Source organism: Prionailurus bengalensis, chromosome B1 (assembly GCF_016509475.1).
Source record: "Prionailurus bengalensis isolate Pbe53 chromosome B1, Fcat_Pben_1.1_paternal_pri, whole genome shotgun sequence".
Classification (NCBI taxonomy): Eukaryota; Metazoa; Chordata; class Mammalia; order Carnivora; family Felidae; genus Prionailurus; species Prionailurus bengalensis.
The window spans coordinates 200556782-201133497 of record NC_057344.1 but is presented as its reverse complement, the minus strand read 5'-3'; the positions used below and the strand labels follow the sequence as shown (position 1 = coordinate 201133497).

The following is a 576716-nucleotide window of genomic DNA, read 5'->3' as shown; positions in this document are numbered from 1 at the left end:
TGATCTTTCATTTTAGCTTAAGTCCCTAATCAGAACGCCAAGGGAAGCACGTTAAAGTTTGTCACACTACTCAAGAGGGAGGAGGGAGGATTGGATGGGCAGCGGGGAGAAAGGTGGGTGGCTTACTGGCAAAGATTTGTGAATGTCCCATTACATTACATGGTAGGAGCAGGTGCATCGCCGAAGTATTTCCTGGCTTTTTTGTCCGTTTTCTTCCGAAACATGAAAACGCAAAGTAGAGTGAAAGGATTTAGTTTGTGTGATCAGCACCTGGATATTTAATTTGCAAGTAGGTGGTAGTCCACCACCTCCGGCCAGAGGAAGTAGGACTGTGATTAGCATATATGTGTATATTAATACATACATAATAGTGTATGTGATAGTAACCTACAATAGTAACAGCGTGTAATGTAAATAGTATCAGGACTAGATGGGAAGGCATTAATCATCCTTTGTTGTTGGTTCCAGAAGCGCTTGGGGCACCTGGGTGGCTCGGTCGGTTAACATCTGACTTCGGCTCAGGTCACGGTCTCACGATTCGTGAGTTCGAGCCCCGCGTCAGGCTGTGTGCTGACAGCTCGGAGCCTGGAGCCTGCTTCAGATTCTGTGTCTGCCTCTCTCTCTGCCCCTCCCCTTGTGCTCTGTCTCTCTCTGTCTCTCAAAAATAAATAAACATTAAAATTAAAAAGAAGAAAAGAAACGATGGCGTGTAGGGAGCACCGTCTTCCTCGATCGCCGCGTTCTGTGAAATCAACAACAGCCACTGCAACGTGCTGGTCCTGGTGTGTGAAATGCCGTGAGGATTGAGGTTACCAAGACTGTATTCCTGTAAGTCACCTAGGAGCTCCAGAATTTTAGATTTATTTCTCCTTGGAAGCTGGTCTTTTTTTTTTTTTTAACGTTTATTTTATTTTTGAGACAGGGAGAGACAGCATGAACGGGGGAGGGTCAGAGAGAGAGGGAGACACAGAATCTGAAACAGGCTCCAGGCTCTGAGTTGTCAGCACAGAGCCTGACGTGGGGCTCACGGAACGCGAGATCATGACCTGAGCCGAAGTCGGATGCTTAACCGACTGAGCCACCCAGGCGCCCCCTTGGAAGCTGGTCTTGTTTGGCCTGAAGAGTGTTTGACACTGATGTTCAAGCCTGACCTGAGAGTGCGTAGCCTGCGAACTGCCTTTGTCTCTCGCTCCCCTTCCCCACCCCACCCCCCATCCCAACATTCAGTATTTATTGAATGCCAGTTCTGTTTCAGGCTCCGTGGTTGAATGCTCATTTTAAAGTCTTGGCGATTTTTTTTTTTTTTAATCACCGCATTGTCAGTTACTTTTAATCTTTCCATCTTGACTTCTAGTCAGGCTTAGGAGCTCCCAGAAAGAAAATGTCACTCAGAATGTCAGGGGCTTAGTATGCATGGAAATCTGTGATTGTCTCCCCACTAAAAATAGCTTTTTTTCTCCAGCAAATAATTTATCGCATTTGTAATTCTTATGTGAAATTTAGCTGGGCTTCTAAATATGCCATGAGGTGACTTGATTGCCACCTCTTCTAAGACCCATCAGAGCCCTAACCTTGCTGTCTCTTGCTGGTTTATTTTTGACAAAGAGCATTCCCTTGGTTGGCGTGGTGTATCTTTTACATCATTAATTCATAAGCTGCCTCTTGCAGAGAGGATCTGAGGGACAGGTCTCTCCTTTGGTTTCTATCAGGTTCCTAGACAGTTGTCGTAATAGATACAGCTCAGCCCCGGACCTGCAGAGACGAGAGGAAAGAGGAACCAGGCAACCACCGGCTGCTCCCGAAAGCTTCTAGAAGCGTGGAGAGCCCACAGTGTCTTAGTGCCAGCCCTGCTCTCGCCCTGACCTCTGCCAAGCATCTCTGGCCCATGTTCTTAGGTCATTCTCACCGCGGCTCCTGAAAGGAAGCTGGTATTCAAAAAAGGTTTATTGGTTTTGCCTAAAGGTCGCACAAGTGATAACGGGTTTGTGCTTTCCGATCTGCTATTCTATTGACAAAACACAGCTTTTGAAGAAGATGGTGCATAGATTTTTCCAGAGAGGCAAAGGAAAATAAGAGAAGAAAGTCCAGGGCTGTGTCTCTTTCCAGTTACTCAAAGGAATCTCATTGCTGATTTCTGATGTTAGCACCGCCTTCTAAGCTGTCTCAATGTGATGGTTTGTACCAAGTAGGTGTTCGGGGAGTATGCGTTGAGGTGAGGCTTTTCAACCTATGTATTTGTGATTTTCACCGGCCATATGGTGTGTGTGTGTGTGTGTGTGTGTGTGTGTGTGTGTGTGTGTTTTACAGTGGCACCCTCTTTATTCTGTATTGACACTCTACAGAGATGTGATTTTGTTCCTTATGTCTGGAACTCAGGGAAATGAAGCGACTCACCCGAGTTTCCTTAATTCATTTGTTCTTTCATTTGGGTTGCTTGCTCGTGGGTGCGATACATTTTTAAAACGTGGGAGGCCCTGGCCCGACGCTGGCAAAGTGTCCTGGTGTGGGTCCCCGTGGGACTCACGCAAGCGGGATACAGACGCGTGCACGGATAACCGCGCAACTCCACGGCGTGGTGGGGACTATGAAGGAGCAGGGCGCTCTGTTAAAGAACGGTGGGGGCTCACTCTCACCTGGGGCTCCGGGAGGCCCCTCAAGAGCAGGGTCAGGGGAGCTGAGACCTGAGTAATGGGCACCCGGTGGGGGCCACATGGACGGAGCTTGGGAAGGGATGTGGGCACTTGAGGGTCTAGGAGGGGATGAGGCCGGTGTAGCAGAGGCATGTGGAGGTGGGCTGGAGGGTGGGCTGGAGGTGGGGTGCCTGGAGCAGCCTCCATTATTCACCCTAAAATTCCTGTGTTCTTGGGGCTCCCGGGCGGCTCAGTCAGTTAAGAGTCTGGCTCTTGACTTTGGCTCAGGTCGTGATCTCACGGTTTGTGGGTTCAAGCCCCGCATCAGGCTCTGTGCGGACACCAAGGAGCCTGCTTGGGATTCTCTCTCTCTCCCTCTCTCCCTGCCCCTCCCCTGCTTGCACACACACTGCCTCTCACTGTCTCTCAAAATAGATAAAAAAACATTTTTAAAAAAACCAACCCTGTTTTCTTTACAACACCCGCGGCTGCTTTGGCAACTGGGCAGTAAGGTCACAAAGGCAGGGACTTTCTGTCGTGTTCGCAGATGTGGCCCCGGTGCCTCAAACGCGGCCTGGCACACAGTAGGTGCTTGTGCGGTGATGGCACACGACAGTGATAGGCTTGATGGAGAGTCACCGGCAGATAAATTAGAGGCTGCGTGGTTAACTTGACAGCAAAGATTGGGGGGGAAGGACGGCACCACTCAAACCGGCAGTTAGCGCAGCATGTTCCCAAAGGTGACGTGTCCTCACGGGCTGCCCAGAGTTGCCCTGTGGGCGCCGGGCTGTGACGGGGACACCCTGGCAGAGTGACGTTCGTTCGGCGGCCACCCGTTCCCGTGGGCGTCGTCCGAATGGGCTGTGCGCGGGTCCGTCACTCGGGGCCAGCTTCCCAGGAGGACCCCCAGGGCGTAGGTGTGTGGGACGTCCCTCCCGCAGGCTCCACGCGGGTCTGTGGAATCAGGGGACGCACGAGGCAGGACGAGCTGCGCCTGCTGGCGGCTTCGCGGTGGGGTTGGTGGCAGCTGTGAGCCGAGCCCCGGGGAGAACGTGACACAGGTTCCTAAGACGAGGAAAGAGGGAGGATTGAGCTTTGAGGGAAGATCCAGAGGCGCTGCTGGGCTTGGCCAGGTGAAGACGCCTCTCGAGACGCTGGGTGGGTGTGTCAGGAGGAGCCAGATGCTGGGTCTGTTCAGATGTGACTTCGAGTTCGGGGCCGGACGTGGCTGGACGGAGACTGAGGAAGGAGCCCCCTGAGAGCCGCATCGAGGGGAAGGGAGCGGGACAGCGCCCGCGGGAACTGCAGCATTGACAGGACACCCGGGGAGTGAGGGCAGGAAGGCAGACAACATGGGTCCCAGAAGAAGGGGTGGCCATCCATGTCTGATATTTCCTGGAGTTCTGTCAAGTGAAGACTCGGAAAGGTTTTGATTTTACCTCCAGGACATGCTGAGGACCAGAGCAGGGTTGGGGAGCACGGGGCGAGTAGCATGGCCTCAGTAAACCCCTGTGAGTCCTCCATTATGTGTTGCTGTGCAGGGGGCAGAGGTGGGGAGCTTTGCGGTGCAGGGGGACAGAGGTGGGGAGCTTTGCTGTGCAGGGGGACAGAAATGGAAAGTGCAAGGGGACAGAAGTGGGGAGCCTTGCCGTGCAGGGGGCAGAGGTGGGGAGCTGCAGATTAAGGGGAAGCTGGGGCCAGGAAAAGGAGCCTTTGGGGGTGATGCCAGAGGCTCTGAGCCTTCCAGTGGGGACATTTCCTCCACAGAGAGGAGGAGCCTGAGGGTTTGGGGGAGGGCAGGGAGAGTTACAGGAAAAAAGGAGAAGGTGGGAGGGGGTGGGAGCCAGGTGTCAGCCCTGGGGAGGGAGAAGGTCCAGAGTGCACGGAGGTGCGTGCTGGTGTGTGGATGGGACGCATCCGTGTGATGCTTGCCACTGGGGTACAAGGTGAGGACGTCGGGAAGAAGAGGGTAGGACTGCAGAGGAGCCTGGGACAGTCCCGCCAGCGAGGGGAAGTGACTTACTGGCAAAACCCCCAGAATTCCCGCGCACGTAGAGTGCCCGTTTGAGGCGGGTGGTCCCAGCCGGCCTGCATGAGGGGCTCCCTCCTGCAGTGCTCTGGTGGGAGGTACCGAGCCCCCCGAAGGGTGGGTGGGAGAGCCCAGGGGTTAAGAGAGCAGGTCGAGGAGCAAGGCTGCCTGATTTGGGTCCCGGCCGTGCCACTTCCCTTCGGGTGACTGTAGGTGTCATATCTGTCAAGTGGGGACAGCCGTGGCTGCCTCTGAGGGTGCCTCTGGGGGCCCCAGGCTGTCTGAGGGGAGCAGGAGCACACTCTAACCCAAACTCGGGGGCCCCGAATTTCTTTCGCACTGTTGGAGGCCAGAGGCGCAGAGTCGGTTTCCCCGGGCTGCGTGAGGTGTAGACGGGGCCACCCTTCAGACGGTGCAGGGTGGAGCCTCTCCCTCTTCTTCCAGCTTCCAGAGGCTTCTCTCAGTCCCCAACTTGTGGCCACAGCCCTCCGGTCTCCGCCTCCCCGTGGCCTCCTCCTTTTCCGTATGTATCCGGTCTCCTCAGCCCCCGTCTCAGGGAGACAGTTGTGATGGGGTTCAGGACCCACCGCACAATCCGAGGTAATCTCCCCATGTCGTGATCTTTCACTTAATTCCACCCGCAAAGGTCTTTTTTTTCTTATAAGGCCACGTTTACAGATGCTGGGGACGAGGGCCTGGTGTCTCTGGGTGACCATTGTTCCAGGAAATGATCAGAAAAATCTCAAAAGAATGAGGGAGGAAGCAGAGACTTGAGGGGATCCGTGGGCTGGAAGGTTCAATGAGGTGAGTCCTGCTGTTGTTTCTGGAATGTTCCTGAGGGTTCTCCTCACACAAGGACCATTAGAAATGGTCATCTCCCCATTAAGGAGTGGTTGGTCCAGAGCTCAAACCTGGGTCCCGTGACCCGGGCTGGTTCCTCTGCTGCTTCCTCACACGCTAAGCCCGTATGATGGAGATCCATCTGGATGGTGAAGACACACAGGAGGGAAGGGGGCACGGCCTGGGGGGGCGGCTCTTCTCTGCCACCGGCGTAGCACTCCTGCTTCCCTCCGTGTGGCTGGGGTGTAAGTGGCTCCCTGCACGTGGCGGGGGCCCGGAAGTCCTTTTGGCATTGAATGATTTCACTTCATGAGCTATTGCCTGCTGTCTCACTGGAGTTCTCGTGGGGGCTGGCCACAGTAAGAGGCCAGTGATAACTCCCTTCGCTTTTCTTTTCGAGTTCAACTCCCTCTCCTCCCTCCCTCTGTCTCTCCCACCCACCAGTCCTCCAGCCCCCTTCCCGTATGGATCTGAAAGCATCTGCTGTGTGCCCAGCACTGGGTGACACGGTGGGGACACAAGCCAGACTCCGGCCAGCTCCCTGCCTTCGGGCCTCCATTGGCGCCCTCGCCACGTGCTTCTGTAAGGCTCAGTTTGTGTGTCTGACTCCCACGTGAGACCCCGAGCCCTTGTTTGGAACAGGTCTGGCAGCGCTAGCCAAGTATCAGCAGCATCTTGTCAATGAGTCTGGGTGAAATCGCACTGGGTGTTGGAGGGTCTTTAGGACCCTTAGGTCTTAGGACAGTGTCAGGCAGGGAAGGGGGGCGTTCTTGGCAGAGTGATCCCGTGTGTACAGGGCATGGGCGTGTGACAGTGCCTCCTGATGTCCTCACAAGGCGCAGAGAGGATTCAGGAGACCGGACGCGTGGGAAGGTGTCCAGGAGAGGCCTTAGTGTCTGAAAGTAAGCCTTCACGGACTCCCCGATTGCCTCTTCCCCGCCCCCCCCAACCCACCATGCAGATACTCATGCCTGGGCCGGTCCTGGATTTCTGGAAGGATGGACGTCGGGGTTCACCTAGAGCCTCACTTGACCGACACAAGCACACAAGCCAGCTGAGGCGGAAGCCGCGCCGTCACACCTGTGCCTTGCTGCCGGGTTCCCACGAGGTGCTTGCTGGGTCCCCACCAGTGGCTGACAAGCCAGAGCAGGATTTGTGCGGGGGACAGACCGGGAGAGCAGAGCAGCGGTAAGGCCCATCTCGTTCCCATGGCAACCCTCACTGTCATCTTCCAAGCAAGGTGAGGGTTTCTTGGAGGAGACACTTTCCTGCTTTTAGAAGCAGGTGTTTTGTGAGCGCCCCCCCCCCCCCACCGCCGCACGCCTGGCGCTGTGCTTGGCGAGGTGCCGGAGAGGAAGCTGAGAAAAGCGAGGGCCCCCGGGATGCCCGCCATCGGCAGGGGGAAATGACTCCCACACGGACACGTACCGCACAATGAGTCACCCTCGGACCGCGCCTCTGCCGTGTGCGGGTGGTTTCCACGTGGTCCAGCGCACCTCTGCAGGGCGGGACGTGATCTTCTTCCTGACTTTGCATCCCACCGAACCCACACCACCGCTTCCCCGGGCCAGGAGGTCCACGCAGCCTCTTAGGGGGTTCTTGAGATGAAAGGAATCACCTCGACTGTTGGAGTGGCTGAGGGGGGTCACTACAGAGCTCTCATCTCCCCTCAACCTTGAGGTCTGCCCCAGTTGGGAAATAAGACCTGTATCTGGCATGTTCTCCAGCCAAAAATCGAAATCACCCGTCACTTTCATTACTTTGGAAAGCTCGATCGGAGGATGCAACTTTTGTGCAGCTGTGATGAGCCCCATGGTGAGACACTGCAGCCCCTCCCCCCCCCCAAGAAAGCCGCCTTCAGGGACGTCCTCCTCCCGGTCAGCAGGTACTGTGGCTGCTCTTGCCAAGTGCCAACCCCTGTCCCCTGTCGGTTCCCTCACAGAGCTCCTCCGCATGAAAGGGCCCCAAGGAGAGGGAGACCCGCATGGCCCCTCCCCAGCATTGGCCGCTCAGGTTGGCCAGTCCCAACCAATGGATACTGGTCAGACGGCAAGTGTGTGTGCCAGGCAGGAGGAGGGCCCGCTTCCCTGGGGATGGCGGTGCCTGCAGCGGACTTTTTGGGGCCCTGCCCTGGGCCACCAGCTTGACTTTACTATACACAGCCGGGCGGCACCAGCCACAGAGAGCATCCAGGAGAGAGGTTGTCACAAGCACGGGAGAAACTCCCTGTGTCCCAGGGAAGAGAACACCCCGTAGTCCCTGACTCCGATTAATGCCCATGTTTCTTTTTCCTGCCTCTGCTCAGCCAATTTGTTGAATAGTGAATAACAAACAGGGCCAAGAATTAGAGGGGCATAAAAGGCCACAGTGTGCAAAACGAATTGTCTTCTCATCCCTGTGCCCAAAGGCAGTCCGTTCCCCGTGGCATGCAGCCTGCGGGGATCGTCCACGGCTATCTGCATTTTTACACATGGACTCTTTTTTTTTTAATGCAAAGTAATAGCCTATCTCACGCACTGTTTTGCTCCTTTATATTGCCTCATTTTGCAGCAATCTTGGGGATTGTTCAACATCCATAACTATGTATAACAGCCTGTTCTTTAAGTGGTTGTATAATATTCTTCCTTTAAAAAAATGTTTATTTTGAGAGAGAGAGAGCGAGCGAGTGTGCACGAGGGAAGAGCAGAGAGAGAGAGGAAGAGAGAGGATCCCCAGTAGGCTCCGCACCGGCAGCACAGAGCCCTGCGTGGGGCTCGATCCCACCAACTGTGAGATCACGACCTGAGCCGAAACCGAGAGTTGGGTGCTTAACCGACGGAGCCCCCCCGGGCCCCCCCAGGGGTTGCGTAACTTCCTAGTAACAGGAACGATTACTGACTTCACTGAGAATTTAATGTAAATGAAAGACAGCTCTGTGGTATGTGCATGAACCGGTCTCCCCGCAAAGCAGCCTCCGACCTGAGGACTGTTGACAGATGAGGGGGCCAGAGCACAGAGAGTGTGCGTCACTTGCCCAGGGTCACAAGGCAAGTAGGAGGATGTGAGTCCCGGCGATCTGAGTGTGGAGCCCACCGCGTTCGTGAACACCGTGTTCCACAGCCCCCAGCAGACGCGTGGCCGGTAACCTCCTGCGTCGAGGGCTGTGCGCACACGTGCAACCTTAACTGCAGTATGAGTTCTTCACGGTGGAGTTGCTGCATTATTGTGAACTTTTCATGGTTGCTGTCAGACTGCCCACCAGAGAGGCCGGGCCGGCTCCAGCCGAGTCCCTGTGTCGCACATGCTCGTCACCGTGGCTACAGATCGTCGTAGCCGTGGTCAGTCTGATGGGAAACCGAGGCTCCTTCCTGTAGCTTTCACCTGCGCTTGTCTTGTAACGCACGAGGTGGGACGTCTTTTGCACGTTGAAGACGTGTCTGTGTTTCCTTGTCTGGTGAGCAGAGGAGGTGGCCTGGGCTTAGGCTGGACGGCTTGAGTCACAGCGCCTGTCCCCGACTCCCGGTCTGCCGTTTAATCGTTCGATGACCTTGAGCACTGCCTGTAACCTCCCTGTGCCTCAGTGTCCTCGTGTGAACCTGGGAGTGGTGACAGTGCCCACCCAGCGGGAGGTGAGGGTTTAACCAGCTCACGTACGCCCAGGGCTGAGAACAAGGGCTCTGGATGGGCTCCTGGCGAGTGGTTCACCTGTTTCCAGACCATTTAGTGCTTGGCTCTGTTCTGCCCACTGACGTCCACGTGTTTCTTTTCTGTGACTCAGCTCCATAGATGTCGCAGAAATGGACGACAGTTACTCAGCGCCTCTCAGCTTCTAATTCATTGCTGTGCCTGAGCGTGTCATGTAGCTGTTGAGTCCACAGTGGGCTGGAAGGCTGGAAAAGCTACTGTGAGCCCAACCAGCAGGGTCCCGGCTCCTTGGAGATCATAGGCTGGTGGGGGAGACAGGCATTCATCAGAGAATCACATGGAAAAATACATGATTACACTGACCAAGCTGGGCGCCATGAAGGAGGTGATGCCTGGGGCTCTGAGAACCTCACCCAGAGTCCCCTCTTGCCGGAAGAGATCTGTGGGCTGGGGGTTTGGCGTGTGCTCAGTGACCAGTGAGGCTGACTGGGGACAGCAGTGGCTCAGGCAGGGACATGAGCTTCAGGAAACACCAGGTCGCCGGATTATCCTGCAGGGTGGGGTGCTGTGGATGGTCGGATGAAGAGGGAGGCCGGCCCGGTTGTGAAGGCTGGACTGCTGGGTGTGGGCTTCGGGCTTTGACTCGGACTGGGGTCTGTCGGCCTCGGAGAAGGTGAACCCTCAGACCGCCCCCTTGCCGCTTCAATTTCAGTGGGATTTCTAAGCTCCTTTCTTTGCAAGCATTCACCGATTGGGTGTCGGGATGCTTACCCAGGGATTTAGTTCAGAAGTTTTACTTTGAAAGTCTTTGCTTTGTTGTTTCTGCTACTTTTGTCCGTTTTGTCACGAACGCGTGAAAATATCCAAGACGGTCATTTCACACTCATGTACACAGCTCTTTTTGGGACGATATTCCTTCCCAGTCACTGACTGCAGCCTGACGTTCCTAAACGTCCTGGGTATTTCGGTGCTGGGGGAAGTCAGCGCTCTAGGAGACGTGCTGTCCCCGAAGACTCTGGCCTGAGTGGTGATCACCGTGTACAGCCCAGAAGACCAGCCGGCAGGTCAGCCCTTTACGGCTCCCATTTCTTCTCTCGCTCACTCATCCTCTCTCCGACAGGTGTTCCCCGAGCACGTTCTCACCCAGAGCCACTTTCCAGGCACTGCGGATGCTAAGGTGGGCTAGGAGTGCTCCACGATCTCCGGACACTCACAGTTCACAGAGAAGACAGACTCACAGACGGTCCCGGCAAGGTGGCACGGGGTGCAGGTGGCTGGGGACAGGACACTGCACAGGGTGGGAGGGGAGGGTTCCAGCTCTGCCTTCACCAAGAAGGCGTGGCCTCAGGCAGAAGGAGGAGCCAGAGGACGAGGGCAGGAGTCAGGTTCCCAGATAGACAGATAGATGTGGCCCCGTGGAATTAGGCTTTCCGGTTTATGCATCTGGGAGACATGTAACGTGTCTTGCAGGCACTGTGTAGGTACAGCAGGGACCAAAGTAAAGTCCTTGTCCTCACAAGCTGTCCGTGGTCGGTGGGGACAGAAAATAAATGAAGATGAAATGTACGGAGGTGACGGGTCAGTGGGTCAAATGGGGAATGGCAAGGACTGCGTGAAGTAGGTGCCTCGGGAACAGCCTTCTGGACAAGGTAGCATTGGAACAGGAAGCCCTGGAGGGAGCCGTGAGGGTGGCGTCCCCTCCTCTCTGGGAGAAGAATGGGGAGGCCTGTAGCATCTTGATGCTAAAGAGAATCCGTGGCCTGGATTCTTGGCCCGAGCAGAAATACTCTCTCATGCACGCCTCGCAGGTGGTTATTCCATTTCTGCTTGGATATCCCATGGTCAATAGGAACCTTCATCCCTCGGAGTTTGTTGTGAGTTGAATTGTGTCCTACAGTTGTGTCCTTTAAGAATTGGGAAGTTTAGACACACACACACACACACACACACACACACGGAGACACCCCCCCCCCCCCGCACCGCCCCACAAAGACGGAGGCAGAGATGGAAGTGATGCCTCCACACGAGGGTTGCTGAGCACGGCATCCACAGCGGCAGCCAGGAAAGGGGCACAGCCTCTTAGATTCAGAGGGAACCAGCCCTTGCCACATCTTGATTCTGGGCGTCGCACCCTCGCTGGTTATAGCCACCCTGGAAACAAGTACAGCTTCTCGTCGTTGTGTGGGTGGCTTGTACACCTTCGAACTCCAGCCTGTTTTCATTTTTTTTTTAAGTTTATTCATTTATCTATTTTGAGAGAGAGACAGAGCTGGGGAGGGACAGAGGGACAGGGGGAGAGAGACTCCCAAGCAGGCTCCGTGCCCAGCCCCGAGCCCGATGTGGGGCTCGAACTCACAGACTGTGAGATCATGACCTGAGCCAAAGTCAAGAGCCGGACCCTCAACCGACTGAGCCACCCAGGTGCCCCTCCCTCTTGTTTTGATCCAGAAGTCTACATTCCTAGTTCTATGTGAACAGAACCAGCAAATCCGTGCACGTTGTGATGTCATCCTGATACCATCCTCTGGAGGGCCTGTCCCTCCCTCTTGTCATCTCACGGCCACTGCCTGCAGCCTGACCATCACCCTGTCTTCACTGGCCTGCACTGACCTGACATCCATCCCTGAGCCCCGGTCCGTTCTCCACATACCGGCCGGGTGGGGGAGGGGGATGCTTTCCACGGCCCTGACCACTTGCTGGAGACCCCATGCTGGCTTGCTCTTTCTTGGCAAAGTCCTAATCCTCGCCACAGCCCGCAAGGTTCTATGTCATCTGCCCAAGGCCGTTAGGCCTGGAGTGTTGATATTTTTGCGTGTCATGTGATCACGGTGACCAGATTTCTGTGAGGCGGTCATGAAGAAGACAGGAACCGGGGACAGTGATGGGAAGTGTAGGGAAGCGGATGTCAGGGGATTAAGAGGGAGACCTTTCTGTTTGAGCTCTCCGATAATGGGCAGCCTGCCTGGAGGAGCACTTAGCTCCCCATCACCGTGTGTGTGCAGCACAGAGGCTGGGGGACTCCTTGGCAGGGAAGGTGTTGAGGAAATCTGAGCGTTGGTTGGAAAGATGATTTAGCAGACATCCGAGGTTTATCTTATCTCTCTTTTAAATGTTTCATCCTAAAGTTTCGTTCAGATGCTCTTCAAGTAGAACACAGTCTGTCTTTCCAAAGAGGAGTTTCAAGAGCTATCTATGTTCCTAGCTGGCTAGCTGTAACCCATCTGTCCACTCATCCATGATCTATCCGTCCAGCCACCCACCCGCTAGCCCACCAACCCAGCCACCAACCCATCCCTTCATACGTATGTATATCCTACCCACCCATCCGTCCATCCACTCATCCGTACATGTATCCTTCCATCCACCTACCCTCCCATCCACCCACCTACCCTCCCATCCATCCACCCACCCACCCATTCACCCTCCATCCACCCCCCATCCGTCCGTCCACCCACTCTTTGATCCATCCACCCATGCATCCACCCACCCATTCATCTATCCATCTACCCATTCATCCATCCATCCATACACCCACTTTTCCACCCATCTACCCACCATCCACCCACCCATCCATCCACCCATCCATCCATCCATCCATACACCCATCCATACATACGTACATGCATCCTTCCATCCACCTACCCTCCCATCCATCCACCCACCCATCCATCCATTCATCCATCTATGTTTGTCATGTTTCCCTCTTATCTTCTTTTCTTTGTCATAAAAATGATATCAAGGAAGACTGGACAGACACAGACCCAGCAACAGCAATGTGAAATAACATTTCTTAGCCTCCGTTTTGTCTCAGGCACTAGCTAAGCGCTTTGAGCGTGTTGGTGTGACTGAAGCAGCAGGGCAGAGGGTAGAGCTGGAGCCACGTGTTATGGCTTCCCATCCCTGCTCTGCCACCTAATAGCTATGCCACTTTCAGTCAGGCATTTTAATTTTCCTGTGCCTCAGTTTCCTCACGTGTTAAAAAAAAGGTTAATCACCTACTTTGTAAGGCTGTTATGAGGATTAGATGGGATGATGTTTGCAAAGCTATTAAAACAAAGCCTGTGCGTAAGAGGCACTGCTATTCATCCTCTTAATGGCCTTCATTTGACACAGTGATAATATTCTCATTAACCAGCCGGGAAACTAGGCTCAGAGACACCAAGGCGCACACCTGAATCACCCAGCTCTGAAGGGACGATGCTAAGATTGGAAGCTGAATGGCTGTGACTTCCAAGTTCATCGTGCTTTCAGACATGATGCGGTGTGCGCTGCCTTTTGCGACAAGGTGATTGGCGTGTGCCTGAAAGGGAGCTGGGAGGAACGTTCCGGAGGGATTTGAAGTGGGCAGAGGAACGCTCCCTCCTTTTGGTCTGTTGCAGAGCTGACTGGTGTGTGGGGCTGTGGCCAGTGCGTGGGCCAGGGGTGGGCAAGGAGAAGCTGGAGGCCGGCGGAGGGCGGGCCCGACCCGACTTCTACACGGAGGGATCAGCAAGAGGAAAGACTGTCACAGAGGGAGGATGCAGACCGCCCATTCCTGGTAGCCTACAATCTGAGTTTTTACCAAACCAAAAGCGTATGGCTTATCGTAACTTTTAACTGATGTCTTGGCTCACGTACGATGACTACGTTTACCCTGAGTTAGGCTCTCATTACCGTTTTGACAATGAAGATACTCAGGAGGTATGTTCCCTGCTCAACTTGCATTGTCTAGGCCCTCGACATCACCAGGACGCTGATGTGATTTATGGTCCTGACATGGGATCCCCCTGCAGGATCACTTCCCGTGGAAATGGACTCCTAGGAAGAAAATTCCAGTTTACCTAGTACTGTTTGCTTTTTGTGGGTCTGTTATGCCAACTTGAAGGTCCCGGATTTACATTGAAAAACGGCCATGGCTGATTTCTTTTTCCTTCTGGATTAATTACCCTCCAGGCCAGTGAGGTCTCTTTCACATTCAAGAGAACGTTTTCTGCCTCGTGTATCAAATCCGACCCTAATTTTGTTCTGACACCTGCCTCGCCGTTTGATGAGAACTCAATTAATTTTTTACATGAAATCAATAGGGGAAAAGACACTAATGTCATTCTCTTTTCTTTATCATCAGTAGCTAATCATCAGAGTCCTAATCAGTTCTGGGATAATTTAAGCTGGGCAGTTTCTTTGAGAAAGATGTTATCATAAGCAAGGCTGTTAAGAAACGATAATGGCTTACATTTATTAAGTGCCTCTTATGGGCTGGACATCATTCTGCACTCCGCTGTGAGTCTCTCATTTACAAGAGTGTGTATATCGTTCGTACGGTGTAACAGAACTGGCCTGAGCAAATACACTCACCTTACAGTGCAGTGAAAACATGACATCTTTGTGACCTGAGAAAAATGAGTATTCCCTGAGAACGCAGTGTTGGAATCCCACCAACTCCGCCAACTTGTAGTAAGAATTTCAGCCCAGCATGTGTGACTCACAGTGTCTCTGTCCCATGGAACCATTAGAGACTTGGGGGGGGAGGTGGAAATGTATGTGCATTTCATTAGAAACAATTTAAAATGCCGTAGGGGATGGTGGGAATTGCCTCCACAGCAATGGATCCAGTCCCGTATGTAGACGATGAATTCTTAATTCTTATTTTCCTCTCCTGTGGCCATTTGGGAAATTTAACAGATGAGAGTTGGCCTCATTAACTGCATGGCATTTTAATTGGTTTAAAGGCACATTTTTCTTTCCTTGGTGGCTTTGGGGACGCCCTGGCAGTTTTGACTGTTGCCTCTTCTGACAGTTTATCCATGGTGATTAACATTAAAACTGTTTGGGCAGGAAGTGCTCATGAGATTGTCTTCCCTGGCAGTTGGGAAGGGCGAGCCGTGCGCGATATCCTATTCCGCAGCCTGTCTCCTGGGACAAGGTTAGCCAAGGAACTTCGATTACTTAGAACCAATAAAATTTGAGACGCTACGCCGTGCGTTTTATATTTCTTACCTCTTTTGACCCTGAACACCACCCTGTGAGGGTGCCCCCCCTTATCCTCTGGGGGAGCTAAGTTCTTTCCCCGGGTCCCTTAACTGGTAGGTGGTTGGACAGCAGTGACCTACAGAGATGTCCTCTTGTTCATTCCAACCCCCACGTACCTGGTAGAACACTGGGAGTTTACCCGACAGGCAGCCGCAACACTCTCTTGTGCAAGGTAATCAATGAACCAATGAATGAATGATGGATAGAGTGGTCGGGCAAGATGTAGGAGTTTCGTATTCAGCAGTAACAAATCACCGCGAACTGGGTGGCTTCAACCAGCACAAATGCATTGTCTTCTAGTTCTGGAGGTCATAGTCCAAAACAGGCCTCCCCAAGAAAAGCCAGGGGGTCAGCTCTAGGGGAGAATCCGTTTCCTTGCCTTCTCCGGCTCCTTGAGACTTCCCCTCTCCCGGGCTCCTGGCCCGTCCTCCGTCTTCAGGGCTGATGACCCCATACCCCCCACCCCTTTCTTCCTCTCCCAATCCCACTCATCTTCTGCCCCCTCCTCCCACTCTTAGAGACCCTTGTTATTTATCTCTCTACCATTAAGGTCAGCTGATGAGCCACCTTAATTTCATCCGCAACCTTGTTTCTCCTTTGCCACGTAACCCAGCACATCCAGAGGTTCTGGGGATTAGGACGTGGATGTCTTCAGGGGACCATGAGCTTGCCCGCCACAAACAGCTTCATTAAAGATGTGAAATCTACTGTGTCTCTCTCAGCAGAGAAGTAATTTTTTTTCTGAGCCTGCGGAACATGGCCTCGTTCTTTGGATGTTTAACCCTGCATGCGCTTCTTTCTTGCTTTGTGACCTGGGACACTCAGCACACACACCTGCTCAGTGAGTAGTGGAGAAAATGAGAGATGAAATGCCAGAGCTGTTACTTAAAAGTAGACTGATGAGGGGTGCCCGGGTGGCCCAGTCAGTTGGGTCTCTGACTCTCGATTTCGGCTTGGGCCGTGATCTCACAGTTCGTGTGTTCGAGCCCTGCGTCGGGCTCTGTGATGACAGCGCAGAATCTGCTTGGGATTCCCTCTCTCCCTCTCTCTCTGCTCCTCCCCTGCTGGTTCTCCCTTTCTTTCTCTCTCAAAATAAAAAAATAAACCTTAAAAAAAAGAAAAAGGCTGATCGGGTTATGTCTAAAGGACACAGGAGCTAGTTTGACCTGAGACGGAAAAATTTGAGCACCAAAAAGAATTATCACTGCAGTTGATTGAAACCCACCAAATACATAAAAATTTGTAATTTCACAGTGATGCAGGACAGGAGGAGGGGGTGTTCCTAGGTCCAGGTGAACACTTGGGCTCAAAAGACTCCCATAAGCTACACTTGACCCCGTGTAAGCAGATGGCCAGAGGGGCAGGAACATGGCTTGCCACGAGGACATCAGGCATTCTTCCGTGGGTGTCCTTGCCCCAGGTCACATTGTGGACTACGTCGCTGTCTGGGAGGTGTTTTCTCGCCAGGCGACACAGCTCAGTGCAAGGAGATGTAATCCACATCAGGGCTCAGGTGGGAGCCTTCCTGTCTTAAAAGCTTCATACCCCACAGGAGCCAGAATCTCCTGTAACAACTCACAAGCATAGCTTCCAGGGTCCCCCCACAAGGGACATCCCCAGTTCCCAGAGTCACTTCCCTTGAGGAAGTCCAGAGTGTGGCTTCCCTGCTAGACATTCATGGCTCATGTACAGGTGCCCCCATCCAGATGTGATCTACCAATCAGGTGTCATTTGCCCCATAAGCCATGCTGCCTGGTAACGTATTTCATGTTCTTCCTCTTGTGAGCTTCCCAGTAGAAGTTATCCAAAGCTCAGATTCTCAGGGATTTGGCAAAAGTTTGAGCATCCTTTTGTTTTCAAATACCAAAACAAAATAAAGCAAAATAACAACAAAATAAGGAAACAAACAAGAAAAGAAAAACACGGACCCAATCTCATTTGTCACCATTGGAAGTTGCTATGACATCAGTTGTAATTAGCAAAGAATCAAACATCCATTCTGTCTACAGACTTTATGTCAGAACAACATTGTTCTGATGGAACAGAACAATCTATGGATTGTTTGAAGACTGTCAGCTTTATGAACGTGGAAGTGATAGAATCACAAAATGAACATTTTCCAGCCCCTAATGAAATCGTGGATCTAAGTAACAGTTGCATTTGGATGCTAAAACGGTTAGGTGAAGGTTGATAGACTTTATGATGCAGGGATCATGCTGGCACTTACTTGAACCTCCTGATCTCTTAGAAGTTAGCCATCCTTTGACCTTGTAGGAAGCATATGGTGCCACTTACAGGGTATTTTGGAAAACAAATTAAGTCTGATTCTAATCAAGATATGAGATGTAACTAGTACTTTACAGGAAATACAGAGGAGAGAGGAACAGTGACACCCCATGGAAAGAAGGTGGAGCATTCTGCAGGATGAATAATCTAGCTCCCCCAACAAACCAATGGCATAAAAGAGAAAAGGGAGGGCAGAAAAAAGTAGATTTAACTGACATTGTGGGGTTTTTTTGGTTCTTGGTTTTTTTTTTTTTTTGAGTTTATTTACTTTGAGATAGAGAGAGAGAGGGAGGAGAGAACAAGCAGGGGAGGGGCAGAGAGAGAGAGAGAGAGAGAGAGAGAGAGAGAGAATCCCAGGCAGACGCTGCACTGTCAGTGGAGAGCTTGACGTGGTGCTTGAACTTAGGAACTGTGAGATCATGACCTGAGCTGAAATCAAGAATCAGACACTTAACTGACTGAGCTGCCCAGGCGCACCCAAAACTCTTTACATTGATAGTTACTGTGGGACTATTTTAGGTTTTGAATTTTTCAAGTAACCCAAATGTGCAACACTAGAAAAATGGTTCAAAATCATGGTACATCACAAAATGAACTATTTTGCAACCACTGTAGAGGAAACTTTTATGGCTTTAAAACAATTTTTTTTAACATTCATTTTTGAAAGACAGAGACAGAATGCGAGCTGGGGAGGGGCAGAGAGAGAGAGAGAGAGAGAGAGAGACAGAATCCGAAGCAGGCTCCAGGCTCTGAGCTGTCAGCACAGAGCCCGACTTGGGCCTCAAACCCATGAACTGTGAGATCTGACCTGAGCCGAAGTCAGACACTTAACCCACTGAGCCACCCAGGCGCCTCAAACTTTTATGACTTTTAAACACCACTGGAAGTTTCCTGTTACAGTGCTAATAAAAAAAAAAAAAGGACAGAATTGTTTTTGCATCTATGTAAATGGTGTGCAAACATGGAAAAGTGTAGGCTTAGAGAAACAAACTGGAAGCAAATACAGCCAAATACCTTCATTGGTTGTGTTGAAATATTGGTCTTACAGTAAAGGAAGTCTTTTTCTGTTTGTCTTTGTTATCCACACTTTTCATCATGAGCATTAATTTTTCTATGCATCCTTTTATAGCTATATAGAGGTATGATGAACATACTGTAAAATTCACCCGTATTGAGTATAATCTGACACATTCCTGTAAAGGATCGAGTCATGCGACCACCACCACAATCAAGTTCTAGAACCTGGGACCCTGTGATGCATCTCATTGATTTTTCTTGAGTAGACTTTATTTTACAGCAGTTGTAGATTTACAGAAAAATTGAGAAGACAGTAAGGAGAGTCCCCCCCCTACACTGTACACAATCTCCCCTGTTGTCAGCAGGTTACATGGTTATGGCACACAATCAATGAGCCAATGTCGATCCATTCTTCACCAAAGTCCGTACTTCATTCAGATTTCCCTAGATTGTCTTTTATTTTTCTTTTCAAATTTTTATTTAAGTTCTAGTTAGTTAACCAACAGCGCAATATTGGTTTCAGGGGGGAGAATTCAGTGATTCATCACTTCCATACAATACCCAGTGCCCATCCCAACAAGTGCCCTCCTTAATACACATCATCCATTTAACCCATCAGCCCACCCACTTCCTCTCCATCCACCCTCAGTTTGTTCTCTGTCGTTAAGACTCTCTTGTGGTTTATTTCCCACTCTTCTCTTTTTTTCCCCCTTCCCATAGGTTTATCTGTTTTGTTTCTTAAATTCCACATAGGAGTGAAATCATATGATATTTGTCTTTCTCTGAGTTATTTCGCTTAGCATTATACACTCTAGCTCCATCCACGTCATTGCAAATGGCAAGATTTCACTCTTTTTAATGGCTGAGTGATATTTCATTGAATATATATACCACATCTTTATCCACTCATCAGTAAGTGGAAATTTGGGCTCTCTCCATAGTTTGGCTGTTGTTGATAGTGCTTCTATAAACATTGGGGTGTGTGTACCCCTTTGAATCTGTACTTTTATTTTTATGTCCTTTGGGTAAATACCTACTAGTGCAGTCGCCGGATCATGGGGTAGTTCTATTTTTAACATTTTGAGGAACCTCCACACTGTTTTCCACAGTGGCCGCACCAGTTTGCATTCCCACCAACAGTGAAGAAGGTTCCCCTTTGCCTGCATCCTCGCCAACATCTGTTGTTTCTTGTGTTGTGAATTTTAGCCATTCTGACAGGTGAGGTGGTATCTCATCATGGTTTTGATTTGTATTTCCTTGATGATGAACGATGTTGAGCGTCTTTTTCACGTTTCTGTTAGTCATCTGGATGTCTTCTTTAGAAAAGTGTCTATTCATGTCTTCTGCCCATTTCTTCACTGGATTATTTGGTTTTTGGGTGTTGAGTTTGATAAGTTCTTGATAGGTTTTGGATATTAACCCTTTGTGAGATATGTCATTTGCAAATATCTTCTCCCATTCCCATAGGTTGCCTTTAAGTTTTGTTGATTGTTTCCTTCACTGTGCAGAAGCTTTTTATTTTGATGAGGTCCCAGTAGTTCATTTTTGCGTTTGTTTTTCTTGCCTCCAGAGATGTGTCTAGTAAGAAGTTGTTCTTGCTGAGGTTAAAGAGGTTGCTGCCTGCCTGTGTTCTCCTCTAGGATTTTGATGGTTTCTTGTCTCACATTGAGGCCTTTCATCCATTTTGAGTTTATTTTTGTGTATGGTGTAAGGAAGTGGTCTGGGTTCATCTGCACGTTGTTGTTGAAGTGACTGTCCTTTTTCCATTGGATGTTCTTTCCTGCTTCATCAAAGATTAGTTGACCACATAGTTGTAGACCTATTTCTGGGTTTTCTGTTCTGTACCATTGATGTATGTGTCTGTTTTTGTGCCAGTACCATACTGTCTTGATGATTACCGCTTTGTAATATAGCTTGAAGTCCTAAATCGTGATGCCTCCCACTTTGCTTTTCTTTTTCAGGATTGCTTTGACCATTCGGGGTCTTTTGTGGTTCTATACAAATTTTAGGATTGTTTGTTTTAGCTCTGTGAAGAATGCTGGTGGTGTTTTGATAGGGATTGCATTAAATGTGTAGATTGCTTTGACTAGTGTAGACATTTTAACAATATTTGTTCTTCTAGTCCATGAGCATGGAATGTGTTTCCATTGCTTTGTGTCCTCTTCTATTTCTTTCCTCCATGTTCTGTAGTTTTCAGAGTACAGATCTCTTACCTTTTTAGTTAGGTTTAATCCTAGATATCTTACTGTTTTGGGTGCAATTGCAAATGGGATCGATTCCTTGATTTTTTTTCTGCTGCTTCATTATTGGTGTATAGAAATGCAACAGATATCTGTACGTTGATTTTATATCCTGTGACTTTGCTGAATTCATGGATTAGTTCTGGCAGTTTTTTGGTGAAGTCTTTTGGGTTTTCTACATAGAGTATCACGTCGTCTGCAAATAGAAGTTCGGCTTCTTCCTTGTTGATTTCTTTTTGTTGTCTGATTGCTGAGGCTAAGACTTCCAGTACTGTGTTAAATAGTGATGGTGAGAGTGGACATCCTTGTCTTGTTCCTGACTTCAGCGGAAAGGCTCTCAGTTTTTACCCCATTGAGGATGATACTAGCTGTGGGTCTTTTGTATATGGCCTTTAAGATGTTGAGGTTATGTTCCATCTATACCTACTTTGTTGAGGGTTTTCTTTTATCAACGATGGATGTTGTATCTTGTCAAATCCTTTTTCTGCGTCTGTTGAGGGGATCATATGGTTCTTATCCTTTCTTTTATTCATAAAACGGTGCATCGTGTTGATTGATTTGCAAATATTGATTTGCTCTTGCAGCCCAGGAATAAATCCCACTTGATCATGGTGAATAATTCTTTTAATTCACTGTTGAATTCGATTGGCTGATAGTTTCTTGAGAGTTTTTGCATTCATGTTTATCAGGGATATTGACTAGTACTTCTCCTTTTTAGTGGGGTCTTTATCTGGTGTTGGAATCAAGGTAATGCTGGCTTCTTACAATGAGTTTGTAAGTTTTCCATCCATTTGTAATTGGGGGGGGGGAGACAATTTGAGATAAATTGGTATTAACTCTTCTTTTAAAAAAAATTGTTTTTAATGTTTTTATTTATTTTTGAGACAGAGAGAGGCAGAGCATGAGCAGGGGAGGGGCAGAGAGTGAGGGAGACACAGAATCCGAAGCAGGCTCCAGGCTCTGCGCTGTCAGCACAGAGACTGACACGGGGCTCGAACTCACGGACTGTGAGATCATGACCTGAGCCGAAGCCGGATGCTTAACCGACTGAGCCACCCAGGCACCCTTTAACTCTTCTTTAAATGTCTGATAGAATTCCCCAGGGAAGCTATCTGACCCAGGACTCTTGTTTGTTGGGAGATTTTTGATTACAGGTTCAATTTCTTTGCTGGTTATGGGTCTGTTCAAATTTTCTATTTCTTCCTGTTTCAGTTTTGGTAACTTGTGAGTCTAGGAATTTATTATCCATGTCTTCCAAATTGCCCAGTTTGTTGGCAGGATCACCGCTAAGCCAGGCACGACCCCGCTGGTGTCAGACTTCTAAAGCTTCAGGTTTTGTGCTCTGCTGTTGCTAATACCCTGCGGTAATCTCCGTAAGCAGGGTTCCCTCCCCACCACCCCCAAAACCCGCAGTTCTTATCTCCCCCAAATCAACCCTCTGCAGCTCCTACTTTCCACGATTCTACTTGTAGACTTGCAGTTTTATTCTCTTAGTCCTCAGATTGATTTCTTGCGTGCTCAGAATGATTTGATACTTACCGAGCTGTGTTTGAGGGACGAGGCAAGCTTAGGGTCCCCCTGCTCCTCTGCCATCTTAACTTCTCCCTAGTTTTTCTAATGTCCTTTTTCTGTTCCAGGATCCCATCCGGGGCACCGTATTACATTTAGTTGTTATTTCCACAAGATGACTTTAAATCAGAACAAAGTAAAATCGGCTTCTAGATATATTAACTGTCCATTTTTCCCTTGGCCTCCTTGTTGTTATTGAAGTGTTACTTGTTGACAAAGACCAGGCCTTATATCAGTTGTATTCCAGTTTCCAGCCTGTTTCCAGTTTCCAGCCTGGCACCCTGCAAACTGACTACTGAAGAATCTGCTAATTTGGTCTCTGGCCGACAGTAACAGGCTGGAGCAGGAGGGAGGGAGGAAGAGGAGGAGGAAAAAGGGAAAAAGAAAGGCGTTACCTACAAATCATTCAAAACTTCAGAGCTCTGTGGGACCTTCGGTGTCTGCTGTGACTTCACCGAGTGGACTGCTCTTGGCTTTTGTGTCCCCCAGGTTGGAGATTGCAACCCTGAATCGGGCCGACTCAGCCCTGGAGGCTTGTCGAACCCAAATCAGCAGAGATATCATCGCCCTTCTGCTGAAGAATCTGACCAGCGCTGGCCACCTCTCCCCCCAAGTAGAGAGGAGGATGGGCTCCGTTTTCAAAACGCAGTTTCTGTTGCTGGAGAAAGAAATACAGGAGGAATATGATCGGAAGATGGTGGCATTGACAGCTGAATGTGACCTGGAAACGAGAAAGAAGACAGAGAACCAGTACCAGAGGGAGATGGCGGCAATGGAAGAAGCAGAAGAATTGCTGAAACGTGTCAGTGAGAAGGTGAGGCAGCTTTGAAAGGAAGGCTTCACTCTCCTGTCTGCTTTCTCTCAGGGATTCATCATTTATCCATCCGTCTGCCCGTCCATCCGCCCAATCACTCATCACCCATCCATCTATCCATCCATCCACTCACCCCCCCATCCACCTGTCCATCCACTTATCCATCCACCCATCCATCTGTGCATCCACCACCCTTCCATCCACCTGTCCATCTATATACCCATTCATCCATCTACCTATCACTCTTTTAATCCACTCATCTATCCACCCATCCATCCATCTACCCACCACCCTTCCATCCACCCATCCATCCATCTTTTCACCCACCCACCACCCTTCCATCCACCCATCCATCTATACATCCATCCACCCATCCATCCATCTACCCAGCACCCTTTCATCCACCCATCCACCCACCCATTCACCCATCCACCCATCTATCCATCCTTTCACCTACTCACCACCCTTCCATCCACCTGTCCATCCATCCATCCACCCATCCATCCGTCTACCCAGCACCTTTCCATGCACCCATCCACCCACCCATTCACCCATCCACCCATCCATCCATCCTTTCACCCACTCACCACCCTTCCATCCACCTGTCCATCTATACATCATCCATCCATCCATCTTTCTGTTCACCTCTCCATCCACCCACCCACCACCCTTTCATCCACTTGTCCATCCATCCATCCATCTAGAATTTATTTAGAAAGGATTTATTGATCACTTACTGTCTCCATGCACTGGGCTAGGCAGTGAAGTACAGAGCAAAATGAGACATGGTTCTTGAGTTCAAGAAGTTCACAGTTCAATGAACGATCTTCACGTTTAGAAGGTGTGACCTCATTCAACTATTTGAGAATAGAGATGTGTTCACAGTGCTGTGGGAGGTCATGGGGAGAGTAGAAAGCATGCATCCACAGAGAGCGTGGCCCAGGGAGGTGGTGACGTCAGCATGTGTGGGTGTCCGTCTGGGCTGCGTGGTGCTAGATGGCGGAGCCCTCCAGCACCAGCTCCATTGTCAGACAGACCTGGACTCCCTTTGTAGTATATTGCGGTTCAGCTCCTGGGGGCCTGGATGAGCCTGCCTGTCTGTGAACCAGGGCTGAGGGCACCCCCTCTCAGGGTGACTGGGAGAGGCGATGCAGAAAAAGTAGCCAAGAGGTGTTGGCTGCCCCAGGCTCAGTGTACAGTGCTCAGCTCTGAGAGTTCTGACCCTCGGCCTTCCCAGGGCTGGCTTCTGTTGACCAGAGATCAGTTCTCATTTCTCTAAGAAACCTGTCAGTTTCTGTTTTGAGAGAAATCATACTAGAGTTCTTCACTGAGTGCATCCAGTCAAGCCTGATGTCTTCCTTCCTCTGTGAAAGAGGCTCAGTCCCTGGGACTTGAGCCCCCATTTCCTGGTCTAGAAATCGGTCATCCTCAGGAGATCTAATACCTATTTAGGAAGGAACAGGCTTCTGAACTGCTAACTCCTGTTCCCCAGCCTGCCGGCCATGCCCAGATTCCCCTGGACGTGGACAAACAGGGCCCACAGCTTGTGGTCCTCCGGTGGTCATCTGTTGTCGGCCTGCAAGCTGGGTGGTGATGAAAAGAGGCGAGATTCATGCCTTGCCCCCGGGATCCCCCTCCCCTTAACATGCATCTCGTTTTAGGGTGATGCTCATTTTCTGCTCGGCTCCTGTATGAACTTCCTGTGACTGCTATAACAAATTACCACAGATTTAGTAGCTTAAAGCAAGATATTTTCATTCTTTGACAATTCTGGGGGCCACAAGTCCTAAATAGAGGTGTCAGCCGTGCATACACTTCAGAAGTCTCTAGGGGAAGGTCCTTTCTTGTCCCTCCCAGCTTCTGGTGGCTCCAGGCACTCCTTGGCTGGTGGCCACATCACTCCAGTCTTGACTTCTGTCTTCACATGCACTCTTTTAGCCCGGGATGTCATCTCTTCTGTCTCTTGTAAGGGCACTTGTCTTTGGAGTTAGGGCTCACCCAAACAGCCCAGGATGGTCCCATGAGATCCTTAACTTAATTACATCTGCAAAGATCTTCATTCTGAATAGAGTCACATGCACAGGTTCTGGGTTAGGATGTGGTTTTGTGTCTGGCAGGGGTTGGGGGCATTCCTCAGCCACCAGCTTCCTGCCGGCTGACCCCGCTCTCTGACCTCCCTCCATGACTGTGCCGGTCAACACCAAGTTTCTCTAAGCCACGTGCTTCTGAAGACGGTGCTGAGCTCACAGAGCAGTGATTTGACCCCTGAACCATCACACAGCTCCTCTTTCTCTTCTCTCCTAAATTTGTTATCATTTTTGTTCCTATGAAAATAATACACGTTCTAGGAAAGAGGCTTGGAAAGTACTAGAAAATAGGAGACAGCAAACTAGACCCATGAGCCCAGCCTGTTTTTGTCTGGCCCGTGGATTGAGAATGTGTTTTTACATTTTTATATTTTTTTAATTTTTTAACATTTATTTATTTTTTGAGAGAGAGAGCATAAGCAGGGGAGGGATAGAGAGAGGGAGACACGGAATCCAAAGCAGGCTCCAGGCTCCGAGCTGTCAGCACAGAGCCTGACATGGGGCTCGAACTCACGAACCACGAGATCGTGACCTGAGCTGAAGTCGGTCGCTCAACCGACTGAGCCCCCGGGAGCCCCTGTTTTTACATTTTTAAAGGATGGTGAAAAATAAAAGCGAAGCAAGAAAAAAAAGGTAGAAGGATAGGATGTGTGATGGCAAACCTTAAAAGATTTATCTGGCCCTTTACAGAAAAGTTTGCCAACTCCAGCTCCAAAGCATAAAAAGAGAAACCTTGAAAAAAAAAGTGGCACCCCCTTTGCCATCCAAGGTAGACATTCATTCAGTCTGTTGTTTTTGAGTTCCTACTGTTGCCTGACCCCAGAGATTTCAGCATCCATTTTGGCCTTTTGCTTTCTATATGTATGTTTGTTCATTTATTTTGAGAGGGAGAGCAAGTGCATCAGCAGGCGAGGGGCAGAGGGACAGGGAAAGAGAGAATCCCAAGCGGGCTCCGTGCTGTCAGCGCAGAGCCCGACGCGGGGCTCGAACTCACGAACTGTTGAGATCATGACCTGAGGTGAAATCGAGGGTCAGATGCTTAAGCGACTGAGCCACCCAGGCACCGCCTCTGTTTTTTTTTTAACAAAGTACAGTTTAGGGAGTTCATAAAATTGCGTATCTTGCTCGTTCCCGCTTAATATCACGGTGTAAGTATTTTCTGATCTTATTAGACGCTCCCACACTTCGCGCTCGCCACATGCAGGTGTGGTTCTAAGCACGGCACGCAGACCTTCTCGTCACATCTTCACACCCCCTGAGTGAGGTGGGAATTGATAGGATCCCACTTTTACAGCTGAGGAAACGGATTTGGAGAAGGTCACCTGCCCGAGGACACGTGGGTGGGGCCAAGACAGCAGAGCCGCCAGGCAGCGAGCGCCAACCCCGCACCTCCCTGCAGCCATGGTGCGTTGGCACGCCATACCCCCCCTGCTGCCCTGTGCCAGGCTAACCCATCCTGCTGCCTCCTACCTTTAGCTCCCAGAAGGCTGCCTACAACAATGTGGCTGTAAGTGTTGCCTCATTATTGGCGCAGGTAGTTGGGGTCCTGAGAAGGGATGGCGGGACAAGCGTGTTCCTGCCTGGCCTCACTCCCCAGTCTGCTGGCCCGCAGCAGGAGGCTGCCATCGCTCTGGGTCCTTTGGGTCACCCTGTTCAGAAACCGGTCGCCTTGCTTGAGCCAGTTCGCTTCCAAAAATAGCATCTGAACTGCAAAAGTCTTCCCTTCCGGTCCGTGCAAGCCACTCCCTGTTAACAAAAACTACCAGTGACCTCGTAACTTACCTCTATGTTTATCACAGTCGTCTTTAAAAGAAAATGTGTGAAAATATTTTGGGCATATTATTCCATTAAGAACTAGTTTTTTATTTAAAAAATTTTTATAATGTTATTTATTTTTGTGAGAGAGAGAGTGTGAGTGGGGGAGGGGCAGAGAGAGAGGGAGACACAGAATCGGAGGAAGCAGGCTCCGGGCTCCGAGCCATCAGCACAGAGCCCGACGTGGGGCTCGAACTCACAGACCGCGAGATCATGACCCGAGCTGAAGTCGTACGCTCAACCGACTGAGCCACCTAGGCGCCTCACAAATCCAGACTTCCAGCTTCTTTTAAAAAATGGGGAGATGTGCCGCGGTGCGTCCATGTTCTTGCAGAGCCCCCGTTGGTGGGCTGAGCAGTGGGTGGCCCGTAGGCAGGGCTTCTCTCCATTGTGTCCACTCTCCACCACCCCTTAGTGCCCCTCATACCAGGACACCTCACTCGCTTCTATATGCTCACCTGCTCGATAGGCCCTTGGTGGGGGGCTCCCCTGCTTTACAGCATAGCCTTCTCACCTGTGCCCCAGGAGGACTGAGCTCGGTCAGGGGGTGAACACATTTCTGCAGGTCTCTGGACCCTGAACGCAGGAGGGCAGCGTAGATGGAAGCGAGGGGGGCTTGCATCAAAATTGGTTTTAGTGGGCGCCCGGGTGACGCATTCGGTTAAGTGACCGACTTCGGCTCAGGTCCTGACCTCACAGCTGGTGAGTTCGAGTCCCGCGTCGGGCTCTCTGCTGACAGCTCGGAGCCTGGAGCCTGCTTCCGATTCTGTGCCTCCCTCTCTCCCTGCCCCTCCCCTGCTCGCTCGCTCGCTGTCTCTCTCAGAAGTAAACATTAAAAATTCTTAATTGGTTTTAGGGAATGCTTCACTCCGACACGAGCATATCATGGCTTCGTGCCTTATTCTTCAGAAATGTAATTCTGAACAAGGACAGATAACTTTATTTTAGGATTTCCGTGCATGCGCGTGCGCGCTGCATACGTCCTGACTGCGAGAAGCCATGTGGATTTCACCCGATGTTTCGCTCCTGTTAATGAAAATAAATTGAGGCGTGCGGCTTGAATTTCATACTGTCAGGAAAAGAAGGTCACTTTGATGAGCGAATCAGCCTAACTGGGCGCCAGCTCCTGTCTCAGCAGCAGATCGTCCTGTGGTGCCCACACCCCCCTGACCGTGGGTGAGCTGCATCCTCTTAGTTCAGATGAAAGCTGTGAATAACCACTTCTGCCCAGAAGAGTGGCTCACAGAAGTCTGATCCAATCCTTTTGTACAATCAGCTTTTTTTTAAATGTTTTTATTTATTTTTGAGACCGAGAGAGACAGAGCATGAGTGGGGGAGGGGCAGAGAGAGAGAGAGGGAGACACAGAATCTGAAGCAGGCTCCAGGCTCTGAGCAGCCAGCCCAGAGCCCGACGTGAGGCTCGAACCCACGAACCGTGAGATCATGACCTGAGCTGAAGTCAGACGCTTAACCGACTGAGCCACCCAGGTGCCCCTATACGATCAGCTTTTAAAACAAGACCGTGTGTTTTCTGGTGGCCGAGGCAAACCGTTGATACGGGGGTGGTCCCTGGAGATGTGGCCGGGAGGACGCATGTGGAGGTCCGTGACCTCGGGAGGCTGTGGCTGCTGGTCTTCACAGATGTGGGGTGTCGTTGCACCCCAAGGGCAGGGATTGTCCTGAGTGGGCTGCTGGGCTTTTGGGGGGCCCTGTGTAAATAACACTCTCCTATCTGGGCCGGATTCTGAGCAAATTCAAACGTAAGGAACAAGAACTAGAAAGGCAGAAGCACATCTGTATCACCTTTATAGGCTTTTGTGAGTGATCGGAAACGCAGGCGGTAGGTCTGGGCACCTGGCCACATGGGTCACTGAGAACACAGAGCATTGGCGGGCGTACGGTGGTCCCTGCTTAGCCGGAGGGGCTACATACAGCCCTCTCCCTCTGTCCCCATCCCCCTTCTGCCTCCCCTGCGTCTCCATTTAGCCTACACAGCCACCACCCAACCCCTCATGCCACCTGAGGCCACGGTCTCTTGACCTTGACCCCTGGAATGGCCATGCTTTCTTCCTCACGGACACGGGCACCTTCCCCTGACTTTGCTCCAACGTCTATGGCTGCAGAACACAGAGCCCAAAGATTCTGGTTTCACCTCCTCTCCTCTCCTGGCACGGGTAGGAGCTGGGGAGAGACCCTCAGCTTCCCGGAGCTTGTGTGACTTCACCTCTGTGAAGTGGACTGTGTTCATTTTCTGTCCCAAATCGCCACACGTCTAGCAACTTCACATCACACCCACTGACCATTGTTTCTGCGTCCGGGAGTCTGGGCACAGTTTAGCTGAGTTCTCTGCAGGGTCTCAGAGGCCTGCCGTCTGGGCCTCAGCTGGGCTGCCTTCTCTGGAGCTTGGGGCCCTGGTCCCAGCTGTTCGGTCGTGCATAGAATTCACCTTCTTGCAGTGTGGACTCGGGCCTTCAGCTCCTGTAGGTTTCCCTTCTCCACGTACTGTTCTTCTTAAGAGGCTGCTCCCTTCTCCAAGGCCAGCAGAAGAGCGTCTCTCTGTTCAGGAAGGCCCAGCGCATCTTTCCAGAATGCTCACCTCCTGTATTCGGGCCCACCCAGGATCCTTTCTCCCCCCCCGGTTAACTTCAAGTCAATTGATCAGGGACCTCCTTTACATCATCAAGACCCCGTTCACTTTTGCCACGTAATAACCAAGTCATAAGGCGACGGTCCTGTCAGGTTCAGAGTTCATGTCCACACTCAAGGGGGAGGGACCTATATGATGTGTATACCATGGGGCCAAGAAGCTGGGGACCATCTTAGAAGTCTGCTCCCCAGGGGGAATTAATTACACTCTCCTCCTGGGATGTGGGTCTTTTCTGGTAGTGGGATGTGAAGGCAGCAGGAACTCAGTGTAGGTGTGTCTTTTCCTTCCTTCCTTCCTTCCTTCCTTCCTTCCTTCCTTCCTTCCTTCCTTCATAATGACCACAAGGAATGCAGGTCTCCAGTGGCCATTTCTTAACTACTCTGCCTCCTTTTTTTACCCAAATCAGCTCAACTCTGGCCTGATTGCTGGTATTTTCCTCTTCAATTGAGTTAAGAATGAAAGATGATGGAAATAAGCCCGAGAGCCTAACAGCACAATCCATTAATGTTTCCATTCTGCAAGCTATTTTCGGGCAGTTTGATTTGCAGATTTCCATCCCTGTGAATTTTCTGCTTTGAGATTGTTCTGAAAAACATGAAGATAATGGTGAAGGACAGGTTGCAACAGTATTTCCCAGAGCTTAGCAGCCTTATCATTGCCAGCTTGGGACGTGTGTGTGTGTGTGTGTGTGTGTGTGTGTGCGCGCGCGTGTATGTTGCCATGTAAGTGTATAGGTGCTGTGTGTGCATGTATGGATCCGTGTGCACACATTCGTATGCACTCTGCATTGCAGTATGCATGTGTGTGCATGTGCACGCATGTATTCACTGTGTTGCTGTGTGTATATATACTTGCTGTGTGCACACGCATGTATGCATATGCATGTGTGTGCACACGCATGCATGCATGTGCACGCGTGTGCACATGTGTGTGCACTGTGTTGCTGTGTGCATTTTGTATATGTGTGCACATGTGTGTATGCATTGTGCATTGCCGTGTGCATGTATGCATGTGTATGTGTGTGCATGCATGCGTGTTCACTAAGTATTGTGTGTGTGTATATTTGCTGTGCGCATGTGCATATATGCGTGTGCACTTTGGTCTTGTGCACTGTGTGTTGCTGCGTGCATGTGTTCGGCGTGTGCATGTGGGTGGCTGGACGCACGTGTGTACGCGTATGCATTTGAACGTCCGTATATGCACCGTGTTGCTGTGTGCACGTGTGTGTGTGTGTGTGTGTGTGCACTTGCATGTGGCATGGGCGTGCCTGTTTGACGAGTAATCTCTCACGTTGCGCCTCCCTTTCCCGCAGTGGGCTGTGGAGTGCAACGGCCTCCTGCGGACCCTGCACGGCCTGGAGCAGGAGCACCTCAGGAGGTCCCTGGCTCTGCAGCAAGAGGAAGACTTTGCCAAGGCGCACAGGCAGCTGGCCATTTTCCAAAGAAACGAACTGCACAATATCTTCTTTACCCAGATACAAAGTGCCGTTTTCCAAGGGGAACTGAAGCCAGAGGCGGCGAAAACGCTGCTGCAGGATTACTCCGAAATACAGGTGAGGCCTCACATCGGCTCGCGGTGAGGGAAGAGGGACTTCCCTGCCCCCCGCCCCGTCTCTCGGGGGTTTCTCCTCTGCCGGAGTGAGTCCCGTCTCTTCCTTTCTCTTCCCTTCGGTTGCGTACAGTGAACTGACCGCCTTTTCCTTCCGCCCCTTGACGTGTGCGTGAGTTGCCAGTAAACCGGGCAGTCGGTGGCTTGAAGCCCAGGCCGGGGACGCCGGCTGACTCGGATTCGAATTCCTGTCTCACCAGCCATCAGCTCTGCGAATTGAGGCAAATTGCCTGACTCCCCCGATCCTGTTCCCTCAGCCTGCAGAATGGGGGTAATAGAGCAGATTCATGGAAGAGCCTGTGCCTGGCACATTATACCCTTAATATATATACAGCAGTTAAAAATCTATAAATACACGTGTGCATGCACGTGCGCGTGCATCCGCGTATACCTGGGGTTTACTCTCTGTGGATACTCCTGGGTGAATCCGTGTGTTTGCGTGTGAGCCTCGGTGTGAATGTTACTAATCCCGATGGAATAAAGTCCCGAACATCAATGGGAATAGCCGATCTGAGACCGTCACCACCGCTGCTGAGGCATTTCTGCGGCCCGCACGGGATATTTTGCACGTGCGTTTACACCCGCAGAGTGAAACCACCGGCGTGCAGCCATGCGAGCAGATTTCTGGTCCCGGCACAGGCCCGGCGAGCGAGGGCTGTGAGGAGCAGGGCCGTGCCAGAGAAGACCAAGTGACCGTCCCCAAAAGGCTCCCAAAAGTGGGTTTTCCAGGGTGAGAGGGCCCCCATCAGGAGGCAGCACGCGTGAGGAGAACAAGCCAGCCTCTCCGGGTTGTTCCCACTCAGACTTCAGCGGGAGTAGATACAGGAAGGATTCTGTTGTCTTCCTGGTTAGGCCTTCAGACCCCGTGGCATCCCTTAAGTGCTGACCAGTTATGGAGTCATCTTTCTCCTCATGGCGGGCGGTGGCTGACTGTCAACACGTGGGCATTCGAGCTAGAACGAATGCATGATTGTTAGCAGTAATGGGGTCAGGAAGGTGACTTCCATGGGTGATAATTGTCCCACAGCACAGGCATCTGTGCTGCAAGGCGCTTTTCCTTCCGAAACTGGCTCGAGTCAGTGGTTCGCACGGACCCGGTTTTGTGGAGGGCAGGAATATTGCCTCAGTGTTCCCGGTAGATCGATTCTGCTGCTGGTGAGTCAGGAACGTGCTGGTGTTCGGCCGTATCGGGCCAACCGTTCTGGTTTTCTGTCTGGACGGTGCAGGTTCCCAGGTCTCGGGAACTGGGGACATCGCAGCTTTAGGGGGAGAGGAGACTGGCCGTGGTATCATATGTATCTTGTAGAACAAAGCGTTGATCTCTCTGGCGACCCCCTGCAGGGACTGTATTTCCACGGCTGGGGAAAGGCAGCAGAGCCACTCAGTGGGATAGCACAGCTTAAGCCAATGTTTTGATTACCGCTGGTCCAGTGACTGCCCATCTAACTACTGTGCCACTGGTTAAAGCGGCATTCGATAGCAGCCTGAATTTAGAGCACAGGTCCTGGAATTAGATCACTGAGTTCAAATCCCTGCCCAGCCATTGGCCAGCAGTTTGCTGTGGACCCCGTTTCCTCCTCTGTGACGTGGGAACAGTTGTTCTCTCTCTCGAGATGAAGTTGGATAAGGCGAGGAACACTCTGGGCCCAGGACGGACCCAGAGAAGATACCCAGGTATCTGATAACCTCATAACCCAGGTTATCATCAGCGTCTTGTGTTTGCTTGGGCTTTGTCATCTTGCCTCCCGTCTCCTGCCGGAGTATGGAGGTTCGGGGGGTCAATTCAGGTGTCTGATTTACCCCCAGGATGTTCGTACCTGTGCCGGTGCTGTGTTTTGCGAACCGCGTGGGTGAAGGCTGAGCGACTGAGCAAAATCCGCTTCCCCTTTCCTAGGGCAGGAAAGATGTTTCGACAACCCCCAGCTATCTGGGTCTAGAATGCACTCATTTCTTATTAGTATGTAATTTTCTTCTAAGCCCTTGTTAATGGCAGGGCGGTTGAAGGTGATCACCCCCATGCCCCTACCCCTGTGCATTTTCTTCAGAAAGGAAATGGAATGCTTTACATATCTAGAATGTTCTCTAAATGTCAATGAGGCATATTTTCTTGATTTTTTTTTTCTAAACAGGAGAAATTGGAAGAGTTAATGGACTTTTTCCAGGCTAGTAAGAGATACCATCTAAGTAAAAGATTTGGCCACAGGGAGTACCTGGTCCAGAACATGAAGTCGTCAGAGACCCGTGTGCAAGGCCTTCTGAGCGCCGCTGATGCTCAGCTGACCGTGTTCATCCAGAAGCATGAGAGGTGAGACCTGAGAGCCATCACAGATGACACACACAACCCCCTAGCCCCATCGTTCCTCATCAGGGATCGTCCACGCTGCTCGGTCAGCGAATACACTGACTGCTCCTTACTTCGTAAGAAAGATTCTCTAGTTGGAAGAATCCTTTGCATTGTAGAATTTTAAAAATGTAAGTGATAGTTGAGACAGCCATATGACGAACCTTCCCTGTGCCCGTCATACAATCTCCGTGATCAATCTTGATGTTGCTCCACATCCCCCCAGAGTTATTTATTTTTTTTTTTTAGTGTTTATTTATTATTATTTTGAGAGACAGAGCGCGAGGGGCAGGTGGAGAGGCAGAGAGAGAGGGACACACAGAATCGGAAGCAGGCTCCAGGCTCTGAGCTGTCAGCACAGAGCCTGACGTGGAGCTCAAACCCATGGACCACAAGATCGTGACCTGAGCCGAAGTCGGACGCTCAATCGACCGAGCCACCCAGGCGCCCCTCCTCCAGAGTTATTTTATTTTATTTTATTTTTTTTCAACGTTTATTTATTTTTGGGACAGAGAGAGACAGAGCATGAATGGGGGAGGGGCAGAGAGAGAGGGAGACACAGAATCAGAAACAGGCTCCAGGCTCCGAGCCATCAGCCCAGAGCCCGACGCGGGGCTCGAACTCACAGACCGCGAGATCGTGACCTGGCTGAAGTCGGCCGCTTAACCGACTGCGCCACCCAGGCGCCCCCCCTCCAGAGTTATTTTAAAGCAAATCCCCAACATCCCGCTGCAAGATCAGTGGTGGAGGCTTAACATGGGCTGTGTGTTGGGAGAGCCCACTTCCCCTTGAACTTGGGAGTGAAGTCAGAACACACAGAGGCTTGGGGCACCTGGGTGGCTCAGTCGGTTGAGCGTCCCACTCTTAATTTCAGCTCAGGTTGTGATCCTGGGGTCATGGGATTGAATCCTGAGCCAGGCTCTGTGCTGGGTGTGGCGCCTACTTGGGATTCTCTCTCCCTCTCTCTCTGTTTCCCTCTCTGTCTCGGTCTCTCCCTCTGCCCCTCTACCCTACTCAGGTGCACATGTGCTCTCTCTCTCTTTCTAAAATAAATCAATACATACGCACACAGATGCTGGTCTTAGATCACACGTGGTCTTTCTCTGCAGCTCCAGGGTACTGTGTGGTTGGTGAAAACGCACCTTCCTGCCAGGGCAGCCTCAGCTCTTCTGCATCCTGCCTGCCTTCCTTCCTTCCTTCCTTCCTTCCTTCCTTCCTTCCTTCCTTCTTCCTTCCTTCCTTTCTTCTTCCTTCCTTCCTTCCTTCCTTCCTTCCTTCTTTCCTTCCTTCCTCCTTTCCTTCCTTCCTTCTTCCTTCCTTCCTTCCTTCCTTCCTTCCTTTGAGGTACTTGATTGCAAACAACGACACTTACTCTTTCTGGTTATGAGAAGCTCTGAAATAAACAGAAGCCTAACTATAAAGCTGGCTTTCCCAGGACAGTCTGTGGTTTTCTGAATTGATTCTGCCATCTTGGTAATTTTATTAGGGCTCTGCAGCTCTCCCGCCCTACCAAATGAGGATGCTGTAAGGTGCAAATTATGCGAACACTCCCTACCCAAAGATGCTAATGAATTTGTCACTGCAGTTGCCTTGACACTCCTGATTAATTTTCACTCGAGTCAAAGAAACCGTTCCTTGCCTTGAACTGAAACACCGGACAGCTGGTCGTACTGTCGTGAGCCACGACTAGGCAGGTGTGTCCTATCTCTGACTTTTAAATTCTATTTTAAGAAGTTGGCCCAGACTTCTGTTTCTAAGGCATGTATCCACCGTGCATTCATTCATTCATTCATTCATTCACCTATTCACTCCTTCAAGAAGCTTCCATGGATAAACTACCCTGTGGGAGCAGAGGGCCCAGCCCAGCGATGCAGGCCGACTGGGACTAGTAGTGGGAATCACAGCAACAGACTGCATCGGTCAGGATTCTGGAGAAAAACAACCAGTCAGATAGGTACAGGGAGTTGGCGCGCACAGTGACAGAGGCTGAGAAGCCCACCATCTGTCATCTGCAAGCCGGAGACTCAGCAAAGCGGGTGGCGGAGTTCAGTCTGAGTCCGGAGGCCTGAGAACCAGAGGGGATCCCAGCCTGGGAGCAGCAGAAGGTGAGGCGAGGAGTCCAGCTGAAGCAGTGAGGCTGGAAAAAAGGGGGCAGATTCCTCCTTCCTCTGTCGTGTGTTCTGTTCAGTCCCCTGCTGGATTGGCTGGGGTCCCCCCACATGGAGGAGGGTGGGCGGTCTGCTTTACCCTCTAATGTCTCCTGGAAACCCCCTCCCAGACCCACTCAGACACAGCGCTTACTGTGGGTGCCCTGCGGCTACCCAGGTTAACGTGAAGAATTAACCCTTCACGGGGTATTTCCTACCTTTACTTCTTGGACTTCCGTTGTTTTTTTGTTTTGTTTTGTTTTTAATTTTTTTTAATGTTTATTCTTGAGAGAGAGACAGAGTGCGAGCCAGGGGAGGGGCAGAGAGAGGGGGAGACACAGACTCCGAAACAGGCTCCAGGCTTCACGCTGTCAGCACAGAGCCCGACGCGGGGCTCGAACTCACGAACCGCGGGATCATGACGTGAGCCGAAGTCGGACGCTTAACCTCCCGAGTCACCCAGGCGCCCCCACTTGGACTTCCATCGTGACAATCCCATCACCAGGAACTCCTGACCCACCGTCTCCTCTTGGAAAACTGTGGTGGCCCCTTGAGCGCCACTCTTTCCCAGAACTCTTGCCCAGCCTTGGCCCAAACCGGCGGGTTTCTGAGGGTGAGCCTTCTGTGCACGTCTCTAGCGACGCTGACTTCGCCCTTCCCGTATTTCGGGAACTTCCCGGCTGCCTGTTCCGCTTCTGCTCCTTCAGGGTGAATGAAGACTTTCTCTGATCAAACCAAACTCATGCAGAGATGACCGTCCAGCCACACCAATGGCTGGGCTGAGAGTGGGTTTGCAGCGTGCCTCAGCCACCTCTGTCTCTCTCTCCCTCCTAGAGCAGGGTACCTGGACGAGGACCAGATGGAGGCCCTGTTGCAGCGCACCCAGACGGAAGTCTTTTCCATCAAACAGAAGCTGGACAATGACTTGAAGCAGGAGAAGAAGAAGCTGCACCAGAAATTAATCCTTAAGAGAAGGCGAGAGATACTGCAAAAGGTACGTAAGGACTCGCGCCCTTGACGCTCTGTGTGACCTTTCCGAGCCCTCGCGGGGCGCCGGGCACCCAGAGCGCAGCCGAGGATCTCCCAGAGCCACGCGCCGTGCCTGGCGGAGACTCACTAGAACGCAGTGTCCGGAAGGTCCTGCAGGTGCCGTCCAGCCTGGGCAGAGCAGAGAGTCCTGGTGTGTTGGTCCCGCCCACCGGGGCCGGGAGTGAGGGCAGGGGGAGTGAAGAGTGAGCGATGGGTACCCTCGCGCTCACTGAGGGCTTACTCAGCCCTGTGCTAAGTTTGCTGCAGGAGATGTCTCACTGAGTCCCTACATTAACCCTGTGAGGTCAGTACTAGCGTTCGCTCCTTTTGTTTTTGTGTTAGCTTTATTTTTTTACATTTGTTTTAATGTTTATTTTTGAGAGAGAGAGAGAGAGAGAGAGACAGAGTGCGAATGGGGGAGCAGCACAGAGAGAGGGCGACACAGAATCCGAAGCAGGCTCCAGGCTCCGAGCTGCCAGCACAGAGCCCGACGCGGGGCTCGAACCCATGAACTGAGAACCATGAACCTGAGCCAAAGTCGGACACTCAACCGACTGGGCCACCCAGGCGCCCCTGGTTTTGCTTTTTTAATGAGAACACTGAAGGTGAGAGAGCCTAAGTGTGGCAGCTCGAGCTGACCGGGGGCTTGTGAAGGACTGACACTCATACCTCGCGGCTCTGGAGGCTGAAAGCCTGAGCTCAGGGTGGGGCTCGAACTCGCGAGGACCCTGGTGTGGGCTGCGGACGGCCGACTCTTCGCTGGGTCTGCCCACGGTGGGAGCCCTGTGGGGTCTCCTTTGTGAGGGCACGACTCCCGTCCACGAGGGCTCCACCCTCATGATCCCGGCACCTCCCAAAGGCCCCGCCTCCGAAGGCCGTCACATCAGGTGTTAGGTTTGAACGCATCAGTGCCCGAAGGGATGCGCACGTTCGGGTCATAGCGCTCAGTGGTGTGGCCACGGCGAGATACCCAGTAAGTGGCAGACATGGGGCTGAACCGAGGCCCCTGTGACTTAGGGCCTACGCTTTATCCTCATCACTAACCTTCTCTGCTCTTTGCCCACCTTGGGAGAGGCGAGACCCACAGGCAGATGTGAAAATGCCTCCCGACGGGCTCACCTCACCCGTACACTGAGTCCGGAAGCACCAATGTGCTCGATGCGCAGGAGGCCGGATGGACGCTGGAGGTGGTGGGTGGGCATCGTGTTCAAAGAGAGGCAAGAGTGCACTCTGCTGTGACCAGCTAGACAGGGTGAGGGTGGGGGGTGGAGGGGGCTCCCCGGGGAGGGCCCCTTGCGCCAGGCCGACGGGGAGCCGTGAAGGGTTTTCAGACAGAGGGACGTAATCGGATGTGGGATTTAGGAAGCCCACCTAGGAGCACCCTGTGGGGGAGAGACGGTGGAGCCTGGAGGGACGGACCCACGAGAGGCTTGGGCAGGTGGGAGCTGACCGGGGCCTACGCAGTGTCCCCGAGCACGGCGGGTGGGGACAGATTCAGAGCATTTCTGGGGCATACGGGGTGACACCTAGTATCGTCTGGTCCCGTTCTGGAGGGAGGGAAGGGGTTGCAGACCAGCTTCCTAATTTGATCACTGGAAACCCTGCTTTTCATGATCAAGTTTTGGCCCCAACGTCAAGCGCTGATTTTCGCCTTGACCGCTCAACTCCACCCCATCCTTGACCGTTGCCTCATGCGTCTCCACTGGCTCGAGGATGAAATCAGTGGGGCCCAAGGCCACCTTTCTCTGATGGTCTGGCCTGATTTCGGGTTAGGATCCGGAAGGGTGGACGGGCTCCAGGGACTCCAGCAGGCCTCCGTGAATATTGTTTCTGGACCGTCCCGTGTCCTCACAGAACAGAACAGAGACTGTCTGCAGGTGCTGTCATAAGTCCCAGCAGGACGGACATCTTTCTGCTTGTCCGCTCGCCCTCCACCACAGGGCCCTCACCCCTCCCACTCTCTCCCCAGGGATGTGCTTTTGCCACATTTTTTTTTTTTTGGTTTTTAATTTCTTTTGAATGTTTTTATTTATTTTCGAGACAGAGAGCGAGACAGAGCATGAACAGGGGAGGGGCAGAGAGAGAGGGAGACACAGAATCCGAAGCAGGCTCCAGGCTCTGAGCCGTCAGCACAGAGCCCGACATGGGGCTCGAACTCACATGAGATCATGACCCCAGCTGAAGTCGGACGCCAACCGACTGAGCCACCCAGGCGCCCCAGCATCTTTTATTTAAGTTTATTTATTTTGAGAGAGACAGAGACAGAGACAGAGAGACGGAGAGAATCCCAAGCAGGTTCCGTGCCATCAGCCCAGAGCGTGACGTGGGGCTCGATCCCACGAACTGTGAGATGATGACCTGATCTGAAATCGAGAGTCAGACGCTTAACCGACCGAGCCCCCCGGGCACCCCTTGTCTCCTGGCATCTTAACCCGACTGAAGTGTGCCCTCTTCCCTCGGGTCCCCCTTGGATCTCTTGCCTTGAAGGCCTCCCCTGACCTCCTCACGTAAGCTGTCTGTCCTGGATCTCAGGGTGTTTTTTTTCCCGTTACCCCATCCGGAGCTGGGGTTCCCGTGTGCCTGGGACATGGTGAGGGTAATAGACACTCCCTGTCGTGAGCTCTGCGGTAGGCACTCCTCTGAGTCCTACACACGGTGAAGCAACTCACTGAATCCTCACAAATGCTGTGGGAGATACATCCTGCTCTTGTCCCCGTTTCGGAGATGAGGATATTGGAGGCACAGAGAGGACTAGACGTTCTCTTTGGGTCACTCCTCTTGGCCATGGAGGTGCCAGGATTGGAACCCAGGTGGTCTGCCTCGTGGGCTTTACCTGCTCGATAATACGCCTTGGGGCTCATTCGATGAAGCGTCCGACTTCGGCTCAGGTCACCAGCTCACAGCTCATGGGTTCGAGCCCCGCGTCGGGCTCTGTGCGGACAGCTCGGCCTGGAGCCTGCTTCGGAGTCTTATGTCTCCCTCTCTCTCTGCCCACCCCCCTGCTTGCTTTCTGTCTCTCAAAAAAAGAAACATTAAAAATTAAAATTAAAAAATGATAATACAAGCCTTGAACAAATGAAGCTCTCACTATATTTTGGGTTACTCTCTTTTTAAAAATTTCGTTTAATGTTTATTTATTTTTGAGAGAGAGAGAGAGAGAGAGAGGGAGACTGAGCAGGAGTGGTGGAAGGGCAGAGAGAGGGAGACACAGAATCCGAAGCGGGCTCCAGGCTCCGAGCTGTCAGCACAGAGCCCCATGCGGGGCTTGAACCCACAAACCCTGAGATCGTGACCTGAGCCGAAGTCGGACGCTCAACCGACTGAGCCACGCGGGCGCCCCTAGTTTGGGTTCCTTTCTTGAGGCTAGTTTTCCAAGCGTGGTCGTCGGGAAAGGACCTGTCAGCGTCCTCTGCCTCCTGCAGCCGGTTTGCACGGGGTCCCCCAGGGGGCTGTGCGCACAGACCCTGCCCTCACTTAGCTCTCCTGCCTGAAACCCCCGCAGCACAAGGAGCAGCAGAAGGAGCTGCTGTCCGTCGGGGAGGCCCTGCGAGCCGCCGAGGACGCCAGCCAGTTCCTGAGCCGCTGGGGGAGCCTGCTGGCGGAGCACAGCGCCGCGCTGGAGGCGCTACAGGAACGCCTGGACCAGGCCGCCCTGGAGGACCTCAGGGCCCTGACCCTGTCGCTGTCCGAGAAGGCCACCGAGGAGCTGCGGCGGCTGCAGAGCTCGGGGGTGGCCCAGGAGCTGCTCAAGCACGGCGTGCCCTGGCTCTTCCTGCAGCAGATCCTGGAAGAGCACGGCCGGGAGCTGGCCGCCCGGGCCCGGCAGCTCGAGGCCGAGGAGAGGGACAGGGACCAGGAGGGCGTCCAGAGCGTGAGGCAGAGACTGAAGGACGACGCCCCGGAGGCCTCCACGGAGGAGCAGGCGGAGCTGAGACGCTGGGAGCATCTGATCTTCGCGTGAGTGCCCTGCGAGCCCTCCCCCTCCTCCACCCCCCGCGAGAGGGGTCCCGCCCGTGGTCGTGGGGACAGCGGGCACTGCATAGACGGGAGCGGGGATGGCAGTTCCTTAGTCACAAGGACCGGCGGCCCAGGGGACGGGGTCACCCAGGGCCGCAGCCGGGGCCAGTGAGAGGCAGGCTTTGTAGCAAGAAGAGGGTGAGGTTCCCATGGAGGGAGGTGACTGGTGGCGAACAGGACCCTCCCCTCTCTGCTCCCAGGGACAAGGCCCTTCATCGGCCGACCTTCTTACCAAGGGGACCAGGCACAGCTCCTGCCCATGCAGGACATATCACATGTCGTTGCTCATTCGAGGCCATTCCGAGCCCGCCCGGTTTCACCAGATGTCAACGACATGCGATGTTGGCCCCTACTCTGAGGCCTTCCACGTCTCACTGTCTCTTCACCCGGCCCCTCCCTTCAGTCACCGATTCGGTGGCTGGGCTATCTGATTTCATTCTTAATTCGAGAACCGTGTAATGACATCCACCTGTGAGTAGGACGTACTGGGCCACAGCTGGCCACCACTTCTCGTATAACTGGAAAATAGCAGATAAATGGCACACCTCCTGTTTTTAAAGAGGCAGGGGTGCTGTGGAAGTGATGAGGATCAGCCCAAGTCGCCTGCCTCAGGGGCCAGAGCGCCACAGCCCTTCGCTTCCCGGCAGTGTTTGACAGCTGTCTGCACAGACGGAGATGTGGTGTGGCCCGATTGGGGCACCTTTTGTGGTGTCAGAGAGACCAGCAAAGCGTTTGGCAGTTGTTGGGGGCTGGCCCAGCAGATCGGAAAGAGAAGGAGCTCCAAACAAGGCCAGCGTGGAGCTTTAGAGAGGAGTGAGGTGTGGACCGCGTAGACCAGAAAGCCTGGATTTAAATCCCACCAGCTGAGTGTAGGAAAGTCACCTAACCAACTTGAGCCTCATTTCCCTTGCCTTAGGCGACAATAGTAAATCACTTAGGGTGCTGTCCGCAGCACATGATACCATCGCATCGGCAAAAGGTGAAGAGAATATTTTATAAGAAGGAGTCAGCGGTAGATGTTTCTAGGCTTGATTCAGTGGCTCAGTGATTCTGTCAGGGACCCAGTTCTCACCGTCTTTCTGCTCCACTGCCCTCCGTGTGCCTCCTCGGTCTTTGGGCTCATCCCCTCATGGTTTCAGGATGGCTGCTGCAGCTCCAGGTGTCACGCTCATTATCCCTTTTGAACATCTCAGGCATCAATCCTTCCAATACCACCGGTCACAAGCCCATGCCTAACCCACTCACTGGCAAGGAGAATGACACAGCCATGATTGTCGTAGACCAGAGGCAGTAAACGTTTGTTTAATGAACTAATGAACTTGACTGCGTTCCAATAAAAGTTTATTAACAAAAATGGGCAGGGGGCTGGACTTGGTCCACAGGCCGTAGTTTGCCAGTCCCTGCCTTAGACCAGTTGCAGAAGCCCCACCCCGGGGCTGTGAGGGGTATGTAGGGTAGCCCCTCCAAACAAAAGCTGAGCTGACAAGGGGCAAGGTAGTGGCCCTGGGTTAGGTCGTCAACCATGTCTAACAAGATGCCACCTTCACGGCAGTGATGAGGGAGTCCATGGGTTAATATATTTAAATCCTTTAACACAACCCTTGATCTGCAGGAAGCGGAAAATGAGTAGTATTACCTCTAATATTCCTGTGCTGGAAGAGCTCAGATTATCGGGAGAGCAGACACAGAGAGAGGCGATCATTGACAGACGATGCCCAGGCAGGTGACCATACGGGGCACCCTGCAGGATCCAGATCTTTGCCAGGCTCCGAGGGAGGTATGCTCTGTGCACCCACCACCTGCCTGGCACTGGGAGCCAGAGACGAGCGGGCGTGGGCCCCCGGTGCCTTGCGGTGAGGGGGCACGACCAGGGATGGGGCAGCTTGACGGAAGTTGTGGTCCTTATCTGGGGGTGAAACGGAGAGACCGGTGTGGCCGGTGTGAAGGAACAAAGTTAAAAACCAGCAGCGTGGGAGGAAAGAACAATTTCCACCCTCCACTGGGTCCATTTATTTCCAGTAATGAAGTAACCGTTTGCCTGTATGAACGTGATTGTGCCCATCTGGCAGGAACGGAGAGCCTCTTTTCCTCTTAACAAACGGACCTACCAATCCATATTCCTTAAAGTTGCCTTTCCTTTCAACAAACCAACCAGCCGGCCCAGAAATTTAAGCAAATAAGCAAACCCAAACAATCCCTCCGAGCAAATAAACAAAACTCAACCCCACTTAGGATACTTTTCTTGGTATAGACGCTTCACCGTCTGAGCTGATTCTTAGGCACAACTTAATTCTGAATCCAGAGCTCTGGCTGTTGGAAGTTGTTGCACGGACAGGAGGGTGGAGGGGGTGTTGTGGGTCGGGGGTGGCGGAGGCCGGAGGGGAACGAGTCCTTTTCAGCATATCGGGTCAGCCCGTCTGTGTCCCCCCTCTGCCGGGCCGGCACGCTGCGCGCTGGGCATCGGTGGTCCCTCCCACCTGCCCCCCTGTGATGGGCATGGGACGGAGGGCATCTTCCTGCCAATGCCCGTCCTTCCTTGGCAGGTACCTCTCGTGGAACGGGATCTGTCCGGCTTCCACCATTTCGTGCCTCCTCCTACGCAGTGCTGGTGCCCGGGACTGACCTCACCACCAGGGAGAACGGGTCCCCGGGTGTCTGCAGGGAGTACAGCCTCTCAGTTCTTCCCCATCTCTGCTTTACGGTTCTCATGTGTTTCCCAGTCTTTGTTAGCGTCTGTTTTCTTGGACACACAAGACGCCGTCTCCTCTCCAAACCGGTAAAAAGCAGACCCTTGCGCACCACTTCCTAGTCCCACGAATTGTTCTCGGTGATTCACTCTGTATTCCCCCAGAGTCCCTTCGCACGCTGCAACCCGCTTTGGACTCTTCGAGGCGTATAAATTAGACCTGACATCCCCATTACCAGATGGCCGTTGCCTTCAACATCATGTGGATCCATTTTGTGGAGAGTATGGCCAAAGCCGCCTCTGGTTTAGTCATTCACCAGGAAAAGAGAATTCTCACCTTGCTGTCTGGAAACGCTTTATCATTTTTCTAAGGGTCGAGGAGGGTCGATGCACACGATACACATGTGTTTGTCTGCTTTGCTTATTCAAGATTCCAAAAGGTTGCAGCCTTTATTACTGAGGCATTTGGAAAAAATGGCTTTGCACCGTCGTCTTAAAACACATTTTTAGAAACTTTCTGATTTCAAGCAGGATGGAGTTGCTATAAACCTGGTTGGGTAAAGTAGGAATTAACAAGGATGTGCTTTTTTTTTTTTTTTTTTTTTGCCAGGGAAAGCATGTCTTTGAGACTTCTTTCCTGAGCTCCTGCCTTCATTTTAAACTCCTTTAGGGCACAGATCCTCCCTGTCTCCTGTGTTTCTGTCTTATCTTTGTGCCTACACAGCAGAGCATTAAGGCCGGGCCACCCCGGGGCCCATGGGCTTGAGGATGGGCAAGAATCGTGACTCAGAGTCATTTCAAGGTTACTTTCACTTTGGATCCCGTGTGCCCTGCAAACACAGTGGGGAAAAGGTTCTCCAGGCGGTAAGGTACCAAGGAGCGGCTGGCAGCTTCCTGGCAATCTTTTATTTTTATTATTATTTTTTAACGTTTATTCATTTTTGAGACAGAGAGACAGAGCGCGAGCTGGGGAAGGGCAGAGAGAGAGGGAGACACAGAACCCGAAGCAGGCTCCAGGCTCTGAGCTGTCAGCACATAGCCCAGTGAGGGGCCTGAACTCACGAACTGTGAGATCATGTCTTGAGCCGAAGTCGGACGCTTAACCGACTGAGCCACGCGGGCGCCCCTTCCTGGCATTCCTTTAAAAAAGTTGACGGACCCCATGAAGTGAGAAACCCAAGACAGGATATCAAGACACGGGCCTGGGGCCTTCGCACTATTTCTGGCTGGAGGCCCATGTCAGCGGAAAGTCCTATTCTATTTCCAGAAGAGAACTTTCTAGCTGAGCTGCGGTCCCAGCCTCCCTCACTGAGCTTTGGGCGTGGTAGGGCCGGCCCCGGCCTCCCACGGTGGTCCTGCAGGTTTTTCTAAAGCAAGCGCAGGGCATATTTTATGCAGCCCGTGTGGATTGCACATTACCGGAAGAAGCAAAGAAAGCCGCGGTTGTCAACAGAGAACATTTGTCAGATGAACTAGTGAACAGACATGCATTGCCCGAAGCAGGAAGCAGAAGAGGACTCTCCCCCACTTTCTCGCTCCTGGCCCGGCAGGAACTTCTTCTGCACTGGGGTCCCCAGCAGACTTAGCCTCACATCTCCGCAGGGACGTGGGAAAGTGAGCTCGTGGTCTGTCTGCCCGGTGGAGTGGGCCGTGGGCCTTGCCAGAAAGGAAGGGTGGGGCACTTTCCTCGGCCTCCTCACCTGTAAACTGAGGATCGAGTTGCTAGAAGGAATGGATCTTTCCTGCGGCTGCCACAGCAAAGTGTCTCAAACCGGGAGGGTATTCTCTGGCTGCCTTGGAGGCCGGAAGTGTGAAGTCAGGGCGTCAGCAGGGCTGGACTCCCTCTGAGGACACGAGGACAGAGTCTGTTCCTGGTTTCTCGCAGCTTCTGGTGATGCCACTGGCCTTGGCCTCCGTCAGCTTTGTTCTGTCACTCCAGTCTCTGCCTCTGTGGTCCCAAGGCTTCCCCTGCGTATGTCTCTCTTCTCTTATGAGGACATCGGTCATGTTGGATTAAGGGCCTCTCCTACTCCACTATGACCTCGTCTTACCCTACTTTCGCGTCGGCAGAAACCCCGTTTCCAAATAAGATCACGTTCACAGGTAGCGGGGGTTGGGACTTGAGTATCTTTTGGGGGGGACACACAGGTCAGCCTTTAGCAGGAGATCAGTCAGCACGTGCCCAGCATGGAACGGGTTTTCTCTGAGTGATGGCTGTCGGTCATCACCTCTTAAGACCCAGGACAAGGCCCCGGCCTTTCCCCTCATCCTCCTGAGCTGAGCTGGCCACCCCTTCTCCAGGCTGCTGGGACCTACTGCATGCTGCTGAGCGGGCTCAGCGGACGACGCTGCGTTTTCATGTGTTCCTAAAGCGAGAGCAGGCCCTGTCCCCGGTCAGGAGGGGCCGGAAGGTCTGCTGTGGCCCCGCAGACACCCTCACAGCCTCGACCCACTGTAGCTTAGCTCCGGGACAGGGGAGTGTCCAGCACGAGATATACTCGGTGCTTGAGAGATCGCCGCGGAAGGAATGCGCCAATGAAGGCACGATGAGCCTTTCCAGGCGTGGATTGAACGCGTGCATTTTGCTGTCTGGATCCCCCCACCCCCGCCAGCCCCCCGGCCCGCTTCCTCCGCGTAAGAACGTCTCTGTTCTGGCTTTTCCAGGAAGCTCTGTTCCTCGGCCTTCTCCCAGTCTGAAGAGGAGCTGCTCAGGATGAGGCAGGAGGTTCACGGCTGCTTCGCCCAGATGGACAGGAGCCTGGCCCTCCCCAAAATCCGGGCCCGCGTCCTGCTGCAGCAATTTCAGACTGCCTGGCGAGAAGCAGAGTTCCAGAAGTTGGACCAGGCACTGGCTGCCCCTGAGATGCAGGTGAGAGTGATGCCCGGCAGCTCCTTGGTGGCGGACGTGGGGCGTCTCTCAGCCCCCGACGCCCCCCCTGGGTTCATCCCACGTCGCTCTCCTCTGCAGCCGTGTCGGCATCCGGCTACTCGTCCTGACCTTACGGTGCCCGGCCCAGACCCCCTCGCCCGGGCCCTGCACCGCAGCCGCTCAAGGCTCACACCTGCTCCCTCCTTCTGGGCGTGGCTCCGGGCAGATGGGCACCACCTGGCCTGAGACGCGCTCCCCCAGCCACACTCAGTGACCCGCTCGGGGTACAAAAGGCTGGCCCCTTCCGTAAGTGGCATAAGGAGGATGCTTAGCTCAGGTGGGGCCAGGGAAAGAGAACCCCCCACGCTCGACCTTATAGTGCGATAATGGGCAGCTGCCTTTTGGGGGCACCTGTCGTGTGCCTCGAAGACAGACCGCTCTCGGAGGCCATGTTTGCCCCAGAGCCCCCCCATGGAGCCGTCGAGGCTACACCTTACCTGAGAGCCCCGCCCTTTGCCCTTCCTGACCTGGTCCCTCACTGCCTACATGCTCCTGGCTCCTCTGTCAGGAAACCAAGGTCTCCCCATCCCCATCTCTGGCTCTGCCGCTGGGGAACCCAGCCCAAGACGAGACCTCTGAACTTGCTGTTTCTTCTGCCAGGAACACGCCTGCCCCAGAACCTCGAGGGTCCAGCCCTTTGTGATCTGTTTGCATCCCAGCTCAGACGCCCACCCTGAGCACCCGTCCAGAAGAACCCCCTCCCCAGGCATTCCTCACGTGGCTGTGGTCCGTGACTCCACATAATCGGCCACTGCCTGAGACGCCCTGGTTTCTCAGCCCGCGCCCTGCCTGCTCTCTAACCCCTTCACCACTCCGTCCCCACCACCTAGAAAGTGCCTGGCGCACAGTAGGCGTGCAGTTCATTTGACTGAGCCAGCCAATCACCAGGTGAACACAAGAGGTCAATCTTCTCTTGAGGCGATGCCGTGTTGAGATTCAAAACCTATTCAAAGCGCTTAAGCCAACACTGTCTCCTGCAAGTTCACGGCAATGCCGGGAGGCAGGTTTCCAAGCTCACTTTCCAGAAGAGAAAACCACCCGGCAAAGGAAAAGTGAGTTGACTGAGGCAGGCAGGAGGTGGGAGAACTGGGCTTGGGCTGGTTTTTCCTGACTTTAAACCCACTGGTTTTTCTTTAGGGGAAGAAAAAAATCAAAACAACAAAAAAATCAGACATATCCTCACTGAATAAAAAACAGTACAACGCAGAAACAGCTTGGAAGGTTTCATATTCTTTCATGTTAAAAAAAAGGTTTTTTTTTCCTTTCTATTTCTGTTCTTAGAAGGGTGCAGGATACATAAGATGATGGTAGTTAGAGAGTAAGGAACAAATGATCAAAGTGTTCCCCCCCCCCAAGTTTTGGAACAGCGACTAAACATATTTCCACGTAAGTGAAGCAAGGTGTGTTTCCCCTGCTTTTGGGCTGACCAAGGGCCAATCCTGGCAGGAATTAAGTTTTGGATTCTAAAGTTGCTCAAGGTGCTGGGTTTGGAGACAGAGGTGGCCCCGCGTCCAGCCTCCGAGGGGCAGAGGCCCCGCCTGTGAAGCGCGCTCCTCGATCCCCTGCGAGAAATGCACACACAGGCTGGTGGCCGCGGTTGGCTGAGCCCGACTCCCTTCACGAGGACGGTCCTGGGAAAGCAGAGGGGCCGGTGGTGGAGGACTCTGCTGGTGCCAGCGGCGAGAGCTGCTCTCTGTATCTTCACAAGCACAGGGACACCTCTTCTGTCGAGTCCCCTGCCCGGAGAGGCTGCCGGATCCGGGTCCCACGGCTGGGAGGAGGGGCCTTGGGTTGGTTGTGCGGCCTGACCTCAAAGCTTTGGCTGTGCCCTCCGGAGCCCCTTTTCTGCCTTTGGTGGACCAAAGGCCCACGCACTGAGCTTGTTCAGGAAAATGTCCATCTATCCCCCCTCTGCCGGCCTCAGACACGCGGGCAGGTGCATATGCTTCGGGAGCTCCTCTCGGCTTTGGGAGACAAGGGGGGGGGCGCTGTGCAAACCCACTGGCAGTCACTCCTCTGCCCGTGCTTTCTCCTGCCCCCTCTAGCAACAGTCCAAGGCAAGAAAGCCGCGCTCCAAGAGTAAAAGCAAGACAGACCTTCTGAGGAAGTGCATCGAAGATAAAATTCAGCTCTTTGAGGAGCAAGCCCCCGAAGACCTGGTTGAAAAGGTCAGTCCTCCTGCCTCCTCTGTTGCTCTCACCGCACACACGGGGCCGATGCCACCCAGTTGCCAGCACACACGGAGTCCCCGGGGGCCCTCGCTGCGCGCCTCTGTTCCGCCGTGGTCCCGCAGCTGGGACCCAGCCCTGCCCCTCAGGCCCTTCCGCCCATCCTGCCTGGAACTCTCTTCCCTCCCCGCCCGGTCTCTGGTTCCATCTCTGCTTGGTCCTTCGGGCCCCACGTCTCAGCTGCTGCCGCGGTGGCCGCCGTCGCTGTGCCTGGCTCTGCGCCCAGGCGTTCGCGCGTGTTACACTTTACGTCCCTGCGTGTACCACGCACAAACATGCGGTGCCTTCCGTGTTCTTCCCTGTTCCTGGATGAACCCTGCCGCCTTCCCTTACCCGGATAGATGAACCTTGTCTTTGGCCCTCCTGAGGCACCGCCTCTGTCCTCAGGTGTCCCCTCCCCTAAGAAGCCTGATCGGATCACCCGGTTCTTCCCCCTGCTTCCTCCTTTCTTATCCTGACGTGTACCCCACTGTGCGTTCACTGCGCTGGGACCCTGAGGCGGCATGATGCAGTGGCTCGGGTGTGGTGTCGACAGACTCTAGGACTTCAGTGGCGACGGTGCGTCCTGGCCTCACTCTCATGGTTGGGGGAGACGGACAGAAAGCACTTAAAACCACAGACCCTGATCAGTGTCGTTAGGACACAGAGGAGGTGATGCGACAGTGACCAGACGGGGCTGGGGGGAAGTGAGACCCACCAGAGGCGGCCGAGTCAGGTCAGGTCTCTCTGGAGAGGTGACGCTTAAGAGTTGACACTGTGCCCTCGCTGCCTGGGTGCCCCCGTGTCCCCAGCGCCCCTCGCAAAGGGTGGGTTCCTGAGAGGCGGGGTTCAGTGGGTGGGTCTATCAGACCATCTCTGAGCGGCCGTTTTCTTTCTGCCTCCTGTCCGTGTCCTTGTCTAGGTGTATTTAGTGCAGGTGTATCTTTCAGATCGCAAAAGCATAACCTGGCCGGGAGCCGCAGAGCCTGCACAGGGTGAGAGGTCAGTGGCTCCTTCTAGGGGTGACCAGGCTGGGATGTCTCAAGGGACACAGGAGGCAGCACCCTGTTCCCACCCAAGCTCTCTGCGAACCTGAGAGGTAGGAACCTGAGAACCTGAGAAGACTGAGGCGGGTAGAGGTGAAAATGTCAGCGTCCTCGTTGCTAAAGGCTAGCACTGAAGATGGAAATTAGTGTGAGAGCCAGATGGGCTTGCTGAGCGGCTACCTGGTCACAGGCCTCCCTGGGGCTCTCTGGGTGGCCTTCCTGGAGGAGGTGAACACGAGGGCAGCTCTCAGGCAGAGCTAGCCCGCCTGGTGGGTTGTGGTTGCGGTTTACCAAGAAGCAGCAGAGGAGAGGGGTGCTGAGGGGCATCCTGGGGGCCCAGTGGGGCATTTCCTCCAACACAGGCCAGCTCGTGACCCAAACACATCAGGCTCGAGGTGGATGTTGCTGCAGAAGGAAAACTTGAGGTTTGTCTTGGCAGGGAGAGTGGGTGGCCTGAACCACGGCCAAGGACATGGTGCAGGTTCAGGGGAGCCCAGAGGATTGGCAGCCCTGTGAAAAGGCTGCTTTGCGGGAGTACAGGGTGTCCCGAGGGTAGGACAGCTGGCCACGGTGGAGGGTCTCACGTGCCAGGCTGAGAAGGTGAGCGGAACCTCGCTGGTCCCGTCGACGGAGGAGAGGGACAGGCTGGATGACTACTGGGTGGCCGTGAGTGGTGACAGATGACATCCTGTCCCGCGGTTCCCTGAGCCCGACTCTGCAGCCCGCCCTGCCCTGAGTTCACCTCCATCGTTTCCGTGTGAGTCGTGCATTTGTCCTGAGATCCCGCCAGGCCCTTTGCGTGTGTGGAAGACGCAGCCCTCTGCCCCACTCTGGACGATCGCTGGCATTTCCAAGGGCAGTTTACATTTCATGTTTGTCCTGTGCACTGATTTAAGAACTTAACTCCCTTCTTGAGACACACTAACCCTCCAGTAAGAATAGTGCTCATTTATTTTGTTTGCTTTTGAATGCCTGCGTCTCTGGGTACCCTACTCAGGACTTTCTGTATACAACATATATGTTGCTTATACGTGACGGGCATAATTAAAAATAGATCTACCCTATGACCCAGCAATAGCACTGCTAGGAATCTACCCAAGGGATACAGGAGTGCTGATGCTTAGGGGCACTTGTACCCCAATGTTTATAGCAGCACTTTCAACAATAGCCAAATTATGGAAAGAGCTTCACTCATTGGGGCTGCCAAGCACACTGGAGGCACCTGCTGGGTGCCCCCTTTCTTTGCTAGAATCTGAGACAGCGATCCCTGTAACCCTCAGTCCCGGGTGGATATGTGCCTCGTCTGGACGCTTCCACCTGAAGGGATTTGCCCAACGTCAGTGCATACTAGAGCTGGGGGTCGGATGAGGCACATCTGCCGTGTTGTGACCCAGCTGCGACAGCGAGGAGGTTCAGCCTCCCAAAGTGGCTCTCCCGTGCCCTGCCCGCGTCCCCCTTGCCTTTCCTCCACTTCTTTCCCTGCCTTTCTCGTCTTTCTCCTATCCTTCTGTCTCCTTCCACTTCCTCTTTCGGAGATCGTTTTGTGGACTGCCTTCTCCGGGCCCGGCTGGTCTCGGTTTCTGCTCTTAAGATGTTCACAGCCTCAGGCGTGCGGCCACTTTGCGCACCAGCCATTTGGAGTTTCGCCTCCTGCTTTCAGATAGAAAACCCACCCCGCTGACCCGAGCTCCGCCGTGGGTGAGTGGCTGTTTGACTGGTTCACAGAGAGTGGTGTGAATGATGCGGGGAGACAGACAGACAGACGAGGATGGGCTTCCTGCCTGACCACTTTTCCTCTACAGCTGAGGAGCTAATGGAGTGAGGAGTCTGCTGTGGTCACCGGCCGCTGCAGGAGGGGCTGGAGGGTGCCTGTGATCAGAAATGGGACTCAGGCAGCGACACCTGGGCCTTCTTATGGGGGGGGGGGTCACTGTAAGCTCACAGGTGCATCATTTTAAACCTGAAAGACTCTGGAGGGCATATACATTTTAGAATAAGTTAACCCAGTTCCTAAATAACTTTCTGTTGTGATGGCATGAAACTTACAGGTGAATTTGAGAATTGGTATTCCATCCCCCAGAAGGCAGAATGTTTCTTTTTTTATTTGGATCTTCTCTTAGGGTCTTGAAGAAGATTTACAATTGTTTCTGTAAGTAGGGTAACCATATATCTCAGTCTCTTGGGACGGTCCCAATGACCTTCCCGTTAGCTCCTTTTCGCTCTCAACTTCGTGACAAACCATATGGTCACCTTAGATGAAAGGTATTTCTTTGTGTGATTTCTAGATACAATATAGGTTTGCTCGCAGTTGTGAATGGTAACCTGCCTTCTTCTTTTTTAACCTTTTATTTATTTTTATTTTTTTGAGAGAGAGAGTGTGTACGCATGCAAACGGGGAAGGGGAGGAGGGAGAGGGAGGGAGAGAATCTTAAGCAGCCTCCACGCTCAACGGGAGCCTGATGCAGGGCTTGATCCCACGACCCTGGCATCATGACCTGAGCTGAAATCAAGAGTCAGACAGAGGCTCAACCGTCTGAGCCACCCAGGCCCCCCATGGTGACCTATTTTCAATTGTATTTTTGACATATTCAGTACTGGTGCAAAGAAACGTTACCAGTTTTTATTTATAAGTCTTTCCAGACTGTCTCTGTTCTATCTCTGGAGCCGGACATCGGGGTCCGAGTCCTAGCTTCGCCACTTGCCAGCTGTGTGACCTTGAACAAGTTTCTTAACTGTTCTGTGCCCTATTACACTCATCCTTCAAGGTGGATACTAGAAGCACCTGTCATTTAGGATTCTTCTGGTGAGAATTCACCTGCTGCTTCTGTTGATTTTCTGCATAGTCAGTCACCATGTCGACAAACAATTGCAATTTCGTTGCCTCCCTTCCCAGCCTGTGCCTCATCGCTCTTTGTTATCGGTGTTTCCATGTCCTTGTCTGCCGGTTCCATCATCTCTCTTGTTTCCCCTGATGGATTTCCCCCCGAGTTGTGGATCCCATTTTCCTGCGTCTTGGTGCGCATGGTAATTTTTGATTAGATGCTAGGCACGGTCGGTTTTACATGCTGGGTACCAGACTCTGTGGCATTTTCTTTAATAGTGTTGGCGTTTGGACATGTAGTTGCATTGTTTAGGATTCGTTTTATCCCTTCAAGACATGCTTTTAAGTTTTGTTAGGTTGGAATTAAGAGCTGCCTTTAGTCAAGAGCTAATTTATCACTATTACTGAGGTACTACCCATCTCCCTGATGCCTGTGTGCTTTTCTCACTCAGGCTAATAGGAACGCTGACTCTTCCCAGCTCTCTGTGGGCTCCAGAAATCGCTATGCCTCTTATTTCTGGTGGTTCTTTTCCTGATCTGGTACAGTTTTTTTTTTTTTTTTTCCCAAGCATGCCCAATGCTTAGCGAAAGCCTTGAGAACACCCCTGGAGGTCTCTGGAGTATTCTCTCTCTCTCTCTCTCTCTCTCTCTCTCTCTCTCTCTCTCTGCAGCTCCTTCCTCTTTGGGACTCTGCCCTACAAATTCTAGACACAGTGACCTCCCAAACTCTGGTTTTCTTTTCTTAACCCGATGCACCTGCTGGGCTTTCCCCAGGTCCCCATCCGATGGTGCACCCTAGGAACTGCATCCAAGCAGTAAGCTGGGGCAGCTGTGGGGCCACCTTGTCTATTTCCTTCCTGTCTGGTACCCCAGTTCTGCCCAGTATCTGAAAACTATGGCATCGTATATGGGATCTGGTTTTCTGGTGGTGGGAAAGTAAATCTGTTTTTGGTTCTTCCATCCTGGCCAGAAGTAGAAAATTTTGACCTATCCCTTTGTCATAGGTTTTGAATTTTACCCTATTTTTAAAAAGTTTTTTTCTGGGGCACCAGGGTGGCTCAGTCGGTTAAGCGTCCGTCTTCAACTCAGGTCATGATCTCATGGTTCGCGAGTTTGAGCCCCGCGTCAGGCTCTGTGCTGACAGCTCAGAGCCTGGAGCCTGCTTGGGATTTTCTGTCTCCTTCTCTCTCTCCCTCCCCCACTCATGCTCTGTCTGTATCTCTCTCTCTAAAAATAAATAAACATTAAAAAATTAAAAAAAAATTTGTTACTGATTTTCATTTTTTTTTAAATATTCTAGTTAAAGAATACAGTATGTATGATAATGATGCTTTGGAATTTATCGTGGTTCCACTGCGGCTTTATAAAAGTCCTATTTTGAAAGATATTTCATTTGTCTTCGGAAAGGCTGGGTGTTTTCTGTTAGGTATGGAGAAGGAAGCCCTAGGAGGTAGGCAAAAGCCAGGACCTGGGAAGTCTGGAGGCTACACTAAGAAACCGAGCCTTTGAGGCAAAATTTAGTCACTTTGTAGAGAATATTTGGGGGGACATACTCACTTTTAATTCTGTATCGAGCCCCTCCTTTCCTGCCTGGTCTCTGCTCTCTTTGACTCTAGGGGATGTGGGCCTTGTCTTCGTCTGACCTGCTCTTTCCCTTGTGTTCATAGGGTTGAGCTAGAAGCTAAGCCTCCAGTCCCCGCTCCCATTAAGAAATTTCTCGATTTCTGTGAACTAAAGGGCCCCACGGCCAGACTCTCTGCAAGGCTAAGGGTCCACTGTGGGCTTGGTGGCTAGAGTCACCCTACAAGCGTCAGTTATGTGAGTCCCAGTACCCTCTCCTGGAGGACGACCAAGGAGAGCTTCTCAGAGGTGGGTGCCTGATTGAGGAAGGGACATTTGAGATTCTTCCCTGACTTCCAGAAGACTCTGACCACCTTGGTGCCATTGGTTGGATCTGTAGGACTGGAGGGCTGCCCCTCAAAATGTTGCCTGGCCAAGATTTTACCTGCTGAATGCCTTGACCAGGACGGAGAATGTGTCTGTTCCTCCTGTCCCCATGCCTGGGCCAATCCACAGAGCAAGGTAAACTCATAGCACGAATTATGGGACTCATTTTTACTTTCCAGCTAGTAGAAATAGGTCTGTCTGTTTATCTGTCTACATCTCTCTCTCTCTCTCTCTCTCTCCCTCTCCATATCTCTTTCTCTGTCCCACGTGCCTCTGCTTTTTACCCAACACTGAAGCTTGAAGACTTTCCCTATCAGTACATGAGAGTTCCCTCGTGGTGTTTTACAGCAGCTTAACATATCGTGGTGCATGTGATGCTTAAATGAAGCTGACGCTCAGCTCGTAAGACATTTAGATTCTTTTCAACCCCTTGATATTTCAAACCATCTTGAACTCTGTTCGTATATCTTCTCACTCTGGTGAGACAATAATACTGGTGAGGGCAATAATTACTATTTCCATTTCATGGATGAGAATACTGAGACTCGGAAGGGTGGAGAGGCTTGTCCAAGGTCACGTCGCCGGCAGGTGCCCAAAGCACAGGCCTCTTTTTTTTTTTCTTTTTAACCTTTATTCATTTTTGAGGGGGAAAGGGGAAGAAAGAGGGGGACAGAGGATCTGAAGCAGGCTCCGTGCTGACAGCACAGAGCCCGATGCGGGGCTCGAACTCACAAACCATGAGATCATGACCCGAGTCGAAGACGGACCTCAACCCACTGAGCCACCCAGGCGCCCCAAACCACAGGTCTCTCTGCCCATCCCTGTGTCGCTTTGGCAGATCCAGAAATGAGGGGGATGTTTCAGCTAATCTTTGATGTGTCTGCTGCTGTTCTGGCACACGGTTCATGTAAATTTCTCATAAATATTCTTTGCAGACACTTAGACGTGAAGGCAAGTGACGTGACCGTGCCTCCTGCTCACCCATTATTTGTGGTCTTATTTGAAGGATGCTGTCCTCCGCCTGAGTGGTACCCATTCACCCAATCGTTGTGTGTCCACTGTTTCCGGGTTTCGTGACGCGCACGTGTGCACAGTCCGTTAGCAGCCCCTTCATTCAGGAGTGGGACTCAACGTGCTGAGATCGCCCGTGCGGCCCGCTGTGTTTCTGCACCCGCCGCGCCAGTCACGCAGAGGTGGCCGGGACTTGTGTCAGGCACGCCTCTCCACACCCTGTCATCTCAGAAGTGACTAGAGCTTAAGCGTGAAGATAATGTGCTCATTTTCCGATGACCTGACAAGGGAGAACGGTGACGGCACAGGTTCTTATGAAGCTTAGAAGAGAAGGTGCGTTGCCGGGGGAGGCGTTTTAGGAAGGGGAGAGAACATCCGCCCATCCAGCAAAGACGGGGAAATCCTGGACGTGGTTCCCTTTGCGTCCACTCAAGCCCCCGTCTTGTCCTTTGAGGCAGGCTCTGTCAAAGTCCTGTCCTGAAGCACGATTCTAAGGGAAGTTGTTTAGAATCTTCTTAGAATCCCACCATCCCCAGACAAAATCCAGATTCCTGAATGTGGCATTCAGGCCTCACAGGCTTCATTTTACCTTTCTAATCTCTTCCACTTCTGCCTTTCACTCACCAGAAGGTTACTAGCGTTATCTTTGGATGGCTTGAATGTAGTAACTTGCTTCTACATTGTCCATTTAAAAATTTTTACTTTTGGGGCACCTGGGTGGCTCAGTCAGTTGAGCGTCCGACTTCAGCTCAGGTCATGATCTCATGGTTCGTGGGTTCAAGCCCCGCGTCAGGCTCTGTGCCGACAGCTCGGAGCCTGGAGCCTGCTTTGGATTCTGTGTCTCCCTCTCTCTCTCTGCCCCTCCCCTGCTTGTGCTCTGTCTCTCTCTCTCTCAAAAATAAATAAATATTTTTAAAAAGCTAAAGTTTTACTTTTCATTTTTATAAAATGTAGGCATGCATTCTTTTAGAATCTAATTCTACAAGGTTTGTGCTGAAAAAGGGGCCAACTCCCAGGAGCCACACACACATACATTTTCAAGTCCCCAGAGGTAATGACCTCTAATTTTTTAGTTTGATCTCTTGGCATTTACCTCCGTATTTCCAAATAACATGCTTATCTTGCTATTTCTTCATTTCTCTACTTTGGGTATTATCTATTTTCTTTCTTTCTTTTTTTAATGTTTATTTATTTTTAAGACAGAGACAGACAGAGCATGAGCAGGGAGGGGCAGAGAGAGAAGGAGACACAGAATGCGAAGCAGGCTCCAGGCTCCAGACTCCAAGCTGTGAGCACAGAGCCTGACGTGGGGCTCGAACTCATGAACCATGAGATCATGACCCGAGCAAAGTCAGAGCCACCCAGGCACCCCTGATGGAGGTGGGGGGGTTGGTTATTTTATTTTGCATTTAAAGGCATCACAGCCCCTAGAAAAAAACTACTTTTTTGAAATGCACTGAGTCAGAGACACGCATAAGGAGGCAGTTTAAACTTCCCATTTAAAATGAGAGTACTTAGCAGCATATTATTTTGAAGATGAATTTTTATTACTTTAGGTAGCCTGCAATATTTAATGAAACCTGTCACAGAAATGCAAACCCGTATCCTTTCTCAGAGCCTTTTAGACAAGGATGGAATCCCTCCCTGCAGGCACATGCTTATGGTGCTGGAATTAACAAAGTAAACTTTCCAAAGAAGAGAAGAGGATTTTGGAGAATCTTTCTTGTCTTAATTCCGCTGTCCACGTGGTTCGTGCGGCACACACGAAAAGCTTTACGCTGCCCCCACGTTTTAGGTTTGAATTTGCGTAAAAAAAACTCAAGATCCCCTCATGGCCGCCTCACCCTGCCCTGCCCTTCTGCAGGAGATGCGGCTTTCAGGATATTTGGGCCACCACCCGTCCAAGGATGGGGCTGAAGGAGGCCGTTCGGAGGTCACGGTGACAGGAAATCTGAGCTCATGGCAGGTGTGGCAGAAGGGCACCGCTCCTCCCTTTCTGGGTCACCTGCCCGTCACTCGTGTTTTTCCTCTCGAGGAACTCTCCGTAGGTTTGCCATAGCCCTTCCCACTTCCTCAGGGTGTGTAAATATGTCACCGTTTAATCAGACTGTGCCCTTTAAATATGTGCAGCCCCATCCCCAAAGGCAAGGGAATTAAAAGCAAAAATGAACTATTGGGACCTCATGAAGATAAAAAGCTTCTGCACAGCAAAGGGAACAATCAACAAAACTAAAAGGCAACCAACGGATTGGGAAAAGATATTTGCAAATGACATATCGGACAAAGGGCTAGTATCCAAAATCTATAAAGAGCTCACCAAACTCCACACCCGAAAAACAAATAACCCAGTGAAGAAATGGGCACAAAACATGAATAGACACTTCTCTAAAGAAGACATCCGGATGGCCAACAGGCACATGAAAAGATGCTCAACGTCGCTCCTCATCAGGGAAATACAAATCAAAACCACACTGAGATACCGCCTCACGCCAGTCAGAGTGGCCAAAATGAACCAATCAGGAGACTATAGATGCTGGAGAGGCCGTGGAGAAACAGGAACCCTCTTGCACTGTTGGTGGGAATGCAAACTGGTGCAGCCGCTCTGGAAAACAGTGTGGAGGTGCCTCAAAAAATTAAAAATAGACCTACCCTATGACCCAGCAATAGCACTGCTAGGAATTTACCCAAGGGATCCAGGAGTGCTGATGCAGAGGGGCACTTGTGCCCCAATGTTTATAGCAGCACTCTCAACAATAGCCAAATTATGGAAAGAGCCTAAATGTCCATCAACTGATGAATGGGTAAAGAAATTGTGGTTTATATACACAATGGAGTACTACGTGGCAATGAGAAGGAATGAAATATGGCCCTTTGTAGCAACGTGGATGGAACTGGAGAGTGTGATGCTAAGTGAAATAAGCCATACAGAGAAAGACAGATACCATATGTTTTCACTCTTATGTGGATCCTGAGAAACTTAACAGAAACCCATGGGGGAGGGGAAGGAAAAAAAGAAGAAAAAGAGGTTAGAGTGGGAGAGAGAGCCAAAGCATAAGAGACTCTTAAAAACTGAGAACAAACTGAGGGTTGATGGGGGGTGGAAGGGAGGGGAGGGTAGGTGATGGGCATTGAAGAGGGCATCTTTTGGGATGAGCACTGGGTGTTGTATGGAAATCAATTTGACAATAAATTTCATATAATAAAAAAATAAAAATAAAAAATAAATATGTGCAGCCTATCATATGGCAATTATACCTCCGTAAAGCTTTTTTTTTTTATTTTTTTTTCAACGTTTATTTATTTTTGGGACAGAGAGAGACAGAGCATGAATGGGGGAGGGGCAGAGAGAGAGGGAGACACAGAATCGGAAACAGGCTCCAGGCTCTGAGCCACCAGCCCAGAGCCCGACGCGGGGCTCGAACTCACGGATCGCGAGATCGTGACCTGGCTGAAGTCGGACGCTTAACCGACTGCGCCACCCAGGCGCCCCTACCTCCGTAAAGCTTTAAAAAAAAAAAACCCATGCGTGGGGAGGTATTATTCCCATTTTACAGATGAGGAAATAGAGTCATACGCAGCTGAATGAATTTGCCCAAGGTCACGAGCTAGTGAGTGACAGTAAGTGACAGAGCTGGAAACCGTACTCGGGCCTCTAGCTCTGGAGCCCTTGGCCCCCCTTCACCCCTGTGCCTACTTGGGTCCTCGGTTGGGAGCTCTTTCAGGGTCAGATTCTTGTCTCCCTCATCTTTACCTCTTCTCTACCCCCGCCCCCTCTCCTAAGTGCATCACACATTCCTTTATATGATACCTACTTGGTGCTCAGTAATTAGTTTTTGGATTGATGAATGAAAGCATAAATGGGATTTTCTGTCTGCAGACTTGCAGTAAGAAAGTAGCTGTGGGAGAAAGGCATTTGCAGGAAGACTGTGAAGATCCTTGAAGCACGTTAGAGACCCCGCGTCCCCATGAAGAAGCCATCAGACACGGCTCTTGGGTCCCACTCTCCCGAGGCTTTGCCCAGTCTTGGAGGGATGTGGGGGCACCGCATGAACTGTGTGGACGCCTCAGGCTGGGTGTGACTGCCAGCCAACCCAGGAGGCCCAGGTGTGATCCGAAGTCACCATGGGAACCCATCAGCGGGCAGGTGACTGTCACCTGGTTGTCCACATTAGGGCAAGGTGGGGGTCTAGTAGCACCCTCTTGAGAACGAGGCTTCTTGTTCCCGTTCGAGCAGGGAAATGAACGTCTGTCTTCCAGACCAGCTCTGTCCGTCTGCCATACTTCTGTGCCTTCTTGCCTCTGGCCCCCGATGTTTGTGGGCGTTGCCGTGAACCAGATATGCAGGTACCTATACTGTGTATCTTTGCAGACCCTGCCTTCCGTTGGTGGCTCCTCTCTGTTCTCTGAGGCTGGTCAGAGGCCCTGCCTCTCCAAGAAGCGTTCGTAGGGCCCCCCAGACAGAAGTTTCTTCCCCAGCCGGCAAGCTGTCTGTTTGTTCCTTTGGGGGACTTCTTCCCTCTTCACCCCCATCAGACTTCTTCCCGAAGGTCAGGTTGCAGAGGTGAAATCTGCGCTTTTCCAACTGGGCCTTGTCTGCTTCCGAGGGACACATGGATGGACATGGTAGGGCTGTGCAGCCACGGGAGATCCGGGCTCAGCATCCTCTGCCGGCCCCCACATCACATAAGTATTCTTCCCTGTGTCAGCCACCCGAGACCTCTCCGAACATAAACAGATGAATATTAAAAATAGGTTACATGAAGGGGCGCCCGGGGTGGCTCAGTCGGTTAAGCGACCGACTTCAGCTCGGGTCATGATCTCGCCGTCCGTGGGTTCGAGCCCCGCGTCGGGCTCTGTGCTGACAACTCGAAGCCTGGAGCCTGCTTCGGATTCTGGGTCTCCCTCTCTCTCTGCCCCTCCCCCACTTGCGCTCTGTCTCTTTCTCTCAAAAATAAAATAAGCATGAAAAATTTTTTAAAAATCGGTGACATGGCAGAAAACAGAATTCCACAAAGTTTTTCAATATTTCTCATCGTGGTAAAATATAGATGGTGTGAGACTTACCGTCTTAACCGCTTCTGCTCATCCAGGCCAGTGCCATGAAGTGCGTTCACCCTGTTGTGCAAAGCGTTCCCGCCACCCGTCTTCCCAAACTGAACCTCTGTCCCCACGAAACACCGGCTCCCCGTGTCTGCTGCCCCCAGCCCTTGGCACACATCATCTGCTTTCGGTGTCTATGGACTTGACTGCTCTAGGAATCTTACAGTGTCTGTCCTTTTGTAACTGGCCTATTTCACGGAGCACGCCGTCCTCCAAATCGTAGCCTGTGTCAGAATTTCCTTTCCTTTTAAGGCCGTGTGATACCCCGTCCGTATCTGGGTTACGTTTACCTTTGGTTTTGCAAATGAAATTCCACACGCACTTTTTTTGTTTTTAAGTAACTTTTTAAGGTTTATGTATTTATTTTGAGAGAGAGAGTGTGTGTGTGGGCAAGTGGGAGAGGAGCAGACACAGAGGGGGAGAGAGAGGTTCCCAAGCAGGCTCTGTGCTGTCTGCGCAGGGCCCGACGCGGGGCTCAAACTTATTAACCGTGAGATCGTGACCTGCGCCAAAACCAAGAGTCGGACGCTTAACCGACTGAGCCACCCCAGGCGCCCCGAAATTCCACACGCGTCTAAAGATTAAAGGAAAGACTTCACCAAGACACGTGTTCAAGCAGGCCGCTTTTTGGCTTGTGGCGTCCCTGTGAGGGGAGAGGGGTGCACATTAAAGGGAGCTGCCATCAGGGGCTCGGGGGGCCACGTGTGAGAAGCATCAGGCCCCCTTGTTCATGTGGCATCTTTTCTGGAGAAAGGAGGAGAGACTGGGGACCTAGAGAAGACACACTGATGTCAGAATGAACTGCTTGGTTGTGGGACCCAGGGGAGTGGATGCATTCCCTTGTCTGGGGTTTCTGGAGCTCCTCAGGTCCTGGGTCCTCCCCCCGAGGGGCTCGGGTCCCCGCTGGGTCAACGGTGCGGTGAGGGCCAGCAGGAGGAGGAAAGGCAGAGACAAGAGTGACAAGCATGTGCTCGGTGAGGACACATTTCTAACACAGTGGTTGGAACCAGGGACGGAAGGACAAATAGAGGATCTTCAGGAAGACGAGGATGCCGGGCGTTTCAGTCCCGCGGGGAGCCCCCAGGCACCCAAGAAGGGTGGAGTCCCAGGGGTGCGGTGGGGGGAGCAGAGGAACAGATGAGACTTTGCAGGCGTACCTCTGCTGGGAGCGGGGTGGGAAGGGGCTCAGAGCCTGTTCCGAAGTTTAAACTTTCATCCTCTGGATGGGATTTCACGCTGGGTAGCCACGTAATTCCCTGTACCTTCCAGAGTGATAAATGTGGAGGGAACGGCCAGACTCCAGAAGCCCCAGTGAGGCGAGTGTTTGCAAACAGAGACGCCCCGTGGTCCCAAATTGCACGCTGCCCCAGTGCTTGCTTCTTTGCAAGTCGTGGAGGCCCTTCCCAAGCCCCCCCACCCCCACCCCCAGTGAATGGGTGCTTGAGCTCAGCCTAGCGGGGTGCTGTCTGGAAGTCCTCTCTCCACACCCCCCGCCACTCACCTGTGTGGCTTGTGGCCTGCCGTCCCCAGGTCCGCGGGGAGCTGCTCCGGGAACGCGTGCAGCATCTGGAGGCCCAGGAGGCACGCTTCGCAGAGTCCCTCGCTTCCCTGCAGTTCCAGAAGGCCGCCAGGATAGCCAAGACCCTGTGGGCTTACACCGCCCTCCTGAGCGTCCAGGACCTGCTCTTGGAGGAGCTGAGTGAGTCGGAGACCCTGACGAAGCTGGCCTGCGAGCAGATCCTGGGGTCGCACAGCCCGGTGAGCATGGGGGCTCGGGAAGGAAGAGGGGACAATCGGGATGGGCTCCTCTGGCTCCCCCCCACCACCCCCCCGCCGGCAAGTGGGTGGTCGCCTGCCCTGTGTATGCTTCAGGGTCGCAGTGAGGGAACTTACAACCCCGAGGCTGCTCGATTGCCTTGCCTCTGAGAAGTAACCTTTTGAATTATAACATTTTTAACACCTCTGAAACCGGGATGCGTCTCCCACATCCACAGCAGCATCAGGAGCTCCATCACAGAGCTGTGAAAAATAACAGTGTGGCTTTCAATTAACGGCGCCCTAGATGCGATGAAATATTGCACCGTTGTTTACGTTTATGATCACATTTGTACGGTTATTCCCGCACGCCGCATTTTTTTCAAGGTGCGAGAGGTGTATTCATAAACAAAAGCCATGGAAGTAACTGAGGACTAACCTTAGATCCTTTCGGAGAGTTTTTTTAGAATTTCGTATGTGACTATCCTACCTATAGAGAGGAAAAGGAATTCAGGCTTATTGAGTATATGCGAGCAAAAGCGCTAACAAGCTGTGAATGGGCATACTCTCATTTGAGCGTTAATAATTCGTAAGCATGCGTCTAAAAATGACCCGTTAAGCGCGATTGAGTATAAGTTGCGGTCTTACTGCTGGACCTTTATGCTCCCTGTCACACATTATATCGCTTAGTTATAGCACTGTGCTGTGAAGTAGGTACTGCTGTTCAGTTCTCGGGTAGAGAAATTGAGATCCCGGCAGGTGGCATATCAAGTTCTTTGTGAAGTCCACGCGGCTAATAAAGAAATGCCAGGAGCGGAATGCAGTCTGTTTCTGACTTAAACTCTCTCGGTCACGTTCATGGACCGTCCACCTTGATCTTGCCGGTGGGGGTTAAAAGTCATAAATAACATTAGATTCTGAAGAGTCCAGAACTGGTTTCCCATAAACATCATGCGTCCTGCACTGTGACCACAATTATGACGTTTATTTCTGTCAGGGGTAGAAAGGTGTGGAAACGTTGGCATTCCAGCACAAAACATCTGGATGCTAAATAAATAAAAATGAGCATCCTTCTTAGTGCTTTGTGAGTTCACAAGAGAATGTGAAAAATTCCCAAAGGCCAAGGATATCCTGGGGAAGGCAAATCCAGAGGCTCAGATCCAGGGAAAAAGACTGAAACCTACAACCCAGGGATTTGGGGTTCATTTGGGGGAGACAGGAGATGAGGCTGGGGTGTTCGAGGAGGTAGGACACCCAGGGTGGGGGTGGGAAGAGAAAGTCACCTGCTGTCAAAGGTGTTACCAGGGAAACCTGTCCTTCCCTCCCTTCCCCAGCCCTGCTCCGGGGGTGGGGGTGGGGTGGGGTGGAGGGGAGTCTCCCCGTGAATTTGTAGTCAAAGGCTCTTGCTGCTGTGAGGAAGGAATCCAAAAATACTTTAGCCCTCCAGTCAGGAAATCTCTAAGCTGATACATTAAATTAAAGTGGTTTATATATACAATGGAATACTACATGGCAATGAGAAAGAATGAAATACGGCCTTTTGTAGCAACGTGGATGGAACTGGAGAGTGTGATGCTAAGTGAAATAAGCCATACAGAGAAAGACAGATACCATATGTTTTCACTCTTATGTGGATCCTGAGAAACTTAACAGAAGACCATGGAGGAGGGGAAGGGGGAAAAAAAAGAGAGGGAGGGAGCCAAACCATAAGAGACTCTTAAAAACAGAACAAACTGAGGGTTGGGGGGGGGGTGGGAGGGAGGGGAAAGTGGGTGCTGGGCATGGAGGAGGGCACCTGTTGGGAGGAGCCCTGGCCGTATGGAAACCAATTTGACAATAAATTTCATATAAAAAAATAGAATAAAATAAAATGGTTGTAGGTTGAATGACGCCTCTGGTGCATGGCCAAAGCCACGGCACATCCTCGCCAGAGAAAAATAGCCTCAATCCAGGCAACTCGGGATTTTCACAGATAAATTTCAGCCAAATAAGGATTCTCAATTGACTTTCGGAGTCCCCAAACACGTAAGCAAGACAAGATGATGTATGTGTCAGAGAAACAAAACCCAACAGATTAAAATCCCTAAAGACATCGGATGCTCGGATTCGCAGCCTAGACTATAAAATCACGATTTATGACATTGTCTTAAAAATTAAAGGTGCTACCAAAATGATTTTAAAGTTTCATTCACCTGGAGAGCAAAGCAAGTCTCCAGTTGCGTATATGTGATAGAAGACCCAAGATAATGAAAAGAAAACTTGATAGACCGTTGATGAGTCGTTCGTGATAGTGAGGGATTTCTGCACACCCCCCTCTTTCTGTGGGCGATCAGACGAGACACAGGGAAAGATACCAATGAACTGAATAACCCATTCATCAACCTGTATTTAATGTGCACCTACGGAATCTTACAGCTGGCAATTAACAAACACATCTTCTGCAGCACACGTTGGAACAGTTAAGGAAACGACTATATAATATCATTTTGACCACCTTTTTGAAAAAAAAGACCAATTAGGTTTAAATCCACTTAAGAAAAGGTCATTACTCCAAGCCCATACTTTGGAAGTTTTAAAACTTACCTCTGAATAAGTCATTGGTCAAAGAAATCATAATGGAAACTTCTAAAACTGTAGAACAGAAAAATAATGTAACAATGTAAATAAAACAGATCAAAATTTGTGGGATTTGGCTAACGCAGCTTTTCAGCTCTAAGAGAAATGAATGCTCTAAACTTATACTAGAGAAGAAAAGCTCACAATTACAATCATATCAAAAGCTAGAGGGTAATGGTGACAAATTAATCTGTAGAAAGAAGGAAGGAAGGTTGCATAAATAAAATTTTAAAAACTGCCAAAATCCAACCAAACAAAACTATGATAGAAAAGATCAATAAAGAGAAGAGATGAATTTTCTGGGAAAAAAAAAGTCTAATAAAATATACAAAGCTCTGACACAAGTGACCATTTAAAAAGAGATAAGGGATGAGTAAATAATATTGTATGTCTGTATGTATGTTTTTAATTTATTTTTAAATGTTTATTTATTTTTGAGAGAGAGAGAGAGAGAAAAACAGAGTGTAAGTGGGGAGGGTCAGAGAGAGGGAGACACAGAATCCGAAGCAGGCTCCAGACTCTGAGCTGTCAGCACAGAGCCCGATGCGGGGCTCGAACTCACAAACCACAGGATCATGACCTGAGCCGAAGTCGGGATGCTCAACCACCTGAGCCACCCAGGCACCCCTGGGACAAGTAAATAATAAAAAAGCAGCATAACTATAGATGAAGTAGAGTTTTTAAAAACAAAGCTCTATCTGGGGCGCCTGGGTGGCGCAGTCGGTTAAGCGTCCGACTTCAGCCAGGTCACGATCTCTCGGTCCATGAGTTCGAGCCCCGCGTCAGGCTCTGGGCTGATGGCTCAGAGCCTGGAGCCTGTTTCCGATTCTGTGTCTCCCTCTCTCTCTGCCCCTCCCCCGTTCATGCTCTGTCTCTCTCTGTCCCAAAAATAAATAAACGTTGAAAAAAAAATTAAATAAAAATTAAATAAAAAAATAAAAAAAAAACTCTATCAACGATTTCATGTAGATAGACTTGCAAACTGAAATAAAATGGAAGAATTTCTAGAAAAATGTAAATCATCAAAATTGACTCAAGTAGAAGTCATCTATTTATAATCCTATTGCCATGAAAGAAATTGATTCGGTAATTAATAAGTCTTCTAAGACACACAAAAATACACCTACCCCGATAGTTTTATAGGTGAGCCCCAACAAATTTTTCCACCTCATCTACACAATATTCCTCATTTTGTGAAATGAGGGACTATTCCTCATTTTGTGAAGCTCAGACAACCTTTACACCGAAACCAGACATGGGTAATATGAGAACAACAAACCCTTCGCCCTTACTTGCAAACTTGGACGTACAGTTTGTAAACAAAAATTAACATAGGCCAGCCAGCCATGAGATAATGAGTACAGCATGGCCAGGTTCAGTTTTTCCCAGGAATAGACGGTCGGTTTAACCTTAAAATCTCCATTTACAAAGTTTGCCAGATTAGCAGATTAAAGGAGAAAAGAAAAAACTCGAAGAAAAGAAAAAACACGATCGTCTCAGCGTAACAGACAAAAACTTCTTGGCAAATTAGTGACAGGAATCTGCACAGGGTATTTACCCAAAATCCACAGCAAGTATGGCTGAGGGGTGATGGGCATGGCCCTGAATTATAGGTGAAGGATGCAAAGCCTTCGGAGGAGGGGCAGGTCAAGGTCGTCTATCGATTAGGGGCAGAGTAGATATGAAGAGCCTCTGGTGTTAGGTTCACATTGTGTCTGCTCCTTCTGGGTGCCCTGGGCAGCCCGTCAACTCAGCCCTGAGGTGCTCGGTGCCTCTTTTTATTTGAGACCACCCTGATTTCTGTAGTCATTGGGTTGGATGTGACGCTTACATTTTCTGTTTATCTCACAGCCTTTGGGGGTAAGCACCAAAGCTTCCTTATTCTTTTATTTTATTTTATTTTATTTTTCAATATTTATTTATTTTTGGGACAGAGAGAGACAGAGCATGAATGGGGGAGGAGCAGAGAGAGAGGGAGACACAGAATCGGAAACAGGCTCCAGGCTCTGAGCCATCAGCCCAGAGCCTGACGCGGGGCTCGAACTCCCGGACCGCGAGATCGTGACCTGGCTGAAGTCGGACGCTTAACCGACTGCGCCACCCAGGCGCCCCTATTTTATTTTATTTTTTTTTTCAACGTTTTTTTTAATTTATTTTTGGGACAGAGAGAGACAGAGCATGAACGGGGGAGGGGCAGAGAGAGAGGGAGACACAGAATCGGAAACAGGCTCCAGGCTCCGAGCCATCAGCCCAGAGCCCGACGCGGGGCTCGAACTCACGGACCGCGAGATCGTGACCTGGCTGAAGTCGGACGCTTAACCGACTGCGCCACCCAGGCGCCCCTAAAGCTTCCTTATTCTTGAACGTGTTTGCAAGAGTTGGGTATCCCGAATTGGAACCACGGGTCCTGAGTCAGATGAATGTAATTATGAAGTTGGTGGTAAGGCAATGGATGTGATGCCAGCGTTTTCTCGATTTGCGTTTGGAGGGAAGACAAACCTGTTGTTTGGCTCCAGATATTAGACTTTCATTCCACAGTGGATCATTCTGTCAAAACCGCTTTCCCTGGTGAATGGGCTTCTAAGCTGTTAAACCCTCAGGGGACTTAAAAAAAAAAAGCATGGCATGAAATGCTGTGAAAGAAATGAGTCCTAAGAAAAGTGTATCGTGTATCAGGTGCACCTCCTTGGATGGAAGATTTAGACTTATCTTGTGAAACGGGAATGCACACGAGGCATAATTGGATCACGGAGGCAAGCAGCGGAACGGGCAAGTCTGCATGGGACGGACTTCCTCGGCACAGATCATGGGACCCCGGACTGACTGTACCCACCGAGTTCACACCGTAGCTTAAATTGCTGTGTTTCCCTTCTTCCAAGTCTGAAGCCGGTGTCTTCCTCTGTTCATGCTCTGGCTTACTGCCCTCTTGCTGTCAATCACCCAGTCTGCGGATTCTGCCTGAACTGTTTTCTTTCCCTCACTTCTGACGTCTGCCGCCCAGCTTCACTGCTGGCATGAATCTATGCATGAAAAAGAAAAATAACACTACTGGGAAGTCGCTCACATTAATCGAGCTCTTGTTAAGTCCAAAGCATCCTCTTAAGTGTTTGAACCTTCTGTCAATCCCATGATGCATTGTTTAAAAATGTTTCCTGGGGCACCTGGGTGGCTCAGTCGGTTAAGCATCGGGCTTCAGCTCAGGTCATGATCTCAAGGTTCGTGGGTTCGAGCCCCACGTCGGGCTCTGTGCTGACAGCAGACCTGAGCCAAAGTCGGACGCTCAACCGACTGAGCCACCCAGGTGTCCCAACCCCATGATACTCTTATACCCATTCTACCCATTCTAGAGGCTCAGGAGGGTTACATCATTTCACCAAGCTCCAGCAGCTGGCAAGTAGGGCTTACCCCTTCTCCCGCAAAGCCCGGCTCCTGTACGCACATCAGTTTCCACCCCCCCGCCTCTCTGGTCCCCTCCACCCTGCAGCCAAGGAATCTCTGAAACATAAAACCGATCATTGACAGCCCCACCCCCAGCTCTGTATTTAAAAACCTCACCTCAGGGTGCCTGGGTGGCTCAGTCTGTTGAGCCTCTGACTCCTGGTTTTCAGCTCAGGTCATGGTCCCAGGGTTGTGGGATCGAGCTCCGAATCGGGCTCCATGCTGACAGTGTGGAGCCTGCTTGGGATTCTCTCTCACTCTGCCTCTCTCTGCCCTTCCACTGCTCGTGCTCTCTCTCTCTCTTTCTCTCTCAAAATAAGTAAGTAAACATTTATTAAATAAATAAATAAATAAATAAATAAATAAATGCCTCATTCCACCACTTGGGGACGGACCCCGCGTTTGAAACCTCTGGACTTTCTGTTGCTTCTGCACACTTGAGAGACATTCAGGCCTCCGTTCCTCTGAATCACCTCTGTCTGGCTTCTTCACCCCTTTGCAAGCTCCTATCCATCTTCTGAGACAAGCCACACGTTGCCTCCTCTGTGAAGCCACCCGTGATTCCCTTGGGCAGAGTTGGTCTCTTTCAGCTTTGCGCTCCCATGTCCTCCCTCCTGAGTCTCGGCGATAGCAGATGATGTCTGTTTCCTGTCACTATAACCGCACAGCTGTCTCCCACCCTGGACTGCGAGTTCCCAGAGTCTGGGGGCCGTGTCTCATGCACTCCTGATCTCCGGTGCCCCACGAAAGGCCTGGACGTGTCTGTCAGTCTGTCTGTCTATCATCTCGTTGTCTATCCATCTCCCCATTCCTTCAGCAGATACCTGTGGAGTGGGTCCCAGAGAAACCGAGCTGAGGGGTACGGCCCAGAGTCAGAACAACGTGACATCACCCCTCAGCGTGGCGCCCAGGCAGCTCTGTGCCTTCAAGGAGATTTTCCTGCACTCTCTGTGCGTCCGCCACCTTATCTCTAATGGCGTGATAGCACCCTCCTACCTTGTACCGAATCGAGTCTGGCCATGTACGCATCGGGTACGTGCTGCTGCCAGTATTACTGTTACGAATAATGAAGACAGTGACGCTGATGCTGACCGTTATTCCTTCTACCAGCCAGGCCCTGTGCTCCCTGCCCTCAGCAATTCAACTTCAGTAAGGAGAGCAGGCATGACGGAAGACCGCCCCAGAACCGAGCCTTGGATTCCATTTGTGCAAAGTGTTCGGTGGGCGGACGGGTGGCGGAAGGCATTTGGGGGGACGGAGCGGCCTCTGGGACAACTGGACAATGGCAGTTACAACCTTTAGGACACAGTCCATTCACGTTCCGTGGCCAGCCAGGGCTCACCCGGTCTTGGAAAACACGTGTGGCGCTCTCTGTGCTCTACTCATGCTGTGGAGAGACAGGCAGGTGCGGGTTCGAGCCTTCCTTCCCCATGTGGCGGCCGGGGCTGGCGTCTCAGCGAGAGTCTGGTCCGGGACCAGGCTCCAGATGTGCTGACACAACAGACTGTCGGATACTCATTAACGCTGTTGGAAGCTCTGGGCTGGTTTCTCTTTCCATATGGGATACTGCAACGAGATGGATGGCCATAATTAGAAACCTGCGTGCCTTAGAGGACCCTCCTCGGAAGTGTCCAAAGTCTTCCATGGCCCTGGCGGGCAAAACCCAAGTGCTCACCACACTTTGCCTTTGGTTTACCTCTCTGGCCCTTTCTTCTTCTCTCTTAGTTCTTGAGTATTCCTGAGCTGGAAGTGGGGGGTGGGGGGGTGTGCTTTGAGAACCTTTTGAAAATTAGATGCAAACTTTGGCTCCTCAGTAGGAAAGCAGACTCTTTGACACTTATTTTAGGAAGATGATGGACCACCATTGTCTCATGGAGCCCATCCGAGGCCCCTTAGGACTAAAGCCCAGCCTTACCCTCCAACCCCACTTAGAACACTAGCCTGTCTGCTGAGTAACGGATTCAAGGTGCCTGCCTTCTACGAGTCGTGGGACCTTCCAGTCTCCCCTGTGCCCCTTACCCACTGAGCTGTAGACAGTCTCTTGTAGCCAGATTATCCGACTCTGGTGGCCTAAGAATGCAGATTTCTTCTGTTCGGCCAATGAGAGGCAGATTAGCCAATGATTAAGGACACAAACCCTGGATTCCCCTGGCCTGGCCTCAAATTCTGTCTCTGCCACTTAATTACTGCATGAAACAGAAGCTTGCTTTAATTCGTCTGCCTTAATTCCCTTGTCCATAATGGGGAAAATAAGACTATGCATTACTTAGGGCAGAAAAACAGACCCCCTATCAATGGAACAGAATAGAGAACTCAGAAATGGACCCACAAACGTATGGCCAACCAATCTTTGACAAAGCAGGAAAGAATATCCAATGGAATAAAGACAGTCTCTTCAGCAAGTGGTGCTGGGAAAACTGGACAGCGACATGCAGAAGAATGAACCTGGACCACTTTCTTACACCAGACACAAAAATAAGCTCAAAATGGGTGAAAGACCTCAATGTAAGATGGGAAGCCATCAAAATCGTCGAGGAGAAAGCAGGCAAAAGCCTCTTTGACCTCAGCCGCAGCAACTTCTTACTTGACACGCCTCCGGAGGCAAGGGAAACAAAAGCACAAATGAACTACTGGGACCTCATCAAGATAAAAAGCTCTGCACAGCGAAGGAAACAATCAGCAAAACTAAAAGGCAACCGACAGAATGGGTGAATATATTTGCAAATGGCATTAAGATAAAGGCTTAGTACCCAAAATCTATAAATAACTTATCAAACTCAACACCCAAAAACCAAATAGTCCAGTGAAGAAATGGGCAAAAGACACGAATAGACACTTCTCCAAGGAAGACATCCAGATGGCCAACCGACACATGAAAAAATGCTCCACACCACTCATCATCAGGGAAGTACAAATCAAAACCACACTGAGATACCACCTCGCACCTGTCAGAACGGCTAACATGAACAACTCAGGCAACAACAGATGTTGGCGAGGATGCGGAGAGAGAGGATCTCTTGCACTGCTGGTGGGAATGCAAGCTGGTGCAGCCACTCTGGAAAACAGTATGGAGGTTCCTCAAAAAACTAAAAATACAACTACCCTATGACCCAGCAATTGCATTACTAGGTATTTATCCAAAGGATAAATGGGTATGGGGCATTAAGGAATCTACTCCTAAAATCATTGTTGCACGATATGCTAACTTGGACGTAAATTAAACAATTAAAAAAGCCAAGAAGACTATGCATTCTATAAGGCCATTACAGGACTCAGTGAGACCAATCTCTGGAAGCACTTAGCACAGCGCCCAGCATGCTGTGGGTCCTGTTGGGCTGCTGTGCCCCCGTACAGGCCTCGCCCCCGGGCAGACGGATGTGTGCTGATGCCCCACGTATGTCAGCGGCAGGTGCCAGCCGCCAGGCACGGTGCTGAGCGCTGCAGTCAGGGAGGTGGGGACGTCGCCTTGCCCTCTGGGGTTCACACTGTACATACAGAAAGGTGCAGGGACTTCAGGCAGTTGCAGACACGGGGCAGCATCTTGGTCCCCATAACAACACACCATAGCCTGGGGGCTGAGGCAACAGACACTTTTCTCACGGTTCTGGAGGCTGGAAGTCCAAGATGAAGGTGCCAGCGGTCACCTGCTGCTTGGGGCTTTCTTCCTGGCCGGCAGACTCAGTGACTCCTCACGTGGCAGAGATTAGGGGCTCTGGTGTCTCCCTTCCACTTCTTAGGACACTAATCCCATCATGGGGCCCTACCTTAGACGACGTCTAAACCCAAATGCCTCCCCAAAGCCCCACTCCCAAATACCATCCCATGGGGATTAAGTCTTCAACATATGAATTGTGAGAGGCCCCAGACACTCGGTCTGTGACGGGCACGTCGTACAGGGGAGGTGAGTGGGCGCCTTAGGAGAGGGGGAGTCTGTATCTTCCAAGGGACCTCAGGAGCCCTTCACTGAAGAAGTGCTCCTGAGCCAGGGCTTGAAAGGAGACCCAGAATTGGCCAGGCAAGCAGAGGAGGGCCCCACAGGCGTCAGGAGCCGTGTGCACAAAGGCCGGGAGGCGTGAGGGGTCCCGTCGCAGTCGATTCGTGCCGTTTGCGTGGCCGGACGGGCGCGGGAGGCCAGGTCACGCGGGTCCGGGAGGTCGGATATAACCCCGGGCCCACTTGCTTTGTGCTCACCGCCACCCCTCTGTGCGCACACAGGAGCTCCAGGAGCTGGGGAGGAAGCTGGAGGGCAGGCTGGCGAACCAGGAGGCCGCGCAGCTGCAGCGGGCGCTGGCCAGTCGGCAGCAGTGGGCCGGCGACGGGCCCGGGCTTCTGAACGAGCCCGAGGACGCGGATTCCGATCGGCAGGTCTCCGCTGTCCTGCAGCAAGCCCTGGGCAAGGGCCGGAAGTTACTGGAACACCAGCAGCAGAGGTGAGCCCAGCGCCCCGTGGCGCCGTGTGGCGTCGGTCCCCTGTAGGCCTGGTTGGCACCCGGCCTCCCAGCTCCACCGGACGCGGTCCCCGGGCTGTCATGCTCCCGTGTCAGGCATCCTCCAGCGCTCAGACACCTGCTGCTAACTTAGCTCACTTGGTCCCTGACATCTTCTTATACTTGGTTTCATTGAAGTTTTTACTGAACATATGTTTTGAACTTTTTACTTTTAAATAGTTATAGACTCACAAGAAGGGGGCAGAAATAGTGCGGGGAATCGCCGTGTGCCCTTCCCCCCAGCCTCCCCCAGTGGCAGCATCGTTGGTAACCACAGCGCGTTATCCAAACACTGACTCAATACAGCGAATGCAGGCCTGAGTCCGATCTCACGGTAAACGTAACCGTTTGCATCCTGCTTTGGAACAGACAGAAGCCCGGTCTTTGTTAGGGCTGCACTTTGCATTCTTCTTCCCTAACAGACCATTGGCCTTTGCCAAGAACTCTTGGGAAACGTAACTTGTTAACAGCTTCATCATTTTCCACCATGAGTAGAATGTTGATGTGGAAAAGACAGGGTGCAAACTATAGACACAGTGTGATTCCCTTTATGAAAACGCACACGCAGAAATTAATTAGAAGGAAACAGACCAAATTGTAACGGACGTGACCCCTGGGTGGCGAGATTCTGGGTTATTTTAATTGATCCGATTTTGCTTGCCTATACACACAACAGCAAAGTGCAGTTCTCGTGTGGAAGTCAGAAAGCCTGAGAGGGACCCTCACGTGAAAAGGTGGCACCAGCTTCTGTGGCCAGAGCCAGGACCAGGCTAGGAACACGGTTCTGGGTCCATGGCCACACAGGGAACGTGGTGGGCTAGGACCCCAGATCTGGGTCTTTCTTGAGCGTGACAGCTAATCTTAAGACTCTTCCAAATAGGACCACAGATGGCCCAGCAGAGCCACAGAAAAGTCTCCCACAAAACTTCTCCCCTTGAGGAGCCCTCTGTCCTGGTGGGCCTCCATAATATGTTATTTGCAGAGTGTTCTAGGCAAGAAGAGGTTTAGCCTCTTGTGGCCATCTGTTTTAATAGATATTTAAAAATATATAATGTAGATTAGATTCATGATTTTTTTAAATGTTTATTTACTTTTGAGAGGGGGAGAGAGAGAGAGAGAGAGAGAGAGAGAGAGAGAATGCAAGCAGGGGAGGGGCAGAGAGAGACGCAGACACAGAATCCGAAGCAGGCGCCAGGCTCTGAGCTGTCAGCACAGAGCCCGACGTGGGGCTCGAACCCATGAACTGCGAGATCATCACCTGAACCGAAGTCGGACGCTCAACCGACTGAGCCACACAGGCCCCCCTTGTGATCGTTATTTAAATAACTAGATGATCTTCTCCGGGGGTCACATTTTAACTAAAGTGGACTCACGTAGATTTTGTCTGCACTCTAGCTGGAGGGAGGAGCGAGACCACAGCGTCGTGCTCGAAGATTTGCTGGAGAATATGGAGTTTGACGCCTTCACGACCCTGTACAGCCAGGTGAGCCCCCGTTAGCCATGTTCTGGGCCAGCCCTTGTCAGCGCGTCATGTCACCTGTTCCTCCAAGTGCTCGTGTCCTCACCTGTAGCACGGGGGGGGGGGGGGGGGGGGGGGGGGGGGGAGGGGGGGTGACAGTGGAGCCCAGGGAACTGCTTGAATGGATTTATGACAGGCGCCTGGCCCAGGGCCAGCAGGCCGAGGACGTCCCATCGGGCACAGTGGCAGCAGCGGTGACAGTAGTCGCGACCTCCCTGGTCAGCTGCTTTTCCGAGACTGAAAGGGCTCCCAGACATTCTGTTCCCCTCTTCTCGGTCTGGCACAAGCGTGACCTGCACAGAGCAGGCGCCACCAGGAGCAGAGCTGGCCATGAAATCAGGTTTTACTCTCTTTAAATGCTCTAGCCTTTCCATTTCATGCTGCTTCACATTCCCTTTAAAGCAAGACGCGACCTCGTTGCTTCGCGAATAAACCGGGAAGGGGATGCCGCCTGAGACACGAAGGGCTCCAACCCAGCGAGGCGGGAGGCTTCCTTGTGCTGTGGGAGGGGCCGGGACCCTACCTGCATTCCTCACCGAACTCCTTAGCCCCTCGCGGCTCCAGCGTGACCACAGCCATTTGTATACAAAGTGGATTTTTTGCTTCATCACATAAGGCATGACTTAGAGTCCACTTAACTTCAAAGACCCTGACATCCTCTGAAGAGGTTTTGTTCCTGAATAAATATTCACTGTGCACCTAATAAGCACCAGGGGCTATCCTGGACCCTGGGATTTCGGCAGTCAACACAAAAGATCAAGTCCATTGCTCTCAGGAGCTGGAAAACAAATCAAGGCGTATAAATGAAAGGTGTACTAGGGGCGCCTGGGTGGCTCAGCCGGTCAAGCGTCCGACTTCAGCTCAGGTCACGATCTCGCGAGATCTCGCGTGAGCTCGCGTGAGCTCGAGCCCCGCCGTGCTGACCGCTCAGAGCCTGGAGCCTGCTTCGGATTCAGTGTCTCCCACTCTCTCTGCCCCTCCCCTGCTGGCTCACTCTCTAACACACAACAGAAATCCATGCAGGAAGGAGGGAAAGGGTCCTGGTAAGAGGGAGGCAGGAGCAGTCACGGTGAGAAGAGAGGGCTGGGTGACAGTGACGGAAGCAGAGGTTGGAGGGACACACTTTGAAGATGCCGGAAAGGCTGTGAGCCAAGGCGGGTGGGTGGCAGCTAGAACCTGGAAGAGGCAGGAAGACGTGTGGTCCCCCTAGAGCCTGAGCAGGGGCCCTGTTGACATCCTGACTGTAGCCCAGTGGAAGTGACCTCAGACTTTCGTCCCCCAGACTGCAGCGTTGTTTGGAGCTGCTGTTTGCGTCTCCCCGGTATGGGACGGCTCTACACGCTCCAGCTCATTTTGTGCTCACAGAATCCTCTGCCATAAGAGTTCCTGTCACCCCACTTTACAAATAAGGACGCTGAGGACAGAGACAAATAAAGGCATTGCTCCAGGACACACATAGTCCTGTCTGTGCAGTGGGGCTGGAAGCCAGCTCGGGTTTGCCAGAATGCAGAACCCATACTCTGTCTCTTTTAACCTTTTATTTTGACACAATTTTAGGGGCGCTTGGGTGGCTCAGTTGGCTAAGCATCCGCCTTTTGAGTTTGGCTCCGATCATGATCTCGCGGTTCATGAGATCGAGCCCCAAGTCGGGCTCTGTGCTGACGGCACAGAGCCTGCTTGGGATTCTCTCTCTCCGTCTCTCTTGGCTTCTCTCTCTCTCTCTCTCTCTCTCTCTCTCTCTCAGAATAAATAGATAAGCTTTAGAAAAAAGATATGAAACAATTTTAGATTGGTAGGAAATTGCCAAGATAGTATAGAGAGCTCCAGTACCCCCCCCCCGCGCCACGTTTCACTGGTTTCCCCCCATGGCTGCATCTTACAAAACTCATATAATATCAAACCAGGAGACTGACATCAATTACAAAGTGTTTGTCTAGTTCATTTTATCCCGTGTAGATCCATGTAGCCGGCACCACAATCAAGATACAGAACTATTTCCTCAGCAAAAAGACCTGACATTGTCCCTCCCACTCCCCCCCCCCACCCATCCCCAACCCCCAGCGACCACTGAGCGCTTCTCCATCTCTTCATTTTGTCGGTTCTGGAAAGAAAGATGCACGACAGGATGTGACTCGTGGAGATTGGCTCTTCTCACGCAGCATCCATCCAGGGGTGGGCCACGGCATAATTGGGGACCATTCCCACTTGGCCCCACTGCAGGCCAGAGCCGTGGCCGCGGAGCAGGAGTTGAGAGCATCTGGGAGGATAGATGGAGGTTTTGGACGTGTCCTGAGGACCGAATAGATTCTTCTTGACAGCTCTGTGAATTTGGGAATGTGTTTGCAAGACTGAGCTGCTAAAATATTTATCTCCCTGGGACAAAAAGTCCTAAGACCGTCATCTGTTAGCACGTGTTGTTCGTCAAGGTTGGCGCGGTGAGGTGCAAGCTTCCTGTTAACCCTTCTAGGAGCTGAGACTGGCATCGTACCTGTCCAGGCTGGCGATGGTGCCGGGGGGCACGCTGCGCCGGCTCCTGAGTGTGGCTCTGCCCACGGCCTCGCCGGCCGAGCTGCTGGCCGCGCTGGACTCGGGCAGCCAGAAGCATCCGGACCACTCGGCGGAGAATGATGGTGGTGGGGAGCAGGCCGACCTGGGCAGGAAGGGGTGAGTGCGGTGTCCAGGCTGCTTTTGGAAAACGGGGTGAGATTCCACGAAGGCAACAAATGGAGGGAGGAAGCAGGCCCGGGACACGCACACACCTTCCCGGTCCGCACTTCATCGCTCACGGAGCAAAGGACACCCAGACCAGGGGCCGCGAATCCTTTTGAAGTCATGGTAGGCCTAAGTATTTCGTCCAGACTTTTATTTTCATCGCCAGTTTATTTTCCAAGTAGAATCTTAAGGTGTTTCCCCAGCCGTAAATGCCACACACACACACACACACACACACACACACACACACACATTAAAGTGTAAAAATAAATGCATCAAAGGAAAAAGAAGGAAAAGAAATGCCCATGGTTCTAATACCTGGAGAAAAGGGCCATTAGCATTTTCTTGCAGTTTCCTTGCAGGGTTTTAGGAGTGCGTTTGGTGTGTGCTCGGGTGTGTGTGCGAGTGTGTAGAAACATGTCGGGGTACGTCTGAGTGTGCAGCAACCCCAGTATGTGGCACCTACCTCCCCCTTCGCAGCCGAATGGCACAGTCAGGGGCGTCTACTGCCTTCTCTCTTGGCTGCGTGCAGACGTCCTTCTGTACAATCGTGATCCCTTAGACTATGATCTCTGCTGTTTATTAGTTTAAAATTCGTAGTTTCCACAGTTCTTGAAACACCTTCGTAGGAGGTTTGGTTTGGACTCCTGTTTTGCTCAATTATGGACAACGCTGCATAGACGCTTCCCTTCAGGAGCAGGTGCCAGGTGTGAATCTGGGCATCACGGGCTCTTTAGAAGGCAAGGCAGGAAGCAGGGCTGTGGAGCGAGGGGGTGTGGGGAGCAGCCGGCGGTGCCGCCGGAGAACAGTTTGAGGAGGACGAGGTAGCAAGAAAAGCCGCGGCCGCACCCGGAAAGAGTGTTGGACGCCGGGCGGCGAAGCCAGCCTCCTCCGCCGGGACCCCAGAGTCCGCCAAAGTGCTCACCCACGTGTATGTACATTATTTTCCTGAAGAAGGGGGCAGTGTCTTTTTCTCCATCTCAACCAGAAAAAGGAAGGAGCACCGCCAAGGGCGAAGAGTAGGGCTGGGTGAGAGGCAGGGTGGGACTGTGGGGACAGGAGCTGTGGGGCAGGGGTGTGAGTCCACGGGGGGCCAGATGAGCCCCCCAGGCGAGCGGGGCCCAACAGTTAGGGTCTAGGTGTGGGCGTGGTCAGGGCAGGTGTGGTGTGGGCGTGGTCAGGGCTGAGTGTGGGTGTGGTGAGGGTTGCGTGTGGGCGTGGTCATGGCTGGATGTGGGTGTGGCCAGGGATGGGTGGGGCCTGGTCAAGGCTGTGTGTGGGCGTGGTCAGAGAGCTGCACTGCGCAGGGTGGTTTCTCTCAGTGCACAGAGAGGGAGGGACATGCAGATGGCAGGTATTGGAGGTGACCCTGAACCTGAATGTGGCCACCCTACTGGGCTGCACCTTCAGCCAGTTCAGTCTGGGAGGCTGGTGAACAGCGATTGCTGATAGACAAGGCAAGAGAACCCAGAGCGGCCGTCACCATGAGTGTGGAACAAGAGCATGCCATTTCTTTGTCTGGCCTCGTGGCCAACTGGACTCAGTTCTGGAGCTCTAGGCCACTTGTCACTGTCTCTGAGGTCAAGGGAGTCCCGAGCACCTAGTACTTGGTCACAAGTTCAGGGTCTTGGGTTTCAAGCGACCAAATCTGATGGACTGATCTCAGCAAGAAGGCATGTGGCGGGGGAACCTGTCAGAATCCAGGTAGAGCCGAATCCCCAGGTCCCGGGATGGGCAGGACCAGGAGAGTACGAAAGACCTGCTCTCTGGGGTGCTGCCCTCAGAGGACCATTTTCTCTGCCCAGGAGTTCGCTCCCAGGGGAGCGAGTCTGACAGCATGGAAGGGGGTCTATCTCCACCCCCAGCCAGGCAGTGTGCACCAGCAGAAGCAGAGTAAGAGCCTGGCCAGAGCGGAGCACGGACAGGACGCTCAGCTCCACGGTGTTCTTGAGTGAACTGACCTGAGCCCAGGGCCCTCCAACATCTCCCTCTTGTCCCTCTCCTGTGTGACACTGCAATGTCCTTTCTACAGCAGAGAATCACAGTCCTCTGCCGGACACTAGTGCTCCCTGGGCAGCCCTCCTTCCAAGCTTCCACCGGGCCATTGCAGCTCTCTTAATATATTCGTAAAACACTACTGAGCCCCTAGCATGTCCGCTGTTGTAGCACTAGTAGCCGTGGGAGAGTAAGGAAGACAGAGTCGTTTCGCATGGAGCGTGCCCTCCAGGGGTGGGCAGTCCATACGTCGGCACAGAGAACGCATACTCCACGAACGCTCTGTGTGCTCCCTCCGTGGGGACGCCAGACTCCGCTCAAGTGTCTCCACCTCTCGGCAGCCTTCTCCTGCCTGACTGATGTCGCCCGTTGCCCGGCTCTGACCCCCGGAACCGGGAACCTCCTGGGGACAGAGACTGTGTCTTGCCCAGAGAAGGTGCTCGATCGGCGTGCCTTGAGAGAGAGACAGAGCCGTGAAAATGAGTTCTTCCTGTCCGCTCAAGGTCACGTTGAGGGATGGCGTGCCATCGCGCTTTTGGGGATCGTGGGTCACTGGAGGAGCCTATTTTTCTAGATAACGTAAGACATTCCTTTCTTGCCTTCAGGAAGCACCAGGGCTGGTGGCAAGCCCTGGAAAGCAGACTACGGGGAGAACTGATAAGCAGAGGATTGGAGAAGATGCTCTGGGCCCGCGAGAGGAAGGAGAGGTAACACTGGGCACCTGCTCCGGTGGGCTGGGCAGCGGGTCCGCCCGGCTGCGCCTGTGAGCAGGACGGGAGGCCAGGGGCCCCCGAGTAACCCGGGGGAGGGTGACTCCAAGCTACCCACATTCCTTCCCTAAAGACTACAATTTTTACTCAATGGGCTTAGTTAAGGAGCTGAAGATAAGCCTCTAGCTGTCAGAGAATGTTCTCTTATCACTTATTAGCGCTTTAACGATGGTAGTTATGTTAACTAGTGACTCAGTGACCATGGGATTTGGGACCATCTGGCTAACCCCTAGGCTTCCAGGCCGGTGATTTTTCCAGAGCATCAAGCACCTTTCTCTTTTAGCTGTGGTTTCCGCACACCTGGATGTCAGAGGAAAGTTGGGGGCAGGATGGTTTTAGATTGCTCCCACCAATTGAACAAGTACATCCCGTGTTTCTTCCTAGAAAAGCTTTAGAGAAAGAGTGAGGTCAGGTGGATTCATAACAGGGTAGGAAGTGATGATATCCAGTATGTGCTCTGGAAACGGTCGATGTCCAAGGGAAGTGTGTATCCTGAGTCCTATCCCTTCTGTAATTTCTTGACTGAGGTAAAGGGGCCGATGCCAAGCTTCAAGAACTGTCCATGACAAAAATCCTGGAGCCATTGTTGATAGTCTGCATGTCAGAATTTAGTCCCATAGAACTTAGATCAGGGTTTTGAGCTCAAGCCAAGAAAATCAAATGCAAGCTGTGTAAACATGAAGTTCCCCATGAAGGAGCAAATCAGTTCCTCCAGATAAGGACGGGAAGTGAAGGCACTCCCAGGCTGCAATGATGTTAAGTGGGGTGAGTACAGATCAGGGGGAATACTTCCCTCCCCCTCCCCCGGCTCATTCCGCCAGCCTTTGCCCTGCCCGGAGGCACTGGGGAGCCATGGCAGGAGGAGGAGAGACTGGATCACACAGCGCTGGGTGGAATCCTTGCTCAGATTCATACCAGCTGCAAAGGCAGGAGGCAAGGGAGCCTCTTCTGTCACATCTGTCCCAGAAGGGCCGGCAAGCCTGTCAGTGACTTCTTCCGGGAGGTGACCCCCAGGGATGTGGCCTTGTCATGCACTGCGTGGGCACGGAGAGAACCCTGTGGCCTTTAGGTGGTAGTTCTGGCCGTTGTCAAGAGTATCCAGGGATCTAGGGGCTGGACCGCTCATGGACAGGATTCCAGCAATCCTGTTATGGGACATTCCCCCCAAAAGTGTAACTCCTGTTTCAGACACAGTCTGCCTGACTGCTGACTCTTGCTTCGCAGTCAGATCTCATCAGCTTGCTTTTGGTACGAGGCTCACGGGCCATGATGCCCTGGTAAATGTTGAATAATTGACTGGTGGGGAGAGGGCCCGGGTGGAGTTCTGCTTTGTGCCATTTACCAGTTTCCGTGCTATCCCTACTCTGACCAGGGCTCATGTCAAGCTAGTGACATGATAACGGCAGGCTCACAAAACTCCTGCAAAGTTCAGTCATGAGTCAGGAAGAGTCGTCTGCAAGCCATGCCACTTGCCGCGGGCTTCGGCTAATTTCAGGGGCAGTCTCGTGATCACAGGGAGAAAGTCTTCCATTCAAATGACACCTGATCGGGGGGCACTCAGTCGGTTAAGCGTCTGACTTCGGCTCAGGTCATGATCTCATGGTTTGAGCCCCGTGTCGGGCCCTGTGCTGACAGTTCAGAGCCTGGAGCCTGCTTCGGATTCTGTGTCTCCCTCTCCCTCTGCCCCTCCCCTGCTCTCTCTCTCTCTATCTCTTTCAAAAATAAACATTAAAAAATTTTTTTTAAATGACCCCTGATTGGGGGTGCCTGGGTGGCTCAGTCGGTTAAGCTACCGACCCTTGATTTGATTTTGGCTCAGGTCATGATCTCACGGTTCGTGCATCAGGCCCTGCACTGGCAGCATGGAGCCTGCTTGGGATTGTGTCTCTCCCTCTCTCTCTCTGCCCCTCCCTACCCCGCTTGTGCATGTGTCTCTCTCTCTCTCTCAAATACATAAATAAAACTTTTTAAATTACTTAACTAAATGACATCTGATTGAGGACCTAAGGATCCAAGGCGGGGAGAGCTCCATCAGGACACTCAGGAGGGCCACTTGCCAAAAACAACACATCTGACCATCTGTTCTTTCTCTAGCATATTGCGGAAGCCATGTCCCCCTCTCAGAGAGAGGGTGGCATTGCCTGGAAAAGGAAGCTGGCCACACCTGTCCCTGGAGTCCGTCGGAGAAGTGGCCGCTGTGCCCATCGTAGGGGCAGAAGCCATCGATTTGTTGAACACAGGCGAGAAGCTCTTCATATTCAGAAATCCAAAGGAGCCAGAGATCTCGCTACATTTTCCTCCCAGGAGAAAGAAGAAGAACTTTCTGAATGCCAAAAAGGCCACTTGGGCCTTGGGCCTGGACTAATCCAAAGGGAGCTCTCTGGAGTCTGAAGACAGATTTTTTTTCCCCTGCACACCTGTGTGTGTGTGTGTGTGTATGTGTGTGTGTGTGTGTGTGTGTGTGTGTGTGTGTACATGCCCACGTCCACACACATTTGTAGCATATGACTCATAGATAGAAATTGCACACGCATAAGACACCAACACCCCCAACATCCACGACTTTCAAGGACTCAGTTCAAGCTGGTCTCCCGAATTTCTAGAAGGTTCTCTGTCCTTAGCATCACAAGGGACGTGACGAGACACAGGACCAGCCTTGAGCACTGTGGCGCTACCCCTCTGAGGGTGTGGAGGAGACCCCAGCCCCCAGGTTGTACCCCGGCACCGCCTGGCTGCTTATGGGCTGTGTGTCCAAGGGGGCTCTCTGTTCTTGCATTTTGTATTTGTTACATATTCTGTTTTTATCAAGGGAACATTCGAAAATACATTACACAGAACTCTTCTCGAAAATAAATTACACAACGCTCTTCTCGGTGGAACTTGGTTTTGCTCTGTGTAGGAACCCTTTATTTTAATTACCTCTTGGGTCTTGGCTGGACGTCGTGAACAGTAGAGATTTGCCCTCTATCGTGCCAGCGGCCGGAAAACATGCCAGCCCTGGGGTAGACGATCTCCAACTCCAATCAGTTATTTCCGCCTTTTGCAAATGAGGAAATCCAAAGGCTGAAGAGGGTGAGGTGATGTGTGCAGGCTCACAAAGTCAGTAAGTAGCAGAATCGGGGTTCCTACGCTTTATGGCCCCAAATCCTCGCCCTTGCCCCGCACTCGCTCAGTGGACACACTGCCCACGGGTCCTGGTGTTTCACAGAAGCTTTGATCTGCTCTCACCCCTCCTACCATCACACGTGGTCAAGCCGCTGATGTCTGGTTGCAGTGGGACTGGCTCACCGCATGAGCTTTCCTGAGGGTAGGAAGTGATTGAGAAGGGGATCCTGTCACCAGCAAGGGGAGGACAAGGGCTCGTGATGAAGCATTTGCTGCGTGAGGGTCGCTGCTGCTTCCAGCTACCTCAGCCCACTTCTAGTCCTCACTAGCGCCCCAACAAGGTGGGCATCACTACTCCCCGGTCACAACCAAGGAAGCTGAGACTCAGAGAGTTTAATCACACCACTACAGGGGAAGGGTCTGGTTTGGCAACCAGATCTCCCAACGTCCAAACCCGTATCTGCCACGAGACATTTTGTGGGTTGGCGACCAGAAGGCCAAGTCTTTGCACTTTCCCACCAGCAGGCATGTCACGTGGTGAGCCTTTGCTGGGGGTCGTACCTCCATCACGAGCCGCCACGGGGCCATGTCGCTGCATTCGTGGAGATGCCCCAGCAAGCAGTTCAGATGGGGGAGAGGAGAGTTGATGGGGCCAGCTTTCCCATCAGAAGGCCCGGTGAGCAGAGAAAGGACAGAGAACAGTGACTTTCACGCAGAGGGTAATGGAGTGGAAAACGCACGGTCTTCGGTGTAAGATGGCTGGAGTCCATCCCGCCCTCCACTTGGGAGCTGTGTGTCCCTGGGTAAGTCACCTGACCTTTCAGAGCCGTGTGTTCCACGCCAACAAAATGGTGACGCAAATCCCTTTGAGGATTAGATGAACCGGATCCATAAAGCGCTTGATTGTGGCGTGAGCCTGCCACGCGAGTGTCCTCCTCTACCCCTTGAAGGTGACCCATCTGACTTTCTAATAGCTTCCGGCATCTGTAGTACTCTCCCAGGTGTATGCGTGGTTGAAAGTAGATTGCACACGAGGATCTCAAACAGAGCTCAAAATTATGGGCTGAAGGTTGATTGAAGAGGCTATCGGCAACAACGGGACAAGCCCAAGCTGTTTAAAATAAAGCATTTCCACCTAATAATAACTCCCTGTCGTAACCGACAGAGAAAGACTAATTACTCGATGTACTTTCTCTAAACCTACTGCGTGACAAACGCGAAGACAGGCTAGGGGAAGCCTGTGCTTCTGTGACCAGGTAAATCAGATTCAAACCCTGGCCGGGCAACTTCTGAGCAAGTCACTTTACCGCTCTGAAGCTCAGCCTCTTCGTCTGTAAAGCAGGGGTCCTAATACCTACCTTAGAGTAAAGATGCCGTAAAGAGTGCGCATGGTGGCTCTTAGGTCTGTCGCGTCCAATACCCTGTTGGCACACGATACATGTAGCTTCTTTGTTTTATTATATTTTTACCTGCTCACAAAATTGAGCTTTGTGGCTCATTTCATTCCTGTTGACTCTCTAGGTGAAGACAGTGGCCCCGCTAGAAGGGCTGTTCCTGCCACAATACATGGAAACCTACTCGTGAGTGAGAAGCTCCAGGGAACTTGGATTGAGGGGACTTAGTTCAAGTTTGAGCTCCTTTACTTATAAGCTGCATGAAATTGAGAAAACGGCTAAACCTGCCTGCAGCTCGGCGCCCTGTGGATTCTGTCTACGATGGCGAGTCTAGTCTGAGAGAGTCGACAGACACAAAAATAAATAAGTATTAAATACAAGGGATTAAATAGATATATGAAAACCATGCCGTGGGATTTGAGATTGAGAGCCAACCTGACCGGGGATATTTGGGAACAGCTTATGTTTATGACCCCAAATCTTTGTCTCCAGGCTAGACTTCTTGGGTTCCAGACACTTACGTCTGTTGCTTGCTGGACATCTCCTCCTGGACCCCTCGTAGATGTCTCAACCTCAGCATGTCCAACCCTGAACTCATCAGCTTCCTATAAAACCCGTTTCCGCATGGATGTCCCCTCTCTGGGTGGGTGGTTCCAAGCTGTCAGCCTAGACACCTTCCCATTTCTGAGCCCCCAGCTATGGTGTCCGAATCGTGCTGATTGTATCATTGCATTAGCCTCGACATCTGTGTCCTCTTCTGCCCCCTACTCTGCCCAGGCCAGGGTATCACCACCTCTCTCCTGGTTGGAACTAGCACCTCCTTCCCTCCACGCTGGCCCCGGTCACTTTGCTCCATGGTAGCCATATCTAAGTCACTCCCTTGCTGAAAGACCTCCAAAGACTCTCTGTTTCTTCTAAGACCTCCACGAATTGTCCTCTGACTGCTTTCCTGGCTATGTCTGTAGAGAGAGCCCCTACTTTCCGAGGAGCCATTGAGTGACAGTATGACAAAGGATAAGGTGGATCTGGGTTTGGATCTGCCATCCACTGGGTGGCCCAAGGGAAGCCACCGATCTTCTGTGGCTCTGTTTCCTCACCTATTTGAAAGAGTTAATGAAATGATACCTGTAATGTGCCTGACACAGGGAACACACAATAAACGTTAGGTATTGTTATTGTCATAGAAAGCTTTTCTTTTTAAAGTTTTTTTTTAATGTTAATTTATTTTTGAGAAAGAGAGAGAGAGACAGAGCACAAGCAGGGGCAGGGCAGAGAGAGAGAGAGGGAGACACAGAATCCAAAGCAGGCTCCAGGCTCTGAGCTGTCAGCCCGGAGCCCAGCGCGAGGGTCGAACCCAGAGGCTGCGAGATCATGATCTGAGCCAAAGTCAGGCATTCAACCGACTGAGCCACCCAGGCACCCCAAAAGTTTTTATTTATTTAAAAAGTTTTTTTAGTGTTTATTTGTTTTGAGAGGCAGAGAGAGAGAGTGTGAGAGCAGGAGAGGGGCAGAGAGAGGGGGAGAGAGAGAGAGTCCCAAGCAGGCTCTGCACTATCATCACAGAGTCCGATGTGGGGCTCAGTCTCACGAACCATGAGATCGTGACCTGAGCTGAAAGCAAGAGGTGGACGCTTAACTGACTGAGCCACCCAGGTACCCCCATCCTAGAAAGTTTTTAAACAGAGGAGTGCCGTTATCCAATTTGTTTCAGGAGGGTAAAGGCCTTGTGGAGGATGGACCAGAAGTAGAGACAGTTGCTTAGGCTTTTCGTTGACTTCCGTTCTCCAACACGCAGCTGCAGGTAGGGAGCGAGAAGGACCGGTCCCGTCCCAGCCTTGTGCGCGCCCTTGCTTCTCTGGCCCTCGCTCACCAAAGGCAATGCCAGCCGCCACACCACGGACAACCACAACACTGACCGCTACCACGGAGTTCACCTTCATTTGGGAATTGTCCTCAGGGAAAGGGGTTTCCTCCCCCAGCCCCAGGAGATGAACCACACTGGCTCCCTGCAGACCGTGAATTTCGACAGTCTCTGAATTCTAACTGGGATGTGTGGACCATTATATTTCATGTGTTTCTTGGATACAGCTGTGACTGCTTCAGTCTACCGGGTTGCTGTTTGGTTTTTCAGTCTTTAATGTTACTCTCTTTTTCCTCCATTCCTGCCTTCTTTTGAGTTGGGCATCTTTTATGATTCAGCTTTATCTTCTCTATTGAATTTCTGTATGTCTTTTTTTAGAGGCTGCCCAAGGGTTTACAATATACTCTTTCACTAATGATTTTCCACCTTCAAATACTCCTATCTGCCTTCCCGAATAATATAAGAATCTTACACTGTATACCTAGGGTTCCCTTTTCCATCCTTTCTGATGCTATTTGCCACATTTTGCTTCTATCTGTGTTCAACTCCCATATACACCAATATCATTTTACTTTGCAGAAGCAGTTATCTTTTAATGAGATTTAAAATGAGAAAATTGTATTTTGGGGGCGCCTGGGTGGCTCAGTCAGTTAAGCGTCCGACTTCGGCTCAGGTTATGATCTCACGGTTTGTGACTTTGAGCCCCACGTCGGGCTCTGTGCTGACAGCTCGGACCTAGAGCCTGCTTCCGATTCTGTGTTTCTCTCTCTCTCTCTCTCTCTCTCTCTCTCTCTCTCTTTCTCTCTCTGCCCCTCCTCCACTCACACGCGCGCTCTCTCTCTCTCTCTCAAAAATAAACATTTTTAAAATTTTTAATAAATAAAATGAGAAAATTGTATTTTGTGTTCATGCAGTATTTACAACTTCGGATGCTTTAAAAAAAATGTAGATCCATATTTCTATCTTGTATCATTTTCCCTCTACGTAATGTCTGTAACATTTCTTCTAGTGCAAGTTTGCTTGGTGATGAATCTTCTCACCCTTTATGTCAAAAGTCTTGCCCTCATTTTCGAAAATATTTTTACTGAGTATAATTCTAGGTTTGCAGCATTTAAAATTTTCTCTTTCACTACTCTAACGATATCCCTCTGTCTTCTGGCTTCCATTGGTTCTGACAAAACGTTTGTTTTGTTGGTTTAGGGGTCCTCTCCATAATCTGTATTTTTTTCCCCTCTGCCTGTTTGAAAATTTTTTTAATGTAAGAGCACCCTCTTTTTTTCTTTTCTTCTTCTTTTTTTTTTTTTAATCAGAGGTTTTCAGCAATTTGGCCATGGCTGCCCTTGTGTGGTTTTCTCCTTGGGGTTTGCTGGCCTTTGGGGGACTTGTACAGTTTTCATCAAATATTAGAAACGTTTCGGTCTTTATACCTTCAAATAATTTTTTGTCCCCCTTTCTTCTCCTCTCTTTTGGGAGCTTCAGTGCCACCTGATCTGCCTTATATTGTCCCAAACGTCACTGAGGCTCTGTTGTTTTTTTGTTTTTTTTTTTTTTTTAATTTTTTTTTTCAACGTTTATTTATTTTTAAGACAGAGAGAGACAGCATGAACGGGGGAGGGGCAGAGAGAGAGGGAGACACAGAATCGGAAGCAGGCTCCAGGCTCCGAGCCATCAGCCCAGAGCCTGACGCGGGGCTCGAACTCACGGACCGCGAGATCGTGACCTGGCTGAAGTCGGACGCTTAACCGACTGCGCCACCCAGGCGCCCCTCTGTTGTTTTTTTTTTTTCACTCAAGGATATCCCATAACTTGCCATGATCATGTCTCTTTAAACTCCCCTTGGCTATGAGTTTCTTAGATTTTCCTTATTTGTTTTATTATTTTGATATTTTATTTATTTATATATTTTTTAAATTTATTTTTTTTTAAATTTACATCCAAATTAGTGAGCATATAACGCAACAATGATTTCAGGAGTAGATTCCTTAGTGCCCCTTCCCCATTCAGCCCAGCCCCCCTCCCACAACCCCTCCGGTAACGCTCTGTTTGTTCTCCATATTTAAGAGTCTCTTCTGTTTTGTCCCCCTCCCTGTTTTTATATTATTTTTGTTTCCCTTCCCTTATGTTCATCTGTTTTTTGATGGCTGTGGCAGTTTTGAGGAGCACCGGTCTGATATTTTGTCGAATTTTTCTCTGTTGGAATTTTCCTGATGGTCTTGTCATGATTAGACCGGGGCTATGGTTTCTTGAGAGGAAGACCACAGGGGTAAAATACCGCTTCATCACATCACGTCAAGGGGAGATACCATCCACTCGACTTCTCGCTGTTCGTGTTGCCCTCGCCTGCCTGGAGGAGGGGAGGGCTTGGCAGGATTCTCCACTAGAGAGAGTCACTGTTCTGCCCCTTTCTATATTGTACCCTTTGGAAGAAAGTCACTAGGCACAGACCACACTTAGGGAGTGGACAGTGGTGCTCTTGGAAGGTGGGGTGTTCGTATAAGTTATTTGGAGTTCTTGTGCTGGGAGATTTATCTCTTCTCTCCCACTTACGTGTTTCTTTGAGTATGTCTTAATATCCCTATGGACTCATGATATTTATTTTAGACTTTGGGTTAGAACCCAGTGCTCCTGTATTTATTTTGTTGGTCAAATCGTTCCAGCTCTGGTCACCGGGACCTATTTCCGTTGGCTGCTGTGTCCCTTTGACATACCCCCCCATCATTGCGGGTGTGTTTGTTTGTTTTGGTGCAGTTCCTTCCTTTCTGGCATCACAAGATTCTCCTGGCCCATCGTGGAAACTGACCCAGTCTTAGAATCAGCCATGTCTCCAAGGAGCCCTACTTCCTGTTATCGGTGTGAGAAATGACTTGTCCCTGGAGAGTTCTTTACAGATGATTTTCTTTTATTAAAAAAATTTTTTTAACATTTATTCATTTTTAAGAGACAGAGAGAAGAGCATGAGCGGGGGAGGGGCAGAGAGAGAGAGAGAGAGAGGGAGACACAGAATCGGAAGCAGGCTCCAGGCTCCGAGCCGTCGGCACAGAGCCCGACGTGGGGCTCGAACTCATGAGCTGTGAGATCATGACCTGAGCCAAAATCAGACACTCAACCGAGTCACGCAGGCGCCCCTCTTTTCTTTTCTTTCTTTTTTTTTCCCCCTTGTGCTTTTCAGGAGCTTCCAAATTTGTTAAAATTTGCCTCTCTTGCCTCTGTAATCAGCTCAGAGTACAAAAATGGTATCTAAAATCAGAGAGTTGGGATAAAGAAAATAGTTTCCATAATTTACATTCTAATCATCTTCCTGGTTTATGAGTATCTAAAACCCACTTCCCATAATAATCATAAATCATAAAATTAAGTCTTCTTACCAATTCTTGCACCGTGGACTGCATAGGGAGATGTGATTGCTCTGTAGACAATCATAGTTTCAGAGACTGAGAAAAACCCACATATTAGTGATTTAAATAAAATAGGAGTTTGGGGCGCCTGGGTGACTCAGTCGATTGAGCGTCCGACTTCGGCTCAGGTCATGATCTCTCGGTCCGTGGGTTCCAGCCCCATGTCGGGCTCCGTGCTGACAGCTCAGAGCCTGGAGCCTGCTTCGGATTCTGTGTCTCCCTCTCTCTCTCTGCCCTCTCCCCCGCTCACACTCTGTCTCTCTCTCTCTCAAAAATAAAGATTAAAAAAAATTTTTTTAATAAAAGAAAAGAAAAGAAGAGTTTAATTTTCTTTGGGGGTTATACGCAGTCCGGAAGTGGGCAGTCCAGGCTGGGACGGGAGCTCCCCGTCACCAATGCCACTTCTGAGCTCAGCCATGCCAGGTGCCCGGCTCCCACCCCCACAGTTATTTCATGGTCCTGAGAGGGTGAGAGGGCTGCCGTGCTCAGATCTTCCCATCTTCATTCTAGACTGACAGCAGAAGGAAGTGGAAGAACAAAACGTACCAGTTTGAGGCACTTTTCTAGAAGCCCCACCTCATGTCGTCTGCTGACAGATCGTTGGTGAGAGCCGAGTCACATGATCACCTCAGCTGCAAGGGACACTGGGGAATGCCATTAAAAAATTTTTTTTTCAGGGGCGCCTGGGTGGCTCAGTTGGTTAGGCGACCGACTTCGGCTCAGGTCATGATCTCACGGTTCGTGAGTTCGAGCCCCACGTCGGGCTCTGTGCTGACAGCCCAGCCTGGAGCTGCTTCGGATTCTGTGTCTCCCCTCTCTCTACCCCTCCCCTGCTCACGCTCTGTGTCTCTCTGTCTCTCAGTAATAAATAAACATTAAAAAAAACTTCTTGGGGCGCCTGGGTGGCGCAGTCGGTTAAGCGTCCGACTTCAGCCAGGTCACGATCTCGCGGTCCGTGAGTTCGAGCCCCCCGTCGGGCTCTGGGCTGATGGCTCAGAGCCTGGAGCCTGTTTCCGATTCTGTGTCTCCCTCTCTCTCTGACCCTCCCCCGTTCATGCTCTGTCTCTCTCTGTCCCAAAAAATAAATAAACGTTGAAAAAAAATTTTTTTTAAAATTAAAATTAAAAAAAAAACTTCTTAAAATTTTTTTTTAAAGTTTATTTATTTTGAGAGAGAGAGAGTACAAGCAGGGAGGGGGCAGGCCAGAGAGACAGAGTGAGAGAGAGAGAATCCCAAGCAAACTCCACACGGACAGCACAGAGCCCAATGCAGCGCTCGATCTCCCGAACCACGAGATCATGACCTGAGCCCAAACCAAGAGTCGGATGCTTAAACGACTGAGCCACCCAGGCAGCCTGGGAAATGCCATTTTAATTTTTTTTTAAATTTTTTTTTTCAACGTTTATTTATTTTTGGGACAGAGAGAGACAGAGCATGAACGGGGGAGGGGCAGAGAGAGAGGGAGACACAGAATCGGAAACAGGCTCCAGGCTCTGAACCATCAGCCCAGAGCCCGACGCGGGGCTCGAACTCACGGACCGCGAGATCGTGACCTGGCTGAAGTCGGACGCTTAACCGACCGAGCCACCCAGGCGCCCCAAGGGCACATATTTCTTTAAGCCTTTCCTCTTTCGCTCAGATGCAAACTTAGTATAAAACTATTCAGATACCATTTTTTTAAAAATTTTTTTCCAACGTTTATTTATTTTTTTGGGACAGAGAGAGACAGAGCATGAACGGGGGAGGGGCAGAGAGAGAGGGAGACACAGAATCGGAAACAGGCTCCAGGCTCCGAGCCATCAGCCCAGAGCCCGACGCGGGGCTCGAACTCACGCGAGATCACTCGAGATCTCGCGAGATCGTGAACTCCCGGACCGCGAGATCGTGACCTGAGCTGAAGTCGGACGCCTAGCCGACTGAGCCACCCAGGCGCCCCGGAAATGGCATTTTTAGCAGGTATCCCCCCAATTGAGATTCTCTAGTGAGATAGAAGGGGAGAAATGGCTTAGGTGGGCAACTCCAAATCTCTGCCAAATTCTCATGTGGCCAGTGGACCAGATATGGCCCAGCCTTTTTTCTCGCAGGGAGAGAAAGCTAGGTCCTTCTGTGTGCCTTTCTTCCACGGAGATTCTCGTTTGCCCCTCAGAACTCTGGGGAGGTACATAGTGGTATTCCCACTTACCCATGAGGTCAGATAAATCAAGTCGCTCCCTCAGGGTGACCCGGCTGAGAAAATACCAGAGCTGGGTGTCTGACGCATGTCTGTCTGACTTCTTCCCACCACGTCATCCTGACTTCATCGGTCTGCAGTTGGCATCACCGTTCATTTATCCTTTCAACCGTTGATACGTGCCGTTGCGTCCTGACCCACATAGATCTTTAGTAAGCGTTGGTCCAGGGGATGAATGAATGAGGGGCGCTTACTCTAGTGGAGAGCAGACATCGACCAGGACCGTACAGGGTCGTCTCCAGGCCATTGTGAAGGGCCCCCCTCTTTCTGGGGACCACCAGGGAGACATCACCAAGGATAGAGGGTGCACCTGAGCCCGGAGTGCTGGGACAGGGCGGGCAAGCAGAAGGAAGGGTGCAGCCTGGGCACGAAGGGATTTTAGTGCAGGTGGGGAGACGGTGTGAGGAGACACCCGAGCAGAAGGGGGCAGGGGGGCAGGGCTGGTCTGGATGCTCCAGAGGCTCTGTGCCCTATGGGAAGAGCACTTGGAGGGAATGACCTGCCGGTCGAGCTGGGTCTTGGGGTATCTGCCGGCACCCAGTCGGCTTCCACCGCACATTTACGGCCCCTCGTCCACATCTATTCCGGATTCGATGCAGGGAACACCCAATGAAATGTCCAGGACATGCCGGTGGTTCGCACTGCAGCTTCTGAATTTTGCGAAGGGTGTGAGTTCCCTTGGCCCTGCTGATGAGCCGTGAAGGTGGATGGCCAAGGAGGGGTCCGTGGGCTCGCCTGGGCTCCCAGCTCCTGTGACGCCCTGGCCGCGGGGCTCTGAGACTGAAACCGTGGGCCACGCTTCCCTGAGAGCTGCACCTCTGGAAGCCAAGGCCAGGGGTGTGTGTGGAGGAAGGACCTTGGAGAATGGAGCTGAGTGTTTTCCAGAGATGGGCCCGTGAAAGCAAAATCCCTTCTCTTTCTTTCTTTTTTTTGAGATTTTTTTTTTTAATGTTTATTTCTTTTTGAGAAAAAGAGGGATGGAGCACGAGCAGGGGAGGGGCAGGGAGAGAGGGAGACACAGAATCCGAAGCAGGCTCCAGGCTCCGAGCTGTCAGCCCAGAGCCCGACGTGGGGCTCGAACTCACGAACCGTGAGATCATGACCTGAGCCGAAGCCAGATGATTAACCGACTGAGCCACTCAGGTGCCCCCACCTTTTTTAAATGTCTATTTATTTTTGAGAGTAATAGACAGAGAACAAGCAGGGGAAGGACAGAGAGAGGGAGACACAGAATCGGAAGCAGGCTCCAGGCTCCGAGCTCTCAGCACAGAGCCCGACACGGGGCTCAAACTCGCAAAGTGCGAGACCATGACCTGAGCTGACGTCCGATGCTTAACCGACTGAGCCACCCAGGCGCCCCAGAAATCTGGGGTTTATTCACAATATTTTTTTTGCCAACTCTATTATTCAGAATCCTCCCAACTCCCAGATTCCGAAGCACTTACGACCCTCTCAAAGTTTGCCTCGTGCAGTTAAAACCTTTGGATTTAAAACTGTGTCTTCTACGCATGAACAGACATCTCTCCAGGGAAGACAGCCAGATGGCCAACAGACACATGAAAAGATGCTCAACAACACTCATCATCAGGGAAATGCAAGTCAAAACTACAAAGAGATACCACCTCGCACCTGTCAGAATGGCTAAAATCTAAAACACGAGAAACAATGAGTGTTGGCGAGGATGTGAAGGAAAAGGAACCCTCTTGCCCTCTTGGGGGAAATGCAAACCGGTACAGCCGCTCGGGAGGTTCCTCAAAAAGTTAAAAATACAACTACCCTGTGATTCAGGAATTGCACTGGATCCGCCCACAAGCTGCTACATGTAGCAATCGGTCGGCATTTGTTGAACTGACTGATGGGAGCTGCTATTAATTCCAGGACTTCAGCTTCCTCATCTACAGAAAGAACACAAGAGTCTGTACTTGCCCCGCGTGGTGTGTGTAGATTACAGGCAACGACAGGACCTCGGATTCCTAGACGGGTGACAGGTGCAGGGACCGTGTCCTGCACACCGGGGGCGGCTCAGAGCTCCAGGAAGGAAAGAAAAGGAGTCACGTGTGTGAGGCAGCCCAGGGAGGGAGCCGTGTTGTCGCAGGTGATCATAGTTGACATTCGTGACCTTGTGACACAAACATGCGACTCCAGCAAAGCTGGTCCCGGCCTTTCCCAGTTCCCTGAAAAGTAGCAGTGTTGGTCCTGCCTCAGGGTCTTTGCCTGACAGTTCTTGCTTCCCAGAACCCTTCCCTTCTCTGCCATTTGCACACGTACACGCTGTCCCTGTTCTTCTGTCTGGCTAACCCCTTTAGATCCCTTTTACACGTCCCTTCCGGGAAGCATCGTCTGATGTCCCAGAGCTAGCTCGACTCCCTCCTTATGCTCCCGTGGCCCCTACGCGTCTTGTTTAAAACACCCATCACCCTGGTGGTCTGTCCAAGTCAGCGTGCCTGGCTGGACAGACTCGGGGAAGGCCGTGACCTTGTCCTATCCACCACCACGGCCCCAGCACCTCACGCACGGCCAGTCACCTAATAACTGTTCAGCTCACACTTGTTGGATGAGTGAGTGAAGTTTTAGCATCTCTGTTTGCACAGAGGAGGAGAATGAGGCTCAGGGACGCGCAGTGACCCACTCAGAGTCACCCAGCTGGCGGGAGAGGCGTGGCCAGGCCTGAGCCCCTGAGCTTATGATGCTGAAAACATCAACAGGTGCCAGGAAGGCTTGCTTCAAAGCGCGGTGGGAAGGCAGCGAGACTGGGAAGAAGGGACCTGGAAATCATTGCTGCGTTCCGAACACGTCCAAAGGGAAAAGAAAACGCAGGCTTGAACAGGAGCTGGTTTTCAACCCTTCCAGATCATCTGAGCCTATACTCGATCACTTCGGGTGTCTGCTCAGCCATCACCTTCCAGAGACCTGCCCGGGGCCCTTACTTTGAAATAACAACTCCAGGGGCACCTGGGTGGCTCAGTGGGTTGAGCGTCGGACTTCAGCTCAGGTCATGATCTCACAGTTTGTAGGTTCAAGCCCCGCGTCGGGCTCTGGGCTGACAGTCTAGAGCCTGGAGCCTGCTTCGGATTCTGCGTCTCCCTCTCTCTCTGCCCCTCCCCTGCTCGCGCTTTGTCTCTCTCTCTTAAAATTAAATCAACGTTAAAAAAATTTAAAAAAAAAGAAAAGAAACAGCAACTCCTCCCGAGATTCTCCCTCCCCATCCCTGCTTTTTCCTCTCTGTATACTCACTACCGTCTCACACACTCCCCGTGTGCCTGATGGGCCGTCTGAGACCACCACGTGGCGCTGCCGTGTCACTCTGGGGGATGGGGACTCTGTCGGGTTTCTTCACAGCCACATCTATCCCCTGGTGCCCAGAACAGACCCTGACACCTAGGCGGCACTCAATCAAAAGTTGCAGGGTCAATGCAAAATGAACAAAAGCTTGCACCTTCCTCATATGCTGCTTCCCCTCTTAAACATCTATTCTCGCGGAGCAATCTTATTATGGCCGCTGGACTGGAGCTCCGCTGTCTGGAAAGGTCACAGGCAGCCAGGACAGCTGAGATTGAAATTTAGAACTTCATTAGCACGTACGGTTTGGTGCATTTTGACATGTGGACACTGCTGTTATACCATCATCGAAATCAAGAGAGTGGACACATGCAGCCCCTAGAGAAGTTTCCCCTGTATCCCTCTGTAACCCTCCCTCCAAAGGCACCCCCCCCCCGACTCGTAGGCAACCACTGATCTGTCCTATTCTCATAGATCAGTTCGCATTTCAAGGCATTTCGCATAAACGGAGCCGAGCAGCACATAGGGTTTTGTCTGTTCGTTTGCTCGGCTTCTTCCACTCAGCATGATTATTCGGAGTCTCATCCGTGTCGTGACACACACGCGGGGGTCACCCCTTCCACTGCAGAGTAGCGCCCAGTTGCACGGACACACCCCAAGTTGTCTCTGCATCAGCCTCCGCTGATGGACGTCTGAGCTGTTCCAGGTTTGGGCTCTTCACAAAGCAAATCTGTGAACGTTCAGGCGTAAGTCCTTGCGGGGACATATACTTCCATCTCTCTTGGATATGTATCGGCAGGTGGATGGCTAGATCACATGCTAAGCGGATGTTAAACTTTATAAGAATCTGTGAAGCTGTTTTCCGAGGTGGCTGTGCCAACGTTACGATCCCAAATAGCACTGTGTGGGATTCTAGCCCCTCCACACCCTCACCCAAATGGGAGTGATGAGCCTCTAGTCCGGGTCTTTCTGACAGGGGAGGGCTGGCGTGGCCTTTTGAGGTTTTAGTTAGGATTTCGTGGTTCTTTGCCAACCCTCCATCTTCTTGGGCGAAGCACCTGCAAAATCTTTTACCCAGTTTTCTGCCGGGTCGCTTCTTGTGATTAGTGTTCCGTTTTGAATTTCAAGAGCTCGTCGTATATTCTGGCTACAAATCCTTCATCGAAGGTACGGTTTGCAAATATTTTTCCTCATCCTGCAGCTCGCGTTTTCACTCTCTCAACACTGACTTTTGGAAGAGCGGAGCTATTCATTTTGAAGGGTGTCACCTTTGTCAAACTTTTCTTTCCCAGACAGACACCTTTCCTCGACAGACACCTTTCCTAGAGAGGTATCTGTGAAATCGTTGCTCAACAGCATCACAAATCCTATTTCCTTCCAGAAGTCTGTGTGTGTGTGTGTGTGTGTGTGTGTGTGTAGTTTTATAACTTTGCCTTTACATCTATGGAACATTTTGAGGGGGCTTTTTTTTTTTGTATACAGTGAAAGCAACGGACCACAGTTCCCTTTTTCGTTTTTCACACCTGTATGTCCAGTTGTTCGAGTCTTGTTTCTTCAAAAAGGCTCTCTTCTTTCTCCTCCATGAACTGCCTTCTCACGGGTCAGAAATCGAATGCGTCAGTCTATGTGTGTCCTCTCCCTTCTGTCCCATTGATCCACTTGCTTATTTTGATACGAATGGCAGTTTCTTAATCACTACACGTTTCCTACTTTCGATCGGGTTAGTGGTCTTTTGTTGTTTGTTGTTCTTTCACAAGGTGGCTTGGCTACAATAGGTTATTTGCATTTCCGTCTGAATCTCAAGTTACTTGTCAGTTTCCACCCCAAAGCCAGCTGTGATTTGGGTTCGGGTGGATCAGCCTGGGGAGAATTTACATCTCAACAAGGTGGAGTCTCCCGTCCCGTGGGGACAGCGTGGGTCTCCACTTATCACAGTTTTCCGGGCTGTCTCTCGGGGGCACTTTATGGTGCTCAGTGTACCGTTGTCAGACTTACCCAGAGGTGACAAATATTTTTAATACTATTGTAAATCATATTGCCGTTTAAGTGTTCAGTTTTTAGGGTTTTTTGCCCACGGATAGCATATAGAAATTTGATTGATTTTTGTTTACTTGTATCCTGCAGGCTTGCTAAACTCACTCATGAGTTTTAGCAGCTTTTTCATAGGTTCCATGAGTTTTTCTATTTAGACAGTCATGGAGTCTGTGAATAAAGACAGTGTTAGATCTTTTCCAACCTGGATACGTTTCATTTTTTTCATGGCCTCATCGCACTGGTTGGAGCATCCAGCACCATGTTTAATAGAAGTGGTCAGAGCACATATGAGTGATTCCTTCTCTAGTCTTTCGCCTTGAGGTATGATGTTAGCTGCAAGTTTTTCATGGATGGTCTTTATCATATGGAAGAATTTCCTTTCAATTCCGACTTTGCTAATAGTTTTAATCAGAAATGGACACTGGGGGCTCCTGGGTGGCTCAATAGATTAAGCGTCGATTCTTGGTTTCAGCTCAGGTCATGATCTCACTGTTTGTGAGTTCCAGCCCGGGGTTCACGCCAAGCGTGGAGGATGCTTGGGATTCTCTCCCCCCTCTCTCTCTGCCCCTCCCCCACTTGCTCTGTCTGTCTGTCTCTCGGAATAAATAAAAAAACTTAAATGTTTTGACAAGAAATGGATGTTGGATTTTGTCTGATGGTTTATGTTTATCTATCAAGATGATCATACGGTTTTTGGTTTTTATTCTATTATAGGATGAATTACATTATTTCTAAATATTAAATCAACTTTGTATCATTAGGATAAACCCAACTTGGTCATGATATTACTATTCATCTGTTGTTGTTGTTGTTGTTGTTGAGAGAGAGAGAGGGAGGAAGAGAGTGCAAGCAGGGGAAAGGGGCAGAGGGAGAGAGAGAGAATCATAAGCAGTCTCCACGCTCAGTGCAGAGCCCAACATGGGACTTAATCTTAGGACCATGAGATCATGACCTGAGCCAAAATCAAGAGTTGGACATTTAACCGATTGAGTTACCCACAGATTATATATGAAAAAAAAAAAAATATATATATATATATTTAAATATATTATTGGTTTCTATTTGCTAGGAACTTTTGCATCTAAGTTCATAACAAATATTGGTCTGTGCCTTTCTTGTAGTGACTTTCTTGTTTTGGAATCAAGGTGTTGCTGTTTCCCCCATCCCCCACCCCCCTAACCATCAGTTTGTTCTCTACAGTTCAGAGTCTGTTTCATGGTTTGCCCCTCTCTCTCTTCTTTCCTTTTTTTTTTTTCACTTACTTCAGGTTTAATTTGCTCTTTTTTTTTCCCCCCCAGTTCCTTAAGGGAGATTTGGAATAGAGATCTTTTTTCTTTTCCAATCTAGGAAGTTAGCGCTATAAATTCCCCCCTAATGAATGTCAAGTCCAGTTGATTTCTTACTTCTCACCCTCATTTTAAATTACATTTCCTGCTTCTCTACATGCCTGGTATTATTTAGTTGAATGACAATCATTTTGGCTTGTTAGGTGCTACATATTTTTGTATTCATATAAAAAACCCTTAGGCTTTGTTCTAAGATGCAGTTACGCACTTGGAAATATCTTGATCCTTTCCATCTGGTTTTTAAGATCTATTGGGTGGGGCCACAATGGTGTTTAGTTTAGGGTTAATTATTCCCATATCATTGGGAATACATCATATGATGTAAGTACTCTACAGGATGATTCCTGAATTTCAAAGTTTTCAAGTCTGGCTGGCAGGAAAAAGTTTTCAAGTCTGGCTGGCACTATTCCCAGCCCCCTGTGGGCACTGAATGCTAATCCCTCTAATCCTTTTGGGTGGTTCTTTCTCTGGCCTCAAATAGCTTTCTCACAGGCACCTGCTGACAGCACTGTACTGAGTAGTTGAAAGTGACCTTTTGCAAATCTCTGGAGTTCTCTCCTCTCCTCTACTCCTCCCAGAATCTGTGGACACCTTGAACCGTCTGGCTTCTGAGCACTGCCTCCTTAACTCGGGGAGCCCCAGGGCCCCACCTGGATTCCCTTCCCTGCAGCAGTGCCCAGAATGTCTCTCAAGGCAGAAATTGAGGGCAATTGTAGGGCTAACTTCATTTATTTCCTATCTGTCAAGGTCACTGTCCTTCATTGCCTAGTGTCCCTTGTCTTGAAAACTATTGTCTGTTGGTTTAACATTTTTAATGTTTATTTATTTTTGAGAGAGAGAGAGAGAGCGCACAAGCAGGGGAGGGGCAGAAAGAGAGGGAGACACAAAATCCAAAGCAGGCTCCAGGCTCCGAGCTGTCAGCACAGAGCTCGACGTGGGGCTCAAACCCACAAACCGTGAGATCGTGACCCAAGCTGAGGTCCGGCGCTTAATGGACTGAGCCACCCAGGTGGCCCTTGAAAACTATTATTTGTACCTTTTGCCTATTAATTTTTTTTTTCCAAGCGAGTAGGCTAATCTGGTCCTTGTTACTATAGCCTGGTTGTAAGCTTTAGACTAAAGTAGCTTTAATTTACCTGTCTCATCTCAGCAAGATTATGCATCTTTTCATACAATTATGATTCTTTTTGTCTTTCTGTAAATTACATATTCATTTCTTGGCTCATTTTTCCCTAGGGTGTTTCTTCCTCCTCTAGTTTTGGTGAACTCTATAGAGATTTATACACTAGAGATAACTCTTTGTTATTAATATGAAATTAAATTCCAGATATTTGCCAAGTATAACATTTGTCATTTAATTCTTATGGGTTTTGTCATGCACATGTTTTTGATTTTTATGTAAAAATATTTTCCCGAATTGCTTCTCAATTATTAAATGTATTTCTTAAAAAAACGGCTTTTATGTAAAACTATTTTTCCTTATTGCATCTAAACGATTCAATAGATTTTTAAAATAAACAAACAACATAAATAAACACATCCGGTGGAAATCAAGCCATACAGATGAGCTTTATAAGCCCCCCTCCCCCCTTGGGTGAGGGGCACTAAGGCTCTGACCTAATAGCCGGACTCTTAGTACCCAGATTTTTTTTTCAGGGAAAATGTCTTTGAAATAAACTTGCATTGATGATCTGCACGTGTCTATATTTGAAATCAGTTGCTAAAGTTGGAGCTCCGTATGCTGAATTCGGCTGTTCATCACCTCCAAGCTCTAGTTTTTTTTTTAATTTTTTTTTCAACGTTTTTATTTATTTTTGGGACAGAGAGAGACAGAGCATGAACGGGGGAGGGGCAGAGAGAGAGGGAGACACAGAATCGGAAACAGGCTCCAGGCTCCGAGCCATCAGCCCAGAGCCTGACGCGGGGCTCGAACTCACGGACCGCAAGATCGTGACCTGGCTGAAGTGGGACGCTTAACCGACTGCGCCACCCAGGCGCCCCTCCAAGCTCTAGTTTTGGAGAACTAGTCCCTGGGAGGAAACTCCAAGCGCAGGAAGGGAAGCAGAAGATTCCCATCCAGCTAAGATCCCGTGTGGGAGCAGGGAAGCACGGCTAGAGGAAAGAGGTGCCACCGTTTATTGAGCACCCGCTATGTGGCAGCCACTGTGGACGACGACGTTTGTCCAAGAGAACGGATGCAGCGGATGCAGCGGATATCGTGCTGTTTGCTGCTGCCTCGTCTTGGGGACACCGTTCCCGAATTCGGAAACCCTCCCTCCTTACCACCCCCGCCTCCCCGCAGTGGAAGTCAGTAACTCGCTTTCCCAGCTCCCCTTGCGATTCAGGGCAGGCGCGGGATCCGGCTCCACCAATCAGATGCACGGACGCAACCCTCTGACTTGGAGGAGCGAAGTGATTGGAGGAGGCACGCGCTGCGGGAAATCCGCTTGCGCGTGCGAGTTACAGCCGAGGCTGCGTTTCGGAAGAGCAGCGCTGGGGTTCCGGGGCCCGGCCTCACCCGTCCGCCCTGTGAGCCGAGATGTCTGTGCTCAGCGTGGACGTGGCACTGGGGGTGACTCGCGGGGCGACTGGGACATTTAGCCACCACCCCTGATCCACAGGCCCTTTGTGGGGGCTCGTCCGGGAGGTCCCTAATACCTTTACACTGGTGCTGGGGGAACCTCTGGCTGTTGCTGCCTGTTTTTTTCAGGCTTGTCGGGAGGGAGACATGGTTGAAACTTGCAGCTTCTTCACCGCTGGCAAAGAGAGAGAGAGAGAGGCGGAGAGGGAAATCCACATCTCTCCTTGTTTGCCGTAGAGAATCGGGTTGGCAGATGGTGAAACCATTGTGCTAATGGCCACCAACGCTTCCCTTTGGTCATTGGAATAGGAGTCCAGCCTTTCCCCCCCGCACCAGATGCTGTGCCTGGTGACAGATGATCGTGAGATGCAGGAGGAAAACCGGGACATCAAAACTCGGTGACCAGCGAGGCTACCAAAACGACAAAAGCCCCCCACCCACCACTCCGTGCGGTCTGGTCTGGAAGGTAATTGTGGGCGGGGTGCGCAGGGTGGGGTATTTGACCTTACAGAAAGCCCGAACATGTGAATTTGATCAATTAGTGGGAAGCGATTCCCTCCAGCCCCCCGGCAAGATCACAGGGAATTTGTTAGCCCTGAACGGGAATGCTTCACAGAAGAGAAGTCCCTGGAAGTGATACCCCCGGCACGCTTTGGCTCTGTTGTCAAGGGGTAGGGTCTCTTGGGAAAGGCTTTAGGGTTTAACGGGCCTCTCACCGTTATCTGGCGCCTATTTAAAGCTTCTGCATTCATCCATTCCTTCAGCCAATACTTAATGGACGCCAGGCACTGCCCCAGAGTCCGGGAACGGCAATGGAAACTGCTTACAGATTCCTCCCTGCGTGGGGTTAACCCACTCACATCAGTCTCTCACACCACAAACAGCTCCCTTAAATATGTACCATTTTCCTTATGGAAACTTGAGGTTCAGGGCAGGCAGCCTGTAAGCCCTTCCCCAGCTTGTTCTCTGCAGAGCAGCAAGACTGATCTTTTAAAAACTGCAAATCACTCCCTGCTTAAAATCCACTGGTTCCTCATCGTTCTTTTAATTTCTATTCATTTTTAAGAGCGAGAGAGAGAGACGGAGCGTGAGTAGGGGAGGGGCAGAGACAGGGAGACACAGGATCTGAAGCAGGTTCCAGACTCTGAGCTGTCAGCACAGAGCCCAACGTGGGGCTCGAATCCACAAACCACGAGATCATGATCCGAGCCAAAGTCGGACGCTTAACCGACTGAGCCACCCCAGGCGCCCCAGTTCCTTCCTCGTCACTCGTAAGAGTAAAATCCCAATTCCTTAACATGGGCTGTGAGGCCTTGAAGGATCTGGCTCCTCTTTGACCTCGTCTTGAACCTCTCCCCGACTTGCTTACCATAATTCAGTCACGGTTGTCTTCCCTCTATCCCTCCAGTATGCCAGGCTGGGTCCTGCCCCAGGACCTTTGCACCACCTATTCGTCCACACCCTACCCTCCATGAATTGCCTTGTTACTATTCAGACTTCAGTTCAAATACTACCTCTGCGAGAAGGCCTTCTGAGACTTGGATACCTTACCTTAAATGAACTCACACCCATCCTTCTTTCCTGCAACGTTTGTTTTCTTTTTCACATAGTGCTTTCGGTCAGCTTTCTTAGTCACAAGCAATGGAAACCGATTCTGGCTGATGTTGCGGTGAGGAGGGAATCAGCCTTCTTCACAGTTAGACATACTGGTCTGTTCTGTCCCTTACCAGCTGCAATGGCCCGAGACAAGATTCTTAATCTCTTTGATCTTATAAAGATGTGAGTCAGGACGCGTGCTTTCCCTGCTCAGTCCTCTAAAGCCTTCCCCTCTCAAACAGAGAGAAAGCCAGGCTCCCTTCTCTGCCCTCGAAAGCCATACCAACTGGGCCATTTCTTGCCTGACCTCTTCTTCCATGGTTTCCCTTTCGCCTTGCTCCAGTCAGTTTGTCGCAGTCGGACTTAATGCTGCCTCAGGGCCTTTGCACTCACGGATCATGCTCTCTGCAGTGCTCTGCTCTGAACATCAACATGGTTTGCTCCCTCACTCCTTTTACGACTTCACTCAAATGTTGTCATCCCTGTGAAGCCTTCCCTGGTTGAAATTTGCAACCCCGTCCCTACCTCCTCCATACCGGCCTCTGCTTTATTTTTCTCCACGGAACGCGTCAGCTTGCAACGTACTGTGTCGCTGGCTTGTTGGCTTATTTGCCTGTCTCCCCTCCGCACAGTGACCACTCCGTGAGAAAGGATGCTTCCTCACCAGGGTGTTCTGGCAGCTGGAACACAGGCGCATGCAGGTCCGGTGAGTGAATGAGTGAGCAGGGCTCACCTGCTTTCTCCTCTTCTGCACGGTGGGCGATTAGAGCCCCTCCCCGCCGTTAGGATTGTGAGGACTGAAGGGCTTAAGTCGTTAGAGTGTCTGGCACACGCCTGCAGGAGCTGGCGGTCTCCCGGCTCGCCCCGTGCGGTTCGCAGGCATGGCTACTCACTCAGGACGAGCAGCCCAGGAAACAGATTGATTGACACTCTTTGCCTCGAGCGGCCCGAGGGCTGTGTTTGAAAAAGTCTTGAGGCCAATAACCATGAGCAGCTGAAGTCTGTCCACTAGGTTAGTCCGGAGACAGCACTGGTCACATGGACGTTGCGCCGCCCCCCCCCCCCCCCCCCCCCCCCCCCCCGGGAGAAAGGACAGGGACACTCCGCTTTATTTTTTTTTAATTTTTTTAATTTTATTTTTTTTTAATGTTTATTTATTTTGGGGACAGAGAGAGACAGAGCATGAATGGGGGAGGGGCAGAGAGAGAGGGAGACACAGAATCGGAAGCAGGCTCCAGGCTCCGAGCTGTCAGCACAGAGCCCGGCGGGGGGCTCAAACTCACGCGAGATCACTCGAGATCTCGCGAGATCGTGACCTGGCTGAAGTCGGACGCTTAACCGACTGCGCCACCCAGGCGCCCCTCTAACACACTTTTTAAAATAGAAATTTACTTTTTGAGGTGGTCAGGTGTCTGGGAGCCTCAGTCACGTGGAACCTCCTGGCAAATCCAGGAATTGAGAGATCCTAGGGAAATGTGAGGCAGGGGGAGCCGGGAACACACAATCCAAAGCCAGAGAAATGGTTCTGTGGGAAGCGTCCCGGAAGGTGTTCAGGTCCCTGGGCCCCCAGGCTGCCGGATCAGTGTCGTGTGTAAAGTAAAGCATCGGAGAATTAATGGACCTTCAGCCCCTTGGGGTTTCATCGTGTTCAGCTTTCGAATCCTGGTACCCAGCCCACTGCCCGTCCTATGGGAAGGTCTTACACTTCTGTTGAATTGCACGTAATGGCAAGAAGTTAATATCAAACGCGGGGGACTTGATGGATCTTGAAAACTAAAAGAATTTTAAATCTATTTAAAAGATGGCCTAGGGCCATCTTTATGAGGCATTAATCAGCTTTCCCCGTTTCTGTCTCCATCGAGGGCATCCATGCATCCTATAGAAGTTCTGGAATGCATATTTCAATTAATATTTTCTTTTCAAAGAGGCAGAGTGGTGTAAAAACTCAGCCATGTGAGAATGTTTATAACTATTAGGCTCTCAGTGTATTTTATTTTATAAGCGTTTATTTTATTTTAATAGAGAGAGAGAGAGAGAGTGTGTGTGTGTGTGTGCACGTGCACGCACGCATGTATGAGATGGGGGAGGGGCAGAGGGAAAGAGAGAGAATCTTGGGCAGGCGCCGCACTCAGCACGGAGCCTGACTCAGGGCTTGGTCTCATGACTCTGTGATCGTGACCGGAGCCGAAACCAAGAGTTGGACACTTCACTGACTGGGCCGCCCAGGCGCCCCTATTTTATAAGCGTTTATTGAACACCTACTGCTTCCGGTAGCAGATGAAGGGACAGATGACGTTTAGAATATGCTTTCAGCCTGAGGGAGCTCCTCGTGTAGCTGGGCTCCCGTATCTCACGGTATATATGGGTATACAAATAAGTCTGCTGCTGTCAACATTCACAGGCAGGTGGGATCCCTGTGGGCCGTAGAAATAAGGAAAGAGCCTCTTTGGGGAGGTGAAACTTAAACTGAATTATATCATGATGAGTTTGTAGGTGTCTTGAAGACAAAATTCACATCCAACTTTGAATGAATTAAGCTCCCGAAGTGTCACAGGTGGCAATGAGAACGTGTCTTCAAAGGCCGGGTTGGTCCGTGTCCCTGAGCTGAGTGGCCCCACGGGTTTCCTCCTACCCTACCGGCCACGTTACACGGCGATTCACACATCTGAGACGGGTGTGCATGTAACCCAGACCCGGTCAGCGGTGCTGCCCGGAGGGCGCACCGTGGGCAGCTCAGGTCCCCGGGAAGCCTGCCTGGTTCAGGGATGAGGCGGAGAGGCGCTGGACGCTGCTGTCATAACGTCACCTCTTGGGAAGTGGGAGAGAAATTCTCTTGCCTGTGCAAACACCAGGCGCGGGGCGCCAACCCCTCGCAAAGCTAGCAAACCCCGGCTGGCCGGAACGCGGGTCGGTGCGGAAGTCGGTAGCAGAGGCAGGGAAGGCGGAAGGGTATTTTGGCGCCGCCACCGTCGCCGGCACGTCGGCCGCAAGGACAGTGACAGCAACGCCTTAGAAACCACAGCAGCGCGGCCGGAACTCCCCGGGGCTACGGCGTGTTTCCTTAGCTTGCGTCACCCCCGCTTAAGCCTCACGGGGTATCTGTTACGCACGCACACGTACGTACGCATACGTAGGTAGCGAGTATAAACTATCCTGAGCCGTCGTCGCGGGACGGTAGCGAGGATGCCAGTAAGCCCTATTGCGTATGTTATCGATGTTCAACTGTGCCTGGAGACTCTCATTATGGAAATGAGCTGATTAGCCCCTTGCACTTCTCCCCGCGGCTCCCCCCCCCCAACCCCCCCCCCCCCCCCCCCCCCCCCCCCCCGGCTGCACGTCCGACTTCTGTCGGCTACACCGCGGTCGGTTGTCTCGACTGAATGTAGGGAAGGCGGCTGTGCTCTGTCCGTGGTGTGATTCTAAAATCTGTAAACCAACGCAGTCACGCTGATTCTGTTTCTGTGACTGTAACGTCCTATGAGGCCACGTGGTTTGGTGACCAGCTGCGACAGCAGCCGAGGGGGAGGGGGCGGGGCGGGGAGGGAAGGATTCTGGCCTCGGTCTGAGGTCTGGTTCTCTCCTTCGCTGGCTGCGTGCCTTCCACAAGTCACGCCCCCTCCCGTGCCTCAGTTTCCCCGCCCGTAAGACAGGAAGTGACTGCATCCCCCTCACTGGGTTGTAAAAGCTGTGTGAGCGTGTGTCGGGGAGGGTGCGGGCGCGGGGTGCTCGGCAGGCTGTCCCGCGTGTAGGGATCGCTCTGCCCGCTCACTGTCACCACAGTGACAGGTCCCGTGTGTCACAGCCTCTCCACCCGATCCTGCTCCAATTCTCTTTACCCTCAGCTCTGGGAGGCTTCCTCCGCTTACTCCTCCAGCCCCCCGTTGAATTTATTATTTTGGCAATGATTTTTCTTTTCCAGGAACTCTTCCGTGTTCTTCCCGTGTTTTCGGAATAGCTTCTTCTCAAGTTCTGTGGCTGCGATACCATCTCAAATCTCTCTGAAGATACGAGTTCAGCCTTTCAGGGGTCTCTTCTCTTCTCTGAGTGGGCACTTTCCTTTGGGGGGGGGGGTTCTGTGTTGATCCCGCCCCCCCCCCCTCCCGGAGTGATGTTTTCCCCAAGGTCTGCCGATCCCCGCCTGTCCTTCTGGTTTATCCGTGAAGGACCGAGCTGGCGGATAGAGGGGGCTCCGCGGCTCTCTGCCGGGTGCGTGTGTGACTGTGTTTGATCTTTCGGCTTCCCCCACGGAGGGCAGGTCGAGGCGGGCTTTCACCTGTGCGTGGGGTCTGTCGGCCAGCGGCTTGACGTCAGTCTGTATGCACTGGTACAGACAGCGCGCCCCTCCTTCCGAAGGCAAAGTCTACCCTAAGCACCAGCCATCTGCAATTAGGAGGTGTAGCCTCGTCGGGCTTTTCTGTTTCTTTGGAAAGTGGAACTTTCCAGTTTGGAAAGTTTGGAAATAAATGCAGCAGTTAGTGGGGTGGGTGTGGAGGTAACAATGCTGGGGGTGCTGATACCCAGCTCTTTCGCTGACGTATTTAACCATTTTTTAAAACATTTTTAAATGTTTATTTATTTTTAAGAGAGAAAGGCACAGCATGGGTGGGAGAGGGGCAGCGAGAGAGGGAGACACAGAATCCGGAAGCAGGCTCCAGGCTCTGAGCTGCCAGCACAGAGCCCAATGTGGGGCTCGAACCCACGAACCGTGAGATCATGACCGGAGCTGAAGTCGGACGCTTAACCGACTGAGCCAGCCAGGCGCCCTAAACATTTTTCAAATAATGATTTTAGATTTATAGAAGAGCTTCGATGGTAAACATAAAAGGATTCCTGTATACTGTCCGTTTGTCTCTTCCTAATGTCACACGCACGCTGCATTTGTTAAACTAAGAAATTAGCATTGCTACATTACCATTAACGAAACTATAGGCCTTTGGGGTTTTTTTTTGGATTTCACCAATTTTTCCACTAATGTCCTTTCTCTGTTCCATGGGCCAGCTGAGGGCACCCCATTTCCTTTGTCTCCTGTGATCTGTGACACTTCCCCATTTCTCACGGCCACGATGCTTTGGCGAACGATGGTCAGGCATTCTGTAGAACGCTCCTCAGTTGTGGTTTGTCTGGTGTTTTTTTATGACTAGACTGGTGCGGGGAATAAGTTAGGAATTCTCTGAGCTTGCACCAATGAGTTAACAAGACTTAGGATGAAAGCATCCGAGATTAGGTAAACAGGGCGGAAGCGTCCCCAGCAAAGTACAAAAGCAGAAAGCTGCTTTCACAGGACAGAGGGTCCAGGATAGGGAAACAGGGAAACAGGGCCAGAGACCACGGCAGGGCAAAGTTGCCCAGAGCAGAGCTGATCAGTGAAAGAAGGGAGCCTTGTGGACCCTGAGGTGGCATGCTCTACCTGCCTTGTTCCCTGGGCAAGTTAAGGTAAACGGACGTGGCATCTCGTGCCTGCCGTGAACAACCATCTGCTGGGCGCTGCGCTTTTGTTTTGTATTGCCCTAAACCCTCACGCCGGACATCTTCGAAACCCCCCTTCTCACACACACACGAGTCAATGTTCACTGTTTCGTTGTCTCTTTCTGTGCGTCCATCGCATTTGTAAGCCTTCTGATCCTAATAAAAACAGAGCAAGGACCCTTACTCTGGGCTCTCGTCTCCCCCTGGACATTAGCCTCTCTCGCAATTAATTCTGCGTCCGCTCTCTCGCCGGACAAGAGACAACTCCAGACTGTCTGCGACAGACTGGAGTTATGGATTTGGGGGGAGTCTAGTGTGGGAATGGAGTGCGCTTCTCATCACGTCCCGTCAGTGTCACCTGATACCAGTGTGACTTTTTGCAGGTGTTCTTTAACCACCTGGTTTATGTGATGCCTGTCAGGTTTCTCCTCCACCACATCACTGCCTTTCCCTTTCCGTGTCCTGGCTGTGAGAAGTGAGTCTCTAGGTTCAGGGCATCAGGCTCCAGGATAACGGCCATGCTTACCCATAACCTACCCCTGGCCGCTGTCTTCATTAGGGGGCAGACTGGGGTCTCAGCCACCTTTGGTGCGTTCTCAAGGGCTTTGGGGCTTGGGGGATGCAGAATGTCAGGGAAACCTCTTCCTCCAACTCATCTTTAGCATTGGAGATGTATAGGGGCACTTTTTCAGTTCATCACACAGAAAGCTACTCTGTGATTTGGGAAGAGGCCATAAAATAGGATTTCTCTGGGTCCCAGTTTGCCTCTTTTGAAAAGGGGTTGATGGTTATGGCCTTGCAGAGATCTGGGGACCCAGTAGGACGGTCTGGGCAGTGTGGCTGGCCCGGGGCCTGGCAGGTGGTCGGCTCTCAGCAGATGCCGGTCCCCCATTGCCCCAGCCATCAGAGCTATCACCGCTAAGATTTTAAAGTCCTGCAGTTTACTGTCACCGCAGAGGACAAACGACTCTGAGGAGTGCTTTTCACAGGACAGAATTTTTTCAATCTTTTTTTTTAATGTTTGTTTATCGATTTAGAGAGAGAGAGAAGTGGGGAGGGACAGGGAGAGATAGAGGACCGGGAGAATTCCAAGCAGGCTCCGAACTGCCAGCACAGAGCCCGATGCAGGGCATGAACCTACCAAGCGTGAGACCATGACCTAAGCCAAAATCAACAGTTGGATGCACCACTGACTGAGCCCCTCAGGTGCCCCTCATAGGATAGAATTTTAATATGGAAGAATGAAATATGAGATCACTATTTATGCCCCCTCTTGTCTCTCTTTGGCAAATCAGAGCCAGAAAGTTCTGTGTGTGTGTGTGTGTGTGTGTGTGTGTTTTAAAATATTAAAACTATAATATTTTCTTCAAATCCAGTGAAATTTGAGTCTCCCTTTGCTAAGAGCCCTGTGTTTAGCCCAAACCCGTTTTTCCCTCCTCTTTCCTAATGGACTTTCCCTTTTGTTCACCCATGTCGCTCACTCCTTCATCCAGCCTAAACCACTCACAGCACTTCCTTCGCCCATGCCAACGCTTGGTTCAGGATGGGCATGAGACCAGATTTTGACCAATGAGTCATCAGGGAAAGCTTGGGGGATTCTGGGAAAGACTTCCCTTTTTTGAGAGAAAGCTCCAGGAACACAGGATCCATCTTACCTCCCTGAATGCTCTTGTGTCTGGTGTGATGTGCTCAACCGTGGGGCCACCAGCCTGAAGATGATGCCAAACCACTAGGGATATCCATGCAGAAGAGCGGACGAAACCTGGACCCTGGTGGTATCGTTGATCTGTGGACCGTTCTGTGCCAGGAGCTCCCCTCCCCTGGACTCGCTGGGGATAGTACTTTTTTGTGTGCCAGGCGGTTAAAGTCGGGTTTCCTCTTGCTCATGGCAGAAAGCAAACTCATACTTCTAGAAAAATCCTCCCGCAAACAAGCGGCCTTTAAAAAATACCTTTCCAAAGACTCTTTGAGATGTCCTTTACACATGTCTGATGTGCGTATCCCAGAGGGAAAGTGAGCACACGTGTGTGCACTCATGCTTGTGCGTGAGGGGCAGGTTACAGAGCGGTGGGCAGCTCACCAGGAAGGGAAGCAGATAAGAATGAGCACCGCCGAAAGGGTCCAGAGGAAGGAGAGGAGAAGACGATTTTCACTGAGTGTGCATCATACGCCAGGCGACTGGAGCAATGCATTCATGATTTTGTGTTATCACCATGATGGCTCTCCGAGGTGTTACAGCCGGGACTCAGAGATTTCAAGTGTCTTGAAATCTGACCCCAAAGTCTGCCCCATGCCTTTACCACCCAATCCAGTCCTTCAAGTCCCCTAGAAACGTCCCGAGTCCATCCATGTTTCCCCATCTCCAGGACCACCACCCTGACCCAAGCTCCAGCGTCTCTCCTGGGCTGCTGCCCATCCGCTGACCGGTATCCTGTCAGCCGCCACCCTCGCTCCCACGTGCCATGGTCTCTTGTCTGCACGGCTGACGCCCTCCTCTCTCAAACAGCTCAAGGGGATCTCATCGCACGAATCCAAACTCCTCCCGGTGGCTCCCCTGCACTTCGGTGATCCGGCCCTGCCTGGCTCTGTAGCTACTTTTCACTCCACCCACCAAGCCCCCGCCTCCTTGGCCTCTTTACTCTTCTTGGAATAACCCAGATCATTTTTAATTCAGGGTCTTTGCCCAGTTGGTTCTCTTTGCCTGGAATACGTCATCATCCATCATCTCTTTGCATGGCTGACACTCTTGTTGTATTTATTTTTAAAGAGAAAGACATAGGGGCAGGGGGGATGAGTGGGGGAGGGGCAGAGAGAGAATCCCAAGCAGGCTCCATACTGCCAGCGCAAAGCCTGATGCAGGGCTCGAACGCACTAACCATGAGATCGTGATCTGAGCCCAAACCAGGAGCCAGACGCCCAACCGACTGAGCCACCCAGGTACCCCGTGGCTGACCCTTTTTTAACCTGCAGGTGCTGACCCTGGAGGCTCTCACTGAGCACAGCAGGGTAGCCCCCTCCATGTGGCACCCTGTTAACTACATCGGTTACCTCCATCGGTTAACTCCAACTTGAGTTATTTTATTTCTTACTGTTTCCTTGACTGACTCCCCCTGTGGAGAATATTGACTCCATGAGGGCCAGGAACTTCTCACCACCGAGTCACCTGTGCTCAGGACAATGTCTGTCACGTGTTGGTTTCTCAAGTAAGAGTTTACTGAATGCATGAGCAAGTGTGCAAGACCTCTGCATTTGTGTCTTGCTCATCTGTCCCACAAAGGTTTCGAGGTGGCTCATATGGAAGAAACCCAATCGCTTAAAAAATAGACTTTAAAAGACAAAACATGAGAAATAGAGAAATGGTGAAATTAAGTTACAAGATCAACACCAGATACTCAACGCCATGCTGTTCTCAAAAATGAGCCCAATCTTGTCTCTCGGGTCCCTGTTAGCTAAATAAAGCCATTAGTAAATGTCACAGTGTCCTAGATCTGTCCTTCGTGCCCACACGGCCTCACCTGACTGGTCCAGGAGTCTCTGAACTGAGCTGGACTATCGCACTCTTCCGCTGGGGAACTCGTACCAAGGGATACAGAGGATTCAGACAGGTGGCCATAGGCTCCAAAACTGTGAGATGATGAATCTTGGGAGCTGCGCAGGGTGATGAAACGGCTGGTAAAGCAAGTGCGCAGAGCAGGGCAGGAGCACAACATGCGTATGTGAAGGTGGGGCTGAGGGGGAAGCTCTTGCAGCTTCAGAGAGCAAGGTGGCAACTGTGGCTGCCGGCTGACCCCCCAGTTCCCACGAGGGCATCTGAAGTGCTCCAGATGGCATCAGTAGGATTCCTCCTGGTCCTTCTGACAAATCTGCTTTTCCTTGAGCTTCTGGGTCTCTGTTCTCGATAATCATTGTTCTGAGACCAGGACTGATGAGCGGCGATAGCACCGAACCAGTCAGAACAGACTAGCTTGTGTGGCAGTAACAAATATCCCCCAAATCTCAGTGGCTTCAAACAGCAAAGACCTACACATAGCACACATCCATCACGGGTGGACTGCCGTGCTGCTACACGTCTCCTCTCTGGGACCCAGACTGACGAAGTAGCCTATAGCTGAATCATTACCAGTCACTGTGGCAACCGCCCAGTGGATTAAAAGTGGTTGGAAAGAGGAAATCACCTATTGTGGCAATGTAATTTCCTGCTTAAGCCACATTGAATTACTTGCTCTTCTTGGGAGGTGACCAGATTTCTTTGATGCCTTTGGGACTTGGCAAAAAAGACCTTAGCAACAACCTATAGGACATGGAACTAATTCTTCAAGAGGTATAGACATAAAGCATAATACAAGAAAGCAGGTCCACCATTACATTCTGGTTGCAACCTCAAAGAGTGGGAAGTAGGTGGGAGTGGGGAAATTCTATCAAAAGAGATGTGGAGGAGGCTAGTGAGTAAAACTTGGGCTTATTTGATTTTGGTCTCCGATAGAGTAGGACTGTCCAAAGGTGATTTTCACATACTCTCCTCTGTTGGGTGTGGCTGTGATCAAAGCCTGCCCATTTCCCCCACAAAGAAGGAGGAATTTCTCTTCTGAATGGTTAGAATCTGAGTCACTGATGGGGCCACTATTACTAATGGCTGGAGCTGCTGTGCTTGGCATCCTTGAATTGGATGGTGCCAAGGTCAGAATTTGAGAAGAGTCGAGGGTCTTGCTAAGACCCTAATCCTGGTCTTCTTGCTTCGACTTGAGCTTCTCACAGGGCTCTGCACTGGGGCTTTGGTGTTGATAGGGACGCTTGTTCACTGATTCCCATTTTGCTATTGTTTCATGAGCTCCTTTAAGAACCTGTTATAATGGGGTTTGGGGACATGGCGAAGGGCTGTCAGCACAACAGGATTCAGGTCTTTCTCACCCTGCCCAGAACATCATCTGAGAGCGCCCCACTCTCACCTTTAATTGTTAAGAGTTGGCTAAATGTGACCTGTGAAATGAATTTCTATTAGGAAATGCCATTAAGTATAGAACATGGTTGTTCAAATAGCTTCCAAGAATCAGGACAATACAAAATGGCGGCCTTGACGCCTGGGAAGAGTCTGCGTGTAATGTGTCACTCTCGCTGCGGAGAGGAAAGGATTAGAAAGTGTGTGTTTGGGGCATGTGGAATCAACACGAGGTGCAGAGACACTTGAGAGGGAAATCCATTAATCATGTTTGTCCGTGCTTACCCAGGAAGAAAAAGCTGTGTGTGTTCTGTTGACAGTCAGTAATTAAACACGAGAGAGGCCTCATCATGATTTCATGCTCCCGGTAGGAAGAGGAAATGGTGAGAGACACAGTGCAGGGGCTGAATCATCAGAGTGCTAGGCATTTGCTAAACGTGGCCAGAGCTGGGCGCCGAGGTGGGAGCGTCTGCACCCCTTCCACATCCATGGAGAACCTGCTGAAAGGCAGTTCGGTGCTGGGGGCCGGCAGAGCACAGCCCGCCCTGATGGGTTCGGAACCTGGCGTGGGAAAGAGGGTTTGGGGCAAGATACTGTAATATCTGCCAGTGAACAGGAAGGGATTCACACCATCCAGCTTTGGCTTTACTATTACTCTAAATATGCACCATTTTTACTCACTGGCACAAGAAGCCCACGATGTATTTCCACGGAGGCAAGGAAACCCCGTTGCCACCACCCGTCTCCAGCTTGTCCTATCATGCCCAGATTGCAAATCACGATCCTCCTGCAAATTCTTGCTTCGGTGCAAATTTCTCTGATCAGATTGCTTGCTCAGCAGTATTGGGCTGGGCTACTCCTTGGGAATGGGTGTTTGCATGAGGGAGAAGGGAAAAGTCTTTTGGAACTTGGAACTCAGGGGAGATGGCTCTGAGGGGGTGGGTAGGGACTGCGTACTCCACTGGGTGGAGGGCGGAGAAGGGCAGCCCCTGGGAGTGCACTGGAGAGTGGAGAGAAACACACCCAGGAAGTACAGTGGGGCCAGACGGCAGGCAGGAGGATGCCCAAAGCAAGCTTCACCCACCCCACCCCACCCGACTTAGCGTTGGGCTGGCTCTCATGTCATTCATTCCAAAATTACTGATTACCTCTTATGAGCCAGCAGAGTTGGGCCTGGAATATGGAGGCTGAGACACGGACACAGCCACGAATAGGTCTTGGCCTCTCTTGGCCTGAAGGAGGATGAGCCCTGGGCAAAAGTCGCCTTACTGTGCAATTAATGGCCGTCAGAGCCAAGGGAAAGTGAAAGTCCGTGAGCAAGCACGTGGAAAAGGTCACGTCTGGCTCGGGTTAGTCAGTGTGGTCAGGAGACCAGAAGCCATCGTGGAAGGGGTGGAATTGACCCCGGAGAGGCATGTATTTTGATGTGCGGGCGTGGGAGTTGAAAGGCATCCCAGGCAGGGACAACGGGGTGGGCAAAAGCAGAGAGGCGGGAAATCCAGAAGTCTGTGCTTTAGAGCACATGGTTTATCGGCACCCGCACATGTGCTGTGTAGAGGTTTGAGCTGTGTAATTTGAAATTTTAAGAGTGTTTTTTTGCTCTAGGTGGAAAACTTTCTGTATTTTTTTCTGTAATAAACGGATTGCACCTTTATAGTGTAAAATAGTGATGGTGATGATGAGAGTAATAACGATGATAATAATACAAATTGGGATCGAGTTTGATTTTATTGGGGGTCAAGTAAACACATCACCAACTTGGTGTCCTTCCCCGCCCCCCCCCCCATGTTTCCAATTCAACTAGAGCCTTTTGGCTCTAAGAGGAACACGGCCCCTCCCCACCCAACCCCGAACAAGAACAACGTCGCAAGAAGGAATGCCCAAGAAACAGTTTATTCTGAACAAGAAACAACATCAACTTAAACACAGCCAGGAAATCTGGTGTCTCTTGGGCTTACTTCTAGCTCCTGCCCCCTAATTCATGAACTCAGCCCGGCAAGAAATGCTAAGTGCTGCCCGGGTCACAGTGAAGAGAGAAGCAGCCCTGCGATTGCCTGGAGGGAACGGGACAGTGCCGGTGGGGGACGGAGAACGGCGAGTGTGCAAGACAAGCAGACTGACGTGGGCAACGGAATCGAGGAGTAGGCTTGGCTGAAAGGAGGACTCTTAGGAGCATCTCCTTTTTGAAGGTTAAAGACAGAAAACCACACCCTCCGTTAAAACGTCTCTTAAGATTTCGGAGAGATGGCATGGACGGCCCCGAGGGTGGACTGATGATGTAAAAACTAAAAACCGGAAGTTGGAAGGAAAACTAAAAGCACAGCGGAACGTCGACAGGGATGGGCGGAGTTCCAAGACTCCGGGAAGAAAAGCTCAAGGAAGCCAAACCACCGGACTCGTTTCTGCGGAAAGTGACCTGCCAAACGAGTGACGTAGGGAAGTCTCTGCAAACGATGACGGTGACGTGGGCACAAAGTGCCTCCCATGCAGTGGGTGCCGTGTGCTGGGCACGGGACACACAGAATGCCACCGACTCCCATAACCACCCTGCAAGGCTGGCTTCATCACCGCCACTCTGAAACAAGGAAACGACACCGAAGTGATTATGCCGTTTGCCTAAGGTCTTCCGGTTGGTAAACAGCAGGGCTGGGTTCCGAGCGCGAGCCTGACGCCGCACCGAAGCTCGGTCCCCGGCGCTACGGCGTCTCCCCATCCAGAGGGCAGAGCGCTGCCCGCACAGGTCCCACAGCCGTTTGTTCCTTGTGCGAGTCCACTGTCCTCCTAGACTCAACTTCCTGGTGACCCACGCTTCTTTGTTCCTCGATACAGAGCCACCTCATCCGTGGCACTTGGGGACCCTCTTTAGGACAATGCTGAGGAGGCCACTTCCAACCCTTCACAGGAAAGACACCCAGAGGGGACGGGGACTCAGAATTTGGTGGTGGGACTGGGTTTGGGAGGAACTCTCAAAATGGTGGTCAGTGACTTGACCTTCTGAAGGGCATCCACCTGCCATGCCAGTGCGGGGTGTGTGTGGGGGGACCTGCTGGGATTACAGGTGGGAGGCGGTCTTCTGTGAAGAAGGGCAGACATGCACCTGTAGCATCAGGACCTAGGGGACCAGGCTGGTGCGCGGCCACGCCACCTTAGAGGGTCAGAAAGACTGGCCTCCCAGAGGCGGCAAATGAAGACACTTCCGGTTTTGCTCCAGGATGTGGGAATCGTGGGAATGGAGGGGGTGCCTAGTTGCCTTGCGGGATGGGAGTGGACTTCAAATATCAGGGTTCTATTTTGCCTGTGTAAACAATTTCATAAATGTCACAGATTTTGCGTGTCTCCTACCTATTTGGTTTCTCCCAATAACCTTGTAGAAGTGGGACAGACAGCTGTTTTAACCCCTTTGGCAGATGCAGAAAACTGAGGCACAGGAAGGGCAAGGTTGTCCGAAGTCACGCAGAGAATCCGTCAGGCACCTGCGACCAGAACCCGGGCTTCCCAGCTCCAAGCCCAGGGCTGTCTCTGCATCTGCTGTTACCAGGAGTGAGATAGGGACCATCGTGGCACAGAGAGGGGCTTCCGGTGGGCAGGACGGGAATGCGCACAGTCCCGTCAGGCGGCCGCAGGCAGTGGCTTAGCTGCTGCAGCCCCGGGAGCAGGCGTGGCCCAGGATGTTGTTGTTGCAGCCGTCCTGGAGCTTGCCCTGGGTCTGGCTCCCAGCTCGGCCCTCTGTGTCCAAGAGCTGGCTGGTCTGCCCCTGCTGCCTCCTCAGCCTGCAAATAAACACAGCACAGACCTGAGTTGGTGGCACAGAACGGAGGGTGGCGGGAGGTCCGGGAGACGCGTTTGGACAAACAGCGCAACTGGGAAGCCCTCGCCCACGCCGTCCCCTGGCTTGGGAGGCACGGCTGCTACAGGCCCAGAGTGTGGCGCCCTGGAGCCCAGGCGGGCCTGGGATCGAAGCCTGGGTCGGGTGCACTCCGGTGAGATACTTAACACACAGAGCCTCAGTTACCCTATCTCCGGAAAATGGGGATAATGATTCCTGCCTTAGGACTCCCTGCGAAGTCTGCGGGAGATCATGGATGTGATTTGCTAAGCTCACACCCGCACATCATTCATTCACGCCTATAATCGAATGCCCACTGATGTACCAGCCACCATGCAGAGGAGCAGGGGAGACCCTGGCCAGCAAAGTAGTCCTCTTGTCTGTCCTCACGGAGTTTACCATCTAAACGGGCAATGGCCACTAATCAACTTATACCCCAAATACATATCCAAACAGATGACCACCCAGCCTTACAAAATGGCCCACGACAAACTGTTAAGGGGGCGTGAGTCTCAGCCCTGCATTTCTTCACAGCTGGCCACCTGGTCGCCCCCCACAGCATCTAAGACGTCAACATCATTCTCTTTGTGACCTTCAAGTTCACGTTCACGCATGATCCTAGAACTGTCATCGCGTGCATGGTGCAGGCAAAAAATAAAATGGAGACCTTCAGGGAGGGAGGGAGGGAGAAGTCTGAGACCAGGAAGAACACAGCTCTCAGCACTTGCTAGTTGGGCACCGTGGATCAAGCTGCTGTCTTCTTCTGGGCCTCAGTTTCCCTCTGTAAACCTGGGATTATCCCATTCACTTGGCAGGAGGCTAAGGGAATCAGAGAGCATGTGTGTGAAATATCCACTATGGGGCCGGAAATAATATTGCCACAATTCTTTTTAAATTTTTTAAAAAATATTTTTTTAATGTTTATTTTTTTTTTTGAGAGTGAGACAGAGTGCAAGCAGGGGAGGGGCGGAGAAAGAGGGAGACACAGAATCCAAAGCACGCTCCAGGCTCTGAGCTGTTAGCACAGAGCCCAATGTGGGGCTTGAGTTCATGAACCACGAGTTCATGACCTGAGCCAAAGTCAGTCGCTCAACCGACTGAGCCACCCGGTGCCTCTAAATTTTTTTTAAATGTTTATTTTTGAGAGAGAGAGAGAGAGAGACAGAGTGTGAGCAGGGGAGGGGCAGAAAGAGAGACACACGCACAATTGGAAGCAGGCTCCAGGCTCTGAGCTGTCAGCACAGAGCCCGATGTGGGGCTCGGACTCCCGAACTGCGAGTTCATGGCCTGAGCTGAAGTCGGACGCTTAACTGACTGAGCCACCCAGGTGCCCCATATTGCCACAATTCTTGTTCTGAAGGACGCAGGTTTCAGACTGAATTTACTTTTTAACATTAGTAGCTTCCGTCCAGCAGTGTGGACCTATGAAAGATGTAAACAACAGCCACTTCACTCGGCAAACATGCACGTGACTACAACACAGTCATGGCCTTGACAGGTCACTGTGTGTGCGTGCGTGCGTGTGCACGCACACACGCTTGGTGGGGTCTTCTAGTGTCTGCAACAATGTGAGGGCTGGAGTGAGCTCTTCAGGTAATGCTGAAGTACCAGCAACAACACAGTATTTTTAAGACGGGAAACTTGGTGGCCACTGCCTCCTACCCTTGGGCCACCCGCAGGGCCGAGGAGCAGGTGTGCGGTCCCTGTGCCCCTGTGGCTCACAGCTGTCCAGCTCGCACACCTGGGAAAGACGGTTAGGGCTCGAAGTCATCATCCTATTGAAGGAGGCGTCAGCACCCAGAGGGCAGCCTGGGGTCTGGAGGACAAAGTGGGTGGGGCAGGGAGAGTCTATCTAGGATGAGAGGGGCTGGTCGGACTTCCTGGGCAGGGCTGGGAACTTCCCGGGAACCTTCCTCCCCTGTCCCTCCTCTTTCCTCTCCTTTGTTTTAAGAGACTCTCTCAGGCACTCCTGGAAAGAAAATCAGATAAAAACTAGGGAAAAGTCGAAAACTCAAATGGCTAAGAAACTAAATGGCAGATGCCTGCACTTCCAAAGCAGGACGTTCCTCTTTGGTTCATAACTATAATACCATGTAATTCTCTGGGTGTATCACAAGATAAACACGAATCCCATTATCACTTTCTGTTAAATGTTCAAACACAGCAGAGGTAGCGTTGCTGTCTCTACACCCCAGTCCTTCTCTAATTCTAACACAAAATATAGCTTCAAAAGTTGCATAATAAAGAATGGAGCAGATGAGGGAGAGGTGGATTTGGAAATCTTGTTGGGGCAGGGAAGGTTTCCTGTAGGAGGCAGCATTTGAGCTGGGCTTAAAGGATTTGTATGGAATGGGGGTAGCGGGAGGGAGGCAGGGGTTCTGAAATGAAGGGACAGGAGTGAGGTAAGGCACAGAAATAGAACAAACAGAACACTGCTGTGTGGACCAGCATCCTCTCTGGAGCTGATGGTTTAGGCACTCTGGCCCCTTCTTTTGGCCAGAGTTATTTCACAAGTAGAACCAGCAGCTTCAAGTCTGCCTTCTTCTGTGGAGCGTCATACATCAAATACTGTGACCGTGAGTACCGGACCCTACAGCACTAACTAAATGAAGTACGGGTCATGTGTGCCCCTGGCAACCTACCATCAGATTCATTGTGAACCAAGGTGGCTGAATCAAGGAAGAAGGACCTTTTTCTGGGCATCCCCCCATCCACCTAGAGCCTGTGGAGTTGGGATTCTACTCTACTTCTGGGAGACACCAAAGCCTGCATTCTTCCAACTACACCTGCAATGCCCCTCACCCACCAACATTCATCATCCATTCTCCACCCACCCAGCAAAATCCATCCATTTTCCACCCACCGATCCATATATTCATCCACTTATTTACTCATCTGCCTATTCACCTACCCCATCCATCCATCCATCCATCCCTCCCCCATCCATCCACCCTTCCATCCATCTGCCCTTCCATCTATTCATCCATCCATCCATCCACCCATCCATCCATCTACTTCCATTATGTCCACCCATCTGTCCCACCCCCAACCCCACCTATTCATCCCTCCTCACCTGTCCACCCTTCACACACTTACTGATTTACCACCCAGCCACCCACCTCCCATATACACACCCAACACCCATCCATCTGCCTCATCCATTGATCATCCCCCATCCACCTACTCTACCTAGTCATCCATCCATTTCATCCATTCACTATACACTGATCTGTCGATCTCCTGATTTACCCCCATTTCCCCATCCACCCCCCCTCCCATCTATCTCCTATTCATCTACTATCCATCCACCCATCACCCGCCTGCCTATCCGTTCATCCATCCACTCCCATATTTCCATTCATCATTGCCACCCACCCATCTGCTCAATACACTTCTACCTACCCACCCACCACCAACCCATGCATCCCCCTACCCTTCCACTAGCACTGTCTGTGGCTCACAGTTGAAGGGGCTGTGGAGCAGGCAGAGAGAAAACAGCGAACATTCACTGTGATGAAGTCTCTGCTGGAAGAAAGTGCCACAGCGTAGCACCAAGGGTCTGGGCTTAGAGCCAGCCTCCATCCCTGGGGCTGCCACTTACGAGCTACGTGACTTTGGGAGGCTGGACTCCCAGGGCTATCGTTCTTCAAGACCCATGCTCTTTCCGTTGACTCCTATGCCGTCCAATCTGGACCTGGAGGGAAGAGAGCGTGGAATGATTTTTCCACGCTCTGAAGGAATTAGAATGGCTCATGTTGCTGAAATAGGAATCCGTGAACTGAGAAAGAGATACGAAACCATATGGTTGTGGCCCTGAAAGCTCACTTCTATGACTAGCCCACAGCCCAGTTTTATCTGTAACGGGAAGAAATGAAAAAGGCTTTTACATATCGTACTAGGCAGAGCTCAAGTCTGCCGATGCAAATTGGCTGGTTATCCCTGCAATGGCAGGAACATTTAATTTTCTCAGCCAACTTATCAAATTAATTGTCAGCTTTGTGGCCAGAATTCCGAGTGACAGACACAAGTTCCCTCAACCACCCCCCTCCCCCGAACTCCACCATTAGATGCTAGAAGGAAGCACTCTAGGATAGCAGACCTTGCCCAAGGAGAGGAGGACACACATTAAAATTCGTAATAAATTGGGCTGGAGGCATTTTTCAAAGGCAAAGTGTCTGAGAAGAGTAAAATAAAATGATTAGCAAAGTAATTTAAAATCAAGCTATATCACACAGGCAGGATGCAGTCGGCTTAATACCCAACATCCATCCAGTACGGGCTTTCCGCAGGTAAGGCCCTGCCTCTGACATGAGAGCCGGGTTTTCGTTTATGCCATCAGCTTCGAGAAAGAAAACCATTTTAAAGCGTTTTCACACCTATTGATATCATCCCACTGGTTCTCCCCATATATGTTTCCTGGACTGTGTAGAAAGGTGGATGGAGAGGCAAAGGGATGTATCGGGAGAGTGCAGGCTTAGGAGTCTCGGCAGAATCAGATCAGAGGCCAAGCTTCGCCATCACTGGCCGAGTGGCCGGGGACTTGCAACTTCTTCAAGTCTCTCTCTCTCTTCATCTGCAGCACAGGGACAGGAGAAGATGAACCACTGTGTGCCATCCGTCTGTCCCATAGCAGCTACTTTATAAAGGGCAGCTATTTAAAAACAAATTTTAATGTTTATTCACATTTGACAGAGAGAGAGAGAGAGAGAGACAGAGCACAAGCAGCGGAGGGAAAGAGAAAGGGAGACAGAATCCAAAGCAGGCTCCAGGCTCTGAGCTGCCAGCACAGAGCCCGATGTGGGGCTCGAACTTACGAGTCGCGAGATCATGACCTGGGCAGAAGTCAGATGCTTAACCGACTGAGCCACCCAGGTGCCCCTAAAGGGCAGCTATTTTTGCGATGATGATCGCATTGTGGAGATACTCTCATTTTGCAGATCAGGAAACTGAGGATCAGGAAGTAAAAGTTAACTGCCTGTCATAGTTCTGATGGAAGTCTCCAAGCATGGAGGCCCCCAGAGATGGTTCTGTAGGCCACGTCCTGGGTGGGGAGGGGGTCAGGGCGGAAGAACTGGAGGAGTGGAGGGTACTGGGATGGGGTACACACGGAATGGCTGAGCGTCAGGACCCAGAAAGTGGGTGAAACAGGACAACGGGCTGAGTAGGACAGAATCCAGGCCCAGGAGTCACGGCGGGGTGCAGAGGGGTCCACAAACCAGGGAAGACCAGGGTGTGGAACCAGAGACCGGAACCAGGTCTTCTGCCTTGTTATGTTGTCTCTCATCCACTGGAAACGGCCGTCTGTGTCTACACAGTACCCGGCACACGGTCAACGTGCCGGGAGGATGGGTGGGCCAAACAAAGGAATAAATGGCCACCCTTCATTAGCAGGGTGCTTGCCCAGAGGTTGGCAGGCTCTGTGTCACCATCAACAAGGGGGAAAGAAGGCCAGTTGTAATTAAATGAAACAACAAGTGTCCTCACGGGACACAAATTGGATTGTCATTTGCAGAACTGGTGAGTCTCAGCCCTTGTGGGCAACAGTTCACCTGAGTTAACATGCATGAAGCTCTTTTTTCTTGTAGCTGAGGGAGTTGGGACAGGTTGTTATGTGTGTGTGTGTGTGTGTGTGTGAATTAAAAGTTATGGCAAAATTATGTTTGACCCAGCACTTAATGGACATGGGCTGATAATTCTGTATATAATGAATTACATTAGCCAGCACTCGTGTAGCGTGCACGGATTACGTAGCAGAGGCCGTTAAGTACTTAACACGTGTGAATTCACTTGTCCTAACAACCACCCTAGGAAGTTGGCATTTACATCCCATTTTTCAGATGAGGACACTGGTGCCCTGGCATGAGGCCCAAGGTCACAAGGCTAGCAGGGATCAGTATTCAGACCTGGTGAGTCTGACTCCAGGACCTGTGCTCTTAGCTGTTATGTATATTGCCTCTCTGTGGTTCCTGAAAACCAGAGTTGAAGTTCCAGGGAAGTTCTGGAAGAGCCCATGCCAAACCGAACAAAGGTTATCGGGTGGGGTTGGGAGGTGGATGTGGAAAGGACGAGAGTCACTGGCGTGCACTCCGCAAGAATCCCTTCTCTGGCATCCCTGGCAGAGTCCACTCTGGGCAGGACCCTGCTGCTCGCCCCGCCTGAGATTTCCCGCACGGGGAAATAGCTCAGACCCTTAGAACCTTCTCCCACCTAGAACCGAGACAAATCTGTATGCCAGCTGCTCTCCTTTGGCCGTTGGTGCGCTCTCTGGAATTCTTCTCTGTCTTCAATTCTTAGGAGCCCCCGGGGCTGACCATCTCCCGTTGTCCCCCCAGATCCACTCAACCCAGCTGGGAGCCTGGGAATCTGCAGCCTAGGAATCTGGTGGGGGTGGTGCGTATCGAAGGCTCCCACGCCCTTGGCTTCAGCGAGCTTAGCCAAGGGGTGGGGGGCTGCAGAGATCAGGAGCAGGGGGAGTCAAGCTGGGGTGTCTGTTCCCCAGGGGCTCCCTGCACCGTCTCCTTGAGCAGCTGGGAACACTGGAAGGTCACTGTTCCGGCTGAGGTGGCCGTGTCCCCTCTTCCCCCTTCTTCCAGTGTCCAGGTGGAAACGCGGTGGCTTCCGTGTAGCCCCAATCCGCCGCACTGTGTGAGCGGTGGGACATACAGAGGGGCCTTTTCAAATAAGTCTCCTGGGAGTATTTCCTCTGGGATTCGGGCTGAAAAAACAGCTTTCCGGTCTCTGCAAGGTGTCTCTTCCTTCGGTAAAAACTCAGCGTAACTGGCTGTTCTCCTTTGAAACCTCGTCACTTCCTGGGAAGACAGCCTTCTCTGCAATTCTTATCTCACACATTCAATAACAGCCTTTGGCCAGAAGCGTTACAATTCTGTTTTATCTGCCGCTGCCTGAAGCAAACGTAGGGTGTGCACCAAGGGTGTGAGATAGCAAAGTGGAGCGGATTGTCTTACTATCCTCCCCCTCTCTCCACCCCTTTGCAAGCAGATCGGCTTGGGGCAAACAGCAGGGACAGCCATCCGTGGGGGTGATGGGGATTGAGATGTATCGGGTGTGCGTTCTCATTCGACACCTCCTCATTTAGTGCCTGCATCCACCTTCTGGAGAAGAACCAACAGCACCCCTGGTGAGGAGAAAGGGCCGTCAAGATATAGCAGCTGGTGGTAGGTCACACGCTTTTCAGACCTGAGCCCAGACTCCGGTGAAGGACCCCGCTCTTCCCGCCTTCCCAGCCCCGTGCTTCTTCCTGCCCGAGCAGATTGCTCTCTGGGTCTAGAGGTGAGGTTGATCTTTTGTGTCTGAGCAGGCTGACGGGAGAGACTTCCTGGGTCCCCACTGGCTTGGGTGCACAAGAAAGGCCTGAGCCAGCAGCCTAGTGGATGGACAGTCACCAAACGTTCTGATCTGCCCGCTTCCAGGCGCCTGGCAGGATCTCGCTTCGGGGCTCCCGGGGCTGGGCGGGCTGTGTGACTCATTCTGGCCAGTGAGTGCGAGTAGAAAGTGCGACCAACAGACTGGAGCAGTGCTGTTGCCAGACCCTCTCAGAGTCTCTTTCCTCTGTCACTGTGATGCTCCAGCGATGCTGCTGCTGGCTGGGTCCTGGGTGAGGAGGATGATGGCGCTGTGGGAGGAGCACCCCCGCCCCCCGCCCCGCCCTGCCATAGACAAACCCTCGTTATGAGCCGCCGAGATGCGGTGTAGGCTCAGAGAGGCGATCTGGAGGTCCAGCCACCGGTCTGTTGGTGAGTAATGGCCTCAGTCTGGTTCTGGGTTGCAGGGAGTTGCCATGGGGAAACCCTGTGGCTCCAGACAGGAATGAACTCTTTGACAGTTGAGGGGCCCGAGGGAGGGGTACTCTTTGGGGCCGCTCACCTCCGTGCCTGGGCCGTCAGCCCCGTCTGTCCGCTCATCTTCCCCACCCCCATCCATGCACGGTCGCCATGCTGCCACCTTCCCAGAGGAAGAGGAGGTCAGATGGGAAGTCAAGGGGGATCACCTGCCCTTTCTTTGTTAATCTGCCCTAGCCCTCAACACGCGCCACTCCCTTCTTCTCTCCTCTGCCGGCCTCAGTTAACTCGGCCCTATCAACCCATTTTCCAAGTGGAGAGCACTGCCTTTGCGTTGCCTTCGCACAACTCGGCCGAGACCGGAGCCGACGCCTTTTCATAGACCTTACCTCCCTCCTCTTAGCTATTGATGGGGTAAGGGCAGGCACTTGACGCAAGCAGCGCCAATCAGAAGCCTCCTCCAGTGGCCAGACTTGATTGGTCCAGGGAATGCCAAGTGGGGCCAATCAGAGCCATTTCCTGGGATTCTTGCGTTTGAGGTCCAGCAAGCTTTCTCCTTGGTGACTTTCCTTGAGCTTCCTCTTTTGTCTGCCTTCCTGGGTCTGGTGGTAGAGGTGGGAGGCTCGAGGTCTCCGCACTGTGTCTGCCACTGTGTGGAAAGAACGGGTTTACCGTAAAAGAAAACGGCCTCGATGTACAGAGAAGCAGGACTCCCTGGAAGGAGGAACGAGGGAGAGTCCCATGTCACCCAAGCCATTTGCTTTTTTCTCTCCAACCCTAGCAGCCACGAGGGCCTCAAGAGAACTCACCATTTATGCTGGTGTCTGTCTTTGTGACCTCCCAGGGCCACAAGTCTTCCAGGGGAAGCAACGGCACATATGTGTATGGTTATTAAATGTATTAAAATATCACTAATTCATTTACATGTCAAACGTCCATACTTCAGAGGTCACTACAATTTTTAGTTTGCACTCTTTGGAAAATAACTTTTCTGAGACTAATAGGCACGCTTAACATTTTGGTTAAAACTTGGGAGGAATCAAGGGTTAATGACCGCCAGGCACGGAGCCTTCACTGGTCCCTGGCAGGTGTGTATGCTCCTCATGGCTCCCTGGTGATGTACCAGCAACTGCGTGAAATATATTCCCTCAAAGTTCCGGAGACCAGACGTCTAACACCAAGGTGTCCGCAGGGGCCTGGGGTAAATCCTTCCTTGTGTCTTCGGGCTTCCAGTGTTTGCCAGCGATCCCTGGCATCCCTCAGATTGTGGCCACTTCTGTCTTCAAATGTCCCTCTCCTTAGAGAGACCTGTCATTGGATATACCTAGTCCAGTTTGACATCATCTTAACTTGATTACTTCTGCAGAGACCCTATTTCCAAATACAGTACTGGGTGGGGGGCGGTCAGTTCATCATATCCCTTTGGGGGACACAAGGCAACCAACAAAAGAGCCATTTCAGGCGGAAAACATGAGGATTTTTCATAAGGATTCTGGGGGTGGCCCAGAGCTAGAGAAAGCGGAGGGCATTAACATTAAGGACCCGCAGAGAAGTTGCCAGTTGCCTCTAAGCACTTATTTCAGACCATCTTACTGTTTGTATTCTGTTTTTATTTATTTATTTATTTATTGTTTTTCTGAATATGCAATTTATTGTCAAATTGGTTTCCATACAATAGCCAGTGCTCATCCCAACAGGTGCCCTCCTCCATTGTATTCTGTTTTTTACATACATTCTGAGTGACACCATTTGTTGGCTTCCCTTGGATATTTTAATTAAAGTTCTGACATTTAAAACAGTTAAAGGTAAGAGTCAGTGGAAAGAATACGAGCTTGAGAAACTCTGGACTATGTGGGATCCCAACTCTGCAAAAACACCGACTGCTGACTTCAGGCACCTGACTCCTTCTCTCTAGATGTCAACATTTACAAATCAAGGTTATGGTGAGGATTGATTTCAGATGAAATGTAACTGTACCAAGCCCAGCGCATGGCATATAACAGGTTTTCAATATATTCACAAAGCGATAGTATTCTTTCATTTAATCGGCTGGCAATGAGATTCTTAGATGGCACAGAAAGTTAGACCAGGATTAAAGCGACAACAGTATTTACTTCAAAACAGACCATTAGATCCCTGTTTCTAATTTTCAAATTCATACACAGCCTCCTTTCACAAAGGACTTAATAAGGCCTATAAATATTCCCATACAAAATGGGCATATTTTACTCTGGAGAACTAATTGCAGGTGAAGGAAGATGGGACTTTAAATAATCGAAGTCCGAGCAGACCAGTGACAGCATGTGCTTCTAAGAGAAACAGGGCTGTATGGACTCAGCTATTTGTGAGGGACCGTGTGTTGCCTCTTGGCCCACTGGAAACCTGCCATGCTGTATTTTCCGGGGTCTTCCACTGGGGGGTGAAGGTGTCAGGATCAGTAGCCCTTAAAATTTTTTTTAAATGTTTATTTATTTTGGAAAGAGAGAGAGAGAAAGAGAGAGAGAGAGAGAGATAGCACAAGTGGGGCAGGGGCAGAGAGAAAAAGGGAGAGAATCCCAAGCAGGCTCCACACCATCAGCACAGAGCCCGACCCGGGGCTTGAACCCACGAACAGTGAAATCATGACCTGAGCCGAGATCAAGAGTCAGACGCTTAATGGACTGCATCACCCCCATGCCCCAGGATCAGTAGCCCTTTTTAAACCAGGCTCCAGTTTCTCTTAAAGGATTTGGCAGAGGGCCCCGCCTCCCGTGTGATTTCCTGATCCAGAGTTTTCATGCAACTATCAGGATTCTGCAATCCAAGCACCTGCCGGGCCCCCTTCAATTGTGGCTGAAATTCCTCCTGCTGTTCCAGGTCGCTGAGCTGATCTTCCCTGACCATCTTCCTGGGCTTTGGAAAGGCGCCACCTTGTTTCACGGAGCAGCGATCCCAGAAAGCCTGGCCTCACCCACCACAGTCGTCTGTGCTCTTCTTCTCTGCCTCAGTGGGCAGTAAAGCCTCAAGACTCTTCTGAGATTCAGAGATGCCACGACAGTCAGAGTTAGGCTTTTATCGGTTTCTCTGACTGTGAAATGGTATGAAAAAAAAATCCCATGAATGGAGCCGTGATGAGAACGGAATGAGCAGCGGGCTGCGGGTGCTCCCGCCCCCCCACGGTTTAGAAAGGAGGTGCTCTCAGCTCTTTGTTGGCTCCCTGTCCTGGCTATGCTCACCTGTAAATGACGTTGGGGCCACACAGACTGGACCAAAGACTAGAGAGAACCAAAATGCACTGGCCTTGATTTTGCAAGGCGGGGTCCTTGAAGTTCGCCTCTTCCTAGCAAAGGGGGTAGAGGACGTGCCTAGTGGTGAAGGTTCCTCCTTCACTGATTAATTCACGAGATGCACATATAACCTTTCCCTGCCTTCCCCATGGGGAGGAGATCAGAGGGGAGTCAAAGTCCTCTGCAAATGGCACAGACCTTGTAAAGTCAAGGCCAGCCCTTGATGCGGAGGCCGAGGGGCAGAGAGGCTGGGACCCGCCCCACCCCACTTGCCCCCCATGCTCACAGCCCCGAGGGCAGCAGGACCAGGGCCTGCCCCGTTCATCCAGTTCCCAAGCCTGAAGTGAATCGTAACTTCACGCTGCTTAACCTCCATTCCCCCAGCAGTTCCAGGCCGCAATAGAGGGTCCCTATCTCACTGCCTGGGGTCTCCAGGGAGCCCCCCCCCCCCCCGGCGAAGATGAGGTCACCAAACTTTAATCATGTTTTGATTATTCACCTGTCAGTGTTCCAGGCCTCCCACCTTTGTCCTCAGCCGAGCCTGCAGTGGCTCGCTGTTGTGTTTTCTCAGGATGGGGAAGCAGGACAGACCGCTGTCACGTTAACTTGTACCATCTTGTACCTGGAACGTGTCCGGATTCACCAACACACGCCATCTACAGAGCTAGTGGAAACTCCTTGTTCCACATTCAATGTGCAGGGCGATGGACCGTTTTGCATTTCGATTTAGTGCTTGGACCCCGGAGCCTGATTACCTCCATGGAACCCCAGCCCTCTTAGTCATGTGCCCTCGACTCACGTTTCGTCTGCCCCTCTTCCCCTGTTACATGGGGGAGTAAAAGTGCCTGGCCCACAGGATGGACATACTGACTGCATCGCATGGAGCAGGTGCCCAATAAAAAGGTGTCGCTACACGCGAGCCGCTGCACCGCCTGGACGCGCTGGAGGCCCACCTCAAAGACGCCGCTTAGGGAAAGTAACCCCTCCCTTCAGGTCCTCAGTCCACCCGAGCGTGAGCCCCACGAGAACAGGGCCTTGCTCCCGGCTATGCCCGCTTGTAGCCAACCCCCGGGAGATGCTGAGTAAACCTCTCCCGGACAGCTGGATGAACACACACGCAGCAGAAAGAGCCCAGGGTCTGGGGTTGGAAGATCAGATTTCAAATCCTTCGTATCCCAGTTCAGAGCTGCAGACGTTGGGAATGCTAATATGCCCCTCAGGAAAAGTGTGGCAAGTAAGGAGTAAGCAGTGACCCCCAACTGGGGGCAACTGGTCTGCTGGGGAACATCGGCCCGTGTCTGGGGTCAGTTTTGGTCATGCTACTGGTGTCTAATGGGCAGAGGCCACCAAAGCTGGCAGGGCAGTCCCCACATCAAACAACTGACGTCAGTAGTCATCAGACGTTGACAGGGCCAAGGCTGGCAAATCTGGAATAAAGGAACATGATCTGAAACCATAAAGTCCTACACCAATGTCACTGACCATCGTTAACAGTATTAATAAGTACCACACATGCAGTAGCCCACATCTTTTAAATACAACATTTTTAGGGCCTCCAGACATGGCTTTAATGTGATTTTTAAAATGCTGATTTCTTTACAAGATGACACAGATAGGCGATTCAGCTCCTGAAACTCCTTTCTCACCAGGGGCTCCTTATTCTGCAAACCTCTGCCAAATGCTACTGAAAAGACCTTCTGGAAAGACTGCGCTCGAATCTCTGGCCAGAAATAAGAGGACAGGACCCACGGCGCCATTTCTCAAGCTAATGGGAGCCTCAGCTGCCCCGGCCTTCGCATACCTGGACCAGTCCCTGAAACAGATGCTCCACCTGGCTCGGCGGCCTCTTGCCAGTTGAGGTCTCAGCTCAGCAATAAAGTTGTGTTTCTAGAATATTAGGCAGTGCTAATTTGAATTTTGCCCTCTCTTTAGAAACAGGCCCAGAGAGGTCAGGCCCAGGGGCATGTCCTCTGCATCCCCATGGTGGCCTGTGCTAGCTATGAGCAGGCAAGGACACAGGGCCCGCTGGATCCACTTTGGTGTCTCAGGGTCCAGGCCGAGATTAGGGCACAACTGTTAAAGGACTGAGTGCGAATCTCCTCCAGGAGCTGGCTGATGCCCCCGGGTGCTGCCTGCTGAGGACAGCTTCCTCATCGTATGGGGGGAGGGGAACTTTTGTCTGCTCAAGAGCTCGTGGTAGCTGACGAAGCACACGTCACACACCAGGCAGCCGTGCAGGGGTGAGGCCTCCGGGAGCGCCCTTAAGCCCGTGAGGGCTCGGAGATGCAGGTCACCAACCCCAGAGCAAGGGAGACAGATGGCTGGGAAGGTCTGCAGTTTTAGATCGGGATTCTTGTGGCCAGCTCAGAACCAACCAGAAGAGGCCCAGTGTGGGCACGCTTGGTCTCTTTTAGCAGAAGTTCTCAAAGTACGGATCGGCATGACACCAAGAACATGTTAAAACGCAGATCGCCAGGCCTATTCTCTCAGCTTCTGGCTCAGAGGGCACTGTATCCGTTCCCTAAGGCAGCTGTAACACATCGCCAGCGTCTGTGGGGAGCTCCTGGTCCAGGCCCCTCCCCTGGCTTCTGGAGGCTGCTGGCGAACTTTGTGCCCTCTCCCTGTGTCTGTGCCTCGTCTTATCAGGACACCAGTCCTATTGGATGATGGGCCCCTTACTCTGACATGACCTCATCTCAGCTGACCACATCTGCAACAACCCTAGGTCCAAATGAGGCCACGTTCTAGGATACTGGGGCTAGAACTCCAACATATCTTTTTGCGGGGTGCAATTCAACACATAACAGGTGTGGCAACCCTACATGCTAATACCCCTACCCCCGACTGAGGGATTTTTAAAAAAAATTTTTTTAATGTTTATTTATTTTTGAGAGAAAGAGCATGAGCAGAGGAGGGGCAGAGAGAGAGGGAGACACAGAAGCAGGCTCCAGGCCCTGAGCTGTCAGCACAGAGCCTGACGCAGGGCTCGAACTCACAAACCATGAGATCAGGACCTGAGCCCAAGTCAGATGCTTCACTGACCCCCCCCCCCCCAACCCGGAGATTCTGATGTGACCACGCGCTCCCTGCTGATTCCCTTTGCAGCCCTCTGCACAGCGGCAGCCTGGCCCAGTGTGCTGTGAGCGGATGGCCTGGTCTGCCGACAAGGAAAGCGACAGCCGCTAGCCGCTGGAGGCTGCAGGGGTCGGTGAGGCCCCAGGGAGTGTGACGGGGAGCCTGGCTCAGCATCTCCGGGTCCCCTACCCAGTCAGGCCACTGGCCACTGGCTGATGTCAGATAGGAAGGTCCTATGTGCCAACATGGCAGGTGCTTTAAACATGGGGTTGCAGAATGGGGTGGGCGACAGGTCCCATTTTTTTCTCTCGGTTTAGAAGGAAGACTCTTGGTTTGAGGCACACCGTGCTCGCGAACGGAGACATTGTACAGATGAGAAACTGCAGCAGAGAGGGTGGCGGTGGATGCAACGTGGTCCCCTTCCCACGTTCATCGTGGAGCAGGGATGCGGCTGGACCCGGAGGGGCCCACGCGGTGCTCAGACAGCATCCTGGGGTACGCAGCCGGGCCCTTCATCTGGATACTTGCACATGGCAGGTGGGAGCTAGCCTGGCAGAGCCTTCGGGGCCTGGGGAGGGAGAGGGTGGGCAGCCCAGGTGAGCAGGGAGGCAGGGATGCAGCCACCCCTGAGGCCAGCCGTCTACTTTCTTGTCTCCTGCTTTTGCACATGCCCATCCGCGCCCCCCCCCCCCCGCCCCGTCTGGAAAACGACTCTGTTCTCTCTCTTTGCTTTGCCAACTCCTGTCAGCCGCGCCAGCCTCCCTTTAAATGCATGACCACAAATCTCTGAGGGGTCTTCTGCATGGCTGGGCGACTTCCCCATCAATTCACTTTTCCCCATGAGAAAGAACATCTTACTGGTCAGAGCCACTATAGGGTGGTGGTTCTGCTAAGAGCAGCCAGATGCGACCCGTAAATAACCCAAGGAGGGGTATCTCATTTTCATGTTCATTTAAAAGGAAATGATCTGGGTTCTTTGGATTCCAGATGAAGCGTCTCCCGGCACACGGGACAGTGCGGCCGCCACGGCTGCCTGTTCGGGTCCGTCACCGCTCAGCCTTTTCACAGGCTCACGTCTGCCATTGGGTGCTCTCTGAGGACACCTCAGTCCATGCTTGAGTGGAGGAAGGGTCCAGAACGAGGCTGCCTGGAGCCCCGGTCCAATGTGCCCGAGCTGGTGTGAGCAGAAGTTCCTGGGGCCAGAGTTCTAGGCCGGGGAAGGGACCCTGAGCCCCGGAGGCGGCGGGACCGTAGGAAAGGGTGGTGAGCTCGGAAAGCACCCACACGTCGGCTGCCACCTTCCCCAGGTTTGACGGACTGTGGTCACAGAGGCCCTTCGCGTCCTGCTGGCAAGAACAGGGGGACCGGACAGACATGGGCCCCCAGTGGCGAGGCCTGCTCTTCTGGCCTGGCGTGCCCGCCTGGGCCGACCTGGGCACCCAGCCTCTAGTCGGAGAGCTGTGGCCGCCTGGGACAAATGTCGGGTTGCTGCTCCTTCGCCCGTCCCAGTGCCCCGTGCAGGATGGGGCCCTGCCCTGCCCAGCGGCCCACTGGCCGGAACCCACGCAATCCTGGATGGAGTCCCTCACCTTCCACCGACACTGTGACGTCCCGGGAGATCAAACTTCTTCACCAGCTGTGTCCCTCCGTTTTGCCTTTCTGTGTACCGTCCTCACTCCTGGGGCCCCATGCCCTTTCCCTCACCCCCGCCTCAGGACTCAGTGGGGCATGGCAGCTTGGGAAGTTTCCCCGATGCCCAGCTGAGCCTGGCACCTGGTGTGAGAGCCGCTGCCTGGGCTGCCCTCTGGCACACATTCCTGCTGCTGTCACCTGCTGGGAGCGAACGTGGCGCCGTCCTGTGATGTCCAGGGCTCAAGCTGGCACTTCCCCACCTGGCTCTCCTGGAGCGTGGGAAGTGCATCCCTTAGGCTCTGCAAGCCCAAGGCCTCGTTCGGTGTCGGTCACATGGAACGGGTCTGCATCCAGTCCCACGTGTGGGGCTTCAGTCTCCACCCCACGAGCCCACTCCTGCCCAAATCCTGCTTTAATCAGTCCCAGTTGGATAAGCTCCTGACAGCATCCTGCTGGGATCGAGCCTGAGCCGTCTGCGTCCTTTGCTGACCGGTCCCAGTCATGCCGCCAGCTCAGAACCCACCCGAGCCCCTCCTAACCTGGTGTCGTCCCGGCTCCCGCCAGCCCGTGATGCCAGAGTCCCCGTCCGGCCCACACCAGCTCACCCCATTGAATAATAACGGTAACGGTAATCTTTGCACGAGGACTCTGACCTTGTCAGGCATCGTATCCACAATCTCATCTAATCTGCCAACAACCACACCGCAAAGGAGGGATTTCCATTTTGTCAGTGCTGACGATGAGGCTCAGTGAGGTGTAGACTTGCCTCAGTTTACTCTGGAGGTGGCGGGCCCGGGGCGATTTCCATCCAGAGCTCGGGCACCGAACCGTCGGAGAGCCTGCGCCCTCCGCACCAGCCTCCCTGTGCGCCAGCTCAGCGCGCTCCCCCCCCCCCCCCCCCACTTCCCGCGAAGACCCCGGGGCCCAGACAGGTGAAGTTGGCGCCCGGCTCGCACGGCGGAGGCGGGATTAGAATTCGGGGCCACCTGCTGCTTCCCTTCCAGCACCGTGGCTGGCTTCGCTGGGCTCCAGGGACCACCGTTCTCCGGGGAGCCCTCGTGCCATCTGGGAGGGCTCTGCCCAGCAGCTGCCGGAGGGGGACTTACTTCTCTCTGTTGAATATGATGAATTCCTTCCGCACGGTCTCCAAGCACTGCTGCAGGTGTCCGTTCTGTCAAAGAGCAGAGAGGTGAGAGTAAATGACGGGGCACCATCCAGGGAGCCACACGACAAAGGCCGTGACGACCAGAGCTTGACCTCAGTGGGGCTGCAGATGCCGGGGGCGGGGCACGAGCGACGTGCCCGGAGGGGCCCTGACTGTATGGGCGGCTGTGCCGAAGGGAACCCGGTCGATGAGGATGTTCGTCTCGACCTCAGTCTGCAGCCATTACATCCAACCTGAAAGTCACGTTAGAATGGCATATGGGTGGAAAATCATGAAGTGGCTTCCTAATCGCTTGAATGTTCATGAGACCTGATGAGGAAGCGGGATGGCGGGCGGAGCAGAGAATCTCAAGAACGTCCTGCCAAGGTGCCCATCCTCTTTGACAACAGATGCCAGACAGCTCTGTGCTCACAGGGGCGCTATTCCTGGTGCCCTAGATGCTGAGCTGTGAGCACAGAGCCCGACGCGGGGCTCGAACCCACCAACCGTGAGGTCAAGACCTGAGCCGAAGTTGGACGCATGACCGACTGAGCCACCCAGGCGCCCGACCTTTCCGTTTTGTGCTATGAAAAGCCACCCAATCGCGGAGGCATCTTAGTGACTGCAAATGGAGGCATCTGGAGAGGCGAAGTGAGTTGCCTCCGTTAGGCTAAACAGCAGCCCCTCCCTCCTTTAGGCTCCCTGGACCCTGCGATTCCTGCCCCCGGGGAATCCGCTCACCAGAGGACAGCTGTCCTTTGTGCCGTCTTTGGACCTGTTCTTTGCCAGCCTCTTCTTCTTTTTGTGAAGTGGCCTGGATTCAAGGATCATTTCTTCAAGTTCAAATGTGGGGTCACAATTCAATCTCCCCTTCTGAGAGCAAGCGGAAAAGCAAACACGGTCTGTCTTGGTTGCACCCACCACTGGATTGTGTTCATTCATTCATTCATTCATTCAATCGATGGTTCATTCAACAAGTAATGGCTAACTACCACCGTGGGGTGCGCCGCTTCCGTTTTATTTCTGGGGAAGAGAAGCGACACCTTCTCGCGGCAGACATGGTTCATTTATCCCCGTGTCTCCTCCCCCGGCCCTGTTAACATCCACACTCCTCCTCAGCCTCCTTCTCACGAAGCTTCGTGTTTTGCCAGGGCCCAGTTCAGTCTCCCAATCTGATGGTATTCACTTATCACACACACATCTTCATGTCAGGACTACCTCTTCTATAAATATAATTTTTAATAATTTAATTTTAAAATGCTATTTCTGGCCCATATCTGCCCAATTCCCCAAGCTGGCTCCCTCCTGCCCCTCCACTGGAGCCAGGCGGGGCTCCGCCCACTTGGGTCAGGAGGAGTTTTGTGCCCCTGACTTCTGGGCCGTGGACCCAAGATCCAGCTGGTGGCTGTCGCTCAGGACACCAGTCCCATCAGGCAATACAGCCTAGTGGTTATATCATCCACAGTCTGGAGGTGCACAGGGACTTCTCCCCAAAAAGCCGCTCGGATTTTAGGCCCAAGTCTTTCCTGGCCTGATTTATCTGCCATCCATTCGTTTGTTCATTCATTCATTCATTCATTCATTCTAATGCAGGCTCTGGATACAGATCCCTGAGGTTAATTTCTCACTGAGTAAATGTGGGTAAGTTCCTCAACATGAGAATACTTCTAGTAAGACCACTCCCCTGTTAGGGAGTCTGTATGAGATAATGCTTGCGAAACTTTAGGCCGGTGCCTGGAACACACAGCACACTGAGTCCTGGTGGATTATGATCACTCGTTCACTTAAGACAATGACACGTTGAGAGCTTCTAGTGCCTTCTAGGGCTACCCATTGCTCTGGAGTGTGTCTCAGGCAGAGGCCAGCCGAGGCAAGTGGGCCCTGCCCTCTGAAGCTCTCGGGGGGACGGCAGAGTCACTGTAATAGAATGATATTAGCGGCCAGCGTAGCTAGGCCTCTGTGTAGTGCAGGACCAGGGAGGCTGCGATTCACTCCAAGTAAGTGGGGGTGGGGGGGTGGGGAGGGGGACTGGCCTGGGGGATGTCCCATCGGAGACAATGCTTAAGTTTTTCTCTCTTCCAGAAGGCAGTTACTGAGACCCTCAAATGAGCCAGTCCCTGGGTTTGATGCTGTCTGGAAGGAGGGACAGGAGACTGCCGGGGGGACAAGGAGAGCAGCCCCTGTCCCCCCAAGAGGAGGAAGCAGTGTGAGCACAGGTTCACAGCTACGAAACAGTGTGGCCAGAGGGGACAACCACAGGCGTCTGGGTGTGGCTGAAGCAGGGTCCTCTGCCTGTGATTCTGTGGAAGTGAGTGTGCATGAGTGTGAGCGTGCATGAGTATGAGATTTGCACGAGTGTGTGCGAGTGTGAGTGTGCATGGGTGCATGTGGGTATGCGCGAGTGTAAACGTGTATGTGAGTAGGTGAGTGTGCACGACCGTGCTTGTGTGCGGCTGGGGACGGGCAGCAGGTGAGGTCTACAAAGGCTGACAGGCGATCGCAGGCATTGGCCCCGAGGGTCACCCGGGCATCCTGCGCCCAGCCTTGGGGACGGCTCACGTGGCAACAGGGAGGCTGTTTGAGGCAATCTGTGCTCCGTATAAAGGACCACGTCAAGATCCCTGGGTTTCATCCACCTGGCCTGAGCATGGCAGAAGGGGACCCCCGAGGATGCTAGCGTATTTCTCTGGCACATCCAGAGCGAACATTCTGAGGGAGCCAACCGAGGGAGCCGAGACCAGAATCCCGGCGGATCTGTTAATAAAATAGCGGTTCCGAGGGCGGTGTGGACCGAGGGCTCGCTGCTCCGAGCCTTTGGAGGCCTCTTGGCATTTACTCCGCCCAAGCGTGGGATGGATCCCTCTCGTCTCCTCATTTTGGGTGAAGCACCCCACTCCCGAGCACACCTGAGGTCACAGACGCGGTAGTGAACCCAAGTCTCCAGCCTGTGCTCCCGGCCGAGACCCCGCACTGTCCCTCCAGGACCCAGCTCTGGGTCACTAAATGTGCCTTTGTAGGTTTATTGGCTTTTTCTTTGCACAAACCCTTAGCCTGCTGGCTGTCAAGGGGGTGGGGGGCAGCTGTCCCCAGGGGATGCCCCGCAACGTCTGGGGATGTTTTTGGTGTCACAGCTGAGGAATGCTACCGGTATCTGTGGATGGAGTCCAGGGATGCACAGGACGGTCCCCACCCCCCCCCCCCAAAGAATCATCTGGCCCTAATGCCCCCAACAGCACAGTTGAGGAGCCCTGCTCTCATCTGCAAGCCCCCCCTGACAACAGGCACCAAGAGTGTTTTCTTTCCAGTCACCTCCTCGAGCCACACACACGGCCTGCGTCCGTAGGCGCTCAGCGGGTACAGGCTGGTGGGGCGGTGGGTGGCCGGATGAATGGCCACACACGGTGGGTGTGACTCCATAAAACAAAGAACACTCCATGCCCACAAAGACCTTCTGCAAGGAGAGAAACCTGGCAGATGAGGTCCAAATCCACACTCAGTCTCACTGCAATGGGAACGTTCCGGCACTCCTGTGGCCACGGCCGGCAGAGGCCTCCCGGACCAGCTTCTGGGTGTTCCTTCAGAGCAGGGCAGGGGACCCTGCAGAGGGACGGCGCGGCACGGGATGAGACCCTCACTCACACTGGGCACAAAGCCGGGTGTCAGCGCCTTCTCGAACACCGCATCCCAGTTCATGTCGGCCAAGTAGGGCGCGCTCTGGACGTCACCAAGGCTGGACAGACGGCTCTCGGGGTCCTTGGTCAGGAGCTGCGGGCAGAAGGCAGAAGTGCTTAAACATGTTTGCTTGAGGTGTGCGCCCCGCTGAGGTTAGCGGGGACTCTGAAGGTAGGAATCCTGGGAAACTGAAGGTGCCTCTGCTTTTTTTTCTTTTTTGAGAGAGAGAGAGAGAGAGAGAGAGAAAGAGAGAGAGAGAGAGAATCTTAAGCAGGCTCCACACTCAGTGCGGAGCCCAACTTGGGGCTCGATCTCTTGACTCTGAGATCATGGCCTGAGCAGAAGTCGTGTCCGACTGAGCCCCCAGGCGCCCTGAAGGTGCTTCTGCTTTTCGTGTGCCATCAACACTGTGCTCTGGGTTGCTCTTGCCGGGAGCGTCACCTACACTCACCTCTTTGAGTGACGGGGAGGAACCGAGAGGTCAGGCTGCTTCCTCACGGTCACCCAGCAAGGGGCTCTTTGGCAGGGACTGGATCTCAACCACCGCGCTGTCCTCGAGGACCCACAGGTGGGAGCTGGAAGTCGGAACTCCACTGCCGGCTTGCCGCCTGCCCCGCCCCGCCCCCTGACGCTGCAGAAATGTCCCAGCTGCGCCCAGCCGGTGGGCTGCGGTCACACCAGTGTGAGGGCACCTGGCAGGGTCCTCTCTGCTGGTCATGGCAGCCTCCTCCTCGGGGCTGCCCCAAACCATGGGTGCAGATTTAAACAGAGCCTCTAGGGGCGCCTGGGTGGCTCAGTCGGTAAGCAATTAATCTGTTGATTTTTGCTCAAGTCGTGATCTCACGGTTGCTGAGATCGAGCCCCAAGTCGGGCTCTGCACTTACAGCACGGGGCCTGTTTGGGATTCTCTCTCTCTCTCTCTCTCCCTATCTCTCTGTCTTTTCCCTGCTTGTGCTCCCTCTGTCTCTCTTTCTTTCTCTTTCTCTCTCTCTTTTCAAAATAAATAAATAGGGGTGCCTGGGTGCCTCAGTCAATTGAGCGTCCGACTTCAGCTCAGGTCACGATCTTGCGGTTTGTGGGTTGGAGCCCCGCATCGGGCTCTGTGCTGACAGCTCGGAGTCTGGAGCCTGCTTCAGATTCTGTGTCTCCCTCTCTCTCTGCCCCTCTCCCATTCACACACTCTCTCTCGAAAATAAATATTTAAAACAAATTTTTAAAAACCCCAAATAAATACATAAACTTTAAACGGATACTCCACTCCAGTGCCGCATGGGAGATCCCCATTCAGGATAGCGGTTCTCCGACCCACCGGATGGGTGCCTGCGCTCACGATGTGGCATTAGTGCTCTACTGACTTGATCAACTCCACCATTGGCATTCTGTTCCCTCTCTCCTTCCAGAATTTGGTGGGATGCCTGCTTCTGCACTAAATGACTTTAGCCCCCAGGACTGGCAGGCTGGGGGCTGTCCCCTTACCTTCTTCAGCAGGGCGACCATGCCTTTGCACCACGTGGAGGAGTAGTGGACACGCTCCACCTTGAACATGTTGAGGATCTCATCAATGGGCGTGGCCGAGTGGATTTCATACGGTCTCTGCAACCAAAGGACCAGAGAGGGAATCAGAGAGGGGGCCAACCGGAAGACGCCGCCCATGTGGTTAAACCTGTATATTTACAAGGGGGTGGTTTATTCTTTCCCTTTACGGAACAGTGGGTGTTCCTCTTTCACGGCAGAGCAGGTGGCCCAGACCCACATGCCAACAGGGATTAGACCTGTAGGGTAGTGCCCGAACCCGGCAAGTAGGTGCTCTGTTATGGCCACAGGAGGTTAAATGACTTGGCGAGGTCACACAGCCACTAAGTGGCAAAGGCAGGATCCGCATCCAACAGCCTAACTCCCGAGTCCCGACTCCAGGCTTGGGGGTGGGGTGGCTCTCATCATCCACTGGACTCCCAGCCTCACCTCCGGTCGAAATCCCTGCCTGCCGGTGGGCCTCACCTCACCTTTCCCTGCGCTGGCTGAACCAGCTGGGAGTGAGCGGGCTGGAATCACCCAGGTCTGGGTCTGGTGGGGTGGATGGATGTGGGGAGGTAGGGCTTCTATCTACCACCCTCCCCCCGCACCACCCCGACAGCGAGGAGGCATAAAACTCTGTTCTCCGACTGGCCAGCTCAGCAGAGCATTAAACCTCCTGACTTGTTTTCCAAACATTGCCCTGGGCAGTTTGTTGCTTCTAAGAACCTCTCAAGACCTGGAACTTGGTTAGTCTTTCTTGAGTGGGACCCTGGGGACATGGCTGGGACAGTGTCTGAACATCAGCTCACTCCCTCTGCCTCGACCCCCACCCACTTCCCTCCCCTTCTTTACCCTCCCCCCAGCTTCATGGGCCAAGATGCTCTGAGGTTTGCATACGGTCAAAGGCTCAGGGCTGGCATCGGCAGTCACTTCGGAGCACGGGTGGTGTAACAACTAGAGAAACCGAGAGCAAGGAGCTCATCGCCGTCCCCGTGAACCTGACTGCTGTGGGATTCCTGTAGGGGTGGGGTCCTTGAAGGTGGGCCCCGGCCGTCCAGCAGACCTCAGAGCCCAGGGACGGGCACGATGAGCCTGTCCGTCCACAAACACTGACTAGAGGCCGGCTGTGGGTCAGAGCCCGTACTGGGCTCACAGGGTGTGGGCTCCCATCCCGTGGAACTTGAATTCCCACGGGGCTGCTGCCACTAGGAGCCGCCAGCCAAGAAGGTGAGGGGGTCCTGAGCCCTGGGTGCATGACCGTTCCCTGGAACGTCTTTATCTTCACCAAACGGGGCTCCCCTGGGGAACACGCCTGCCCACGGGAGCGTGCCTGTGACTTGCGATGTGTCCACCCAGAAGGGCACCTTCTCCGGACTGGCTGCCTCCTCTTTCATCTGCCAATCAAGCTGGGAACTCTCCCTTTTGCCCTGTGACATGTAGATCAAAAGCAAAACCTGGGGCTGCCTAGAAAGGCCGGCTACCTAGATGTGCTAACATTATTTACCGTATGTCTTCAAACACTGTCTTCCAATTTAATGGCAAGTGGAGGATAGTTCCAGTCATGGACGTTTCAGAATTTCCTCCCGAGGCTGCTGCCTGCCTCTGCCTTTGCCCCCATAACGGCTACCATGATTAGAAGTCTCAGGAATGAGCATTAACTGAGAGCGGAGATGTCGGTTTCTGGGCGGTTCAGGATCGCTTCTTCCCATCTTTTTGCCTTTGGAGAAAACCATGCCTCCCACCCTGTCCCAGCCGCACCTGGAAAACCAGCTGCTGGAGGCCGGAGGACCTCAGGCGATGGAGCCCTCCCACCTCCGCATCTTAGGAGTCGGGACACTGAGGCTGCGAGACGCACGGGGACCTTGCCGCGTCCCACAGAGACGCAGGATCTCCTTTGCCGCTCTTTGCTCAATGCCACCAGAGCTCACCTTGCCGAGTGCCCAACCGGAGAGCCAGCCAGCGACAAGCGTGATCCATCTGCCTCACCACCCGACCTCCAAGCCGGTCACTCTCTAGCTCTGTCCTTCTCTCCACTTCTGGAGGGAGCCAGACCAATAATAATGGCAACCCCGACAAGCCACGAGGCCAACACAGCAGTTCAATACGTTCCCAGCTAAGCGCGGAACATCGTGCGCGGAATACGCTCAGCGGCTTTCGGTTCAGCCTTCGTCCGCTCGGACGGCTGTAGAGAAACCCAGCTCCCTCTACAAGGGTATCGACAAATACTCAGATCGATATTCCATCTGCTTGGGGTAAAGAATTCTATGGAAGCTTAGTTCGCAGGCAGCGGCCTTAGGATGTGTTGACTCAGGAAAGCAAGTGGCATTTCTAAGGTAAAGCAATCATGTGAACCACTGGCGAAAGTGATTTTCGCAGCGGGACACCGGACAGACTCGTTATGGAGCGCATGTGTGTCTCCATTCCAGAACCCCCGGTTTACAGAAAACCCCAATTGACTGAGAAGTGGAAGGGGGGGAACAGAATTGTTGCAGACTTGTTATTTGGACAGCCAGAGCTGAGCTGGGCTTTGGGGACCGTCCAATCCAATGTGTGTGTGTGTGTGTGTGTGTGTGTCCCCCACACCTCTTCCCTCCAGATCTCAAACGCGGAACAGATGAAAGCAAAGAACAGGTCCTCGGGCTATGCAACGTCCAAAGCCAGAGACATCAAGTCCCCCTCCTCAGAACTGTTGAACTACCTGTGCTGGGTGCCAGAGGTCCAGGAAACGCGGCCTGAAAACCACGCGAAACCCCCGCTCCTTCCCCTCCCTTAATGGAGACATAAAACCTGGAGAGTGAGGTCACAGAGTCTGTTTCCTTCCAGGTCCTGACTCCTGGCACAGTGCTCTCTCTGCTTTACCAAGGGACAAGACGTCAGCGTTCAACCCCAGGACCACCTCCCTCCTTCCTTCAGGTTCACGTGCCAATAATTCCCCGGTTTTGCGGTCGAGCCTGCCCGTCCCGCGTACCCCAAGTTCTTTAGTTCTGCGCCCCACCCTCTAGGGGAGCTCCACACACCCTCCCTCTTTATTCATCCCCTCTCTGCACCCCCAACCTTCTCTCTCTACCCGGCCGCAGGGAGAAGTGCTGACTGGGGTCAAAGACAAGGTCAGGGAGGTGGTTGGGATGGCACCACGGGTGGGGTTTGGGGGCTCACCGTTTGTCCACATCGAGAGCCCCGCTCCGTGCCATGCAGTGCACGCGGGGCCTCGTTCGGTTCTGGCTACCCCACGGCAGTGGTTCGCAAACAGGACCGATTTAAATTGGCTGATGTTTGGAGATATTTTGGGTTGTCGTGAGGCAGAGGGGAGATTTCTGCCGGCCTCTGGTAGGTGGAGGCCCGGGGTGCTCCTGAACATCCTGCACTGCCCAGGACGGCCCCCACCACAAAGCACTCCCGGCCCCCCGGCGTCCACAGTGCCGAAGTCGAGGAACCCTGTCCCATCATCCGATACATGAGAAGCGGGCTCACCGCCGATCGTTCAGAGACTGCGCGGCGAAGCCGGGAGGTGAGCCCAGCAACGTGTGATTCCGAAGGACACCCTCGCTCAACCGTTGTGCTGACGCGGCCACAGACAGCACCATGATGCCTACAGGGTGAAGCCCAGTGCCTCCGGCTGTTCTCGGGGTCTTTTACGGGCCGTCCTCTGACCGTCCTCACTGCTGGTCAGTCAGCGGCCCTTCCCCATCTATACTCACACTGTTCCCTCCAGCGGCTCCTATGTGACCCGCCTTAAGCGTCTGCTCCCTCACATACTCTCCCACGCTCCTCTGAGCAAGTCCTCAGCACTTTATCTTCATCGACCTGTCTCAGGAGCATATTTATTTGATAATCAGCAAGCTTCCTGGGTGCCAGACGCTGCGTGTGCTCTGCCCACGTTTTCTCACGTCATCCCCGCCGTGACCCTGTGGGTCGGCCTCATAATCCCCATTTGATGAAGGAGGAAGCTGGGACTCAGAGGAGCGAAGTGACCAAGCCGGAATCAGAGCACCGAGGCGCCTACAGTGGGGAAGGGACGCGGACCTCTGCTCACCAGGCCCCTGGGCTTTCCCGCCGGGGCTCACCAACCAGGCAGGACCCAGCCTCCACTCCCCGTGCCCCATCTCCAGCTGTAAAGGGGCTGAGTCAGAGAGGACGCAGGCCTGCTGCTGGCAACGCCCCCCCCGCCCCCGCCCGGGGCAGGAATCGCAGCAAGAAGCAGATAGTTGCTGACATTCATCAGGCACATGCAGGGTAATTTGCATCATCGAAATGACTTAATTCTCAAAGCAACCCTGTTGGGTAGATATTATTAATTTCTTCTTTCCCAGTTGAGACATGAGGATTCTGAGCACCCGATCTGTTTATTGGCTTTGGTTAAGATCACAGACGAGGCACCTGGCAGGGCCAGGGTGTGACCCTGGGAATTCCTCCAGGATCCTCTTTGTCTGCTAGGACAAAGCGGCTTTCAGGTGGGTGAGAGGAAACACTTTCTAGCCTTGCAAGCTGTCAAAAAATGAAACGGGTTCTATGAGCTCCCTGGATGCAGAGGGGAATCAGCCCGTAGGTGGTAATCACCTGTCAGGGATGCCTGGGGACATCGGCCATGCTGAGATCCCCAGTCCCTTCTCTGAGTCTGTGGGCAGGAAACCTCCTTCTCACACCTCTCCTCCCCCTGTTCTAATCAGAGGGTGTGGTCACCGTCTGGGGTGACCAAGGTGCCTGTGCTCTAAGAGGGTGACACTTTCTTGGTCTCTCTTTCACTTAGCGTGCCTGCAGGGTGAGGACTGGGATCAGGCTGAGAGAGCCTCCTTATGATCCTGGTCCAGGCTGCAAGATCCAACCAGGCTCCCGGATGCTCTGCATTTATGCAGAGAATGGCACTCGATTAAGGACACTCGATTCCTGGGCTCTCCCTACAGAGCACTGGGGGAGAGACAGCTGTTTCCCAGGTTGGGTCTAGAGTATTTCTGGGTCCCTAGCCAGCAGGCTGTATTGGTCTTATCCATTTCCCACCCACATATCTCACCCTTTCCAGCTCTAAGATCGGACGGAGAGCACACACTGGAAAATTCCCATCATGACTTCCATCTTTTGGAGGTGAAAAACTCCCTGGCTTTGGAGGCCATCAAGGAACAAACAGGTGCAAAATGACAGTGTCACTGACACTGACACAGTGTTGGAATTTGAGAAGGAAGGACAACCCCTATGTTTACACACCCCAGAGGTAAACTTAGGAGTGTTTTCTGGGATAGCTTTTTTTACTAAATGTGATTGTTTTCGTATGAAAAACAGAGAGCCGAACAAAGCTGTAATCATCAAGACAGCATGGTATTGGCATGAAAACAGACACATAGACCAATGGAATAGAATAGAAACCCCAGAACTAGACCCACAAATGTATGGCCAACTCATCTTTGACAAACCAGAAAAGAATATCCAATGGAAAAAAGACAGTCTCGTTAACAAATGGTGCTGGGAGAACTGGACAGCAACATGCAGAAGATTGAAACTAGACCACTTTCTCACACCATTCACAAAAATAAACTCAAAAGGGATAAAGGACCTGAATGTGAGACAGGAAACCATCAAAACCCTAGAGGAGAAAGCAGGAAAAGACCTCTCTGACCTCAGCTGCAGCAATTTCTTACTTGACACATCCCCAAAGGCAAGGGAATTAAAAGCAAAAATGAACTACTGGGACCTTATGAAGATAAAAAGCTTCTGCACAGCAAAGGAAACAACCAACAAAACTAAAAGGCAACCAATGGAATGGGAAAAGATATTTGCAAATGACATATCGGACAAAGGGCTAGTATCCAAAATCTATAAAGAACTCACCAAACTCCACACCCGAAAAACAAATAACCCAGTGAAGAAGTGGGCAGAAACCATGAACAGACACTTCTCTAAAGAAGACATCCGGATGGCCAACAGGCACATGAAAAGATGCTCAACGTTGCTCCTCATCAGGGAAATACAAATCAAAACCACACTCAGATATCACCTCACACCAGTCAGAGTGGCCAAAATGAACAATTCAGGAGACCATAGATGCTGGAGAGGATGTGGAGAAATGGGAACCTTCTTGCACTGTTGGTGGGAATGCAAACTGGTGCAGCCGCTCTGGAAAACAGTGTGGAGGTTCCTCAAAAAATTAAAAATAGACCTACCCTATGACCCAGCAATAGCACTGCTAGGAATTTACCCAAGGGATACAGAAGTACTGATGCATAGGGGCACTCGTACCCCAATGTTTATAGCAGCACTCTCAACAATAGCCAAATTATGGAAGAGCCTAAATGTCCATCAACTGACGAATGGATAAAAAAAATTGTGGTTTATATACACAATGGAGTACTACGTGGCAATGAGAAAGAATGAAATATGGCCCTTTGTAGCAACGTGGATGGAACTGGAGAGTGTGATGCTAAGTGAAATAAGCCATACAGAGAAAGACAGATACCATATCGTTTTACTCTTAGGTGGATCCTGAGAAAATTAACAGAAACCCATGGGGGAGGGGAAGGAAAAAAAAAAAAAGAGGTTAGAGTGGAAGAGAGCCAAAGCATAAGAGACTCTTAAAAACTGAGAACAGGGGCGCCTGGGTGGCGCAGTCGGTTAAGCGTCCGACTTCAGCCAGGTCACAATCTCGCGGTCCGTGAGTTCGAGCCCCGCGTCGGGCTCTGGGCTGATGGCTCAGAGCCTGGAGCCTGTTTCCGATTCTGTGTCTCCCTCTCTCTCTGCCCCTCGCCCGTTCATGCTCTGTCTCTCTCTGTCCCAAAAATAAATAAACGATGAAAAAAAAAATTAAAAAAAAATTAAAAAAAAAAAAAACTGAGAACAAACTGAGGGTTGATGGGGGGTGGGAGCGAGGGGAGGGTGGGTGATGGGTATTGAGGAGGGCACCTTTTGGGATGAGCACTGGGTGTTGTATGGAAACCAATTTGACAATAAATTTCATATTAAATAAATAAATAAATAAAAATGGAAAAAGAAAAAAGAAAAAAAAGAAAGACAGCCGAGTATTTGCATAAACCTGTCCAAGGTGAAGCCAGACCAAGACATCTGTGAGAAAGGTTTACACGAGCACATAACAGATGTCCTTTCACTGAACCAACCATTCTGTCCCCATGCCGAAGGCTCCAATCCCACTGTGTGCCTGTCCTTCTCCTGAACATGGCATTTGAATCTCTGAGTAGAAAACTCAGTCGAATTAAAAGTGACACAATTTATTTTGGAACCAGCAAGAGCCACTCTATCCTTGGGCCTTTTTGTCAAGTCCTCATCTTTGACTGTTCTGACCCGTGAGGAATGACAGATGTTAAACAAAAATGAAAACAAAAAGAAAAACAACAAAAAAAACCCCACGGGCCCAAAATGTCGTCACTTAGAAACCGATAAAGCCAATTAGATCTGCAAATGTACCCGACTGATTTTTATTTAACACAGACAATGGACTTTCCGCTGGTGAACACCCAATCATGCCTGGGGCAACCGCTCGCCCAGGGTATCTGTGTGACTGAGGATATCAGACAAATAGCATCTGAAGGATGCCTGTGTCCTGTGGTCATACAGCGTTAGGGACTCTCAATGAAACCAGCACCAATGAAACCGGCAGATGACCAAGGAACCACCCAAGAATAAGATGGATTTTTTTCATTCAGTGCCTGAGAAAACTAACAAATTCATATATATTCACACATATATATTTTAAATTCTAGACACATCACATATAGTAATTATGTTTTTGAAGCATTCAGAGGAGGTCACTGAGATCGGGAGCACACAATAGTTGCTTAAACTACAGGATGGAAAATAATAATATTTGCATTCCCATGGCTTTGACAGCTTGCAAACTGCTCTCATCCATCCTTCCTTCCTTCCTTCCTTCCTTCCTTCCTTCCTTCCTCACCCTGTATCACACACACACTGGCGCCCGCTGCCTTCAGGGAGTGCACTTCCGCTGGCCTGGACGTGCGTGGACACAAATGACTGTGACGCACTGAAAATCGTGGCTCTGGGCAGGGACACTGTTGCTGGACAAGGCGAGTGACACGCAAATCCCACGTCTCCTTCCGGCAGCGCTGAGAGACCCTGTGGTAACCACAGCTCCATGAAACCGACCGAAGGCTGTTACCCCGTTGCACCCACAGGGAAACCAAGGTCAAGGGGCATTGTTGGCAAACGATTCTTGTGCAGAAAACAAACGCCTCGAAATGAGCTCGTCATAATTCTTTCCGCCAAAATAAAAATGTTATTAGTCGCCGTTACTTGTCTTTGGCTATCGCATTCAGTGAAATACAAACAAAAGTACGTACCGAACGCCCCGATTTTATGGGACATCTACCTCTGTGCTCAGGGCAGATACAGGGAAAACACATAAAGAGGAAAGGAACATGGCCTTATACTGAAAGAGCCTCGAAATGAGCTGGAGGGTCAGGCACGGATGCAGTGTCGTGGGATGAAAGACGGCAGCGTCTGAAACCACGATGCCGAGGTGCTCGGAGCATTCGAGCTGCTGGCCTTGACGGAAGATCTTCCCCGCTGGGACGTCCTTTTCCCGCCAGCAGAGTGAGGCGGCTGGACCAGGAGCTCGCTCGGGGCCCCTCTAATGCTCAGGGACCGCAGGCACACAGACGATCAGGACGGAGACCCGGGGCCTCTAACTCCTCACGCGTGCGCGCCTCCCCAGCCGAACGGCTGACCGACAGCACCCCAGTCCGGGTGGACCTGAGCCCCTGCTCCCCGTGCTCCCCGTGCAGGCACACATCTTACCCAGCCCCGCAGCAGCTCGTAGGCCGTGATACCCAGGGACCACCAGTCGACGGGGTACGAGTAGCCGGGGCCTCCCTCCACATACACCTGGAACACTTCCGGGGCTGCCAAAGATAGGACAAAGACGATGTCACTGCACGTCACAGTTTACACTCACCAGCCCTCAGAGAGGGGACATGGGGACAGTAACCCAGCTTCCCGGAGGGTGGAGCCAGGACTCCGTCCACTGCACCACGTGGTTCCTGCCCTCTGTAAGCCACAAGCGGGCTCGAGAACAAGATGCAGGCATGCCCGGAAACACAGGTGTGTCCCCCGGGGAGGTACCCAAATGGGGTGCTCCGGAGCACCCGGGTGGCCCAGTCGGTGGAGCGTCCGACTTCAGCTCAGGTCATGATCTCGCGATCCGTGAGTTCGAGCCCCGCGTCGGGCTCTGGGCTGATGGCTCGGAGCCTGGGGCCTGCTTCGGATTCTGTGTCTCCCTCTCTCTCTGCCCCTCCCCTGCTCATGCTCTGTCTCTTAAAAATAAATAAACGTTAAAAAACTTTTTTAAATAAAAGGAGTTTTCAAGAAACATTAAAAAAAATTAAAAACCAAATGGGGTGCACCAAGTGCGGGGTGGAGGCGGTCTGCTGGGGGGAGGTGGGTTGGGGGAGCGGGAATCCCAGGCAGCATGAACACGGGTGGGGTAAGATCTCAGCTAAGAGGAAGAAACCGCACCTTGACAAATGTCACTCTGCTTTTGGCACTGACGCTAGGTCAGGCATGCCGACAACGGGGGACGTTTGGGACCCTTTGGGTCTGCTGCCAATCTCAGGAAACCGTTTCAGTTTAGCATAGGTGGGATCTACGAGGACCTCCCCGAGTTGGGAAATCCAGAGACAGAAGGCAGATCGCGGGTGCCCCAGGCTGGGGGAGGGGCAGATGGGGGGTGACCACTGAATGGGTGTCCTCTGGGGGACATGAAGACGTTCTGGAACTAGACAGAGATGGTGGCTGGGTGGTGCTGAGAACGTATTCCATGCGACAGAATTGCTCCTTTAAAACGGCGAGTTTTGGTCTGTGAATCAATCTCACCTCAGCAGAGTGAAAAGTGAAGGCTGGACGGCCGAGTGTGCTGGGCCCTGATTCTTATTCTTCAGGGCACTGCTGTGGTGCTGGGGGGTCCCTTGGCCCTGAGGCGCCCTAACGTGCCGAGTGGTGGGGTCATCTCACTGCCTTGCCCCAAAATCAACGAGGCCAGGAGGGCATCTATGCTGTGATTGCTCGTCACGGCTTCCAGAAAAACTTTGGGAGATGTGGATCCTTTCCAGCAAATTAACTTGCAGACATAATTCCATTTTACAGTCGTCACAGCAGCCGAAATCTGTCCCTTGGAACCACAATGTGCTGTGATTAAAGAGGTCGAGACTCAGTTTTCAGAATGGCCTTCAGTGAGCATGGGAACAGGGAGGGCTGGACGAGGCAGGCGACACAGACGCTGGAATCTGGGCCCTTGGGCTGCTGGACACCTGCCCCCAACCAGCCGCCACACACCGGCCGCCCCGGCGATGCTCTCCACTTGCTTCGTATCTTAGAGGGCACACTCACCCACGGGTTCTCCTTCCCTCTTCACAAGAGCCCCCAGGGTCACGTTTGCATGGGGCCCATTTTACAGATGAGGCTCAGAGAGGGACGGAGGCGTGGAGGAAGTCCCACAGCCGGGAGGTGCAAAGCTGAGGTGTGCCTTATACACTGGCAGAATCCCTGTTTGAAGTAACGTTTGTATCGATGTTTCTTTAGGCACAAAAAGTCACTCAGCCTAAATTGGGGGGGAGGCAGGACTGGGAATCTGAGCAAATGTCCCCTTGGGTTATTTGAGCCTCACAAGGGAACTGATGTGGTGTGTTGGGAAACCGAAAGCAGGTCGGTGTGGCTGGAAAGGAGTTTAGCAAGTGACTTAAGCGTCTCTGTCTCAGTTTGGTGAAATGCGGATAATAAGAATGGTTTATTCATCGAGCTGTGATGAGGATTAAATAAGACAGTATGTGCCAAGGGTTCAGCCCGATGCCTGGCTGGTCCAGAGTGAGCGCTCCGGAAATCTCAGGCATGGCTTGCATTGGTAGAGTTGGCATTCAAATCTCTTCTTCCTGTCACGCTTAGCCTCAACGCCGTCCACCCCGTCACCCCGAAGCCTGGGGGCCACCCTAAACTTCATCCTCATGACCTACTGGTCTCCAGACCCTGACTTGCACATTTTTAGCATCTTTGTGTCTGCTCGTTCTTTCCGTTGTAGATCGACCTGCCTTCAGAGGTGGGGATCTTGCCTGTTCGTTAGGCATCCTGTGAGCAGATACTTGATTCCTTCGCAGGTGCTAGCACCGAGCTGTGCTCCTCTGTAACCCACTGGATCCGACCATGAGCCTGAGGCTGGGCTCCGATCTCGAGGGACTTCCTTCCCTGCATCTCAGTCTGTGCACCTGGCCTCTTCTGTCTGTGCTGAGTGTTCTGGAACATCGTGCTGTCTGTGCGTTCCCAGGGTCTGGACAGCTCCTGGCCCAGCCCATGGGTTCAGTGAGTGCAGGAGGCAGGGATGCGCCCACGACTGCAGCGATGGCTGTGTGCACGGACGTGCTCCCCATAAATCCCTGACAGGTCCAGCAGGCCCAGCCCATTCAGAATTCAGGGTACAAGCAGCATTTCGTCCTGGCTGTCATGACCCATCAAGTGACAAATGTCTGTGGCCCGTGACTGCACTCCCAGAGACGGTGACATTCTTGCCTCCCGTGCACACTTGGGGCTGACGACAGAACATGAAAAACATTTTTGTCATAATCCACATGCCACCGAGATGAGCGCGTTGGTGGCCCGGAATCACAGTGCGTCGAAGCGAGAGCATCGGGCAGATGTAAAGCTGGAGGTCAGGTACGAGACTCCTCCCGAATGTGGATGGGGGAAAAAGAACAACCAGCTGTCCAGGGTCCAGGCCGAGGGTCTTATGATGCCCCAGGCACCCAATGAGGCAGGTGCTACAATGATCTCCATTTTCAGAGGAGACAGTAGAGGCACGAAGGGGTGTGGTGGGTTGAATACTATCCCTCCAAAGCTATATCCAAGTGCTAACCTCTGGTACCTGTGAATGGGACTCTATTTGGAAGCAGCCTCTTTGCAGATATAATTAAGGACCTCAAGATAAAATCATCTCAAGATAAATTGTAGGGCCCACGCTAAACCCAATTACTGACGTCCTTATAGGAGAGAAAAGAAGGGGGTTGGAGACACAGAGAGGGCCGTGGGAGCCCGCAGAGACTGGAGAGGCCACAAACCCAGGAACCCCTGGAGCCAATGGAGGCCAGAAGAGGCAAGGAAGGGTCCTCCCCTAGAGTCTCCCGAGGGAGCACAGCCCTGCTGACATCTTGGTAACGATTTGGCCTCCAGAACGTCGAGGGAGTGACCTTCTCTTGTGTTTGTGTACTTTGTTGTACAGCCCAAGGAGATCACTAAGAGGGGCCATGGACTTCCCCAGGCCATCTAGCTGGTGTGGCAGAGCTGGGGTTCGCCTCCCTCGGTCTTCTGACTCCAGAGTCCTTTCTCCTGTACTAAGGTGACTGCCAGGAGTTATGTGAGGACGGGTCCTGATGTTCCCTTACGCCTTCCTTCCCTCCCAGGGCCTGGCGCTCAGCCAAGTATACAGTAGGCATTTAATAATGCACATCCATTGGCTCTTTCACCCCTGATGCCATAAAGCCGGACCATGCCTCAGAAGTAGAGATGGCTGGTGGCCTTAGAGTGTCAGCACGACAGAAGCGAAGCATCCCTTGGAAACCATCTTGCATCGTCCCCTCCCTTTTGGAACTGGCCACAGGGCTTGAGGGGGAGGAATGGTTTGCCTCGGCCACCCCCTCGCTAGCCCTGCTATTAAGTCTAGAACCCTGATCCTGACTCCCAGGTTCAGGGGACGCACCACTGTAACAGTTAAATTCCACCATCAGAGCCAGGTGACTCCACCAGGCACAGCTCCTGTACCTGCTTCCTCCTCTGTGTGGACTTACAGCCCTTGCTCAGATCTCCTGCAGCGGCCTCCCCACCAGTCCTCAGGCCTCCAGAGTCGTCTTCTCCAGTCTGTCCTTCTCAATTCTGACAGGGGAGTTGGCTTTCTGATCCGAGACGCAGGCCACGGTTGCACCCAGCTTAAAGGTCTCCCTGACCTCACGGCTGTTTTATGATCTGTGCTCCCGGGAATACCATCAGCTCCGTGTGAGGCAAATACATTTTGGAGGAGGAAGGATGCTGAGGTCAAACGTGTCCGGGAAAAGACGAGGTTCAACCACGTTCCTTCCTGCTGGACTTCTCAGAGCCTTTCATGGGCTCATGTGCTTTGCTGGCTCTCTAAGGGGACCAACTCAATAGCAAACGTGGCTTGGAAATTTGACCTGATCCTGGAGTCTTTTTTTAAGTTTTAGTGGAGCGAGAGAAGTTACTAGGGCTGGGAACCTGTGCGGTTAGGTGAGCCGGACTTCTGGGGTCTGGCACTCAGGGTCCTTAGTGCTGCCCGGAGATCTTTCTGAGCTGTACCATGCCCCTGGGGTTGCCCACGCTGCCCTGGCCTTCATCCGCACACTGCTCGATGTTCCTAGAACTCCCCATCTGTCTGTCTGTCTGTCTCTTGCTCTCTCCCCTCATTCAGTAGGCTCTCTCACAAAGGGTGCAGCTCCAGAGACACTGCCTCCAGGAAGCTGTTAGGTACCAGACGCTGCAAACTTCTTTACGTGCGTCCTGTACTCCTCAAAACACCTCTCTGATATCATTCTTTCTTAGGACCCCCCCAGATTAGATTTGGTTTTCCTCTTCACCCCACCTTCCCCAGGCATCTCTCCTTGACAACATTCCCACCCGCCATGCATTTTTGCTTATCTGTCTGCTTTTCAGGAGACTGTGAGCTCCCCGAGGGCAGGGCCTGTCACGGTCTCTTGCTTTGGTATTCCTGTATCTCGGGTGTGGAGAAGACACGTGGGAAGGGTGTGTTGACTGACCAAATAAAGGAACGATTATAATACAAACAGCAAACTATGTACCTTGCTATGTGCCAAGCACTGTTCTTTTTTTTTTTAATGCTTATTAATTTTTGAGAGAGAGTGAGCAGGGAAGGGGCAGACAGAGAGGGAGACAGAGAACCCCACGCAGGCTCTGTACTATCAGTGCGGAGCCCGACACGGGGCTGGGACTCCTGAACCCTGAGATCATGACCTGAGCTGCCGAAATCAAGAATCGGACACTTAACCGACTGACCCACCCAGGCGCCAGGCCAAGCACTGTTCTAAGCTCTCAAAACATTGCTAATAAAAGTGGCTAATCTTTACGGAGCATTTGCTTGTACCAACAAGCCTTGTTTTATTTATTTATTTTTTATTAAAAAATTTTTTTAAATGTCTGAGACAGAGAGAGACAGAGCATGAGTGGGGGAGGGGCAGAGGGAGAGGGAGACACAGAATCCGAAGCAGGCTCCAGGCTCTGAGCTGTCAGCACAGAGCCCGACGCGGGGCTCGAACTCACAGACCGCAAGATCATGACCTGAGCGGAGGTCACTCAACCGACTGAGCCACCCAGGCACCCCCAACAAGCCTTGTTTTAAGAATTTGGCAAGGATAAAGTTATTTAATCTTCAAACAGCACAGAATTTGAGCTAGCTGCTGTTGAGTCTGGCTCAGGAAGGAATGGGATGGGTCAACGCTGCCACAGCCACGACTGGGGTTTCCCTGGAGGACAGTGAGTGATGACAGCCCTGTGGAGGGGCAGCCCTGCCTCCCCGGGACAGCAAATGACAAACCAAGCAGGTGAGAGGAGTTGGTTATGACCTTACCTAGAAAGGATGTCCAGGATCCAAAGTCTGAGTACCCCTATATTGGATTAGAGATGAACGGGGGTGCCTCTGCGGCTCAGTCGGTTAAGCATCTGATTCTTGGTTTCAGTTCAGGTCACGATCTCCCCGTGTGTGAGTTCGAGCCTTGCGTCAGGCTCTGTGTTGACCGCGCAGAGCCTGCTTGAGATTCTCTGTCTCCTTCTCTCTCTCTGCCTCTCTCCTGATCTCATTCACTCACTCTCTCTCTCAAAATAAATAAACTTTTTTTTTTTTTAATCTTTTTTTTTTTTTTCAACATTTATTTATTTTGGGGACAGAGAGAGACAGAGCATGAACGGGGGAGGAGCAGAGAGAGAGGGAGACACAGAATCGGAAACAGGCTCCAGGCTCTGAGCCATCAGCCCAGAGCCTGATGTGGGGCTCGAACTCCCGGACCGCGAGATCGTGACCTGGCTGAAGTCGGACGCTTAACCGACTGCGCCACCCAGGCGCCCCAAACTTTTTTTTTTTTAAGAGATGAATGAAATTCCTCAAGTCCTTCTTGATTAAAACTTCTGGCAATGACCTGGTGGGGAAAGGGCCAACCCCGAATCTATTTTCAGCCACTGGAAGCGACACCTCTAACCACCATCGCGATGCACAAATCAGTCACAAAGAGCTTTCTAGGGTGCAAAGTTCCTTCACACGTTTTCCCCACCCAGCCCCAAAGCACCCAAGCCACAGATGGAGAAACTGAGTGGGTAAAGGGGTAATTTCAGGGCCGTGGAGATGGTGAGTGGAAAAGGCCGGACGGGATCACCATCCCTACCACTTCCAGCCCAGGGCACAGTACAGCTGTTCGTTTATTTCCATGAGTTGTGATTTTACTTACGACACCGAGAGCTGCAACACTAACGTGGCCGTTTATTGAACATCGACCACGTGCTATAAGTTCTTCAAGGTTTTTCACATAGATTATTTACTCCTCAGCAAAGCTAATATTTACAGGGCATGAACTATAGTTTCACACTCCACTTGATCCTCGGAAGGGCCTTGGGAGGCAGCGCTATTAGGATCTTCCATCCTGGAAGCTGGGGTTTGGAGTAGTTAAGTAACAGGCCTGGGGGCACGGCCGGGAGACTCAGAGCCTTATCTGAACCCAGCGTCCCCTCCCCCTTTCTCTGGGGTCATCCAGAACGATGATCGGAACCTTGCTGGGTCTCCCTCAAAATCCAGACGTCTTCCACCAAATTACACCATGTTTATGCTGAAATATGCTGAAAATAAAAATAATCCACATGCATTCATCCACATGCATAATGTATACTTTATATGTTTAAAAAATTTTTTTAACTTTTAAAAATGTTTATTGATTTTTTGAGAGCGAGAGACAGAGCGTGAGTGGGAGAGGGGCAGAGAGAGAAGGGGGGACGCAGAATCTGCAGCAGGCTCCAGGCTCGGAGCTGTCAGCACAGAGCCCGACGTGGGGCTCGAACCCACAAACTGTGAGATCAGGACCTGAGCCAAGGTCAGACGCTCAACCGACTGAGCCACCCAGGTGCTGCTACTTTATGTGTTGTATATTCCAAAATCTCTACAAGGTCATTGCATTAAATCTGTTAATTCAACCGGACTGAAACCAAGAGCGTTTATGAAGATCCTGGGATTCTATGTTTGAGGAAATTAGGGTTACAACTTCACCCGAAAGAAAAATAAATAAATGGTTCACCGTGAACCTGCACGTTGATAAAAAAGGACTTTAAATCCTCGAATCACCTTCCTTGACAGCGTCTGTTTCCTTTCCTGTTACATCCCCAGGAGCTTTCACAAGCCCAGAGCGTGTTGCACACTCCATGAACACTTGTGAGCGCACAAAGAAGCACGCTGGGCAGGCTTGGGGAGCCACGCAGCCCAGTGGCTCGGAAAGATCAGCCTCACCTCCCGCTAACATCTCCCCTTCCCTGGCAATGTAAACACGCATGTGGTGGGACCTGTCACCCCACGAGAACCACGCAGACTAAAAATATGGAAAAAAAATACCATAACCTCCTAAGTTATAATTATCACCCTGCTGGTTTAGCTTTGTGGGTATGGCTGAAGGCTTGGACTGCTGTCCTGGAGTGTGATACACTAGCCAATGTCTAGCCCACAAGCTGACGGGCTTCCGGGATCTGTTCCTAAACCTAACTGCCTCCTTGACTGGGAACATACAATTGCCATGTTTCTGCCAAGAGGGGACCTTCGCGGTAATTTCCTCCCTCCCCTACGTTTTCTAGATGAAGGAGGTGAAGCCAGTTGGAGGGGTTCAGTGACTTCCAGTCCAGCTGGGACCAGAACCCAGGTGTCCTGCCCACTGGTCCTTTCTTCGTTGGCAAGACCCCGTCTCCAGCTTGGAGGTCCTGGGCGGTGGGATGTTCCAGATCTGTGCAGCCAACTGCCTCCTGGACACCTCCACCTAGAGGTCCCACGGGCACTGCACACTCAACCCACCTGAGCAAGCTCTTTCCTCTCCAACTGCCCTCCTCCTGGGGTCTCAGCTCCAGCCCACGGTCGGCTCAGTTGCACGAGTCAGAACCGCGGAGTCCCCGGGCTCTGCGCCTCCTTCAGTCTCTGCTTCTGATCATTTGATTGGCTCAAGACTTGTCACTTTCTCTTCCAGAAACTTCCTCTCTACTCTGTTCTTGTTTTGTCTCTACAGGGACTCACCAGGGCCCCTCACCCACTCCAGCCTGGCATTCGAATCCCACCTCCATCTGAGTCAGTAGAACCAACAGAGCAGAGGGGTTAAAGGTGTGAGTGAAGAAATTTTTCAGGCCTGCCAATGAACCTCAGCTCCCACACTTATGGGTCCAGTGGCCTTGTACAGGCTACGTCACCTCGTATTTGTGCCTCAGCGTCCCTCATCGGCAACAAGGAGAAACAGTATTTGCTCCATAATCTTATCATGATGACAGAATGAAGTTTCATCTGAGCACAGATTAAGTGCCAATAAATGCCACCTAATTTTACTATTGTTGTCTTGTCGTTATGCATGAGTTCAAATCTCTGAATTAAAATCACTCCAAGTTTTTCTATTTGCTATAGAATAAAGTTCAAGCGCCCCAGCACGAGAATTCCTAAAATCCGGCCCCGACCTTGTCCTGGGGCCCTGTCTTGATTCTGCTCATTTTGCCCAACTGCAAAAAATAGGATATACTTTATTTTTAATTTTCTGTGGCTTGTCTCATAATCTTTATTCTATTTTTTATACTCACAAGCTCCTACTTATCCTTCAAGACCCAGACCAAATTTGACTCCCCCTGTGGAATGTTCATTGAGTACCATGCTGTTCCTCTGTTCTTCCCTATTACTCTCTCCTATTCTAGGGTCTCGGCAAACCCTGGTGTGTACCTCCCCACAGCACTGATCATGCTATATTTTAATTAATGGCATGCATTTCCACCTTCCTCACTGGGATGTGAGCCCTTGGAGGGCAGGGATATATGACTAAGTCAGCCCCTGATGCTCAGGAATTAGCACGGAGCTGGTCTAGAAGTGGATGCTCAGTGCATCCGAGTAGCAGAGAAAGTGGTCAGAGTCCTAGCTTCCAGTCTCAGTGGCTACCATTGCCGGCTGTTTGTCATTGGGCGAGGACTCAACCCCTGTATGAGTCTCAGATTCCGTGGAATAATAAAAGCCCCTACCCCATGGTGAGCTAACATAAGCGATGCATTTAATACAGGGACAGACACACAGCAAGTTCTCAACAGACGGGACCCAGTTATCGTTATACCAATTCATTATTGCATGAGCAGTGCAATGCTCGCGTAAGTGAAAGCCCAGCTCACGGACGTCCATGTCGTACTTGGTCCCCAAATGATTCAAGAGCTCCCTCCTAATTCTTTGCGTTAAAGCGTGCTGAAAAGCTGTGGGAAGCAGAGATAAGCAGCGTCCCCGGGTTTTGCCTGGATCCCTTGGGGGTCATTTATATTTCTTTGGCTCTCTAGCTTAGCCAGATGAATTCAGGTGTCACACACTTGAGAAGAAACGAAACTACTGCGTCAGTCTGATCAATTCTCTCCTTCTGGAAACGCCAGCAGCATTATTAGCAACTGAAATGAAAGCATTGAGACACTGTTCAGGTGTTGACCATTAGGACTTCGTACGTCTACACAAGAAGAGGAAGAGAAGGGAAGTGTGATTGGCTAATAAGGAAATATGAAAATAAATGACGTGCCAGAACCAGAAAACGACTTCATGCTAAACATGTCAGAGTAAACTAGTCGCTTAAAAAGAAAAAGGACTTTGGAAGTTTTCCTAGAGAATGGCGTTCTAACTGGAAGCACAGAATTAGACTCAGGGCATTTTACACAGTCAGTATGTGAAACTGGGGATCTCACAGCACGTTATGCTGACAGAAAAGTTCACGGGCACCTCGATGGCTCAGTCGGTTAAGCATCTGACTCTTTACTTTGGCTCAGGTCATGATCCCACGGTTTGTAGGTTCAAGCCTGCGTTGGGCTCTGTGCTGACATCTTGGGGCCTCCTTGGGATTCTCTCTCTCTCTGCCTCTCTCTTTGGCCCTCCTCCTCTCTCTCTCAAAAATATAAATAAACTTAAAAAAAGAAAAGTTCATTTATATAGTGTCTGTCTCTTAAAGGATTCCAAGATTCTCTGTTTATCCACAAAAATTAATGTTCTTAAAAATTTTTTTTAATGTTTTATTTATTTTTAAGAGAGAGAGAGAGAGAGAGAGAGAGAGCGAGCAGGAGAGGGGCAGAGAGAGAGACACACACAGAGAGAATCCAAAGCAGGCTCCCGGCTCTGAGCTGTCAGTACAGAGCCCGATGCACGGCTTGAACTCAGGAACCTTCAGATCATGACCTGAGCCAAAGTTGGACGCTCAACCGACGGAGCCACCCAGGCGCCCTGAAAATTAATGCTCTTTAAAATTCCCCCCGAACCTACCATAGGGTGAGAGACTTCTGTTACAGTGATTACCGAATTGCTGAAGGTTGTGTGCAGGCTTAAGTAAGAGAATAGAACCGCTGTCCAGATGCAAGGGGAATTCACCTCTCCTCACAGGCTCTTCTCTGCTGACCTCACTGTGTATTCATGAAGAGACTAGGAGGCTGTTGAAAGCTTGCCTTCATGCAGGATTGGGGAAGAGAAAGCAACTGCTTCCGGAGGGCACAGAGCTCTTCCGAGGTCCAGCTCCCCATGCCCCTTTGGAACAAAAGCCTTATAAAGCAGGAAGGGCAGAAGATTCTGTGACCACAAGGGCACAGGTGAATACTCACTGAGCGTGAGAGGCAAGGAACAGAAAAATAAAATCTCTACCTCTGGGAAGGGACAGAAAATCATTCTGGGCTCAGACAATTCATGGTTTCCCATTGCTGGGAGAGAGGCAGGGTCAATGAGAAAGACCCATCCCCGAGACAAGATGTTGGGCGAAACAGAGCCCAGAGAAGACTGGCTGAGCCAAGACAACAGGGAACATGTAGTCCCCTGTGCCCTGCTGCCCCCAACCAGACCAAGTATTGAGTAACAAGAAGGAAGAGAAGGAACAGGAGTGAGACCTTCTCTAAGGCACAGGCCCACAGAGAAAGCCTGAAGTGGAAGGTTGAACAGGAACATTGAGGGAACACTAACTCAGGAGGAGGTGTGTTGAGAGTAACCATACCGACCCTGACTCAGCTCAACCCCTGATTAGACTGACTCAGTTCTTCCATACACACAACACTAAAGGCACAGTCGTGGGAGAGACACATCCATTTCCAGGTATAAACACTGTCCTATGTGAAATGTCCAGTCTTTCACCAAAAGCTGTAAGACACACGATGGAAAGAAAAAACAAAAACCCAGTGTGAAGAGACACAGCACTCAACAGAACCATGTTCGGATATGAACCAGATGTGAGAACTAACAGGGCAGTTCCTGTCATCTCAAACATCTCAAACATCTAGTGGAAAAAACAGTGCACATTAAAAAATGGGGATTTCAACCAAAAGATGGAACCTATAAAAGAATCAGATGGAAACTCTAACAATAATAAAAACAAAGCAAAACATAGTGCCAGAGATAAAGCATGCTTCCAACATGCTTCACCAATAGACTTGAAACAGCCAAGGACAAAAGAGGTGAACTTGAAGGTAAGTCGAATGAAATTATTCAAAGTGGCAAATAAGAGAAAAAAAAAAGTGGGAGAAATAACAGAGAATCCAACTGCTATGGGGAAATATGGAAGGTCTAACATACATGTAACTGAAATCTCAGAAACAGAGAGAGAGAGAGAGCGAGGGAGAGGGAGAGAACGGGTCAGAAAAAATGTTTACAGAGATAACAATCAGGAGTTGTCCAAAGAATTATGTCACCAAACCACACGTCTAAGAAGCTCTGAGAACACCAACCAGGATAAACACAACATGACAAAAGAAACAACATGCATAAGCACATCGTATCTAAAGCCAAAGAGAAAGAGAAAATCTTGAAGGCAGCTGAAGAAAAAAGGCATATGACCCACAGGAAAGCAAAGATAGGGATTATGGCAAATTTGTTGTCGGAAACATTGCCATAAGCGAGAGAGTGACATATTTAAGCACTGAAAGAGAAAAAAAAATTGAATCCAGAATTCTGTTAAGATCTCTCTTTTTTTTTTTTCAACGTTTATTTATTTTTGGGACAGAGAGAGACAGAGCATGAACGGGGGAGGGGCAGAGAGAGAGGGAGACACAGAATCGGAAACAGGCTCCAGGCTCTGAGCCATCAGCCCAGAGCCCGACGCGGGGCTCGAACTCACGGACCGCGAGATCGTGACCTGGCTGAAGTCGGATGCTTAACCAACTGCGCCACCCAGGCGCCCCAAGATCTCTTTTTAAAATGTACACAAATGAAGACTTTTTGCAGCAAACAATAAAAAAATGAAGGAATTCACTACCAGCAGACTTTCACGATAAGAATTGGTGAAGCAAGCCTTTCAGGTAGAATGAATTTGATATCCTGTAGACACTGAGGCTGCACAAAGAAACAAAAAATACCGGAAGTGGGTAAAAGGAATGTAAATGTAAAATCAGTATTTTTCATTTTTAACCACTTTAAAATATAATTTACTGTCTGAAGCAAACATAAAATCAATTAATAATATATCTACAGCACAATAAAACAAAAGATAGGTGGGAGGAACTGGAAGTATATTACTGTAAGATTTAAAACATTTTTTTTAACATTTATTCATTTTTGAGGGAGGGAGGGAGGGAGGGGGAGAGAGAAAGAGAGAGAGAGCACACATGAGTGGGGAAGGGGCAGAGAGAGAGGGAGATTCAGAATCCAAACCAGGCTCCAGGCTCTGAGCTGTCCGTGCAGAGCCCGACGTGGGGCTTGAACCCACAAACTGTAAGATCATGATCTGAGCTGAAGTCAGACGTTTAACCGACTGAGCCACCCAGGTACCCCTGTGAGATTTCTTTAAATGTTTATTTTTGAGAGAGAGAGAGTGCACGTGGGGGAGGGGCAGAGAGAGAAGGGGACAGAGGATCCAAAGCAGGCTCTGTGCTGACAGCAGCAAGCCTGATGTGGGGCTTGAACTCATGAACCATGAGATCAGAAGCAGAGCTGAAGTCAGACGCTCAACTGACTGAGCCACCCAGGTGCCCCTGGTGTAAGATTCTTACATTACACATGAAGCAGTATGATATCAAGGTAGACGCAGATTAATTGATGGTGTATATTATAAATATAGGACAACCTCTAGCTATGATTTTTTAAAAAGAGGTAGGAATAGTAAACCAATAGGGAATTAAAGTGGGATCATACAAAATGGTGAACGAATCCAAAATAAAGCAGAAGAGCAGCAAATGAACAGAGAACAAATGGAACAAAGAAAAAGCAAGGTGATGGATTTCAATCCAACCATCTCACTAATTACATTAAGTGTAAATGGTCTAAATATCAATGGAAAGCAGAAATTATTAGATTGGATTAAAAAAAGGCTGCCTACATAACATGTACTTAAAATACAAAGATACAGGTTAAACATGAGTGGATGGAAAAAGATATTATCAGGGGTGTTCTGGAACAGGCTTATCCCAGCTCATCTCTCTCCTACTCTGTGTTCGATGATGTCACACTGATCACTTGAAGTCAGTCATGGTGGGTGGACTTACATTACAAAAATCAGCAAAATCTACAAATCAGTGACTTTCTTCCTCTTTACCAGAGAGCTAGTTGTTAAACATTTACTGGCACCCCACTGGAAATACCATGCAAACATCAACAAAGGAAAGCTGAAGTGGCTATATTAATATCACACAAAGACACTCTTAATACAAAGAACAACCTGAGGGTTGCCGGAAGGGAGGAGGGTGGGGCGATGGGCTAAATGGGTGATGGGCATTAAGGAGGGCACTTGGTGGGATGAGCACTGGGTGTTATACGGAAGTGAGGAATCGCTAAATTCTACTCCCGAAACCATTATTACACTATATGTTAACTAACCTGAATTTAAATAAATATATTTAAAAATAAATAACCGAATAAACAAACATTAAAAAGTTCATTTAAGGCCAACTGAAAAAAAAAAAACAGACTTCAGAACATGGAAGAAGATGTTATGTAATGACACAGGCAACAATTTAGCAAGAAGATGTAGTAATCCTAAAAATGTACACACCTTACTGCGGAGCATCCAACTATGTGAGACAAAACTGTAATGCAAAGAAAAATAGGCAAATTCACAATTACGGTTGGGGATTTCAACACTTAATGATAAATAGACAGAAAATCAATAAGAATAGGGGCACCTGGGTGGCTCAGTTGGTTAAACGTCCAACTTTGGCTCAGGTCATGATCTCGCAGTTTGTGAGTTCGAGCCCCATGTCGGGCTCTGTGCTGACAGCTTTGGGTTCTGTGTCTCCCTCTCTCTCTCTGCCCCTCCCTGGCTCATGCTCTGTCTCTGTCTCTCTCTCTCTCAAAACTAAATAACATTTAAAAAAATAAAAAGAACAAATTAAACCCGAAGCAAGCAGAAGGAAGTTAATAAAAAAGATCAGAGCAGAAATCAATAAAACAGAGAAAATCAATGAAACTAAAAACTGGTTCTTTAAAAAGATGAATACATGTGATAAACCTCTAACCAAAATGACCAGGAAAATCACAGAGAAAACAGAAATGACCAATTCCAGAATGAAAGAGGAGACATCACTGCCGAATCTACACTCATTACAAAGGTAACCAGGGGATATTACAAATGACTGTAAGCCCAAATATTTGCAAGGTTACATGAAATGGAGACATTTCTTGAAAGACGTAAATGACCAAATCCTAACCAATATTTACTTTCTTCTTCTGACTTAAGGAGAAATAAACAGAATAGACCATCTTTATTAAAGAAATTGAATTCATAGTTTAAAAGCTTCCTGTAAAGAACTCTAGGCCCAAATATCTTCACTGGCCAATTCTACCAATTCTATATGTTAGAAAGAATACCAATTCTATACAGTTTTTCCAGAAGTGGAAGAGGACAGAACATTTCCCACCTTACACTGCCAGTGTTACTGTGGTACCAAAATCATACAAAGATGCTACGAGAAAAAGAAAACTAAAAAACTCATAAAGCTAGGGGTAAATATTGTAAATGAGGCATTAGCAAACTGACTCCATCATTATATAGAAGGGAAAATACCTTATGACCAAGTGAGATTTATTATGGAAATATAAGGGAAGTTCAACCTTCTGAAATCAGTCAATATCTTTCAACAGATTATAGAAACCACACGAGTGTCTCAGTGGGTTGAGAAAAGATATTTCACAAAATTCAACATGCATTTATGATTTTTAAAAACCCCAAGAAAGTTGGAAATACATGGAACTTCCTTAACCTGGTAAAGAATAACGAACTACAAAGAACCTTATAGCTAATACCAACATAACAGTAAAAAAACTAAATGCTTTCTAAGATCAGGATCAAGGCCAAGTGTATTGAATGTTCTAGCTACAGCAACAAGACAAAAGAAAAATAAAAGGCATGCAGATTAGGAAGGAGGAAATAAAACTACCCTGATTTGCAAACATGATTACCTACATAGAAAGCCCAGAGAATTTACTGCCAAAGCTGCTAGGACTGAGAAGTGAGTTCAGCAAAGTTGCAGGATACAAGGTCAACATACAAAACTCAACTGTATCTCTATAGATCAGAAATTAATGATTGATAACTAATTTTTAAAGTTTTTATTTAAATTCCAGTTAGTTAACATCCAGCATAATATGGGTTTCAGATGTACAATATAGTGATTCAACAATTCTATACAACACCCAGTGCTCGTCATGGTAAGTATAGTCCTTAAGCGCCATCACCTATTCCAACCATCCCCGTAACCACCTCCTCTCTGGTGACCATTAGTTCTCTGTAGTTAAAGTCTGTTTCTTGGTTTGCCTCTCTCCCTCTTTTTTTCCCTCCCTTTGCTCTTTTGTTTGTTTGTTTCTTAACAAACAGATGCGTGAAATCATGTGGTATTTGTCTTTCTCTGACCTACTTGTTTCACTTAGCATAATACTCTCTAGCTCCATCCACATCATTGCAAAATGGCAAGGTTTCATTCTTTTCCATGGCTGAGTAATACTCCATTGTAAATATATATGCCACATCTTACATGCACCCCCATGTCTATAGCACCGTTATCTACAATAACCAAGTTATGGAAACAGCCCAAGTGTCCATCTGCTGATGAATGGAGATGGTAACTAGGTTTTTTTTTTTAATGTACCATTTGGATAGCACCAAAATCCATACGATACTTAGGTATAAGTGTAAAAAAATATGTATAAAATCTGTACGTTGAAAACTATATTGATGGAAGAATCCAAGAAATCCTAAATCTATGGAGAGATACTCTGTGGTTGGAAGGCTCCACACTGTTTGGGTGTCACTTCTGTCTAAACTCATCTGTAGATTCAGTGCCATTCTAACAAAAACCCAGAGGTTTCTTTGTTTTGTTTTTGTAGAAATTAACAAGTGTATTCTAAAGTTTTAGTGAAAAGGGAAAGGATCTAGAATAGCCAAAATGATTTTCAAAAGAAGAAAAAAGTTGGAAGACTCTCCCTACCTGATTTCAAGGATTATTGTAAAGGTATGGGGAAAAGTATGATCTCAGGTAGGGCATAAACAAATAGACCAATGGGACAGGAAAGAATCCAGAAACGGATGTACACATTTATGGCCAATTGAGTTTTGACAAACTGCAAAGTCAACCCAGTTGAGAAGGAACAGTCTTTTCATCAAAGCATGCTGGAACTATTGGACAGCTGGATGCAAATGAAGCTTGATTCACACCTCACACCATATGAAGAACTAAATTAAAAATGCATGTAGCTTTAAGTAGAAAATCCAAAAGTATAACACGTTTACAAGAAAACAAAGGGAAAAAAATCTCTGTGACCTCATGTGAGGAAAAGATGTTTAGATACAACACCAAATACACAATCAACACATTTTTTTAAAAATTGGATTGTATCAAAATTTAAAGCTCTGCTTCTAAAAAGATTCTATTAAGGTGATAGAAAGACAAGCTACTGACTGGCCAAAATTTTTGCAAAACTTGATATCTAATAAAGGACTAATATGCAGCATATATAAAGAATTCTCAAAAAAGCTTGATTAAGAAAAGTCACTATGGCCAAATCATGGCCAAATGATTTGAACAGAAGGTGTCTAGGTGGAAAATAAGCAAATGAAAATATGTAAAACACCATTAGTCACTAGGGAATTGTAAATTAGAACCACCACCTCTGTAGTAGAATGATTAATAGGACAACAATAACCACAGGATAATAACCAGCACTGGTGAGGATCTAGAGCAACTGGAACCCTCATACGTTGCTTATGGGATGTAAAATGGTCCAGTCATCCTGGAAAACAGCTCGCCAGTTTCTCAGAAAGTTCAACATACGCTTACCATATGACCCGGCAATCCTGCTTCTAGCTAATTATTCTAGAGAAATGGAAACTTAAGTTCATATAAAAACCTGAATGCCGATATTTACAGTGGCTTTATACATAATTATGTAAAACTGGAAACAATTCAAAAGTCCTTCAGCTGGTGAATGGATGAAATAATCATGTATATTCATCCAGTGGTGTTCTACTTAGCAATCAAAAGGAAAGCTACTGATACATGGATAAATCTCAAATACATCATTTGAAGTGAAAAAAAAAAAAGGAAAACAAAACAGATTCGAAAGGCTATAGACAATACGACTCCGTTTCTATGATTTTCTGGAATAGTCCAAACTGATCACTGGTTGCCAGGGACTGGGATGAGGGAATTTTGGGGGTGACGGAACTGTTCTAGACTCTCTTGCGGTGGTGCTTATATGACTGTCTGTGTCCAAATTCACAGAACTGTACATTAAAAGAGTGTATTTTCCTGCATGAATATTGTTACTCAAAAGTAAACATCTCGAACTACAGATTTATCAGGTTGATGATTTTTAAAGTGATTATCTACCTTACAAATAGCCAAGCCAATGCATGCAGGAAAATTATCTGTTTGTTCTCAGATGTATTTTGGAGCCATAGAACACTATTTGGCACATAGAAAGTGCTCAATAGATTTCTGTTGGATGGATGGATGGATGAATGACAAATTCTCAGGAAAGACACTGGGCACTGGAGCCTCACTGGCCTGGGTCTGAATGCTGGCTCTGTTACTCACCCTGACACAAGAGTTAGCAAACTTCACTAGCCTCAATCATTTCAACAAGAAACATACTCCCATCATCATGATGGCTCCAAAGCCACCCTTGTCTGCTCACTGCAGCCTCCTGGGGAAGGGAACTAACATTTGGTGAGTGCCGGCACTGGTCCCCCAGTGCACCCAGCGTCCTCCAGCCAACCCTGCTCTGATCGTGAACCAGGAGCTGTTTAGGGTCCGTTTTCCCCGCTAGACTGTGAGCTCCGTGAGGCAAGGGGATTCCCAATCCAGGCTCTGGATTCCCAGTGCTAAGCTGATACCAAATAATCAACCATCTAAACAATAACGACAGAAATAATGGAAATAATAACAATAACACTACCAGCTACCAGTTGTGTGCATCTACCGTTTGTCAGGCATTACGTTATGTGCCTTCTACAGCCACGGCACGAAATCTTCACAGACAACTTACAAAGCAGATTGCGAACCATCCACCCCATCTCTCAGATGAGGAAACTATCAGTTGGTCTGGCGGCCAACACTTCTTGAGGACTCGCCGTGTTGAGCATGTTAACGTGCATATGTTGGGTGTAACGAGATCGGCCACTAGCGTGAGACACCCAGACTGCCCCACGCTGAGGCCACACTTCACCTGGGCCCACTCCTGGCTTTCAGCTCGTTCCGCAGTCCCTACCATGGCACTCAAGACCCTCATCTTTGGCCTGAGTCCTGTCAACTCAAGACCCTCATCTTGGTTCCCACCCCACCCCGTCTTGTTCCATAAGCTATAAAGAAAAATAAAACTGCGTATGTCCCCCCTACACCATGCTGTTGCCCCCGCCTGAAACGGCCTCTCCTTGTCCTTACCGAACAGGCAAACTCAGAACGCACCCTCAGAGTCTAACTCAGATTGTCGCCTTCTCCAGGAATCTGTCTTGACAGGGTCCTGTTTACACCTGTGCCCACGCGTCTGTCTGCCCCACTAGCCGGGGAGCCTCCGAGGCCCCGGAGAACATCACTCGTCTCTGAGCCCTTCATCTCCTAAATGTTCTGTAAATATTCGCTGAATGAACACTTGACTCTTCATTTCACCACAGATGAATAAACTCTGAAGCCCTGGGCGGCCTCTGGAACATTTCTGACTTCTAATCTGGCACATTTCAGAGAGATTTCTATTTTTCTCTGATTGTGAGTGCCATCTGCTCTTTTAATTAATGAAAATTCAGTTCCATGCAAATGCCTCTTCCAGGATCATCCTTCATGAGGAACCTCTGGGAGCTTACTCATCAGCCTGTTCTCTGAATCTGTGTTTGGAACATCCTGGGAGCTCGTTATTGGGCCTTTGAACTGAATCACGCAAGTGAACAAAATCGACCAAGCTGCCACTTGACCTCAGGAGTTTACAGCCGTGGGAGCTGTAGGGTTTGAATTTATTGAGAGAGCTCTCCCTCACCCCGTCCTCCCCAGTAAACTCCCATGGTGTCTGAAAATAGATCCATTGGGTAAATCAGTTGTGCCTGCTAAATCCCGTAAAACTCTCTCCTGTTCACGTGTTAACATAGGGCTGAGGCTCCTTTAAATAGAAGGAAACCAGGAGCCCCGAATCCCACGTACACTTGGGACAATAGGCTTTTGTCTTGTCTGAGAAATACGGCTTTGCAACGCAGGAACTCCGGGTCAAAAGGCAACTTGGTATGTGGCAAAAGTGCAGATTTTGGATCCAAACAGACATGGCTTCAAATTCTGGGTCCTTGACTTGCCAGCGGTGTAACTCTGGGTAGGTGAATCAACCTCCCTGGCCTCAGCTTCCTCATCTATACAATGGAGAGATGTAGAAACCTCACATGGATCTTCTGAGGGTGGCTCAGGTGGTTAAGCATCCAACTCTTAGTTTCGGTTCAGGCCACGATATCACGGTCTGTGAGTTCGAGCCCCGCATTGGGCTCCGCACTGACAGTGCAGAGCCTGCTTGGGATTCTCTCTCTCTCGCTCTCTCTCTGTCTCTCTCTCTCTCTCTCTCCCCACCCCTGCCCCTCCCCTGCTTGTGCTCACTCTCTCTCAAAATAAATAAATAGATAATTGCAATGACAAACATGTAGCAGGGTCACAATACGTGTTGGTTTTCTTCTCCCTTTTGGACGTGGGGCCCCTGTGGAGAGTGGCCAGCTGGGTCACCACTTGTCTGCTTCCCCAGAGGCTGGGAGCCAGGACATCACTGGGCAGCCAGGGAATGAGGCTGGGCAGGCCCGGTGGCATCTCTGAGGAGGTGCCGGAAAGTCTGCTATGCATGGCGGTGGAGCAGAGGCAGAGAAGAAAGGGCTGATACAATACTAATCTGAATTTCTCCTGTGGCCTACGGTCTACACTCCTGGAGATCAGTCTGCTTTTGGGGAAATAAATAGCTTAAAGGAAGTCAGAACTAACTTACAGGGTTACGAAGGCGGCTCCAAATGGGACACATTTCTCCTATTGTCCTTTCTGCCTCCTCACTGCCCTTCTGGAGATGATGGCTCGTTCAGCTCTATTGGCTGCTCCTGGCATGGTGTCCCCTGGGCCTCAGGCTTGGCACTCTTCCTCTCTTCTGCATCCTCCCTGGGGGACCCTGTCACTGCCTCGGCTCTGCCGAATCTCAGTGCTGGTAACTCCCCAGTCCACAATCCTGTCCACATCACTCCAGGAGCCTGGACAGCATTTCCCAGACACCTCAATTTCAAACTCAATTTCCTGGAACCCCACACACCTGTGGGCCCTGTTGTGCTTCCCACACAGAGGACATCACTATAGTCTACCTCGCTGTGCAAGACGGAAGCCTGGGAGGCAGCCTTAACATCCCTCCCACTCCTGTTCTCCCATCCATTTGTTAAGTCAGTGGCCTCCTTGGACAGACTAGCCTCAGCTCTGGAACCTTCTGTAAAGGGATTTCAGAAAGACCTTCAACAGTGAAAGCCATATCGGTGTGAAGATTCAGCGTCCCAAGGGGACTATCTGAAGTGAACAGGCTCCCTTGAATGCATGCCTTCTGGTGTTCATGCTGACGTGGGTCTGACCCTCATCACCGACGTCTTTCCTCAGCTCTAAAATGGAAATGAATAATTGTGCCTGTTTGTGACATTAAATAAGACTGTGGATGGAAAGCACTTAGCTCAATGGCTGGGCATGTAGCAAATACTAAGAAGGACTATTTTTTTTTTTATTTTTTTTTCAACGTTCATTTATTTTTGGGACAGAGAGAGACAGAGCATGAACGGGGGAGGGGCAGAGAGAGAGGGAGACACAGAATCGGAAACAGGCTCCAGGCTCTGAGCCATCAGCCCAGAGCCTGACGCGGGGCTCGAACTCACAGACCGTGAGATCCTAACCTGGCTGAAGTCGGACGCTTAACCGACTGTGCCACCCAGGCACCCCCTAAGAAGGACTATTTTTACCATTATTTGTGGCCAAACTTCACTTATTTAATAAATAAAAGATGAACGACACACGTAGTGAATTCTCGGAGGTGATGACATAGTTTTGAATCTCTACACATCGACGCATGTGAACTGACAGAGCAGATAAACAGCTAAGCCAAAACCCATGCGTGACACTTCCTACAAAACTAAGTTGTCTCCCCACAAGTCCCTAAATGTAAGTGTGTGAAAACAAACCAGCAATAGTGATGAGACTCCCGTGGTAGTGATTTCTGAACAGAGGGAAACAGAGAAGACACAGGACCGGATACGACGGGCTAGAGAACAGAGTGCGCCAACACAGCCTGCAAGAATTTCCTGGAAGGCCTAGCTGGCCAGTTTGAGAACAGTGGCTAAAGTCTGGAAGAGCCTGTCCAGTCCAGTGCTCTGTGGGGGCAGGTCAGTCTGGGACCCCAAATGTCTGTCGTCCAGCTGGAGCTCCCTTCTAGAAGGAGCCCCAAGGAGAAACTGTTGAAAGTGGAATCAAAAGCTCAGTGGGACAGGGGCCCCTATAGACTAAAGAAAGAGATGTTCCAGATCAAAGTGGGGAAGGAGAACAGATCAGGAAGTCCCAGATAGCAAGTCCCAGTGGATTTGGACACTCTTGAAAACAACAGAAGATGTTCGATTAGAAGAGCTACGCTGGGGGCACCTGGGAGGCTCAGACGGTTGAGTGTCTGACTCTTGATATTGGCTCAGGTCGTGATCTCAGAGTCATGGGATCGAGCCCTGCATCAGGCTCTGTGCTGAGCACGGAATCTGCTTAAGATTCTCTTTCTCCTCTCTCTCTGCCCCTGTCCTGCTTGCGCTCTTTTTCTTAAAATAAATTAAAAAAAAATTCAAATGTTTTTATTTATTTCTGAGAGACATACAGAGACAGAGGATGGGGGGCAGAGAGAGAGGGAGACACAGAATCTGAAGCAGACTCCAGGCTCTGAGCTGTCAGCACAGAGCCCGACGCGGGGCTTGAACCTATGAACTGTGAGATCTTGCATGACCTGACCTGAAGTCGGATGCTTAACCGACTGAGCCACCCAGGCGCCCCAATAAATAAACATCTAATTAAAAGAAAGAAAGAAAAGAAAAGTTAGCCTGAACCACATCATCATCCAAAAGTTCAGGAAAACTAATTTCACATTAAAATAAAGAAAGAGAAAGGTATCTAAGTCAAATTCCATGCAAAGTTATCCTAAGAGGAAAGAAAATAAAGAGCAGAATAACTCACTTAACAATGACGATGGATCAGAAAGATGCACGACTCTCCATCTCAAAACAGAGGAAAACCGTGACCTACTATTTCAGAAGCATTAAAAGATGTGATTGGTTGTTTCATTAATGGTTACCCAATGAGTCAGCCCTTCTGGTATCCATGCCCCCTGCAGTCCCCTCCCACATAGTCTCTGGTCGTGGTCATGTGACTTGCTTTGGTTAACTGGATGTCAGGAAACGTGAAACAAGCAGAAGCTTGAAAGCATGTGGGAAGTGGGTTCTCCTTCTGGAAACCACTGCCACCATGTGAGCAAGCTCACTCAGTCCCCCCAGTGATGCAAGACCACATAGAGACTCATTGAACTCAGCTGTCCTAGCTGAGATCTGCCCCCAGTGGGCGCCCCCCCCCCCCAGTGGATGAGTGAGCCCAGCCTAAGCCAGCAGAGGAACCATTCAGGCAAATGGTGGGTTGTGAGACACAGCACGATGTCACTCTTCTAAGCCACTAAGTGTTTTTTTAAAACAATGTTCATTTATCATTCTCCAAACTTATTTTTTGTCATCTCCAAACTTCCTTTCTTTGTTTTTCATTGAAGTACAGTTGACACCCAGTGTTCCATTAGTTTCAGGTGATTCCACAATGCTATACACGTTATGCTGTGCTCACCATGAGTATAGCTACCACCTGTCACCATACAACGCTACGAAAGTGCCATCGACTATGTTCCCTATGCTGTGCCTTTCATCACGTGACTCATTTCTTCCCTAAGTGGAAGTGTGTACCTCCCCCTCCCCTTCCCCCATTTCCCCCTCCCCCCATCTACCTCCCCCTCTGGTAACCATTAGCTTGTTCTCTGAATGATGGGTCTGTTTCTGCCTTTTGTTTGTTTGCTTGTTTATTTTGCGTTTTAGATTCTACATATGAATGAGACCATATTGTATTTGTCTTTCTATATTTCACTTAGCATAATACCCTCTAGGCTCATCCGTGTGGTTGCAAATGGTGAGATCTCATTCCTCTTTATGACTGAGTAATACTCCATTGTGTATATACACCACATCTTCTTTATCCATTCATCCATTGATGGACGCTTAGGTTGCCTCTGTATCTTGGCTATTGTAAATAATGTCACAATCCAGGAAGGGAGCCTATATGTTTTTGAATTAGTGTTTTTGTTTTCTTTGGGTAAACATCCAGAACTGGAATTACTGGATCATATAGTAGTTCTAGTTTTGATTTTTTTTGAGGAGATTCCATACTGTTTTCCACAGCGGCTGCACCTGTCCACATTCCCACCAACAGTGCATGAGGACTCCTTCTCCACATCCTCACCAACACTTGTTATTTCTTGTCTTTTTGTTATTAGCCATTCTGACAGGTGTGAAGTAACATCACATTGTGGTTTTGACTTCCACTTCCCTGATGATGAGTGATGATGAGCATGTTTCCATGTGCCTGTCGGCCATCTGGATGTCTCCTCTGGAAAAAAATGTCTATTCATGCCTTCTGCCCATTTTTAATGGACTTATTATCATTATACAACAATAGAAGTTCTTGGATACAAACCCTTCATTAGATATGTCATTAGCAAATGTCTTCTCCCATTTTGTAGGTTGTCTTTTCATCTTGCTCATTGTTTCCTTCACTGTGCAGAAGCTTTTTATTTTGATGTAATTCCAATAGATTAATTGCCTGAAAAGACCTATCCAAAAAAATGTTGTTATGGCCAGTGTTTCTCTGTGCTCTCATCTAGGGGTTTTATGGTTTCGGGTCTCACATTTGGGTCTTTCACCCATTTTGAGTTTATTTTTGTGAATGATGTAAGACAGGGGTCCGGTTTCATTCTTTCGCACGTAGCTGTCCAGTCTTCCCAGCACCATTTGTTAAAGAGACTGTCACCTTCCTATTGTGTATTCTTGCTTCCTTTGTCATAGATTAATTAACCGTGTATGTGTGAGTTTAGTTCTGGGCTCTCTCTTCCATCCCATTGACCTCTGTGTCTGTTTTTGTGCCAGTACCATGCTGTTTTGGTTACTGCAGTTTGCAGTTTGCAGTACAGCTTGAAATCTGGGACTGTGATATTGCCAGCTTTCTTCTTCTTTTTCACGAATGCTTTGACTAGTCAGGGGCCTTTTGCAAAGTTCCATGCAAATTTTAGAACTATTGCTTCTAGTTCTATTAAAAACGCTATTGGTATTTTGATAGGGATTGCACTGAATCTGTGGAGTGCTTTGGGTGGTATGGACATCTGAACAGTCGTAATTCTTCCAATCCGTGAACATGATATAAGCCACTAAGTTTTGACTTGCGTTGCTACACGGTCATCAATAACTCACATAGACATTAAGAATTAATAATTAATACAGACATTAAGAAAACTATGCAAGACGTGAAAGGACAACATAAATCGGAATTTAAAAAACTCAGAAATCAGGCAAGAAAATTCAGGAAAAAAAAATAGAAATAAAGGGAAAACTACTTCTGCAATAAATATTTTCCTAGAAAGCACACAAAGCAAATAAACACAACAGATACTCTTTAAAAGAAGGAGAAAGAGAAAAATGAGGAAAGTTTTAAACAAATAAAGGAAGAGATACAAAATATTTGAAAATCACAAAATATTGAAGATTTGTAAAGGCCCCACATTCAGACAGTAGGTGTCCCCGGAGAAAACAAAGTAAGGAGATAGCATGCTTACTAAAAATGATACTTCCATCAAAGGTCTTAAAGAAAAACCAACTTGAAAAAACACATTGGAAAAACACTGTGTACCTAAGAATACAGACCCCACATGACCAATACCAAAGTTATATCTTGGCAACACCACTGGACACTAATAAAAAAGAAAAAAATGGTTTTGTCTGCTTTTTTTTTTTTTCCCCCTGAAGCAAGGTTTTCTATCTGGGTAGGAGTCCTCTAGAAATCACAGGAGGAGAAGGTCTTCCTGGCAGGGAAGACAGCAAAGACAAAAGTGTGAGAGTGCCTGGCACCTACCGGGAGCGGATGGGGCCTGGTGTGGGGGTGGCAGGTAGGCGTGGGGGTGGGGGTGAAGCACAGGAACGCTGATGCCTCAGGCACTGGGCCTACAACACCCCAAAGGGGCCTGGAACACTCACCCATGTAGGGCTTGGTCCCAGCCATAGAGGAAGCCTTTTCTGCTCCTTTCACGATCGTCGCTATGTTGAAGTCTGTGATGTGAACATGTCCTGGAGATAGAGAAACAGAAACCCCAGTTAGCAAGAGCTGCAGACGGCTGGGCTATTTCCTTGTCTACTTAAAGCTGTGGGCTGTATGGTGGGTACAAGAACATATTAGAACTTCTACACAGAATACTATTTGTATCTGATACTTTGAAAATGTCTAGTTTGGGCAGCATTATTCACAGTAGACAAACTTAGACAAATTTAGGACAATGTAAGGTCCACCAATGGCTGCAAGGATAAGGAAGATGTGGTGTGTATAAACAATGGAGTACCATTCAGCCGTGAGAAGGGAGGACATCCTGGCGTTTTTTTGACAACATGGATGGATCTGAGGATATCACATGCTAAATGAAATAAGCCAGACTGAGAAAGACAAATACAGAATGTATCACTTCTATGTGGAATCTACATTTAAAAAAAAAAGCTCACAGAAGCAGAGAATAGAAAGTGGTTGCCAGGGTCTGGGGTTGGGAGGAATAGGGAGAGTTTGGTCAAAGGTATAAATTTTCTCAGCTGTAAGATGAACAAGTTTTGAGAATTTAATTAATAACATGGAGACAGTTAATACCATTTGAATGTGTAGGTATATATACACATACACACAAAAAATGTCTCAGTGATGTGCAATTTTTTTCTTGTTTGTTTAGAGAGAGAGAGAGAGAGAGAGAGAGAGAGAGAGTGAGAATCTCAACCAGGCTTCACGCTCAGTGTGGAGTCTGATGCAGGGCTCGATCCCACAACCCCGGGATCACAACCTGAGCCAAAAGCTAGAGTTGGACGCTCAACCAACTGAGCCATCCAGGCGCCCCTGTGCCAGTCTTACGATGTGAGTTTTTGGTGATACATGCATATTACTTTTAAGTAAACAAATCTAATGAGGACATGATGCAAACGTTTATGGATTAAAAGTTTGGAGGCACTGACCCAGAAAGTCAAAGCTCACGGTAAATAAATGAAAGGGGTCAGTCTGGACTCCCTCACCCAGGAAGCTGAGTGGCCATGGCGAGGAGAGAGGGTGGAGAGAGGGTTTTCATGCCCAGAGGACACTCTCGTTCTGCTGTTTGCTATGGTCAGTGGGGGCCTGAGGAATCCAGTGGGGAGGCGGCTGGGGATTTGAGACCACCTTCCATCGAGCCTAAAGTAATGGCAGCAGACGGGACACAGAGAGGCTGGGCGCACCCATATGTAAGTGTTTAAGAAGCCAGAGAAGGAAGTAAGAAGGACCGAGAAGGAAGGAGACAGGAGATGTGGGGTAAAGGGGGTGAAGAGAAGCAGGGAAGGAAGGGGGTGAGAGGGACAGAGTAGCATTCTGACAGTTAGTACTGGCCTCCCGGGGAACTTGGTACATACCAGAGCCAACCCTGAGAAATCTGAATGCCAGATATAAACGCAATCACATTTCTCTGTTTGTCATCACATCATGTGAAAATGGTTGGATTTGAAAACCTGAAAGCTGTGTTCGGGATGCTGGGACTTAAACACCCAAGTGGCTTGCGTACAGAAAACTGACGTTGGGAGGGCCTGGAGGGAACCCCCAGGAGGTGCACAGACACCCGCCACAGCAGGTGCCATGAGGCTCACTCGAGACGCGCGCCTGATAGCATCGGACGCAGTGGACAGAGAGAGCACCAGTGGGTTCACGTGCAAATCCCCAATCTCAGGCTTAGCTGCCAGCCCTGATGTGTGGGCAGGCTTCTGCCAGATGCTATGTTCAGAGCTCCTGGGTGGGATGTGGCCGCCGGGTACTCCGTGAGGATGTCCAGTTCCCTTCGGGTGCTTGTGGGTGAAGCTTAAGTCATCTAGCCAGGCCCTTGCTGGGAACCCCTTGAGGCCGGACGCAGCATGTGCCCACCCAGGGGGCTTCCTTAGAACATGCAGCTGCCGCAGCCTCTGGGGCTGGACTTGGTGGCCGTGCCACGTCCTACCCGCAGGGAGGCAGCGCGGCCTAGCGGTGGGCACAGACTCCGAGCCACACCGACTTGCTTTGGGTCTCAGCTGGGCTGTGATTAGTTGTCTGATCTTGGGCGAGGCACTTCGTGTCCCTGGGCCTCATTTTCCTCGTCTGTAAAGTGGGGAGGGTGGCAGCGAAATACCCATCCCAGAGAGCGGCTGGGAGGAGGCAGGGCTTAAGAAAAGCAAAATGCTACAGCGGCTGGCACACACGTTGGGTGGTTTCTCGTATGTGTTTGCTCATAGCTGTGTTATCCCGCCTCGGTGTGGCTCAAACCCCACCTTCTGCAGCCAGGGCCGGTCTGACCCCCGCACCTGCCCAGGCCCCATTTCTTTTTTTTTTTTTAACGTTTTATTTATTTTTTAAAGAGAGAGAGAGAGACAGACAGACAGAGACAGAGACAGAGAGAAAGAGCACAAGCAGGGAAGGGGCAGAGAGAGGGAGACACAGAATCAGAAGCAGGCTCCAGGCTCCAAGCTGTCAGTGTAGAACCTGACGCGGGGCTCGAACTCACGAACTGCGAGATCATGACCTGAGCCAGAGTCAGACGCTCAACCAACTGAGCCACCCAGGTGCCCCTCCCAGGCCCATTTCTAATACTAACAAACGAATCCACAGTCCCATTGTTGACAGTGAGGCACGGGAGGGTCTCAGTCATTTCTGCCCGCACACCTGTAGGCTTCCATGCAGAGCCACCACACGGAGAGGACCCTGAAACCCTCCCATATGGCTTTTATTTGGTTTTCCTTCACTTCTCCCTTTCTTTAAAAAATATTAGTATTTGCATTATGAAAGTGACACCAGCTGATTAGAGTAAGTCAAAGACTGCAAATGTGCATCTGAGCCGCTCCCCCGCCCCCGCTCGTAACCACACGGAGTCACCTGGTTCTCTGTCCTTTCTCCCTTTTCTGCATATGTGTCTCCACACATATTGGTTTGTCCTTACGGTCATGAGATCAAAGTCCATGGGTTGTTCCAGAAGTTACTTTTGCATTTAGCCATGCATCATGACATCTTTCCATTCACAGGTCTGTGTACATAGGTCTGTCCTCAATGGCCTTACCCTTGTTCTCCATTGGAAAGAAATCCAATAATTTTGATGATTACTTGGTGATAAAACTTGACCTGAAACTTCCCTTTATAGTTCTATTTATTCCACTTACGGTGAATATTCATGTTTTGCTATAAAATGTTAATATATTTGATTATCAAATATATTTGATCCCCCTTGGTGATTCATTTAACCCCTATGGGGGTGTTACATAATATATACTATGTGTTGCTTTTAAGTATTATTAACTATCAGACATATATTCTTTTCATATTGCTAAGGTATATGTTATCTAACATAAATATATTTTTAAAGCCGAAAAATTCCGAGATATGAGAACATATCTGGCCCCAAGAGTTTCAAATAAGAAACTGCGGCCCTATAGCTGCAAAGCATCCCATAGTGTGATTATATCATATTTTATTCACCAATCGCCCTATAGGTTTGCAGTTTGGGTCGCTTACTTGTTTGTCTTGTGACTGTATTGGCCCTAGCGGTCTTGAGCATAGCGTTACATACATACAGATACTTTCATTTGACCGGATAAATCCCCACAAGTGGGACTGCAGGATCAAAGGGTTTGCTTATTATGTTCTAAAGTTGTCATTTATGGTACTCTAAACAGGATATGGGAGTGAGTATTTCCGTGCATTACCAGCACTCTTCTCAATGATTTTACTTGTTGCAAATCACATGGCGAGGAATAGTAGTATCTCACTGCAGATGAGGCTGCACATTTTTTTAAGGTTTTTTTTTTCTTTAATGTTTTTATTTATTTCTGAGAGATGGAGAGCATGAGCAGGGGAGGGGCAGAGGGAGAGGCAGGCAGAGGATCAGAAGAGGCTTCTGCACTGACAGCAGAGAGCCCGATCTGGGCTCAAACTCCCGAATGGTGAGATCAAGACCCGATCTGAAGTTGGATGCTTAACTGACTGAGCTGCCCGGGCGCTCCGACGCTGAACATTTCTCACATGATCAGTTACCAACTCCCTGGGAACTGTCTAGAATCCTGAATGATTTTCTTTTAAAAAAATTTTTTTGCAAATATTTTGAGAGAGAGGCAGGGAGAGGGGCAGAGGGAAAGAGAATCTTTTAAAACATTTTTTTTAATGTTTATTTTTGAGAGAGACGGAGACGGAATGCGAGTGGGTTAGGGGCAGAGAGAGAGACCCACACAGAATCCGAAGCAGGCTCTGGGCTCCGAGCTGTCAGCACAGAGCCTGACGTGGCGCTCGAACTCACGAGCTGTGAGATCGGGAGAGAGAACCTTAAGCAGGCTCCACGCTCAGCACGGAGCCCGATGTGGGACTCCATCCATCGCATGATCCTGGGATCATGACCCCAGCTGAGACCGAGAGTCGGACGCTCAGCTGGCTAAGCCATCCAGACCCTAATAATCAATTTTCAACAAGAGCTGTGTCTATTAGACACATTTACACTGTGCTCTGTGTACTGCAAATATTTGCTCCTAGCTTGTTGTTTGTCTTTAGACTCTACTGACAGTACCTCTTGCCACATGAAAGTTTTAAAAATTTAAATAATAATAAGTTAATTTTATAGTTTGAGTATATTGTCCTTATAATTTTCCAGAAACCTATTCCACCCCCAAATATTTTGTACAACCTTCTATATTTTCTTAGAATCCTTCTAGATCTTTTGTGTTGAAATTTTCCAGGGGTGCCTGGGTGGCTCAGTCGGTTGAGTGTCCGACTTCAGCTCAGGTCATGATCTCGCGGTCCGTGAGTTAGAGCCCCGCGTCGGGCTCTGTGCTGACAGCTCGGGGCCTGGAGCCTGCTTCAGATTCTGTGTGTGTCTCTCTATCCCTTCTCTACTTGCGCTCTCTCTAAATAAATAAATAAAAAAACAAACATTAAAAAAATTTCCCAATCATATAGAATGATTTGTTATAACATTCTAATTTTATTTCTTACAAATGGATGGCCAGTTGTCTCACCAATATTTGTTGAAATATTTCACCTTTCCCAATATCTTGTAATGTGACCCTCATTTTCTATCAAGTTCTACAGATACAAAGATAGGCTTATGGATTCTCTCTTATGTTCCACTGACCTACTGTTTACCGCTGGGCCAGGACTCGATCAGTTTATTTACAGTAGATGTGTAGGCTGTTACAGTATTCGATAGGAGGGCCTCACCTGCACTCGTGTTTCCTTCCAGTGTTTTTGTAGTGACTCTCAGGCATTTATTCTTCTGAGACGAGTTGTGCCCGGTTTTAGGAAATCCCTCCATGAAGTGTGACGGGAATTCCATTAATGTATACATTCATTTGAGGAGTGTGGACACGTCATTTTTCCACCCAGGGTCATGCCCGGCTTTTCATCCAGATCTTGCTTGATTCCTTCAAAATATGTTGAGTGTTCTCTTCATTTACGCTCTGTAAATCCCTGGGTACATTCGCTTGTAGACAGGTATTACGTAGTTTTGGTCACTTTTTTGAACGAGGATATTTTCCATTTCTTTTTCTCCCTGGCTGTTTTCGGTGGAATGAAAAGCTACTGGGTTTTGCTTCCTCATCTCCAACTGGCTTCTCTGTTAATCTTCCATCACAAAAGCTTTGGTTATCTCTCAAAATCCCATCTTCCCTTCTCAGACAGCACTAGGATTGGTAGCTGGGTTCAGGGCTACCCCGCTAAAGGCTTGACTTCCAGCCCCCCTGCAGCTGGCTGTGGTGACAGGACCAGCTTCTGGCCAAAGGGTGGCGAGCAGAATGATATTTGAACTTCCAGGATATCTGCTTTGAAAGAATTCTCATTCCCTCCTTCCTCCCACCTTCCTTCCATTTGCCTATTACGTGGGTTTGGGAGAACATCCTTTGCCACACAGATGAGGAACAAGATAGAAGGAGGCTCCGCCCCTCTGAACATCATGGACTTCTAACAGAGAAAAAAGAACTTCCATTTTGTTTTATTTTATAGTCTTGGGAAAGCAGTTCATCTGTCTCTTAATGACAGCTCTTGAAGTGGAGTCTTGGTGTTTGTAGGCATAGAAGCACATTATCTGCACACAATGATGGCATTCTTTCCCTTGTTAAGAGGCTTTGAGCAGAGTGGTTAAGAACATAGCCTTGGGAGCTGGGTTGTCTCAGAACCAGTGGTTGGGCTCCTTTGGTAGGCATATTCTGTTTGTGGTCACTCCTACCTCCTGTCTTAGCAATTGCTGGTCCCGGTACATCCGGCTTTGGGTCAAGTTGACCTTACCCTCCACTTTAGCATTTGACTCAGGATTATGCATATGACCTAAAAATTGGGGAGATAATTTTCTAGGGAGTTCAAGAAATGAAAACTTTTCAGTTCTTTTTTTTTTCAGGAGGTACCTAAAGTGATATTCTGTCTTTGGCCAGTGTAAGGTGGGGATATGACCCCCAGAACTGTTAAAAGCCATTTGCTACCATAAAGAAAGGTAGTCTGAAGATGAAGCCTACCCATGGAGAAGGTAGAGCTGCAAGCATAGATGAGAAATGGTGCCAGAGCCCGATCAAACCCTGCCTGAAGCCGCATTCCACTGGATTTCAGCTGTATAAGCTGAAAAACACCCTTCATTGCTTGGGACTATTTGAGTTCCTCTTTGCCATACATGACTGGCTGCACATCACGGTTGACACAGCCACTTATGAGATTCGGGCAAGTTATTTCACTCTGGAAGCTTCCAGTCCCTCATCTGGTGAGTGGAACTAATATTAGTAAGTACATCATGGGGTAGCTGTAAGCACTAAACAGAGCAGTTAGGGACTGAGAATGTGACATTTGAACAAGGCCGGAAGACAGGGGTTGAGGGGGAAGCAAGCCATTGGACCATTGAAAGGGCGGGCCTACGCCAGCCGACTCCATCTTGTTCTGTGTCCTTCACCTAGACCACGCCTCCTCCCTTTGAGTGACCTCCCGCTCACCCATTCAAGCTTCCTGATCAAAACACACCACTTCCCCAGCCAATCGGCTGCCCCTAGACCCCTATAAAACCTTTGTGCTTTTGAAACTCGCTCTTTCCCTGGTATCTCACTGCTGCGTCGGTGCAGGTAGGGGATTGAGCTCGAGCTAGCTCGAATAAAGGCTCTTTGCTTTTGCATCGGACTCGGCTCCCTGGTGGTCTTTGGGGATCACGAATTCTGGGCATAACACCATCAGGGGAAGACCGTAGTTGGCAGAAGCTGAGACACGTACAGACCCCTCCGAGGGGCCAGCGAGGACGCCAGAGAAAGGGGGACAGGAGCTCAGACAGGGCAGGGTGGGGCAGACTGTGCAAGACTCCAGGGCCGGGGAGACGACAGTGGCTTTTACTCCAAGTGAGGGAGTTTTGAGAAGGAGCCACATATCCAACTCACTTTTGAACATTGCTTTGCTGTGAATGGACATGGGGCCAAGCACCAAAGTGGGGAAGAGAAAAATGCAGCCTGTCTAGTTTGAGCCACTGGTTTTTAGGGTCGCATGACTGGAACAGACTTGGTGCCAAACCTCACGGTAAGCCTTGAAGTACGCTTGTCAGGAAGGTCTGACTACCCTCATTTTTTAACAGGAGAGTAACCTTAAGTCCCAGAGGCCAGTGTGCTGTGCAAGGTCACACAGCTGATCTGGGAGGAAGCTGGACTTGGTCTCAGGCCTCATCCTGGTCGGTGAGCGTTTACCTCTGCCCCACGCTGCCCCCTGCATAGCTGCACCAGACAGCCCTCTGCAGGGGCGGGGCGGGCGAGGGCTCTGGGCAGGCCTGCTGAGGTTCACCTGGGACTCACGCACAGCAGGTGCGACAGACAGCAAATTCCACTTTCTGGTCCCTCCCCCCCGCCCCCAACAGTGCTAATTGATGAGCTGTAACTCCCTACTGGGCTTCCTTTAACAAACGAGTAAAGATGTGGGAAAGTGAAAATTAGTGCCATATGAGGTCTCCTATGGGTTCCTTCCCAAGAGAATGGAAATTTACGAGAAACTTGGCAAATATGAACTGAGTTTCAGGCTATTTGCTTTCCATAAATCGAAAACATTCAAAACTCAGCAAGAGAAGGAGCTCAAGATGTTGTGTGAGGCCCATCAGCACAAGTTTTAATGGTGGCAGCAACAATCAGTAGCCATGCTGCAGCCAAGGTTCCCTCCTTTCTCTGAATGCAAGGGAGCTCACACATTTGACACCATTGGAATGCTCGGCCCTCCCCTCTGCCTCGTAGACTTTCGTTCATCCTTCAAAACCTGCCCCGAGACTTTGCATCTACCCTCTGCTTGTATCCTGCCACCAACAGGAAGCTCACTACCACAGGGGATGGCATCTCTGACTGTGTCTTGTCTGCTCAGGTTCCTATGAGAATATCATAGGCTGGTGGGGGTGGGGGGTGGGCTGAAACATCAAACATTTATTTCCCACAGTCCTGGAGGCTGGAAATCTGAGGCGAGGGTGATGGCCCTCTTCCTGGTTTGTATGGCTGCTTTCCTGCTGTAACCTCACATGGTGGAGAGGCACAGCTCTGTCCTCTTCGTCCCTTTATAAGGGCACCGATCCCATGGTGGTGGCTCCAACCTCATGACCTCATCCAGATCCAGTTACCTTCCAAAGGCCCCAGCTCTGAGTATCATCACATTGGGGTTAAGGCTTCAACATATGGATTCTAAGCAGGGGGTGGGGGGCACAGCATTCCGTCCATAGCAGACGGATTCAGGCCTCTCCCCCCGGCCCTCCACGGCCCTCCAGTGTCACGTCCCTCCTAGCATCCACCACACTGTATCTGTCACTTTGTCCGTCCCCTTGAGGCCAGGAATCCTGCCTTGTTCATCTCCGCCTCCAGTACCTTAGCAAAGGGCTCTCCTGGGAAAGGAACCCATCAAGTGTTTGCTGACTGACTGAATGACCAAATAAGAGACTGAATGAAAGAGATACGGTAAGTAAATCCTGTTCCCTCCCCCCCCCCCTTACTGCCTAGAGTGATATTTACAGGAGTAGATGACATTCCATGTCAACTTTTGGCTGCTATGACTGTAGTAATGTCACTTTCTCAGCCTGACCTCAGCTGGTGGGACCAGCCACCCCCTCCATGACTTCCATAAACACAAGTGCTAATGTCAGAGTTGGTGCTATAAGGAGTTGTAACCGGGGCTATTTTCTGAGTATAAAAATACACAACAGCCATGTGACTTTCAAGTCCCTTTCAAGTCTCACTCATTTCTTTATTCATTCAGCGACTGTTTATGGCCCACACCCTGCCTGCATGTCTCAGGGAGGGGCTTGAAACCCCAATGTCGGTTATCTGTGTCGTGAACTTAGGGGCGGGGATGGTCAGCGGTGCTGACGTCCCACCCACAGTCCCTCACTGGGGCCATAATTGCCTTGTCACCACCCAGAGTCACCTGAGCGTTACCAGCGCCATGACTATCGCTTCGCAAGCCAGCTCTGGCACCTTCCCGATCCGTTCCGGGGAAAGCCACCCAAAGTCTTCGTGAAATGCGCTGCATTTTCATTTACCCCCTCCGCAGCTACACTGCACAAACTTCTACTTCTGTTCCGCCATGCCCCTTGCTTCTCTTCTCCCCTTTCGGCCCCTATAATGAAGTGACCCCACGTGGGTATTAACCAAATGCACCCGGGCAGCACATTCATCTCACTGGGACCTATGAGCCCACGCCTGGGGGTGCTGCTCGGAGGGGACAGTCAACCCTCGAATGGCAGGCTGTGTCTGGGAGCACAGTGACTTCTCTCTAGATCTGTCTCCTGGACGCCACGCCTCCCTGTGAATTCCCGGGAGTGGGTGTTAAGGCAGTGCCCACCAGGGGGAGCTAGACCTGGAGTGACAATGGAATTCAGTCCAGTCCACAAGAGGGGATCACCTTCCACATTACTCCCCCCCACTTCCCCCCGTTTCCCTTTCATGAGACTTGGATTTGGAGCAAAGTCTCTTGTGAACATGTCTCTTCCTTCGCTGGTTTACAAGGTCTACATCATGCCTGAGCAGGGTCCAGACTGGGGCTGTGGAACAGAAGCCGCCGGATGAAGCCACCGCCGTGGGCTGCAGCCCCCTCCCCAGGGCAGGCTCCGCTGCACCCGCTAATCATAACGGTGCTTCTGAGATGTCACTGTGACATAACGCTGGCCCTGACCTTCCGCTTGGGATCACACACCCCGTGCGCTCTCCCCTCCTCCTTATCTTCACGGAGATCATAGCGGGCTTACTGCAGGACAACAGAAGAAAGAAAGGGAGAAAAAGAAACCAAATCAAATCCCAGGGCACGAGCTTATCCAGGCTTCATCTGGCTGACGGCAGCAGGAAGACTGACTGTTTCAGAGCATGTCTGCCTGATGAGAAGAAAGTGTGGTTTTCTTCCTCTTTGATTTGACCTCCTCCCGTGTCTTGGTCACGGGGCGGGGATTCAGGGCCATAGAACCTTCTGTGTGCTCCAGGCCCCGCTGTGCGCAGCCAACAGCCTTCTGGGATTTCCTGAGCCCGTGGCGGAGATGTGGGGCCCTCTCACGCCCGGACCAGTTCAGGGACTTCCCCCAGGATAGACTGGGACTTCGTAAAGCCTTCCCCGGCATTTGCAGCCTGGTTCATCTGATGCCCCAGGGAATCCACCTCGCCCAAGGCTTCTGTGGGAGGGGTTCTCCATGGTTCTGTTTCTTCTTTTCTCTCCAGCCACCAGGTTTCTGGGTGAGTCCCTGCAGGGTAGCCAAGGCTACTTGGCCAATACACTCTCCTTCCACACTCTGGCTGGGCATGTAATTTCATGCAATCACATAAATTAATTACAATGAACACCATTCATGGGGAGGTTTTCATAGCGCTTTTCCAGCTGTGATCTGCTCTGTACGACTCTGTAGGACCAGGCTGGCGACGATCTCCTGACATTTAGCAGCCTTTCTTTTCCTTCCTTCCTCCCTCCCTTCCTTTTCTTTTCTTTTCTTTTCTTTTCTTTTCTTTTCTTTTCTTTTCTTTTCTTTTCTTTTCTTTCTCTTTCTTTTTCTTTTCTTTCTTTCTCTCTCTCTTTCCTCTCTCCCTCTCTCTTTTCTTCCCTTTGCTTTTCTTTTTCCCTTCCCTTCCCTTCTCTTTTCCTCCCTCCCTACTTCCCTTCCTCCCCATAGCTAACACACAACGTTCCATTTGTTTCAGGCGGACAACTAGCGGTTCACCAAGCGCATACATTGTGCTACGTTCACCACATTCCACTCCGTCCTTTGCTACTTCCTGTATTCCAAGGGCCAGAGAGAGGGGAGATCCACATTTCCTGACTCTCTTACACCTTGGGTTCTGGATGAGATTTGTGTTCTGCCAGCGAGCTGTGCTCAGGAGAGGTTTGGAAGGTGGAAAGAAAGCAGAGGTCAGCTGTTTGGGGCAAAGCCAAAGGATGGACGAGCTGGATAGACAGGGGTGTTCGCGGAGGCAGGACTTTTGTTAAGGTGGCCTCATCACTGGTGTGAGCAGCTAGGAACTGAGTGTCCAGCCCGAGGTCTTAGAGCCAGAATCCAAGCCCCAGGCGGGTTTGACCCCAAGGCTCACCACTCCCCCTTCTTCACCAAGCCACTTTCTCGAGAGGGCACTGCTGCCCAGACCGGTGTGTGCACAAGGGGTGTGCTGCTGGCCAGTGATGGAACTGCCTTCCCTCCAGGTCAGGGGATGGCCAGGTCGCCGCTATCCCCACAGGTCACCCTCCTGGACTCACTCCAGGATGAAAGCCTCCCCTCCACACACATGTGCACCCCGAAGCCGGGGGCCAGGCCACATGGGCCTCCAGCCCGGTGCCCAACACTGTTCTGGAAACCAGGAGCAATTAAGGGGATCATGAGGCAGAGCAGGAATTTGGACTCCGTGTCCCCAGAGACCTAGAAACTCATGATTTCACAAGGAAGGATCTCACGTCCGTAGACCCTTGGCCCTTCTCCACCCCTTCCTCACTGTCCCACAAGGGAGGAAGGGAAGTTATGTGAAGGGTCATTTTGGGATGAACAAACTAGCTTTACTCAGTTTAGCTCTGCCCGGGCAGATGCGGGCCCCTCTGCTGGTCTTCTATGAACAGAATCTTACCCCACCTGGGTGGGGATCTGGGAGGTGAATCTTCCCCTCGCTGGGGTCTTGGAGAAGGAAGCCCTTTTGACTCACACAAAGTCAAGCTTTTGTCAGCAAAGAGGTGATATCTTGGCCCCTATCGGCCACCTCCTTGCTTTATTTTTCATTTGTTAAAATCCCATACGGAGACGATGGGGCTGAGATGTTCCCCCGCCTTCCAAATTCGTATGTTGAAGTCCTAACTCCCGTTAGTTCAGGAGGTGACTCCATTTGGGTAGGGCCATGGCAGATGTAACTGGTTAAGACGAAGTCACACGGAAGTGGGTGGGGTGGGCCCCTGATCCAGTAAGCCTGGTGTTCTTGCACACAGACATGCACCTGGGGAGAATGCCACGCAGACTTTGGAATTACGCTGCCCCAGCCCGGGGACTGGCAGAAGCTCACGGAGAGAACAGGAACGGACCGTCCCGGGTGCCGCAGAGGGGACACAGCCCTGTCCACACCTTGACCTTGGGCTTCCAGACTCCAACAGTAGGAGACAATACATTTCTGCTGTTGGAGCTCTCCACCTGTGGGACTTTGTTGCAGCAGCCGTAGGAAACTGAGACAGGGGCTGTGTACTGGGGGCTTTCAGAGACTCCCGCGCTGAGGCTAAACGACTCTCCCCTGGCATCGTGCTGCACGAGGACCGACCCTTCCCTGCGGCCCTTCTGAAAAGAAGCACATTACCTACCACCTCCCAAGGACCCCCAGAGCAGATCTCAACCCCACTCCCACACTCCGTCCTGAAACGCTCGGGACCCTGTCTACATAATGACACGCTGTGGCCCCTCCGACTTGGAAAGACCCCCGGCCCCCCACACTTACTTCTCCGCTCTCCAGTCCCTGGATCCGAGGCTTCAGAAACAATGCGCGCCCACCTTGTTGCTGCCCTGGGGTCTCTGCCTCCAGGGGCGACGGAGGAAGCCTGGAAAGCGTTTTGACAAGGAGAGTCTGTGCTCCTGTCTGCTACTGTTTCGGGGAGTGCCCCTCACAATCATCAATAAATATGTCAACAATGGAGGGTGAATTCTTTGAGACGAGTTCAGTTAAGGACTGCTCTAAAATACATCAGTTAATGGGACATCTGAGGTACAGTAAGGCCAACAGACCAGGAGACAACTGCCACTGAAAGGATAGTTTGTTCTTGGACGTACCCAAGAGAAGGGGGTCCACCGCGTCATGGGGGCCGCGTGGAGGAGATCAGGGTCGGCCGCGAGGCTGAGGGAGAAGGGCGAAAACGTGGGCAGGGGGCTTTCTGGTGGTTTCTGTGGGAAGGAGTGAGTGAGGCAGGGCAGGCAGGGTTAGGACTGGTCGGCCTGCATGATTTCAGCAGCTCTGGGGTGCAGGGACCGTCCCTGCTCGTCTGGGGCCTGGCCCTGGGGTGACTGGGGCAGGTGGATAGTGGCCCTGAGTGTGAAGAAGTCGGGCATCAGAAGTCAGGAAGAAAAGGCACGGTTAATACAAGGAGAGGAAAGCAAACTCGGCTGCCGTGGCCGCTGTGTCACCTGATGCCCAAGATTGAGGGCAGGTGTCTCCTGCCCACGCGAGCTCCACCCTCCACCGCCAGTTATGAAAGTGTGAACTGTGTGGGGTCTCATGGCCTCCTGCAGCAGAGCGTCCCCACTTGCCCCCAAGTGCCCTGTGAGCCCCGCCCCTCACACACAGCAGGACCCAGGAAGCCCGCAGCCCAGTCCCTCCGCTTTCGCACGGCCCAGCCCCTGCCCTGGCCCAGCACTGACCTCAGAACCACCAGGTACCTTGAAAATCCCCCCACGCACCACCGTCTCCTGCAAGAGGAATCACTTCCATGGGTGGGGCTCGGCCTATGTCCTTTGGATCACCTGGCACGACGGGCAGCCTATGGCAGGTGCGCAAAAGTGAAGGTGTCACTTTCCAGAACTCAGTCAACAGCAGCGAATGCCGAACCAGGGCCCTCAGGGACACCCAGGCAGAAAGGCAGGGTTTTCTGACGCTTGACTCTGCTCGTCTTTGGCGAAGCCCGGGAAAGACTCAGGTGGCAAGACTCACTGGCCCACCTGTGCCGGCAGCTTTCCTGTTTCCACCTGCTTCCTCCAGAGGATGGCATCGGTTCACACAGCTCTTCCCCTGCTGTCTCACCCATGTAGCCATGCGCCGTGCGGTGCCCCCACCCCTACTCTAGGTCGGCCCATGACGCGCTTTGCCCACTGGGACGGGAGCAAATGTGACACAGGGGTGAGCTCAAGGGGCCGGGCTTTCCGTGCCCCTGTTTCTACTGCAGCCTTGAGAGGCCACGCAGGGCTGGGCTGCTGGAGGGAGAGCTGGGAGGGGCAGGGCTGAGTTGCCCGGCCAAGGCCGGGATGTGCCAGCCGGAAGCAGGCAACCCTCAGGCGTGAGCACGGCCAACGTCACCAGCCTGGCTGACCCCACCTGACCTCAGTCTTAGGATGGAGCCCTGCCTGTAAGAGCTTAACCCCCGCAGACCTGGGAGCTTACTAGATGCTTCCTGTTTGTGCATTAAAGTCATGCAGTTATTGATTGCGCAGCATTATTATCCCAATAGAAAAGGATGTAACCCTCCCCCTCCCCGTCCCCTTTGCAACTTTAAGACCCCATTTCCTTGAGCTGTTTGTCCTCAGGCCTAACGCACGCCCGACACTCCTCCCCGCACTCCCCTAAGATGTTCTACCTGCCTTCAACTTCATTTTGCTCCAGGTATGATCTGTCTCTGCCTTTGCTGCTGGCCAAGAGACCCCAAGTCTCAGGACAGAATGCCAGTGCCTGTCTGGAAGGATTAAACCCAGTCTGAAGGATCAGAAAGCATAGGAGACACTGAGGGAGCAGAAAAGCTCGTATGAGAGCCTCGGATTTTGTGTAACCAGCAGAACTTGAACGTTACTAAGAAACTGTGATTGCGTGTATTTCCTTATGTTTATATTCCATTGTAAACACCGCCAACAGGGAAAACAGTCGATGAGATCCACGGTCAGACTCTTTAAATAGCAACACTAGCATCCGTTTTGTAAACTTTTTTTGTAATGCAATTAGCACAAGGTTAGGAGATCTAATGTTCATCCTGGCGACTGTGGCTCGGAACATCCGACTGTATTTTTGAACTCAGAAGTATTTTGAGCTAAGAAGGTGAATCTTAAATGTCACCATACACAAAATACAAAGATGAGGTGATGGATATGTTAATTAACGTGAATGGGCTAATCATTTCAAAATGTATACCTACATTAAAGCACCATGTTGCACACCTTTAAAAAAAATCACATTGTGCAACCTCAGCATATACAAGTCTTCTTTGCCAGTCACACCTCAGTACAGTTAAAGGCAACAATAACTAAGAGGGAAAAAAAGCTGACGAGTGCCTCCTAATGTAAATCAGGAAAAGAGGGACCATGACCACAGGCTCTTACGGAGAAGACCTGTGTGTTTTGTAGAGAATTCCCCGCTCCTCGACTTCCCTCCTGCACTGCCTGAAAAGGCAGTTAAAAGGAATGTTAAAAGTTGGAGGTGGGGGAAGGTGTCATTCACTCTTTAGTATGAAGTAGTGTTTCAGCGCTGGGTCTCAACACCAAGAGGAGACGGCCCTGTGAAACAGGAGCTCAGAGAAGGGTCAAGAAGGTCGGTCCACAGGCCCTTGGGGAGTGTGTGGCATGCTGCAAAGCCAGAGGCAGGGTCAGGACACGTGAAACCATGTGGGAGGGGTGAAGAATGGGGCGCTCAGAGATCTGGGGGGGGGGTAGGTCTGGTCTGGAAGGAGAGGGGAAAGGGGCCGAGTGGAGAGCTGAGAATGAGCGTAAAACGGAAGGAGGAGAGGGAAGGATGGAGATGCAGAGCTCAGGAACAAGGAGACACAGGGAAGGCTGCATGCCTGCGTCTCTGGGCGCAGTGGCCACAGGAACCAGTAGCCAGATCACGTATGAACTGTGGAGTCCCATTTCCTCCCAGATAAAATGGCTGAGTTCTTCCGGTTAAGTCGTGTTCACCTGCCTCTGTGATCGCACCCACCCTGCCCTGAGCAGAGAAGGGGCAGGGAGCGGCTGAGGGAGCACCTTTTAGGTCCTGCTGGCGTGACAGGGGCGGACCCTCACTGTCTGTCTTCCACGGTCGCCGTGCCCGCCCCGCCGCCCCGCTTCTGCCTTACCGCTGGGAAAGCCAGGGCTCACAGAGGTGGAGTGACTTGCCGAAGACACGCGGAGAGCCGGGGGGTCAGCTGAGCTCCACATCCGGGGCTCCTGACTTGTATACACTCACTGGAGCCGTGACCTGTATCCTCAGCTCTGCCCAGGCCCCCTGGTGTCCTGAGGTCATCACTGACCCTCCGGTCCGGAGCACAGGCATTTCAACCCACCGCCCCAAAGCACCCAGGCTGGTTTCAGCTTCTGGCGGGAGGTTCGAGCCCAGGTTCCATCACTCCTGCTCTCCACCTCCTCATACCAAGGAGCTTACACAATGAGGTAGGATTCCCTGAGCCTCACCGGTGACACAAACAGGCTTCCAGAGAGGCTTCTAGAAGGAGCCACAGCCTCCGCCTCCTGGGGTCGGGGAGGGAGGCTGGGAGGAGCTGCGCAGAAGAGGCAGCAGTCTCACCCCCGCACGACACAGGAGCACCTCAGAAAACTCCCCAGCTGCTGACTCCACCCCGTCTTCCCCAAAGCCCTTGGGGGCTGAGGCCCCAAAGCCGCGTCAGCAAAGTCAGTGTTCAAGGCTACAGGTGACTGTCAGATCGGCTGAACTGTGCATTGTTGGGCCACGCCCTGGAGTTACGGCCCGACTCTGATGGGCGTCACATCCCTGGGAGTGAGCCAAAGCACAGAGGCCCGGGCCTGCCGAAGCAAGACAGGGAATGGCCTTTAATTCTTACCAAGTCCCCGCAGAGATTCCCAGGAGACCAAAGTTGGACACAGGCGGCCCTCCTTCTCCAAATGGGGTCCACTGACCAGTAGCGTTGGCTTCACCCGGGAGCTCTTAAAATGCAGAATCCGGGCCCCACCTGAGACTTACTGAATCAGGGTCTATACGCACATGAAAGCTCGAGAAGCCAGGATGAGGGAAAGCGTGGCGGATTACGGATTACGGATTTCTGGCTTGCGAGGCACATATGATGCCCTTTGATCTCCGTGAGAATCTGGAAGGCGGACACCATTTTATGTTTTACAGAAGACGAGCTTGAGGCTCGGAGAGGTAAGCACATTTCCTGAAGCCGCAGGTCCACAGGTGGGGGAGCTCTCCAGCCCTACATCTCATTCCCACCTCTGCCCCGTCCTCCTCACATCAGGACAAGAACAGCTATGCGGTCGGCCATGAAACCTTCAAATACGTTGGGCTCGCCTCACTGCTCAGGACACGGACCGGAAATTTCACAGATGTTCACCCACCAGAATTAAAGCAAAAAAGGCTTTCTAGCCAACCCTCAAATCCAACGCCCCAGGACCCCGGTTTCCCAGAGCCTCAAACTCCCCGCTGCAAGTGTCCCTATAAAACTCGCGTAACAGGCTTACCGTGTTCATCCAGCAGTATGTTGTCTGGCTTGATGTCTCTGTAAGAGAAAACAAAGAGGCTGAAAATGTGATTCCTGGAGTCTATTGATGAGCACATAACAAACACGACACTTGGGGACAAACGCCTGACAACACCCGGCATGCCTGTCTCTCCCTTGGCACGACATCGCAGGGAGCAGGGGAGTAATTACTACGATGATAGAGCACCTGTGCTCTTGCTTCCTTCTCGTTTCCTGGAAGTGCAAGTCGCCTGTGGGAATACCTTCTTCCTGAACGTTCTTGACAATTTCTGGCTTTGAGACTCCTAGGAGTATCTGCTCATTGAGCACCTGCGTGGACGCTCCCCCCTCCTGATGGACTGTAGCCCTCCCACCATGTTATGCAACCCCCCTGGGGGTGACGGTCTCTGCTCTACAGACACGGGAAGGAGGTTCAGGAAGAGTGTCAACTTGTTTAGGTCAGAGATCAGCCACACCCAGCCCTCAGCCAGTTTTCTGTGCAGCCTGCGAGGCTAAGAAGGGCTTTTACATCTCTCAGGAGTCATAAAGACAAAACACGCACAAAAAGCAAAACCAAAAGGATATACTACAGAGACTGATGTGGCCCCGAAAGCCTGAAATGTTTATTATCTGATCCTTTGGGGAGAAAGTTTGCTGGTCTTTTTTAGGGTGGGGGCGGGCGACTTTCTGGAAAGTTCTGCCGAACATCGCCATTAGAGCGGAGGGCTTCCGACTCCAAGTCATGCTTATTCAAGGCGGGAGCTTGCCTTCTTCACCTCTGCACCACGTGCCTAGCACGATGCCTGTCGCCAGTAGACTCTGTCAGAGAAAAATCACAGCTGGACAGTAGTCAAGTGCAAGAACAGACTATACTCAGGACAATTGCAGCAGGGGAGACCTGGCCTCAATTCTGAACGCATCACGGACAAAGTGGGAATTTACAGCCAAGGAGCAGGTGGGGGTCATGGATGCAAAGTTACTAACTGGAAACATCAAGGGAGGGGGATTCTGGGTAAAGCCACCCGCTAGAGGACTCTTGCCAAAGGCAGGCTGGGGCACTGGACATCACCTGGAGGATGAGGCACCTGACCAGATGTGGAGGATGGACGCTTCTGGCAAAACCAACATCACGGTCCTCCCTAAGACTGGACAATGCAAAGGTGAACAACAAAGCCCGAAAGCGGAGGACGAGTTGCAGAAGAACTCAGAAGAGCCTGCATGAAGTTTGGTTGAGGAGAAGGAGTCTTTGTCAACACACAGGAAACACGGATGAGGGAGGAATGGAAGAATAAATGTAACAACAACAACAACAACAAAAGCCTTTGAGAAACTCAATTGACATCTTCAGCCCCGATGTACTTATCGTGAACATGCATACACTCCCCGAAGCTCGGTATTAAAACCACAGCCTTTAGAAATGCAAACCCCACTCATTCATTTATAATAAATGTCCAATCCTCTGAGACTAATAACAACTTGCTTCAAAATAGAAAACATTTGCTCCTGAGTTTATCAACTAGTAACTGTACCTGAAAACAGACGCTGGTTATTTGTAATCATGCAGTACAGTGTCTATGGCTTTGGGGATGAAAGAAACACTCAACCTATATATTTAAACTTTTAGTTCCACTGTGACTTTTCGAGCCTTGAATATTGATGAGCATTCTGAAAATGGAATTCACCGCCCTGCCCCCACCACTGCCGAGTTCACAAAACATCCACAGTGGACAGAGATGATTCATGGAGTCCCCACGGGAAGGATAAGGTTGAAAACTTACGAAATTAAAACAAAGGGCAGAAGACCCAGGGTCAAGGGTTTGTGTTTCAAACCAACAAACACTTGGTACCCACACACGGCGCCTCCCAGTAGAGCTCTCAAGAAAAGGGGAACTATTTGCGAATGTTGAACCAGCCCTGAAGCCCAGGAATGAATCCCACTTGATCATGGTGAATAATTCTTTTTACATGCTGTTGAATTCGATTTGCTAGTATCTTATTGAGAATTTTGCATCCATATTCATCAGGGATATTGGCCTATAGTTCTCTTTTTTTGCTGGGTCTCTGTCTGGTTTAGGAATCCAAGTAATGCTGGCTTCATAGAACGAGTCTGGAAGTTTTCCTTCCCTTTCTAATTTTTGGAACAGCTTGAGAAGGATAGGTATTATCTCTGCTTTAAATGTCTGGTAGAATTCCCCAGGGAAGCCATCTGGTCCTGGACTCTTATTTGTTGGGAGATTTTTGATGACTGATTCAATTTCTTTGCTGGTTATGGGTCTGTTCAAGTTTTCTATTTCTTCCTGTTTGAGTTTTGGAAGTGTGTGGGTGCCTAGGAATTTGTCCATTTCTTCTAGGTTGTCCAGTTTGTTGGCATATAATTTTTCATAGTATTCCCTGATAATTGCTTGTATTTCTGAGGGATTGGTTGTAATAATTCCATTTTCATTCATGATTTTATCTATTTGGGTCATCTCCCTTTTCTTTTTGAGAAGCCTGGCTAGAGGTTTATCAATTTTGTTTATTTTGTCAAAAAACCAACTCTTGGTTTCATTGATCTGCTCTACAGTTTTTTTAGATTCTATATTGTTTATTTCTGCTCTTATCTTTATTCTTTCTCTTCGTCTGCTGGGTTTGGGGTTTCTTTGCTGTTCTGATTCTAGTTCCTTTAGGTGTGCTGTTAGATTTTGTATTTGGGATTTTTCTTGTTTCTTGAGATAGGCCTGGATTGCAATGTATTTTCCTCTCAGGACTGCCTTCACTGCATCCCAAAGCGTTTGGATTGTTGTATTTTAATTTTCCTTTGTTTCCATATATTTTTTTAATTTCTTCTCTAATTGTCTGGTTGACCCATTCATTCTTTAGTAGGGTGTTCTTTAACCTCCATGCTTTTGGAGGTTTTCCAGACTTTTTCCTGTGGTTGATTTCAAGTTTCATAGCATTGTGGTTGGAAAGTGTTCATGCTATGATCTCAATTCTTTTATACTTATTAAGGGCTGGTTTGTGACCCAGTATGTGATCTATCTTGGAGAATGTTCCACGTGCACTTGAGAAGAAAGTATATTCTGTTGCTTTGGGATGCAGAGTTCTAAATATATCTGTCAAGTCCATCTGATCCAATGTATCATTCAGGGCCCTTGTTTCTTTATTGATCCTGTGTCTAGATGATCTAGCCATCTAGATCCCATGTAAGTGGGGTATTAAAGTCCCCTGCAATTACCACATTCTTATCAATAAGGTTGCTTATGTTTGTGATTAATTGTTTTATGTATTTGGGGGCTCCCATATCCGGTGCATAGACACTTATAATTGTTAGCTCTTCCTGATGGATAGATCCTGTAATTAATATATAATGCCCTTCTTCATCTCTTGTTACAGTCTTTAAAGTCTAGTTTGTCTGATATAAGTATGGCTATTCCATCTTTCTTTGGACTTCCAATAGCATGACAGATAGTTCTCCATCCCCTCACTTTCAATCTGAAGGTGTCCTCAGATCTAAAATGAGTCTCTTGTAGACAGAAAATAGATGGGTCTTTTTTAAAAAATCCATTTTGATACCTTATGTCTTTTGATTGGAGCATTTAGTGCATTTATATTCAGTGTTATTATAGAAAGATACGGGTTTAGAGTCATTGTGATGTCTGTAGGTTTCCTGCTTGTAGTGATGCTTGTAGTGATGTCTCTGGTCCTTTGTGGTCCTTGCAACATTTCACTCACAGAATCCCCCTTAGGATCTCTTGTAGGGCTGGTTTAGTGGTGATGAATTCCTTCAGTTTTTGTTTGGGAAGACCTTTCTCTCTCCTTCTATTCTGAATGACAGACTTGCTGGATAAAGGATTCTCGGCTGCACAGTTTTCCTGTTCATCACATTGAAGATTTTCTGCCATTCCTTTCTGGCCTGCCAAGTTTCAGTAGATAGGTCTGCCACTAGTCTTATCGGTCTCCCGCTATATGTTAGAGCGTGTTTATCCCTAGCTGCTTTCAGAATTTTCTCTTTATCCTTGTATTTTGCCAGTTGCACTATGATATGTTGTGTAGAAGATCAATTCAAGTTACCTCTGAAGGGTGTTCTCTGTGCCTCTTGGATTTCAATGCCTTTTTCCTTCCCCAGATCAGGGAAGTTCTCAGCTATGAGTAGCCAAAGTAATACTGAAGAAGAAGACCAAAGCGGGAGGCATCACAATCCCAGACTTCAGCCTCTACTATAAAGCTGTAATCATCAAGACAGCATGGTATTGGCACAAAAACAGACACATAGACCAAGGCAATAGAATAGAAACCCCAGAACTAGACCCACAAACGCATGGCCAACTAATCTTTGACAAAGCAGGAAAGAACATCCAATGGAAAAAAGACAGTCTCTTTAACACTGGTGTTGGGAGAACTGGACAGCAACATGCAGAAGGTTGAAACTAGACCACTTTCTCACACCATTCACAAAAATAAACTCAAAATGGATAAAGGACCTGAATGTGAGACAGGAAACCATTCAAACCCTAGAGGAGAAAGCAGGAAAAAACCTCTCTGACCTCAGCCGCAGCAATTTCTTACTAGACACATCTCCAAAGGCAAGGGAATTAAAAGCAAAAGTGAACTATTGGGACCTCATGAAGATAAAAAGCTTCTGCACTGCAAAGGAAACAATCAACAAAACTAAAAGGCAACCGAAAGAATGGGAAAAGATATTTGCAAATGACATATCAGACAAAGGGCTAGCATCCAACATCTATAAAGAGCTCACCAAACTCCACACCTGAAAAACAAATAATCCAGTGAAGAAATGGGCAGAAAACATGAATAGACACTTTTCTAAAGAAGACATCCAGATGGCCAACAGGCACATGAAAAGATGCTCAATGTCACTCCTCATCAGGGAAATACAAATCAAAACCACACTCAGATATCACCTCACGCCAGTCAGAGTGGCCAAAATGAACATATCAGGAGACCCTAGATGCTGGAGAGGATGTGGAGAAACGGGAACCCTCTTGCACTGTTGGTGGGAATGCAAACTGGTGCAGCCGCTCTGGAAAACAGTGTAGAGGTTCCTCAAAAAATTAAAAATAGATCTACCCTATGACCCAGCAATAGCACTGCTAGGAATTTACCCAAGGGATACAGGAGTACTGATGCACAGGGGCACTTGTACCCCAGCACTTTCAACAACAGCCAAATTATGGAAAGAGCTAAAATGTCCATCAACTGATGAATGGATAAAGAAATTGTGGTTTGTATACGCAATGGAATACTACGTGACAATGAGAAAGAATGAAATATGGCCTTTTGTAGCAACGTGGATGAACTGGAGAGTGTTATGCTAAGTGAAATAAATCATACAGAGAAAGACAGATACCATATGTTTTCACTCTTATGTGGATCCTGAGAAACTTAAAAGAAGACCTTGGGGGAGGGGAAGGAAAAAAAAAGTTAGAGAGGGAGAGAGCCAAACCATAAGAGACTCTTAAAAACTGAGTATAAACTGAGGGTTGATGGGGGGGGTGGGAGGGAGGGGAAAGTGGGTGATGGGCATTGAGGAGGGCACCTGTTGGTGAGCACTGAGTGTTGTATGGAAACCAATTTGACAGTAAATTTCATGTTAAAAAAAAAAAGAAAAGGGGAACTAAGTACTTGTCAAGAATGGAGAGGGGTGCCTGGGTGGCTCAGTCAGTTAAGTGTCCAACTTCGGCTTATGTCATGATCTCGCAGTTCATGGGTTTGCACCCCGCATCGGGTCTGGGCTGACAGCTCGGAGCCTGGAGCTGCTTCGGATTCTGTGTCTCCCTCTCTGTCTGCCCCTCCCCCGCTCACAGTCTCTCTCTCTCTCTCTCTCTCTCTGTCTCTCTCTCTCTCTCTCTCTCTCTCTCTGTCTCTCTCTCCCCAAAATAAATAAGCATTAAAAAAAAAAAAAGGAGACAGAACAGCGAATGTTAAAGCAATCTTGTAAGGCCTGGCGTGACCTTGTTTGGGGGGTGGGGATGGGGGAGGAGGTGGCTGTGGCCCACAGAGCATAAGCCCCAAAATGCTTGCAGGGACCATGGCCTCCTCTGATGCTAAAGGTGCTCTCTCGGGGCTTTGCACCTACCCCCTTCTCTTCATCACTCTCTCTCTCCTCCTCCTCTTCCTTTTCTTCCCACCAACATTTTGCAAACGCCCGAGAGCTGGGGTTGCAGGGACTCAGCACACAGTCCCTCCCACACGAAGCTCAGAATCCATGGGGCTGAGACACGCGTGGGCTGGGTGCCACGTGCCTCAGCAGCATAGATGCTGTAGTGCAGGAGTGAGTGAGGCCACGAAGCCGGGGAAGACTGAAGGGGGCTGCTGGAGAAGCAACAGCCAGGTGCATTCAGACAGTAGGGATCAGGGTGCCAGAGCCAACGTGAGATGGGGGCAGACCTAAGGAGATGTCACCTCGTGGACTGGGGGGGAATAGTGTCCCCCCAATATTCGTATCCACCCAGAACTTGAGAATGTGACTTTATTTGGAAACGCCACTTTGCAGGTGGAATCAGTTAAGGATCCCAAGATAAAACCATCTTGGGTTTAGGGGGGGTCCTCAGTCCAATGGTTTCTGTCTTTACAAGAGAGAGGGGAGGGAGATTTGGACACACAGACATGAAGGACAGAAGAAGAGCTTGTGAAGACACGGCCAGCATTTGGAGAGACGTGGCCATAAGCCCAGCAGCACCAGGAGCCACCAGAAGCTGGAAGAAGCAGGAACGATGTCTCCCCAGAGCTTCCATAGAGTCTTGGTGTGGCTGACACCTGAATTTCAGTCTTCTGGCCAGAAGTGTGAGATAATAAATTCATGTCGTTTTATGCCACAGATTTTGTGGTAATTAGGAAGCTAACACAGCCGGCAGAAGGGGAGCTGATGGAGGGGGCTGGCCGATCTCCAGTGGCAGCCGGGGTCCCCCCCAGACCACAGGGTGACCTCAGACAGGCCACTGCCCACAGAGTCTGCCGCCACCCCTGAAAAGCCCCGTTCACCGTCTCTCACGTCAAGAGGACCGAACAGGGCACAGAGGTGAGCAGCCCGGCAAACTAGAGAGAGAGGCTATCTGTCCGGTGAGTCCTTCTCAGGAGCAGACAGCCTGGGCTCCCAGCCCTGCCCCCTGGGGCCACCCACCAGGGTGACCCCTGCCTGTGCTCCTGTGCCCTTCATGCTGCGGGGTAAATCTGACACATGCACACGTTCCCTCTGTGCCGGCTCTTAGCCTGGAGGTGAATCAACGGTTCTCCAGCATTTATGGGGTGTCCCCTCTGTGGTCACAGGGGACACAAGAGCCAACAAGACGGATACAGCTGAATGGAGCTCGAGCTCCAGGAAGGGAGACGGGCCAGGAAGCTCGTGAATAAATGACCCGTCACAAGTTGGGACGAGTGCTTTGAACATCTAGAAACCAAAAGCGGTCCTGCTGTTGGTGGGAGGTCACAGAAGGACTTCCAGAAGAGCTGACATTAGGTTGACATCAAGAAAGCGTCAGTCATGGGCAACCTGGGAGCAAGCCCCCATTTTGCAGGTGAGGTGGCCGACTCTGTCCGAGAGAGAGCGGATCATTTGACCTATGACGCGGGTCCAGCCAAGGGAGTGTGACGAAGGAGACAGGTGTCACCCCCAAGATTCCATTCTCTCCGACTCCGTTTCCATCAGGCTGGAGTGAGGGATCCTCCCTTGCTGGCTCTGAGGATGGGCACTGTCATATGTGTGCGGGACCCAGGGCGGGAGTCGCGGGTACCTCCAGCAGCTGAGAGCCAGCGAGAAAACGGGAGCTCAGCCTGCAGCCGCAGGGACGCGTTCTGGTCTGTCCACAACCGTGGGAGCTTGGCGGAGGTCCAGGAACAAGCACAGCCCGTGGGTACCTAGTCTGCAGCTTTGTGGCACCCTGAGCAGACGGGCCAGCTCAGCCGTGCCGGGGGCCTGACCCACGGAAGCTGAGGGAATAAATGTGAACCGTGTGAACTGCTAAATTAGTAGCTGTTGGTTAGCCGGCAATGGAAAACCGACACACTATGATCTAGGGCAACATGAGCCTTGCTCCCTCACCGGGAAAATGGAAATCGCCCCCTCTCTGACTGCTGCTGGAAAAATCCAACGCGGTCCTACTGACGGCAGGCGTCCCTGTGCCGAAGGAGTGGAGAAATAAGCGACAGGTCACTATCCCTGCTGTTTAAATGGAGCTGGGGAGCACTCGGGCCCATCGCCTGGCTTCTGGGAAAGTGAATGCGATCTCTTTCATAGGAGCATCACCAGGCAGACTCTGGCAAAGCCACGCAGAGGAGCCAGAGAGCCCGAGTCACTTGGGATTCAATAAGAGCATTTTACGGGCAGAGCATCTTATCAGAGCCGTAGGGCCGCGGGACTCAGGGCCGTTCCCTCCCGCTCTATTTTTCTCATTGATGGTATCTGCGTGCCAGCACAGCATCCCCTTCCAAATGGGCTCGGGCGTTCGGAACGCGCGTCAGGAGCTCCGCGTGGATGGAAAGGCCGTGACGATGTTTTCTGAGGACAGGCCCATAATTTCAGAGCCGGGCGAAATGGCACTTTGATGGAATGGACGCAGGCGAGGCTATAAAACCTGGTTCTTGCTCCTGAATTATTCTCCGGCCCCCAAATAAAACAAAGCATAAAATGTCAGCTGGGCTATTTTATTTTATTTATTTTTTTTAATACGAAATTTACTGTCTATTAAAAAAAAAAAACAAAAAACAACAGGACAGAAGTGGCTCTGATCCTGACTGCAAAGGAGGGCGGAAAAGGCGTTTCTGCATGTGTCCCACCGCAGGGACTTCAGAAGGCCCTCCGTCAGCAATCCTCCGCGGCAACGAAGCAAAACCGGATGGAAGAAGGGCCACGTTTGGGAATGAGAGCTGCGGCTCTCTCACCGCCAGAGGCGGACGCGGGAGGTGTGCACGGAGGTGGCAGGTGGAGGTGGGGAGGAGCGAGTCCTGAGCGCCCCTCTCGCCGGCCCCGTGGCCCCGGCGCCCCACCCGCCACCGCGGGCCCACTTTTCCTCGCTCCAAGTCGGATGACACACAATCCGCATAGTTATGGGAAGGACTGGGTTGCTTCAGTCACTTTCATTCTTGGTGTCGTTAAAGCACCTCGATGTACATCCTCTCGCAGGAACTGCCCTTTATTGTAACACCCAAATTCAACAAGCCCGTCGTCTGATCCAGAAACTCCTGTGACTCCCCGCTGTTCACCACGGAGGACATCTGGGCAGCTCTGGGCACAGGGAGGACAGACCTGGCCTGGCCCGGGAGGTGGGGGGGGGTCGGCAGAGGCTGTGGTCAGGGGAGACGAGCTTACAGAGGCAGGCGGGGGCCACCTGTGAGGGGCATTATTTGAGGAGGAAGCCAACTTTAGGTGGGTTAGGACGCAAAGCGAATTCCTGGGCTTTCCTTCTGGTCTGGCCGGACACTCGTGACCCACTTGATTTCGGTGGGGATTCATGGGAGTGGTCAGCACAGGGCCATCCCCATGGGTGCCATGCTCTTTGTTAGCAGAGTGAGGCCCAGACGCTTCGAAGGTCAGGCTGGGCCAACACAACAGGCCCTGGGGGCAGATAAGGAGCCATCTTTGGGGCTCGGGGTGGGTAGGTGGGGGTCACCCTGACTGCTGACCTCCGTCTTAGCCGGCTTGAGCGGAGCCTGCACCCACCCCCCCAGCTAGCGGCTGCCACATTTCGTGGCTTTAACACGGACCGTGCTTACTCTGCATCAGTACAATGGCAGCGTTTCGTATGTCACCTCACTGAGTTCTGACACATCTCTAGCGGATGTCACTGCTCCCATCGTACTGATGAAGAAAGAACTATTCACAGAAGGTCAGAGTTCACATGTTAGCAGATAAGACCCCAGCTGCATGTGGCCTGGTCTGTAGATCAATGTTCTCTGCCTGAGAGAGAAAAAAAACAAATCTCAAGAAAAAAAAAAACAAAAAACACGCAGGAGTTTCCAGAATCGATACTAGGCAGTAGTAAGTAATAACCGGAGAAGCACGCGCGTAATAAACATCTGATTTGATAAATACGATTACGTTACTGGTATTGCAGGATACGTTTCCTTATAACAACGCCCGCACACGAGGACGTACTTCTTTTCTACTATGACCCGAATGGCTTTACAAGGCATAAATCTGACTCTGTCCCTTCTGACATAAATCCCCTTAATGGCCCTCTGGTACCTCCAGTGCCACTGGCCAGTTCTAACATAATCTCAAAAATAAAAGGTGAACACTGAGATGTGGTTGTCAACGTGGGCATCCATCAGCCGAGGGCATTAAAGAAAACTGCCAAGGACCCCAGTGTAGTTGAACAGCAGGAGGAGGAGAAGAGGAGACATTTTAACCTAGAAAAGTCAGTCGTCAGGACACAACTTACAGCGTGATTGTCACAGACCCAGGCCCGTGCGTGGACACGCGTCTAGCACGCCCCACCAGAGGCCAGAGGCCAGGGCCCAGCAGAGCAGACCCCCGTGGCGCCCTGTGTCCTCCAGCTGTCCCCGGTCTTGTCTCTCAGTGGCACAGCCTCCCCCATACCCAGCAACCCGCAGGTTTTAGGACACGGTTCGACTGCAATCCCCCCCCGCACTACTGCCGTGGATCAAAGAGTGTCCCCCAAGTTCGTGTCTACCTATGAATGGGATGCCATCTGGAAATGGTGTCTTTGCAGAGGTCATGAAGAGGAAGGGGCACTGCTTGAGGAGAGCCCCACACCCAACAACTGGTGTCCGTATACAGAGAGGGAAAGACTCACATCCAAACAGAGAAGGCCGTGTGAAGACAGAGGTGAAGACTGCAGAGGAGATCGGCAGGCCAAGGTCGCCCGGGACGGCCAGGCACCGGGACAGAGGGAGGGGCTGGGTTCTCCCTCTCAGCCCCAAGAAGGAACAAACATGTTGACATCTTGATTTTGGACTTAAAATTTTTTTTTTAATGTTAGAGAGAGAGAGAGAGAAAGAGAGAGAGCACGCACATGCGGGGGAGGGGCAGAGAGAGAGGGAGGGGAGACACAGAATCCGAAGCAGGCTCCAGCTCCGAGCTGTCAGCACAGAGCTCAACGGGGGGCTCGAACCCACGAACCATGAGATCATGACCTGAGCCGAAGTCAGATGCTTAACTAACTGAGCCACCCAGGCGCCCCGATTTTGGACTTTGAACCGGACGAGAATCAATTCATGTCTCAGGCCACCCAGTTTATGGGACGTAGTGTCTCGTTGGCCCACGTCCCCTCCCTGCTGCCCCGTGCCCCAGACTGATGTCAGTCTGGCTGCCTCTTCCGGGCACATAGCACGTGCGGCCCCATCTGCCCTCATAAACCCGATGCACTTTCTGGGGCAGCCATAACAAGTTACTGCAAACCTAGTGACCTAAAACGAAATGGATTTTTTTCTCGTACAGTTCTGGGGGCCAGAAGTCCAAAATGAGCCTTCAAAGGCTGAAATCAAGTGTCGACAGGGCTGTGTTCCTTCTGGAAGCTCTAGGGGGGAAGCTGTTTCCCTGCCCTTCGGCTTCTAGAGACACCCACGTTCCTTAACTGGCTCCCCCTCCTCGCCTCCCCTCAGCCTCTTGCTCCGCAGGTACACCCCCTTCTCCTGACTCCGAACCTCCTGCCTCCTCCTCATAAGGACACCTGCGGTCATATTGGACCCACCTAGACCATCCAGGATAATTTTCCCAGCTCATGATCCTTAACTTAGTCACACATGCAAAGTCCCTTTTGCTGTATAAAGGTGTCACACTCACAGGTTTGGGGGGATTAAGACATGGCATTGTGGGGGCGGGGGCATGATTCAGTCTGTATTGTGTCCGCCTGCAGAGTCAGCTGTTGAAGCACTGACCCTTAGGACCTCAGAGCGTGACTGTATTCGGAGACAGGGTCTGTAAAGAAGCAATTAAGTTAAAATGAGGTCACGAGGCCAGGCCCGAATCCAATTGAACTGGTGTCTTTATAAGAAGAGGGGTGCCTGGGTGGCGCAGTCGGTTAAGCATCCGACTTCAGCCAGGTCACGATCTCGCGGTCCGTGAGTTCGAGCCCCGCGTCGGGCTCTGGGCTGATGGCTCAGAGCCTGGAGCCTGTTTCCGATTCTGTGTCTCCCTCTCTCTCTGCCCCTCTCCCGTTCATGCTCTGTCTCTCTCTGTCCCCAAAATAAATAAATGTTGAAAAAAAATAAAAAAAAAAAAGAAGAGATTAAGACACGCACAGAGGGGCGATCCTATGAAGACACGGGGAAAAGGCAACCATGTACACGCCAGAGATAGAGGCCTCAGGACAACCAACCTTGATCTTCCAGGACATTTCCAGCCTCCAGGACCGTGAGAAAGTAAATTTCTGTTTTTTAAAGCCACGCTGTCTGGGGCTATTTTGCTATGGCAGCCCCCACGAACTCATACACACGGGGAATATTGTGATCCCTCTGGTCCCGGATAGTCAAACAGGCTGAGCGCAGTGAGAGGTTTCCCTGAGCCACAGTCAGTCCGTGGTAGAGCCAGGATAGACCAGTCAGAGACCCACGTCTTGGTTGAACAGAAGCATTTTTTAAATGTGCACACAGCCTCGTAAGGGAGTTCTGTCTTGCATCTAGCTAAAACTTCATGCTGCGACCCCAGCCATTTTCCTTTCTCTTCATTATCTGGGGGAGAAAGAGCATCCGGTCAAACCGTGCGTGGGGGTTGTTCGTTTCCCTTTAATCCTGCAAAGAACAAACACCAGCATGGTTGACATTGATTAATCCAGTTCAAGAGCTGTGTCTCTCCATGGGGCCTCGATGTAAACTTGGTTACTACGGCAATTGCATCCAGCTAATTATCCCCAAGTATATCTCGTGGAGGTTTTTGAAGCTTTCAGCGTTCACAAACGTGGTCAAGGATGCACCGGGTTCAATTAATTCCTTCATGGACGGGTGAGCCTGACAACATACCCAACATGCCACCCTAGACGCAATGAGGGGGTCACCTTCCCGGTCAGGTCAGGAAGGGTCCATGAAGACCTTGGAGACCCACCCAACCCAGCGTTATCACTTTCCAGTTGCTCCTAGAATTCAAATTGCAACAGTCTATCCCGGAGTCAGCACGCTCCGCCAGACTGCCAACTCAAGGCAAGAGCCACTGCACGGCAAATGGAAAACAAGAAAAGCGCGAAAAAGGACAGGACGCTTGCCCAGACATCCTGTGCCGATGGATAAAAGTTCGGGCCCGGACAATGGTTTAAATCCTTACTCTGTTACCACCTGGGTCTCAGTTTTCCTCATCTGTAAAATGGGGATAAAAAGAAATCATGTACGCAAAAGACCTGGCTCAGTCCCTAGCACATAGTAGGTGCTCAATAAATGGTGATGATTACCCCCACCCCGAGGGAGTTCAGGGGAAACAGGATGCGGCAGAAAGGAAGACAGCAGAGCAGACCAACACGATTAGGAGCATCTCTCGGGTGTGCGCGGTTTTACAGTTCATGAGAGCCCTTCCCATGTGTAATTCACTTAATCCACCTCACAACCCTAGAGAACTGGCATTATCTTCTCTTTCTGAACAAGGAACTGAAGTCTAGAGAGCACCAGCAATTCCCCCTTCATACGGCTCAGGTCATGATCTCGTGGTTCGTGGGTTCGAGCCCTGCGTCAGACTCTGTGCTGACAGCTCAGAGCCTGGAGCCTGCTTCGCATTCTGTGTCTCCCTCTCTCTGCCTCTGCCCCTGCTTGCGCTCTGCCTCTCTTTCTCTCTCTCAAAAATAAATAAATGTTAAAAAAATTTATTTAAAGTAGCAACTGGATTTGAACCCAGCTCCTCTGATGCCCACCTCCGGCTCTTTCTGGTCCACATTCTGGGTGAGGCAGAGCCTCTTGACCCACCTGCCCACGTGTCTGCACACGCTTCCCGTGCCTGGAGCACTGCTGAGTCTCCGTCTGGTCAGCCCTCTGCCTGCCGGCTTCCATGGGTCCCCCCGTGAAGGGCACCACGAGTGGGATTTGAACTTTGTTTTCCCAACTGTCATAAAACTAAATAACGTGGATTTTATCTGAGTCACTGACAAAGGTATTTCAGGGCTAAAAGACACCTAAGAAATAATTATGTTTCTTATTATAATGAGAGGTTCAACTGCTTTCTCTAAATCACAAATAGGTGCATTTCAATGGGGCTCAGGTCAGGGTTGATCTGTCTCCAAGGCCAGTGCTCTCTGTACCGCTGAGAACTTGCTTTTCCTAAGCCCACCTCCCTGCAGACCACAGTTTACCACCACGCAGCGGGCCGGGCTCTGAGGTCACACCGGATGTGAGCTCTTGTGGGCATTCTAGCACATTTATCGACATCACCCTCTGACAGCAATGGTCCGGGTGCTGAGGGTAAGGCAGTGAACAAAACAAGGTACCCAGAGTCAATAAACAATGGCTTACATTGTAGCCATAAGGAGGTAAACAGGCAGAGTCAGACCGTGCACCATGGCACTGGGGGAAAATAAGGGGAGAGCAGTGGAGGGTCCTGTTTGAGAGAGACAGTTGGGTGGGGGTCTCTGGAGACTGTGGACAACAGGGGGGGGATGGCACGGGGGGGATGCAGCGAGGTGGGGGGGGGACCAGAACCTTCTATCTTTAGTCTCAGCGTGACGCAATGACCCAGGGATCCTCGAGAACAAGAAGGCTGTGATCTGACTGCACCTCACAGCTTGTCCCCACACAGCCCTGGGACAAGGGTCATTATTCCCAGTTTCTGGTTGAAGAACATGGAACCTAATAGTGTTTGGTAAGTTGCCCAGAGTATGGCAGGCCTCTGGAAAATTCCCTCTTCCCTGATGTAATCACCCCATTTGTAAGAGTGGAAAGGGAGCCCCAGAACCTGCCTGGCTCCCAGTCCCTCCGCTGCCCTTTCTAGAACTCACAGCTCAGCTCTTCCTTGGAACATGTCCTTCACTGCCTGCTGTAACCCCAAGGGCTATCCACCGGGGACACTGCCCCCACCCCAGTCCTCTCTAGTGGACGCTTTCCCATCACCCCTGGGGGCTCCAGGCTGGAGGAGGGCAGGTGTCCCCTGGCTCCCCATTGTCCTGTCCCTCCTTCTGCCTCAACTCCACCGCCATTGAAATTGGGGCCATCTGACAACTCTGTCTCCTCCCTTCCCTGCGTTAGGCCCCTGCGTAGGACTCAGTCCCTGGTTTCCTGCCTCGGTGCCACGCACCCCAGGTGTGAGTCTGGTGATGCAGCAGCCACGTGGCTGGGCGCCTAGAGTCTTCAGTCCCTGACCTCCCGTCCCGCAAAGGTCTCGGTGCCCACTCTGCCTCCACCATTCACCCCACAGTCACACCCCCGACCTCTCAGGCACCACGCTCTGGACCACCCACGGCCACCTTCCAGCGCACCTGCCACTCTGGCTGGGTGCCCGGAATCTTCGGTCTTTCACCCACCGCATCCACAGTCTCATGATCTCGCTGCCCCCTCACTCTCCGCCCGCCAGGCCCCGCGTCCCCAGCTCTCACAGCCAGAAGTCCTCCGTCCTCATCCACACCAACTCCCCCAACCCTCGGTTCCCGATCCCGGTACAGCAGGTCAAACCCAGACCCTAGTTACCTTCTGCTTTCTGACGGCTGCCCTCCTGCACCGTCCGGCTGAACACGGCTGCAGGAAAGCGCAACCACGACCCAGGGTTGGCTCTCAACTCCCTTCCCACGGCCCCCGGGCCCCTGATGGCACCCTCCCCACCTGCTCCCTCTCGCTCTTCGGGGCTACGTTATGTGCTTCTCTCTTCAAACCCCCAACACCTTCTGCCCCAAAGCCTGGGTTGGTGGGGGGGGGAGGCCACTGGCTCTGAAGTTTCTCACACCCGCCCCCAATGTGAGCGCCTCCTCAACCCTGAGGCCCCGCCTCCCCGCGCACTTCCTCGTAGCAGCCACAGGGGGCGCTTTCGGCTCACCACCCTCTCCGGACTCCCTGCAGCAAGACTACTTAGGATCCGCCAGCTCCCCTCCCCTCCCTTCCCTGCACTCGGCCAGCGGGGCTGCCTGCCCAGCAAGGTCCCACCGAGCCTGGGCCTTGCGGTCCCCTGCCTGGAGGCCCGTCCCCCAAACCCTGTGACTCCCCCCTCTGCCGGCCCCTCCCGCTCACCCTCCTTGATTCCTCTCCATACCCCATCACCACCTGACCTTCTTACCCACTTGCTCTCGGTGTGTCTTTCCTGTTTGCGATGTAAACCTCAGACAGCAGGGACGTTCCCCCCCCCCCCCCCCCCCACGCTGGTATGTCACCAGCACCTAAAACAGCGTCTGCCACAAAACGCACTCGGTTAACGGCTGTCTGGATGGCGGAGCGGACGCAAGCTCGGAGCTCCCGACCACCTGCCTTCGCGGATTCCCCTTCCTCGTTTCTCACCACTGCCCCTCAGTCTGGCAACTTTGGGAACCAGGATCCTTAGGACCAACGCAGCCTCCCATCCCCATCCCAGACCAGGCGCAGCCTCAGCCTCCGAGGGCGAGGCCTGGGAACCTGCATTTTGGGGACAAGCCCCAGTGGGGGGGGGGGGGTCTGATGCCTCCTGGGGCTTGAAAGCCCTGCTCTGCTAAAGGAGCAACTCAGATATCTGAATTGGCTCGCATCAGGTGGGGGGTGGGGGGCTGAGTTCAGGGGAGGGTTGTGGGGGAACTTTTAGTCTTACAAGACCTGGCGTGTCGGCACAGGGTCACTAAAACACAGGGCCCTGGTGGTGGGCTCTGATTCCTTTGGGAACCAGTTGGGATGCTGGTGTTACAGCTGCTGAGCCCTGGGGCTCGCTGGGAGCAGGAATGTTCAGTTCGATTGATGGGCTGGGGGTTGGGGAGGCGATCCTTGGCTCGAGGCAGGGGTGCACGAGTGACAGTGGATGCAGGAGTGACTGATTTCCCTGAGCTCTACAGCAATGCTGATCCGCTGGCAGAGGAATCGAGCATACAGCACTGACACCCACCCACAGGGGAGGGCAGGGCTCAGCGTGGAAACAAAGGAGGAGGGATTTCCCTTCCCTGGTTGCACTAGGAACGCGGGAGCCCTGGGTAGAAAGCAGCACACACAAGGAGCATTACAGTGAATTAGTATTTCAAGAGTTACTATTTTTAGGGCCCAGTCTCTCTGTATCTTGTCCAAGGGGGCATACAGCCAAAAGGTGTAAGAGCCACAGGGGCTGAGTCTGCCACCCCTGGAAGGGACCCTAAATCTATCTGAAACAAGCTGGCCCTGGGGCTCATAACCTCTCTGAACCTCAGTTTCCTCTTCTGTAAGGTTGGGCAGTCATCACGCCCTCTCGGGATTGCTGTGAGGATTGAAAATGCCACAGGGTAAGAGCACCTGGGTGACTCGGTCGGTTAAGCGTCCAACTCTTGATTTTGGCACAGGTCACGATATCAAGGTCGTGAGATCAAGCCCCATGTCTGCGCTGAGCATGGAGCCTGCTTAAGATTCTCTCTCTCTCTCTCTCTCTCTCTCTCTCAAAAAAAAAAAAAAAGTGGATACAAAAGAATTAGCCTAATCTGGGCACCATGCTGAGAGCTTAATTAATACACCAAAAAATTTTAAGTAATTTAGAAATAAGAAAACCATCCGATTAGTTGAAGGCCTGAATGGAATGAAGTCTGACTTCCCCCGGCTAAAAAAAAAAAAAAAAAAAAAAAAAAAAAAAAATTCCACAACAGTTTTGGACTTGAACTGTAACTCTTCACTGAGTCTCCATCCTGTAGATTTTGGATTTGTGCCTCTACAACTGTCTGAGGCAATCCCTTAAAATATACACATTATTTAGCAAGGTCCCAAGGACATCGGGGAGCCACAAGGTGGTGGCAGGCAGGAGCAGAGAAGCTCTCAGAAAAAGAATTCAGAATTTTATTACAAATAGTCCAGGTAGGTGCCATTTCCTAAAATCTATACCTCTGGGCAAGGCAGGTGTGAGGCAAGAGTTCTGTATAGGATGGTGGGAAGGGTGCAGGACACAAAGGTGGTCAGCATCTAACCTGTATTGACCACCTTTTACATGCTGCACACACATCATCTCATTTAGTCTAAAATCCCTCGGGGGTAGGGCGATTTTTCTCAGGTTCATGCTACAGATGACAAGGCTGCTGCTCGTTGTGACCCCCAGGTGACCCAGCATACCACGAGCAACTGATCCTTCACGAGCACCAGAGAGATGTGGGTTCAAAGTCTGGCTCTGCCACTGATGAGAAGTGTGACTTAACCTTTCTAAGTCTTAGAGTCCTCACCCATCAGTTGGGGACATCTGTCCTTCCTTGAGGGATGGCTGTAAAGATTAAGATCAAAGACCTAAAGTGACAGCACAGTTCCCGGCAATGGAGTCTTGAGAAATCACTGATTCCTTGCACTCACCACACGTGTTCAGAGCTCACTATGTGCCAGGTGCTGCTCTCTACTCGGACTAGAATGGACAAAACCCAGGCAAGTTCTTACTCTCATGGAGGCTGCCTGCCAGTAGGGAGAGACAAGAAATAAAAACAGGTGATAAATATGGTCATTCACATTGTGTCACTGCAGTTCAAGATCTGTCCTGGGCAATGGGGCAGAGAGCTGGGGAAGGGGTGGGCGACCAGAGATGATGGTGAGGGTGACAATGGCGGTGATGGCGATGATGGTGATGGTGATGATGGTGATGTGATGGTGGTGATGGTGATGGTGATGCTGTCACCAGGCTGTTGGGCTATTGAGCAGGCTTATGAACTTCTCCAAGTCTCAAGTTCTTTACCACAAAGATCTTAAGCTCCATTTTGCAGGATACTGTGAGGATTACATGACTGGAGGTAAAAGGAGGACTAGCTACATAATTGGTGGCGTCTAGTGTGAAAAGAAACATGCAAGGCCCTTGTCCAAATCTTAGCAAGAATTTCAAGGTGGCTACAGCAGAATGTTATACCAAGCACAGGCACTACTGAATATGGTGCCCCGTGTGGCCCAGCCATCCCTAGGTAAAGGCACCTGCACGTAGTAGGTTCTCAGTTGATGCCGGTCCCACTGGGAGGTGGCATTGCGCTTCCTGCTTCCTATGAAATAATGAGGCTTGGCGAGTAGTTGCTGGCTCAAGGGCATATTGATTAGTGAGTGGTTGCCTAAGTTGCCCTCACCTTAGACATGAAGCTTTTCTCTACAGTATCTGTCCACACAATTAGACAAAGCATCAGTACAATTCCCCAATTCCCATATATCTTCAGAGCAACATCCTTCTATCTCATAGTATAATTTCAATGCAAAAGTTTGGCCTCTTTTGTTTTCTTGACTAGCACTGGAGAACTTCGGGAGGGGCCAGGAGGGTCTGAATTAGACACATAGGGGAGGGATGTGTGGCCACAGGGTCATGGTGGCTCAGAAGCAGCCTACCTCATTCCATTTTCTATCTTACTTGATAAGAGAAGAGCCCATGAAATCACTCGTGACCAGCTGGAGGACAGATCTATTTTGGGATGGCTTTACTAGAATAATAAACATAACCAAATTGTCCTTGAAAACCAAGAAGTGGGCTTGGGAGATGCCCTGGGCATGAGAATGTGGGTCTGTGACTCAGGCAGCCTCACGGTGAGCACTTTCGTGACGTCCTGCTGGGACGATGGTGGCTCCCGCTGTACTCCCAGTGGTGCTAACGTGATCAGTCCCTGGAACATGCACTGAGCGGTTCCCAGCATCAGATTCAGCTCCAAGATCATCCTAAGGACGCACCAGAGGACCACCAGCCTTCTGTCTAGGTCTGCTGCGCTGCCACAACATAACACCACAGAGCAGGGTGCTGGACAACAGAAACTTATGTCCTCCTAATGGAGTGTCTTCACATCCCCATTATGGAATGGAGGCTAGAAGTCCAAGATCAAGGTGTCGGCAGGTCGACTTCCTTAAGGCATCTCTCCCTGGCATGTAAATGGCTGTCTTCTCTCTGTGTCCTCACATGGTCATCCCTCTGTGTGCATCTGTGTTTAAATATCTTCTTCTCATAAGGACACCAGTCAGACTGGATTAGAGCTGAGTCTGAAGATCCCATTTTACCTCAATTACTTCTTTAAAGGCCTGATCTCCAAATATAGTCATATTCTGAGATGCTGGGGTTAAAGCTCCAACATATGAATTTTGTAGGTAACACAGTTCAGCCCCAAACACTCTCTCATGGGATTATGTGAAGAGGAGAGAGCCCTCTTGACCTTGGGGTACAGAAGTGGGGGTGGGAGCTGCCTACTCTGGACAGTTGTAAGAGGAACAGGGGTTCAGGAAAAGCCAGTTTCCCTGAAGTCAGGAAGGAGGCATGCAGTGAGCTCTAAGGATAAAGATATCAGAGAGAATTGTAGACTGAGTAGTGGAGTTCAAGGGGACCCTGGTGAGAGGTCTGGGAAGATGGAGAACAGAGAGTGAGGGGCAGCCAGGCTAGTAGAGAAGCTAACGCCACAGGCTGGTTTGAATCCAGCCTATGAGGTTGGTAATTATCTCATAAGGTAATGATAACTGGTAATTATCTCATAAGGAGTAGTGAAAGATCCATATAGCATTGCAATAACTGGGTACTCTCAGCCTCATGGTTATCACTGACCAGCAAACGTGGGGAGGAGAGGGCTTGGTTCGGGCTGAATCCAGAGGTTTCTTCCTCTTGGTGTTCCTTTCCTACTGACCTTAGCATTGACCCCTGAAGTCTCTTTGAGGTCTATCAGCACAGCCCAGAGCTACCCAGTGGTTTCACTTGGCTGCACAGAGCCTATCACCTGCCCTCTCCCAGATCTCCCAATGGCTGGGCAGAACTGTCATACTCCTGTAGGGGAAGCATCTTCCACTTGGGGACGGGCATCAAGGTGCTGAGGGCCCATGCCGGAGAGGGCCAGAGACGGAAATGAAGCCTGGGGCTTTGGAATGGGGCTCCACAGAGACTCCTAGCCACAACCCCACCTGCTGGACCAGTGTTTCTCAAAGAAGGCTCCACCGACCAGCTGCAGGCATGCTGATCACACATGCACACTCGGGGACCCCAACCCAGACACAGGAAGTCTGGATCTGGAGACCTGGCCGGTGGCCTGCTCTCCTGGCGTGGATTTGCACCTTCAAGTTTGAGAACCATCACAATGACCTCTGGGTCTACTCTCCTCTTCACCACTTTTTTCCTTGCCTGTGTTCCATTCCCACTTAGCCAGTGTTTCACAAAGTGTGTAACATTCCCAGTGGCCAGTATGATTATTTTGGGTGCTATGTGGACAGGACCCTACCAGACATTTCAGCTCTTTAGATTCTCCTGATCATGTCAAGAAGCAAGACTCAACCTGGCGGCCCTATATCTGCAGTATTAAAAAAATTTTTTTGGGGGCGCCTGGGTGGCGCAGTCGGTTAAGCGTCCGACTTCAGCCAGGTCACGATCTCGCGGTCCGGGAGTTTGAGCCCCGCGTCGGGCTCTGGGCTGATGGCTCAGAGCCTGGAGCATGTTTCTGATTCTGTGTCTCCCTCTCTCTCTGCCCCTCCCCCGTTCATGTTCTGTCTCTCTCTGTCCCAAAAAAATAAACGTTGGAAAAAAAAAATTAAAAAAAAATTTTTTTTAATGTTTATTTATTTATGAGAGACAGAGGGAGAGAGAGAGACAGGATTGAAAGCAGGCTCTGCACTGACAGCACAGAGCCCGATGCAGGGCTCAAACTCATGAACCATGAGATCATGACCTGAGTTGAAGCCTGATGCTTAACTGAGCGAGCCACCCAGGTGCCACCTTGTGCCCTTTTTACACAGAAAGAGAGAGTAGGACTCTGCTTATACTCTTGGTGGGTTCCCAATCTAACCCAAACTTTATAGTACTATTTCATTTTCATTTATTTTCTTTACATTTATATTAAAAGCGAGTAATATTGGCCATTTAAGATACTTATGTAAAGTCTTTTTAAAAATACATGCATTAAATGAAAGACAAAGAATCGGCAAAGAAAAATACCAAGGAGGCATTTGGTGGGAGGTGTGACAGGACACACACTGGATCTGAGGTTGGGAACCGTTTCTCTATCAGCCTGGAATGCAGTCTGAGAAGCTCAACCCAACGAAGCTGAGCTCTTAATGTTTCACCCCTTCTGCTGCTGTTTCAAATTTGAGAACTCTTTGTTATGCCTCAATAAGAAATATGAATTTTAATGGTGAAATTTTAGGCATCGGGGACAGATATTTTTAAATTTGAAGGTATTTCTGAATACCCCACACCACGCAGAAGTCCCGCGACCTCCTAGAATGAAGCCTGACCGCGGCACGTAGAGGAACGCCATCCACATGCTCCATCAGCACAAAGATGCCAAAAGCTGGCGGGAGGCAAAGGGGCTGTGGGCGTGCCTCGGGGGGTTCACAGCCCTTCTGAGGATGCACATGGGAGCTCACAGCCCCTTCCGAGAGTGGACAACTCAGAGGAGACTTGCTGCATTTCGGAAGCAGGGGGGCAGGGGACTCTGGGTAGACTGGGAGGATGCCGGGAGCCCCATGAGCAGTGGGCGGGGTGGAGGGGGAGGCAGGTGCAATGGGGGAGGGGTCGGGATGAGGAGTGGGCTGGGGTGATACCTGCAGACACGGGCATGGCCAGCTGCTGCCTAACCAGGCCCGGGAGGCACCTGTCTGTGCTGCACTGTGGGGCCCCCCCGACAGCCCCTGCCACCAGCCAGCCTTTTCCCACCTTGCCCTTTATTATGAGGGAGCACTTACCAGTGGCCAGCAGTCATTAGAGGAAAACCTTTAAAATGAAAGACAATGACCAAAATAAACAGATAAAAGGCCCTCAGAGGACAGAGAAACAAATGTAGGGGAGAGGGAACTTGGAAATAACCGTTAACTAATATCCTCAGAGAGGGAGAAGAAGATATTGCGCCCATAAAACACAAGATGCTACGGAAAAGGAACAATCAGAAAACGAGAGAGGCTCTCATCGGAGAACTGCGAAACAAACCAAGAGTCGGGCTCGGAAGATTCTGAGGTCAAGGACATTTCCCAGGGAGGAGCCTAAGAAGTCCTGGAGATGGAAAATAAGGGAAGAAAGAGAAGCAGCGGGGATAATTCTAGCAAGTCCGACACCCAAATATTTGATAGGAGTTCCAGGAAGACAGGAGGCGAATACAGTAGGACCTGGTTCTCCTGGGGAGGAGGCTGGGGAAACAGGTGTGCATGGGGTGGGAAGGGGGGGTGTCCTGTGGGAATGCAGATAAACGATCTGCACAGGCAGAGAGGCCCGATGCGGGCACAGAGTGCTGGCACTGAGGCTGGAAATGGGCAGGCAGGATGGTGTAGGCTGGGCCAGTGCAGCCCAGACATCCACCACACAAGGCTATGAGGGCCACAGGCCTTGGGCGGTGACTTTAGGCGCACACGTGACCTCATTCTGTTGCAGTGGATCACGGGGTGATGAAGTTATTCTCTACCAATTCTCATTAGGTCAAAAAGCTTTCTCAGTTGGATCTGGAATCTTTTTAACATCAGACACCTGCTAATCTCCGTTTAACAAAGAGCAGAGAGCAGGACCACTGCCTTCTGCAGCAGGTGACAAGGGGTCAGCAGGGCTCTAGGGGAGGGTCCTTCCGGTGGCTCTAAGTGTTCTCTGGCTTGTGGCTGCATCACTGAACTCCCTGCCTCTGTCTTCATGGCCTTCTCTCCCCTGTGTCTTTGTGTGTCCAGTTCTGTCTCTGGTAAGGACACCAGTCATTGGCTATAGGGCCTATGATGACTAATTTTATGTGTCAACTTGCCTGGGCCATGGGGTGCCCAGATAGTTGGTGCCCAGATATTCTGGGTGTGCACGTGAGGATGTTTTTGGAGAATGACATTTGAACCCATACGCTGAGTAAATCACATTGCCTCCCCAATGTGGGAGGGCCTCCTCCAATCAGGTGGAGGCCTGACTACAGCAAGAAGGTTGCTGACCTTTTAGGAGAGAACTGTTTCCCACCTGACTGCCTTTGAACTTGAACTGAAATATCAGCTTCTCTTGGGTCTTGAACCTGCTGACCTCTGGACGCTAACTATACCACTGGCTCTCCTGGCTGCCCAGCTTGAGGACTAACCCTATGGATGGGAGGCCCTGCCCACCTCTGTAGTCACGCGAGCCAGTTCCCTATCTATCTATCTATCTATCTATCTATCTATCTATCTATCTATCTATCCATCCATCCATCCATCCATCCATCCATCCATCCATCCATCCTATTGGCTCTGTTTCTCTGGGAGCCCTGACTGAGACAGATGGGCAAGTTATATGCAAGAGTACTCACAAACTGAGGCCTCCTTATGATTCTCTGTTTCCTGGGTGATTCCTGCTGATGCTTCAAGCCACAGCTAAAGCTCCCCAGCCCCCGCCAAGAAAGCCTTTCCTGTCCCCAGGGCTGACCCTACCGAAGCTCTAATCACATCTCCCATTTGGTGTGAACAAAATGTGGGTCTACTAGGCAGCATTCAGTTCATCTTTGTTGACCTCAGGTGAGTGAAACGAGGGCTCACCACACAAGCTGTGGGTCTCATGTCTTGAAGGAGCTCAACTCTGTTGAACCCAATCTTGCGCTTTATTGGGCTCGTTGCAAAAAAACCCCTCTGCTTTCATGCTCTGGAGCATGAAACGCCCTGCAAAAATCAGTCTGAATTCAGGAAAGAAATACAGATGTGTGGTGGAGAGGAAGAGCTGGGATATCAGCCTGATAGAATCTCCTTTCTCCTGCTAGAGGCTTGAGCTAAAAGTGCGGATGCAGTGACTGCAGCAATGATGGGGATGGAGCCGAAACCTTATTAAATAGTCCACTGACCCAGAAAAGATGAGAGCAGAGCTATCATCTTCTCCCAGTTAAACACTCCGAATGTCCTGCTCTAGCATAGGATGAGACATTAGATTAACGACAATTCCCTCCATAGGACGCCAATATAGAACAGCGATGACAAGGTCTCAAATGTGAACTAGAGCTAAGAGAGCAAGATGCCTTGAGTCCTGGCCTGCCCGAAGCTTCAAGGCTCCTGCACAAAGAATGGATGGCACCGTGGTGTTCTCAGCAAATTAGCCAAGTCCACGCACAACCTGGCTGAACGGAGGGGGCAGGAACCTGGGGGGTGGGGTGGGGGTGGAGGACCAGGTGGCAGTTTCAAAGTCTTGTTCATCGGCCAGAAATTCACTGAGATCGGCCCCCCACCCTTTGCTTCCACATTTCACGCCTCATGCTGGCTACCATGGTCCCCAGTGCTTTGTCTTCCATTCTCAAATGTAAGTCCTTCTGACCACCAGTGCTCACCTCTCCTCAATGAGGTCAGTCCTCTCACTCTGGACCACCTGCTTTATCTGCTTCCCTGTCTGTAGGGATGAGTGGGGTCAACTCAAGTACAAGCCACCTGTTGGCCTATTTCCAAGGACAGAGAGAAGTGTCTTGTGGCTCCCAGAGGACAGCTCGATCATCGTCTGCCTGTGTTCTGCATGGAGGGGATGTCATCCCCATAGGGTGCTGTCACCTCTTGGGACACTGCCCCTCCCTGCCCTCCCTGCTCTCCTTGCCCCAAGTTCCAGAGATCAGAATCCTGGGATCATCCCACAAGATAATATGTTTGAAAAAATTTATATCCACTTTATTGCATAAGGGTTTGCGAAGTGGCTTCTACTACACATACATTAGGACTGGATTATAAAAGAAATACTGATAATCATGATAATGTGGGGGAAACAGAATGGGAGCCCTATGAACACTGCACCTATACAGCACTTTTGTATTAATTGGAAAGGCTCCCCTCCCTCTACAGACAGGGGTCAGCAACCTACCTCTTGGAGCACAAATCCTGTTTTTGTACATCAAGGTTTATTGGAATGTAGTGACTTCCACCAGTTGTCAGGTGGTCTGTGAGCATCTCCACAGCACAGTGGAGGCACTGAGTGGTCATGACAAAGCCCCTCCAACCTAAGGGCTGGAATCCAGCCTCCTCTTTCCCATCTACTGCCCCGCCTTGTGTTATCTTCCCAGCCACCCTGTGAGGGCCGTAAGACAAGAGACAGCCCAAGAGTGACGAAGACTGTCTTCTTGACTCAACTTTAGATTGGCTCCTCTGAGCCCTCTTTTGCACCAGACCTTGTCCTGGGGCCCTGTGTTTGGCCCACGGGGTCCTATTTCAGCAGGAATTCTGCTGAGACAGTTTGGCAATAACTCCCATCCTTGAAAGCTGATCCAACTCTTCATGCCCACCCCTCATATCTGATCATGCTCATCTGTCTTCAGCGAAAATATCGTTGAGTTGGTTCAGACAGAAATCTATGTTTCATGTTTCCTCTTAGCAAATTTTCATCCATGATCCTCCATTCTGCTTCTTAGCTAGAAGTCCCCATCAGTCCCTTCCCGTATTTGGAGTTAAGCCCAATCCTTCTTCTTTATGGCAATAGCCTTGGCCTCTTGAAAAAGACCTGCCCAGAGTCTTTTTTACCATTCTAACAAGTGTGCTGTTCTTTCACAGAGATGAACACCTCACCTGAGGTCCCACGGCCAGTAAGTGGTGTCTCCAGGGTCCCCACCCAGGTTCTACGGCGGCCAGTCTAGTGACGTTGCCCTGTGGCACCTGCCTCTCCAGGTAGGAATCCAAGCTCAGAAGCTGTTTGCACATCCTGAACTATGGAATTGAGTTGCAGGGTCACTTCTGCTTGAATAAAAAGTTGTTTCTCACCCCAGAAGTGTAAACCAACCTCTGACTCACTCTCCAGATCACAATCTTTACCGTCAGATGCCATCAGTCACTCTTTAGGATTTAACTCTCCCTCAAGGGTTTCCAAAGGGTTTCACTTGTTATTCCTTCAGAAACATGGCATGCCTCCAATATAGCAGGTGCTGAGTTAGCCATGAGAGTGCCCTAGTGAGGGAGAAGATGCCTGTAAGAACCATCACTGATCTGCTTAACACAATCCTATTCAATGTGCTGGCTCGCAGCTACATAGGCATTAATCTTGGCCCATATCTGGGGAATTCCCCTCATGGGATCAGGATTGAGATCTTCAAGCTGCCTGAGAAATGGCCACCAGGCCCAAGGAGCGGATGTGCCCGTTGGCACAAGTGGTCTGATCACCAACAGCCATTGGGCTCACCAAATCCTCACATAAGCAACAGAAGAGAGCAGAATGGGGGAGTCATCAGGTGCAACATGCCTGCATGGAGAAGGGAGCTGTGCTTTTTCCTCTCCTGCCATGAGCTGCATTTGGCCAAGTACAAGTCAACTTCTGGAGGGAAATGTGAGCACGGCCAGTGTCTTATGCTATCTCCACTTATCAGGCTATTTAAATCAGGTCGTCTTTATTCTCAAATCCTTGCCCATTTGTGCCATAGTGAATGTCCTTTCTCTGTTGGAGAGCAGATTCCCATTTTGGGGAAACTCCATTACGTCCCAGGAAAGGTTGACAATCAAAGTCCAACCTAGAGTTTAAAACTCCATTCTCATATAAGATTCAGAGCTTTGCCTTCCCCCATCACTGTAGGCGTGACTGAAGGACACAGAGGTAGGAAGGGGCTTAGCTGTGCTGTCCTTTGTTTTCCCTCTCTGCCCAGGAATGTGAGGGTGGAGGGAAGGGTCTGCCTCTGTTATACCCCCGGTTCCTCTCTTTCCTGGGTCTCCAGCGTGTGGGATCAAAGAAGGAACTTACATAATCTGTGGTTGAAGTGTGTGGGTATGGACAAGTCACCTAGCATTTCATTGTTGGTACAGGGGGGCTGCCAGCCCTCCCGCCTAGGTCTCTATCCCTGGATGCACCTTCTCTCCAGCATCCTACTCGGTGGTCCTCCAGCCCCCGATGAAATGGGGTCAGTGAAAGCCAACTACATACTTACTGCTGGGTGAGGCTGCCGTCCACAGGGCTGGACAGCTCCAAATCCTTCTTTACATGATGGAGAATCCAACCAGCCTCCTGACATGTTCACTGTCGTGTTCCACTTCTGACCCCTGGGACCACACAATTTAAGCATCTTCCATCTGACAAATGGAAGGGCATAAAGAGCTATCCTGGGGCTCCCCTGGAGCATTTATGAATCATGGGCCTTTTGACGGGCATCGACAAAATAAACATCGTCAATGTCTTATAAAAAGCCCATGTGTTGCTTTTTTTTTTTTTTAAATCTTAGTTCTAGGGGAAATGTGAATTATTTCCAGGCAAAAAGGGTGCTTTTCTTTATTCTTCTGAAACTACCATCTAAATATGGAGGGAAGGGGAAGGGCAGAGTCCCTGCACTGAAATCGGCAGATGCGGGCTTAAACTCCTCCCCCACTTAAATTAGCCTCATTAACCTCCCACAAGCTACTTAAGCTCCCTGAACCTCCATGCTCAAAGCTCCTTAAGGGAGGGGAGTGGCAACTAACGCCCAACAGACATGGTGGGCGCGAGGGTTAACAAGATGGCGCGCGTAACAGAGCCAACAGACCCCGCGGTGCACCGGGTGTGCTGTCAGGGGCAGCTGTCACCAGGACCACCATCTGTATTGCTTACTGCAACCTGTCTTCTGAAATTAGTAGTCCAGGAACTTGGCATCAACTTCGACAAAGACATGGTCAGGATCTGGCCCCCGGTCCATCTATGTAAAAGGCCAGGTGCTTCTACTTGATGCAAAACACTACAAGAGGCAGCCAGGAAGTCAGGTACGACTGATGCCATTTGAGTTGTCACCTGGGCCATGGGAGGGGGCCATCTGTGCTTCTTGTCCACTTTAGTGGGACTGATTTGAGAATCTCCTTTTCCTGCACGTGTTGCTTGGGTACCTCCCAGGCACTGAGCATCTCCTCACGCACGATTTCACTTCATTTCCACCACCAGCCAGGAGTGACCAATACTCACCCCATTTTGAAGATGAGGAAAATGAAGACTGAAGAGATTGATAAACTTGTTCCCGTGACCCAGGGAGAAACTGGAAAACCAACCTCCAAACTCAGTTTTCTTTCATAAAGATTTCACTCTGCTTTAATCTATCTGCCTCTCCAAGCCTTCAGGAAGGTAACAGGTGGCTTAACTCAACAACTGGACCAAGCAGCGGACAGGACACATGCTAGGAATGTCCTTGCAGCAACCCTGAGGTTCCCAGCACCATACCCACTTTCGAGGAAGCAAATGGGCTCGAGGCTCGGGACTGAAGCAATTTTCCGTGGAGCTCACCACTGGGTTCAATCTCTGAGGCTGGATCCCCTGCTCATGGCTTCTCATGTTCTCTTCCCATTTATCAGCCACCCAGCCTCCTCTGGAAGTAGATTCGGGGGATGCATACATCTTACAGAAATAAATACACAGCAAGAGGATACGTCCACATCGGTACGACTGTGAGCTGTCCAGAAAGTCAGCACACATCGGCAAACATCGCTGAGCACGACGGTGTGCAGTCCCAAGTTCTAAATCAAGACCTGTTATGCTGCCCTTTACAGTCCCACGCCCTCCTTGGTCTAATGTGTAGAAACACACCTCTGCAGTGAGCACACGCGCACACACGCGCGCACACACACCCACTCTTTCCCTCACTCTTAAGAACTTCCTCTTTCCCCCCTGACTCACTAATCCACCTCGAAAAATGAGTAGTGCCAACCTTGGGAGGAGCTCCAAGGTTAACGTTCCAATACCCTCCAGGGACATCTGTGTTAAAACGTTAGGAATGGCACCTGCTGCCCGCCCCACCCCCCATGGGAATTCTCTGGATTTTCATGCAATTGGTGAAGTGGAAGGTTGTCAAACATGAAAATCTCTTCCCCAGCACAGCATCGAATTTCGCTGTAGAGAACAGAATGTGACTTCATATGCAGCTTTTTCAGAGTGCACATAAGCAAGCTGAATGGTGCAGGCAAGTAAGGAATCTTTCAATGAGAATGAAAATAGCTTGTATTTAGGATTTAATTTCAAGAAATCTTTGAGAGTCTTACTGTTCAATTCATTCACTCTTTCTAGGTCTTTCTAGAACCTACCGAATGCCAGGCACTGTGTTCTACCCTGGAGGGAGCAAGGTGCATAAAGGGTTCACACTAAGCCCCCAGTCTGGTGGAGGAGGCAGATATGTAAATAAGTCATTGTTGTCATAGAAATATGCAAAAGTTCAGTGGAAACACAGAGGAGGGAGTAACTACATTGTTGAAAAGAATCTGGAAGGTTTCCCAGAAGAGGCAGTATTTTTTCCCCAGGAAGCGTTCATGGAAGAGAGGCATTCAGGCTGAGAACACTGTGAACAAGCCCTAATGGTCTGTGTGTGTCTGTACGTGTATGTGTGCATATGTGTGCGTGTATGTGTGTATATGTGTGTATGTGTGGGTATGTGTGTGCATATGTGTGTATGTGTGTGCGCATATGTGTGTGCATATGTGCGAATGTGTATGTATGTGTGTGCATGTGTGTGCATGTGTGCGTTGTATGTATCTGTGTGTATGTATGTGTGTATCTGTGTGTATGTATGTGTGTATCTGTGTGTATGTGTGTGTGTGTGCGTGTGGACTAGAGAACCATGTGTTTTCTGCTTAGCATGGCCTCCTGCCCTCTTCTTCTGGTTGCTTTGGGGAGCTCCTACCCCTCCCACTGTGGCCCCAGAGGGGCTGCCCACAGAGCTCAGAGGGGGTGGATGCATGGTTCAAGTTGGCTGCATCACAGTCTTCCAACCCTCTGGCTACCAGAATTACTTAGGGATAGTCGTGCGACTCAAGCAGAACCAATCAGATGTTTTCTCTGGGATTAATATATGAATTTGGTGAAAAGAGAAGACCACTTTCAGAGAGAGGATCTCTTTTGCACTGCTGGTGGGAATGCAAACTGGAAAACAGTGTGGAGTTTCCTCAAAAAATTAAAAATACAACAACCCTACGACCCAGCAATTGCACTAGGTATTTATCTGAGGGATACAGGTGTGCTGTTTTGAAAGGGCACATGCACCCTAATTTTTTGTAGCGCCACTACCAACAATACCCAAATTATGGAAAGAGCTCCAATGTCCATTACTTAGCAATCAAAAAGAATGAAATCTTGCCATTTGCAACCACATGGATAGAACGGGAGGGTATTATGCTAAGTGAAATTAGCCAGTCAGAGAAAGACAAATATCAATGACTTCACTCATATGAGGACTTTACGTTAGGAAACAGATGAACATAAGGGAAGGGAAGCAAAAATAATATAAAAACAGGGAGGGGGACAAAGCATAAGAGACTCATAAATATGGAGAACAAACAGAGGGTAACTGGAGGGGGTGTGGGAGGGGGGATGGGCTAAATTGGTAAGGGGCACGAAGGAATCTACTCCTGAAGTCACTGTTGCGCTATATGCTAACTAACTTCGATGTAAATTAAAAAAAATAAATTAAAAAATTAAAAAAAAAAAGAGAAGCCCCACTTGCACTGTGGTGGTCCAGCTGGGCAGATGGTAGTTTGGGGTTGCTGCCCATGGAAAAGAGCCAGTTCACCAAATGAAGCTAGCAGAGACCTACAGAGCAAGATCTCTCTGTGTCTCTCTCTCTGTCCGTCTCTCTCCCTCTCTCTCAGACTGAGCCTCAACAACATCAGATATGCTGAACTTCCAGATTTTTTAAATCGAATTTCCATTTTTTCTCAAACTGGTTGGGTTTGGGCTTCTATCAGTCTGAACTCAAAGCAACTTTGACAAGTTGCCATACCTTAGGGGCTTAACAGGACTAGAAGAAAAAATGCGAATTAGGATCGAATCGTGACGGTAACAAGACATTCAGACTTTACTCTGAAGGCAGGGGGAGTCAGTGAACGATTTTGAGAAGCACAGTGACACAGTTCTATTTGTTTTATTTTTAAATTTTTTTAAAGTTTTATTTATTTTGAGAGAGCGCAAGTGGGGGTAGGGGGACACACACACACACACACAGAGAGAGAGAGAGAGAGAGAGAGAGAGAGAGAGAGAGAATCCCAAGCAGGCTCCATGCTGCCAGCACAAAGCCGGATGCAGGGCTCGAACTCACGAACTGGGAGATCAGGACCTGAGCCAAAATGAAGAGTTGCTCAACTGACTGAGCCAACCAGGCACCTCCATGGTTCTATTGTTTTAAAAAGACATCTCCAGGGGCGCCTGGGTGGCGCAGTCGGTTAAGCGGCCGACTTCAGCCAGGTCACGATCTCGCGGTCCGTGAGTTCGAGCCCCGCGTCAGGCTCTGGGCTGATGGCTCAGAACCTGGAGCCTGTTTCCGATTCTGTGTCTCCCTCTCTCTCTGCCCCTCCCCCATTCATGCTCTGTCTCTCTCTGTCCCAAAAATAAATAAACGTTGAAAAAAAAAAAAGACATCTCCAGCAGGGGGATGAGTCAGGGTATCTTTCATTCATTCATTCATTCACACAAATATTGGGGGAGCTTCCACTTACCGAGATGGGGTGGAGAGAGAAGGATGCGTATTTTGAAACTGATAACTTCTGATTCGTGCCAGGACGCGGTTTTCTGCTTTAGTAACTGAGATTATTTAATTAGCAAGGAATGTGGAATTTTTCTATGTTAAATGACGGAGTAAACACTTCAAAGCAACGTCTCTCACGCCGCAAAAGCTCGCAGGTGATGGGACATGTGTCACAATTAGCAAGCACATCAACCGATAAAGAAAACAAAGAACAGTCACGAGAGGGGGGGCTGGCCCACTGCATTTCTCCACGTCTAACTCTGGCGGGTTGCAGCAGCTCTGCTCTGCATGATTTCTTCTTCGGAGCCTTGAACCGGAAGTCATTCTGTGTTGGCCTAAAAGCCTCAACCTCTGACAACTCTTATAGTTTCTAAAAGAGGCAATGCCAGGTACAGAACCCGAGCCAAGGCCATGGGGCTGGCTCCAAGGCTGGAGTCCGTGTTTATTGTGCAAAATCTGCCCAGAGCCCACAGGAGACACGTCACTGAGACCCTGGACCCGGAGCCGGCACACGAGTGGCAGGACCTGCTTCCAGCCTTGGCTAACTCCGTGGTCGTGGCAAGTCACAGCCTCTCCCTCAACCTCCATTCTATCTGCAAAATGAGTGGAATCATAACATTTAGCCCAAGCTGAAGGACTGTTGCATGAATTAGATGAAATAATATAAGATTCTCTAAAGTTAAAATTCAAGCTATGAAAACATTTATGTAAAGCATGTATTTATATAAAAGGTGTACAATTTTTTTAAATTCAAGTAGAATTAACAGCAAGTGTTATATTAGTTTCAGGTGTACGATATAATGATTCAGTAATTCTATACAGTTCTCAGGGCTCATCATAAGAGTAATCTTAATTTCCCTTCACTTATGTCATGCCTCCCCCCACCCACCTCCACTCGGGCAACCACCAGGTTGTTCTCTGTATTTAAGAGTATGGTTTTTTGTTTGTCTCCTTTTTTTTTCTTTTTTGTTTCCTAAATTACACAGATGAATGAAATCATATAGTATTTGTCTTTCTCTGACTTATTTCACTTAGCATAATACACCCTAGGTCCATCCCTGTTGTAGTAAAAGCCAAGATTTTATTCTTTTTTATGGCTAATACTCTATTATACACACACACACACACACACACACACACTCCATTATATATACACACACACTGTATATATATACAATGTAATATACATTATGTATATATACACACTATATATTATATATTATATGTTATATATCATATATGTATACATTACACACACACACACATCTTCTTTATCCATTCATTAGTCAATGGACACTTGGGTTGTTGCAGTAACCATAGGGGTGCCTATTTCTTTTTCAATTAGTGTTTTAGTTTTCTTTGGGTAAGCTCAGTAGAGAAGTTACTGGATCATATGGGAGTTCTATTTTTAATTTTTTGAGGAACTTCCACACTGTTCTCCATAGTTGCTGCACCAAGTTACATTCCCATCAACGGTGCACTAGGGTTCCGTTTTCTCCACATCCTTGCTAATACTTGTCCTTTCTTGTGCTTTAGATTTTAGCCATTCTGCCAGGTGTGAAGCGGCATCTCATTGTGGTTTTAATTTGCACTTCCCCGATGATTAGTGATGTTGAGCATCTTTTCATGTGTCTGTTGGCCATCTGTGTGTCTTCTTTGAAAAAATGTCTATCCAGGTCTTTTGCCCATTTTTAAGTTGGATTATTTATTTTATCTGGTGTTGAGCTGTAGAAGTTCTTTGTATAGTTCAGACATTAACCCCTTATTGGATATATCATTTGCAAGTATCTTCTCCCATTCAGTAGATTGCCTTTTTGTTTTGTTCATGGTGTCCTTGACTGTGCAAAAGCTTTTTATTTTGGTGTCGTATGAGTAGTTTAATTCTACTTTTGTTTCCCTTGCTTCAGAAGATACACCTAGAAAAATGTTTCTATAGCCAATGTCAAAGAAATTCCTGCCTATGGCTTCGGGTCTCAAATGTAGGTCGCTAACCCATTTTGAGTTTATTTTTGTGAATGAGGTAAGAAAGTGGTCCAGTTTCATTCTTTTGCATGTAGCTGTCCCATCTTCCCAACACTAGTTGTTAAAGAAACTGTCTTTTCCTCACTGCATATTCTTGCCTCCTTTGTCATAGATTAATTGACCATATAATTGCTTGTTCCTAGGCTCTCTATCCCGTTCCATGGATCTATTTTTGTGCCAGTGCCATACCGTTTTGATTGCTACAGCTTTGTAGTATATCTTGAAATAGAGGACTGTGGCATCTCCAGCTTTGTTATTATTTAAGACTGCCTTGATTGTTTGGAGTCGTACAAACTTTGGGTCTATACAAACTTTGTTTGGGTCTGTACAAACTTGATTATTTGTTCTAGTTCTGTGAAAAATGCTGTTGGTATTTTGATAGGGATCACATTAAATTTGTAGATGGCTTTGGGTAGTATGAACATTTTAATATTAATTGGTGCCTCCGATCCATGAGCATGGAATAGCTTTCCATTTATTTGTGTCATCTTCAATTTCCTTCATCAATGTTGGACAGTTTTCAGAGTACAGGTTAAGTTTACTCCCAGATATTTTACGATGTTTGGTGCAACTGTAAATGTGATTGTCTTCTTGATTTCCCTTTCTGCTTTTATTACTGTACAGAAATGCAACACATTTCTGTATATTAATTTTGTATCTTGCAACATTTCTGGGTTCATTTATCAGTTTGAGTGGGTTTTTTTGGTGGGAAAATGTGTAAAATCTTATTCAGGGATTCTAGGGTCATGTGTCACACATTCTTGATAGTCAAGAACTGTGTTAGGCCTCGGGGCTACACTGATAATGGGAACATGGCTCCAAGCTTGTGGGGACAGAAACCAAGGGGGAGAAAGACATCAACCAACTATAAGGATGGACATGTGATAGTGGAGGACTGTACAAGGTACTCTGTCAGCAGAGAGGGCAAAACATGGAGCTTCAAAGCCACGTGCTTCCCTCCAAAGTCACAGCCATTGTGGAAAGGATAACACTTGAGCTGGAAGTGACATCATAACAACAATGTTCTAGGGAAAACCGGAGAGTGGGAGTTGGGGAGAAGCCAGGATACCACTCTGGGCAGAGCTGCCTCTCTCTGTGTTTTCATCCCAGCCTGTGGCGTATACTCCCTGCCTCAATGGTACTGCTGAGCTCCAGCTCTCACCGAGCGAGTCCTCTGAGGGCCCAGCTGCTGCAGAGATCTGGATCCAGGGCTCCACGACAGCACCTTCCCCGTCCCTCTGTCCCTCCAGCTTCAGGGTATGTAGCAACTTCCTGCTGCTGCTAATTTCCATGTTGCCTCATCATCCATTTGCCCCTCAATATAGAAGAAATACATCCATGTCACCAATTCCCTGAACTAAGTTCCTTCTGTTTGAGATACTCAGGTGGTCTCTATTTTCTGTCTGCATCCTGACCTATATATACATATATATGTATGTATGTATCAATTAGGCCAAGTGAACGATGATAACAGACGGAGGCAGAGAGGTGAACCAGGATTTTGAACCTCAGTGAACATGGAAGAGAGATTTGGGTGTGGGGGGGGTTCCCACAATGACAGTACCTGCTAATGTGCAAACAGCTCATGAGCAGATAGGGGCTTAAATGTATCCATTCGACTTCTGGGGCTTCACTGACCGTGTATGATTTGTTTGCGCCTTCGTATCTGAGATACCTATTTGAAGTCAAGGAACCCACGTAAAATTCCTGCTTTCAGCTCTGAAAGTTGCTCCCTGCGATATGCAATTTTTATTGCTTTTTCGAAAAAATAGTTCACAGGGCTCCATATATCTTGATGGCGATGAAATCTGTCACGTTAAAAGGAAGTCTGTTTACCACCGCAGAGGAAAAAAAAATCCGGTTCCTGCCTCAAACCACTGAGAATTTGCAAGTTCCTTCCACAGTGGTAGAAGGAAGCAATCTCATTAGTGTGAGGACCAGAGGTTAATTCTAATGGTTAGTATCCTGCAAACTGACACACTGATTTCAAGTTTTCCTTTCACATAAGTATCACACGACTTTAACACTCGTGGCCATATCCCCGGCTGCCCTGACCTAAGCTTCTCTCTCTTAGAATGTCTGCTGCATGTGGCTGTTACACGCATCTTCCCTGAGTGTGCTATTCCTCTCCCCAGGGTCTACAGAAGAAAGCCTGAATCCTTTAGCCCAGCAGTGAGGCTCCTCATTAGAAAACTCCAGCCCAGACGGTTTCTCAAAAAATTAAAAATAGAGTCACCCCACAATCCAGCAATTCCACTTCTGGGCATCATCTCTCAAAACTGCTCGGAGCAGCATTGTTAGCGATAGGCAAAAGATGGAAGCACACCAAATGTCCGCAGACAGATGAATGGATAAACGAAATGTGGTCTACCCACGTTATGGGATATTATTCAGCCTTAGAAAAAAGAAAGGAAACTCCTGGGGCACCTGGGTGGCTCCGTCCATTGGTTAAGCATCTAACTCTTGATTTCGGCTCAGGTCACGATCTCACGGTTGTGGGATCGAGCCCTGCACCGGGCTCTGTGCTGAGTGTGGAACCTGCTTGGGATTCTCTCTCTCTCCTCCTCTCTCTGTCCCTCCCCTTTCGTGCCCTCTCTCTCAGAAAAATAAAATAATACAAACATTAAAAAAAAGAAAAAAAGGAAATTCCTACAACATGGATGAAAACGCAGGGCATTACGCTAAGTGAAGTAAGCCACTCAAAAAAGGACAAATCCTGTATGATTCCACTTACATGAGGTACCAACCAGAGCAGTCAACTTCGTAGAGAGAGAAAGTAGAATGGGGGTGCTGGGGGCTGGCAGGGGGGAGGGGCGGGGAATGGGGAGTTGTTATTTAATGGATTTCTCTGGATTCTCAGTTTGGGAAGATAAAAAGTTCTGGAGATTGGTTGTAGAACAGTGTGAACGTACTTAACATTACTGAACTGTATAGCTAAAAATGGCTAAAATGGTAAACTTTACATGCTGAGTATTTTACAACTGAAAGAAAAACCATGGAAAGGACTCTAGTTCAGCCTTCCAGCTTCACCCTCTATTGGCTCTAAAGCTATCTGGTTGACACCCACCCAATGTACCCGGAGCCTCCAAGCACATTTGATCCCGCTCTGCCTGCGTTGGTTACGCCCTCCCAGACGCAACGGCTGCAATTATCAGAAGACAGCCGGCCCCTCACAGCAGAGCACACCCCCTCCTACTGCGCAAAGGGTTGTCTGATCTCAGCCGACACCTCCTCCCTAGGGTGGGCCCACAGTGACACTGTCCCTGACTTAGGGCTTCTTCTTGCAAAGCATGCGGAGCTCGCTGCCTTGTTTTGTTGTAATTTGTGAGCCTGTCGGATCTTCCCCGCTCTGGGTGTGGAGTACTTTGAGGACTGGCGTGGTTCTGCCCCAATTCTGTCACCCCAGAACGAGGCATTGGATCTGGCATCTCGAAGCAGGACTTGCCAAATGGACCACAAGTGTTCTTTTGAGTCTCTCTTTCCAGGTAACTGAACTGTGGTTGGTGTGGCCAACAGGGGTATTAGGGCAGATCATCTGAGCCTCCATCGACATGTTTCTCTGATGTCCAACAAGAGCCTCGCTTTCTCCTCGTCTGTAGGAGGGAAGGCTGCCCCCCCCCCCCGCCAGTCCAGCTCCCACATAGCAACCAGAATGATCCTGTACAGAGCAGCAAGCACCCACCTCCACTGAACATATAGATCAAGTCATGCCGCTGCTATGTTGAAAGCCCGGCAGTAGCTCTCCACTCTCTCAGGATAAAAGCTGAAGCTGCTAAATCCCATTACCCTCTGTTTCACCCCTCTCCCTGGCCTCCCCTCCACCCCTCTCCCTGTGCTCATACTGCTCCGGTCATGCCGATCTCCTCGCTGTTCCTGAGACACAACCAGCACACTGTCATCTCGGGGCCTCCATGCCGCTGCCTTTGAAAGGGTACCTCAGGATTGCCACACCTCACCCCTCACTTCCTCCAGCTCCCTGCTCACACGCCCCTGTATCAGAGATGTCTTCCTCTGACCACTCTCCTAAAGCCGAAGCAAGCCAGACCCCCACCCGTGGTTCACTCTGTGTTGCCACAGAATTTGACAGCACTTGTCATCCTCTGACATGTTACATATGTATTTGTTTATTCGTTTTCTGCATCACTCCATTAGAACACATGCACAAAGAAGGCAGAAGCTTGATCAGGTCAAATGCACTGCTAGTGCTGCATCCATAGCCTGACATGATGTAGGTACTTGGTAAGTCACTACTGAGTGGACGGATGGATGGAAGGATGGATGGATACATGGATGAACTGATGGATGATAGATGGATGATGGATGGATGGATGGATGGATGGATGGACTGATGGATGGATGGACTGATGGATGGATGGAAGGAAGGAAGGAAGGAAGGAAGGAAGGAAGGAAGGAAGGGTGGATGGGTATATGGAAGGAAGGATGGATGGATGGATGGGTGGAAGGAAGGATGGATGGATGGAAGGACTGATGGATGGATGGGTGGATGGAAGGAAGGATGGATGGATGGATGGATGGAAGGAAGGAAGGTAGGAAGGAAGGAAGGAAGGGTGGATGGGTGGATGGGTGGATGGAAAGATGGATGGATGGATGGATGGATGGATGGACTGATGGATGGGTGGAAGGAAGGATGGATACATGGATGAACTGATGGATGATGGATGGATGGATGGATGGACTGATGGATGGAAGGAAGGAAGGTAGGAAGGAAGGAAGGATGGATGGATGGATGGATGGATGGATGGACGGACTGATGGATGGATGGATGAATGAATACCTGTGGTGACTGCATAGTTGTCAGGTTTAGCACAAGGGAGTAATGCCACACCAACCTGTAAATATGGAAAATCTGCACCATCTTCCTCTCTTCTTTCCTTATCTCAATCCCCACATAACATTAAGGAATGATTTCAGCAATCCTTGTGGTAACCGTCACAAGATAGAGCCCACATTTAATAATCTTGCACTCAAGGTCCTGCACAAAGAGACTTGAAGTAAACCAACCCGTTTTCTGTGTTAAGTCCTCCTGGAAACATGCTCTCCGCCATCTGTCCCTATTGTTAAAATGCTGTTCAGACTTCAAAGCCCATTTCCTCCCCAAACCCGAGCAAGGCATAAAGCATACGTGATCTCTCACTTCTCAGAACTATTGCATTGTGTCCCCACCTATCTCTCTTATGATTCATATCTTTCCCACCCCTGTCTTTTCCTCATGTGTAAAAGGGGAGAGGGACTACACTGAGTTGTGATAAGATCCATGCACTGGCAACTGTGTGTACATATGTGTGTATATGTGTGCTTGAACATATACATATATGCATACGTACATATATCCTGGCACATGGCGGTGAGGTCCCAAACATGCTAACTATTCTTACTAATAACAATGTGCTCCTCCCATAGGACTGAGGCTTCTTGAGAGTTTTGTTTCTGTCCTTAATGCCCAGGCTCTGACCTTTCTCTGGTACTGTTTTTTGACTGACTGAATGAAGGATACCAGTTAGGGAAGGGATTCAGAGCTGAGGGGAACAGCATAGGAACAAGGCTTCAGAAATCTTCGTGTTTTTGCTGCGTGCTGACATTTCCAACGATGCTGACCTGATTTCCTGACACTGCATTCATTGAATTGGTTTTGAACTTCTTCTGTAAAACAGGCTCTAATTTATTGAATCCATTTGGAGGCTTGCTTTCTGCTTTCATATTCTGCTCCCAGATTTCATTCCAGTTTCTCTGACGTTGAGACCCAGGTCCTTATTTCAAAAATTTATTATCGAACATAAACACTCTGCCCAACTGCAGGAGCAATTTACACCCAGCAGATGGAAGAGTCCCTTTAAGGGATAAATTAGATTCTCTCGTACATCACTTTTATATCATCACGGAGCCATAAATTCTCACAATGCTGGCCTGTAACAGAAGGGAAACCAAGCTCCGTGCCCGGAAATAACCAGGTTACTCCTGAAATTGAATTGGAATTTCCATCCCAAGTGACACTTCTGCATGCCTTCCAGTTTTTTCCATCGGAAGATTTCTTTCCAGTTGCTACGACCCCAGTACCACGGTAATGAAGAGGCACGGCTGATGTGGGCCCTCTTGGACCTGAGGAGAATGGCAGGTTGTTCTTGGCACAGTGATGGCAGGGAAGGGTTGGGAGGACCCTTAGACCGACAAAAACAGGTCCTATCGGTTTTATCGTAGGCTTATTGGTCATTATTGTTTTATTATGGATCTCACCGAAGGCTTGGAGTGTGCCAGATAGGCACTATGTCAGGAGTTCTAAATGGCTCGTTCATTACATTTCCATGTAAGCCAATTTTGAAGGTGACAAAACTGAGGCGTGATGAGATGAATTTTTCTGAGCTCTTACAGCTGGCATGAGTGGTGGTGTCAGGACTCCAAACTGGGCAGTCCAATCCAACGCGCATGGGTGACAGACATGACACGGGACAGAGCTGAGTCCAAGCACAAAGTGCCAAAATTTAGGGTGATGTTAAAGTGATTTCTATAGCTCTGAATTTTTATCAAATGTATTTTTTTTCCTTCCAAGATACTGCCTCTCCTCAATCATGTAGTTTTCAGCAAAGAACTGGAAATATATGTATATGAAACATAATTTTAATCAGCATTAAAAATACACTAATTTTTATAGGAAAAAGGGACACTGCATTTGAATTCACAGATTGACGTATGCATAAATAAAACATTGCTGCTATAAAAATACAACTAACAAAAAATAAAGCTGTTTGAGAAGCACCTTCCCTTTAGGGAGAAAGTTATTTACATCTTGATTTTCTTCATTAAAAGGGTAACCAGCTCTATTCCTAGGTATTTTACGATTCTTGGTGCAATTGTGAATGGGATCGGTTTTTTTATTCGTCTTTCTGTTGCTTCATTATTAGTGTACAAGAATGCAACTGATTTCTGTACATTGATTTTGTATCCTGCGACTTGGTGAATTCATGTATCAGTTCTAGCAGACTTTTGGTGGAGTCTGTGGGGTTTACCTAACCAAAGATGTAAAAGATCTGTATGCTGAAAGCTATAGAAAGCTTATGAAGAAAATTGAAGAAGATACAAAGAAATGGAAAAACATTCCGTGCTCATGGAAGAATAAATATTGTTAAAATGTCAATACTACCCACAGCTATCTACACATTCCATGCAATCCCAATCAAAACTGCACCGGCATTCTTCTCAAAGCTAGAACAAGCAATCCTAAAATTTGTATGGAACCACAAAAGACTCCAAATAGCCAAAGTAATATTGAAGAAGAAAACCAGAGCGGGAGGCATCATAATCCCAGACTTTAGCCTCTGCTACAAAGTTGTAATCATCAAGACAGCATGGTATTGGCACGAAAACAGACACAGAGACCAATGGAATAGAACAGAAACCCCAGAATTAGACCCACAAAAGTATGGCCAACTAATCTTTGACAAAGCAGGAAAGAATATCCAATGGAAAAAAGACAGTCTCGTTAACAAATGGTGCTGGGAGAACTGGACAGCAACATGCAGAAGAATGAAACTAGACCACTTAATTACACCATTCACAAAAATAAACTCAAAATGGATAAAGGACCTGAATGTGAGACAGAAAACCATCAAAACCCTAGAGGAGAAAGCAGGAAAAAACCTCTCTGACCTCAGCCGCAGCAATTTCTTACTAGACACATCTCCAAAGGCAAGGGAATTAAAAGCAAAAGTGAACTATTGGGACCTCATGAAGAGAAAAAGGTTCTGCACTGCAAAGGAAACAATCAACAAAACTGAAAGGCAACCAACGGAATGGGAAAAGATATTTGCAAATGACATATCAGACAAAGGGCTAGCATCCAAAATCTATAAATAACTCACCAAACACCACACCTGAAAAACAAATAATCCAGTGAAGAAATGGGCAGAAAACATGAATAGACACTTTTCTAAAGAAGACATCCAGATGGCCAACAGGCACATGAAAAGATGCTCAATGTCACTCCTCATCAGGGAAATACAAATAAAAACTACACTCAGATATCACTTCATGCCAGTCAGAGTGGCTAAAATGAACAAATCAGGAGACCACAGATGCTGGCGAGGATGTAGAGAAACGGGAACCCTCTTGCACTGCTGGTGGGAATGCAAACTGGTGCAGCCACTCTGGAAAACAGTGTGGAGGTTCCTCAAACAATTAAAAATAGATCTACCCTATGACCCAGTAATAGCACTGCTAGGAATTTACCCAAGGAATACAGGAGTGCTGATGTATAGGGGCACTTGTACCCCAATGTTTATAGCAGCACTTTCAACAATAGCCAAATTATGGAAAGAGCCTAAATGTCCATCAACTGATGAATGGGTAAAGAAATTGTGGTTTATATACACAATGGAATACTATGTGGCAATGAGAAAGAATGAAATATGGCCCTTTGTAGCAACATGGATGGAACTGGAGAGTGTGATGCTAAGTGAAATAAGCCATACAGAGAAAGACAGATACCGTATGTTTTCACTCTTATGTGGATCCTGAGAAACTTAACAGAAGGCTATGGGGGAGGGGAAAGGGGGAAAGTAGAGAGGGAGGGAGGCAAACTGTAAGAGACTCCTAAATACTGAGAACTGAGGATTGGTGGGGGGGTGGGGAAAAGGGGAAAGTGGGTGATGGGCATTGAGGAAGGCGCTTATTGGGATGAGCACTGGTTGTTGTATGGAAACCAATCTGACAATAAATTTGATATTAAAAAAAAAGATTCCAGATACAAATAAAAAAAAGAGAAGGGTAACCAGCTCATTGCAGAAAATTTCAAAATGGAGAAAAGAAGGAAAGGGATTTGATGAAATCTCCGTTCAATGCCAGCACAAGGGGAAACCTTCTTCGAATCTTTTTCTGTTTGATAACAGTGTTACGCAATTTCATAAGCTATAAATTTTCTCTAAAGATCATAACAATAACTGCTTTTAATATTGCTTCGTTTTCTTTTCTTTTTTTTTTAAGTATATTTCATGCCCAGTGTGGAGCCCAACACGGGGCTCAAACTCACGACCCTGAGATCAAAGCCTGAGCTGAGATCAGGAGTCGGACACTTACCGACTAAAGCCACCCAGACTCCCCAGTACTGCAGGGTTTTCACAGTTAGTGTTATACATACGGGTGCACAACCGTCTCAAGTCTTCAAAGGGGAGGTATACCGTTTACGAAGCCAATTTCTTTCCTTTGGGTTATTTTAGAATGATCAATTATCATAAGTAGTGCTGTGTTAAATATCCTCACACCTCGTATGCAGGCCAGACTGGAGCCATACCATACATTCCAAGAAGTGAAATCAGTGGGTTGAAGTGTATGAATATTCACAAAGTGCTTGAAACTTATTCTCAAATATATTTCCAAAAGGGTTGTTACAGTTTTTGCCACCAGCAAATATAGATTCAGACTTCCCAGAGAACGTTTTTCTAGAATGCTTTGTCTTGGGAAATACCCAAAAGCAAAGCCCAACCTAGGCACCATCATCCCCCCAAAAGTCTGGATGATCCTCAGGGACAAATTTTATCCTGGCTCCTCTGTGTTCTGAATCGCTTTCCACATGACTCTCACCAAGCACTTCCCACACTGGCTGAGATGGTCATTATTTATGTCTGTCACCTAATCCAGCTAATCCAGGGGGCAGGCGCACAGTAGGTGCTCAGTGCATAATTAAGAAGCATTTGGGTTCTGAAGAAAGGGACCACATACTTATGTATCAGGGTTTCTATCGCGCTGTCCCGCACACAGTAAGTGCCAATTAAATATAGTAAAACCTTGGTTTGCGAGCGTAATTCGTTCTGGAAACATGCTTGTAATCCAAAGCAGTTGTATACCAAAGCGAATTTCCCCATAAGAAAAAATGAAAACTCAGATGATTCGTCCCACAACCCAAAAATATTCACATAAAAATGGTTCCAATACTGTAACACAATACAAAATAATAAAGAAAATACAAAATATAAAGAAAAATAAATTGACCTGCAGTTACCTTTGAAAACCTTCGTGGCTGGTGCGAGGGAGACAAGAGAGGAGGGTTACTGTGTAGGACGACTTTCAGCATCACTAACGGAATCACTGCTGTCTATTAGCTCAATGGAATCTTCTTCTGCATGGGGGCCCTTGTTTATGCTCTCGCGGATGTTGACTACAGTATTAATAAACTCTTGTCATGCACTGCATTTAATGTAACTGGCAATCAGGCAGCAGAGGAAAGGGTCTCTATCTGCAGGCAGCCTGACCTAGAACGGAGCAAAGCACTTCTAAGCTCACTCTTGTCTGGAAAAGCAAAGGACTGTCCACAGGTGCTTCGAAGTGACCAAAAAAAATAATACACTAGTGTCAGTTGTGGGCACCTTCCAACGCTCTGAAAAATCACTGATTTCTGCCAAACACCACACCTGAGACTGAGCATCCAAGCATGGGAGACGATCACCCACAATCCCACAGTAAGTGAGAGAGAGAGAGAGAGAGAGAGAATCATTGGCTCAGTTGTGGTCATGTGACATTCGGCATCACGTAGTACTCGTATTACAAGACACCACTCGTTTATCAAGTTAGAATTTATTAGAAATGTTTGCTCGTCCTGCGGAACACTCGCAGAACAAGTCACTCACAATCCAAGGTTTTACTGTACTTACTAACTCAATGAATGTCAACCAGAGATTCGATGTACTTCAAAGCCTGCCAGGGCAGAAAGAACCAAGTCTCAGGATATGTTCTTTCAATTCCTTGGGCCTCACTCTCTCATTGAAGGTATAAACACATAAATACCTACTGTGTGCCAGGACCTATTTTAGGTAACCAGGAAAGAGGTGATTCTGAAAGCATCTTGTGGAGCAGGTGCCCTGTACACATTAATTAGCCTGAGAAAAATCCTCACTGAAGTATGAACAGAGCTCACGTGGATGCCCCGAGGAGAAGTCACCCAGAGAAGGGTGGTGTCTTCGCACGGGAGCGGCCTGTAGCTGGAACGTGACTGCGGTCGGTTATACTGTGCCCTCCCGCCCCCAGAAGGTATATCCAAGTCCCAACCCTGGTACCTGTGAATGTGACCTTATTCGGCAATAAGGTCTTTTAAGATGTAATTCAATTAAGTAATTCGAGATGTGATTGCCCTGGGGTTTAAGGTGAGCCCCACATCTTTCAGTTTCCCGGTAACCCTGTGGGAGGAGATCACTCCTCCTGTTAACACAGACAAGCCCTGGGGCACCTGGGTGGCTCAGTCCGTTAAGTGTCTGACTTCAGCTCAGGTCATGATCCCATGGTTGGTGAGTTCAAGCCCTGCGTCGGGCTCTGTGCTGACAGCTCAGAGCCTGGAACCTACTTCCGATTCTGTGTCTCCCTCTCTCTTTGCCCCGCCCCTGCTTGCATTCTGTCTCTCTCTTTCAAAAATGAAGATTTAAAAATTAAAAAAAAAAAGAGAGACAAGCTCAAATCAGAGAGGTAATGGACTTGCCCAAGGTTGTTTGCACCTGGCACATGACACAAGACCTCTCAGTGCCAGCCCTCACGGTGGTGAGTGGGGGACCACGACCCTGCCTACACATGGGGTGCCCTTGACCCCTCACCCTACGGTCAGGTGCAGAGTCTGGGTTTCTCTTCCTCACAATCACATTTCCCGCGTCCAACCACTCGGCAAGCTTAGGTCAGAGGCTTGGTTTGTTTGTTTACAAATTCCACTGGTCATCAGATATGACCCAAACTGGGAGCCAAGAAGGGCAGTCTACTGCCCACAACTCAACTAAAGCCCCTGAAGCCACTGGTTCAGAAAATCTTGGCTCTTCCCATCTTTCACCTACATTGCCATGACATGAGTTATGAGCCTTTGCCAAAGGAGGACATGGGATGAGCAGCCCAGCCATATTTCCACACTTGGCATAATCTCTATTCCTATCACTTGGACAGACTTGATTTCCCAATTCACTGGGATGGGCCGACGAAAAGCATCATCCCAGCCTCATGTTGCAAACAGTTTCTTGGGAAAGGCACATGGGCAATTTTCCCAAATTCTCAGTTCACCTTTACAGAATTCAGAAGGTATAAACCTAAGACCGTGAGTCTATTTACCAAAAAAAATTTTTTTAAACCCTAAACACACAAGCAATGCAAACTAAGGGCACACTTTCTCTCCCCATCAATTCATGCAAAACCTACTGGATGCTGGTGCCGTGCGCACAAGAAAATAAGCAACTCGCCAGGGAATGCCAAGAACTTCAAGGAGGAAGGAGGTTGCATACGGTCACTTAAAGTAAAAGTTTTATTTGCATGTGCAAGCAAAAGCCAAAGAGTTTCGCCTTTCTATCCGTTAGTCACAGGACGTTTCCTTCATGAAAGCTTGGGTAGTGGACAGATTTTACTTGTAAATGAGTGGAGAAGTGGGCTATCAGTGAGAGTGTGGTGACGGGGCGGGGGGTACCTACTGTTTGCTCCCAGGTTAAGTTACTTTTTCTCCATGAGACCCAGTGGTCTCGCCTGTATAAGGCAGCTGATAACGGGACCCACTTCAGTTGGCTGTTTTTGGGATTAGATGTGGCCACACCTGCAAAGCACTTTAAACAGAGCTGGCACATGCAAAGCGCCTGGCAAATGTTGATGGCCATGATGGGGGTAGCATCCGAGAAGCACGTTGGTTTCTGTTTTGTAACTTCCAATGACGTGTTCTAAATATGGGGACTACCCACTACATTTAAATGCTAACTGCACATAAATGTGAACAAGGCTCAGTTCCAAGCCCCGCCCTGGAAAGGACTCACTTTCTCATCTTATTCCCACCCAAAGACACAAAATGTCAAAAATCCCATGGGTATGTGCCTTCTTACATGCTAATATTTTTAAGATAAAATTGTCTGTGGTGAACATGAACGGTGAACTTAAAGAGGGAGTTTGAGGCATGTGATTTATTTTACTGGTTTCTTTATTTTCAAAAAGAGCGAGCAAGTTGGGAATGTCAGAGAGAGAGAGAGAGAGAGAGAGAGAGAGAGAGAGAGAGAGAGAGAATTCCAAGCAGGCTCTGTGTTGTCAGCGCAGAGCCCAACGTGGGGCTTGAACTCACGAACTGTGAGATCATGCCCTGAGCCGAAACCAAGAAGCGAATGCTTAACTGAGCCACCCAAGTGCCCCAAGGCATGTGCTTTCAATCAGTGGAAATGCTCACACTAATGGAAGGATTGTCCCTTATCTTTCACGCACATTCTTTTGAATCTTTTGAACTTTATTACACATATTATTTATTAAAAAAATAAGATCTGGGTGTAACCCTACACTCCACACCAAAAACAAATAAGTAAAAACAAAAATTGAAAAAAAAAAAAAAAAGGATTCACTTCTTTATTTCCTCAGTGTATTCAATGAAGTGACAAAAAAAATACATTTTATAAAACTCAGTATTTGTATACTTTTAAGCAATTTGTAGCAAAAAGGGTTGATAATGCTAGTTTAACTAAAGGAAGAAGCTTTCTGGTGTTTCAGGATTAAACTATTATTGGTCCTGGAGATAAAAGGTTTTTCCCAAAGTAAAAAACTTTACAAACAAATTATTCCTGGGAAAAACCTGACAGTAAGCAGGTATTTTGTTAAGGCTGAGTCCATTCAGCCCCCAACTCCAAGGCAAGGCTGGAGAGGTTTCTCTAGCACCTGATGGGACTCCTGTCCTGGGAGGGAGGACAACTGTGGGCCCGATGAGGTGAGCCATCGCTGGGACCGCTAAGTGTTGAGACTGTACATTCATTTACACATGAGGCAAAATCAGGGCCGAAAGCACAGGAATGCACAGTACGGGCCAGCCACGCTTCATCCGGAGAGCTTCCCAAGGGAGGAAAACCCCCTGTCCTGGGGGTTTCAGGCAGGCAGAGCGAAATCTGATAGAAGTCACCCCACTGGAGAAAATTTTCTCCAAAGGGAACTTGAAGATGTTGCCCCAGACCCACTCTGGTCAGCATTTAGACCACCTCTTGGTTCAAAACACCAATCAAATGGTTGCCCTTCATAGGCTCGTATTTGTGCCACAGAATTGGATCTAAAACAGCAAGAAGAGAAGAGAATTCCTGGTGACCTGACCCTCACCTGAGCCACAAGTTCCCTTCCAATCGGCTCATTTTCCCTGAGTGGATGGACGGAATGCCACAGCATCTACCACGGACCACGGAGACTCTAAGAAGCCATTACTATTCATTTCCTCCTTTTTTTTTTTTTTTTTGGATGAAAAGTAAACTATCATACATCAAAAGAATCACAACTACATAATGGGGTAGACAGGAAAACATCAAGACGTTTTTACCCTCAAACATGAGATTTCAAAGGAGCTGCACGTCTGTGGCCCACGACTTTGGGCCCCAGCAGAGACCTTGGAGAGGCTGGCGTCTCAGATGTCAAGGGACCCACGGGCAGAAAAGTTACAGGAAGCAGAGCAAGGAATGGAGATGGACTTATCGAATGGGAACTTGTATTTGTGAGTGATTTCAAGGAAGTCTGTCTTTCCTTCCTTTCATCATTACTTCACTGATTCAGTAAATGGTCATGCTGGGCAACGAGTCAGGTGTTGAAAATCCAAAGATGAACAAGGTAGAAAAGATATCTGCCTCCAGGGAGTGGGCAGACAGGCAGGTTTCTTCTCTGGTTACCTAGAAACATGGTAAATGACTCAGTCACCCAGCTGGGATTGCATCCCAGGGAAGAAGTGGACGGTGGGCTTAGCAGGGTGGGGCACGGGATAAAGGCAGTGGGGACGCCCTCTGAGGAAGGGAGCGTCTGGTCCTTATTCTGGCTCTGTCTAGGGGTTGCCCAGACAGGACATCAGTTAGTCAGGACATAACCTCAGCTTGCCTCTTGCGTCTGGGAAGGCAGTAAGGTGTGATGGAGAGAGACTCTGACTACAAGCCATATTCCAACTTTGAACCGCAATCCCGCTGCTTTTTAACAGTGTGACTTGGGGGTAGGACCTCAACCACCAGAAGCTTCACACGCCCATGGAACAGAGCCTGCCTTGGGGGCATCTGTCGTTAGATTCTCAAGTGCTTATGTTCACGCTTATACGTGCATGAACATTCATTCATATCAGCACGCTGTAAGCAGTTCAAGGCAATCTGAACAATAAATGGCGTGGCGGGGATCGGCATGGGATCTGGGGTCAGACTGTCTTGGCTTAACCCTGGTTCCACCATCTCCAGTTGGGGGCAGGGGGCAAATCACCCAATCTCTCTGCGAAATGCTGGTTGTAGCACCTAGCCCATTTTATTTTTTGAGTTTATTTTGAGAGAGAGAGAGGGAGAGAGGGAGAGGGAGAGGGAGAGAGAGGGAGAGAGAGAGTGCTGTTAGCACAGAGCCCAAAGCGAGGCTCAAACCCTCGAGCCCTCAGATTATGACTTGAGCTGAAACCAAGAGTCAGATGCTTAACCAACTGGGCCACACAGGTGCCCCTAGCCCATTTGATTGATGCCAGGATTAAATAAGCTGATATTTGTGTGTGCTCTATCTATCTATCCAACACACGCATTTGCATACATATGCACACATACACATAAACACACGTGTGTGCATATGTGTGTATATATGTATATGTGTACCGACATACAGAAGTTCAATAAACTTGATTCATTGTGACTTTTGCCATTCATTTGATCTTGTATGATTGGTCCTTCTGGACACCTCATCCAGTGACCCTGCCCTGGCTGAAGATCCTTCTTGGGAAGTGCTTTTGGGGCCTTCAGAAAGGCCATTCTCAATTACCAGCTGGGCCATGTCACTGCCAAGCTTCAGCCCATCTGTGGATGACACCAACAAGGGCCTCAGGGTGTGTTCCTCACCAACCTGAGCAGGGCAGGCTCTCCCCCCCCATCCCCCCGCCCCCGCCTCTGCCCAGGCCTCCCACATCCGGGTGCTTCTGCCCGGTGCCTCCTGTATTCCTCCTTGGGGCTAATCCCTCCTTGTCCTCAAATCACTACAAGTCGAATGTCCCAGAGGAAGCCTCCCCAGCTTCCTCTGTGTCCCCTGCCCCACCCTGCATCCCAGTCTGGGCTGGGTGCCTTCCTCGGGGCTCCCGTAGCCACTGTGTGGCCCTCTGGTGTGGGTCCCCATCTTGAATTGCAATAATTTGACCCCCAGAATGGTTGCCTCTTCCACCTAGGAGAGCTGCTCATCATTTTTTCCCAAGGGCTGGCCATCTTCCTGGTTGAAGAACGAAGGACCGACACATACACTCTAAACAGTAGATCTCTAATTGCTTGAGCACAACGGTTTATTTTCAACGCTAAATGATATTCCCCTACTCAGACACTTTCAAACTCAAGGGGTATACTCCGAAATACCTTGTGCTTTCTATAGATCTATAACACCATCCTCAAAGGTGGGAGATTTGTCACCACCGAGTATATGAGAAAAGAGTGAACACCAGGTTCCGTAGTCAGTTCTCCAGACAAAGGAAAGAGAATGAAGCTGCTACAAGATGCCAGGCACAGCTAAATGCTTTATGACCTCTTGCTCATGGAATTTGCACAGCAGCCCAATGAAGTCGGCATCATCAGGTCTGTTTTACAGATTTGAAAACTGAGGTCCAAATAAGTTAAGCAGCTGGAGTTCAGTAACTTGCCCAAGGCCACCAAGACGGAAGATACAAGTTTCTGGTGATCCAACCGAGGCCTGCGTTGGCAGAATGATTCTACAACTTTCACGTGTGGCAACTTTCAAGAAAGCAACATCCATTTGTCTGTATAAATACGGCAGCAGGGGACGTCTGGCTGACTCAGCTGGCAGGCGGCGCATCTGCCGACTCTTAATCTCAGGGTCATGAGTTTGAGCCCCACCCTGGGTGGGGAGCTTACTTAAAAAAATGTGGCGATGGCAATGTCTAGCACGGAAGGAGCGGGAGATTCATAAATTCATCTGTTGAATGAACGTAACACACTGCACAGCATTATCACATATCCTTACGCCCAGCGTGTACAGCCCATAATTTCAAGTCTGAACGCACATTGATAAAGGGACTTGCTGAATTACACAGGAGGGAAAACAGTGGACTCAAATCCTTGCCAAGTCTACCGTTTTAGAAATGGTAAGGTAGGTGGATTTTTAAACATTTCTCTAAGTTGGGAGCTCTCTCCTTTTCTCCCGGGTAGATCTGGAGTCTGAGGGCAGATGATCTGATTTTTAAGTACAGTGACTTAAAAACACTGGCTGAAATGAAAACGTGGTTCCCACCATCACGCTCCTATGTCACAGTTCCGGTTCCTGCCTATCTTTGGCTCTGCTCTGGGAGGCTGGTACCCATATCTCACCAACGTCCACGTGACTCCGTGTCTGGGGCAAACGAGGCCAGCTGATCATCTTTTGCACACTAGTGCAGCAGCGGCTGTGATAATTCACGAATGCCGTTTGTAAAACGGACCGGCCAAGAACGTGGTCCTTTGAGCACCTTCAAAGAACCCTGCCGGTGCACAGAGGCGACGGCGGCATGGGGTGACCTTCCTCAACAAATACAGCACAGTGCTTACAGACACAGAGTCTGGAGCCAGGGTTGCTGCGTGCAAAGGCCGATGAATGGCCACATAAATGGACAGCGGGCCTGCAGCGAACACGCGGCATTACACTGAACAACCCCTTTACGACTACGTACAACTACTACCATAACTTCCTCTTCCTCCTTCCTGATCTTGTTCGTTGTGTGACGTTAGCCATTTGTATCAAAATTAGGGATGCAAATAACCAAGGAATCAATGGTTCTGAAAGTGATCTAATATAGAAACAACCCCTATCACTTTCTCCCCATCTCTCTCTCTCTCCATCCATCCATCCATCCATCCATCCATCCATCCATCCATCCTGTCCAGGTGACAATTTTGGTAGACATAGCTCCTTTTCTCTAAATAATAGATAACTTTTGCATTTCAGGCTCCATCTATTGGCCTCCCACTGTGGAAAATGAGGATGTAACACTCTTCCCCCCTATGCCCCCAGCCCCCAGAAGACACGGTCATCTTCCCCTCCAGCCATTCCCCAGTGGAGTGTTGTATTTCTGGTTAGACTGACCTTCAGGGCTGCACTGATTATGATTGTATGGAGCAAATTCACGTAATAAGCTGTGCTACAAACAGACAGCATCCTGTACAATGCTTCCATTCCCTAGAGTTAATACCTGTCTTTTATGTATTGTTGAGCTTTTTCCTAAACTTCTCATTTATTCAACTTCAGATGTTTCACCAACTAAACAACTTCCTCTCAAGGCATCCAGAGGCATCAGGAATCCCATCAGCCCATGATTCCTGGAGAAGTCTGCCCCAGGGTATTTCGATCCACTCCGGTCAGCCCTGGTCAGGGTCTACACCGTGGGCACAACCGACATCCTGGGGCCTCCCTTTATCACCACCCTGGAGACTCCCTATGCCTCTCTCCTCTGCTGGAGCCACACATTTTCCATTCCTTCCCCCTTCCTGATTTATTCCTTTATTTTAGTGGAGTCCACCTCTTTTTCTGATAGTTCCTTGAGAAAAAGGAAATGTAAGGTACGTTTTTTGGAGACCCTGAACTTCTGGAAATGTACACCCTCACACTTGATTGAGAGCATGTGTCCACTGCCTTCTAGCACCTGATAAACCCCAAACACATCTGATTCCTCAGCCTTTATCACCTGCTGTTCATCTGTGGAAGCTTATGGGACCTGGGGTTTGTCCTGATGGGCATCTTTCAATCTGGAAACTCGGCTCTTTCAGGTCCAGGAGATATTCAATAATTATTTCATTGATCATGTCTCCCACTATGTTTTCTCTCTTGTCTCTCTCTCATCTGAGGTTAGGATTACCAGACGGTTGTCTCATTTTCTTTTATTTCCTCTTGTATTTTCATTTTTAAAAATTTTTTAATGTTTATTTATTTTTGAGAGAGAGACAGAGAGACACAGAGAGAGAAAGAGAGAGAGGGAGAGAGGGAGAGAGGGAGAGAGGGAAAGAGAGAGAGAGAGAGAGAGAGAGAGAGAGAGAGAGAGAGAAGGGGAGGGGCAGAGAGAGGGAGACAAAGAATCGTAAGCAGGCTCCAGACTCCGAGCTGTCAGCACAGAGCCCGACGTGGGACCTGAACTCACAAACTGTGAGATTATAACCTGAGCCGAAGTCAGACACTTAACCAACTGAGCCACCCAGGCACCCCTCTCGTATTTTCTATTTATCCTTCTATATTACTGTATGAGGGATGTCAACTTTGTCTTCTAACACATCTTTTGAGTTTTTCATTTCTACTGTCACATTTTTAATTTAGAAGAGCTCCAATGTTTTCCAAATTTTAAATAAACATGGTGATTCTTATTATGTATTTCTTATTATATATACATTTCTTATTATGTAATTGCAAAAATCTTTTTATCCCTCTGGAAATACTGACCACGGTTATTTTGCTATTTTCTCCTCCTCGCATGGTGTCTATTTACGCCAAGATTTGTTTTTCCTCTTTCCATTTCATTGTTTGGACCTCACTGTTTGTGCCAGGAGATTTCCATATGTCTTATAACCCTTGGTCATCGGTTACCTAGTTGGCAGCTTACGACAAATGAGTGGGGTTGTTGGCTGTGAACTACGTGCTAAGTGGTGGTGGGGAAGCTGTGAAGTCAAGTCTCTTTGCTCTTGGATCACCCCTCACTGAAATCACAGTTTCCTGCCTGGAGGAAGGTCTGAACATGCCACTCTTGGAGCCCAGCTGGCATGGGGAGAGGTTGTGTATTTTAGCATCTGGTTGGTATACTCTTTCCTTCTAAGCTTATTTATTTATTTGGAGAGACAGAGAGAGCACGAGTGGGGGCGGGCAGAGAGAGAGAGGGAAACATAGAATCCCAAGCAGGCTCCGCGGTGTCAAGCACACAGCCTGACGCAGGGCTTGAACTCACCAAGGGCGAGATCGTGACCTGAGCTGAAATCAAGAGCCACACGCTCAACCGACTGAGCCACCCAGGTCTCCCGATATACTCTTTTCAATACAATGTCTTAACTCAAGTAAGCTTGGTGTACTTCAGTGCAAACCCTCGCTAATTTTTGCATCTTTAGGGAGCAAACATTATTTGTCTGCTTGGGCAAAATTACTCAGACGATTCCTCAGCCATCGAGTTATTCACAATGGACAAGCAGCTCTGGGTTCTCAATACTTCCTAAAAGGCTTTCAGACAGTTCACCTTACTTTAGCCTCCTTTTCACTTCCCTTCTTCCTTCCATATATACTGATGACTGTCAGTCCCTGCCCCTAGGGAGCACGCCTCAGCGTCCATCAGCGCTCGGCTGTCCCCAGTGACAACCTGGAATTTACGTTCTTGGACACTAATCATCCACCACTCTCCGTTTTCCTTCAGAACCTCCCCCCGCCGTGTTTTTCTCTAGTCTCCCCTTTAGTCTTCCCCATCTTTGTGAGTTTGTCATTTATCGAACCTTCTTGCTGCTGTTTTACTGGAGTTCCAGGAGGAACACAATGTAGCTGTGTTTGTGTGTGTATGTGTGTGTGCATGCTTAGTCTACCATCGTTACCTAGAAGGTCAAGTCTTTCTTTGCCATGTCTTCCAAAATCACATATGTCACAAGAAGAGCAGTGAGGCACGGCGCAAGACCCAAGGTGAACAAATCTGGAGCCACTCACGCCAGCCCCCTCCTCTGGAAAGAGCGAGAAGACTTTGCTTGGGACACCATCACTTTGGGAAGCCTCTGGCTGGCCTCCTGCCTCTGCAGACAAACTTGCTTTGCTGGCCTGCTTGGAGTGCCAGAGCTGTGCACGGGCAGCGGGAAGCAAGGGTTCTGAGCAAGGAGCAGAAACCCAGAGCTTATACCCAGAGCCCAGGGCCAGCTCCGAGGCGTTCCCAGGAGAAAGAAATCCTCCCCGCGGCACAGCACCGATTTCACGTACGGAAAGGAAGACAGTACATTCCCTCAGACTCCCAACTAACGCCACGGGACCTTTCTAATGTGAGACTGGGGGGCCAGAACATTCCAGCCTCCTGAAGTCACGTTGCAACGGAGAAGCAAAGGCCAACCACCAGCCGCATCTCTCTGTGGCGGGGTGGTGGCCTCGGACGCAGGTGACAGGGGAGCGGGCCGTCTGTAGAGGATGTAAGGGCGGGAAGAGGCTGTTCTGATGTTCCTGAGCTCCACCCGCTGCCCCTTCGGACAGACGCTGGTGAGGAAATGCCCCGCCCGGCCTCCCAGTGGGCCATGGCCCCCAGGCACCCCTCCGGCAGCCCAGGCACCTGTGGATGATGTGGAACCTCTGCAGATACTCCAGGGCCAGCGCCAGCTCGCAGATGTACAGCTTCACCGCCCCCTCCGTGAAGTGGACGTTCTGCTGCAGGTGGTAACGCAGATCTCCGCCCAGGAGCAGGTCCACCACCATGAACATGTCCTCCTCGTCCTGGAAGGAGTACCTAGGAGCGCAGAGGGACAGAGCAGATTAGGGGACAGAGGTGCTCCAACGTCCTCTGGACCGATGCCCCTGTTTTACAGAAGCGTCACCCGAGGCTCAGAGAGACGCACTGGTGTCACCGAAGTCACAGGGCTCTCGCAGACAAATGGCATTTTAACCAATGCCAGACATCAACACATGACTTTAAGTTTTAAGATGTTTTAGGGGCCCCCGGGGGGCTCAGTCGGTTGGGCGTCCGACTTCGGCTCGGGTCACCATCTCGCGGTTCGTGGGCTCGAGCCCCGTGTCGGGCTCTGTGCTGACAGCTCGGAGCCTGGAGCCTGCTTCGGATTCTCTGTCTCCCTCTCTCTCTGCCCTGCTTGAGCACTCTCTCTTGTCTCTCTCAAAATAAATCAATAAACTTTAAAAGTAGAATAGAAAAATTTTTAAAGTTTTTATTTAAATTCCGGTTAATATACAGTGTAGTGTCAGTTTCAGGTGTCCAATCTAGTGATTCAACACTTCCACACACCAGGTACTCATCACAACAAAGTGTCCTCCTTAATCCCCATCCCCCATCTCCCCCAGCCCCCCAACCACCTGCTCTCTGGTGACCGTTAAGTTCGTTCTCTACAGTTAAGAGTCTGTTTCTTGGTCTGTCTCTCTCCCTCTTTTTTTTTTCTTCCTTTGCTTGTTTGCTTTGTTTCTTAAATTCCACATCGGAGTGAAATCATATGGTACTGGTCTTTCCCTGACTAATTTCACTTAGCACAATACTTTCTAGATCCATCCATGTTGTTGCAAATGGCAGGACTTCATTCATTTTTTTTTTTTTAATGGCTGAGTAATAGTCCAGTGTATACATTACTTTGTCTTTAGTACCTGCTTTAACTAGGTGTTTTTGGGACCTGAGGTAGGTACTCTCCAAAGCTGCACCCCCCTCCCCGACGTCCCTCTCTTCCCTCCCACCACACGCGACTCCCCACACGGAGCTTGGTTCTGTGCCCACTGAATGCAGTGATGTTCTGGCAAGTCTGCGTCCAGGCCTGAAGGGAACTAGCAGCTTCTACTCGAACTGCCTTCCAGGACCCGGCCAGAGCCCAAGCCCCACAGAGAGGCCACGAGAAGGAAAACAGGAGCTCCAGCCAACCGCCCTGGCTGAGCAACCAGGGACAGCCAGCAGCGACCGGCAGCTTGGGAGTTTTTTTTTTGGGGGGGGGGGGGGTTGTCCGTTCGTTTGTTTCAGCAACAGAGAATGACACATTACTCAATTCGTTTTTATGAAATGCATTCAGGCTTCCTCAGGACTAAAGATCCAATATATAGAACCTCAGGATGGTGTTCAAACCTCGAAAGAGGAATCTCACCCTTGTAAAATGTTTTCACATTCCATACAGAACCGTGGGAAGTTAAGGGAACCCTGAGATATAACCACAGAATGACAGACTGTTTTCATGGGAGCTTAGACCTTTGACTCAGACCCTGGGAGATTAGACCTGGGCCATCCAGGCTCTTCCCCTCGTTCGACAGAAGAGGAAACTGGGGCCCAGAGGGAAGAAGGGACCCAGCGAGTCAGCAAGACGACGGGCACAGGAACCCCAGACCCAGTCTCTCCCCAGCGCATTTACAACCACACACCACTAGGTGGTGCTGTGACGCACGCACTGTGCTCCCCCAACCTGGGTGTGTTTCCTGGATTCAAGCAGCCAATATCTCATTTAGGATTTTGCCTAGTGTTCCGATGGCACTAGCCCACGTTTTCCTACCTGCCACTGCGCTGGCCCAGATTTGGCATCATGGTAATACCGGACTCTACGATGAAGTGGGGCTCTTTGTCTCCATTCAAGAAGCGTCTGTGAAAAGCATCGCTAGTTTGTGGAAAGTCTGGTCTCAAAATGCCTGTCATGCCCACACTTCGGGTTCGCTGGGATTCTCCCTCTCACTTCAGGGGCTCCTGCTGGCGCTGTCTGATGACTCCCGCTCCTCCCCTTCAGCAACGAGATGAGCAGATGAATGGCCCCGGCTGACTAGGAGGTGTTTACACACGTCCCCTGGCTGCTGGTGTCAGTTCATCAGGACCCCTTGGGGTGCTCCCTGAGACGGATGAAATAAAAGCCTTCTCCTCTGGGCTTGCCAGGCTAGACGCTGTGAAACCCTCTTGCCCCAAATGGGGGTACAACCCACCTGCAGCGGGAAGCGGCAGAGGGTCAAACAGGGTGAGGGCTAAACACAGAGAGAAGCCTTGTTGGAGATGCTGGCTCCAGCCTGGACAGAAGCCTGAACCTTACACTTACCATGCACAATGACGCGCCTTCTGACCTAAGCTACTTGACACGGTCTTTCTGTCATTTGGAACCCAAAGAGTCAGCTGGTACATCTCTCTGCGTATTTGCTACTGGAGAGGAGGGTTCAGATGCTCAAAAAGGAACCACAGGAATTAGCTCTAAATGCCTCCTACAGATGCCCAATTTGTATTCTGAGAGTTGAAGGACTATTGAAACATCACATGAATAACCAGTTGAGTTCTGCACCCTTGTTCACAGCTAAACTGTCAAAGGGCATCTCATTCGATATTCCGGCAGAACTCTTTGGAGGGGCAACGTGAATTTCTAGGAGAGAAACTTGCAGACCGGAGTGAATTTTAAGACGAAATCCAACATGCGAAGAGAACAGAAATTTAAGCAATAACTCAGGTTGTTGTGGCTTTCTCTCGCCACAGATCCAGTTTTTGCCCTGGGCCATGGACTCTACATCCCCAAGGAGACTCAGCACTGTTATTGGAGAACAGAAAATGACCTTTCATTTATCTCTGCAGCTTTGTGCAATGCTTCCTTTTGCCTCCTCTTGGGCTGGAATGATAAGTATGTTCTCACAATAATGCTGCACATTGTCATGGAAATGGAGATCACAAATGAGAAACCTGCACTCTATCCTGGTAACCCTGAGCCATGGAGAAATCAATTAGGCTCTCCTTCCAACATCAAAGAAGTTCAGGAGTTTGGAAGGCACCAGTTTTGGCTTGGATGCGGAAATATACCAGCACGCAGAACCCTGTGTCTGGTTTAAAAAAAATTTGTTCCTTAATTTCCAATCTTGCTCCAAAAAGCTTTAAAGGTTACTTGCAAAATACATATCACTTAACAAAATTAAAAGTAAGTAAGCCATAGATCGGGTCAAAGAACAAAAAAGGGATTCAAGAAACTGTAAGCAGGCAAAAATACCCCAATTCATGGTCAGCGAGCTCGTGCGTTGGCCCCAAACAGGCCATAAATGTGTGTCTGACCTTTCTGGCAAGCAGAGAAACACGATCAGCCTTATGATCCAGGGTCAACGTGGAAACAAGAAATCAGTTGTTTAGGAAAAGCATGATTATTCCTGGTACGAAGCCAGAAGGAACCTCCTCCCACTAGATTCTTACAACGATGGCATTTTGAAATGTGGCAAACAACGATCTGCATGAAGTGCCTCCACAGAGTAACACGCTTAACAGGGATTTTTTTGTGCGATGTTCAAGAGACACTGAAGGCATCAAGGTCCGAGTCTGTAAAAGCAGCACCTCATGGAGAAAAGAGAGGTGGTCTGGTGTCATGCTCACGGAAGAGCTTTCTTACCCGAAAGACACATCTAGAGGAGACACCCGGTGAATGCCCTCAGGGACCGCGTCCCAAGTGTGGGATGGCCCACGCATCCACGAATCCTCAGAAGGCTTCTCTCACGCATCAGCCCGGTGCCAGAAACTGGGAGTCAGTGGAAGAGGTCGCCCTCGATGGCTCGCCCGAGTTTGGGGTCATCAGAAGGGGGCTGGGATTTGATGTCATGGCCACGACTAGTGCCCTGGATCAACCCACTGCTGCGGATCCAGATTCACCCTGGACGTGGACCCCGCGCTCCCGCGTTCCCAAGGAGCTCAATATGGTCCCTGCCACCACCTCTCTGCTCTCGTCCACCCTTCTCTTCTCAGTGTGGAGCAGCGGTTCCCAACCGGGGGCAACGCTGCTCCCCTGGGACACGGAACAACGTCTGGAGATGCTTTGGGTTGTCACAACTGGGAGGAGTGCTACTGGCATCTAGTGGGTAGGGGCCAAGGATGCTGCTAAGCCTTCTCCAAGGCACAGGGTGGCCCCTCACACAAAGAATGGCCTGGCCCCAAATGTCCACAGTGCTGTGGTTGAGAAACCATGGTTTAGATTCATGCTCCTGTTCTTATAAGTCCTCCTCCCTAACCCTGAAAGACTGAGTTGGGGGACACTCCTTTTGGTCCTTGGTGCCCTATAATAGCACTGATAAGGCGCCTACCATGGGCCAGGTACTGTTCTACGTGCTTTATGTGTGTTAATTCATTTTATTCTCCCAACAGCCCTTTGAGGTAGGTACTATCAGGAGCCACCTTGGACAGACCTGGACACGGAGGCTCAGGGAGGTTAAAGAACATTTCCCCAGGAAATGGAAGAGCTGGGAATTGAACTAACACAACCCATCTCCAGAATCTAGAATCCCTGCCTGAGGCTCTGGCAGCACTTTCCTCGTGGCTCGGGGACCCTCTGTCTGTCTCCTGGTGTCTTCTCCCCACCAGCCAGCCATCTCCGTGCACAGGGATCAGGCCTGTTTGACACTGTCCCCTGCGTTTAGCACATTGCCCAGAGCATCATACACTCGGAATGAATGGGTCACAAACAGAGTACCCGTGGCCTGGGTGGCGTGTTAAGTTAATCTGTTACTCCCTCCACAGGAGGCTGGGGCGAGGGGGAAGGCAGCACGGAAGGAGACAGGGAAGGTGGAGGGATGACTAGAGGCAAGTCTCTGCTGGGTGCTGGGCTCTGCATTTGGTCGAAGTCACTGCTTATCGGAGCCTCCTTTGCTCTGGCCTCCCCCCTCCTCCCAGAGACCAGGACCTCCCACTGGCCTGAGAGCGACTCTCCCAGTCTCCCTCCAAAGCCTCACTCCTGTGCAGGGAGAAGTGAACCGTCTGGTGAGCTGTTGGGAAGCAGCTGCCAGTGGGCTCAGCTCGGCTCCTTCTGGGTTCCCGCCGGGCTTCTGGGTCTTCCCACAGAGGGTTTACACTCGGTCTGCTCCCTGTAATGGCCAGAGACCTGGCCAATGGAGAGGGGGCTTGCAAGGTGACCCCATATCCTTAGGGTGATTCCATTTCAAAGCCAAAGTGTTAGCAAGCCCTTGGGTGCAGAACGAAAGCCAAGTTCTTGCAACAAAGCGGATACTTTCACTTCCACGTGCCTGAGCCCCAGGGCGTCTCTTGAGTGGTCCCAAACTCAGGTGGGAAGGAAGGGTGCTCTCCATGGACCTCCCATCATCCCTCAGCCCTCACCCCATTTAACCATGCAAGGTGGGCATTACGCCCCTCATTTTTCCAACAGAGGAAGCCAAGGCCAAGAGAGGCTGACCTGTCCCCAGTTGGGTGACGCCCTTTCGTCAATAGCACGTCGGGTCCTCTAGAACCGGCGTCGGGAAGCTTGTGCACTGAAGGTCAGCCACGTTAACCATGGTGAGAAGACACATGAGTGCATACGAGAGTTGCTGTGTCCAGGGGGAAATCTGAGTGGGAACACCTGACCCAGCTCCTCCTTGTTTCTTTCTTTTTTTTTTAAACACTTATTTATTTTTGAGAGAGGAAGAGAGAGAGAGAGGGAGCGAGGGAGGGGTGGGTAGAGAAAGGGAGACAGAGAATCTGGAGCAGGCTCCAGGCTCCGAGCTGTCCGCACAGAGCCCGATGCGGGGCTCGAACTCATGAACCGCGAGATCATGACCTGAGCCGAAGTCGGATGCTCCACCGACTGAGCCCCCCAGGCACCCCCTCCTCTTGTTTCAGCTAACCTTGCTCTTACTTGGTGCCAGGAGGCCACCAGCCGACCACGTGGTGTCGGTGGCAGGGGAGGCATGGGAAGGAAAGGGCAGGAAGTCATAAACCTTTCTTAGTGCCCCAGCACCATGGTGCCACTCAGCCATTTAAAACACACGCTTTTCTCTACTTTTCTTCCCTGGGTTAAAGGGGCCAAGCCGGGAGACGCCCTGTGGGTTAGTCTTCTGGAAGCCCTAGCGGCCGGGACAAGTCGCGTGTCTCTGACATTTGCCTCCTGCGTCCTTGTTGTGTGGCACCTGCCAGGACAAGGAGCTGAGCATCTCTCAGACCATTTCCTGTGCAGTCGAATCTCCAAGGGGGAGCAGACAGGGAGGAGGGCTCACCGACCACGCTCACTGCCGGTGATTCTCAGCGATTGAATGTGCAGCAAGAGAAGAGCTAAAAATACCGTCTTAGGCTCAGGAATCCAATAATGGGATGCTGGGCCTTCCGTCCGCTCATTCTGTACACATAACAAGGAGCTTATCAAATCTGAATTGTGCTTGATACATAGGAGTCTTTAATAACATCCACAATAACCTTTTTTAAAAAAAAAAATGTGAATTGAGCCACACAAGAGCTCAAGCCATTCATACATCCTGGCCCCCATTGTTCTCCACATCAAGCTGATTCTGTCCCTGTCCCCTTCCCAGAAGCCAGTGTTGCTGGTTGGCTTCCACCTGCCCCCTGCGGGCCAAGTGGCAGCAAGGGGACACTCTCAAACGCCATCTGGCTCCCCAGGTCCAGGCAGTTTGGGGCAGAAGGACTCCTAGGACCGTGCAAAGGTGAAGGGAAGCCCAGGTTTCCTACCAGCTGCCGCTAAGCATCAGAGCTTTGCAGACCATACCGTGTGTCGACCTGTGTAAATGCAGAACACTGTTGCTGTAGCTGGATGATTTCATTTCATTTCATGTCATTTGTATCCCGCATGATTCTCAAGGTTTGCCAGTGGCTAACAAAGCAAGACTGATGGAAGAGACAGAGAGGAAAACTGGAACCACAGAGAAGTACGTGTGCTGAGCACCCGGACAAGCCGTGAGCAGGTAGCCCTGACCTCCCCAGTGCGAGCGAGCACAGAGCAGAGCAGAACCCAAACCTCTCCCTCGGGGGAGTTCCAAAAGAAATGTATAACCTGCATTATTTTTTTAAAAGGGGCATCGAGTGAAAGAATGGGAAGTGAATTATGGTAATTCACACCGTGGGGGGCTTCCCATATACATTTGTATTCACGAATGGTCTGCAGCATTCTCTTACTGTACTGTCCTTATCTGCTTTGGGCGTCAGAGGAATGCAAGCTTCATCAAATGAACTGGGACGCATTTACTTCTCTTCCATTTTCTGGAAGAGACCGCATAAAAAATTGGTGCTAATGCCTTAAATATTTAATAGAATTCTCCAGTGAAACCACCTGGGCAGGGGATTTTGTTTTCAGGAGCTTTTAAATTATGAATTCAATTTATTTCCTCGTTACAGGATTATGGGGTTAATTTTTTTTCTGGGCTCGGTTTTGGTACTTTGTGGGGTTTGAAGAATTGGTCCGTTTCTTCTACGCTGTCCAATGTATGAGTATAAAATTGTTCCCGGTGCTTCTTACTCTCTCTTCATGGCTGCGAGATCTGCAGGGATCGCCTGTGTTTTATTTCTGATGTTCGTGACTTGTCTCTTCCCTCAGCTTATATATGTCAGTCTCGCCAGAGGCTTATCAGTCTTTTTAATTATTTTTTGAAGAACCAGCTGACTGTTCCATTGATTTTTTTTTTTTCCCTATGGCTCTCCTATTTTCAATTTCATTGGTTCCACTCTTGATTATTTCCTTCCTCTGCTTGCTTTGGGTTTATTTTTCTCTTTGTTTTTAAGTTGTTTTGGTTTTTTTTTAAAAAAAAAATTTTTTTTTTTCGACATTTATTTTTTTGGGAACAGAGAGAGACAGAGCATGAACGGGGGAGGGGCAGAGAGAGAGGGAGACACAGAATCGGAAACAGGCTCCAGGCTCTGAGCCGTCAGCCCAGAGCCCGACGCGGGGCTCGAACTCACTCGAGATCACTCGAGATCTCGCGAGATCGTGACCTGGCTGAAGTTGGACGCTTAACCGACTGCGCCACCCCAGGCACCCCATGTTTTTTTTTTTTTTTTTTTTTTTTGAGATCAACACTAGATGATTAATTTGAGACCTTTCCCTCTTCTAATGCGTTTAGAGCTATTGACACTGCCATCCCTGCCGTAGATGGATTCCACAAATTTTAATATGTTGTGTTTTCATTTTCACACACACGTGTGTCTTTATTTCTTTCAAGCCTTCTTCTTTGACCCAAGAATCGTTAGAGGTTTGTGCTTAATTCTCAGTATTTGGATATTTGCTTGCTGTCCTTCTGTTACTGATTTTACTTTGTTTCTGTTATGGGGGGAGAACATGCTTTGTCATTTCATTTCTTAACATTTGTCAAGGTTCCTTCTGCGGCCCAGGAACTGGTATATCTGTATGAATGATCCGTGGGCCCTTGGAAGAGACGCATATCCTACTGTTAAATGATCCGTAAATGTCAGTCACGTGCTAATGATTGACAGTGTTTCAGTTCTTGTATCTTCACTGACTTTCTACCTAGGAATGAATGTCCAAGTCCCCGGCGAAAACTGTGGACATTTTTTGCTTCTCCTTTCAGCTGTATCAATTCGCGTTTCATGTATTTTGAACTTGTGATGTTTGACTCACTCACAACTCATTCTTACTTGGCTCGTTTTTAATACAGTATCATCCTACATCATATTATCATGCATACATTGTTTTTGCTTTTTCATTGTTGTAAGTAATGCTACAATGAGGCTCTCGATACATTTCTTCTTGTGCTTACAGACACAAGATACTTTACTAAACAAATATTCACTGAGCACCCATGACACGTCAGACACGTCAGTCAGTCACAGGTCTATGTGTTTTAGATAATGCACATACAGAACAGAAACCATGTTCCCGTCTCCGTGGGATCTCCATAGGAGACATTAAGGCATGCTGATTAGGAGAATGAGGGACACTCTCGCCACTGTTATTCAACATAGTTTTGGAAGTCTTAGCATCTGCAATCAGACAACACAAAGAAATAAAAGGCATCCAAATTGGCCAGGAGGAAGTCAAACTTTCACTCTTTGCAGATGACATGATACTCTATATGGAAAACCCCAAAGATTCCACCAAAAAACTGCTAGAACTGATTCATGAATTCAGCAAAGTGGCAAGATATAAAATCAATGCACAGAAATCAGTTGCATTCTTATACACCGATAATGAAGAAACAGAAAGAGAAATCAAAGAATTGGTCCCATTTACAATTGCACCAAAACCCATAAAATACCTAGGAATAATCCTAACCAAAGAGGTGAAAAATCTATACACTGAAAACTATAGAAATCTTATGAAAGAAATTGAAAAAAAGCACACAAAAAAAGGAAAGCTATTTCATGCTCATGAATTGGAAGAATATTGTTAAAATGACAATACTACCCAAAGCCATCTACATATTCAATGCAATACCTATGTTAAAACAACACCAGCATTCTTCACAGAGCTAGAACAAACAATCCTAAAATTTATATGGGACCACAAAGACCCCCCAAATAGCCAAAACAATCCTGAAAAAGAAAACCAAAATTGGAGGCATCACAATCCCAGACTTCAAGATGTATTACAAAGCTGTAATCATCATAACAGTATGGCACTGGCACAAAAACAGACACCCGTATCAATGGAACAGAATCGAGAACCCAGAACTGGACCCACAAACGTATGGCCAACTCATCTTTGACAAAGCATGAAAGAATATCCAATGGAATAAAGACAGTCTCTTCAGCAAGTGGTGCTGGGAAAACTGGACAGCGACATGCAGAAGAATGAACCTGGACCACTTTCTTACACCAGACACAAAAATAAATTCAGCATGGATGAAAGACCCCAATGTAAGAGAAGAAGCCATCAAAATCGAGGAGAAAACAGGCAAAAACCTCTTTGACCTCAGCCACAGCAAATTCTTACTTGACATGTCTCTGGAGGCAAGGGAAAGAAAAGCAAAAATGAACTCTTGGGACATCATTAAAATAAAAAGCTTCTGCACAGTGAAGGAAACAATCACAAAACTAAAAGGCAACTGATGGAATGGGAGAAGATATTTTCAAATGACATCTCAGATAAAGGGTTCGTATCCATAATATATAAAGAACTTACCAAAGACCACATCCTCCTCAAAAATAATCCAGTGAAGAAATGGGAAAAAGACATGAATAGACACTTCTCCAAAAAAGTCATCCAGATGGCTAATAGACACATGAAAAGATACTCAACATCACTCATCATCAGGGAAATACAAATCAAAACCACAATTAGATACCCCATCACACCTGTCAGAATGGCTAACATGAACAACTCAGGCAACAATGGATGTTGGTGAGGATGAGGGGAAAGAGGATCTCCTTCACACTGCTGGTGGGCAGGCAAATTGGTGCAGTCACTCTGGAAAACAGTGCGTAGGTTCCTCAAAAAATTAAAAATAGAACTACCCTATGACCAAGCAATTGCACTAGTAGGTATTTATCCAAAGGATACAGGGGTGCTGATTTGAGGGGGGCACATGCACCCCAATGTTTGTAGCAGCACTATCAACAATAGCCAAAGTATGGAAAGAGCCCAAATGTCCATCGGTGGATGAATGGATAAAGAAGAAGTGGTATAGATATACAAAGGAATATTACTCACCTATCAAAAAGAAAGAAATCTTGCCATTTGTAATGATGTGGATGGACCTAGAGTGTATTATGCTATGTAAAATAAGTCAGTGAGAGGAAGGCAAATATATGATTTCACTCATATGTGAAATTTAATATACAAAACAGATGGACATAAGGGAAGGGAAGCAAAAATAATATAGAAACAGGGAGGGAGACAAATCGTAAGAGACTCTTCAGTATAGAGAACAAACTGAGAGTTGATGGTGGGGTGTTGGGTGGGGAAAAGGGCTAAACGGGTGAGGGGCATTAAGGAGGGTACTTGTTGGGATGAGCACTGGGTGTTATATGTAAGAGATGAATCACTAACTCTATTCCTGAAATTATTATCACACTATATGTTAACTAACTTGGATTTAAATTTAAGATAATAAAAAACAAATAAACTTAAAAAAATGTTAGTGAATAAACAAAATAGGAAAAATATAAAGAAATAGGAGACTTGAACTGCATTAGATCCCAAAGAACAAAAACAAAAAAACTCCAGTACCATTGATAGAACACCCAGGCAATAATAGCCAAATATACATTCTTCTGAAGTACACATGAAGAATTATCCAGGCTAGACCATGTGTTAGACTACAAAACAAGTCTCAATAAACTTAAAATGACTGAAATAATATAAAGTATGTTCCATGATGACAAAGAAATGAATTTAGGTATAAATAGAAGAAAAGTTTGGAAGTTCACAAATTCGTAGAAAGTCAACAACACAATGCTAAGCAGCCAGTGGTTCAACGAAGAAATCACAAGGAAATTTATCTTTAAGTTTATAAACAGAAAACATTTTGAGATGCATGGAAACAAAATTGCAACATATAAAAATCGGGATGCAGCTTAAACACTCTTTAGTTATAAACATCTACGTTAAAAAAGAAAAACCTCAAATCAGTAACCCAAGCTTCTACTTTTAGAAAATTGAAAAAAGAAAAGCAAAATAAACCCCAAACAAGCAGAAGGAGATAATAATGATTAGAGCAGGATTTAATGAAAGGGAAAGTAGAAAAACAAACAGGAACAAAAGTTGGTTCTTCGTGAGAGCAACAAAATTGCCATCCTTAGCTAGACTAAGGAAGGAAAGAGAAAAGAGACAAAGTATTACATTAGGAATGACAGAGGAACCATCACTACCAACCTTACAGAAAGAAAAAGATTATAAAAGAATACTATAAAGAATTTTATATCGGGGCACCTGGGTGGCTCAGTCGGTTGGGCGTCCGACTTCAGCTCAGGTCATGATCTCACGGTTTGTGCGTTCGAGTCCCGCATCGGGCCCTATGCTGACGGCTCAGAGCCTGGAGCCTGCTTTGGATCCTGTGCCTCCCTCTCTCTGCCCCTCCCCTGCTCACGCTCTGTCTCTGTCTCTCTCAAAAATAAATAAACCTTAAAAAAAACTTAATAAAGAATTTTATATCAACAAATCAGATAACCTAGATGAAATGGACAAATTCATAGAAATATGTAAAGTATAAAATTTATTCAAAAAGAAATATAAAATCTGAACATTTTTATTCAGAGTTTTATTGAGAGTTTTAGTGAGTGAAGAAACTGGATTAGCAATAGTAATAATAACCACCCACAAAGTAAAGTTCAGAATAATATGGCTTCACTGGTGAATTTTACCAAACATTAAAGAACAATGAGCAATAATCCTTTGCAGATTCTTCCAAAAAATAGAAGAGGAGAGAATATTTCTCAACTCATTGTAGGAGGCATGTTTTATCCTGGTACTAAACTCAAACACATCACAAGGAAGAAAAACTACAGACCAATATCCTTTATAAATACAGACACAAAAATCCTCAACAAAATACTACGAACAGAATCCAGCCACATACACAATTATACATCATGACCAAATATAATTTATGGCAGAAATGCAAGGTTGGTTTCATATAAAAAAGTCAACATGAAATAGGATATTAATCGAATATCATCATCTCAGTAGCCACAGAAGAATTTGACAACATTCAACACCTTTTCATGATAAAAGTGGTCAACAAACTAGGAAGAGAATAAAGCTCCCTCAACGTGATAAGAGTCATCTGCCAAAAACCCACAATCAAATCAGACTTCACAGGGCAAGACTGAATGCCTTCCCTTTAAGGAATAAGGAATAAGGACATCGGCTCTCACCACGTCTATTCAGCACTGTACTGGAGCTCTAGTCAGGACGATTAGGAAAGGAAAAAAGATACCTATATTAGGAAGTGAAATTATCTCCATTCACAAATTACCTGATACCTCACATGGAAAATTTTAAAGAATCTACAAAAAGAAAATTCTTTCAGAATGAACGGGATCACGAAGGTCACATGAAACAGATCAGCAGACAACAACTCAAATGTATTTCTACATGCTGGAAATGAAGAGTCTGAAAATGAAGTTAAGAAGACAATTCCTGAGCAGGTTACCTACCGGGTGTGGAGAGGTGAATTTGGGGAGCAAGAAGGCGCGGAGGGTAGGGAACCACTTTTGCGGGCGGAGAGAGGACAGAGACTGGGGAGGGGGGAGAATACGGGTAAAGCACCCCTCCCCAAAAGCAGCTGGAGAGAAAGTGGAAAATTGGAAACAGCCGCAGGGACGAAACTAAAAAGGGAGAAAGGAGAGGGTTTAAATTCCATTAAGACTGTAAACAAGGGACGCGCAGAGGCTGCAACTCCGCAGCTCCCTACCTGGCGGTGCTCTGGTGGGAAGGGCGAATCCCCAGGAGCAGAGTGGGGTCCGGGAGGGTCTCGGGCCACACGGGGAGAAGCGGTTCCACCGCTGGAAGGGCATTTGGTAGAGGCTGCTGAAGCCACCTGCTCCCAGCAGACCCAGAAAGGCGGCCACATTCGCTGGTGCTGGGGCAAGGTCGTTGAGGGCGAAGCCTGGTGCCGTGATTTTCCATAACCCCTGAAATGCTGCTGCTACACTGTCTTGCGAACATTTTCTGGGATGGGACGGCACCTGGCCGCAGTCTAGGGGCACCGGCAGCAACAGGGTCCAGCGGGCATTCCTGGGTGCAGCCAATATTCGGCCACTGCTCATGCGGCCACTGCTCGGTGAGACCCTCCCGCAGAGGGGCGGAGCGGGTCAAAGCCATCGTCCTCCGGAAGTAAGGGGCCGGGGAAAACAGCCACATCTGAGACAAAACTCGGGAGAGAGGTACTGCCTGGGGCCTGGTCACGGAGAATGGAAAAGCGGGGCGTGGACGGGAGCTGAAGACAGAGGACTGGTGCTCGATTGGTGATCTGGGAGAACAGACTGGGTGGCGCCATTTTTACCACTCCCGCGCATGCGCAGACGCACCTACCCGCGCCGCAACACCCCACCCCAGTAGGCTAGCAGCGCCACCTAGTGGAGAGCGGAGGTGTTACACCGAGCCCCGCCCAACTGGGCCAACTCCTCTTAAGAACACAAGCCTCACCACCAGCTTAATTGATGGACTATAAAGAGCTACATAGACTGACCTCTAGGGGAAAACGAAGCAATTGCAGTCCTATTTCAATCCGTTAGCAGGTTCATCTATTCAATTTGCTGTCTTCCTTTCTTTTTCTTTTACACTTTTCTTTTTCTTGAATACATAGAGAAAAAAATCATTTCATTTTCAATTTTTATTAAAAATACTTCAATTTTTATTAGTGTATTTATTTCTTTTGTGTAAATTTTTTCAAATTCTATTTTACTTCCATCATTTTATTTTCGTCTACTTCAGTGTACTCACCTCTTCAAATTTTCAAACAATTTCCTTTTTTCTTTCTTTCTTTTTCTTGAATGCAGGAAGAGAAAAACTTCATTTTTATTTTCAATTTCTATTAAAAATATTTTCATTTTTGTGCTATATTTTTTGCTTTGATGTAAGTTGTTTCAAATTCTATCTTACTTCCATCATTTTATTTTAGTCCACTACAGTGTATTCACTTTTTCCAATTTTCAAATGATTTTTTTTCTTTTTTAGTATTTTTCTTTTTTGATTCTTTTCATTTTTCTTAAATACAGAAAAAGAAACAAATCATATTTATTTTCCATTTCTATTAAAAATATTTTTATTTTGTTTCTACTATATTCTTTACTTTTGTGTATATTTTTTTCAAATTCTATTTTACTCCCCTCATCGCATTTTAGTCTACTTCAGTGCATTTATTTTTTCAAATTCTCAAATGATTTCCTTTTTTTTCCCTCCATCCCCTTTTTTCCTCTAATCTGTCAAACCACTTTCAACACCCAGATCAAAACACACTTAGAATCTAGCAACATCTAGTCAATTTTTGTGTGTGGGTGTGTTTTTGATTTTTAATTTTAGTATTTTTTTAATTTTAATTTTTTTAATTTTAATTTTTTTAATTTTAATTTTTTTAATTTTAATTTTTCTAACTCATTAATTCCTTTTCTCCACTCAAAATGACAAAGTGAAGGAACTCACCCCAAAGGAAAGAGCAGGAAGAAACGACAGCCAGGGACTTAACGAATGCACATACAAGCAAAATGTCTGAACCAGAATTTAGAATCACGGTAATAAGAATACTAGCTGGAGTCAAAAACAGATTAGAATCTCTTTATGCAGAGATAAAGTAAGTAAAAAATAGCCAGAATGAAATGAAAACTGCTATAACTGAGCTGCAATCACGGATGGATGCTGCGGTGGCAAGGATGGACGAGGCAGGACAGAGAATCAGCGATTTAGAGGACAAACTTATAGAGAATAACGAAGCAGAAAAAAAGAGGGAGATTAAGGCAAAAGAGCACGATTTAAGAATTAGAGAAATCAGTGACTCATTAAAAAGGAACAACATCAGAATCATAGGGTCCCAGAGGAGGAAGAGAGAGAAATAGGGGTAGAAGGGTTATGTGAGCAAATCATAGCAGAAAACTTTGCTGATCTGGAGAAAGACACAGACATCAAAATCCAGGAAGCACAGAAGACCCCCACGAGATTCAACAAAACCCGACCATCAACATGGCATATCATAGTCAAATTCACAAAATACTCAGGCAAGGAGAGAATCATTAAAGCAGCAAGGGAAGAAAAGTCCCTAACCTATAAGGGAAGACAGATCAGGTTTGCAGCAGACCTATCCACAGAAACTTGGCAGGCCAGAAAGGAGTGACAGGATATATACAGTGTGCTGAATCAGAAAAATATGCAGCCAAGAATTCTTTATCCAGCAAGGCTGTCATTCAAAATAAAAGGAGAGATAAAAAGTTTCCCAAACAAAAATTAAATTAAAGGAGTTTGTGACCACTGAACCAGCCCTGCAAGAAATTTAAAGGGGGACTCTCTGAGGGGAGAAAAGATGAATTTATATATATATATATAAATCAACAGCAACAAAGATTAGAAAGGACCAGAGAAAACCACCAGAAACTCCAACTCTACAAGCATCATAATGGCAATAAATTCATATCTTTCAGTACTCACTCTAAATGTCAATGGACTCAATGCTCCAATCAAAAGACACAGGGTAAAAGAATGCATCAGAAAACAAGATCCATCTATATGCTATTTACAAGAGACCCACTTTAGACCTAAAGACACCTTCAGATTGAAAATAAGGGGATGGAGAACCATCTATCATGTTAATGGTCAACAAAAGAAAGCCGGAGTAGCCATACTTATATCAGACAATGTAGACTTTAAAGACTGTATCAAGAGATGCAGAAGGCCATTATATCATAATCAAGGGGTCTATCCACCAAGAAGACCTAACAATTGTAAACATTTATGCGCCAAATGTGACAGCACCCAAATACATAAATCAATTAATCACAAACAAACTCATTGATAGTAATACCATAATAGTAGGAGACTTCAACACCCTACTCACAGCAATGGACAGATCATCTAATCAAAAAATCAACAAGGAAACAATGGCTTGGAATGACACACTGGACCAGATGGACTTAACAGATGTATTCAAAACATTTCATCCTAAAGCAGCAGAATATACATTCTTCTCCAATGCACATGGAACGTTCTCCAGAATAGACCATATACTGGGATACAAATCAGCCCTAAGTAAGTACAAAAAGATCGAGATCATACCATACATATTTTTCAGAACACAATGCTATGAAACTCAAAATCGACCACAAGAAAAAATTTGGAAAGGTAACAAATACTTGGAGACTGAAGAACATCCTACTAAAGAATGAATGGGCTAACCAACCAGTTAAAGAGGAAATTAAAAAGTATATGGAAGTCAATGAAAATGGTAACACCACAACCCCAAACCTCTGGGATACAGCAAAGGTCATAAGAGGAAAGTATACAGCAATCCAGGCCTTCCTAAAGAAGGAAGAAAGATCTCAGATACACAACCTAACCTTACGCTTAAGAAGCTGGAAAAAAACCCAGCAAATAAAACCCCAAAACAGCAGAAGCCAGGAAATAATAAAGATTAGAGCATTAATTAATGCTGTCGAAACAAATGAACAAACAAACAAACAAAAAAAAACCCCACAGTAGAACAGATCAATGAAACCAGAAGCTGGATCTTTGAAAGAATTAACAAACTTGATACACCACTAGCTAGTTTGATCAACCTAGCTAGTTTGATCAAAAGAAAAAGGAAAGGACCCTAATAAATAAAATCAAGAATGAAAGAGGAGAGATCACCACCAACACAACAGAAATAAAAACAATAATAAGAGAATATTATGAGCAATTACATGCCAATAAAACGGGAAATCTGGAAGAAATGGACAAATTCCTAGAAACATATATACTACCAAAACTGAAGCAGGAAGAAATAGAACATCTGAACAGACCCATAACCCATATAGAAATCGAATCAGTAATCAAAAATCTGCCAAAAACCAGGAGTCCAGGGCCAGATGGCTTTCCAGGGGAATTCTACCAAACATTTAAGGAAGAGTTAACACCTATTCTCTTGAAGCTGTTCCAAAAAATAGAAATGGAAGGAAAACTTCCAAACTCTTTCTATGAAGCCAGCATTACCTTGATTCCAAAACCAGACAGAGACCCCACTAAAAAGGAGAATTATAAAGTAATTTCCCTGATGAACATGGATGCAAAAATCTTCAACAAGATATTAGCCAACTGGATCCAACAATACATTAAAAAAATTATTCACCACGACTAAGTGGGATTTATACCTGGGAGGCAGGACTGGCTCAATATCTGCAAAACAATTAACGTGATTCATCACATCAATAAAAGAAAGGACAAGAACCATATGATCCTCTCAATAGATGCATAGAAAGCATTTGACAAAATAGAGCATGCTTTCTTGATAAAAACCCTCAAGAAAGTAGGGATTGAAGGAGTATACCTCGAGATCATAAAAGCCATATATGAACGACCCAACAATAGTATCATCCTCAGTGGGGAAAAACTGAGAGCTTTCCCCCTAAGGTCAGGAACAAGACAGGGATGTCCACTCTCACCACTGTTATTCAACATAGCATTGGAAGTCTTAGCCTCTGCAATCAGACAACACAAAGAAATAAAAGGCATCCAAATGGGCCAGGAGGAGGTCAAACTTCCACTCTTCGCAGATGACATGATCCTCTATATGGAAAACCCCAAAGATTCCACCAAAAAATTGCTAGAATTGATTCATGAATTCAGAAAAGTTGCAGGATATAAAATCAATGCACAGAAATTGGCTGCATTCCTAAAAACCAACAAGAAAGCAACAGAAAGAGAAATCAAAGAATCGATCCCATTTACAGCTGCACCAAAAACCATAAAATACCTAGGAATAAACCTAACCAGAGGTGAAAAATCTATATGCTGAAAACTATATAGAAAGCTTATGAAGGGAATTGAAGAAGACACACACACACACACACACACACACACACACAGAAAAAAAAAAAAAGGAAAAACATTCCATGCTCCTGGATAGGAAGAACAAATATTGTTAAAATGTCAGTACTACCAAAAGCAATCTACATATTCAGTGCAATCCCTATCAAAATAACACCAGCATTCTTCACAGAGCTAGAACAAATAATCCTAAAATTTGTATGGAACCAGAAAAGACCCCAAAGAGCCAAAGCAATCTTGAAAAAGAAAACCAAAGCAGGAGGCATCACAATCCCAGACTTCAAGCCGTACTACAAAGCTGTCATCAAGACAGTATGGTACTGGCACCAAGAACAGACACTCACATCAATGGAACAGAATAGAGAACCCAGAAATGGACCCACAAACGTATGGCCAACTAATCTTTGACAAAGCAAGAAAGACTATCCAATGGAATAAAGACAGTCTCTTCAGCAAGTGGTGCTGGGAAAACTGGACAGCGACATGCAGAAGAATGAACCTGGACCACTTTCTTACACCATACACAAAAATAAACTCAACATGGATAAAAGACCTCAATGTAAGATAGGAAGCCATCAAAATCCTCGAGGAGACAGCAGGCAAAAGCCTCTTTGATCTTGGCCGCAGCAACTTCTTACTCAACACGTCTCCAGAGGCAAGGGAAACAAAAGCAAAAATGAACTACTGGGACCTCATCAAAATAAAAAGCTTCTTCACAGTGAAGGAAACAATTAGCAAAACTAAAAGGCAACCGACAGAATGGGAGAAGATATTTGCAAATGACAGATAAAGGGTTAGTATCTAAAATCTATAAAAAACTTATCAAACTCAACACCCCAAAAAACAAATAATCCAGTGAAGAAATGGGCAAAAGACATGAATAGACACTTCTCCAAAGAAGACATCCAGATGGCCAACTGACACATGAAAAAATGCTCAACACCACTCATCATCAGGGAAATACAAATCAAACCCACAATGAGATATCACCTTACACCTGTCAGAATGGCTAACATTAACAACTCAGGCAACAACAGATGTTGGCGAGGATGTGGAGAAAGAGGATCTCTTTTGCATTTCTGGTGGGAATGCAAGCTGGTGCAGCTACTCTGGAAAACAGTATGGAGGTTCCTCAAAAAACTAAAAATAGAACTACCCTACGACCCAGCGATTGCACTACTAGGCATTTATCCATGGGATAAAGGTGTGCTGTTTTGAAGGGACACATGCACCCCCATGTTTATGGCAGCACTATCAACGATAGCCAAACTATGGAAAGATCCCAAATGTCCATCGATGCATGAATGGATAAAGAAAATGTGGAATATATATACAACAGAGTATTACTCGTCAATCAAAAAGAATGGAATCTTGCCATTTGCAACTATGTGGATGGAACTGGAGGGTATTATGCTAAGTGAAATTAGTCAGTCAATGAAAGACAAAAATCATATGACTTCACTCATATGAGTACGTTAAGAGACAAAACAGATGAATATAAGGCAAGGGAAACAAAAATAATATAAAAACAGGGAGGGGGACAAAACAGAAGAGACTCATAAATACAGGGAACAAACTGAGGGTTTCTGGAGAGGTTGTGGCTGGGGGGATGGGCTAAATGGGTAAGGTCATTAAGGAATCTACTCCTGAAATCACTGTTTCACTATATGCTAACTAATTTGGATGCACATTTTAAAAAATAAAAAATAAAATAAAATTTTTTTTAAAAATTTAAAAAAATTTAAAAAGAAAATGAATAAAATCATATTCATCCATTTAAGTGGAAGTAAAAATGGGTCAGAGACTTAAATGGTGCTTCAAAAAAAGTGAGACTATACAATTGATATATATATATATGTAACTATTGTATTTTATATATAATTATATATATATGTGTGTATAATGTTACAATGTTTAGCCTCATTAGAGAAATTAAAGTATGACATCTCATCACGCTCAACAAAATGGCTAAAATAGGAACTACTGGCAATATTAAGACTTAAGAGTTGATGACGATGTGGATCAATGCTGTCTCTCATACTACTAATATAGTGTAAGCTGGAAAACTGCTCAAGTTGAGCATACATAAGCCCAATGATCCAGCAGCTTCATTGCTTCGTATGTGTCAGCAAAAATGTTTACCTGTCTGTACCAAAATGGATGCACCACAATGTTCACAGCAAGAGTATTTGTAAATGCCAGAAAGGGAAACAGTCTCATTTTTGTTATTTCAATAGACTAAACGTCCATTAACAGAGGAATGCCCCAATAAATAGTAGTGTAAATATATCATGGAAATACTGCTACACACAACAAAATTACTGGATCTCACAGATATAATATTAAGAAAAAGAAGCAAGAAGAATACGTACATAATTCTGTTTCTAAAAAATTAAGAAACAGGCAATTTTATTTTTGAATTTAGAAGTCCCCAAAGTGGTCGCCTTTGAGGAAGGGGACACTAACCAGAAGCGAAACAGGACTTTGGAGGGCTGCAGAGTCAAGGTACATTCTCATGTGAAAATCAACGTGGACAAAATTTGTGTACTTCTTCACAGGCCTTATACTTGAATACAATTTATGTTAATTTCTCTGCTTTCCCACATCTTATGAATCACTTGATGTGATTAAACATTCTAGTTTTACTGCCAATTTGTTGGTTGTGCAATGGTCCTCAATGTCATTTTAATTGGCAAGTCATGGCTATGAATGTATTAGTTTGTAGGGCTACCATAACAAAATACTGCAGATTGGGTGGCTTAACCAACAGAAATTTATCCTTTGACAATTTAGAAGGCTAGAAGAAGGAGATCAAGGTGTGGGCAGAACTGGTTTCCTCTGGGGTCTCCTTGGTGTGTCGACGGCCATCTCTCTATGTCTTTGCATGGCCGTCCCTCTGCGTACGTCTGTTTCCAGACTGCCTCATCGTATCAGGATACCAACCCAACCTAATGACCTAAGTTAACCTTAATTAAATTTCTTCAAAGCCTTCATCTACAAATACAGTCACATCCTGAGATAATGGGGGTTAGGACGTCAACACATTAATTTTGAGTGGACACAAGTCAGCCCATAACAACGAATGAAGCGGATATCTATCCACAGATTCATTTGCTACTTGGGCATTATCCTCTGTGCACTGACTGTCTTTACTTGCTGCCCATTTATTTACAGGACTTTTTGATCTTTCCTTTGCTATTTATATAGGGAGACCAACCTCGTGACATGGACACACATGGATAGTGCCTTATTCCATCCAATGCATTGACTCTTCCCTTTGTTTCCTGCTGAATTCTATTTCTATGCATTAGCTCTACTTGTTAATTTGTGTCTTACTAACCCTTTGATTGATTCACCAATGAGAGAGGTGAGCTAAGAGTCTCTCACCAAATGTTGGGTTTGTTATTTTTCCTTGTAACTTCAGCAATTTTTGCTTCACATGTTTTTCAGTTTTATATCAGGAGCATACAAGTTCAGAAACGTGAACGTTTCTTACCATTATCCTTAAAAAAGTGCTTTGTGCTGGGATATCAATTTTTTTCCTGTATTCTTTTCCTGGTCTATCTTTTTATATCCTAGTATATTCAGTTTTTTACTATCTTCATTTTTTTTCTGTGACTCTTGTAAATAGGCTATACGTAGATTTTTTAAATGTCCAAATGGAGGGTTAGGGAATTTTTAGTGAGATCAGCTTGCTTTCACCTACGGTGGTAACTGATACATTCTGAATTATTGTGATCTTTTTGTACAGTGTTTTCTATCATTTTTTTTTCATACTTTTTTCTTCTCCATGTCTGCTTTGAACTTTATTGATTTTCTTTATTTCTCCTTTTGGCTATATGGTCTACTTCTAAACTTTTAGTGCTTACATTTAAATTCAACATCCATACCTTACTTAACAAAACACTGAATTATATGAAGTAGCTTCACTATAATTATCTCTTCCTCTATATCCTTTATACTATTGTTACCTAGTCTGTTTTAAAAGTCTAGCTATTAGAATTAAATTTATTTTTATTTTAATCTTGTTCAATTTTTTCATCACATAAAAATATTTCAAATAATTAAGAAATATATATACCACATGTATCTGTGATTGGTGAATAATAAACCGTGTAGCCACTACCCACCTTAAGAAACAGAACCTGATTCTGGGAAGATGGTAAAATATGGAGAACCAGAAATCTCTAACCCCACCCAGACAACAGTTGCGATGGGAGAATCTACCTGATGGAACTATTTTGGAACTCTAGAGTCTCATGAAAACGTACAACTTCCAGGAGAAGGTTTGGATGGTAAGTTGTGGTTAATTTCAGTCAATTTTAGCTCTTAGCATAGTAGTAGCTACCCATCCCCTAGCCCCAGCCCCAGAGTCCCCACCCCACTGCTCACACATTCCAGAAGTGACATGCACAGGGCTTGCAAAAGCCAAGATGGGCAACAAGGAGCCTGTTCTGCAAATATTGCAGATCTGTGCTCTGACTGCTGGTTGCTGCTTCAAATCAGAGAGGTGTGAAGAGGTGGGTGGCACTGTTATTGCCCCTTCCCCCATTATTTTCAGCACCTGCCCCCTGCCCCCCAGTGACTGAAGTGACTTACAGGGGACTTAAAGGGCCAGTGCCCATTCCCCCCCCCCCCATTTTATTTTTCTCTTTTCCTCTTTTGGGATCCAGAGATTAAAGACTAGCCATTTAAAAACCACATATGCAAGGGGACACTGAAAAGTCACCATGCATGCACAGGGAAAGGTGCAGGCTCAGAAACAAACAAACAAACCTGAGAAAACCTTAAGTTTACACCTGGGGCTGATCGTTGGCACAGAGACAGCCTATGTGGGGGTTGGGGGACAAGATATCCTGAGGAAGGGGAAGGATCTGATTCCAGAGTTACCACATCATTAGACTGAAATGTCCAATTTTCAACAACAAAAAATCACAAGGCATATGAAGAAACAGGAAATTATGGTCCATCAAAAGAGAAACAAATAAAACACAACAGAAACTGTCCCTGTAAAAAGATCTGGTGGCAGACCTACTAGGCAAAGACTTTAAAATAAGGCCTTACAGATGCTCAAAGAACCAAAGGAAAATGTGGAGTCAAGAAAGCTATACGACAAGATGGAAACAGCAACAAAGAGACAGAAACCCTAAAAAGAATCCAGAAAGAAATTATGGAGCTGAAACATACAATAATTGACATGAAAAATCCACTGGAGGGATTCAGAGGCAGATTTGAGCAAGCAGAAGAAAGAATCAGTAAACCTGAAGATAGGACAATGGAAATTATGGAGTCTAAGAAACAGAAAGAAAATAAAAGAAAAGCAAACAGAACATAGTGACCTGTGGGCTACCATCAAGTGGACCAACACAATGTGGGGGTCCCAGATAGAGAAGGAAAAAAGAGGCAGAGAGCATATTGCAAGATGTAATGGCTGAAAACCTCCCACATTTGATGAAACACAGGAATATAAATATCCAAAACACTCAACAAACTCCAGTAGGATGAACTCAGAGAGACCCACACCAAGACTCATTATAAATTGTTGAGAGATAAGGATGGGGTTCGAAAGCAGCAAGAGAGAAGCAACTTGCCACATACAAGGATCCTCAATAAGATTATCTGTTGGTTTCTCAGCAGAAACTATGAAGGCCAGAAGTCAGGCAGCTGATATATTCAAAGTGCTAATAAATAAAAACAAAGAAAACACTAAACTGCCAACCAAAAATCCTATATCCAGCCAAACAATCCTTCAAAAAGTAAAGGAGAAAATAAGACATTCCCCGATAAATAAAAGCTGAGAGAGTTCATTACCACTAGACTCCTCCTCCAAGAAATGATCAAGATAGTCTTGCAGGTTGAAATAAAAGGACATTAGATAGTAACTTGTACCCACATGAAGAAATAAAGGCTCAATAAAGTAAATACATGAGTAAGTATAAAAGCTGGAATTGTTGTAACAGTTTGTAACTCTACTTCTTGTTTTCTTTTTAAAAAATATTAATTACGTTAGAGAGAGAGAGAGCATAAGCTGGGGAGATGGGCAGAGGGAGAGAGAGAATCCCAAGCAGGTTCCATGCTCAGCATGGAATCTGTCACAAGGCTCAGTCTAATGACCCTGGGATCGTGACCTGAGCCGAAATCAAGAGTTGGACACTCAACTGACTGAGCCACCGAGGCATCCCTACTTCTGTTTTCTAAACAATATAAGAGATTAATACATTTTTGAAAAGCAATTATAAGCCTAAAAGCTAGTATTATTCCAATTGGAATCGGCAATTCCGCCTTTTGTATTCTATATATTTTCAGAGACCGATGTATTTTAAAAACATTATTACTTTAAAGGGCACCTGAGTGGCTCAGTTGGTTAAGTGTCTGACTTTGGCTCAGGTCATGATCTCACAGTTTGTGAATCTAAACCCCATATCTGGCTCTGCGATGACAGCTCAGAGCCTGGAGCCTGCTTCGGATTCTGTGTCTCCCTCTCTCTCTGCCCCTCCCGTGCTCATACTCTGTCTCTCTCTCTCTCTCTCAAAAATAAACATTAAAAAATATTAAATTAAGTTGTTGGACACACCATGTATAAATATGTGATTTGGGGACATCAACACCTGAAAGGGGCAGGGCGGGGAGGGTGTAAAGGTGCAGACTTTGTGTGTGCTCCTACAGTCAACTGGTATGAACCCAAATTAGAGCAGTACAACTCTAAGATATTAAATGTAGCCCCTATGGTAACCACACGAAAGGCAATGAAACAGGAACTTAAATGTTTACTACAAAAGTTAAACACAAAAGAAGACAGCCAAAGAAGACACAAAGAGCTATAAGGCACAGAGAGAGAAAATACCAAAATAATAGAAAGAAATACCTTCTTATTAGTCAGCTTTAAAATGGAAGGAAATATTGACACCTACTACAACCGGGCTGAACCTTGAGGGCATTACGCTAAATGAGGTAAGCCAGTCACACAAAGACAAATACTATAGGATTCCACTTATAAGAGATACTTAGGGTAGTCAAATTCTTAGAGACAGAAAGAAGGATGCTGGGATCCAGGGGCTAGGGCAGAGGGGATGGAGATATAGTGTTTAACGGGGAAAGAGTTTCAGTTCTGCAAGTGGAAAGACTTCTGGAGATGGATGGTGGTGGTGACTGTTGTGTAACAATGTGAATACACTTAATACTACTGAATCGTACACTTAACCATGGTTACGATGGTAACTTTAGGTGTATTTTACTACAGTAAGAAAATTCATATCAGCTCTTTATATCATTTTTTTTTGTTGGACAAGTAAAACAGCTCATGTTAATCTTTGCATCACAGCCAGGAAGGCAGGTGAAAAGAGATTCATCCACGTTACAAATGGAAGACAGTGTGTCTGAGATCGGACTTGCAAGAAAATGAAGAATCAAAGTCACCATCTTAACATCCATTTTAACCAATCTGCTGGCACTCCACTAAAATTATTACTGTATCATTGTGATGCTCTCATGCTTTGAAAGCAATTTAAGAAGAATGAATTAACTGAGTAAAAACAAAGACTAAAAACTCCAGACAGGTTGTTTTTTTGTTGTTGTTGTTTTGTTTTGTTTTTGGTCTGGAAAGGACTTGTTTCCTAGTAGTTCCTCTGATGCCCTGTACTGAAAATAAAAACTGAGATATACACTTGTACAAACAATAATTCAAATGAAGCCAGCAGGTTGAAGCCAGTCCTGGAATGAGCACCGATGTCACACTCTGCATACACAACATGACAGTCCTCCAGTACAAAACTGAACGTGTGTGTTATACCCTATTTAAAAACAAAAACAAGTAAACCTGCTGCCTTTCTGATGCCCCACATTTATTACAAGGATTTAGAGTTGGAGAGAAGAAATTCAGTGAGATAAAAGTTTGGAGAGATCCATGCCAATTCCAAAGTCTGGCACTCATATTCAGTGGGAAGTAGTCCAAATGCATGGCAATTAAACAAGTATTTATAGAGAATCCTCTATATGAGTCAATTAGCAAGGAAATTGGAAAACCCCACAGGCTTCTGTTCTCACTGTGAGGCAAGGGGTGGTGCTGCAGAAAAACACAGAGCTGGGCTTTTGGATAGAGCAGAGGGGGAGATCACAGCCTACCGTTTGCCAGTTGTACCTCTCTGGCCAAGTACATCAAGTCTTTGAGTTGCATTTCCCTTACTTGTAGTACGATTATTATAAAAATATTAACAAATCACAGTGTGCTTATGAGAAACATATGAGAAGATGCATATGTGGAGATAGTCTGAAAAACAGATGAAACCACTATTCATCAAAACAATAAATGACAGAAAAAAGAATTCGCCTGCATTTTAAGTCCTTCTCAGCAAAGAAGTATGATGTCTAACAATCCTTTCATTGAGTTCCTCCATGATTTGACATAAGAGACTCTGGAAACATCAAATTCTCTGTTTTCCAGCTGCAGCTCCAGAGAAACAGAACTCTTCTGTGACAAGACAGCATATTAAGAGAGGGTCCCTCCCTGAACTCCCCAAGGTAGGATGTGAATTTTAACAAGTGCGTTCAATTTTTCAAAAGGCATCAAACTTGATAAGAATTATAAAATGTCTTTTAAAATGTAGGCTGACTGTGTTCTCACTTTGTTCTTAGGTGAAAAGAAATGCTTTGAGACCACTATAACAGATGACAGATATGATGTGCCGGGGCACCTAGAAGAGGTGGGGGGGACCAACGCATGGCCACAAAACTGGTCCTATTTAAAATGCTGGAAATCCTTCACGAGGCCCCTCTTGACTTCTCGAATGTGAGCGCTGACTTCTTGTCCTCACACGACCAGTGTTCTGGGCCCCAGCTATATCACCCCTCACATGGTGGTTCTTCCCATAGGGAAGGGCTTCATTTCAGCCCGCAAGCCAAAATGGATGGAGGGACAATGAATGCAGTCAGCAAAACATCAAAGCTAAGATTTGAGGAGTGAACATGAACATGAAGAGGGAACACGAGCCAACAAGGGATTCATGGGGGTTCAGGAGATGGGGAGGGGGCAAAACAATCCTGGAAGAGAGTGTGCCTTCTCTGAGAAGGCATCTTCTTACTCCCCTGTACAGGCTGGTTAGAAGAGCTCAGGTACTGAGCCAGAAGTATTTGCAATTAGAAGGTACTTGCATAAAAATTGATTAGTGGCAGTTTTAAATAAAATGAAAATGACAGACTCTTGAAGTCATAACTGGAAAGCAACGATCTACCATAAAATATGATCTGACAAACTGGAACAGAACCAATTCAGTCTATTTCTTTGTGATAATGAAAGAACATGAAGGATAGGTGGCAGCAACTAATCACCACTTAATAGCACCTAATTGATTTATTTCTTTTTTCTGAATATTGTCCCTCCTCACCCATTGAAAGCTAGCTTCATGAGGGCAGGGGCCTTGTAAAAATCAATTGACCCTGTATTTGCAGATATATTTTTGGACCCTTGATCCTGTTCCATTGAGCTGTTTGTCAATCTTGATGCCAACACTGTCTTGATTACTGTATATTTATAATAGGTCTTGAAATCAGATGGTATTAGCTTTGTAACTATGTTCTTAATTTTTAAAGTTATTTTCACTATCCTAGGTGCTTTGCATTTCCCCGTGTATTTTAGAATCAGTTTGTCAATTCCTACCCTAAGAGTTTGCTTGGATTTTGACTGAGATTGTATTATCTATGCATCAACTTGGGAAGAATTGACAATTAGCAATATTGAATTTTAAGGTCCATGAACAAGGTATGCTTATTTAAGTCTTTTCTCTTCTCTCAGCAATGTTTTGTGGTATCCTGTGTTAGGTCTTTTACATGCTTATTCAGATTCATCTCTAAGTATTTCACATTTTGATATTATACATTTTTAAATTTGTTTTTAAATTTTTGATTATTTATTGCTAGCATATAAAAATATAGTTAATTTTAATATCTTGATCTTGTCTGAAACCCTGCTAAGTTCAATGATTAGTTCTGGACTTTTTTGTAGATTCTAACAAATTTTCTATATAAACAATATAATCATGTCATTTGCAAATAAAGAGAGTTTTATTCATCCTTTCCAATCTGAATGTTTTATGTATGTTTTTTCTTGCCTTATTGCACTGGCTGAAACCTCTAGTACAATGTTTAATGGAAGCAGTGGCAGTGGATTTTCTTGTCCCAGATTTTAAAAGGAAACATTCAATCACTGTTCATTAAATATGGTATATGTAGGTTTTCTGTAGATGCCCTTTATTGGCTTGATGAAGTTCCTTTCCACTCCAAGTCTGTTAGGAGGTTCTACCAGAAATGGATGTTGGATTTGGTCAAATGCTTCTTCTATATGCAAAGAGATGATCATATTTTCTTTAGTCTGTGTATATGGTGGATTACACTGATTGCTTGATTGGTTTTCAAATATTAAACCTATCTTGAATTCCTGGGATATATATCACTTCGAAATATTGTGCGGTTCTTTTCATATATTGTTGGATTTGATTTTCTAAAATTTTGTGAAGAATTTTTGCATTTATACTACTGAGGAATAGTGATCTGCTCATATATATATATATATATATACACACACACATACATATATATGTACATACATATATATATGTACATATATATATATATTCTGTTTTCTCTTATAATGCATTTGTCTATTTTTCATATCAGGGTAAGGTTGGACTCAGAATAAACTGGGAATTATTCTTCTGCTATATCTTGAAGTTCTCTAAGTCCTTTTTCCTGCAATGTCTCATCTGCCGTTTGTTCTATCCAATGTATTTTCCACATAAATACCACAGCTTTCATCTCTAGAAGTTTGAAACAGGCCTTTTTTATATCTTCCATGTGTCCACTTAACTTGTGGAAATACAAGTGAATACAATTATAACTTTTAATGTCCTTCTATGCTTTATATCATTTTTCCTATCTTTGATTGTTTCAGGCAAGAGTATAAATCTGGTCCCTGTTACTGCACTACGGCCAAAGCCCTTAGTTTACTTTCTGATAAAATAGATTTTCCAAAAGAAATGTTTATAGAATTAATTGTAAAATTCTCTAGATGCCAGGAAGGTAGAGTGAACAGAACAGAAAGACTCCTGCACTCATGGAACTTACAGTCTGGTTGGAGATGACGGCCAATCAACACGAAGGAAAAAATAATTATGGAAATGAGACCATTTCAGATAGTGTTAAGCAAATGACAGTGATATGATACGGGCTGAGAGTGAGTGAGGGAAAACGCTTCATAGATATAGGTCCGGGGATACATCCCTGAGGTGGAGGGATCTGAGCTGAGTGTTGAAGAGGAGGTAACCATGCAGAGATCCTGGGGAAGAGAATTCCAGGCAGAGAGTCTGCAAGTACAAAAGGCCCGGGTGGGGAATTAGCTTAGCATGTTGCAGTGCAAAATGAATGTCAGAGGGCTGGCTCTTGTGAGATTGCTGGGGCAGGCAGGAGCCAGATCAGCTGGAGTCTTACACACAAGGGAGGGAGGTGTGGAGTGGAGGGCTCCAGCACACAGAGAAATATCAAAGTGAAGCTTTCTTTACCTTCCTCCCTCTAGAATGATGAACAGCAAACAGCAGTGAAATTGGCTCACTCTTCCTTGCGGCTGCAGAGCATTTTCAGCCCACAGGCTGCTGGCAGTCAGGATAGAACGGTTCCTAAAGCAACTGCTGTCCTGCACCTCAGCCAAGGCAACCTCCCGATGCACGCCCTGAGCACAGCTGGCAAGCTGTCCCTGCGGAGCCCATCACCACGCTCCTTACTCTCCATCCCAAGAGAGAAGTTGCAGAGATGCAAGCCGTCTGGCAACTGCCACATTTCCTCCCAAAGATGATGGAACTCAGGGTGGATGAGGTATTCAAGTGTTCTCTTCTCAGTAGGAAAAGAGGCACAAACGGCATCTCTTTGGAGTAGGTTGCCGTTTACAATAACAAGCAGACCATTTTCCAGTTTCCTTCCCCACACGCTGGTGCAATGTGTTCTCTCTCTCTCCACTTTGGCCATGGAAACGGATGAGACATCCAGGGAACTACACAACCAGAATATGTGAATAAACTTGATTTTAGTCCCGGCCATGGGACTTACTTGCTCTGTGACCTTGGACCAGTCATTCAAAGTCATTCAATATATTTTTTCCTTCCTGAGATATGAGGATGCTCTCATCTTCCCACTCTCTCCCTGGGGAGCTGTTAATTAAGCATGTTCAAGGTACAGGATCCTTCCCTACTCAGACTTAAGGCTTAGGCACACACAATCCTCCACGTAAGAAATTGTGTTGCTAAGCTGAGAAAACTAGGGGCAACGGGGGGGGGGGGGGTGGGGGACAGGGAAGGAATCAAAGTCACAGTCCGTAACAAATATTTTTCCTTTCATTCAACTCTAAAAATATAAAGACTGACCTGAATTGAAGAGCGTTATCAATGGCACTGCACCCACTGACTCCACCGTAACAGATACTGAGCAATTCTTTCCCATCTACCACCCACTCCTCCCTAGGAATCGTTCAGATTTTCCTCCTTCCACTTCAACAAGATGACTGAAAATGCGGTTTGCTCTTTTGCCAACAAGACATATTTCCCATGTAAATGCCTCCTTCCAAGCATTCCATGCCCTCAATGTCTCATGATTCAGGGACCCATCCCCTGGATTCTATCTTGGCCCCTAGGAGTTTGGGTATTTGAGATGGGGGCCCCTGTGTTTGGCCTTTATTTAATCTGCTCTGCAGTGGGCAAAATTACTTTTTTTTTTTTTAATTTAAATTCAACTTAGTTAACATATAGTGTAGTATTGGTTTCAGGAGTAGAATTTAGTGATTCATCACTTACATACAACAGCCAGAGTTCATACCAACAAGTGCCCTCCTTAATGCCCATCACCCATTTAGCCCATCCCCCCACCCAGCTCCCCTCCAATAACCCTCAGTTTGTTCTCTGTATTTAAGAGTCTCTTATGGTTTGCCTCTCTCTCTCTGTTTTTATCTTATTTTTCCTTCTCTTCCCTTACGTTCATCTGTTTTGTTTCTTAAATTCCACATGAGTGAAATCATGTATTTGTCTCTCTCTGAGTGACTTATTTTGTTTAGCATAATAGTTCCATCTACGTTGCTGCAAATGGCAAGACTTCATTCTTTTTGATCATCAGGTAATATTCCATTGTGTGTGTGTGTGTGTGTGTGTGTGTGTGTGTGTATGTATATATATATATACCACATCATCTGTATCCATTCATCAGTGGATGGACTTTTGGGCTCTTTCCATTATTTATGTATTGTTGAAAGTGCTGCTATAAACATTGGGGTACATGTGCCCCTTTGAATCAGCACTCCTGTATCCTTTGGATTAATACCTAGTAGCACAATAGCTGGATCATGGGGTAGTTCTATTTTTAACTTTTTGAGGAACCTCCACACTGTTTTCCAGAGTGGCTGCACCAGTTTGCATTCTTACCAATAGTGCCAAAGTGTTCCCCTTTCTCCACATCCTGGCCAACATCTGTTGTTTCCTGAGTTGTTACATTTAAAAGTGGATGTATGATCCAAGTTCAGGCAAAAGATGCTGGAGGTTGAAAGAATTACAAGTAACTTTAGTTTTTTCAATGTTTACTTAAGTATAATTAACATACAGTGTTATATTAGTTTTAGGGTATACAATATAATGATTAACAAGGAAAGTAACTAGATTTGACCAAGCATTTTCACACTTTGTCTCATTTATTTCACTCTACAAGGTCATTATTAACTATTATTCCCAATCTACAGACAGGACATGAGCCTCAGAAATGTCAAGGGTAACTGTGGAAGGTCACAAAGACAGAGGGGAAGGATGCACACCCAGACAGCCATTCCAAACTCAATGTCCTCTAAGCAAGCCATGCTAGGAGCGAGCTGTGATTGAGGTAAAACACTAGATTAATATGAGACCATATTATTTTGATGTAGCCTACTGAAAATTTTCACTTTCACTTTGTGATCCGTGGTGATTACAACAGAGTTCTTTATCTAATTTCTTCACCTTTCCCCAGAGTTCATACCACCATTCAGTTGAGTCCCATCTGTGAATTTAATTAACCAGCTGCTGTCCCAGTCTTCCAGATCATTAATTAAGATCTTCTTTGAAACCAGACCTAACCCCTTTTCCCTCGGCCATCCCCCAGAGACTTTCAACAGCTCTGAAGATAACTATTTATTTTAACTCCACATTATATGCTTAGTTTGCAAAAGAGAGTTTTATAAGTGCACTATCTCAAAAAGTTAATTTCTCCAGGGACAGATTGTGAGCCAGCTCTGAACATGTTTTGTCAAAATCCAAACACAAGAAATTGCCTCTATATGTTGTCGTTGCTTTTGTTATTACTAATTTTAGGTAATTAGAAAAATTGTTAAATAATTCACTGTAGCATCCTCTTGGTTTAAACCCCAAACGTATTTAATACATATGTATTATCAGGGGACTACATGTATATCAGCAAACAAAAATTACCTATCCACCCATCCCTTTCCCACAGCAATCTAAGATCCAGAGAGTTACCTTAAAGAACTAAGTCAAAATAAGGAGAAAACTTTTATGTACAAAGATGTTCACCACTTTATATATTATGAAATATTGGACTGATTCTATTATCTAACAATAGGAAAATGGGTAATACATTTTGGTACATCCATATTATGGAATCTTATCCTGCTATTAAAACCAGCACTATGTAATTACAGAGAAAACACTTGGGGTATGACACCCAGTGGAAACTAATGAGGACAAAAAAATGCAAAATCTACAACAATTACATTATATAGAAATAGGTCAGTACGGACAAAGACTGAAATGACCAGAAGCAAAAAAGTGAAGACAGTTAATTTAGAGTCACAAGACTGTGGAAAGGCTTAATGCATGTTTAATTTTAAGTTAGTATATATAAAAATATAAATACATTGAGAGAATTTAAAAAAAAACAGAGGAAAGGAGGTAAACCATAAGAGACTCTTAAATACTGAGAACAAACTGAGGGTTGATGGGGGGTGGGGGAGAGAAGAAAGTGGGTGATGGGCATGGAGGAGGGCACCTGTTGGGATGAGCACTGGGTGTTGTATGGAAACCAAATTGACAATAAATTATACATAAAAAAATAAAATAAATACATTGAGAGAGTTTAAAATAAAAGGTTAGTATATATACCAAAAAAAAAAAAAAAAAAAAAAGTAACACTGCCCCAGCTCTAAATATTTCAGAAGTACCTTAGTGTTCGTGGTGTGGTCCAGGATGTTTGTAGCAGCAGATCTCAATAGCAAAGGTGTCTGCCCATGAACCTTGGAGCCACCAATTCAGTTCTGAGGTACTTCTAATTGCCATATCTACATTTCTGTGCCAAAAAACATTGATCTGGACTTGCAGAAGGCCATGTACGCAACACATGGGAAGAACCAAAGAATTAATACTTTCTTAGGAGTAGCTCTTGAGTACCCGTTGAGTCCTATAAATGTTCCTACATTCTCAGGTGGTATAATTCTGAGATGGCTGGTTTGCATCATTCCTCAGATTCTAACAAAAGACCAAAGAAAGTCATTGGAGAAATGTTCTTCTAACATTTAGGACCACAAGAACTTGTTATCCACCACAGGAGATAGATGAGATATCAATTACTGACTCACATCATACACAAAAGATCATCTGAGATAGGTAACAGTTCTAGGAATTGAATACATTTCATAGAAGAAACACAGAAGACTCTCATTTGTGATCTGGAGTAGGTAAAAAGTCTTAGGGGACAGGAAGCAATGAACATAAAGAAAACTTGGTAAACTGTAGTTGGTCCAAATTAAATCTTACTCATCAAAGACACCATAAAGAAAATGAAAAGCAAGCCACAGACTGGTATAAAATAGTCACAAAATATGGAACTAACAAAGAACTTTCACCAAGAATTTACAAAGGACTCCTACAATGCAACAATTTTTTAAAAAACATCCTAATTTTTAAAATGGGCAAAAGACTTGGACAGGCACATCACAAAGGAATTATATAAAAGCTAATAAGTAGATGAAAAGTTCTTAGCATCATCAGCATCTTAGCATTTCTCATTGGAGAAAAGGAAATTAAAACCACAGAGAAATACAATGCACTCTGACTAGAATGGCTATAATTAAAAAGGACAGGCAACCCTAAATGTTAATAAGGATGTGGAACAACCTAAACTCTCTTAAATTACCATGAGGAGTGTAAAATTTTATGATAACTTTGGAAAACTCTTTGATAGTTTCTTGCAAAGTTAACCACACCTACTTACAACTCAGTAATTCAACTTCTGGGTGTTTACGTAATTGAAACAAAAGCATATGTTCACTAAAAGACTTCTACAGGAATGTTCATCGTAGCCTAATTCATAATAGCCCCAAAAGGAAAACAACCCAAATGTCTACTAATGGGAGAATGGACGATCAAGTGTGGTATTTTCATACAGTGGAGTGCTGCATGGAACAAGAAGGAATGAACTACAGCTACACACACGGATATGCTTGAATCTCAAAAACATTAACGTTGATTGAAAAAAGCCAGGCGCTTTCTACTCACATGAAATTCTGGAATAGGCAGAACTCATCCATAGAGGCAGAGATAAGAACAGTGGTTTGCTGGAAAGCAGTGATGGGGATTGACAAGGGAGGTACAAAAAAGAAATTTGGGGGTTATAGAAACGTTCTATATCTTCATAAAAGTGTGGGCTACGTGGGCACTTTTCTTAAAACTGTTCAAACTCGCTCATGTGTCAAAGTCAAACAGTGCCCCTAAGACATGTGCATATAGCATATGGAAAATCTACTCTCTGGAAAAATAACAAGTCATGCCCTACAAAGACACGCTCTCCTGATAACTCTTCATTTTCCATCATGTGGTGATTTGCTAGTCTGAATGCTTTTGCACAGATGGACGGAGGTAGTTCTGAGATGCTCGTGTGTTAGGGATAGAAAGTGGGATACCATCTCTGCATGCCTCTGAAGAGGTGGACATGAACACCACTCCAGCAGAATGCTGGATATCTGCAGTGAGAGGCTGCTGGGCACACATCAGCCAGGAGACCTGCCATGGCCTTAGGAAGCTGGACAGAATATGATCTTGTCATTGGCGAGAACCACTGCCTGGTGGAAGCCAAACTAAGTCTGAGGCACTCCATGATGATATGGATGAAATAGATGAGCCTGAATTAATGCCCATGGACCCTCCTCTAGGGAGAGGATCCCTTCTTGACTACCCTAATGAGCACCAACTCACATCAGCAAACATTTTTTTTAATGTTTATTTTTGAGAGAGAGACACACACAAGCACAAATGGGAGAAGGGCAGAGAGAGAGGGAGACAGAATCCAAGTAGGCTGCAGGCTCTGAGCTGTCAGCACAGAGCCTGATGCAGGGCCTCAAACTCATGAACCGTGAGACCATGACCTGAGCCAAAGTCGGACGCTTAACTGATTGACTCACCCAGGTGCCTCATACATATTCTGACCTTTACTGATGCTGGTACTACCCTTTAAAAGCACACAGTCTAGTGGAAAGAGAGCTCCACAATCCAATTTAATAAGGTAAAGGTCTAAAATAGGGGTGTGGGTAGGAAATCATCAACAATTTAGGGCAGGTGGGGTGGTCACCGAAGGCTTCGGGGCAAAACTGATCTTTGTGCTAAGTCTTCACAGCAATACAACTCAATGGCTTTACCCTGGTTACTAAAATAACAGAGGTTCATTGTGAAAAAAATAACAGAAAATAGGAAAGTACCTAGTATTAAGTGAACACGAACTTAGCCCCCACCATTTAAAGATACATTCTGTAACCATTATGATTGTGTCTTTCTTGTCAGATCTTCCCATCCTACATGCTTTCCATGTGTTTGATGTGAAATGGGATCATGTTACACATGCTGTTAAAAACACTTAGCCAGAGGGGCGCCTGGGTGGTTCAGTTGTTAAGCACCTAACTCTTGATTTCGGCTCAGGTCATGATCTTGCAGTTCGTGAGTTCAAGCTCCGTGTCGGGCTCTGCACTGACAGTGTGGAGCCTGCTTGGGATATTCTCTCTCTCTCTCTCTCTCTCTCTCTCTCTCTCTCTCTCTCTCTCTCAAAATCAATAAATCAATAAATAAACTTAAAAAATACTTAGCCAGATATTGCTGGTAGGTCTTCCTGCCTCTCTACGAGTCCACATGGCCATCTTTAATGGCTGTGTTGGATTCCACACTAGAAGCTGTATCCTGTGTTTAACCAACCTCGTGGGTCATTCACAATTGTTTTAAGTTGTTTAAAACCATTTATATTATTACACACGTTTAGCTTGGTCTTGGAGAAAGGGGGGCTTCCTTACGACGTGAGAGGGGAAAGGCAGAAAGGACAGGAGACATGAAGCCATGGGGAGAAGGCACAGGGCAGGCATTTGGGGAACACCAGCCATACTCTGAGGCCAGGGCACAGGATGCCAGTGGAGTGAAGGAGCCGAGACAGGAGAGGTGGATGTGGTCAAAACACGAAGGGCCTTCATGGCCAGTCTAGGGATTTGTACCACATCCTGAAAGCCATGGGGAGCGAATCAAAAATCTGAATCAGTGAAGGGACACCAGCATATTTGAGTTTTAAAAGGTCATTCTTTCCTTGCTGAGAATTTTGTTGCCTTATGTACTAATTAAAATCCTGGGTATCTATTCTCATCAGTTCAGGAAACACCTCCCACTCAAGACCATAGGCACTGAACATAAGCCAGAGGCAGCCAACAATTCCTTTCATTGAGCTTTGTTCCCTGTGGACATCTTGGCCTTTGAACAGCTGTACTTTGGGGCTTGGCTCAGTTTTCTGCTTTTTTTCCTTAAGCCTGAGCACCTGGCTCACGGGTTGCTTGGCTCAGAGACGTATCGGAGGTTTGGGCATATGTGGTTTTGGCTGACACTCTTTATGTTAGGGGACAACTGTAAGAAGTAAGACTGATAGAAAGAGCCAGGAGACTAAGGTGACATGGGGTGAATGTTCTCCCAACCCAAGGAGATGTACGTTCTGAATAAAAAAAATAACCCAAACTTCTAAACAATCTGCACAAGCTCAAGAGGAAGAAAGTTAAAGAAGGCAAGTGCCAGAAACCGAGTGGGATCTCCACGTCAGAGGGCTGAGTGGGAGATGAAGTCAAAAGGCTCACAAAGAATAGACCTTCAAGGTAAGATAGAATTAGTCCAAATGGGGGAAGGAGATGGGGTGTTAGGCCCACATTAAATGTAAGAAAATAGAATGGAGTGTTCCATGAGGCAGGGAGTCTTGTAGGGCTGTATGATTTCAGGAAAACAGACTTAAATCACCTCCCATACACATGGGGAAATGCCAAACAACAACAACAACAACAACAACAACAAAACCCAAAACAAAACCCAACAAAAATGAAAACAACAAAAATAAAATAAACAAACAAACAAAACCCAAAAACCTTGCCATCCACTCTGGAAAAGTGGGAGAAGTCTGCAAGAACCAAAAAAGTCTGTATCAAATGTAGCTGGAAGCCTCAATTCACTCTATTTGTCTCACAGGAATTTAACATAAAAACTTGAACAGGTGAAAACTCTAAGACATCAGCAAAAGAAAAGGTGAAACATTTCTACATCTCAGAGACGCAGGGAGAATCTGCAGAAGATTGCCTATCACAAACCTCAGCCGCACCTCAGATTGGAAAAAATTAGCATCCCAGAAAATGGAGATAAAGGAACAACCTGAAAAGGAGCTGAAGATAGGTATTTTCAAAATATTTTTAAAAACTGAAGAAAGAATAGAAGCTATACATCCAAACAATGAAAGAAATTGAGGATTTAAAAAATCCAAATACATTTGAAAGATAGTGAAATAGCCCATATTCTGTACTGGTCACTGTTCTGAATGATGGGAATACATCTCTGAGCAGAAAAGACAAAACCCTGTCCTCAGGGAGCCTTCATTTAGGAGGGGGAGACCCCAAAGAAACAAACATAAAAAGTAATTTCAGCAGTGCTCAATGCCACTTGATTGTACTACGACCAGTGGACGTGTACATTGACCAAACATAAAATTAAATACGTGATACATTTACAGCCCGTGAATGAAAAACAGGAGGATATTTGGTGGCGTGGGTATGACACAGGGCACACTGAGCAGGCATGAAGGAGAAGTGCTTGTTTCACCAGAATTTCATCAAGATTGCTTAGTCACACCTTCGTAAGCAAAACTAAGTCCTTGATGTCCCAACCTCTTCTGTTCTTAAGTTTGAAATAGCTTCTTCTCAATACAATACAAACCCAGAGTCTTCTCCAGAAAATTCTATCATTAGATGACATTTGCAATTTTTAATTTAAAGTTTATTGAATAATTTTAGATTTATATGATGCTCTAAGGGATAAAATATGGAGATATCCTATGTGGCCCTTACCCAGTGTACCCCAAACAGTAACATTTTACAAAACTACAGTGTGATATCAAAACCTGGTAGAGACATTGACATAAAACACCTACTTTACTTGTACTCATCTGTGTGTATATTTAGTTCTATATAGTTTTATTCTATGTGTGGGTTCCTGAATCCATTTTGCCATGAGTTTGGTGTTAGATGCTGGGTTTTTAATAAATGTTCTTTATCCAGTCAAGTAGTTTCTCTTTATTCCTAACTTGCTGATGGTCTTTATTATGAATGAATACGAGACTTTCTTAAGTGCTTTTTCTGTATCAGTTGAAAGATCATAAAATTATTCTTCTTTAGGTTCTTTACATGGTAAGGTATATTGCATGATTGAACTGTGCATGCTGCATGCTGAACTGTGCATGCCTGAGATGGATTCCACTTAGTCATAGTGTATGGTTCTTTCTAGACGTTGCTGGATTCAATTTGCTACTATTTTGTTGAGGACATTTGAGTCTACATTCATGAGCGATAATGATCTGTAGTTTTCTTTGTTTGTACTGTCTTTGTCTGGTTTTGGTATCAGGGTAATACAGGCCTCATAAGGTCACTTGGGAGGCGTTTTACACTCTTTCATTTTTCTGGAAAAGATTGTGTAAAGTTGGTGTTAAGTTTTCTTTAATGTTCGGTAGGATTCTCCAGTGTAACTTTCTGGGCCTGGAGACTTCTTTAAAAAAAATTTTTTTTTAACATTTATTCCTTTTTCGAGACACAGAGAGAGTCAGTGTGAGTGGGGGAAGGGCAGAGAGAGGGGGAGACACAGAAGCAGGCTCCAGGCTCTGAGCTGCCAGCACCCAGCTCTGAGCAGTCAGCACTCTGAGCTGACAACACCCAGTGCTCATCCCAACAGGTGCCCTCCTCAAAACCCCTCACCCACCCTCCTCTCCCTCCCACACCCCATCAACCCTCAGTTTATTCTCAGTTTTTAAGAGTCTCTTATGGTTTGGCTCCCTCCCTCTCTAACCTTTTATTTTTCTTCCCCTCCCCCACAGTCTTCTGTTAAGTTTCCCAGGATCCACATAAGAGTGAAAACATATGGTATCTGTCTTTCTCTGTATGACTTATTTCACTTAGCATCACACTCTCCAGTTCCATCCACGTTGCTACAAAGGGCCATATTTCATTCTTTCTCATTGCCACATAGTATTCCATTGTGTATATAAACCACAATTTCTTTATCCATTCATCAGCTGATGGACATTTAGGCTCTTTCCATAATTTGGCTATTGTTGAAAGTGCTGCTTTAAACATTGGGGTACAAGTGCCCCTATGCATCAGCACTCCTGTATCCCTTGAGTAAATTCCTAGCAGTGCTATTGCTGGATCTATTTTTAATTTTTTGAGGCACATCCACACTGTTTTCCAGAGTGGCTGCACCAGTTTGCATTCCCACCAACAGTGCAAGAGGGTTCCCGTTTCTCCACATCCTCTCCAGCATCTATAGTCTCCTGATTCGTTCATTTTAGCGACTCTGACTGGCGTGAGGTGGTATCTCAGTGTGGTTTTGATTTGTATTTCCCTGATGAGGAGTGACGTTGAGCATCTTTTCATGTGCCTGTTTAGCATCTGGATGTCTTCTTTAGAGAAGTGTCTATTCATGTTTTCTGCCCATTTCTTCACTGGATTATTTATTTTTTGGGTGTGGAGTTTGGTGAGTTCTTTACAGATTTTGGGTACTAGCCCTTTGTCCGATATGTTATTTGCAAACATCTTTTCCCATTCCGTTGGTTGCCTTTTAGTTTTGTTGACTGTTCCCTTTGCAGTGCAGAACCTTTTTCTCTTCATGAGGTCCCAATAGTTCAATTTTGCTTTTAATTCCTTTGCCTTTGGGGATGTGACAAGTAAGAAATTGCTACGGCTGAGGTCAGAGAGGTTTTTTCCTGCTTTCTCCTCTAGGGTTTTGATGGTTTTCTGTCTCACATTCAGGTCCTTTATCCCTTTTGAGTTTATTTTTGTGAATGGTGTGAGAAAGTGGTCTAGTTTCATTCTTCTATTCTTCTGCATGTTGCTGTCCAGCTCTCCCAGCACCATTTGTTAAAGAGACTGTCTTTTTTCCATTGGATATTATTTCCTGCTTTGTCAAAGACTAGTTGGCCATACTTTTGTGGGTCAAATTCTGGGGTTTCTATTCTATTCCATTGGTCTCTGTATCTGTTTTTGTGCCAAAACCAGTCTGTCTTGATGATTACAGCTTTGTAGTAGAGGCTAAAGTCTGGGATTGTGATGCCTCCCACTTTGGTTTTCTTCTTCAATATTACTTTGGCAATTTGGGGTCTTTTGTGCTTCCATACAAATTTTAGGATTGCTGGTTCTAGCTTCAAAAAGAATGCTGGTGCGATTTTGATTGGGATTGCACTGAATGTGTAGATAGCTTTGGATAGTATTGACATTTCAACAATATTTATTCTTCTATGCGCCAAATACGGGAGCCCCCAAATATATAAAACAATTAATCACAAACATAAGCAACCTTATTGATAAGAATGTGGTAACTGTAGGGGACTTTAATACCCATCTTACAACAATGGATAGATCATCTAGACACAGGACCAATAAAGAAACAAGGGCCCTGAATGATACATTGGATCAGATGGACTTGACAGATATATTTAGAACTCTGGATCCCAAAGCAACAGAATATACTTTCTTCTCAAGTGCACATGGAACATTCTCCAAGATAGATCACATACTGAGTCACAAACCAGCCCTTCATAAGTATAGAAGAATTGAGATCATAGCATCAACGCTTTCCGACCACAATGCTATGAAACTTGAAATCAACCACAGGAAAAAGTCTGGAAAAACTCCAAAAGCATGGAGGTTAAAGAACACCATACTAAAGAATGAATGGGTCAACCAGGCAATTATAGAAGAAATTAAAAAATATATGGAAACAAAGGAAAATGAAAATACAATAATCCAAATGCTTTGGGATGCAGCGAAGGCTGTCCTGAGAGGAAAATACATTGCAATCCAGGCCTATCTCAAGAAACAAGAAAAATCCCAAATACAAAATCTAACAGCACACCTAAAGGAACTAGAAGCAGAACAGCAAAGAAACCCCAAACCCAGAAGAAGAAGAGAAATAATAAAGATCAGAGCAGAAATAAACAATATAGAATCTAAAAAAAACTGTAGAGCAGATCAATGAAACCCAAGAGTTGGTTTTCTGAAAACATAAAATTGATAAACCTCTAGCCAGGCTTCTCAAAAAGAAAAGGGAGATAAAAATCATGAATGAAAATGGTATTATAACAACCAAACCCTCAGAAATACAAGCAATTATCAGGGAATACTATGAAAAATTATATGCCAACAAACTGGACAACCTGGAAGAAATGGACAAATTCCTAAGCACCCCCACACTTCCAAAACTCAAACAGGAAGAAATAGAAAACTTGAACAGACCCATAACCAGAAAAGAAATTGAATCAGTTATCAAAAATCTCCCAACAAATAAGAGTCCAGGACCAGATGGCTTCCCTGGGGAATTCTACCAGACGTTTAAGGCTGAGCTAATACCTATCCTTCTCAAGCTGTTCCAAAAATTAGAAAGGGAAGGAAAACTTCCAGACTCATTCTATGAAACCAGCATTACTTGGATTCCTAAACCAGACAGAGACCCAGCAAAAAAAGAGAACTATAGGCCAATATCCCTGATGAATATGGATGCAAAAATTCTCAATAAGATACTAGCAAATTGAATTCAACAGCATATAAAAAGAATTATTCACCATGATCAAGTGGGATTCATTCCTGGGATGCAGTGCTGGTTTAACATTTGCAAATCAATCAATGTGATACATCACATTAATAAAAGAAAAGATAAGAACCATATGATCCTGTCAAGCGATGCAGAAAAAGCATCTGACAAAATTCAGCATCCTTTCTTAATAAAAACCCTTGAGGAAGTCGGGATAGAAGGAACATACTTAAACATCATAAAAGCCATTTACGAAAAGCCCACAGCTAATATCATCCTCAATGGGGAAAAACTGAGAGCTTCCCCCCTGAGATCAGGAACACAACAAGGATATCCACTCTCACCGCTGTTGTCTAACACAGTGTTGGAAGTTCTAGCATAAGCAATCAGACAACAAAAGGAAATCAAAGGTGTCAAAATTGGCAAAGATTAAGTCAAGTTTTCACTTTCTGCAGATGACATGATATTATACACGGAAAACCCCACAGACTCCACCAAAAGTCTGCTAGAACTGATACATGAATTCAGCAATGTCGCAGGATACAAAATCAATACACAGAAATCAATTGCATTCTTATACACTAACAATGAAGCAACAGAAAGACAAATAAAGAAACTGATCCCATTCACAATTGCACCAAGAATCATAAAATACCTAGGAATAAACCTAACCAAAGATGTAAAAGATCTGTATGCTGAAAACTATAGAAAGCTTATGAAGGAAATTGAAGAAGATATAAAGAAATGGAAAAACATTCCGTGCTCATGGATTGGCAGTTAAATGTATTTTAAAAGTTGTCTCTGAGACTCACTAATTGATCCACGGGTTATAAATGAGTTTGTTGTTTAACTTCCGAGTGTTTGAGATTTTCCTTTTGTGTTTTTCATTGATTTTTGGTTTGATTCCATTACAATTAAATTATATTCAAAATGATTGTAATTCTTTTTCATTGCCCTAAGTATAGTTTGTCTTGGTAAATTTTCCATGAATGCTTGAAAAAAAAAGCATATTTTGCTGTTGTTAGTGGTTGAATGTTCTATGTACATCAACTGGATTCTGCTGATTAAATGTTTTGTTCATATCTTCTATGTCCTTCCTGATTTTTGAAAGGGAGTTATAGTAAGGGAGGGATGTGGAAGTCCCCAACTATAATTATAGATTTGTCCATTTCTCCTTCCAGCTACATAAGATTTTGTTTCGTGTTTTTTGAGTTTCTGTTGTTTGGTGCATATGTATTTAAGTTTGTCATGTATTCATGCTGGATTGATTCTTTTATGCTATGTCAGGCTTCTCCTTGACGCAAAAAAAAAAATTCTTTGCTCTAAAGTCTACTTTGTCAAACGTTAACCTAGTCATTCTTTCTTTTTTAATTAATGTTCGCCAGGTACATCTTTTGCCACGCTTTTACTTTCAACCAACCTTTGCTGTATTTAAAATGAGTTTCTTTAAAACAGCAGATGGTTGAATTGTGTTTTATTATGCACTCTGTCATCCTTTTCATTTTCAGTGGTGTACTTCAACTATTGACAATTAAGGTAATTATTGAGATGTTCGTACTTAAGTCTACATTATTGTTTTCAGGTTACTTCTGGTTCTTGTTTACCTTTTTTCTTGCTTACCTGTGGCTTACTTGAACATTTTAAATATTTCATCTTTACTTATATGTATGGTTTTAAAGAATGTACCTCTTTGCATAGTTTCTTACTGGTCGCTCTGGCTAGTATAATATACATACATAACTTCTCACAGTCTACTGTTATCATAATTTTACTACTTCGGTGTAGGGTAGAAACCTCACACTTTCCTTTTAGGCTCCTTTACCTTACCCATTTTAAATATCATTGTCTTGAGTGTCAGATGGTGTTGTAATTTTTGCTATAATCACCAAATATGATTTATAAAACTCCTGAGGAAAAGGATAACCTATTATACACACCCATATTTCTGCATTATTAACTCTTCCTGGTGCTCAAAAATTCTTTTATCATTTCCTTTTTGTTTGGAGAATTTCTTAAGCTAACCCTTAAGGGCATGACTGCTCATTAACAATTATTTTGGTTTTACTCCATCTGAAAAAGTCTTTCTTTCCCTCTCATTCCTGAAAGACAGCTTTATTGGTTATAGAATTGGCAGTGACCATTTTTTCCTTTCTTCGCTTGAACAAACTTGTGCCACTTCCCTCTCCCCTCCACGGTTCCAGAGGACCAACCTGCTGACACTCTGATCGGTGCTTCCCTATAGGTAATATGACATTGTTCTCTCACTGCTCTCAAGATTTTTTCTTTGTCTTAGTTTCAGAAATTCATGATGTGCCTTGGTGTGGGTTTCTCTGTGTTTATCCTATTTGGAGGTTCTCACAGTTTCATTGTTTAGGTCATTTGTCAAATTTTGGAAAAAATCAGCCATTTTTTCTTCAATTATTCTTTCAGGCACATTCTCTTTCCCTTTTCCTTCTGGAACCTTGTCTTTTTCTTCTTTAAAAAACATTGTTTGAGTCTACTTTCTCTCTGATGTCCAGATTGGGTGAATTCTACTGATTTGTCCTCGAGTTCAGGGATTCTAATCTCTGACACCTTGAGTCCACCCAGTGACTTTGTAATTTGTGTTACTGTATTTTTTAGTTCTATAATTTATTTTGGTCCTTTTTCATGAATTCTGTTTCCTAGCTAAGACTTTCTATTTTACTTTTCATTTGTTTCAAGAGAATTTGTAATTGATTGCTGAAGCATTTTTATGAAGGCTGCTTTAATATCCTTATCTAATAATGTCAACATCTGATTCATCTCACTGTTGGCATAATTTGATTGTCTTTCTTAATCAAGTTGTAGTTTTCCTGGTTCTTGGTACAATGGGAGAATTCCGATTGTATCATGGGCATGTCGTCTTATACTTGTCATCTTTTACTAGGAGACTCTGGGTTGTATTTAAATATTTTATTCTGGGAGATTGTCACCCTGTTTAGATTTAGCATGCAGGCGGGTCTTGGTATTCTTTTTCAGACTGTGATTCCAGTGACATTTTGGTTTTCAGAGCCTTTGCAATGTTTGGGTCTGCCTGATTCATCTGATGCTGCTGGGGTTCCCATGGTTCCTTGCTGTGGTTCCTGAGGGGATAGAAGGTGAGGGAGGGAACCCTGGGCCCACAAAGATAAAGAGACTTATTGGACCAGACTACCTGCTGCTCCCAGCAGTTTGGTCCTTCTCCTCCAGGGATGAGTCTCAGGCCTTGCAGTGAAGGAAAGCACCTCTCCTGGCCACTTATCTTAGTGGGGCTTCTGATTGGTGATTGATTCCTCCTCACCAGTTCTGCTGTGGTTACTGTGTATATTTAGCCCAGGAGGGAAATGAGCCTGGAATGCCTGCTGTTTCTAGGTTGGAGGTCAGGAGACAGAGTCTAGGTCACCTTGTTCATTGGATGAGGAACAAAAGACATTCTGCTGCTGTGCTGTTCCTTTTCCCTGGCTCCCAAACCAGTTTTCTTTCTTCTTACCACTTTTCAGAGATATCTTTTAATTATCTTCTATTATTCCAAGGACTTATAGTTGTACTTAGTCCTTGCTAAGTGGGAATAAATGAGTCTATGCCATTTTATCTGGACCAGAAGTCTTGACTTTTATACTTGTAAATGGAATTTTTTGTTTGTACTTATGTTCAATCAAAGACATACCAGAAAGCACATACCAGTGCTATCTGTTAATAGCCCAAATTTGGAAACCACCTATAGAATTTTCATAGTAAAATAACTGTGGCACGTCCACATGACAGCACACTACTCAGCAATAAAAATGCACAAAATACATTTTTCTGCACAAAATACAGAATGCTGCTTGTTAAAGCAGCAATACGGGTGAATTTTCCAACATAGTGTTAAACAAAAAAAGCCAGAGACTGAACAGAACATGCTTTGTGCTTCCATTTTATATAAAGTGCACAAAACGGATAGAAGTTATCTATGCTTTGGATGTCAGGCTAATGGTGCCCTTGGGAAAGGGTCAGCGAGGTTAAGGGCCGTAAGAAGGGCTCCCACAATGCCAGTAATATCTCGTTCATGATCTGAATGCTGGTTACATGAATGTGTTCAATTAATCAAGCTGTACATTTACAATAGGTGCAATTATATGTATATATTTCCCTAAAACATTTAAACAAATTATATGTCTGCTGGAAACTACAGATTTTAATAGATAAAGCATATAATAGATTCCCCAACCAGCACTGAGCTGGGAAAGAAGCTCTAGCTTGGGAGCTATTATGAACTCCACTGGCTCTTTGGATTTTAGTTCCTTTATGTGTAAAGCTATTGTCAGTTTAAACAGACTCCCTGAGAGCCTGATCCCAGCCAGGCACTGTGCTGGGTGCTTTCTGTACAACACTAGTCCCCGTAATATGGCTGCAAAGAAGATGTAGCCGATTGTCGTCATTCGTGGTCCTTATGAAGTTGCTGTCAACATGGAATTAATGAATACCAAAGCACTGCTTCTACAGAGTTAGGTTCCTGTGAGCTTCTGGCCACAACATTCTCAGCAACCAATCAATTCATAACCATGCTTTTGTGAGTTTCTGTTTATTTTTTTTTAATTTGTTTTTCAACGTTTATTTATTATTGGGACAGAGAGACAGAGCATGAACGGGGGAGGGGCAGAGAGAGAGGGAGACACAGAATCGGAAACAGGCTCCAGGCTCTGAGCCATCAGCCCAGAGCCCGACGCGGGGCTCGAACTCACGGACCGCGAGATCATGACCTGGCTGAAGTCGGACGCTTAGCCGACTGCGCCACCCAGGCGCCCCATGAGTTTCTGTTTAAAGATACCTTTCAAATATGTATCATTCATTAACATTGAACTCACAGCCAAGCCCACCATGCCTCATGCCTGAATGACACTTCTCTAACACAGGCAACACTCTGTCAGTCCTATCTTAAGCTTCTTGTGATTACGAACACTGGACAGCATTGCAGCACTAGGCTGGGGGGCATTTAAAATAACAACGGCAACAATAAAAAGCATACACCTGTGAAAAGTGTGGCCCAAAGGAGACTCCAAGAAGGACACTTGTTGACAGTATGGAAGCTGAAACAAAGCAGAGTGTCCCCTTGTTAAACCTCAGCTGGGAACTTGCATGCCAGGTTGACTCAATTTTTTTTTTCTTTCTGTTCATATCCATGAAGGACCATGAAAGTGCCATAAATATGGGTTTGGGGGTTTCAAATAAATTTTAGTGAGTAGGCAGATTTGCAAATACAGGATCCATGAATAATGAGGATTGCCTGTATTCTCATCCACACTTCACACAGGCAAAAATTCAGGGTCAAATTGCTTCAGACACGGACCCAGTAAGTGGCAGAGTATGTTCCTTCCACAAGACAAGCGAAAGGTACCGCCCTGTCTCAGACGTTCTCTTGCCTTTCTGAACTCAGTAACTCCCAGGGTAGAGGGGCAGCCCTTCCCTCCTCTGAGTTCCAAAAGCAGTGATCAAGACATGATCACATTAACTGAGCACTTGTCATGTGCTGGCTTCTGTGCTAAGTGCTGTTTGAGTACTGACTCATTTAATCTCACACCCACCTTTGTGAGTCAGTTCTGTTGACATCACTACTGTAAATATGCACAGAGTGGGTAGTCAGTGTGGCCGCTGTCACCCAACTTGTAAGAGGAAGTTCTAGGATCCTATCACAGGCAGCTCAAGCCTTTGGCAGGTGCACCGCACACACAACCTTAGTACCTAATCCTAACCTCTACTGTTCACGCAACATGCTGTGTGGAAGTTACCTATTTGATTCTCTGCTTTCCTCCAAAAGACCGTGAGTCCACTAAAAACATCAGCCTCATTTTATTCCTCTCTGTGTCCCCGCCGCCTGGCCCAGAGGCTAACATGCACCAGGAGGTCAGCAAGTAATTAGCAGATAAATAACCAAAGACATGAACCAATGCACCTCCGGCTTCCTGGTACCCAGCACAGGGCCTGACACACAGGGGTTGTTCAACAAATATCTGCTCAAGAAGATGGTCAACATTTTCCACAAGCAGCATTACTTTCCAGCAAGAGAGGATACTACGTTCTCCAGTGCTTCTGTCCACCAGCTCCAGGCGGGCGACAGTGCCAGCCCCTCCTCTGAGCTGTGACAGGATGCCTCCTGGCTCTGAAAGAGTCCAGCTAATTAGACTCGTGTCTGCCAACAGAGAGAGTGGACAAATACTGAGAGGAAACTGTTAGCAGAGAAGAGGAGGGTAAGGAGGCGGGGGGGGGGGGGGGGGGACGGGGAATCAGCAATTTGTTAGAGGCAATGAAAAGGATCGCGTTATGCCTTCCGCTAAATTACTGCGTGTACTAATTGTATATGCACGAGTAATTGTTGGTGCTGCTCATTTACATTTGATTATTATATTTGTAGTTTTTAATTGCATTTGAATATGTGTGCTGCTAATACCGTCAGGATCATCATTAGCTGTCAGCAATCCTCAGTGCTGGTTCTGCTAATGAAATGCACATCTGCTACATTTTATCCAGATAACGCGCTGGCGAGAGCAGTGACGAGAACAATACAATGACTACCACTCTGAGCGTCTACCATGTTTGGGGAGCTGTCCTAGGTGCTGGTTCGTAAGAAACAGTGAGGCATGTTAAGCGCGATAAAATCGGGGTTTATTCCTAGCTTGGTTCTTTACTACTGTGTGATTTTTTTTTTTTAAGAAACGGAACCACTCTGATCCTCAATTTCATCCTGTGTAAAAACGCATACTGGGCATAATTACTGTGAAAGTTGACAACAGGTTCAAGAGTCTGATGCACGGCAGGCCCTTAAGGAATGGTGACTTATTACTCTCATTTATCCAGAAACCTTCTGTGTTTCCACTGGAGCCAGCGTTGCTAAGGGCCTCATCAGCACTCACCCAAGAAGCCATAAGTTGTTAACCGATCTCACTGCTTCCTTCCTCTCTCCTCCACCTGAGCCACAGAGGCTCTAACAAATAAATCTGGAAGCATGTCTTTTCCATGTTCACAGGCTGTTGATGGCTCTCTGCAGCCTGCAGGGCAGAGTCTTCCTGTGCAGGGCCAGGCTGCAGTGATGGAGGCCAGGACACAGACCCCCACAGAGGACAGCACTCTCCCCTCTAACTGCTGTCTGCCACCAACCATCAGCTGTTTTTAGAATTGCCTCAGCTAAAAAGAGCTGCTTTAACCAAAGTCACCCCTGCTGGGGGAGCCCACAACCACTGACGGGCCAAAGCATGGGTATAAAATCCTGGCCCTGTCACCCCCAACTCGGGATACCTCCGAAGAGCTGACCAGCTTCAGAATGCCCAGGGGGTCACGTGAGGCTTCATTAGGACTGCACCCAAGCCAGATGCTCCTCTGTTCACCTTTCTTTCTTTCTTTCTTTCTTTCTTTCTTTCTTTCTTTCTTTCTTTCTTTTCTTCCTTCCTTCCTTCCTTCCTTCCTTCCTTCCTTCCTTTCTTTCTCTTTCTTTCTTTCTTTCCTTCTTTTCTTTCTTTCTTTCTTTCTTTCTTTCTTTCTTTCTTTTCTTCCTTCCTTCCTTCCTTCCTTTCTCTTTCTTTCTTTCTTTCTTTCTTTCTTTCTTTCCTTCTTTCTTTCTTTCTTTCTTTCTTTCTTTCTTTCTTTCTCTCTCTCTCTCTCTTTCTTTCCTTCCTTCCTTCCTTCCTTCCTTCCTTCCTTCCTTCCTTCCATCTGCTCCCCTCCCCAGAAGCTGATCCCCAGGGCATTCCCTAATCAGGTGCTCCCTAATAAAGCTCCCCCTTGCTAATTTCTACCTCAGACTCCGTGACCTAAGAAACAACTTGCAACACAGACTACCTCTCTTGACTTGTGCACCACCTCGGCTGTCTGACATGTGTGAAACATCTTTCCTTCCAAATAAGCCATTTGCTTCCCCAACTCTCTGCTGTTACATCATAACAGTCACCCGTACCAGAGGCCCCTTGAAACTTGTCAGCCTCGGGGTGCCTGGGTGGCTCAGTCGGTTGAGTGTCTGACTTCGGCTCAGGTCATGATCTCACCGTTCGTGAGTTCGAGCCCCACGTCGGGTTCTGTGCTGTCAGCTCAGAACCTGGAGCCTGCTTCAGATTCTGTGTCTCCCTCTCTCTCTGCCCCTCCCCCGCTCACACTCCATCTGTCCGTCTCTCTCTCTCTCTCTCTCACACACACACAAGTAAATAAACACTATTAAATAAAAAAAGAAAGAAAGAAACTTGGCAGCCTAGAGAGCTCCAACTTCTCCAATAGCTTCAGAACAAACGGTACCTCCTCTGATAAGCCTCTCCTGATTGTCCCAGGCAGAGTTAAGTTCTGAGTCTGGAAGGCCTGTTTATGTCTCTGTACAGTGTTGATTGCACTATATATATTTTTAATTTTTTAAAAAATGTTTTATTTTTGAGAAAGAGAGAGCACAAGCGGGGGAGGGGCAGAAAGAGAGGGAGACACAGAATCCAAAGCAGGCTTCAGGCTCTGAGCTGTCAGCACAGAGCCCAACGCAGGGCTCGAACCCACAAACAATGAGATCAGGACTTGAGCCAAAGCAGGACGCTCAACTGACTGAGTCCCCCAGGCGCCCTGAAGCTTACACTCTAAATAAGGTAGACAGTCAGTAAAAAGATGAAACTAAATATGTCATTATTAGGTGCTATAGGGAAAAATTTAAGGGGTGTGTGCAGAATTTGGGGGTTGCCGTTTTAGCTGGGGTGGCCAGGCAAGGTCTCCTTGAGAAGGTGCCATCTAAGTGAAAACCTGAAGGAAGGTGGGGGGGAACCCCTGCAAACAACTGAGAGAAGAGCATTCTAGAAAGAAGGCATAGCAAGTGCAAATGCCCTGCAGCAGGCATGTGCTTATCATGCCTGAGGAACAGAAGCCAGCAAGCCTGGAAGAGACTGAGCAAAATGGAAGCTGAGCCGGAGCGACCACAGGGCCAGAGCACGCTGAGGTTTGCAGAGCACTGCAGGGAATTTGGCTTTAGCTCGTTGGGTGGTGAGCAGAGGAGGAACGTGACTTGGCTGAGGTCTTAATGGGATTGCTCTGCACACTGCACTGGGAATGGACCGACACGGGCCAGGGAAGAATCAGGACAAACAGGCAGGAGGCTGTGACAACCACCGAGGGGAGAGATGATGGTGGTTTGGATGATGGGAGCTGGGAGGCAGTGAGAAGTGACTGGACTCTGGACATCATAAAGAGAAAGACACGGTTTCCTATGGATTGGGTGTGGGGTGCGAAAGAAAAGAATCAAGGATAAGCCTGACATGTGGGGCCTCAGATAGGGGAGTCAAGGCTGCCTCTATTGAGAGAAAGGTGCCTTCAAAACAAACTGTTCCAGTAGAAGTTCAAGAATTTATCTTATATGTGTAAAGTTTGAGACAGGAAACCAGGAGGGGGCGGGGAGGCAAGTTCTGTAAGCCTGGCTAGCATACGGAAGCTAGTAAAACAGACACAAATCAACAACACTTACTGAGAGCTGGGTGTGTGTCGTGCACTGTTCAAATTACACAATTCTCCCCAAACCTGCAAGGAACAAACTATGACTCTTCCAAAGTGCGAGGAGGAAACTGAGACTCAGCAAGGTTACATAACCTGCCTGAGGTCACACAGCAGGTAAATGGCAAACCAGGACTTGAGCCCAGCATTGTACAGCCTGTACTTTTCACCCTGAAGCTCTGATACTTGTCAATAATGTCACCATTTTTGTTTTTCTTCTCTAACTCCATCCTCTCCACGCCAATAACTACAGTTATTAAGCACTAACTATGCTGTGGCACTGCTCTAAGTGCTTCCTATTTAGTATTCTCAGTGAACTCATCCGTAGGCACAGAGACACAGAGTAACTTAGCATAGTCACACAGCCAATACAGAGGAACGGGTATTTGAACTCAAAGTCTGACCCCTTGGCAAACATTCTTCCTCATTATATATATATATATATTTTTTTTTTTAATATGAAATTTATTGTCAAATTGGTTTCCATACAACACCCAGTGCTCATCCCAATAGGTGCCCTCCTCGATGCCCATCACCCACCCACCTCTCCCTCCCACTTTCCACCCACCCTCAGTTTATTCTCAGTTTTTTTAAGAGCCTCTTATGGTTTGGCTCTCTCCCTCTCTGACTTTTTTTCCCCCTTCCCCTCCCCCATGGTCTTCTGTTAGGTTTCTCAGGATCCACCTAAGAGTGAAAACATATGATATCTTTCTTTGTATGACTTATTTCACTTAGCATCACACTCTCCAGTTCATCCACGTTGCTACAAAAGGCCAGATGGCATTCTTTCTCATTGCCACGTAGTATTCCATTGTGTATACAAACTACAATTTCTTTATCCATTCATCAGTTGATGGACATTTAGGCTCTTTCCATAATTTGACTATTGTTGAAAGTGCTGCTATAAACACTGGGGTACAAGTGCCCCTATGCATCAGCATTCCTGTGTCCCTTGGGTAGATTCCTAGCAGTGCTATTGCTGGGTCAATGACATGGGAACCACTGAAGGATTCTGAGAAGAAGACTGACATGATATGAGGTAAAAAGGTCCCATTGGCTACTGTGTTGACAAGAGACTGCAGGAGGCCATGGTCAGAAGTAGGAAGACCACTAAAGGCTGAGGTGATGGTGCCTAGAAGAGAATGGTTATGGTGGACTGGAGAGGAGCTGGATGTTCTGGGCAGCACCTGGCATTCGTTCACTTGCTCATTCATTCATTCACTCACTCATTCCTTGGGTGTCTGCTTTGGGCCATGCACAGAGGCAGTTCCATTCCCTCTTGCATGAGGCTCTGTACTAGCAGCCAAGGATTGAGTCGGGTAAAGACAGGCACAACCCGCATCCTCACGGGTCTTACCACCTCACCAGGAAGGAGACAGGAAACTAACGACTACATGCATGCATTCTGAAGGAGGTCAGGTTCAATGGGGGCATGCATCAGGGGAGCCAATCCACTGTGTGTCCAAATTGAGTTCAGCTAACATACAGCTTGTAGGAACCCAATGAGAGAGTCACTCACTCAGGGGACAGCATGTCTGAAGGTAAAGTTAGAAAAGTCGTGAACAAGCACTCAGACAGAGAGCAGCTGGGCCGCCAGAGAATTTGTGGTAATCTAAGTCTGCACCGAAGGACACTGCTGGAGGATTTGATGGGGAGGTGGGAAAGAAGGGTGGGGTCAGAAGGAGGGCCCCTGATGGACGCTCACCATGGGTCCACGCTTCTATGTATCAAACTCCTTCCTGCTCCATGCCCCCCACTTCCCTAGAAAACCTCAAGTCCTCCTCCTGGAAGTCCAAGTATGGACACTCTGTCAATAGTATTCAGTCTGCAAAACTTTCTGTCAATTAAATTTCACAAAGGACAAGTTTGCGAGGTGAACCATCGGCAAATTCCTGGGTGTTCCCAGGGGTGGCACGTTCTCTCTCTGGCTCCGTGACTGCACCTAAAACACGGATGGGAGGCCTAATGAGATCAAGTGTCATCTCCACAGCTCAAAGTCTCCAGTTTTCTTCCTCTAATCTCAGAGTAATAGACAACTGCAGTAACATTCACATACCACATGACATTGGGGCTCACAACATCCTCACACGCCTTACGGACCATGCATACGACACTCCTTTCAACAACACCCCATGATGCACAAATCTCCCAGGAGACATGAACACACGTGTCTGCCACGGATGAGAATATTCACAACAGCTCCAAGTTATAAGCAACCCAAGTTCCACCAGTAGTAGAATCATTAAACAAATAATCATACAAAAGAACAGTTCGCAGCAGTGGAAAAGAACTGTGATGTGACAGGTGAATCTCAAAGACATTATGTTTAGAGAAAAAAGCAAACAAAAGAATATGTATCCCATGATTCTATCATATAAGTGTAAAAAAAGACGACACACAAACATCTGATGACACAGACTGGGAAAGCAAAAACCTCTTAGTGGGGTATTGACTGGAAAGGAACTTGAGGGAAACTTCTGGGGTGGTGGTAATGCTCCACATCTTTTCTCCAATTTTTTTTGCATTTATTTTTGAGAGAGAGAGAGAGGCAGAGAGGGAGACACAGAATCCAAAGCAGGCTCCAGGCTCCAAGCTGTGAGCACAGAGCCTGATGAGGGGCTCAAACACATGAACCGTGAGATCACGACCTGAACTGAAGTCAGACGCTTAACCGACTGAGCCTCCCAGATGTCCTACTCCACATGTTGATTTGGGTGATTGTCACTGAAGTACGTACATATGTAAAAATTCATTCAGCTGTACGGTTAAGATGAACGTAGTTTGCTTTATGTCTGCTGTCCCTTAATTTAAGAGTAATTTTTTTAAAAAAATTCTAGAAGGTGATTATTAATTAACAGAAGGAGAAAAGCATATGATTGTAATGGTCTCAAAATAATGCAAAATCTTTGCTGATGCAAGCTATTAATGTTGTCTTTTACACACCAAATCCCATTAGTTTTTCTACACACAATGACAACTTGATATGTAACAGACCTGCCCCCTCCCCAACCAACCCTGAACAGGCAATATTCCCTTGGTATATGATCCCAGAGAACTGTGTGCATTTTCCTCAGTTTAAAGTAGCACACCATTATGCTGATTATTTAATTAATGTCAGTCTGCCCCACTGGGCTGTGAAATCTGGGATGACGTCTGATTTTACTCCCTGGGATCTCCAACCTCTTTACTCAGTGCCTACGGTGTGGAAGGTGCTCAATAAATATGTATTTAGTGAATGATGGCAACTAGGAATAAACTGAGAAGTCTATATATGGAACATTTAGCGAGGCTTGAACAAAACATTAAAGAAAAGCCAGGATCATAACACCCATTTCATTTCATGAGTCTTATCTTTTACCTTTATTTTTTGTAATCTTTAAAAAAGGGGGAAAAATATGAAAAACGCTATCAAAGAACATAGCACATGTGAGGTCAGACGGCAAGACCCGACTCTGGTTAAGTCTACCGAAAGCATATAGACCACATGCTGGCTACGCTTAAATTAAGCTCCATCTTAATAAGGAAATATTAACTAGAAAACCCCCAGATGTTTGGAAATGTAAAAATATACTTCTCAAAAATTCATGAGTCAAGTGGAAATTACCATGGAAATTATAAAGTAATTTGAAATGAATAATAATGAAAATATGACATATTAAAATTTGTGTAGGAAGAGTAGGCTCAAGATGGTCACACAGGAAGCTCCTGAACTCCCCCCTTCCCACGGACAGAATACACCTAACACTACGTATGGAACAATTCCCTCTGAAGGGAACACAGAAACTGATGAACAGAGCCCCCAGCACAAGGGGCAGACCAACATGGGTAGAAGAGGCAGAGATACAGTCATGCTAAGAAACAAAACCAAACCACAGGCCCAGAATTCCATGGCCACGAGGGATCTCAAAGGAATGGAACTTTCCCCCGAGGAGCGAGAGATTCAAGATCCACCGTAGGCACCCCAACCCTTAGATCCTGCATAGGAGAGACAAGCCCCCACAACAGCTGGCTTTGAAAACCAGTGGGGAGAATGTCCAGGAAAACTATGGAACATAAGGAAAAGGAAAATCCTGCTCTTCAAGGGCTTGTGCAGAGATTCACTTGACCCAGAAACCAGTGCAAGTATCAAAAAGTACATAGGCTATAGGTGAAGGAGAAGTACCTACTAATCTTGAAGTGTCTGCTTAAGAGGCAGAAAGCAAGTGGGCCTCTCTCTGGGGACTGAGACTCCAGAAGCAGCCATTTTAGCTGCCATTTTTGTTATCTTGTGCCTTGCTGATCTCGGAGGTGGCAGATGCTATTCCAAATCCTCCCACTGCTAGTGCCCAGGAGTGCATCCTGCTGAGAGCCCTGCATGACCTTGTGCCTTGGCCAGGCCTTGCAGCCAACAGGATGATAACCCTACCCACCAGCATGCCCACAACAGCCACAGCTGGGCCTTGCAGCCAGCTGGGTCATGGGCCACCCTTGCCCACCAGCATACCCACAGTACTCCTGACTCCATCACAACAGGAGGGTCCATGTGGCCCGCACAAGAGACATGTTTGGAGCACTCTGCTCTGGTGGACAGAGGGGATAGTGCTTCTGGGCCCCATAGGACATCTCCTACCTGAGACCACTCCTTCCAGATTAGAAGATGTAGCTAAACAGCTAACACACAAAAATACAGAGAGTCTGGCAAAATGAGGAGATAGAGGAATGTGTTCCAAATGAAAGAATAAAACAAAATCTCAGAAAAAGAAGTAAATGAAATGGAGATGAGCAATATACTCAGTAAAGAGTTCAAAGCAATGGTTGTGGAGATGCTTACTAAAGTTGTGACAAGAATGGATACACAGAGTCAGAAGTTCAGACAAAGAGAAAACATAAAAAAGTACCAATCAGAGCTGAAAAATGTAACAATAGAAATGGGAATAAACAACAGATTAGATGATGCAGAAGAATGATCAGCAATCTGAAAGACAGGGTGGTGAAAATCACCTAAACTGAACAGCAAGAGAAATAAAAATTTAAAAAAAAAATAGATAGTTTGAAGGATTTCTGAGACAACATCAAGTACAGAACATTCACATTTATAGGGTCTCAGAAGGTCAAGGAAGAGAAAGAAAGGGGCAGAAAACTTATTTGAAGAAATAATAGCTGAAAGCTTCCCTAACCTGGGTAAGGAAACAGACATCTGGGTCCAGGAAGCACAAAGATTCCCAAAAGAGATGAACCCAAAGAGATCCACACCAAGACACATAATAATTAAAATGTCAAAAATTAAAGATATGAAGAGAATATTAAAAGTTGCAAGATTCCCGTGATTCATTGCGGGAATCTATCCCCAAAACCAAGAGCACACTTTACACATTGTATGTTAGCCAATTTGACAATAAATTATATCAAATAAATAAATAAATAAATTCTAAAAAAAAAAAATAAAGAAAGTCAGTGATTCTTAAGTAAATTCCATGGATTGAGTCCATAAATCTGAGTAAATATTTTGATTTCACACACACACACACACACACACACACACACAAAGCTGCAAAAGAAAAGCAAGTAGTTATGTATCAGCCAACCCCATAAAACTGTCAGTTGATTTCCCAGCAGAAACTTTGTAGGCCAAAAGGGATATACATGATATACTCAAAGTGCGGGGGGGGGGGGGGGGGGGGGGGGGTGGGGGGGGAGGGGGGGGGGGGGGGGGGTGGGGGGGGGTGGGGGGGGAGGGGGGGGGGGGGGGGGGGGGGGGGGGGGGTGGGGGGGGGGGGGGGGGGGGGGGGGGGGGAAGGAAAAAAACAAGCAAGAATACACTACCTGGAAAAGCTAGAATTGAGAATTGCAAGGGACACAGAGTTTCCCAGACAAGCAAAAAGCCAAAGTACTTCATCATCACTAAACTGGCTTTATAAGAAATATTAAAAGTATGTCTTTAATTAAAAAGGAAAATCCCATTATTAGAAATAAGAAAACATATGAAAGAAAAAATCTCACTGCGAAAGGTAAACATACAGTGAAGGTAGTGGTTCAACCACTTAGGAAGCTAATATGAAGGGTAAAAGCCAAAAAGTAGTAAAATCAACTATATCTACAATAATTAAGGAATGTACAAAATAAAAATATATAGAATATGACATCAAAAACATACAATATGGAGACAGTAAAAATGTAGTGCTTTTATAATGTGTCTGAACTTAAGTGATTTCTAACTTAAAATAGATTATTTGTTCTAGTGATTGTGTTAGATTAGTTGAGAAAGTACTGGACACCATTATTTAAGAACGATTTCAATTTCACAAAGGCAATTCAACTGTAAATACTATATTTGAAGTAATTTTTCTACATACGTAAAATTTGAGAATAAATAAATACTGCTGTATAATATGCTGTTACATATGTACCTTACGATAATCACAAACCAAAAACCTATAACAGAAATACAAGAGAGAGAGAGAGAGAGAGAGAGAGAGAGAGAGAGAAATCCAAACCTAACACTAAAGAAAGTGATCACATGATGAGGGATGAGAGCAAGAGAAGAAAAAAGGAACAGTAAAGAGCTACAAAAACAACCAGAAAACAATTAGCAAAATTGCAATAAATACATATCTATCAATAGTTAACCTTCAATGTAAACGGACTAAAGGCTCCAATCATGTGCCTTTGTGCATACAAAAGACTCACTTCAGATCTAAAGATACACACAGACTGAAGGTGAAGGGATGGAAATAAAATATTCCATGTAAATGGAAATGAAAAAAAAAGAAAAGCTAGGGTAGCAATGCTTATAACAGACAAAAGAGAATTTAAAACAAAGACTGTAACAAGAGATAACAAAGGGCATTACATAATGATAAAGAGATCAATCCAAAAAGAGGATATAACAATTTCAAACATGTATGGACCCAATATAGAAGCACATAAATATGAGCAAATTTAATGAACACAAAGGGAGAAATAGTAATACAATAATAGTAAGGGATGTTAACACCCCATTTACATCATCTGGATATATATTCCAGACAGAAAACTGATAAAGATACATTGGCATTAAATGACACATTAGACCACACGGACTTAACAGATAAACACATAACATTCCACCTCAAAACAGCAGAATACACATTCTTCTCAAGTTCACATGGAATATTCTTCAAGAGAGATCATTTGCTAAACCACAAAATAAGTACCAATAAATTTTAGGAAGGCTGAAATCATATCAAAGATCTTCTCAGACAACAATGATATGAAACTAGAAATTGATTACAAAAAAAAAAAACCTGGAAAAGGCACAAACATGTGATGACTATACAGCCAATGGGTCAACACAGAAATCAAAGAGGAATCCAAAAAATACCTGGAGACAAATGAAAGTGAAAACACAACATTCCAAAATCTGTGGGATACCGTTAAAAGCAGTTCTAAGAGGGATGCTTATAGCAATGCTTATAGCTCAACTAATAAGAAAAATCTCAAATAAACACTCTAAACTTACATCTAAAGGAACTAGAAAAAGAACAAACAAAACTCATAGGAAGAAGGAAGTAACAAGTATCAAAGTAGAAATACATGAAATAGAGACTAAAAGAAAAAAAAAAACAAGAAAAAAGATTAATGAAACCGAGAGCTGGTTAAAACAATAAACAAAACAATAAACACAATTGATAAACTGTTAGCCAGACTCATTAAGAAAAGAGAGGGCCCCAATAAATAAAATCATAAATAAAGAGAATTTACAACCAATACCACAGAAATATAAAGAATCATGAGAGTACTATGAACTATTGTATGCCAACAAACTGGGCCATCTAGAAAAAAATGGATAAATTCCTAAAAACATAAAATCTTCCAAGGGTAACTCAGGAAGAAATAGAAAATCTGAACAGACTGATTACTAGCAATGAAATTGAATTTGTAATTTAAAAAACTCCAAAAAACAAAAGTCCAGGGCCAGATGGCTTCACAAGTGAATTCTACCAAACATTTAATAAAGAATTAATACCTATCCTCCTCAAATTATTCCAAAAACTTAAAGAGGAATGCTTACAAACTTATTCTATGAATCCAGCATTACCCCAATAACAAAACCAGACAAAGACACTATTAAAAAAAGGAAATTATAGCCAGTATCTCTAATGAATCCAGATGCAAAACTCTTCCTCAACAAAATATTAGCAAACTAAATTCAACAATACCTTAAAAGGATGACACACCATGATCAAGTGGGATTTGTTCCATTTATGCAAGGATGTTTCAGTATTTGCGAATCAAATAATGTGATTGCCACATTAAACAATAAAGGGTAAAAATTATATGACCATCTCAATAGATGAAGACAAAGCATTTGACTAAATTTAATAGCAATTTATGATAAAAACTCTCAACAAAGTGAGTTTAGAGGGAACTAAACATACTTCAACATAATAAAGGACAGATATGACAAGCCCACAACTAACATCTGAATGGTGAACAGCTGAAAGCATTTTTTTCTAAGACTTTTTCTAAGAAGGATGCCCACTCTTGCCACTTCATTCAACAATAGTACTAGAAATCCTAGCCAGAGCAATTAGGCAAGGAAAAGAAATAAAAGACATCCAGATCAGAAAGGAAGAAGTAAAACTCACTATTGCAGATGGCACAATTGTGTATGTAAAAAACCTAAAGCACCCACCAAAAACATATGAACAGGGCACAAAATTAATATGCAGAAATCAGTTGCATTTCTATACACTAAGAATGAACTTAGAAAGAGAAATTGAGAAAACAGTTCCATTTACAATTGTATCACAAAGAATGGGATACCTAGGAATAAATTTAACCCAGGATGAAAAGAACTGTATTCTGAAAACTATAAGACGTTGATGAAACAAATTGAAAATGATACAAACAAATGGAATGATACATAACGGTCCGTGGGTTAGAAGAATTAATACCGTTAAAATGTCCACACTACCCAAAGTAATCTACAGATTCAATGCAATTCCTTTCAAAATACCAATGGCATTTTTACAGGACTAGACCATAATATCGCGACATTTGTACAGAACCACAAAAAAGCCTAATTGCCAAAGTATTCTTGAGAAAGAAGATCAAAGTGGAGGTATCATGCTCCCAGATTTCAGACAATCCTACTAAGCTATAGTAATCAAAACAGTATGGGAGTGACACAAAAACAGACACAGAGATCAACAGGAGAGACAGCCCAGAAATAAACTCATGCTTATATGATCAATTAATCTATGACAAAAGAGGCAGTCATATACAATAGAGAATAACAGTCTCTTGAATAAATGGTGTTGGGAAAACAGAACAGCTACATGCTAAAGAAAAAACTGGACCACTTCCTTACACATATGCAAAAATTAAATCAAAATGAATTAGTGACTTAAATGGAAGATCCCAAATCATAAAACTCCTGGAAGAAAACCTAGGCAGTAATATCTTAGTGATTTTTTTGGTTCTATCTTCGTAGCTAAGGAGAACAAAAGTAAAAATAAACAATTGGGATTACATTAAATGAAAAAGCTTTTGCACAGCAAAGGAAACCACCAACCAAATGAAAAAGCAATATCCTGAACGGGAGAAAAAAACTTGCAAATGATACCCTCAATAAGAGGTTAACATCCAAAATATATAAAGAACTCATATAACTCAATATAAAAAATCAATCTGATTAAAAAATGGGAAGAGGACCTGAACAGACATTTTTCCACAAAAGACATGCAAATGGCCAACAGGCACATAAAAAGATGCTCAACATCACTAATCATCAGGGAAATGCAAATCAAATCCATGGTGAGATATCTCAAACTTGTCAGAATGACTAGTATCAAAAGGACAAGAAATAAGAAGTGTTGACAAGGTTGTAGAGAAAAATGAACCCTTGTTCACTGTTGGCGGAAATGAAAATAGGTACAGCCACTGTGGGAAACAATATGTAGGCTCCTCAGAAAATTAAGACTAGAACAACCATACAATACAGCAATTCTACTTCCAGGTATTTGTCCTCAGGAAATGAAAACACTAATATAAAAAGACATATTCATCTCTATAATCACAGTGTTATTTAAAATAGCCAAGATATGGAAGCAACCTAAATGTCCATCAGTAGGTGTATAAATAAAGATGCTGTAGTATATATGTGTGAGGGAATATTACTCAGCCATGAAAAAGAATGAGATCTTGCCATTTACACCAATATGGACAGAGCTAGAGAGTATTATACTAAGTGAAATAAGATGGACAGAGAAAGACAAATACCATATGATCTCACTTATATGTGGAATCTAAAAACCAAAATGAACAAATGAAACAATATTCTGTTTAGAAAGTAGAGAATATTCTATATAGAATATAGAGAACAAACTGATGGCTGCCAGAAAGGAGAAAGTGGAAGAATTGATAAAATAGGCGAACGGGATTAATAGGGTCAATCTTCCAGTTACGAAAATTCGTGGTGATGTAATGCACAGCATAGGGAATATAGTCAATAAAACTGTCACAACTTTATATAATGACAGATGGTAATTAGACTTATTCTAGTGACAATTTCAAACTGTATGGAAATACAGAATCACTATGTTCGTATACCTGAAATGAATACAATATTATCAATTATTCTTCAATAAGAATAATAAAATTTGTGATTTAGATAAAGCAATGCTTAGAAGAAAATTACAGCCTTATGTGCATTGTTAGGGAAACAAATGCTAAAAATCAATGATATACTATACAGCTAAAGAAATTAGAAAAAGAGCATTAGAAGTCACAATTATGAAGTAATTTTGTAAAAGGCAGAATCAGTGAAATAGAAACAAACGCCCAATATTAAAGACAAATGAAAATAAAAGTTAGTTTTTGGAAACCACATAAAATTGATAAACCTCTGGTAACATTTATTTTAAAAATAGGAAAAAGACCCAAACAACACCAGGAATGAAAGAGGCATCCTTACAGATCCTACAGACACTAAAAATATCATAAAGAAGTTTCATAAATTAACTTGTGACAATAAATTTGAAAATCTTAGATGAATTTAAAACTCTAGACAAACATAGCTTACCAAAACTAATACATGAGGAAATAGAAAATCTGAGTAGTCCTATATCTATGAAAGAAATTATAAACATTTTGCCAGGTTCAGAGGATTCCAGATGAAAAAGCCTCTGCCCTTTCCCCAGAGAAATGCTCTGTCTCAAAAATAAATCTAGTCAGAGGAACAGGCTTAGTTCTATGAAGGCTTTCTTCAGACAGAGGTGGAGGGGAGGACGCTCTAAGGCACAGGGAACATAACCATCCAAGAAGCAACAGCAAGTGGATGAACCCTGTGCAGAGTCCTGGGTTCTCCAGAGGATTTCCAGGAGATGGCACTGGAAAAGGATGTTAAGACCAAATTTTGTAGATCCTGACAAGTTAGAGTGAAGAGCCTGTAATTATTTTGGTAGGTGTTTTGGAGCCCAGGAGCAGAACAAGAAATCCTTAGGAATACAAAGGTGGAAGCAGTGGCAGAAGGATTAAAAGAAGAAATGATTAGAGAGAAAGGGAAATGGTGACCAGGCATGAGGTTACAACAATTAGGGTGAGACAGAAAGAAACTAACATTAACTCAGATCCTACTGAAAGCCAGGCAATACACCAGGCACTGCATTAGTCACGGCATGTAGCTCTCATACCGATTCTATGATATTACTGCCTCTGTTTTGCAGGTGGGGAGACCAAGTCAAGGGCTAAAAAGAGCTTGCTTAAGATCATACAGGTTTAGAAGTGGGACGTCCAGGGGTGAGTCCAGCCCAGGTTCTTTCTCTTCATTCTTTTCTCCTCTCCTGAAAGTGAATGAGTGACATTAACAGCCTAGGGTAGACGGCGTGGGTAAGTATAACAGAGTGGACAGGCAGGGAAAGAGATCAGCGAAGGGGCTAGGGACAAAGGAAGACACAGGGCTGAAGGAGGTACACATCATCTACCTGCCCGGTATCGTTCTCGGAGATGAAGTACAGCAGCACTGGTGGCTGTTACCACGGGTACAGAAGATGATCCAGCTTCTTCCAGTGGGAACAGATAATGGGACACTGTGCCCACGAGTTCAGTTTTCCTTTCTAAAATGAGGATTGGAGCTGCTTTCACAGGGTTCTTGTAAGGAGCAGAGATTCCTTGCCCAGCATGTCTAGTACAGGTCCCAGCACAAGGCAGACACTCACAAAATGGACCTATTGTGATCACTAATAACAGACGTCCAATAGGAATTTACGTCAGGGGAAAAGGGATAAAGGGCATTGACTCTGAGCATAGAAAAGCGTCTCATCACAGAAACTCCTCCTTTCCTGTCCTGTTCCTGGAAGTGAGGAGGGAGCACTGCAGCCTACAGTCACCTGGGTTAGGCTTTGCCATAGACTGGTTGGAGATCTCCGGACTGAAGAAGTTCAAAGAGGGTGAACTTGATAACATAATTCTTAAACATACCCATCTACAACTCGTATCCCCCCATGGACATCACCTACCCTCTGCATAACCTACTGAGAAGCAGCGAGGGCAGGATTATCAGTCTTATATCCCAGGTAAGGGAACTGGTGCTTATGTAAGGCTTGCCCTCTCATCAAATATCACAAAACAAGTTAGTGGGAGAGCCAGGCTGAGAACTCAGGTGTTCAGACCCTGGGAAACAAGGCTGTTAACCTACCTCTGTGCTTGATACCTGGATCAAAGAAGAGTGAAACCATGCTGTGAGAATTATTTTGATAAACACTACGACTATGATTTATTATGAGTTTTATGTTGCTTTGGGCTTTTGGTAGCCCCTGAAGATACAGATATATTTCCCCTTACTTCAATAGAATAACTGCCATCTTCTCTTCTTGCAATTTTGTAATTAATTTTTTTTCTCACTTCCACTAAGCTGTAAGCTCCTTAAGAGCCAGAGCCACACTTAAGTGGTTCAACCACACTATGCCCCTGGTGTCCAATATAGGCTCTGACACACAGCATCCATTGAATAGTTTGCGAAGAAAGGAAAGAAAAAGGGAGAGAGGAAGGAAGATGGAAGGAGAGAAGGAACGAGGACAGGAGAGTTGTTGGAGTTTGGGTTCTAGAAGCAGAATTCCTGAGTCTGAATCCCATTTCTCACCAATGGGAACCTTGGAAAGGCCACTTATCTGCCTAAAGAATCTAGACGTTCAGGGACCAACCTCCAACCGGCACTGTAGATGCGCTCTACTGAATCTACCTTGCAGACGAGGGCATAGGCTCATGGGATTTTGGAACACACTGAGGTTTTATGGTGAGGCTGTGATGGAGCCTGGCTCCAAAGCCTTTGCTCCCCCATCTCAGCCTACAGCCTCCCCAGTTATGGTAGAAAACTGACAGACCCTTTCCCTATTAACTGCACTTGGGGGAGGCAGGTTTTCCAAGGTGACCAAACCTCCAGGGACAGAGCTGACAGCAGAATATTTGGGACACTATAAAGGCACCACTCAATTTAACATGAAAGTCTTCAGTGACTCATTTTAGGAAGAAGGCCAGGTACTTGCTTCTATCAGCTGGGATTAGGAAAAGGAATCAGAGTAGGACAGTCCTGGGAGCAAAATGATAGCACACGAAATACTGATGCCTTTATTCCTGACCATGGGCAAGAAACACAGCATTCGTTCATTCCGATCCATCCTTTGAAAGTGAATAATGAGGCTGAGAAGTCTTCAAATGTGACGATGACACCTGCTTCTTTCACCCTTCCCATCAATTACAATAAGAAATCTTTTAATGAGCTCTACTACACGGAAGTTTAATATAAATTAGAAACAACACTCGCCTCTGGCTCCTTACTTCTAAATAAACCATGCTCTTTGCTGCCTGAGACATCTCACATATCACAGTGAATGGATCACGGACTTGGAAGCTCCTGGTTGAACTCTAATTCGGAGAAGGATGAGTCATTCATTTGATTATTCATTATTGGTCTCTGCTCTCAAGGAGCTCAGAAACTGGTGGAAGTTTCGGATAGGTAAGCCAGTAGTTTTTAGAAGGTGTGGTGAGTGACCTGACAGAGGTGAACCTAGGGGACTCTGAGAGTTCAGTGGAAGCAATGATGAAAACAAGAGTTAGTGGGGTTGGGGTGGGCAGTCAGGGAGGTCTTCCTGGAGGAAGTGAGGGACAGATGAACAGGAGTGGACTAGGAAAAGAAACAGACCATAAGAGACTCTTACATACAGAGAACAATCTGAGGATTGATGCGGGGAGGTTGGGGGAGAGGGGAAAATGGGTGATGGGCATTGAGGAGAGCACCTGTTGGGATGAGCACTGGGTGTTGTACGTAAGTGATGAACCACGGGAATCTGCCCCCAAAACCAAGAGCACGCTTTACACACTGTATGTTAGCCAATTTGACAATAAATTATATATATTTTTTAAAAGTTAAAGTGGGCACCTGGGTGGCTCTGTCAGTTAAGCATCGACTTCGGCTCAGGTCATGATCTCACAGCTCGTGAGTTCGAGCCCCGCGTCGGGCTCTGTGCTGTCAGCTCGGAGCCTGGAGCCTGCTTTGGATTCTGTGTCTCCCTCTCTCTCTGCCTCTCCCCTGCTCTCTCTCTCTCTCTCTCAAAAATAAATAAAACATTAAAAAATAATAATAAATAAAAAAGTTAAAGAAACAGAGGGCAAGGCATTTCAGGTGGAGGAGGAGCACACCGAAAGGCAAGAATTTGAGCCTTGTTACCCTGGAGGATACGCGTGGGGAAGGGTTGCAGCTGAGGAGAAATGCAACAACCAGATCACTTGGGATCTAGAGTGACTGCTCAGGGCTTGGACTTTATCCCGTAAGACACAGCGTGACAGTAGATTCTGAAGGGGTGACAGTCGATGAGCGCAGCTGTGGTCAGTTAGGTGGGTCACTGTGGAGGCATCTGGAGACCAAACTGGAAACCATTTCAGTGCCCTGGGACTGGGAAGCATTACAAGCTTTGGAGCTGTGATAATCTAATTAAGGATGTTACACAGAAATGGAGAAAAAAGATCACATCCCAACATCTGCAAAACTGTTTACTAAGGAGTACATTAGATAGAGCAGAGATAGTGTCGGGAAGGAGTTTCCAGTGATGCACACAAGTAAATGAAGATTTTAAAAAGGTTAGATGTAATCAACTTAGCTTCAGATGTTTACACACCGATGCCAGAAGGAAGAAAAGAAAACAGGCTTTATGGTCACAGACCACAGGTGCTTTCCTCTCTGCCTGCTTACAATTTCATGTCATCAGCAAACTGTCCGTGATGCTTTACTATTTTTCAGAGGAGAGGAGTGGAGCTTGGAGAGGCGGCCAAGGTCACCGGCTGAGCAGGCCGCAGAGCAAAGACCAAGCAAAGGTTTATGTGACTGGAAATCCCATTCCCATCCCTTATGCCACTGCCACAGGCAAAGAGGCACTTTATAATGGACTGGGTGCAGCAATGGCCCCTATGTGTTGATATCCCCTCTCCCCACACCGTAACTCCCCACACCGACCTCCAGCCTCCATGTGAGCTGCACTGGCCAAGGGGACCACAGCACCCGTGACGCTGTGGGACTTGCAGCCTGCTCGTGTGCCGGGGCTTACCCTCCACTGACTCTGCCCTGGGAGTGATCCTGAGCTAGCCGGCTGGAGGGGCGGGGGACACATGGCCCAGGCTCCCCAGCCAACAGCCAGAACAACCCTCGGAAGCAAAGCCACTTCGCTGAGCGCAGAGATAGGAGAGCCCCCAGTTGGGACCACTCGGGTCACAGCCCAGTCGAGTCAGCCCCAAGTTCTGACCCACAGCATCATGAGCTCCATCAACGGCAGCCGTTTTAAGCCCTAGTTTGTTTCGCAGGGGGTTGTTCTGTCACAGTTAGTGGTGAATCTCAGCTGGTTGAATGCTCTACGCTGCTGAAGAGTATAGGTTTGAGGCAAAGGAAAATCCTCCCCAGCCATTTGACTTTCCAGATAAAACTGTCCTTTGGAAGGAGTTTTGCCAGCATTGTTTCAAGAAGCAATCTAGCTGGCCGACGGGGAAGGAGTGAATCCTTTCCCAATGATTTGAAAGAATTTTATCTACCCTTTCCGGCACCTGTTGTGCCTCCAGAGGCAGGGCCCAGTGGATCATGGTTCGTTAATTATGAATCGTGGATCATAGCTCCTGAAAAGCCCATGGAGCCTCTGGATATGAGATCTGCTGTGAGGGATATGCTTTTCTCTTCGTGTTGACTTAAGCCAAGCAAAGCTTTGTGTTTCCCCTCACAGAGTTGTTTCCGAGCCCATAAGTAATTTGATGCCACTTTTCATTTCCCTAAGAATCTAAAAATCATAAGGTCTGATCACATCCCCAAAGACTATGGACCGTAGGCATCTCTAGGGTTAACAGAAATAACCTCATTGAACATTCTAGTCTCTGTTTCCTCAAAAATACCATGTAAATGGAAGTACTTAGTGAACAGAATTGTTGTAGGGTTTAAAATTTTTTTTTAATGTTTTATATATTTTTGAGACAGAGACAGAGCACAAGGCAGGGGAGGGGGCAGAGAGAGAGGGAGACACAGAATCTAAAGCAGGCTCCAGGCTCTGAGCCATCAGCACAGAGCCTGACGCAGATCTCGAACTCAAGAGCCGTGAGATCATGACCTGAGCTGAAATCGACCTGAACTGACTGGGCCACCCAGGCACCCCATAGAATTGTTGTAGGGTTTAAAGAAAGTGTGTGCAAAAAATTAGAATAAATGCAGATGAAACCCTCCATAAGATACCATCTCATACCCATTAGGATGGTTGCCATCAAAGAGTCAGGGGGATGAAAAGTTCAGCACAGGGAACATAATCATTAATATTGTAATAACAGTGTATGATGACAGGTGGTAACTGCCCTTATTGTGGTGAGCATTTCATAATGTATAGAATTGTCAAATTACTATGTTGTACACTTGAAACATTATATGCCAGCAATATTTTAAATTTTAAAAAAGAGACAGGGGGCACCTGAGGGGGTCAGTCAGTTAAGCGTCCGACTGTTGATTTCTGCTCAGGTCATGATCTCACAGTTTGTGAGATCAAGCCCCACGTCACGCTCTGTGCTGACGGCACGGAGCCTGCTTGGGATTCTCTCTCTGCGCCTCCCCTACGCCCTCACTCTCTCTCTCTCTCTCTCTCTCTCTCTTTCTCAAAATAAGTAAATACATTTAAAGAGAGAGAGAGAGAGAGACAAAATTGGCGACAGTGTGGAGAAATCAGAGCCCCGTGTCCTGTTGGTGGGAATGTAAAATGTAGGACTACTACGGAAAACAGAATGGAGATTCTTCAAAAACTTAAAAATAGAATTACCATATGATCCAGGAATTCCACTTCTGGGTATGTATCCAAAAGAACTGAAAGCAGCATCTCAAAGGGATGTTTGCGCATCTGTGTTCACAGCACCGTTACGCACAAGAGCCAAAATGTAGAAGCAATACAAACTTCATCTGGATGAATGAATGAACGAAATGTTGTGTATATACATGTGTACACATATACATGTACACACACACATATATATGCACACACGCACACAATCAAATATTATTCAGCCTTTAAAAGGAGGAAATTCTGCAATCTGCTATGGGATGGATGAATCTTGAGGACCTTATGTGAAATAAAGCCAGTCACAAAAATACAAGGGCTGCGATTCCACTTATATGAGGTCCCTAGGATAGCCACATTCATACAGAGGGGAAGTAGACCAGGGGTGGCCAGGGGCTGGGGGAAGAGGGGGATCAGGAGTTGGTGTGCAATGGGGACAGAGTTTCAATTCCAGTTTCACAAGACAAAAAATGTTCTAGAGATGGGTTGTACAACATCGTGAATATACTTAACACCATCGGACTCTGTGTACTTAAAAATGGCTAAGGTGGCACACGTTATTTGTTTTTTTATCATAACTGGAAAATGTAAAATAAATATTTGAGACAGCGTCTGCCTTTAGTGCTCTGCAGGTACGTATCAAGTGAAGAAAGGAAAGAATGCAGAAAGGCAGGAAGGAAAGCAAGGAGGGAGGGACAGTAACACCAGACCGCTTGTCACAGTTCCTTCATTAACCCACGTATACAACAAACTTCTGAGTCCCAGCTTCGGCTCTTAACATGTCTGACCTTAAAATTATCAACCTCGCTGGGACCCATTCTGGCAGCTGTTATATTTGGGTACCACCCAATGGCCTGAATTCTTTTGGGAACGGAGATAATTAAGGTGGAACCTTCTGGAAACCACAAAGTTCAGTGAAAAGCCTGCCTACAGCAGCAGCAGCCATAGAAGGAGGAAAAGCAAGAGCAGTGTGGCCACGCATGACAGAAATACTGTTGTAACAGGGCACGGTATTTTTATACTCGGAGTTTGGAAAACCTCTAAAATATCCAGCGTTAGCGCTCACTGCATGAAAGGGTGAGTGTCTCAGGGCGTCTGGGTGGCTCAGTCAGCTGGGCGTCTGACTTCAGGTCAGGTCACGATCTCATCACTTGGGAGTTCGAGCCCCCCCATCTGGCTCTCTGCTGGCAGCATGGAGCCCGCTTCGCTTCCTGTCTCCCTCTCTCTCTGCCCCTCCCCAGCTTGTGCTTTCTCTCTGTCTCAAAAATAAATAAAAGCATCAAAAAAAAGGGGGGGGTGGCGAGGGTCTCCCAAATCACCAATTCAGCTCACGTGAGCAATGACACTGACCAGCATCATTTTGCGGTGGCGGTCCTATATTTAGAAAGAAAAAGCAGAAACACCTGAATTTCTCTGACTCAGAATAGCAAAATAAGGAACATAAGATACACAAGGGCACACTGTGTCTCCAGGTCCCCTTCTTTGCAACATGAGAGTTCCAGAAGAGCATCGCAGCTGCCCCAGGGGCATAACTGACCCTAAAAGCACAGGACATTTGCACACCTGAATTCCTCAGTGTAGGAGACAACAGGCATCACCGAGGGCATGGGTTTTGGACACGCAGCCGCCTAAGTCTGTGTTCCACCTACTCCGGTCAGCAGCTGTTATACTTAACAAAGCACTTTGTATCACTTTGGGCCTCATTTTCATACCCGTAAAATGGGAACATCAAGACGTGGCTTCTTAGCAATATGGCAGGTTGCATGTCCCAAAGACACCCACGGCGTTACCTCAGCAATGCTGGACGAAATAAATACATCCACAGCTGAGGTTGCCAACACGGACGAGACAGTTGGAAATAAGAGAGGTAGGTTGAAACTCAATCCCTGGCCGGCCCGGACACATTTGCTGATCTCAGAAAAAAAGAGACATGTGTTTCCATCATCCAAAAGAGCCAAGGCCTTGGGCCCATGTGAGAAGAGTTGGAACTGAGATCCAATAAAGCCAGGCCTCTCTAAGGGCTACGTTCTCAGTGATATAGCAGTGTAGGAAAAAGAAACCTAAGAGCTACACAGAATTCATCGGGGAAAGGAGACCCAAAGGAAAATTATCTTCCTTGGCCAGGACTCTGGAAGGAAAGAAACAAGGCACCTCCAAAAGCATAGAACGATAGGCCTGCCCTCCTACACTTTCGGTGTTCAAAGGTACTCCCCCTCGTGATTGCCACCCCCTTGCTTCAAGAATTAAGTTGTTCGCACTCTTTAGTGCCTGTCAGAATCAAGGACGAACACCTTTTGGAGGGAGAAACAATAAAAAAAAATTATAGGCGAAATTTAAGTAAGTATTCATAGATGAAAATAATGAGATGTGGGGGGAAATCCTCAAATGTTTTTTAAAAGAAGTAGTCTCTTGGGGCGCCTGGGTGGCTCAGTCGGTTGAGCATCCGACTTCAGCTCAGGTCACGATCTCACGGTTCGTGAGTTCGAGCCCCGGGTCAGGCTCTGGGCTGGTGGCTCAGAGCCTGGAGCCTGCTTCCGATTCTGTGTCTCCCTCTCTCTCTGACCCTCCCCCATTCATGCTCTGTCTCTCTCTGTCTCAAAAATAAATAAACATTAAAAAAAATTAAAAAAAAAAGAAGTAGTCTCTTATTTATTTATTCATTCATCGATTTCTTGATTGATTGATTTTTAATGTTTATTTCTTTTTGAGAGAGAGAAAGAGAGTGCAATCAGGGAAGAGGCAGAGAGAGAAGGAGACAGAGGATCCGGCTCTGTACTGACAGCAGAGAGCCGATGTGGGGCTCGAACGCATGAACCGTGAGATCATGACCTGAGCCAGTGTTGGATGCTTCACCGATTGAGCCACCCAGGTGCCCCCATCCTCAAACGTTTTTATGAGGCTAGTAACATCTTGATACCAAAGTCCAGACCAGTGCACTCTTGTTTACAAGTGTAGTTAGCAAAAACTTCCTGAAGTGGAAATCAAAAAGAACAGCGCACAGAAAAATAATACCACAGGAACAGGTTGGGATTGACGCTATGCAAATGTTTCAATATAATAAAAATCCACTCCTACTGGAAAACACAGGCAGGACGCTCTTGAACATGGTCTCAGCAATATGTTTTTGGATCTGTCTCCTCAGGTAAAGGCAACAAAAGCAAAAATAGATAAATGGAACTACATAAAACTGAAAACTTTTTGCACGGCAAAAGAAACCATCAGCAAGATGAAAAGGCACCTTGCAGAAGGAGAGGAGATACATGCAAATGACACATCCAATTAGGGGTCAATATCTAAAATACATAAAGAATTCCTACCACTCCAACTCAAAAAAACACTCTGATTAAAAAATGGGCAGGGGCGCCTGGGTGGCACAGTCGGTTAAGCGTCCGACTTCAGCCAGGTCACGATCTCGCGGTCTGGGAGTTCGAGCCCCACGTCAGGCTCTGGGCTGATGGCTCGGAGCCTGGAGCCTGTTTCCGATTCTGTGTCTCCCTCTCTCTCTGCCCCTCCCCCGTTCATGCTCTGTCTCTCTCTGTCCCAAAAATAAATAAACGTTGAAAAAAAATTAAAAAAAAAGAAAAAGAAAAAGAAAAAGAAAAAAAAAAAGGGCAGGACCTGAAGACAGACTTCTTCAAAGAAGGTACACAGACACATAAAAAGATATCTGACGTCACCCATCATCAGAGAAATGCAAATCAAAACCACACTGTCACCTTAAACCTGCCAGAGTGGCTATTATCAAAAGGACAAGAGATAACAAGTGTTGGTGAGGATGTGGAGAAAGGGGAACGCTTTTGCTCTGTCGATGGGAATGCACACCAGTGCAGCCGCTCTGGAGAACTGTATGGGAAGTCCTCAAAAAGTGGAAAACAGAACCACCATATGATGCAGAAATTCCACTTCTGGGTATTTATGCAAAGAAAACAAAACCACGAACTCAAAAAGACCGTACACCCCTATGTTCGCTGCAGCATTATTTACAATAAAGAAATGGAAGCAGCCTAAGTGTCCTAATAAATGAATGGATAAAGATGTGGTTCATATATATTATACATATTATATATGATGGAATATTACTCAGCCGTAAAAAATAAAACCTTGCCATTTGCAGCAATGTGGATGGCCCTAGAGGGTATTACAGGTGATAAGTCAGACAGAGAGAAAAATACCACATGATTTCACTTACATGTGAAACGCAAAACAAACGAAACAGAACAGAAACAGACTAAAAAATACAGAGAATAATCTGGTGGTTGCCAGAGGGGAGGAGGGTGGAGGGGAAATAAATAAGACACAGGCATGCAACATACTGCACAGGCAACATAGTTCATAATACTGTAAGAACTTCCTATGGCGACATGGCAGCTAGCTTATCTGTTGATTTATTGTCGATGAGGATATTGATCATGGTGATCACTCCACAACATATATAAATGTCAAATCACTATGCACTGCACCTGGAACTAATATAATGTTGTATGTCTACCATAATTCCATGAAAATAAATAAACAAATGCCCTCCTCAATGGAGGGCACCTGTTGGGATGAGCGCTGGGCATTGCGTGGAAACCAACTGGATGATAAATTATATTTAATAAATAAATAAGTGTAAAAAATGATGTTATAGCGATGGTTGTGCAACTATATACACTAAAAGCCACCGAATTGTGCACTTTAAATGTGTGACTTGATATCTCAATGAAACTATTATAAAACAGACAATGAAATCAATCAATGCAATAGGCCATATTCACAGAATAAAAGAGAAAACTATGATAGAGATTTAATGGATGCAGGAAAAATTTGTAGGATCCAACCCTCATTCATAATACTCACAAACCATATACTAGGAATTTATCTGATGAAGGGTTTTCTTTTTTCTGAACCTACAAGTATAATATATTAAAATCATTCTATTTAAGATCAGATTAAGATATTGTACCAAAGATCCCAGCCAAGAGCAGTATAATGAGAAATAAAAACAAAAACTATAAAAACTAGTGAAGGAGAATCATCATTATTTGCAGGTAATATGTTGCTTACCTAGAAAAACCCAAGATCATCGAATATAAATTATTAGACTATTTCTGCATGCAAGATCAATGAAGGAAAGGAAGTTGCGCTGTTGTCACGAGCAACAAGCAATTCGAACATACACAGTTTTAAAAAGATACACAAATATAAGATACCTAGGAATAAATTCCACAATTGGCATACAGTTGTTTGTGGTGAAAATTGTTTACGGAGAAAATTATAACACTGGATGAAAGGCATTATAAAAGACATAAATAAATGGAGAGAAAGAACATGTTCGTGGATTCAATAACATAAAAGTGTCAGCTCTCCTCAAATTAATCTATAAACTCAATGTGTTTCCTGTCAAAACCAGTTTTAATGGAACTTGACAAGTTGATTGTAAGTCTGTATGGGATTATGATGATATCCAAGATAAAATCTGAAGATGGACAGGATGGAAAGTCGTTACCAAGCAGAACCTGAAACTTCTTACAAATAAAGCTATAATGAGAAAGCAAGTGAGTGCCTAGCGGAGGGATAAACAAGCAGACGAGAGGAACAGACCCAAGCAGTATGGAAACGTGACAAGGGACAAAGGTGACATTTATAGGTCAGTGAAGCCAGATGTGGAAAAGTACAACCAACAAAGGAAAAGACTGGTAAATTTACTATATTGAAACGGAAACTTCTCGGGGCGCCTGGGTGGCTCAGTAGGTTGAATTCCAGCTCTTGATTTCGGCTCAGGTCACGATCTGATGGTTCATGGGATCGAGCCCCACATCAGGCTCTGTGCTCACAGCTTGGGGTTCTCTCTCTCCCTCTTTCTCTGTCCCTCCCCCACATGCCCTCACTCTCTCTCTCAAAATAAATAAATCAACTTAAAAAAAAAAACAAACCCTGAAATTTCTGTGTCAAAATGCAGGGTAAAAAAGTTCAGGGGCGCCTGGGTGGCTCAGTCAGTTAAGCTTTCGACTTCAGCTCAGGTCATGATCTCACGGTCCGTGAGTTCGAGCCCCACATCAGGCTCTGTGCTGAGAGCTCAGAGCCCAGAGTCTGCTTGGGATTCTCTGTGTGTGTGTGTCTCTCTCTGCCCCTCCCTCACTTGTGCTCTCTCTCTCTCTCTCTCAGAAATAAACATTAAAAGAAAAATTTTTTAAAAAGTTAAAAAAAGTTACATTCTTCAAGAATGCATTTGGAGTGCCGCTGACTGACAAAAGATCCATATCCAGGTTGTATAAAGAACTCTATGTTAATAAGGAAAAACAAAAACAATGGTCTAGAAAAAGAATTTAAAGTATAAAAGGGGTATACTACAAAGGGGTCAGCCTCGGAGGTCCTTTGGTCGGTAGGATATAGAGCTTCCCAAGAGACCTCCCTCGACTCAAATGTCAAAAATAATCCCGCGACGCGGTTAACATCATGGCTTTTCTAAACTGTGAGAAAGAGCTGAGGTGTAAAGAAACGTACGTGAACCGAGTTCCAGAAAGTGATGAGTCAGCACTGCAGAGGCGAACAGCACAGCTGTGCTCACGCCTGGCAGGGCACCAGGAGGAGGAGGACCCCCCCACAGATGGGAGTCGGGGGGAATGAAGTGAAGCTTTAGGGAACTTGGAACAGCCGTGTGTGTGAGCTGGTACGATGCATTACAACCTAAGGAGCACCAGCCACCGAGAGTGTCTGATCTACCCGCCAGCTCTGTCCCAGGGGGTTACATCAAGCTCAGGGGACAGCTTGATGGGGGCTGCGAGGCCCTTTCTCTATGAGGCACACGGGGCCTTCCCCAAGTTCACTACCATTGCTCTCTGAAGGCGGCAGGGCAGCAGAACCGCCAGAGACAGGTCACAGGCATCCTAGACATGAGGGACTGGGGTGGGGGAAGCCCTTCTCGGGCACTCAGGGTGAAGGGACATCTCCCTAAGTACAGAGGGCTCCGGACAGCCATGGCGGAGGAAGAGAACCTCCCAGGGATACAAACAGCTAGAAGCCAGGCTGTGAAGAGAGAGAGAACTCTCCCATTGTCCGGAAAGCTGGAAGCTCTGCTGAAGTGGAAAGAGGTTTCCAGAATCTCACTAGTGCTCAGCTGCCAAGCACAACAGAAAGGCAAGTCCTGATCCCGCAGCCAAAACATCTGACGCCAGGGGTGCACTGAGCCAAATTAAACTCCGAGAAAGCTGAGATCCCACTCAGCTATAGACCCAATTACTTCAGACTGTAATTTTTTTTAAGTTTATTCATTTATCAGAGACAGAGAGAGTGAGGAGGGGCAGAGAGAGAAGGAGAGAGAGAATCCCAAGCAGGCTCCACACCGTCAGTGCAGAGCCTGATGCACGGCTCAAACTCATGAACCGCAAGACCTTGACCTGAGCCGAAATCAAGAGTCGGACACTCAACTGACGGAGCCACCCAGGCTGTAATTATTATGGCCTGTCATAAGAGCATACACCTTTCCGGACATAAATATTAGTTAATTCAGTACCTCCTGCTCTGGAACAATTTCTTGTAAATACTTTCAGTATCTACGGCTCCTGTTAAAATTTCTTTGGATGCAATAAAATAACTACAAAACACACAAAAAATAAAAAAATGCTTATGGTTGGGGAAATAGTCTATGGCAGCACATAAAACATGGCCCAGAAGCTGGATGTATAAGAGACACTTTAAAATAATTATGGTCGGGGCGCCTGGGTGGCGCAGTCGGTTAAGCGTCCAACTTCAGTCAGGTCACGATCTCACGGTCCGTGAGTTCGAGCCCCGCGTCAGGCTCTGGGCTGATGGCTCGGAGCCTGGAGCCTGTTTCTGATTCTGTGTCTCCTTCTCTCTCTGCCCCTCCCCCGTTCATGCTCTGTCTCTCTCTGTCCCAAAAAATAATAATAAATAAACGTTGAAAAAAAAATTAAAAATAAATAAATAAATAAAATAATTATGGTCAAAGTGCTCAGTGATTTCACGTAAAAGATAGGCAATGTGTGTGAGGGGATGGAGACTTGGAACAGACGTATGGACTATAAAAAGGGAGCCAAATGGAAAAGTTGGATATAAATGAATGATACAATGTCAGAAATAAAAGGCCATTATATGGGCCTAGGAACAAACTTGACTAGGTAGAGGAAAGAATCAAGTTAAGTTTAAGTCAGGGCAACAGGAAGATCCAGACTAAAATACACACACGTGCAAAAACAAGGGATAAAAATTTTTTAAAATACCACCAGAAGCTTCAAGGTCAGAGGGACGACGTTAGTGGATTAACATACATGTAATAGGGGTCACGGAAAAAAGAAGAGAGAGAACAGGAAGGAAGTATTGGAAAAGAAAGTGAATAAGACGTTCCAAGTACCCTGAGAAGGGCAAATACGATGAAACCAGGTCTATGCAGTTACCAAGTGAGGAGGGGTGTGGTTTCGTGTAGGTGATTGATGGGAGGGGGGAGGAGGAGAGGGGGAAATGGGTGATGGGCATTGAAGAGGGCATTTATTGGGATGAGCACTGAGTGTTGTATATAAGCGATGAATCACGGGAATCTACCCCTGAAACCAAGAGCACACTGCATACAATGTATGTTAGCCAACTTGAGAATAAATTATATGAAAGAAAGAAAGAAAGAAAGAAAGAAAGAAAGAAAGAAAGAAAGATAAAGAAAGAAAATGAAAAAAAATTACTTCAAAATCACACACACAAAAATAAAAAAGAAAGAAAAAAACCCCCAGAAACCAGGTCTAGGCACAAGAGAGTCAAACATCTCAAGGCCAAAGATAAAGAGAAACACATCAGAGAAGGTGGGGAGGCAGACAGGATGGCAACTCAGTTAACTCTCCCATGAGGGCAGCTGACTTCTCACCAAGAAAAACGGAGACCGGGGGCGCCTGGGTGGCGGAGTCGGTTAAGCGTCCGACTTCAGCCAGGTCACGATCTCACGGTCCGTGGGTTCAAGCCCCGCGTCGGGCTCTGGGCTGATGGCCCAGAGCCTGGAGCCTGTTTCCGATTCTGTGTCTCCCTCTCTCTCTGCCCCTCCCCCGTTCATGCTCGGTCTCGCTCTGTCCCAAAAATAAATAAAAAACGTTGAAAAAAAATTAAAAAAAAAAAAAAAAAGAAAAGAAAAACGGAGACCGGAAGACAGGAGGGCATGTTTCATGTGGCAAAAAAAGAAACCTAAGTCAACTAAAGCCACATCCAATAAAAATACCATTCATAAAAAAGGTGAGATAAAAACATTCCCAGAAAAACGCTGAGAGAATTCATCCTCAGCATACCTGCACCTAAGAAACACTAAAAGAAGCTGAGCTAAAAGAAAGCTCCAGGGAAATGATACCAGATGGAAGGGCCAGATCAGCAAGAAGGAAGGATGAACACCCGAAGACACTTTTTGGGACGAGCACTGGGTATGATATGTAAGAGAAGAAACACTGGGTTCTACGCCTGAAGCCAAGACTACACTGTATGTTAACTAACTTGAATTTAAATCTTAAAAAAATGACACATTGGTAAATATAAAATATATAAAGGAAAATTTCAAAATAATTGCATACTTACCTGTCTATCTAATATGTATACTTCTTTAAAAGCCATCAACTATTTTTTATATTATTTTTTGTTTATTTATTTTGAGAGAGAGACAGACAGAGCATGAGTGGAGGAGGGGCAGAGAGAGAGGGAGACACAGAATCTGCAGCAGGCTGCAGGCTCTGAGTTGTCAGCACAGAGCCAGATGCAGGGCTCAAACTCACAGACAATTATTAGATCATGACCTGAACCCAAGTTGGAGGCTTAGCCGACTGAGCCATCCAGGCACCCTGAAAGCCATCAACTACTTTAAAATGAAATGACAATGACTGTGGGACTTAAGACCACATATGGAAATATACTCTAGGCCAACCAAGGCCAAGGGCAGGAGGGGGTCAGCAATAATTTAATAGTGTAAGGTTCTTATGTTGTTAATTCAGACTACAATAAAATTTGAAAGCAGACGGTGATAACTTAAAAATGTATCATCTCTAGAGTAACCATTAAAAGGAGCTACGGGTAAAAAACAGAAGATAGAGTGGGATAAAAAATTATGTTATTCACCCAACAGAAAGCATAAAAAGATAATAACAAATGGAATAAATATTAAACAAATGCCAAAATGGGAGACTTAAATCCAACCATATGAATAACTACATTAAATGCAAGTTTCACTGAACATGCCAGTCAAAAGGAAGAAATTGTCAGAATGAACAACAAAGCAAAACTAACTACACAGCGATTGTAAGAAACACACTTTGTATGAACAGCCAAAAAAGTTTAAAGTAAAAGGGTAGGAAAACACATAAAATGAAAACGTCACCTTAAAATAAATGGAACAGATCTAATCATATCAGACAAACCAGACGTTAAGATAAAGAATATTGCTGGAGAGAGAGAAGACATTTCACAACGATAAGAAGATAAATTCTTCAAGAAAACATGGCAATTCTGAGCCTGTATGCACCTAATAAAAGAGCTTCAAGATGCATGAAACAATCTGACAAAATGAAAGAGAGAAATAGACAAATTCACAAATATATGTGGAGATTCTGACAGCCTTCCTCAGTAATTTTTAAAACAGACAGACAAAAGAATCAAGGATTAGAAGACGTGAACATCATAACTAACCAACTTGACCTGATGGCCATTTGTAGAATACTGTGTTCGACACCTCAGAACACGTCTTCATTCCGAGTGCACACGGAATATCCCCCAAGATGGGCCACATCATAAGCCATAAAACAAGGCTGAATAAATATCAAAGGGTTGAAATTAAATAGGCTATGTTTTTGATCACCACAGACTGAGTGAGAAGGCAGTAACAGAGAGTTCTCTGGAAAACTATTTTCAACAACATGGATGGACCCAGAGGGTATTAATGCTGAGAGGAGTAAGTCAGAGAAAGACAAAAACCATAATTTCACGAATATGTGGAATTTAAGAAACAAATGAACAAGCCAAGAAAAAAAAAAGAGACAAACAGAAAAAACAGACTCAAATAGAGAGAACAAACTGGTGGTTGCCAGAGGGGAGGTGGGGAGGGCAGGGGTAAAATAAAGGGTAATTAAGAGTGTGGCGCCTGGGTGGCTCAGCCGGTTGAGCATCTGACATCAGCTCAGCAGGCCGGATCTTGCGGTCCGGTCTGTGATTTCAAGCCCCGCATCGGGTTCTGTGCTGACAGCTCAGAGCCTGGAGCCTGCTTTGGGTTCTGGGTCTCCCTCTGTCTCTGCCCCTCCCCCGCTCATGCTCCGCCTCTCTCTGTCTCAAAAATAAGTAAATGTTAAACACAAATGAAAAACAAGCAAACAAAAAAAGAGGGCACTTATCATGATGAGCACTGAGTAATGTATAGAACTGTTGAGTCACTGTACTGTACACCTGAAACTAATGTAACGCTGCATGTTCATTATACTTCAATTAAATAAATTAAGGAGGGCACATTTGGGATGAGCACTGGATGTCATATTAAGAAAAGAATGGGTTGGTTCTACTCCTGAAGCCAAGACTACACTGTATGTTAACCAACTTGAATTTAAATAAATTTTAAAAAAGAAACCAAAAAACTAACTAACTAACTAAATACTTAATGCACTAGGCATCAACTATTCAACCCGTCATATAAAGGAGAAATTATACGGAAGAAGTTAAAACACTTTGAACTAAATGAAATGAAAACCAACACATTACTTAGTGTAGCTAAAGGAATGTCTAGAGGGAAATGCATAGCTTTAAATCCTTGCATTAGAGGGGCGCCTGGGTGGCGCAGTCGGTTAGGCGTCCGACTTCAGCCAGGTCACGATCTCGCGGTCTGGGAGTTCGAGCCCCGCGTCAGGCTCTGGGCTGATGGCTCGGAGCGTGGAGCCTGTTTCTGATTCTGTGTCTCCCTCTCTCTCTGCCCCTCCCCCGTTCATGCTCTGTCTCTCTCTGTCCCAAAAATAAATAAACATTGAAAAAAAATTAAAAAAAAAAATAAATCCTTGCATTAGAAAAGATGAAAGGTGTGAAATCCATGCTGGTTCCACATGAAGAAGCTAAAACGAAGGAGCCAATTAAATCCAGCATAAGGAGGAGAGGGAAATAGCAAAAATAAGATTTTAAAAATCAATTAAGTATAAAGGAGATGAAACAGAGAAAGCAAATCAAAAGACCTTTATTTGAAATGACTAATGAAATTGAAAAATTCCTAGCAACATTGATCAAGAGGGGAAAATGGACAGAAAGCGGAATTTACCATCAAGAATAAAAACGGGAATACTACAAGTCCTAGAAACATTAAAAAAAAGATAATAAGGGAATATTATGACCAACTTTATGCCAATAAGTTTGAGAACTTAGATAAAATTTCTTTAAAAATACAATTTACCAAAACTGACACAAGAAGAAATGGAGAATCTCCATAAATAAATTTCTTTTTTAATGTAAAAAAAATCCTGCAAAGAAATCTCTAGGAATAGATGGCTTCACAGGTAAATCTGTACAAATATTTATGCAAAACTCAACACCAGTCATACACAAATTCTTTAGCAAACAAAGGAGGAAGCATTTACAAATTAATTTTATGAGGCCAGCATAACTTGGGTTCCAGAACTTTAAAAGATGTTAAAAGACAAGAAATTACTGAGGGTGCCCACATGGCTCAGTTGGTTATGCATCCAACTCTTGATTTCGGCTCAGGTCATGATCTCATGGCTCCTGAGATCAAGCCCTGCATCAGGCTCTGTGCTGGCAGTGCAGAGCCTGCTTGGGATTCTCTGCCTCCCTCTCCCTCTGCCCCTCCTCTGCTCGCCCCGCCTCTGTCTCTCTCAAAATAAATAAATAAAAACCTAAATTTTTAAAAAATAAATAAATAAAAGACAAGAAATTACTGGTAAACATCCACATGAACATAGATACAAAAATACTTAACATAGGGGCGCCTGGGTGGCTCGGTCGGTTGGGCGTCTGTCTGACTTCGGCTCAGGTCACGATCTTATGGTCCGTGAGATCAAGCCCCATGTCGGGCTCTGTGCTGACAGCGCAGAGCCTGGAGCCTGTTTCAGATTCTGTGTCTCCCTCTCTCTGACCTTCCCCCATTCATGCTCTGTCTCTCTCTGTCTCAAAAATGAATAAACGTTAAAAAAAAATCAAAAATACTTAACATAATGTTTGGAAATTGGATCTAGCCAAAAGGACAATACACCAAGATTAAGTGTGGTTTTCCTAGTAACGCAAGGTTTATTTAACATTCAAATTCTCATCAGTGCGATTCGCCATAGTAACAGGCTAAAACAGAAAACCTGCATGATCATCTCAGTACATGCAGGAAAACAGTATTTGCCAAATTCAGGATCTAGTCATGATCTCAGCAGGGAGCAGAAGGAACCATCCTCAATCTGATCAAATGCATGCATGAAAAACCTATGGTTGACGCCATCCTTCAGGGTACAAGTCTGAAGGTTTTCCCCAGTATCAACAAGGCAAGGATGTCTGCTATTACCACCTTAACACCGCCTGAGTATTATCGTCATTCCAAAAGAGCAGAACAGCACCAGCACCGGCACCACCACGACTACTACAATAAAAGTTAAACAGACTTTGAAATACAGAGAACAAACTGAGGGTTGCTGGAGGGAAGGGGGGTGGGCTAAATGGGTGATGGGCATTAAGGTGGGCACTTGTTGGGATGAGCCCTGGGTGTCATACGTAAGAGATGAATCACTGGGTTCTACTCCTGAAACCAAGACTACATGATGTGTTAACTAACTTGAATTTAAATAAATGAATTAATTAAAAAAAATAAAAGGGAGCAGGAAAAAAAACATACAGATTGCAAAAAAAGTAGTAAATCGTCCTTAGTGACAGATGACATGTAGTGTAGAAAACCGTGCAGAAATTAAAAAGCATAAAAACAAACACTAGAACTAATAAGTTAACGAGCAAAAAGTTCCCCTTTCTCCACATCCTCACCAACATCTGTTGTTTCCTGAGTTGTTAATTTTACCCATTCTGACAGGTGTAAGGATGTATCTCACTGTGGCTCTGATTTATATTTCCCTGATGGTGAGTGATGTTGAGTATCTTGTCATGTGTCTGTTGGCCATCTGGATGTCTTCTTTGGAAAAGTGTCTATTCATGTCTTTCGCCCATTTCTTCACTGGATTATTTGCTTTTTGGGTGTTGAGTTTGATTAAGTTCTTTATAGATTTTGGATCCTAACCCTTTATCGGATACGTCATTTGCAAAGATCTTCTCCCATTCCATTGTTGCCTTTCAGTTTTGTTGATTGCTTCCTTCGCTGTGCAGAAGCTTTTTATCTTGATGAGGTCCCAACAGTTCATGTTTGCTTTTATTTCCCTTGCCTCCCGAGACATGAGGAAAAGAGGACTTATAACAACAATTTTAAAAACATGAACATAGGAGTAAATTTTAAAAAGATGTGCAAGGTCTCTTCCGACAAAAAAAATATGGAACAACAGCAAATAAGGCTTCAATAAATGGAGAGATACACCATTTTCATAGACAAATTCCCATATTCAAAAACATTTACGGGAGTCTACGCTTGAATCACTGTTCCAGCCACAAAAGGAAGTCTCCATGAACCATGGCCCCTGTCTCCAATGAGCAGTTACCAAGTAGACAAATGCAATACTGTGTAAGTGCTGTGAAGGAGAGATACACAGATCAAGGACCAAACTAATGCAGCAGCCTGAGGGAAAGCAAGCCTCCAGGAGGAGGTGAAGAGTGGGGGGTTAGCCTTACAGAGAATGGGGGAGTCCAGACAGAGGGAACAGACAAGATAAAGGTGCAGAGGTGTGAAAAGTCATGACGCATCAGAACAGACCATGTAGTTCAAATTGCTGGGACCAGATGTGCAGTTGGGGAATGAAGTTGGAGAAAAAGAGACCAGGGTCTAACCTTCAGGGTCACTCAGAAAAAGAAAACCCTGCCTCTGATTTATTATAGCCATATAAATAAAGTTGACAGCACCCAAGTTTTTTTTAAGCTGTAGCATAGTATTTATTTTATGACCCACTTCATATTAAACATTTTAAATGGGTATGCATATATGTATACAAAAATCTATAATTATAAAACAATTTTTAATTTATCTTTTCATGTTTATTTTTGAGAGAGAGAGAGCACAAGCAAGGGAGAGAGAAGGAGAGACAGAATCCGAAGCAGAATCTGCACCATCAGTGAGCACTATGTGGGGCTCGAACTCATGAACCTCGAGACCATGATCTGAGCCGAGATAGAGTTGGACGCTTAACTGACTGTGCCACCCAGGCACCCCTAAAACAATCTTTTAATAGCGGTTACTTCCTAGGAATTCAGTTGTAGGGCAGTTTTGGTTTCTACTTTGTGTAGTTCTTTATTATGTATTTTGTATATACTTCTTTTTTACATGTTAACAGAAATCGAATTATTTTTATTTAAAAAATACCTATCTTCCAAAATAAAACTATGTAGTGAGCAGAGTGGATCTTTTTAACATTTTGCATTTATGCAAATTGCATTCCTGTCTGTCTCATTATAAGATTGCTGGATTTTCATATCTGCTTGTATTTAAGTTGTTATTTTGGTTGATGTATTTGAAAAAAAATCCAGCTTAACATAAATATGTATGAGTATTTTAAATTACCTTTCAGATAATTGTGGATATTCGTCTATGATATTAAACAAACTATACGACTGGATATACTTAAAAAAATTTTTTTAAGCATGTATTTATTTTTGAGAGACAGAGAGAGAGAGCATGAGTGGGGAGGAACAGAGAGAGAGGGAGACACAGAATATAAAGCTGTGAGCACAGAGCCCAACATGGGGCTCGAATCCACGAACTGTGAGATAATGACCTGAGTCGAAGTCAGACGCTTAACCGACTCAGCCACCCAGGCGCCCCACGATTGGATATACTTTTAAGAAATATGAGTATAGGGGTGCCCGGGTGGCTGAGTCAGTTAAACGTCCGACTTCAGCTCAGGTCATGATCTCGCGGTCTGTGGGTTCAAGCCCCGCGTCGGGCTCTGTGCTGACGGCTCGGAGCCTGGAGCCTGCTTCGGGTTCTGTGTCTCCCTCTCTCTCTGTCCCTCCCCTGCTCGCACTCTCTCTGTCTCAAAAATAAATAAAACATTTTAAAATATTAAAAAAAAGAAATCTGAGTATAGTTGACACACGATGTTACATTAGTTTCAGGTGTACAAGATTCAACCTCTCTATGTTATGCTGTGCTCACCTCAAGTGCGGCTACACCTGTCCCCACACAGCGCTGTTACGGGATCACTGACTCTATTCCCTGTGCCGCGTCTTTTGTCTCCACGACTTACTCATTCCACACCTGGAAGCCTGTGTATCTCCCCCTCCCCTTTACCCCCCGCTCCCATACCCACCCCTTCCCCTCTGGCCACCACCAGTGTGTCCTCTGTATTTATAGATGTTTCTGCTTTTACTTTGTTTGTTCATTTGTGGGGGTTTTTTTAGATATCACATGAGCATGGTATTTGTCTTTTTAACTTGCCTTCGAGTCTCTTTCCCACAGCACCTGCGTCACCCCTCGGGACAGCCTGAGAATGGATGCCCCCTCCAGACTCAGCCCTGCCTGGCAGATGAGCGGACAGGATGTCCCCTGCATGTGCTCGGCATCCCATCTGGAGAGCCCTAAAATCAGTCTCTCTCCCCAGACCTCCTATCGCCAGGATGCTTAGCAGGACTCACAGGCTGGTACTTCAACATGGCCATACCTCCACATGGGGCTGAGCTCTGTTACCCTTAACCATCCCCCCATCCTCAGGGTACCAGCCCAGTTCTACCAGGGGAGGATACATCATCTGGAAAGAAATGATGCTGCCTTCTGGCCTGTCAGTCACTTGACATCTGTCCCCCCGGCAAACCTAACCTTAACCCCAACTCACTCCAATCCATCATTCAGCCAGCAGCCAGAGAAAGCTTTTCAAAAGAAAATACGATCTTCTCTATTTGCTAGCTAAAACCCCCCAATGGTTTCCCAGAATAAAATCCAGACAGCCATCCCTGCTCGCTTGTCCTGCTCTCTGCCTCCCTCTCTCTGTCCTCGGTGCTTGGCTTCAGTAACCCCAACCCTTCACGACTCGGGATAAACATCATCTCTTCTAGACAGATCCAAACTTTCCCCCAAAGCATTAACAGTTCTTTACCTGTTTTCCATAGTCTGTCATTTTCTGTTATCGCACTCAATTTATTCCTCATAATTACTTACTCATCCACATTCCCCACTATTTGAACTCCTTGAGATCAGGGACATGGGCGTGTTCCTATCCGCATCGTCTGATGCTGGCACAATCTGAGACACGCATTTAGAGCTGAGCACACACTTGCCGAGTGAACGAATAAATGAATGAATGATTTATTCTGCTCCACTTTCTGGACGCGACCTCCTTCCACTTGCTTAAATCATGCCTGAAGCTGTGACATCCAGGGGACACTCACTGCATACCGCCAGGACCAGTGACGGACATATGTCCATTTCCCCAACCCCATCCTGGGTGCCCAGGCTTGCCTTCCTCTCTTCACACCGGCCCAAGAGGCCACTGTGCCCACAGACCAGGTGTTCTGGTCATCCCCTCCTGCTATTATGCTATCTGATTTGCCTCAGTCTCCCGTTATTAAAAGAGAGGGTTCAATTTCTTAGACGACTTGTAGCCCCTCGTCACACTTTACCTTCCTTCAGTGCAATGTCCTACCAGAAGGCTCCCTAGAATTGACTCTATTTCTGCCATGGAGGTCCCTACAGAGCAGAACGCTGTGGGCACAGTCACTGACCTCGATTTGTTGGCCACTTCCCTACCCCTTCCCCAGAGGATAGATACCTGCCTCCTCTGTGCACAAGTATGAGCCTTTACAATGCCTCCTGCAAACATCAGCTACAGATGTGTGCTGACCTATTTGCTGACCCGTCTGCATCCATCACCAGACGAGGCTCCTTAATTTAATCCACGGCCAAGAAGCCTTGTTGGGTGCCTGCTCCCCCCTCCGCGGCAGGTAGGGCTCACATGTAATTCTTCTGTCTCTAGAAGGTCACCAGTGTCTGACAAGAGCAGACATCAGAACGTTTGCTCAATGAATGACTCAACAAACACCTACTTGGCAAGGACTGTGTGCGATGACGTCTTTGTTAAATTAAATGTTTTATGAGCTATTGCCAAGTCAGGTCTTCCCACCATTTTCTGGGCAATTAATTGTTTGATTCTAAGTGCTGAACTTTATATTTATCACAATGAAAGTTTAAATGGCTGGGTTTGAACCCAGGACTTAAGCCAAGCAGGCACAAGTGAATCTCGATTTTTCTAGCCATGGTGTAAACAATTCCTTTAAAAAAGGTGTCACTTAAAATTTCTGTACGGGGTTGAATTATGGCCCTCAAAAAGACATGTCCAGGGGCGCCTGGGTGGCGCAGTCGGTTAAGCATCCGACTTCAGCCAGGTCACGATCTCGCGGTCCGTGAGTTCGAGCCCCGCGTCAGGCTCTGGGCTGATGGCTCAGAGCCTGGAGCCTGCTTCCGATTCTGTGTCTCCCTCTCTCTCTGCCCCTCCCCCGTTCATGCTCTGTCTCTCTCTGTCCCAAAAATAAATAAACGTTGGAAAAAAAAATTAAAAAAAAAAAGACATGTCCACATGAAATCTGTGAACACGAACTTATGCAGAAAGAAGCTTCTTTGCAGATTTAACTAAGTGAAGGATCTCATGGTGAGATCTTCCTGCATTAGGGTGGGCTCAAAATCCAACGAAGCATCTTTTTTTTATGTTTATTTATTTTTGAGAGAGAGACAGAATGAGAGAGAGAGCACGAGCAGGGGAGAGGCAGAGGGAGAGAGGGGGACAGAGGATTCAAAGGAGGCTCTGTGCTGACAGCAGACAGCCCGATGCAGGGCTCGAACTCACAAACCGTGAGATCGTGACCTGAGCCAGAGTCAGACGCTCAACCGACTGAGCCACCCAGGCGCCCCAATGAAGTACCTTCCTAAGAGACAAAAAAGGGAAGAGAAGAAACAGAGACAGCCATGGGAAGGTGGAGGTAGAGACTGTAGAGGTGTGGTCACGAGTCCAGGAGTGCCTAGAGCCTCCAGAAGCTGGGAGAGGCAGGAAGGAGCCTCCCCTGTAGCCTCAGAGGGAGCCTAGCTGTGCTGAAGGCTTATTTCGGACTCTGCCCTTGACAACTGTGTGAGAACGTGTGTCTGTTGTTTTACAACATCCGCGTTGTGCTATGGCAGCCAGAGGAAACCAGCCCAATGTTTTAAGTCTCCTTCCACGTTTCCATCAAAGACTCCCACGTTCACAGAATGTGAACTTAAAACCACCTCGGATAGTTTTTAAAGTCTGTTTGTTTGTTTTGAGAGAAAGCGAACACAAGCAGGGGAGGGACAGAGAGAGAGGGAGGGACAGACCGAATCGCAAGCAGGCTCCACACTGTCAGCGCAGAACCCGACACAGGGCTTGAACCCACGAACTGTGAGATCAGGACCTGAGCCGAAATCAAGAGTCAGACACTTAACCGACTGAGCCACCCAGGCGCCCCGAACCTCGGACATTTCTAAATTAAACTCTTTCCTTTTCTACTGAGAAAGCCACGACCGAGAACAAGAAATCTGCGGGGTGTGGGACGCCCCGTGACTCTGATGTGGACCTAGTCATTCTGGTTCTCTTTCCATCCTGTCCCGGGAAGACTCCAGGGGGCCCTTCACCAGAAAACTCACTTTAATTCCCCAACATCGCCAAACACGCCACGTGGCAGTAGAGACAGCCAGCAGAGACCCCACCCCGACATGCTCATCTCTGGGGGGCAAGGTGACTCTGCTGCGACACGTCCTCGGTCAAAGCGTGCCGCTGCCTGGTCCCCTCCCTGGAGACAATCTCTCATTAACCCTCACATCTGGATCCCGCCTGCGTTTCCCTTTTTCTTTCGAAGATGCCCTTTCCCTCCGCCTACATTTGCATTCTTCCAATTTCCGGCAAGGCCTCCGAGAAAACAGGTGCACGCCCTTCGCTCCCCGACAGTTCAACCCAGCCGGGCCTGCAGACCTCGTCGAAGAAGCCGGGTTCTTTCTTATGCGCCTCCCAGGGAGGAAAAGTCTTCACGATCGTGGACGGATTAATGCAGGACATTAATCACTAACGCCTGCGGATGTCCTCCTTGTTCACGCAGCATCTTCGGATCCGGTCCCTCCTGGGATGCTCCCGAGGGTGCCCCCCACCCCAGGCAGCCTGACGCAGGCTCGCTGCAGTGTCGGAGGACCCTGGCCTTCTGAGGCCGCGGTGGCTGTGACGGAAGAGGTCTGGCTGCTCAGCCTGGCCCCTAGTCGCCTCTGGCTACTTGCTAATGCGAAGGAAGAGACAGCAGTCCTCTCTCCTGAGGCGGCTGCCAGGCACAGGGTGCGGCCCCCCGCAGGGCAGCAGGGAGCTGGCAGGACAGCACGGCTAGCCACTCGGGTGATCCCATCCCGCTGGCCACAGGGCCCGGCCCAGAGGTGACCAAGGCACGTGACCAAGGCCGGCCAGAGAATGCCCTTTTGAGGGCTGCAGGACTGGGCCTTCGTTCAGGCTGGACATCCCTGGCAACCCCTGGAGGTTCTGGGGGATTCTTTTTCTTCTTCCCGCTTATGTGTTCCACGTCTCCTCTGACAAACCAGGTTCACCAGGGAGCGTCCTGGGCAGCGCAGTCCTACCAACGGGCGTAAAGAACTGATGATGTTGTACAGCTGCTTTTGACAAAGTGCGTAAGAGTATCTCTTTAAGCTGGGGCTCCTGGGTGAGGTCGGCGAAGTGTCCGACTTGAGCTCAAGTCATGATCTCCTGGTTTGTGGGTTCGAGCCCCGCGTCGGGCTCTGGGCAGACAGCTCAGAGCCTGGAGCTTGCTTCACATTCTGTGTCTCGCTCTCTCTCTCCCCTCCCCCACTCTCTCTCTCTCTCTCTCTCTCTCTCAAAAGTAAATAAACATTAAAAAAATTTTTAATATAATTTATTGTCAAACTGGTTTCCATACAACACTCAGTGCTTACCCCAACAGGTGCCCTCCTCAATGCCCATCACCCACTTTCCCCTCCCTCCCGCCCCCCATCAACCCTCAGTTTGCTCTCTGTATTTAAGAGTCTCTTCTGGTTTGCCTCCCTCCCTCTCTGTTTGTAACTTCCCCGCCCCCTTCCCTTCCTCCATGGTCTTCTGTTAGGTTTCTCAAGATCCACATAGGAGTGAAAACATATGGTCTCTGTCTTTCTCTGCCTGACTTATTTCACTTAGCATAATACCCTCCGCTTCCATCCACGTTCCTGCAAATGGCATGATTTCATCCTTTCTCCTTGCCAAGTAGCAGTCCATTGTATATATAAACCGCATCTTCTTTATCCATTCGTCAGTTGATGGACATTTAGGCTCTTTCCATATTTGGCTATTGTCGAAAGCGTGGCTATAAGCACTGGGGTGCACATGCCCCTATGCATTTTTTTTGAAACTGAACATGAGTACATTTCCACCCATGTGTCGTGACCCACTGATTCCACTTCAGGGCATGTACCCAACAGAAACGTGTAGATGTTTGCACCAAAAGACTGTGGCAGAAGATAATAGCAATACTGTTTGTAATAGCCCCCAACTGGACATAACTCCAGAAAAGCCCATCAATGGTCGAATGAATAAATAAATCACGGTGTACCCACACGACGAAATACTACGTGGCAGCGAGAACGAGCCATCTGAGACTTCCTACACTAGCCTGGAGGAGCCTCAAAACACAGTGTTGAATGAAGTGATACAGACACAAGACTCCGACCTGTGTGCCAGGCATGGTGCTGTGGGCACGTAGTCTCCATCTCATACCCGCAGTATGACTGCACTTATAGAAGGTACAAAGGCAGGCTAAGCCAGTCTATGCTTTTCCAAGCTAGGACAGTAGCTATCTTTGGGGAACAGAGCCCGGAAGGGATCCTGGGGGGTGCTGATATGTCCTTTTTTGTTCTGGGTGCTGGTTATACGGATGTGTTGTTCAGTTTTTGAAAATTCTTTGAGCTACCAACTTATCATGGGCACGCGTTATGTGTTTAATTTTTCTAAAAGCTAAACAGCGTGATTTGATTTTTTAAGGCTTATTTGCATTTGAGAGAGAGACACAGTGAACACAAGTGGGGGAAGGGCAGAGAGGGAGAGAGAAGAGACACAGAATTCCAAGCAGGCTCCACACTGTCAACACAGAGCCCGATGTGGGGCTCGATCTCACAAAGTGAGCCAAAATCAAGAGTTGGACATTTGACCAACCGAGCCACCCAGGTGCCCCCAGGCTGAACAGTTTTAAAGAAAGAGCAAAGGCTATGCGTCTGGGAAAAGGGGAGAGTTGGTGAGGAGGCACAATTGTAGGTCTTTACGTCATCTGAGAGAGTGCCAGGGAGAAGGCGGCATGAGGTTCAGGACAGTGAACGTGGAACAAGGGGAAGGGCCCGGAGACAGGCTGCAGCTGAGGATAAGTGTAAATTTTGAGAATCACAACTTCCTCGGTACGAACCAGGCGGCCCCGAGAGATGGTTCTGTCCACACCACAGCGGACGGCCAGTAAGAGTGCAGATGACTCCAGAGTCACCCTGCCCCATCCCCGTCTTCCTGGAGTCTTCTTCTGTTCTGTCTCCTCCTACTGGCCTCCTGGGTGTCCCGTCGGATGCTCAGCCCTCCCTGCCCACTGGAACAGCCGTGTGTGACAAGGACAGGGCTCCAGCCCACGTCCGCCTGCCAACGGCCCGTCTTCTCTCCTCTGTGTCCAGCTGCTTCCTCTGTCTCCCTTCCAGAGACTCCCTTTCAAGAGGAGGAAGTTATATGCCCAGGACCTGATGTGATGAGTCTGGTTAAGAATCTGAAGTGCTGTTGGGTTCAAAGGTTCAAACTGAAGATTCTATTTTTAGGAAAACGAGATGGGAGCAGACTGTTCTTCACAGACTCTCCTCCACAATGACAAATACTGTATCCAGTAAAAATAACATGCTGTGTTATAAGTTGGCTTTATAAGATAATGATGCCAAGTGTGGGCAAATCTCTGACCTATCTGGCTAAGGTATCACCTTCCATGCGTCTTTAATCCTCGTCGTGGGGACAAGACGTCAGATAAATCTGCTCAGTTGTTTGACATGGAGTCTACGATGAATAATCTAAAGAGGGAGCACAGAGGCGCCTGGGTGGCTCAGTCAGTCGAGCGTCCAACTTCAGCTCAGGTCACAATCTCACAGTCTTGAGTTCGAGCCCCGCGTCGGGCTCTGCGCTGACAGCTCGGAGCCTGGAGCCCACTTGGGATTCTGTGTCTCCCCCTCTCTCTGCCCGTCCTCTGCTCATGCTCTGTCTCTGTCTCTCTCAAAAATAAATAAACATTTTAAAAAAAGGAGGACAATGTTCTTTTTCTACACTAATATTCAAAAACTGTGGCTACCCTTCAGATGGTCCAGAAGGGCACTGGACAGTGTTATGGTAAAACCTCTAAGAGGAGAGAGGAAGGCCCGAGGAAAAGGTCAGCTACTTATAGAGTGTGCTATCTCCATACCTACCGCCGTTCTAAGCACCTGCCACACGCTACCGTGAACACTAAGACGAGACACACTGTCATCATTCCCTTTCCAAGGGGAAACAAAAATGGCAGAGCTGGGATCCAAAATCAGGTACTATGGTTCCAGAGAACAGGCTCGTGACCACCAGGCTAGGCCGCCTTGCACCGGCTGGATGTCAGGCGCCATAGACAGCAGCCTGCAAAACAACCCCACACAACAGGCAGCGAAGTACCCACTTCATACAGGAGGAATCTGACGTTTACAGAGGCTGAGCTTCTGGCCCCAAGCTGCCCACTACTAAAAGATGGCACTAAGTCTACCTCACCTCCACATCCACGAGTGACAGGGACACATTCCCATCCTTTACCACGCCCTCTCAAGCAATCAGCACAAGACCTGTCACATAGCAGGCTCTCAGTTAATATCTGAGGAGTGAATGAATGAATTCTTACCACCCTTATTAAAGGACTCCTCCTACCGTGTATCTTTGTTCTTTCTCTCTCTCTCAGCTCGTTTGTCTCAAGATAGAATTCTACCGGTCCCTCCCCTCTTAAAAAATCCTCTCTTGTCCCTACATCTTCATAAGACTATTGATTTCTCTCCCTCTTCTTATTCCCAGTCACGATTCTTTAAAGATTTGTGGACACTTGTTTCCTCTGCTTCTTCCCTGGCCATCAGTCTTCAGCGCTTTCTAATCAGGCTTCTCCTTTCCACCCATGAGCATTCCATCAAGGACTAGTCTTTCCAAGGTCACAACCACCCATTCCTTTGATCGATCCATATTTACCGAGTGTCTCCTGTGTGGGGGGCAAGGCAGCTCGAGCACAGCAGAAGTCATTTATGAGCTTTTCACTTCTCGGAGCTCGGAAAGGCACAAATGAAACCAGTAACGGCAGGTGCGAAGAGGGGTACGAAAGACGGGCACAAAACCCTTGCGAGAGAGAGAGCTTCACGGGTGGCGGGTCCTCACTCTGGCAAGTATGTTCATTGTTGCACACCCCACAGGGAACTCTGGAGGATCTGGGAAACCGTGCCTTCGTCAGCAGGCTTGCTTGATTACCTTTGACTTTTTGTTCTCGGTCTCCACAAGTTCTTATATCCTTTTCCATGGACTCTAGATGTGTCGGTTGGCAGGTTTCCACCCATCCCTGTGACAGCCAAACACTCTTTCCTAGTGTCCTCTACCTCTGCCATTCCAGAATCTTCCAGTTAATCAATTCCTTAAACACTGAGCATCCGGAAGGTTCCATTCTGAGTACTTTATTGTCAAGTAATCTTATGGAAAATTTTCTGTGGATTAATCTATCCTTTGAAATAACAGCAGCTAATGTTTCTTGAGTGCTCTGTGCCCGAACCTGCTCTCAGTGTTTCACATACGTACGTGCGTACAGATGCTTCTTTTTCTTTTCTTTATTGGACTACAGTTATTTTTTTTTATTTTTGCTTTTGAGTTTCTTTTTTTATTTTTTTTTAATTTTATTCTTTATTTTTTAAAATTTACATCCAAATTAGTTAACATATAGTGCAACAATGATTTCAAGAGTAGATTCCTTAGTGCCCCTTACCCATTTAGCCCATTCCCCCTCCCACACCCGCTCCAGTAACCCTCAGTTTGTTCTCCATATTTAGGAGTCTCTTGTGTTTTGTCCCCCTCCCTGTTTTTATATTATTTTTGTTTCCCTTCCCTTATGTTCATCTGTTTGTGTCTTAAAGTCTTCATATGAGTGAAGTTGTAAGATATTTCTCTTTCTCTGACTAATTTCACTTAGCATAATACCCTCCAGTTCCATCCACGTAGTTGCAAATGGCAAGATTTCATCCTTTTTGATTGCCGAGTAATACTCCATTGTGTATATATGCCACATCTTCCTTATCCATTCATCCATCGATGGACGTTTGGATTCTTTCCATACTTTGGCTATTGTCAATAGTGCTGCTATAAACATGGGGGTGCATGTATCCCTCCGAAACAGCACACCTGTATCCCGTGGATAAATGCCTAGTAGTGCTATTGCTGGGTCGTAGGGTAGTTCTGTTTTTACTTTTTTGAGGAACCTCCATACTGTTTTCCAAAGTGGCTGCACCAGCTTACATTCCCGCAGACGCTTCTTAAATCCCGTATCGCTATCCCAAACAAGCTCTCTAAGCTCTGCACCAGCCGTTCTCAAACTGTGGTCCTCCAAAACCCTTTCAGGGTCTGTTCAGGTCAAAACTATTTTCATAATATTAAAATTTTACTCTCATGAGCGTATGGTGAAGCGTACTCTCATGAGCATATGGTGAAGTTTTCCAGAGGCTCTATGACATGCAGTGATGCCAAATCAAAATGAATGTGTGCTTGAAAATTCTCATGTTTTCTAGAGTTTTCTAAGGCAATAGGTTTGATGTAGAAATATGTTCCTTTTCAGAGATGGTCTCAGTTTGTTTTTAAAATTTCTACCATGTTCTTATTAGCCATTTTTGGGTAATCTGCAACTCATTATCATCCAATAAATTGTTCATTTGAAATCCTGAACTTTTCCTTATATTGGGAAATATAAAAACTGTACTTTGTTGGGGGCGCCTGGATGGCTCAGTTGGGTAAGCATCTGACTTTGGCTCAGGTCATGATCTCATGGTTTGTGAGTTCAAGCCCCACATCAGGCTCTGCGCTGACAGCTCACAGCCTGAAGCCTGCTTAGGATTCTGAGTCTTTCTCTCTCTCTCTCTCTCTCTCTCTCTCTCTCTCTCTCTTCCTCTCTCTCTCTCTCTCTCTCTCTGCCCCTTCCCCACTTGTGCTCTGTCTATCCCTCTCTCTCAAAAATAAACATTAAAAAAAAAAACACTATACATTGTTGTCCTGTTTTGGAATAGTATTTAGAAAATGATTTCTACATAGTTTCTAGAAAATAAAAAATATAAAATTCTAAACCTTATCTGTAACTATTATTTTGTAACTTTGTAATATTTTGCTCTAAAATAAAGGAACATGAATTTACAACAGAGTTGACCCTTGAACAGGCAGAGGTTAGAGTACCAGCCCCCGTGCACTTAAAAATCCATGTGTAACTTTTGATACTCCCAAAACTTAACTACTAACAGCTTCCTGTTGACTTGAAGCCTTACTGATAACATAAACAGTTGAGGGGCGCCTGAGTGGCTCAGCTGGTTAAGCCTCCAACTGGATTTCAGCTCAGCTCATGAGCTCATGGTTGGGAGACTGAGCCCTGAATCAGGCTCTGTGCTGGGCATAGAGCCTACTTGGGATTGTCTCTCTCATGGGAGTGCAAACTGATATGTCCACTCTGGAAAACAGTGTGGAGTTTCCTCAAAAAATTAAAAACAGAACTACCCTATGAGCCAGCAACTGCGCTACTCGGTAGTTATCCAAAGGATACAAAAATGCTGATTCCAAGGGGCACAGGTACCCCAGTGTTGATACAGCATTATCGACAGTAGCCAAAGTATGGAAAGAGCCCAAATGTTCATCGACTGATGAATGGATAAAGAAGATGTAGTTTATATATACAATGGAATACTACTCAGCGATAAAAAAAAAAGATATTTTGCCATTTGCAACAATGTGCATGGAATTAGAGTGTATTATGCTAAGCAAAATAAGTCAGAGAAAAACAAATATCCTATGACCTCACTTGTGGAATTTAAGATACAAAACAGATGAACATAGGGGAAGGGAAGGAAAAATAACGTAAGATAAAAACAGAGAGGGAGACAAACCATAGGAGCCTCTTAAATACAGAGAACAAACTGAGGGTTATTAGAGGGGAGCTGGGTGAGGGGATGTGCTAAATGGGTGATGGACATTAAGGAGGGCACTTTTGGGGATGAGAACTGGGTGTGACATGTAAGTGATGAGTCACTACATTCTATTCCCAAAATCATTATTACACTATGTGTTAACTAACTTGAAATTTTTTAATATGTATTTATTTTTGACAGAGAGAGAGAGACAGAGCATGAGAGGGGGAGGGGCAGAGAGAGAGGGAGCCACAGAATCCAAAGCAGGCTCCAGGCTCTGAGCTGTCAGCACAGAGCCCGACGCAGGGCTCGAACCCATAGACCGCGAGATCATGACCTGAGCCCAAGTCGGATGCTCAACCGACTGAGCCACCCAGGTGCCCCTAACTTGAATTTAAATTTAGAAAAAAAGAAAAAAAGAAGAAAAAACTGTTCCCCTTTCTCTCCCTCTTTGCCCCCCCCTCAAAAAAATGACATAAACGTTGATCAACATACATTTTGCATGTTATATGTATTACATACTGTATTCCTACAATACAGTAAGAAAATGTTAAGAGAATCATAAAGAACAGGAAATACATTTATAGTCCTGTGCCGTAAAAGATCGACGTGTAAGTGGACCCACACAAGTTGACACCTGTGTTGTACAAGGGTCAGCTGTGTATTTTTCTTATGTTTAAGGATAAATAATTAGCTTTAAAAAGTTTAGGCTACTCATCTCCTCAACCCCTAGCTGAATCATCTAGGTCTAAAGACGCCAAAAAAAGACAAAACTGTCATTTCAGAGAGCTCTGACTCATGGAAGAAAAAATCTACTGGAAAGGAATGAGGCAAGAATAAAAACAAACAAAACTGGGGCGCCTGAGTGGCTCAGTCCATTGGGCGACCGACTTCAGCTCGGGTCATGATCACGCAGTTTCTGAGTTCGAGTCCCGCATCGGGCTCTGTGCTGACAGCTCGGAGCCTGAGGCCTGCTTCAGATTCCGTGTCTCCCCCCTCTCTCTGCCCCTCCCCTGCTCACGCTCTGTGTCTCTCTGTCTCTCCGTAATAAATAAACGTTAAAAAAAATTAAAAAAAAAAAAAAACTGCTTTCACTCCCTCAAGTTCATAGATATCAATCATGCATCTTATTGTGTTTGATGGAATACAGGATTTTGAGAATAGTACCGTGGTGCCAGTCAAACTATGGAATCATTACAGACCACTCATTCAGAGTTGAAAGAAAGAAGAACTAATTATTTTAAACTAATTATGTTAAAGTTCCGCAAAAGCCAAAAGGCTGTTTATTAAAGTTCTCCAAACCTTAAAATCAAAAAGCCATGGAGGCATGTTACGGGATATGTTAACATATTTCATTGGCTGGGGAAACATAGACGAGGGTTCAGAGGCTAACGGAGCCTCACGCCATTGACACTACTGAACACCTGCTGGCTGAAAAGGCAGCATTTCCAGTTTCCAACAACACAGCAACCCTTTGAATTAAATATTTAGTTGCAAACACGAAGACGGGAGTCAACCAACCAACTGTAGGACTGTACTTCTGTCTTACAAATGGCTGAGATCTATAGACACGGCTGGACTTAAACAGCTTTGTTTCTATTCCTCTGGTATCAGCACCAACTGATCATCCAAGAACGTCTTTGATGTAAAGACTTGGCAACAGTGGTCCTGAAATATCGTAAGCACTGGAACACTTTTGAATCCTGGGACATACTCTCACCGACAGTGCGAATGTAATGATGTGTAGAACCGATGGCACTTTGGCACAAATCAAAGCGACACCAAACTGTAGCCGTTCTCATTGTTTCTCACTGCCATGCACTCACAAATAAAAGCCAATTTCACTTAACGCACTGATGAAGCAGGGAAAAATATTAACCTCACTAAAGTATCTTTGATACATCTTCTGAATATCCTGTGTGACGAACGGGAAGTATGTGTAATACATTTCTTCCCAGAAAAACAAAACAGAACACTTCTGAAACTCAATCGCAAGCTGAACTAGACTCTTTTTTCAAGGGACACCACCTTTACTTTGGAAACTGACTTACAAGACTGGGGATGAATGAGGTTAACTGTCATCGCAGGGAAAAAAAATGTCTGACTGTATTTGTTGCTGATGATAAAACTTGAGTTCTCAAGTGAAAATTAGACTTTTGAGAAACTTGCGTCCGTCACATGTTTGACAGCTTTCCAATAGTTAAAGATGCTGCTGATGAATTTAGTAGTGAAACTAATAAACGTGATTTTTAAATATTATATAATGGAGGGTGCCAACACATGGCGATTCTAAACAAACCAGTGGCAGGTTTCCAAATTACCAATGTGTTATGTTACAAAATCATGCATACTTATGAGGGCCACTTAAATTTCAAGACAGATTAAAGGATTTTAAGGTAACAAAATGTGAGAAGTTCAGTATTCGGCTCAGAGATCTTCACCGGAAAGCCCAATCTTGCCTCAGCAGGGTGATCTAGGTGTCCCCTTCCTGTACCTTCTATCTGATCACTCATCACACCGTCCTGGGATTTCTTGCATATCTGTGAATCATCACATAAGAACTGTGAACTTACTGAGAGCTGGAACCATGCCCCATGAGTCTTTATCATATTGTTTTTCAAATTTTTATTTAAATTCTAGTTCACATGCAGTGCAATATAGGTTTCAGGAGTAGAATTCAGTGATTCTCCACTTACATACAACACCCAGTGCTCATCACAAGTGCCCTCCTTAATGCCCCTTGCCCATTTAGCCCATCCCCTCACCCACAGCCCCTCCAGCACCCCTCAGAGTGTTCTCTAACATTAAGAGTCTCTTATGGTTTATTTCCCACTCTTCTCTTTTTTTCCCCTTCCCATATGTTTATCTGTTTGGTTTCTTTTTTTTTTCCAACGTTTATTTATTTTTTGGGGGGGGGACAGAGAGAGACAGAGCATGAACGGGGGAGGGGTAGAGAGAGAGGGAGACACAGAATCGGAAACAGGCTCCAGGCTCTGAGCCATCAGCCCAGAGCCTGACGCGGGGCTCGAACTCACGGACCGTGAGATCGTGGTGACCTGGCTGAAGTCGGACGCCTAACCGACTGCACCACTCAGGCGCCCCGTGTTTGGTTTCTTAAATTGCACACAGGAGTGAAATCATATGATCTTTGTCTTTCCCTGACTGACTTATTTCGCTTAGCATAATAACACACTGTAGCTCCATCCACATCGTCGCAAATTAAGATTTCACTTTTTTTTAAAATTTTTTTTTCAACGTTTATTCATTTTTGGGACAGAGAGAGACAGAGCATGAACGGGGGAGGGGCAGAGAGAGAAGGAGACACAGAATCGGAAACAGGCTCCAGGCTCTGAGCCATCAGCCCAGAGCCTGACGCGGGGCTCGAACTCACGGACCGCGAGATCGTGACCTAGCTGAAGTCGGACGCTTAACCGACTGCGCCACCCAGGCGCCCCAAGATTTCACTTTTTTTTGATGGCTGGGTAATATTCCATTGCATTTATATACCACATCTTCTTTACACACTCATCAGTCAATGGATATTTGGACTCTTCCCATAGTTTGGTTATTGTTGATTATGCTGCTATAAACATCAGGGTGCATGCACCCCTTCGAATCTGCATTTTCGTATTCTTTGGGTGAAGAACCAGTGGTGCAAATGCTGAGTGGTAGGGTGGTTCCACTTTTGACTTTTTAAGGAACCTCCATACTGTCTTCCGGTGTGGCTGCACCGGTTTGCATTCCCACTGGCAGCATTAAGAGGGTTACCCTTTCTGCACATCCTCACCACCCTCTGTTGTTTCTTGTGTTGTTAATTTTAGCCATTCCAACAGGTGTGATGGGGTATCTCATTGTTGTTTTGATTTGTGTTTCCCTGACGATGAGTGATGTTGAGCATCTTTTTCACATGTGTGTTAGCCATCTGGCCGTCTTCTTTGGAAAAATGTCTATTCGAACCTTCTGCCCATTTCTTAACTGAATTGCTTTTTTTTTTAGGATGCTGAGTTTGATAAGCTCTTTATAGATTTTGGATACTGACAGATGTGTCATTTGCAAATGTCTTCTCTGATTCTGTAGGTTGCCTTTTAGTTTTGTTGACTGTTTCCTTTGCTGTGCAGAAGCTTTTTACCTTGATGAGGTCCCGATACTTCATTTTTGCTTTTGTTTCTCTTGCCTCAAGAGACATGTCTACTAAGAAGTTGCTCCAGATGAGGTCAAAGAGGTTGCTGCCTGTTCTCTCCTCTACTACTTTGATGGTTGCCTATCTTATATTCAGGTCTTTCATCTTTTTTTTGATTTATTTTTGTGTATGGTATAAGAAAGTGGTCCACTTTCAACATTCTTCTGCATGTTCCCATCCAGTTTTCCCAACACCATCTTTTGAAGAGACTGCCTTTTCTCCATTGGATATTCTTTCATGTTTTGTCAAAGATTAGCTGGCCGCTTAGTTGTGGGTTCATTTCTGGGTTTTCTGTTCTGTTCCACTGATTTATGTGTCTGTTTTTGTGCCAGTACCATACTGTCTTGAGGATTACAGCTTTCTAATACAGCTTGAAGTCTCGAATTATGATGCCTGCAGCTTTTCTTTTTGGGATTGCTTTGGCCATTTGGGGTCTTTGTGGTTCCGTACAAATGTTAGGATTGCTTTTTCTAGCTCCTTGAAAAATTCTGGTGCTATTTTGATAGAGATTGTGTTAAATGTGCTGATTGCTTTAAGTAGTATAGACATTTTAACAATGTTTGTTCTTCCAATCCGTGAGCATGGAATGTTTTACCATTTCTCTCTGTCCTCTTCAATTCCTTTCATAAGTGTTCTACAGTTTTCAGAGTGAAGATCTTTTCTCTCTTTGGTTAGGTTTATTCCTAGGTATCTTACTGTTTTTGATGTAATTGTAAATGGGATCAATTCCTTGATTTCTATTTCTGCTGTTTCATTATTGGTGTATAGAAATGCAACATATTTGTATACGTTGATTTTATAGCCTGCAACTTTGCTGAATTCATGTATTAGTTCTAGCAATCTTCTGGTGGAGTCTTTTGGGTTTTGGATATATAGTATTATGTCATCTGCGAATAGTGAAAGTTTGACTTCTTCCCTGCTGATTTGGATGCCTTTTATGTCTTTTTGTTGTCTGACTGCCGAGGCTAAGACTTCTGGTACTATGTTAAATAGCAATGGTGAGAGTGGATATCCCTGTCCTGTTTCTAACTTCAAAGGAAAAGCTCTCAGGTTTTCCCCATTGAGGATGATATTAGCTGTGGGTCTTTGGTATATGGCTTTTATGATGGTGAGGTGTGTTCCATCTATACCTACTTTGTTGAGGGTTTTTATCAAAAACAGATGCTAGGTGTACCTGGGTGGCTCAGTCGTCCAACTCTTGATTTTGACTCAGGTCATGATATCACAGTTCATGGGGTCAAGCCCTGCACTGAGCTCTGTGCTGACAGTGCAGAGCCTGCTTGGTATTCTCTCCCTCTCTCTCTGCCCTTCCTCTGCTGTGCTCTCTTTCCCTCTATTTCTGTCTCCCAAAATAAATACATAAACATTAAAAAAAAAAAGAATGGATGCTGTATTTTGTCAAATACAGCTGTTTCTGCCTCTATTGACAGGATCATATGGTTCTTATCCTTTCTTTTATTAATATTGTGTATCACATTGATTGATTTGCAAATATTGAACCACTCCTGCAGCCCAGGCATAAATCCCACTTGATTGTGGTGAATAATTCTTTTAATGTACTGTTGGATTCGATTTGCTGATAATTTGTTGAGAATTTTTGCATCCGTGTTCATCAGGGATATTGGCCTGTAATTCTCCTTTCTAGTAGGATCTTTGTCTATGGGTGTTTGTACTCCCAGTGCTGATCACAGTACCTGACGCAAAGACCGAGGCCACTAATGGATGAACAATGGAGGGAGTGCTTCAGGACCCTGGACAGTTCCCGGGGAGCAGCATTTCAGCTCTAATGCTTTCTGAATATCGAGAGTTCTGGGGTTAATCCTATCTTCTCTTTGGGATTCTCAATTATTAGGAATCCCTCACATCCCATAGACTGGCCTTTGTAGTTCTTAACCTAGAGACCGAATCCATTATCTGATTCTACATTCAAATGTATGTCCTCTCAACTTATTTATTACACACCTAATCCAAGACATAATCATCTCTCCCTAAAGCCTCCTAAATAGACTGCTTGCTTTGGCATCCCTATCTGTCTTCCACACAGCAGCCAGAGCAATCTTTTAAAAATACAAATAAGCGTGGTGAATTAAAGATGGACACAACTTTGTCACTGCTCCCATCAAGAGGTGTGATACGTTTCCTCTTCCTTGAGTCTGCGCTGGTCCATTGGCTTATGTTAACTAACAGAATGCAGCCTAAATGTCTCTGTGTAACTTCCAGAGCTACGTGTTAAAGAAGTCATATAGGTTAAAGGAAAAAATACAGAGAGAGAGAGAGACAAGCTGAGAAACAGACACTGAACTATAGAGAACAGATGGTCACCAGAGGGGAGGGAGGTGGGGGGATGGGTGAAATAGGTGATGGTGATTAAGGAGTACACTTGTTGTGATGAGCACCGGGTGATGCTGAATTACTATACTGTACATCTGAAACCAATATAACACTGTCTGTTAACTGGAATTAAAGTAATCAAAAAAGAACAGTCATATAGATATAAGCAGGTTACAGAGCCCTGAAAGGTTGCTGACAAGGCACTTGACCCACTGATACATCACAGGGGAAAAGATAACAACAAAATATAGTAACAATAATAATAATAACAATAAAAATTTCCATTTAAGAAGGATCTTCAGAGGAGCCCAGACCTTCTCAGATATACAAATTTCATTATGTCTTAAAATCTTGTGAGTTTGGTAGTACTTTCCTTGTTTTTCAAAGCAAAGGCTGTGGCTCAGTAGAGTAATTTTCAAATCTAAGGCTAACTGACATGGACACTCTAGCTCCTTCCACCTTCCCTACCTGAAGGAGCAGCTCTCGGGTCACTCTTCCTCTCTATTTAGAAGTTATAGCAAATGCTCTCTCCAAGTCCGGACAGTGACATTAAGAGACAAGCCCAGGATCCACATAAGAGTGAAAACATATGGTATCTGTCTTTCTCTGTATGACTTAGCGGGAGGGGAAGGAAAAAAAAAGTTAAGAGAGGGAGGGAGCCAAACCATAAGAGACTCTTAAACACTGAGGATAAACTGAGGGTTGATGGGGGGTGGGAGGGAGGGGAAAGTGGGTGATGGGCACTGGGGAGGGCACCTGTTGGGATGAGCACTGGGTGTTGTATGGAAACCAATTTGACAATAAATTTCATAAAAAAAAAAAAGAGAGACAAGCCCAAATGTTGATGAGATCTTATTTTCTCCAAATTATTAAAACCATATTTCAGATGCCACATGGTATGCCTGTGATTTCTGTCCTACCCTAAGAAACTCCCCATTAAGTACAAGGGCCAAATCCTGTAATTAAAGCCATATGTTAACCAATGCCCTAAACACATTTGCACATCCCCTCTTTCCAAATTTTGATGCTTTTCAAAACACACTAATGAGGTAGAAAGGGACTGGCATCCCCATATCGCTTCAGTTGCAAAATCTGTGGTCAGTGCCACCTTCTTAAATGCTTCCTTCCCCACTGCCCCATGACCTTCATGTTCCCCGCCCCTTCCTCCTCATAAAATGCAGAATGACCTCCCAGTAAGAGAGAATAAAAAAATATTTTGGTTTTGTAGGTCAGCAATATTGTCATGAGCTGTAAGTTACACTACAATCATCATCTTGCCTTTAAATCTGAAAGAATGCAAAACTATGTCTCCTATAATTTGAATTAGTGACCGCTTAAGGGCACCAGTGCCATGGTGTTATTAATGGAACAACACAATCAGCCTCAAGCAACCTGAGCATTAGCAGTTCCCACTACTACGTAAGCCGGGTTTGTTGTACGTAAGCTATTTATTTACCGTGTCATTGGCACACACATACATAGAGATGTCCTAAAAAGCTGCAGCGTTCAACACCCACACACATACATGCACGCATGCACGCACACACACACACACACACACACACGCACACACACACACATATGCATGCATCCACCACCTTTGGGGAACTAATATTTCTGGATTACTCTCAATGCACAAAGAGCATCTAAGCTTCTCCATGAACCTACATTAGCTACTGGAAAAGAGTTCCAAATAAGACTTGATTGTATAAATGAAAACAAAATCACACCCACTCCACCTGGTTTAAAACCCCATGGCATTTTTAATGGCTTCCTATTTCCCTTGGAATAAAAACAGCCCTGTGAACTAGTGCAGAAAGCATCTCCAACTCCTGTAGCCCTCCCCTTCCTTTCTCCGTGTCCACGGCCCTGGCTGTCTACACATCTCACTGCCCATCTTCCCCCATGCTGTGCTCTCTCCAGAGAACCCCTCTTTCTCCTGCCCCAACCTCCTTCTTCAGTTTTACAAGTCCCAACTTTTTTTTAGGTCACAGCTCAAAACTGACTTCTGCAAGGAGGCCTCCCTGACTCTGATCCTTAGATTAGATAAAGTCCCCCACCTTATATTCCCAGAGTTTCTGAACCTTTCTCTGTCGTAACACACACCTCGCCTTACTGTTTGTATTTCCAGTAAATCCCACTGGACCATAAGCTCCATGAGTGTAAGAGCTCTACCTGTGCTGTTTATTGCTTATCTCTGGCAGCTAACAAGATGCCTAGCACCTAGAGAAAGGGATCCTTTGTCTTTAAGAGAAGTTCTCCAAGTGTGGTCCCCAGACCAGTGGCATTAGCATCTCCTGGAGATGTGTTAGGAATGCAACTTCTCTGGTCCCATCCAGACTTATGGCTCTGAGGTGAGAGCCAGCAGTCTTCAACAAATCCTCCAGGAGACTCTGAATCACATGAAGTTGGAGAAGTGGGTCTGTAACACGACAGGTGCTCACAATCCAGGAAGTGAGACTCCCACCTGTGCAACCACAAAAGGCCAGACTAGAACCAGTACATGGATAGTCTGCTGATTTTGGATAAGGGCCAGGAGGGAATTTCTCATAGTGAGGAAAGTTTCATGACAGAGCGCCCCTGAGAAAGTGACCGGGGCACAACAGGCCCCTAATTGTGCAGGGGTCTTTTCTGGCTTGGAATTAGCACTCAGTAAATGTCGGCTTGAGCGCTGGAGAGGAGATTCCTGAGTTAGGTAAGAGAAGCTACTCTCTGAGTTCCTAGCAGACCCTGGAGACTCTCAGGGACACCACAGTGATGTTCTGAAGGTTTAAAGGAATGTCGCGAAGCTTGGAGTCGTTTGGGTTAAAACAACATCTACGGTTGAATGGAGATCACAAAAACACCAACGCTGGCCCAACCTACCCCGGGAGAAACCAGGCGATGAAGATTTTATAAATGGCTATAAATGAAAACCCCGATTAAATCCAAGAAGGAAACTACCCAACAGAACAAGGGAGCCCTGTATTCAGGAGACTTGAAGGAGAGAAGTTGCCTCTTCCAGAAACCCCACACACCAAAAGGAGTACGCTCCCCCATGAGAGGTTCTCCGAGTTTACACTTCGTCTCCTATTCGGAGCGGACTTAATAGCTAATCGTTTGGAGACGAAATGATGTTGGAAGCCCCGCAGTCAAATTAGAGAAAGATGTAAAATCGGACCGACATGACTAATACCTTTAAACTGCCCCCCCCCATAACAACCAACACATCAACTCCCTAATTAGAAATCACAGTTCACACCATTGCCCCTGAAGCTTCCGGGATGGCTCCCTGCTGACTCAGAACTCAGCTGAGACACTGCTTCTCCAGAGTTCTTGACCCCCTGCTGAAGAGACTTCAGCATCTTCTTGTGTCATTGGTTGCTTCTGAAATAAATAGTTCAGTGATGGTCCCATACAACGAATGGCTTGCTTCCACCGAAAGGATCTGAAAGATGTTGAGACCTGAATACATCTGTTACCCCATATGCCTCAGTGTCAAGCTTCTCAATGGATGACCCAAGCCCTTCTGTGCATTGTTACAGTTCATGAACCAACAAGAAAAGTACAATGTAATGAGGCCTTTCGAGATGTGGGGTCTCTCGACTTGAAAATACTCTCTGGCTTCCCCTTAAAATTTTAACCCTCCTTCACATCTTTCTCATAATAAAAACATAAATTTGGAGCATTTGCCAATATGCAGCAAAACATACGGAAAAACCAAAATTCAAATGTGAAGAAATGAAAATTCAAATATATATATATATATATATATATATATATATATATTTGTGTGTCTATATATATAGACACACACATAGTCTCTCCTGAACGTATGAAAAATGCATAAGCAAAAGACCAAAAAGAAATGCTAAAAACCCCTGTGATACAGACAGCCATTATCTGTGGGCTCATGAAAGATGTAATTTCTTCTTTTTTTCGTTTTTTTTTCAACGTTTATTTATTTATTTATTTTTGGGGACAGAGAGAGACAGAGCATGAACGGGGGAGGGGCAGAGAGAGAGGGAGACACAGAATCCGAAACAGGCTCCAGGCTCTGAGCCATCAGCCCAGAGCCTGACGCGGGGCTCGAACTCACGGACCGCGAGATCGTGACCTGGCTGAAGTCGGACGCTTAACCGACTGCGCCACCCAGGCGCCCCAAAGATGTAATTTCTTCTTTATGTTCTTGCATTATTATCAGATTATAATAATTCATACAATGTGACTGAGATAAGGGTTGGACAAAGGGACCACAGGTCACTGGGGGAAAGACAGACATTCTATCCATGTGGGACTATAATAAGCAACGCTGTATAATAGGTTCTCTATAAGGAACCAAACGTCACTGGATCTAAATACCAGCATATCCGAAATCAGTACCTCACACCATACACGGAAACCTCTTAGCTTGAAGTATCTAACGTGAAAAGCCAACCTTCAAAGTCCCAGAAGAAAATATAAGGAGATCTCATTATGACCCTGTGATTGGGAAAGATTTGTCAAAGCAGACATAAAGTACGCTAACTTTAAAAAGGAAAGAGATTGGCAATTTAATTCCATTAAACCTAAAATCAACTTTTCAAAAGTCACCATCACATGTAAAAACTAGCTACACATGTTAAGAAGATATTCAACATATATGACCCCTTCCCCATCAATCAGTAAGGAAATAGACGATCTTGTTAGAAACGAGCATATGGCGGGGCGCCTGGGTGGCTCAGTCGGTTAAGCGTCCGACTTCGGCTCAGGTCATGATCTCGCCGTTCCTGAGTTCGAGCCCACGTCGGGCTCTGTGCTGAGAGCTCAGAGTCTGGAGCCTGTTTCAGTTTCTGTGTCTCCCTCCCTTTCTCTCTCTCTCTCTCTCTCTCTCTCTCTCTGCCCCCCCCCCACTCATACTCTGTCTCTCTCTCAAAAATAAACATTAAGAAAAAAAAATTTTAATGAGCAAATGGGATGAACATAGATGGGAGGGTTACAGTCAGAAACAAGACAGAGAAGGCTTTCCTGACAAGGCGGCCCTGTGATTTTAATGAGGCAGGCTTCCAGGAGCAGAGAAAAAGTGGAACAGGGGGGTGTTTTAGAAGTCCACCACTGAGCAGACGCCAGCTACGTTCTTCAACAACGACCTCTTGATCAGCAATAAACATGATAGTTGGATCTCATCAGTCTCCCTTCTGGCTTCATTTCTCAATTCGTTCTAAGCCAGGGCAGGAAAAGAGAGGCAGTGGTACTATTTATTAGACTCAAACCCCAACAGAAAGGAATTTGGGTTTTAGTCTGGATGGTTTTGAACAAGGAGGGATGGCATGACCGGCTTTAGCTTTCTTTCTGAAGTTCATCCTGGTGGTTCTACGGAGAAGAGACAGCAGGGGCAATCGTGGAAGCCCAAAGATCACCAGTCGGCTTTCGCCACAACCCAGGACAGGTGTGAGGGTGGCTTTGTGACACAGGTGCGGGAGTAATAACCTGTCAGAGGCAAGAGGCTTTGCTGGGGCACTGGATGGGGGAGGGGCGGGGGGGAGGGGAGCAACATCCAGGATGAGCTCTGGAAGGAAATCAAAACCCAACAAAATCACGGATATGAAGCATCTGAAGACAGAGGCGCTAACTCACAATAGTCTTAAATCACATCTATGCATATATAATATATGGATTATGTATAGGGAAGGCATGAATGACTACTGCTCTGGTTTGATCTGTCAGAGCAGGGCGATAGAAAATACTTTGTAGATACAGAATAAGAAAGGGCAGAGAGAGGAAGCATTTGCTTGTAAGAGAACCAGGGCGAACCTTCTGCCTGCAATAATTCACGTCTCTCTGCCCGGGTCACAAAAAGCGGCTTTCCTGTCGTTCACCAAAATCTCTGGTGGGTCTGCTCGTCACTCGTGAACATTTCATCCTTACAACCAGCAGCCCCGGTCTAGTGCAAATATGACATTTATGCCCAAATTGAATGTGCATAAAATGTCACCCTACCCTCAGCCCCGCACAGCAACTTCCAATTATATCGTGTTTTAAGGGACGATGACAAATGTGGGAGAAATTGCCTAGTGGCCTTTGCTAAGATAACAAAATTGTAAAGTTGGGATTAAATCACATGGAAGGGCGTTCGGACTTGGGGAGATGCCAGTTAACTGATTAAGCGGCCACTGTGAGGCTTCTTCAGAGGGGCCACGGGGAAGGGGCTGGGGTTCACCCACAAGTTTTGCACCCTTCGTGCCATCTACACATCACCCCTGCAGAGCAGAGAATCGTGAACCATGTCCTGAGAGCTCTTTATTAGGCTGACGGCAAGGCCACCGGCTGTAGAGAAGGAACGTTTGCTTTGAGAGGCGTCACAGCTGAGCGTTCCTTGGGCACATGACCCTGAGCCCCTGGGCCTGGATCCTGGTCTGCCACCCGGTAGCTGTGTCTGCTCGGGCAAGTTTTTCTGAATCTCATGCCTCAGTCTCTCCATCTGCTACACGTCAACACGAATCCCATGTGCCTGCCTACGAATTGTGAGGATTAAAAACGATGACCTATATATAAAACACCACTTCTTTGAGCTGTGATAACAAAACACCCCGGCCCAGGGGGCTTCAACAAGAAACGTTTACTTGTCTCACTTCTGGAGGCTGAAGTCCAAATCGAGCTGCCGACAGACTCCGGGTCTGGGCGACGTCTGCTTTCTGGTTCATAGACAGCCACTTTCTCACTGGGTCCTCAGGTGCAGGAAGGGGCGAGGGAGCTCACTGGGGCTTCTTTTTATAAGGGCACAAATCCCACTCACAAGGGCCCCACCCTCATGACCAAATTCCCTCCCAGAGGCCCCACCTCCAAACACCATCGTGCTGGGGATTAGGAGTGAACATACGAATTTTGGAGGGACACAGTCAGTCACATCAAAAGAGCACCTGATACCCGTGTATGCACAACCAAGACTAGCAGGTAATATCTTTTTCTAAAAAAAAGTTTTTTAATATTTTTGAGAGAAGGGGAGAGAGACAGAGACAGAGAGAGAGAAAGGGCAGACAGAGGGAGACACAGAATCCGAAGCAGGCTCAGGCTCCCAGTTGTCAGGACAGAGCCCAACGCAGGGCTCGAACTCAGGAACCGGGAGATCACGACCTGAGCTCAAATCAAGAGTCAGAAGCTCATCCGACTGAGCCACCCAGGCGCCCCCAGCAGGTAATATCTGTAAAGAAGCTCCACCCGGGGCATATTCTATGAGAGCTCCTGACACCCAGTAGGAGCCAAGCAGTGGTTTATTGCACGGAGGTTGAATGATCATGACCTTCTCAATTTCAGTTTCCACACTGGTAAAAGGGAGTAGTAACACTAACCCCCAAGGTCGTGAGGAAGGGGGAAAGAACGTGGCAGGTAACAAATACCTGGTGGTTTATAAAATGGACTTTAAAAGCCCCACTCACGGAACTAAACACAAAATCGGGGAGACCTGCCATTTGGTTACTTGAGAGCTTGCCTGATTCAGTGCTGAAAACGCAAGTCTGTTTACTTTCCGAACAGCAGAATTTGCATTTTAAACTGTGACACAGAGATGGTGTGTTCATTTGTTTTTGTTGATTTCTCCCTGGAAGGGGATGATGCCTACCTCATGGGGTCATTATGCAGAGGAAGCGAATTAACACAAGAGAAGCCAGGCAGGTAGGAGATGCTGTGTATTGAGCAGTATCTCCTTCCCAAAAAACAAACCAAGAGACAATGTCCTCCAGGGAACCATGGCTGTCTCTCTCTCTCTCTCTCTCTCTCTCTCTCTCTCTCTCTCTCTCTCCCTGTCTCCCTCCCCTGACTGAGCCCCACAAGCCAGGGACCCAAGGTCCCCTGCTCCTCCCTCCTCCCTCCTAGTGACCCCCATGGTTTGACCTCAAATCACTGAAGGGGACGTAATTCTTCGGGTCATTCCACTGTTGACAAGGCCACTTCTGATGGGTGCTGATACGAATCTTTCCACAGGACAGCTGTACTGCCAGAAAGCTGAAGATGAAGGAAGCCCTCTCTTTCTCTCTCCACCAGAATTACCAACCTTCTCCATTAGCACTGAACCCGAAAAGCCTTATCTGCTTAATTTCTAACAACATATACAAGGAAGAGGTCTGCAGAGTAACGGGCATCTGTGGAAAAGAGATTAATAGGCAAGTTAAGTTTCCTAGGTTGGAATATCAAAGTGGGTTCTCTCACTGCAGGACTTGTCAGAGCCTATGGTTTGTCACTATTCACATGGCTCTTCGGGAGTGGGAATATAAGAAGTACTTCTAAAGCTTACTTGATCAGGCACACACCTCTCGGTAGAATACAGTTTTGCACGCTGTGGATCGACAGTGTTCCGAGGAACCGATATAAGAATGTATTAAATGCCCATCTACCGCCGTTGAATGCCTGTGGTACCTCCTGCTGGGCTAGGGACATGACAGAGAACTCCACACGTGGTCCCTGCCTTCCGGAAGCCTGAGGTCTAGTAAGGGCATGACTGACAAGTCAGTAAACCCACAAGTGGAGTTCATAACGCACCCACACGAAGGATGCAAATGGGCCACAGTTCAGGCTTAGTTTGCGGAGAGGGCGGGACAAACACGGTTTCCGTGGAAGGGAAGTATTTGCGATCTGGATGAAAGGTGATCTGGCTAAGGTGGGAACGGGAAAAGACAGGGAAGTGGGAACAACAACACAGACAAGGGCAAGAGGACTGGAGAACACAGGGCTCGGGTGGTTGTGCCACACAAGGAGGGGCAAGGTATGCATGATGGGTCAAGGGCATTCTATAGAGAGAAAGCCTGATGATGCTGAGAAGGAGGGGGAGGAGGAGGAGAGGGAGGAGGAGGAGGGGGAAGGGGGAGGAGGGGGAAGGGGAGGAGGGGGAAGGGGAGGAGGGGGAAGGGGAGGAGGGGGAGGAGGGAGAGGGGGAGAGGAATGGGGGAGGAGGAGAAAGGGGGGGGAAGGGGGAAGGGGGGAAGGGGGGAGGGGGAAGGGGAGGAGGGGGAGGAGGGGGAGGAGGGGGAGGAGGAGGGAGGGGAAAAGACATGGAGGAGGGGGCAGAGGAGGAGGGGGAGCAGCTGATAACCATAACGATAAAAGTGCTTCCACTACTATGTTTGAACACCCACCACAGTCCACACCTGTTACAGGTGTTTGACAATTTCAGATCCTGTTTAGAGCTCTCAAGAACCCTCTGGGGTATGACAGGCTCCCCTGTGGTGGTGAGGAGTATGGGTTTTGGAAACAGAAACACCTGGGCTCGAACCCAGCTCCGCCATTTACTGATGATGACATGGGACAATGTGCTTAGCTCCTCTGGACCTCCGTCTCCACGAGACACGGTTTGTTATCTATTGCGTAGTATTGCTGGAAGCTGCCAGATAATATATCGAAAGCACTTAGTAACGTACCTGACATTTAGAAAGTCCTAGATCAATGCGCATTGGTTGAGGAAACGGAGGTCCAGACAGCATGAACAACTTGTCTAAGGTCTCACAGCTCATCAACGAGAGAGTGGGCATTTGACTCCAGAGTCAGTGCTCACCCCACGGTGAGCTTTCTGCACTGTGACGGTGATGATGGTGACAAGGACGACGACAACAAACAGACGATACGCACTGAGAGCTTGCTCACTGCCCCGAGCGCCTCACGTGTATTTATTTAATCTCAGCAACCATCCAATTCAGTAGGTGCAGTTATTACATCCACTTAACACATGAGGAAATGAGTCCAGCTCCAAGCTGCTCCCCATCCTGAGATGAAGGGAATGGCTCGCTGAAGAGCGATCCGGGGGGCACGCCCATATTTCCCATTACTGAGCTGCCCCGATGAATGAGGCCCCTTTCCCTGGCACCACATGCCTGTGGCTATGGAAGGAGGGGTGCCTCAGTCCTCACGGGGTCATTGGTCCTGACCAGACCGCATTCCTTTCCTCAGATGCACCTAAATTTGCATATGTAGGCTGGGGATTCAGTCTGCGACATTATGCCTTTGTAACAAGATGCTATTTTCAAGGAAATGGCTGCTAGAGTGCGTATGTGCTGAGCTGTGGGTGTGTGTTTGACATTTTAACTTTCTAATGGAACTGCTTCAGTGATGCATAATTTAAGCCTTCTAGGAATTTTGCTGTTACATGCAAACCAGGGAGTTGGCCTCTAAAAATTCACATATTTGACCTAAATTCCTTGCATCAGCAACAAGAAACATATGGTCCTGGGAGAGGCATTGGCACAGGGGAGAGGGTCTGGGTTTTGGAAGTAGACAGTGGTGGGGGTCACATTCTGACTCAGTTTCTTTGGAGAAGGTTTTTTAAGTTTCCAAACTATTTTCTCATATGCAGACTGGGGGTGTTATACCTGCCCTGGGGGAGTGGGGGGTGGAGGGTAATTAGGCAAGATGATGTAGATGATGTAGATGATGTAGGTAAGATGATGTAGATGAGCATGGAGATTAGAGCACAGTAGGCGTTCAACATAGACTGCTATGGTTGTTGTCATTTCACCCTAATCAAATCAGTTCACTTCAACAACTATTTACTGAATGGCATGATGAATTATGTGCCAGGCACATATACAAGAGAGAAGGGGAAGCAAAGGAGGGTCCCTGCCTCCTTGGGACATGGGAATAAGGCGAAGATAAAACAGCCTCATGAGCTCACTCTCCTGCACCTGTAATTCTCTTCATTGTCTTTAGCATTTCAACTGCCTGTTGTCCCAGTCAAGAAATACACACTCCACTTCCTCATACGAGGTCCCCCAGTTTCTCTCTCTCTCCATCCATCCCACTGTTAATGTCTCAGCCCTGCCTTGCACCTTCTCTGCCCTGAACTTCTGCATCTAAGAAACATGGAGGGGTGGAGGCTGGGACAGAGACAGAGCACCCTGAACAAGGAGGAGGGGAGGGGAGGGGAGGAGGAGGAGTGCCCCACTGAGCAGGACCTCAAAACCCAAACAAAGACATTTAGATTTTATTCCTGAAGGTAATTGGGAGTCATGAACAGTTCTCACAGAGGGAAGGAAGTGGTTTCTAAAACTGGAATTTAATGAAGGATGTTTGTGAAGCATTTCGATGATTTATCCGACATTGAACAAAATGATATTTACCAGATGGGATGATTTAGGTGAGTCAAGCCAGGATTCGGCTCTCTCCCCATTACCCACCATGATCAGTGAGTTCCTAAGTGGATCTTCCCCCCCTGCGCCACCTCCATGGCCAGTGGCTGGGACACCACAGGCAGAAATCCAAAGCCAGAGCTAGACAGTGAGACTGAGTAGCCTTGTGCCATCACGGACAGAGCTCTCCCTCTGAAGCCAAGATTATGCCTTCTAGACCTATGAGCTGAGTGACTCTAGTCAGGTCACTTAGTCTTGCTGGGGCTCAGTTTTACCACCTGTAAGCAAGAAAACTCCCCATGGCTGTGTGAAGATCAGACGTCATGACAACCACAGAGCGTTGTGTTTGCAGTAAAAACTCAGTAAGTCACATACGAAACTTGGTTCTGCTCTAGGGCACAGACTGCGGTTTGTTCATATTTATCTCTGTATCACGTGTGTTTGGTGATCATTCATTCTACTGAGTAGTATCTGGTCCTCCTTCCTTTCTAGGCATGTGGTAGAAATACATTTTCGATCTCCTTGTGGTGGAAAGGAGCCCGATAATTCTGAGTTATCAGCAGAAATGGGTGTATGTCGCTTCTGGGCTGAGCCCTCTCTCTCTGGCCCCGACATGGACAATGCCCAAGATGTGCCACTGACCTACAGACCTGGGTCACTGTGACGACCAGGACCTTCTGCTAGGCCGGGTTGGATTACTGTAGCGTGAACAACCAAGAGGGCTTTGCTGTTTTAAGCCACTGAGAACTGGGGGTTGTTTGTTACTGCAGCCTGGCTTAGCCCCTCCTGACTGATACAGCAGTGCCTGTAACATAACAGCAAATCAGAATGTGTTCTTTTTGAATAAATATATATTAAAGGAATTGGGGACAAGAGAAGAGCGGGGAGGGAAAGGAAAGGAAATGTCCAGTTGAAGGACAACAAATGTATGACAAAGGTCACATGACATCTTCTTCAAACTCCCAGAACAGGCAGGAAAAAGTGATCACCATCCTCTTTTCCTCTTTCTGTGTAGACCTGGACCTTTTCTCAGTGCTTCAGGCAGCTAAGACCAGCCCTTTGCTGTTGGCTAGAAAAAATAACAGGTCCGTTTCCCTCTTGGGTCTACTCCCACCAGCCTGGGTTGTTCTGGAGAAGTGGCAGGGTGGCTGGGTCCTAGGCCCGGGGATAATCCAAAGGGCTTTAGTCCTCCACGAAGTTGGAGAAGGAGACAGACGAAGGAGGGGAAGGGCCAGATTAGGTGCCATAGGCCAAATATTTTAGGCTCTGCAGCCATACGGTCTCTGTTATGACTGCTCAACTTTGCCTGTGTCAAGTGAGAGGAGCCATATACAATACACAGATAAATGAACATGGCTGTATTCCAATAAAGCTTTATTTACAAACACAGGAGGCACTCCAGTTTTGGCCTGTGAGCCACAGTTGGCTGACCATACCCAGACTGAAAACCAGAAACATCTAAAGCAGTTTGGAATCAAGAACGAGTTGAGTCTACAGTAGCACTTTGGCCCCGGCAGTAGCTGGCCAGAGTGGGAAACATTTAAAGATAATTAAGAAGAAAAGAGCAGAAGAACCTGTGAAAGGGAGAGAAGGTGGCCAAGGAACAAAGACAGAGGTGCTCCAGGCTCACCGACCCCCCAACCTGCTCCTTTCCTAGACCCCTGGCTCTGTCTCCCCTTCACAAGTGTCCCTGCTCATGTAGGTACAGAGTGGTTCTGGCTCATGCTGCCTTATTTCTGCAGAAACAGATCTGGGTTTATGAAAATGCTCCACAGATGGGCCTTTTCCTATCCCCCTCCACAGCTTCTCCCACTCTGCTCGTGTGCGTATGACTCACCGTCGGTCATTTCGATTACCGAGGCCCCCATCCTCCAGCCCCTCCAGCCCCTCCATCTGCCAGGGCCCTTCCTCGCCAGGCCACCAGCTACTACCACTGAGAGATAATCACTGTGTTGGGAGATGACGTGCCTCCGCTGTTAGCTCAGGGCTGGAGAACTGTGGTGACGTCTCCACGCGATAACCCCCATAAACGACTGACCACCGTACTGTTTCCAAGAAGCAGCTGTGTGATGCAGCACAGAGGCAGGGGATGCTGGAGGTGCATATTTGATAGGATGTTCCTGAAAATACATGCACGTGGGAAGCCATTGCCTGCCCTACAGCTAAGGCTATCCTTTTGTTGAGAAAATGTCGAGATCAAAAGGAAGATTCCAGTGAATTTCTACAAGAGAAGAAGGTTAGAGCTGTCACTGGAATATACGGGATTTGTTCGTGTGAGTGGTTGTTCTTCTGCTGGGCACGATGGCATGAGAAGACTTTGGTTCAGAGTCTCTAACGGCTCTGTATCACTGTCACAGACTTGAGAAGGAAACAGCCAACGGGACACTCCGGAACCAATCATTTGGCTTAACACCACAGCGCTTTTGATCTAACCCCCAGTGGGAAAGTCCCGGTCCCTCACAGCCTGGACGGAGCTGAGCCCCTGGGAGCTAAGAATATTCCTTTTGGCCTAGGTAGAGACAACCCAGGTGGCCTGAATGAAGCCTTTGTCCCCAACCCGACCCTAACCTTGTATCCCAGTATCTTCTGATGGTGAGAGCATCAGGAGGGAATTGATCTAAGGCAGGAGGGATTTTCCCCAAGGCCCAAGGTGGAGGGTGAGGGGTCTGTATAGTCCTAGGCTTCCCGAGGATTCGAGCCACCCAGAGGCACACGGTCTACTGTCGTCTCTGCCCCCAGGTCCCCCACGGTCACATCCATCTCTCCACACTCAAACCTCTGAAATCACAACTCAACTAAGATGAAAAATCACTCCTGCCATCACCAGAGCCCATGGAGGCAGAGAGCGGCCAGCCGGAGAAGCCCTCAAGGCTCCAGCCACTGAGTTGGGACCATGGGCAACACCCCTCCTCTTCCATGTCTCCATGTGGCCTGGACACTGACTTGCCTTTGGAGAGAGGGAGGGAGGGGAGGAATCTTGAGAGCCCCACCCCCAACCTACAGCCACCAGAGTTTCCTAAAGGAGGAGGAAGAACTTAGAGCCAAGGACTGTATTCTTCCCAGGAACCAGGAGACTCAGATTCTTGTCCTGCCACTACCACTCATGTGCTCTGTGGTCCACATCCCCTCTCCAGGCCTCAGCTTACCCATCTGTAGCCCATGACAGTCCCAGCCCAGGGCACATGTTCAAGAAGATGTCCAAAGAGATGGATTATGGGAATCTCACCAGTTAACATCTAGGACTCGGTCCAGCTCTCGAGTTCTAGGTTTCTACCCATGATTCTACCCTTTCAGATATACATTTGTCTTCACTGGGCTTTTCCAGATACAGACCCTGAGATAAGGATTCATCCGCAGGTGATTCATTAAGGAGTGCTCAAGGAAAACCAGCAGGACCGGGAGGCAAGGTGACATCAGGCACGTACGGTCCCAGTCTGATGCCACGGGAAGCTCCGGAGGGCACATCATACCTCAGTGCTAGAGAGCTGGGCGCTCACAGGCCTGGGACCATCAGTCACAGGCTACAGGGCCACCGGGGAGGCACTTCTGGCCCTGCAAGCCACCACAGCAACTCCAGGACAAGGACAGCCCTCTGAAGAAGGTTGGAGGTGACGCATAAGGAAACTGGGGGGGGGGGGGCAGACAGAACGGACAAGAACGATCTCAAATTGGGGTAAAGAGCAACAAGATTGGGCTATAAATACAAAAGTTAGAAAGGAAACACAGAATTTGTAGGTTGCAGTGAAGAATTACTCAGTACCTACTGTGTCCCAGCAGTGTGTCAGGCACTGCGGATACAGACGTGGCAACGAAAGGATCTTGTTTCTGTCCTCACGGAGCTTAACACTGAGAAGCAGGCACTAATGGAAAGCGTGACCTAAATGCGTGGAAAGTCATAACAGCGGTTAAGTACTGTAAGGAAGAGGCAAACTCGTGTAGGGAGAACACATAAGAGGGGGGGAGGGGAAACAGGTGATGCACACTCCCTTTTGAGAGAAGAGGTGTGTTCAAGCAAGCACAACCACAGTGGGCAGAGACAGATCAACCCTCCAGGCAGAGGGAACAGAGCGGGCGACCTGTTACATGAAAGACCGAGCGAGAAACCGTCAGAGACCAAACTCCTGGTCACTGAATCGTTCAGGAGGGAAAAACAGCACTAAAAGATCATCTGAACAGATGCATCTGGGGAAGGCGGGGAGATTACGGGTTGCGAAACACCTCTGTCTAAGGTCGGATACACCGTGTATAAATTATTTAATTTATTCATCCCAACAACAGCTTCATCTTTTTAGGGAAAAGTGCAGCTGAAGCCAGAAAGGTTGAATTACTTACCCAAGGCCACGTTGATTCGTAGTAGAGCCAGGATGCCCTTTCCCATTTCCCATGCGCCCAAAGGCCAAGCCCTTTCCACAATTTCAAACCAAAGCATTGTTGCAAGTCGGGGGCATGCTAAGCCGAGGCTAAAAACAAGCTCATGTGTGTGTTTTTCGTAATCGCTTCACTGAGGTGTAATCAACACGTAAAAAGCTGTACACACTTAGAGTACACAACTGGACAAGTATGTGCGTAAGTATACGCCCGTGATATCACCTCCACCATCAGGAACATACCCATGTCCACCACCTCCCAAAGTTCCCTCCTACTGCAACGATAATGATGATGATGATGAGGAGGATGATGGTGATAACAAAGACGATGATGATGTGGGTTTAGAACACGTAAGATCTACCCTTGCGGCAAATTTTAAGTCTTCGACACAGTATGGCTGGCTACAGGTGCTTTACTATGTAGTGAATCCGCAGAATTTACTCATCTTCACGGGTGAAATTCTATCCACTTTGACAATCACCTGCTCCTTTCCCCCTGGCCCAGCCCTCGGCACCATCATCGTACCCTCTGCTTCTATGAGTTTGACTTTTAGATTCTACACGCGAGTGAGAACACACATACTTAATCTTCTGTGCTTGGCTAATTTCATGATAATGTTTTCCATAATGTTTTCCGGGTCCAGCCATGTTGTCACCAACATCAGGTTTTCCCCCGTTGTAAAGGCTGAAGAATATTCCACTGTGTGTGTGTGTGTGTGTGTGTGTGTGTGTGTCCACTTGAACGATTTCTGCTCTGACCTTTATTATTTCCTTCCTTCTGCCAAACTTGGGGCTTAGTTTGTTCTTTTTTTAGTTCCTTGAGGTTAAAATGGTTTGAGGTCTCACTTTGGTCTTCGCATAGACATTTATTGCCGTAAAATTCCCCTCTGACAAAGCTGCCTTTGCTTACATCACCTACGTTCAGCTGTGTTCGCTGTGTTTCCGTTTGTCTCAATATATTCTTTTATCTCCTTTTTGGTTTCTCTTTGGACCCACCGGTTGTCTGGGATCATGCTATTTCACATCTATGTAGCTGCGAATTTGCCTCCCGTGATTCATTCCTAGTTTCATACCATCACGGACGGTAAAGGTATTTCGTATGATTTCAATCTTCTTAGCTTCGTGAGACTCGCTTCGTGGCCCAACATGTGGTCCTCCTGGAGAACGATCTGTGTGTGCCTGGGAGGAATACATAAGTCAGTCCCATGCGGAGCCACAGAGCCGGAAGCTGACGTCGACATCGGCCTCGTTAATTTAGCACCAAGCTCAGGTGTTCATGCCCAAGATGAACAGTAATAGTTGAAGCTGAGCTAACTGACGCAGAGGAGGGTCCTGAAGGAACAGACATCGGGGGACAAAGAGGAACAAACAGCCCTGTGGCTAAAGCGCAGGACCTGGCAGATCCCCCACTCGGAGAGCGTTAAGCACCACACGTAGGGACAGCGCCACGTTTCCCGCCCGTCAGCTTAAGCAACAGAAGCAGGTGGACAGCCACACTGGCTTTCGCCCCAAAGCGTCCTGCACGGGAGAACTTTGCTTCCTTTTCTCGCCCTTCCTCGTACTTTACGACCAGGCTACAATCAGCTGGGAGGGTAAAGTTGGCCCCCCAAGAATCATCAAGCCGCATGTGGACATCAAACAGAACTTTTCCTCGAGCAAGATGCTGGGCTGACAGCTTCCTCGGTGGCAACCACAGGACCGAGCTCTCCCAAGGCTGGCGGCCAGGTGGGAGCAGGAATGCTCGCTTCACCCTCAGACACAGGTGTCCCCCTTGAGCCCTGTCACCTTTCTGGACAGCAAGCTCACACCCCTGCCACTCCGGGATGTCTCAAAGAACACCGTTGGTCTCTCTCCTCCCCACTCACTCCCATCTCCTTGAAAGGTGGGGAGGCTCCTTCTAACTGGTCAGACCCTGACATTCATCCGATGGGTCTCAAAAAAGCAAAAGCCGGTGTGTATCCTCCGTTTGATCATTCCTCCATCCACAGAGTCCCACCGAGGGTCTGGCCTCTGCTTCCTGTACCCCTTCAATACGCACCACCTGGTGTCAAGGGGCCTAGGGGCTCAGTAATTTCAACCCTGCCTGGACTTAGAATCACCCTTTAAGTCTGGGTCCTGGTCAACTGAAAGCCCGCCGAGTGGGGTCCCAGCACCCACAGCTGGTAAAGCCGCCTCAATGATCCGATGCTCAGAGGGACTGTCGGGGCAAGTATACTCAGGGTCTGCCCACCACGACTCTTCCTACTTCTGCGGCTACGTCCGAGCTCACGGATCCCCACATCTCCACGAGCTAGAGGAAGAGGTTCCCATTTTGGCCTCTAGTCCAGTCCAAGCCCAACTTTGCAAACCTGCTTTTCACAGCACCACGTGACGAGGCGCGGGGCTTCTGCCAACATATTAGTAAAGCAGAACTCGTCCATCTGTCTCGGCATCCCTGTGGACCGCTCCGTCATCGCCCCAGCCCTGGAGGGAGAAAAACAGCGTGGGAGGAGCCTGGGCACCGTGACTCGCTCGCAGACCGCGTGGGACCATTTCAACCCCTTCAAAAACAGAGCAGCCTATTTCGGGGAGTCTCGGCCAGTTTCACAGGTGAGTTTAGGTAGCTTACAACATAAATGCGGAAAACAAAATGATAAAAATAGAGATTTGGCACCAAGGAGTTTTAATGTCGAGGAGAAAGCAAGACAATTTTTAACAGGAGACCAGAGAAATACAGATGAAATTGGAGCAGGAAATGAACACAACCACTGGAGAATGAATGTTCGTCAACATGTCAAGAGCTCAAGCACCGTGTCACTTAACTAATGTACATTTAAAATCTAAGAACTAGGGGCACCTGGGGGCCCAGTCGGTTAAGCTTCTGACTTTAGCTCGGATCATGTTCTTGCCGTTCGTGGGTTCGAGCCCTGCGTCGGGCTGACAGCTCAGACCTGGGAGCCAGATTTGGATTCTGTGTCTCCCTCTCTCTCTGCCCCTGCCCTGCTCATGCTCTGTCTCTCTCTAAAATAAACAAACATAAAAAAATTTTTTTAATGAATAAAATAAAATCCAAGAACTGGACATTAGTCCCATTTTACAGATGATACACTGAGTCTCAATAGACTGTCCTGAAGCCAGTGACCTGGGACTCAAATTCAGGCTTGCCTGTCTGGGGGTTCTCTACTGTCATGGCACCACGTGGCCTCTCTAACGTGGTTTAGCTCTGAGCTTCCTTTTAGTCAGAGGGGAGAGGATGACGCACAATTTTCATTATCAGAATGAGGGAACGTTCCAGCTCCTTGGTAAAAGCAAGTATCTTTTTCATGCACTAACTTCAAAAAAGGCATCATTCGGGTAGAGTCAGGGAAGGCTTCACCAACGAGCAAAGGGCGCGGTTTTGTGGTACAAAAGAGAGCTCGCCCGGTGAACAGGCAGGCGTAGGAGGGATTCAGGGACTTGGAACAGCACGTACAAACACCTGGACAGCTGTCTGGAACCACCCGATGCTGGCGCGTGCCTCCGGGGAGTCCAGCCCTGGTGGCGGACCATGTGACGTTACCTAATTTAATAACGTCATAAAGCCTAGTCAGGTTGGAAAACCAAAGAGGAGTGGAGAGAAAATTTAATTTAAAGGAGTGGAATAAAATCTTATTACAGCAGGCTCCACTAATTTGGAACAGGCAGTCTTTCAGCGAGGTAAAACGGAGCATTTCAGGAGCTGATGTATACCGTAAGCAAGAACGGAGGCACCGGTTCAAAGCCGCAGAGCCTGGTAATTGGTTTTCAGATATCCGGGAGTGCACGGTCACATAGCAACAGAGGTAGGCTAATGACAAACACTTAAGATATTCATTAAAAGAGGTCCCCACAGTACCGCTCCTGTCTACACCTTATTAGGCTCTCTACTTCCCGCACGTTGCTGATGTACCTAGGTCCGCCTCCCTGGGGCTCTTTCTGTACAAACAACCACGTTGCATCCTTAATTAAAATGACACTCATTGTGTGCCCCTGACTTTAGCTGGGCCTGGGGTAGAGACGGGTATCACACGCCACGCATCTGAGTTCTACCGCCCCATAAAGGATCTCCGGAGGCTCCAGAGTCCTTCGAGATTAACACCCAGACACAAAACCTGGGACTGGCTCATGGTTCACGAGAAATCGCATTACTCCCAGTACAGACCTTGAGGGTGGGGGCAAAATGGAAATTGTCAGAGTGGCTTAGGCTGATTTTCCCTCTCGCTGCACCTCATATGAAAGTGCGTAACTCGGAGGGGAAGCAGGATTAACCATCTCTGTGTCAACGTGGCGCACGGCAGGAACGTTAAACCAGCCTGATGCCAAGACCTGCCATTTGTGTCTCCCACATGACCTACTCAACCTAAACGCGAAGTGAGGACATGTTGGGTTGTGTGCATGTGCCGTGAAGCCCAAGCTCTTGAACCTGTGCTCACGCTGCCCCTGCACCCAGGGCTTCCTTCTTCCTCTTTTCTGCTTCCTGAAATCCTGCCTCGTCGTTAGGATGGAGTGCCACGTCGTCACCCCCTGGACTGTCAGAATAAACGTGGACCACAGAGCTGACCGTGCTGGGGTAGGAGTGTGGGGCCCATTCCTACCCCGGCTCTTGCCACACTGACCATTCCCCCCCCCCAGGGTGAATTTCAGTGCTTTCTTCTACTTGTCCTGCAGAACCCACCTCAAATATTCAGAAAACCTTTACTGAAATCATGATCAATAATCTTCTAAAAAAGATCAGTCTTACTGGGAATCCGAGACGTGTAACTCAAACAATGTACCATCCAATTCGCTGCAGGGAAGGAGGTGAAGGAGGCATTCCTGCAGACTGCTTATCAAGAGGGTACATGCTAAAACGCAGTTATGGGGGGGGGGCGCCTGGGTGGCTCAGTCAGTTGAGTGTCCAACTCTTGATGTGGGCTCAGGTCATGATCCCGGGGTCACAGGATCGAGTCCTGTGTCAGGCTCCACACTGAGCGTGGAGCCTGCTCAGGATCCTCCCTCTCCCTCTGCCCCTCCTTCAGTCATGCACACACTCTCTCTCTAAAATATAAATAAATAAATAAATAAATAAATAAATAAATAAATAAAAAAAAACAGGGACGCCTGGTTGGCTCAGTTGGTTAGGCATCCGACTTCAGCTCACATCATGATCTCGTGGTTCGTGGGTTCGAGCCCCGCATCGGGCTCTGTGCTGATGGCTCGGAGCCTGGAGCCTGCTTCGGATTCTGTCTCCCTCTCTCTCTGCCCCTCCCCTGCTCATGCTCTGTCTCTCTCTCTCTCTCAAAAATAAATAAACATTTAAAAAATTAAAAATAAATAAGTAAAGAATAAACTGTAATTTCGCAGTATTTTCCAAAAACCTTTCAATCCAGTGTGCTCACTTCTAGGAATTAGTATTTGAAGAAAACCATCAGAGATGCCATGTTTTATAATCACAATAACAGCTAACTTTGGGATTTAACCATTGTTGGGCACCATGCCTCATTATACCTAGAGTTTGTGAGCTCTCCATCCTGAGAAGTGCTCAGGATGACACAGACGAGTATATGTCAGCCACCTTAAAGAGAAACTGACATGAGCAAGAATGCAATGTGCTTTAGACATGGCTATTATTGTCACTCATGTCCTCTGGAAAACAACGACACGTGTTCTACCACGGAACATAACCCAGCAGGACTTCCCCCAGGTGGGATCATGCACTGTTGGTAAATTTAATAACACAATTAACCATACCTCTAGGTCAAGAAAACCAAATCTCTGAACATCTTGGTAATTCTTCAAAAGGCATCTGATGAAATTCAAAATCGATTCCGGGAATGAAAGGATAATATCCTCAAGGCCATCAATGCAACCAAAGACGCGAACCAGTCAAGAGGCACAACTACTGGAAAACCACACTCTGTTGACTTCTCAGTCAATTACTCATTCATTCTCATGATATTTCCGGAGTGAATTCTTTGTGATCAAGTTCTCGTGGCTGAGAAATGATGCATTCATTTTGGAGGAGGAAGTAAATACACAACAGAGCAGATAAATAAACAGGATAGTTTCTGACGGTGACAAATGCCCAGAAGAAAGCGGTAGAGAGTGGTGAGAAAGAGACCAAAGGACTCCAGCCACAGTGGAATCTCCCCACTGCACATTCTCCCTCTCCCTCCAGGGACCAAAGGGGCTCCCCAAAGTTGAGCATGAAAAACCACAGGTCAGTCTACCTACCCTCATGCCTTGTAGCAAAATGTGACCGAGAGGAAGACCAGTGATGACAGAGGGTCAGCCCCGGACAGCAGGTGATCTACAGAGCCGGGCACCCCTACCAGCCCTGCCCTGTGTGATTCGCACAGGGCGACAATGCACCAAGGCCCATCAGCAGTATGAGCTCTCTGCCTGCCACACTCCCCACCTCTCCCTATCGCCCCGCCCACACCCAATCCCTTCATTCATTTCTTACGTGCCCGCCCATGCAGGCATCCGAATGTGTAAGTTCTGACTTGGCATGGCTCTTGGCCCCAAGAACCTGAGGGTAAGACCATCTCTCAAGCCCACTTGTTCATGGTTTCTTCCAAACCAACTGAGGTCCCAGGGGACTGGGTGCCTGCTGCTTCTAAAGAGGTTTGAATGGGGCGTAGGGAGAAACATGTCTGCCTTGGCACCCGCCATTACTGTGGGTGTTGCAGATAATCCTGAAGAAGAGCCATGCTGCCCCAGCCCGACTCCATGCAGAGGAGCGGGCTGCTTGTCTGCCCCGGACGGAGTCTCTGGGACGCTGCCTGCATTCCCCACAGAAGTTCTTCCTTCTTCTTTCTCACTTCCTGACAGCATATCCTACGTTGAATTTCTAAGAGTTGGTGTTAGTGGCTTTAAGCCATTTGGGGGGCAAAACCATAGGGTGGGAAAAGAATGAAAGAAAGAAGACAGAGGGATGGGGGGAAAGAAAGAGAAGACCCTTGCAGAGCGGTACCCGGCCCACAGCAGGCTCTCAACATCCAGTGTCACGGAGGCTGTGGGCCGTGGATCGCAGGTGCCGCCACTGAGATGACCCCAGTGCCTTTGGCACGGCACTGAATGCCGTCAAAGGCGGAACAGGAAGCCCACTCAGTCCCACTCCTATGGCGCTTCCATCCTGATCATCACGAGGAGAAAGACTGGCTTCGACGCTGGCCTGTCTCCACCACTCTGCCCCTGCCCATCAGTCAAACAACAAAACACCTGGTCTCAAGTTCACACCCTCGGCAGACGACAGTACTTAGCCGCAACTTAAGGACAGCGTGTAAGTTTCATGGTATATATTTCCCATTACACGAGAAATCGAGTGGCTGTGAAAATGTTAAGTCTGTAACATGCACGCAAGTGGTCCTCCGATACAAAGATGGCGTGCGTGTGACCGTGAGGGTCCATGAGAAACCAGCACGAGGCCTTTGCTTCCTTCTCCGTGACCTCACAGAGTCAATTTACCCACTAGAAAGTGGATAATCGCTTTGTGGGGGTATTTCAACAACTGCTTTACTGCTTGCGATGTGCCTGGAACATGCCAGGTTGCTAGCATAGGAAGGAGGTCGTGGGGGCAGGGCGACAGCAGCCCAGAGGCTGGAGGAACAGGAATCTGGTAGAAATAGGTTTTACAAATGCCCCATTTCCCTCTTTAGTGTGAGCTAATGGCCTCAGACCTATCTTTCAGAAACCACAGTGGCAAATCAAACGTGCATGCCCTGCCGACCAAAACAATACCATCCTGTAATGAATGAGGGGGGAAATAATTAAAAATAAAAGCGGAAAAAGATTTCTGAGAGCAAGAAGCATTTAAGTGCATTGTTCTACTGCTGTGGCCCATATGCTTTGTGTATTAAACTCAGCATGTGAGGGGGGTAATTTATCATGCGTGCAAAGCGTGTTGCACTCTGCTAGGAGCTATGGGTAAAGACATGAAAAGGCCTCATCCCTGTCCTCAAGGACCCACTGGGGAGGACAGGTGGCTCCCTCCTTCCTTGCAAACTTCCCTCCCTCTTTTCTCTTCCAATCCCTCGAGAATCTGCTATGCCCCAAGCCATGGACTGGGTGCAAACATCCAATTCAACATAACCAATTATTATCAAGCGCCCACATACGCCTAACACTGGTTTAGGGCCTTTTAGACATTCTGAAAAACAAAAAGTATACAAAGAAATGAGCAAACATGCTGACATCAGAGACAGAATATTTCTTTATTTATAAACAAAACAGGACAGCACGACAGGCAAAGCCTGGAGCTACATGAAGCTCACGGTCTGGCCCCGCCTCCCGTGTACGAACCAACGAGCCGCGGACCCCTCTTTCAAGATGCTCCGACGGAAGAATGACACGGCCACACGAGCAGGAGCCACGTGTTGTGGGAACAAGGATTTCTCCTTCTGAGAGGAGGCGCTCGGCAGGGATGGCTCTGAAGGATAAGGCTTTCTGAAAGTGGCTGCTTTTGTAAGTTTGCCGTTCAGTGTATCGACAATCCAGCTAACACGTTGGGCTTCTGAGTCAGCAGCCTTCCTGAAATCCCTTCTTGCACATGCGTCAGATGGACCGGGCTCGAAACACTGACTCTCCACCTTACTGGCCCCGCGATGCCGGGGACGTTACTGTACCCACCGTATCTCCGTCATGCCATCTACAGATCTACAGACCGAGCCCACCACTGCGTCCTTCTTTTTCTGTTTGGCATGGGAAGAAGGTTCACGATCTACTGGAGGGAAGGGGCTCGGGAGGCGGGGAGGGCGAATGAGGTCCAGTCTTGCAGAGGTGAAGCGACACGAGCAGAGAGGAGGATCCGCCAGCACTGTGGAGGCCAGGAGGCAGGCAGGGGGACAATGGCCCACAGAGACCTGGGAAGGGCTCACCCCATGGCTGTTACCCAGGGAACCACAGCCAGAGTCTGAGGAAGGGCAGCGGCTGTGGGCACAGCTTCTTCAGGATCAGCCAGGCAGGGGACACAGTGGTGGGGAGCAGGGGAGAGCAAAAGGCTCGACCTTGACCTTCCGGGGCCCTGGGGGCCAGGATGTTATGTTGTAGGAAGAGATGTGTGGAGACACGATGGTCCCACAGCAGGCATGCAGAGCAGAGGTCTGGCTGGGGATCCAGGAGCAGGAGGAACGACCCTCACGGTTCCTGGGGATGGGCGTTCTAAGAAAAGAGCACCGTTTTGGACGGGAGACCCTGTAAATCCCCACTGTGCCCTCCGTGGGTTGTGCGGCTTTTAAACTGATACTTTCGTTTACTTCCACCCCTCAAACTGCTCCCCCAGCAGAAACACCAACACCGTTTATCAGTAAACACACTTTCCTGAGAGCAGACGTTTATCACAATCTGTTTTCTGGTCTCTACTGCCTGCGCTTCCTTCTTGACTTCCTGGGCACCTGGGGGCACCCGGCTGAGCGGGGAGCACGCACAGTGGCCCTTTCCTGTCCCCTGTGGTTTCTGCCACTGGCCTGGGGCACATGACTTAGCACGAGTGCAGAACACAACACGCTTCTTCAACCACTGACGAGCTGCCTTTGATTTTACAAGTTGGGATGCATTTTCATTAAACCCGTTCTTTTGTGAACTTGAACACATAGTCTGGGTCATGCCTCTCTGCTTGTCAAAGCTGGCTGCGCCTGGGCCCAGCTCTTAGCCCACAAAGCAGCCTGTGGGTTGTCAAAGCTGACTCACGGAGCAGGAGACACAATCTAGACTCCTGGCTGTCAAATGATTAAGCAGCAAAAATCCTTCCTTGACTGAAACCAAAGGTAAAACACTAACACATAAGTATAGGGAAATCAGGGGCGCCTGAGTGGCTCAGTGGTTAAGCGTGGGACCCTTGGTTTCCGCTCAGCTCATGATCTCAAATGGTTCGTGAGTTTGAGCCCCGTGTCAGGCTCCACAGGGTGAGTGCAGAGCCTGCTTAGGATTCTCTCTCTCTCTCTCTCTCTCTCTCTCTCTCTCTCTCTCTCTCTCCCTCCCTCTCTCTCTCTCTCCCTCCAAATAAATAAATAGGAGCCTGGTCCCTACACACTCAACCCCATCAGCTCCAGGACCCCTGAGGGACTTCCTGGACCCCCTGTGGAAACCAAGGGAAAACCAGCGGATGGAGCCCCTGGCTTCCAGTCCACAGCTGAGAAGACTGCAGCCCGGAGGAGGAGAACATCAGTTTCCCAGTTAGTGGATAAGATCCCTTCAAATTCCTTCATGGCTTCAAGCGACGTTGGTGGCACCAGCCAGAAAAAGGAAGGCAGTGCCATGTTCCAGACACTGTCGCCTCTGGAGTCAGACAGGCTGGGCGTGAATCCCGGCTCCACCCCCTGGGAACTGTGGGGCCTGCACAGGGAGCCGCTCAGCTTCTCTGAGCCTCAGTTTCCCCATCTGTAACAATACCTGCCAGGGAGAGCTGCTGTGAGTCTTTAGGGCCATGAAACCCCAAAGCTGCCACCTCCTTGGGGAGCATCCCTGATGCCACCAAGGGATGCCAAATGTCCCCTCACTTCTCAGTCCCAGTGGCCTGAGCTTCCTTCTCAGCGCTTGCCAGAATCTTGAATTACGCATACTTTTATCATTATTTGATTTTTGCTCGTGTCCCCCTGTAGACTGGGGAAGGGAATGTTCCACGCAGGCGAGGTCGTGTCTATTTTGCTCTGCACGTTATCACCAGCACGCCCACCAGACAGGGTCCTGGGGAAGAACGAATAACCCACGTGAAGCACTTGGCACGATGCCAGGTATCCAGCAAGCACTTAATAGATGTCAGCTCTCCGACTCGCCACCAGCATTAACCCCCAGAATAGAAAAAGGTCACCTTCCTTCCCTAGCTACACAAACTTACTCCGGATCACAAGGAGGGGGGTGGAAACATCATGTGTTCAGCCGGTGCACAGATCAGCAAAATAATTCCTGCTGGGCTTGGGGGGCTGAAGTGTTCACCGTTGATTTTGGTTTCCAGGTCAGGGTGGGTCAGTGAAAAACCAAAAGAGCTGGCCACCTATGGCTCTCGGTGTAGGATTTCGGGGGGAGAAGGGGACATTGACCCATGCAGTTCACCCATTCGACAAGTACTTACTAAGCATCTACTGGACGCCAAGACAGGCTTCCGAGTGCCGGAGACAGAGCAGGGAACATGCAGAAGGATGTCCTCCCCGCCGTCCCCCCGCCCCGTGGAGCCAGCCTTCCTTCCCGTGTGCATGTGACGCAGACACGGAAAGCAAGCAAGATAGAGACATCACGTGCATTTTGTGTTGTAAGGCGAAACACGTGCCATAGCGGGTAAAAGCAAGGAAGAGGGCTAGTGGATCAGGGACAGCCAGGGCGGGCTGAGAGAGACTCAGAGAGGAGGTCACGGCGATCAAGATCGGAAGGAAGTGTGCCTGCACGTGTCCAGAGATTGTCCCAGGAGAGCAAAAACCTGGGGTGGCGGGGTGGACGGCCCCCGGCTGGTGGAAGGACAACAGGGAGGAGGCCACATGACCTGCCCAAACGTGAGGAGCTAGAGAGCCACAGCCTCCGACTTAGTTACGCTCCCTGCAGCAGGTGAGTACCCCCCACCCCCCGCCCCGCCACGAACGTGCATGACATCGCAAGGCGGTGTTTGTGTCTCCCTGGGATGTGAACTGCACACACCATTACCGGGCTTTCACCCGCCGGACCTCATCTGCCTTGGCCTTCACAAAGCAGGGAAGGGAGGGAGCTACCGTCCCCGTTTCACAGATGGGGAAACTGAGGCTCTCCAAGAACACCATCCTAGGAGGGGAAGGACTTTTGCCGCTTTCCATTTTTTTGGTCCAGTAATACACCCCGCCACGTTCCCCTTCCTAATTCTCTTATGACATCCCTTTCCCTGAGGGTGGGGCTCGCCACTGACTCATTCCTGTGTGTGAGGCTTACCCCCCGTCCCAGATCCCAGAAGCTGGGTCTGGAGAGGGCACCGGCTTTGCTGTGAGATCTGGGACTCTCGGGATCGCGCTGGAGCCGGCTTATCCCGGCTCACGAGAACTGCTACGTTTTCAGCAGTTTTGCAAGCTGGTCGACTTCACGCTGTCAGCTTGAACTCAGCCATGTCTTAGTCCGTTCGGGTGGCTGTGACAGAGTATCACAGACGAGTGGCTTATAAACCATAGAAATGTCCTTCTCACAGTCCTGGAGGCCAGAAGTTCAAGCCGCAGACAGATCTGGTGTCTGCTGAGCATCAGCTTTCCGGCTCATAGGTTACCTGTCTTTTCACGGCGTCCTCACACAGACGGGGAAGGGGGCTCTTGTGGGGCCCCTTTTAATAAAGGCAGTCGTCTCATTCGTGAGGGCTCTACCCTCATGACTTAATCACCACCCCAAGGCCTTCTCTCCTGCTACCATCCCACTGGGAGTCAGGCTTCAACATACGAATTTGGGAAAGACACAAACATTCAGTCCACAGCACGCCGTGACATCACGGAGATCAGCGAACTCTGCAATGCACGGCTTGCTCTGTTTCCCCGTGGAAACCAGGCTGTCAAGCACTTACTGGTATATTCTTGCTTCCAGTCCCAACGCGGCCTCCTGCTGGCTCTGTAGCTTTGCATAAATTATTTAGGCCCCTAGCCTTCGGTTTCTCGAACTTTAAATGGGGCAGGGTAACGTGCACCCTGCAAGAGGGTGCTGAGGATTAATCAAGATATAATAGGGGGCGGCTGGGTGGCTCAGTCCGTTAAGCTCCCAACTTGGGCTCAGGTCATGATCTCACGGTTCGTGAGTTCAAGCCCCGCGTCGGGCTCTCTGCTGACAGCTGGGAGCCTGGAGCCTGCTGCGGATTCTGTGTCTCCCTCTCTCTCTGCCCCTCCCCCACTGGCGCTCGGTCTTCTCTCTCTCTCCCAAGAATGAATAAACATTAGGAAAAAAAAGGTATAATAGGAAAGGAGCCATGCACCATACGTGATCGATAAAGGTGGTATTACTGATGTTATCGGGCACTGAAGTGTGGGCTGAATTCATAACTCCCGCACACGCCAAGGACACTCCTAACTACAAAAAAACACGTGAGGGGCAGTCAGAGACATGGGCACATGAAGGTGTCTGTTGGGTCAGAAGGTGGGGAGAGCAGAGAACCCCAAAGACCATCAGCAGGTCTGAGGCATGGCTTCGCTCTTCCCATGACCTTGGGCAACCCCCTGACCCTCTGGGTGGATTGCAGAATCCCCCATTCACCCACAGGGATTGTCTGAGACGCCAGGGTCAGCGTCCTGGGCCCAGCTCCTCCCTGCCTGCACCCTGCATCTGCACAGCAAGACCTCCGTCTCCTCACTCCGCCCTCTCCACAGGCCAGTGCCCACCCTCCGGATGTCCGAAAGCAGCCTGGGCCATCCTGCAATCCACAGGCACAACCCCAACTCTGTCCCCTTAAGAAGAGCAACCCTGTGGCCCTTAAACATAAAATCTGGGAAATCTGTCCCCTTGAAAGCACAAGCCGAAGTTACAAGCGCTGTTAACAAATCCAAGAACAGTAAAGTTTGCGAAAAGGATCCAGGACAAGACAGCATCACCTCCTGCCCCCTTTTATTAAGGGAGTTTCCATGGTGATGGAGACTGAAGAAGCTACTGTGAACATTTTCCATCTGCGTGTCCCGGGTGGGCCAGGATATCACCTGACTCCAGCTCACGGGGGACATGAGTAACCTGTATTTTTTAAAGTTATCCCAGGACCCCAAAGGGTAGACAGTGGCTACTCAAGACGTAAGGAAGAGGGCAGGGGAGCACATCAGCCGTGGGCTTGATGTCTGTCCTCTCTCGTCTGCAAGTTCTGTGAAGGCAGAGTGACTCTCCCTCACTGTTCCGTCACCAAGGCGGGCACAGCGTTGGCCGTATTGCATGTTGGCCCTTGACACTGAATGAATGAACTTAGCGAGCCTCAGGTGCTGGGGAGAGGCGTGGCCCATTCCCCAGGCAGCTGGCTGCTGGTGGTAGAAACAGACACACAAGCACACAAATGGGACAGGGCTGTCCTGTGCTGTAACAACGTCCGGGAGGACACCATCTGTGGGCGTGGCCAGCAGTGCCGAGGAGGCTTGATGCCTGGCCTACAGGATCCAAGAGGGCAAGATTTTCTTCCTCCCTGGACCCTCAGAAAGTAAGATAGTACCTCGTACACAATAAGGGTCCAATTAATACCCATTTAATGAGCGGATACTTGGGGGAAGATAAGCAGTTCTCACAGTGAACAAAGGGAGATGGTCCAGGCACGAAAAAAAAAAAAGCATGTGCAAAGGCCCGGAGACATGGAAACAGCAAGACGAATGACAGGTGCCACTAATCAGTAGGTGTGGCTGGAACAGAAACGGACCAAGATGGCAGCAGAGGTTGGCGTCAGCGGGGGAGGCTGGTGCGGTGTCAGAAGCCAGGTCACGAGGTCACGGGGAGACATTCAGCCTGTGGGGTTTGGGATGCCATTGCCGGCTTCTGCGCAGAGATATGCGACCTCAGATTTGCACGTGGATAAGATTTGCCCTGTGTTATAGACTTAACGATTGTGTCCTCCCCGCCCAGTCCCCAGCGGGATGGGATTTGGAGATGCGGCCTTTGGGTCAAGTAGGTCATCAGGGTGGAGCCCTCATGATGGAATCAGTGCCCTTTAAGAAGAAACAAGAGAGAGCGTGTTCTCTCCCCCTCGCCCCGTGTGAGGACCCAGCAAGAACACTGACGGACAGCAGCACACCAGGAAAAAGGCTCTCTCCAGAACCTTCCCGGGCCGGCACCCTGACCGCGACCTCCAGCCTCCAGAACCGCGAGAAATACGTTCTGTTGTGTAAGCCACCTCGTCTGTCATGATCTGTGACGGCAGCCGGGAAGGACTAAGACACGCCAGGAGGGCACAGTGGCGACGGATAACCGTGGCTGAACGGAGAAATGCCGAAATGCCAGTTGGGAGGCTGTAGCAATAGTCAAGGCCAAGGATGATTATTTTTATGGAAATGAGGCTGTTCAGCGAGTGATGACTATAAAGGGCTTTTATCCTTCACCAGAAGCTCCCGGTGGGGGCGGGGGGGGGGTGCTTCCAGTCTCTGTCCTCCCCCCCCCCCCCCCCCGCAAAGTCCTTCCCGCCCCACTGCTTCAGCCAGGGCAGTTCCACATGTAAACACCTTGCACAGTTTCACTTCGGTCGAAGTCTCAACACTCAAAGATGTATCAGCTTCTACTTCAAGTGGCCCTTTCTTGGCTCCGAGTGGTGCACAGAGACCTGTGTCTTGACTCAGTCCGTGGCTACTCAGGGAAGGTTCTAGAAATCCACACTTGCTACGAGGACTGTTTAAAATGGGGCGCCTGGGTGGCTCGGTCGGTTAAGCGTCTGACTTGATTTTGAGTCCGATCTCAGGGTCGTGGGAATGCGCCCCGCAGCGGGCTCCACGCTGCCCCTCCCCCAAGTTCGTGTGTGCGCTCTGTCTCTCAAAACAAAATTTAAAAAAATGAAGTAAAGTAACGTAACTGTAGGTTGCCTGTCCTCATCCTGTCCTGCCAAGACATTCCCACAGTGGCATCAGCAGTAAATTGGGCAGGGGAGTCACTGGAGACATCGTAAATGCCCCATTTTAACAGCTACGCTAGTAAATACAGGCAATCGGGTAAGAGGGAACGGGTTTTGAAAATAGAATGAGGGCACAGGTAAGCAGTCCAAGCGGTGGAGGCCAACCCCAGGGAGCAGGTGCTAAGAACATCAACGCCAACCGAGACCCGAGACCCAGCGGCCGCCTCTCGCCCAAGAGCCTGTGGGCACCTGCTCGGGAGGACGCCCACTGGCCCTTACAACCACCGTAAGACATAGTTATCATTCCTTCCCCATTTCACAAGTAAGGAAACTGAGACACAAAGAAGAGAGTCAGTTTGCTCTCAAGGGCTCCGTATTCCCCTGCCAGGGACACCGCGACACGATTCCGGGACCTGGAAGGCTTCGGCCGCAGAAGGTCATTTTCTCGCGGTTCTGGAGACAAGTCTGAGATCAAGGTGTCGACGTGGCTGGGTTCCGGTGACGCCCTCCTCCCTGTTTGCAAACAGCCGCCGTCTTGCTGTGTCCTCATGGCAGAGAGACACGTTTCATCTTCTAAGGCCACGGTCCATTCTGTCCAGGGACCCACCCTAATGACCTCATGTCACCTGATAACCCCCTGAAGGCTGTCTCCACATACGGTCACACTGGGGGACAGGGCATCAGTGCACGGGCTGGGGGACAGGGGGACACGGTTCAGTCCATTGCAGCCTCGAAGCCTGCAAGAGGCAGGGCCGCCCCAAGAACCCGGGAGGTCAGACCCGGAGCCCAGGTGCCGAAACGCGGCCCCCCCATCTCTTTCCTCCCCACGTCTTGAGGCCTCCCACTCACACACCTCCCGCACCCTCCTCCCCAGTGTCATTTCTCGTCCCCTTTCCCCTTTGCCCTGCCCCAGAGAGCAGAACAGCATCACTTCAGGACCCCCGGACAGCACCCTGGATCATCCCAGGCTCGGGAGCACACAGCCTTCTTCATTCCTCGGACGCAAAACTGCCATGCAAAGAATCCGTGCCCAGCCTTCACCTCACCAGGTCGGGAACACGCCAGCAAGTGAGAAGGGGGCACAGTGAGGATTTCCGAGGCTGCAATAAATTCACCCTCCTCGTAAACGAGATGAAAAGCTGACCTGTAATCGATACAAAGCGGTGGCGTCCTCAGGACCCCGACGAGCAGCTCCACACGGCGCTCCCTTCCAGCGGGGGCCAGAGAGCCAGCCAAACACAGGCCCCGGTCCGAGGGTGTCGGGCAGGGGGCCGGGGCCTTCTCACAGCCGCTGTGGGGTCTGGGCTGACACCAGACACCCCGGGGCTCCGTCCTGTCTCCTCCACTTACTGGCGGTATGAGTCAGTGACCCCACCTGTATGATGGGGACAACACTGTCAGGATGATAGTCGGAAACCAAAGAGGCCGTTCGGAGGACTGCGAAAGTTAAGGAAACTCCTCCAGACATGCTCGTGGTCATTCCCCGGCAGGAGCTGAAAACCTCAGGGCACGGCGGCATGGTCTTGGGTTCGAACTGCAATTCGATGGATTCCGGGAGGTAGTGAGCTGCTTTGAGCCTTGCTCTCCCTCTCTGACAAAGGGAGCCCACAGCCCTCGCCTTGCAGGACGTTAGGACGACGGCAGCCTGCTGACAGGAAGCACAGGTGGCAGGCCCTGTAGGTGGCAGGCACGGTCTCTACCGCTCCCTGGAGCCAGGCGCCAGTCCCCCTCCGCAGGTCTCCGTAGATCCTCCCTCGTCCTCCCTTCCCAGACGTACCCACCCCCTCCCCCCCCCTCCCCCGCCCCACTGCTTCAGGAATGGGCACAGGACCCGAGCCAGGTCAATCCCACCATGCCCTCGGCCCTCTGCTGGGCGGTTCCACTGACAGAAGTCGGGGCAACCCGTGGGCAGCACGAGCCGGGGGAAAGCAAGACGTAGAGGCCACAGGCAGTGGGAATTCTAGACTTCCCGGCTCTACAACCCAAGCGATTCTGTCGCGCGCGCGCGGGGGCGAGGTTCAGTTTCTGCATAAATCCTGAGCCGTTCGGAACTCCGTCCTGCCCAACGGACTGGTGGGCGTGGCACCCCTTTTCACTCGGAGCTCGAAGGGGCACTGCCCACCCATCATCTTTCTACTGTCATGTATTCCCATACGCGCGCACGTACTCTCTTACTGTCAGCGGTATTTCCGTGCACGGAAAGCACGCCTTCGCTGCGCTCGCTCAGTGGATTCTCCAAACAGTCCTAGCAGTAAGCCAGGGCATTTATTATCGCCATTAATGGGACATAGTTCAAGACGCGACTCCGAAGTCCAGCAGCCACTCACTGCCTCTTGCTCCCGATGGAAATGCAACACCACCAACGCCCAGCAACTGCACAGAGCTCCCTCTCTTACCCTGCGCATTCACGTAATCGTGGGGGTGTGACATTTACCCGGGACTCGGAGCACATAAACACAGCGTGGAAAGGTGGTGCCTTCCGAGGGGCTGAACCTAACACGTATCGCGCGTCCAGGCGTCCATCCGACCCCTGCGGTCCCCTGTAAGGAGTCCCCTGGAAAGGCTTCAGCTCAGACCTACCCATCTAAGCACCATTCCCACTGGAAACAGCCCTAAATCGCCCCTGTGCCAGGACACAGGCTAGACGTCTCACTGAACATGTCCGTGGTGGAATGTTATGCAACGTTATGTAACTACTAAAAATCACTTACAAAGAATTTGCAATAATAAGCAGATCACGCCCCTACCGGACTATTAATTTGAGAAAGCAGAACACAAAATTGTCATGCATTCAGTCTTTTTTTTTTTTTTAATGTTTATTCATGTTTGAGAGACGGACAGACACAGAGCGTGAGCAGGGGAGGGGTAGAGAGAGAGGGGGACACAGAATCCGAAGCAGGCTCCAGGCTCCGAGCTGTCAGCACAGAGCCGGATGTGGGGCTCAAACTCACCAACTGCAAGATCATGACCTGAGCCAAAGTCGGACGCTCAACTGACTAAGCTACCCAGGCACCCTGTCATGCATTACGTTCTTATACCAATAACATATATGGTCATACCGATACGAGAAAAGAAATACAAAGAGAATTACACACCAAAATGTAATCCAGGGGAGGTGGGATTCTGAATCACTGTTGCCTTCATATGGATTTTATTTTGTGTGTTTTGCAATAAACGTATGTTGCTTTTCTGATTAGAAATTTACTCTTTAGGGGCGCCTGGGTGGCTTAGTCGGTTAAGCGTCTGACTTCGGCTCAGGTCATGATCTCACAGTTTGTGAGTTCGAGCCCCACGTCGGGCTCTGGGTGGACAGCTCAGAGCCCGGAGCCTGCTTCAGGGTCTGTGTCTCCCTCTCTCCCTGCCCCTTCCCCGCTCATGCTCTGTCTTTCTCAAAAATAAAAATAAACATTAAACAAAATTAGAAATTTCCTTTTGAAAAATTTCCTTCTAGAGTGACTGCAACACGAGGGGGTTCACTGGTTGTTTCCAAATGACTGAAGTGTCTGGATCCCTCCCTGGAGACTTGTACTTGCTACTCAGGCTCTAGCGTGTACCACACAGGTAGGCTTGTCCCCATGGAGATGTGCGGCATTGGCCTGCATGGTTTTCTCAAGCAGGACAGCTGATGTCCCCTTGTTCCATCACCCTTGTTCGGAGGGCTCTGCGCGTGAGACACAACGGACATAATGGGTGATACCGTAGGAGGAAGACGAGCTAGACTCGACTTCCCCATCGGGGGTCACTTAGGATGTCCAATGGAGGTGCAGAATGTGTTTCCTAGAACAGCCTGTTCTGTCCCTTCAACAAAATCCCGCTCAGGGAACCTTGAGCAAATGCCTCCAACACGTCTGCAACCGTGTGAGACTCTCAGAGACGAAGAACCAAGAGATGGCACCCCCTCCTTCAGGGAGCAAGCTATTCCTTGGAAAGCAGACAAGTAAGCCAGTGATTTGGATCCGGGCTCACTGCGGGCAAGGCTGTGCCGGTGGGTCAAGCACAGAGCAGGTGGAGACGGTGAGGGGCACTGAGCTGGCCCGTGGGTTAGGGAAGGCTCCCGCCCCGAGTGACCTCTAAGCAGGATGAAAGTAATGTGCGGGATTTGGTTAGAGGCAGCCGGGGGTGAGATGCACGTGGAAATTTCAGGCAGAGGAGATACCACTGCAAAGACACAGGGACAGGAAACCACGAGCAGGCAGCATTTCTAGGATGCCAATTTAAAGCAGAGACAGTAGCCAGGGAGGGGATGGAGAGAAAGTTCTAGAACATGGATAATGGCAGGCCTTGGGCGCCATATTCGGAACCTGGAGTTCAGCACATCCACACCGGGCAACCCTCCTGAGGCTTTTTTGCCATCAACACTAAGGGAGCTATTTTTTTTAAAGAGTTCAGTTCCCCTCTATTTGGGCTTCTCTTACGACATTCCACGTGTTTTCTTGGAAATACAAAAACCTTCCCTTCGAAATCTATTTTCAACTCTGATCCATCACATAAGAGAACAGAATTAAAATTCAAGTGCGCAGGTGCTAGGGTGCCTGGATGGCTCAGTCAGTTAAGCGTCCGACTGACCCTTGGTCTCGGCTCGGGTTGTGGTCTCACGCTTCGTGAGTTCAAGCCCCACCTCGGGCTCCGAGCTGAGAGCACAGAGCCTGCTTGGAATCTCTCTCTCCTCTCTCTGTCTCTCTGCCCCTCCCCTGCTGACGCTCTCTCTGTCTCTCAAAATAAATAAACTTAAAAATACATATTAAGAACAGCAAGCAGATTCTTCCAGATTTCACGAGAGCATGCACCCCACAAGACAGCCATCGGAGTACACGCTCCGCAAAATACCCCGAAGAATATCCGAGCACAGAAAGTGTCCTCGCTATGCCTCCACCAGGCAGAAGCTTCCCCCGAGCACGTGGCCCCACAGTGAGGCTGGCACGGGAGCCCCGCGTGCGATCACTCACCACAGGTTGACCAGGAAAGGGTGGTCCAGCCCCCGCATGATCTGCAGTTCCCGGAAGACGTTCCGTACTTCATCCCTCTCGATGCATTTCTGCTTGTTCATGTACTTCATCGCGTACATTTTCTTTGTGTCCCGCTTCTGCACGATGCATACCTGGGCAACGGCCAACGGGGAGAACATTCAGGCCAACGTTTACCAAAATGGAAGGAAAAAAAAAAAAAAAAGTCAGCCCCTCCCCACACTCCTCGCTCTGGGCTTGAGTCTCTGTTCCGGAAACTTGCTGGCGGAGCAGGGCTGGCCAGGCCACGACCTCTCCTCTCCGCACCTGTAAGACGAGACCCGGACCAGAAGCACCTGTTGAGCAGGTACTTAGACCGAGCGAGGGCTGTGTGCTGGCAAAGGAGCTGCAGATACAGCCTCAAGGAGCGCCCTCAAGGAGCGCACAGACCGGGAGGACAACAGACAAATGCACCAATGCCTGCAGCCCCCAGAAACGTGGTGTCACTGCCCACCCGCACCCCCGGGCCCTCCCCGCCTCCGTGCGCGCCTCCGCCGGCCAGCCCTGCTTTTCTGGGCTCAAGGATGCTCTCCTCCAGCAGTGCCCGCTTTGCTGCCCAGGCAGCAGACTGGCGACACTGGACAGTCAAGTCCTGCAGGAGCAGCATCCCTGCCCCAGGCCCCTTGACCGTCCCGTGGGGGACGTCTGAGGCTCCCAGAGTCGGAGGGAGAGCTGGTCCACGGGGCACCTGGCTCGATGGAACGTCCCTTACGGGCAGTTTGCTGCCTTTCCTCCCCTGACTCACCTCCCAACCCACCTGCCCCGTGCTGCTGTCACCTCTCCGGTGCCCCGGACTCAAGAGCCTCGGAGGCTGCTCCTGGCGACCCCCAATCTAAGGTGCGTGGGCACTGGGGGAGCGACGGTGGAGCGGGACACAGTGACAGCAGCTCCCGCATGCCGAGCGCTGGACTGCAGGCTGGACGCTGGGCAAACGCTCTCCCTGGTAATCTGCTCGAGGGCCTCTCCAGTAAAGCCTCCAACTTCCCTCGAGCGGGATGGAGTGCCCCGAGGGCACTGATGAGGACACCCAGCGTCCAACGAGCCCCTAAGTGTCAGGACGGACAGTCAAAGCCAGACAGTCTGACTCTGGAGTGACCCCTTACCGGGGGGCGCGGGGGGCTAGTGGGAGAACAGGCCATCAGGGAGGGCTCCCTGGAGGAGTTAGTGCCAGAGGGCGAGCACCAACAGATGGAACGATGGAAAAGGAAGAGGCTTATAGGGTAACGGAGGGGTATACAGCAGGACCCGAATTTGGGGGGATACTATTCAACCCAGTGCAGGTAGCTTCCATGATGATCCTCATTTGTCAGATAAAGGAAGGCTTGTTGACCTCCTCGCGGCTGCAACTCAAACCCAGACTCCGCCTCCCCAGCCGGCACTCCTCACCAGCATGCCTCCTCCCCGAGGACAGGGCACTCGAGACAGAAGGCCTGGGCACCCGGCTCAGGAGCCCGGGGGTTTCTCTGGCACGCCACGTTGCTGGAAAGCGGACTCCTTTCAGCTCTGCCATGCCGTGAATCTGTCCGAGCAGATACAAGACAGTGGGGAAAGCCTGGACTCCAACTCACGCTTCGGTTCTGCCTCTCTGAGCCCCGGTCTCGGCCTCCGTACGAACTGAGTTCGCCAAGCCCACCCTGGGCCACCGGAGGAGGGAAACTACACGCAACTAAATGAGACCCAGGAAGGAGGAGTGCCCGGCATATCAGACGGCGATGAATGTCCCGAATCTTAAGGTCTTAAATAGCACATTTCACGCACCCTCCACCAGGATGATCTCCAGGCACTAAAGTCAGTGACGTGAGGTTGAAGGCCCACGGAAGCTCCTTTCCGGTGAACCTGAAACTATAAAACACGAGGAGGCAAGGGTGTGCCGTGCAAAAGCACCACAGGGCCCCCCGGCTTTGCGGGCATCCTAGCAGAGAACTTCCAGAACCCTGGACACAAGTCCCCGAGGCCCACACGTGCAGGCAGACACGCAGCGGACAGCGGTTCCCATCGCTTACTCCTCCGGTGACGTCTCCCAAGAGACATTCGGCAGGCACTGCTGGGAGCCCCCAAGTCCAGCCGTGTGCATCGGCTGAGGAAGCTTAGGCTGTGGTTAGCTCGAGTCCGTGCAAGGGCCCGGTTCCGTGGCCAGGCAGATAAAGACCTCCGTGACCCTCCTCAGTTACAGAGGGCAAAGGTGCCAAGAGAGGGCCGTCACCTCCTGGGCAGGGGAAGCATGGCTCTCACCACTGCTCCGAGACAGGGACAGGGGAGGGACTGGAGAAGGCTCTTCCAAGTGCAGTTAGAGCCCCAGCCTTCAAAGAGACCCGGGGCTCTGAACAGAGCTTGCAACTGTGACTTTCCAGAACAAGACAGAGAAGGGTGGCCGGCACAGGAGGCTGGGGACAGCTTTGAAGTTCAGTTTCGCAAGCAAACAAAGGGGGGGTCAAGGGAGGAGGCCCTGTCGGCTCAACGCTGATGAATACTCGAGCGTGGCTGTGCCTTGACTCCCTCCTAGGTAAACTGAGGACTTGGGTCTACTCTCTAAGACCTCATAGAAGCAGTCTATGTGCGCTCAGGAGGCTGGACCCAGGACCAGGAGAGCTGGGCTCTGCTCCTAGCCCTCTTTGCTGACCACGAGTGGGACCACCCACCTATCTCTGGCCTCACCTCCTCCTTGGCCAAGCCAGGCTGATCACAACAACTGAATCGCCCCGACCCGGACATCGAGGCTGAAACGAGAGACGTAAGGCAAGGCTCGTGCACCGGGTAGAGATGAACATCTGCTGGGAAGTCACAGACACGCAGAAAGTCTGGGCTCTGGGGCTTATATTCCAGCTCTTTGCCGTGTGACCATGGGTAAGTCGCCCACCCTCCCTGAGCCTCAGTCTGCTCATCAGTAAAATGGGACCTCCAGGACCTGCTGTGAGGACACAGGAAGGGATGTGTCTGAAGGGCGCAGTGTGGTGCTGCACGGCACAGGTGCTGAACGAGATTAGCGTTCTTTACTTCTTTACGGCATTGTAACAAATAATGCTCCTGGGACAGAGACACTCCACAAATGGCAGCTGTTATTATGACCACCAGGCCTTCACCAAAACCACCAGAGGGGATTCACCCGAAGGAAGGGCAGGGGTGCCGGTGGGAGGTCCGGGCAGGTCGAGGCAACATTTCCTCCTCTGGCTGTGGTGGCTGAGTGGAGCCCTTCCCGCGGCAGAGCCAAGGAAGTGGGGACACTTGGGGACAGCCCCCAGGCTTTCTCTCAGGCAGGTGAGGAGACACAGGGGATGGAATCCACAAGACCAAAGAGGAAGGGAAGAACCAGCTCACTTACCGGTTGAGCAGCTATTCTGGACAAGAGATGTCCACACCAAGAGACTGTGTCCTCACCTCCAGGGCCTAGGAATGGGACCTTATGTGGCTAAAGGAGTCTTTGCAGAGATAATTAATCTCCTTGGATCGGGATGGGCTCTGAATCCGACTGGTGTCTTTACAGTAAGAGAAGAGAAGGGAGAAGGCACAGAGGAGAGGGTGATGTGACCGTGCGGGCAGAGCTTGGGGAGGTGACATGTGAACAAGCCAAGGGACACACAGGTTTGCTGACTCCCCCCTAGGAGAGAGGCACATGATGGACCCTCCCTTGAGCCCTCGAACAGTGAGATCCACTCCTGTTCTAAGCTACCCAGCCTGTGGTTCTTTGTTATGGCAACCAGAGGACACGAAATGATCTGTACGTGTCCCTCACGGCCATCCACCTGTGGCTGAGCGACTCGGCCAAGCACCCCTGTGATCCTCACTCTCCCGCCCGTGGGCATCAGGACTGACCGCACCAGGTCTCCGGGCAGCTCCCCAAGGAGCCCAGCAGAGCGTGTGGTCCACGCAGGCGCCCGGTAAACGTGGGCTGGTGGGTGACGGACAGACTGATGCCTGGAATCCAACCCTGAGCCCTGGAGAAAGAGGAGGGGCCGAGGGCACTCAGCTCCCCAAGTCTGTGCTTCCCAGCACCCCACATTCCAGCCCAACCCCGAGGCCTGCGTCCTCTCTACACGAGTCCCTGTGACCAGAGCGATTCCTGCTATTCGGAGTTTAACGCGTGACATTTCAGACAGGAAAATTTCACTGTAATAGCTTCCTAACCGGTCGGTCCCACCTCTGCTCTGATCTCTGCACACGTCCTTCTGCCTAGTGGAGGCTTCTGAAAAATGGGACTCGAAGCCCTTCAAGGGCTTTCTTTCGCCTTCAGGAAATTTTCAAGGTCTGTATCTTGGCATTCCTAGCCCTCCCTGCCTCTGACCCCTGACATGTGACACACACAAATACACACACCACCCAACTGTCTCAAACCCTTTAGAATTTCTTCGAAGAATGCCTCTGCCCCGGCGGCCTTCTTCTTGTCCTTCTTGCCTCCTCCCCTACCGTCTCCCCTGCTAACTCTGCCCATTCATTGCTTTCTTTAGGAAGCTTCCTTTTATCCTTAAAGACTGTATTTAGCACTCTCCCCAATGGGCTCCCGAAGTCCCTATTTTTATCAAGCTACTTGACATGCTGGTTTATAATTCTGTGCTGCTTCTTCATATACTGGATTAGGAATCACATGTGGCTCCACACCCTGGATTACGAACCCTGTGCTGCATCCTACATGGGATTATGAATCCTGTGGTCCTTCGTACAGGAGAGACAGAGACAGAGACAGAGACAGAGATAGAGACAGAGACAGGGATGGAGATAGAGATAGAGATAGAGATAGAGATAGAGATAGAGATACATATGTGTATTTATTCTTGAGAGAGAGAGAGACAGAATGCGAGTGGAGGGAGTGCGGGGGAAGGTGCAGAGAGAGGGAGCCACAGAACCCGAAGCAGGCTCCAGGCTCTGAGCTATCAGCACAGAGCCCGACGCGGGGCTCAAACCCACAAAAGGTGGGATCATGACCTGAGCTGAAGTCGGAAGCTTAACTGACTGAACCACCCGGGCACTCTGGAAACTCCTTTTCTTAATGTTTATTTAGTTTTGAGTGAGTGAGTGAGAGAGAGAGAGAGAGAGAGAGGGGAAGATGGGTGGAGACAGAGGGAGACACAGAATCCGAAGCAGACTCCAGGCTCCGAACTGTCAGCACAGAGCCCCACGTGGGGCTCGATCTCATAGACTGTGAGATCATGACCTGAGCTGAAGTCAGACACTTAACCCAATGAGCTGCCCAGGTGCCCCCATACAGGGGATTATAAATCCGTATTCACGGTCTGATAGTCAGAACCCAGGCATCACGAAGGCAGGGGCCACGCTGCCCGGTTCCCTATCCAACCCTAAATTCTCAGGGGCTCCGACATGTGAACTTGTCATCTTGGCCCTCTACTCCCAGCAGGGGCATATTGTATCCCCTCTGCTTAGAATCCCCTCCTGCAAGCCAAGCCCTCCATCGCCTCAGTCCCTGCAGGCATCACCACCTCCTGATCCGAAGGCCTCCCTGGCCCTGACCTCCAGGCCGGAGTTAGAGTCCACAAGGGAGCTGGATTTCATTTACAACTGTGCCCACCCTGCCCCATGTGGCCGCAAGCAGGCTGGCATTCTTGTGCCACTGCATTTGCAGCGCAAGACAAGGGGCTTCTGTTCCTCCCGGCTCCAAATCCCATGGCAACCACGTGATGGGGGGGGGGGGGGGGGAACGGGAATCTATTGAATCCGACGCAGCATTTCAGCCTCATGAGCTCATGGCAGGTGCTCCAGAGGAGAGGTGGGCGCTCCTCCTCTCCACCATGTGACTGCCAGGGTCCGAGAACCTCCAACTTCAAGATAGAAGAGGTGGGTCCCCAGTGGCACCAGTGCTCCTTCTCAGGGAGGCACAGAACCCTTTCCAGGAGAAACGACAGCTGATGAGGCAGACAGTGAGCAATTTGGCCAAAGCCACCCAAGCTGCCAAAAGGCAAGCACCCAATTAACATTCCTCATTATTCTAATTTGATTAGGAACTGATGTTATCACTGTGAATCACAATTTATCGAGACAAATAAACACATGCAGGCTAGACTGGATTTCAGGGGACTTGCTGGAAGAAAGGCGCATGTCAGGCGGACCATCTCCATCCGGGGGGGAAGGGGGCCGATGCGCATTGGAAACCTCCACAGCCCCGGCTTGGGGGTCCCCAGCCCGACTTCCCATTCAGAGTGCTGGTGACGTGGGTTCTGCAGCAAACCCAGAGGTCTGGGAGGGTCCTGGGATTTTGTGGTTTTTAAAAAGCTCCCCCGGAAAGTCTGAGGTACAGGCTGGTGGAGAATCCCTTTGCTGGACTCCAGGAAAGTCCCTGTCTGGCTGCATCGTCAGTGACCTTGGTGGTCAGCAACTCTAACCTCTACCTTACAGCTCAGGCAAGCCAGCCCCTGGGGTTCAGGTGACTCCAGAATCAGAGATCCGAGCTGAGCTGGGAACTCTGAGCTGTGCGGGTACAAAGGCTGGCACTGCCCTTCCGTGAGCCACCCTGAAGCCGCCCCCCCCGACCTCAGTCCCCCGCCAGACTCCGCTAATCTCTGTGTGCCCACCCACCCCCAGCTAAACCGCGCTTAGTAAACGCCGCGGAGTGAATAAATTGCTATACGGTGCATTAAAGCACACTGGCTATGCTCGCAGAAGCAACACTCTGGGAAACAACCGATTTGGGGAAACGCAAGAAAAAAAAAATCAGGATGAAATACATTCACTAAAGACAGTGATCATGCTGGATTCCATTGTTTAGACACCCTACGTGACAAGAAGACGATCTTTGGCAGACAATGATGGCGAACGACACAATACGCATCCTCCCCCTTCTTCCTCTGTAATAGGACAACAATTTTCTTCAAGGAGGCAGTGTGATCCATAAACACTCACAGCCAGTGGATGCCATAGTTCTGGCCAATTAGATATTATTAGTCTGCTGGAGGCTTCTAGGATGTCTTGCTTTGGGGATAACAGGAAATAGCTACAGACGGTCCCAATTTCTTGTCCTTCACCACTTTTCTTGTCCTTCCTACCTTGAACACCTATGTAATGTCTGGGGCTGCAGCAGCCCTTTGTGACCATGAGGCCAAGGGCATCTCAGAGATGCCAACCCTGTTATCATGGGGTCACCTACCTTCAGATTTCTTGTTATGTGAGAAAACACACACACACACAAACAGCACCTTCTTTGTTTAAACCAGCGGAAGGCAGATTTTCTGTTTCTTGCTGCTGAGAACATTCCCATCTAATATACAAACGATACGGACATTTTTCACAGCACAGGAGGCCCATGTGGCGTCTCACCAATGGCGGCCTCACTGGAGTAACCAAAAGCTGGCCTCAAGAAAAATACTCATCTGGATGAATAACAGTTATTAAATGCCTGCCATGGGCCTGGTACCATGCCAGCTATGAAGATGTGGCACCCTCCACAAACTCGAGGTTAAACGGGACCAGCAGACAACATTCAACAACAACAGCCAAAGTCACTCACCATTAGCCACTGGGCCCTCCGTGGCCTGGCCCCACCTCCTCTCCAAGCACGTCCGTGACTCTACTCCCTGCCCGGCCTCCCTGCCCTTCCTGGATGGGCCCCACTCTTCCCCTGCAGATCCCAGTCTTGGGCCCTCACCTCCCCCAGGCTCTGCTCACGACTCATTTTATCAGGCAGGCATCCCAGACCTCTCTCTGTGACAGAGCAGACCCCTCCTCAGTCCCCATTTGCTCTACCACCTGCCCGGCTCCTGTCACTGAACAAGCATCTTGGTTTATTGGTTTCTCCACGGTCAGTCCCCACTCCCGTGTCATAAACCCCAGGATAACGGGGACTTTTCTCTCTTCTGTTCACGGCTCTGTCTTCCGTGGCCAGACGGTGCCCAGCACACGGCAGGCACCTGGTTGCTATGGGTGGCCCGCTGAAGGACTAAATGGATAGATAATGACTATTTAAGAAAAGGCAGTGATGTGGGGGAGGTTATGAGGCAAAAAGACCCAGAAGAGGGATCCTCACCAGGTTATGGGACTGGGGAAAGGCATTCTGGAAGGGGCTGTGTCTCAGCCATCAAGGGCTGGCTTTATGAGAATGGAGGATAGTGAGGGAGAGAGGAGGAACTGTATCACCACAACCCCCCTGGGGGTGTAAGGAAACCGCACGTGTCACGGCACACGTTAGCATATGACAGCAGCTTCCTCAACTTGCTTGTCTGCAAGATGGGGACAGGAGTGTACTTATCTTACGGAGTGGTTATGAAGGCTGCATGGTAATCGCTTTCTACATTATTTACTAATATCATGATGAGGATCGTCATTCATATGTGTTCTGAGGGCAAAAGCAGAGAATGCCGGGAGGATGGGCAGAAGTGGTCCAAGAAAGGCCTCGGGAACAATTTCACAATTGTTACGATGGGGAACTTTATGTGTCAGCTGGGCCGGGCCATGGCGCCCAGGTATGTGGTCAAACATTATTCTGGATCCTCCGGTGAAGGTGCCACTGAAGGTAAAACTCAAAAGTGGATCCCGGGGATACAATTGCGACCAACTGAATGAGGGACAGAACAAGCAAGTCACGTGGAAAACCTGGGTTTGGGGAGGAGGGGAGTCTTTCTGACAGCAGGCGGAGGAGGCTTTGGAGGTAATTCCAAGAGCGGATCCCGTGTTTTGTAAATAAATCGATGTCACTGCTTATATATTCGCTGATCCCCTCCTCCCCCGCCACGAGTGACAGGGGAGACCACAGTGTCAGGAAATGCCAAAAAAAGTCATGGGAACAAGTGCCCCAGGACACCCTTTACTGCTGGAAACCTGGCCTTTCGGGTGAAGCGAGTTTGGAACCACTCCATGGATGAAGAAGGCCGGAAAACGCTCGTCCAGAGGACAGAATGAGACATCCTTATGGGAAGATGTCAGCAAATGCAAGATAGCTGGGAAGTCTGTCTGATGGGCCAGTAATGGCTCATTTGCTCTGGTCGATGCTTGAAAGCCATTCACGAGTGAGCCTGCATTTCCTGCGATATTCAGCTCTTAATAAAGCGATCCCCAGGAGCCGGCAAATTCCTCCAACCTATGCTTCAAGCCAAACACGACCTAATTAATATGAAATGACTAAATATTTCATTAAAAAGAAATGGATTCCATCTTTTATAAAAGATGTCGGCACAAACAATAAAGGCTTCTAGTAAAAGCATCGTGTTTAAGAATTCTAAAAATGACTCTTACATAAGAGGGACAGCTCACGGGCGCAGGAAGTCAGGCAGCTTGCCCAGAATCACCTGCTTAAGCCAGAATTCCAACTCAGCTCTGTCAGACCCTGGAGTCGTATCTCTCTAACCCCTTTGTGCTGTAAATTGATTAACTTGTGCGTTTTCCTAAAGACAGCAACCATATACTCCGAGCCCTCATGGAGGCAGCCACGGTGCTGGCTGGGCACCTTACACACATCTGCTCTTACCTGCCCTACTGCCCGCTGTCCCTGCCACAGGGCCTTTGCATTCTGCTGTCCCTTTTGTCTACGATGTTCTTTCCCCCAGATCTTCACATGGTCTTTTTTCCTCTCGGCAGGTCTTGGCTTAAATGTGTCCTTCTCAGAGCACCCTTCCCTGTTGTCCTCTCCTCCCAGGAAAGCAGTCTCACCCCCGCCCCGGGTTGCTGCGCTGTGCATCTTCCGCAGAACAATTATCGTCACCACCTCACCGTGTTTGTTTAACGTTTGCGTGTTAGTCTTTGTGCTGCTTGTTCAGAGAACCATCGCAAACAACTGGAACAATGCCAGGACAGAGCAGTTACCGTAAACATTTACCGTTGGATTCCTGCTGTGTATGCTACCATTATATTGGAGGCCCAGCAACCTTAAAAGATTTAAAAAAAAAAAAAATCTAAAACACTAAAAAAACAAAACAAAACAAACAAAAAAAACCTAAGTCAAATGTTTCTACACGTTCAAGTTTACATATAGAAAATCTCATCTGTTGGGGCGCCTGGGTGGCTCAGTCGGTTGGGCATCCGACTTCAGCTCGGGTCACAATCTCGCCGTCCGTGAGTTCGAGCCCCGCGTCGGGCTCTGGGCTGATGGCTCGGAGCCCAGAGCCTGCTTCCGATTCTGTGTCTCCCTCTCTCTCTGCCCCTCCCCCGTTCATGCTCTGTCTCTCTCTGTCTCAAAAATAAATAAACGTTAAAAAAAAAAAAAAAAAGAAAAGAAAATCTCATCTGTTTAATTCCTACATGGATTTATTGCAGTCTGGTCACTAAAGCGGTTAGTCTGGTAACAAGCGGATATGTATTTTTTTACACCACGAATGTACATGTAGATGAAAGTGTGGAATGTGGAGGAGACAAGTAATAACGTGCTTGGGTAGGGAAAGGGTCACTGTTGCACAGTAAGGCAGGGTGGAGTCTGGAATCATCACGGGCCTCTCCTGCCCAGTCTTCTCCAGAACCTTCCTTTGAGGGACACAGAGAGCTATTATCATGTAACTCGGTGCCACTTCCTGCTATTTTCTGCGCAGACTGCCTCTGGCTATTCCGTGAATTGTAATCAACTCCTGCTTATTTTGCTTCAACCCTGCGGTTCTTCAAGCCGAGGGCCCAATGGCCAACCCGAGAAAGACACTTTTGAAGCAAACTTCTCAGAAGGGTCTGCCAAAGGTTCCTCTTCTTCCTTGAAAACAATTAAGCCCCACTGACTTCGAAGGGAACTCAGAGCGGAACACTTCACCCTCTCTCTCTCTCGAGACACTGCTGGATGCTCTCTGCTGCTGCAGAAGAGAGCCTGTGCTTGCTCCACCACTGAGGTGTCAGGGGAGCACGCGGAGGGCAGGGAGCGAGGCTGCAGGGGACCCGAGGCAGCCGGAGGGCCACACGTGAGACGCAGATCTGCAGCCGGGGGGGACAGAGACACATCCGAGGACCCCAACCCAGAGACAAGCAGATAAACAGTCAGCCAACCTCATCGGTCGTCTGGCTAATTGCCAAGTTCCTCATTCACTTATATGTATTCATGCGTAGGTGTGTATCATATACACAACATATAGGCATAGATATATACACCTACGTGTATAGGCATATACACACTGCTTGGTGGGTGTGTGTATATGTTTATGGATATATGTGGGTATACACGTGTATACACTGCTTGAGGGGTATACGTGTATAGTATACCCATACATACAGACGCGTATGTATATACATATATGTATACTGCTATATGTTGTACATTTTAATACTACATATAGTATTAAAATTATATATTATATATTTTTATACATCCTATATATGATGTCTAAAAGATATAACTATAATATATAAAATTATATATGATATAATAATAAATATATATTAATTATATTAAACATTAGTATATATAATATTAAATATAGTATATATATATCAGTATACATATACGGTATTAAAACATACAACATAGAGCAACATATACATATGTATAGTATATACATACACACATACGTATATGTATATACATATATATCTATACACGTGAAGCAGTATATATTACTGCTTAGAGGGTACATATCTGTATATGTGTGTATATATTCACATACTTTATGTCTGTGTGTATGTATGTATACTGTGTGTATATATAAGCATATGTACCTACAGATGTGTGTATATGTGTCTGTATATGTACCTGTGTGTACATATACTGCTTACTGGGTGTGTGTGTATATCTACCCATGTCCATACATGTGTGTGCATATATATACTGCATGTGTATATATGCATATGTATTTATAGATGTGTATATACGCACTTATACGTGCACATGTGTTTATATATGCTGCTTACTGGTATCTGTATATATATATATATATAATATATATATGTATAATGTATATAATATATATTATACATATATATTATATATATATATAATACATATATATTATATATATACATATACATATACATATACATATAATATAATACATATATATTATATATATATAATACATATATATTATACATATACATATACATATACATATACATATAATATAATATAATATATGTATAATATATATATAATATATATCTGTAATATATATACACATATACACATGTACATTTATGTGTGTGCATATATACACTGCTCAGTGCCTGTGCATACGTATCCATACATACTGTTTAGTGGGTGTGCATAGTAGGTCTATGCATTAGGCATGCATGTGTATACATGAACATATGTATGTGTATATACACTGTTTAGAAGGTGCTGGGGGACACAAGAGTGAACTGAGGAAAACGCTGCTGCCCTCACAGAGCTTATGTTCTCGTGCATGAGACCAATAACCAAGAGGACACACGAATAAATACACAATGGAGTCCCAGGTAGCAACAGGTGCTCGGAAGCAAAGGGACTGGAACAGGTAAAGGATATGGGACACGGGGAAAGGTTATGGAAAACTCAGGGGTGGGTGGTCAAGTACGGTGGGTGCTCAGGGAAGACCCCAAGGGAGGACACGCTTAGGCAGAGACCTGTATGGTGTAAGTGAGGTTTGCAGAGACCCGTGGAGCGCAGTTAGGCCGAGGGGACAGCAAGCGTACAGACGCTGAGTTAGAGTTAAGCTCAGCGAGCTCCGGAGACAAGAAGAAGGGAAGAAGGGCTGAGTGGAATGAGCAAGAAGATGGAAGGGGCAGAGAGGGGTGTCAGAAAAATAGGCATGAGCCAGACTGTGGGGCCTTGCGGGCTGGCGTGGAAAGACTGGTTGTGCATTCTGAGCGGAAGGGCAGCTGCTGGACGTTTGGAGCAGTGACCACGGGATCGGGTTCATGCTTCACACCCTGCCAGTTGCCATGTGGACAGGCTCTCTCTTCTCTCTCTCATCCATTCGCTAGGCAGCATTTATCAGGCCCTTACCGCTTGCCGAGCACCGAGCCAGGTGCTGACAGCTCGGGGCAATGCATACCACCAGCCCCAACTTCTCAGGAATCTCAGTCTGATGGGGAAGGCAGATGTGGTGTGCGATGACCAGGCACAGCTAGGAAAACCAAGTCTTCTCCCCGACATGTCCCTCCAGGTGGCTGCCCAAACCTTCCAGAACCCACCAGGTCACACAGGAAAATTCCAGGCATGCTGGCTTCAAGAAGACACAAAAGGCATTTGAAAATGCCAACCACGTGCCAGGCACGGTGCTGGGGCTGCACGGTCTCTGTCACTTATTTGCACATGAAACCTTTAAGAACGCTCCAGACATCCTGGGGCAAACAGAGGTCTGCAGAAGCTATGTGATGGGTCCAAGTTCGCATGGCCAGAAGTAGCAAGGCCCAGACTTCTCCACCTCGCTCCCTCCTTCCTCTACGCTCTGCTGCTTCCGAAACAAAACATCATTGCTGCTGGACAGGGATGGGGACTCCCCTCTCGACCGCCATGGTTTCCTGCTGGTGTGCATGTGAGGCAAGCAGGTTTCAATCCAACTCCAGTGTTGCGGAGGGAGGTGTGGAAACAAGACAGGCTGTGTGTCGCCGTGGTATCCTCTCCAGGCTTCCGATTCATCCTATATGTAAAGGGGAGAGACAATAACGCCCAGCGCACTTGGCCTTTGGGGGAACAGGATGATAGCAGGTGTCTGGTTCCCAGGACAATGACTCCAAGTTTCTGACCAGCCTGGACTCTGCAGGTGGCAAACGCCGGGAACCCGACATGATCTCAAGTAAGCGAAACAGGATGCCAGTCTTGGTAGCTGGTCGGGACAGTGGAGAGTCCAGAAGACGGCGCCTGTCCGTGTCCCCTCTCATTTGCCTTCACACCCTCCAGGCTGCTCACTGTGAGCATCTATGACTCTTCCGGGGGGGTGGGGGGTGGGGGGGGGGGCTTCTGCTCTGAATGGGACAAGCCAGAAGTGCAGGAGGCGTAATGCTTCTCGGAGCAGCCCTCCACCAAGGAAGAAGTAGGAACTGTGCATAAAAAAACGTTACCTTCCCTACGTTCAGCTGCCCCCAGGGCACACTCTGTGTTGTCTCCCGGTGCTCCCCTGGGGAGGTGAGTCCAGGTGCCGAGCAGTTAAGTGGCTTCATCCCACACTCATCAACGGCTGCCCTTCTTTCCATGTCTCACGCCCCTTCTCCTATAGGTCTTTTTTAGGGTTCACCTCCCGATAACCTGCTTGCACTTCAATATAAGCTACCGGAAGGACTCAAGCTCAGACGGTCGCCAGCAGGGCCACCGAGGGCAAGGAAAGCAAGATGCCTAGAGTACCAAGTATGGGACGCAAGTATGCACCTGCACTTGCAGGGCCCTGGGGGCAATGCCTCCTTGAACGTTGTACCCAGGTGCCTCGCTTGCTCACTCGAGTCTGGACCCTACCCAAGGAGGACCCTCTCTTCTCCACCCACCTCTTGTATCTGTTTCGTTGTCCGCAGGCCTCCTTCTTTCCTTCTGCAGATAGATTTTCGCCTTCACCAACCACCAACAAACATAGACGTGTTTTCTTACATCACGTCCTTCACGAGGGGCAAAGCACAAGCCTTTCATCGCTGATTCCACGGTTACGAATGGTTGGTCTCTGGTCCCAAGGCTACGCCTCAGAGCAAGCACTGGTCTAGCGGAAGACGGTCCGTGTGGATGGCACAGCCACATCACGTGCCCCTCTCGGACGGTGAGCGGGGTGCCCTGGCTGCACGTGGAGTGGGAAGGTGTTCTCATTTAGAGAAAGGGATGTTACGATGGCAACAGAGGGGGCTGAAAAGTACACTGGACGGTCAGAAACTGCAGCCCCTACAGTTCTCTATGGTTCTCTGTTCTCTTTCCATCTTACAGATGAGAAAACAAAGCTTCAGAGTGTTTCCTGTCTCCAGGACCCACAACTAATACATATCAGAGTCAGCATGACCCTAAACCTAAAGTGTTTCCACTGGGTAGATAGACATTAATCTGTGGCACCATCACTGTCCAAGAATTCAGTCATAGAAGGATTATGATTTTTTTTTAAATCTCTGTAAATTCTCACTAAGATCAGTGGATCGGCCACAGCTGTTTACTTTGGTACCGCACGGAAGAAGCACAACTCCTCCCAGCACGAAAGGAAAGTGAGATTTCTGTGCCTTCGCATGTGCTCTCTCCCGATAACCAAGGCTATTGACATAGTTCAACAATGAAACGTCTTGCTTGAAAACTCTTCACGCCAGATCTCGAAGCTGCCAAAGGCAGGGAGCAAAGCCAAAATCTCCATTCAATATGAGGAGGGTGGTTTTCTCTGTCCTACGCCAGTCCACCTCCATATTGAGGTTAACAAGTCACCCAGACTTCATCTGCGTCTACCATGAAAGGCAGTGACTATTCGGTATTTTGAGCAGAACAAAGCTAGGTGCTATTGCCTGAAAGTAAGCGCACATCATCCTGAGTCCTGGATGTTTGTGGACGTTCTGCATGGATTTGGGTATCATCAGGAAACTGAGGCAACCCAAGAATGACTTCAAAACTGAGCCTCTAGAAAGCCTGCATTTTTCAAAAGATCCATGATCACTGTTATTTTCATACATTTATGCTCTGCACTACAGGTTCTGAGAACCAAACCAGCAGGCATTGAACAGCAGCACAGGTGTAGGCAGAAAATGTAGACAAAACTTTCAAGGATGACGACAGGATATAACCAATTTCAGAAACCATGGGGCCACACGCATACAGATTTGGTAGGCTGCCATGAAGGGGTACGGACAATTCCGGACCAAACCGTCAATAATGTGAAGGTAAAAATGATATGCTTCTATGCCCACCGTGCTATGCTTCCTTTTTCCTTAAGCCATTAAATGCTCAGCATGAGGATGATAAACCACAGGAAGTAAAGGTTCAGTAGGATTTGTAAACGCCTGTTGTTGTTATGGAAGTTCAGCCACTATCCATGAGATCACAGGCAAAACTCCTAAGTTCTCTCAGCCACAACTCATCTTCTGAGAAATCCAGAGAAAGGGACCCTCAAACATGGCACATGAGGTCTGTCCAAATCTCTGCCGACCCCAACGGATCGCTGTATGGGGCAGGCTGTGGGCAGCGTAGTGAAGGAAAAAAATGGGCAGACTGAGATTTGTGTGCCTTCCTATGAGACACACATGAATCAAACCAAGTTAGTTGCTTGTTAACAATATATTTTCTAAGATGACCAAGATGCTGGAATTAGAATAAAGGACATTAAAGCAGTTACAGTGGCCATGCTGCATAAAGCAAAGGGCAATACAGTCGAAATAAATAAAAATACAGGAAATCTAAGAAAGAGAGAAAAATTACTTTCTTAAAACCTCACGAACTTCCATTTAGGCACACATCTGAAAGTCAAAGACTGAAGAAAAATCTTAAAAGGAGACACACAACATACCAGATGGTAATGACTCAAAGTTTTATGACTTCTCAGCTGAAACTATGCAGGCCAAGCGACAATGGTACAAAACCTTTCCCGTAATGAGAAAAAAACTGTCAACCCAATAGCCTGTATTCGGTAGAAATATTCTTCATAAAAGAAAATGAAATAAATACATTTCAGATAAAATGAAATAGAGAATGCACTGACAGGAGACTTGCACCGTATTAAATATTAAGGGAAATTCTTCAGGCCGAATGGAAATGACATTAGAGAAAAATTCATGCTTTCATGAAAGATATAAGTAAATATGAAGGACTATTTTCCTCCTAATTAAAAAAAAACCAAAATCACCCATGTTTTTAATATTATATACATGCATATTTATATTTAAAGCAAAAAGCTGTAATATTATATTGGAGATTTATAATTTAAGACACTATAATACATGTTACTACAGTATAAAGTTTGACTGGGGTGGTAAGTAGACTTATATATAATTGTCAGATTTTCACATTTTATATGAAGTGTAAAATATTAACACTAAGCAGACTGTGAAATAAATTAAGGATATATATTATAATCCCTAGAGCAATAATTTTAAAACATAATAGAGAAAGTAAAGCTATAAAGTCAACAGGTAAATTAAATGAGGATTTTATATTCAATTAACCCAAAACAATATGAGAAAAAAGAAACAGAGAGAAGCAGAAAACAAGTAAAATCATGGTAGACCTAAATCAAACCATATCAGTAATGCCATTTACTATCAATGAACTAAATACTCCAACTGAATAATGGAGATTGCCAGAATGGATTTAAAGAAAAGCAAGGCCTAACTATATGCTAAATATAAAAACACAGACAGGAGGGATGGGCTACATGGGTTATAGGGATTCAGGAAGGCACCTGTTGTGATGAGCACTGGGTGTAATACGTAAGTGATGAATCACTAAATTCTACACCTGAAAATAAATGCATGGAAAAAAATATATGTCATGGAAACAGTAAGCACCAATAAGATAGAACAGCTATATTAATCTCAGAGAAAATAAGCTTCAAAGTAAATACTAGATACTATTAGCAGAGACAAGAAGAACATATCACAACGATAAGAGGGTCAATTCATCATAAGGACATAACAATCAGACATGTGTGTGTCTAACAACACATTCAAAGTATAAGAAGCAAAACCGACAGAACTAAAGAAAGCAGAAATACCTCCACGATGAAACTTGGAGATTTTACACAACTGTCTCGGAAACAGATAAAACAACAAGGTTTTAAAAATCAGTAAAGACACAGAAGACATGAATAACATTAACCACTTCAACTGATGTTTATTGACTAGCACTGCCAGTGACTCTAAGGTACATGTTTTTTTCAAGTAGGCATGGTGTATTCTAAAATAAGTCATAGACTGGGCATAAAACGAGTCTCAATAAATGTAAATGGATTAAAAAATATATATGTATGTATATGTGTATATGTGAATATATATGTTCTTAGACATATGTGTATGTTCATACATATATATATATATGTTCATATCTATCTATCTATCTATCTATCTATCTATCTATAGATACATAGATATGTTCTTAGACCACAATGGAGTAAATTAGAATCAAGAAAAATAAGAAGTTTAGAAAAAAAACCCAAATGTTTGGAAATTAAGGAAACATATGTAAATAATTCATGGGTCAGAGAAATCACAACAGAAATCAGAAATATTATAAACTAAATACTAATTAAAATATGATATTTCAAATTTCAAACATATCACACACAAATTATGTGTGATATAGCTAAAGTAGTACTTAGAGGGAAATTTATAGCTAAAAAATTATTTTTTAAAATGTCTAAAATCTGTAACTGATAGTTCCATCTTAACAATCTAAGAATATAGAAACTGATCAAGAGAATAAGAGAAAGGATACAAATTACTAATATTAGAAATAAAAAAGGAATTACCATTACAGATGGTATAGAAATTTAAAGGATTATAATGAAAATATTATATATTACTTCATGCCAACAAATTTGCTAACTTAGAGAAAGTTGCTAAATTCTTTGAATGTTTCAGCTTAACAAAATCCACAAGAGGAAAAAACCCCAGAAAATCTGAATAGCTTTATATCTATTAAAGAAATTGATTTTGGGGGGCGCCTGGGTGGCTCAGTCGGTTGAGTGTCCGACTTCAGCTCAGGTCATGATCTCACGGTTCATGAGTTCGAGCGCCACATCGGGCTCGGCGCTGACGGCTCGGAGCCTGGAGCCTGCTTCGGATTCTGTGTCTCCCTCTCTCTCTGCCCCTCCCCTGCTGATATTCTGTCTCTCTCTCAAAACTGAATAAACATTAAAAAAAATTTTTTTTAAAGAAAGAAACTGATTTTGTGGTCAAAAGCCTTTCCACAAAGAAAACCCCAAAACCCAATGGCTTCATTCATCAATCCTACCAAACATTTAAGGAAGTAACATCAATTTTACACAAACTGTTTCAGGAAATAGAGGAGGAAATGTCCCGAATCATTTTATGAGACTAGTATAATCCTAAAGGAAGCTGACAAAAACATTACAAAAAACTGAAATTGCAGGTTAATATGCCTTTTGAACAACTGAACATAAATTAAAAATTCTCTACTAAGGTATTAGCAAACTGAATTCAACAATATGGAAAAGCATAAAACATACCCAAAGTGGGATTGAGCTGAGGAATGGGAGATTGGTTTAAAATCTGAAAAGCAATCAGTGCAACTCATCTTAATAACAAAATAAGGAGAAAACAATATGATCATTTCAACAGATGCAGCAAAAGCATTTGTCAGAATTCAACAACCATATATGATAAATATCTCCAGCAAACTAGGAATACAGAGTTGCTCAATCTGATAAACGGCATCTCTGAAAACCCTAATAATTAAATTTTGAGTGATTCTTACCCCTTAACATTAAGAACAAGGCAAGGATGTTCACATTCATGACTTCTCCTCATCAATGTACTGAAGGTTATAGCCATTACAATAAGGGAAAGATTAAAAAAAACACTGGGGAGGGGGAGTATTAAAACTACTTCTTTAGCAGATGTCATCATCGTTGACACAGCAAATCCCCAGAAAAATACAAAGCAACTATCACAACTAATAATTGAGTTACTAAGATTTCAGGATAGAAGATTACGATATAAAAATCAATTGTATGTTTATATCTAGCAGCAAACAATTAAAAATTAAATTAAAAACAATCCCATTAAAATTGTGTCCAAAAAATCCTCATGAACTATTTCAGGAAAATTTTAATAATTTTAATACAAAAAACGGCAGCCCCTGCCCACAAAATTACAAAGTATTACTAAAAGAAAGTAAAGATTATCTAATAATAAGTAGTAGTAAGTAGAAATAAAGACATATACCATATTCATGGATTAAAAGCCTTGACACTGTTAATACGTTAATTGTTTCCAAATTGATACTAGATTTAATGTAATCCTAATTATAATCCCACCAGTTTTTTTGTAGAAATTGACAAGCAATTTCAAAATTTTTATGAAAATCCAAATACCTAGAATATTCAAAGCAATCTTAAAAAAAGGGGGCGCCTGGGTGGCGCAGTCGGTTGGGCGTCCGACTTCAGCCAGGTCACGATCTCGCAGTCCGTGAGTTCGAGCCCCACGTCGGGCTCTGGGCTGATGGCTCAGAGCCTGGAGACTGTTTCCGATTCTGTGTCTCCCTCTCTCTCTGCCCCTCCCCCGTTCATGCTCTGTCTCTCTCTGTCCCAAAAAATAAATAAACGTTGAAAAAAAAAATTAAAAAAAAAAAAAAAAGAAAAAATCTGGAGGATATATACTACGTGGTTTCAAGACTCACTATAAACCTACAATAATTAAGGCTTGCATGAGGATCAACAAATACGTGAAATGAACAAAATAAAGAGCCTACAACTAGACCTCCCACTTATACAAGGTATCTGATTTTATACAAGGTCACCAAAGCAATCCAGTGAGCAAAGGCAAGTCTTTCCCAGACACGGACATCCATCGACAAAGAAAATGAACCTCATCACTTACCTCGCACATACAAAAAGTTTAATTCAAGATAAATCATAGAACTATAGCCATAAAGCTTTTAGAAAATAAAGATAGTAAAATGTCTTCATGACTTAAGTATGTTTTCTTAAGCCAAGTTTTCTTACACAAGTCACATGAAGCAACAACCTCATAAGCTACAACACTTAACAAGCTGATTTCATCAAAATTTAAAATTTCTGTGTCTCAAAATGCACCGCTAGTGACGTAATAGGAAAACCATGTTCTGGTTTAAAAAAAAAAAAGTCTCATATCTGACAAAGGACTGGTATCTGTATATATATCCCCACAACTCAATAATAAAAAGAAATCAATCCCTTTTGATAACCCTGTTTTCATCTCCTTTGGATATTTACCCAGAAATGGGATTGCTCGATCATACAGCAGTTCTATTTTTAATTTTTTTAGGAACCACCACACTGTTCCCCATAGTGGTCGAACCAATTTATAGTCCCACAGACAGCGCACAAGTGTTCTCTCTTCTCTGCGTTCTCGCCAACACCTGTTATCTCTTGTCTTCTCCACAAAACCCACTCTAACATGACTGAGGTAACATCTCATTGTGCTTTTAATTTCCATTTTCCTCGTGATTAGTTGAGCACCTATTCACGATCCCGTTGTCCATTTGTATGTCCTATTTGGAAAAATGATGATTTAGTTCCTCTGTCCATTTTTTAAAAAAGCTTATTTATTTATCTTTAGAGAGAAAGAGAGAGAGAGAGAGAGAGGGAATGAGAATGAGCAGAGAAAGGGCAGAGAGAGGGAAAGAGAACCCCAAGCAGGCTCCATGCTGCCAGAGCTCAAACCCATGAACCGAGAGATCATGACCCAAGCTAAAAGCAAGAGCAGGACGCTGAACCGATTGAGTCACCCAGTCGCCCCACCCTCTGCCCATTTTTTAATAGGATTTTGTTGTTGTTGTCAATGAGTTGTAGAAGTTCCTTTATAGGTTTTGGATATTAACGCCTTATGTGATATATGATTTGCAAATATATTCTCCCATTCTGTAGGCTACCTTTTCATTTTGTTGATTGTTTCTTTTGCCACGCAGAAGCTTTTTAGTTTGATGTAGTCACACTTGTGGATTTTTGCTTTTGTTGCTTTTGCTTTCGGTGTCCTACCCAAAATATTGTTGCCAAGACTGGCGTCAAGGCGATTTTCCCTACGTTTTCCTCTGAGAGTTTTACAGTAACAGGTCTCATGCGTAAGTCTTTAATCTGTTTCAAGCTATTTTTGTGTGTGAGCTATATAAGATAGGCATCCAATTTAATTTTTCTGCATGTGATTATTCAGTTTTCCCAAGACCATTTGAAGAAATTATCCTTTCTCCATTAAGTGTTCTTGGCTCCTTTGTCAAATATTAGTGTCGTAAAAGTATCTGCACTCCCATTTCTACTGTAGCATTATTTGCAGTAGCCGAGATGTGGAAACAACCTAAGTGCCCATCAATGATGAATGGGTAAAAGAGATGTGGAATACAATGGAATATTATTCAACCCTGAGAAAGAAGGCAATCCTACCATTTGCAACAACATGGATGGACCCTGAAGATATCATGCTTAGTGAGATAAGCCAGAGGGAGAAAGACAAATACTGGAGGAGATCACATGGAATCTAAAACAGTTGACCTGGTAGAAAACAGAGTTCAATGGTGGCTGCCAGAGGCTAGGGGTAGGGAAATTAAGGAGATGTTGTTAAAGGGTACACACTTTGAACTGGAAGATGAGTAAGTTCTGGAGATCTAATGCACAGCATAGTGATTATAGTCAACAATATTATGCACGTACAAGTTGCAAAGAGACTAGATCTTAAATGTTCTCATCACGAGAAAGAAATGATAATTATGTGACATGGCAGACGCGTTGGCTAACGCTAGATGGTAATCACAATGCAATATATAAAGGTATCAAATCAACATGTACACCCTGAACTTACGCAATGTTATATGCCAGTTATATCTCCATAAATTTTTCTTAAAACGCCACATGCAATAAAGATACTTGGAGAAGTGGGGAAAAAGACAATCAACTTTTTTTTCAAATATTTTTTAATCTTTTTATTTCTATTTTTAATAAATATTTTAATATCTTAATTAATTAAAATTTAATATTAATTAATAAAATACTTTTAATAAAATTTTAATTTATTTACATTTTTTTAAAATTTTTTTTTAATGTTTATTTTATTTTTGAGACAGAGAGAGACAGAGTATGAACGGGGGAGGGTCAGAGAGAGAGGGAGACACAGAATCAGAAACAGGCTCCAGGCTCCGAGCCATCAGCCCAGAGCCTGACGCGGGGCTCGAACTCACGGACCGCGAGATCATGACCTGAGCCGAAGTCGGCAGCTTAACCGACTGAGCCTCCCAGGTGCCCCTAATTTATTTACTTTTGAGAGAGAGAGAAGAGAGACAGCGCGAGCAGGGGAGGGGCAGAGACAGAGAGAGGGAGATACAGAATCCGAAGCAGGCTCCAGGCTCCGAGCTGTCAGCACAGAGACCGACGCGGGGCTCGGACTCACAAACTGTGAGATCATGACCTGAGCTGAAGTCAGACACTTAACTGACTGAGCCACCCAGGCGCCCCCCAACCTATTTTTTTTTTAACAGCAAAATGTTTTGAAAAGAAATTTCACAAAGGAAGATACAAGACTGGCCATTAGCACATGAGACAAATGCTCATCAGTAGTCATCAGGAAATGCTAACTGAAGGCGCCCTGAATACTACGAAACACCTGCTGTGTACAAATCCAAACATACACCTAGTCTATGACCCAGCAAGCCAGTCCTAAATATTTACCCAAGAGAAATGAGGCCGTATGCTTACCAAAACAGACGACACAAACGTTCACAGCAACTGTGTGAAAAATAATAAAGAGCTAGGCACAGTCCTAGAGTCTAGCACGATGAAAATGGATGACCAAACTGATCCATGAATAGAGTGGACCAAAAATTTTCCATAAAAGGAAGAAAGCACTACTGTGAGCAACACAGGTAAACCTCACGGAGTGAGGCTGCAACGTCGTCACGCAAAGCGCAAAACGTTAGGAAGCCTTCCACAACAGAGCGCTTATGGTAGGACTCCATTTGCAGGAAGTTCTAGAACAGGCAGATCTAATCCACGGAGGGGGAGTGGTTCGCGTGAAGATGAGTTTTGACTGGAAGCGGTCAACAGGGGAATTCTGAGCGGTGGTAATCTCCTACATCTTTGGGGAGATTCAAGTTACACAGATACAAGCCTCTCTCAAACTTTGGCAAACGCACACAAGATTTGTGCATTTCGCCGTACGTACGCTTTCCATCAGACGAAAAACTAGACACATCTCTTGGCCGAAATAATTGGGGAAGGGTGCAGGGTTGTAGGTCGCGATCGCTTATGAACTCCGGACAGCAAAAAACAGGATCAAAACAAGTTTATCACGGCCGGGCCAGACAGGGAAATACAACAGGTCCCGGCAGTCTGGCCCTGAACAAGCTTTGGGAATGTCTTATAAAGGCTGCATCGACCAACTGGGTTGCAAAGGGCGGCAGCTGGACGTGGTGGGCACCAATTACACAATGTTGTAGGTTTTTTAAATATAAGGCGGGCACCAATCACCCAGTCCTGAAGAATTTTAAAATATAACTTGTTGACTCCAGCCAGTTGAATGCCGAATCATGTGGTTTACGATATTAGTCTTCTATCTGTTCGAACAAGACGCGGTGCCCGAGAATGGGGAAGGGTGATTACACCAAGCAGGTTTACAGAAGCTCAAACAAGCAGTTATGAGGAAGTTCTATTTCTCAGTAACTCGGCAAATGTGGTTTTAAGCAGAACTAATACCCAGGGAACAGAAACAGCACTTCTAGGAAAGCCCAAAACAAACTCTGGTTCAGCCTCTCACACTCTGGGGTCCTTCTAAGCTTACATAGGTCATAGTTTACTCCCGGGCTACAGGAGGCTAGCTAGGTTTGCCCTTTACATGCAGATATCTGCAATGGACTACGAAACACATAAGAAAACAAGACGGATTAATAAATGGACGGAAGGAGAGGTATTTCCTAAAATATGTTTGGTGGAATGTTACTGGTTGCACGTACGTGGTGGCTATGAGCGTTTACTATAAAATTATTTCAGCCTGAGGCACCTGAATGGCTCAGTCAGTTAAGTATCTGACTTTGGATTTCAGCTCAGGTCATGATCTCACGATTTGTGGGCTCAAGCCCCACGTCGGGCTCTGCACCGACAGCTCGGAGCTTGGAGCCTGCTTCGGCTTCTGTGTCTCCCCCTCTCTCTGCCCCTCCCCCACCAGCACTCTCTCGGTCTCTCTCGAAATAAATTTAGAAAACCAAAAAAAAAAAAAAAAAGTAAAATAAAATCAAATTCTTTCGGCTATGCTGTATTTTTTGCAGATTTTCATACTAAAGTGATAGAAAATATTATAGAGGCATCCAGTCAACCCTGTCCTTTACAGAAAGGGTACTTTTTGAAGTCTGGATTCGGCACCCTCCAAACCCACCCCTGTACACCCGTACCTCCCAGGATTTTCTCCATCAGTGTTCTTCAGACTGGACCTTCAGTATCGCTTTCTTTCTCTGCATCCTGCATGTATCCGAGAGATCCTTGAAAGCAGGCACCACATCTGGTCCATTTTTGTGACCTCGGAATCTAGACCAGGTCCCAGAACGAACGAATCCCCCGCATGACGGGTGGGTGGGGCAGGTGGATTGGTGGGAGAGCGGATGAGGGAACAGATGAACGGAAGAAACAGACCTAAGCTGGTTAGGGTTCTCTCAGCCCCAGACAACTGCCAACAACTGGACAAGACTCAGGGACAAGAAAACTAAGAGAAAACTCAAGGACAAGGGTCATGTTAGAGCCAGATCTAGACGGTTTCCAGGAGAATGACTGCCAGGCAAGATCATGACCCTTGCCAAGCCTGGTCCCACCATTTGTCAACAGTGACAGATGTCATGCGTGGTGACATGTCCCGGGAACGTAAGTGTACCTCCCAGCCCTGCCTGCCCCAGTGCTACACTTAGGTCCCAGCACATGGCCCTTCATGCAAGAACCGTGTCACCTACTTCCAAGAAAGCATATTCGCTTAAAGCTCCCCCTACTCGACTCCCCGTCGCCTCGGAGGAACACTGCCTGAGCCCTGAGGGGTCGCCGTCTACCAAGCAGCATTTGGGATTTCGTGCCGGGTACTCCACTGTGCCACCCCACTGAGACCTCCCACAGCCTGACACGGAAGATACGACACGCCTAGTTCACACGAGCAAACGGAGGACCTGACCGTACAAGGCTGTGTGCCTGACTCCCGAGCGTCTGCGCTGAGCTGCCCTGTGCACCCAGAAACCCTGGCTGGCTGACGTCCCAGGGGTGGTAGCCATCCCAGGGGAGATCCTTGTTTGCCCGAGGATGTCGTGCAACGATGGGGTGCTCCCTATGCACACAGACGGATCAGTCAGCCCTGGAACACCCCTCTCAGAGCCCAGCCCAGCCTTTTGAAAAAAAATGGACTGAACAGGGGCATCTGGGTGGCTCAGTCAGTTGGGCGTCCGACTTTGGCTCAGGTCGTGGGTTCAAGCCCCGCGTCGGGCTCTGTGCTCACAGCTCGCAGCCTGGAGCCTGCTTCGGATTCTGTGCCTCCCTCTCTCTCTCTGCCCCTCTCCTGTCCATGCTCTGTCTCTCTCTCAAAAATAAATAAAAATTTAAAAAAAATTTTTAACTGATAGATCATATTAGTCTCAGGCATAGAATTGAATGATTTCATATTTGTAAATAGTGCAAAATGACCACAATAAATCAAGTTACCATCCATCACCATATACTGTTGTAATTTTTTTCTCATGACAACTTTATTGTTGTTTTTTTTTTAAGATTCTTTTCCAGAGGCAACTGTACTTTATTTATTTTTTAAAAATATAATTTATCGTCAAGGTAACATACAGTGTATACAGTGTGCTCTTGGCTTCGGGAGTAGATTCCCGTGATTCAAAGAGCCAAATTATGGAAAGAGCCCGAATGTCCAACAACTAATGAATGGATAAAGAAGATGTGGTTTACATATACAATGGAATACTACTTGGCAATGAGAAAGAATGAAATCCTGCCATTTGCAGCAAGGTGGATGGAACCGGAGGGTATAATGCTCAGTGAAATAAGTCAGAAAAGGACAGATATCATATGTTTTCACTCATACGTGGAATTTGAGAAACTTAACAGAAGACCATGGGGGAGGGGAAGGGGAAAAAATGGTTTCAAACAGAGAGGGAGGGAGGCAAACCAGAAGAGAGACAGCAGGCTGAGAGCAGGGGCGTGGGGACGGGCCAAAGAGGAGTCCAGGGGTGCATCTGGGAACTGGCCTGTGACCCGTGTGTCAGTCTGAAGGACCACGTGGCTCCCCCCATGACACAGCGCAAACCTTAGTGACACTCTACCCTACAGTCCAGGCCTGGGGGACCGGTCATCTCCCTCCTGCAGGCCTGCCCTGAAGTGTAAGTTATGGAAAAGGGGCCCGGGGGGGGGGGGCAGGGGGGTGAGCCCCAGAATAAGAGCAGGAACGGAGGGCTTCACCAGGATTTCTAAAGGGGCACATGTCACATCTAGAGCACTATGTCCGAATAATCATTCACAGGGTCAGATGGGGTTCAAAGTGCCCCAAGCAGAGTAAATGCCTCTGAAACCGTTTCCTATGGCTTTAGTTTTGCTCTGGCCTCTTGCTAGTAAGTTCTTCCCAAACCTTCCTTCTCCCCACCTTGGCTACCGCTTGCCCCTGCTCCTGCCTTTCTTTTTTTTTTTTTCAACGTTTATTTATTTTTTTGGGGACAGAGACAGAGCATGAACGGGGGAGGGGCAGAGAGAGAGGGAGACACAGAATCGGAGACAGGCTCCAGGCTCTGAGCCATCAGCCCAGAGCCCGACACGGGGCTCGAACTCACGGACCGCGAGATCGTGACCTGGCTGAAGTCGGACGCTTAACCGACTGCGCCACCCAGGTGCCCCAACTCCTGCCTTTCTTACTGCATCATGTAGTAATCAGGATTCTCCAGAGAAATGGAACCGGTGAGATCAGAAAAAGAGAGAGACAGACAGATTTACTTTAAGGACTTGGTTCCACAATTGTGGCTGGTAAGTCTGAATTCTGCAGGGCAGGTGAGCAGGCTGGAAAGCCAAGGGACCTGGAGTTGCCACCTGGATGGAGGCAGAATTCCTTCTTCTTTAGGGGAACCTCAGTCTTTCTCTTAAGACCTTCAACTGATTGGATGTGGCCCACCCACATTATGGAGGGTCATCTGCTTTACTCTAAATCTACTGATTTAAAGGCAAATCTGATTTAAAAATTACCTTCACAGCAACATCTAGTCTGGTATTTGAGCAAATATCTGGGTATCACAGCTTAACCATGGAACACATAAAATTAGCCATCCCACACCATGTCATAATTTACTGTTTTTCATACCTGCTTTTTCAACAAGATTTCTGTCCTCAGGAAACCCCCAGCGTTGTCAGGAACACAATATAATGCAGCACATGGCCCTGCTCAGTGGCCCAATGAATGTCTGTTAAAAATGTTTTTTTTTTTAATATTGAAACGTAATCTTTATTTTTGAGTGTCTGTTAAATTAACAAACAACCCAGTTCACTTGATAATGTAAATGGTCAATGATTTATTTTTTTATTATGACCAAATTTTTATTTTGGGCATTTTAAAATTTAAATTTTAGTTAAAAATAAATAAATGTTAGTTAATATACGGTACAACATTGGTTTCAGAAGAATTCAGTGATGTGATTCATCACTTACATATAACACTCAGTGCTCATGACCAGTGCCCTCCTTAATGCCCATCCCCCATCCACCCATCCCCCACCCCCTCCCTCCATCAGTTTGTTCTCTATTGTTAAGAGTCTCTTGTGGTTTATTTCCTTCTCTTCTCTTCCCCCCCTTCCCATACGTTCATCTGTTTTGTTTCTTAAATTCCGCATATGAAAGAAATCATACGGTATTTGTCTTTCTCTGACGGACTTATTTTGCTTAGCATAATTCATTCCAGCTCCATCCGCATCATTGCAAATGGCCAGATTTCATTCTTTTTGATGGCTGAGTAATATTCCATTGTATACATATACCACACCTCTATCCATTCACCAGTCGATGGACACTTTCTATAGTTTGACTATTGCTGATAGGGCTGCTATAAACATCGGAGTGCATGTACTCCTTCAAATCTGTATCTTTGTATCCTCTGGGCAAACACTTAGTAGTGAAATTACTGGATCATAGGGTAGTTCTGTTTTTCATTTATCAAGGAGCCTCCATACTGTTCTCCATAGTGGCTGCACCAGTTTGCTATTCCCACCAACAGTGCAAGAGGGTTCCCCTTTCTCCACATCCTCACCAACATCTGTCGTTTCCTGAGTACTCAATGTTAGCCATTCTGACAGGTGAGGTGGGATCTCATGGTGGTTTTGATTTGTATTTCCCTGATGATGAGTGATGTCGAGCATCTTTTCACGTGTTTGTTAGCCATCTGGGTGTCCTCCTTGGGAAAGTGTCTGTTCGTGTCTTCTGCCCATTTCTTAACTGGGTTGTTTTTTGGGTGTCGAGTTTGAGAAGTTCTTTGTAGAGTCTGGATACTACCCTTTATAAGAAACGGCATCTGCGAATATCTTCTCTCACCCCGTCAGCTACCTTTGCGTCTTGTTGATTGTTTCCTTCACCGTGCAGAGGCTCTGTATCGTGATGAGGCCCCGATCGCTCATTTTCGCTTTCGTTTCCCTTGCCTTCAGTGACCTGTCTAAATGGTCAACAATGGTAAATGTACCTTGGCCCAGCACAGGGTACTTTCGGTATGGTGGCCAAAGGGTACTCTCAAGCATGGCGGCCAAAATGACCTTCTACAGACTTTACAAACAGATCACGTTGTCCAAACCCCAGGGCCTTCCCTTCTCCACCTTCACCACAGTTCACTAGGTCCTACGTGATTCGGTCCTTACTGACATCCTCGACCTCAGCTAAAGCAGTCCCCCCACCTTGAAGCTCCTCAAAACTACCGACCACACTCCCAGAGTGTTTGAATTTGCTGTTCCCTCTGCCTGGAACCTGTGTGTCTTACTCCTTCACTCCCTTCAGGATTGTGCTCACACATCATTTTACCACGGAGGACTTCCTGCCACCCTCTGTGAGAACGCTGTCCAGGATGGTGGAAATGACCTGTAACCTGAACTGTCTAACACGGTAACCACCAGCCCCATGTGGCCACTAGGCACTCAAACTGTGGCGAGTGTGCGTGAGGAAGTGAGTTTTTGTCATTTCATTTAGTGTGAATTAATTTAAATTTAAGTACCCACGTGCGGTTAGGGGCCACCCTATGACAGCTCAGCTCCGTAAATCAGCAGCCTCTCTCTGCCACTACCTCCCCGAACACTATACCCCCCTATATTGTAATGTACTTACTACTATCTTACCAAAGATATCCATATTTACCTGTCTGCCATCCCTCTCCTTTCTAAATGTGAACTCCTCAAGGGAAAACACTCGGGTCTGTTTAGGTCAGGACTGGATCAAAATCCAGTGCCCAGCACTAGGTAGGCACTCAGTTAATATTCACGCATTGAGAGGTGCCTGGGTGGCTCAGTCGGTTGGGCATCTGACTTTAGCTCAGGTCATGATCTCACACTTCATGGGTTCGAGCCGCATGTCGGGCTCTGTGCTGACAGCCCAGAGCCTGGAGCCTGCTTCAGATTCCTTCTCCCTCTCTCTCTGCCCCTCCCCTGCTCTCACTCTGTCTCTCTGTCTCTCAAAAATAAACATTAAAAAATTTTTTAAAAAATATTCATGCATTGAATTAATTAAAGAACAAAAGAAAGTCCAAGAAAAGAAGGAAGGGAGGGAGGGAGGGAAGAAAGGAAGGAAGGAAGGAAGGAGGGAAAGAAGGAGGGAAGGAAGGAAGGAAGGAAGGAAGGAAGGAAGGAAGGAAGGAGGAAGGAAAGGGAGGGACAGAGAAAAAGAGAGGAAGAGAGGGAACAAGGGAGAAAAGGCTGATTCTACCCAATTTCTTAGATCAATATCTCAGTTTAACTCTGATTTCCGAATGGTCTAATCAAGAGTGTGAAGCTGTTAAAATAGCAGGTGCCTGGTCATCAAACAGGCTTTGGCTCACATCCCAGCTGGGACACTGCTGGCCTGTGTGACAATGGGTGGACGACCTTGTCTTCTGGAGTTACCAAGTCTGGGTATTTCCGTCTAGATTTTTCCACTTGCATAATGGAAAGAATAATATTTACTTGGGAATGTATAAGGATACCTGGCACTCAGTGCGTACTCAAAGCAAATATTGCCAAAGGAAATTTCTGAGTAAGTGGGAACACACGGGCTGGGCCCGGGGAACCTTTCTTGTTTTCTGAAAGTCCTTGCCTTCTCTTCATTGTGTCCCAACAGCCTGTCACTGGAAACAGTTGAGGATTACAAACATGTACTTTCCACAAACAAATGTCAAACCTCCCAACAAAGAAAGGCCCAAGACAGTTGCCTTCGCCGTTGAGTCTTACCAAACATTTCAAGAAGAACCAATTCCAGTGCTCTCAAACTCTTCCCAAAAACGGAAGAGGAGGGAACACAACCACTCATTTTATGGGCCCGTAATGAGCTCGATAACAAAGCCAGGCAAAGACACAAGAAAAGGAACCACCGGCCAATCTATCTGATGAGCATGGATATAAAAATCCTCAATCACCTACCAGCAAATCAAATCCAAAGGCCCTCACTTTAGGCAGATCGCACACCACGAACAAGCGGGATTTATCCCTGGGACATAACACAGGGAAATCCCAGCACGGGGAAATCAATTCACGTGATATCCCACGGCAACAAAACAAAACAAAAGTCACAGCATTGTCTGAATAGAGGCAGAAAAGGCACTTGACCAAAGTGAACACACTTTCCTGATTAAAATCCTCAACAAAGCAGGAATGGAAGGGAATTAACTCAACACAGCAAAGGGCATATACGAAAAGCCCACAATTAATGTTATAGTGAAAAACTGAAAGCTTTTCCTCTAAGGTCAGGAAAAAAGGCAAGGATACCAACTCTCGCCACTTCCGTTCAACACAGTACTGGAGGTCCTAGACAGAGCACTTAGTCGAAAAACTAAAACAAACTAAGATAATTAGAGAAAAGAAAAGAGAAGAGAAGAGAAGAGAAGAGAAGAGAAGAGAAAAGAAAAGAGAAGAAAAGAAAAGAAAAGAAAAGGCATCCAAACTGGAAAAGAAGTAAGTGTCTCTGTTTACAGTTGACGTAATCTAATGTATACAACATCTTAAAGATGCCATAAAAAAATTGGAATTAATACATTCAGTAAAGTTGCAGCCTACAAAACCAGCATACAAAAAGCAACTGTGTTTCCATATGCTAATAATGAATTATCTGAAAATGATATTAGGGAAACAATCACATTTCCAATAGCATCAAAAAGAATTCAAATAATACAATGAAAGACTGGTGTACAGAAAATTATAGAACACTGACAAAAGAAATTAAATAAGACACAAACAAATGGAAAGGCGTCCACTTCATGGATTGGAAGGCTTAATATTATCAAAATATCCATAATAGCAAAGCAATTTAAAGAGTCAACACAACGCCTATCGAACTCCCAATGACTTTTTTTTACAGAAAGAGAAAAAAAAAAACAATTATAATTCACATGGAACCACAAAAGATCACAAACAGCCAGATCCACCTTGGGCAAGAACAGAGCTGGTCGCATCACGCTTACGGATTTCAAATTATATTACAAAGTTATATTAATCAGAACAGCATGGCGTTGGCATAAAGACAGACACAGAGACCAATGGAACAGAATAAAGAGCCCAAAACTAAAGTCATGCATACGTGGTCAACTGATCTTTGACAAGGGTACCAAGAATACACAATGGGGCAAGGTAGTCTCTTCAACAAATTGGTGCTGGAAAACTGGATATTGACACAACGATGAACGAAATTGAGCTTTACCTCACACCATATACAAAAATCAAGTAAAAGTTGGCTACAGATTGAAATGTTAAGACTTGAAACTATAAACCTCCCAGAAGAAAACATTGAAAGAAAAAAGCCTCGTGATACTGTCTTAGCAATGATTTCACGGATATGACATCAAAAGCACAGGTAACAAAAATAAGCAAGTATATCAAACTAAAAAGCTTCTGCACAGCAAAGGAAATAGTCAAGAGTGCAAAGACAACCTACAGAATGGGAGAAAATATTAGGAGACCATATATCTGATAAGGGGCTCAACTCCAAAATATGTAAGGAGCTCCTATAATTCAATAGTTTAAAAAACCCCCCACTAGGAACCTGATTTTAAGACTTGAATAGACATTTCTCCAAAGAAGATGTACAAGTGGCTAATAGGTAGGTTAACAGGTGGCTGAACAGGACCAATCATCACGGAAATGCAAATCATAACTACGACAAGTGGTCAGGAAGGCCACTAGCAAAAAAAGAAAAATATCGGCAAGGATGTGATGAAATCAGAACCCTTGCACACTGATGGTGGCAATGTAATAGCTACAGTGGAAAACAGCATGGAGGTTCCTCAAAAAATGAAACTAGAACTTCCATCTGATTGCGCAATCTCACTTCTAGATACTTATCCGCAGTAATTGAAATCGGGATCTCAAAGAGATACCTGCACTCCCGTGTTCACTGCAGCACGGGTCACGATCGCCAAGATGGGGGAACGATGTAAACGTCCATCAACAGATGGATGAATTAAAAAAAATGTGGTTTATAGGTACAATAAAATATCATTTAGCCTTTGAAAGAGAAAGAAACACTACCATTTGCAACAACACGGATGAATCTTGAGGACATCATGCTAAGTGAAAGAAGCCAGTCACAAAAAAGGACAAATACTGCACGATTCCGTAGACATGAGGTATCTACAATGTCAAAGTCATAGAATGGAAGAGGGGGAATGGTGGGCGCCAGGGACTGAGGGGCGGAGGAAGTGGGGAGGTAGGTACTCATCAAGGGGGATGAAGTTTCAGTTGCCCAACATTGATAAGCTCTAGAGATCTGCTGTGCAGCATCGTATCCACAGTCAACAGTGATATACTGCACATTTTAAAATTTGTTAGGAGGGTAGATCTCACGTCCAGTATTCCTTCCACAAGAAAATTTCCTTACAGAATGCCTACATTGCAGGAAAGCATTGATGTTGGCCATCTCCTAAATTCGCGGCTTTTGTTTTTCCGCTTTCCTCATTTGGATCCTCAAGGAAGAAACAGCATTAGCAATCGTGAAATCATTACCATTGTAATCCACCTAAACCGGGACTGCCGGGGTAATTTAATTTTCAAAATGCAATTACAGCAGATCCAAAGGAAACTCTTCAGACTTCCTTTCGCATTTCAAACTTGGCAAGCCCGCGTCTTCCCGTCAAGCAGGAAATTCCCAGGGCCCAGCAACCAACACAGAAACAGACGCGCGGACCCGCGCGTGCGCACGCGCCTAGTGGTTCGGGACTTTTACATTTTGTTAACGAAGTTTTTAAAAACCCATCATTCTTACCTTTCCAAAACTCCCTTTACCGATGGCCCGCAGGATCTGAAAATGGTCAAAGTTGACTGCAAAAGAGAATGAGGGAAAGAAAGAAACAGATCAGGTTGGCCACACCTTGTCACTGGTTCTCGAAAGTCCGCATTCCCACCCATTTATTCCGAATGGCTTCTGGTTTCATCTGCCTTATATTTGTCACGGCAGCACCCCGCCTTAGTTTTCGGGGGGTCTCCCCCTTCTTGCTACCCCTACTGCCTTACTCTGGTCTGGTTTCCACCCTATCCCTACAGCACAGCAGGCCAACAACACATGGCCACGGACACCTTTTACTTGGCCACTCTCTCCTTCTCAAAGCACCTGCTCGGCTCCTACGGAAATGCACCCTCTCCGTTTCCCAGTTCATGCTTCAGCTCATGCTTCACGCGCACTCCGCTTCACCGTCCCAGCCACGAAATACTAAAGTCTGTCGAGGCTCCATCTACCACCTTCCTCTTCTCACCGGTTCCAAAGGCTTCGGTCACCCCCTAACTGCCAGGGACTCTCCAAGGAACCCTTTCTCTGGCCTCCAGGCTCTACGTACTGATGGATACGTACCCCACAGCAAGTCTTGAAGCTTCAAAGCCACTTTGAACCCAACAGGTCCAAAATGGAGCACGGGAGGAGTGCTTCAACATGCACCTGACCTCACGCGCTCAAAGCCTGGAACTCATCCTACACCCCCTGCCCCTCTCTCTCAACCCCCCATCAGTCCTTCATCGGGTTAGGTCCGCTGTACCTCTTGGCTCTCTCTCCCATCTGTCCACCTGTGGTCCAGTCCTCCCCCACTCTTGACCCTCCCGTCCCGGGATATGTTTTGGCTGCAGGGAGGGGGTCTCGCTCATCCTCTACTCCCCTCCAATATGCCCCATCGCTGCTTTCCAGGAAAAGAGCAAATTCCTACACCATCCAGACACTTGCCTCTTCTGTTTCACCGCCCACATTCCCCACACCCTCCAAGCTCCAGACACACAAGCTTCTTTTCTGTGCCTATGACAGTCATCCCCTGGGCTTTTAACGCTCTTCTCCTGACGGCACGCTTATGAACTCTGCCCTCTCTTCACCCTTCTGCGTCCACAGCAAACCGGGCTCACCCGCCAGATTTTCGGCTCCCCTGGCCCACTCTCCCAGCGGGGCTTTCCTCCAAAACACCTGGTTCTGTATTACTTTACATGGATTTGACTAAGATCACTTCTTCCCCACTAGACGCCAAGCCCCCTGAGGTCAAGAGCCGTGTTTGCGTCTCCCACCGCGTCCCCGGCACCTAGCACGGTGCGAGAGCACACAGTCAGTATCCAGCAAATACTCATCAACTCAAGGGCTGAGTGAAAGCAGATGTCCACTTGCACACCAGCCACAACTGCTCGTGCATCAGGAGTGTTCGGTAAACAGTTTTTAATGAGGCTGAATTACAGCCAGTTTCCAGTAACTCGGAGAGACGCGTCATTTACAAAAGATGAAGTGAATTGATTCGTTCACTCCCCTGCGGGGGCGAGGATGCGGGGAAGTGAATGAACACGGTTCCCTGTGTATGAAAAGGACACCAAGGAGGACAATTAGGTTGAACTGTGTCCCTACAGAGCCCCGGTCAGAATCCAGCGTGCCCTCCGGTGCCCAGCGTGCTTGGAATAGAGAGGCAGAGTCAACGGTTAACTTGGCAAAACCTTGCTTCTTGGACCTGGATTGGCTTCCTTCGCGTATAGCTTGTCAGGAAAGGAAAGCCTACGCTCTGTGACCTCCTGCCCCCTCACCAAAAGTCAGAGAAGAGAAAACAAGGTGCCCGGACTGCGTTTGCCAGGTGCCCAGCAGCGAGCCGGGAGATGGGCGCATCCTCTCGTGAGCCCCGAGGCCCCACGGGGCAGGCATCGCCGCCAGGGTTTGCCAGCCGCCCCCCACTTGGCAGGAAACGTCCCTGCTTCCCCGAGCGCTCCCTGCGACGTCAGGACAACACCCCTCGTTTGGGGGGTAACTCCTGCCTGCACGTGGCTCACCTGCTCTCTCAGGAAGCCTCTCGCTCTTCCAATGCAGCCCTTTCTCTCTGGACCTCCCGCAAGACCGGTCTGTCCAGGCATCAGGAGAACCCAGCCCGAGTCAGACGGCTTAGGTCCAGAACCCGGCTCTGCCACAGCCCTCGGTGAGTCACCCGGCCTCCGTGTGCCTCACTTACCCCGCCTGTTAAGTGGGTGCGACAGTGCCCACCTCCCACAAAAGCAGAGAATCGTGCCCAGCACAGTGCAACGTCTCAAGAAGCCCTCGCTGTTTGTGCTGGGGGACAAAGGGCGGTCCTCCCTCCCATCCAGCCTAGTCCAATAAGCAAAGACACATTAAACCAGTACCGACGTGTCTCATGTCTTCTGTTGGAAACCCCCACGGAACACGCATTTTTTGTAGGGGGTACGGATGCGTGAGATTATTTACAGCGTGATAACCCCAATTATGAAAATAATAATAAGTTTAGGCATTCGCCGGTTGGCTCAGTAATGAACACCCCGCTCCGGCTAGGAGACAAGACCAAAGAGCCAAGCCCTCCTAGGAAGGCCGTTCCCTGCACACCCCCCGCCTCCTAGCCCGTCAAAGGTGGTATGAGCCCAGTGCTGTGCTGGACAAGGAGCAACCCCTGTGTATTTCCACTTATTCTGCTCTCTCTTTGGAAACTGTCTTCAGGGAGCAAGCTTTTCCTCTGCTCCTTCTTGCCAGAAGCTTCTTAGGGCCAGCCCCCATGTGCAGGGGCCCGCGGCGTCCAGAACTGCCCCTCAAGGGTGTGGGGGGAGTCTGGCTAACTCTGGGCTTTGGCATCAGGGAGCCCTCGCGGCTGCCCTCCTGAGCCCCAATCCTCAACCCCAGGTAAGACTTGATTCTCCGCCGGCCTCTCCTTCTGTCCCGTCTCCTAACTGGGGAGGGGTGTTCATTACTGAGCCAACTGGCAAATGCCAAAACCCGTTATCATTTTAATAATCAGTGTTCATCGTGCTGTAAATAACCTCACTCATCCGGATCCCCTACAAAAACAGGTGCTCTGTGGGGGCTTCCGACATAATAACATGAGCCAAACAGGTACTCGTTTAATGTTTATTTGCTTATTGGACTAGATTGGATTTAAATGGCTTTGAGCATATGGCCTGTGTTCTCCATTTATCTGGCATATCTGGTGTTTACATAAATGGTGCCTACGTGAACACACTCTGAAGAAGGGAGGGCTTTGCCGTGGCTGGTGAGCAGTCTGAAACGGCTTCAGGGACCGTGTCAAGCCAAAGACGGGCCTAGAAATTGCATTGTCACGTAGGGTTGTTGGCCCAGAGCAGGAGAACTTGGCCGGGGGGATGGGAGGGGTTGACGAGCGAGTTCAGATCTTGTCCTGGTTTGCCTGGGACCCCCCCCCCCCCGGGTTTCAGCACTCAAAGTCCCACATCCCTAGGAAAACCAGCATAGCTGGGTCACCTTGTCATGTTTCTAGATCATTAAACTGCACCCCCCACGAAGAAGTCACTGCATTGCTGGAGCCAGCTCAGAAACGGTAAGATATGCTCTTAAAAAAGGAGTGTCTGTTCAGACCACAAGACACCGAGTGGCCCAGGGTGACACTGTGACACGTGTGGGGTTAAGGTAGAAACAAGGGGCACAGTGCTGGGCAAAGGTGTGCACGCGACCTCAGCCAAACAAGAGAACAGTGGCATTTGCCTGCAAGACGTCACGTGGACAATGAAATGACACACGGGCCATGAAACAGCTGGTTGGGGCGCCTGGGTGGCTCAGTCGGTTGAGCATCCGACTTCGGCTCAGGTCATGATCTCGCCGTTCAAGGGTTCGAGCCCCGAGTCAGGCTCTGAGCTGTCCAGCGCCCCGGAGCCTGCTTCAGATTCTGTGTCTCCCTCTCTCTCTCCCTTTTCCCCACTTGTGCTCTGTTTCTCTCTCAAAAATAAATAAATAAACATTAAAAAAAAAAAAAAAGAGACAGAGAATTGGTTGTTTGCCGGGCTCAGTTCAACTCTCTCTTCTTCCTTCATAAGGAAACCTCAGGTCTGTTAAGGGATCCGTGTGGACAGCCCCAGGCAATGAGTCACAACTGGCCTAGTCCAGTGGTGTTCATCAGAATCATGGGGAGGCTTCTCAAGAAAGATCATGCCCCCACTCCTGAGCTTCTGGGGAGAGGCCAGAGCATCTGAATTTCTAACAAGTTCCCAGGTGATACGGATGGTCCAGGGGCCACCACATTTATCTGGACAACGGTGCACCCCACTTTCCCAGACATTCGTGCAGCTGGCAATGACCTTGTGACACAGGCCTGGTGAACAAAATCTCAGCAGAGAATCCTCCGCTGTATTTCTGGGAAAGCATTTTTTCCTGATGAAAAGGGACCGTTACAAGTGGAATGGCCCTTCAGCCCTCCTGCCTCTTCCTGCCATGAATATGGATGTGAGGTCTGGAGCTGCAGCAGCCACCTTGTGGTTATGAGACAACGAACACAAGCAAAAGGCCAAAGGTGCAGAGAAGCCATTCCCTGTTGTAAAGTCCCTGAGGCCATACCAGCAACCGCCTACCTCTCGACTTACTACGTTAAAAAAAAATACACTGTTATTTGTTCAAGTGCCTGTGAGTCAAGTTTGCTACTAATGGAAGCCAGAAGCATTCTTTTCTGATACACAAAGCCAGCCACACAGGGGTTCGGTATATGCCAACTATTTTATTGTTGGATTTCCAGCCTCATTGTAATCTTACTAAAAGGCAGAAGAAGAAAGTTGTTTGGGGTATAAACATAAGGACCAGGCTGCCTGGATATGAACTCTGACTCCACCACTCACAAGCTGGGCGGCCTTGGGGAAGTCACTTAACCTCTCTGTGCCTCAGTCTCTTTACTTATAAAACGGATATACTAAAATACAACGAATCCATACAGGTAAAATATTTACAATAGTGCTGGCCCTGAAGTAAAGGCAACCAATAGTAGGTATTATCGCCGTTAGAATTCTGCTTGCGGGGTTTTTTCCCATTTTTCGCTTTTATGAGACACGACTCCCATTAAATCATGACCAAACATCACAGGGGTGATGAAGCCAGAGCTGTATTAGCGCCCATTAGTTACTGACCGTGACTAGCACCCTGGGTAAACCTGGTTGATCTATCTTTCAAGCCAGTGGGCTTTTTTCTCATTCCCATCAAACCGATTATTTCTGAGGAATGTCCCGTTTTTCTTCTTTCAACACGCTATATTCACGAAGCAGTTTATTCAGAGGCAAATGTGAATTTTCCAGATGGCTAATTACTCTTTCAAACAATCTCTAATGGCAGGTGACCCCCAATCACCATCCCATAAAAATATATGCATTTCAGTATCACACGCATCAGGCAGGGACAGCAAGAAACCGTCCCCTTTCCTGCCTCCCTGAAAAGCTAAACGGGTGGCCGTATGCCTTCACCCCAAAATGCTGATTTCCAACATCGTTTCAAATATCTGAAGATCTATGAAACACGGCCCTGTGAGGCCCTTTGGCAAGAGAACAACAGTCTCCTCTCTGATTCACCACTGTCCGAGCCAGCTCCATTCACGCCTGACCCTGTAAGCATTTGAGGTTTGGCCCCGAGGATACCCAGGGGACGGTTACCGCGGGTGGAGGGAAAAGCAAGCGCAAAGGCCCTGGGTGGAAATGTGCGTGACGGTCCCCGGGCACAGCAAGCAGGCAAGGCTGGGCGGAGCGCAGCCTGGGGAGAAGAGGGAGTGGGGGAGCCGGTCACCCGGGGCTGCGGTAAGGGCTTTGGGAAAGATCCCAATTTAGTTGTGAACTCAGAGAGACCAACCTGCCACATGATGGTAATCCAGGTCACGGGGTCCCGGCAGCTGTCACAGCCCTGCTAAATTAAAGCGAGCTTCGCCGGCAGACGCAGGGGGCACAGAGGATTTCCAGGGAAGCAAAGATTCCCCCCAGGATGCCATGAGGGCAGACACCCGTCACACATTTGTCCACACCCACTGGATGCCCGACAGCAAGAGGGAAACCTCACATAGCCTACAGACTCGGGGTGACGATGTGTCATATAGGCTCATCAACCGCAACAAAGGTACCACCCTGGTGGGGATGCTGATGATGGGGACGCTCCGCATGTGTGGGGGCAGGGGGCATGTGAGAAGCCTCTGCACCTTCCCTTCAATTTTGCTGTGAACCTGAACTGTTGTTGTTGTTTTTTTTTAATTTAAATTCAAGTTAGTTAACATACAGTATAGTCTTGGCTTCAGGAACAGAACCCAGGGATTCATCTCTTACATACGACACCCAGGGCTCATCCTGCCAAGTGCCCTCCTTAGTGCCCATCACCCATCTAGACTATTCCCCCACCCACTTCCGCTCCAGCAACCCTCAGTTTGTTCTCTGTATCTAAGAGTCTCTTGTGGTTTGTCTCCTTCTGTTTTTATCTTACCCTTCCGTCCCTTCTCCTCTGTTCATCTGTTTCGTTTCTCAAATTCCTCGTATGAGTGAAGCCGTACGATTTTTATCTTTCTCTAATTTCGCTTAGCATAACACCCTCCAGTTCCACCCACATTGTTGTAAATGGCAAGATCTCATTCTTGTTGATCACTGAGTAATATTCCATTGTATATATACACCACATCTTCTTTATCCATTCGTCAGTCGGTGGGCATTTGGGCTCTTTCCATAATTTGGCTATTGTTAAGAGTGCTGCTATGAACATCGGGGTGCAGGTGCCCCTTCGAATCAGCATGTTTGCATCCTCTGGATAACTTCCTAGAAGTGCAAGTGATGGGTCACAGGGTGGCTCTATTTTTTATTTTTTGAGGCACCTCCATCCATTGAAACAAAACAAAAAACCAGATGGAGTGGGTGGCCAGCCAGCAGCCCAGGAAAGGGAGAAGCAAGCAAGCAGCCTGTCCACACGTGGGAACCAGGGACAGGGGCATTCCCGTCACGAGACTCTGGCCCACCGTGCGTCCACTTCTAGGTCCACCTCTGTGTCTATGGTGCGCTGGCCCTGGTGGGAGCAGAGACTTCGGAGGGGACACACTCGGCTCACGAGGAGCTCGCAGCCCAGCAGGGGACACGGCCAGGTCCCGCAGACACTGACGGAGGTGCCGGGGCAGTAGCAGGGTGAGGACCAGGCCCTAGGGAGGGACGTGCTCCGGGCTGTAGGGACGGTCTGTGCAAGTTTTCAAAAGCACAAGACCCCGAGTGTGGGTCTGAGGAATTATAAGCATTCTGCAGGGGGTAAGGAGAAGGAAAGATCCCAGGAAAAGTTCCCAGAAAAGCAAGAACCCAGTGGCATGAACCAGCAGGACGAGGCCCCAGAGCAGCAGGACCAGGGTGTGAGTGGAGACGAACGAGGAGGGTGGTTAACGCACTAGCTCACTGGACATTTCTTCAGGACAACGATGCATCAGGCCTCAGCAGAGGCTGGAAAAGCATTACTCCAAAAGGCCCATATCTCCTTGTTTACCAGGGGTTCCCAGGGGCCGATTCGGGCTCACAGGGCATTCAGTAGGAGTTATTTTATGTTACGCTATTTTATGTTACGTTATTTTATTTTATTTTGTTATTTTATGTTATTTTATTTTATTTTGTTATGTTATGTTATTTTATGTTACTTTATTTTATTTTATTTTATTTTATTTTATTTTATTTTATTTATTTTAGAGAGAAAGAGAGAGCAGGGGACGAGGGCAGAGGGAGAGACAGAGAATCTCTAGCAGGCTCCACACTCAGCATGGAACTCAATGCGAGGCTGGATCCCACGACCCCGGGATCATGACCTGAGCCGAAATCAAGAGTCAGACCGTCAACAGACTGAGCCACCCAGGTGCCCCAGTAGGGGGTGTTTTAAAGTATGTTTATTTATTTTGTGTGTGAGAGACAGGGAGTGCGGGAGGGGCAGAGAGAGACAGAGAGCAGCCTCCACGCTGTCAGTGCAGAGCCCGACACAGGGCTCGAACCCACGAACCGCGAGACGGTGACCTGAGCAGAAATCAAGAGCCGGACACTTAACTGAGCCACGCAGGCACCCCAGTAGGGGTATTTTAGACAGGACGTGAGATCATCGCAGCCCTCGGAAAGAGAGAGCCTTGCTGCGAGCTCACCTGTCGGCTCCAGGGTCTGAGACGGTTCGCAGGCCCGAGAGCCAAAGAAGTGCTTTCTTCTCTCCTTTGCCCGCCATCCCGAGCGCTCCCACCCCAAGTCCTGTTTAGGCTGCTCACTGGCATCCCAGAGGTAACACATCCCGACCCCTCACCCTGGGCCTCACCTGCCTCCCGGCCTCCCCTGTGCACTCTCCCTTCCCTAGAAGCACGTCAGCCTCCCACCCACCCAGGCAGTGTCCTGCTGTTCTTCCTGCTGCAATGCTTGGTCCTGCTTTGCCCCAACACCAGCTCTCTCCCCTCCTCAGGTGTCTCCCCCCTGGAGAAGTAAAAGATCTTCCCTGACACTCCACCTGGGTGACCTCCCCCCCAGGTGTCCCCACCTCATCACATGGTCACCTCCTCCCTAGTAATTCTCAAGACCTGAAATATCTGTCCTTGTGTCACCTGTTCGCTGCCCATACCCCCATTTTGGAATGTCAACTCCCCAACGGCTGGGAAGTTTGCCTGTTTCGTTCGCTACGGTATCTCTGGAGCCTAGCACGGTGCCTGGCATATAGTAAGTGCTCAGTAAATAGCTACTGACCATGAACAGATGAGTCTTGAAAGGGACAAGTCCATGGGAGTACATGAACAATGACAGGGGAGTAGGCACAGCTTCCAGGAAGAGGCAGCCCTTCTCTTCTCAGCATCTCCCACAGTCATCTGCCAAATGGGCACAATGCTACCTGCCTTGTAGAGTTGTTAATGGGACAATAATACAGTAAAGGTAGCAGGACACTCTTCTCAAATTCACGTTCACACGTACCATCATCACAATTGAGGCTGCTCCCCAAAATTGACAGAGTCATTCTTAGGAGAATAAATAGGTGAGAATAGGGTAAAAGGTCCCATGAGATAAGTTTTGAAGAAACAAAGCCTTCTCCTGGCAGATACAACAATACACCGTGCATTCACTCCTCCCACAAACAGACGTTGCTCGTGACAAGATGCCCACAGTGAACAAAGACATAATCCCCAGTGATGTGCAATCTACTAGAAACCGAGTCACAAGAATGTCCGCAAGGAATTCAGGATGGGTTGGAGGGAGGGACACAGCCTTGCAGGTTAACACACACTGGCTGGCCTCCAGTAGAGACAAGAATAGCTATTCTGTTAGCAGTACTGGAGGGATTGGTTACTTACTGGACAAAAACAAAATCGGGGCTCCTGGGTGGCTCAGTCGGTTGGGCATCTGACTTTGGCTCAGGTCATTATTTCACGGTCAGTGAGTTCAGGCCCTGCATTGGGCTCTGTGCTGATGGCTCAGAGCCTGGAGCCTGCTTCGCATTCCGTGTCTCCCTCTCTCTCTGCTCCTCCCCCGCCCGCACTCTGTCTCTCAGAAATGAATAAACAGTAAAAAATAATTTTTTAGGGGCGCCTGGGTGGCTCGGTTGGTTAAGCATCTGACTTCAGCTCAGGTCATGATCTCACAGTTTGTGGGTTCAAGCCCCGCGTCGGGCTCCATGCTGACAGCTCGGAGCCTGGAGCCTGCTTCTGATTCTGTGTCTCCCTCTCTGTCCCTCCCCTGCTCATGCTCTGGCTCTCTCTCTGTGTCTCAAAAATAAATAAACATTAAAAAAAATTTTTTTTCTAATTTTTAAAAATCAAATGAGTACCTCTCTGTTCACTAGATCCCCAAATAATATTCTGAGCAAATCAGAGTTCAATGTAACAATATCCCGAACGATAAAGCTCAGTGCCTGGAAAGGAAACATTTGGTGGATATACCAGGCTCCCCTCTTCCCCATAACTCAAGGAGGCGACCACCCTGGTGCGTGACCTCCTCCGCCAGCAGGTAAGCTACTTATTCAAAGGGCACAGGCTCACAGGCTGCACCAGGGCTGGGACAGACAGCCCCCTCCCCAGAAAGAGTATACTGAGGAACCATGTGTACATAATTCACTCTAAACACCCAAGACTACTGGTTGCTCCTGGGAACTCTCATGGCATCCCATTCGTGGGTGTGTCCCAACACTCAGGGCCTGGGTGGGACCGTCTTGGTACACAGCCGCCCTGGTTCCTCGTCCCTAAGGTGCAGGTCTCAGCCATGGTTACGCAGAGGACTCACAGTCAGCTTAAGACACAGACCCAGGTCCTGGCCAGTATCCGCTCTGGCCTTCCTGTGTTCCCACAGACTTCTCACACACTCTTGCTTGTGTCCCCAGCACAGAGGTGACGATGGCATCTGCTAAACTGAGCTGCAGTCACTGCTTTTAGCCTCATTAAAAACTGTTTTGTGGGGCGCCTGGGTGGTGCAGTCGGTTAAGCGTCCGACTTCAGCCAGGTCACGATCTCGCGGTCCGTGAGTTCGAGCCCCGCGTCGGGCTCTGGGCTGATGGCTCAGAGCCTGGAGCCTGTTTCCGATTCTGTGTCTCCCTCTCTCTCTGCCCCTCCCCCGTTCATGCTCTATCTCTCTCTGTCCCAAAAATAAAAAATAAACGTTGAAAAAAAAAATTAAAAAAAAAAAAAAAACTGTTTTGTTTTTTGGGGCACCTGGGTGGCGCAGTCGGTTAAGCGTCCGACTTCAGCCAGGTCACGATCTCGCGCTCCGTGAGTTCGAGCCCCGCGTCAGGCTCTGGGCTGATGGCTCAGAGCCTGGAGCCTGTTTCCGATTCTGTGTCTCCCTCTCTCTCTGCCCCTCCCCCGTTCATGCTCTGTCTCTCTCTGTCCCAAAAATAAATAAACGTTGAAAAAAAAAATTTAAAAAAAAAAACTGTTTTGTTTTCTAGTTGATAAATGTGTTTCAGAAAGCCCAAAGGCCTTTTTTTCCCCCTCACTCTGCACTGTTATCAGCAAAAACACTGTATCGAAAAACATTTAGGAAATCACATCCCTAATTCATACAGGAAAATATTATATGGCAATAATCTCAGGACAGAAGCTCATTTGGATGCTGGTGGAAATGTGGAATCTGTGATAAGGGAAGCGTCAAACACAGTTTGAGAAAGGAGACTAAGAGCTAGGTTAATAATTCCTCGAAAGCAGTACTGTCTCAGACAATCTGCTTCCTCTGCACCCAGTGTGTTAGTTTCCTGTGGCCACCATAACAAAGAGCCACAAACGAGGCGTTTAAAACAACAAATATTTACTCTTTCACGGTTCTGGACACTGGAAGTCTGAGATCAAGGTGTTGACAGGACTGTGTTCCCTCCAAATGCTCTAGGGAAGAATCCTTCCTTGCCTCCTATAGCTTCCTGGAGGCTCGGGCAACCCTTCTCGTGCCTGGGCTTGGGCTCCATTGTCATATGGCCTTCCTGCTGCTCTGTCTCCATCTTTTTTCTCTTCTTACAAGGACCCTAGTCATTGAATTAGGGCCCTAGTCCAATATGACCTCATCTTAACTAATTACATCTGCAAAGACCCTACTTGCAAAGACTGTCACATTCTGAGGCTCTGGGTAGACATGAATTTTGGAGGGATGATATTCGACCCAGAGCACCCGGAACAGCACCTGGCCCAGAGAAGAGGATAAATAAATGATGGCTGAATAGATGGATGGATGATGGAAGGATGGAAGGAAGGATGGATGGATGGATGGATGGATGGATGGATGGAAGGAAGGAAAGAAGGATAGATGGATAGATGGAGAGATGGTTGGAAGGAAAGAAGGAAGGAAGGAAGGAAGGAAGGAAGGAAGGAAGGAAGGGAGATGGATGGATGGATGAATGGATGGAAGGAAGGAAGGATGGAAGGATGGAAGGATGGATGGATGGATGGATGGATAGGAGGATGGATGGATGGATGGATGGATGGATGGATGGATGGAAGGATGGAAGGAAGGAAGGAAGGATGGATGGATGGACGGACGGAAGGGTGGAAGAAGGATGGATGGATGAATGGATGGATGAAAGAATGAATGACCACACAAATGAGCCCACATTCATGTGTACCTGTACCTACACACTTGTATCTGTCTGAGTTGTAGAAACAAAAATATATTTTGGGCACACTGTGTCATCTGGCTCTTCAGTCTGGTAGGGCAGAATCAAAGCTAACCAGGCTTCAGTCACCTCTCAAAGTAACTTCCAGCTGTGCAACCTTAGAACAAATCCCCTGGGAAGATGTGACACAACCAGATCATCTGTTAGGTCCATGCCGGCTCTCAGGGCAATGCTCCACAGAGGGCGCTTTCCAAGTACTTAAAGCACGACCATTTCTCCTGCAAACAGAGTTACCAATTTCCTGATCTGTTTAGGGAAAGAACAGTGCAGGATCACAAGCCTAACTTGTGGTTTAGAGTCCACGGATACTTTTCAACTTACCTACTGACCAGCAGAATGGGGAGGGGGTGATAGCCAATAATCAAGAAAATGTCTGCTGCCTCTCCTTTTCGCACAGAAGATAGTATTACTCATCTAATGCTCAATGCTGAGATAAAGGCGCCCTGGACACTGCTTCTGCCTAACTGCTTTGCTCATCATGAACACTGAAAGGAACTTACCCGGACAGGAGGAATAAACAAGCCAATATTTGCACTCAGCTGATTATGTTTTGATTTATCTTCTCATTAAACGTAAGCAAACATTCTCCATGGGCATATATCTTTGAGGTCCTGGAAATTTTAAATGTCCTCAGTGCCTCTGTTGGGTATTCACCACGGCAAGACTCTAAATTTCCAACTCCTGGGGCCCGATTTTTAATGGCGAAGTTGGCTGGGCTGGGAGGGTCTGGTGGGCAGGGGCAGGATAGCTCTCAGAAGGCAGAAGCACAGGGAGGAGCTGAGGGCTCCAGAAGAGTGACACTGACTGCCCCAATTTTTGACCCCTCCCTGTACCCATGTCCTCTGCAAGGTGACCTTCTGGCTCACGAGGTAAAGTGTCCTTCTCCACCCGCTCATTCTCCATTCAGCCACAGCACGTGGATTGATTCGGCCAACGGGGTGTTAGCAGGCTTGATTCAAGCTGCGGCTCGAGAAAGTGCTTGTGCATATCTGCCTCCCCCTTACTCATCTACCCCCACCAGAGGAACACGCAGGCCTACCTTCCGAACAATGACACCCTGGCAATGCCAGTAGCCCAGGACCCAGGTGAAGCCATCCCAGAGGGACAACCAGCCAATCCCCAGACGAGCGAGAGGGACCAGCTGAGATGAACGGAGTCAACCTGCAGGGTTGCGAGGACGTTCAAGGCTTGCTGGTGGAAGCCACCGGTTTGGGGGCAGTTGGCTCTATGGCATTACTGACAAGGAAACCAAGAGGCACAGAAGGAGGTGGGGGGGGATGCGGGCAGGAAAGAAAAAAGGCAAGGGAGGGAGAGAGATACAGGACTAAGGACTATCCTAAGAGGAGTGAGGTGTGCTGGCCATAGAACGGCTAAAACAATCTTCATGAAGAGCAAGAACGTGGGAAGACTCGGTCTATCCCATGTCAAGACCCACTACAAAATTAAGCTACAAAAGTCAAGACCAGGTGTAGTGAAGGAGGCACAGAACAGGGACCCCGGAAATTGATCCACATCATACGCCCAACGGATTTTTGACAAACGTGCAAAAGCAACTCACTGAAGGAAAACAGCTCCAACTGGATGGCCACAGGCCAAAACGTGGCCCTCCGTCTGATGCAAGGCAAGAGCCTTTTTTGTTTTTTTAATTTTTTTTTAATGTTTATTTATTTTTGAGACAGGGAGAGACAGAGCATGAACAGGGGAGGGGCAGAGAGAGAAGGAGACACAGAATCTGAAGCAGGCTCCAGGCTCCGAGCTGTCGGCACAGAGCCCGACACGGGGCTCGAACTCACGGACCGCGAGATCGTGACCTGAGCCGAAGTCAGACGCTTAACCGACTGAGCCACCCAGGCGCCCCGCATCCAGAGGTTTCTAACAGTAGACTAAATCCTTCGCATGCCCCAAATCTCTCTTACTTTCCTTTCAGCAACCGGTCAGGAGAGAACTCTCTGCTTTTAGAGGGCTCGTGGGATTAGGTGAGATCCATCTAAACAATCCTTTTTTTACGATATAATGTAACTTAATCATGGAAGTGAGGAGGGGTAAGAAGGTCATGGGGCCATCGTAAAATTCTGCCTCCTACAGGGCCAAATAAATGATGACTTCGCCATCACGAACAGCTAAAGAGTAGTGATGTCCCCTCAAACACACACGTGCACAGTCTTGCTTCCTTATTAGCCGAACACAAACCAGAATAAGGAGATGAGAAGCCTCCTTGACACTCTTAATACCCATGGCCTCTGGCTTTACAAGATCTTCTGTTTGCTATTTCCTTCTGGATCTTCTTAGAAGTCCGGTTCTATTCCAGGCCCTGGACCAGAAACAAACAAGCTCGATGCTAGTCACCATGCCCTCCCTACCAAGAGGGTGAGCAAGCACCCTGTAAGTGCTAGAATGGGGTGGAGGGGAAACTTGGGAGGCTCTGGGGTGGGGGCAGGGAGGGGACTGTCCTCAGAGGGTGTTGGGAAGCTTCAGGGCCAAGAAAGTGCTGATTGGTTTAAAGGAGAAGAAAAGAGGGGCGCCTGGGTGGCTCAGTCAGTTAAGTGGCCGACTTCAGCTCAGGTCACGATCTCACAGTTCCTCGGTTCGAGCCCCTCGTCGGGCTCTGTGCTGACAGCTCGGAGCCTGGAGCCTGCTTCCGATTCTGTGTCTCCCTCTCTCTCTCTCTGCCCCTCCCCTGCTCATGCTTTGTCTCTCTCTGTCTCAAAAATAAATGAAAACATTAAAAAAAATTTTTAGGGGCGCCTGGGTGGCGCAGTCGGTTAAGCGTCCGACTTCAGCCAGGTCACGATCTCACGGTCCAGGAGTTCAAGCCCCGCGTCAGGCTCTGGGCTGATGGCTCAGAGCCTGGAGCCTGTTTCCGATTCTGTATCTCCCTCTCTCTCTGCCCCTCCCCCGTTCATGCTCTGTCTCTCTCTGTCCCAAAAATAAATAAATAAATAAATAAATAAATAAACGTTGAAAAAAAATTAAAAAAAAAAATTTTTAAAGGAGCAGGATAGAGATTGTGCATCTCTTGAAAGCACAGGGAAACATCGTTTTGCTCGCTCAGACATCTCGTGAACGTAGTCAAAAGTTCAGGACTGTTTCCCTCTGACAGAGCCAAATTACATAAGTCGGAAAAATGAGTCTGGCTTCCAAGCTGATGGGCTGCATGGCGGCTCCCCTGGCCTACAGACTGAGGAGATAATGACATTTTGACAGAGCTGGGGCGCGAGAGAGCTACCTTCTTGAGGAGGCCACATGGGGGATTGGTCTCACTTCTCTTCTCCGTCCCTGAAAAATGCACGTAAGTCACGGGTGTGCCGTGAAAATCCAATGAGATTGTGCATAAAAGGCTTTAGGCCCAGCTCGTACTACATGACCCATCAGTGGTCGTGGGGGAGGCAAGGGGATGGTGACAAAGGTGGCACGATCGTGACGATGGTGATGGTTACGGGCTGAACCACGCCCCCCGAAAATCCAGGGGTGGAGGCCTGACCCCCAGCACCGCACACGTGACCACGTTTGGAGACAGGATGATACAACAAGGTCACTGGGGTGAGCTCTGACCCTCCAGGCCCCGTGTCCTTGTAAGAAGAGGCGATCAGGACACAGACACGCACAGAGGGATGACCGTGTGAGGATACAGAGTGACGACGGTCATCTACACACCGAGAAGGGAGGCCTCAGAAGGAAGCAACGTGCCCGCATTTTGGGCCAGGGCTCCCCAGCCTCTGAGACCGGGAGAGAATACACTTTTATTGCTTCCGCCCTCAGTCGGGGGTGCTTTGTGATTTTGGTCCCAGCAGGGTAGTACGACAGCGATGGGGACGTGGATGGTGCTGCTGGCAAAACGCGGGGCGAGGCGTCCTGAGGGACTCTGGCTTACGGAGGGGAAACTGCATTCCGTAATCCTCTATGCCCACCACAGTGGGTCCAAGGAAGAGAGCCAGGAGCGCAGGGAGTCATGCAGCACCCAGGCAAGGGAGTGGTGGAGTGGCATGCCTGGACGGGAGCAGGCCAGGGGGAGAGAAAAGGCGAGCTGAGAAAGACACAGGACCCACATCATGAGAACCCTGGATGTGGCCAGAGGGGAAGCGGGTGAGGGATCCATGATGATTTCTGGCTCCCCAGCACTGATGAGGTGCAGACAGCAAAGGCTCCAGAGGAGGCAGAGACTGGGGGAGAAAAGAGGACCACGTGAGGGGAAAGAAGCGAGCTTGGTTTGGGGGACGCTGACCCGGGGATCCCCGTGGGAATAAAGAATGGCAGGAGGATGCAGCTGGAAGGGAGCCGGAGCACCGTTGGAAGGAATGAGCTGGTCCCGGTGGGGCACGCTGAGTCGAGAGCAGGGGTTGGGGACAGAACCTAGAGGATGCTGACAGCTGAAGGCGTGGAACCCCCAGGAGAAACAGAGCCCAGAGGGGTGGGAGAGAATCGGGAGAGTGTCATGGGACCTGTTGTGGTCAGCTTGGGCAGCTATAAGCAACCCCACAGCCTCGGGGGCACAAATAGGAGACATCTACTAATCGTGGTCTGGAGGCCGGGAAGTCCAAGATGAGGAGGACAGCAGGTTCAACTCCTGGTGAGACCTCTCTCCCTGGCTCCGGGAGAGCTCTCTCCTCACCGCGGCCTCAGGTATGGCCTCACGGTGGAGACAGAGAGCTCTCCTCTCTCCCTCCGCTTACCACGGCACTAATCCCACCATGGAACCCCACCCTCCAGACTTGATCTCCACCTAATCACCTCCCCATACCCCACCTCCAAATCACATTAGGGGTTAGGGCTTCGACATATGAATTGGGGGTCGGGGTGGGGGTACACGATTCACTCCATGAAAGACCCCAGGGGAGGAGGGTCCACAGAGGGGTCCATCAAGCCAAATGCCAAAGGCATGAGCTGGTCAGCATCCCTGGTCAAATGATGGTAAATGGACCGACAAATGAATGAATGAATGAATGAATCAATGAATGAATGAATGAAGAGCCACAGGGAACACACAGCCGCTTTGCCACATTTCTGTGGATGCTTCTCTCTTCTCCTGCTGGCCTTTCCACTGGCCCAGGAGAGCTGCATGGACAGGCCTGGGCGTGTCCTTCTCAGCTGCCCTGGCCCCTTGATGTGGCTGGCCACAACGCGGTGTGTAGGACACGTTTCCTGAGCGGATGGCGGTCTCCTGCCTGTGGTCGGTGGCGGGGCGGGGGGTGGGGGGCGGTGTCAGCCTCCTCAGCTCTCACAAGGCGACCCAGCACAGACTCAGGTGCAGGCAGGCACAACCCCTAGACCCAGCCCCTCCATCAACACGGCTTGGCCTGGGGCTCCCTTAACCTTTGCGGGCTTTGTTTCTATGTTCGCAAAATAAGATCATTTACCTTCAAACTCACGGTGAAAATTAGGAAGCTCACATCCAGCATCCTGCCTGACTGATGGGACCTGTTCTATGTTGTCCTTTGTTCTTGGCATCATTACTAGGGAAGGGGGGGCGGGGAAGAGCTCAAGTAGGGGTGGGAGAGAGAGGGACAGAAGCCTAAGCAGGCTCCATACTCAGTGCAGAGCCCAACTCAGGGCTCGATCCCACCACCCTGGGATCACGAGCGGAGCCGAAATCAAGGGTCGGTGCTCCACCGACTGAGCCATCCAGGCGCCCCCTCGATACTCATTATTCTAACGATGTGACAACACACACAGAATGTGAAGCCAGCTGTTCTGGGGCCTGCTGCCTCCTCTTTAAAAGGGGAATGACAGCATCAGCTATACAATAGGTTGTCGTAGGATCAAATTATTTACTATCTATAGGGCACTCAGAGCCAAGCATAGCACTCGGCGGGTTCCCAATCACTGTCCCTAGCCGTTTAGTTGTTCTGTCACCAACAGACAGGCAATCTCAGAATTTCTCCTGATTTCACACATTATCCCTAGACATTACACGCACCCAGTCAACGAGCATCTACGCCTATGTGAGTCCCGCATCTCGACGTGTGGGGATTCTCAAACGACTGCATATTGCAACACGGGCACGTGGATGCGGGCATCATTAAAACTTCAAGGAAATTATGGAGCCTGTGCAAAAAAGAAAGCAACTTCTGTGCTCAAGTCACCACGTTATTTCCAGCATATAAAAACATGACTCGGGACGTGGTCGCCTCATGTACGACGTTCTTGCCTCCCAGCGAGAAGCTGAGTGCATTCCTTCAGAACTGAAAGTGTCCTTACCTAATTTATTTTAAAAATGGAACATTTTGGGGCGCCTGGGTGGCGCAGTGGGTTAAGCGTCCGACTTCCGCCAGGTCACGATCTCGCGAGATCTCGAGTGATCTCGCGTGAGTTCGAGCCCCGCGTCGGGCTCTGGGCCGATGGCTCCGAGCCTGGAGCCTGTTTCCGATTCTGTGTCTCCCTCTCTCTCTGCCCCTCCCCCGTTCATGCTCTGTCTCTCTCTGTCCCCAAAATAAATAAACGTTGAAAAAAAAATTTTTTTTAAATAAATAAATAAAATAAAAATGGAACGTTTTGTAACAGAATCGCACAGCCATAACGCAAACTGCTGAGCTTACGCCTGGGTGGTGTCGGATTCTTGGAAGGAGATAAAACCTTGAGAACAGAAATCAGGAAGGAAAAAAAAAAAACCCTGACAATATTTGAGAGAAAAAAAAAGGAAAGCTCTCTAGACTTCTCATGTTTCCCACTGTCGAGCAGAGCTCCAAAGCCCTCCTTTTTAGAAAGCTGCTAAGAAAAAGACCCAACGATTTCCTTTCCTGTCCACATGGAAATGGAAACCGTTCCCGCCTGGCATAAAATCTCCCTAACGCCCCAGTGGTTAGAGGTGCTCCTGTTCCTTCCATGAGCTCTCCCGGCTGACAGGGCACGAAACTTCTCATTCCTAACGCCAACAGGACGTCCTATACAAGACACAAAAAAAGCTTACGGAAGCATGGAGCCCGCCGAAGGCGCCGAAGCGCCCCGCCCCCAGCGAGGCCTACCGCATGCAGTCCCTACAAGGTGAAGTTGGTTCTGGGGGCAAAGGAGTCCTACTCTTGCACGTGCAGAGCACGGCCGGTACATGGCACACAGGCAGGTTTGCGGTACATGTGTGGTACCAACATTCCATGAGACGTCGAGAGGAGGAGAGGGGATTCCGGAAGCAAACGCGCCAAAAGGCAGGGGTGAGGAAGTGAGAGTGCAGGAGAGGTAGAGACGCACAGGCCTCTGGAGACCAGATGGTACGGGGGGGTGGGGGGCGGGGAAGCTATGTGCCATCTGGCCAGGCGTCCGTAAGTCACGCTAGCTCTTTGTGCACAAGTCCTTAGACAGGCAGACAGTCCGGGTGCGTGGGAAAGAACAGTGGCCAGGACGGACCGGGCCCCCACCGCTGTGGGATTGACCTTCCAAGCAGGAAGACTGAGAGGAAGGCAGCAAATAACTAGGAGTATTGCCAGTGGCAAAACGCTGCATAAAGAAAACAGAGCAAGGGCGCAGTCAGCCAGTCGCGGAGGAAGTGATTCTCCAGGTGGCTAGGGCGGCCAACTTTGAGCAGGTGGCCTCTGACGCTGGACCCAGAGGGAAAGAAGCCTCAGGCATCCAGCAACAGGGAAGCACATTCATGCCCCGTTCGAGGATCAGCATGTGCAAAGGCCCAGAGCAGGAACAAGCTTGGTGTTCCCGAGGACCTGATAAAAGGCGTGTGTGTCTGGAGCAGAGTGGTGGGAAGGGCAGGCAAGAGGCGAGATCCAACAGGCAGGAAGGCAGGTCCACGCAGGCCACACCAGCCACCATGTATACAGGTTGGAGTGAACCTGAATGCAAGGGGAAGTAATGGAATCAATCAACGTTTGATGTAGAAACCGTGTCCTTATACTGTGGATGCATTCACCTCTCCAATCTGAGGGGCTGACCCTCCTGCTTCATGAGAGAAAGCTGGGGAGGGACAGAATTAAGATGAGTGAAGTCAGGCCATGAATCAGACCATTTACATCCTTCAAAAAACCCACTGAGGTTATTATTACGGTGACTGGTTTTACATGAGGATAACTGAAGAGGCGAATTAATACCATCAGTTTCTCATAGACAATGATGTCGCACGCACGTATGGTCGTTTCTGCTCCAGAAAGTGTCTTCACCCTTGTCTGACCTTCATGGCAGCCCTGGGAGGGGGACAGAGCAGAGATGCTTGTCCTTGATTTACGGGGAATCAGGCAACCTGGCCAGGCTCCCGTGACCAGCAAAGCCACAGCACCACAGTGAGAGCCCGGCGGCCATCCGCCCCCGGCCAGGAGTCCCCGTGCTTCTCCTCAGCACCACGTCTGGTTTCCCCATACAGATCTGTGAAATGGGTACCAGTGCTGGTTGCACCCTTCCCACTGGCCGTGAGGGAGCTGAAATCTGCACGGGGGCCTTGAAGGTACACGTTTCAAGCTTGGCCCCTGGTGCCATTTCTGCCCCGTCCTCGTTTTTCTTCTTGGTCTTCACTCATGTTTTCACCGGTGCCATCCTCTTGTACTTCAGGTGCCGGCTGAGCCAACTTAAATCTTTTCTAGAATCCGCTAGGAACACGACTTTCAGACTTACACACGGTTTCCTCCCAGGGCAGGGGGCCGTCGGGGAGATCTGGTGGTCCAGGGATTGGAACTGGGTTTGGCTCAACTGGATGACTGTGTGCAAATCGACAGGAGAGGCCGGAGGGGCACAAGGAGAGCCCATTCGGACAGCAAAGCAACATGACAAAGCTAACCAGCCACACAGGACGGCTTGTAATGAGACACTCACAGAGAGGTGGCCTTGAGAACTCCCCAAATCCCTGCGCTCCCAACCAAATTAAAGCCTAATGATCCCTGAAAACATGTGACAGCGGCTCAGGGAAGATCCCCAGCTACTCTCTTACTTGCAGAGTATGTTTCTGGCAGACTGTGGCCTCACCAAGTTGCTGGAAGGGTTGGGTCTCTCCCTGATGTGGCTCATTAATACGGCGTCGGGGCTGTGGGAAGAGCTGGGGATGCCAAGTATTCCGAGACAAATGACAAGCTCCGACCTGTGACCTGCAGCATGCCACCAGCCCACAAAACAACGAGCCTGCGCTGCTCCCAATTAGAGCGCCCACCGGCCACTGCAAGAGGAACAGCATGTTTTGAGGATGTGCTTCTTAGAGACTAAAGTCTTTTTATGGGAAGCCGGAAGGGAGTTCTTTGAAAAGATGTGAACAGAACAAGAGGGAGTCCGATGTCTCTGCTCGAGCCTCCTTTTGAAAGAAAATCTGGCGTTTAATAAAAGCATTCTGGGGGGAAAGGTCAGGAAGATGTTTTATTTATTCATTCGATACGTGTTTACTGGGCGCTAATTATTCGACATTGTCAGGGCTCTGTGCTCTGTGCTGGACGCCAGAAGAAATAAGACAAACATCATCCCCATCTTCCAGGAGCCTAAAATCTAACAGGAGTCCCGACGTTGCAGAGGGATTTCACCTGTAGTTCGGAGAAGTGCTGAGTGGTGTAAGACATGTTGTGGGAAGGAATATACACAGGGGCAGGGAAGGCTCTTACGAGGAAGTGAATTTAAAACCGAGACTGGATGGATACATGGAGTTGGGCAGTGGTGAAAGTAAGGCAGGAGGGGTGGGACTGGGGAGAGTAGGGGACTCCTGGAAGCAGAAGGAACAGGGGGTTCAAAAGACACTGAGATGGGGGGAGTGGCGAGAGACGGCCGTGGAGAAGAGGCAGGGGCCGACATGTCGGATCTTCAAGGCTTGGACAAAGATGCTGTTCCTCATCCTGAGGGTGATGGGAAACCCTAAGGGTTTTAAGTGACAGAGGGGGCTGTGTGTGTGTGCGTGTGTGTGTGTGTGTGTGTTCAAGGGATGGAGTGAAGGGTCATTTAGCAAGATGGCTCACGCACCAGCACGGGCTAGGTTTTGCTGCGTAACAAGCAAACCCCAAATCTTGATGTCTTATAACAATGAATGGGTTGGGGTGTTTTTTTTTTTCACTTATATGTGTCCACACAGATCAGCTAGTGGCTCTGTTTCCTGCACTCATTCAGGGACCTAGGCTGACAGAAGCTGCGTCTGACCTACTCTATTTCTACCCCTTTCACTACTGTCTGCGTCTGTCCTTAAAAACTAGCCTATTTGCATGTTTCCTTCATTCCCTTCTTCCCAGTGGCTGGCACACAGCAGGCGTTCTACTGTATCTGTTAGATAAATTAATCCTGTTCACTTCGCTGGGTCACAGTCATTAGTTGGCCCCTAGAACCAGCCAAGCTCCTCCCTTCCTGCTCCCAGATTCCTCTTCTCCAGCTCTCTGAGAACTCCACCTAGGGTTCATTTTTCCAGTCTCATCTTAGATCTCTCGTCCACAGAAAAACCTTCTCGGACCACATTTGTGACGGTCAACTTTAGGTGTTCAACTGACTGGGATAGGAGGTGACTCGAGATTTGGTCAACTATCACTCTGGGTGTGTCTGTGAGGGTGGTTTTGACTGAAATTAGCAACTAAATCAGCAGATTGAGTAAAGCAGCCTAGCTTTCCTAATGTGGGTGGGCCTCATCCAATCAGGTGAAGGTCTGTTTAGAACAAAAAGCCAACCTTCACCTAAGTAAGAGAGAACTCCTTCCGATGACAGTGTGGAACTGGGAAATCAGTCCTTCCTCCATTCAGACGCAAACTGATACATCAGATCTTGGGTCTCAAGCCTGCCGGCTTTCAGACTGGAACTTGAACCATCGGCTCTCCTGGGTTCTCGGGCCTTCTGACTCAGACTGGAACTACATCACTGGCTCTCCAGCTTTCCAACAGCAGTCTTGGGACGTCTCCGTCTCCATAACTGCATGAGCCAATTCCTTATAAGTCTCTCTATGTATCTACCAACCTGTATCTATCTGTCTGTGTGTCTATCTATCCATCCATCCTATTGGTTCTGTGGCTCTGTGTTCCCCGAATTATACAACCTTGTAGCAGACCCTGTTGGTGCCCCACCCATTCCCCTTCGGTCCTTACCATCACAACGTACACGCTGCAAACAGCCGCATCATCTGGCTGGAGGGCTTTCTCGGGCGAGGAGACTCTGTCCTGCCCTGCACAGCGGGTGGGGAGTGCCCAGAACTGAGCAGCCCTCAACCCACAACTGGTGGGCATGGGCGGATCACTATCCCGCGTCCCTTCAACACAGGGTCGGACGACTCTGAGGCATGGGCTACGCTGCTCCCCAGCGCCTTGCAGGTGCCCATGGTGGTAGCTAATTTGCGCAATAACACGCCTCACTTCCCTTCCTCCCAGGTTTCCTGAGATCATCTCCTACACAAACCGCCTGCACAAGGTTCCTCCTTTCAGGGTTAATTTCTAGAGAAACCCAAACTAAACCACACCCCATCAAGAAGGTCTATACACAGCATTTTCTATCACAGCACCCCGTGTATCTCCTCCCTAACATGTATCATATTCTCTCGTTTTTATGTATTTCTCAGCTCACTGTCCCAACAAGGGCATTGCCTATTTTTGTTTCTCTCATGCCCGAGGTGAATTAGTTGTTCAATACATATTGATAAATATCTGTCGAGTAAGTGAATGAAGGAAGGATCAAGCCTGAACATGTGCCTTCTTCCCAGACCTCGGCTCCCTCATTAGGGCAATGAGACGGTCGTACGCGGCATCTGGAAGTTTGCTCTGGCTTTCGCGTCCTGAGACTGAGATGTCAGGGGCTGGCGAGACAAGAAAGCACATGGTGTTGTTGCCGGACAAGTCTCTGGATAAGAATGTGGCTTCGTCTGCATTAATTTGACAAGGAAGCTGGCGGGGGGGGGGGGGGGGGGGGGGGGGCGGATGGCAATTAGGAGGGGAGAAAAGAGAGAGGGGGAAAAAACCCTCCTTCGAGGTGGTCTTTGGTGGCTAATGATGGAGTGCAGGCGTGTGGAGCAGGAACACTGGGAGTGTTTGCATATAAATTGCCTTTTAAGGTTTCCATTCTTCAAGACTAATGAGTGTTTCAGACTTAAACATAACTATTCTCTACTAATTACTGTTTTGGTCGCTCTCCTGTTTTTCCTCGTGATTTCTACTTGTGATTCGAGGAGGCAGAAAGATGACCGTGCTTCCTGGGAGCCAACCACCCTCAGCATCGGCACATTTCAGGTTTGCAGGTGATCCTGAAGCCTTGGCATATAAAGATGCGTAATGTCACACGAACTTGAATTTGAACATGAACTTGAATCACCCCTTCTGCAAGTCACTTGACTGGTTGACAGACAAAAGAATAAATAGAAAATCTGAATAGTCCTGTATCTATCAGGCAGCTGAATCTACAATTAACTATATTGCCACAAATAAAACTTCAGGTCCAGATGGCCTCAATGGTGAATTATTCCATGGAAGTATAAAAGAACACCAGAATTATGTAAATTCTTCCAGAGAACAGAAAAAGGGGGAACATTTCCCAATGTGTTTTATGACATCAGCATAATCCTGATGCAAAAACATGAGATGAACATTACAAGGAGAAAATTACAGGTCAGTCTGGCTCATGAATATACATGCAAAAATTCTAAGCGAAATATTAGCAGACTGAATCCAGCAACATGTAAAAGAATTATTACATCATGACCAGATTCGGTTTATCCCAGAAATGAAAGAGATAGCACTGACAGACTGAAGGGGGAAAAGGCATTTGAACGAATTTTTTTTGACGAATAAAAAATGTTTGCTAATGGCCAATACCCATTCATGGTCAAACACAGTAAATCTAAGAGTTGCCTTTGAATCTGATAAAGAGTATCTATAACACACCTACAGCAAACATTATGCTTAATGGTTATGCATTTAAAGACGCTAGAAAAGAGAAAAAAGTTTATCACCACCATTTCTATTCAATATTTTACTAGAGGTCCTAGACAATTTCTCAGACACACACACACACACACACACACACACACACAAATAAAAGGTACGGGTTTGGGGGCACCTGGGTGGCTCAGTTGGTTAAGCATCCGACTTTGGCTCAGGTCATGATCTGATGGTTTGTGAGTTTGAGCCCTGCGTCGGGCTCTGTGCTGACAGCTCAGAGCCTGGAGCTGCTTCAGATTCTGTGTCTCCTTCTCTCTCTGCCCCCTTCCCCACTAGCGCTCTGTCTCTCTCTGTCTCAAAAATTAAAAAAAAAAACATTAAACGACATTTTTAAAGGTACAGGTTTGGAAAAGAAAATATCAAACATTCTCACTCACATAAGTCATAATATGTAGCAACTCAAAAATAATCTACAGACTAATACACTTAGTGAGCAAACTTAGAAAGGACAGAATAGATCAATAGGCAAAAAAGCAATTATATTCCTATGTATCACTTTAAAATCACATTCAGGGGCACCTGGGTGGCTCAGTCGGTTAAGCGTCCGACTTCAGCTCAGGTCACGATCTCACAGTCCGTGAGTTCGAGCCCCGCATCGGGCTCTGTGCTGACGGCTCAGAGCCTGGAGCCTGCTTCCGATTCTGTGTCTCCCTCTCTCTCTGCCCCTCTCCCATTCATGCTCTGTCTCTCTCTGTCTCTCTCTGTCTCAAAAATAAATAAACGTTAAAAAAAATTTTTTTAAATAAATAAATAAAATAAAATCACATTCAGGGAGCATTAACTAATTCAACATCTTTAAAAAGATGGGCAAGGGGCGCCTGGGTGGCACAGTCGGTTAAACGTCCGACTTCAGCCAGGTCACGATCTCGCCGTCCGTGAGTTCGAGCCCCGCGTCGGGCTCTGGGCTGATGGCTCAGAGCCTGGAGCCTGTTTCCGATTCTGTGTCTGCCTCTCTCTCTGCCCCTCCCCCGTTCATGCTCTGTCTCTCTCTGTCCCAAAAATAAATAAACGTTGAAAAAAAAAAATTAAAAAAAAAAATAAAAAGATGGGCAAGATCTCTCTACAAGCCTCGTGGGGAAAAATACCGCAAGACTTCAAAACAGACATGCCATGTTCACAGACTGGAAAACTCAGTATTTTAAACATGTCAACCGACTGCCAAACTTTTCCACCCGTTAACAAAACCCTAGCCATTTCTGAAAGAAAAATGGACAACCTGCTCTTCTAACTATGTGGAAATGTAAAGGGCCAAGAGAAACCACTGCAATCTTGAAGAGTAACTGAGAGAAGTTAAAATGACACATCTAAACTTTGAAGTTTAGGGGAACTGAGGCTTTATATTATTGGCAGAGGGACTGACACACAGGATAAAAAAGAGTAGAGTCCGGGGGCGTCTGGGTGGCTCAGTAGGGTGAAGCGTCCGACTTCGGCTCAGGCCATGATCTCACACTCCGCGAGTTCAAGCCCCCACCGGGCTCTGTGCTGACAGCTCAGAGCCTGGAGCCTGCTTCGGATTCTGTGTCTCCCTCTCTCTCTCTGTCTCTCCGCCCCCCTCAAAAATAAATAAACGTTAAAAAATTCTTTTAAAAAGATGGTCGATATACATATAAAAATGTGCTCAAGCTCATTAGGCATCAGGGAGCTATAAATGGAAATCACAGTGGACTGTTACGATATACTCATAAGGATGTCTAAAATTATAAAGAATGACCGCACTCAATGTTGGCAAAGCTGCGGAAAAAACCAGAATTCTCACATGTTGCTACTGGGAGTGGAAATTGGTAAAACACTCAAGGAAAATCAGAGCTGAGCGTTTGCATGTGACCTACCAATTCCATTCCAAAGTAAATATCCAAGAAGTTGCAGAAACATCAAAACACAGGCGCATGACATATACAAGGCTTGTTCCAGCCCCAAACTGGAAACAATCCAAAACCCTTCAATAGAACAGACGGATCGTAACATACTCACCCACCAACAAGAATAAACAATCTACCACTAGGTGAAACAGTAACAGTGATCCCCAGAAACATAATGGTGAATAAAAAGTCACATACAAAAGAAGACACTGGACAGGTGTGCTTTCACACAAAGTTCCAAACCCGGAAAGGTCCAAATGAAAGTGATGAGGTCAGAGCAATGGTCACCTTTTGGAGCAGGCGAGTGGAAGAGAGCAGGAGGGAGGGTTCTTGGGGCCAGTAACGTTTAATTTATGCTATTATTTTTTGGTGTGTCAGAGACTCAACTTATTTTTCTTCTGTTTGTTTTTATTTTTTGTGGTAAGAACACTTCACCTGAGATCTACTCTCTTGAACAAATTTTTAAATGTACAATATATTGTTGTTGACTACAAACACAACGTTGTAGCAGACCTCTAGAACTCACTCATCTTGCAGAAGTCAAACTTTACGCCCATTGATTAGCAACGCCCAAATCCCCCCTCCTCCCACCTTCTGGCAACTACCACTCCACTCTTTGATTCTATGAATTTGACTATGTTAGATAACTCATAAAGGGAATCGGGCAAAACTGGTCTTTCTGTGACTGATTTATTTCACTTAGCATAATGTCCTCAAGGTATATTCATGCTGTTACATATTACAGAATTTCCTTCTTTTCTAAGGCTGATAGAATTCAAATGTATGTATACAGATCATTTTAACTTTTTTGAAAGTTTATTTCTTTTGAGAGAGAGACACAAAGAGAGAGTGTGTGAGAGAGGGGCAGAGAGAGAGAGGGAGAGAGAGAATCCCAAGCAGGCTCTGCACTGCCAGTGTAGAGCTCAATGTGGGGCTCGAACTCACAAACCATGAGATCATGACCTGAGCCAAAGTCGGACACTTAACTGACTGAGTCACCCAGGCGCCCCCACAACATTTTTGTATCTATTCATCTGTTGACAATCCCTAATAACCACTTACTCTTTTCTAAGTTTTTAAATTCAGTTAATTAACATACAGTATAATATTAGTTACAGGTGTACAATATAGTGATTCAACACTTCCATACAACACCCGGTGCTCATCATGACCAGTATAATCCTTAATCCCCATCACCTATTTCACCCATCCCCCCCTCCCCTCACCTCTCATAACCATCAGTGCATTCTCTATAGTTAAGAGTCTATTTCTTGGTTTTCGTCTATTTTTTTCCCATTGCTCATTGTTCCTTAAATTCCACGTGAGTGAAAATATACAGTATTTATCTTTCTCTGACATATTCTGCTTAGCATAATACTCTCTAGATCCATCCATGTTGTTACAAATGACCCCTGAGTAATATTCTAGTATATATACATATGTGCCCCATCTTCTTTATCCACTCATCAGCTGGTGGACACTTGGGCTGTTTCTGTAATTTTGCTAGTGTAAATAATGCTCCTATAAACATCGGGGTGCGTGTGCCCCTTCGAATCCGTATTTTTGTATTCTTTGGATGAATACTAGTAGTGCAAATGCTAGATCATCGGGTAGTTCTATTTTTAACTTTTTGAAGAACCTCCACACTGTTTTCCAGAGTGGCTGCACCAGCTTGCATTCCCACCAGCAGCGCAAGAGGGCTCCCCTTTCCCCACATCCTCGTCAACACTTGCTGTTTCTTGTGGTGCTGATTTTAGCCATTCCGACAGGTATGAGGTGATACCTCATTGTGGTTTTGACATGCCTTTCCCTGATGATGAGCGACGTTGAGCATCTTATCACGTGTCTGTTGGCCATCTGGATGTCTTCTTTGGAAAAATGCCTATTCACGTCTCCTGCCCATTTTTTAACTGGATTATTTGGTTTTGGGTTGTTGAGTCTTACAAGTTTGTTACAGATTTTGGAGACTGGCCCTTTATCCGATTGGTCATTTGCAAATACCTTCTCACATTCCAGAGGTTGCCTTTCAGTTTTGTTGATTGTTTCCTTTGCTCTGCAGAAGATTTTTATGTTGATGAGGTCCCAGTAGTTCATTTTGACTTCGTTTCCTTGGCCGTTAGCAACATGTCTAGTAAGAAGATTGGCTACAGCCAATGTCAAGGAAGTTACTCTGTTCTCTTCTAGAATTTTTATGGTTTCAGGTCTCACACTTAGGTCTTTAATATATTTTGAGTTTATTTTTGTGTATGGTGTAAGAAAGTGGCCCTGTTTCATTCTTCTGCACGATGCTGTCCACTTTTCCAAGAACCATGTGTTGAAGAGACCGTCTTTTTCCCAGTGGAGATTCTTTTCCTGCTGTGACGATCAGTTGACCATGTACGTGTGGGTCCAGTTCTGGGTTCTCTATTCTGTTCATTGGTGTATGTGTCTGTTTTTGTACCAGTGCCACACTGTCTGAATCACTACCGCTTTGTAATACAGCTTGAAGTCCGGAATTGTGATGCCTCCAGCTTTCTTTTCTTTTTTAAAATTGTTTTGGCTATTTGGAGTCTTTTGTGGTTCCATACACATTTTAAGATCGTTTGTTCTAGTTCTGTGAAAAATGTTGGTATTCTGATACGGACCGCATTAAATGTGTAAATTGCTTTGGGTAATATGGGCATTTTAACAATATTTGTCCTTCTAATCCACGAGCATGGAGTATCTTTCCATTTCTCTGTGTCGTCGTCAATTTCTTTCATCAGTGTTTTATAGTTTTCAGAAAGAAATTGGATCAGTAATCAAAAAACTCCACACAAACAGAAGTCCAGGACCAGATGGCTTCACAGGTGAATTTTACCAAACATTTACAGAGAAGAGTTAGTACCTATTCTTCCCAAACTGTTCCAAAAAAATAGAAAAGGAAGAAAAGCTTCCCAATTCATTCTATAAGGCCAGCATTACCCTAACACCAAAACCAGGTAAAGACACCACTAAAAAAAGAGAGAACTACAGGCCAATACCCTTGAGGAATACAGACACAAAAATTCTCAGTAAAATACGAGCAAAACGAAGCTAACAACACATGAAAAAAATCTTTCACCACAACCGAGTGGGATTTATTCCTGGGTTTCATGGGTGGTTCAATAATTGCAAACCAACCGATGTGATACACTACATTAATAAAAGAGAAGGTAAGAACCCTATGATCCTTTTAAGAGACGCAGAAAAAGCATTTGACGAAGTAAAACCTACATTCATGATGAAAACCCTTAACGAAGTAGGTTTAGAGGGAACACACCTCAACATAATGGAAGCCATCTATGAGAAAACCACAGTTAATATAATCCTAAACGGGGGAACACTGAGAGCTCTTCCTCTACGACCAGCAACACGACAGGGATGCCTCCCTCACCACTGCTATTTAACACGGTACTGAAAGCAATCAGACAACAAAAAAGAAATAAAGACATTTCCGGTCAGCAAGGAAGGCGCAAAACTTTCACTATTTGCACATGACACGATTCCATACATAGAAGACCCGAAAGATTCCACCAAAGGAAAAAAAAAACAGCTAGAATTGATAAACGAGTTCTGTGAAGTTGCAGGACACAAAATCAACGTACAGAAATCTGTTGCATTTCCATACACCAATAAAGAAGCAGCAGAAAGGGAAATTAAGCAATCAATCCTATTTAAAACAGCACGAAAAACAGTAAGATATCTAGAAATAAACCTAACCGAAGAGGTGAAAGACCAGAACTCTGAAAATCACCATCCTATTTCGATCCGTCGCTTTGTAACATTTTGAAACCAAAAATTTAAAAATAGAACTACTCTACCGCCCAGCAATTGCACGACTAGGTATTTATCCAAAGGATAAAAAAATTCGAAGGGGCGCGTGCACCCCAATGTTTAAAACCACACTATCGACAAGAGCAAATCATGGAAGGGGCCCAACTGTCCATCGACGAATGAATGAGTGAAGAAGATGTGGGTGTGTGGGTGGGTGTGTGTCTGTGTGTGTGTGTGTGTGTGTGTGTGTGTGTGCGCGCGCGATGGATTACTACTCAGCGATCAAAAAGAATACAATCCAGGGGCGCCTGGGTGGTGCAGTCGGTTAAGCGTCCGACTTCAGCCAGGTCACGATCTCGCGGTCCGGGAGTTCGAGTCCCGCGTCGGGCTCTGGGCTGATGGCTCAGAGCCTGGAGCCTGTTTCCGATTCTGTGTCTCCCTCTCTCTCTGCCCCTCCCCCGTTCATGCTCTGTCTCTCTCTGTCCCAAAAATAAATAAAAACGTTGAAAAAAAAATTGTTTTAAATACAAAGATGAGGGGCGCCTGGGTGGCGCAGTCGGTTAAGCGTCCGACTTCAGCCAGGTCACGATCTCGCAGTCCGTGATTTCGAGCCCCGCGTCAGGCTCTGGGCTGATGGCTCGGAGCCCGGAGCCTGCTTCCGATTCTGTGTCTCCCTCTCTCTCTGCCCCTCCCCCGTTCATGCTCTGTCTCTCTCTGTCCCCAAAATAAATAAACGTTGAAAAAAAAAATTAAAAAAAAAAAAAAAAAGAATACAATCTTGCCACTTGCAACAACGTGGATGGAACCGGAAGGACAAATACCGTATGATTTCACCCATACGTGGAATTTAAGAAACACAATAGATGGACACAGGGGAAGGAAAGGAAAAATAAGATAAATACAGAGAGAGAGGCAAACCATAAGAAACTCTTAAATATAGAGAACTGAGGGTTATTGGAGGGCAGCTGGGGAGGGGAGGGGCTAAATGGCTGATGGGCATTAAGGAGGGCACCTGTTGGGATGAGCGCTGGGGTGCTGTATGGAAACCAATTTGACAATAAATTACATTTAAAAAAATTTTTTTAATTAAAAAAAAAGTATGTCTCCAGCTTTGTTCTTGAGAAGACTGATTTGGCTATCTGTGGCTTTTTGTGGTTCCACATGAATTTTGGAAACTGTTTTTCTATTTCTGTACAAAATGTCTTTGGGATCTTGGTAGGGATAACAACGAATCTGTAAGTTGCTTTGGACAGTACGGACTATTCCAGTACCATTAAGCCTTCCAATCCATGAACACAAGATGCCTTCCCATTTTGTATTTCCGGACATGAACAGTGTCATACGGGTACGTTCACCCTGTGAAGACACCTTGAGCTGTACATTAATGGTTCATGCAACAACCCAGACGTATATTACGCTTCGATAAAAACAGTCATAAAAAATAAGACTGCGATTAACAAAATGCCCATGCATTTTGTCCATGCATATATGAAAAGCAGTGAGTTCATAATGAGCCTCAATAAAAATGGAGAGAGAGAAAAAAAAACGCACGGGAAGGACAACATTGAAACTTGCAAAGACACCAACTCTTCTGAGATTTGCTAGAGGGAAGGAGTTAACGCATTTCGTCTGCCATCTAATATGAATGTTACTTCAGAGTAACCAAGTATCGAAGAGAATGAAGGAAAGTTCTTTCACTTACTAAATACAGAAGGAGTGGTCGAATTAAAATTTACATTTTTTTTAATGTTTATTTATTTTTGAGAGAGAGAAAGAGAGAGAGAGAGAGAGAGGGAGGGAGCATGAGCAGGGGAGGGGCAGAGAGAGAGGGAGACGCAGAATCCGAAGCAGGCTCCAGGCTCCCAGCTCTCAGCACAGAGCCCGACACAGGGCTTGAACCCACGAGCTGTGAGATCATGACCTGAGCCGAAGTCAGAGGCTCAACCGACTGAGCCACCCAGGCGCCCCTAAAATTGACAATTTTGCAATTCATCAGTCAATAGTGGACTCCGGCAATGGTCATGGACAGGTGGTAAAATTACTAGGTAGACAGTTAATAAGGACTTTCACAAGGAAGGGATAAGACTGTCACTACCCAACCCACATGAAGCTTAGCATCACTAAACATAACTCCAAACTGGATACGGGGCATAGCACCACCGGTGAAAAATCCATGCCAGAAATTATGAGAGTTACACCTAATCCACCCTTCCTATCTAACTTGGGATCTATCAGGGGGAACAAATTAAATGACAAATTAGATGACACCACAATGAAGCAATAATAAAACCTGATACACGAAGCATTTTTCAGGACAACTCACCCCCTTCAAAGAGTAAATAGCATGAAAAAGTAATTTTTTAAGAGGAGCTTTGTTTGGATCCTGATTTCAACAAACAATCTACAAAAGCCATATTTTTAGGCAATGGAGGAAATCTGAATATGGACTGACTGATATTAAGTACTGACTGTTAATTTTATTAAGTGTGGTAAACATCTCTATCTTCCACTTTATGCAAAAATTCGTTCCAAGTAGCTTGTAGATCTGAGCATAAATGGTAAAACCATACATTTTCTAGAGGAAAACTGGAACTATACTAAATTTCCTTAATGTGATCACAGGTTAACAATAAAACACTTTAGGGGGGTGAGCAGCTCAGCAGATTAAGTGTCCAACTCTTGATTTTGACGCAGGTCATGATCTCAGAGTTGGTGGGTTTGAGCCCCATGTCAGGCTCTGCACTGACAGCTGACACACAGAGTCTGCTAGGGATTCTCTCTCTCTCTCCCTCTTTCTACCTCCCCCCCCCCCAATCCTCTCTCTCTATCTCAAAAATAAATAAACTTTTAAAAGCTTTGTCCCTCTCTCTACTCCCCCCCATCCTCTCTCTCTCTCTCTCAAAAATAAACTTAAAAACTTTAAACAAACATAAATTGTAATGTTAAAACTTGAGAAGTATTTCCACTGAGGTCTGGAACAAAACAAAAATGTCCTCTATCCCTGATGTAATAAGTCAATCTACTAGAAAAAAAGGACAAAGGATATCAACGGTCAATAGGCTTTGCCATCTGAAATATCTTCATGACCTTACAGTAAGCAAAGATTTCTTATGCACTAGCCATAAAAAAAGACTAATAAGTTAGATTAAATTCAAGAGTGTCCATTCATCAAAAGATACCATTAAGAGGTAAAATACACAATATAGAATGGGGAAGTTATTTCTGTAAGAGAGCTAAAACCTCGTGGTAGAGCCTTATATCCAGAGTATACAGAGTATATGACCTATTGGTCAGCAAGAGACAAATTCAATCAAAAAAAAAATTGGCAAAGAGACTTGAATAGGTATTTTGCAAAAGAAGCTATCTAGAAGAAAATACTCATAAAAAAGATGAAAAAAATCGTATCGTGAATGATAGAAGATGTAAATTCAATCTGCAATGAAATGTCATTGAACACGTACCAGAACAGCCCAAATCAAAACTGACAGGCAATGACCACTGTCATTATCTTATGTGTATTATCATATTATCATATGTGCATCAAGTCAGAATAGAAAGATACACAGTAGAACAGCCACACAATGGAACATAGCAACAATGAAAATAAACTACAGCTACATGAAGCCAAATGAATGAAAATTACCAACAATGTTGAGGAAATGAAGTCAGACGCAAAATAACTTCTTTCTTGAGTCTATGTCCATAAGGTTCGGAAACAGGAGAAACTAAGCTACAGCTTTATAATTCATCATAAGGATTATCTTCGAGGAGTAGACACACGGTAGAGGCGTGACGGGGTCCTAAGGGCTACTGTTAATATTCTACTCTTAATTGGCTGTTGATCACATGGGTGTGTCCACTTTCGGAAGACGTATCAAGTTTTCCACTTGGGCCTTGTGCACTTTTGTAGGTCTCACATTTCAATTAAAAAGTGAAAATTAGGGGCCCTTTCTGGCTCAGTCAGAAGAACATGTAACTCTCAATCTCAGGGTCATGAGTTCTAGCCCCACGTTGGGTGTAGCAATTACTATAAACAAACAAACAAACTTTCTTTGTTTTTCATTTTTTAATGTTTATTTTTGAGAGAGAGAGAGACAGAGCATGAGAGGAGGAGGGGCAGAGAGAGAGGGAGACACAGAATCGGAAGCGGGCTCCAGGCTCTGAGCTGTCCGCACAGAGCTCGATGCAAGGCTCGAACTCACAAACTGTGAGATCATGACCTGAGCCAAAGTCAGATGCTCAACCGACTGAGCTACCCAGGTGCCCCAACGTATCTTAAAAAGTTAAAATTAGCACCCATTCATAGAGCTTTATGGAAGTCCTAGCAAACTCAGAATATAGTGAACTTCTTTAACCCGGCCATACTTAAGATCAAACGTCTATAATACACATCATTCTTACTGTGAAATCTTTAGAAGCACTTCCACTGAAGTCAGGAATTAGACAAGAATGCCCTCTATTACTGATGCAATGCAACAATTCAACCTATTGGGGGAAAAACGGGCAAAGGGTATGAATAGACAATGTACTTACTCATTTTTGGTATCTGAAGAAACAATAAATATCTCAAAACAGATTCAACCTCACTAGCGTCAGAACATGCCATTTAAAAAAATTCACCATACCGGCAAAAATTTAGGGTTTGATAATACCAAGTGTTGACAGGTGTAGGCGACTCTCAAGACTTGTGGGTGGGAGTGCCCATGACCCTTCAGGGGAATGATCTATTAATATCTCAAAAATTCCAAGATGGCAAACCCTACGACCCAGCAATTCGAGAATTCTTCAGTGTGTATCCTGTGGAATGTGTCTTTCAGAAACTCCCACGGGTGCGCACAAGGAAACCCAAGGAAGAATGCTCGCATCTCCCATCAATAAGGGGATGAGTCAATAAATTGTGGCATAATCGCAGGGAACACTCTTGTAAAGCACTTAAAAGAAGTGAACTGCATCATATGAATAAACATAAAGCATAATGGGAAGTAAGAAAAGCAAGATACAGAATGATCTGACTTCATTTGGGTGGAGTTTAAAAATAGGATACATTGCTTTGGGTTACATAACCTCAGGCAAATTATACAAATCCCCATGGAAATGTGTGCGGTCATCTCTGGGGCAGGTGAGGAGCTGTCCAGTGTGACAGGCAAGGGGCTTCAAATGTGTCTCCATGTTTCGTTTGTTACACTGGGGAAGGAGACACTGGTGTGCATTATACTATTTCCATACCTGACACATTTCACCAAAAAAAGAAAAAAATCAGTAGCAAAACAGCGACCTTGTTCCTGAGCCCTCAAATTCATGAAGGACCCTAGACAGACCCCTGGGGAATGTCCGGGCTCGGCTATATCTGGTCACCTCTTAGGCGTCACAGTTTTCACACAGGTCTAGAGAGAGAGTGGTACACCCTTGAACATCTCCCCTTCTGTGAGTTGGTCACAGCAGTCAGCCAGTCGGTGGAACCACGGCCAACCCCAGATGATGCCGGAAAGGGTAAAGGACAGGGAGCAGAAACCCAAAATGGCGAAGGCTTATTTGGACAGAGCAGGTGTATTTCCGAGAACTCCAACTCTGTGGTTCGCTTGCAGCCAATTTTGCTTCTTCCTCCCGCAGCTGTTCCCGTGGTATCACTTGCCTGTGGAAAGCCATTTACATCTTCTTCCTTCGGAAACACACGTCTGGAGCCTGATTTCTGCGTTCGTCACACTGGAACACTGATCTGGAGTCGAGTCAAGGGACCGGGCCGGACTCCAGCTCTGAGAGCGGACTAGCTCCACAGGAATGCTAGCCAAGTGGCAGGTCGTAGGTCCCGTCACCGAAGATGCTCCTGGCTCCTCCAGCAACACCTGCCTGGACACTGGGTCCACTGGGAGGGTGTGTCAGTGCCCTGGGGCAGCAAAGTACCGCAGACTGGGGGGCTCAGACAACAGAACTTTACTCTCTCAAATCTGAGATCAATATGTTGCAGAATGAGTTCCTTCTCTTTTTTTAAAAAATTTATTTGAGGGGCGCCTGGGTGGCACAGTCAGTTAAGCGTCCGACTTCAGCCAGGTCACGATCTCGCGGTCCGTGAGTTCGAGCCCCGCGTCGGGCTCTGGGCTGATGGCTCAGAGCCTGGAGCCTGTTTCCGATTCTGTGTCTCCCTCTCTCTCTGCCCCTCCCCCGTTCATGCTCTGTCTCTCTCTGTCCCAAAATAAATAAATGTTGAAAAAAAAATTTATTTGAGAGAGAGAGAGAGAGAGAGAGAGAGAGACACGTGGGAGGGGCAGGGAGACAGGGAGAGAGAGAATCTCAAGCAGGGTCCACACCACCAGAGCAGAGCCCAGTGCAGGGCTCGAACCCATGAACCATGAGATCATGTCCTGAGCCGAAACCAAGAGGCGGACACTCAACCGACTGAGCCACCCAGGCGCCCCAGAATGCACTCCTTCTAAGGCTGTGTGGGCTGGGGGGGGGGGTGGGGGGGGGAAATCTGTCCCAAATTTCTCTCCCAACTTCTGCAGGTGGCTGGTGATCTTTGGTGTTCGGGGGGATTGTAGAATCATCCCCCCAATCCCTGCCTTCATCTCCGCATGGGGTTCCCCTTGTGTACGTGTCTGTGCCCCAACTTCCCTTGTTCGTGAGGGCACAGGCGTGTCAGATTAGGGCTCACCCTGCCGACCCCGCTTTAACCCTATTCTGTAAAGACCCTATCTCCAAACAAGGTCACAGTCTGAGGCCTTGGAGGTGAGGACTTCAGCATTTGGATTTCGAGAGGATGCGATCCAACACATCCCCTGACTTGTCTCACTAAAGCAGAGACTGCATGGGGGCTTAGCTACATCATAGCACGGTCAGGCCACGTTAACGAGGGACTGCTTCTGGTTCACGAGTGAGTCCCCAGAACCCAGTTCAAAGCCTGGATTTGGTAGAAAACATGTAAATTGTTTGCTAAACAAATGAGTACATTTTTTCTAATGCCTTTGGAGGGACGCCTGGGTGGCTGAGTCGGTTGAGCGTCCGACTTCGGCTCAGGTCATGATCTCCCAGTTTGTGGGTTCAAGCCCCGCGTCAGGCTCTGTGCTGACAGCTCGGTGCCTGGAGCCTGCTTTGGATTCTGTCTCTCTCTCTCTCAAAAAATAAATAAACATTAAAAAAAGTTCTTAATGCCTTTGGATTCTGTCATTTTTGGTGCATATTCCTTTCTCCTTCACTGGCTGACAGAACGTCTTTGTGTTCCCTCCTCTCCTCCACACATTGGATCAGGCACAGTCCCCTCCATCCAAGACAGGTACTGAATGACAACAACTAACATGTTTCCAGCTCGCTCTCTCTGTGCCAGGGACTCTGCTATGAGTTTTGCAAGGAATGGATCATCTAATTCTCATGACAACCTCGCAAGTTAAATACAACCAGCTGTGTTCTACAGGTGAGGAAACCGAGTCAAGGTGACTTTCAGTAACTTGCCCAGAGTCATGCAAAGCGGTGGGGCGACTATACTGGCAAAGGGCAGGAATGCGTCTGCCCTGTCTACCCCTTCCCTCTGGGCTTAGATACTGTCTGCGGCACAGCAGGAACTCCAGCATTAACATGGCCAGTGTGCTTTTTATTTTTTTATTTTTTATATTTTTTTTGCATTTATTTAATTTTGAGAGACAGAGAGAGACAGCGGGAGCAGGGGAGGGGCAGAAAGGGAGGGAGACACAGAATCCGAAGCAGGCTCCATCCAGGCTCTGAGCTGTCAGCACAGAGCCGGATGTGGGGCTCGAACCCATGAACCATGAGATCATGACCTGAGCCGAAGTCGGATGCTTGCCCAACTGATCTTTTTCTCTTTTTTTGTTTTTAATTTTTTTTTGTTTTTAAATTTTTTTTTTTGGCCATGTGCTTTTTAGTGTTAGAAGCAGAACACTCACGATAATAAAAAGGGACACTGCATTGAGGGGACACTGGAAAAACAGTGCAGCTCTGGGCACACTGGGACGTAAGGTTACGTTATCAACAAGTATCTGTCAAATGAAATGAACTCGGACCTGTCCTACTTGACGGTACAGAGCTTAATCACCACATAGCACTTAGCAAGATGGGATGTGCAAACACATGGGGCTTTTGCTAGAAAAGCCTGCTCCTGGATGTAAATCTACAGCAGTTCCCATCAGACAGGAATTTCTGTTGCAATTCTACCATTGCACAGACAGTTATTCAGCTCAAGAGGGTGGAAATGTACATTAAAGGAAAAAAAATTAAAAAAAAAAACCTCTTTGAGAAGGCTAAGTCATTATGATCTGTAATTGGGGTACAAGATGGGATAAAATTTGTATTCTATCAGAGATGATGATAAAGGAGTCATTTCTATCGCTCCATTCTTGAAAACAGTAACGGAGTTTCCACTGAACGTTCACATCAATAATGGTCTTAATTATTCACTCCCTTTTTGTGAGCCAAATGCCTTTTCTTTCGGCATACACCAAAGAGGGAATTTTAGTTTCTTTCTTTCTTCGCTCTCTGCCTTCTTTCCTCCCTCCCCACCCCCCACCTTTCAGAGGAACAACATGAATACATGAAGTCCGGAATCCGTGCACCGGATCCCCTGCTGCGGAAAGGTGCAGACCCTCCTGGGAAGCCACGGGGCATGCCCCAAATCTTCCTCAGAGGACACACATGGAAACCCTCTGACTTCTCTTTGGCCTCTTCAGTGGTTTTATTTTTTTTCTTTTTAATTTTTTTTTAATGTTTTCATTTATTTTTGAGACAGAGAGAGACAGAGCACGAGCAGATCTCACAGACCGTGAGATCGTGACCTGAGCCGAAGTCGGACGCTCAACCGACTGAGCCGCCCAGGCGCCCCTCGGTGTTTGCATTTTAAAAAAACTGAATTAGACATTCAGTTGTAAGATCCAAACTCTTCACATAAAAACCCAGATTCCTGGCTCCTTCAGAAGAGCAACGATCTGGCCACCCTTGACAGTTTCCTGCAGGGGCGACAATGTGCTGGAGCTGGGTGGTGGCCGCCCGCCCCGACTAGGACAGATGCCTCCAGAAAACAAAGGCACCAACCACCAGGAAGGAGGCTCCCCTCATTCCTGTGAGTGCCGTCCCCTGAGGGCAGCTGAGCTGGGGACTGTGACATACACTCGACCCTCATCCTGTTGGCAGTAGCTGGGTGTCTGGACCAATCCCTTTGTCTGGGATGTTCTCCCAACTAACTTTACTCTTTGAAAGCAGAGCCATCTTTCAAGACCATGTTCACGGACCGCCTCCTCCACGCTGCCTTCCTCTATCCCTGTAACCCCCAGATCCAAGGCAGTCTCCCTCTTTTCACTGCCTCTAACTCCTAGACTCAACACTGCTATGCCCCTTTTCACCTCCCACCTAACCGTGAACACACACACACACACACACACACACACACACACAACCAGACTACAGGCTTCTGGACAGTACAGGCTCTAATTCATTTGTGTTCCCCAATGTAGCACAATCTGTCAATGGTGGACAGAATAATGGCTCCCCAAAGATGCCCACATCCTACCTGCTGGAATCTATGAATGTCGCCTTATGAGGCAAAGAGTAGTTAATGTAGCAGGTGGCATTGTGGTTGGTAATTGGCTGACATCTGGTTAGGGATATTTTTCTGGATTATCCGGGCGGGCCCGAGGTAATCACAAGGATCCTAAAATGTACAGAGGGAAGCAGGGAAGTCAGAGTGATGTACCGTGAGAGGTCTCAACCGGCCACTGCTGGCTTTGAAACGAGAACGAAGCCACAAGCCCAGGAATGCAGGCAACTCACAGAAGCTGCAAAAGGCAAGAAACAAGATCCTCCCCTGGAGCCTCCGGAAGGCAGCAGCCCTGCTGACGCTTTAATACCAGCCCAGCGAGACGCATTCCAGACGCCTGATGACCAGAACTACTGGAAAATTAATTTGTGTTGCTTTACGTCAGTGGTGATGGTAATTTGTTAGGGCAGCTATAGGAACCTGACACACCCACTTTCCACACACGGTAGGTGCTCAATACACGCCTACAGAGGCTGACTCTGACAGCATCCTCTTCCCCTGGGTCCCAGAATCCCACAAAGACAAGGATGCTCTGGCCCTCACCCCGCACTGTTGAGTCCCCAGGGCACACAAGTGAACTAATGAGAAACCTACTCGGAACAGAGGGAGCAGCCGGAAAACAGGAGGAGTGTGTGCAATGTGGCTTCAGAAGACGGGGGCTAGAATCTCGGCCCACCACGTCATACCTACGGTAACCTCAGGTTGAGTTTCTTCCCTGGTGAGTCTCAGTCTCCTCGCCCATAAACGGGGGCCAGCAGCACTCCCTACAGAATTACTGTGATACGTAGCTGGCACGCCCATGAGATTTAGTTCAAATGCTTCACACACACACATCCACATACACACCACATACTCATTGTAGACTCCTAGGATAGCATTTCAACCCACTCTCTGCTGCTGACAGTGGGTTCTGTAACCAGGCCAATATTTCTGGCTCTCGACCAAGACGTGCCCGAGTGGCGGATCAGCCCTGGGGCTGTGCTTATGCCATGGGTCCTTCTGTTACATGAGTAATACCTGGAGATCTTAACGCCCTGACTCTCGTCCTACACTACTGTGACGAAAACAACTCTCTGCTCTAAGTCACTGACTTGAACACCCATTGTACCCATCGCCATGCACACCTTTTGCACTGCAACTTTTTGGCTCCTCCCATGAGGGGATGGAGCCCATCTGCCCCCTCCTTGCATCTGAGCGGGCTTGAAGATTTGATTTAGCCAAGGAAAGGTGGCGATAATCATAGTGTGCCCCTCACCAGGCTGGGCCAAGAGGCCTTATACAACAAAGCCCCTTCTCCTGGGACCTTGCATGATCTATGAACAAACACAGGCTAGCCAGTTGACAGATGAGAGACCGTGTAAAATAGATTATTCACCCCAGCCAAGGCCATCCCAGACCAGCCACTGTCTAGCTGAGCCTCCAGCTGAATGCGCACACCTGCGTGAACCCACACAAAATGAGCTGAGCCTAGTCCAAATCAGCAAAACTGCCCAGCCAACTTGTGGATTCTTACACAATGATAAAAGTGTATTGTGAAAAGCCCCTGAGTTTCGGGGCGGTTTGTTATGCAGCGATAGCTAACTGATACACATCGCTTCCTTACTCATTAGTGACTAGAGAAGCATCTAAATCGCATATCCAGATGACTAATGAGTGAGTGACTGGGTGCCACTGGCATACTAACCTTTAAAGCCTTTAGAAACTATAAAAACTACTCCTCTGAAAAGAATCTGATCAGAATCAACCAAGTTAGAGACGAAAATTCACGTATCGCTTCATGAAAATAGGCCCAGCTCCCAGATTCCCCTTCCACCTGTACTTTAGTGCCTGGAGTCTGGAGCATCGGTGACAAAAACAGGATTGGCAGGAACAGGGGGTGCCTGGGAAGACCCTAACAGCCCACTGGGGGGCAGTCGGAGATTCTTCCTTTGTGGATATGACGAATTCCGACCGAAACGGCCCCCTTCTAGGTGGAGCTAATGTGTCTTCTTGAGCAAGGGAGGAGTCGGACGGTACCATTTACATTCTACAAACGCGGCAAGTGATGTCATCAACAAGTCAGAATAGCAAGTCCTGCATCCTTCCCTGGATCTTTCTGCCCACAGACAAGCTGACTCGTCAATAATTCATGGCAGACTGCCTTTCTGATAAATCCAAAAACTAACTGAAAGGCTACTGTACCCCGGGAAGGAGCGACACCAGAATCACTGAAACAGGCAGGGAGATCTGAGACATCCTCTTCCCAGAATGCCTCCCCCTCCCCCACGGCACCACAGGGTCAGGGAGACCACCCAGCTCCCAGTTTCTTCCATGGGAGGGTTGACTCACATATCCAGTGCCCCAACTTTTTCAAGGCACTGGACCCAAGGAGGGGGTCCCTGGAGAACTGGCTTTTGTCTTTCCAGTCTTGAATACCACTCTGGCAAGTCTAGCCACCTGAGGGAAAATAAAGGTAATGGTTTGGGCTGGTAGATCCCAGAGACCCACTCCTCTGCTCAGCACAGAGTGTGCATACAGAGCATCCCATCTCTCTGCTTCCTCCTGGGGAGAGAAACAATTGATGTGTGCATTAAATACACCAACTTCTCCAGGGATCCCCAAAGAACAGGCATCTGACCTTCCAGTCTTGAAGCCCTGACAGGTCTGGTATAGTGTAGTTACCTAGGAACAGAGTCGGTGGTTTGGACTGGTAAACATCTCCCGGCTCAACAAGACCAACTAGACAAAAGCCACAGCTGCAAGCTTCTCCCTGTCGAGGGCAAGAATGGGTAGAAACCCCCAGATTATCTGCCTAGGCTGATTGGTGAAGTCTCCCTCCTGTATGAGGCCAGTTGGTAAATACTGGGAGAGTTGCCTGCTTTGTGTAATGCACAGACACCAACAGAGAGTCAAGGAAAATAAAGAATCAGGCAAAGATGTTCCACATAAAGTAGCAAGACAAACCTCCAGAATCTGACCATAATGAGGCAGAGTTAGATGATTTATCTGACAGAGAAGTCAGACTAATTGTCATAAATATATTCACCAAGGTCAAGATAACAGCACATGCACAATGTGAGAATTTTAACAAAGAGACAGAAAATATTTTTTTTAAATACCAAACAGAAATCATGGAGCTGAAGGACACGGTAACTTACCTGAAAATTCACCCGAGGGGTACAGCTTTAATTAGATACAGCTGAAGAAAGGATCAGTGAATTCAAAGACAGGTCATTGGAAATAATTCAATCAGAGAAGCAAAAAAGAAAAAGAGTATGTATTAATAAAGCCTTAGGGATTTATTTTTGCCATTTTTTGTTCTTTTTTTTATAACTTTTTTTATTTGAGAGAGAGCATGTATGCACAAGGTGGGGGAGGGACAGGAAGAGAAGCGGACAGAGGGTCTGAAGCGGGCTACATGCTGACAGCAGAGAACCTGATGCAGGGCTCGAACTCACAAACCACAAGATCATGGCCTGAGCTGAAGTTAGATGCTTAACCAACTGAGCCACCCAAGAGCCACCCAGGCTCCCCAAGCTTTACAGACTCATAAGATAACCCCAAAGTAATGTATGCATTACAGGAATCCCAGAAGGAAGAAAGAAAGGGCAGGGAAGATTATTTAAGGAAACAATGGCTGAAAACTCGCTAAGATTTCTCTCTGGGGGAAAGAAATGAACATCCAGATCTAAGAAGCCCAAAAGATAACACATAAGAGGAACCCAAAGAAATCTACACTGAGACACATTATAATCCAATTGTCAAAAGTCAACGATAAAGAGACCATTTTGAAAGAAGCAAGAGAAACGTGACTTGTCATGTACAAGGGGAATCCCATAAAACAATCAGCAGACTTTTTGGCAAAAACGTTGCAGGTCAGAAGGGAGTGGCAGGATATATTCAAAGTGTCCAAAGGAAATAAACTATTCCAACCAAAAGTACTATACATTGTCCTTCAAAACTTAAGGAAAGATAAATACTTTCCCCAAAAAAACAGAAGCTAAGGAGGTTCATCACCAGTAGAACTACCTTACAGAAAATACTAATGTCTTTTGTCCTTCAAGATAAAACAAAAGGACACTTATGAGTACACCATGGCATGAGAAAATATGAACCTTGTCAGTAGAGGTAAATACATAGACATATACATAGACCTATACAGATGAGTGCACTACGACACAGCAGTGAGTAAATCACTTTTCATTCCAGTACAATAGTTAAAAGACAAAAGTATTAAAGACAACTATAATGAAAAAACATCTTGAAAGGTAAACAGTATGAATAGATACAGATTGTGACCACAATAACATAAAGCATGGAGAGGGATAAATTAAAGTATAGCATTTTTATTTTTAATTTTTTTTTCAACGTTTATTTATTTTTGGGACAGAGAGAGACAGAGCATGAACGGGGGAGGGGCAGAGAGAGAGGGAGACACAGAATCGGAAACAGGCTCCAGGCTCCGAGCCATCAGCCCAGAGCCCGACGCGGGGCTCGAACTCACAGACCACGAGATCGTGACCTGGCTGAAGTCGGACGCTTAACCGACTGCGTCACCCAGGCGCCCCTAAAGTATAGCATTTTTGATGTGCACTTGAACTTAAGTCGTTTGCTTAAAACGCTGTTATAATTGTAAAATAGTTTATCTGGTCCCCAGGGTAACTACATCACACACCAATACCTACAGAGGTTACACAACAGATAAGGAGAATCAAAGCAGATCAATGCAAAAAAAAATCAACACAACACAAAGGAAGACAGCAAGAGAGGAAGACAGGTAAATGAATTGCCAGACTGACAGAAAACCAACAAACTTTCAATAATAAATACTTTCCTATCAATAGGTATTTTAAGTGTAAATAGATTAAACTCACCAATCAAAAGATACACAGGAGCTGAACGATTTTTTAATTTTGTAGTTTAAATTTTAGTTACCCTACAGTAGAGTACTGGTTTCAGGAGTAGAATTCAGTGATTCGTCACTTACATACAACACCCACTCACTGCTCATCACAAGTGTCCTCCTTAATGCCCCCCACCCATCTAGCCCATCCCCCACCCATCTCCCTCCATCAACCCTCAGTTCGTTCTCTCTTGTTAAGAGTCTCTTGTGGTTTGTCTCCCTCTTCTCGTTACCCCCCTTCCCCTATGTTCATCTGTTTTGTTCTTAAATTCCACGTATGAGTGAAATCATACGGTATTTGTCTTTCTCTGACCCATTTCAGTTAGAATAATTTAAAAAAACACAATTATATGCTGCCTATAGGAAACTCACTTTACACTTAAGGACACATTTAGGCTAAAAGTGAAGAAATGGGTAAATATATTCCATATAAAAGATAACCAGAAGAAATCAGGAGTGGCTGTGCTTAGACAAAATGAACTTTAAGTCAAAGACTGTCACAAAAGATAAAGATTAAACACTATATAATGATAAAACAGTCCATCCACAAGGAAAATACAATTATAAATGTACACACACCCAACATCAGAGCACCTAAACACGGAAAGCAAACATGGAGAAGTGAAGAAAGAAACAGGCAGCCATCTAATAATTGTAGGAGACTCCAACACTCCACTTTCAATTATGGACAGAAAATTGAGACCAAAGAGCATTAAGGAAATAGAAGACTCGAGTAACACTGTAGACAAATGGACCTACCAGACATAAACTGAATGTTCTACCCAGCAGCAGCAGAATACAGATTCTTTCCAAGCACACAGAGAACTTTCTCCAGGATAGATCCCATGTTAAGTCATAAAACAAGTCCTAACGAATTTAAGAAGACTGAAAGCCTATTAAGTATTTTTTCCTGACAAAAATGGAAAACTAGAAATTAATAGCAGAAGGAAAGCTGGAAAATCCACCAGTATGTGGACATTAAACAATATATTTGTGAGCAATCACTGGGTTAAAGAAGAAACCAAAAAGGAAATTAGAAAATACCTCGAGACAAATATGAAAATATATCAAAACTTATGGGAGGCAGACATAGTAGTACTAAGACTGACGTTCATAGTAATAAGCACTTACATTAAAAAGGAAGAAAGCTCTGGAGTAAAAACCTAATTTTACATCTCAAGTTGCAAGACAAAGAGGAATAAATGAAGCCCAAATTTAAGAGAAGGAAGGAAACAACAAATATTACAGCAGAAATAAATGAAATGAAGCATAGATCAAAAGAGGGGGAAAAAAACAATGAAACTAAAATTGGTTTTTCGAAAACATAAACAAAATTGGCAAACCTTTAGCTACACGAAATACGAAAAAAGAGAGAAGTGTCAGATTAAAAAACCACAAATGAAAGAACAGACATAACATCTTATGCCACAGAAATAAAAAGATCGTAAGAGACCAGCAGGAACAATCATACATCAACAAACTGGATAAACTTAGAAGACAAGGATAAATTTCTGGGAACATACAACCTACCAAGAATAAGGCATGAAAAATAGAAAACTGACACGAATCTATAACTAATATGGAGATTGAATCAATAATCAAAACCTCCAAACAAAGAAAAGCCCAGGACCAGATGATTTCAATGGTCAATTCCTTTTTTTTTTTAATTTTTTGAATTTTTTATTTTTGAGAGAGAGAGAGACAGCACAAGTGTTGTGAGCCAGAGAGAGAGGGAGACACAGAATCTGAAGCAGGCTCCAGGCTCTGAGCTGTTGAGACAGAGCCTAATGTGGGGCTCGAACCCATGAGCCGTGAGATCATGACCTGAGCTGAAGTTGGACCCTTAACCTACTGAGCCATGCAGGTGCCCCTCAACGGTCAATTCTACCAAGCATTAAAGAACAATTAACACCAATCTTTCTCAAAATCTTCAAAAAAGCTGAAATGGAAGAAACACTTCCAAATTCATTTTATGAGTCATGCATTACCCTGATACCATAGCCAGACAAAGACACCACAAGAAAACTCCAGGCCAATATCCCTGACAAATACGGATGAAAAAATCCTCAACAAAACACTATAGCACAGTAAATACAACAGCACAGTAAAGGGATCATACACCATGACCAAGTGGTTTTATTTCTGAGATATAAGAATGGATTAACATAAACAAATCAACTACAGTGAGACTTCAGATTAACAGAATGAGATAAAAATCACATGATATCTCAATAGATGGAGAAAAAGCATCTGACAATATTCAACACTCTTTCATAATAAACGCTCTGATAAACAAACTAGAACAGAAGTAAACTACCTCAATGTAATAAAAGTCATACATGACAAGCCTACAGCTAACATCATCCTCATAATATTCAGTAGGTATTATGCTAAGTGAAATAAGTCAGACAGAGAAAGACAAGTATCGTATGATTTCACTTATATGTGGAATCTAAAAAACAAAACAAACAAAAGCAGAAACAGACCAATAAATACAGAGAACAAACTCATGGTTGCCACAGGTGGGTGATAGGCAAAAAGGAGTGAAGGAGAGTGAGAAGCATAGGTTTCCAGTTATGGAATAAATAACTATGAGGATGAAAGATACAGCATAGAGAATATAGTCGATGGTATTATAATAGCATTATATGATGACAGATAGTAGCTATACCTGTAAACGTAGCATAATATATAAAGCTGAATTACTATGTTGTACACATGAAACATTGTGTGACAACTATACTTCAATAAAAGATACATACATACATACATACATACATAAAGCTCTCTAAGATCAAGAGCAAGGCAAAGATACCCCCCATCAGCATTTGTATTCAACAGAGTAGTGGTGATTCTAGACAAAGCAATTAGGCAAGAAAAAGAAATAAGAAGCATCAAAACTGAAAAAAAAGAAAACTGTCCCTGTTTGCAGATGACATGGTCTTAAATATATTTTTAAAAAAACGAAGTTTTACAGATTTTAAGTTTTGTAAACTACAGTTTTATGGTTGTATAGTAAAAATAACCTTTAGAACTAATAAATCCAGTACAGTTAAAGAATACAAAATCAATATACAAGAATCGGTTGTGATTCTATACACTAATAATGAACTATCTGAAAAGGAAATTCGAGAAATAATCCCATTTACAACAGTACCAAAATGAATAAAATACTCAGGATAAAATTAACTAAGAAGGTGGAAGACTTGTATCCTGAAAACTACAAAACACGGAATGAAAGAAATAAAACACGACACAAATGGAAAAGCATCTGTTTCATGGATTGGTAGACATTATTATCAAAATGTCCTTACTATCGAAAGCAATCTACAGATTCAATAAAATTCCTAGGAAAATCCCACTGGCAGTTTTTACAATTTTAATATTCATATGAAATAATTTCAGAAAAAACAATTTTAATATTCATATGAAACCACAAACAGCCAAATCAATCTTGAGAAATAAGAACAAAGCTAGAATTTACTAGCATAAAGACAGATATAAAGACGATAGAACAGAATAGAGAACCCAGAAGTAATTCCATACATATGACCCACTGATCTTTGACAAGGACAAGAATACACATCTATGACATCTCAATAGATGGAGATTGGAAAAGGATAGTCTCTTTAAAAAAATGATGTTAGGAAAACTGGATATTTATATGGAAAAGAATGGAATTGGACCTTTATCTTACACCATACACAAAAATCAACTCAAAAGGGATTGTAGACATAAACATAAAACTCATAGATTGCAGAAGAAAACAGGGGAAAACTTCTTAACAGCAATCTTTAAGATGATATGTTGGATATGCCACCAAAAGCACAGACAACAAAAGTAAGAATAAACAATTGGGAGTACATTAAAAATAAAAAGCTTCTGCACAGCAAATAATCAACAAAGTGAAAAGGGAGAACCCATAGAATGGGAGAAAATATCGCAAACTATATATTTTTGATAAGGGGCTCGTCTCCAAAATATATAAGGAGTTTCTACAACTCAATAGTTTAAAAAAAAACTCTAATAACCCAATTTTATTTCTTTTTTAAAGTGTTTTATTGTTTATTTTTGAGAGACAGAGAGAGAAAGAGAGAGACAGACAGACAGAGTGTAAGCAAAGGAGGGGCAGAGAGAAAGGGAGACAGAATCTGAAACAGGCTCCAGGCTCTGAGCTGTCAGCACAGAGTCCTATGCAGGGCTCAAACTCACGAACCGTGAGATCATGACCTGAGCCAAAGTCAGACACTTAACCAACTGAGCCACCTAGGCGTCCCCCTAATAACCCTATTATCAAATGGGCAAAAGACTTGAGTAGACATATCTCCATAGAAGGCATACAAATGTCCACAAGATATATGAAAAAATATTCAACATCACTAAACATGAGGTAAATGCAAACCAAAACTACAATGAGATACCATTTCACAACTGTCACTATGGCCGTTACACTAAAGCAAAAAACAAGACTGGTGAGGATTCGGAGAAATTTCAACCACTGGCCACTGCTGGTAGGAATGCAGAACAGCATAGCTGCTATGGAAAACAGTATGGAGGTTCCTGAAAAAGTTGAAACCAGAATTACCATATGACCCAGCAATCCCACTTCTGGGCACTGATCCAAAAGAATTGAAAGCAGAATCGCAAAGAGATATTAACACTCTCATGTTCATTGCAACACTATTCACAGTAGCCAACACGCAGCAACAACCTAAATGTCTATCAAGTGATGAATAACTAAAAGGTCGTATACAAGTACAATGGAATACTATTCAGACTTTTTTTCTGCAAATTTTTATTTAAATTCCAGTTGGTGAACATGTGTTATAATATTAGTTTCAGGTGGACAATACAGTGACTCATCACTTCCATACAACAGCTGGTGCTGATCACAAGTACACTCCTTGATCCCCATCACCTAATTCACCCATCCCCGTCACCCACCTCCCTTCTGGTGACATCAGTTTGTTGTCTATAGTTAAGAGTCTGTTTCTTGGTTTGCCTCTCTTTTTTTTTTTCACCCCTCTGTGTTCATTTGTTTTTTCTTAAATTCCACACACGAGTGAGATCATACGGTATTTGTCTTTCTCTGACTTATTTCACCTAGCATCATACTGTCTAGCTCCATCCACATCACTGCAAATGGCAAGACGTCATTCTTTTATGTGTAATATTCCAATATTCCATTATATGTGTGTGTATGTATATATATCATATACCACATCGACCTTGTCCATTCATTAGTCAATGGACACTTGGGGTCTTTCCATAATTTGGCTATTGTGGATAATGCTGCCATAAACATCGGGGTGCATACATCCCTTCGAATCGGTATTTTTGGATTCTTTGGATAAATACCTAGTAGTGCAATTGCTGGGTCATAGGGTAGCTCTATTTTTAACTTTTTGAGGAACCTCCATTCTGTTTTCCAGAGGGGATGCACCAGTTTGCGTTCCCACCAACAGTTACACTGTATGAGTTCCCCTTTCTCCACGTCCTTGTCAACGTTTATTGTTTCCTGTGTTGTTGATTTCAGCCATTCTGAGTGGTATGAGGTGGTATCTCATTGTGGTTTTGATGTGAATTTCCCTGATGATGAGTGATACTGAGCATCTTTTCAGGTGCCTGTTGGCCACATGTACGTCTTCTCCAGAAAAATGTCTATTCATGTCTTCTGTCCATTTTTTAACTGGATTATTTGTTTTGGCAGTGTTGAGTGGTATGTGTTCTTTATGTATTTTGGATACTAACCTTTAAAAAAAAAGGGAAATTCTTTAATATGTGACAGTCTGGATAAACCTTGAGGACAGTATGCTAAGTGAATCACGCCACTCATAAAAAGATAGATCCTGACTGATTTGACTTAGAAGGTATCTAAAATTGTCAAATCCAGACTCAAAGAGTAGAATGAATGGTGGTTGCCAGGGGCTGGGAAAGGAGAGAAACGGGGAGTTATAACCAAGGGGCATAACATTTATTTATGGCAGAAGAATAAACTCTGGGGTTCTTTATGCAACATTGAACCTAGAGTCACCAGTAGTATATTATACACTTAAAAATTTGTTTAAAATTTAGCTCTCATGTGAAGTGTTATCACAACAACAAAATTAAATACACGTATGCATGCATACATACGTACGTACGTATATAAGTATAACAAGAAGCAACATTTGTACCATTTTTATGGGTTATGCTTTGAAGTATATCATTCATTCATTCAACCAACAGTGATGGAGTGTGACCACATCCACTTAAGGCAGAAACCAGGCAGGCTAGCGACACAATGGTTTTCATGTTCCCTTTTCCATCCCACAATAAAAGTACCATTGGGTAAGAAAGCCAATTGGATTAACTAAGACTTCATATACATAAAGCACAGTCTGGATAAGAAGAAAACACAGGGTTTTAGAATTGAAACAACGGAGGTTCAAATCTCAGCTCTGCCACTTACGAGGTGGGTAAATTCCTTACTTTCTCAGCTTCAATTTCACCTTCTACAGAGTGGGAATAAAAACACCTTGTAGGGCCACCGTGATGGTTAAATGCGCATCCACATGCAATGTGCCTGACGCTTAGCAGGAGCTCAATAAATGTTAGTCCTTCCCCCTTCACAAATCACTAACATCGTGGAAGTAATTTTAGTTGCCACGAGTGTTAATATTTGCTATTTTCCTGCCCATTGGCAGTCTCCCAGGCTTTTTACACAGTGGCCCAGAAGCGGCCATCTCCAAAGGGGTCAGAGTCTTGACCACGGGCTGACACGTGTGCTCCACCCTCCCTCTTCCCACGGTGTCAGATAAACCACAGGGGGCTCCCAACTGGCTTCTGCAAGTGCCAAGATGCCAAGTTTCCAAAAGCTACGACACAACAAAACACCACTCAGGCCTATAGCTTGATTTAAAAAAAAAAAAAAAGGCACTCCTCAAATTCAAAGTGAAAAATCTAAAAATAAAGCAGCCCCTTCAACAGATCCGGGGTGAGATGGGGGAGTCTAATTGAGCAGGACGTGTGCCGTGACGGTGTGGATGTTTTATCTTTATTGTCAAAATGCCATCTGGAGCGAGGGAAACCCGCAGATCAATTTTCTTGGATAACGTGGTCACTCTCAACGGTGGGTGTGCAGAAATGCGGATCACCTGCTGGTTCCTCCAGCATCACAAACAGCTAACCATGCTGAGAGAGGAGAGGAGATCTTATTATTTTTACAGGAAAGTACAAAAATTCAAAAGTGCAAAGACAGTACTCTCCATCCTTCAAACCAGCCATGTGAAAATTCTTGAAGAGTATTGTAGTATAAATCCAAAGGTCTAGCTTTTTTAGGAGTATTCTCAGTGAGTTAACGGATTTTTTTTAACCATGTGACTGCACGTGTTATAGAAACTAGTTTCCTACTTAAAGAATTATAGAAAAGTATAGAAAAGATGATGAACATTATTTGTGTTTCCACCAAAAGGAAACAAGTGATATAATTCTCGGCAGTCATTTCTTTTTATCAGTGCTTCTCAGTAACCTGCTCTGTCACTTCCATCTTAAACATCTCCCATCAAAATTACCAACAAACAAAGGGGCGCCCAGGTGGCTCAGTTGGTTGAGTGTCTGACTTTGGCTAAGGTCATGATCTCATGGTTCGCGAGTTCAAGCCCCATGTCGGGCTCTGTGCTGCCAGCCCAGAGCCTGGAGCCTTCTTTGGATTCTGTGTCTCCCTCTCTCTCTGCCCCTCCTCCGCTCTCTCTCTCTCTCTCTCTCTCAAAAGTAAATAAACGTAAAAAATTTAAAAAAAAATTACAAACATGACTTTGAGTGATTAATAGCATTTCATCACAATACGTCCCCTAGCTACTTAACCATTCTAGTAAGAATGGGTTATTGAGGGGCGCCTGGGTGGCTCAGTCGGTTAAGCGTCCGACTTCAGCTCAGGTCATGATCTTGCGGTCCGTGAGTTCAAGCCCTGCGTCGGGCTCTGTGCTGACGGCTCGGAGCCTGGAGCCTGCTTCGGATTCTGTGTCTCCCTCTCTCTCTGACCCTCCCCCGCTCATGCTCTGTGCTCTCGGTCTCAAAAATAAATAAACGTTAAAAAAATTAAAAAAATTAAAAAGAATGGGTTACTGAAACATATTATTCATGTTCCCCATCATAAATCATGCTGTCACCGAAAAGGACGATGCCTCTTTTACTCACCAGTGTTTACCCAAACCAAGTACAGAGGCCTAGAATAATACATACTATCTTAATAAACAAACCCCATTATGTTTTTAGAATGTCGTATCTGTTAATGTTCTTAAAGCCATATAACCTTCAACTTAGCATTAAGTTACAGTTCAAACCCCAGCCTGGCATCTGAGGTCAGGATGATGTTTTCCCAGTGGGCCCTCAGCCGCGGCTGCGTGGACCCCAACCACACCACTCACATGCCTTCAGACTGCCCACTCCTGGTGAAAATGCCCCTACTCCTCATTCCCAAAGCCCTCCCCACCCAAGCAAAGCTGGTCTCTGTCAACAAGAGCACCGCCCTGGAGGCCGTGAGACCCAACTTAAGTCTGTCTCACCTGCCAAGCAGTGAGCCCCTCCAGGGGGAGCCCAAGCCTCATTTCTGTCTACACCAGAGGGGCTAGAAGCTAGTGTGAGTGCAGTAAATGCAGGCCGGCTGAAGGAATTAATTGCAAGGCTTGCCCTAAGATTGCACTATTGATTCAGAAATAATTGGGAGCAGAAAATAAATACTATATGGCCGCTGCTGATTTCTTTTCTTTGTTCTGGCTGCATTCATCAGGGTCTCCAGAAAGAGAGAATCTATGAGATCTATATTCGTATCTATACAAAATTTTATTATAAGGCCTTAGCTCACACAATTATGGAGTTTAAGACGTCTTACAATCTGCTCTCTGTAACCTAGAGACCCGGGAAGGCTGGCAATATAGTGGGAGGGCTTGAGCCCCGCAGAGTTGATGGCATAGATTCCAGTCTGTGTCTGAAGGCCTGAGCACCTGCAACCCTGAGGCCAGAAGGTTGATGTCCACTCTAGCAGTCAAGCAGAGAGGACAAATCCTACCTTCATCCTCCTGTTCTATTCACGTCCTCCTTGGATTGGATGTTGCCCAAACTACGTAGGGCAGGGCAATGCACGTTACTCAATCCACTGCTGTTAATCTCTTCTGGAAACACCGTCACCAACACACATGCAGAAGTAAACGTTGAAATGTTTAACCAGACACCCAGGCACCCCATGACCAGTCAAGTTGACACATAAAATTAACTATCATGCTCGTCTGATTATTTTTTACAATACTTTTATTGAGATATAGTTCACACAACATAAACTCACCAACTTAAGGTATAGAGTTGATGGACTGGAGTACCCTCACAGCATTGTACAACCACACCTCTACATCCAGAGAATCTCAAGACCCCAAAAAGAAACCCCGTATCTGTCAGCAGTCACTCCTGACCTCCCCTCCCCCTGCACAACCCTTTCCCCATTCCCTAGGCAAACAGTACTTTCTGTCTCTATGGATTTGCTAATTCTGGATTATTTAAATAAACGGAATCATACCAGATGTGGTTTCTTGTGACCAATCTGTTTCACTGAGCCCAATGTTTCCAAAGTTTGCCCGTGGTGTGGGTCAGTGCTTTGTTCTCATCAAGGCTGGAATAGTATTTCCTCATATGCATAGCCCACATTTTGTCTCTCCATTCAGCAGCCGATAAGCATTTGGATGTTTCCACTTTTTGCGTGTTAAGAATAATGCTATTATGGGGCGCCTGGGTGGCGCAGTCGGTTAAGCGTCCGACTTCAGCCAGGTCACGATCTCGCGGTCCGTGAGTTCGAGCCCCGCATCAGGCTCTGGGCTGATGGCTCCGAGCCTGGAGCCTGTTTCCGATTCTGTGTCTCCCTCTCTCTCTGCCCCTCCCCGTTCATGCTCTGTCTCTCTCTGTCCCAAAAATAAATAAACGTTGAAAAATAAATAAAATAAATAAATCTTTAAAAAAAATAATGCTATTATGAACACCCACGTGCGCATTTTTCTGCGAACCTGTGTTTTCAGTTCTCTTTGGTATATCCCTAGGAGTAGAATCGTTGAGTCGTACTGTAAGTTTAAGCTTTTGAGGAACGGTCAAACCGTTTTGGGTAGCCCCTGCACGATTTTACATCGCGCCAACAGTTTACGAGGGCTCCAATTCTCCACACTTTACTGACACTTCTTATTTCCTATTAAAAATATTTAATGTAGGGGGTAGCAAAATGGGTGAAAGGGAGAGGGGGAGACACAGGCTCCCAGTTACAGAATGAGTAAGTGATGAGAATAAAAGGCACAGCGCAGGGAATATAGTCAACGATATTGAAATAGCATTGCAAGATGACGGGAGCCCCTACACTTGTTATACACTTGTTATACATTTATAACATATGGTATAAATTTGTCAAATCCACTGTGCCGCACGTCAGTAAACGAATATAACATTATGTGTCAACCACTCTCCAATTCTCAAAAAGGAATACTAAATACATAGCTGATTGTTTTTGTTTTTTCAAATTTATTTAATTAAATTCAAGTTCATTGACATACAGGGTAGTGTTGGTGTCACGAGTAGAACCCAGTGATTCATCACTTCCTTATGACACCCAGTGCTCATCCCACCAAGTGCCTTCCTTAATGCCCACACCCATCTAGACTATTCCCCCACCCACCTCCCCTCCAGCAATCCTCAGTTTGTTCTCTGTATTTAAGAGTCTCTTACGGTTTGCCTCCGTTTTCATCTTATTTTTCCTTCCCTTCCCATATTGCCATATCTTTTGTTTCTTAAACTCCACATACGAGTGAAATCATATGATACCTGTCTTTCTCTGACGGACTTATTTTGCTTAGCATGATACACTCTAGTTCCATCCACGTCGTCACAAATGGCAAGGTTTCGTTCTTTTGGGTTGCTGAGTAATACTCCATTGTATATATAAACTACATCGGCTTTATCCATTCGTCAGTTGATGGACATTTGGGCTCTTTCCATACTTTGGCTATTGTTGATAGTGCTGCTATAAACATTGGGGTGCATGTGCCCCTTTGAATCAGCATTTTTGTATCCTTTGGATAAACACCTAGTAGTGCAATTGCTGGGTCGTAGAGTAATTCTATTTTTAGTTTTTTGAGATACCTCCATGCTGTTTTCCAGAGTGGCTGCACTGATTTGCATTGCCACCAACAGTACAAAAAGGTTCCCCTTTCTCCGCGTCTTCACCAACATCTGCTGTTTCCAGAGTTGTTAACTTTAGCCGTTCTGACAGTTGTGAGGTGGTATCTCATTGTAGTTTTGATTTGTATTTCCCTGATGATGAGTGATGTTGAACACCTTTTCATGTGCCTGTTGGTCATCTGGATGTCTTCTTTGGAAAAGTGTCTATTCACGTATTTTGACCATTTCTTCACTGGATTATTTGTTTCTCGGGTGTTGCATTTGGTAAGTTCTTTATAGATTTTGGATACTAACGCTTTATCTGATATGTCATTTGCAAATATCTTCTCCCATTCCATTGTTGCCTTTCAGTTTTGTTGATTGTTTCCTTTGCTGTGCAGAAGCTTTTTATCTTGATGAGGTCCCAATAGTTCTTTTTACCCCCCCTTACCTTCAGAGACATGTCGAGTAAGAAGTTGCTGCGGCTGAGGTCAAAGAGGTTGTTGCCTGCTTTCTCCTCTTAAGGTTTTGATGGTATCCTGTCTCAGATTTAGGTCTTTCATCCATTTTGAATTTATTTTTGTGTATGGTGTAAGAAAGTGGTCCGGTTTCATTCTTCTGCATGTTGCTGTCCAGTTATCCCAGCACCATTTGTCAAAGATGAGTTGGCCATACATTTGTGGATCCAGTTCTGGGTCCTCAATTCTATTCCCTTGGTCTATGTGTCTAGTTTTGGGTCAATACCATACTGTCTTGATGATACAGTTTGGTAGTACAGGCTAAATCCAGGACTGTGATGCCTCCCACTTTGGTTTTCTTTTCAACATTACTTTGGCTATCTGGAGTCTTTTGTGGTTCCATACAAATTTTAGGGTCGTTTGTTTTACCTCTGAGAAGAATGCCGGTGCGATTTTGATTGGGATTGCATTGAATGTGTAGATTGTTTTGGGTAGTATTGATATTTTAACAATATTTGTTCTTCCAATTCATGAGCATGGAATGCTTTCCCATTTCTTTGTGTCTTCTTCAATTTCTTTCATAACTTTTTCAATAGTTTTATGCATACAGATCGTTTACATCTTTGGTTGGGCTTATTCCTAGGTATTTTATGCTTCTTGGTGCAATTATAAATGGGATCCATTTCTTGATTTCTCTTTCTGTTTCTTCATTATTGATGTATAGAAATGCAATCGAGTTTTGTACATTGATTTTATATCCTGCAACTTTGCCGAATTCGTGTATCACTTCTAGCAGCTTTTTGGTGCAGCCTTTTGGGGTTTCGATGTAAAGTGAAACTGGCAAATAAGTCAAACTTTCACTTTTCGACACATATGTTTTAAGATCAGTTTCTCCATTTCTGCCAAAGAGGCAATTGGATTTTTGTATACGGGATGCCTTTAACCTGTAGATCGATTTGGGAACTATTACCATCTTAACAATATCATATACCAATCCGTGAACATAGAACGTCTTTCTATTTACTTAGGTATACTTTAATTTTTTCAACATTTTGTAGTGTGCAGTATGCAATCTTATACTTCTTTGATTAAACTTCTTCCTAAGTATTTTTATATTTTTGATGTGACTGTAAGTGGAATTTTTCTAATGTTTATTTTTGAGAGAGAGACAGCATGTGACCGGGGGAGGGGCATGTGACCTCTCTCTCCCGGTCCGCGTGGGGCTCGAACTCCCGGACCGCGAGATCGTGACCTGGCTGAAGTCGGACGCCTAACCGACTGCGCCACCCAGGCGCCCCAGCTTTGGTTTTTTATAGATGCCTCTTACCAGGTTGAGGAAGTTCTTTTGTGCTTTTAGTAAGCTGGATGTTTTTTATAATGAGCAAGTATGGGTTTTGGCAAATGACGTTTCCGCGCCTACTGACATGACTGTGTGACATTTTTTATTCTATGAATATGGCATATTACATTAATTGATTTTCTTAAGTTGAACCAAACTTGTTGTCTTTTGGCAAATTTCACTTGATTGTTGTGCCTGATCCTTTTTATACGGATTCAGGTTTTAGTATTTTGTTGAGGATTTCTGCATCTATATTCATTAAGAGTTATGAGTCTGTATTTTGCTTTTCTGGTGATGTTTTTGTCTAGCTTTCATATTAGGATCTATTGATCCCAAAGAATGAGTTAGGAAGTATTCCCTCCTCTTAACATTTTTCAAAGAGTTTGAGACGACTGTATAAGTTCTCCTTTAAAGATTCGGTAGAATTCATCAGTGAAACTATCTGATCCTTAATTTTTCTTTATTCAAAGATTCTGATTTTTGATTACTACCAAATGCTGTCTGCTTATTATAAGGCTAGCTGGATTTTCTATCTGTTCTTAAGTTAGCTTTATAGTTTGCGTGCTCCCAGGAATTTATCCATTTCACCAAGATTTTCTAATTTGGTGGCACACAATTGTTCATAGTACTGCCCCATAATCCTTTTTCTTTCTATAAGGTCAACAGTAATGTCACCACTTTCATTCCCAGTTTTAGAAATTTGAGTCTTCCCTCTTTTTCTCTTGGTCATTGTAACTAAAGTCTTTACAACTTTATCGATCATTTCAAAGAACAAATTTTTCGTTGATTTTCTCTATTATTTTTCTATTCTCTATTTCACTTATTTCCACTCTGTTTGCTTTGTGTTCAGTTGGCTCCTCTTTGTCTATTTTCTTAGATAGGAAATTTACGCTACTGACTTGACATCGTTCTTCTTTTTTTATTTTATTAAAAAAAATTTTTTTTTTACATTTATTTATCTTTGAGAGACAGAGCTCAAGTGGGGCAAGGTCAGAGAGAGAAGGAGACGCAGAATCCGAAGCAGGTTCCAGGCTCTGAGCTGTCAGCACAGAGCCCGACGCGGCACTTGAACTCACAAACCATGAGATCATGACCTGAGCCGAAGTCGGAGGCTCAACCGACTGAGCCACCCAGGCGCCCCTCTTCTTTTTTTAAATATAGGTATTACAGTTCTAAAATTCCATCCGAGCACTGTCTTCACTGCATCCTGTAAGTTTTAGTATGTTGGCCTTTCATTTTCATTCATACCAAATTATTTTCCAATGTTCGTTATTTAGGAGTATATTTCTTTTACTTTTCTGTATTTGTGAATTCTCCAAATTTCCTCCTTTATTGACTTTTTAATTTTATTCCGTTGTGGTCCCAAAACATACTTGTATGATTTAAATACATTTAAACTTATTGAAATTTGTTTTGTGTCCAATATGTGCTGTATCTCAGAAAATGTTCCATAGACAATGAGAAAAATACATATTCTGCTATTGTTGGGTGGAGTGTTCTATATATGCCTCGAAGGTGTGGTTGTTTTACAGTGTTGTTCAAGTCTTCAGTTCACTCTCTGATTCTGTCTAGTTGTTCTACCCATTATTGAAAGAGAGTACTGAAGTCCCCACTATTATTGTTCAATTGCCTCTTTGTCCCTTCAGTTAGGCCCGTTTTTGTTTCATGTATCTAGAGTCTCTATTATTAGATGAATAAATGTTTACAATTGTTAAATCTTCTTGCTGGACTGACCCTTTTACTTTCAATCTATTTGTCTCTGAATTTGAAAGCAGGAGGCAGGGGCGCCTGGGTGGCGCAGTCGGTTAAGCGTCCGACTTCAGCCAGGTCACCATCTCGCGGTCCGTGAGTTCGAGCCCCGCGTCGGGCTCTGGGCTGACGGCTCAGAGCCTGGAGCCTGTTTCCGATTCTGTGTCTCCCTCTCTCTCTGCCCCTCCCCCGTTCATGCTCTGTCTCTCTCTGTCCCAAAAATAAATTAAAAAAAAAAAATTTAAAAAAAAAAAAAAAGAAAGCAGGAGGCAGAAGATAGGAGGATCATATCTTTTAGGCATTCTGCCAATATTTTCCTTTTAACTGCACAGTTTAATCCATTTCTATTTAATATAACTATGACAAGATATGACTTACTTCTGCCATTTTAATATTTGTTTTCCATATCTCTTATATCTTTTTTTGTTCTTCAATGCCTCCATTACTGCATTCGTTTTGTTAAAGAGATTTTCCTGGTGTACTATAATTACTTTTTTTATCATTTCTTTTCATATATATACTTTTTTTTTTTTTGGTGCAAAAAGGTGTTTTGAGTAAAGCATGGGGACAGGACCCATGGGAGGAAAGAGTTGCACTGCAATTGTGAGGAGTGAGTGATTATATACTTTTAAGTTAGGAAGATAGAGATAAAGAAGTCTCTAAAGGAATTTTCATATGTTAAAGAAGACTTACAGAATCCTGGAGGTCTATCATCAAGATAACATTGCTTCCTATATATTTTTAAGCAACTTCTTAGTGGTTTCCCTGGGTATTATAATTAAAATCTTAATTGACAACAGTCTAGCTTAGATTAATACCAATTTAATTTTCAATATACAAAACCTTTGCTCATACACTTGCCCCTTCATGCTTTCATGTTGTTATTACCACAAATTATTTCTTTAAACACTGTGTGTCTACCAACAAAGATTTATAACAATGGGTTTGTGTAGTTGTATTTTAGTATGGATGGAATAAAAAGATACAAACAAAATATATTTATACTGCACTCTGTATTCCATTATATAGTTACCTTTGCTGGTGTTATTTCTTCACGTAGACTGGAGTTATTGTCTAGCATTTTTTCATTGCACTTTGTTTTGTTTTGTTGTTGTTTGTTTTGTTTTATTTTGAGAGAGAGAGAGAGAGAGAGAGAGAGCGTGCGCACAAGCCAGGGAGGATCAGAGAGAGAGGGAGAGAGAGAGAATCCCAAGCAGGCTCTGCACCATCAATGCAGAGCCCAATGGGGGCGGGGGGGGCTCAAACTCACAAACTATGAGATCATGACCTGGGCTGAAACCAGGAGTTGGACGCTTAACCGACTGAGCCACCCAGCTGTCCCTTTTCATTTCACTCTGAATGACCCCCTTTAGTGTTTCCTGAAGGGTAGTTCTGCTGGGAACAAACTCAGTTTTTGTTTATCTGGGACTATCTTGATTTCTCCTTCATTTTTTTAAGGATAGTTTTGCTGGATATAGAATGCTTGGTTGACAGCATGTTTTTTCAGCACTTTGAATATTTCATCTCACTGCCTTTAAGCCTCCATGGTTTGTGATCAAACTGTCTGTTAATATTGAGGACTCCTTGCATATGATGAGTCACTTTTCTCTTTTCAAGACCCTCTTCATCTTAAACCTTTGACAGTCTGATTAACCTAAGGTGTATCTCTTTGAATTTATATTATTTAGAGTTTTCGAGCTTCTTATATGTGTAGATTAACAGTTTCATCAAGTTGTATGGAAACTGTGGAATATATTGGTATATACATATATATACACACACACACATATATGTATATACATAATGGAATATTTCTCAGCCATCAAAAGAAATGAAACCTCGCAATTTGCAATGATGTGGATGGAGCTAGAGTGTACTACGCTAAGCAAAATAAATCAGGCAGAGAAAGACATCCCATATAATTTCACTCATGTGGAATTTAAGAAACAAAACAGGTGAATACAGGGTAAGGGAAAAAAAGAGAGATTGGGAAGCAAACCGTAAGAGACTCTTAATGACAGAGAACAGAGTTGATAGAGGGAGGTGGGTGGAGGATGGCCTAAATGAGTGATAGGCATTAAGGAGGGCACTTGTTGGGATGAGTAATGGATGTTCCATGTAAGTAATGAACCATTTAAATTCTACTGCTGAAACCGATATTACACTATACATTAACTAACTAGAATTTAAATAAAAATTTGAAAAAATTTTTTTCATCAAATTTGGAAGACTGCTGACAATCAGACCTTCAAATATTCTTTTTTTATTATTTTTTTAATGTTTACTGATTTTTGAGAGACAGAGTGCGAGCAGGGGAGGGGCAGAGAGAGAGAGGGAAACACAGATCTGAAACAGGCTCCAGGCGCTGAGCTGTCAGCACTGAGCCCGACACGGGGCTCGAACTCACGCACCACAAATTCATGACCTGAGCCAAAGTCGGACACAACTGACTGAGTCACCCAGGCGCCCCAGATCTTCAAATATTCTTTCTGCCATTTTCTCTCCCTTGTCTCCTTCTGGGGCTCTCATTATATGAGTATGTTGATACTGATGGCACCCCACAGGTCTCGGAGGCTCTGTTCATTTTTCTTCATTTTTTTCCTCTTCCTATTCCTCAGACCAGATAATCTTAACTGACCTATGTTCAAATTCATGGTTTCTTTTTTCTACTTACTCAAATTCAATGTTGAACCCCTTTAGTGAATTGTTATATTTAATACACAACTCCATAATTTTACTTGGTTCATTGTTATTTCTCTTTATTGATATGCTCTTTGGTGAAACATACTTCTGTTTGGTGATGATATTCATACTTCCTTGTAGTTCTTTAGGTGTGGTTTTCTTTAGCTCTCTGAACATATTTTAAAGGCTGGATTTAAATCAAGCCTTTACCTAGAAATCCCAATCTGTTGGCTTCCTTGGAACAGTTCTTATTGATTACTTTGTTTATTTTCCTGTGTAGGGGCTCTACGTTCTTATTTCCTCACGATCCTTGCTAATTTTTGTGGAAAACTGGACACTAAATATTATGTTGTGGCAACATAATATTTTCACCCTTTTCACCATCTTAAGGTTTGTTTTTGTCACTGTTTTAGTTGTCCGTTTCACGACTCCTCTGAACGAATTCTGTAAAGTCTGTATCTTTCATCATGTGTGGGCATGAAATCTCTGTCCCATTAGTTTAGTGGTCAGCTAACGATTGGAAAATATTTCCTTACACTCTTGGACTGAAAAAAACTCTCCGTCTCTGCAGACGGGCCCCCGTGTGTGTGTTGAAGCACAGCTCCAACATCCAGCCATGCAGTTGACGATGCTCCCTGAGCCTTCACTTCCTGCTGGTGCAGACTCTGAAGGTCCTAAGAGGTTTAGGACCTTCTCGTGTCCTCCTCGAGCATGTGCACAGCTCTGGAAGCGCGTGTGGCCTTCCAGAGTCCCAGGAACATGCAGGAGCTTTCCAAAGCCCTCATTCCCAAAGCATTTCACTGTCCAGCATTTCCACCCAAGACTCTGGGTTAATCTTTATTATTCACTCCATTTTCCATTGCCTCATGCAGCCACGACTACAACATTTGCCTATAAATGATTTTGGTCACACCCCAGGTAGCAATGGGAAAGTTCCAAGTCAAGAAAAATAAAGATAAGGCATCCCAGCCAGTCTTCTTCCGGGGAGAAAGCAGATTTAAATAACGATTCTTTGTAAATGAGGTCTGGACTGCTCCCTCCAGCACTAGGAACACGGGCTGATTATTTTCAAGGCTAGTGCTGAGACGGGAAGTGGGAAATGGGGTTATGGTAAGTTAAAACACGACAGCGCTCACTGTTCTTACTGAGATTCAACTCTTTTTTTGAATAAATGCCCCCATGGGTTCTACAGATTTCGGCTTAATTTCCAGACTTCCAAAAAGTTGGACGCTTTTGACCAGTTTTATTTTTTTCAGAATTTCAGAGTTCCTTACTCGGCCACTTTTTAAAATTCAAATTCAAATTAGTTAACATACGGGGTAGCACGGGTTTCAGGAGTCGAACCCAGGGATTCATCACTTCCTTATGACACCCAGGGCTCATCCCAACGAGTGCCCTCCTCCGTGCCCATCACCCATCCAGCCCATCCCCCCACCCACCTCCCCTCCAGCAACCCCCCACTGTGCTCCATCATTAAGAGTCTCGGATGGTTTGCCTCCCTCTCTGTTTTTATCTTATTTTTCCTTTCCTCCCCCTATGTTCACCTGTTTTGTTTCTTAAATTCCACATATGAGTGAAGTCATATATTTGTCTTTCTCGGACTGGCTTGTTTCGCTTAGCATCATACACTCTAGCTCCATCCACGTTGTCGCAAATGGCAAGATTTCATTCTTTTTGATTGCCGAGTAGTATTCCACTGTGTCTATATACCACATCTCCTTTACCCATTCATCCATCGATGGACATTTGGACTCTTCCCATAATTTGCTGTAGTTGACAGTGGTGCTATGAACATTGGGGTGCAGGTGCCCCTTGAAATCAGCATTACTGTATCCTTTGGAGAAGTACCTAGTCGTGCAACTGCTGGGCCATAGAGTAGTTCCCTTTTTCATTTTTCGAGGAACCTCCAGACTGTCTTCCAGAGCGGCTGCACCAGTGTCCATTCCCACCAACTGACTCTGCCACTTTCACTCATGACACGTTGGCGCTTGTTTTGAACGTGGCTAAGGTGGCCTAGGGATTTTACAGTTTGTTCCCACAGAATTATCCTGAGCTATGCCTCCAGTGTATGTTCCCCAGAACACCAGCTCCACGGGAGGGCAGCCGGTGTTACATTCTGCGGACAGGCTGCTTACATAGGCTCCTGACCTCAGGATTCCTCAGATTCTGTAACACACTCTCCTAAAGACGCTGCACGTATAGGAGACTGGAGGATATTTAAAAAATGATAACAGCAGGTAACGTGTAAACCAAGAAAAGTGCTAGGCAGTTCTATTTATCATCTCGCTTGAATCCCACCATCATATGTATCATTCCCATTTTATAGACATGGAAAACTAAGACGTAGGACGTTTAAGCAAACTATTCCAACTAGTAATTGCCAGAGTTGGGCACTTAACCCAAGTTCTTTCCTGCATGTGCCCTAAGTGAGTAAACCATACCGAAGGATTCCTCTAATTGGACCAGAGAAACAGCGAATCTTGAAGAAGTAGTGTGGCTCACGACACGTTCTGGAAAATGCTGAGCTAAAGCACACTTAATAAACGGGGACTCAGTCTGTGCTTTTCCCGACGCTTTTGTTGTCATAAATCATGCCACAACACCCTCGCTATCACACTACAGATTATCAATACATAGGAGCTTCTGAATTTTACTGCGTCCTCCAGGGTAGGCATTGAAGTCGACCTTCACCGAAAGCAAAGCAAAAACAAAACCAGAAGATTCTACCCTGAGGCAGGGTTTCAGAATATAATTTTAATTGAGGAAATTGGAGAAGAACTAAGTGAACTGAGTCCATCTGAAAAAGACGGGCTTTCTTCAATTTCTTGCACGTTATTTTTTCCAAGAAAATAATCTGTTAACACAGGGAAATTTAGAAAGAAAATAAAAATAGGTAAAGGAATAGAAAATAAAAATCTTAATTCCGTCTACTCAGGTGCAATTTTTGTCAGCATAGGTTTCCCTAGCATTTTATGTATCTTATTTTCATTTCATCCTGGGAATCTTGCCACGAATATAATTGTCATTATTATAGTTATTGTCCATACCATTAAAAGTCTTCATAAATATCTTTTTTGCATGCCTTCTAAATATTTTATTACCGGCAAGTATCTTAATTTACAGAATCCTTCCACGAACGTTGACTCTTTAGGGTGTTACCCATCTTGCACTGCTTTACATAATGCTGTGACAAGCCTCTAAGAATGACACAAAGGGTTGGTCCAGGCAGCGGGTACAACGTAAAGCACACGCAATAATGCCAGCTAAGTGACAGGTGGCGGCCACGTCTTCAGCCACAGTGAAAGGAAGAAAGGACAAATGCAGCCCAGTGAGAGATTCATGAAAATATTTAAAGAATCCACTGATATATGACACACCCCACAAAACCACAAGGATTTAAGAGCAGAGGTTGGGGGGGGGCGTCTATTACTGAAAAGTATAGTCTTTTGGAGAAATGGACACACAAAACTTCAACAAACCAGGTAAGAGAACGGAAGGTCTCAACATCCAGGGACGCAAAGGGATGCCAGCCCCTCCTCTCGCTATTTAAATACACGCTGAATAAACACTGTTCCAATTATCATTTCCGGACGTGGGCTAAGTCTCGTCCTTACCTGTCTAAACTAAAGTGGAGGTGCTCGTGTCTGCTTGTCGAGAACGTGCCATCTGTCCTTCTTGGTCACTCATTGGTTATCTCATCTCGCTCTCACCACAAAGCGGACAGAATTAACGCACAAGTGACTAAGGCACGAGATGAGATGCAGACGTTGAGGGACGGGCCCGAGGTCTCTAGGTGACAAGTGGCAAAGTCCACGCCAAAAGCACATCTCGGTCCGGGGCCTGTTACTTCCCACAACACCAAGTGGCCTCTCTTTGACAAACTCCCCAAAGAGAAATGAAAACATCTCGAAAAGCACAAGAGGCACCTGGGTGGCTCCGTCACTTAAGGGTCCGGCTCTGCATTTGGGCTCAGTCGTGTTATCGTCTCATGGTCTGTGGGACTGAGCCCCACGTCCGGCTGCACGCTGACAGCATGGAGTCTGCTTGGGATTCTCTCTCTCTCTCCTCTCTCTCTGTCCCTCCCCCAGCTCGCACCGCCTCTCTCTAAAAATAAACATTTTTTTTTTTTTCAAAAAAGCACTTGAAGCAAACAGAATACAGACCTTTTAAAGTTTGGTTTTGAGAGAGAATGCACGAGCGAGCGGGGGAGGAGCAGAGAGAGAGGATCCCAAGCAGGCTCCGCGCTGTCCCTGCAGAGCCCCACGCAGGGCTCGATCTCATAAACCATGAGATCATGGCCTGAGAGGAAATCAAGAGTCAGATGCTTAACCGACTGAGCCACCCAGGCGCCCCAGAATACAGATTTCTAAACATGTTTTGAAAGAGAACTATTACTTGAAGCCGAATTTTAGTCGTCTCCTGAACTCTCCAAGGGATGCCTTCAAAGTGGCAAAATGAGGGGCGCCTGGGTGGCTCAGTTCGTCGGGCGTCCAACTTCAAGTCAGGTCACGGTCTCATGGTTTGTGAGTTTGAGCCCCACGTCTGACTCTGGGCTGGCAGCTCGGAGCCTGAAGCCTGCTTCGGATTCTGTGTCTCCCTCCCTCTCTACCCCTCCCTTGCTCATGCTCTATTTCTCTCTCTCTCTCTCTCTCTCTCTCTCTCTCTCTCTCAAAAATAAATAAACATTAAAAAAAATTGTAAATAGTTATGCATAGAAAAAAAAATCTTCCCAGGAAATAAAGTAAAAATTGCACTATATGCTAACTAACTTGGATGTAAGTTAAAAAAATAAATTCAATAAAAATACCAAAAAAAAATTAACACTGGTTTTCTCTCAAAGTTAGGATCACAGCAGTAATTTTTTCCCCCGGTGAATTTTGGACTATTCCCAATTTTTTTTATCATGAACATGTATTAATTTTATGATAGAAAAAAATTTTAAAGGGGACCCCAAACAAACAAATGCAAAAGATCTGAGTAGACAATGCACTGGAGACGAAATTCACATGCATTCACTCAAATACTTAGCGCTGCTAGTAAATTCCCAGCCACTAGATCCTTGGGATCCAGGGGCGTATCGGAAAGAAAAAAATCCCTACCTTACTGTAAATTAGTTTTGGTGGGAATGCCAACAACAATTAACATAAATAAGTAAATCATATACCAGTTAGTGATAAGGGTGAGGCCAGTGTCAGGAGGAATGGGAAGTTTAAAAAAGAAGGCCAGGAAAGTCTCACTGAGAAAATGACATTTCAGAAAAGGCCTAAAGGAAGCAAGGAAACCAACTCATGCAGGTATCTGGGGAAAAAGCATGTTAGGCAGACAGAGCAGCAGGTACAAAGGTCCTGAGGCTGTGCTGGATTGTTTAAATACAAGAAAGCAAATGTTGCAGAAGGAGACAGTAAAAGCAAAGACCCTGAGGTAGGCATGGCCTTGGTATACTCAAGCGCCAAAAAGACAATGATGGGAGAGTAGCAGACAATGATGTCTGAGGGGTGGCAGGTCGTCTGATTCATGAAGGGTCTTGCAGGATTCGAACCTCTGACTTTGTCACTGACTGCAATGGGGAGCCACAGAGGGCTCTGTGCGCTGGAGTTGCAGTTTAACGGGATGACTGTGGCTGCCGTGCTGAGGCCTGACCGCAGGAGCTGTCGTGATTGAGAGAAGAGGTGAGCCGCCTGGGCCAGGTGGCAGCGGAGGGGACGGGACAGCAGACTGGTGAGGGCTCAGGTCTGGGACAGAAAACAGAAATGCCAAGGATCACAGCAACATTTTGGCCGAAGCATCTAGAAGAGTGGGGGTAGCCCTGAACTGCAGACAGGGGCTGTTTAGGGGTGAAGATCAAAATTGCAATTTTAGATGCACAGCCAACAACCGTGTGTAAAAATATTCTAGTTCACTGAGCAAGAGAATTCCATTTAAAACACGGAGATTGAATTTTTGCCCTTTTAATTAGCAAAGATGTAAAATACTATAATTTTCTTTGCTGGCTAAGATGTGATAAACAAGCCACCGGCTTAAATTTTCTGAAAAATAGTTTGGGAATAAAAATTAAGACTCTTAGCAATGTTCATGAATTCCACCTTGCTAATTTTCCTTTAAGTAATCTATTCTAAGAAAACTGTAAAAAAAAAAAATGCAAAGATTTAGGTACCCGGTGTATACATTATTATTTCTAAAAATAAAAAACTGGAAAGAGCCCAAATGTCCAACAATAGAGATGTGGTGAAACACATTTTTGTGCCCAGCCACACGATAAAATATTGTGAAGCCATTAAAAGTTTGTATAAAGAGCTTAAAGCATAGTTTTGAAAGAAAACGGCAGCATAAAAAGTAATACAGTACGGCCACAGTGTAAAAAACATTATTTAAAAGACCAGTTAAAAAAGAAGTTTGGCAAAAAATTACTACGGCATAGCAGTTGTCTCTGGGTGATGAGAATGTTTTTTCCTTCTAACTGCAGTCTCTTCATTATTTTAACTTCACGAAGGAAAAACATTTCATTGTTAACAGAGATAGTTTTTCATTTTAAGCTTATTTATTCGGAGAGAGAGGGAGAGGGGGAGAGAGAGCGTGCAAGCAGGCGAGGGGCAGAGAGGGAGAGAGAATCCCAAGCAGGTTCTGTGCTTTCAGAGCAGAGCCAGACGAGGGGCTCAGTCTCGCAAACCGCGAGATTATGACCTGAGCTGAAATCAAGAGTCGGATGCTTCACCAACGGAGCCCCGCCCCCAGAGAGAGCCATTCTAATCTCAGAAGTTGCTGTGAGATAAAACAAAGCACACTAAACTATGGTCATACCGTCTCCACTACAGCTTCCTTCCTTGTGCTGGCCCTCATCTCGAAGGCAGAGAGAGCCTGACCTCCTGGGAGAACTGGGTGGCAGGGGGACCTGGAGGGGAGACTGAGGCCAGGCAGGGAATGCTGGTGTCCCTGACTTGGGACTGGGAGGTGGAAAGTGCCTCCCGACACCCCCAGTGTTGGCGCTCACTCTGACAACAGGAAGTGTCCCGGCTGATATTTCATCCGGAGCAAACAAAAGCCACCAGGGGTGGGGGTGGGGGGGGGGGCAAACAGAATCTGGAGCTTGGAAAGACACAGACCAGGGGATCCCCCACCCCAGAATTTGGACCCCCAGAACTTCCCACTACATAGCTAATGGAAAAGTTCACAGTAATGTGGCCTTACGTTTGACTCAGTTAAATTGTTAGCCTCCACTTTTCACATCATGGCAGGTACAGTATATTTTTTTAGACCGTGCCAGACGTAATAGTTTGCCTTTTCTAAGGCCATTCAATCTCCCTCCTGGAAGAAAGTTCCAGTTTCGTGAGCCAGCCCTGGGGAGTGAATCTTTGTTGATCCAGGACCAATATGGCATTTGGGCCAGTGACTGGTCCAGAGTATGGACATGTGGCCTGCTTATGACCAACGAGCTACAAAGGGAAATGTGCGGGTAGCTTCTGGGATGGGTTGTCCTCCCTAATAAGAGGCCAGAGGAGAAAAAGCCCCGTTTCCTCCTTCGCTCTCTTCTGCTTTAGACACTGCCATTTGGGGATAGGTCATGTGGGGATACACTTCAGCCACCGTCCTGAGACCTTGAGAGACGAGACTGTGAAAAGGAGCCAAGAGCTGGGAGTGCGGGGTGGGGGGGGAGGACGGAAGGAGCCAGGATCTCAATGATGTCACTGTATCGTGGGCCACATCCTTCTGGACTTCCCCTTAAATAACATGAGAGATGTATTTACAGTTCTAGTTACCATTTGTTGAGTTCTCCTTACTTAACAGGCATCCTACTGGACAAAGGTTCTCTCCTTCGCCAAACTCCCAGGCGCCTCTGAACTTTTCACCGAGGCTTGACTTTTGAGCTGTCACGTTCACGTCTGCAGCGTCCAATTTTAGCTAGAATCCCCCACCCTCCACAAGTCTGATCGCCCTCAGTACCTGACGGGGTTCCTCACTTGCCAGCATCCTCCAGGGCACGTCTGACCCCCTTGGCCTGCCTTCAGCAAGAGTCCTGTTAGCCTGGTTTAGTGAGACTCCCCCCCGCTCAGCCTGCACGGTTCCGCTCAGTAATTTTCTGTCCCCTGACCCCCACCCTGCTCCTTGGCTGTCACTTCCCGCTTGCCCGCGATACATTCAGAGTTGAGTCCAATCTCTCTCCCACTGCAAGACCCCACTGCAATGGTACCTCCACCTCTCACAGTGCTCCTCACTGTATTTAACAAGTGTCTTCGAATAGTTTTGGTTTCTTTAGTAAAAGGAGCTCCCGACAGGGTCTGCTCTCAAGTAGGCTTGAGGGGCGCCTGGGTGGCTCAGTAGGTGAAGCGTCCGACTTCAGCTCGCGGTTGGTGGGTTCGAGCCCCGCGTCGGGCTCCGTGCTGACAGTCAGGAGCCTGGAGCCTGCTTCCGATTCTGTGTCTCCCCGTCTCTCTGCCCCTCCCCTGCTCACGCCTCTCTCTCCTCCTCTGTCTCAAAAGTAAATACACATGAAAAAACTTTTTTTAAGTAGGCTTGAAACTATTACAATGGTGTGGGTCCTCCAGGGCCCTAAGACACCCTGACGTTAGAAAAGAACCCAATTTCCTGTTTTCTAAGCAGCCTCCCTGCTAAGCCCTGCAAGAAACTTTGGTTATTGTACAAAGCTTCTCAATGCCTTCGGCGAAGAAATAGGTCGGGAAGAGGAATTTTGAACATTTAACCATGGGCAGAAGGGAGAGGAGAGGAGGTCTTTTGAAGACAGCTTGACAGGTGCACCCATAGTGCAGGCTCTATTCGATGGATCAACCAGGGAGAGGCTCGCGACCAGGGAGTGCCTTCTCTGGTCCCTGGAGAGAAGCTACCTGGAGATGGCTTGGGGAAGATTCCAAAGCTGATGTGGCTTCGGTGAGAGTGGTGCCATAATTGATTAGGGGTGTCCGCCCTCACAGCCGGCTGGGGAAGCTGGCACACAAGGACTCTTGGTGGCTGGGGTGAGATTGGGAAGTAAGGCAGGACTAACAAGAGGACAGGAAAACAGACAGGGCAGTGACACATTCTCTCACTTTCGCTGGGATTCTGCCTATACTCGGTGTCCTGTCTCACAGCCGTGACGTTCTCATGCCATCGGTAAACTGACATGGGGGGACCACACTAAATATAGCAAATACTAGGGGCGCCGGGGTGGCCCGGTGGGTTAGGCGTCCGACTCTGGATTTCGGCTCAGGCCATGATCCCGGGGAGCACGGGATCAAGCCCTGTGTTGTGCTCTGTGCTGAGCGGAGCCTGCTTAAGATTCCCTTAAGATTCTCTCTCCCCTTCTGGCCCTCTCCCCCCGCCCAGGCTCGCGCTCTCTCTAAAAAAAAATACAAACGTGTATGTAACAAACACGAGGAGGCTCGCTGATTCTTTCAATGAATATTATATGGGGACTACTATGTAGAGCACCACGCAGTTTTCTAGATGCCAACTGTATGGAGGCAGAATCAGAGTCCAGACCCGCAGCCCAGAAATATGAGCGTCCTCCAGCATCAGACGGTGGAGACGGTGAGGTCTGAGCAAGTAAGCCTCCCTTTCTCTCTTCCCCTTGACCTGCTTCCCCCAGGGACCTCGCCCTCCCGTAACGATTCCGAGAAAGAAAAATCACTGCCCGGGAAAAGTGTGAATGATGAAAACATAAAGATTTCCCTTCGGACCCAGACTTAATTATCAAAAAGTTCCACGAAGCCCACGATATCAATATCTCCTCCCCTAACTGTGGCCACTGTAACCATGGCAAAGGTTTGCACACGCAGAGATGAGCATCATTACCATCTTGCAACCTGCAATGACTGTGTACACAGTTCACCAGCTTAAAATTCAACATTTTTCTAGCACGTTGTCCCACAGCATTAGGGGTAGATGCCGAATGCAGCTTATGTCAGTTCGGATCAGCCTCGTGAATATGCAAGTAAATTTCATTTACTAGTCAATAAGAAAAAAAAAACCCAGTCCCCAAAAAACCCCTAAAGACCCACAAATAAGAGACAACGTAAGAAAATTACAGTATATCCACATGACAGGATAATATACACTGGTTGAAAGGTAACATTTATCTCTTACTGTTGTAAGTTGGATTATTTGTCTCAATTTCTCACTCCCCCACAGTCGCATTAGACAGACACGTGGATGCGGATGCGTTGGTTTCATGGTTAGCAGAATGTACCCTCACCCCTTGACTTTGGGTTCGCTTGGTCATGTGACTGGCTTCAGCTAGCAGACAGTAACAGGTGTCCTACACAAGCAGAAGTATGAAGCACTTGTACCCTTGAGCTTGACCTCTTACCCTTGTGCCATTGCCATGAGGCCTTGGCCCATATTGCTCCCGCGTCTCCAGCCTTGGCTTCAGAAATACGAGCAAGAATTCCGAAGGCTTATTGCTGTATGCATTTGAATGATGGGTTGGTATGTTACACCATAAAAACTGGTAACATTAAGCAAACTTGTAGCTGCATGGAATCGTGCACCGTGCCAGGTAGCGATGCAGTAGTAAATATTTGTCAAAAGATGAGAAAAATGTTTATGACACATTGTTAAGTGAAAAGTGGAAGAAAAATGGCTATTTCAGTCTGAGGGTGGAGGACAGGGGACCCTGTGCTCAGGAAGAAAACACCGGGAAACCCATCAAAATAAAGATTGCTGACCATTTTTTTCAACTTTTCTAAAGTTTTTAATGTTTCCATAATGAGCACGTATTAACTGTAAAAAGAATTAAAATAATGCACCAGAACAGAACTGGGTTAGCTTTCAATGTATCCCATGATAATCTAATCCTAAAAGGAGGAGAAAATAAAATTGGACAAAAAATAGTAACTTACGTGAATTAAGAGCCTATTTGGATGTATCTTTCATTCAAAAATACCACAGGAAAAAAATGGACAAACACATAAAAAGGCAATTTTCACAAAGAACTTATAAATAGTAAATAAAGACATGAAAAAGGGGTTCATTCTTCTCAGGCATCAATACCATGGACTTTCATGAAACTCTCAAGTCCCGTATCAAATCTACTAAATTGAGAAAACAAATTTAACAATGCTGACACTTTTTGGAGAGAAATTCTGGTGGAACTGCTATGCTTGTGCTGTGCTACCAGCAACAAAACTTAGGGCAAATGCTCTGGAATGCCAACGTCTTACGAGTTATAAAGTTCCAAAGACATTCAAGCTCTTTACTTCAATCATCACACCTGGAATTTATATTCAAGAAATGAGACAACACAATTAATTGCAATGCCCCACAATGTACCTACACATCTTGCCTGGAGTCCTTGGATGACTCTCAACATGGGCAGGAGTGAGACTCCAAGGAGCCCGGTGAAACAACAGGTGGAAAACTGAAAGAGTGGAACAAAAATTCCAGAAGCTTCCCAGAGGTGAGGACACAAATTTTGGAGTTCCAGAGAGGTCCAGGAAGAGTGAGTACCGAGTCCCAGAAGCCAAGGCTATACTCCAGAATGAAAAATGAAACCAAAAGACACCCATCCTAACACAGCCTGAAATCAAAACTCTAAAGATCAAAATAAATGGTCAGCAATTTATTGTAGTGATGTAACAAAACTCATATTCTTCATGGGAAGAAAGTATCCCACCAAAGATTCTAGAAATGAAAAATACAGCATCTGAAATAAAAAGTTCATTGAATAAAATGGTGTAGTATTCACAAAACATTTTTTTTTTAATTTTTTTTTTAAATTTTTTTTTTCAACATTTATTTATTTTTGGGACAGAGAGAGACAGAGCATGAACGGGGGAGGGGCAGAGAGAGAGGGAGACACAGAATCGGAAACAGGCTCCAGGCTCGGAGCCATCAGCCCAGAGCCCGACGCGGGGCTCGAACTCACGGACCGCAAGATCGTGACCTGGCTGAAGTCGGACGCTTAACCGACTGCGCCACCCAGGCGCCCTCACAAAACATATTAAAATAATAATGCTAGCTCCTATTTATTGTGCCTGAGATAAGTTTAGTGTCTTACATGTATCATCTTCTACAATGTACCATCTACAATGCCTAGCACATAAAGAAAATTACTAGGTACATAAAGAAACAAGAGAATGTATCCCATGGTCTAAAAAACAATGCCCATAGACGTGGACACACACAAATAAAATGTTGGAATTGGCAGAACAGTTAAAGAATTTGTAAGGAAAAAAAATGAATGTGGTGAACACACACATGAGGAATTTCAGGAGAGAGATGGGAAATCTGGGAAAGCAAATGAGGATCCTAGAACTGAAAAATACAGTATCTTAATTTTCAAAATTCATTTAACTGGAAGAGTAGACTGGATAATGCAGAAGGAAGAGTCTGTGAACTTGAAGACACACCAATAAAAAACTATCCAAAGCAAAACAAAGTGAGAAAACATATTTAATACACACATAGGAAAAAAACAGAACAGATTCCCGGACAATCTGTGGAATGCTATCAAGTGGCATGATATGCATGTTATATGAGTGCTAGAAAATAGAAAGAGAAAAACAGAAAAAATACCGGGCAAAAGTTTTCCAAATTTGATTTAAAACATCAATCCACAATGCAAGAGGCTCTGTGAACCCTAAGCAGAATAAATGCAAGGAAAAGTATATCTTGGCACATCGCTGGCAAACTAGAAAATCAAAAATAAAGAAAAATACTCAAAGCAACCAGAGATAAAAAGACAAATCACATACAGAGTAATGGGGATTTGAATGATGTCTGACTCTTCATCAGAAACAAGAATCAAGAAAATAATAGAACGATGCCTTAAAGTGCTACAAAAATGTCCACTCAGAATTACGTATCTAATGAAAATACCTCTCAAAAATGAAGGTGAAATAGAGGTATTTTAGTTAAATAAAAGTGAAAATGATTTGTTATTAGCAGACCTGAATTACCAGAGGGGTAAATGTAATTTTTCAAGCAGAAAGGAAACGATATAAGGTAAAACTCTGAATCTACATGATTGGTTCTAACCAAGAACACTGGAAACAGTACACATGTAGGCAAACACAAAACGTTTTTTCTGTTCTTAAAGACAACTGATACATAAAGAGAAATAATAACCAGGTACCATGGTTTTTATATTATATGCAGAAATAAAAACATATGATAAAAACAGGACAAAAATCGGAAGATGGAATCAAATTGTTTTAAGATTCTAACGTTATATATGAAGTTATATAATGTTAATTCAAATCAGGCCATGATAAGTTAAGAATACATAGTGTAATCCTTACAGCAACTACTTAAAGCAATATAAAAAGGGTTAGCTAAAAAGCCAAGAGTCAAAATAGAGTACAATATTAAAATACTAGATGAACAATATAAAAGGGGAAAAAAGAGCAAAAAACAGGGGGAACAAATAAATAACAAGGTGACAGAATTATACCCAACCTCACCAAAAATTGCATTAAACGTAAGCAAACTAAATACTCCAAGTAAAAGGCATAGTTTTTCAGAGAAAACAAAAGGAAGATTCAACTAGAAGCTGTTTAAATTGATGCTTACATTCAAAGATACAGAAAATTAAAAATGAGAGGATGGAAAAAGATTTATGACACACACACTGAGCACTAGAAAGTTGGTCTGATTATATTAATCGCAACCACATAGAAGTCAAAGCAAGCAGTACTTTAAGACAGAATGCATCCGTTCATCAAACCAAAATAATCCTCAATGTGCATCTAACCATTAACATACTTCAAAAGTCATATGTACTGACAAAACTATGGAGAATAGAAAAATTCACCATCATATCTAGAGATGTTGACACTCCTATAAAGCAACAACTCATTAAAGATACAAGAGATGTGAACGTCCCTAAGCGACACTTCCAGAGCACGGCAGCAAGCACTACAGGACACGTATTCAAGAACACATGGCAAGTTCATCAAAGTATGTCTCAATAAATTCCAAAAGACTGAGAAAAACAGAACTGGGAGCGGGAGCCTCAGACAAATGACAGACCTGAGTCTTGGTGGGTTCCTGCTCTAGATTTCTCAGTGGCTTGGTGTTGAAATGGTGGGCACAGAACAGGACTATGGGTCAGGCAGGTGTAATGTGCCAACAAGAGAAAAGTCAAGGATGAGCAGGTGTAAGTCAAGAACGACTCCAAAGGTTTGGCCTGAGCAACTGGAAGAATGGAAGTACCATTTGCTGAAGTAGAGAAGTCGGGAAGAGGAGGATTTGGGGATCAGGCAAGGAAGCAAGAGCTCAACTGAGAAGCACTCAGGGTACGGGTCCTACTAGACAACCCCGTAAAACCCTTGGGTTGGGTTGGCAATTGAAAATTTAAGTCTGCAAGACAGAGCCTGAGCCTGGGGGCGGGGGGGGGGGGGAGGATGAGGGGGTTGTACTCTTGTATCTTATTCGCTGGCTCAGAAAGAAAAATAATCCTAAATCATAGTTTTCTTTCCCTCCCCACCCACCACCCCACAGAAATTAAAGGGATTGGCAAATAGCAGCTCTGAAAGATTTACGATCTCAGTTTAAGACCATGATACCTAGGGAAGAACAGAAACATTTGTTATTTTCGGGAAGAAATAAATGCCAATGCAAATCACTTTCAAATGCAAATCCAAAGCAAGCACAATTCTGGTTTAACGCATGAGAGGTGTGTTCCTGTTAAGCTCCCTTTGATTCTCCGGGAAGATTGATGGAGTAATTATACTCTAGAGAGGAGGGTTAAGAAACTGTGTTGGAACTTATTAAACATGGCATGCAGCGACTTTTCGATTTTGTTTAAAAAGTGTGCTTAAAAATAATTACATTTTAAATGGAATTCATCAATATCTCAGACCACTTAAGTGAACCGCAGGAAATTCAGCTGTGCCACGATTTTGTTAACTTTGATCAGCTACATCACCTGGAAGCAGGAGCTCACTGGCACTTTCCACGGGGCGACGGGGCTAGAAGATCTGTAAAGCATCTTTAGCTGTACTTCTGTTAGCATGTACATCAATACGCAGTGATTCAAGTTCACCATCGACACTCACGCAAGCATTTATGACCCTCACGCTCATGCGCGTGAGCAGAGGTTACGCGCCCAATGTGGACCCACCCCCCCACTCCGCCCCCGCTCCCACGCACACCAAGCACCTGTAATGCCACACGGGCACAGAATTCCGTGGACGGAACCACAATGTGTGCAGGTTCAGCAGGACCCAGGTAGATGTGTGTGGTCTACACCTGAGTAGTGAGGGGCACTCACGGCCCTGAGACCACGCATTCTGTTCCAACCAGAACTACCTTGCTTCACAGGCAGAAAGGAAGCAGTTCTGAGGAGCATGAGCCACTAAGGAACGCGCTCATACCCTCTTCCCCGCGTTACGTCCACGCGTGAGCCAACCACGGACACTGAGATGAAGACCCAAAAGGAAAGGAAGAGGGGACAACCAAGGTTCCTTCTTCTCTCTCTCCTTCCGTGCTCCTAGGCTGAAGGCAGAGAGGGCCAACACGCGTGGACACAGCCAGGAGTGAGATCGAAACTGTTGAGCTCATGTTGCATAGTGTTTCCACCGTTCTAAGAACGAAACACAGATGCACGCACGTGCTTTGAAACGTGAACTGTGCAATGTTCACAGTTCCACCCATGGGCTAAGTGCGTATTTGCATTTAAAACCCGCCTTGGGGGCGCCTGGGTGGCGCAGTCGGTTAAGCGTCCGACTTCAGCCAGGTCACGATCTCGCGGTCCGTGAGTTCGAGCCCCGCGTCGGGCTCTGGGCTGATGGCTCGGAGCCTGGAGCCTGTTTCCGATTCTGTGTCTCCCTCTCTCTCTGCCCCTCCCCCGTTCATGCTCTGTCTCTCTCTGTCCCAAAAATAAATAAATGTTGAAAAAAAAAAATTTAAAAAAAAAATAAATAAAAATAAAACCCGCCTTGCACAATATTCTTTCCGTGACCATTTAAAATTGTAAATACTGCTTGCCTAGAAAGTTATTAAATAGCAGATTAAAAACATCACCACGGGGCGCCTGGGTGGCTCCGTCGGTTAAGCGTCCGGCTTTGGCTCAGGTCATGATCTGGTGGTTCACAAGTTGGAGCCCCGAGTGAGGCTCTGTGCTGACAGCTCAGAGCCTGGAGCCTGCTTTGGATTCTCTGACTCCCTCTCTCTCTGCTCCTCCCCGACTCGCGTGCGCTCTCTCTCTCTCTCTCTCTCAAAAATAAACATTAAAAAAAATCTTTTTTTAACACATCACAATAAACTGAGAGAAAGAGAGGCCATGACAGAAAGGAAAAAGCTTCAGATTTTTGTACCTTCAATGGCGACGTTGTGGTTCTTGTACAAGGGACCCCCCACCCTTTTCTTCCACACTGAGTCCCACAAATTAGGTAGTCGGCCCTCCCGACTAAGAACAGAAGTCACATTCCTCAGTGTTATGGATCTGTGCGTATTGTGTCCCCCAAAATTCATATATGGGAATCCTGACCCTCAATGGGGCGGTATTTGTAGGTGGGGCTTTCGGGAGATAATCAGGATTAGATGAGGTCATGAACATGGGGCCCCGAGGATGGGATCAGGGCCCTTAGAAAAGGAAGGGACAGGCTCTCCCTCCCTCTCCACCGAGTGAAGACACACGGGGAAGACAGCTGTCTGCAACCCAGAAGAGAACTCTCACCAACACCTTGATCTTGGACTCCCTGCTTCCAGAGCTGTAAGAAACAAATGTCTGTTGTTCCAAGTGTGGGGTGTTTGTTGTTGCAGCTGGAGCTAAGACACATTCTAGGCTCTTAAACGCCTGGCGCGGGCCGTAGTCTCCAGCTCTATCTCTCAGGCCACGGCCCCCTACCCCTCACACTGCTCCCCATGACCTCTGGGGTACCGAACACCCAGTTCTCTCTGCCCACTTTGCCTCTGCACCTGCTGCCTGTCTGCCTTGGAAGGGCCTCTCCCAGCACAGCGGTCCCGGTGGTTTCCTTCCTTCCCACAGTTACCTGTCCCTCCCTCAGGACTGGTCTCAGAATTGGCTTTTCTGGAAACGCTTCCCAGACGTGGTTTGGGGCCTTATCTGAAATGACACATTGAAGTTACTATGTAATGGTAAAACTAGGTGTATTTGTTTCCCAGGGCCCCCATAACAAAACACCCCAGACTGAGGGGGCTCGAAACAACAGAAGTGTATTCCCTCCCAGTTCCAGAGGCTGCAAGATCACAATCGAGGTGCCATTTCTTCCGGGGCTGTGAGGGAGCATCGCATCCCTGCCTCTCTCCTAGTTTCCGGGAGACGGCCTGCAATTTTCCATGCCCCTTGGGCTGGTACGTACGTTACCCAACATGCCAACTTCTGCCTTCAGTTCACATGGCTTTCTAACCTCGTGTGCGTGTCTGCCTGTGTGCCCCAATATCCCCCTTTTATAAGAACACCAATGCTGCTGTATTAGGGGCCGCACTAATGGCCTCATCTCTCTCTCTCTCTCTTTTTTTAAAGTTTATTTATTTTGAGAGAGAAAGAGAGCGTGCGAGAGGGGCAGACAGAGAGGGAAAGAGAGAGAATCCCAAGCAGGCTCCACGCTCTCGGCGCAGAGCCCGACCCGGGGCTCGAACTCACAAACCACGAGATCATAACCTGAACCGAAACCAAGAGTCGGACGCTCAACCGACGGAGCCACCCAGGCGCCCCTAAAGGCCTCGTCTTAACTCAATCGCATCTCTGCGTCCAAATAAGGTCACGTTCTGAGGTAGTGGGGGCTTCAGTTTACTCATTTTGCGGGCCTCCATTCAGTCCACACCACTAAGGCCTCCGGAAATCTTTTCTTCTTTCCCCTCAAACGCCTAAGAGGATGGACGTTTTCTACCAGGCAGGGGCCCAAGGTCTAATCCCCCTAAAAGCCCACTCCAGCCCCCAAGCCCTCTGTAGGGATTGAACCAACAGAAGACTTGAAAGGCGGCCTGACCCACGTCAGTGGCCCTGACCGCCAGCAAGAGGGGCCTGGTCTGCGGTCGCTGTTCCACACGATTTGCCAGAGTCGGGCTTCTGAAAACAGGCCTGGCCCTTCCTGACAGACGTAATAAGGACTCGGGCAAGGGAGCTTTGAGGGCAGAGGCTGTCGGAATGGGCTGTTTCCTAGGAGAATGGAAATGAGAAGCAGGGGCCTGACAGCAGGGATGAAGTCACCGCCTCCTTCGGGCTCAGGAAGCAGCAGCTCTCACCTGACTTCCCTCCGCAGACTCGTCCTCTCTTACACTGCCCGGTGCTGACATCACCTCACGCCATTCCCATGGCAACCCCACGTTGCAGCCCCATTCTCGAGAGGAGGAAACCGAGGCTTAGAGAGGTGAAGTCGCCGGCCCGCAGTCACACAGACGATACCCAGGAAACTCGGGGTCTCAACCCGAGTGCCCCCCGATCCCTGCTTTTTAACCTCTGGGTAGTGAGTGACCTTCCTCGGTCACGGAGTGTAACCTTCTTTAGTAAATTTTATGTGGCACTTATTATCTGCCAGACGACGTCGTACGCATTTCACGCGGAGTAACTCATTTACCCTTCAAAACAATTTATGGAGCAAGGCTCATTTAATCCCCATCTGATAGACGACGAAACCGACCGGGAGGAAAAGAAACGTACCCAAGGTCACCCAGCCCGTAGGTAGCAGCGCCGCTCGGGGCTCCAAGGAGGCTGACCCTGGGTCTGTGCTCGTAACCACCATGCTAGGCCAGGGGCGTCCCTGCTGGAAGACTCCACGATGGAGCCACGCAGGGGGCCTGGTGTATCCCAGAAACGCACACACAAGCCCAGAGGCCCACGCCCCATCTCTGCGCTGGGCTGGAAGCTGGGGCATGACTCTAGAGGGGAGGAGAACGGACGGAGAGAGAGAGCATCAGGCTGGAGCTTCAGCCTGACGGCCAGACTGTGGTGCTCATCTGTCCTCGGGGGCCTGACGTAACCTTCCCACGAACCTGCCAGCACCTGAGCCGGGCAGGCCCTGCCTCCACAGAGCTGCCGTCCGGCACCGCTGAAAATCGGTCCGCTAAAAATCCATTAGAAAAATCCGCAGAGGGGCGCCTGGGTGGCTCAGTGGGTTAAGCATCCGACTTCAGCTCAGGTCAGGATCTCTCGGTCCACGAGTTCGAGCCCCGCGTCGGGCTCCGTGCTGACAGCTCGGGGCCTGGATGGAGCCTGCTTCGGATTCTGTGTCTCCCGCTCTCTCTGCCCCTCCCCCGCTCACACTCTGTCTCTCTCTCTCTCTCTCTCTCTCTCTCTCTCTCTCCCCCTTCAAAAATAAATAAGAATTTTAAAAAACTTTTTTAAATTCCAGCGAGCAAGTCACAAGCTAAGGATCTACAAAAGGTACGCGTGTCTTGCTACTCTGAGCATCACTTTTATATCCACTACTCTATCTTGCTTCCTATTTATAGAAGTCTTAATCCGTTTGCAATGTACGCTAGAAATATAAAGTTCCTGCGCAAAAGGTTCTGTTAAAGTAAAACCAGTCAAGATAGAAGACAGCATGGGGCGCCTCGGTGGCTCAGCCGTTAGGCATCCGACTCTTGGGTTTCAGCTCGGGTCATGATCTCACGGTTCGTGGGTTCGAGCCCCCACAGTGTCGGGCTCCACACTGACGGTACAGCTCGATACGGCCATGATAAAAAATAATTCCCCAGCTGGGGCGCCCGGGTGGCTCCGTCGGTTAAGCGTCGGACTTCGGCTCCGGTCACGATCTCACAGTCCGTGGGTTGGAGCCCCGAGTCTCCACCTGTGCTGGTAGCTCAGTGCCAGCAGCTTGGGGCCTGGAGCCTGTTCAGGATTCTGTGCGTCTCTCTCTCTGCCCACCCCCACTCGCACTCTGTCTCTCTCTCGCTCTCAAAAATAAATCAACGTTAAAAAAATTAAATAATTCCACGAGTGGGATGCAAATGATCGAGTTGGGGGAAGCCTGGTATGAGGGAACAGCTTTCCAGTGACACAGAATGAAGTGAGACCAAGCCCTTATGTTAGCACATAAGGCACCGGGTTAACCTCTCCAAACCACAACATCCCCAGGGATGAAACGGAGCCAACCAACCCTCTCTTGCAGCGTTGTTCTTCACATGCCAGGAGGGAACCTGTTGCCTTTCCTAAGTTACAACAGTTGATTTCTCTTTGTGTTTTCTAAAAACCGCTCAGGGACAAGCAGCTCTGAGGACAGACCTTTCGTAAAGCGGTGGGACCTGGACCAGACACTACAAGAGCCACGGGCCCTGTGCTCATGGAGACTCCGGTCCCACGGGGGGGGGGGGGGGGGGGGGGGGGACAGACACTAGTGAAGTATTCACAGGAATAAAAGTAGAATTACAACCGTGGCAAATGCCACAAAGGAGCATGCGGTAATTTGAGGGGGGTTGTGACCCCCCTGTGTGGGAAATCAGATAAGGAACCTTGAAGAAGGACTGAGTGGAAGATCACCGAGCCAAGGGGGTGGGGGTGGGCTGGGGGAGCATTTCAGGCAGAGACAACAGCACGTGGTAAGGCCCTGGGGCAGGAGTGGCAGTGAAACTTATCAGAGGCTGAAAGGATGCCCTCTGGCCCAGGAGTGTAAACAACAGCATTGCCTACAGGCAGAAGAAAAGTAGCAATCTGCACGGTCCTGAGAAACTTAACAGAAGACCAGGGGGGAGGGGGAAAGGGGGAAAAAAAAAAAACCTTGCAGAGAGGGAAGCAGGCAAACCATAAGAGACTCTTAAAATACTGAGAATAAACTGAGGGCTGATGGGAGGTGGAGGGGAGGGCAAAGTGGGTGATGGGCGTTGAGGGGGGCACCTGTTGGGGTAAGCACGGGGTGTCGTATGGAAACCAATCTGACGATGAGTTTCACGTAAGAAATAAAAATTAAAAAAACAAAGTAACCACGTGCCAGGTTTGGGGCTAAGACCTTTAAGGGTGCGGAGCGATTTAACTCCTGCAGTGAGGGAGAACGCACGCGCACGAGGCGACGGGAGAGGTACGCAGGTTCGGGCCCCCACAGGGCCTCGGAGACCACATTACAGTCTGAGTCTGGACCGTGAGAGCAGTGGAAGCCACTAAAGAGGGCTGACCGTCATAGCTGGGACCGGAAGTCGCAGCTCTAGGTCATGGAAGCTGGTAGAAGATGTGCTGAAAGGCAAGAGGTAGGTTAGGAGGCGGCATGGGGGCCCGATGAGGGGCGATGTCTGAGTGGGAGGTGGCAGGGGTGCAGCTGGAAAGATGGGGCAGATTTGGGAGATATTCGGGAGGTAAAATCGACACGGCCAGGTGCCTAACTGCACGTGCGGGGGGGATAAGGCGGGTGGAAGAGTCAAGGACGAGCCAAGATATTTTGGCCTCTGCAACCGGCTAGATAATAACGCTACACGGTAAGCCGGGAAACTCCGGAAGCACGTGAGTTCGACTGAGGCTATTTTGAATCTAAGGCATTAATTCTTTCGAGACATCCAAGTGGGATTACATAGAAACACAGACTTGGAGCCCAGAGGAGAAATATGAATGAAGGAAATAAATTACTGAGTTACCGTTAAAAAAAAGAAATGCATACCCGTTATTAATGTACTGTCTCTCGGCTCCAAATCCACTGCTTTGTGACGCGGGGGCGGTGCTTCGCGCCAGGAACCGCCAACAGAGGGCGCACGAGAGGCACTGCCAGACTGGAACAGGGGGCGGGGCTTCCTTGCTTGTTGCAGCCACTGTCCACACCTGGCAACTGGCAGGCCAGCGTGCAGGGGGCCTGGCGGCCCTCCCCTCGGTGGCCCTCAAGGATGAGCTGCACCCTCCGCAAAGGTCCTCTGCCCCCCAGTAGGCTGCCCGTTCCTCTGGCCCCCGGGCCCTCTCCAAAGATGGAAACACAGCCTGTCCAGACAAGGCTTCTGGGATTCCAGTCCCTTCCCCGTTCCCTCACCCTCAGCCCCGCAGGGAGCAGCCGTCCTGCTGAACTTGCTACTTCTGGACTCCCAGAGTCCTCTCTGACTGCTTCTCGTAGTTAGCCTTTTTACTAGATGGCCATCCTTTGTAGTACATTTTTCCTTTCTGAAAACTCCTGACTGTACCTGGAATGATACGGGGTGACTGATACGAGGCATGCAGGCGACATCAGCAGGGAGACAGGACAAGGGGCTAAGGAAGAGGTCCAAGGGCTCGGTCCCGAGGAACTCCCAGATACGCCGCAAGGGAGAGGACGCCCCGTTGCTCTCTGTACGAGAATACTCCTCCAGGGTGTCGCGATCCTCTAGCCTCGCTGCTCCTTCTTGGAACATTTTCTCCATTTCCATCTGCGATTGTTCCGAGCCCAGATTTTAGACAACTGAGCACTGCTAAGAATATTTTGTTCCTCCCAATTCTCTCAGGAAAATGCCTAAGCTCAGTGCTAGCTTATGCTGTTTGATCCTCCTAAAATACAGATCCTTTTTCTCTCAAGGCATTTAAACCCTTCCCTCAAGACTCACCAGAAACCCTGTCTCCGTCTTAACACCCTCTTCACTCCGGCGCACGTTGTGGGGAAGCCATCTCCCCTCCCTCTGTACCTTCCACCTTTCACTCAACAAATAGCTGTTATGCGCCTTCACTGGCCCTGTCCTCAGCCTTGCAGGCACAAAGGGGAAAAAGAAGTGCTTGCTGCTCGTCGGAAGGTCTCATGGGATCAGACAGACGACGAAGTGAGATGAGCCAGAGGGTCCCACACCTGTTTCAAAGAACACGCTAGGGGCACCTGGGTGGCTCAGTCGGTTAGGCGTCCGACTTCGGGTCAGGTCATGATCTCGCAGTCCGTGAGTTCGAGCCCCGCGTCGGGCTCTGTGCTGACAGCTCGGAGCCTGGAGCCTGCTTCCGATTCTGTGTCTCCCTCTCTCTCTGCCCCTCCCCTGTTCATGCTCTGTCTCTCCCTGTCTCAAAAATAAATAAATGTTAAAAAAAATTAAAAAAACAAAACAAAACAAAGAACACGCTAATAACAGGTGCTTCTGGCCATTTCACCTGCCTGCCCCTCGTCCAGCTGCCCTTCTGCTGCTGCTGATAGCCGGCAATGCTTGGGAAAATCCTTCACACACTTTCGTAACCCAGATGCCCCAAGTGCTACCAACAGCTGCCCTGAGGTCGGACATGTAACCCAGTCTGGCCACGTGGAGTCTCATTCTCCCCGGTCACAGTGATTCGTTCCAGAATGCTCAGGACTTAACCACAACAGGTCAGAATGAACCCTGGGATTTTGTTCTGCAACAGCTGTGAAAAGAGATGCTCCCTCTTCCGTGAGGCTCCGAGCCCAGAGGTGGTAGGGCCCCCATGATGAGAGCCGGCCCAAAGCCATGCAGAAGAGAGCAGAGAATCCAAGGATCTAGAGCCCTGACGACATCCACTGAGCACCTGGTTCCGCCATGAGATGCACACCTTCATTCATCCATCCTTCAAGAATGTATTGAGCACCTGCTGTGAATCAGATGCCCTTTTAGGTCCTGGGCACACAGCAGTGAATAAATCCCATCACGTCCCTACCTTCAGGGGGCTTGTGACCGCACGGAGGAAGACAGACTATACCTAAGGAAGTAAGTAAACTAAACCGTACGGCAGATGATGACAAATTGCTGTAAAGCAAGGCAAGGCCAGGAGGGTGGGTTGGGAGTGCCATCGTAAGCAGGGTGGTCAGTGACAGCCTTACTGGGAGGTGACATTTGTGTGAAGACAGAATAGAGACAGGAGGCCGCCCGTGCGTCCGAGGGGCGGCAGGGAGGCAAGTGGGCTGGAGAAAGGAGGGAGATGGGGTCAGAGAGGCCGGGCCTGATGGGCTTCTGTAAGACCTCCTGCTTCTCCTTGCTGCTGCGGCAGGAGAGGGGGCTGAGCGGGGTCCAATGTGCCCCACGCCCACTTTTACGGGACCACTCTGGTGCTGCACTGAGGTGATGTTCAGGGGGGCAGGAGCGAAAGCAAGGAGACCAGTGAGGGAGGCTCTTGTAATAGGCCAGCCCGAGGCTTGGACCAGATGCTGGTGATGGAGGTGGTGACAAGTGACCAGAGCTGATCCATTCCCGTCAAAGGACCTCGTGTTGGTTTTCTGTCATTTACTACCTTGGAAGGAGGCTCGTCTACCGTGCCACATTCCACCCGATCTCAGGTACCATCCACGTTCAACGTACACATGGTTTTATATGCCACCAAGAAGGAAGTGCGGCCAATTCATCTACGATGTGACTCTTTCCAGTCACTTGAAAAAGCTCGGTTAGCCCTATTATGTACCACACTAGTGTGAACAGCTGTGACCCCATGCACATAAGAAAGCCACGTCACAGGGGCACCTGGCTGGCTCAGTCGGTTAAGCGTCCAGCTTTGGCTCAGGTCATGATCCCACAGTTCGTAGGTTCAAGGCCCGCACTGGGCTCTGGGCTGACAGCTCAAGAGAACCTGGAGCCCTGCTTCGGATTCTGTGTCTCCCTCTCTCTGCCCTTCCCCCACTCGCACTCTGTTTTTCTCTCTCAAAAATAAATAAAAGTTAAAAAAAAAACTTTAGCGCTCCATCACAAATACCACGTTAGCCAAACTGCACCCCCAATTTCAGAGACTGAAAACGTGGAAACACGAATGCCTTAGAAGCAATGAAATACGATCGTTGGCATACATACGTCTGACTTTATCGAGATGATTGTCCAGATCTTAAAAACCTTCAAGTCTAAGGTTTACATCCTAGACTCCTGCATTAAATATGCACCTGCTGGATACAGGTATGAACACGGAGCCCCTAAACCCACATCCCTTACATGGCATCTGTCTAGCCTCCACCCTTATAGAGACTCTAATTAGAAGAGCAAAGTTCACTGCATGCAATGCTGAACTTTCTCGGAATCTTTTTGGTTTCCACCTCATACCCAAGCCACCGTTGTTACAAGTATGGAAACCAAGCTATAACGTGAAGGAGTTGGCCTAAAGTACTAAGAAAGTTGGGGCAAACTCACGAGTGAACCCCGCAGCACAGGCATCAGATACTTGATGAATCACACGTGACTGAGACACCCCAGGTTCAAAAGAGTGTCTCCAGCTAAAGCATGACTGTAACTCTAGAGGGTGATTATTTAATTGCCTCAGGTGTCTGAATATTTCCAGAAGAAAGAGCAACTTTTGCTGTGTATTTAGTTAGACCAAGATGTGTTCATGTTCTAAGCTGCATGTGAAATTACCTGACCCAATAATATAGAAATAACACTTATTATTTTTAATTGTTTTTTTTTACACTGATTCATTTTTGAGAGAGTGTGAGTGGGGGAGGGGCAGAGACAGAGAGAGACAAGAATCTGAAGCAGGGTTCAGGCTCTGAGCCGTCAGCACAGAGTCCTACGCGGGGCTTGAACCCACGGACCGCGAGATCATGACCTGAGCTGAAGTTGGACATTTAACCGACTGAGCCACCCAGGTGCCCCAAAGTAACGCTTAGTCTTAAATGACCTTCTAATTTATGACATTCTAAAATGAGAATGCCCAGAGCTGGCTATGAGGTTGCTAAATCGATACCCCGCAAATGTGAATGCCGGCCATAAATTTATAGCACGTTGACAAAAACCCTTCGGAAACATAATTGACGTTTCTGGAGTTCCAAAAAGTATTCAGTCCCTTTGATCCCATAATCTCTCCCCTTATGCTTTATTTTAAGAAACTCATTTAAAAGAAGGAAAAAATGTGCAAAATGTTCAAGAACTAGGTTATAAAGATGGAAAAATGAAAGTAGCCTCACTGTCTAACAAAAAGAAAATACGTAAGTAAATTATAATAGTTCCATTTGGTGGGATATCACAGCCCATTAAAATATCGATTTGAGGACACTGTTGCGATTTAGGCTTCTTTAAACACAAGGCTAGGAGAAAATGCAGAAATCCCGGTCTCTGCGGCAGATACACTCCTATATAAAAACGTCTAGATGTGGATAAGGATAGTGAGGGGGGAGAAACAACTTCAATGCAATTTTTATATGAATTTGGAACGGGGGAGGATTTTGTTTCCATTCCCAGAATTTGTATTGTGACGTAACTGCCCAACAAATGCTTTTTGCAAAGATGATACGTGAGATGATTACTGTAAACAAGCAAGTACCGTCAGAATATACTGCTACTATCTTCCTATCAACGTCTGTACAAAGAGCCCCGTCGCAAAGCCTGATCTGAGTGCTGGACTCATTCCTCGTGGTCGTATGTATCTGGGAGAGCGAAGTTTCCCCTGGGCCTCCAGGCGGCACAGGGAACGCGGTCAAGTGCCGGACTCTAGAAGTAAATAGACCTGGGTGTGAGTCCCAGCTCCCCCCCACACACACAGGCCAGGGGATTTTCCTGAGGTCCTCACTTACCTCTCTAGTAAAATGCAGATTCTGAGACCTCCCGGGCCGAGTTGGTGAGGATTCTCAATTCGGTACAAAAGGTAGTCCGTGCAAGGCATTAGTAAGTCACAGTCATTAATATTACCTAGATGCGAGTTAAACTTTTGCCATCAGAATGTAGCGAGCCGTGGGACAATTATGCAATGGCAAAGCTTCAGCCAGGGGGTAGCATTAAATTACTTACAAACCAGACTTGCTTCGCCTGGGTAGGTGTTACTGTCGTCAAACACCCACCAGCTCTGGTTTGGGACAGCGTGCACATTCACTGAACCATGTCGCTCCCTGCTTAAAATTCTTCAGTGACTCCAGGGGCGCCTGGGTGGCGCAGTCGGTTAAGCATCCGACTTCAGCCAGGTCACGATCTCGTGGTCTGTGAGTTCGAGCCCCGCGTCAGGCTCTGGGCTGATGGCTCAGAGCCTGGAGCCTGTTTCCGATTCTGTGTCTCCCTCTCTCTCTGCCCCTCCCCCGTTCATGCTCTGTCTCTCTCTGTCCCAAAAATAAAATAAACGTTGAAAAAAAAAATTAAAAAAAAAAAATTCTTCAGTGACTGCAGATGCTTAAATGATCAAGCCCGAGCCGATGGCCACTTGGCCCTTTAAAGCTGGTCCAGCACTCGGGGTTCATATCTCCTGTGCCTCCCAGCCTCACAGGCCACACGGCAGGAGTACTAGCCACGCCCCACAACCTCCCCATTGAGCCATGCTTACTCTTCACCTTCTGCCTTAGCACATCCTGTTCCAGCCTTCTAACACACCCTTCCCTGCTCCACCAACCCACCCTTACTGGTAACACCTACCATTTTCACAAGACTCAACAGGAGAAAGTCTTCTTTGCCTCTCCCCTTTGCCCCAGGGTTAAAGACTCTCTTCTAAGATACCATAGCTCTCTGAGCTCCCTGCATCGTCCTGGCCATTTATTTGCCCTAGAAGCTCCCAGAGGGTTAGGATTTTGCCTTCATTTTCTTCATATTCCTGGTGCCCGTCATAGGGGTGGGTGCAGAAAAGATGGTCAGTAAATGCCTCCAGGATAATTTGACTCAAACGGTGGCAAATACCAGTGCTTTATTTGCACAGGAAAATAATTGAGGCATACATTGGCAAAATCTAACAAGTTAATGTTTCACTGGGCTGGAAGCTGGCAAAACCAGGAGAGTCCTAACCTTGTATTTCAACAAGCCCTGAAACAGGCAGTCGACCTTGGGCCCAATCCGCTTCTGGAACGAGGAATGACAACAGCAGGAAAATCAAAAGGTTGGTTACACCAGATAGAACTATTCTGCCAATCAATATTATACAGCACATTTTCTGGGATAAAGGACAGACACAGACGTCAATATAAGGGAGGCAAAAAAAAAAAAAAAAAAAGACAGAAACATGCTAAGAACCCTAAAGTACAGCCTTAAAGTACAAGCTTCGATCCAGGCCAGAACCACGAACCCCTATAATTGGAGCTGATGTGTTAAGTTTGCGCTTTCTTCTATGTAGGAAGTTCATGGCTTTCATGAAAGGCTCCTGGTACGGGCTCATTTGTTGTCCTTTCCAAACTTCATGTTCAAGTTCTAACCTCCAAGTGTGACTACCTTTGGAAACAGGACCTTTAAGGAGATAACTGAGGTTAAGTGAGGTCATAAAGGCGGAGCCCTGATCTGATAGGACTGCCATTCTTAAAAGAAGAGAAGGAGACACCAGAGATCTCTCTCTAGCTCCTCAAGCACACGGAGGAAAGGCCATGCGAGGCCACAGGGAGAAGGTAGCCATCTATCTGCAAGCCAGGGAGAGCTCTCACCAGAAACCAACCCTGACAGCACCTTGATCTTGGACTTCCGGCCTCTAGGACAGCGAGAAAACAAATTTCTGTTACTGAAGCCACCAGCACCAACAAATTCTGTTGTTTAAGCATCGGTGGTATTTTGTGATGGCAGCCTGGGCAGACGAATATAGATCCCTTCACCAAAACAGATGGGAGAGCTTTGACTTGTTGCAAATATAAGGTTTCTGACGCCAGTCATGCTCTCCACCTGTCAATGAGTATATGTCTTCCCAGATGTGAGCAGCCCCGAATATAATCTCGAAGGACAAAAGTGCTCCGAAAAGGGGACAGGCCTGTCCCACAGCCACCCCAAGCAGGCTGCCCCACAGCAGAGTACTCCTACAGTGTCAAAATCACTTTCAGTGTCAAGAATGCTTTGACTTCCATGGAGAAGTTCAGGGTCAGTGTGAACTTGGCTGGGGCGTAGGTTCAGCTGCATGGTGTCCAGACTCTTCCTGGGACACCCAAGGGCCTCCGCCACCTCCCTGCCTACCTCTGCTCTGTCCATGCCTGGCCTGCCTGTGCCCAGACTACAGAACCGGGAAGGCCTCAGGTGTCCTTGGGTGCCCAAGTGCCTACACCAGCCCCACTCCCTGCCCTTATCACCACGGATGGTCATGGATCATTCAGTGCCGCTAGGCTAGGAATTCCTTCAGAAAAGGACCAAACAGGCCTGACCTGCTTAACTCATGTTAACTGTCTTCACGTATCCTTTTGAGAGGGGCTATCTGGACCAGCATGTGACTACCACCCACATAGCCTTGGCCATTCTAGAAACCGCGATCTGTGCCCACAAGCCTATGCCTGGGTGTCGATGACCACTTGTCTCCAGGGCAGACTATCCACCCCCCCAAGCCAGCTCCGCTCCTTAGGAACCCGACCACATCCCTTTCTACAAGAGCAAAATGGAACAACAAAAGTACCTACCTCATACGGTTGCTGTGAAAACTGTGAGAACCCACAGAAAAGCCTAGGGCAGTGCCTGGCACATAGTATGTGCTCTGTACATCCTAGCTCTTTTCTGGGGCACGGAGAAGCCTGGAGAAAACCATCACAGGGTTTTAAAGGCAGAGTTAACAGCTCGCCAACCCTACTGTGCTGATTATATTTCTAAGGCACTTTGCACACGGATGACCACTGGCTGAGCTTCAAACAATCCCCTATCCTACGGTGGTAGGTGGTAACATCACTCTCATCTCACAGGCGAGGAAACAAAGGTTTCAGAGAGGTTAAGCAACTTGCCCACGGCCACACAGCACTGGAAACAGGCGTTCTGCCGGCTCCAATCCGGAGCCCTCCGGCCCCGCGCCACAAGGAAGCCCAGCCCTGGAGTTGAGATAAGACTGGACAACCTCTACCAGCGCCCCCCACCCCAACCCCGCCAGGGAGGCTGCCGCGAGCGAGACGCCTTCTTTGGAATCACGGAGTTTAAGCAAGAAAAGTTTCCCTAGGCTGTCCTGGGCGAGGGAGGGAAGCAGCGTGGAACCTGCCGGCGCAGGGACCAAACGCGTCGTGGACACACACACACACACACACACACACACACCCAGGCCGCCTCCTTCTGCCTCAGGCTCTGATCGAGACCTGGGCTTGGGAAGCTGGAGCCGAGCACCCCCGGGACCCGCGTCCAGCTCCTCCTTCGGCTCCCCAAGCCCGGCTGCACACCCCGTCCGCGCGGGCCCCGGGGGAGGGGGGGAGGGGAGGAGGGGGAGGCAGCGGCCCCCGGGACGAGCACACACCCCCCCCCCAAAACCCCACGCCGCGAAGGGGCACCGAGGGATGCGCCCCTCGCCTCTTACCTTCCTCATTCTCGTCGAACACGGGGGGCTTGTGGGAGTGGTTCCCGCCCATATTCCGCCGCGGCGCCGGCCGCTGCTACATGCCCGGCCGCGGGGAGCGGGCGGCGGGGAGCGGGCGGCGGGGAGCGCGGGGCGCCGAGCGGGGAGCGCGGAGCGGGGAGCGCGGAACCGGCCGCGGGACGCGCTGCGAGCGCCCAGCCCAGGCTGCAGCCGCGCGCGCCAGCCGGAGGGAGGGGTCGGGGGGGGGGGCGCCGAGCGCCGCGCAGGGGCGGGACCGCGCCCGCCGCGCCCCCTCCCCTGCGGGCGCCCCCTCCGCCCCCGCCCGGAAACCCGGAGCTCCCCGCGGCCGCCCCGCCGCCCAGCCGCGCCCCTCGCCGGCTGCGGCGGGCGGGGGGAACGGGAGGCGGCGCGGCGGGCGGAGGGGGCGGGGCGGGCGGGGGGCGAGCGCAGCCCCCGGGGGGGGGGGGGCGCCCAGAGGAAGGGGCGCGGCCGGCCGGGCGGAGGTGCGCAGCCGGGGGGCGGGGGAGCGGAGTGCGGGGTGGGTCCGGCGGGGGAAATAATCGCGATCCCGGGGGAGGGGCGCTCCCGACGCGCCGTGGAGTGGTTTGTGAGCGCCTACTGTGTGCCGAGCCCAGCCCGAGCGCCTCGTAAACACCGCTCCACGTCACCTCTCAACACCCCAACGGTTAGAAAAATCGTTGCCGCCAGTTGTGGAGTCAGGTGGACTGAGGTTTGGAGGGAGAGGAGCTCTCGGTCCGTCCTGGACGCCCCACTGGGCCTTATTTTGCCGTTCGAGCTGGCACACGGGCAGTGGGGGTGTCTGCCGGCTCTCCCCAACAGACGCCTTTCCTCTTCATGTGTTTCTGAATATTTAATGAACGGAAGTAAAGCCTAGGCCCGTTAGGGCCCCTTTCATTCTACATGGGGAAACTGAGGCCCCCACAGGGGCGTGGTTTGCCCCAAACCATTCTGCCTACGCGTGCCCGGGCTTGCACCTCGGGATTCCCCGGGACTGCGCGGCCTCGGAGTCTGATGAAAGGGCGGGTTCGCATCGGGGTGCGTGGGTCCCTGGCGGCGGGAGCTGGGGAGCCCAGATCGGGGAAGGAGACGAGCCTGGGACCAGGGTGCTAAGTGCTGGGTGCTCTGAGTGCACCCCGAGGCTCGTAGGGAGAGCGCAGACCCCCGGGGAGCCTCCCTGAGGGGAGAGCTGGTTACCCGCGCGTTGCAATCCAGCCCGCCCAGCACGCCTGGCTTCGGGGGATCTTTGGCCACATCCTGCCATCTGCTGGCCGACTTGAGTCACTGTCTGGGCCTTGGTAGAAAGAATGTGTTCTTTTTGAGACTCCCCACCCAATCTTCTCTCCCCCGACCACCCCCATCTTTCGCGCTCTGTCTCTCTCTCTGGCAGGCGTTCTGGGGGCCAGGGGCTGTCTGCCTTCTAATACAGCGAAAAACTCCCCAGAGACAAGAGACAAAAGCTGAAAAAATGGAGCCCGCCCCATCCAGCACGACCCGGCTAGATTTAAGATTGGCCCAAACTGCCAGGCCTTGGGGTCAGACAAGCCTCATTTTCGTCTTGGAGTCCTTATCTGTGAATTGGGGAGACTGATATTGACTCCCCAGGATTGCTGCGAGGATTATGTCAGAAACGATTTACGAAAGCAGGTAACGGTACCTGGTATGTAATAAATGACCAGTAAACATTTCTTGCCTCTGATTCTGCCAACAAGCACGGATTGGCCCGGCTAAACCAGGCACCAGACTGAATGCAGCATAAAGCGATACAGCCTCTATCTAGGTCAACAGGCTAGCGGAGGAAATGTTCACAGGCCTGGCTTCCGGGCCCTGTTCCGCTCAGGGTTTATCCCACTCTGCTACTCTCTGGGGAGTTAACTTGGGTCAATTATTTAGCCTCCTCTGGCTTCGGTTTGTTCATCTGCAAAATGGGTACTGACAATATTACCTCCCCCTTCTAGGGTTATTATGGGGAATAAATGAATTGATGTTGGTGCCTGAAACATAGTAAGCACAAGAGGTGTTTACTATCTCCAATAATGAGCTATTGTGTAAATACTGACTACTCACAATTCTTCCTGCTCTTCCTGTCCTTTCCGTGGCTCACTGGGATAAGGAGGTGTTTCCTATTTCTCCCCCACTGCTCATGTGGGGTTTGCCATAGGACTTGCTTTGGCCAATGGTGTATGGGAGGAAGTGTCAGTGTGCCAGTTCTGAGAGAGTGAAGGCCTTAAGAGACGGCCCATGTTTCAGCTCTCTCGTGCTGCTGCTATCCATCATGAGAAGAGCTGGTCCCGGGATCCTCTGTTCCCAGCATGAGAGACCCAAGGAACAGGCCTGAACCCCACACGTATCCCCAAAGCAGAGCGCAAGGCTCGTAAGAAAAATATGTGTTTCTGTGAGCCACTGAGATTTCGGTGTGAGGGATGTTTGTGCCACAGCGTTATCACAGAGAGAGCTGACTAATACATATACGAACGGTCCCACACGCAAAGGCTGCAACTGGGGTTTGTGTTGTGGTGGAAGGAAGCCCAGGAGGCTGTGGGAACACAGCAGGCACTGGTTCCAGCCCTGAGAACCAGGGAAGGCAGAAGGTCTCCCGGAGAGGAGTCAGGACATCATTCTTTCCCCTTTCCACCTCTGTCGAGTGGGCACTTTCTGAGCACCTCTTATGGGCCGGGCCCTGGGATATGAGTCAGACAGGGGATCTGCTTTCCTGGAGCTGAAGTTTAGAAGTCTAGTGTGGGGCAAGGACAAGGGCAGAGTGGGTCACACTTTGATCGGGGGCAGTGCAGAGGCTATAGAACCATAGGCTGTGAGGCCACGAGGGAGGCAGCTGAAGCATACTCCAGGTCAAAGAGGGCATCCCAGAAGACATGGTGCACGAGCTGAGTCCGGAAGGCCACAGGGGAAGAAGAGAGGCAGCATCTGCAGAGTCCCCGTGGCCGAGAGAGAAGGGCATCCTGCAGAAATTGCGAGCACGTCGCTGGAACACAGCCTCAGCGTGCAGAATGGCCAGGATCGCAACAACTGCGCGTGTTGTATCGCTCTGAGCCTCCACTTTAAGGAGCCTCGGCCCTCCAGGCCAGCCCTTCCTGGTTCCTCTCCCCACTGGCAGGCAAAGTGCCAGGCCCTGTTACGTCAAGTTCTTCTGTGGATTGCCCCCTTTCAGTCCTCGCCGTAAACCTGGCAGGTGGACGTTACCATCATCCCTGTAACTGAAGGACAGAGAAGCTATGCCAAGGCCCACCGGTCGCAAAGCGGTGCCCCCAAGGTTTAAATCCATAAGTTAGACGTCACATCAAAACTGAGAAAGGACCTATGGAATAGTGGTTATTTCTGGAGTTGTACAGCGCAGATTATTTTTTTAACTTTATTTAGAGAGGGGGGTGGGGCTGAGAGAGAGGGAGAGAGAGAATCCCAAGCAGGCTCCACGCTGTCAGCGCAGAGTGCAACGCAGGGCTCGAACCTACGAACTGCGAGATCATGACCTGAGCCAAGATCAGGATTCGGATGCTTAACCGACTGAGCTACCCAGGCGCCCCTTTATTTTCTCTTTTAAGGGCTTTTGTATTACTGTATAGTTGCTATTATGAAGAAGTATTCTATAATCACACTGTTTTAATAAGCAGTAAAAAAAAAAAAAAAAAAAAAACACTATTTTCATTTCGAAAACAGTCTTGCAAACGCTAACTCGCACCTGACTTTGCAAGGCGTGTTTCAGAGCCGATCTCGGCACTTAGTGTGTAACGTCAGGAGGCGCTACTGTCATCCCCGCTTTACAGAGAGACCAAAAAAGGGGGAGCTGGGAGGATCAGATGGCTTGTCCACAATGCCCAGCTATTGCATTCACCCCCCACGGCTGCCGGGACAAGTTACCACAATCACGCTGGCTTCAGTCGGCAGAAATACGTTCTCTCACCGTTCTGAAGGCCAGAAATCCAAAATGAAGTTGTCAGCAGGATGGGATCCCTCTGGAGGCTTCGAGGGGGGCTTTGAGCCTCTGGCGGCCGCAGGCATTCTTGGCCTTGGGCCCGCAGCTCCCCACAGACAGTTGAGAGTGGAAGATTCCAGAAGCCCTAGTCGGGACTCTTCCATCGCCGACGGAACGGGTCACGTACGACCGACACGGTCTGGCTGAATTACTCTGGGGTGAGCAGTTTCCTCGTCCCCCTCCCAGACAATGTCGAGTGCCGTCCAGTCCCCTCAAGAGAGGATGGCTGAACTCGGTTTCGGCTGTGTTCCAGAGGAAGCCAGCTCTGGGTATTGCCTCTGGCCTGGCTCACAGACTGATAAGGCTTCGTATGGTCTTCTGACTCCGTGCAAAAATAAATAAATGAAATAAAAGCCATCTGCTTCTCTGTGCCAAGCCTATCTGGCTCTCCCAGAAGGTCAGCTGTGAAAAGATCATGACGGTTACGGTCCTCGGGATGCTCCCGTGAACCTGACAAGGGGCTGAGCACACGAGTCTATGTTACTTCTCGAATCCCGAATATAAGCACAGAAATAAGAACTGGGATTCGTTTTCTGCCTTAAATTTTCATGAGTAGATTCCTGAGGCTGCTATTCGTCTCATTGAGAACATGATTAAGCATTCATAGTCGGATCCAGCGGCTGTAACCTTTAATTTTATGTAACAGGATCGTGCGAGAGAGGCTAATGTGATTCCCCGGGGCGATGTGTTTTTTGCGCCAAGCCATTTTTTTTTAGAGTCTGCTAGATCAGATTTTGTTATCATTTCTGTTAAGCCTATTTTATTTAAAACTTGATTCTGGTTCACTTAGAGTAAATACCGTCTGCTTGCACTCTGTTTCAATATGTTCTGCTTGGCAGCATTGTAAATTATAAAGGAAAAAAGAATGATAAAGGCTGTTTTGTGGCACACCAAGATAAGGGATGGTTTGCACACCCCGTTCCGTTGTTGGGAACCATCTCACTCAGAGGGCAAATTATCCCTAATGATTTAAAAAAAAAAAATAGTAATTTCCAGAGTAACCTTTTTATCGTTAAGAGTCTCGGTGTGTGTCTGTGTGCGCTTACACAAAATAAGGGTCCGTAAATTGCTACTAATGTGGTTACGTTTGCAGTTCTTGGCATTGCAAAACTTCCCTGCAGGCATTTTCATACTTTGGAACGTGGCAGACCAGCAAGCCCGAGCTCCTCCTCCTCGCGTTAAAACAATTTGCATAGTAGCTCCATGGTGACCTCGAATTATGCATTTGCAGAGAGTTCTAGCTGTAACGTGAGCCAGGCTGAATCAGGAAGCCCCGTAGCGGCCAGATGCAGCATCCATGGAGTGCGTTTCTTTGTGTTCCCACGTGGGTTTATAGGGATTCGTAGAGGCTCAGGGGAGTCAACACGAACGCTCTGAAGCTGAAGTTGAACCTGTGTGTGTGCGGGCACACGTTTGAGTATTTTTATGGGGAGACAGTTAAAATCTTCTATAGTTACTCCAAAGGTTCCACGAATCCACCACTTCCGACCAAAGAAAAGGACTGAGAACCACTGATCTATCCGATAATCTCTATCAGGGAGAAAACATTCTTCTCCTAGAAAGCAGAAGTCACATGCTGCAGGAGTCATAATAATGATTTACTAAAAGACACTGCGTATGGAGGTGGAAAGTGTGTGGCATTCAAGGCAGGGACCTCAGATAAGCTACTTCCCCTCCCGGGGCCTCAGTTTCCTTATGTGTAAACTGAAAGAATAAAGGAGTCGGGCTGTATGGCCAAGACTATGACTTGATCTTTGGCATCCATCTGTCCCTTCTTCTTAAAACTACAACACACATAGCCGGGTGTTAGCTAAGCACGTGGCTACCAGGCAAGAGACTACATTTCCCAGCTTCCCTTGCAGGTAGGAATGGCCATGTGACTAGGGTCCAGCCAATAGGATGTGAGAAGCGATGTGCATAACCACTGCACCCGCCCTTGCCCTCTTGTAGGCTGTGTTGCAGACATGGTAGCCTGAGCCAACTTCAGCTTCAGGAGAGGACCACGCCCTAGGAAGTAAAAGAGCAAACAGGAGAAGCCTGGGTTTCTGGTAACCTCATGTAGCCAAATGCCCTGCTGGACTTGGATGGCCTGCCTACTTCCGGACAGTACACTATCATAGTTAAATTAATTGAAGGGTTTCTTTTGGTTCAGCTCATTACGTAACCAATATAGACGGGATGAATGCCAAGGTCATCGTTGTCGTTATCATCATCCTCACATCCAGAACAAGCTAGTCACATAACAGGCATCCCACAAACGGAAAGATTCAATGAGCAAATGAACCGGGGAATGGGTTTAACGGGCATGTCAGAAACGCTACAGGATGATTCACGAACCGGATAGAATGTGGATGAGGGCATGTCTAAGTAGTCTTCCAATGCTAGAATTCTGTTACGCTGTTTCTCAGAACTGAGGATCACTCGGGAACACAGCAGTGACTGGCATTGTCTCAGATGAAGGCTAGGGAGGGGAGGTTCTGAGAGAGACCAAAGAGACGTCACATACACTCTTCTCCCTCACTGTCTGTCCTGCACCTTTTCAGTTATTCATTCGTTCACTCAACAGACACCTGTCAGGCACCGGCACGTACCGAAAGGGGCAAGTCCCCATACCAACCCTCACGAAACGAAAGCAGTGTTACTATGACTGAGTACAAGCTGAAACAGGCTGAGACGTGGAGACGTTTTTCAGCTCTGAGTTTTCGCAGCCTCCCCAGAGCTGGTCTCTAGAAAAGCACCGTCTTTATCGTCTCCCACTTTCACATGCCCAGAAGTTCCTGGTTCGCTTTAGGGAAGTTCACCTCATTCTCAGAATCCTCAAAGTGTGCGGGTCTGGCTCCGCTCCCTCCCTCTGCACTGCTAACCTGTTAGTTAGCGACCTGTTCTGGCAGGGTCAGGGTTCCAGGCTGGAGTAAGACCCACCTCTAGCTGCTGGGCTGCTCATTCATGGTTCCATCACTCAGCCTGAGCAAGTCATTTCCTTTCAGCTTGTTTGCCAAATGGGGATAACTTTTCCTATCTTATCACATCATTGTGAACTTCAAACCAAAACACCCAGGAGAGTCCTGCTACCTCCCAAGGCTCAAGACGTACAAATGCTCCTGATTTGGTAAAAAAAAAAAAAAAAAAAGAGTATATCCAAGATGAGTAAAAGAGGTCAGCTGTTCTTGATACGACTATTTATGAATAAGCAATGAGAAATGGATTCAAAACAAAGGAGGTTTAGATTTCAAGTTTTGATGACGTTTTGATGGGCTTGTCAGGACAATGGAACAGGCTGAAATACTGATCAATATATTAGTGAAAGCATTTTGATAACACTTGGAAGATAATCTGGAAGCTCACTCAAACGCTTTCGGTTTCCCCGTGATTCTAAAAAAACATGCAAATACTCTGATATAACATGTAAAAAGCAAGTAGCCGTGGCTATTATGTGTGAGATAAGAGGGGGATACAAATATAGGAGCGCAATCCATGTCTCGTCTAAGAACATTACATATGGAAACAAAATGGCTTGCCACTTTTTACACCTTTGGGAACAGCCCTCCCTTTTAATTATAAAACACATTTGTCTGAAATAAAAAATATATATATATTACTCTAGTCCGGCAGTTCTCAACAGAGGTGATCTCCCACCAGGGGACATTTGTCTCCATCTGGAGACATTTTTGATTGTCCTGAGTGGGGGGATGCAGTGCTACTGACTTCTAGTGGAGAGGGACCGGCGATGTTGGGCAACACCCTACAAGCGCAGGACAGCCCCCATCACTGGGTGACTCTGCTGTGTCCATCTCAACACCAATTTCAACACGATACATTCACATTCCTGCTAGGGATCTGTAGTGCGCAATTTAAAATGCCCCCCTTGGGGCGCCTGGGTGGCGCAGTCGGTTAAGCGACCGACTTCAGCCAGGTCACGATCTCGCGGTCCGGGAGTTCGAGCCCCGCGTCGGGCTCTGGGCTGATGGCTCAGAGCCTGGAGCCTGTTTCCGATTCTGTGTCTCCCTCTCTCTCTGCCCCTCCTCCGTTCATGCTCTGTCTCTCTCTGTCCCAAAAATAAATAAAAACGTTGAAAAAAAATTTTTTTTAATGCCCCCCTTGCCGTGGTATTGAATGTATAACCGTAAACCAGTATTCCCGTGACCGTCAACAGGATTTTAGAAGCTTTCGCCTCAAAATGCCAGCCGCAAGCTTCAGTTCCTTCTGTCCTTGAATGAATTGGTGCCGGCAGAACCTGATCCTCCTCGTTCAAGGTCCACCTGATTGCTCATCAAGATGCATCGCCATCTTCTAGTCTGGCCCACACTTGGGGAGTTTATTTTCTGACTTCAGAGACACCTGGACCCGATTCTCATAATCAGAGCCGTAAGGGGCCTGCTGTGTGGAGAAGAAGCAGGGTGTTCAGGATGATTCTCACCAGCGTGAGTTGTGGGGGTTATGGCATTTCTTTTTCAGCCAATATTCATGGGGCACCTACACCTGCCAAGCGCTATGCTAAGTGCTGGGCATTCGGTGAGGAATAAAACACACACGGTCCCTTGGCTTCTTGCACCTAGCTGCTTCCAGGTGGCTTTAGCATGCGTTATATTGTAATTACACAAACCTTTGAGATAGGCAGGGAGGGTATTTGTCACAGGTGACAAAGTTACACTTGCAGACAAGCACACTATCAGGATTCTTTGTCACAAAGAACAGAGCGAACCCAAGGTCCCATAAGCATAAAAGGAAAGTATTGAAGGATAGTCATTAGCTTCCGTAACGGCCGGGATGCCGAGAGAATTGAACAGGGCACCAAGCAGCCAGGAGCCATGATTGTCACACGCCATTGAACAGGCTACAAACACGAGCCCATTGCGTCCAGGCTCTGGCAGTGGAGACGCTGCGCAGAAGGTACAACTACTGCCGCCATTTTCTTTCTCCTGAAGCCAACGCTCCTTTGGTTGGTCCTGATTGGTGGGATCTGGTCACATGCCTCCATCCTAGCTGCAAGGGGAGCTGGGAAATGGAGTTCTGATTCTCTGCTGGCGACGTAAGCAGGATTCATAAAGGGGAAGTTTCCTGCCCCCATTCAAAAGGTCCTGGGCAGCTACCGCTATGACATATGTCGAGTTGCAGGGCACATCCACAACGCAGAGCCCCAAATCCTGTGATGATCAAGGCACGGGCCATTAGGGGTTAAGTAGGTAGATGGTTGCGGCAATGGCCTCCAATTTGTTCATGCTTTTCTGCATTTCCCACCCACACCGACCAAGAATTCCATAGCTAGCAAAATTATCCCTCAAAAGCGAAGGAAGTAGACTTTCTCCGACGAACAAAAACTGAGGGAATTCATCACCAGCAGACCTGCCCTACAAAATATGTTAAAAGAAGATCTTCACGGAGAAGGAAAATGTTATAGGTCAGAAACCCAGTTCTACATAAAGAAATGAAGAAGGGGCGCCTGGGTGACCCAGTCAGTTGAGCGTCCGGCTTCAGCTCAGGTCATGATCTCGCGGTTCATGAGTTCAAGCCCCAGGTTGGGCTCTGTGCTGACAGCTCAGAGCCTGGAGCCTGCTTCCGATTCTGTGCCTCCCTCTCTCTCTCTCTCTCTCTCTCTCTCTCTCTCTCTCTCTCTCTCAATCTCTCTGCCCCACCGCTGCTTGTGCTCTGTCTCCCTCTGTCTCTCAAAAGTGAATAAACATAAAAAATTTTTTTAAAAAGAAAGAAATGAAGAAGATTGAAGAAGGAACGAATGATAAAAAAAAAAACCCACAAAATATTTTATTTTCCTTATTCTTCATTGATCTGAAAAGGCACTGTTTGTTGAAAGAAGTAATTAGAACAATGTATAGGCTGATGGCCGCCTGAGAATAATGGAATGGATGATGTATCACAGGTGTGGGAGGGGAAGGAGCCAGGGTCCGGGGGTGCTTTTAGCCCAAGTGCACAAACCCAGTAAATGGCTGCACAGAGTTCAAACCCTGACCACTTTGATCCCAGTTCTATGCCTTTTTCTCTCCACGTGAACCTCGGCTAAGCCTCCAAGACTATTTGGGAACGAACTCCAGCTCTTCCTTTCTGAACCCCATTTCCCAACTCAAAGAAGGGAACCCCTGAGCTTTTCCATCATCATTAGTGACAGTGCTGACCTATACGAGCTACATGTCTGTGTGACAGCCCCTGACATGACAGCTCATTTATTGCAAAGCCTTAGAAAGATCTGGGACCATCTGGTAGACCCAGGGCTCTGGACGTTCTGGCTGACACCTTCACTCACCAGTGATCCCAGCCGCCACTGACCAAGTGCTTAATGTGTGCCAGGATCTGAGCTAAGCATTTGACACATATTTCAGCATTCAATCCTCTTAACAGCCTATTTTCATCCCTGTTTTACCAAACAGGAAAGTGAATCCAGAGAGGTTAGGCAATTTGCCTGTTAAAGGTTGAATCGTGCCCTCTAAAAGATATGTTCAAGTCCTAGGACCTGGAACCTATAAATGTAACCTTATTTGGGAATAGGGTCTTGGCAGTTGTAATTAAGTCAAGTTAAGGTTGTACTGGATTGAGGTCTGATCCAATGACCATTCTTGTAAGAGGGAAATTAAGAGACAGAGACACACAGGGAGAAGTCCGTGTGAAGACAGAGGCAGAGACTGGAGTGATGTGTCTACAAGCCAACAAATATCAAAGATTGCCAACGGCCACCAGAAGCTGGGGGAGAAGCACGCAACAGATTCGCCCTCAGAAACCTCCGGAAGGAGCCAACTCTACTGACATTTTAATTTTGGACTCACGTCATCCAGAGCTGCAGGAAAATAAGTTTTTATACCAGGTTGTGGTACTTTTATGGCAGCCACTGGAGACAAATACATCACTCAAGGTCACGCAGCTGGTCGGATACGGAGTCTGAACTTAAACCCAGCCCCTTAGCATGGCCTGGTCCCCTGCCTTGCACAGTAAGAAGTGTTACAGGCAGGAACGTCTTTAGAGGTGTTCTCCAAACTGGATTTCTGCAGCACAGCTCTCGATGATGGCACTCTGTTGGCCATGACATCAATTTGGTGTTTAAGAAACAGTAAGTCTTAGGCCAGTTCCCCAGGAAACAATCCTGAAAAGAGGACGTGAATGTAGTGTTTTATTGGGGAGGTGACCCCAGAAAACCCTCACAGGGGAATAAGGGAGTGAACCAAGGAAAAGAAGGTGTCCAGGTGCGAACACTCAGATATCACCCCCTTGGTGAGGCCCTGTCAGATTGACCTGGACAGAGTAAGTCCTTGTCTCAAATTCATGGCTTCCCCCCAGACCGTGCTCACCTGCATATTACAGAATTTATCATGCTGTCTAGAATGTGCAGCCTTACACACTTGCCCCCTGCACCACTAGCCTCAGTTCTTGAAGAGCATTTGCTTCTTCAATTCTTGAGACGGTAGATAAGATGGGGGGGGGGGGGGTTGATGATGGACAGACCGTTATACCAGGTAGATCCTAAAGGTTGTGTACCCAGGTTTTGGACAAGTTCCACAAAGCTACATGGTGCGGGTGAAGGAACAGACCTTATTGGAGAAAGAGAAACTTACAAAGCCAAGGTCAGCCCGGAGAGGTGACATCCTCAGAGAGGTGTGCTGAGCCAGGGTCCTCTACTGGGCAGCTGGACCGCGTCTCCCCTCCAACGGAAGGACCCTGACCTCCATGGCTCTTTTGTGCACAAGACAAGCAAAACGGCAACTCCTCCATGGTGGGGATAATGTATTTGACCCTTTCTCACGTTCTGGACTATGCCAGGCTCTGCGTGGGGTCCTAAGCAGCCGTCACACCTTGGCACATGGTGGGCCATTGAGATACTTTGTGTATTTGTGCAGTCATCCACTGTATATTCTTCAAGGTCTTACTACAGGCTGTTCAAGGGGGGGAAGAAAGCAGAACAAAATCTTCCTTCTTAGAGTTTACACTCTAAAGGCGAGGGTAGAAAATAGCCTTTTTTGTTTGTTTATTTTTGACAAACAAATCACGCTTATCACCCAGTTAAGCTGAAATAGACTGATCTAGGGATACAGTAACTACCCTCCATCAGAATCTAGTAAAAAAGAAGGCATCCCCTTCGGCCAAGACAAGAGGGGTTCCTGCACTGCCCCCACCCCCCCACTTCAGAGGGCCTGCAAATCACAGACACACTCTCAGCGTGTTAAAGAACTTGCAGGGGCCTCGGTCACTCGGGATCTGGCATAGCATGCCACAGTCCTAAACACGCAGCAGGAACCTGGAAACGCTTCTGGGCATCTCCAGCGTCATCTCCTAAACACAAAGTGTGGCTGCACCCAAATGCTTCCAAGATTTGTAAGAGGCAGAGACCGCTTTGAAGTCTAAGGAGGATTGGAGCAGCCTAAGGATTTTGTCTCAAGAAAAGATAAATTAGTTAACGGGCGGACTCTCTGCTCTGGAGGGCACAAGATTCCTGTACAACAAAGCAGTGTTTTCCTTCAGTGCAGGGTAACTTTTCCTTGCTTCCTTTTGGTTCCAAGAAGCAGACCCAGAAGCACTCAGGCATCGGCCAGGACCGAGCCACAACTGGCCGGATGGTTCAGGAACATTTTGCATTATTAAAATTCATCTTACGCTTATATCTGGGTATGTGTAAGTGTAGGTATAATTTGTTTGAAGGGTGCTCCAGATTCCTTTTTTTATTTTTTTTTATTAACTTTTTTTTTTTTTTTTTTGAGACAGAGAGAGACAGAGCATGAACGGGGGAGGGTCAGAGAGAGAGGGAGACACAGAATCCGAAACAGGCTCCAGGCTCCGAGCTGTCAGCACAGAGCCCGATGCGGGGCTCGAACTCACGGACCGAGAGATCATGACCTGAGCCGAAGTCGGCCGCTCAACCGACTGAGCCACCCAGGCGCCCCTGATCCAGATTCTTTATGTTGCTAACTAGATGGGCATTGAATGCTTGAATCACTACCTACCGAAAAGTTTCGTTTTATACACGTATTCAGTGAGATTTCGTTACATTTTCAAAGTAATGAATCAGTCTTGATTGACAAAATTTTTACTTAAAATTTTTATTCTTGGGGCACCTGGGTGGCTCTGTAGGTTAAGCGTTCAACTCTTGATTCAGCTCAGGTCATGATTTCACGGTTCATGAGCTCGAGCCCCACGTCGAGCTCTGTGTTAATGGTGCAGAGCCTGCTTGGGATTCTCTCTCTTCCCCTCTGCCTGCCCCTCCCCTGCTCATGTGCTCTCTCTCTCTCTCTTAAATAAACATTTAAAAAATAATTTAAAAAAATAAAATAAAAATTTTATTCTTTCATTTAATGGACTTTCTGCCTTTTAGTTTTAATAGACAATTTTGAGAATTATAGGAGAAAAGTAAAACTTTGAAAACATTCATGGAGAGTAATTTTTTAAAAATTTTACAGGGGCACCTGGGTGGCTCAGTCGGTTAAGCATCTGACTTCGGCTCAGGTCATGATCTCACGGTTCGTGGGTTCAAGCCCCGCCTTGGGCTCTGTGCTGACAGCTCAGAGCCTTGAGCCCACTTCGGATTCTGTGTCTCCCTCCCCTTCCACTCCCTCACTTGTGCTCTGTCTTGTTCTGTCTCTCAAAAATAAATAAATGTTAAAAAAATAAAAGAAATAAAGAAATCATAAAAAATTACAATTACATGAATTTGTGTTTCTCACGCAGATACGTGGTGATTTTGTATACTTTGAATACAAATATTTTCAAAGATCCTTAACTCAGTGAATATGAGTCCAAGTATCTTCTGGGAATGGCCAGCCCCTCTTCCCTGACTGGGGGGCTGTAGGGAAGGTCGCTGAGAAGAATGATCACTGTTGGCCCATGAACTGGCCCGGGACACTCAGAGGCTTGTCACCCCCTCCCCCGTCCTTGAAATGCGGGTTCCTCTTACTTTCCCTGCTCTGTTCCCAGAGGCTGCTCCAAGGATAAAGCTTTGACATAGCGATGCTGTTGAGAATACCTGCACGGTATATGTGACTGAACCTAGTTAAATAAACTTAAGATTTGATGGATGGGTGCAGGGGTCCATTCGTCTTGCTGCTGCCCAAGACAAGCATCGGATGGAAGTTCCCCGGCTTATTAAAACGGCCGCCTACAAGGGCATCTGGGTGGCTCAGTCACGTAAGTGTCTGACTCTTGATTTTAGCTCAGGTCATGATCTCATGGTTCGTGGGTTTGAGCCCTGTGTCAGGCTCTAGGTTGACAGCATGGAACCTGCTTGGGATTCTCTCTCTCTCTCTCTCTCTGCCCCTCCCTTGCTCATGTTCTCCCTCTCTCTCTCTCTCTCCAAGTAAATAAATAAACATTAGGGGCGCCTGGGTGGCGCAGTCGGTTAAGCGTCCGACTTCAGCCAGGTCACGATCTCACGGTCCGGGAGTTCAAGCCCCGCGTCGGGCTCTGGGCTGATGGCTCAGAGCCTGGAGCCTGTTTCCGATTCTGTGTCTCCCTCTCTCTCTGCCCCTCCCCCGTTCATGCTCTGTCTCTCTCTGTCTCAAAAATAAATAAACATTGAAAAAAAAAATTAAAAAATAAATAAATAAATAAACATTAAAAAACAAAATCCTGCCACCTAAAACAAAACCTGGAGTGGCCCGCCTCTTTCTTCCATCTGTCCCCGCCCTCCATGTTTCACATCACACGCGGGAAATTCCCAAGAGGGTTGCAAGCCACCAGGGACCCCTACCCACCCCCCAAGGCCCAGCTCAGCCATCTGGAAATGCCCCAATTCTATTCCCCTACCCTGACAACGTGCGGACTTCCTCCTCTACCTGCCTGCAGCCGTGGGGACACCCCACAGTCAGGCCCAATGCACACAGGGAGCCTTGTCCCCTCTCCCTCCTGTCTGCCTGGCATGCTCTCACTGCTCTGGTCCCTACAAGGAACTGAGAACATTAGCCACCATTTTCCCATTCATCGAGCAAGCATCGCATGCCGAGCATCATAAGAAGCTCGTTAAGAACATTCACGTGATTATTGTAACCGTCCTGTAAAAAGACTGCTTTCCCACCTTTCAGGTGTGAACAGCGCGACTCAGGAACCGGCTCACCCACCACTTCTCCGGTGAACAAGGGTGGTGACCCACCATGAAGCGGCCCCTGCCGGCTCCTGTAAATCAGATCAAGAGGGAAAGGCGTGTGGGGCTCGCAATCCGCTTGTGACATGAGGAGCTTCGCTCTGAAATCCCCGAGCTGGCGAGTGATGGAGACGAGGCTGTCGGGGTCCCGACCTCCCACCCTGTGCTCAGCCGCGCGCTCAGGTCTCTCCCCGGGGGCATCTGTAAAGGGAGGCAGAAGTTTTGAGAGGTCTGTGGAGGTGCTCCTGGGACTCTATAACCGGATTCATGTCTAACCACAAAGGTGTGCGTTTAGCGTCAGTGGAAGGGGGCCACTGCTGGCCAGTGGGAAGGAAACTGACTCCAGCAGACAAAAGAGTTCACTACGCCCCGTGCTTCCGAGCTTACTGTTAAGACTCCCGTGATGAGGCTGCAAAATGCGTCTAGAACCAGAGTCGGAGGATGGGGCCTGGGAGGAGAACCCAGGAGTCCCCTCTGGCGTCGGGTCAAGGGCAGCGGCCAACTCAAGAACCGGCTGAAGCAGTATGAGCCTAGGAGGACAGCTTTGCGTGTGTTTGAAGGATGGTTCGAGCAGGAAAATGTGAAGATCCCCCGGAGAACACCTGACACGACACCAAGTTGTTTTTCGGGGTGAGGATCAAGTTTTAGCAAGCGTCAGGGGAAACCAGGGCGACGTGGGTAGCGAAAACGAGAAGGCTGTGTGGGGAAGCCCCGTAGGGGCGTGGTGCTTCCGAAGGCTATTGGTAAACCCTGTTCTGTTACTCATTCTTCTTTGGCAGGGAGGGAGCACCTGGACCATTCCTGGGGTGAATCCCTGTGTTGGGTGCTCAGAACCCAGCTGGGAGCAGCGTAGGTGTGCTGGTACAGAATTGTAAACAAGAAAAGGTCCGTGACTCGCACTAGGACAGGGAAGTGCTCGAATCTAGGGGAGAACACAGCAGGTGGCTCGTCCTATTTAAGGTCAGAAAATGCCTTGTCAGGAAAAGGAGGATCCAGATGCCCAGGAGTCTGAGTCTGGTTGCCGGGAACAGCTTTCCAGGCACAGGAACAGCATGTCAGAAGCCCAGGTGTCAGAGGGAAAATGATACCTTTGAGAGGTGTGTTTTATACACTTTTGATACCCATGTATAAGAAAATAGTATAATGGGGCACCTGAGTGGCTCGGTCGGTTGACCATTCGACTTTTGCTCAGGTCATGACCTCACGGTTCGTGGGTTCGAGCCCCACATCGGGCTCTGTGCTGACAGCTCAGAGCCCGGAGCCTGCTTCAGATTCTGTGTCTCCCTATCTCTCTGCCCCTCCCTCACTCACACTTTGTCTCTGTCTCTCTCTCAAAAAAATAAATAAACATTAAAAAATCTTTTTGAAATAAGAGGATATTATTATAGTGCCCTCCGTAAGACTAATAATCTCCATACATTTTTCTGGCTCCTCTCTCAAAACACCAATTCCGGGGGCACCTAGATGGCTCAGTCCGTTAAGGGTCCGACTCTTGATTTTGGCTCAGGTCATGATCTTGCTGTGTGTGGGTTCGAGCCCCGCATCGGGCTCTGCACTGTCAGCACGGAGCCTGCTTGGGATTCTCTCTCTCCCTCTCCCTCTGCCCCTCCCTCGCTCTCTCCCTCTCTTTCTCTCATAAATAAATGTAAAAAAAAAAAAAAAAAAAAAGACCAACTCTGTAGTTGTAAGAGTCATGGTTGCTATGGAACAATTACCTACTGAACGAATGAATTAGCAACAAACAAGAGTCTGACGCCCCAGCAAGATGAAATGCAGTTAGGAAAAGCAACGTAAACAGTGTGAGATCTCCGTGACCGGTCTGGAAACATACTCCTCAATCTGCCTTTTTTTGCCTTTTCCCGTCTTTGTTCCGAAACGTCTCGATGGTACAATTTTATAGCGTGCTTAGGGCCCTGCCTGGCCTGTGCCTCTCCTGTGACTTTTTCTCAATTCACAAAACACCCCGTGCCTTTTAGACGCCAGTGATGCGTAGACACCACGTGCAAATGAAGACGGTGCATAGACCACCCATAAAGAGCATCCGCTCTGGGATTCGGAAGGCCCGGGTTTTGTCAGCAGCTCACGGGTCGCCACCAGCGCGACTTTGAGCCTCAGAGCTCTGACTGTCGACGGGGATCGGGTGCTCAGCTCTCAGGCGGCCTGTGGAGGGAGAAAGTCCCGGAGAAGCATCCAAAAGCCTCACACACGGCGTCTGCCCTCTTCCTTTCCTCGCGCTGTGCCCTGAGCAAGCCCCGCTCGCGGAGACGAGGGCCTCATCGTGAAGGATAAAGGGAACTATTCAAAAGAAAGAGGAAAAGGAGGCGGGCATCCTTGACACCGCTCACCGGTGGGCTCGCCGTGCCAGCAGCCAGGAGGCTCAGCCAGTTTCTGAAATGGTTTCGAAGGGGCTGGAACGCTTTCCGCCCCAGAGCTGAGTTACGCTCACTTGCTTCCTGCCTGGGCCGTGTTGGCTGCGAGGCTTCCTGAAGGGAGACAGGCCAAAGCACTCAGAGAGCTTCCCGAGGGAGGAAGCCTGACTCCACAGAAGCTGGAGGCCCCGGGAACTGGACGGCAGAGGGGGTGTGGGGGCCCAGGCCCGGCTGGTGATGCAGGTTCCTGCTGGCGATGGGGACGCGGGACTCCAAGTGGCCTGCCACGTCGGGGCAGGGGTGGGGAGTGTGTGCACAATAAAGGGCATTGTGTATTCCTTCAGCGCCCCTGTATTCCCGGTCCTCCACTAGGCCCACGTCCTTGGCCGCTTCCTGGGGTGGAGAGGGGTCCCAGCTGTACGCGTGTATTGTGTGCACACTGTGTTTCTGGAGCTGAAAGTCCCATAAATTATAACCGTGGCCTGGCCAACCCACACTGCTTACTCTACGGCGGGCTAAGGGCTTGGCATAGTTGACCATTTAATCCTCTCTTAGCCCTGGAGGCCACCAGCGTTGTCCACAGGCAAGGAAACAGAGAGGTCGAGTCAGGTAGCCGGAGAGTAAAAGCCACGCGGGGCACGGAGCCCCCTCTGCGATCCAGAAACGCGCCGGGCCCCCCAGTTCTAGCGTGTGAGCCCAGAGTCGGGCCCTCCGGTTTGCGTTCAAACCTCCAAATCAAGCGGGGTCTCTCAGAGAAACGCTGAGTGGTGGGTACCAGGAGCTGGGGGGGGGGGGGGAGGGGGGAGGGCCCCCTGAGGGCTCGGAGCTTGAGTCTGGGCAGCTGGGAAAGTAAATTCTGGAGGTGGATGGCCACACCACGGTGACAAACCGCCTAATACCCCTGACCCGCTCGCTTCAAAACGGTTAAAAGGGTAAAAAAGTTCCCTGAGGTAGATTTTACTGCAATAGAAAAAGTTTTTTTTTCACAGGTACAGGGGAATCTAGCGTAGCTCTAGAAATGTTCACCACATTGCACAGGCAATGGGTCCTCCTTCATTATAAAAGGAATCGTTGGCGATGGAAACTGAGGTATAGATTTTCCGTAGACCGGGAGCCCTCGATATAACCAGTTCTGTGTCTAGCTGAGTCAGTTCTGTTCATTTGTTTGGGGGGGGGGATGTGTTAAGTGAAGCATTCGGGGTCCTACCGACAAAACCACGGGGGAAAATCCGGGCCTCTGAAGGTAACACAACATGCTCTCATACAATGTGCTGTCCTTTAGCAGCAGGGAATTTTCCAAGTGCTCTAGAGACAGTGTCTGGGGAGGGAGAGGACTCTTGAGGGAGCGTCCCCCATTGTGCCTGAATCCTCATGTCCGCCTCTGTGTGGGGGCTGAGGACACTGACAGCCGCGGGGGGGGGGGGTCAAGCGCCTTGCAAGGCGGGGAACAGGAGCCTTACGGCCCGGGGCAGAGAGGCCCCTGGTAAGCAGTGAAATCACCTCATTTGGAATGGAGAAAAATCCCAAACGTCACCTTAAATGAAGTCACCCCTCATTTCTCGAGGAAATCGAGGTTCCAAGATAGGGTGGGGGGCTGCCCCATGTCACACAGCTTGTTGGCATCTCAGTAAACAATCGTCTTCCTTCTTGCCTTTTCTCTGCCCCTCAACAAATATTTACCAAGGCCCTTCTCTCGGGCGGTGGCATAGGGAGGTGTGTAGGAACACGGATTCGAACCGGCCCGCGGACCACACGATTCATTCATTATGTGACCTTGGGCAAGTTGCTTAACCTCTCGCCTGCCAGTGTCTCCTCTGTAGCATGGGGATGTGAGGATTCCAGAACTGGCCTCACAGGATCGCCATGGTGTCACGACGCCCTAACATGGGCACCGGGCGTTCAGCAAGCTCTGTAGCTGTCTGCTGTTGGTCGCTCCCGGGTCCCCACCGCAGGCACCATGGGACGTGGGAGCCGACGGAAGAGTTGCATCAGCTTCGCGGTTTTGCCGAGGGTCACCCTCACATCTCCAAGCCTCCTGTCCGGGCCTGCGCTCCGCCTGGGGAATACAGACAGAACCAGCTCCGCTCGGGCCACCAGGAAGCCCGCGTCTGGCAAAGACGTTGACAGAAAAAGCATCGTCAGGCAGCCAGCAGGGGGGAATATTACACGTGTGTTACTGAGTGAAAAATGATAACGCCCTACGAATTACCTTCAACAATAGTGTCCTGCTCAGTGTCTTTGCTCCCGTTGCTGGGCAATAAATTCCCACAAAGTCGAAGGCTTAAAACAACACCCGTATTTATTAGCTCCCGGCTCAGGAGGACAGAGACGTCTGGGTGGAATCTGCTGGGATCTCTTCACTGGGTCTCGCAGACAGGGACTCACATCTGGGGCCTCTGGGGAAGAAGCTGTCCCCAGGCTCATTCGGGTTATCGCCAGAACCCAAGTCCCTGTGGCTGTAGGTCTGAGCTTCCTGTTTGTTGTCTTTCACCCACGGCTGCCATCTGCTCCTAACGGCCACCACATTCCTTCTCTGCCTTCAAACCAGCAATGCCAGATCCAATCCTTCCCACGCTTGGAACCTCTCTGACCTCCCCTTCGGCCACCAACCAGAGGACACTCCCTGCCTTCAGTGGGTTCATGTGATTGGATCCGTCCCGCTGGGTAATCTTCCTTTTGATGAGCTCACAGTCTACTGGTTAGTCCCCTCCGGGACACCGACAAGACCTGTTTGGCCCTGTAACTCACCTAGCCACGGGAGTGACGCCTGGTCCTATGCCCAGGCTCTGCCCAGGCTCCAAGGGAGGGGGTCCCTAGGTGTCGCCGGGTTTCATCGTAGGATTCTGCCCACCCACCGCGGTCGGGCTGGGCCAGGTCTTGTGTGGTAACAAGCAAGCACTAGTCCACACCACGGTGGGCTGGGCTGCCGCCCTGGGTCCTCTCCACCTCGGGGTGAGCCTGAGAGAACAGCCACCGTCCATCTAGGACTCGGGCGGTCCCACAGCAGACAGGAAGAGTGTCACCCAGCATGGACCGGCTCCTAAAGCTTCTGCCCAGAAGTAAAGCCCATCACGTCCTCTTCTGTGTCTATGCACACAATAACTCACATGGCCACACGCAACTTGAAGGGGGCAGGACGCTCATTCGCAGCGTGGGTCTGGGAGAGAGGAGCCTGGACGGGTTTGGCAACCAGCACCCGTGACAGCCGTAAGTAGTGAGTCACGGAGAGAGAGCAATGGTCGTGAGCATCGGCGCCGTGCTGGGCACTCGGGTCGGGACTGTGTTAGCCAGGACGCTTCCATCTGCGAGACAGAGAGGAAGCCTCACTGAAGCCAGCGCTAGCAAAACCCGACACTTGGTCCGTAGCGGCAAATGAGCCCGGGCAGCTCACAGGGTCCACGCAGGAATTGTAGGACTCTGCCTCTGGAACCGGATCAGGGATGTAGCTCCGTCCAGACTTTTCTCTGTCCACCTGCCCGCTCTGCTCATGCACATTCTAGCCACACCTGCCCCTCCGGCGGAGACCCCGGCCCCAGGGCGGGAGACACAGCTGCCGCGGCCACCGTGGAAGCTTCGGTGGGATGAGAGAGAGAGGCTCTCTCCCCGTCCCCGCCCATCGACCCCAGGGAAGCACGTGGGTCCCGTGCCCATCGCCAGCGCCAGAGCGGCGAGGGAGGAGCTGGCCCAAGACGGAGAGAAAGAGCGAGGTCTATCTAAGCAGCAAAGAAAGGAAAGATAAAGAAAAAGAACAGCCCGGCCCCCACAGCCACCCCAGCTGCTTCATGTTTATTTAATCTTCACGGAAACTCGGCAGTAAATGTTATAAATCCCACGCGTCAGAGGCAGACGAGGGATGACAAGATTTGCACACATAATGCCATTTGTTCACATCATTGCAGAAGTGAGACTGAAAGTCTGTATGACTCCAAAGCCTCTGCTCTTTCCGCTAAGCCAACCGGGACCCTCCTTAAAAGACTCCTTCTGAGTCCCTGCTGCGTAAACAGGCCCGGGGAAAACATTTGGGAGAACTTGTCCGGTACGCTGGATCCCATTAAAATTTGATTCCATGTCTTGGAGGCTTATAGAGGGGTCTGTTGTCTAAAACATGGGATTCTTTTTATACTCACTGCCCAAAAGCCAAGCCCTGCCTTAGTGTTTGTCTTCATTCCTTCACTCGGGACCATGCGGGCCAACTTTCCTCTCGGGTTTGCCAAGATCACCAGTAACACGCTCAAAAACACATCACCTAAACAGGGGGACAAGTGTTGCTTTTAATCAAAGGAAAACTGACATCAACAGGAACGCTGGGGGTAACGTTGTGGCTAGTCGTTCAACCTACCCCCACCTCAAATACCTCCTGGCTGTCACTGCCGGGTCAGGGCAGCACGGGCGTCCCCGGATCCTGGCTTCTGACCTCAGAACGCAGGCAGGCAGCGCGGAGACCCAGAGGTGGCCCCTTTGCCAGAGAAGTGGCCTCCAACGCTAGCCTCTGAAGTTAGCATCTCAGACTCTGTTTTCTGAAGAAGCTGTCCCTGGGCACTTCCTTTTGGACGCGAGGCAACGGGGATTTGAGAACGGCCACGGCCATTTCGACCTTGGCTGCCGTCGCAGACACGGGACAGGAACATAGGGAACATTCGGGAAAGGTGCGATTCTGCATCGGAGCCAAGTAACAAGGGGGCAGGAAAACAGCGAGTTGGCTCAGGAATCTCCCATCAGCCCTGGGGCCAGGAACAGAGAGCATTCCCCTGGTTATTACCTGCGTCACTTATCGGAATCTGCCAGTCTGAACAGCGAGAAGGAAAAGGTTACATCCTTTTTATCTAGAAGTGGTAAAAAAAAAGGAGCCCCGGGCTATCAAGGTGCTGGGTCACAAGACAAGCAAGGGCAGGGTCGGCTACCAGCTCCAGCCTTTCTTTAGTAGTCAGGGGCAGACGTTACATCTCTGGACAGGGATGACGCACCATGTGTCCCGCACTCTATTGGCAGCCACTTTGTGACCACACGGGGGCCTGGCTTCAGGATGGAGCAGACGATATGCGTGTCAGGAAAGGTTTAACCAAAGAGGCAGAAGAAAGACATAGTAAGGGGTTCACTATAAAGAGTTGGCTGACACACTTGTGGAGGCCAGACAAGAAAGTCCAAAAGGAGTAGGCCAGGCCATCAGGAAAGGCAAAGAGGAACTCACAGGATGGGCTGAGGCTGCTCCACAGGCAGAAATTGTTCTTCTTCAGGAAAGTTCTTCTTCATTTTCCATTCTACTCTTGATATCATTCAACTGATTGAATCAGGGCCACCCAGAATATCTCGGACGATGTCCCTTCCTTAAAGCCGACTGATTATGGACTTTAATCACATCCACGTATATCTTCACGGAGACACCTGGTTTTGTGTTTGACTGAATAACCGGGAACAGTAGCCTCAAGAAGCTGACCCATCAGAAGGCCATCATAGCGTGGAATAGGGAGGCAGGAAAAGATGATTTCTTAATGACGTCATGGAGTCCCTAGATCAAGCCATTCCTGAGCTCCATGCTACCATCGCACCTTCCAGGTACACTTTCCAGAAATTTAGCCTTTGGCTTCTCAAGCTGTGTCTTCTGTCACGTGCCACCTACAGTCCTAACTGACCCAAGAGGGACCCAAAATAAGGAGGTGACAGCCTCATTTTGATCAAACTTCTCAAGAAGGGCTGCTCCAGTCTGCGTCCCAGATGGTATGAAACCCAATGACACACACCAGGGTGAATAAAGGGGTGGTCGTCTCCACTTGGAGGAAGATGGTTACCGAACACGTGCTCCGTGTTGGCCCCAGGCCCCCTGCTGTGGACATAAAGACACAGTGAACACTTGCTCTGCCCATGGGGGATGGGTAAGCAGACAGACAGCAGCCAGAGAGGACAATGCCGTGGCAGAGCAGGGGAGGGTGATGGGTCTGTGGGAGATGGTCGGGCAGAGGGGACCCAGTCCAGCCTCTGTGGGTCAAGGCAGGCTTCCTGGAGAAAGCGGCACTTCAGCTGTGAATGGAAGGGTGAGAAGTAGCAAACCCGGGACGCTAGGTGAGGGAACGGTGTTCCAAGAAGAGGGAACAGCATATTTGAAAGTTAAAGGCCACTTGGGTATGGTGACTACAGACCCTTGCGACTACTAATGCTGTGTGTGGTTTGGAGTAAGTCACTCGGCTTCTCTGGGCCTCGGTGCCCTCAAATGACGACGGTAAAATACATACACTGACATTTGCCCTGGCCTCAGAGCAAGGCAGCACTTCCGGAGTGAGTTATCATCATCGCCACCAGGAAGAGACTGGAGAGGAGGCCGGAGACCTCAGACAGTCTTCCAGGCCTCGGGGAGCCAGGGGAGCCCTTGAAACGGGCTGGCGAGAGCGGATTTCTGCTCCAGGCAGAAAGACGTTAATCATGATGCGATTGTGGGGAAAGATCCGGAAGCCACTTCCGCGGGAGACGTTTGCTCTGAAAGAGAGCCGACTCTGTCTGGAGGGGCAAGGATGCGTGCTTGAGCACAGACTGAAGAACAGGCGTGGCCTTAGGATCGGGACAGGGCTGTTCTGCGGAAGAAGGGAAAGCAGTTTTAAGCCAAAGACGGGAGCACAGGGGAGTCATCACAACTCACCTTCACCTTGGGGAAAATCTGCATCAGCCAGAGCTGCCCCGAGCCTGGAGAGTGGCCCCAGCAGGCAATGAGTTCCCCATCCAGGGAGGTATGCAAGCAGGCTCTGGAGGCGCACTTGACAGGAAGGGGGCGAGGGTGAGCTCAGCATCTGGAGCTCAGGGTGCAGGAGAAGCTTCTGATCTGCCCGAGGGGCCCCATCCACAACCGCTCGCTCACCGCGTCCCGAGTGAGACAAGGCCGGATCTCCCAGCGACATGTTTATCTGGACTTCAAACGCACTGACGACTCCTGTTTTCCAGCACACCATCCTCTCCATCTGAATGGTCCAAGGACTTGTTTGGGTGTCTGGGCTTGTTTTTCTTCCCTGCTCTGAATCTGAAGCTCATTCGATGGAACCATCCAGAAGCCCTGGAGCCTTTCAAAGCAGGCCTGGCGTCCCTGGCTGGGCCCGCTGGTCTGCCAGGGAGGCCCACGCCGTAGGCACTCCATGCGGGGAGTGAGGGACTCCTTCATCCAGGAGAAAACCACCTCTCTGTTTGCTGCCCGCCCAGCTCCAAACCCACACAGTCCCATCCTGTCCGGGAGGGTGCCCAAGAGACTGTCCCCAGGTCACGTCGATAAAAGTGTTGAGAGAATCCACTCTCGCTGGCAAAACAGGAAGGCGTGGCTGTGATCCCAGCCCAGGGCTTTCACACCGGAAAGCTAGATAAACAAGACCTCGGGCCTGGAAGGGACGGGGGTGGTGCTACTCTGTGTGGACAGGGGATGCGCGGGTACCGGTCAGGATGGGATTTCTCGGGGCAGATGCCGCAGGGAGAGGCGGGGGCGGGACACCACACTCCTTTGTACCCTGCCTTGCAGCCCGAGAGCCCTGGGAGACCTACAGACACAGGCCCGGGTTCCTCATGAGCCTTGTGACCTCAACCGGTTTCATGTCCCCCGAGACCTCTGTTTCTTCGTCTGGGAAATGGGAATGGCCCCACCCACTTGAGGGACTTTCCGCGGGGCTCATGGCACTCGTGACAACAGCCGGGATAGCTGTCACAGAAACGGTGTCCAGTGACGCTCGGTGTGGAGTAGGTACCTTCCTCTCTGTGACAACTCCTCGCCTTGCCTGTTCTCTGGTCCCCCTTGGGCAGCCCAAGGGCCCCAAGTGCATCTCTGACCGCGAGGATCTTGCTTCTCGCAGGAGGACAGGGCACAAAGCCCCGCCTGGACCCACTTGCTTCCAGCTTTGCCACCTCGGGCCAGTTGCTGGAATCCTCTGAGCCTCAGTTTTCCCACCTGGAAGATGGGACTGTTTTCGGCGCCCGCGCCCCCACAGGGACACTCGTGTGCGTAGAGACAGTGACATTAGCTCAGCCGGTGACACTAGGTCTGTGTCCTTTATTCCTCACCGCGGGCCTCTGAGCTAGGCGCTCCTGTCATCCTCATCTCACAGACAACGAGAGGGAGGCACGAACCAAAACAGCTGCCCAAGGGCGTCACCGGAAGTGGGCCCCTCTCTGAGGGGAGAGCTCATCCTTAACTGGGTCTCCGTATAGGAGCGTCACCCGTAGAGCCTTGTCACTAAAGGAGCCCCTGCACATTCGGAGAAACCACGCTTCCCGAGGGTCTGCTCTGTACCGAGGCCTGGGCCAGGGGCTTGAAGTGCTCCCGGCTTGGGGGTGCTCACACATCCCCCCAACCACAGGCACGGGAAGAGCCCGTCTTGCAGACGCAGAGGCGCAGCCACTCCAAGGGTAAGTGACGCCCTAGGCTTCCTCTGGGCGGTCAGCGGTGGGTGGACACGACACCGGGCTGCCTGACCCCAAGGCCCTGCATCACTGGTGCTCAATCCCTCACCTCCGGCCCCTCTCCCTCCCCCGGCTCTGCTCCGGTTTAACAACAAGGTCCCCACCCCAACTGGAGCCCGAATGCCCACCCGTCACCCCGAGCGAAACTCCGCCCTTGTCTTCCTGTGCTCCCCCACCCCCTCACTAACCGGCCCTGCCTTTTCAGGAGCGCCCCTGCCAGCAGAGAAGGTGTGGGAGAGGAAGGGCCCCCCCACCCCTATCCTTTCCAGGTGTCCCCAGGCGGGCCGCTCCTCTCACTAGGCGGTGGGGGATGGGGGGGTCTTCAGGTCTGAAAGGATCCAGTGTCCAGGGCCAGGTGGGCGTGCTCCGTGGCCTTGGCGGAGGCCCACAGGAAGCGGAGGAGGTGTGGAGGACCACCCCCAAGCCGCCGCTTAAAGGGGCGCCTGCCGGCCACAGGGGCGCAGGGAGGCTGCCTTAGCACCATGACGCCCGGGCTGCTCCCACTGCTGCTGCTGCTTCTGGCCGGACCCCCCGCGGCACAGCCCGCTCCCCCGACCTGCTACTCCAGGATGCTGAGCCTGAGCCGGGAGGTCACGGGGGACGCCCAGCGGCTGCAGGCCATGGAGCCCTCGGTGAGTCCCCACCTGCCCTCCGCCCCGCCAGGAGGCTCCGTGCAGACCCAGTCTCCCAAAACGTGCCTTTGGGCCAGGAAAACACACACACACACACACACACACACACACTCTTTTTCTTTTCTGGTCAATGTTTATCTCAAGGGTTTGCATTTTATTCCCATCCTACTAAGTAAGATAACAATGGTTTGCATCTCTTGTGTTTTGACTAGAAGGGAAATCTATCCGAGCCCTCACAAGGTCTTTGTTTGTAAGTTGCCAGCAACAATGAGAGGATCTGTTGTAAAATGAAATAAAAGCTCCCCAAGGAGCCTAGAGCTCCGGACTTGAGGAGGAACACAGAACTAAGCTCATTGCCCTCACCGAGCCTGGCGATGGTGAGCGTGGGCTGAGGGGGTGACCCCCAGAACGGGTCCCTGCCGCAGGACCCTGGGCAAAGCGCTCGGCCCCTGAATCTGTGTGCTGGGCTATGGAGGGGAGGGGGTCGGGTAGAGAGCCCGCCACCCTCTTCCGGCGATGCGAGGGTAAAGGCGTGAATGAGACAGGCTTGCGCAGTGCGCGGGGCGGGGGTCGCCCCGGGAACGTTAGTGCTGTTATCACTGCTGTTTCAACAGGCAGACCCAGGGCACGGTGGGGGCAGGAGGTTCCAGAAGAGCTGCCCAGAGCTGGAACCCGGGCCCCCTGACCGCTTGTCCGGTAGAGAAACAAATGAAACCTCATTAAGAGCTTTGGAAAAATATAAAGTGTCCCTTCACCCAGCGTAAACACTTCAAACAAAATGTAATGTTTCTCAGATGTGGGATTATGATACCCTGACACCTATTTTATTTTATTTTATTTTATTTTATTTTATTTTATTTTAAAACTTAAATAATGTGTATTTTTTTCCCTAGTTATAAAAGGCATATATAGTAGATCCCGCCTCATCCGTGGATTTGCTTTGCGGGGTTTCAGTTACCTGCGGTCAACCGCGGTCAGCCGCGGCCCCAGAGCAGACGATCCCCCTTCTGACGTATGGTCAGAGGGTCAGTCTATTCTAGTATGTTGCTATCATTGTTCTTTCATTAGTAGTAACTGTTAATCTCTCACTGAGCCTAATTTATAAATTAAACTTTATCTGGGCTCGTAACTTATGTGTTGGAAAGCAAATATGATCTATAGGGTTCAGTACTATTTACGGTTTTGTGCACCCACAGGGGTCTTGGCATATATCTCCCACGTATAAGTGGGGCCGGGGGGGAATACTGTGCTTTATAGAACAGTTGGAAAAAGCACAAAGGACAGAGAAGAAAATAAATATCACTTGCCATTCTCCCACTAGCGGTAACAACTGCCATAACATTCTCGTGGATAGTATTACAGCTTTCTGACCATGCATAGGTAATCAAACCCATGCGTGTGTGTGTGTGTGTGTGTGTGTGTAAAATCAGATCAAGGAAGGTGTGTATGGGGTTGTATGGCTGTTGGGAGGGTGGCAGGGAGCCTTCTGTGACCAGCCGATGTTGTGTGTCCGTGGGCATCATGGTAACCCGCATCCCTTCCCGCAGGAGGCGTGTGTGAGGTACCTGCCCAGGCTATACCTGGATATACACGTAAGAGGGTCTTCCTGCCCGGGGGAGGCATGGGGTGGGGAGAGAGCCGTGCAGAAGGGCGCAGGGGCGTGCAACTCCTGTCCCTCTGGCTGCTGACTCCTCCGTGACCCTACCCCTGCTGTCCGTTCCCAGAACTACTGCGTGCTGGCCAAGCTGCGGGACTTTGTGGCTTCGCCCCAGTGCTGGAAAGTGGCCCAGGTGGATGCCTTGAAGGACAAAGTGCGGAAACTGTACACCATCATGAACTCCTTCTGCAGGAGAGTAGGTGGCACTACTGAAAATTCCTTCTCTGCTTGTGATCAGCCAAGATGCTCAGCCCAGGGCTCGTAGAAGAGGAGGGCGGGGGACGGGGGTGCTCCAGAGATGAGGAGAAAGGAGGAGAAACGTTTATGGGGTGCTTTCAGTTCACAAAGCCCTTCCTCTACCATCGCCACCCTTGGTAAGTGACGGGCACTCAGGACAAGGCCGTCCCCTCCATGAGTCACATTGGTGTGGGGACAACATCCAGGGCCATATGCTAAACCTATGAGACAGACTCGGCCAGGAGCCAAAAGGGGCAGGGATGGGAAGAGAAGGCTATGAATTCGGGGAGCTCCGAGCACTGGGGTCAGAGGAGACTTTCCAGAAGAGGGGCTTCAGATGCTCTGTGATAGGAGGCTTCTGGTAGGAGAGGGGAAGGAGGCAGAAAAATGCAGAAAACGTAGAACCCCAAAGCCTGAGCCTGAGCACTAGACGTAGAAAGCAGAGTCGTGTGATCCCCGGGGGCACAGGCTTCCGCATCAGACAGACCTGAGCTCGGGTCCGTCTTCCTGCTTCCCAGATGGGAGCCACCCGTCCCTGCTCTCAGCCACACATTCCCCATTTGTGAACCAGAGACACAATTATGCCCACCGCACGCCATCATTGGAAGGATACTGGTAATAACGACTCCCCAACCATGGGTGCGGGTCGCTGTAGGAACTCCATTGGTCCTGAGACGTTAGCGAAGTGATCACTCAGAGAATTCCTAGCACCAGGCCTGGGCCCAGGGTAAGTTCTCAGGATACACGATTAGCTATTTGGTTCCATTTGTTTGTTCGTGAATCAAAGATTTGCCATGGATTTCCTCCCCACTCCCATTTCCGTCCTCATTCCCCTCTGCCCTTGGTCTGTGGGGTGGGGTGGGGGAAGACAGGGAGAAGATACAATTATAACACAGGATTATTTATATTTCTAATGCAGTATTATTTCACGTTCTTTGGGAGCGTGAAGACGTGGCCGGTTCTCCTCGGGAGAATAAGGGACGGGAAGTTTTCACACAAAAAGAAATAACCGAACAGCCTTTGAAGATAACCAGGAGTCCTATTGTCGTGCATGAGCTCTGGGGCCACATTCGGTAACATTCTTGCTCATTGCACATCTTTTTCAGGATTTGGTGTTCCTCTCCGATGACTGCGATGCCTTGGAATACCCAGTCCCAGTGACCACGGTCCTGCCAGGCCGTCAGAGATAGGACAATCCAGAGAGAGAGCCCAAGGGGACCACAGTTATGTCAGCTGCCCAGACTCGGTGGGCTAAAGCCATGCGTCCTGGCAGGTCTCTCTGTCACTATAGCATAAGAAACTGTCACGTCTCTCCACCTGCTGGAAAGCAAGGTGTGTGCGCCCCCCCCAGAACCTACCTTGAAGACAGAAGTCTTGCTTTCATTTCCGCCTGGTTTTGTCTTGGCCGGATGGTTAGATGCACAAGGATGTGTATTTGATCACTGAGAAGGAAAGGGGAAACCAGCTTCTCTTGTGTGAACATCTAGATTGAGAGCAGGCAAAACAGTAGCTTTGTATTACTGCTTTAATGTAGTACCAGTAAGATTTTTCCTTCTTGATAGGTTTCTGCGTACGTGTAGCCAATCTTCTATTTCTTACCCCCTCCCACCATCAACTTTCATTTTTAAAGAAATTTCACTGCCAAATAAAGTGTATCTGCAAGGTTCGTAATCACACAGTGCTGATGGGAACCACTTTTTCTTTGAAAGGTGATGAAAATCAAATAGACACTGTCTTCACCGGGAGAAACACGTGTCCTGCAGTATTTGTCCAAGGTGGACATGGAATTGTTTATTTCGCGGACTTTCTAAAAGTTGCCGCTCTTCGCGAGGTGCACTGTTCTCCCTCTTTCCATCAAGCATAGTGTTTCTGGGTCTGTTTCAATCCACCTGCATGAATGTCTGTCCTTAAAGCATTGAGACATGCCCACCATATATATTTGGGGGCAGACTGTACCTTGTATCATACCCACAGGTAGTGCGATGTCTGGCACTTACCACAAACACCAGGTCACTGGGTCCTTGACTGCTGCACCAGCAAGAAAAATAAACACGTGAGATTACACGAGACTCAAAAGCTTCTGCACAGCGCCGGAAACCATCAACAAAATGAAAGGCACTTATGGGATTGGGAGAAGATATTTGCAAACCATGTATCTGATAAGGGGTTAATATTCAAACTGAGGAAGGGACTTCTGTAACTCAATGGCAAAACAAAAACAAAAACAAAATGCGAACAAGTAATCCAATTTCAAAAATGGACAAGGGACCTGAATAGACACTTCTCCAAAGGAGACATAAAATGGCCAAAACGAACCTGAAAATATGCTCACTATCACGAGTTATCGGGGAAATTCAACTCAAAACCACAAGGAGACATCACCTCATACCTCTTAGGGTGGTTTTTTTTTTTTTTTTTAATTTTTTTTTCCCAACGTTTTTTATTTATTTTTGGGACAGAGAGAGACAGAGCATGAACGGGGGAGGGGCAGAGAGAGAGGGAGACACAGAATCGGAAGCAGGCTCCAGGCTCTGAGCCATCAGCCCAGAGCCCGACGCGGGGCTCGAACTCCCGGACCGCGAGATCGTGACCTGGCTGAAGTCGGACGCTTAACCGACTGCGCCACCCAGGCGCCCCACTTAGGGTGGTTTTTACCAAAAAGACAACAGGGAAGGATTGGTGGGGATGTAGAGAAAGCAGAACCTTGTACACTGTTGGTGGGAGCGTAAATGGGTGCAGCCATTAGGGAAAACAGTATGGAGGTTCCTAAAAAAATTAAAAGTAGACCTACCAGGTGACCCAGCAATCCCAGGATATATAGCTGAAAGAAACAAAATCAATATCTTGAAGAGATATCTGCACCACGCTGACTACAGCAAATTCACCATAGCCAAGATATGGAAACAACCTAAGTGTCCATCCATGGATGGATGCCTGAAAATGTGGTGTGTGTATGTATGTATATGTACACACACACACACACACACACACGCTGAAATACTATCCAGCCATGAGAAAGGAAGGAAACTTTCCATTTGCAGCAACATGGATAGACCTTGACTTGAGGGCATTACGCTAAGAGAAATTAACCAGACAAAGACAAATACTGTGTGATCTCACTTATATGTGAACTTTTTTGGGAAAGGGGGAGCCTGAATTCATAGAGTAGAATGGTAGTTAGCAGGCCCTGGGGCCAGGGGGTAGATGGGGGAGATGTTGGTACAAGGCTTCAGTTACAAGATGAATGAGCTCTGGGGAATCTAATGCACGGCCTAGCGACCCTAGTTAATAATACTATATTGCACACTTGAACTTCGCTAAGAGTAGGACTTAAGTATTCACACACACACACACACACACACACACACACAGTAATTCTGTGAGGTGATGGATGTGTTAATTAACTGAATTGTGGTAAATATTTTACAAAGTATAACAGGTATCAAATCACCATATTATATATTTTATTTTATTTTTATTTAGACAAGAAGTCTGAGCGATGACACAGAGTACTAGCAACAGGACTTGAACAAAGCAGGGATTTTTCACTCTATTTATTTATTTATTTGGAAGAGAGTGAGAGAGAACAGGGGAGAGGAGCAGAGGGAGAGAGAGAGAATCCCAAGCAGGCTCCATGCTGAGCGGGACTCGATCCCACAACCCTGAGATCATGATCTGGGCCAAAACTGAGAGTCAGATGTTGGACTGACTGAGCCACCCAGGCGACCCTCTATCTTATATATTTTAAATACATACAGTTTTATTTGTCAGTTACACCTCAGTAAAGCGGAAGAAACAAAACAAAAGAAACAAAATCCACTTTCCTTACAAGGACACCAATTATTGGATTAGGGCCCACCATAGTGGAGGATAACCTCATCTTAATTTGACAATATCTGTAAGACCCTGTTTCCAAATAAGGTCACAGTCACACATTTGAGGGGTTAGGGCCTCAACGTGTATCTTTGAGAGATAGGTTTCAACCTACGATAACCATTCTTTTAAGAGAGAACCCCTTCACAGAAGAAAATCATGCAACTATCTCCCTGTCACCACCGCCACCATCTACCACTTCCTGACAGATACCCAGTATTGATGCGTGGCGCCATGCACCCTGCACACGCTTACCAGCTGAACCTTCACAACGATGTCACCCCTGGTTGGGTGTCATCCACCCAGATTTACAGCGGAGGCAACGCACTCAGGTTCAAAGGTGATGTGATTTCCCCTGACAGCTGGCAAGTGGTGACGGAGGCATTCCAGACAAATAGCCAAGTGCTAGAAGCCTTCATTTCGTGGCTCTACTAACCCTTTGCTATTTCTAAGTAGCAAAATAAGCCGTTGAAGACAAGGACTAATTTACGCATTTCAGACATTCATTTGTTTGCTTCTGTCTTCAATATTTACCGAGTGCTTATTTATAAACTCAGCAAATATTGAGATGAAAAGTAAAGAATTCTTCCCCTTTGATTAGCAGAGGAGACCTTTGCAAAATCTAGGAAGATGGCAGAGAAAAGAGTAAATAATTCTGCCTGAGATGGGGCAGAAAGGTTTCTGTAGGGTTCAGAAAGTAAGCAGGCTCTTGAAATGTGACTGGGAGCTTGTTACGCGGAAAGAAAGACGTAGCACAGCCAAAGGCAAGAATGGAGTTGGAGTCAGATGGTTCCAACCCCGACGTGTGGTTGGGGAAGACGAGAAGTCAAGCCGAAGACGCTGTGGGGTCAGAACAGAAATGACTTTCATTACGGGGAGGTCTTCCAGGGACACTTCGGCGGGGTGTCTATCCCACACCAGTTGTATAACCAGGGTCACGTAAGGAGAATTCCTTTCAAGGCGGAGAGACTGGAACCCAGTGGTTGGGAGTTATCAATTCCAGAAGGGATCCTTTTGCTTTGGATTTCAAAAATAGCAAATCAAGGACACTGCTACTCCCACTGTGCGCCAGCCCAACGCCAAGCCAGACGTTAGGGCACCGTCCTTCTCCTTCTTTCTCCACAGCCAACTGGTCAACCCGATCTTCTCCGCATCTCTTGACTTCTCCATTTCCTCTTTACCACCTCAGCATCAGTTCAGAACCTTCTAAGAACACGACACGCAGCCTTTGCTCAAGACTCAGACCGCTGTCGGGTCTCATCCATTATGGGCTCTTTGGGTCCCAGGTCAGAGTCTGGCTGTCACTGGCCCTTTCCCCTGGAGGCTTCCCCATCAGAAGAGATGTTTTTCCTCATGGACTTGTTAATGGTTATGGCTGTGAAAGGAGATTCTGAATGGAGTAAGCATGGCTTGGAGAGTCACCCAAAATAGAGTCGGGAGGGAGTTGAGAGGATATTGAGGAAGCAGGGCGTATTCTCCTCTCCTGTGTGAACTCTCGGAACACCGCGAACTTTTGACTTTGGTCAGTCGCAAGCTCCACCACCTCCTGGAACGCATCCTTCTACTTGGACGCCTGCTAGCCAAAAAGTCCAACGTGTGCTGGATGGTCAGTTTAAAGACTGCCAGCACCAATCATAATTCTTTCAAAACAACTTATGTAACCTTGTGGGTATTGCCTTCCTAAGCCCGCACCACCCCCTCATGGCAGCACACTTGCCGTGTCTGTTGACTCTCTCTCCCGGATTGCAATCCCTAAAACCCCAAATAAATGCTTCTGGTTGTTTTACAGACTCAACATCTTGGTGGACAGAGCCCGTGTGCTGTTTCCTCAACTGACTTCACTCACCTGGGGAAACAAAGCAGAGCCGCTCCTGTGTTGGCTGTGTGTCAGTAGGCAGTTTGCTCAGCCTCTTTGTGCCTCGGTTTTCCCATCTGTGAAATGGGAATGACGTTAATAAAACCTTCATAGGCTTGTTTAGGGGATGATGCGAATTCACGCTTTCAAAGCACTTATCTGGCCCCTGGTAAGGTTTCTACTTACTTCTAATTAGCTCTAATAGCATCAAAAGCAAATACAGGGGCACCTGGGTGGCTCAGTCCGCTAAGCATCTGACTTTGGCTTGGGTCATGATCTCATGGCTTGTGAGTTTGAGCCCCGAGTCGGGCTCTGTGCTAACAGCGTGGATCCTGCTTGGGATTCTCTCTCTCTCCCTCTCTCTGTCCCTCCCCCACTCGCTCTTACTCTCTTTCTCTCTCAGAAATAAACTTTAAAAAAAAAAAAAGCAAATACAGTCGCTGCTTAAGAACTTACGAACTTCTGAAACAATTTTAGAAACGTAAAAACCGACGAACTTTTGCTCATCAGAGTATTTTGCAGTGCAAAAGTCTGAGTACTCCCTCTCCCAAGAAGAAACCACAGTTTCTGATGAACCCTTCTCCTAGCCTCCCTCCCAGACCACACCACTGATGTCCTGACTTCCCCCTCCCTACCTCCAAGTCCCTCTGCCACAAGCCAGAGTGGTGTTTATGAAGCACAAAACCTACTTCCATTATTCTGGGTGCCCCCCCAGGGGCCCCCCATAAGGTACTCCTGATCCCGATCTTCTCTGGCCTCACCCACTGCTCTTCTGCACCACCCCCCGGTACACATACACACACACACGCACGCACACACACACGTTTCCTTAGGGTTTGCGCCTCAGCGTTTCCCAAATGCTGCAAATCTTTTCAGATGCTGAGCTGTCTTGCAAACCTGTAGAATTCTTCCATCCACTCAAGTGCAACTTCTATGAAGCCCTGGTTGGAAGGAGCAACTCGTTTCCGCACGACATCTCGCGCGTGCAATTATTTTATGCTTTTATAGTCATCGCGATCGCCATCAGGCTCCAGCCAGTTGCCCACTTCCTCCTCCTTGTCGTGCTGTCCTTACTTAGGAGCCCGGGACCCCGCCCCCGGGTTCTCTCCCCTCCCACCTCACCGGCCCCGTCTTCCGTCTCCTTTGGGGCTTCCCCTCTCCTCCTCTTGACTCTGCGGCCGTGAGATCCAGACTCAGCCCCCATCCTTCCCTCTCCTTCGTCTGCTCTATCTTGGGGACCATCCTGGTGTCATGGCTGTAGACGCCATCTTTGCTCTGGAAGCAAGAAGCCTGGAGTCAAATTTGGCCCTTCTCCGTCTCACTTAATCGACATCCGATGCATCAAAACTCCCGCTCTCTCTGACTTCCAAATAGACCCAGAATCTGACCACTTCCACTTCTAGCAACCTGGCCCCAAGTCACTCCCATTTACGTCCTATCGCAATAGCTGCTTCCACCCAATAGCCTCATCGAGCTTCCTCTTGGCACGTCGGCCAGAGTGGCCCATTAAAATGCAAGTGGCCTGACACCCTTCTTCCGCTCAGGACCCCTCGCTGGCTCCCCATTTCACTCGGAGTAAAGGCCGAAGTCCTGACAAAGGTCACGGGACCCTTCAGCAGCTGCCCCCACCCCCCTCCGTTGTCTCTCTGGCCTCATCTCCCCTCTGCCAGTGTGGCCTTCAAATGACTTGCGGGCTTTCAATTTGTCCTCACTTTCCTGGCCTCAGCTGGAAAACAGAGTGCCCGCCCCGGAAGACAGTGCTGAGGACTCAGTAAAGTAAGTCACGTAAAGTGCTGAGCGCAATCCTGACATTTAGCAAATACTCAGTAATGCAGCTGTTGTTCCTATTATCCTCACTTTCATCCTGGTCATGATGAACATCACATCCTAGGGGGAAGGGGGGTTGGTACAGACGCAAACTGTGGAGCGCTTCTCCCTTCCATCGACGTGCCTTCTGATTCTGCACGTTCACCTGTGATTTATTGTCCACCCCCCCCCCCCGACCCCATTGTCCTTGCACTACCTGAACAAGCAAATCTGAGCAGGTAACGCACCCACGGACAGCTCATCAGCCGTTCCCCACCGCCCTTGGGATAAAATCCAGCTTTCTTACCTCTAATTCATTCCTTGAACGTTGCGGCCTGACTTCTCACCATCACACCCACAGAACCACTCCTATGAAGCACCCATGGGGCGTCTGGGTGGCTCCGTCGGTTAAGCACCCCGACTTCGGCGCAGGTCACGATCTCGCGGTCCGTGAGTTCGAGCCCCGCGTCGGGCTCTGGGCTGACAGCTCGGAGCCTGGAGCCTGCTTCCGATTCTGCGTCTCCCTCTCTCTCTGCCCCTCCCCTGCTTGCACTCTGTCTCTCTCTCTCTCTCTCTCTGTCTCAAAAAATAAATAAACGTTAAAAAAAATTTAAAACATCTGTGAGCTCCATGCTGTCAAATCCAAGGTCACTTTTTCTTCCTTTTCTCGAAATTCCAGTTAGTCGACATCCACTGTGACATTAGTTTCAGGCATGCAATATAGTGATTCAACCCTTCCATACCTCACCCAGAGCTCATCATGACAGGTGCCCTCCCTGGTCCCCATCACCTGTTTCACCCATCCCCCCACTCCCCTCCCCTCTGGTGACATCAGTTTGTTCTCTGGGGCTAAGAGTCTATTCCTTGGTTCGCCCCTCTCTCTGCTTGGCTGTTCTGTTTCTTAAATTCCACATGGGAGTGAAATCACGTGTTTGTCTCTCTCTGGCTTATTTCTCTTAGCGTAACACTCGCCAGCTCCATCCACGTCATCGCCCCATCCACGTCGGCATCCCTCTCTGCACTTCCTCCCAGGTTCTCATCTGCCCCTGCCACTTTGTCAGCATGTTTACGGCACCCAAACCCACGTCTCCCTCCGCTCAGACTTCCCCTTGAGGCTCAGACTAATTTCCCCAACTACTCTGTTAGCTGAAATCTCCCACGTGGCCCAGAATTAGCTTGTCACCTCTCCTTCCATTTGCCCATGGGCTCTTCTTGTCTCAATAACATGGTCCCGTCCTGCACCATTTGTTTCCACCCAGACCGCAGGCTGGTAAGCTTCTGCACCCAATTCCGAGGTGCATGTGTTGTGTGGGGGGAGAGTTCACACCAACGAGCAGTTCTCTGACATCAGCTGTTGGGGGGCGGGGATGTCACAATTCAACCGAATTCTAAATTTTTTTTTTCAACGTTTTTATTTATTTTTGGGACAGAGAGAGACCGAGCATGAACGGGGGAGGGGCAGAGAGAGAGGGAGACACAGAATCCGAAGCAGGCTCCAGGCTCCGAGCCATCAGCCCAGAGCCTGATGCGGGGCTCGAACTCACGGACCGCGAGATCGTGACCTGGCTGAAGTTGGACGCTTAACCGACTGCGCCACCCAGGCGCCCCATCAACCGAATTCTAACATGAATTCTGTTCTCTCTGCCTGGCTGCCTGCAGGGATATCGGCCTTGCCCTGCCCTCAGGCCAGGACTTACACCTCTGACTCTCCTGTTCTCAGTCCTTCGGACTCGGACTAGAACTACACCACCAGCTTCCCAGGATCTCCAGCTAGACAACAGATTAGGAGACTTCTCAGTCCCAGTCACCTGGTGAGCCATTTCCTGATAATAAAACTCTTTACAGGGGCTTTCGGGTGGCTCAGTCCGTCAAGCATCTGACTTCAGCTCCGGTCATGATCCCGCAGTTCGTGGGTTCAAGCCCTGCATCGGGCTCTGTGCTGACAGCTTAGAGCCTGGAGCCTCGTTCCGATTCTGCGTCTCCCTCTTCTCTCTCTCTGCTCCTCCCCTGCTCACACGCTGTGTGTCTCTCTCTCCCAAAAATAGATGAACATTTAAAAAAAAATACACTGGAGAAGCCTGACCATGTCCTGTGAACCCGCGTTCTCGTCTCCATAATTGTTGCCGGTTCCCTGGGCCAAGGTCATCAGGAGCCCCCATCTGGAGCACTGTCTTCACCTGCCTCCCTACTGGGCTCCCAGCATTCAGTCTTGCCCCTCCCATCCTATTGCCACACAGCAGCCAGAACAATCTGCTTTATTTTACTTTTTTTTAAATGTTTACTTATTTTTGAGAAAGAGCACGACCCGGGGAGGAGCCGAAAGAGAGGGAGACACAGAATCCGAAACAGGCTCCGGGCTCTGAGCTGTCCGCACAGAGCCCAATGCGGGGCTCAAACTCAGGGACCGCGAGATCACCACCTGAGCCGAAGTCAGACGCTTAACTGACTGAGCCACCCAGGCGCCCCAATGTTTATTTATTTTTGAGACAGAGAGAGACAGAGCATGAACGGGGGAGGGTCAGAGAGAGAGAGGGAGACACAGAATCTGAAACAGGCTCCAGGCTCTGAGCTGTCCGCACAGAGCCCAATGCGGGGCTCGAACTCACAAACTGTGACATCATGACCTGAGCCGAAGTCGGACGCTCAACCAACTGAGCCACCCAGGTGCCCCAAGAATAATCTGCTTTAAACATCAATTAGATTGTGTCCTTCCCCTGTTGAAACATGTCCTATGGCTTCTGTTAAAAAAGAAAATTCAATGGAGTAATTTTGTACCTTTAAGTTAAAAAAAAAATTTTTTTTTAATGCTTATTTACTTTTGAGAGAGGGAGAGGGGGAGAGAGAGAGAGAGAGAGAGAGAGAGAGAGAGAGAGAATGAGCAGGGAAGGGCAGAGAGAGAGGGAGACACAGAATCCGAAGCAGGCTCCAGGCTCTGAGCTGTCAACACAGAGCCCGATGCAGGGCTCGAACTCACCAAGGGTCTAAGCCAAAGTCAGAAGCTGAACCGACTGAGACATCCAGGCGCCCCCAACAGAGTAATTTTGAAGACCTAATTGACGTTATTTAACACGGCACCCCATGTAGCAAGTAGATGGGAACCCTGGCGAGCTGTACAAAGTGGAAGGTCTTTATAGGAAGGAGGTTGGGGCAAGGGCCTTATAAGGAAAAGAGAAAGGATTGTTTCTGGAAGATCACCCCCCCGCAACTTAGGAGCCAGGACAGGGGTTTTACTATGCAACTTACCTCCTCTTTCTTTGGGGGATGGAGAAGGCCTGTGAGGGATTACCTCACTGTGCTTAACAGAAAATTCCTGACGGGCAGGTAAAGACCCGTATTTCCGGGGAAGGGTGCTAGCAATTAGGTTAGGTATTAAGCTCAGGTTTAGTGACTTGGCCTGGCCCAAGCAGTGCTATTTTGGGCCTGTGGTTTTCTTTTTAACACTTCCCACTCCGAAGGAAAGTTGAACTGCTCACCTGGGTCTGCAAAAGTCCTGCCTACCCCCGGACGGCCTCTGCCATTAGTCTCCGCAAGGCACCCTGGGGCACTGTGGTTCTCCATCCGGGGCTCACTGGGCTACTTACCTGCTGTGTCTCCCCCACTCGAGTATAAGCTCCAGGAAGGCAGGGACCATGCCATTCTGGGTCACATTTTGTCTCCTGCCTCTAACAGTGCCTGACACTTAGTGGATGTTCCATAACTATAGTTTGGACGTTAATGGATAGTGGATACTGCTCCCCAGGAAGACCAAGAGAGGCCGAGATCTTGTGATTCCAAGTGGTCGGGGTCCATTCTGTCTTCATAAAATAACACACTAGACGCACACGCTCCTAAGCTTCTAGGAGCATTCCTGTCTTCGTTCCTGTTTTCAGGAATGGCTGATTCTTACAGGTTTGGTCAACGTCAAAATCTCAGTAACTCCAGGGACACCTGGGTGGCTCAGTCGGTTAAGCGCTGGACTTCGGCTCAGGTCATGATCTCATGGTTCGTGGGTTCGAGCCCTGCGTCGGGCTCTGTGCTGACAGCTCGGAGCCTGGAGCCTGCTTCGGATTCTGGGTCTCCCTCTCTCTGCCCCGCTCATGCTCTATCTCTCTCTCATAAATAAACATCAAAAAAAATTTTTTTTTAAATCTTGGTAACTCTCTCTCACACACAGTGACACACACAGACCCATATCGTATGGGTGCTTGTTCTCATAGTGCTCTGACTCAGCCCTTCATAAAACAGGACTGTCTGGACCTCAGCCAGCAGTGGAGAGACCGGAACAAAACGTTTATCTCTTCTTCCTGAGAACACCTAAAAGCGTAATCATGGGTTTCGGCTGTCCTGGAGCCCTTGGCCTGCTGAAGCCAGTCCTGCGCCTTCACACCCAGGGGCGATTTAAACCCACAGAATTACTAGGCAAAAATCCTCGGAGATTAAGCCTACCTGATTTGCAAAAGGGCTAATGATGTGAAATTGCCTCCCGCATTTGCAGAACGTTCGGGTCTGTAGACTGTCAGGTCAGGTGTAGAGATCACGGGAAAGAGAAAGGGACTGCCCTGAAATTGATGAGGTGCCGGAGGAGAAGGAAAAAAGAGAAAAGTACAGCACAACCATCAGAAAGCGGGCCAGTCCGCCGTCATCCCTTCCTAGTGAAGGATGTCCATTTCTAAAACGTTCGCGGTCAAGCGCCTAAAACGCAGCTCTACTTTTTCGAGAATTTTCTGGCTGCCGCACAGACAGGGAGACCCACTCTGGTTACAGCTTTTTCATTTTTTTGTCTTGGTCCCAGGGCTCCGCGTCAACCCAGCTCAAGATGCTACGAAATCAGAAGCTGCTCCTTCTTCAGAAGATGGGCTCAGACCACCGCGTTTCTCACAGCGCAGTGAGCTTCCTCTGGCCCCCGTGCTACGGACATTCTGATGTTGGGAATCGCTCAGCCCAGAGAGGAAGGATCTGGAATTGCGCTCTGACATTGTCCACTGATGCTCCGAGAGGCTCTCAATTCACTCACTGATGTGCCTGACGTCTTCAGCACGTGGAGAACTTTGCAATTGACAAAACATTCCCGTGTCTGATTTTCCCTTTGTTCGCTTCAGTCCTTATGCCGACATCGGCGAATGGGTGGATGAAGATATTTGTCTCCATTTACAGATTCAGAAGCAAAGCTTCAATTAAGTACCACTTACACCCACCAACATGCCTAACATTTTAAACTCTGACAACACCCAGCCTTGATGAGGCCGCAGAGCAGCTGACATACCGCTCACGGTAGGGGAGACCTGCAAAAATGATTTGGCATCACCTAGGAAATTTGAAGATGCACATGACCCGTGACCCAGCGATTCCAACCCTAGAATATATCCTAGAGATACTCTTGCACGTGTGCCCCCAACAAATATGCCTAAGGATGTTCATGACAGGATGGTTATGGAACATCTTGGAAGCAATGCAGAAGTGCATCTGTGGCAGAACAGATAAATAAGTGGTTGGGGTCCTTTAATGGTAATGACAATCACTACATCCCAGTGGCGTGTAATTACACAGCTGATTCTAGGTACACAACATTGAGGAGCAGAAAACATGTGGTACGATTCATTTATGCTAAGAACAAAAATAGGCAAAACCTAAAGGCTATTTTGTGGGATAGCAGCATATGGGATAAAGCTTTAAAGAATTTCAAGAGAGTGTTTAGAACAAATCAGGACAGGAGCTAATCCCCCCTGAGGAGCGGAGGAAGGGGACGGTAGGATAAGGATGATACAGAGGGCTTTGAAAAGAATAGCGTGCTTTTTCTTCAACTAAGCGGTGGGTTCCCAGGGGTCCAATATTTTGTCACTCTTCAGAAACACACACACACACACACACACACACACACAACTTTGTCAATAATGAATAAAGAATAAAAATAAATAGCATTCACATAAAACATCTAAAAATAATTGGAAAGTACAATTAAAAATCAACCCCATTCAGGCACCTGGGTGGCTCAGTCGGTTAAACGTAAACGTCCGACTTCGGCTCAGGTCATGATCTCGCGGTCCGTGGGTTCGAGCCCCGCATCGGGCTCTGGGCTGACAGCTCAGACCCTGGAGCCTGCTTCAGATTCTGTGTCTCCCTCTTTCTCTGTCCCTTCCCCACTTGTACTGTCTCTCTCTCTCAAAAATAAATAAACATTAAAAAAAATCAACCCCATTTACAATAGCAGCAAAACCCTAAGGTATCAATATAAGAAACCATGTTTACAAACTCCCAAAATGACCCACACAAAGGGAAGCACAGAGGCACTCTGCCTATGCTCTCAGCCTTTTAGGAAACATGGAGCCCTGCCTTTGGCCCCATTCACACAAGTCTACAAGGAAGGTGATACTGTGCACGCCCAGGGAACGGGCACTGTCCAAAACAGAATGGCTACAAATGACACCACATCAACACCGGAAGAGCCTACAGTGCTACCCAGCACGCGGTTGGCGTTGTAACAAACAAGTTAAGGGCAAGATTCCTGCTAAGACAATTAACATGTGTATAAAGCCTATTAAGCCTGTAAGAGCCCAGACCACTTCCTGAAGCGTGTAAAGGACAATGATCAGAAAAAGAAGGAAGCCAAAGAGAGAGGTACTTGGGTTCCCCTGGAGCTCTAGCCTGTCCCACCCAGACAGCCACGCTGCGAGAGAACCGTGGAAAGTAGCCTGGGCTGCTGGAACCCTTTCCCTAGGACTTCATGGCACGATAGGTATAAAAAAAATAAGGGGTGCCTGGGTGGCTCAGTCGGTTAAGCGTCCACCTTTGTTTTGGCTCAGGTCATGATCTCACAGCTTCGTGGGTTCGAGCTCCACGTTGGGCTCTGGGCTGGCAGTGTGAAACCTGCTTGGGATTCGCTCTCTCCCTCTCTCTCTCTGTCCCTCCTCCATTTGCACTGTCTCTGTCTCTCTCAAAATAAATAAATAAACTTTAAAAAAAATGTTAAAAAAATAAGACCTTTGGACTGCAAAAAGTTTAAAAATTTTTACAAATATTTATTTTTGAGAGAAAGAGAGAGACAGAGCATGAGTGGAGGAGGGACGGAGAGAGAGGGAGACACAGAATCTGAAGCAGGCTCCAGGCTCCGAGCTGTCAGCACAGAGCCGGACGCGGGGCTCGAGCCCATGAACTGTGAGATCATGACCTGAGCCAAAGTCAGACACTTAACCGACTGAGCCACCCAGGCACCCCGTGGACTGTAGAAAATTTCAAAAACAGAGTTTACAACATCATAGAGACAATACCACAACTTTATCAAAGAACATAAAAGAATACCTTATATAAATAGAGATAAGCTATGAATCTTAAATTAACATAAGTTGATCATATCCAGTGAACATCCCAACAGGACGGCTCTTGATATTATGAGCCTAAAATGTATAGAAAAATATAAAAGGTCAGTCAATTTTGAAAAAGAAGGATGGAGGGCAAGGGAATTTCTCTAACAGGTGTCATGACTTGTCAGAAAGTCATAGAAATTAGGGGCGCCTGGGTGGCGCAGTCGGTTAAGCGTCCGACTTCAGCCAGGTCACGATCTCGCGGTCCGTGAGTTCGAGCCCCGCGTCGGGCTCTGGGCTGACGGCTCGGAGCCTGGAGCCTGTTTCCGATTCTGTGTCTCCCTCTCTCTCTGCCCCTCCCCCGTTCATGCTCTGTCTCTCTCTGTCCCAAAAATAAATAAACGTTGGAAAAAAAAATTTAAAAAAAGAAAGTCATAGAAATTAATGTGCTGGGATACTGATGTAGAAGTAAAAATAGGTAAATGACCAGGGTGGAACAGAAGAGCGAGCCCAAAAAAACCAAGTCATGGAAATGCGACAAGCTTCTGAGAACCCACGACAAATCAGTGGGAAAGCAATAGAGAACGTGAAAAAAGGTGCCAGCATGACCCACATCCACTTAGAAACAATGGAAAGTTGATCCCTTCCTTACACCATCCTCAAAAATAAATTTGAGACGGTTGACAGACTTAATAAATCAAGCAATATTCTCAAATGCTGAGAACACCTGGCAGAAAGGAAGGAAAGGATAAGGAAAGAATTCTTCAACAAGACCCAAAGAGTGCCTCCGATAAAGAGAAAACATGGATGAACGTGGTGTAAGGCTTTAACAGACGCAAGGCACGGAGCTAAAATCAAGCCCCATGCAACGGGGAGCATCACGTGTTAACTCTGCCGTTGCCTGTAAATCAATAACAAAGCGAGAGAGAGAAACGGACAGAACCCGTACTGCGTGATCAGGAGAACGTCACAACGGCTGGTTCACTATATGGAGAGATGCTGAGTGTGTTTACCGACCACAGGGACACATGAAACTACAGCGTGGTACAATTTTAAACCCACCAAACGGGAAAAAGATACAGTCTCGTAATACCAACCGCTGGCGTGGATAAGAAAAAGCAGGGACCCTTGTGTGCTGCTTACAGGCTGTGCACTGACGCAGTGGTTTTTGAGAGCAGTTTCATAATAATTGGTAAAGCTCTTCCACTTCTGGGGACGTATGTCAGGCAAGCTCTCACAAGGCGATGGAGCGCGAATGCTCATTACTGCCTCGTTATTGGCTATGAGGGAAAAAAGAAAAAGAAACATCCGGACGGTCTTCTTGGGAAAAAAAAAAAATGAATAAATTCTGACATCTTCATTCCGTGAAACATCACACTCCGGGAAAAGTGATGAGTCGCATGCCCACGACGCAACATGCGCTGATGGCAAAATCCATTGTCTAATAAGAAAACCGGGCGTGAAAGTAAATGTCCCTTAGGATACTTGTATATTTTTGAGACTCTCACAACTTCTCAGCGGCAGAGGAAGGCGGACCGGAAACCCATCACATCCATGAAAACGGTCGCTCCTGGAGAATAAGGAAGAGCAGAAACCGTGGGAGGGAAAGAGGATTGTGACTTTGTCAGTAACATTGGCTTTGTTGTTTGTTTGTTTATATATTTCTGGAAGAGCACGAGCAGGGGAGGGGCAGAGAGAGGGGGACAGAGGATGTGAAGCAGGCTTTGCGCTGACAGCAGCGAGCCTGACGCGGGGCTGGAAGTCACAAACCGTGAGACAATGACCTGAGCCCGAAGTCAGACGCTCACCCAACTGAGCCACCTGGGCGCCCCAGTAACATTTGATTTTTTACAAACTTGAGTGCATGACAAAATGGTAACATTTACTAGCTCTGGGTGGTGGGTCCATGGTGCTTATTCTCTGTCTGTTTCCGATGTGTTTCGAATACTCCAGGACTTAAAACGCGAAAATAGCCACCTTATTCATTGGAATGACTCAAATCACCCTCCGGTAAATGATGTCATGATTATTCAATTATTACCTTTTCCGCACTTTCCAACAAACAGTACCATTTCTTGCCGCAAACAGAAGAGCTGAACTTTCTGATTTTGCACAGAGCCGGACAGAGCTTTGCGGACAAAAGGATACTCAGAGAGGTTGGGTAATTTGCCAAAGGTAACCCAGCCAAGAAGTGGCAAGATTGGAACTCATCCCGAGGGTTCTGGGTCCTGAGCCCAGTACTCTTTGAGGGGACTTTGCAGGGCTTGCACGGTGCCCGACAAGGCGGAGGCGGAGACATTTGGTCATGAGGCTCGGAGAAGAGACTGGCCGGGGCTCAGGTACAGACTCTCCAAAGCCCGAGTACCCCCTCCCCAACCTCAGCTGCTGGCCTGGCCTGGGGCAGGTGTCAGCACCCCACAGGGCCTGCATCCTGATCCACTCCGGGTACCAGAAGACGCCAGCGTGGGAGGTGCCCCTCCTGGCCGCCTCGCAGGATGTCATCTGACATCCCTACAGCACCCCCGTCTGGCCATCCCGTCTGCTCCCCGAGAAAAGGAAGAGCAATAAAGACGGAAGGGTCTCGGGTCCAGGAACGATGCTCCTGACATCTTTGCTGGTCCTGGCATTCCGTCAAACGTCCCTCTGGCGATTTGTATCTTCCGTTCCACATATTTCCCATTCTGTGTGTTCCCTTCACTGGGCGTCTTCGATCACCTGCTGTGAGAGACGTCTGCTCCGGGGGACTCCGTGGGATGTTCCCAGCAGGCGGAGTCAGCCCTCCACTCATAGATCCACATTCCTAGGCCAGTTCCTCTGACCCCCCGCCCCCCGCCCCTGCCCTACATACTCTGGGTCTCCAAGACTTCGCCCCGTCCGCTTCCCACTTGCTTTTCGTCTCTCCCAAACCTCCTTCTCCGTTGTTCGGTTTCAGATGGAAGGTCCTGAAATGATTCGGCAAGTTCACACGCTCGTGCCTCGTGTTCTTATGAGAAATACACGCCATTGTTTTGCTTAAAAGTGAGGAGACGGTTAAGCGATCATTACTGTAAAGTTAGACACAGCAACCCGTTCTCCCAAAGGCAGGTGGTTATGGGCCACCGTTAGCAAAGAAAATTAACTCCAATGTATGGTTTTGAGGCTGGAAAATTTGGGGGGAACCAGAGGACCACGGGGGTGAACCCGAAGCCCTGTTCTGGGGAGAGTCACCACCAGGATTTCAGCCCCCAGGGACGCGGTGCTCCTGACCGTCGCTGGCCCCAGCCGCGATGAGCTCTCCTTTCCTCCTTAGCTGCGTGCAGCCCTCAGAAACCTCTGAGACCTCTGAAACCTGCTAAGCCTCCCCCAGGTCTGGCCCAGACTCTGGGGCGGCAGCCGGGCCCTGGGGGTGCCATAAAGCTGCGTGGGGCGCCCCGAGGGCTGTGATCGCAGGCCCCCTATGTGGATTTACAGCCTCCCCTCAACTCTGGCCACAGGTTGTACCTCCTCTCTCCGTTTTGTGTTTCAAACAACCCCGAGGCGAGGCGTCTCCAGAACAAAGCAGATTGCTCCCATTCTAAAGAGACAAAAGGGAGCCTTCGGAAGGGGAAGTAACTTTCCTGAACGTGCAGGCAGCCTGGCAGAAGCAGGTGGTTGCCCCCCCCAGCACCCCCCCCCCCCGCCAGAGGTCAGGGAGGGCTCTCCCCACCTGCACCTCTGGGCTCTCAAGCCGTGGAATCATCGTCACCCTCACGCATGCACGTTGTTAGATACCGTTTTACAATAAAGTTCTTTTGCGGCTCCGGTTCAGGAAGTGAAATGGTGAAACACGACCACTCCTGGGCTGGGGTGGGGGCAGAGGCGGACTGGAGACACTTAACAAGGCCCTCCCTCCCTCGATGCTGCCAGCTCAACCCCTCATTACTCCTCCCTCAGGGAAGGGCACATAGGATGAGCCCACGGACTGTGCTCCGGGATCACACAGGGACTGAAGAAGGGCGGTAGGAGGGCACGTGACAGCTTTGGGACAGCAGGGGGAAGGCCCACCCGCGGGCAGGAGCCAAGCAGTACAGACAGACAGCCCCAAGCAGTGATCCACCCATGGTGGACGAACCCTGGGTGCAAACAGAATCTCCTTGTCCGCAAGGCGCCCTGAGGTCAGGAAGGCCCCTAGAGGCGAGGGTCTAAGAAGGAACCTGACAGTCAGTTGCAGGGACCAAAGACAAGAGATCTGGAAGGGCGTGGGGGAAGAGAGCGGCCAGAGGCGTCGGCAGGTCAGCAGGATCCCCCCCACCCCCACAGGAGCATCCAGTACCTTATCAGATGGCTTCGGGCAGGACTGAATACCACACACAGGGTAAGAAGATACCCTCTTGAGCCAGACTCCTGGGTTCGTACCTTAATTCTGTTCCTTACAAGCATCTCTTGGCCTCAGTCTCCACATCTGTCAAATGGGGTTCATAATAATCCCTACTGACTAGGGCTGTGCCAACGCTTACGTGAATGAGTGATCGCATGGGGAACAGCCGGAAAAGAGGCTGGCACACGGCCTAACATCAGTGATCAGTGACCTTTCAGTGAATGTCAGCAACTGCCTTTACTAAGATGCTTCAAGGAAGCAGGGTGCTGAGCAGGGCAGGGGCCCAGGCGTCGCCTGTCGAAATGAGTCTGGCCGAGCAGACGCTGCTTGGAAAAGGCCAGAAGCTTTGCCTGGACGTGCTGACCTCCAACAGGGAAAGCCGGAGCCCGGGAGGTGGCCTGGGGCTGGGCTGCCGAGGGTAAGTTCTGCCGAATGTAATTAATCATAAACAGACTTACACATGTGAACAAGGCTCTCAGCTGGCCGAGCAACTATTTATGCCGGGATTTTGGAAACAGGCATCACATCAATGTGACCTTTTGCGCGCCTTTCTAAGGGGATAGAAGGTCCTCAAAGGTCAAGTTGCAGTGGCTTAAAATCAAGCAGATGCTTAAAAATCAACCCGCTCTCATTAACGCCGCCAGTGACTGAAGTGAGAAGCAACGTTGTTTGCCTGCCACGATTCATGCTCTCCCCTCTGCGGACAAAGTAAAATAGAGCAGCGCCTGGCCACCAGGCTGCCCCCCCCCCCCCCACTGGTCTCTTCCCTGGCTGTCCCCTCCAGCCTTGGAGCCCCATCTGCAGCCACAGGGACCTCCTCAGGACGCTGATCTGACCGTGGACACCTGCACAACCCCCAAACCACGCCTCCCAGCGTGAGCCTGTCGGGAGCTCCTGGGGTCACGCGCCGGACGGGGGTCACCTGGAAAAGGGCTGGAGCAGGTCTCAGAGAACCGGGCAGCCATTCTGGTATCAATTCCCAGGCGACCTTGACACGTCTTGGCATCACTTTCTCAGAGGATGAGGGGCCTGGGGGAGAGACACTGATGAGGGTCTTGCTGGCCAGCCAATCTCCTTTGGGGCCCTTCAAGTGTGTTCATTGCCTCTGGCTCGGGGAAAAGGTTGTGGTCACCAGAAGGGTGGTCATCATTGGGTCGCTACCTCCCACCGTGCACGTGGGGACCAGACTGGGTGGCTGGGGACCAGCCAAGCGGCGCCTGGAAACTTTGTGAGGAGGGAAAGGCACCGCTGCCCTCTAGTGGCCACTGGGCAGAATGAACCGTGGCCGCGGGAAAGATGCGAAAAAAGCGTCGAGTCCCTGCTGTGCGCGGGGACCCCGTGTGCTCAGTGCGGGGTCCAGCGCTGGGTCCGACAGTCCCCGCCCCAGGACTCTCATGCCTGAGGGGGACAGATGTGCAGGCTCTCTGAGCACCGTACAAGAGCACCTTTAGCTCTATGGCCCGGGGCACGTTCTTAACATTTCTGTCTCCTTTTCTTCATCATTAAAATTGGGCTAAAAATAAAACGTCCTTGTAAGTGCAGGCCAGAGTCATGACTACCTGCATCCCGAATACAGTCCCTTGTCACCATTCCCACCACTGCCACCCGACACCGGGACACTAACGTGCCTCTCTGGGCCCCCGGCTCCCTCCGTTGCCCCCACCCCCCACCCCCAACTCCCCACCGGCCCATTGTGAAGATGTCGCAGCCAGAGAGGTTAATCTGGTCCTCCCAGTGCTCTGCTCACTGTCTTCGAGGGATTTTTCATGGCACTCAGAGTAAAAGCCAAAGTCCCCTCCGTGGCCCCAAGGACCTACCCCGGCTGGGAGCTCCTCGCTCACCTCTCTCCCACCACCCACTCTCCTCTGGCCATGTCCGCGTCCTGGGACACTCCGTGCTGTTGCCCCGCCCCTCAGTTTCTTTTTGGGACTCGTCCCCACACCCCCGCTCCTTGTCTGGATTTGGCCTGTACCTTACATTGAACGTCTGCATCCCCCACGAGAGGGCCCGCCCCCCAGGGACAGGGATTGCTGTCTGCTTTGCTTACCGCTGTGTCCCCAGCATCTATTGTAGCATGAACTCATTGCCGACACTCTTATAAAGATTTGGCGAATAGATGAACAAATGAGAGGTCAGGGTTTTGCTTAGTGTAAAATTAGCTAGTCCTGAGCAGGGCGAGTGTGAACCTCCTAGTATTGTGGCAGGTAGCATAGAAAGTGAAAGGACTCAGAGAGGGGTGTCCCGACCACTGCGGGGCGCAGAAGTGCCTGTCTCGATGCTCCAATGTCAGGAGGGCTCCTGAGAGGAGGTGACACACATAGGAGGTAGCTTCGGAAACAAGCAGGAATCAAGTGAGGCGGGTGGGCAGGTGCAGGGAGCCTCAAGGTCAGACGCCACAAAAGGGAAACTTCAGGTGCACTGGGAACCGAGGTACCCAGGGTGCCTGGGCAGAGAGGGTGGATTCCAGGGAACCCAAGAGGCAGAAGGAGAGAGAGGGCGGTCAGGCCACTTGGTGAAGGGCTTCGAACGCAGCATTAAAGACAACAGGCCTGGGGCGTCTGGGTGGCTCAGTCAGTTAACCGCCTGACTCTTGATTTCAGCTCAGATCCTGATCTCACGGTTCGTGAGATCGAGTCCCAAGTTGGACTGCACGTGGAGCCTGGTTGGGATTCCCTCTCTCTCTCTCTCTCTCTCTCTCTCTCAAAATAAATAAATAAACTTAAAAAAAAATAGAGATCAGGCCTTATCCCAGGGGTCTCAGGGGTGGGGGGGGGGGTGCGTGGGGAGTTTGAATTCTGACACCATCTACCTGGACGCAGTGTCAGACCCCACAGGGTCAGGGCTCAGTCCCACGAGGCTGTCCCCGCTTCAGAGGCCAGTTGCAAGTCTAGGTTGTCCCCTGTGCTTCCGACCGACTGGCCATAAATCAGTGGTGCCTACGACCTTCTCCTTGAGTTGGGTTAATTTGCTAGAACAGCTCACAGAACACAGGGACCCATCGACCCACGAGATGACAGGTTTCTCACAAAAGGGTAGAACTCAGAACAGCCAGAGAAAGGAGACAGGCAGGGAAAGGCAGAGGGAGGGGCATGGAGTTTCCCTGCCCCCTCTGGGACGTCACTCTCCCAGAATCTGTGTTCGCCCACCTGAAGCTCTTGGAACCCCATCCTTTGGGGGGTTTGTGGAAGCCTCCTTACAAAGGAAAGATTGATTAGATCATTGGCCGTTGGTGACTGAACTCAGTCTCCAGCCCTCTCCCTTCCCTGCGGGCTGTAGCGGGTGGGACTGAAAGTTCCAACCCTCCAATCCCAAGGTTGTTTCCACCAGCAACCAGCCCCCATCCTTAGGAACCTTCCAAACATCACCTTATTAGCATAACAAAAGATATCTTTAAAGATACCTTTGCTGCTCTGGTAGCTTAAGAAATTAAGAGTTTTAGGAGCTCTGCCCCAGAAACAGGCACAAAGACTAAGTGTATATATCTATATCTATATCATCTATCTATCTATCTATCTATAGATATCTTTTTATATATAAATCGCATTACAAGAGGCGTCTGACCACACTCGTGTTCTAGAAAGGTCACCCTGGATGCTATGTAGAGGGTGGGGCGGGGACAACCCTGGAAACAAGATGAGCCCCGGCAGGCTGCTCCTAGAAGGCGGCAGGGGGCGCTGGAGAGTATAGGAAGGCCACTGATTGGGTCATTAAGTAGAGGGGCAGTTGAGGGGATGGGGATGATTCCTGGATCTTATAAGGCAAGATGATCTGGATGGGTAGCATAGAAGCTACCCACCCCCCCAGGTCCCCAGATGACTTTTCTTCAGCAACCTTTCAGAGCTTCTTGGATTGTGGGCCACTACTATGATGGAAACCCATGAGAACCTGTTTTATTCTCACTTAGAGAATAATCCAGAGGGCTTCACCAATATCAGTGTAAATGCATTGAATGGCACTGCCATGAAAGCTGGCGCCACCATGGGCCACATCAACAGGGGTAGAGTGGCCAGAATGAAGGAGGTGATATAGCTAGAGCACATGTCCCAGCATGCACCCCAGCCCAGAGGAAGGACCTTCCAATACACACCCACATTTTCAGCTGCCAAGAGGATCAGATGTATGATCTGGGGATGTTCAACCCCCAAAGTGGGAAGAATCAGAACAGAATACCCAAGAGCTCCCTGTGGCTCTGTGCCTCACTGCCATTTGGGGGCTGGAGTGATTATGAGCTTTGCTCGGGCTGCTGCCGAAACATAAAATTAAGAGGCAGAAATGGAAGTGGCAGGGAGCGGAGTTCTGCTTGTTCTGAAGGACCGTCCCCCAGTCCGAGCTGTCCAGCGGAGAAAGTGACCCACGTGGGCATGGGGTGAGCCCCCCACCCCTGGAGTAGTCAAGAAGAGACAAGACGTCAACTCTCAGGAAGAAAGTGGGGGGCGTTTCTGCATCTGAAGTTGGGCAAGGCGATCCTCAGGCAATCTTCCCAGACTGCAGATCCACAAATCTGTGACTCACATGACCCCAAAAAGGCAGACCTGACTGGGACCTGGGGAGTATCAGGTGTGTCCTCCCCCGGGGCCTTGATTCATGCTTTGCATCAGGAAACGTCCTATACTGTTGCAGCTGCAGGGCGGAGGAAGCCTGTGTCCACTTGCCCATCTTACTGGGGACACAGAGGGTCAGAGAGCAGGGCAGACTTGCACAGGCTCATACGACTTCTTCACGCCCGCCCGCTGGAGCCAGACCCCTGCCTCCAGCCCCCAGATACCCAGGCCCCAGCTCTCTGCTCCCAGCCGCCAGGATGCCCGGCCTCCAGCCCCCAGTCTCTTGCCCCCAGCCCCCAGCTCCCAGATGCCCACAACCCACCCCACTTCCTCAGGCTCCACTTCTGATTTTTTCAATCAGAAAAAAGGAGGAAAGAAACAGATACGTACACGGTGAGGGTAGATTCTTATTTCCATTGAAGCAATTTGTCCTCGCTGGATCAAAAGTGAGGAGAGGACGGGGGCTAAGATCCATTAAAATCAGCCTGTGATGCTGGCATTCTGCCTTCTCCCTTGGTCCTGAATAAGTGACCCCCCCCCCCCGCCCGAGGCATCAGCTCTGTCACCCCCAGGAAGGTCAGGTGCACAGGCACATCACAGGGTGCAGAGGCCCGCTCCGGCCGCCTGGGCCTGGTGAGCCGTGGCACTGACACCCAGCACTCCGGGGTCCCACGGGCACTGCTTTGCATCATGGGAGTCAGGGCCGTGCTGGGGACCAGGCACGGGGCAGCCAGGGTCCTCCGTGCGGGACGTCTGAGCCTGGACACGTGCACACTGGAGGCCGGTGAACCCTTGTTACCGGGGGCCGTCCTGTGCGTTGTGGGAAGTTCAGCAGCACCCCTGGCCTCCACCCTCTCTGACGCTCACAAATGTCAGACGCTCCCCCCAATCGTGACGCTCACAAATGTCTCCAGATCTTGCCACACGTCCCTGGGGGGTGCAAAATCATCCTCTGGTTGAGAACAGCTGAGCTAGGCCGAGCAGCATTTTCCTTCCTTGTCTCGTTCCCCAAATACTTTTAGCAAAAGGAAAAAAAAAAAAATAGTGTTAATTTTAATGTTGGAAAGTGTGGGTGAGCCCAGGGCCTGGCTTGACTTTGCCGAGGCGTTACCCGCGTGGCCGTCACACATCGCCATCGCCGTGCTGGTCCCCGGGGTGTCCCCGAACCCGCCCAACCGCCTCCTTTCACAAAGGACACAGGTGTGGCCCAGAGAGGTTAAGCGACCAGGCTAAAGTCACGCAGCAGCTTTGAGATCTCGTTCCCCACCCGGTGCTCTTGCCCCTGTTCCCACACAGAGCCTGGGTCCAGCCAGCACCAGTCAGGAGGCTGAGACGTCGGGGGAAGGCAAAAAAGTCCTCTCTTGACAGAAGCTGAAGGTTACAGGCGCAGCCTTATTTTTCATGCTACAGTGCTGTGAAAACGTGCAAAGCGAAATGTTGTAAAACCACTGGCCGGGGCCAGGGCGGTGGAATGAACAAATGCCATTCGCCGTGTGAGCCGGCTAATAAAAGGAAGAGCCCAAAATTGTTTGTTGCTATTATAAGGGTCCTTTTTTCCCCCTATAAAAAGAGTAATTTTCGTTTACAGGGACCCCGGGCAATTTTCCATCTAATTTGATGTTTTATAACGTCTGCAGAGCCGTGAGGCCTCAGCTGGCTGCGCGGCCACGGGCATTTTATTTTCAAATTTGCAAGGTTATTGGTTCATCAAGAGCAAAGGAAAAATGCGGCTGGGTTTTCACGGGTCCTGCTAAGAAAGGGGGCAGCCGATGGTCGGGGGGGGGGGGGCGGCTAGAAGCGAAGTGAGGGGCCCCCATGCCCACGGGATTCCCTCCCACAGCAGAGTCCAGAATGTCAGGCAAGAGAGGCGGGGGCAGGGGCATTGTCCCAGGTGAGGTCCCCAGGGCACGGCCCTGCCCGCAGGCACGGTCCCACGGCCTCCAGGTCCAGAGCACCCCGATCTCTCCACGCTGCACCCCCTCCGTGCACCGGTTCCCTGCTCAGCGCCTCGTGCCGATTTTCTCGCGTGATCCTCACAATGGCCAGTGGGGCCGAGACTGTTGTCAGCCTTTTCCTTCTGTCCAGGAGTGACAAAGACTCCATCACCTCCTGGTTATGGAGGAGAAAAACGGGCTTGGAGAAGTGACTCCCCGAGCAGGGCGTGGGAGGCCTCCACCTAAACATAAGCATCAGACCCCGATGTCGAGGTCCAACCACCCTGACCTTGGCACCTCCCGTGTCTCGGGTTCGCTGTTGTCTTCATGAGACTAGACGCCTGCCCCGGGGGCAGTCGGTGCCTACCCCCTGGCTGTGCTCAGAGTGCTGGGGGCACAGCCCTGACCTCCAGTGCTGACATATCAGTGGAGACAGACCCCCAAAGTGAACCCCAATGGACAGCTCATCAGGTAAGGGGCCTCAGTTTCCTTTTCTGTAAAAGGGGCACGTTATCTATTTCACGGGGAAGTTCTGAGGCCTCCGGGAGGTCACACAGGCAGAAAGCGGCTCCGGGAAGACGGACCGTCCTGAAGCCTTGACAACAGCAGGGGGTTGTTCCCTTCCTGCCCAGAAAGTGAAATCCAGGAGGGGTCATAGGGGCAAGGACAGAGGTGACAGGACAGGAGGAGGCAGACAGAAGGAAAAGGAGGGACAAAGGGAAGAGGCAGGACTGCCTGCGGAAAAGCTCTCCTTACGATACAGCTGACCTGGTTTTTATTGAGCACATACTATGCGCCCAGCGGCGGGGCTGGATGCTTCGTGTGTGGAGAGTCATACAGCCCTCAAACTGGGACCGTGGGCACCGTGCTATTTTGCAGATAAACTGTACTGCAGAGGCCCCGGACGTCTCCCCAGCCTGAGGGTACCATGTCAGGGCTGTGTGCCCCCACGGTCCCCCCGGGGAACAGCCAGATCTCAGACTCCCAGGGACAGTCTTGTTTATTCCAGAGACCTCGCTTCTCCCGGGACCATCTCTGTGCCGGAACACACACACTTGGGAGGAAGCGGGGAGGGCCCGCTTCAAACAAAACTGCTTTTGTCTCTGTTCTGAAATAGACTATCACAGATGAACCCAAGGAAAATGGAGATCACCCCAGTCCCAATCGAGGGACATCATTGCATACATTTTCAAAAATGATGCAGATGGGATTGTGATGCATACTAGGCTTTGCGAGTTCTTTTTTTATTTTTATTTTTTTTATGTGTACTTACTTTTGAGAGAGAGAGGCAGAGCACGAGTTGGGGAGGGGCAGAGAGAGAAGGAGACGCGGAATCCCAAGCAGGCTCCAGGCTCCGAGCCGTCAGCACAGAGCCCGACGCGGGGCTCGAACCCATGAGCTGTGAGATCATGACCTGAGCTGCAGTCGGATGCTTAACCGACTGAGCTACCCACGAGGTCTTTTTTAAGTCAGCAACTACACCGCACGACTCCCCACAAGTCACTATTCTGTGCGACATCTGCCACAGCAGCCGGGCGTCCCACTGCGTGGCCGTAACAGGACGGTTTCTAACCAAGCCGCTCCAGTTGGCCACTCGGGTTGTTTCTGGCGTTTAGTGATGATGTGGAATGCTGACCGGACAGCCTCGAAAATAAGATGCACATCCTTACTTGCAAGAGCCTTTTAACTGCGGGCAGCAGGGCAGGAATCCCAGGAGGGCCTCGACTTCCAGGAAGTGGGAACCTATCGCCCGCTCACGTGTGGATCGAGGTCAGGTGCAGTGGGCCTGAGCCCCTCCCGGCCACCCAGGGGCGGGTGACGGCCCTGAGTCTCGGCTTCCTGGCCCTGAGTGGAGGTGCTCTTGACGCCTCCTGCCGCTGGCCGAGTGGGACTCCGCGAGATGATGGCATGTCTCGGGATCTCCTTCCAGATCTTTCTCGAGAAAGGTGATGGCCAGGCCCAGCCACCAGCCAGCAGACCTCGAGGCTGCACGTCCGAGGAGGAGGAAGGCAATATGAGATGAGATCTGAGACACAGAGGGGAAAGACAGAAGCCACGTGGGGAGAGAGAGAGAGCAGTACAGGCCAAAGGGGGCTGGTGGCTTTGCTTGCCATGTCACGGCTTGTCACAGCAAGAGAGGTAATGGAAGGGGCTGGTGGCCAAGTCTCCTGTGGCCCCGAGCTGGGGACTGTGTGACATTCCCTCCGTCCCAGGGGCTGGGGGGGGGGGCTGGGGGGTGGCAACCAGTCACCTCTGCTTCCCCAATTCCAGCTGCAAGCCTCCCGGGCGCTGGCATCCCCATACCAACTCCAGTTTGGGTCCCCTATCAGTGCGACAGTCGGGACCGCATCTGAGCTTTATTTTGTGGTAAACGGGATGGTTAGGAGCAAATACATGACAGACGGTTGAATCTGTCTTTCAGAGAGAGCAAAATCGTTCCGAAGTATCGTGAGATGGTTCCTGTCATCCTGAGCTTTCTATTAAATGGAAATAACATTAAGAACATTATGTTGCTTAAAAATCAGGGAGGGGCACCTGGGCGGCTCAGTCGGTTAAGCGTCCGACTCTTTGTTTTGGCTCAGATCATGACCTCTCAGTTTGTGGGCTGGAGCCCCGCGTCGGGCTCCGTGCTGACAGCTCGGAGCCTGGAGCCCGCTTCCGATTCTGTGTCTCCGTCTCTCTCCCTGCCCCTCCCCTGCTCACGCTCTCTCTCTCTCTCTCTCAAAAATAAATAAACATTAAAAAAATTTTGTAAACGAGTGAAAAGACATGATCGCCGTCCTGCCCATCCTGTGCCACTGGGGCTGCACAGCCTCAGGGATGAGGACCACATTCGAGTAATTTCTCTACACCACTACCCCCGGCAGGGAGGTGGCGGCCTAGAACGAGCACGAGGGAATGGAAGAATGCATTTTCCCGGCGGGATGCAGAGACGCGTCAGTCGGGTGCACTGAGTCAGACGTGCGGATGCGCAGTGTGGGGTGAGGGGGACAGGTGCCCTGTTCCGGTCATCAGAGATTTGGGGAATTGAGGGATGTTGACTCGGCTCCCCCCCCCCCCCCCCCCCGCTGCTGCCGATTTGTCGTTGCTCTCAAGACAAGTTACTCCACGTCACTGCTGTTCAGTTTCGCTGTGGGTGAAATGGGATAATGGGTGGTGGCCTGACGGCCGGGGATGACCGTGTGGCATGTTACCGTATGTGACTATGCTTAAGAAAGGAAATCCCCGAGCTGGACGCCTGGCAACAGTGAGCTACTGGTTGTTAGGGAATCCACGTGGTGTTTGTTTGTTTGTTAATTCATTTCTTTCTTTTGAGAGAGACAGAGTGTGAGCGGGCGGAGGGGCAGAGAGAGAGGGAGAATCCCAAGCAGGCTCTGCCCTGCGGGGCAGAGCCCGACGTGGGGCTCGAACTCACGAAACCGTGAGATCATGATCTGAGCCGAAAACCAGGAGTTGGATGCTTAACCGACGGAGCCCCCCAGGCGCCCCAAGGAATCCATGTGCTTTAAGGGCGCCCAGGATCAGTTTTAATCACGTGTGGCAAGCCCAGGGACCCAGACAGGGCGGTGAAGACCGAAGAGGTTTTATACTCACAGATCCCTAGAAACGTGGGCTGTGCCATCCCACTCAGGGCTTCCCAAAGACCCACAGGGTCGGCCAGGAGTCAGAAAGTGCACTCACGAGTGAGCTCTCCGCTGTCTGTAGGACCCGGCCGCCCCCGGAGGGGACGTCCCTCCCGGGCCAGCAAGACCCCAGCGGCGAAAGCGTCCGACTAGAGAACAGAAGAGACGTGGTTAACACACCGTGAGGCCCGGCGAGAAACAGGGCTCTGGCATCATCCCGGTTCAAAGCCCAGCTCCATCTGTCTCTCACTGGCCGTGCGACTCTCAGCGGGGTCCTTAGTGTCCACCGGCTGTACAGGGAGGGCGGCCGGTGCGACCTCCAGAGGCACGTCCAGCGTGGCCAGCCAGGCGTCCGTCCCGGGCACCGGTCGAGGGCCGGGTCCGGGTCCTGGCAGACATCAGAAACCCAGCTCCCGTTAGCGCCTTCCGGAGCCCGCGGAGTGGCAACTGAAGCCCCGTCCTGCCACCGTGATGCCGCCCGGGCCAGAAACGAGCCCACGTTTTTCCCCGGAGATGACCCCCCCTCCGCTCGCGTTTCTGGACCAGTCTCTGCGGGCTGCTCTTTCCAGCCAATGGGAGGGCGCGTGGGCTTGCAAAGCCCAGCCGTCTGAGATCCGGAAGCAGAAAGAGGCCTTATATGCCTCAGCTTGCCCCAAACCAGGGCTTTATTTTATTATCTACATTTTAGACTCTTTCATATGCCCCCCGAGGTGCTGTCTGCTTTGGAAAATCGCCCCCAATCATGCACATAATAAATCTCTTGTGTCGAACATAGAGAGGCATGCAAGGCTTATTAATGACAAATACGGTTCTGTCCGCCTCCCACCAAATGAAAGAGTATCTGTTGAAGGGATGCCGGTTGGTCAGCTGGCCGGTCTCAGGCCAGCCCTCCTGCTCAGAGGATGTCTGTGGACGAAACGAACGGGCAGGAGTTCTGGGAGGTACTGACATCGGCTCCTGGCCCATCACCACTGGGGTCCTGGCCATCTCCGACCCTGGGCCGGTCTGCCCACTCGCCGTCTCCCTGGAGAAAGCCGCACGGGCACATAACCTCTGCCTCTCCTTCCCCCGTGTCCTGAATGCCACCTCCCCATCCTGCCATTCCCGGACGCTCCTGGCTTCCTGTCTCCCTCCCTCCATCGTCGGACTCTGCAAGTTACCACCCTTAGGACGGGGAGGTGGAGACGCCCTGGGGGTGCCCGTCACTGGGGGACAGAGGGGAAGACGCGAGGTGCCCACATCCTGGGGTATGATGCGGCAGTCGGAAGGGATGAGCTCACCTCTCCAGAGTAACACGGTGGTTCTCAACACACGGGGCTGTGGGGGAGTGGGGGGGTGGAAGAGAGAGAAGGAGGAAATGAGAGAGACAGAGAGAGAGAGAGAGAGAGACAAGGGGGAAGGAAAGAAAGAAGGGGGGAGAGAGGGGAGGAAAGAGAAAGAAAACGAGACACACACGACCCAACACTTCTTCCAAAAAAATTTTTTTTTTATTTTTTTTTAACGTTTATTTATTTTTGAGACAGAGAGAGACAGGGCATGAGTGGGGGAGGGGCAGAGAGAGAGGGAGACACAGAATCGGAAACAGGCTCCAGGCTCTGAGCGGTCAGCACAGAGCCCGATGCGGGGCTCGAACTCACGGACCGCGAGATCGTGACCCGAGCCGAGGTCGGCCGCTTAACCGACTGAGCCACCCGGGCGCCCCCCAAAAATTTTTAAGTAAGTCCAACAAGCAACAACAGGCATCTTGTAAGAACATGCAAATGAGAAGACACATACACGGGGGTACACACGCGACGAATGCAAGTGTAAGGCTAAAAGGGAGCACGTCGGTGACGGGAAAGGCTTTCCCCAGCCAGATGGAGCCAGGGGTCAGGACACGGGGATCCAGTCGCCTCAACATTCGCACCTGACGGCCAACAAGAAGGAAGGAATTAGGGACCGCTAAACACACACACACCGCACACCCTCGGAGCAAATCCTACTCTCAACCGGCCTTTCTCCAGCTGCAGAAACGAGCCCACGTCCTCCGTGTCCAGCCTTGGCCATGCTGTTCCCTCTGCTGGGAATGCTGTTCCTCACCCCTTCATGCACTCAGCTGCCCCGTCCTGCGGTGCTCTGCTCCCATGCCTGGCCCTCCCCCTGCCCCCTCCCGGGACAGATGGCCTCGCCCCTCCTGGAGCTCCGCACACACACCGTCCTGTCCACGTGTGTCCTGAGTGCACCCAGGTGGGGACTCACTCACTTTCCCGTCACCTGAGGCGCTGCGGACTCACCCCGCCTGCCAGCAGCTCTGTAGACGTTCCCGTCGGCAAATCCAAAGGCCCCTCTCAGCCTGACCGCTCAGCCTCGGTGGCTCTGCCCTTCTGGACCCAGCTCCTAGCTCCCTCTCCTCCCCCAGCCACAGCCTCCTGCTCCTGCTGCCAAATGTGGGCTCGAGTCCACTGGGCCACTCTGGCCACCTCCACGCAGCTCCCCGCACCTCGGCCTCCCCCTCCCCCGGCCCGCTGGCCACAGGGACACCGCAGGGCCCTTCGACCTACTACACCCCAAATAATTCACCTGCGCCCTCCCCCCGCCAAGCCCACTGCTCTGCCTGCCGCCACCGACGATGAGATTTGAAACCTGGGTGTCGCCTGTGACTTCAGCCACCAAGTTGTCACTCTCCTGCCCTAGGGTTATCGTTGCTGTTCTTTTTCTTAATTTTTGTTGAAGCTTATTTATTCAGTTTAAGAGAGAGAGAGAGCAAGGGAGGGGCAGGGAAAGAGGAAGAGAGAGAATCCCAAGCAGGCTCCACACTGCCGGTGCAGAGCCTGATGTGGGGCTCGAACTCACGAACTGCGAGATCATGACCTGAGCTGAAATCAAGGGTCAGATGCTTAGGGGCGCCTGGGTGGCTCGGTCGGTTAAGCGGCCGACTTCGGCTCAGGTCACGATCTCGCCATCTGTGAGTTCGAGCCCCACGTCGGGCTCTGTGCTGACAACTCAGAGCCTGGAGGCTGTTTCAGATTCTGTCTCCCTCTCTCTCTGCCCTCCCCTGCTCATGCTCTGTCTCTCTGTCTCTGAAAAATGAATAAACCTTAAAAAAAAAAAAGAGTCAGATGCTCGGGGCACCTGGGTGGCTCAGTCGGTTAAGCGTCTGACTCTTAGTTTCGGCTCTGGTCATGATCTCGTGGTTCGAGCTCGGCATCGGGCTCCACACTGACAGCACAGAGCCTGCCTGGGATTCTCTCTCTCCCTCTCCCTCTCTGCCCCTCCTCCACTCTTTCTGTTTCTCAAAATAAATAAACTTAAAAAAAAAAAAAGGGTCAGGGTTGTATTTGCTGTTCTCAGTGCCCACAAGATGCCAGGAGGATGATTGAGAAGATAGTTTGTCACGCTCCCAGATCCCAAAAGGAGGGGACACGGTAGGTCACGACCAGCCGGATGGGGAAGCGTCGGGGGCAGTCGGCAGGCAGAGGGGCCATCCCCGGTTCTCTGGCGCCTGCTGCCTGGGACAGGTGGAGAGTGGCTCAGACTGTGGGAACCCCGTAAAGCAGGAGGTGGGTGGAGGGTATGGACTCTGGATGGGTGGGCTTGAACTTGGCCAGTGCGCTTGGGAGTGAACTGTCCGGCATCTGTAGGAACTGGCTAGCCCTGGGAGGGGCACTCCCTCCGGGGTAAGCAAGGCCCCCGAGGTCAAAACACCGGGAGAGAGAAAATGAAAGACGCTGTTAGTAACCCGCACCGAGAAGGAGCCAGGGGACAGAGCCCGCACTCACTCTCCGGCCCTGGTGTCTCCTCTGATGTCACCCGTCGGCCAAACCCAGCTGGAAGGCAGAGGCCAAGGGTCCCGGTGACACGGTCAGCCTCTTCTTCCGCACAAAAGGAGGGAGTCGCTGGGCGGGGGGAAGGAGGATCACACTCAGAGCCACTGAACTAAGCTCACGTGCAGGGAAGGGTCCTTTCCTTGTTTTAAAGTCTCCCCAGTGGGCTTGTTGAGCGGACGACCCAAGGCCGGAGAGGTCAGAGAGGGTGCGCTGGAGGAAGCACGTCCTGACCTGGATTCTGAGGGATAAATAGGCATTTTTCAGGGAGTGCTAGACGAATGGAAGAGCCTATGCAAAGCCACGAGATTAACACAATATGTTTGGCAAGCTGCGAGCTTTGCAGGGTTGCTGGGTTGAGAAATTTCCGGGGAGGAGGGCGGCGGGCGTGTCCTGGAGGCCGGGGGAAGGTCTGTCTCTGCTTTTAGCCATTTCGTTCCCCTCTCAGGCCCGGCTGCAAAGCAGTGTTTTCAGGGCCGTAAAGCGCTTCCAACAGGGGGCGCTACGGAGTAAACCGCTCCGTAACTGTTGGCCATTACCCGGCTGCTTTCATGAGCAGGTGTGATAGCACCTCTTGGTCTACTTCTCAGGGACCCAGGAGGCTCCTATGATAGGGTGATGCACTAGAAAGTTCTTTGCAAATCAAAGGGACCGACACAACGCATCTCGGGGGCAGAAAGGCGTCTGGTGCCCGCACAGGGGAGCTGGCGAAGCCGCACCTGACCTGTTTCTCGCTAACCCCATCCATCAAATTATCCAGGGGGCCGAGGGAGAATGCCAGGGTCCGCTTCCCATCTGTGATCGGCCTTGACTCCCAGCCCATACTCCACACCCAGTTTTCTGGAAAAGGGAGAAATAGCCCCCCGGGGGCCAAAGAATACAATACTCTTGGATGCCCCTGGCTGTGCGAGACTGTCTGAAAGGGCTTTATCGCCGCATACAGCCACTGCCAAAGCCAGACCAAAGTCCTTCCCAGGAAATTCTTGGCTCGGCCTGTGAGCAGCCCCGTCTGGTGGAATTAATTTTAGCCTATATGATGCTAAAACCGTGCAAACAGAGACATATAAAACAGCACTCCTAAGCCTTTGCATGGCAATAAACAGTAAACCGCGCTTAATTTATGCACGCTGCAAGTCTGCCCCTCTGAAAGGAAGGTATGAAAGCCACCCCAAGCAGGGGAGCCTAACGTTAAGAGGCTCCTGGGCCTCTCGGGGGAGCACATGCCCTCCTCCCAGGCTCATTCCGTCTTTCTGCTTGGATTGTGGGTTTCCAGGCTCGGGCTCCAGCCTGCGTCGGGAGGGACGGGGGCGGCCAAGGCGTAGGTGATCCCCCCCGGGGGCTGTGCGGTCACGGGCGGAACCATCTCCTTGGCTCCCTGCGAGCCTGCGGGGAAGGGGCGCTTGGAAGGTGTTTGTGAGTCCTGGAGTCACGGGGCTGCAGCCTGTGTGTGATGCTGGAACCAGAAAGGGATTTTGAGATCGTGCAGCCCCGTCTGAGGTTTCAAAGGTCCTGAGCGCCTCAGCCAAGGTCATACGACGAGTTAATGGAAGGGCCAGACTCGGACGTGAGGGCGGAGGGGGCCAGCTCAAGGATTTGGAGTCCGAGAGCTGGCTTAGAACCGGCCTCTGCCAAACCCCACTCCCCCTTCTGACCTCGAGCAAGTTGTTGGACGTGGCTCTTGGGTTTCCTCCTTTGGAAAATCAAGGACAGCTGCACAGGATCATGGGAGTTCTGGGAGGGCGACCGAGATGGTGTGAGGTCATCGTGACCCCAGCGCCCCGCCCACCGTGAGGCATGGTGGCTGGCGTTTTCGTGACATCGGTGTAGAGGCAGAACTTCATCTGGCCTCCTCTAGGCAGAAACAAAGATCGAGGCAGGGGACCCCGGGAAGCAGGAACGGAGGAGCAAAAAGCTGAGACAGGAAGGAGGAAGAGTCAACATGAGGGTCTGTGGTGGTGGGCACTGCTGTGGGCAGCAGGGGCCCACGCTGCCCTGACTTCATGGAAGATGCTATCAAACTTCACCAAATGATATTGAAAAGGTCTAGGGGGTGCCTGGGGGGGGCTCAGTCAGTTGAGCGTCCGGCTTTGGCTCAGGTCTTGATCTCACCGTTCATGAGTTTGAGCCCCACGTCGGGCTCTGTGCTGACAGCTCGGAGCCTGGAGCCTGCTTCGGATTCTGTGTCTCCCTCTCTCTCTGCCCCTCCCCTGCTCGCACTTTCTCTCTCTCTCTCTCTCTATCAAAAATAAACATTAAAAAATTTTAAAGCCCTTAATAAATGAAGAGACATCACATACAAACTATTGGGAAAACTCAGTGCGGCCTTAGACTCAATCAGGGTTTGATCAGGAAAACAGAAACCACTCCAGGTTCTTTGAGCTGAAGGCTGTGATACAGGAAGTCAAGGTTCCCACTGTCTCTGGAAAGCTGAGGGAGCCAGGTCCGGGAAGGACACTTTCCAGAATTCTAGGGTTCAGAGATCACGAGGAAGATACTTGAGGAAGGAAGGGGGGGGGGGGGGCGGGGACAAATGCCCATTCTCTGTGACCCAGCAGTCACAGCCCTTGGTCCACACACTAGAGAAGCAGAGAACCCTCGGCACCAGAGAACACGAAGAAGGATATTCACAGCGAGGTCATTCACAAGGTCGAAGAAGGGCACGCACAACGCGCCCCCTCAGCAGGGAAACGGGGAGATCAGGAGTAAGGTATTTACGCCACTGAACCCTACACAGCAGTTAAAATAAAACAGAATCTGTTTGGATCAGCAAGTGTGGAGCTCAGGAGCAAGGCTGAACGGGAAGGGAAAACCCACACTGTGTAGCAGTATGTTTCTGTACTGGAGAATCCAT

At 48.2% G+C, this 576716-nt stretch overlaps 3 protein-coding genes and 2 long non-coding RNA genes across 15 annotated transcripts in view; 3 read left to right on the top strand and 2 right to left on the bottom strand.

Moving 5' to 3' along the window:
• EVC2 (EvC ciliary complex subunit 2) overlaps positions 1-82664 on the top strand; it is a 133641-nt gene extending 50977 nt beyond the window's left edge. For 3 of the 6 annotated variants that reach the window (XM_043572993.1, XM_043572992.1, XM_043572998.1), the window contains 13 exons: positions 22734-23058; positions 30920-31159; positions 33345-33520; positions 36538-36697; positions 40235-40689; positions 46100-46304; positions 48410-48532; positions 62027-62254; positions 72521-72735; positions 74188-74275; positions 76779-76975; positions 79624-79725; positions 81883-82664. In XM_043572993.1, coding sequence (XP_043428928.1) covers positions 22734-23058; positions 30920-31159; positions 33345-33520; positions 36538-36697; positions 40235-40689; positions 46100-46304; positions 48410-48532; positions 62027-62254; positions 72521-72735; positions 74188-74275; positions 76779-76975; positions 79624-79725; positions 81883-82153 — 2785 coding nt within the window. In that variant the 3' untranslated portion in view covers positions 82154-82664. The remainder of the gene's footprint in view (positions 1-22733; positions 23059-30919; positions 31160-33344; positions 33521-36537; positions 36698-40234; positions 40690-46099; positions 46305-48409; positions 48533-62026; positions 62255-72520; positions 72736-74187; positions 74276-76778; positions 76976-79623; positions 79726-81882) is intronic. The other 3 variants (XM_043572995.1, XM_043572997.1, XM_043572996.1) reach the window with 3 other exon arrangements.
• Positions 8250-10990, top strand: LOC122479061. Of its 2 annotated transcripts, XR_006296222.1 has the most exons (3): positions 8250-10187; positions 10284-10393; positions 10594-10990. It is a non-coding gene; the product is annotated as an uncharacterized LOC122479061 (long non-coding RNA). The 2 variants fall into 2 exon arrangements; XR_006296221.1 differs by having other exon boundaries at positions 8250-10393.
• A 32218-nt stretch (positions 82665-114882) lies between the features above and the next one.
• STK32B (serine/threonine kinase 32B) lies at positions 114883-512580 on the bottom strand. Of its 5 annotated transcripts, none has more exons than XM_043572987.1 (12): positions 512422-512579; positions 420195-420250; positions 386239-386390; positions 247106-247279; positions 191562-191599; positions 173950-174039; positions 147698-147801; positions 138902-139018; positions 137393-137518; positions 134495-134626; positions 133716-133780; positions 114883-116781 (listed from the first exon to the last, which is right to left on the bottom strand). In XM_043572987.1, the coding sequence occupies exons 1-12, from the start codon at positions 512471-512473 to the stop codon at positions 116643-116645; spliced, it is 1245 nt and encodes a 414-aa protein (XP_043428922.1). In that variant the 5' UTR covers positions 512474-512579; the 3' UTR covers positions 114883-116642. The 5 variants fall into 5 exon arrangements, with proteins under 5 accessions (XP_043428922.1, XP_043428924.1, XP_043428926.1 ...); XM_043572989.1 differs by lacking the exon at positions 512422-512579 and adding an exon at positions 508784-509057; XM_043572991.1 differs by lacking the exon at positions 512422-512579 and adding an exon at positions 504008-504124.
• Positions 512581-538731: 26151 nt separating this feature from the next.
• Positions 538732-542491, top strand: CYTL1 (cytokine like 1). Its single transcript, XM_043572986.1, has 4 exons — positions 538732-538923; positions 540471-540515; positions 540648-540776; positions 541924-542491. Exons 1-4 carry the CDS (start codon positions 538774-538776, stop codon positions 542005-542007), a joined length of 408 nt encoding a protein of 135 aa, XP_043428921.1. The 5' UTR covers positions 538732-538773; the 3' UTR covers positions 542008-542491.
• A 1992-nt stretch (positions 542492-544483) lies between these two features.
• Positions 544484-548823, bottom strand: LOC122479056. Its single transcript, XR_006296220.1, has 3 exons — positions 548659-548823; positions 546537-546622; positions 544484-546263 (listed from the first exon to the last, which is right to left on the bottom strand). It is a non-coding gene; the product is annotated as an uncharacterized LOC122479056 (long non-coding RNA).
• Between the last annotated feature and the right edge of the window lie 27893 nt (positions 548824-576716).

Excerpts from the sequence above, each read along its gene's own strand:
- STK32B (XM_043572988.1), bottom strand. The coding sequence starts at position 512,473 with ATGGGCGGGAACCACTCCCACAAGCCCCCCGTGTTCGACGAGAATGAG. Across the intron at positions 420,251-512,421 it reads GTTCGACGAGAATGAGGAAG|TCAACTTTGACCATTTTCAG; the intron begins GTAAGAGGCGAG and ends TCTCTTTTGCAG. Across the intron at positions 139,019-147,697 it reads ACGAGCTGCTGCGGGGCTGG|AGACCGTATGAAATCCACTC; the intron begins GTAAGATGTGTG and ends CTTTGGTTGCAG.
- CYTL1 (XM_043572986.1), top strand. The coding sequence starts at position 538,774 with ATGACGCCCGGGCTGCTCCCACTGCTGCTGCTGCTTCTGGCCGGACCC. Across the intron at positions 540,516-540,647 it reads GGCTATACCTGGATATACAC|AACTACTGCGTGCTGGCCAA; the intron begins GTAAGAGGGTCT and ends GTCCGTTCCCAG. Across the intron at positions 540,777-541,923 it reads TGAACTCCTTCTGCAGGAGA|GATTTGGTGTTCCTCTCCGA; the intron begins GTAGGTGGCACT and ends CATCTTTTTCAG.